This window comes from Hemitrygon akajei, chromosome 1, assembly GCF_048418815.1.
Source record: "Hemitrygon akajei chromosome 1, sHemAka1.3, whole genome shotgun sequence".
Classification (NCBI taxonomy): Eukaryota; Metazoa; Chordata; class Chondrichthyes; order Myliobatiformes; family Dasyatidae; genus Hemitrygon; species Hemitrygon akajei.
In genome coordinates this window covers 50503734-50914731 of record NC_133124.1, presented here as the reverse complement: position 1 = coordinate 50914731, position 410998 = coordinate 50503734, and the positions used below count along the sequence as shown (strand labels likewise).

At 40.0% G+C, this 410998-nt stretch overlaps 2 protein-coding genes and 1 pseudogene across 28 annotated transcripts; all 3 read left to right on the top strand.

The window, feature by feature from the left end:
- Nucleotides 1–30090: 30090 nt before the first annotated feature.
- Nucleotides 30091–319934, top strand: dtna (dystrobrevin, alpha). Of its 24 annotated transcripts, none has more exons than XM_073043007.1 (24): nt 30091–30345; nt 30574–30757; nt 179942–180009; nt 188699–188779; nt 195993–196206; nt 200416–200501; nt 203862–204016; nt 213420–213525; nt 221059–221225; nt 230336–230460; nt 241928–242011; nt 251377–251454; nt 251899–251991; nt 264551–264638; nt 265178–265266; nt 266781–266894; nt 287736–287832; nt 288310–288330; nt 295872–296037; nt 298263–298352; nt 311697–311865; nt 313731–313863; nt 316325–316362; nt 317655–317792. In XM_073043007.1, the coding sequence occupies exons 2-23, from the start codon at nt 30699–30701 to the stop codon at nt 316340–316342; spliced, it is 2301 nt and encodes a 766-aa protein (XP_072899108.1). In that variant the 5' UTR covers nt 30091–30345; nt 30574–30698; the 3' UTR covers nt 316343–316362; nt 317655–317792. The 24 variants fall into 24 exon arrangements, with proteins under 24 accessions (XP_072899108.1, XP_072899100.1, XP_072898984.1 ...); XM_073042999.1 differs by having other exon boundaries at nt 311694–311865; XM_073042883.1 differs by lacking the exon at nt 316325–316362 and having other exon boundaries at nt 265181–265266; nt 311694–311865; nt 317655–319934.
- Nucleotides 319935–326735: 6801 nt separating this feature from the next.
- On the top strand, nt 326736–327341 carry LOC140726058 (RNA-binding protein 25 pseudogene; annotated as a pseudogene).
- Nucleotides 327342–332692: 5351 nt separating this feature from the next.
- mapre2 (microtubule-associated protein, RP/EB family, member 2) lies at nt 332693–406178 on the top strand. 4 transcript variants are annotated; one of them, XM_073042830.1, is made up of 7 exons: nt 332693–333057; nt 367745–367872; nt 392061–392206; nt 394530–394737; nt 398220–398359; nt 400671–400823; nt 400910–406178. In XM_073042830.1, the coding sequence occupies exons 2-7, from the start codon at nt 367752–367754 to the stop codon at nt 400979–400981; spliced, it is 840 nt and encodes a 279-aa protein (XP_072898931.1). In that variant the 5' UTR covers nt 332693–333057; nt 367745–367751; the 3' UTR covers nt 400982–406178. The 4 variants fall into 4 exon arrangements, with proteins under 4 accessions (XP_072898931.1, XP_072898939.1, XP_072898950.1 ...); XM_073042838.1 differs by lacking the exon at nt 332693–333057 and adding an exon at nt 333308–333504; XM_073042849.1 differs by lacking the exon at nt 332693–333057 and adding an exon at nt 335686–335787.
- The last annotated feature ends 4820 nt before the right edge of the window (nt 406179–410998 follow it).

Sequence of the window (410998 nt, the reverse complement as noted above, 5' to 3'; positions counted from 1 at the left end):
AGGGCATTAGGAATAGAATCAGATGAAGGTCATTTGCTCTTTGTGCGAGGTATAGCAAGGTATCTGAAGTGATGCCAAAGGTTAAAGTAAAAACTATAATCTAAATGCCACTTTAGGCATATGGCAGCTGGCTGACCAAACTCTGAAGCTGAATGTTCAAGGATACTTGATGGTGCTATTAATAAGGGATGAGACCTTTTACAATAATGATAATTTATCTTGGCTTCGCAGCATCTTGATATAGAATTAGTTTTAAGTTTGTTGGAGACTTGGTAGAGGACAGAAAAAATAATGGGAGTTATTTATGAGTTACCAAATCATAGTTGTGATATTGGGTACAGTAACACAGTATAAATCAAGAAATTATAAATGCATGTAACAAGGGAATACAGTAATCATGGGAAGCATTCTACATTTATATATAGAGTGAACAAGTCAAATTAGCTGCAATAAAGGCTGAACACAACTTAAAATAATGTATACTCTATGGATTTCTGGTCAATACATTGAGAATTCAGCTTAGGAAAAGGCAAAATGTCTTGTGCAATGAGAACTCATTACTTCAGCCTCTTGCTGCAAACAATATTATGATCACATCTATTTTCTGAAGGGGCTGAAGAGAGCTGGATTTCGTACATCCATACTTACGTCATTCTGCAGATGCGCAGTAAAGTGCTTCCTAACAAGTTGTGTCACTGTTTGGTACGGAAACTGTACTGCAGCAGGCAGGAAGGCTCTACAATGGTTAGTCAAGACTGCCCAATGCATCATTGGCACCATCAAGGACATATGTACAGAAAGGTACCAGAAAAGGGCCAGTATCATCATGAAGGATCTCATACATCTTGCTCATGGACAGTCACATCAAGGAAGAGGCTATGTAGCATCCATGTCAGGACCACCTCTGCCCACTAACTTCACCACTACTTTGTTATTTCCGGTCAGTCATCTTATGTACAGCCTAGCATCACTTCATGGGCATACAATCAACCTCTTGTATTATAAGACATAATACAAGATGTCTTATGTATTTATATTTAATATGTGTTATTATTATTGTTCTTTATCTTTTGTGTTTTATTTGTATGCTGCAACAGATCCAGAGTAACAATTATTTCATTCTCCTTACACTTGTGTACAGGAAATGACATTAAACAATCTTGAATCTTGAAGTATTATTTTGGGAAAAGTGCCCATACTACTGTAGAATTTTACATAACGTTTGCAAATGATGCACTTCAATCCAAATTTCTGGTTTAAGTATAAACAAAGTAAAGAAAAAGATATGATTGGCATATTCGAAACAGTTGATTGGGGAAATAACTTTAAACATATGATAGTGGAGAGACAGTGGGTCTAATTTAATTAAATAATGCAGTAGGCCTCCATTAGCCTCAATAGACCATGGATTTGCACCTTGGAAAGTTTCCAGGCCACAAGCCTGGGCAAGGGTTTTTTTTATGGAAGACCGGCAGTTGCCCAAGCTGCAAGTCTCCCCTCTCCACGCCACCAATGTTGTCCAAGGGAAGGGCATTAGAACTAAATAATACATCATTTGCAAGATGTAAAGAGATTAGTTTATATCCGACAGGAGAAATTAAAATGGCATCACACAAGAAGCTTACAAAGGAACAGTGACCACAACTCCTTATCTTTCAGGATAGCTTTGATAAGGTTAGGTATAGTCCTTGTGAGAGAGCTTTAAATTGGAGTAGGGCTAATTACAAGGGTATTAGGCAAGAACTAAGAAGCATTAATTGGGAACACTCTTTCTCTGGCAAGTCCACATCAGACATGTGGAGGGTGTTTAAAGATCAAGTGCACAAAGTAGAGGAAAAGTATGTTCCTGTTAGAAGTTAGGTTGGGGATGAAAAGATAAGAGAACCTTGTATGTCCAGAGTTGATGGATTTAGTCAAGAAGAAAAAGGAAAAGTATGTAAAGCTTCAGAAGGCAGGATCAAACGAAGTACGGGAGGAATATAAAGAAGCCAGAAAAGAACTAAAGAAGGGAATTAGGAAATCCAGGAGGGGCCATGAAAAGTCCTTGGCAGGTAGGATTATGGTAAACCCCAAGGTATTCTATACATACATCGAGAGTAAAAGGCCAACTAGGGAGAAGGTGGGACCACTCAAGGATAAAGGGGGTAGCATTTCCCTGAATGTATTTACCAAGTAAAATGATATGGAGGACCAGGAGATCAGTGCACAGTGTAGAAATACATTAGAGTATTTAGAGGTCAAGGAAAGGAAGTGTTGGGCCTCCTAATGAGTATTCAGCTGGATAAATCCCCAGGGCCTGATGGGATTTACGCCAGGTTATTGAAGGAGGCAAGAGACAAGATTGCTCGGCCCTTGACCAGTATCTTCATGCCTTTCTCTAGCTACAGGCAAGGTCTCGGAGGACTGGCAAGCAGCTAATGTTGTAGCTCCATTTAAGAAGGGAACAAGGGAATATCCTGGGAACTATAGACTAGTGTGTCTCATGTCAGTTGTAGGGGAATTGCTAGAGAAATTCTTAGGGATAAGATATATGAGCATTTGTAAAGCTATGGTCTAATTTGGGAGAGCCAGCATAGCTTTGTGCATGGCCGATTATGCCTTACCTAACGGATTGAGTTTTTTGACAAGATGGCGAGAGAGATAGATGAGGGTAGGGCAGTGGATGTTGTCTACATGGATTTAACAAAGTCCTTCATGGAAGGCTAATCCGGAAGATTAAGATGCATGGGATCAGCGACAAATTGGCTGTCTGGATTCGGAATTAGCTTGTGCAAAGAAGACATAGGATAGTGGTTGAAGAGACTTTTTCGAGCTGTTGGTCTGTAATTACTGGAGTTCCACAGAGATCTGTTCTGGGACCTCTGCTGTTTGTAATGTATATAAATTAACTGGATGAAAATGTAGATGGGTGGGTCAGTAAATTTGTGGATGATACCAAGATTGGTGGAGTAGTGGATAGTGTAGAGGACTGGCAAAAAATAGATAGATAGATAGATAGATAGATAGATAGATAGATAGATAGATACTTTATTCATCCCCATAGGGAAATTCAACTTTTTTTCCAATGTCCCATACACTTGTTGTAGCAAAACTAATTACATACAATACTTAACTCAGTAAAAAAATATGATATGTATCTAAATCACTATCTCAAAAAGCATTAATAATAGCTTTTAAAAAGTTCTTAAGTCCTGGCGGTAGAATTGTAAAGCCTAATGGCATTGGGGAGTATTGACCTCTTCATCCTGTCTGAGGAGCATTGCATCGATAGTAACCTGTCGCTGAAACTGCTTCTCTGTCTCTGGATGGTGCTATGTAGAGGATGTTCAGAGTTATTCATAATTGACCGTAGCCTACTCAGCGCCCTCAGCTACCGATGTTAAACTCTCCAGTACTTTGCCCACGACAGAGCCCGCCTTCCTTACCAGCTTATTAAGACGTGAGGCGTCCCTCTTCTTAATGCTTCCTCCCCAACACGCCACCACAAAGAAGAGGGCGCTCTCCACAACTGACCTATAGAACATCTTCAGCATCTCACTACAGACATTGAATGACGCCAACCTTCTTAGGAAGTACAGTTGACTCTGTGCCTTCCTGCACAAGGCATCTGTGTTGGCAGTCCAGTCTAGCTTCTCGTCTAACTGTACTCCCAGATACTTGTAGGTCTTAACCTGCTCCACACATTCTCCATTAATGATCACTGGCTCCATATGAGGCCTAGATCTCCTAAAGTCCACCACCATCTCCTTGGTCTTGGTGATATTGAGACGCAGGTAGTTTGAGTTGCACCATATCACAAAGTCCTGTATCAGTTTCCTATACTCCTCCTCCTGTCCATTCCTGACACACCCCACTATGGCCGTGTATATACAGCACAGTATAGACCAGTTGCAGATGTGGGCTGAGATATGGCAGCCCACATAAAGGTGAGGTGTTGCAGCTCAGTAGGGCAAATGCAAGGAGACTGTACACTGTTATGTACGAGGTCCCTAAGTGTTGCTGAGTACAGAGATCTTGGGATCCAAGTTCATAGCTTCTTGAAAGTGGCTACACAGTTCGATAGGTGGTTAAGAAGGCATACAATGCTTGCTTCTATTAGTCAAGGCACTGAGTTCAAAAGTCAGGAGGTTATGCTGCAACTTTATAAAACTCTGGTTAGGCCACATCTGGAGTATTGGATACAGTTGTGGTTGCCCCACTATAGGAAGGATGTTGAGGCTTTGGAGGGAGTGCAGAAGAGGTTCGTCAGGACGCTACCTGATTTAGAGGGCATCTGCTATCACGAGAGGCTAGATAAACTTGAGTGATTTTCTCTGGAGCGTAGGAGGCTGAGGGGAGACTTGATAGAGGTTTACCAGATTATGAGAGGCGTAGATAGAGTGGACAGAGGGTATCTGTTTCTCAGGGTTGAAATATCTAATACCAGAGGGCATGCATTGACGGTGAAAGGGAATAGTTTTGGGGGGATATGAGGGTTAAGTTTTTTGCTCAGAGAATTGTGGGTGTCTGGAATTTTCTGCCCGGTATGGTAGGTGAGGCAAATACATTAGAGGCTTTTAAAAGACTTTTGGATAGGCACATGGATACAAGGAAGATGGAGAGATTTTCATCTCCATCACCTTGGACATGCCCTCTTCTCATTGTTACTGTCAAGAAGGAGGTACAGAAGCCTGAAGGCACACACTCAATGATTCAGTAGCAATTTCTACCCCTCTGCCATCCAATTTCTAAATGGACATTGAACCCATGAATACTACCTCACTTTTATCATTTCTATTTTTGTACTATTTAAAATTTAACTATTTAATATACTGTACATATATACAATGTAATTGAGGTACTTATTTATATTTTTATATTATTATGTATTGCATTGTCCATCTGCCACTAAGTTAACAAATTTCACCACATATGCCAGTGATATTAAACCTGATTCTGATTCCGATATATGGACATTCTGAGTTCTATGTACTGACTTACTTTATAAAATATACTTTAGATTCTTAAGTTTTCGTATTGTACAGCTACTGCAAAACAACAGATTTCAAATCATATAAATCAATGATAATAAATCTGATTCTGCTAAACAGTGCAGCTGAACAGATTCTGAAGGGAAAATAACACAGTGAATTAATCTACAGATAATCTCAGCAATTGATGGTACTTGAAGATTAAAGCAATTTCTCCTACTAATATTCACTCCTTTTGCAATAATTCTCTGCAAGATGGAAGCTGCAACCTTGCATTCATTATGGCTGTGTTTCCTTGCTTTAAAGTTGCAGGACACAAGCTAACTTGGTTAAAATTAACCAATTGTTGTCAAGACATTCATCTCAAAATATTTTCCCAATCCAATTTTTCTAACTTCAAACAAGTCCTAACTGTCCCAATTTCCACATAATCTCTTGTCCTCTTTCTGTACCTTTGGAATCCAGATTGTATTTGATTTTGCAACTGTTTCACTCTCAAAATTTCATTGTGGCATGTATAAAACTACAATCAGAAAAATAACTCTCTGTTGTTCCCTGCTGCACAATAATCCAACAACCACTTCCTTTATTACATCTCTAGAAAGGTTATAAATTAATATTAGTGCTTTCCATCTTTCTGTTCATTAAAGAATAATGCTCATACCTCTCAATGAAGAATAAAAATAGAAGTTAAACTTCTTTATTAATGTCAGATTCATAAGCTCCATGTGAAACCCATCCTGCTTCCCGGTCTATTCTGTCTGGAGAGTTTCATCTATTTCACCACGAAGAAGGATCGCTCTGGAGGTTCAACTGTGAATGTCCAGAAACAAATCTCAGGCTGTAGAATGGGCAGGAAAATACAAAATTTTAATATAATTTCCTCTCTCAACCCCTACTTCAGTTGGGACTTGAAAGATAGTTTATTCTAGAGTCACTGAGTTGTACAGGAACAGACTTTTCAGCTCACCATGTCCATGTTAACCTTTTTGCCAATCTACACTAATCCTGTTTGACTGCATTAGGACCAAATCTTTGAATGCCCTGAATCTTCCAGATCCTGTCTAAATGTCTCTTAAATAAAGTGACTGCATCTGATTCTACCATCTCCTTTGGTTCCAGGTATCACTCTCTGAGCTAAAATGCTTTTCCCTCCAATCCCCTTCAAAACTCCTTCCTCTCACCTTACCTAAACTCTCTTGTTTTTGATGCCCCTGACTTGTATAAAGATCAAGACTACCTACCCTGTTTCACCACTCCAAGCTAGCTCTGTTTAAGCTAGCACTTCCAAATATGAGATTCCTTTCAAATAAGACTTTTAATCTCAAATAATTTTATTACCTCTACAGAATTTGATTTTATGGATTTTAAGTTCTTAACTGAGACCTGGTTAAAGCCAAATGAATACAGCCAGTCATCTGAACTGTGTTCCCCTGACTACGACAGTTTCAGAGTACCAAGGCCTAGTGAACAAGGTGGCAAGCTTGTCATTGTGTTCAAAAACAATTTTTGGTGCTTTACTGTCTGTCAACAAATTTTCAAGTTTTGAAGTACATATGTTTAAAACTTGGGGCATGGATCCTGTCATCTGTGTTATCATTAATTGCCGTCCTAAATCCAATGCCTGCTTTCTCTCAGAATTCTTACCCTCTATTATATTGAACTATGATAGGATTCTCTTCTCTGGTGATTTCTATATTCATATTAATGTTCTCTCAAATGTGATTTCTGTGGCAGCTGAATTCGTGAGCTCACTAGATAGCCTAGATCTTACTCAGCATGTCATTGAGCCCACCTATCCACCTGGAAATACCCTTGATTTAGTAATGACAGAAGGGTTAAATATTATTAATGTCTCTGTCTGATACCAAGCTGGTTAGTTTATATGATCCATGAGATTTTAATTGCTCAGTAAATGAAATGGTCGATTCTTTCAACAATAACTTTCTTGGCAAACATATTAAGCACAGTAGTCCTACCTAGGGTTAAGTAGAAACCACTTCGTAAAACATCACCATCAATAAGCAATTCTGTTCACAAACGCAAGACATCATGCAGAGTAGCTAAGAGAAAATGGAGAAAAACTGGGCTAGAAGTCCACCATAATATTTTCAAGGAAAAACCAGTCTCCTTTCATGCTGAGTCTGCAAGAAAATCTCATTTTTCCAAGATTATCACAGAAAATAGTGGCAATTCAAGAATACTGTTCTCAACTCTAAACAACAGTTGAACCCTGCCCCATTGCATAACATCCTCAGTCAAGCATTCACCATAAAATGTGAGAATTTGCAATATTTTTTATCAACCAAAATTACTTCCATTAGGAGAATATAGCTGCAGATACTGGTAACCTCCACCGCCAACCTCTCAAAAAGATGGCAACCATAACAACTCAAAAGATGATAACTGAGAGTAAAGCGTCTATTTGTTGTTTCAACCCTGTCCCTACCACACTTTTTAAGGGACTGTTTTAATAGTGTTTTCAATTTCTGTTAGGAAAATTATTAACACATCCCTTGAAACTGGAGTTTTTCCAGATGGTTTCAAAACTGCGGCTGTCAAACCTCAACTTAAAAAGCCAAACCTTGATAGTGAGGAACTAGCTAACTACAAGCCTATATCAAAACTTCCCTTCCTAGGCAAGGTTCTTGAGAAAGTAATTTTCAAACAACTTTCTGAATGAGAACAATGTTCTAATTGAAGATAAATTATAATACTTTTGGTTGGTCCCAAAGCCAAAAGTGATGAACTTCTTGATAAACTTGGGAACTTGTAAAATCAAATGTAACTAACCTGGGTGTGATCTTTGAAACATCAAGCTAAATCTGTGGCTGTACCATATTGAAGAGCTGGGCAAAGACCAAGAAAATATTTGTGGCTACCCATTATACAGACACTTTCTTGATGCAAACTGAGTGTGTGCGCATCCATCGCGAGTGATGAGGACCACTTACATCCTCGGGTGGGTGTGTTTGTTATTTGTGTGTCCGGAAGCAATTGATGAGTGAAATCTGGGCTAGGAAGTATGTGGGGCAAGTGTGTGTAGTTCTGTAGTTGAGGTGCCTGCTGCTCGTTCTTTCCGCTGTTGTCACTTCCTTATTTTCCCTTTTGCTTCAGCGTTGCAATTCTTTTCAGCTTTGCTGGCGCCTTTATTGAGGACTGCACCAGGATGAGCGATTCAAGGCTGCATGTTCCCAAGAAGTGTGATCGATCTCAAGGGTCTTGAGCGTGTCCTTGAATAGTTTTCGCTGACCGCCACAAGAGAACTTCCCTGTGGACAGTTCCCCAATCCCAAAGACCAGCTGCATGAGAATGCAATTGTCTGATATCCGGATGACATGGCCTGCCCATCTGAACTGATGCTTCATCAGCAACGTGTGGGTGGTGGGCACGTCTGCTGCAGACAGCACTTCTGTGTCAGGAATTCTGTCTTGCCAATTGATTTTCATGATCTTCCGTAAGCATGACAAGTGGAAGTGGTTCAGTCTACGCGCATGTCTCAAGTACACCGTCCACATTTTGCACACATGGAGGAGGGTGGGTATAATGATGGCGCAGTAGACTTTCAGCTTGGTCTTCAGAGTAATTCCCCTTCACCCCCAGACAGAAAAATTGGCACTACCCTTGGTGATCCTGTAGCTGACCTTGACGTCAATGTCAACTGTTCTTGAGAGGGTGCTGCCAAGATAAGTGAATTATCAACAGCCTGGAGCTACTAGCCATTCACAGAGATGGATGGCTCCACATAGGGTTGATCTGGGACTTCTTGGTGAATCACTTCCATCTTCTTGGTGCTGAGTCCAACATGCAGTGGAAAATTTGTCGATGATGTCCTGCATGTTGAACTCAGAGCTTGTGTCAGTGAATAGATAGTTTCTCAGCATCGTCTCTTTAACCTTAGAAGTGGCTTAAAGGCTGAGCAGGTTGAACATCTTGCCATCCATCCTGTGGATTCCAGGATCGATGCCCCAGAATGCATCAGTCAAGATCACACTGAAGGGGGTTAGCACCAGCACGCATCCCTGCCTGACCCCATTTGTGATTGAGAAAGCACCAGAACAGTCACTGTCCTCAAGCACGCTGACATCCCATCATGAAACTGCTCGACTGTCATGATGAATCTGCCAGGGCAACCAAACTCCGCCATGTTCTTCCATAATCCCTCTCGGCTCATGGTGTCGAAGGCCTTGGTAAGGTCTACAAAGATGGTGTAGAGCTGTCTGTTCTGCTACTGGCATTCTTCTTGGAGTTGAATCTCAGCAAAGGTCATGTCGATAGTTCCTCTTCCTTTACGAAGCCACACTGATTTTTCAGGAGATGACCTCATTCCAGATGAGCATTTAGCCTGTCTAGCAGGACTCTGGCTAAGATTTTCCCTGCTACTGAGAGCAAAGAGATGCCTCTGTGGTTGTCACATGCTTGGCGGTTTCCCTTTATCTTGTACAATGGATGTGCCTTTCATTTCTTGTGGAATCTGACCCTTCTCCCAGAGAAGGTTGCTGGTGATGAGTGGACCACCTGTTTTGTAGACCTTCACTTGTATAGCATCTGCTCCAAGAGCCTTGCCACTTGACAGCTGGCCTATTGCTTTCTTGACTTGCTCTTCTTGGGAAAGAGAATCCATCTCATGGTTGATATCTACTTGATTGAAATGATCAATTCCTTCCTTATTTATGGTGGATGGTCTGTTCTGCCCAGATTCAAAATGCTCTGCCCATCTGTCCAGAATCTTGGCCTTCTCAGTGATGAGTGTGGAGCCATTTGCACTCAGGAGAGGTGAGGTCCCAGAAGGCTGAGAGCTGTACAATGTTTTGATAGCATCAAAGAATCTTTTTGAGTCATGTCTATTGGCAGCCCTGAATCTCGTCAGCCTTTTTGCAGAGCCAAGAGACTTGCATCTTCCTGATTTTGACTTTCCAGACGGAGAGCCTGGCAGCTCAGCACCATCTGTATTTTGAGCCTTATTGACAAGGCAACAATTAGTATCTGCAACAAGGAATAATTATCTACTGGCCTTTGGAAACTGAAGGGCCAATTAAAGAATTACTGGATTGAATTCTAAACATCCTAGGTTAATATCTTAGGCTAATCAATTCTGCTTCTTCCAATAGATTTGTTTTTCTGTATAATAGATTTTGAGATTATAGATTTCTGTACCTCATCATATGATGAATCTGCTGAACAGAAGAATAGCAAAACTGCAGAGCTCTCAAAAACAATTCCTCATATACATTCACAGATTGAAAATGTCAAAGAACAACCAGACTGGTGCATGATGACAATGAAGCAGATCTCAGGAATTTCCTGGTCACTTTTTTTTGTGTATTCCTCATGCCTCATGCCCTTGATGTGATGGGTTATCAGCATAGCCCATCTCTCCATAAACATCAATCAGCCAGATGGTTGGGTTCCCAGTTTGAGATGTGCTGGTGCTTCTGGAAACGAGAAACACAATTGAAATAGCTATGTTCCTGAGATCTCTGACATCTCAATTCATTTCTAAATAATCTATAATGCATCAAAATATTCAAATCTGAATCTATTTCAATAAAATATTGAGGAAATATAAGGTATACAAACTTTTGAATGAGACATAAAGTAAGTCCCCTTTTCTATTCCAGGTAAATTCTAAAACGTATCCATGGCACTGAAGATTGCAGGAAGATTTCTGTCTCCTTTCCAGCATCCAAAACTCTCATCCAAAATTATTCACAAAAAAAGAATTGATCATTTATCTTATTTCCTGTTTGTGGGGTCTTGCTCTCCTCAAATTAATCCTTTCTTTACTTTGGTTTAGAAAAGAATGCAATTCAACTGTAATTAATTAATTAATAGTTTAGTATTTCAGTATTTCCTGAGGAAGCTTTGAAATTCATTCTTCTTTGAATATTGGGTCCTAAACTGTAATGTATTCAGTTTACTTCACTTGGATGATCCACCATCATCAGGAAAAATATATAAATTTTAAATTAAAATGATATTATGCTTAAAATATATCCATGCCATTTTCTTCTCATCTGGGATTTACAAATCATTTAGTCATTCTTAAGATGGAAGTTGAAAATGCATATATTATGTATGATTTCCCTTGTTCAAATGTGAAATGAGAGGCTGTTTCACTGTGAAGGAACTTCAGAAGGTTCCTAACATCAAGTAGTATTTGTATCTCAAAGAAGTTTTATTTCCAGATAAAAATATTAGTTAGGGTTAGATAAAAATGTTATTTAGCAGAATCAAAACAGTTATGTGTCTGAAAGCATCTGTGTGGATTTATCACAGCTTGGTACGGCAACTGCTTTGCCTAATTCTGCAAGAAACTGCAGAAAATTGCGCACGCAGCTCAGCACAGAAATAGGCCTGTCCTCCATGGGTTCTGTCTACACTTCTCACCACCTCAGTAAAGCAGCCAACATAATCAAAGGCACAACCCACATTGGACATCTCTCCCCTCCCACTGGGCAGAAGATACAAAAGCCTGAACGTATGTATCACCAGGATCAATGACAGCTTCTATCCTGCTGCTGTAAGACAGTCTTCTAGTACAATAAGTTGAATTCTTGACCTCACAATCTACCTCAGTTATGATCTTGCACCATATTATCTGTCCACACTGCGCTTTCTCTGTACTTACCTTGTCTCAATGTACTGTTGTAATGAAATAATCTGTATGCGTGGCATGCGAAGCAAAGTTTTTCAAGATATTTCAGTACATGTGACAATAATAAACTGATTTACAAATTTAACAAACAAAAACTGATGTATAGTTATAATAGGTCATATTTTGCTGTGGTGGAGCAGTAAAGTGTATATTAGTCAGATGACTTTGTACATTTAGATTTTTAAATATTTTTGGATAATAAATTGCTTAAAGTGTAAGATGATAATAACACAGTGAGTGAATGAAGACATACAGTATATCTGTGTTGTGGGAATTGGAATGAAAAACTGCGTATTTCTTTAACTAGTCAGATTGATAATAAATGGTACCAGGATGGAGATAGAAAGATTGAGAGAGGTAAAATGAAATAGTGTAAAAAGTATTTACATTTTTTTTCTATTTTGAAAATCACTGCGTAGGTAAGAGCTGAAAAGTAAGAAAGCACAGATGTAATGGTTATATTTAGCAGCCGACAAGTCAGCAAACAGAAATTGACATTTATCATATTGCTAATAGCACTGAGATTACAAAACTAAACTTTCTGATTTGCTCAGTTAATTTCCTCTGTGCAAAATCAGCAGCTTTGCAGTTTTCAATAAATTTCAGTCATCAGGCAACTAGTTTTCATAAAGCCATTGACAGGAAGATGAAACTCAAATAGCAACTTTTGGATATCACTGTTTACCCCCATGCCATACAAGGGTTGCACATAAGTTTACCAAGGGTGCCGTTACCACACCATTAATTTTTATTTATTTACTTTCAGCAAATTTTGGCCCAAGAATTGATTAATAAAATTGAATCCTGCACTGTTTGCAGGTTCTAACAGACTGATTTAACTATACATGGTCCACAGTTAGCATGTGTTCACTGACTTATAAAAACTACTTTAACAAAAAATAATTGAAGAAGTAATAAGAAAAGCTCAACCTTTGAACTAGAAGACCTTTTCAAAAATTTCAGTCATTTTATTTAACATGAGCTGAAAACACTGCCATCATGTGGTCATAATTAACAATTGAACCTTATATTTTAATTACACAAATATGAGAAGCATAATTTAAGGATCAATTTTTTCCTAGAGAGTCAGTGAGACTCAACACTTCACCAACTTCAAAGCCAATTTAATACAAACATCATGTTATAGAGACATAGAGTTATAAACACAGAAACAGGCCTTTCAGTCCAAATCAACCGTGTCGATGAGAGCTGTCTTCCTTACACTGTGTAATACAAAGTAATATAAATAAAAAGTAAATTTTTGTTTACTTGATGGATAAATTAAAACATTCTGATTTCACATAAATTCATTAATTATAGCTTCAAGGAAAAAGGAAGATCATCAATGTACATAGCAACTTTGAAAACATCAGGCTGTCTCAATACACAATTATCTGAGGACAGAATTACAAATGTGGTTAAATTTCTGTTTGTCTATAGTTAAGATAAACAAATAATAATCAGGTAAATAATCAATAATTGAATTCAGGGATGCCAGTTGCATTATCATCATTGGTCTGGAGAGTAGGCAGATTCTCATTATTCCAAATAATCAATTTCTTAAAATACCTGAAAAAACTTGAACATTCAACAGAAATCATTTACGAACATGTATAATATGGAACGCTTACATGGCACAGGCTTGTGAACAATAGTTTTATTACCAAGTTTATTATTTTTAAATTAAATGATAAGAAGTATCATCTATTTAACTATAATAGATTAACAAATCAATAAATTATGGTACTTTTCTAAATCTCAGTGACTCTTGGAATGGATAAACAGCTAAAATGAGCAACAAGAAATGGTGCTTTTCTTTAGATCAATTTGAGAATATTGATGAAGTTCAAGAACAATACAATGAATCAGGAGACAGGGCATAAAGAAAGTTACCAGAGCCTAACAGAGCAGATAGTTGGTAAAGATAGCAGCATTTTACTGAGAGAAGCACTGCCTAGATACATGATGCCAAGTAGAAGGCAGCAGCAGCTTTTGTGGCTTTGGCTGACAGAAGTTTATTGTGAACTATGAAATCAGTTTTGTAACCTTCAATATTTTTACAAAAAGAACAATTATATTTATTTCCATGATTAAACCCAGTTCAAAGACATATACTTTGATTCCAAATTAAGAAATCTTGATGCTAGTCTTAATATTACAACTATCGGGGAGGAAGTACAAGAGTTGAAGACCCACACTCAATGATTTATTATTAGCTTCTTCTGCTCCCTCATCAGATTTCTGAAGAGTCCATGAACACATGAAGCCTTCTTCATTATTCCTTTTGATTTTGCATTGTTCATTTATTTTTGTAATTATAATTATTTTATGTTATTGCATTGTACTACTGCCGCAAAAACACAAATTTCATGTCATATAAGTTAGTGATAATATACTTGATCCTGATTCTGCTTCTGAAAATAAATCATTGTGAACATATGATCCCTGATGAGTCTGTTCGAATTCTTTGAGGAGATTACACTCTTGAGGGTACGCAGTGGATGTTGAATATTTGGACTTTCGGAAGGCCTTTGACAGGATGCCACACGAGCCTGCTTACCAAGTTAAGAGCCCATGGTATTGCAGGAAAGTTACTAACATGGTTAGAGCATTGGCTGATAAGGTAGGAGGCAGCGAGTGGGAATAAAAGGATTCTGTTCTAGTTGGCTGCCAGTAACTAGTGGCGCTCCGCAGGGGTCAGTGTTGGGACCACCTCTTTTTACTCCTATATATAAATGATTTAGATGATGGAACAGATGGCTTTGTTGCCAAATTTGCAGGTGATACGAAGATCGGTGGAGGGGCAGGTAGTGTTGAGGAAACAGGTAGGATGCAGGAGGACTTAGATTGATTAGGAGAATGGGCAAGAAAGTGGCAAATGAAATACAATGTTGGAAAATGCATGGTCATGCACTTTGGTTGTAGAAGTAAATGTGCGGACTATTTACTAAACGGGGAGAAAATCCAGGAATCTGAGATGCAGAGGGACTTGGGAGTCCTTGTGCAGAACACCTTGAAGGTTAACTTGCAGGTTGAGTTAATAGTGAGGAATGCAAATGCCCTAGAATACAAGAACGAGATTGTGATGCTAGATTATGAGCGAGATTATAAGGCACTGGTGAGGCCTCACCTTCAGTATTGTGAACAGTTTTGGGCCTCTCATCTTAGAAAGGATATGCTGGCATTGGAGAGGGTCCAGAGGAGGTTCACAAGGATGATTCCAGGAATGAAAGCATTATCATATGAGGAACATTTGATGGCTCTGGGTCTATACTCGCTGGAATTCAGAAGGACAAGGGGGGGATCTCATTGAAATTTTTTGAATATTGAAAGGCCTGGACAGAGTAGATGTGGCAAGGATATTTCCCATGGTGGGAGAGGACATGAGGACACAGCCTCAGGATAGAGGAGCGCCCTTTCAAAACAGAAAGGCAGAAATATTGTTTTAGCCAAAGGGTAGTGAATTTGTGGAATTTGTTGCCACATGCAGCTGTGGAGGCCAGATTGTTGCATGTACTTAAGGCAGAGATTGGTAGGTTCTTGATTGGACATGGCATCAAAAATTATGGGGAGAAGACGAGGAACTGGGGTTGAAGGAGGAGATAGGAGAAAAGGATCAGCCATGATTAAATGGTAGAGCAGATTCTATGGGCCTGATGGCCTAATTCTGCTCCTATGTCTTATGGTCTTATAACCCTTAGTTTAGTTTCAAAACAGTTCCAATTGGAATAGTAATTGGGAAAAGAAGATAACTGTAAATAAAGAAAATGTAGAATCATCGAACAATGTAGCACAGAAATAGGCCTTTCATATCTGCCAGCCATTATGCCCATCTGCACTAATCCCATTTGCCTGCACTTGGCCCAAAGTTCTCTATGCCTTTCCTATCAAAGCACTTGTTCTTGACCTTGACTCACAGTCTGGTTTATGGCCTTGCACATTGTTGTCTGTCTGCACTGCACTTTTTCTCTCACTGTAATACTGTTTGAAACACTCTGGTATCTCCGGCTGCACAAGTCCAGGGAAGACGACCTCCGGCCCTGGCAAATGTGTGAGATTGAGACACGAGCCCATCCAAAACTCGGTTTGTGTGGATGCTGTGTCATTTGCTACCCTATTACAAATTAATGCCACAAAATAACAGACAGTACACTGCATACAATTAAAGGAATTATATCTATGAATCTTAACTGAAGGGTTAGCAAAGAATAACTAAAAGAAAAGGGCCCATTTTAATTAAACAATTAAATGTGCACAAGTTGGAGCTCACCTTGAACTTCTCTGTCACTCACATGCTGGGTCCTCGGTCAACGTGAAAGCACACACCACCTTCCGAACGTCACTGGCAATCCATCTCGAACAAATGGGTGTCCCACCGGATTGTATATTACGACCGGTTCTCCCCAGTGTCTTCTCTCTTCATCTCCTCTCGAACAAAAGCCCCAAGCCCAACCTTATTGTCCCTCACCAAGAAAAACCTCCCACTAATTGGATGGCATACGTTCCACATCATCCCTTATCTTTAACAATAACCCAAATAGGCTGAAAACAAACATCTCTTACAGAGTTGCTAAATGAAATACCTGCAGCATAACAGTAAAGATGTGAACCAAGGCATTACCCTTGTACCATTTCAATGCACTATTGTGTTTGAAATTATCTTTGTGGATGGTATGGACAATGATTTTTCGCTATACTTCAGTACATATGACAAGAATAAACCAGTTTACAAATACTTTAGAATTATAACTTACTTCATGTGTAATCAAGCTCTTTTAAAGAATTTTAAATGCAGTTTGTTTTGACAAAGTTTTCTATAGCTTCTCTTGTTTAGTTGATAACATTAATCTGTTCCACCTTTCCCAGGAGCTTGTGGTTAATATATATTTGACTGCAACTGGATGACAGATTTAAAATCCTTAATAGTGTTACTGCGCAATTAATTCTATAAATACAAACAAGGCCAACTCAAGCACACAAGATACAGAAGCAGCAATAGGCTAATCAGCCACAATACTGATCTAATGTTCACTAGATAGAGAGAAGAACCAGTGAAAGGAGAGTGCATGTGATGGGAAGATGGAAAAGGTGAGGGGAGGAAAAAAATAGGGCAATGGGGGCCAGTTGGATCAGAAGAAGATAGAAAAGAAAACAAAACGTGTGTGGGGGGGGGGAATGAACTGACAGAGAGAAGCTGTTACTGGAAGTTTGAGAATTCAATGCTCACGTTGTCAGGTTGGACACTGTCTGGGCAGAAAATGAGTTGCTGTAACTCTAATTTGTAATTAGCCCCTCAGCTAGGCAGTTAAGGAAGCAATGGACAGACACGCAAGTATAGCAGAGGCTAGTGGAATTAAAATGTCTGCCTGACCACTGGGAGCTCCCAAGTGACACGTCAGACAGAACGAAGGCACTTGATAAAGTGGTCCCTAAATCAACATTTGAAGTCATCAGTATTAGTACTAGGCAATGAGATGGACTTTGCTGCAGTATGTTTCTAAATATTTGAAATGTGATCTCTAGTAATGGCCATGTTAGCAGTGAGGATGGAAAAACTTGGCTTAGGGATTGATCATCAACAAATAGACTTGTTTCTCTTTAACATCCATAACTATCTTGGAAATAAGTACAGTATGAGGTTTCTCATCCTATAGCTGCTTCTGGATCTTCCATCCCAGACTGAGCAAGGGCCTCCCAACTCCATCCTCTTATCATCTGCTCCCTTGAACCTGGCTGACTTCTGGTTCCCTCCTTGATCATCTGCCTATCAACTTTCCTCATCCTTCTCTAAGCTGCTCAAGTACTTTCCAGTCCTCCCTATCACCCTCTTCCAACTCCCACTTTCTAAGATGTGCAGTTACTGAGATAAACTCCATGTTATTTGGAGATTATGCCAGATATTCCATTTTTCTTGTTCTTGCCTCATTGGCCGAATGGACACTGTAGCAGCAAAAAATGGATCCAAAATCAAAACAAAACAATTGTCACCAGTCTGCGACCTCAGACAGAGTTGCTATACTTGTGTAACGTAACCACAGCTCCAATGATTGCTCCAAAGAATTGAATACATTTATGATTCTTCATTAGCAATTAGCAAACACACAGTTAAACATTATTGAGTGGTATCTCAGTGGTCAGCAAAAATATGACCTCCGCCAGCCCCAAGCTACAATCTGCCATGAAACAAGCATGAATGTGTAAATTATTCCTTTCACTTCTACCACGCCCCCACTCATGTGACAAGTTACCATAATAAACATAATAAATGCACAATATAGCATACATGGCGCCTACGGGCACACTCAATCAACCCACCCAGTTTTATCTTGACTAAACAAACACAAATTTGGATAACAACTTAAACTTCAGAATCTGAAATAAGTTCCCTCAGTAGTGATAAAGAGTTCCTGAACTGAAACATTAATTAGTTTCTCTTTCCACATGTTGTATGACTGGTTGTATATTTAAAGTACTACTTTTGTGTCACAAATTTGGACAAACTACCTGAATGACACAGGATATTTACTCCCTGTCTAATTTCTACCTAGTTGATGAAATCGTACTCTGTCATCAAATTGAAGTTGCATTTGAAGAAACACACACAAAATGCTGGTGGAACACAGCAGGCCAGGCAACATCGATAGGGAGAAGTGCTGTCGACGTTTCGGGCCGAGACCCTTCGTCAGGACTAACTGAAAGGAAAGATAGTAAGAGATTTGAAAGTAGGAGGGGGAGAGGAAAATGCGAAATGATCGGAGAAGAGCAGAGGGGGTGGGGTGAAGCTGAGAGCCGGAAAGGTGATTGGCAAAAGGGATACAGAGGTAGAGAAGGGAAAGTATCATGGGACAGGAGGCCTAGGGAGAAAGAAAGGGGGAGGGGAGCACCAGAGGGAGATGGAGAACAGGCAGAGTGATGGGCAGAGAGAAAAGAAAAAGAAAAAGAGGGAGGGGAGAAAAGCTAAATATATCAGGGATGGGGGAAGAGGGGGAGGAGGGGCATTAGATAGATAGATAGATAGATAGATAGATAGATAGATAGATAGATAGATACTTTATTCATCCCCATGGGGAAATTCAACTTTTTTCCAATGTCCCATACACTTGTTGTAGCAAAACTAATTACATACAATACTTAACTCAGTAAAAAATATGATATGCATCTAAATCACTATCTCAAAAAGCATTAATAATAGCTTTTAAAAAGTTCTTAAGTCCTGGCGGTTGAATTGTAAAGCCTAATGGCATTGGGGAGTATTGACCTCTTCATCCTGTCTGAGGAGCATTGCATCGATAGTAACCTGTCGCTGAAACTGCTTCTCTGTCTCTGGATGGTGCTATGTAGAGGATGTTCAGAGTTATCCATAATTGACCATAGCCTACTCAGCGCCCTTCGCTCAGCTACCGATGTTAAACTCTCCAGTACTTTGCCCACGACAGAGCCCGCCTTCCTTACCAGCTTATTAAGACGTGAGGCGTCCCTCTTCTTAATGCTTCCTCCCCAACACGCCACCACAAAGAAGAGGGCGCTCTCCACAACTGACCTATAGAACATCTTCAGCATCTCACTACAGACATTGAATGACGCCAACCTTCTAAGGAAGTACAGTCGACTCTGTGCCTTCCTGCACAAGGCATCTGTGTTGGCAGTCCAGTCTAGCTTCTCGTCTAACTGTACTCCCAGATACTTGTAGGTCTTAACCTGCTCCACACATTCTCCATTAATGATCACTGGCTCCATATGAGGCCTAGATCTCCTAAATTCCACCACCATCTCCTTGGTCTTGGTGATATTGAGACGCAGGTAGTTTGAGTTGCACCATATCACAAAGTCCTGTATCAGTTTCCTATACTCCTCCTCCTGTCCATTCCTGACACACCCCACTATGGCCGTGTCATCAGCGAACTTCTGCACATGGCAGGACTCCAAGTTATATTGGAAGTCTGATGTGTACAGGGTGAACAGGACCGGAGAGAGTACGGTTCCCTGCGGCGCTCCTGTGCTGCTGACCACCGTGTCAGACCTACAGTCTCCCAACCGCACATACTGAGGTCTATCTGTCAAGTAGTCCACTATCCAATCCACCATGTGAGAGTCTACTCCCATCTCCATTAGTTTGTGCCTTAAGATCTTGGGCTGGATGGTGTTAAAGGCACTAGAGAAGTCAAGGAATGTAATCCTCACAGCACAACTGACCCCATCTAGGTGAGAGAGTGATTTGTGCAGCAAATACGTGATAGCATCCTCCACTCCCACCTTCTCCTTATACGCAAACTGAAGAGGATCCTGGGCGTGCCTGGTTTGTGGCCTCAGATTCTGTATTATCAGCCGCTCCATGGTTTTCAACAGTCTCCCAGTCTGCGTTTGGTCTCACCAATATATAAAAGGCCACACCTGGAGCACCAGACGCAGTATACCACACCAGCCGATTCACAGGTAAAGTGTCGCCTCAACTGGAAGGACAGTCTGGGGCTGCACAGACTGGGAGACTGTTTCGCTGAACACCTAGGCTCTGTCCACCAGAGAAAGCAGGATCTCCCAGTGGCCACACATTTTAATTCCACGTCCCATTCCCATTCTGATATGTCTATCCATGGCCTCCTCTACTGTCAAGATGAAGACACACTCAGGTTGGAGGAACAACACCTCATATACCGGCTGGGTAGCCTCCAACCTGATGGCATGAACATTGACTTCTCTAACTTCAGTTAATGCCCCTCCTCCCCTTCTTACTCCATCCCTGATATATTTAGCTTTTCTCCCCCTCCCTTTTTTTTCTCTCTTTCTGCCCATCACTCTGCCTGTTCTCCATCTCCTTCTGGTGCTCCCCTCCCCCTTTCTTTCTCCCTAGGCCTCCCGTCCCATGATACTTTCCCTTCTCTACCTCTGTATCCCTTTTGCCAATTACCTTTCCGACTCTCAGCTTCACCCCACCCCCTCTGGTCTTCTCCGATCATTTCGCATTTTCCTTCCCCCCCCCCCCCTACTTTCAAATCTCTTACTATCTTTCCTTTCAGTTAGTCCTGACAAAGGCTCTTGGTCCAAAACGTCAACAGTGCTTCTCCCTATAGATGCTGCCTGACCTGCTGCATTCCACCAACATTTTGTGCGTGTTGCTTGAATTTCCAGCATCTGCGGATTTCCTCGTGTTTGCATTTGAAGAAGCCAGTCCATTTAGAGCAACCAAAGTCTTTCCTTTGAATAGGAGCTATTGTCCTATTCAGGCCAATTGCTTTTATTAGGGGAAAAAATCTTCATCTTAGAGCCGGTGGTAGAAAGTAATTCTCTGCTTGGCTTAGGATATGATCAGGTTGACAAAGAATTTTTCTCATTTTTCCAAGAGGTGATATTTATTATTAGCTTATCAATTATACTAAATCTTTCATATTATTCCAGTTCCTCATCATGCTACCCTGCACATGAATTTCCTCACCACTGCACTCCTGCCATCTACCCCATGACCCACCCTTGTTATTAGAATATAGAACAGTAATATAAATTGGCATGAACTATTGGCAGTTAGAGGTCTTCAGATGAGAAATTAAGACTTATGTGGTTCAAGGATTTGACAACTGATGTACAAGTCAGAGACAGATTGGATTGGAAAAGGATGCCTAGTATTTGTTAATATATCATCTTCTTTTCCTCCTGATATTTTTTGATTTTTCTAGACTGTCTTCGTTCACATTGTCAGGCAGGGTTTGGTATTCCCAGTTCACTGGTTGCATCCTGCAGTAAATATCACAATCAGGAAGAATAAACTAATCCATTAAAATATTAAATACAATTAACCTCATTTCTAAGGTCACAACATAAAACATGTTAAAATTTGTTTTTGTCTATTTTGTGCATTCAACAAAAGACAATTTCACCTCCACTGTCCCAAAATGCAGCATTTATGCACATTTATTTCCAAATAATGTTCACTGCCCCTCCAGACTATTTTCTCTCCTCAAACAGCATCACTTTTGACTGGCAATAATCAACACCACAGTAGATTTGTTGGGTCAACCAGGCAATGAACAACATATTAAATGCTGGTGACTCTTTTCAAATGTAATTAGTTTTCTTTTTTGTAATTTTTTTTTATTGAAGTTCATCATCAAACATTTCCATAAGATGTATTTCAGACATTGTACAGAACTATGCACAAGTAGGGAGTGATTTTTTCTTTACAATGGATTCATTGATTTGTGAGAATAAAATCAGGCGTATGAGGCATTATGTAGTTAAACCATTTTTCCCATTATGAATCAAATTGTTCCAGCTTATGATTAACAGATGCTGTTATCTTCTCCATTTTGTAAATGTCCATTGTAATTTCCATCCATGTATTTAAAGTTGGGCTCTCCTGTGATAACCATTTCCTAGTAAGAGTCTTTTTACCAGCCACCAACAGTATATTCATTAAATATTTATCTCTTTACAACCATTCTTGAGGTATATATCCAAAATATATGGTCTTACTCTCTAAGGGTATTTCATATTTAAAGATGTCTTGTAGGGCATTGTGTATCCCCCTCCAATAGTTTTTGATAACAAGGCAGTCCCAAAAAATGATAATGATTTGCATTTTGATTTCCACAATTTCTCCAGCAAACAGGGAGGTTACTATCATAATGGGATTTCTGAGAAGGTGTAATAAAATATCTTATCAAGTTTTTCCATCCAAACTCCCTCCATTTCTGTGAACTGGTACACTTCCATTGATACCTCCATATTGTTGTCCATTCTTCGTCAGATATAATTATCCCTCCTTCCTTCTCCCATTTTGTTTTAATGTATGAAGTCGACTGTGTTTTAAGATTTGACAACCCCTTCTACAGGCTTGAAATGATTCTACTACCATTATCTGAATTATATGTTTTTCTAAAGAGCTCTATCAAGCATGTACTTGCCTTGGTTACATTTTTAAGCGTCTTATTAACATATTGCCGTATCTGTAAATACCAATAGAAATCTTGTTTTTCTAATAAGTGTTTCTCTTTAAGCATTTCAAAACTGAACAGTGTTCCTTTTTTCATTATGTTGCAAAGAACTGTTATTCCTTTAGCTGTCCAGTCCTTAAATCTAGCATCCAATTTATTTGGTGTAAAATCTGAGTCGTATGCACACCATTTAAGAATTGCAATATCTCCCTCTATATTATATTCTTTTATAGTAGTTTTCCATATTTTAAGAGTCAATTTCACCCATGGGTTATCAATAGTATTTATGTACCTTTGCAGGTTGTTATCAGCCAAAATTGCATGTATGGGGATGGGAAGTACCTGCTCCTCAATGTTTTTCCATTGAGCATCATATGATGGGTTGCACCAACATATCACAGCTCTCAACTGTGCTGCAAAATAATAATCTCTAAGAGAAGATAGGCCCCATCCCCCCTTTTCCTTTGCTAATTGCAAAGTTTTGAGATGAACTCTAGGCCTTTTACCCTGCCAAATATACCATGATAGCATTTTGTTCCATTCATTGAATTGATTTTGATTAATCTCTATTGGTAGGGTCTGAGAGATGTAACAGTCTGGATGGTATATTCATTTTAATAGACTCAATCCTTGAACTGAGACTAAAAAGAGGAATCAGGTTCCATCTTGCCACATCTTCCTTAATTTTTTTATATAAAGGCTGATAATTACATTCTGATAATTTTGCCAAATCTTTTGGCATAATGGGGCCCAAATATTTGAAAGACTCTGTGTGCCATGCCCAGGGGTATCGACTTTCAATTTCTCTTGGTGGGCTATAGTAATATGAAAGTAATTGGGTTTTATCTATGTTGATCTTGTATCCTGATAATTGACCATATTGTTCAAAGGATTGCATCAATTTAGGTAAAGAGTATGTTGGTTGCCCTAGATAGATCAAAATATCATCCGCATAACAAGTCAATTTATGCTCTGTCCCTTTAATAGTAATTCCCCTGATATCTTCATTTTGTCTGATGTATTGAGCTAATGGTTCCAGATATAACGCAAAGAGTAGTGGTGACCATGCAAAACCGTCTCGTGCCCTTCTAGGGTAAAACTATTTGATAAATATCCATTGATTTTAATCCTAGCAGTAGGATTGTCATATAGTGTCTGTATAGTTTTAATAATTGTGTCTTGGAAACCAAATCTATGTAAAACTCTGTAAAGAAAATTCCAATTAACCAAATCAAATGCTTTTTCAGCATCCACGCTTATCACTATCGCTTCAATTTTTTTTTGTATATGATCCATAATGTGAAGTGTCCTTTGTATATTGTCTTGTGTCTGGCGTTGTCGTATAAAACCTGTCTGATCATTACGTATCAGTATGGGTAGAAACTCCTCTAATCGTTTGGCCATAATGGAGGTAAATTATCTATAATCTACATTAAGAACAGATATTGGTCTAAATGACCCACATTCCATTTTATCCTAGCCTTCTTTCGGTATAGCTGAGATTATCGCTTCCTTCCAACTGGGTGGCATTTGTGCCTTTTTTAGAGGCCAGTTCAGTGTGGGGAGTAAAACAGGAATTAACTCATTTTTAAATTCTTTGTACCACTCTGCCGTATACCCATCTGATCCTGGTGACTTGCTTAATTTAAGCCTACTAATTGCAGCTTTTAATTCAACTTCAGTTATGTCAGCAGTCATCGTTCTATTTTGTCCTTCACTTAAAGTGGGTAACTCTAGAGAATTCAAGAAGGTGTCAATTTGGGTTATGCTTCCCCCTGGAACTTTGGAATATAGTGTTTTGTAAAACACTTCAAAAGCCTATCTATAGCATTTGCTATTTTTTCTGTTTATTTGTCAACTAGTTTTTGGCATTTCTACTTATTGGTAGTGGTGGTGGTAAAGATGATCAAATTGTCTTGCTGTGGTATAGAAGCAACAATATTCACAGCAAGTATGAGTAGTTCTTTGATTTATTTCTCCAGTAGGTGCCGTCCGCTTTTCTGTGCTTCAAACGTTTGCCTCCACTCTTGGGCCTAAATGAGGTAGACCCCTTTGATATTGCAATATTGATGACCTTAACAGCACTGAAAAACCCAGGCACTTGAAGGTTAGCTGCAAATTGCTGTACCTCATCACCATCTCTTCTTTATATTACTGATTTTCTTTTGGACCTTAGATTTCAGGAATCAATGGAGCTGTTTCTTTTTATTTGAGACATAGTGGATTTTCCAATCCAAGAAGGCCTCGCTTCTTTCGATTAGTTACATCTAGTTCTTGTGCACACTCTGTGTTTCTGCTTGGCTGAGACTTACCTGGTTATCTGCGAAGCATGTTTGAGAACAGCTCTCTTTGTGGGATCCTGAGATCTTAGCGCTGATCTCCTATTGATATTGTTTCTATTGTCCTGATGAAGGGATTCAGCCTGAAATGTCAACTCTTTATTCCTTTCCATAGCTGATGCTGGAGGAACTCAACAGGGCAGGTAGCATCTATGGAAAAGAGTATAGTTGAAGTCTTGGGGCAAGCCCCTTCATCAGGACTCTTACAGTTTAAGTGGCAGTACCTGGACTGGAATGTTGTCAAGAGGTCTTGTGCTCATCTTTCTGATGAACCAGGATGTTAGTTATGGCAAATAAAAACAGAATATGCTGGAATGGATCTTCATGTCAGGTAGCATGTCAGCAAATAAAAATCAAAACACCTGCAAATGCTGGCTGGCTGCAATTGAAAGGGAAACTGCTGGAAATATGCACCACATTAGACAGCCTCTGTGGAAAGAGAAACAGAGTTAACATTTCAGGTTGGCGTCTTGATTCCTCAGAGTAATTTTAGTGCTCTGGAAGGTGCAGCCCTCTGGAATGGCTTGGTTGGGAAAATATTTTTTGACAGGAACCAGTGTGCCTCCATTATGGATGCGAAGTGGGATTTTATTCATGATGGCAGCAGAGGATTTCCTGAGTGTCAACATCCAGAAGAATCTCTCCTGACCCAAAACACTGATGCAATCATGAAGAAGGCACCCCAGCCACTCTACTTCATTAGGAGTTGAGGAGATTTGGTATGTCATCTAGAACACTTGCAAATTTCTCTAGATGTATGGTGAAGATCATTCTGATTGGTTGTATCACTGCCTGGTATGGAGGTTCCAATGCATCACAAGAGTCTGCAGAGTGTTGTCGCATGGGCATAAACATCCCCACCATTGAAGGCATCTTCAGGAGATAGTCCCTTAAGTCAGCGTCCATTAAAAACACTTATCATCCATACTCTCTTCTCAGCACAACCATCAGAGAGGAGGTACAGGAGCCGGAAAACCCATACTCAATGTTTCACAAACAGCTTCTTCCCTTCCATTTTCATTTTTTTAATGCCCATGAACACCACCTTGTTATTTTTTCACCATTTATTTATTTTGCAATCTATAATAATTTTATGTCTATGCCCTGTGCTGCCATTGAAAAGTAACAAATTTCACGCTATTTAAGTTAGTGATAATAAATCTGATTCTGATTCTAGCCACATTCAGGATTGGAGCCAAGGCAAATGTAATGTAGACACTGGAATGTGTGATGAACCCTTGCGGGCTGCCCCCAGCACATCCTCAGGTTGTATTAGTTGTTGACACAAAGGACACATTTCACTGTATGTTTTGATCTACTTGCAATAAATGAAAGAATCTGAATGTGAATGTGAATCTGGAAAACCTTTGAAAGCTAATTCTGCTTTACAGCAAGCCAGAGGGTAATGAGAGTTTCACAGCTAACTCAGTGATACAGCTCCTCAAACGAAGATGGCTTTTATATTCCAATTTTTCCTTCTCGTAGAAAGTGGACCCACCACCTCCTTTGATCTGCCTATCTCCACTCATCACTTTGTATTAGGGCCGTGAAAGCCATATCAAAGTACCTAAGTTCCCAACCTAAAATTGTAGTGTGACTGATGTTCAGATTTGTTGCTGTCAATAGACAATAGGTGCAGGGGTAGGCCATTCGGCCCTTCTAGCCAGCAAAGCCATTCACTGTGATCATGACTGATCATACACAATCAGTACCCCGTTCCTGCCGTCTCCCCATATCCCTTGACCCCACTATCTATAAGAGCTCTATCTAACTCTCTCTTGAAAGCATCCAGAGACTTGGCCTCCACTGCCTTCTGGGGCAGAGCATTCCACATATCCACCACTCTCTGGGTGAAAAAGTTTTTCTGCATCTCTGTTCCAAATGGCCTACCCCTTATTCTTAAACTATGGCCTCTAGTTCTGGACTCACCCATCAGCGGGAACATGCTTCCTGCCTCCAGCATGTCCAATCCCTTAATAATCTTATATGTTTCAATCAGATCCCCTCTCATCCTTCTAAATTCCAGTGTATACAAGCCCAGTTGCTCCAATCTTTCAACATATGACAGTCCCACCATTCTGTGAATTAACCTTGTGAACCTATGCTGCACTCCCTCAATAGCAAGAATGTCCTTCCTCAAATTTGGAGACCAAAACTGCACACAAATCTCCAGGTGAGGCCTCACCAGGGCCCTGTACAGCTGCAAAAGGACCTCTTTACTCCTATACTCAATTCCTCTTGTTATAAAGGCCAGCATGCCATTGGCTTTCTTCACTGCCTGCTGTACCTACATGCTTGCTTTCATTGACTGATGTACAAGAACACCTAGATCTCGTTGTACTTCCCCTTTTCCTAACGACTCCATTTAGATAGTAATCTGCCTTCCTATTCTTGCCACCAAAGTGGATAACCTCACATTTATCCACATTAAACTGCATCTGCCATACATTTGCCCACTCATCTAGCCTGTCCAAGTCACCCTGCATTCTCATAACATCCTCCTAACATTTCACACTGCCACCCAGCTTTGTGTCATCGGCAAATTTGCTAATGTTACTTTTAATCCCTTCATCTAAATCATTAATGTATATTGTAAACAGCTGCGGTCCCAGCACGGAACCGTGCGGTACCCCACTGGTCACAGCCTGCCATTCCGAAAGGGACCGTTTAATTGCTACTCTTTGTACCAGTGTCCCAGTGCATAACAGTCCTGATAAGAGGGTCCTGGTTCTTCATACTGAAGAGTTTGATCAGTACTACCCAGACATGATAGAATGCATCTTGGCCCAGTGGCACGGGGTTCTAAAATAACTGGGACCTCTCTCTTGTCATGTATGTGGGCACAAGCACACACAGATCTGTGCATGGACTTCAGTACAGATGCCCTTGTTCACTGCTTCCACTCTCCATCTTTCTGTGACCACCCTCCATTCACCACTTCAGCTTCTCCCTGCCATCTAACTTCCTCTGGCCCTCTGTCTCCAGCCCCACAGTCCTTCTCTTGCACCCTGCTGGTGTTGGTGGTGGAGGGAGAACCCCCCCCCCAACATTCCTTTGGCTCTTCCTCTCTATACTCTCTCTTCCCAACCTCCACTCTACATCTTGTACATTCCACAAGCCTGAGAAAGTTGACCAGATAAGACCAGACAGATTCAATAAATACCCAATGTAGAAGAATGAATATGTACATACCATCTGAACTTTAGCTTTCTCAGGCAATTGAAGCTCAGATTACTGAAGTTAACACTACTATGAAGACCATAATTGATTCTGGAAATGGTATACAGTACGTACTCCTGATAAGAGTACCTTCAACAGGCAAGACCTTGTCATAGTTGGGACCATAAATAACTGGAAATAATGGTCAGCAATAAAGGCACTCTTCACTTAACTCAATGACCCCTCAATGATGTAGTAAACCTTTGTGGTACCAACTTCTCTTTCAGCCTGCTCAGCTCAATTTCGGTGAATATTTTGTTGTTGACCAGCTTTGGTGTCATCAAATTAACCAAAATGACAATCACGTTAAAGAATTATGGCAGAGCCCATCCCAGGAAACAAAATAAAACAGTTTTAAATGAACATTTGAGATATCATACAGAGCGCTAAAACATGGAAAATCCACATACGGTTAAAGTAGAAGCCGAAACACTATAAATGATTTAATTTCTTGTATTTAGAAATATTCGTGCGCTTGGAACATGAAACTGGTTTCTTAATGCTAGATAGTTGTTTAACCAATAATGATTTGATGTAATATTAAAACTCACATCCATCACATGATAGTTTACAGTGGGAATAGTGACACGCGCAGGAATATAAATTTGAGTATTTTGGGGGATAGATACAGTATGTCTCATTCAAACATAAACTTAATAATCATTGGGTCTTTGTTCCAATAAAAAAAAACTATTTCCCAGGTGGCTAAAATCACGTCTATTTCATTGATTTCCTGCGATCATCGCGAGGAAGAGGCGGAGACACGTTGAATCGCTGACAGAAATTTGGAAATTTTGTTTTAGCTACTGTATACCTTGTTGTCAATTTCATGGCGCAGTAACCAGTGAACGTCAACAATGCTGACAACACTAAGACAGAATAAAATTGCCCACTAGGTATGAAAATGTTACATACTGTGTGCTTACAAAATATTTTCTCGTCAGTTTAACATCGCTATCATTGTAAACAGAACATCCATTGCTATCAATGGCGCGGGTGAACCAACAAAGTTATCCCGAATTATTTTAACAACATTCCTTGAGACGTTGAAAATAACAAAAGATCCCAGGTGATTCATGCAAATGAGTTTAATTCACCTTAGTGATCAACTAACCTTTCGAACTAGTTAGCACTATGTTTAAGAAGACAGCTCTCATCAGATTGCTGGTCATAATTCAGAAGACCGTTTTGCCACTGGACAGGAAACCATCGAGTCTGATAAGACCTCCCTCGGGTCGCTGAGGCTGGGAATTGGGCATAGGAGCTGCCAATTAAATCAGATTGCTACCATTATCCCAGGAGTTGATTCTTGGCAGCTGCCCCACACTCCCCGTTGTACTGATGTCAATAAAACCAATTCAAAATACATGCGGGTGATTGCTGGATTGTCTTACGAGCTTCCATTGAACCGTGATTTTGGACAGATGCGTCAACTCTTCCCCATTACTCTCACACGCATTCTTCCTTTATTGTCCCGTCTTCCATTCTCACTTTCGTCTTTTCAGTTGCTTACATTTAGAACTTAGCAACAACAATCTCTCTGTAATTACCGCGGCTGACTGCAGAAGGTCAGCGTTAACATTGTTGCCGGTGACTAAAGCGCTGCTCTATTTTCCGTTCTCTCACAGTCCAAGATGTAACTTATTCTCGTTAAAAAATTCTGCATTTTGGTAGACTTCCGGCATTTTATCGGGGGGGGAAAAAAAACTTTAAACACATTTCCCAACGCTGAAATACTTTATAATAAGCCCACTGTGTGGTGACTTGAAGACAACGGTTTCTTGGAACATGAAGAAAACTACTGTAAGTGCCATTATGGAAGATCACGGTGAAGACCGGCGGAAGAGATAGTGCTGGGAATGGGCAGCCTCCCTCTCCCCGGATCCATTCACCCTCGGGCAGCCTGCTCGGGACCGGCGGTGCCCCGGGCTGGGGGCAGCCTCGCACACACGCCGGTGTAGCGGCGCGCGGGCAGCGCGGGCAGCCCGGGCAGCGCGTGCCGGCGGCTGGAGTCGAGTCGGCGGCTCGCGGGCGCGGGGAGCGCTGATCAGCCAGCGCTCAACTACACGGCGCAGGCTCTCGGCTTTTCTGGTTCTTCCCTTCCCCTCTCTCCCACCGACGTGAAGAGGAAAACAACAAACACTTCAGCAAAAAAATCTTTGGAAACGAAAAATTGAAGGGAAGAATGTGTGAGAGCCCCCCATCCCTGCAGAGCTTTGCCGATTTTAAATTTGGTAAGTGTGTAAGGCTTTTTAAAAAGAATGTATTTAAAAGCGGTATATGACCTTTAAAAACTATATATCTCAGGTAATTGTTCGTATAAAATTATTTGATAAATGCATTACCTCACTAGTTACATTAAATGCGGCTGGCTGTCCATTTTTAGACGATTGTAGTGCAACCTGACTCAAGCACTTCATTTTTTTTTTATTTGAACCAAGCATTCTGCTGTTTTATTGCAGCACAAGCCCCAGGCTGGCTTTGCAGTCCACTGCAGCGGGAATTTAATGTCAATCCGGGTTTCTCTTCAGCCTGTTGCGGTGCAGATTTTAATCAAACGCGGTCAATGATGTAATGTTAGTGGAGAATGCGCCTAGGCCAACTCTGTACACTGCACTACACAAGGAAACCAGAGAAGATGTCAAGGTATGCTGTAAACTGCTGAGATCAGCTCCCCAATGTTAAGATTTTATTCCAGATGTGTTGTGATTAACTCAGTTGCTAGATTTGCCTAGTTAAACGGTGTTACAATTCACGTTAAACTCAGATACAATTGGGTATACTTGGAAATGTCGCCCGTGCAACATGCATGATTATGTGTTTGTATTGTGAAAACATGAAGACAAATTGCAGTCTTCCGGGCTTTCCCGAAAAAAATAGAAAGTTTTCTGAAGTATATGTTGATGGTGTCTGTATTTGAAATAACGCATTAAGTGTTTTCATAAAATCCACGATTTCTCTGCTTGGGTATTTCAGTAGCCGTTGCTAAAATAAGTTAAACTTTAATTTTACTGTTTTGGCTCAAGAGACACCAATACACTTTAAACTTTATTTTTTTCTTTTGAAAATCGCTTTTAGATTATCTGGGGTTCTCATCTAGTTTGGTATCTGATTCTTCCTAAAAGTTTTAATTCCTGAGTATCTGGATATATTGGATTGTAATTTAAATTTGGAATCAGTGAAGGGAACAGCCAGTTGGAGACCCTGGGTTCCCACCAGAGATTGCTGCAGAACTATGGTCCAAAGGTCTCAGAGGTATGTTTAGGTCTTTGTTTTATTCAAGGGTCTTGGTTGTCCCTGACAATGCTGGCAATCATTGTCCATCCCTAAATGCCCCTGAACTGAGGGAGTGGTTAAAAGTCAATGACATTAGTAAGTCTGGAGCCAGACCAGGTTTTCAGATTTTCTTTCCTGAAGGTCGTCAGTAATACAAAAGGGGTTTAATATTAATCTGGCTGTTTCATGGTTACTGCAACTAGCTGTTTTAATTGTAGCTTTGATGACTTAAATTTGAGCTTCACATCTGACATGGCAGGAGTAACATTCACCTGCTGGATCAATGGACAGATGGGCTACTATAGAGTAATTTTACTACAGTGCATCTATTTGTCCTACAAATGGACCAACAATCCAAATATCAAGTTCAAATTCCACCATGGTTTCTGTGGTATTTAATTTTCTGTAATAATCTGGAAGTTCAGAAAACAATTTGTTGTATAAATGATGATCAAAAAAATCATTGGAATTGGGGGGAGGTAAAGATGTGTTTGGTGGTAGGGTACTGTTTAAGATGGCGGAATTGTGGAGAATAATTTGTTGGATGCGGAGGCCTCATGAGGTGGGTGAGGACAAGAGTAACTCTATCCCTGTTGGGGCAGTGGGAAGATGGAGTGATCGCGGATAGCGGTGGGAAAATGGGGTAAGGTGGTAAGTAGAAGTATTTCTTGGTGACCAACTATTTCAATCCAAATCCCCATTCCCATTCCAACATGTTGGTCCATAGCCTCCTCTTCTGCTATGGTGAGGCCATTCAGGTTGGAGGAGCAACACATCATATTCTGTCTTGTAGCCTCTGACTTGATGGCATGAACATCAATTCCTCCACTTTCCTGGTAATTCTTTTCCCCTCACCCTTCCCTCTTCAATTCCCCGCTCTGGTCCCTCCTTACCTCTTCTTCTCACCTGCCTATCATCCCCGCCTAGTGCCCCTCCTTCTTCCCTTTGTCCAATGATCCATTCTCCTCTCCAATCAGATTCCTTCTTCTCCAGCCTTTTCCTTTTCCACCTATCACCTCCCAGCTTTTTACTTCATCACCCCACTCCCACCCACTTGGCTTCACCTATCATGTTCTAGCCTGATTCCTCTAGACGGAGGACAGTGGTGGTAGAGGGGATTTGGTTAGGTCTCCAGCGCTTCTCCCTATAGATGCTGCCTAGCCTGCTGTGTTCTACCAGCATTTTGTGTGTGTTGATGTTCTAGCTTGTTCTCCTTTTCCTCCCCCTACCTTATTCTAGAGTTTTTCCCCCTTCATCTCCAGTCCTGATGAAAAGTCTCAGCTCAAAATGTTGACTGTTTATTCATTTCCATAGATGCTGACTGATCTACTGAGTTCTGCCTGCCAGCATTTGTGTGTGTTGCTCTGGATTTCCAGCATTTGCAGACTCTCTTGTGATTACTTTCATAGATATTCACTGCAAATATTTTTGCTGTTCAAGTGAGATAATTGTAATAAATCTACATCAGTAGGTGTCATATATTGTATGAAAATATTTTTCTACAATTAGCCAATCTTTCTTTAAATAACTTATTTTCTAAATAATTCTTATTTCAATAATTGATTCACAAATTCTGTAATCCTGTTTCAGCATGTCCAAGGACTGGAATCTGGGTAGCTTAATAAGACCAGGCATAAAAGTAATAGATCTTGAATAGTACATACTATAGTGCTTTAATAGTTGTTTCTGATTTACTAAAATCTGTTGCATTTATAAACTGCCTATTTGAAGACACTTATTAAGTGAAGTAACTTTTCTGTGAACTTAAAAAAAGATTTATTGCTCCTTCTGGACCTTTTTATTGTTCTAGTGGTTGGATGTATGCTTGTAGTAAAATTGAGCATCAAGAAACGTACTGTGAATCCTGAGGTGAACAGAGAATACAGTATATTCTTGTGGGTAGTACATATATTCTTTCATATTTTGCTGAATGTTAGGGTATAGTTGGCAAAAAATATGAGCTTGGTTGGGGTCTCAACTAAAATGGTAAAGCAGTGTTGATAAATTGAGCTTTAGCTAAATTTAAAGGTACTGTATAAGTTATTGTATATTATAACTTTGATATAACACACCTTTGAAATTGTGGAATTGATGTTTTTATTGATTATCTTTTCTGCATTAATAGCCATAATAATGGACCTTTTCAAATGTGACCTTTATTTATCTTGCAAATGTTACTTTTCGGAGTTCTTACTTTGTTTATGGATGCTGGCAAACTTTGTAGTCCATCGTGCTCTTTAGATTTATAAGACCTAGGAGCAGAATTAGGTCATTCAACCCACCAAGTCTGCTCTGCCATACCATCATGGCTGATTTATTATTCCTTTCAACCCTATTCTCCTGCCTTCTCCACGTAACCTTTAACACCTTGATTAATCAATAACCTATCAACCTCTGCCTTAAATATACCCAATTGACTTGGCAAAGAATTCCACAGGTTCACAGCCCTTTGCCTAAAGAAACGTTTCCCCATTTGTTCTAAGTGGATGTCCCTCAATTCCGAGGCTATGTCCTCTGGTCCTAGATTTCCCCTAATATAGAACGTCTTCTTCACATCTACTCTATCCAGACCTTTCAATATTCAATAGATTTCAGTGAGGTCCCTCCCTCATTCATCTAAACTCCAGTGATAACAGGCCCAGAGCCACCAAACCTCCTCATGTGTTAACCTGGGGATCATTCTCGTGAACCTCTTTTGGACTCACTCCAATGCCAACACATCTTTACTTAGATAAGGAGCCCAAAACTGTTCACAGTAATCTAAGTGTAGTCTGACCAATGCCTGACAAAGCCTCAGCATTACGTTTTTGATTTTGTATTCTAGTCCTCTCGAAATAAATATTAACATTGCATTTGCCTTCCTTACCACTGACTCAACCTGCAAGTTAACCTTCAGGGAATCCTGCATGAGGACTCTCAAGACTCTCTGCACCTCTGATTTTTGAATTTTTTCCTTATTTACAAAATAGTGCATGCCATTATTCTTTCTGCCACTACATTATATTCCATCACCCACTTCTTTGCCCTTTCCTTCAATCGATCTGAGTCCTTCTGCAGACACCTTGCTTCCTCAACACTACCTGCCCTTCCACCTATCTTCGTATCATCTTCAAACTTGACCACAAAGCCATCAATTCCTTCATCCAAATCAATGACATACAACATGAAAAGAAGCAGTCCCAACACCGACCCCTGCAGAATATGATTAGTCACTGACAGCTAACCAGAAAAGGCCCCTTTATTCCCATTCTTTGTCTCTTGCCAGTCAGCCAGACCTCTATCCATTATAGTACCTTTCCCATAATACCATGGGCTGTTATTTTATTAAACAGCCTCGTGTGTGGCACCTTGTCAAAGGCCTTCTGTAAATACAAATTTAAAAAATCCACTGACTCACTTTTGTCTTTCTTGTCTTTTATTTCCTCAAACAGTTCCATCAGATTTGTCTGCATGATTTCCCTTTTAGAAAACCATGCTGACTTTCACCTATTTTATTATGTGCTCCAATCACCCTGAAACCTCATCCTTAATAATAGACTCCAACATCTTTCCAGCCACTGAAGTTAGGTTAACTGGCCTATTAGTTCCTTTCTTTTGCATCCCTCTCTTCTGAAAGAGTGGAGTGATACTTGAAATTTTCCAGTCCTCAGGAACCGTCCCAGAACCTAATGATCCTTGAAGGATTATTACTAATACCTCCTCAATGTCTCCAGTTACCTCCTTCAGAATTCTGAGGTGTAGTCCATCTGGTTCAGGTGACCTATCTACCTTTAGATTTTTCAGCTTCCCAAGTAATAGCAAATATACTCACGTCAGTCCCCTGACCCTCTCACATTTCTGGCATTCTGCAATTGTCTTTCACAGTGAAGCCTGACACAATATATTTATTAAGTTTGTCCACCACTACCACCTCTCCAGCGCTATTTTCCAGTGGTCTGATGTGCACTCTCATCTCTTTTACTCTTCATATATCTGAAAAAATCTTTTTACATCCTCTTTTATATTATTGGCTAGCTTACCTTCATATTTCATCTTTTCACTCTTTATGGCTTTTAAGTTGCCTTGTGTTCATTATTAAAAGCTTCCCAATCTTCCACTAATTTTTGTTATACTATATGCCCTTTTGCTTTTATGTTATCTTTGACTTCCCTTGTCAGTCACAGCTGCCTCGTCCTGCCTTCAGAATATTTCTTTATCTGTGGGATATATCTTTTCTACACCTTCCGAATTTCCCCCAGATACACCAACCATTGCTGTGCTGCCATCATTCCTGCTAGTGTTCTCTTCCAATCAACATTGGCCAGCTCCACTCTCATGCCTCTGTAATACTGATAGTATTACAACTTTAGCTTCTCCTTCTCAAACTGCAAGGTGAATTCTGTCCAATTAGGATCACTGCCTCTTATGAGTTTCTTTACCTTAAGCTTCCTAATCAAATCTGGGTCATTACATAACACCAAATCCAGAATTGCCATTCCCCTCATGGGCTCAACCATGAGCTGCTCTAAAAAGCCATCTTGTAGGCATTCAGTACTAACCAGATTTTCCCAATGTACCTGCATATTGAAATCCCCATGATTATCACAACATTTCCCTTTTTACATGCCTTTTCTGTCTCTCATTGTAACTTGTAGCCCACATCCTAGCTACTGTTGGAGGCCTGTATATAACTCCCATCAAGGTCTTTTTACCCTTGCAATTTCTTAACTCTACTCGCAAAGTTTCCACATCTTCCGATCCTATGGCACCTTGTTCTAAGGATTTAATTTCATTTGTTACCAACAGAACCTCACCACACCCTCTCCCTACCTGTCTTTCCTTTCAATACAAGGTGTATTCTTCGATGTTAAGCTCCCAGCTGTGATCTTTCAGCCACGACTTTGTGATGCCCACAGCATTGTACCTGCTCTCTCTAGCTGTGCTACAAGATAATCTGCCTTATTCTGTATATTGTGTATATTCAAATATACCACCTTCACTCCTGTATTCATCACCTTTTTTGATTTTGGACTCCTTTTACAATTTAACTCGTATTACTGACTGCAATTTTGCCCTATCATCTGCCAGTGCTTCCTCACATTCTCACTGCACACTGCGTCTACTTGTATACCAACTTCCCAATCTCAGCCCCATTATTTCAGTTCCCATCATCCTGCCAAATTAGATTATACATTCCACAATCACTCTAGCAAACCTTCCCGTGAAGATATCGGTCACCTCGGGTTCATGTGTAAACCGTCCTTTTTGTTCAAGTCATACCTTCCTCAGAAGAGATCACGATGATTCATAAATCTGAAGCACTTTCCCTTGTACCAATACTTAAGCCACGCATTCATCTGACAAATCATCCTATTCTTACCTTCATTGGCATGTGGCATAGGCAAAATCCAGAAATTACTACCCTGGAGGTCCTGCTTTTCAGTTTTCTACCTAACTCCCTATATTCTTTCTTCAGGACCTCCTCCTTTTTCCTACCTCTGTCTTAGTACCGATATGCACCTCAACTTCTGGCTGTTTACCCTCCCCCTTTAGAATACCATGGATCTGATGCGTGGCATTGCTGACCATGGCACCTGGTAAGCAATATAGTATCCAGATGTCTCTTTCATGTCCGCAGAATCTGCCTTCTGCTCCTCTAATGATGGAATCCCCTATTATTACTGCACTCCTCCTCTTCCCCTTTCTCTTCTGAGCCATAGAACCAGGTTCAGTGCCACAGACCTGGTCGCTGTGACTTCCTCCTGGTAGATCATTCACCACCAACAGTATCCAAAGCAGTATACTTATTATTGAGGTGAAAGTCTGCAGGGGTACTCTGCACTGACTGCCTTTTCCCTTTCCCTCTCCTGACAGTCACCAGGGAACTGCTTCCTGCAACTTAGGGGTGACTACCTCATGTGGCTGCTATCTGGCACCTCCTCATTCTCCCATTTAAGCTGAAGGTCATCAAGCTGCAACAATTTCTTAACATGGTCTCTAAGAAACTGCAGGTCCATGCACTTCATGCAAATGTAGTGATAAGGGAGACTGGAGGTCTCCCAAATTTCCCACATCTCCCACAAGGAATATTCCACTCCAGATCCATTCTCAGCACACTATGTACTAACAGAAAAAAAATTACTAGAAACTTTTTTACTCACTTATTTAGAACCTTCGCCTGTGCTTACTCAAACCTATTGAACCAAAGCTGGACCACTCTATCAATACCCAATTTCACCAATGGCTGCTGCACTTACACCTCATTTCTTTTTGTTGGCCCCACGCATATTGTCGCCTGCAAGGAAAAGCCGAAAAGCAACTGAGTTCTATTTAAATCTCGAGCTGCTTCACCAGTGAATAATCGTACTGATTGCCGTGCATCAGGAAAAAATTGTAAGCGGTCATTGTCATTATCCTTCTACAGTGGATTCCAGTTAATTGGGCCATTGGTTAATCAGCACTGCCAATTTGGGACGACTCAAAGAGCAAAATCTAATTGTGATTATAGCCAGGTTTCCCTTCACTTATTTGGAACACTATCCTGCTTAATTGGTACAGGAGACTGTTGCCAAATGGTTTCTAACTAATGTTCTAACTAAATATTCAAACTAATGATTCACTTGTGTGGTCAGTAGACACTGCACCATGCTTAGAGCAAACAGTTTTTAAATGGCATCAGTTGCATGTGTTTCTTTCAACAAGCAGTGATTTTTGTCACTGATAGTTGGTGAGAAATAAGCAGTAAAACAATTCAAAACTGTTTTGCTCACTGAGGTTTCAAGCATTCAGGCTTGGAGATGCGAGAAACAGCCAGGAGTGAAAATGAAACGACTTTACTACTTCAGCAATTTCGGAACTTGGAAGAAATTAAAGGTATCAACAATCATCTTGAATGTTACAATAAAAATGAAGATTTGGAGGATGCACTCCTCAAAAGCATTGGATGAAGATGGTCCTTTATCTGCATTAGGTGTCTGCATTGATTTTGTTCATTTGGCAGTCAAACAAAAGAACATGACAGCGTATGCTGGACGCTGTTGATAACAATTATGATCTAGCACACAGTTTCGTAGTAATGTAGTAGTATTTGTAGTGTTCCAATGGTTCTGTATTTCATTTAAATGTGTTACTCAGTTAAAATTAGTTTGTCGTTTTTACCTTTTTAATTATTTCCATGAAACTTTGGCTATTTGGGGCAGCTGTTTAATTGGGCCAAAATGTACTGGACCCAATTAACCAGAATCCACTGCATTTGAAAGGACAGGATATTGTAAGTACATCATATTTGAATAAGTAAGTTTACTATACCTAGATGACCACATTCATCTTAAAGACGAGAAATCCAGATGCTGGAATCTATCACAATTTATCACAGTTTTCTCTCCTGCTATAACAAGACAGTAACAAAAAAGGGATTTTGAAAGAATTGAGGAAGTGGCCTGAAAAGATTTGTTACACAGAGGATGATTAAGTAGAATACTCTTGCGCAAAGATCAGTTTAATGAGTTGGATTAGTTGCCTAGTTTGGAAAACGTTATTATAACTGTTAAGGTAGGCCAATAGCTTGTTTAGTATTTTTGGTTCCATATCAAAAATATTCTTTTTTTTTAGTTTCCTATTATATGGAAATCCAAAAATTAAACAATTTTAGTTTTGTTAATTTAATGTTAGCACCAATTATCTAAGATTTTTAAAATTATTGAATATATAAGCTGTTCAGTTACTTGAGAGTTAGATATTTTTCAACATGATTTTGTTAACCTTTCAAATTGAAACCTACAAAGAATAATTGGAGATTTCCTTAATAATTTTTCATCGTTCATAATTTGAATAATGTGCACTTTTAATATTTTGTTAATTCTTGTAGCTGATTGCAATTCTCTACCTATGGTTGAAATGAACCATATAGAAAGATGCTGCAGTGAGCAAATTAATATTATTCTCATCATTGCCAAATCATAGTCAGTATTTCTAGAGAAAAGCATTTCAGCCAACAAACAATATTACTAATGTATATATCTCCTGTAGCTACAGCCATCTGCAGTAGAATTTTGAATACAGCATTTTCTATAGAGAGGTGGTGAGGTGATTACATCACTGAAGAATTATGGGATGAGTCACTAGTGATTCCTGGCAACTGGATTTTATTCCTACGTATGTCACTTGCAGTGCATCATTCCTGTACTGTGTCACTTAGCAGTAGAAGTATGCTCAAAGCAGAAGCTGCTGTTACATAGCATTGTTTGACTTTCCAGCTTATGTATAGTGCTGTGGCAATCATATTCATTGAATCTCTAAAATATTCCAGGAATATTTCAGGCAAATATTATTTCTGAAAATTACTATTCAAATTACAATATTCGGAACAAACTGAAGCAACCATTGTTGTTCATTCTGCAGATTTTTAAAATATTGGTGCAGAACACACATAACAATTACACACACATGGAATAATTTCTGGAAATTTACTGGGGAGAATGCAGTTGTTCCTCACTCATCACTCTTCTGTTGTGCCCTTATCAGCGACTTGAATGTATTCAGAGCAATCTTGGAATACATGGTAAGATGTAATGACCATGACAAGGGAGAGAACCCTGCAGGAATGACAGGGTTACAAACAACAGTGGTGGTTTCTAGGCTGGCAGGTACCAAAGGATTAATAAAAAATCAACTCCGGTATTCCAGACATATCGTCCAGATTTTAAGGTTGAATTTTAAGTTTGACCAAATGGGCAAGTAGTGTGCAAATTGTTACAAAGTAAGTCATCCAACACATTTCAATATTGACATATTGCTGCAGAGACTTCCCTCCACCATTTCCCCGACCAGGTCCTGAACTACAGTAACGCAAGCAAGGAGGATCATCATTATTGAAATGTTCCCACAACCCATGGACTCACTTTCAAGTACTGTACTCTTTATCTCACATTCTCAATATTTATTACTCTATTTATTATTATTATTATTTCTTTTTGTATTTGCACGGTTTGTTGTATTTTGCACACTGGTTGAATGCCCAAATCTTTCATTGATACTATTATCATTATTACTGTATTATGGATTTATTCATTATGCTCACAAAAAATGAATCTCTGGGTGTTATATGTACTTTGTACTTTGATAATAAATTTACTTTGAATTTTTGAACATTTTCATTAGAAATCAATTAGAACCTGCAAGGATGACTCCAATATGATTTCCATAGAGTTATGCAATTCATACTTAGTTGTGGCAATAAAGCTTTGGAATAAGTATCTGAGCTCCTAGAAACATTTAAATAATTTAGGGAAAAATGAGGCAGTCTTCTTATGAAACCTCTAAGGAAATCTTAGGCTTCTTCCCTTCCTTCCATCACCTACCCACCACTATCCTGACCTTCACAAATTGTGATTTTAATGCTAGTGGCAGATTGCCTTGATTCACTTTGCTGACATAGTTGTGATTTTAACTGTATCTGGGCAGGTCTACATTGAAATAAATGAGATTGGGGAATTAAAATCTACTGTTTTTCTGCATACCTGTGCACTTATCCGGGATTAAGATGCATCATTCTTGGCAATAAGCATAGCTGCAAAAGCACAATCTCAGCTCTTGCTGCCAGTCATGAAATTGGCCATAAATCTACTTTCTTACATTCTAGGATGGCTGCCAGTGACTATTGAAATTCTGAAGGGATCACGTTTGACCATAATATTTCACCTTATATATTGATGATATCGATGAAGGAAATGATGGCAGTATAGCCACATTTTCTGATGATATGAAGATTGGTGGAGGGACAGGTGGGTTTGCAGAGACAGAGTCTGCAAAAGGACTTGGACAGATTAGGAAAGAGGGCAAAAGAAGCTTCTGCCTAAACAAGATGTATGCCTCCTTTTCACTCAAAGGTACCTCAGTATCTCTCTATGGCTAATAGTAGGAAGCAGAGGATGTAGTTGGAAGGGTGCTTCTTTAAATGAAGGCCCATGTATAGTGCTGTGCCTTTGTCATCTGTATAAAAGATTTGGATGACAATGTGCAAAGCAGAGGATGAGTAGCTAGAACTTTATTTATTGGAGCTTAGGAGACTGAGCAATCATATAGTGGTGTATAAAATTCTGAGAGGCGTAGATAGGGTGATTGCATGAGTTCATTTCCCCAGAGTTAGACAGCAAAAGTAAGCCAGGGAGCTGTAGGCCAATGAGCCTGCTAACAGTGATGGGTGTGTTACTTACTGAGGGGGTTCTGAGAGAAAGGATTTACCAGCATTTGGATGGATAAGATCTGATTAGGGATAGACAGCACAGGTTTGTGTGTGGGACATTGTGTCAAACAAACCTGTTAGAGTATTTTAAAGATGCGATGAAGAAAATGAATGAATTAATGAGGGTAGAGCGGTGGACTTAAGCAAGCCATTTGACAAGATCCCACATGGATGGCTTGTTTGGAAGGTTGGATCACACGAGATCCAAGGAGAACTAGCTAAGGGTATATCTAGTTGGCTTGATGGTAGGAAGCAGAGGGTGATGATAGAAAGTTTTTGTTTAGTTTGACAAGTCATGTGGCACAGAAAAATGTTTATTTAAAATAGTACCCAATTCTATGGCTATTCTACACTCATCAGCTATGGTACTCTTTAAGGGGACTTAATCTCCCCCAGCCACCATTTTACTCTTTGGATGCCTGTAGAAATCCCTGGGATGTTCCTTATCCTTGCCTGCTGGATCCATCTCACGCCCTCTTGATTTCCTTCTTAAGAGTGCTTCTACACTTATAATCATCAAGCGATTTGCTTATTTCTGATTGCCTAAACCCAATGAGTTCAAGAGCCACAAGGTAATGTCATAGCTTTATAAAATCCGGCTTAGACCATGGTTGGAATATTGTGTTCAGTTCTGGTCTCCTCAGAGGAGATTTACTGGGATGCTGCTTGGGATGGAGAAAATGTCTTATGAGGTTGGGTTGAGCGAGCCAGAGCTTTTCTCTATGGAGCAAAGGATGATGAGAGGTGGCTTGACAGAGGTGTATATGATGACAAGAGGCATAGAGTGAAATTATAGCCTGAGATAGCCAGCAAGTTAGGTTGATCTTAGAGTAGATTAAATGGCAACACATTGTGTCTGAGGAGCGTGTACTGTGCTGTAATATTCTATGTTCTCATCAGAATGTGCTTGATCAGTGACTTTTCAGTTACTTGCCCTCCCTCACTCCCTAAGAATAGGTCCAGTTTGTGCCTTCTGTGATGGAGTCCTCTGTATAATAGATCTTGTTACGTTTTGCCATTTAAGTCCTGAAGAAGGGTCTTGGCCCGAAACGTCGACTGTTCATTTCCATGGATGCTGCCTAACCTGCTGAGTTCCTCCAGTATTTTGTGTGTGTTGGTTTGGATTTCCAGCATCTGCAGAATTTCTTCTCTTTATTCTATATTTACTGTTTTTGCCCTGCAGTAGTTGATATCTCATACATGTCTGGAAGAGAGGCCATCTAAAACAGGCTTAGCACCTTTGGTATGGTAACCACAATGAGTTACCCCAGTTCTAACGTATCTCTCCAGTTATCTCAACATCTTTCAACTCCATAGGCACAAAATAGAAAACAGAGAGGAGAACAAGTAAACAGAATGTAAGCAGAAGTAGTATGTGCAAAGTATAAGAAGTAAAAGCAGTTTCAGTTAAATTCATTCAGTATTTTGACTTTGGGTAATAGTGAACTGAATGAATTAAATATAAAAAAAATCCCCTGTTTATTCTTAAGGAGAGAGAACAATGTTTTGGGATGTTCAGGTCTGAATAATGCACAAAAGTATTTCCTTTAATCCCATGGCTTTCCTTCATTTGCTTTCCTCACTCTTTCTGCTGATTCTGCATTGAAGTCATTTACTTGATCCCGGGGATATCCCTTTTCACCAATTATGCGTAAGCGTGATTTTCATTCATTGATACAGGTATAATTGTCTGTCAGGTGATAAAGGAACTATACCACTTCCTTACAGGTATTAAGCTGCCAGTACACACTTGTGATGAGTAATACAGTGAAACGTATTCATATTCACAAAGGTTCAGAGTTCTATGAGGCTTTTAAGGACAGATGTGTTCTTTCAGTTCTGCCTGGCATAAGGGATCCTGCCAAACTCACAATTAGACAGCTTATCCTTTTTGTGTTTTGAAATTAATAGTGCAGTTAAAGATTTGAAAAGCCCAGCTGAACAGAACACCAATGACTTTTTTATACGCTACTGTTCCGTGTTGTGTGTGATTATTATAATTATGATCAATCAAGACTGTCTGGAAAGATCCATTGGCAAATGAAAACTGCATTCACATTCATTGAGTTATCTATAGAGATGAGTTGGAGGTCTTCATCCAGCAGGTGCCATAATATTGTAATCAAAACACAAATTGGGGAAAGGGTTAGATTGCAGGGCTGAAGGTTGAGGAAGGAGATAGACAGAGAATTTTAACACTTCATAGCTGTATAAACATTGCTCAGTGTTTATCTACATAAAGGGAATACCATTTTCATTCTTTGTTCCCATCAGTTCCATTTTCTCTTCATGTGTTAGGAAGAGGATACTGAAGGCAGCTTCTTTTGATATTAGGTTCATTAGTCCAACAATTAACTTGCCTCTTTTCTTCTCACCCACCTATCACTTCCCTCTGGTTCCCTCCTCCTCCCTCTTTTACCACGGCCCACTGCCCTCTTCTATTAGATTCCATCTTCTTCAGCTCTTAACCTCTTCCACCTATCACCTCCCAGATTCTCACTTCATCCTCCCTCCCCCTTCATCTGGTCTCACCTATCATCTGCTTGCTTTTACTCCTTCCCCTCTACCCACCTTTTCTGGCTTTTGTACCCTTCCTTTCTAATCCTGATGAAATGTCTTGGTCTGAAATATTAACTGTTTATTCCTCTCCATAAATGCTACCTGACTTACTAAATTTCTCCAGCATTTTGTGTGTGTTGCTCAAAATTTCCAGGATCTGCAGAATTTATTGTGTTTGGATTTACCAAAATTATTTCTGGTAAATATTATTGGAGCAGAATATTAGCAGTGAATCATGCCATTCCATTTTGCTCCATTAAAGGTACAAAACCCTACCTAAATAATCTTTTCGAAAATATCACAAACTTAAAAATCTGTGTCTATCTTGATGCTCTAAAAGACCTTCTTTATCACTTATCTGATGGCCAAGAAGGAGAAAACATCAGTCACTATATTAAGTTGCAGGACAATTGTTGGAAAATGTGTCGCCCTTACTCTGACATCTTGAAAAAGGATATCAGATCATCTGTGTGATTGAATGTTTGCAAGATTCAACATTCATTGACGATAAAAATGAAAAGATGTTTGGCTAAAGCATTGACAGTCATTGTAATTTCTGTAAAAGCTTGTCTCAATTTAGGAAACATCAGTTAAGAAGAGATGGAATATATAGCCATGGTTATATTTACTATTCATCTGCTATATGCTTCTAGCCACCGATAGTGATGACTTTCTTTGAGGTGCTGCAGTCCTTGTCCTGACTGTGCAGCCATGATCGGACTGAATGAAAGTTCCATCATATTAGCCTGGTCATGTCCCAAGCTGATGAACATTTAAGTCTAAATTGCAGTGTATTTGATTTGGAGGGAAACCTCAAGTTAATGCTATTGCAACCAATCCTCTTCTTTGGTGTTCTCATCGTCACCAATGTCTCTAGGAGATGTTGCCAAAACAAGCTTGCCTAGCTGTATTTTATTACTATATATGTCAACAGTGTGCACTGGGGGAGTAATATTGAGTTCTGTAGACAGGCAATCATTAACCCTGATTGTTTTGCAGTATTCTTCTTGAATGTCATAATTTCCTATTTTGTTACACACCTGACCTGCAATCTGTAAACAGTGTAGGAATAGTGAGCATTTAAGAGCTGAATTAGCTATTATAAGGAGTCCAGTGTCAGTCTTATTTTTTCTCCATGTATTGGTATGGTAGCTGGAGTAACCTGACCAGGAAAATAATGGGACATTAAAAATGAACTCCAGCCTGAGCAGTGACTTGGATCTGCTCCAATTTGTCTACTGGCACAGCAGGTCCACAGTAGATGCTATCTCATTGACTCTTCACTCAACCCTGGAACATCTGGACAGCAAAGATGCATACATCAGGATGTTCTTTATCAACTACAGCTTAGCATTCAAAACTATAATTCCTTCAAAACTAATCAATCATTTTCAAGATCTTAGCCTCAATACCTCCCTTGCAATTGGATCCTCGATTTCCTCATTTGTAGACCCCAGTCAGTTCAGATTGGCAACAACATCTCCTCCACAATTTCCATTAGCAGAGGTGCACAGAAGGCTGTGCGTTTAGCTCCTGCTGTACTTGTTTTACACTTCTGACTGTAGCTAAGAACAGCTCCAATGCCATATTTAAGTTTTCCGATGACACCACTGTTGTAGATCAAATCAAGAGTGGTGATGAATCAAAATAGAGAAGGGAGACTGAAAACCTGGCTGAATGTTGCCACAATAACAATCTCTTACTCAGTGTCAGCAAAAGCAAGGAGCTGAGTATTGATTTCAGGAGGAGGAAACCAAAGGAGCGTGAGCCGGTCCTCATTAGGGGATCAGAGGTGGAGAGAATTAGCACTTTAAATTCCTCTTTGCAATTACAATGAAAGCTTTGCAGTGCCTCAACTTCCTTAGGAGTTTGCAAAGATTCGGCATAACATCTAAAACTTTGAAAACTTCTATAGATGTGTGGTGGAGAGTATATTGACTAGTTGTTTTATGGAAAGGCATTGATGTATGGAAACATCAATGCCTTTGAGTGGAAAATCCTATAAAAAGTTGTGAATGTGGCCCAGTCCATCACAGGTAAAGCCCTCTCCACTGTTGAGCACTTATACCCAGAATGTTGTGGCAGGAAACAGCATCTGTCATCAAGAACTCCCCACCACCCAGGTCATGCTCTCTTCTCACTGCTGGCATCAGGAAGAAGGAACAGGAGCCTCAGCACTCACACCACCAGGTTCAGAAACAGTTACTACCCCTCAACCATCAGGCTCCTGAACAAGAGGGGATAACTTCACTTGCTCCATTATTGAAATGTTCCCATTTTCAATGACTGTTCATATCATGTTCTTAATATTTCTTTCTTTTATGCTTGCTGTTTGTTGTCTTTTACACACTGGTTGTCTGCCCTGTTGGTACCATCTTTCATAGATTCTTGTATGATTATTTGATTTATTGAGTATGCCTGCAAGAAAAGGAATCTCAGATTTGTATATGGTAATATTTATATATATTTTAATATTAAATTTACTTTGTACTTTGAAAGTCCGAGGAGACAGTTGGACTCATTATCACTGCCAGTCACTATCTGAAATAAGACGGTACAGTGATATACTTAACAGAGTTGCACCCACACAGCTCCGCCTGCCTGGGTTCAGTTGATAGAATGTTGGTTGGGGGTGGCAGTTAGGGGAAAGTTTGTAGGGAGAATTAAAGACATGAATGTAACTTCTTGTACCTGAGTGACTAATGATGAGAGAGGATTCAAAGGTTATGTTTACAATCTATATGACTGTGACTCTGTTGTCCATGGGAGCCATTCTATGCTTATGACAAGTAGTATAATGTTATAAGTTTTATTAATTATTGCTTGCTCCAAAATAATTAGCACCTGACTGTCATTTTTCCTCCTTGGGTTGTCCATCTTATTACTTACCTTAAGCACGACTAGTGTAAATATGTGCATAATAGTTGGTAGAGGTTTGAACCAAACAGTCAGCTGCTTGACCTGCTGAGAGCACTTACTAGGTCAGGCAGCATCTGTGGAAAAACAGTGCTAGTATTTTGCATCAAAACCCCTTAGTCTGTTCTGACCTGTGAGGTGGATAAAATGATATTAATGTAAGCTCAGTGTAAATGGATGTTAGATGGTCAGCATGGAATTATTAGACTGAAGGGCCTGTACTTGAGCTGAATGATTCTCATGTGGTATAAAGCTCATGTTTTCCAAAAGCCTAAATCTTTTAACATTCTTCTGCAACCTGTTAGGGGCTCATTCATTAACATAAGAACTAGACATTGTTATGAAACCAGTAACTGGTTTCACTTACCAGCAAAGATAGATATGTCAGTTGAAGTCCAATGGTACTATTTTCAAAAGTTTTATTAATAAAGGGGCACAAAAATTAAGGTTAATACAAACATTCAGATAACATGCGTCAATACTCAATCTAAAACGCAGGTACATTAATAATCACTCAGAAATAAGCTCTTTCGTTGTCTAGGGTATAATACTGAGTCCAATTGGAAATATAAAGAGTCACTCTGAAGTCTGCAGGCTTTTCCCTTTTGGTTTCACGTGTTGGAGAGAGAGAGAGATAAACGGAAAAACTTGCCCAAAACATCCGTGGAATCAGGGGAGCGATCTTCCCCGTTGTTAGTTAAAAGCGATCTTCCGTTGGTTCCAGCCACAAACTCCGCATTCGGAATTTAACGCACGTGGCTTCCTTCAAAATGGCTTCCCGTTCCCACGGGAAGCGGTATCGTGCTTCTTGGTGTCTCCTTGGTGCGTCTGAGGGTCGTCCTCTTTCAGACCCTTCTTTATACTGCCTCACGGGATCTCAGGTGTCAATCAGGTTGCAGGTGATGCAATCTCTCTCTCAACCAGCCCACTTTGCCCGAGGGCTTTACAATGTCCCTGCGAGTTGGCACATCTGCAGTTCCCAGGTGTCTCCTGAGAACAATGCCACAGTCGCCAGCTTTTGTCCCAGTGGAATGCGGTATCCAGCACGTCGCTGTCTTTCCATTTCCTGTGTCCATTCGGCCTGTCTCTCTCTCTCTCTTGCTCTCTCTCTCGGGTCATTGACCCCCCTTTCACTAGGGCTCTTGCAATTCTCACAAAGGAGGGGGCTGGTATCATAACACCTCCCCTCTTAAAGGTTTTTTACCAGCGGTTAAAAACACAGAGTGGTACAGAGTCTTACAGAAATTTTGAATCTAACACAATACAGAAGCTTTTCTTTTCACTACAGAGTAATACAGTTATACATTCAAGTCAGCATCTAAACAGGTAACAAGTACAGTGCCCCTTTCCTTTAATACCTTAACCTCACGTGCCATGCTAACGCCTGGCAGCATCAGACTTCAGCTCAATAACCAGCTTATTTATTTGCTTTCTTCAGCAACATAACTAAGGAGGTGTGATCTTAGCTTAGGTGCATCTACAAAAGTTTATGCGAATACTAATCGTTTCGGTCGGTTTACTTCGCCGGCAGGTCTGTCTTTATTATTCACAGGCTTTGGTGCAACCCGTAAAACCTGCTTTGCTGTTAAAAAAAATGGCATCCCCATTAACCGTCACCTCTTTTCTGGCGAGTCCCCCCGTTGGGACTTTGAGTAATTTGGCGTGGTGAACTCCCGCCCGCCTCGTTCATCGGGGCTATTTTTTCAACACCATGCCCCAAACTGTCAAGACCCTTCAGGCTGTTTGTTTTTAATTCCAACTCCTCTTTCAGGTAGCATTTCGAATGCAACCTCTTCACACCCCACCCTGGCGTAACAATAGAGTGGGGGGCCCCGCTATTTCCCGACTCACTCTGTGAGCGATCTGCCAGGTTTAAAATTTCTTCCTTCGACTTGGGAACTACAGACTTTCCGTTTCCTTCAATAACGATCCTCATTCCCCCCTTAAATTCGGCATTAACCTTGGCCCCACTCTCGAATACAAACACCGTGGAACTCACACTTCCCACGGTTACCAAGGTTAACCCTTTTCCTACTGAACCAACCCTATCTGATCCACAAAGACGGCCGCCCCGTTCCCCTGAATCAAACACCTCAGACTTCCCCTGAGCTCTGTTACCAGGTTCAGCACCACGTGCGCCCCCATCTTGGACACACTCAAACGGGACATTGGCCCCTTCCAGGCTTTCAATACCCGTACCTTTTTCAAATTCTAACGTCCCCCGATCCTTCCAGTTACTCTCTAGGCAGCCCCCCGTTGGGGAAGGCGCAACCCTGCGAGCTGAAACAACCTCCTCGGCCATTTCAGCTGACTTCTCCACAGCAAGGATACCCTTCCTCTCTAAGACTGCCCTCATTTCACTCTCGGGACCATCGAGAACACCTTTAGAACTCTGAACTTCTTCAAACAATTCTGCCAAACCAGACAGATTAACCATGTCCAACTCTGGACATTTTAACAACTTTATCCGTTTCTCAACTTTAGTTCCTACCTCTAGGACCTTTCTCTTCACTAAGGGCAGGGCTATTTCCTCTCCCTTACCCCGTTTTACTTTACTGCTTTCTGTTTTACCACCCTCGGAACCCTCATGGTACAGGGTCGGTAAAAACATCTTGGCCAGATTACTGCTGGCCTGATTTAAACTGCTCACTGCTTTTCTGGACAGGCTGCGTGTGACCGCGCATGCGCGATAGCTTTGGGACTCTAGGGGCGGGGCCACCGCACTCCCCAGTCTGCGGGTCGGCATCATAGCTGCCACCGTTTCAAAAAACAAGAAATAACTATCAACATCCGTCTCTTCGAACGGAGGTACTACTCTCAGCTCCCGACTAACATTAAACCGCTCTCTCCTTAGCTCCTCCCTCTCTCTTTCTCTCCCCGCTGCCGCTCTCTCGGCTGCTGCTAACTCTCTGATCCGAATTTCATGCTGTCTTTGCCTCTCAGCTTGATCCTGCTCGTTTTCCACCTCTAACCCCTTCGCCAAATTTAACAAGTCTGATTTGGTGCTCACCTCTAGCGCCGCCACAGTCGCGTTTTTCATAAATTCACACACGTCCATATTTGCTGGTTTTTCTGTCTGGCTACCTGCGTACCAGATCCAAATTATTTTTTTTTTGACTTACAATCCCGATTGACTGACCTCCCCCTTTTTGGTGTCAAATCCCGGACGAGCCCCCACTTGTTATGAATCCAGTAACTGGTTTCACTTACCAGCAAAGATAGATATGTCAGTTGAAGTCCAATGGTACTATTTTCAAAAGTTTTATTAATAAAGGGGCACAAAAATTAAGGTTAATACAAACATTCAGATAACATGCGTCAATACTCAATCTAAAACGCAGGTACATTAATAATCACTCAGAAATAAGCTCTTTCGTTGTCTAGGGTATAATACTGAGTCCAATTGGAAATATAAAGAGTCACTCTGAAGTCTGCAGGCTTTTCCCTTTTGGTTTCACGTGTTGGAGAGAGAGAGAGATAAACGGAAAAACTTGCCCAAAACATCCGTGGAATCAGGGGAGCGATCTTCCCCGTTGTTAGTTAAAAGCGATCTTCCGTTGGTTCCAGCCACAAACTCCGCATTCGGAATTTAACGCACGTGGCTTCCTTCAAAATGGCTTCCCGTTCCCACGGGAAGCGGTATCGTGCTTCTTGGTGTCTCCTTGGTGCGTCTGAGGGTCGTCCTCTTTCAGACCCTTCTTTATACTGCCTCACGGGATCTCAGGTGTCAATCAGGTTGCAGGTGATGCAATCTCTCTCTCAACCAGCCCACTTTGCCCGAGGGCTTTACAATGTCCCTGCGAGTTGGCACGTCTGCAGTTCCCAGGTGTCTCCTGAGAACAATGCCACCGTCGCCAGCTTTTGTCCCAGTGGAATGCGGTATCCAGCACGTCGCTGTCTTTCCATTTCCTGTGTCCATTCGGCCTGTCTCTCTCTCTCTCTTGCTCTCTCTCTCGGGTCATTGACCCCCCTTTCACTAGGGCTCTTGCAATTCTCACAAAGGAGGGGGCTGGTATCATAACAACATTAATTAATGAAGTTAATGAAGTGGTTGAAGATAGCGATGCCAGGATTACATACACACAAGTGATTCAGCAGATGATACAGATGAATAATGCACAAAAAATGCTGGAAAGATTCAACAGGCCAGGCAGCATGTGTGGAGAGGAATAAGCAGTTGACATTTCAGGCCAAGACCTAATAAAGAGCCTTGGCCTGAAATATCAACAACTTATTCCTTTCTATTTGATATCTTATCCTTTGATGGTAGTGAGTTCCAATCCTGTTATGTATGATGCAAAGTATTTTCCTTGCAATCTAATATAATGAAATAAAGATAGACTGTAGAAATAAATATTTGTGGATTAATTAGCAAGTGATTTAATATTAACCTCATACTAATTCATGATGGAGGCTTACATGTATTAAGGAGTGACATTGATGTTAGAATACTTAGTCAAATAAAAAGAGGCTGATGATGATTTTGTTGATACTGCCAAATATTAGTGTGCTGATAATGTGTTAAATATTTTTGTTAACTTGTCAAGCAAACACTGCAGGACCTTGATTATCCTGCCGACCTTCATGAATTTGGTGCCCTCAAGGTCCATCCTCTCAGATCACCTCAGCTAAGACTTTTGCAGTTGAAAGCTTTTGATAACTCAGTTTCAGATGAATCATCTTCGTGGATTTGTGCAGTGATATTTTGAGTCTTCAATTCTAAATCTTATCTCTTGAGTGGGAATCGAGTTTTACATTTAAAAAGTGAATCATAGAGTCATAGATACAGAGAAAAGTACAGTACATTAACAGGTCCTTCAGCCCATCTAGTCCATGCAGTACCATTTAAATTGGCTATCCTATTGACCTGCACCAGGACCATAGCCTTCCTTACCCCTACCATCCATGTATCTATCTAAACTTCTCTTAAATGTTGAAATCGAGCTGGCATGCACCACTTGTACTGGCACCTCATTCCACACTCTCATGACCCTCTCAGTGAAGAACTTTCCCCTCATGTTTCCCTTAAACTTTTGTATCATCATTTTGTATACCTCTATCAAATCTTCTCTCAATCTTCTACATTCTAAAGAATACAGTTCCAACCTATTCAATCTTTCCTTATAATTCAGGTCCTACAGTCCTGGCAACGACCTTGTAAATTTTCTCTGTACTTTTTCAACCTTTTTACATCTTTCCTGTAGATAGATGACCAAATCTGCATACTATACTCCAAATTAGGCCTCACTGACACCTTATACAACTTCGCACATAATATTCCATCTCCTTTACTCAATACATTAGTTATTAAAGCCACTGTACCAAAAGTTTTCTTTACGACTCTCTCTACCTGTGATACCACTTTCAATGGATTATCTACCTATATCCCCAGATCCCTTTGTTCTGCCACACTCCACGGTGCTCTACCATTCATTGTGTAAGGCAAACCCTGTTTGGTCCTCTTGAAGTGCAACACCTCGCAATTGTCTGCATTAAAATCCATCTGAAATGGTCCAGATCCCACTGCAAGCCATGTCTTCCCTGCTGTCCACGACACTACTAATCTTGGTGTCATCTGCAAATCTGCTGATCCATTTAACCACATTATCAACCAGATTGTTGATCCAGATGATATAGATCAGTTTTTTGTAAACCTGTACTAGTGACCTGCTGAGTTCCTCCAGCATTTTTATCTTACTATGAATTTTCTGTTTGTGCAAAACAGTCTATTTTGATCATGTGAATTTATCTAAGGTTAGTTTTTACTCCATATTTGGACAACTGAGTTCTAATGACACTAGTTTCCATTATCCATCCATATACTGTACTGTGTAAGGTGACTATGTCATGCTAATTTAGGATAGCGTCATATGTTAGAATAGAAACTAAAAACCTTATTGGGGACAGCTCAGAAATTTGCTTCAGAAAAGTTGAGCTTTGTCTTTGGATAGATGAGGTGTTAGGTAAGTGGAGGTGAGGTGGTTGGGGGAGAAGTGACTGGAGATTTCAGCTGTAAAATCAGGATGAGATTTAATTAAAATGAAGCACAAGAGATTGCCAATGCAGGAATCTAAAGCAAACAACCAGATTGCTGGAGGAACTCAGTAGATTGACCGGCATCTATGTCCTGAAGCACCTGAGTTCTTATGCAGGGTTCAACCAGAAATGTCAACAGTTCCTCCTCCAGGACTCTGTACTCTCACTCCAGAGATGCTGTTCGACCTGCTGAGTTTTTCTGGCAGATTGTTTTTATATGAGATTAATTAATCTCTTTCCTTCCTAATTCATATTTAACAATCTCTTCAGAACAGCTCACATTTGCTTGTTGTACCAAAGTACCTTTTCACCAGCCTGACACATTATTTAAATGTTAAAAAGGCATGAGTTCTGCCAGTAATGAAATTACATGAGTAAATACCTAAATTCACTCAATTAATCCTGCTGACATGCTTGCTGTGTTTTGACCAAAATGAATGGTTTGCAATTTCATTGTACTTTTTCCTAAATCATATTATTCATAGTGTAGCGAACCTTGGAGACTTGAAAGAGTGTGTAGATAGGAATGTTTCATTAATTTTTTGGAGTGTACAGATATTAAAAACATACATAAAGGATCAGGCTCATTACAGCTCTTAATTTTTAAAAAATAGTAAGATCCCAACCTTATTAATTCCAATATGTTTTGTTTATTTGTTTACTTTGCTTCTTTTTTGAGTAACACTACCTAATTACATTATAGTGTAATATGCTTGAATTTGTATTTTAATTCAGTTTTCTCCTTAATTTTCTTTCATTTCTTACCATGAAATCTTTATTCTTCTATTTATCTGTCCATATTTCTGTAACTTCATGGATTTAAAAAAACAATTCTATTAAGTGATTTGTTGATTATCTGGATGCTTAATTTTTGATGGCAGTGTGCGCAGAATTATGGGTGATTGAATTCTCTTCTGCTGAAATTCACTCCAGTTGATATTTTTCCGTGTATTTACTTTCTCTTTTTTTTTCAACCTTATTACAATGTCCAATTATCTTTTAATCTTCTGATCTGTGAATTAGCTGCTTCAAAGACATCTGAATATGCATATTCTGTTTACAGATTTTAACTGATGTGTACTGTATCTCTGGCATTTGCTGTGCTTTTCTCTTATTTATTTAACAATATTCTGTTTTTCACAGTCCACTCAATATTTCTAGTAATTGGCCCCTTGAGAACAAACTTGACCTTTCTTTCATAGTCAGTAGCAAGCATGGTGAGCATTTGCTTGAATTATAAGGCATCTGAATCTAAACTTCCTCCAGTAGAGGTATCAGCTTGAAGGTGAAGTTGTTTCTCAGCATATTAGATTTGAATGTTAAATCGTATTTCATCTTTTGTAGGTATTGGATATGTATATAGGTTTTGAAGGTATTTATTTTCTCCTATTTGCTAAGAAATCATTGTAGGCAAATTCTAACAGCCCTCAACAAAATCATCAAGATAATTTGCCGATGGTTGGAGCTATGGGCACAGTGGAACAGAGATGCCGCCCTGCAGCTCCAGCCATCTAGGTTCAATTCTGTCTTCCAGAACTGTCTTTGTGGAGTTTGCACGTTCTTCCTGTGATTGGATAGGAAACTCTCTGTGTGCTCCAGTTTATTCCTATGTGCCAAAAAAATTAGCTCTTGAATCCCTACAAGGATCCCCTCTCCACAGATTTCAATGCAGATTGTTCTGGCTACGAGGGTAGAAAGGCTTAAAAGTTAAGTTCATTTTATCCATTATTTGTATTTTTGCTTGCATTTTTATTTATTTTTAAATATTTTTTAATGTTCTGTTTTTATTTCATTTTTAACAATTGTCAAAGCTAGGGCAAGGCTTTGCCAGCTGGTGAGCTGTTAAGGTGTTCGGGCTTCTTCGCTAACTTGTATGAGGTCCTTCTGCCACTCCAAGACTGATAGTTGAAGTAAGATGGGTTCTTCTCATCTGATTGAGGCAAGTTTGGGAATGGGGAAATGGCAACAAGGTAAATGTTATTGTCTTTTGATATAAATTCAGTTATGAATTTGATATACATTTTGATATAAATTCATGGAGACGTGCCTTTAATTGACAGTATGGGTAGAGAATAGGAAATTACAAGTTAGCCTCTGAAAAGAGATGTGGGGATTGTGATGTTATCTCACTTACCTCTACTCTGATGAAGTGCTTTGAGAGATCGGTCATGGCCAGAATTATCTACTGCCTCAACAAGGACCTGGACCTGCCGCAATTTGCCTATCGCCACAATAGCTCTGCAGCAGATGTAATCTCACTGGCTCTCCACTCGGCCTTGGATCACCTGGACAATAGCAATACCTACAACAGACCGCTGTTTACTGATTACAGCTCAGCGTTTGACACCATCATACCTGAGTACTAATCAACCAGCTCCAAAACCTGAGCCTCTGTACCACCCTCTATAACTGGATCCTTGATTTCCTCATCGGAAGACCATAGTTTATGCAGATCAGAAATAACATCTCCTCAAGGATGTGTGCTTAGCCCACTGTTCTACTCTTTCCGAGACTGTGTGGCTAGGCACGACTCAAAAGGCTTCTATAAATTTAGCAATAACACAGCTATTGCTGGCATAATTTCAGTGATGAGGAGACATATAGGAGTGAGATAGATCCGCTGGTTGAATGGTGTCCAAGAACAACATTGCACTCAACATCAATAAGACCAAAGAATTGACAGAAGATTAATAGCCACAGCGTCTGCATAGGCCCAAGCTTTGCTTGCCCTTTCATTGACTATGTAGAACAGTCCATGTTCCAGTCTTCTATGGTAATGCTCCCCAACTCTTCCTCTATTACATTGATGATGCATTAGTACTGCTTCATGCACCCATGTTGAGCTTGTCAATTTCATCAAATTTGCCCCCAACTTCCACCCTGCCCTTGTTCACGGACCATTTCTGACACCTTCCTCCCTTTTTTTGATCTCCCTGTCTCCATCTTTGGAGACAAACTATCAACCAACATCTTTTATAAACCTATTGATTCCCACAGTTATCTTGACTACACCCCTTCCCATCCTGTCTCCTGTAAAAATACTATTCCCTTTTCTCTGTTCCTTCGTCTCTGCCACATCTGTTCCAGGGTGCAGAATTTCTTTCTAAGATATCAGGGATGTCCCCCTCCTTTAAGGAACCAAGTATCCCTTGTTCTACTATTGATGCTGCCCTCACTTGCATCTCCTCCATTTCTCAAACACCGCACTCACCCCATCTTCCCGCCTCCTTAACAGTGACAGAGTTTCTCTTGTTCTTACCTTACTAACCCATGATCTTCCACATTCAAAACATCATAGTTCTGCCATCTCCAAAGGGATCCTACCGTGAAACTGATCTTTACTTCCTCCCCTCTCTCCACTTTCCACAGGGATTTCTCCCTCCCTGATTCCCTTATCCATTTGTCCCTCGCCACCAATCTCCCTCTTGACACTTAATCCTGCAAGCAGCCAATCTGCTGAGGTTGTCTATTGTGTCCGGTGCACCCAATGCACCTGCTGTATGTTGGTAAGATCCATTGTAAACTGGGGGCCTGTTTCATAGAACACCTGTGCTCCATCTACTAAAAGCAGACCTTCTCGGTGGCTAAACATTTTAATTCCCATTCCCATTCTTGTTCCGTCCTGTCGGTTATGACCTCCTCTTGTGCCATGATGAGGCCATCCTCAGCGTAGAGGAGCATACCTTATATTCCGTTTGCGTAGCCTCCAACGTAATAGTGTTTCTGCTTCTGATAAATTTCTCCCTCCCCCTTTCCCTCTTCTTCTTCCTCACTCTAGCCTCTTAACTTTTATCACCAGTCTATCACCTCCACCTGGGTCCCTCCTCCTCCACTTTCTCCTATGGTCCATTCTTCTCTCCTGTCAGATTCCTTTCTCACCAGCCATTTACTTTTCCTGCCCACCTAGCTTCACCTATCACCTTCTACCTATCCTCCTTCCCCTCCAATGTTCCCTCTAATTTGTAATTACCAGTGTGTGCAAAAATCCTGTGCTCTGTAATATTTTGCTCAGTGACAACAGCATGTGCATACTGAATAATTTCTTCCATAAAACAGTATAAATAAGCAAGTTCTATAATCTGCAGGCAAATCATTGCGAACTCCACCTTGTCAACACTGTCTACATCAGAAACCGGAAAAGGCAATGTGATTGTGTACAATCGTGAAATATACTTAACATGCCAACAAGGTAGTGAGTGACAACCTCTTGTGTGCAATTTGAATTCTTTTGTGTGCTTGTAGCAAAAGATGTGTGCATACGCACACGCACATCGCTTAGAGGGAAAATTGTTCCTAGCCCCCTTTTTTATTCTGGCATCTTACTCCTTCCTTTCCAGTCCTGAAGAATGGTCTCAGCCCGACACATCAATTGTTTATTCATTTCCATAGATGCTGCCTGACGTGCTGAGTTCCTCCAGCTTTTTGTGTGTGTTGCTCTGGAAAGAATTGATTTTGGTCTTAAGGAAGGGGAAGTTGAGGGAACGCACACAAGTCCTCATCAAGGAATTAACTGTGGAAAGGGTGAGCATTTTCAAGTTCCTGGGTGTCAACATCTCTGAACATCTGACCCAGTCCCAACATGATGATGTAGTTACAAAGTAGGCACAACAGCGGCTATATTTCATTAGGAGTTTAAGGAGACTTGGTACGTTACCAAAGTTTCTCACAGATTTCTACAGATGTACTGTGAAGAGCATTCTAACTGATTTTATTATGTTTTCTAACTTCAAAGCATTAAACTAATTCAAAGGAAGGCACACGAGTCCAAAATGTGAGGCTTTGTCTTTGAGCATGGTGCGCACTTATCATGTGGTAGTGTCATGACAAATGGATTTCGTGTGTGTTTGTGTGTGTATATATGTATATATCTTGTATTGAATTAGTTAAATGAACAAGGATGCTTAATCAACCAATATATATACAAGATTACTCAAATATTAATACACATTACTCCTCCCTGCTTAGCTATAAACTCCAACTCAATAGAGAATGCATCTCAACAATATATGCAGTATACTATATAATACAACTAGTACTATATACAGACATCCACAGCAGAGTGAATTTTGAATTGTTCCATTCAAATCTCGAGCATCTCAGCTCCATCTGCAAAAAGCGGAATTTCCCAGTGCCCAGCTATTTCATTTCTGATCCCATTCCCATTCCAACTTGTCGGTCCATGACCCTCCTCTTCTGTCATAATGTGGCCACTCCCAGAGTTGAGGATCAACACCGGTAGCCTTCAACATGATGGCATGGGCATCGATTTCTCCAACTTCCTGTAATTTTTCCTGCCTGTCCTTTTCTTCAATTCGCCACTCTGGCCTCTTACCTCCTCCTCAGCTGCCTATCACCTCCCCCTGGTGCCCCTCGCCCCTCCTTTTCTCCCATGATCAACTCGCCTCTTCTATCAGATTCTTTCTTCTCCAGTCATTTGTCTTTTCTACATCATCTCCCAGGTTCTTACTTCATCCTCCCTCCTCCACACACCTACCCTTTACCTTTCCCATCCACTTGGCTTCACCTATCACCTTCTAATGTCTTCCCCCCACCCCCACCTTTTCATTCTGGCTTTTTTTCCCTCTTTCTTTCCAGTCCTGATGAAGGGTCTCAGCCCAAAACGTCGACTGTTTATTTATTTCCACAGATGCTGGCCTGAAGAAGATTGCACCAGCGAGCAACATGAACAAGGGTGACATCCTTCAGACGGTTCATGAAACTTCTTCTTTTACCTCTTTTCTGTCTGTTTCTTTCAAATGTAGTTCTGCTACAGTTGGAGCCTATGGTCTACATTTTGGTGCCGTGTTTAGGGACTGATTGAGTGATCTGGTGCTTTGCTGTCTCTGAGAGTGTTCCGTGAGGCTTTGAGAGCAGTGTGCAGCCTTGAGGCCGAGAAGTCTGGAGATGGGGTGTAAGGCCATGATCGACTCCATTTCACACCAATCTTACCATTTAAAACACCGAGGAAGATTGAAATCATTGAGGAGAGTGGGTATTCAGTGCCATTGATCAGACCCTTGCTGCTAACTGAGGAAGGTATCTGTGTGTGATGGCTTCTATCTCCCTCTGGCTCGCTGCTCCCAAAGGAAGGCCGCTGCATTTGAATGGTCTCTCTCTCTCTATGCTGTCGGAGGATGGTGCCAGAGCTCTTGGTTTTGGGCAATGTTTAATTGATGCAGTTTGTGGATTGGACTCTGCAGTTCACTTTATGATGGGTTTCTCGTTTCTGGTCACTTATTTTGCTGCTACTTCGGGCGATTTTGAATGGGGGTGGCCTGCAGATAACATACTGAGCTGAACTGAATAAGACTGGACTCTTTTGACTTTGTTCTGTGTTCACTTGTTTTTTTGTTGCTGTTTGTGTGATTTTTTTTTCCCCATGGAGGAGGGGTTTGATGTTTTTCTTTGAGTGGGTTTCATGGTTTTCATTGTTTTGTGGCTGTCTGTGGGTAAAACAAATCTCAGGGTTATATACTGCATACATACTTCGATACTAAATGTACTTTGAACTTTGAACCTGCTGAGTTCCACTAGCATTTGTATGTATGTTGCTCTAGATTTCCAGTATCTGCAGTATCTCTTGAATTTATTTTGTTTTGTTTATGTTAATTGACCTTTCATTGGCTAGAATTTTGATTGATTGCTCTTACCTATGACAAAATAAATCAATTAAACTTTGTGTATGCCCTGCCTTGAGTAGGCAGTTTTATAATAATAGGGCTTTGTGATGTATTTTGAGTAAAGCAATGTATTTTTCCCCCAAGTTGATTTCCCAGGTAGCAGTAAATGAGATGGAGAGAAGAGTCATTTCACTGGAAGATTTAAATCTTTTGTTCTTTTAAATTGCCAGTTTTGTAAAGGAAATTATGCTAGATATATGCAGTGCCTAAGGGATGAAAGTGGATGACAAATGGTCACAAAGATTTTTAATTCCAAAATGCTCTCTAGTCTGGAAGTCAATTTTGTTATAGCCCCATGTACTATTCACTCGTGTTGAAAATAAACTTGAATGTTTTGTATTGTGCATTTGAATAAAACACATTTTTGAAATTAAAATTTGTCAGTAAACTTTCAGCTTTGACTATCCCCCATCAGTGATTCTCATAGTTTTACTGGCTTTTGTCCTTAAAACACTTTCACTCAACCTATGCCACTTACTCCAACAGTGCAATTTTATGGTGAATGATCATTTGGATTGTGGTTTCAATTACATCTTCCAGCAATAAAAATACCATTTAATCAGTTCTTTCTTTACTAATTCCATACCTGTGCTTCCATTCTTTGCCAATTAATGAAAATAGCCAGATCACCTGAGGTTGTTGTCCAGTCCAGTGAGGCTGGCTGACTTGAGCTGTCTTGGTTTATCCTGAAAACACAGTTGTTCTCATTAGCGGCTTCGTGAAGTTGTCTTTAATGTTATTTCAGAAAGTAAATTTGCTTTGAGATCTTCTATGTAATGTTTTGAAGCTGAATTGATCCCCTTAACTGTTGTAGTCATCAAGTTTATGCTCATGCCATACCACTCTCCCTCCGTTACATTTTTATAGATACACTTTATTCACTGTCTACAACACAGGGGAGATCCTAGTGCCTATGCATGCAACTGTACTCCCAAAACGCAAATCTACTGACATTCCTTGAGGCTAATTCTTAAATTCCTTTATCTGTATGCTGTAATGATGTTACTCCTTTCATTTTGTCCCCCGGAGGAAGAGCCAATTCTTTCTTGATTGTTCTCTCCCATCTCTTTCTGAATTATGAGCTGAATAATAATAACGAGCTGAATTATGTTAGCTGGAATGAGCAATCCTGGAGGAAGCCATTGGCCACTATCTACTCCTAGGTAAGTACATGCCACAGTTGTGTGGACTGTACATCTGGGATATACTGAGTGACAGATGCTGATGCATCAGCCAGATATCACCATTGTTGGACTGTATGGCTAAGCCTGGTCATGTTGGGTATTCTCAGCATTCTGCTGGAAAACTTGGCTCTATAATCTAGCGCCAACCAGACTTTAGCAACGGTTTAGCTTTTAATTTGGTTCCCCAAGCAAGGAGGTCAGTTAAGTTATTCACTTTTATTTATAGTATTTTAATATTACTTTTGATTCATTTATATTTTTATAGGTTTTTAAACAATTTACAATTGTTTAATAGCCTTTAAATATTGCTGAGTGACAGTGATATTTACAAACTATGAGGACAAGCCTCCTCCTTTCATTTTCTCTCCTATCAGAGATTTTCAGGACATTTATGCAGAACTAAAGCAATAGAATGCCAAAGGCTGCCTCCCCAATGGAATTGTGCTAAACCTAGGCAGCCACCTTACAGAAACACATTCAGCCAGTTAGGCCTTTGCAATGACATAGGTAAGTGCCAGCAGACTGGGATAGCAAGCAGTAGCATTAATCTAGTTGTGCTCATCTTGTGATATCGCTTTTTTAAAGAATACGTTGCTCTTTGATTCACCAGCAAAGGTATAACCTCCTACCCCCAAGTCACAGTGATGGATAATTGTGAGGAAATGGTCCTCTGGAAGTCCCAGGCTACTTCTTTAATGAGTCTGTAAGTATTCAGGAACTTTGCAACAGAAATGATAAATTTTGAAGCATGAATTCTGAAATAATAATGAGAAATATACATAAGGGGAGACTTTTCCATTATCAGAGTACTTGAAGGCAGAGCAGTATCTTCATATAAATCTATTTCATTTCTTCTTTTATAGATCTAAAAACTGAAATTTGTTTAATGTAAGATTTAAGATTCCTTTTTCTCGGGGTAAACTTTTATGCTTTCCATCAACTTTTCCTACAAAGAACTTGATTTTAATCACTTCATGAACAAGTCTGGGATGGACAGGTGATGGGAGAGAAGTTTCAAGACCTTAGTACAGCTAGAGCATGCCTTACTCACATCGGTCTTGTGTTTTGTGGCATTGTAGCAGGCGCATTTTGGACAGTCATGGGTTCCTTATGTATGTAGGTTTTGAGTTATAAAATTTAGATACAAAAGCAACTTTAATTTCTAGCTATGCAAGTATGTACGGATCAGAGGATTCTGAAACATGGATTAGAAACGTTGAAAATGGAGGAACGGAGCATAGTTATATTTTTAACAGGAGAAAATCTACAGATGCTGAAAAACCAAGCCCCACACACAAAATGCTGGTAGAACTCCGCAGGCCAGGCAGCATCTATGGAAAGATAGATAGATAGATACTTTATTCATCCCCATGGGGAAATTCAACATTTTTTCCAATGTCCCATACACTTGTTGTAGCAAAACTAATTACATACAATACTTAACTCAGTAAAAAATATGATATGCATCTAAATCACTCTCTCAAAAAGCATTAATAATAGCTTTTAAAAAGTTCTTAAGTAGTTTACTTAAATACATTAAATACAATCAACCCCGTCACTTTAACATATCTTACTCCTGGCGGTTGAATTGTAAAGCCTAATGGCATTGGGGAGTATTGACCTCTTCATCCTGTCTGAGGAGGTAACAGTCGATGATTCGGGCAGACACCCTACATCAGGACTGGAAAAAAAGAGGTCAGAGTAAATAAGTGGGGGGGGGGGGGGGGAGAGAGGAGGAGGAAGTAGAAAGTGATAGGTGAAACTGGGAGAGAGGGAGGGTGAAGTAAAGATCTGGGAGGTTGATTGGTGAAAGAGCTAAAGGGCTGGAGAAGAAGGAATCTGATAGGAGAAGACAGAAAACCATAGAAGAAAGGGAAGGGGGAGAAGCACTCGAGGAAGGTGATAGGCAGGTAAGGAGATAAGGTGTGAGCAGGAAACAGGAATGGGGAATGGTGGAGAGGTGGTGGGGGGCAATAACCAAAAGTTCAAGAAATCAAAGTTCATACCATCAGGTTGGAGGCTACCCAGACGGAATATAAGGTGTTGCTTCTCCAACCTGAATGAGGCCTCATCGCAACAGTAGAGGAGACCCTGAACTGACATGTCAGAATGGGAATGGGAAGTAAAAATGAAGTGGGTGGTCACTGGGAGATCCCGCTTTTTGCCAGTGGATGGAGCATAGGTGCTCCAGCGGTCTTGCAATTTACATCGGGTCGCACTGATATACAGGAAGCCACATAGGGAGTACCAGATATAATAGATGACCCTAACACACTCACAGATGAAGTGTCACCTCACTTGGAAACACGGTTTAGCGTCCTGAATGGACAAGGGAGTCATGTAGGGAGCAATCCCTGTAGAAAAGTGAAAAGTGGAGGTGAGGGGGAGGAGGGAAAGATGTACTTGGTAGTGGGATCCCATTGGAGATGGCAGAAGTCACAGAGAATTTTGTGCTGGATGCAGAGGCTGGTGGGGTGGTAGGTGTGGACAAGAGGAACCCTATCCCTGGTGGGGTGGTGGAAGGATGGGGTGAGGGCAGGCATGCATGAAATGGAAGAGATGTGGGTGAGGACAGCATTGATGGTGGAGCAAAGAAAGCCCCTTTGAAAAATGGCATCTCATTAGTTCTGAAATGAAAAGCCTTATCCCGATGTGGTGGAGACTGAGGAACTGAGAAAAGGGATGGCATTTTTACAAGTGACATGATGGGAAGAGGTATAGTGCAGTTAGTTGTGAGAATCTGTCAATACGTTTGGATATGGCCCAAGTGTGGGGATGGAGGGAGAGGGAAAAAGAGACACTGACTGACTGAAGTGGGTCCATAGTTCACAGACTTCAATGGAAATAGGATTTTAATGGAAATAAACAATAAATGTGAGGCTAAACAGGGCAATTAACTAAAACTCTCAAATATAAAACTAGATACCAATACAGCAGTTGAAATGAATAAATATATAATGAATCCCACTAGTCTTCAGTGTCAGTTGACTCAATAGTCCACTTTCAAACACAAGGCTGAAAGCAAGCAGACAGCATAATGTGGCTGTGCTTTGCTCAAGTTTCGACAAGCCCTACAGTGAAAAGAAGGGAGTTAAATACCACCATAATGAAACAATAATTAGCTGAGACATGCATATTCACGAGCACAATTGCCAAATTTACTGCGCTGTGGAGTCCATGGTTGTAACAGGACTCCCCTCCCTAGGCACAGCTCTTGAGGTGCCATAGACCTGTGGCCACTGGAAGTCCCAGATGAGTGACTCGACCAAGATGTCCTTCGCTGGGATCCAAGAATGTTCTTTAGGACCATACCCTTCCTAATCCACAAGGTACTAGACTTTTCCCCAAGGTATTGGAGATGCCAGGAGACACCTCACAATATAGACCAGGGAACCATCTACCAATTGGAGAGGAGGGGGAAGTGGGGTGACTGGGGCATAGTAACTGGCTTGAGTTGGGAAACATGGAACACTGGGTGGATCTTCAGTGATGCTGGTAGACACAATCTATACGAGACCTTGTTGACAGCCTTTTCACTACAAATGGTCCCACATACCACAGAGCCAATTTGCAGCTCTTGACTTTCAGGGGAAGATCCCTTGATGCCAACCTGACCTCTCCTGGCTTGGAAGGTCTCGACTCTTATAGTCCTGGATCAGCTGTTCAGCAGCAGGAACTCCTACATCAATCTTCTGGTCAGGGAAGAGCAGTGGCCGGAATCCTTTCTGGCATTCAAAGGGTAACATACCCATGAAGGACAACTGGAGGTTATTGTAAGCAATCTCTGCCCAAACCAATTGGAAGCTCCAGGACGTGGGTTTGGAAGGGGCAAGGCAGCACAGGGTCAGCTTCAACTCCTGATTCACTCTCTCAGTCCAGCCATTGGATTGGAAGCAAGACGAGAGGCTGGTCATGGCTCCTAGAGAAAAGCAGAAAGCCTTCCAAAAGCAGGAGGTAAACTGTGGCAGTGAAGCCTGAACACATGCTGAACCATGAGGGTGGCAGTCCCACGAGCCGATGGGAGCTTGGGAAGGGCAATGAAGTGGGCAGCCTTGGAGTATTGATCCACAATGACCAAAATGGTAGTGTTTCCATTTGATAGGGGCAGACCAGTGACAAATTCCACCGAGCGTTTGGACCAGGGGCTGTGGGGCACAGGTAATGGACGTAGCAGGGCTCTGACATGATGTTTTGTTCTGAGCACAGGTGGTACAAGCAAAAACAAAGTGGAGGATATCCTGGGACATAGTTAGCCACCAAATTTGTCTCTAATAAACTCCTAGATCCTTTGATAGCCAGCCAGACAGGAGCAGTGACCCTATTCCAACACTTCAGAGTGCACCATGTCAGGGGCAAACAGCCAGTTGGGAGGTTCCCCACCCAGAACTGGGTCCAATTGTTGGGTGGCCCTCATTCTGCCTCTATCCACCAGATCACCAGAGCAGCAATTCACAAGCGAGGAAGAATAGGCTCTGGATCGGCATTATCCTCAGATCTGTTGAATTGCTGGGAGTAAGTGTCAGCCTTGGTATTCTTGCTGCCAGGACGATAGATAGGTGAGGATGAAATTGAACCGTGTGAAAAAGAGGGCCCACCAGGCTTGTTAAGAGTTGAGTCTCTTTGCATCCTGAATGTAGGAGAGGTTTTTGTGATCTGTCTGTACCAAGAGTGGATGCTCTGCCCCCTCCAGCCAGTGTCACCATTCCTCCAGGGCCTTCTTGACAACCAGAAGTTCCTGGTTTCCTACATCATAATTGCACTCAGCCAGAGTCAAATGATGGGAAAGAAAGGCACAAGGCTGCAGCTGGCTATCTGCAGAAGAGCACTGAGAGAGGACAGTTCCAACACTGACATCAGATGCATCCACCTCAACAATGAATGGCCATGATGGGTCTGGGTGTTGCAGCACTAGAGCAATAGTGAAATGTTGCTTTAACTCTGAAAATGCTTGGTCAGCATCACCTGTCCAATGGAATCCTGCCAAGGTCTTCCCGGCAAATGCATTTATGGGAGCTGCGATAGAGCCGAAATTCAAGATGAAGTGACAATAAAAGTTAGCAAACCCCACAAACTTTGACTGTAGATGGTTTGGGTCACTCTGTAACTGCTTGAACTTTACTACAATCCATTTGAACACTGGATGGGTTAGGTATATATGCCAAAACAACACCTGGTCTTTATGGAACCCTAATTTTTTGGGCTTGGTGTGCAAGTTATTTTCAAGGAGCCATCTGAGAACCCTCCAGACATGCTGGATGTGTTCCTGATGAGAGCAGGAATAGATAAAGATGTTGTCTAAATGGACAAAAACAGACTGGTTCAACATGTCAACACATCATTACCTAAGGCCTGGAAAACAGAGGGGGCATTGGCCAGACCAAGGGCATCACATTGTACTTTTAGTGGCCATTAGAGGTGTTGAAAGCTGTCTTCCACTCATCTCCTTCTCTCATACAAGCCAGACAGTAAGCATTGCGCAGATCAACTTTGGAAAAATGGTTGCTCCCTGGAGATGTTCAAACACAGATGCAAACAGGGGAAGAGGGTAGAGGTTCTTCACAGTAATATTCTTCAAGGGCCAATGATAGACATAGGGACGGAGCTTGCCATCTCTATTGCTCACAAAAAAACAACCTGCTCCTGCCGAAAAGGTTGATGTATAGATAAACACCATGGCCAATGCCTCCTTGATGTATTCCTCCATGGCCACTATTTCAGATCAGAGGGGGAAAAGAGCCAGCCCTGGGGAGGACTAGTGCCAGGTAGGAGGTCTACGGCACAATCGTATGGCCAGTGCAGAGGGAGGGAGGTGGCCTTCCTTTTCCTGAAGACCTCAAGAAGATCTGCATATTCAGCCAGAATCCCAGACAGGTCCACATCCTCAGCTGACACAGGAGGGGATTCATAGAACGGAGCTTGATCTGGACCCTGACAGATAGGCAGGCATACCAGTCTTCACTCTTAGAATGTCTTAAGAGTGGGTTGTGTCGGGATAACCGGGGAGACCAAGCACCAATGGTAGTTCAGGTGAATCAACCAGATAGAAAGAGAGTTCTTCACTATGGTTGCCTTTGAGCACAAGTTGGAGGGATTTGGTGGAAATGTGGATCTGGCCCGTGTCCAAAGGTTGTCTGTCCAGGGCCTTGACATAGATCTTTTCTCTTAATTCCTGAGTCAGAACTCCCCATTTTTGAGCTAGAGTGATGCCCATGAGATTCCCACCTGCACCGGAGTTGATAAGCACCTTAAGTCCATGGGTCAATGACACCCTGACAAGGAACCTGCGAGCATAACAGAAATAGGGGAAGTTGTCTGCAGAGGGAACTGATCCATCATGACTCCCCTCCCTGCTGATGGGTATCCTCTTTTACTGAACACTTGGGACATGCTGCCCGGAAATGTCCTGGATCACTACAACAGGGGCAGGAACCTGTTCTCCTACACCACTATTATTCCACCTGAGACAGGCGCATGTGCCCTACTTGCATAGGCCCCTCCATGGACTGGGTGCTGGGTGATGGGGGAAAGGGCGATGAACAATGGTGATCAGATGGTGCAGAGGAAGCTTGAGACATTCTTTCCCTGTGCCACTCGGTTACTCAGTCATCGACTCAAATAGCCAGATGAATCAGGTCATTCAGACTATCCTGCTGATCAGGAACTGCAATATCGTGTCAGGCCCCTGTATTCAGTCCATGGTGGAAGGCAGTGATGAGGATCTCCCATTCTATCCCGTTTCTACAGCAAGTGTGCAGAATTTGTTTGTATAGGCTCTCACTATCCCTCCGCCTTGGTGCAAGTCCGAGTGTTGGTGAGCAGCCTCCTGACCTTGTACCGCAAGGCAAAAAGCCTCCTTAACTCTACAATGAAATGTCGGAATGACTGAGATGTGAAGTATCCTCGCTCCCAAAAAGCATTGAACAGCTGAGGGAAGGTCCATCTACGAGATTGACCGTGCATGCCAGTTTTTGCACTGGCCAGGAATGTCGGAATGTCAGCTCACATTGGATAATAAAATTCCTGTAGCCATCGGGATCACGAGACTATTGGCCTGGTGGTAGAATACTTGGTTCTTGTATGGAAGCGAGAGTGTGGTGGTCCAGAAGCGGGAGTCTGTAATGGTCTGAAAGCAGGAGTCAGTTCTGGACCAGATACCAGGAATGGGAACACTAGTGGCAGAGGTTGTCGGGGTAGCAGAAAAGGGAGGACCGTTCAGATGCTGGGAATGGGACTGACACAGCCAGAGGCTGCTGAATTGCATTGGCTAGCCCACTAGTAGCCGTCAGCTGTTGCGGGCTGTGCACAGTGAGTTTATGGGCGGCGGCCATGACAGAAGAAATCGCAGACACCTGACTCCAACTGACTGTGGTGAGCTGTTTAACAGTTGCTGCCAGAGATGATACCTGTTCCTGTAGATGAGACTGGGCTTGTCGGCACGAGATTATCTACTTCATTGCTTTATTACCTTCACCCAGAACAGATTCAATTGGCTGTAGCTTGTCCTCTACCTGACCAATGAATCTCAGGGTCAAGGTCAGCTGCTGTCTCTCTCTCTGCTGGGTCTGTCTTTGTGTGGTCAAGACTTGTCAATACATTCAGATATGGCCCAGGTGAGGAGAGAGAGAGAGAAACACTAAAACGGGTCAATAGTTCACAGACTTTAACACAAAGAGGATTTTAGGGGTAAAGAAAACAAATGCTAGGCCAAACGGGGCTGTTAGCTAAAACTTTCAAACGGAAAACTAGATGCCAACACCACGACTGAAAGGAATGTCTAAGTATATAACTGATACCGTGAGTCTTCATTGTCAGTTGACCCACTCATCCACTTTCAAAGGGAAGGCTGAATACAAGCAGGCAGCGCAACGTTGCTGTCCTTTACTCAAATCTCGACAAGTGCTACTACGAAAAGAAGGGAGCTAAATACTGCCATAATGAAATAATAATTAGCTAACCCATTCATATTTATGAGAGCAATTGCTGAATTTACTGCATGGCTGAGTTTGTGGTTGTGAGTTTATAAAAGATATATTTAGATAAACTGTCTCCAGAGATAGAGACAGGAAGATCAAGAAGGGGGAAGGAGGTGTCGGAACTAAACCAGGTAAATTTGAGGGCAGAATGGAAGTTGGAGGCAAAGTTGATGATGTTGATGAGCTCAGCATGGCTGCAGGAAGCAGCACCAATGCAGGTGAAGCATAGAAAAATTTGGGGAGCAATACTTGCCAAAAGTTGGGGAGTGAATAGGCTTGAGATGAAAATGAGGTGATTGGGGCCAGGGAACTTGAAGTCATTGAAAAGATCCAGTGCGTGTGAAGTGTCACAACTGTAGGAAGGAGGGGACTGAACCAGGGGTGGATCAGTGATATCTTTGTACATTTAGAGTATTACCTTACTGGTGAGCATGAATGTATTAAGAAAGGCCTCCATCCCCCACCAGAAAGGCTTCAGAAGTTCTCCATTTCTTTCTGGATACCAGACCCAACCAGTTCCTCTCCACCAGCACTTTCCTCCATCTAGCGGAACTGGTCCTCACTCTCAATAATTTCTCCTTCGGCTCCTCCCACTTCCTTCAAACAAAAGGTGTAGCCATGGGCACTCACACAGGTCCCAGCTACACCTGCCTTTTTGTCAGCTACGTGGAACAGTCTATGTTCCAAACCTACACTGGTATCACTCCCCAACATTTCCTACGCTACATCGACAACTGCATTGGTGTTGCTTCTTGCACCCATGCAGAGTTCTTCAACTTCATCATCTTGGCCTCCAACTTCCACTCTGCCTTCAAATTTACCTGGTCCATTTCAGAGACCTCCCTCCCCTTCCTTGATCTCTCAGTCTGAATCTCTGGAGACAGCTTATCTACTATAAATATCTATTATAAACTATCTGACTCTCACAGCAATATGGACTATATCTCCTCCCACACTGTTACTTGTAAAAATGCCATTCCCTTCTCTCAATTCCTCCATCTCTACTGCATCTGCTCTCAGGCCGAGAGAACAAAGGAAATCTCCTCGTTTTTCAAAGAAAGGGCTTTCCTTTCTCCAACATCAACACTGCCCTCAACCGCTTCTCTTCCATTTTGTGCACATCTGCCCTCACCCCATCCTCCCGCCACACAACCAGGGAGAGTGTTCCTCTTGTCCTCATTTACCACCATATCAGCTTCCGCATTCAGCATGTAATTCTCCATAACTTCCACCATCTCGAACGGGATTCCACAGGTATCTTTCCCTATGCGACTCCCTTGTCCATTTGTCCTTCCCCATTGATCTCCCTCCTGACACTTACCCTTGCAAATGGAACAAGTGCTATAGCTGCCCCTGCTCCTTTTCCCTCACTATCATTCAGGGCCCCAAACAGTCCTTCCAGGTGAGGCAACGCTTCACCTGTGAGTCTGTTAGGGTCATCTACTGATTCCAGTGTGGCCTCCTGTATATCGATGAGACCCGACAAAGGTTGGCAGACCGCTTCGCCAAGAACCTATGCTCCATCCACCAGAAAAAGTCCAATTTTCCAGTTTCCACCCATTTTAATTCCTCTTCCCATTCCCATTCCAACATGTCAGTCCACGGACTCCTGTACTGCTGCGATGAGGCCACACTCAAGTTGGAGGAGTAACACGTTTTATTCTGTTTGGGTAGCCTCCAACCTGATGGCATGAACATTGATTTCTCAAATTTCCAGTAATGGCGCCCCCCCCCCCCAATTCCCCATTCCTGTTCCCTTCTCTAACCTTATTTCCTTACCTGCCCATCACCTCCCTCTGGTGCTACTTCCCCTTCCCTTTATTTCTTTCACCAATCAGCTTCCCAGCTCTGTACTTCATCCCTGCCCCCTATCACCTATCAGTTTCACCTATCACCAACTACTTTGTGTTTTTTCTCGTACTTCCCCCACCTTCTTACTCTGACCTCATTTTTTTTTTTCTTTAGTCCTGATGAAGGGTCTCAGCCTGAAACGTCGACTGGTTACTCTTTTCCACAGATGCTGCCTGGCCTGCTGAGTTCCTCCAGCATTTTGTATATTCCAGCATCTGCAGATTTTCTCTTGTTAGAGATTTTCAGTAATTAGTTGGATAGATTTACATGGCAGATATCAGGCCAATAATAGCAGATGTGCAAATAATAGAGGAGAATAAGGAAGGAGGAATCTAATCAACTTCTATAACAAGAAAAAAAACAAGCAAATTATTATGAATATGAGCCACACACACAAAATACCAGAGGAACTCAGCAGGCCAGACAGCATCTCTGGAAGAGAGTAAACAGTCAATGTTTCCTGCCAAGACCCTTCATCAGGACTGGAAATGAAGTAGGAAGGTGGAGGGAGGGGAGGAAGAAGTACATGGTGGCAGGTTATAGGTGAGACTGGGAGAGAGGAAGGGGATGAAATAAAGAGCTGGGAAGTTGATTAGTGAAAGAGATAGAGGGCTGGAGAAGGGGAAATCTGATAGGAGAGGACAGAAGACCATGGAAGGAGCACCACAGAGGGGTGACGGGCAGGTAAGGAGAAAAGATGAGAGAGGGAAACAAGAATGGGGAATGTTGAAGAAGAGGGTGGGGCAATTTCCGGAGGTTTGAGAAATCGATGTTCATCCCATCAGGTTGGAAGCTACCCAAACAGAATATAAAGTGTTGCTGCTTCCACCTCTGTGAGGCCTAATCATGGCAGTAGTAGAGGCCAGAGACTGACATGTTGGGATGGGAAGTAGAATGGAAATGAGACCCCACTTTTTGTGGTGGATGGAGTGAAGGTGGTCAACGAAGTCGTATCCCAACCTACATCAGGTCTCACCAATATACAGGAGACCACACTGGGAGTACAGACACAGTAGATGTCTCTGACAAACTCGCAGGTAGTGTGTTGCCTCACTTGGAAGGACCATTTGGGATCATGAATGGCAGTGAGAGAGAAGTTGTAGGGACAGGTGTGGCACTTGTTCCACTCACAAGGAAAAGTACTAGGAGAGAGAGTTGTGGGGAAGGATGAATAGACAAGGAAATCACAGAGAGTGGTCCCTGTGGAAAGTGGAGAATTGGGTGGAGGTGAAGATACGTTTGGTGGCAGGGTACTATTAAAAATAGTGGAAGTTGAGGAGAATAATGTGTTAGATGCAAGGTACATGGGGTGGTGGGTGAGGGCAAGAGCAACTCTATCCCTGTTCGGGCATCAGGAAGATGAGGTGATCGCAGATAGTGGTGGGAAGATGGGGTGAGACGAGTGGACAAGGGAGTTGCATAGGGAGTGATCCCTGCAGAAAGTGAAAAGTGGTGCGGAAGGAAAGGTGTGCTTTGTAGTGGGATCCTATTGGAGATGGCAGAAATTATAGAGAATTATGCACAGAATGTGATCATCGCCTGTATCCAGTGCTCCTGGTGTGGCCTCCTGTATATGGGTGAGACCTGATGTAGATTGAGCAACCACTTCGTCAAGCACTTTTGCTCTATCTGCCACAAAAAGTGGGATCTCCCGATGACCACCCATTTCGATCCTACTTCCCATTCCAATTCCAACATGTCATTTCATGGCCTCCTCTACTGCCATGATGAGGCCACACTCAGGTTGGAGGAACAGCACTGCATATTCCATCTGGGTAGCCTCCAACCTGATGCAATGAACATTGATTTTTCAAAATTTTGCTATTGTCTCCCCTTCATTCCACATCCCTGTTTCCTTACCTCCTTACATGCCCATCACCTCCCTCTGGTGCTCTTCCCCCTTCCCTTCTTTCCATGGTCTTCTGTCCTCTCCTTTGACAGTCCCCCTTCTCCAGCCCTTTATCTCTTTCACTAATCAACTTCCCAGTTCTTTACTCCACCCCTCCCACTCTCTCGGTTTCACCTGCCGCTTTGTGCTTCTTCCTCCTCTCCTCCCACCTTCTTACTATGACTTCTTCCCTTCCTTTCCAGTCTTGATGAAGGATATCAGACCGAAACATCGACTGTTTACTCTTTTCCATTGATGTGTGTTGCTTTGGATTTCCAGCATCTGCAGATCCTCCCATGCTTGTGGATCTGAGCCAACTAGTTCTCTGGATGTGATACCCTGCTTCCCAGAAAGCAGCTGAAGAGATGATGGATGTTATGTTTTGTAACTTCAAAACATTAAATTAATTCAAAGAAACTCAGGTGTCTGAAAATACGGGTGTAGTTTGAGTTTGCTTTAATCAAGATGCACACGTATCAAGTGGTAGCGTGATGACATACACAATTAACGTTAACCTGTAATTAATCATTTAAATGAACAAAATGCTAAATCAAACAATGTACAGTATTTCAAGATAATACAAATATTATTGAAATACTAAATACACAATGCTCCTCCCTGCTTAGCTATGAACTCCAACCCAATAGAGAATGCATCTAACTACATATATACATAATGCAACTCTGTTTGTCTGGTGAGATGTGGTTGTGTTGAAATCTCGAGTTCTGAGGCCCATGAGTGTTTGTAAGAGTTGACTGAGACTACAGAAGGTGGTTCTGACAGCTCTGGGTATCTTTCTTCTCCTTTTCTCTCTCAGGATCCACTTTGATCCCTTTTTCTTTCTCATACACATTCTTTCCCTCCATCTCTTCCCTCATTTTTCTTCTTCTGAATTGTGCATCTTGATATTTGGAAGGTCCATTTAGTTCACTAGAGTATTATAGACAATAGACAATAGGTGCAGGAGTAGGCCATTCAGCCCTTTGAGCCAGCACCGCCATTCAATGTGATCATGGCTGATCATCCACAGTCAGTACCCTGTTCCTGCCTTCTCCCCATATCCCTTGACTCCGTTTTTTTAATCTTCTGATTGCTCACTTTAAAATCTGATCTCTCCTCTTGTTTTCCTCATTGACACCATCATCTGATGAATCCTCTGTTTTCATATCTCTGTTGATTCCTTTCTGTTTAGCCTTCTATTAATCCAGCTGGGCTTTGCTCTTTGCATCTATATTTACAAGTAGTTTTTTGTCTCCCACTTGGAGTTCATGCAATAACCTTGATGCATACAGAGTAGATTCTGGATCTTTGTACTCACAAAAGTGAACTTTCCTGAACTTTCCTTGAACTCTCTCCCAGCTTAAAACATAACCACATTTCACAAACAATTGTCTACTTGACATATCAAAAGCTTTCTCAGTTATGTTGCCTACTAACACTGCTTTAGACCACTGCTTTTGTCACTTTCACACTTCCTCTAAGCAGCATGGTCCTTCCTTGGTCCAATATGCTTTCCAACCAGAAGCACAGAAGTTGGCACCAACACCTGTTTGTCCTCTGTTGGGTAGTGGTTCATGGTGCCCAGAATGGTGAGAGTTGTGGCATCATCCAGTACCTTTTTGAACACACTTTCAGTTGGTTTCATTGCATGGAATGTGACATGCAATTGGTAGATGGATCTCCAGTCAAGTTGTAGTTGTCTTAGGCAATCACCCCCCCCCCCCCCCACACAATGCTGGTCTTCCTGTTTTTACCATATACAAGCTCAATGTGACTTGTTGGTCATTGTATTTCACAATTATAAATGTCATTCACACAGGAGTTATCTTTTCTCCAGCTTAAGTTCTTAATTGGATATCTATAGGCTTCATTTTGGTACCTTTGAAATATCATTCAAACTTGCTTTGTGGAATGACTGAAACAGCTAAACCAGTGTCCAATTCCATTTTAATTAATTTGCCATTCATTTCTGGTGTAAGCTAAATTGCTTGTCTATTACTAATTTTCACATTGTAATTCTTAAGGCTGCGCAATCCTGTGTCACTCTCATCATTATCAGATTTTTCATTAACAGCATGTAGATTAGTGTTTCTGAAACTGCAACTTGCCTTTTTAGCATTTTCTCTTCCTGGTGTAGACCATTTATTTTTGGCTGTCTGACATGCTCTTTGCATATGTCCTACTTCACTGCATTTTCTGCAAGGTTCACCTTTAAACCTGCATTTACTTAGTGCATATGAGCCCCTTGCCACAATGGTAACACAGTTTGTTTGGCCAGGTTGAATTCTGTTTAGACACTGCAATTTTATTCACGCTCACTTTCATTCTTGGCTGCAACTCAAATGCACCTCTGTCTGCAGTTTCCATTCAAACAGCAATTTCCACTGCTCTTTAAAATGTAAGCTGTGCTTCAGTTAGGAGACATTTTTGAATGCTCTCTTTTAAGATTCCACAAACTAAATGATCTCTTAGTGTATCATTAAGCCAATTACCGAGCTGACAATGCTCTGACAACCTCTTCAATTTAGCCACATGCGCTGAAATGGACTCCCCTTTTTAATTCTGCTATGAAACCTAAAGCATTCTGAAATTAGGAACAGCTCTGGCTCTAAGTATTCCTGCATTACTTTGACAATATCACCAAGCTCATTTCTGCAGGTTTGATTGGAGCACTTAAACTTTGAAACAAACTATATGCCTGTAGCCCCCTGACATGCCTTAGGCTCATTCAACTCACTTCCATCTAGGGGGAGCAGCCTTCGGCCCCACCAAACTGGGTAGTCAGCTTGTGTGAATGCTGTGTGATGTCCCCCACCCCGCCAAATAACAGACAGTACTCCATATGCGATTAAATGATTACACTTTAGAGATCTTACTAGAACTAAATGATTAATAATGATACAGTATATATGAAGGAAAAGAAAATAAAGAAAAGGCGCCAAAACTTATCAAAGTCCAAACCACTTCGTGCACAACCGTTGGAGCTCAATTAACGAAGTCTTCTGACCACCATTCGATCCCCTCAGACCTCGTCGACTCGTAGCTCAGGACCACCCGAAGTGATCAACCAAGCACCCCTGGCGTGTCTGTTTTCATCTCCTCTCCTCACCGAAAACCCTGGCCTCGGACCCCCGCTCAGGGTCCGTTCCGTCGCCAGCTTACAGCATCACGTCCTCTCTCTCTCTCACACCCTCAAGCCGACTCCCCAAAAGCCCGCCAACACTTCTCGCTTAACAGACCCACCAGAAGAATAACCTCGATCCCAATTGGTTAATAAATGAATACAATTCTCTTTGTCAGTAATTTTAACCCAAACAAGCTGCGAGAGAAAGCACTTATCATAACAAAGAAGCATCCCTACTTTTAACAAAACAAAGAAGCCATTTTGATTAACATACACAGTAACAAAAAAAGAAGAAACCCCCCCCCCCCTTACACGCCTTTAAACCAAATGCACTTAGCAACTTTGGTACTCGCTTCCCATTGGCAGTTTCATTTGCTACAAAATACTGTTCCAATAATCCAGTATACATGAGTAATACTGAGTTTGTGTAATCAAACTTGTCAATCTTTCTGATGTAGCCAGCATTTCTGATGTTTTTTCATGATTATTTTTCACCCAGTACTCACTCTTCATAAACCCTGAATTCTTCTGTTTTCTGAGTTTACCTTAAAAAAAATTGGTCATGCTTCCCTGCTAAAGAACATGTGTTGGTTGCTATTGCTTTAAACAGAGCTGTCTTTCCATGTGTTGAGGTACATTTTACTCGCTGATAATCCGGCTCCATTTTACTTTATTTCAAACATCTTGCTGTGCCTAACGGGTTAGTAGCTGTCTCAAGTTCATTTTAAAATACGTTTGTAACTTCAAAACATTAAACTAATTTAAGGAAACTAATGTGAGTTTGAAAATACGGATGTAGTTCGAGTTTACTTTAAGCAAGGTGAGTACGTATCACATGGTAGCATGATGATGTATGCAATAAACATTTTTACATATGGCTTGTGAAAGTGGGAGACTAAATGTAATTGGGAAAGTACTGGGATCCATTAATAAAGAGGTAATAGAAGCACATTTAAAAATGTCAGATAGATTCATTTGACAGCAATGCTTTCTAATTTCCTCTGTACTTGCCATTGTTCATCCCAATACAGGAAAATATGTAAATAGGAACAGGAATAGGTCCCTCAAGCTAGCTCCATGATACAATATGATCATGGCTGATCTAACCCAACCTCAACTCTTCCTCTGGACCAGGACCCATTTGCCCTTATTTTCACAAACATTCAAATTTTTATCTACCTCCATGTTAAATATTTGAAATGATTTAGCCTTCACAACTTTGTGATAAGAAATCCAGAGATTCACCACCCTCTACAAAAAGACATTTCCACACACCATGGTTTAAATAACATGCCCCTGATCTTGTACCTAAGTCCCCATGTTCAAAACTCTCTCACCAGTTAAACCATTTATGTTGTCATTTCCCCTTATGATCTTGTATTTCACCATTTCTCATTCTTATAAACTTTTAAGAATTTAGACCCAAACTGTTTCATATCCTTTGAAAGACTATATCAATGGATTGTGTGTTGGAGAACAACTTTACAGTTCTGTTGCTATTTCTACCATTGATGGGTAGCTCCAAATTCAAGGAAGTTATCTTCTTCAAGATGTGAGCTGATAGCTGTCTTGACAAAATACTAGTTTAAAAGCAAGAGAGACTGACAAATCAAAGTAGCTGAGTGAAGGTGCCAAGATACTGATATGGAAGAGCACAGATGGGCTATTTCAGTGGTGACTGAATAAACAGGAGTGTCTTTGTATGTGGAGTCAAATTCAGAAGCAAAATTATCCATTTAAAGTGAAGAAAGATTACTTTTACTCAAAAGCAGGGGACCTTGCAAAAGTCTCTTGAATCTTTTCTTTAGAACAAATACATGCCGGAAAAAAAGATTATGATGCTATATATTAGGAGCGGAATTTGGTTAGTGTGAAGATAAAATCAAATTTGAAGATGAAGACAACATTTATGCACAAGGTATCTTAGATTTAAGGTAAGTAAAAATCATCAGTTATAGTGAGCAGGATCTTTTTTGGCCATTGCAAATTATTGATGGTACGCAGCTAAATACCTAAGGATAGCCTTGGCCAACCTAAGAGTGGTTGCTTGATCCAGCAGGGCATTGGCTGTGTACTACTTTCCCTAGCTCGTCAAAGGACAGCAGGAGTGGATAATATTCTCTATTAGACAGCAGTGAGCAGGAAAGGTGAAAATAGGAACAGGAGTAGGACCCTCAAGCTAGCTCCACCATTCAATCTACTAATGGCTGATCTAACCCAACGTCAACTCTTCCTCTGTACCAGGCCCCCTTTGCCCTCATTTCTACAATCCTTCAAATATTTTTAGAATTGTGTGGTTTGCCCTATACTCCTCTTTGTTCATTGAGAAGAATACAAAATATGCAGACTGCTTGAGGACATCATTAATAACTTGAAAAATGATAAATCACAGATGCTGAAAATCTGAAATCAAAGTCATACTGTTATGAACCCCGTAACTGGGTGTCTTACCAGCAAAGATAGGAGTAGCCGTTGAAGTCTGATGATACTATTTTTAACAGTGTTTATTAGTAAAAATACACAAAAATAATATCAATGCAAATATATAGATAATATATGTCATCAATACTAAACCTAAAAGTGTGGCTCTAATAATAATCAATAAGAAATAAGCTCTATCGTTGTCTAGGGGATAATGAATTGTCTGATGGAAATATAAAGTTCAGTTCAGTTCATACAGGCTGCAGTCGTCGTTGATCACTGTGTTGCAATTGTTGGAGAGAGAGAGAGAGAAACTTGCCGACTTTCCTTGTACGATCTTGATCCGTATCCGTCCTTTAGCTAGACCGTTCTGTGGAGGGCTCATCACCCAGGCAAGGGTGGACACACACACAAGCCCCCACCGGTCTCGTAGCGGATCTTCTGGTGCGTCTAAGGGGTGTTCCCCAGACCGGACTTTTTATCCCCACTCACGGGGTCTCAGCTGTCAATCAGGTTGGGATGATGCAATCCCTCAACCAGACCACTCTGGCTGCACCCTGAGGGGTTTCAATGAATAGTACAGTACTCAATACACAATTCTTCCTTCAAGAGACAATAGCAGTAATCTCTCTCTTTGTCAATAGGAGACATTCCACCTTGTGTATTCTGGCATTGTCTCTCTCTCAGTTCCTGACATGCGGTGTATCTCTCTGATTTCCTGGGTATCAGACCCGAAATAATAGCGATCTTGCGATTCTCAAAAAGGGGGGGGGGCGGGCATTGGCGATTCTGTACCCTTCTGCCCATCAGAGTTGCTCCTCATTTATAACAATACTCAGTCATTGATTGTTGAATCTTTCCTTCTGATTCTGATAGAATTTATTGTCATACTTCCTCCAGTAGAACTGGCCTAATACAGTCCAGAAACTGTTCTCCTTCAGACAAGAAACTGTGGCTTGCTTAATCCTCAATTAAAATTTTCTTCATCTTCCTCCCTAGACCAAAACTCAATTATTTGTGTCAAGATTAAATTGGTGGTATCCCTGGTTGAAAAGGTTACTTTGTTGGAGCCAGATATCTAAGAGAGCCTTTTCTGATTACATACTTGTTTGAATTGATTAATGTCAAGCTGTCAAAACTTATGTTAGTATGTTCAGTCTTTCAAAAAGCAGACAGTTCAGCGAGAAATTTCCCTTAATTTTGTTTGCTCCAGGTGTTCAAACAATTGCTAATATTCAGTCGGAAAACTGCATCATCTTTCAAAGTTCTCTGTTTTTAATTGCTCTGAAGCTGGAGCCTTTCAGAAACTCTGGCGGCCTTTACTACATTAGTGAGAATGGAGATTAACCCTATGTAAGGGAAGTTATTAATGCTATGAAAATAGAAAAGATTGGAAGCAGTCCAGGTAACAATTGTGCAAAGAGAAATAGAGTGAAAGATGCAAAGAAAAAGAATTTCAGAATGTATATTACATAGTTTATCTGCCATTAAGTGCACCTTTTGAACCTATTTAGGTGCAGGTTCTTCAGCCTGAAGTGTAAATCTTTTCTGCAGATACTGTCTGATCTGCTTTGTGTCCCAGCTTTGATTTCAGATTTTCAGCATCTGTAATTTCTAATTTTTTCAAGTTATGAATGATGTCTTTAAACAGCCTGCATATTTTGTATTCTTTTCAATGAACCCAGAGGAGTACAGAGCAACCACCCAATTCTAAAAACTATTACAGTGTTCCCATATAGACAAGGTAAACTCAATTGACACTTAAAATTTGTGAAGAGGAAGTGATATACATTTAAAATATATTGTGCAGCCAGTGTGTTACACACCCATTCTTTTTGTGAATGCATCGTATCCTAGAAGCCTAATATTAAGCCTCTAATTGTGCAGCAAAGAATAGATATTGGGCATTGCTATTGGCCACATGTAAGATTAAAGCTTCGAGGGTAATGGAGGCAGATTCAGTCACGGCATTAAAAGGGAAAATTAAGAAAAAGGATAACCAAATACAGGGTATGGGCAGAGACCAGGGGAATGGACCTAGCAGGGTCCTTCCATGCTGCAGTCTTTCTTTGATTCTAGGATGTTTGCTGGATTTACTACATGATCCAGGACTGCATTCATTCAAATGAAATGGTAATTCAATAATAACCAAACTGTTAAAATCTCTTTTGCAATTCTGTTTTGGATTTTGTCACCCTGGCCTGATCCAGGTAGAGAGCTTAAGAAAATTCGAACAGGACTAGATGCCACTCTGATAAATTAAGAAATGATTTCCAAGATGGCGGCACGACACAGCTTGCAGCGGCCACTCCAGAGCTGATTATCTGTTATTTGTGAAGTGGGGTGCCGTGCACAATCATAATCGATTGAAAACGGATCTGGGACTCTGCTGGGAAGAACAGGCCCCTAGTCCTCGGGGTCGCGTTGCCGATGGCTGTTGGTGGGGCTTTCTTAATACACTCGGCAGAGGATGGTGCTCAGAGAAGCTGTGCCGGAAGGGATGGTTGTCGGCTCGGAGGTTCGACAGACTCGGTGTTCACTGCGGTCAGGTCACTTTCAGTGTGTGCTGCGTCTGCGAAGCTGGGTTCGACGGAGCTTTCATTGTGTGCTGCGTCTGCGAGGCTGAGTCGGGTGGCACCGTGGAAGTCCATAGCGGGGATATTCCCTTCTGCTGCCGGCGTGGGATGGCGAGTCTGGGGACTTGTGGAAATTGTGTGGTGATTTCTTTTGAACTTACAGTCCTTTAACATCTTTGGACTATTTTTACTGTGCCCATGGTCTTTTTTTTTTAATCAATTATGCTATTGTTTGCACTGTTGTAACTATGTGGTTTTGTGCAGGTCTTGTAGCTTTAGTTTTTGGTCTTGTTTTGTCTGGTGGATTTGGAGCTCCTTTCCGGGGAATGCACTAAGACGGTAGTGCAATATTAATACGCAGCAGCCTCTCTGGACTCTGGATTGGGGATTGCCAAACGTTATGTGGATTTTCTGGTGTAGTCTGTTTTGTCATATGCTTTTGTGATATCATTCTGGAGGAACGTTGTCTCATTTTTTAACTGCATTGCATTTGTGGTTTCTAAATGACAATAAACTGAATCTGAATCTGAAATGAGATTGTGTCTGAAAGCTTTCATTTTTTTCTGAGCTGGATCAGTCACTGGATCAGGATTCCAGAGCAGGTAGAAAATGATGAAGATTTAAACAATTTGGGACCATGCATTTATCTTCTTTATGCTAATCCTGTTCAACATTGCGTATTGAGAGTTGGTTCAATATTAAAGATTACTGTGAGGTGTAATAGAGTTAGTAACATTTAAGCTAGTATCTACAATGCTGACAGGAGAACTCAGGGGTGAAAAATAAAGGTTCAGCACTGTAAAATGAAGTAAACAAACTTATCTCTACTCATAAGGGAGCAAACTGACATCATCTTAAAGTAAATCAATCTCTTGGGGAACAATTATTTTTCTCTTGGGTAGGTTTGGCGCCTTAGCAATCACCATTAACAGATCACTTGCAACACCAGATGAAACAACACATTGGACCTTCGCTACACCACCATCAGGTATGCCTACCGTGCTATTCCACGCCCTCACTTCAGAAAGTCTGATCACCTAGCTGTACTTCTGCTCCCTGAATATAGGCAGAGACTGAAGACTGCAGCACCAGTAGTGAGGACCAATAAGGTTTGGACAAGGGAAGCACAGGAGCGCCTACAGGACTGCTTTGAATCAGTGGACTAGATTGTATTCAGGGATTCATCTTTGAATCTGGATGAGTATGCTGCAGTTGTTACTGACTTCATTAAAACCTGTGTGGTTGAGTGTGTGCCTACAAATTCTTACTGTTCATTCCCAAACCAAAAGCCATGGATGAATCAGGAGGTACGTCATCTGCTGAAGGCTAGATCAAGTCTGGCAACCCAGGCTTGTACCAGAAAACCATTGCGGAGGGCTATTTCAAAGGTGAAGAGACAATTTCAAATGAGGCTGGAAGCGATAAAAGATGCATGACAACTCTGACAGAGTCTGCAAGACATTACTTCCTACAAAGCAAAACCCAATAGTATGAATGGCAGCGATGCTTCACTACCAGATGAACTCAGTGCCTTCAATGCACACTTTGAAAGGGACAACACAACTACAGCTGTGAAGATCTCTGCTGCACCTGATGACCCTGTGATCTCTGTGTCTGAGGCCAATGCTAGACTATCTTTAAAGAGAGTGAACCCTCGTAATGCAGAAGGTCCCGATGGAATACCTGGCATGGCTCTGAAAATCTGTTTCAACCAGCTAGTGGGAGTATTCAAGGACATTTTCAACCTCTCACTGCTACGGGTAGAAGTTCCCACTAGCTTCAAAAAGGCAGCAATTTTCCAGTGCCTAAGAAGAATAATATCGGCTGCCTTCATGACTATCGCCCAGTAGTACTCACATCGGCAGCAATGAAATGCTTTGAGAGGTTGATTATGACTAGACTGAACTCCTGCCTCAGCAAGGACCTGGACCCATTGCAATTTGATTATCGCCACAATAGGTCAACGGCAGATGCAATCTCAATGGCTCTCCACACAGCTTTAGACCACCTAGACAACACAAACACCTATGTCAGGATGCTGTTCATTAACTATAGCTCAGCATTTGATACCATTATTCCCACAATCCTGATTGAGAGGTTGCAGAACCTGGACCTCTGTACCTCCCTCTGCAATTGGATCCTCGACTTCCTAACCGGAAAACCACAGTCTGTGCAGATTGGTGATAACATATCCTCCTCGCTGACCATCAACACTAGCGCACCTCAGGGGTGTGTGTTTAGCCCACTGCTCTACTCTCTGTATACACGTGACTGTGTGGCTAGGCATAGCTCAAATACTACCAATAAATTTGCTGACATTGTTGGTAGAATTTCAGGTGGTGACAAGAGGACGTACAGGAGTGAAATATGCCAACTGGTGGAATGGTGCCGCAGCAACAACCTGGCACTCAACGTCAGTAAGACGAAAGAGCTGATTGTGGACTTCAGGAAGGGTAAGACGAAGGAGCACATACCAATCCTCATAGAGGGATCAGAAATGGAGAGAGTGAGCAGCTTCAAGTTCCTTGATGTCAAGATCTCTGAGGATTGAACCTGGTCCCAATATATTGATGTAGTCATAAAGAAGGCAAGACAGCGGCTATACTTTATTACGAGTTTGAAGAGATTTGGCATGTCATCAAATACACTCCAAGACTTCTATAGTTGTACCATGGAGAGCATTCTGACAGACTGCATCATTGTCTGGTATGGAGGGACTACTGCACAGGACCAGAAGGAGCTGTAAATCTAGTCATTTCCAACTTGGGCACTAGCCTACAAAGTACTCAGGAGATCTTTAGGGAGCAGTGTCTCAGAAAGGCAGCGTCCATTATTAAGGACCTCCAAAACCCAGGGCATGCCCTTTTCGCAGTGTTACCATCAGGTAGGAGATACAGAAGCCTGAAGGCACACATTCAGTGATTCAGGAACAGCTTCTTTCCCTCTGCTATCCGATTCCTAAATGGACATTGAAGCTCACTTTTTTTTAATATACAGTATTTCTGTTTTTTGCACATTTTAAAAAATCTATTTAATGCATGTAATTGATTTACTTGTTTATTTATTATTATGTTTTACTTTATTATTTGTTTTCTCTCTCTCTGCTAGATTAGGTATTGCATTGAACTACTGCTAAGTTAACAAATATCACGTCACATGCTGGTGATAATAAACCTGTTCTGATTCTGAGTCAACCTACTGCAGAATTCTTCCTTGCTTTCAACTGGACCCAGGAGAAGTGTTTACCAACCATCCAAGTATCAGCCTAATATGATCACTTCACCTCCTACTTCTTTGTCACGTGTAGCTTCTTCCATTTACCTTCTGCCTCAAGTGTTTAGTGAATATTTCATTTTCTTTTTTTCAGTCCTGTCACTAATGCACATTTTGTGATTGCCTTCATGGAAGAAGACGTTGAAAATCTCCCAGAATTTGTGGAAGATCTAGGATGAATGACCATCTCAAAGGAATCAGTGTTACTAAGGAAGGTAATAGTTTGAGTAATTAGTGGGACTAAATCAGATCATCTGCCCTCACTGTGCATATGTACACAACTATGCAGCGAGCTAAACAACTTCTCAAAATTACCTCAGATGGAAGCTTCAGAGTTTCTAATGAGACCTCTTTACCGTGAAACAGCAGAACGTTAAGTAGAATACATATTAAATTCAATATAGAAATGCCACGCGCGCAAATATACTACACTATTGATTATTCTCACAACCGATGTTAGCCAAAGTAGTACTCATGCAATACTCCATAATTATGCAGAGTAAACAAGAGTAAACTCATGGCACATTGACAAACAAATAGAATACAAACAGAATACTTCCTTCAAAATATATCTACTAAATGCTTACCAAAATTACCAAACTCCTAAAACTCACAGATAACGCTGTTTTAAGAACAAATAAAGATTGGATGGAGATGACTGCCTTCTACCATGCGCTCTGCTTCAAATACAGTAAAAGCTAACCCGTGGAGGAAATGATACAAAAAACAGCTAATGTATAGGAAGTGATGTTCATGCAAAATTAACTACACCTTTAGAGTCCAGAACATTAGGTTTTTGATTAAGGTAACTGTCGATACAGTGGATGTACTAGTTATAATATTCCAAAGGTGCATTGACTCTAGAAAGTATTCTAGTATTCGGGTATTTTGGGAAATGAGACAGCAGATAAGCTGGCAAAAGCAGCAGTCAAAAAAGGATCTGTAGAGGTCAATATTAAACTATCAAAATCAGTGGGGAAGAGCATAGTGTGGAGAAGGATAAATCAACAGTGGCAGCAGCATTGGGATAGAGCAATAAAAGGAAGACATTTACATTCAATTCAGAACAGAGTAGATATGGGAAGGAGTAAGGGAGTAAAGCGGAAGGAGCAAGTAATTATAAGTAGACTGAGAATTGGGCACAGCAACCTTAATGGTACTCTGGCCATCATAAATAAACATCCGACAGGTTTTTGTGATCTATGTCAGGAGACTGAAACAGTAGAGCATATCCTTATTTCATGCAGGAAATTTGCACAGGAAAGACAACAAATGCTACAACAATTATGCAAAATAGGACTGGTAGAGAACAGTGTTAAAGGTTTATTGGAATGTGGGGAGAGTGATCATGGGAGGAAATGGTTGTTTAGTTTTTTAAGGGTGACAGGACTAGAAAGACGACTTTAGGCAGTCAAGTGAATGGACAATGAGGGACAGTAAATCCTGAAGATGGCAGTAATGCAACAGTGTGGATGCCAACTGCCGTAAAAACTCAAGGAAGAAGAAGATTCTAGAAGGTTTTCTCTTTGGGAGAGAAAAAAAGAATAGACATTGGTATCCTTCTACATGAATCACTAAACATTAAGATGCAGGTGAAACAAGTAATTAGAAATGAGAATGCTATACTGGCTTTTATTGCAAGAGAATTTGCGTTGAACAGCTAAGATGTTTTGCTCCAGTTATAAAGGGACCCAGTGTGCAACATCTGGATATTATGTTCATGTCTTGTCTCCTTGCCCAGAGTAAGTGGTTCCAATAAGGCTTCAGAGAAACTTCACCAGAATGATTCCTCAGATGGCAGGTGTGGCATATAAAGAGAAATTAAGCAGGCTGGCATTATCCACTTAAGTAGAATAAAATGTATTTACACTGAAACATACAAAGTTCCTATAGCATTTGACAAGGCAGAGGGGGAATTAATATTTTCTCTAGCTGATGCACTATTTTGAAATTCTCAAAGTAAGGCATTGGTCACTGTACAAAAAAAATCATGATCTGAGTTTGTAATTCTCTGCCAAACTAGCTTCTGGAGGGTGAATTGCTGACTACATTAAAAAACAAGAGATAGATTTTTAGTTGTTAAAAAAAATGCATGTGATATGAGCTAATAGGGGAAAGTGATGCTGAGGTAAAAGATCAGGGATCTTTTTTGTTTCAGATTACGTATCTACATTTGTCATTCTGTCTCCTCAGATCCTGCCTAACCATTGAGTTCCTCTAGCAAACTTGTTTCTTTGCAAAAGATTAGTGATGGCATTTTTTAATATTCTGTTTATTCCTTATTATAATATATATTTATTTTATGTATTTCATTATACTGCTGCTGGAAAACAATAAATCAAGATCAAGATTGTTTAATATCATTTCCTGTTCACAAGTGTAAAGAAGAATGAAATAATTGTTACTCCAGATCTGATGCAGCACATACAGTACTGTGCAAAGAGTTAGGCACGTATATGTAGCCAGAGTGCCTAAGACTTCTGCATAGTACTGTTGTGTTTTTATGTATTGCACTGTGCTGCAAGCACAAAAAAATAACAAATTTCATGACATACATGAGTGATGATAAACCTGATTCTGATAATGTGGACTGAAAGTGGGAAGGAGACAGGGAAAGGGGAATCATGGTTAGGGAAAGGGAGACAGGAAGCACCAGAGAGACATAAACAATTGTTTGGAATCAATTAACCTTGCCTGGTGTTTCAGGGCTGCGTGTGTATGCACCCGTGCCATACCCCGCCCCAGTACTCCTTCTCTGCCGGCTGTCCCACCCCCCATCTGCGGTGCTCCACCCTCGCCATTCCAAACCTCCTTTGCACCCACCAGATTTATAAACTCACTCTACGATTCACATTGACAAATACAATACTGTGCGAAACACACAAAGATAAAGAACACAAACACAATAATAAAAAACACAGTAAAAATAAATACATAGCTTATATACATTGATTGGTTATTGTACATACAGTGACATTAGGTACAGGAGTGTCTGCACATAAGGTGATTCATGATATATGTCAGTGATAATAAACCTGATTCTGATTGTGAATGGTGGAATACTTAGCATGTCATTCCCTTTCTGTGAGAAGGAAATGTCAGAAATAGGAAAGAGACTGAAGAGGCTTATAAAACTTCAGAGGGAATTGATATCTCCGAAAGGCAAAACCATAGTAACCAACGGGGTAAGCTTTAAACAAGATAGTGGAGAGAAGAGTAGATCTTGTGAGGAAAGTGTGTGTGTGGTAGGTGGCTGGAAACAGATGGGAGAGGGGACAAAACTGGATGATGGGTGGTGTAGTGGTTAGAAAATGATGAAAGTCGGAGGACCTAAGTGGATTGGAAGGAGAGTAGAGAGAACATGGGGTACAAGTAACTGAATTTTGAACATTCAATATTCATACCAATAGACCACCCAGGTGGAATATGAGGTGTTGGGAGCTCATATGGCCATTCCAGATTGTGAGTAGGTGCTCTGTGAACCGGTAACATAGTTCATGCTTGGTCTCACAAATGTAGAGGAAGCCACATTGAGAGTATAGAATGTCCTAGACCGGGTTGGAGGAGGTGCTGAGGTATCTTTTCCTCAATGGGAAAAGCTGTTCTATTTTATGTTTCCAACCTCCACCTCCTGCTTCTGTTCCGAGAACATAACTCAGCCCTGATATCCTGCCTTCCCATTCAGTTATTGATGACCCTCTCAGCCATGGCTTTCTTCATTCTCCCATTCCCCATCCTCTTCCCCACCATCCCAGCTCCCGATCCTCTCATCATTCCCCCACTCTCTATGTTTGTTCACTGGAATGTTTTGAAGATTTAATAGATGTCGGTAACTAGGAAATACAATACACAGAAGGCAGTTGATAGCATGTCATATAACAGTTTACATTGTAGGAGATAGCATGAATGGATGGAAGAGTGACTGACTTTTAGGGAACAGGGAGTACACATAATGGGTCTTTTTCTGGTTTGCCAGTTGTAACCAGTGTTGTGCTGAGGGACTGGCGCTACCTTTTACTCCATTTCTAACAATTGCATGTAAATAATTTAGATGAAGGCACAGAAGATAAGATTGATAAATTTGCTTTTAACATAAAAATAGAAAGGAAGATACATTGTGAAGAGGATATAAGAATAAATTCATGACAGAAAATTGATGTGCTGCAGTATCACATTTTGTCATTGGATGTGCTGTCAAAGTACCAAGCAAGTTTCAGCCATTCTTTTTCTCCATTTGGTGTTGTAATATTTTCCCCAACATTAACAGTCAATGCGCAATAGGAATTGTGCTGTTCTGCAGCCCAACGTAGGAAGCGTATTTGAGAGTGACAACTGACTAGAAAAGGAAAAAGTTGAAGAGCAACGTAACATATATTTCCCTGTATCTTCATAGTTAAGTAGTTGGTTTAAAGTTCAATGCTCAAAGTTCAAGCAAATTTAATCAATTTGGGTAAAATAACATGACTGCATCTGTAAGTCATCATATTCTACATGAAAGGGTAACTGGAAAGCAAAGGATTTTTTTTACAATTTTGATGTCTTTTCTATTCTGATGTCAAAGGTTATGGTGAGAAGGCCGGGGAATGGGACTAAAGGGGAGATTGGATCAGCTCATGATGAAATGGTGGAGCAGACTCGATGGGCCGAATGGCTGACTTCTGCTCCTTTGTCTTATGGTCATGATAAAACCTTCTTCCATGTATCACAACTTAAAAAATAATGTTTTTTTTCAAATTTCTTAAATTTAATGATGCTGTAATATTCTGGAAGGCCAAAATACTTCTAACTAATTATCTGCAAAATAGTGTGCTCTACAATTTAGTTTTAACCCCTGATCAAACATTGAACAGACATGTTACTGTGCAGCTGATTACTTATAAAAGAAAAGTATTTCGTGTTTCCTCCAATAGTTTCATGCACTTTGCAAAATGGTTGGCACCGTGTAGCCTGAAATATTTATTTCTAAACGCCAATAATACTTTCAGTTGATAATAACCTTCTAAATCAATTGTAGAATGAATGGGCCTAGCATATTTGTCCTTCACTTTTAGAAATATCTATGAATTAAAAGATGCTGCACTCCTCAAAGATATTGTTAAATAATTGCATTGTCATGATTGGTTCTGACTAACCATAGCACAGCCACATTGCCTGTGGAGATGCCAGGCTTAAATAAACAAATTAACATCCTTTCTTAATCATGCACAGTGAAGGAAAGATCTGAATTACTGTTTCAAAGTATTGTAGCAGACTGGGCAATTGGTGTTTGTGGTTGGAGGAGGTTACATCCATCCTTCACAATAATAATTGATTGGCTGCGTGGTACATCGCACAAACGTACTGCCGGTACAGAATGTTCCCATATTGCAATGATTTTTAGCTATACATGATGTAATTAAACTGCAGTGCCGTAAAACCAATGATTGCTCTAATAGAATTGGAATAGATTTAAAAGAAAGATTGCTGCTTCTAATAATTCTGCACTAGATAATTATTTTGGCTTTTATTCTCTTGAAGAACATTGACTACAGCCTGTGATCTTTCCTTGGGAATTTACCCTTGTATTAAACTGGCTGTTTAGTCAGGGTCACATCAAAGAGCATACATGAGCACTAAGCTGCTGTGGTAAGTCTAGTCAATATTCAGTAAGCTACCTGTGCTAGGGACAGTGTGGGAGTAGAGTCTGCTCATTCAAATGATTGTTTGTTCATCCTTGGCTTGTATGAATGAGAGAACTCTAAAATGGCACTTTATCTCACAAGCAGTTGAACGCTTCAGTGCTCTATTCACAATATATATCTATTCACAAATCTTGTGATAATGATGCACCCATAGCTAACAGTGGATTCTGTCCAACATCCAAACTTGGGCTGACAATTGGCACATCACTTCTGTCCCAGATAATGACCATCCCCATCAAACCCTGAGTCTTTGGATCACGGTATGATTTCTGATGATAACTGCAAATCTTACATGGCTGAAAGTCTTGTCAATGACAGAAAGAGGAAGGGCTGTATCATAAGCACAGGAAACTGGAAGCTGAAATACAAGTAATGAGCATGAAGCTAGATTAGATTAGGAAAGTGTGAAATCAGAGAAGTGAGAGGGGAGAAAGTCACGAAACTTCAGTACAAGTGGTTTTAATCAAAAGATGTGAAAGCCTCTCTTTTGATAATGCAAAAGAAGAGATTGAGACAAAGAAATTTGAAGAGGCAGTTACTTGGAGAAAAGAGAAATCTAGAGTTGCTCTTAGCTGCATATATGATTATTTTGAAAGAGTTGAGGGAAGCAAAGCAAATTATCCATAAGGGAAAAAAATAAATATGCAGATTGGGAGAAGTGCTTAGGCCCTGCTCATCCTGGAGACCAATGGATATTTCCGTGAGTCTGTAAAAGACAGTCTCTTGGAAAAGAAAGTACTTAAAGAAACACAAGAAGGTTGAAATGAGCAGAGACTTCACAGAGACTTACATCTACCCTCATCCCACCTTTCCACTGCCACACCAGGGAAAGGATTCCTTTTGTTCTCATCTACCACCCAATTAGTCTCCACATCCAGAACGTAATTCTCTGAAACTTTCACCATCACCAATAGGATTCCTCCCCCCTCCCCCAACCCCAGCAACCTCCACAAGGATTGCTCTGGAAGCAACTCCCTTGTCTCCTTGTCCCTCCCCACTGATCTTCTCCTGGTACTTATCCTTGCAAGCAGAACAAGTGCTACACCTGCCCCTATACCTCCCTCACTACCAGTCAAGGCCCCAAACAGTCCTTCCAGGTGAGCTGAGTCTGTTGGGGTCATCTGTATCCAATGCTCCCGGTGTGGTCTCCCGTATATTAGTGAGACCTGACGTAGATTGGGAGACCACTTCACCGAGCACCTTTGCTCCATCCACTAGAAAACGGAATTTCCCAGTGGCCACCCATTTCATTTCTACCTCCTGTTCCCATTCTGACATGTCAGTCCATGTCCTCCTCTACCGCAACTCAGGTTGGTGGAGCAACACCTTAAATTCCATCTGGGCAGCTTCCAACCTGATGTCATGAACACCAACTTCTGGTAATTGTCCCCCTTTCACCATTCCCCAATCCTGTTTCCCTCTTTCACATTATTTCCTTACCTGCCCATCAACTCCCTCTGGTGCTCCTTCCCTTTCTCTTTCTTCCATGGTCTTCTGTCCTCTCTTATCAGATTCCCTCTGCTCCAGCCCTTTATCTCTTTCTTCAATCAACTTCCCAGCTCTTTACTTCACCCCCTCCCCCTCTCCCAGTTTCTCAGTTGCCACCTTATACTATTTCCTGCCCTCCCCCCACCTTTTTCTAACTTCTCCTCTTCCTTTGCATCCCTGATAAAGGGTGTTGACCCGAAATGTCGACTGTTTACTCTTTTCCATAGATGCTGCCTGGCCTGCTGAGTTCCTCCAGCATTTGCTGTGTGTTGAAATGAGCAGAATTGTGTTAATGTGGAGAGGAGATTGCAATTGAATTTTGAGGTAAGAGTGTGGAGGTGGATGATGTGATTAGGGGAGGAGAATATGTATGATTAGGAAGTTAACGTAAGCAGAAATTGATCTATGGATGATCAAGGATGAATGCTGAGCCCATACCAATCACTTGAAAATTTGTCATAGGAGGATGATGGAGCCAGTATGAAGGAAAAGACTGAAAATTTCACATCTAAAACTTGATTTTGAAGTTATGTGTATACAGTTTTGTGATCAATGCAATGATAGTTGATGATTAGTTGACTAGTGCCCTGAAGAGTCAAGATGCAGAAGTATCCACTACCACCAGCAATTCCTTCTGAAGGTTAGTGAAGCTCAATTTGGGTGAACTTCTCAGAATTTTTCTGTCTGCTTCATTTCATTTCTAAAGACCTGACCAGCAGGCTCATTGAAAGTCTTTCCTCTTTGTTCTCTGTTTCCTTACAGTAGATATTTTTGAGGCACTCTGTTTACAACTGTAAATCCTGCAATATAATTTTCTTCTTCATGCTCCTTTGAGCAATTTAAAGGCCTTTTAACAAAGGTTTGTCCTGATGATAGATTTATCCTCATTCCTTCCTAAATACTTTCACTTCAGCACAATGCTCTCACATTAATGGAAATTCACATTCTGATGCTCCAGTGGCTTTCCAGAACAACTAACCTTGTATATGATGCCTTCTTGCAATAATGGTAGAAGTTCACATTAGGGGTGTGACAGAAGGAAAAATAGTCTTCAGATTATTAGCTCAAGCTCCTAAACTTTCTGTAACTTATTCTCTAATTTTTTGTTCCTATCTGTCTATTACTTTCCCTACATTGTTAACATTTTCAGATCTCACTGATTCTGCATACACAGTCTTGTGTGGTCCCACAACTGAAACACTCCTTGTGGCATTACTACCTCTGCTTCTACTACCCTTTCTCCTCACTTTATGAGAGCTCATTAGATGGAGCAAGTTTACCTTATATAAGCTCTCATCTGCCTAGCAGAACTTAACTTTTGATTGCTCTCACTTCCTGCTGTTAAAAAGGTGTAGCCTTGTGCACGCACATGGATCACAGCCAAGCCTGTCTTTTCACTGGTGATGTGGAGCAGTTTTTGTTCCAAACCTGTTTCTCAACTCTTTCTCACTCGGCAATATCAATGCCAATTTTGGTTCTATCTCCTGCAGCCACATGGAATTAATCAAATTTATCATCTTTAGTATGATATTTTCCTCCTCACCTTTGCTGCTTTCTGCAGCAACCACTCTCACTGTGTCTTCCTGGTTTGCTCATCAATAACCACTTACCCACCTCTCCATTCTCTGGCACTTACACCTGAAGAGCCTCCACTCTCGCCACCATTGAAAAACTAAATAGTTCTTTTAGGGGAGGCAGAGATTCTCATGCACCTCCTCCAACCCCATCGACTGCAGTTGATGCTTTCGATGTGCTCTCCTCTATGTCGGCAACTTTGGTATAGACCGGGCAACCCTAAAACTGCCCTCAATCCTTCTTGAGATCCTGGTTGCATGCCATTTAAACTCCTGTTCCCATTCACACATCAGCTTGTCTAAACTCAGCCTTTTGCATATTGAGGTCAGATGCAAGATTGAAGAGCAACACCACACATTCTGCCTGAGCAGTCAGCAACCTAATGGAATGAACATTGACTTTACCAATTTCAGATCACTCCCCCCGCTCCTTTTTTCTCCTTCCAATTTATCCAGATTCTCCCAACCACCCACCCACCTACCCCTCGACCCCTGGAACCTCCTGTCACCTCGGACTTCAACTGCAACACAGAGTCTTGCCATCTTCAGAAGTTTTCTGATGACTCTGCCATAGTTGGATGCATCAGCAAGGGAGATGAGGCTGAGTACAGGGCTATGGTGGGAAACTTTGTCATGGTGCGAGCAGAATCATCTGCAGCTTAATGTGAAAAAGACTAAGGAGCTGGTGGTGGACCTGAGGAGGGCTAAGGCACCGGTGACTCCTGTTTCCATCCAAGGGGTCAGTGTGGACATAGTGGAGGATTACAAATACCTGGGGATACGAATAGACAACAAACTGGACTAGTCAAAGAACACTAAGGCTGTTCACAAGAAGGGTCAGAGCCGTCTCTATTTCCTGAGGAGACTGAGGTCCTTTAACATCTGCCAGACGATGCTGAGGATGTTCTACGAGGCTGTGGTGGCCAGTGCTATCATGTTTGCTGTTATGTGCTGGGGCAGTAGGCTGAGGGTAGCAGACACCAACAGAATCAACAATCTCATTCGTAAGGCCAGTGATGTTGTGAGGGTGGAACTGGACTCTCTGACGGTGGTGTCTGTAAAGAGGATGCTGTCCAAGTTACATGCCATTTTGGACAATGACTCCTATCCACTCCATAATGTACTGGTTAGGCACAGGAGTACATTCAGCCAGAGACTCATTCCACCGAGATGTAACACTGAGCGTCATAGGAAGTCATTCCTACCTATGGCCATCAAACTTTACAACTCCTCCCTCAGAGTGTCAGACACCCTGAGCCAATAGGCTGGTCCTGGACTTATTTCCACTTGGTATGATTAACATTATTATTTAATTATTTATGGTTTTATACTGCTGTAGTTCTTCACTATTCTTGGTTGGTGCGGCTGTAACGAAACCCAGTTTCCCTCGGGATCAATAAAGTATGTCTGTCTGTCTGTCTTTACATTCTCCTCTCTCCCACACTGTTTCCATCTGCCTACCACCCACTGACTCTCCTATTGACCATTAACTCTCCCTTAGCTAATTTTACTTTTCACATAAAAACATAGAAAACCTACAGCACAATACAGGCCCTTTAGCCCACAATGCTGTGCTGAAAATGAACTTATTTTAGCAATTACCTAGGGTTACCCATAGCCCTCTATTTTTATAAGCTCCATGTACCTATCCAGGAGTCTCTTAAAAGACCCTATCGTATCCGCCTCCACCACTGTCACTGGCAGCCCATTCCATGCAGTCATCACTCTGCGTAAAAAAACTTACCCCTGACATCTCCTCTGTACCTACTTCCAAGCACCTTATAACTGCGCCCTCTAGTGTTAGCCATTTCAGCCCTGGGAAAAGGCCTCTGACTATCCACACGATCAATGCCTCTCATCATCTATACATCTCTATCAGGTCACCTCTCATCCTCTGTCACTCGAAGGAGAAAAGGCTGAGCTCACTCAACCTATTCTCATAAGGCATGATCCTCAATCCAGGCAACATCCTTGTAAATCTTCTCTGCACCCTTTCTATAGTTTCCACATCCTTCCTGTAGGCGGGTGACCAGAACTGAACACAGTACTCCAAGTGAGGTCTGACCAGAGTCCTATATAGCTGTAACATTATCTCTCAGCTCTTCAACTCAATCTCACGGTAGATGAAGGCAAATGAACAGTATGCCTTCTTACCCCTGAGTCAACCTGCGCAGCAGCTTTGAGTGTCCCATGGACTTGGACCCCAAGATCCCTCTGATCTTCCACACTGCCAAGTGTCTTACCATTAATACTATATTCTGCCATCATATTTGACCTACCAAAATGAACCACCTCACACTCATCTGGGTTGAACTCCAAGTGCCACTTCCCAGCCCAGCTTTACATCCTATCGATGTCCTGCTGTAACCTCTGGCATCCCTCCACATTATCCACAACACCCCCAACCTTTGTGTCATTAGCAAATTTACTAATCCATCCTCTGCTTCCTCATCCAGGTCATTTATAAAAATCACGAAGACAAGGGGTCCCAGAACAGATCCCTGAGGCACACCACCGATCGCTCACCTCCATGCAGAATTTGACCTGTCTACAACCACGCTTTGCCTTCTGTGGGCAAGCCAATTCTGGATCCACAAAGCAGTGTCTCCTTGGATCCCATGCCTCCTTACTTTCTCAATAAGCCTTGCATGGGGTACCTTATCAAATGCCTTGCTGAAATCCATATACACTACAACTACTACCCTACCTTTATCAATGTGTTTAGTCACATCCTCAAAAATTTTAATCAGGTTCGTAAGGCACGACCTGCCATTCACAAAGCCATGCTAACAATTCCTAATCATATTATGTCTCTCCAAATCTTCATAAATCCTGCCTCTCAGGATCTTCTCCATCAACTTACCAACCACTGAAGTTCGACTCACTGGCCTATTATTTCCTGGGCTTTCTTGAATAAGGGAACAACACCTACAACCCTCCAATCCTCCAGAGCCTCTCCTGTCCCCATTGATGATGCAAAGGTCATTGCAGAGGCTCAGCAATCATCTCCCTCACCTCCCACAGTAGCCTGAGGTACATCTCGTCCGGTCCCAGTGACTTATCCAACTTGATGCTTTCCAAAAGCTCCAGTACATCCTCTTTCTTAATGTCTATATGTTCTATATGCTGATAGTCATCCCTATGATCATCAAGATCCTTTTCCATAGTGAATACTGAAGCAAAGCATTCATTATGTACCTCTGCTATTTCCTCGGGTTCCGTACACACTTTTCCACTGTCACATTTGATCGGTCCTATTTTCTCACGTCTTATCCTCTTGTAGAATGCCTTGGGGTTTTCCTTAATTCTGCACACCAAGACCTTCTCGTGGCCCTTACTGGATCTCCTAGCTGCTAGCTTTATAGCCTTCTAGATCTCTATCATTACCTAGTTTTTTGAACCTTTCATTAGCTTTTCTTCCTTTCTTGACGAGATTTTTAACAACCTTTGTACACCACGGTTCCTGTACCCTGCCATCCTTTCCCTGTCTCATTAGAACATACCTATGCAGAACGCCACGCAAATATCCTTACTTATCAGATTCCAGCCAAAGGATTTCAGCCTGAAACGTCAACTGTGCTCTTTTCCTAGATGTTGCCTGGCCAGCTGAGTTCCTCCAGCATTTTATGTGTGTTGCTCGGATTTCCAGCATCTGCAGATTTTCTCTTGTTTGAGATTCCAGCTTTTCAATAGGTTCCAGTGGGTATTATATCAGAGAAATATGTACAATATACATCCTTAAATTCTTTTTCTTTGCAAGTGTCCACAAAAACAGAAGAGTGCCCCAAAGAATGAATGACAATTAAATGTTAGAACCCCCATAACCCACCCCCCCCCCGGCTCTCCCCTCTCACTCACAAGCAGCAGCATGGCAACAACCACCCCTCCCCCACCAGCAAAAAGGCATCGGTGCCCCCCACCGAGCACTCAAGCGAGCAGCAAAGCATCAATAAAGACACAGAGTTGCAATACCCCAAGGACTGCTCGTCCACCTGGTATTTGACATATCACAGGCTCTCTCTCTCCCTCGTAAAGAAAAAAGAGGTGTCCCTGTTTCATAGCAAGAGAGTGACATAACAAAACAACTCACTGATTTTGTGGTGTTAAAAGTATGTTGTGTCGCTTCTTCCCTGCTCTGTGCCTCTGGGCGCACAGCCAGCAGCAAGCCCACTGCTTCTGATCTTCCTTGTTCTCCCGTGACACATCAGTCATCGGCAGTGGCAGCACCAGCCTTGAATCAGCTCACCGCCAGAGCCACGAAAAATCCGGCACCCTGAAAGCGCGCTAGTCTTCTAGTCCGCGTCCTTGGGATATCAAAAAGCAGCCGGTCGTGAGGTCCTGACAGCGGGTCCCATTCCCGCAGAGAACCGAATTCAGACTATAATTCCGGGTGAGGGTCTTCAAAAGAACCTTGAAAGGGAAAAAAAAATCAAAGAAAGAAATAGAGCTTTTTCAGCCTTTTGTAACACCACATCATTTTCCATCCCTTGTCTCCACCTCTCCCTTCTCCTATGCCCCCCACACCACCTAACTCCATCATCCTCCTCCTCACCTTGTTCTGCCTCATTCTCCTCTCACTCCTTTATGTTGGCTGTCTCTCTGTCTGCTCCTGAATTATCAACTATCCCTCTGTTTCCACAGATGCTGCCTGACTCACTGAGTTTCTCTTGCATTTTGTCTTTTGCTTTGTCAACTAGTATAAAATCTAAATCATCAAAATGAAACTTCCAAATATTTAGTCAAATTCTGTCCAAAGGTTGGTAAGTGTGAGACCAGGGTGAGGAAAGAGAACTTAAACGAAAGTCCTCCAGATCCCTTCGTCACAGTTGAGCTGATTAAGTTACCACAGGAAAATTAGTAAGGAAGGAGGAATAAAAGTAAATGTCAATTTACAGTAGGAGTTAAATTTTGATCTTTTGTGCAAAAAGTGCTTTTTTGGTTCTGATGCTTACTGCATCAAGTTGCATAATTGAATAAAAAGAGGAACTTGTATACTTGTCCCAGGCTACTACTACAGTTTATTTGTGACTGGTGCCAGTTATTGTACGATCATTCCCACATCCCTATTCAACCTCATTTTCATTCTTGAATTTAGATGTCTTTGGCTTTATCTATCTATCTATCCATCCAGTATATCTATTTATTTAGTTAGTTAGATAGATAGATAGATGGATACAGTGCAGAATAGGCCCCTAATTTAACACTAGCCTATTCACAGAACAGTTAACCTACTGATACGTCTTTGGACTGTTGGAGGAGACCAGAGCTTCCAGAGAAAACTCAAACGTTCCCCAGGGAGGACTTACAAACTCCTTACAGATCACGTTGGAATTGGGCTCCGAACTCTGACACCCCAAGCTGTACTAGTATCGCACTAGCCACTATGTTACTGTGACATATACTGTAAGACAAAACCGAAGTAGATAAATAGTTTGATTTCTATTCCTAGCTTATGGCCAGTATATGGTAGAATGAGACTGCAGATGACAGGTTATAAATTTATTATTTATGCAGCTGTTCTTTCCTGAATGGGTGTGGAAATATAACAATATTTTTGCTGATAATTCTAAAAATATGATAACCTCAGTTGAAATTTGTGTCATTTAATTTTATATAAGATGGATGCAGCTATTAGGCTATGAGCAGTGCTGTGTTTGACAGTGTGCAATCTGTATCTTCATACAAGATTCTGCACATTGGTGAATCTTTATACTTCATAAATTAAAGACTTCTTAAATCTTTTTTTAGTGCTGGGGTTCCTGCGAATCTAAGATAGCTAGAAAGAAGGTTGAAGGATTGAATTTAATTTTTTATGAAAAATCTTGTACTTCATTTTAAAATGATATTCAAGGGAGGTAGGTAATAGAGCATCACAGAAAGTGAGATCGTGCAAGCAAACTAGGTAGAGCTATGTGAAACCATCTTACAATGAATAGCAATACTTAGTCATGAAAGGCAGAACATTGAAGTAATTTATCTGAAGAATTTCTGAAGAGGTACTCTGGAATAAGCTTTCATTTCACTTGTAGTTGATCGGAAGCATGTACAACATCAGATGATGTAATGTGCTACAGGCGCCAGGTAGCCTCGCATTTAACGTAACACTATTACATCACGGGGCATTCTGGAGTTTGGAGTTCAATTCCGGCACCATTCTGTAAGCCATTTGTCCGTTCTGCCCCATGACTGTGTGATTTCCTCTGGGTGCTTTGGTTTCCTCCCACAGTCCAAAGACGTATCAGTTAGTAGGTTAATTGGTCATTGTACTTTGTAAATTGTCCTGTGATTAGGTAAATGTTAAATAGGTAGGTTGCTAGGCGGTGCGGCTTGTGGGGCCAGAAGCACCTGTTTGTGCTGTATCTCTAAATACAAAATAAAATAAATGATGAAAGCAGAAGTTAGGTTGGTGTCATTTAGGAAAAGCAGGTATACAGGCAGCTCAGCCAACACTCAAAGGTTCTACTGGAAACCAATATGAATGAAGTCCTTTTCAAATGTGAAACTGTGGGAAGCAAGATTGCTCCTTTTGCCTTCACTGCACCTGTCAGACCATTGTTGCCTCTAGACTGTCTGTTTCTAACGTTTCAAATCTAACTGCCAGCTGCTGACAGCAGACAATGATCCAAAAACCAAACTCAGTTTATAGGAAAATGTCTGCAGATGTCTGTACCTGCCTGGTCTTAAGTCTTGATGCCATTAATGTCTTATAAAGGTGGAGCGACATATTATCATAGCGGTTAGCACAATGCTTTACAATACCAGCTGTAAAATCGGGGTTTGATTCCCGCCACTCTCTGGAAGGGGTTTGTACATTCTCCCCTTTGTTAGGTGGGGTTCAAACGGATGCTCTTCAAAGGCATACAGGCTAAGGTTAGTGAGTTGTTAGCATGCTATGGTAGCTCTGGAAGCTTGCAGACATTTGCTGCCCGAAACATTGACTGTAATCGTTTCCATAGATGCTGCCTGGCCTGCTGAGTTCCTCCAGCATTTTGTGTGTGTTGCATCATCCTCCCTGATTTGATTTGATGCAAGTGATGCGTTTCACTGTATGTTTCAAAGTACATATGACAAATAAAGCTAATCTGTATCTTTATGATATAATTAGACTACATCAATCAAAACTTTCATAAAGTAATTTATTCCCTAATATTGATTCAATAGTACCACAGAAGAAATCACACAAGTAAACATATTTTTACAAATGTTGTGTTCTGGAAGTTGTGATTGGATGAGGTTACAATGTTCAAACAATTTTAATAGTAGCTATAAATTATTTTCAATAAAATTTACGGTGCACATTTCTGATCATATTTTGGAGATCAGGGGATCACCACGGAAACCCCAGGTGTGTTCATATCTAATTATCTACACCAAAATGAAAGAACAATAAAATACCACAAAGAGATTATTGAAATATTCGGCTGCGCTGACCTTTTCAATTTGGGTTCACTGAGATGAAAGGTTTTGACTTCAGTGATTTATCTTAATGCTGTTTTCTAATAAAAATCTTGAAGTTCATATTCTAGTTCCAAAATGAAAACAAGTGCAGTGCCTGATATGGGATATTTTACTTCCTGACTGCTGCTATAACTGGACGTGGTTCTGGTGAATCAGGTTCTATATATAGTAAAGCAGCAACTCAAATGTCCCATTCAGCTAAAAGGACAAGCATCAGAGGCTTTTCTGCAGTAATAACTTACTCCTTTATGTTGCATGTATTTTTTAGGCTGTTTTCAGCATAATTTTATGAAAGTGATATTGGATTCTGGTGTTTGAATCCAAGGTTATTTCGGAAGACAGGAAATAAGCACAGAATGCGTTGCTTCAAAACTGTTATATTAAGCATCAATTGAACCAAGTGAGTTGGACAATGGACAACGATAGAGGTCTACCTTTTGAAGAGAGGAAGAATTAAAAAAAAAGACAAAGATGGCACTATCTAGTGGTCAGCTATTTTTATACTCTATAGATAAGGAAAATTACATTCAAATTTGCAGATAAGAGTCAGCCAATCAAAAAACTTCTCTTTAAATAATGCAGCACTAGAGAAGTTTCTGGAGCTTTCCAGAATCAGACAAATATAACCACTAGGGGGCACACTGAACAACTGCGTATATATACTACTGTGGCAACTGGAAAGCATACTAAGCAGTTACTTGTATATAAGTAGTTAAATGAAATATAAGCAGACAATTAGTTGTTAACCTGCAAAGAAAATAACAATTAAGAAGTCTAAAAAACAACCTAATCTAAAAAAAACTTCTTATTCGAAATCACACATTTAGAATTATTTCATCTGAAAATTCAGAGGCAGAAGAATTAGTGGTATTCACATTAAGTATAAAATAATCAAAACACTTAAGTTATGGAAGTATGAAAGGACATATATTCTTCAAAGTATTCATAGGATTGTGTATGATTAGGCAGCTTAGTAGGCACATTTAAGCGAGTTTCAAGTATTCTATTAATTATCATCCTTAATCAAGTAACAATAGGTAAATTATGATGAAGCATATCAAGACATAATATTACTCATAATACTGAGTAACCTCAGCTTCTGAGACTTAAATAAATCCAATCAGAGTGATCCCACTGATGTACTTCTGCTGCTTCTTTATGAATATGATCAGCCAGATCAGTTGTCTTCAGACTCGTCATGTATGTAAGCACAACATTCCTTGCCTATAATTGCACATGTTCCCTCCCCTCTCCCTTAACTGTGAAGAGAAGATCTAACACCATACAATTTGAAGAACCATTTTGCACATGGCGACTATTTCTGCTGTTACTTTTTTGGACAGGAAAGGAATGGAAGGTTATGGGCTGAATGCGGGCCATTGGGACTAGGTGAGTGTAAGCGTCGGCACGGACTAGAAGGGCCGAGATGGCCTGTTTCCGTACTGTAATTGTTATATGATTACTTTTCCCAAGGCATCATTCATGTCATTCTTACCCTTTCTAAGGCTGCAGCAACATTTTTAACCCTTCTTGCTACACCATAAAATGGGAATAAAATTGATGCAAAATGAGTTCCCTCTGAAATATCTCATTTACTTCTTGACTCAGGAGGTAAAGGTAAGGTCTCATGGCAGGTAAAATTTTCCCTAAATAACAAGATCCTAACCAATTACGTGGAAGAGAGATGTCGGTTCCATTTCTGCACATAAGTACTCATTGTTCCATGAACTTTGACCATTTCTTGTTACTTGACAGGAGCCTTGTTAATTTGTAATATTTTTCTGATGTTTATTATCAAAGAAAATTTCAGAGTTGTTATCCCATCTGGAACAATGTAGAGCACAATTGCATAAACTATGTCCTACTGGAGACATTATGAGTCATCTCAACTGGCACATTGTGAATAGGGGAAATTGGCAAAAATATAACATTAACAAATAATAATAAAATAAACTTCATAGTCTCCCGTAGTTGTTGATTTGCTTGAAGTTTTCTGACTGGTTAGTGATTTGCTCACTGTAGCCCAGCAGTGTAGACACTGGATCAAGAGGTTACTAGCATGCTAACCACAGTGCTTGCTGTCCTTGTTGGGTATCACTTTAGCACAGTGTAGGCACTGGATCAAGAGGTTACTAGCATGCTAACCACGGTGCTTGCTGTCCTTGTTGGGTACCACTTTAGCTTGTTTACAGTGGCTGGCGTGTACTCACTGACTTTTATCTTCTGCTTTCACTGCTGAGTTGGTAATAAACAGTACTTGATAAGGACCTTTCCACCGAGGCCCTAGTGGTTCCTTATGTGGTTTCTTATTCAGAATCCACTCACCAGGAATCAGGGTGTGCCCTCTTTCTTTTGACTAACTCCAAGTGAAAGAAACCTGTTGAGAAATACACTGTACGGCTTGAGTTAATTTCACACAATAGTTACCTAAACTGTCTGCCATATGTGCCTCTCTGAGATCGAGGACTCCCAGTAGTTACATAGGATGTCCTGTTACTACTTCAAATGGACTTAGTTCAGCTTTCTTGTTTGGGAAATGTGAATGTGGTGTTGTGAGTCCTGAGCCTCTTGTGCCTTCTTCCTGATGGTAGCAGCAAGAACAGTGCATGACCTGAGCAGCTGAAAAACTTGTCCACTATTACCAGTATACCTGAGTATCCTTGACACTTTAGTAATGCAGTGTAGTTCACTTGTAAGTGTAAAAATAGAGCAGGTGGGGCAGGAGCACTTAATCGTGGTAGCTCCTCCACTGCTCCAGGATTTGTTTTCTTGCATGTCATGCATCTTTCAAATGTTTATTGAGCTTATGCCCTGGGCTTTGAATTCCACCATAATTGGGAGAATCATTCAATCATCTTTTGCAATCCAATGTTTATTTTTTAAATTTAGCGATGCGGTGTGAAGTAGGTCCTTCGGCCCTTTGAACCATCCTGTCCCAACAATCCCTGACAAACCTTATTAACCCTAACCTAATCACGATACAATTTGCAATGATCAGATAACCTACCTGTACGTCTTTGGCCTATGGGAGGAAACCCATGCATTCCACAGAGAGGTCATACAGAAACCCCTCGCAGAACAGGACCAGAATTGAACTTTGAACTCCGGAAGGCCCTGAGCTATAATAGTGTCATCCTAACCACTAGGTTACTGTGCTAGGGAGTGTATCTGCTGTGTCAGATAAAGAAGCAACATAGTTGGAGCAATTAGTCTATGACTAGTGTCATATCTCCATACTCCATCACAGTTTAACTTTCCACCATTCTCCATCCAGAGCCAATTTTACCTGTTAGAGCATTGAATTTGCATCTCTTGAATATCTTGTATGTTCGTCTGTGATAGAGTTCAACTTAATTTCCCTAATTCCACTTGGCATGTATATGTATATGTTCTCGGTACTTCTTGCATTTCTTTTACTTCTTTTACTCTTTCCCGAGTTGCTCATTTTGCAGTTCTATCTGCAAATGCATTTCCATAGCTTTCCATTGTAGTAATTTTGGACTGGCTTTTACATTTTAACACAGCAATTTCTGATAGCAATTGTTTGATATCCATAAGTTCTTGTATTAGTTGGCCATTCTTAATTGGGGTTTCTAGAGCTGTAAGAAATCACTTTTGTCTCCATAACTTTCCAAAATCATGAACAGCTCAAAAGTATGTCAAGAATCAGTGCAGATATTAGCTGATTTTCTTTCTGCCAACTTTAAGCCTTCAATCAGAGCTTTTAGTTCCGCCTGTTGCACAGAGATACCAGGAGTCATGCTTCTTGGTGCCAGATCTCCAATTTCAGAAACAACGATTCGAATTCCTCCCTCAACAGTTGAGGAGCCATTGTTGTTGTTGTTGTCCGTCCTTCGGAGTCGAAGACGACCACGACTTCTGTCAGGTGGAGGGTTTGTGACTGTGGGTCCAGAGGTGACTGGTGAGGCCAATCCGGGCCCTGAAAGCTCGCCCACATGTGGGACACATGAGGGTAGGTGCTGCAGTGGAAGTGGAGGTAGTTTGAGCCTTGCGCGCGGCGCGTTTCCTCTGAGCCTCTGCGGTGCGTCTGATTTCTGCTGCATACGCTCCTTTAGTGGTCCTGCTCCACCAGGTTGGGTGGTCCAGAGCATGCGATTCCCAGCTACTGGGATTGATGTTGAGGTCTTTGAGGGACACTTTGAGGCAGTCTTTGAAACGTTTCTTCTGCCCTCCAACTGAGCACTTGCCCTGGCTCAGCTCTCCTTACAGCAGCTGTTTTGGTAGTCAACTGTCAGACATCCTGACGACTTGGCCAGCCCATCTGGCTTGGGCTTTCTGTAGGAGGGTGTAGACACTGTGGGTGCTAGCCTGCTCCAGGACCTCCATGTCTGGGACTTTGTCCTGCCATCGTACGTGGAGAAGTCTGCGGAGGCAGCTCAAGTGGAAGTGGTTGAGCTGTTCAGCGTGTCTGCTGTAGACAGTCCAGGTCTCACTGGCATAGAGGAGGGTGGTGAGAACCACTGCTCAGTAGACCTTCAGCTTGGTGGTAAGGCTGAGTCCTCTCCGCTCCCATACATTCTCACGGAGTCTCCCAAAGGCAGCACTGGCTTTGGCAATTCTGTTGCTGATCTCTGCATCTATGTTCACCGCTCGTGATAGAGTACTGCCCAGATAAGTAATGCTGTCGACTGCCAGTAGCTTCTGCGCCTTTACTGTGATAGGGCTTTCCTGGTAGGGCTTTCCGGGTGCGGGCTGGTACATAACTTCGGTCTTTTTGGTGCTGATTTTAAGTCCAAAGTTGTCACAAGCTCATGAGAAGCAGTCCATTTCTCGCTGCACCTTCTGCTCTGTGCTGGCGTTGAAGGCGCAATCATCAGCGAATAAGAGGTCTCTGACGACGGTCTCCTTTACCTTTGTAACACCTGTAGACACCACAGGTTGAATAGCCCACCGCCAGTCCTGTATCTGACGTGTATACCATCCTGACAATCACGGAAGGCATCATTCAGCATAGCAGAGAAGACCATGCTAAAGAGTGTAGGGGCGAGAACGTATCCTTGCTTCACACCATTCGTCACTGGGAAGGCTTCTGACTCGTCACCATCATCCAAAACTTTCACCATCATGCCATCGTGGAACTGCTGAACAGTCGTGATGAACCTGCTAGGGCAGCCAAACTTCTCCATTATCTTCCATAAGCCATCTCTGCAGACCGTATCAAATGCCTTGGTCAGATTGGTGAAGGTCATAAAGAGGTCGCTGTGCTACTCTTGACATTTTTCCTGGAGTTGGTGTGCAGCAAATATCATGTCAACAGTTCCACGCTCTGCACAGAAGCCACACTGGCTTTCTGGGAGGAGACCTTGCTCAAGGTGTTGGAGAAGGCGATTAAGCAGGATGCGAGCCAAGATCTTCCTAGCTATGGACAGGAGGGAGATGCATCAGTGATTGTCACGAGACTGGCGGTTGCCTTTCCTCTTGTAGATGTGGACTATGCTGGCATCCTTCAACTGTTGCGGGACCTTTCCTTCATTCCACATAGACTGGAAGCGCTCAGTCAGCTTCTGCATTATGAATGGGCCTCCTGCTTTGTTTTGTAGACTTCAGCAGGGATTGCATCTGATCCTGGTGCTTTGCTACAAGAAAGTTGTCCGATGGCTTTTCTGACTTCTTCTTCTGTGGGGAGGTTGTCAAGGTCCAGGTTGATCTCCACCTGAGGTAGGCGAGCAATGGCCTCATCACTGATTTCGGCAGGGCGGTTGAGGACCTGGTTGAAGTTTTCAGCCCATCTCTCCAAAATCTGCTTTTTCTCTGTCAGCAGCCGAGTCCCATCTGCACTGAGGAGGGGGGAGGAGCCAGAGGACTGAGGAGCCATTAGTGTACAGACCTTTGGCAGAGTAATAGCAAATAGGAAGCTGCCAGTCTCCATGCTCTTGAGTTAAGACTACCATCATGTGTTTCTCAATTGACATACAGAGTAAATGTTTTACTGTATCAGGGATTCTTAATGCAGGTGCAGAACACAATTCCGCCTTTATAATTGGAAACACATTCAGTCATTCTTCATTAAGAGTTACAAAGTCATCTGAGCACTTACTGCCTTCCAGCGGATTGTTGAGTGGTTGATGGATCTTCCACCAGCTTGTAAATGCATTATTTAACAATGGTTTCATCTTCAGTTCTGCATGTTTTCACACTCTTGGTCTTTAATGGAGCAAGCTGTGGCATAGCTGTCAATCTTATTGTTTCATCACTGTCATCCTCACTTGAGTCGTGAGAGGCCGCTGGAATCCATGTGGAGTCCATGTCATGTCCATATTATAATTCCTCGAAGTTCAGATGACGGCGCTGCCTTGTAGGGCTGTTCAATATAAACTGTAATTCTTTGGAGTTCGGATGGTGTTGCTGTCTCTGGGGACTGCTCAATGTAAGGGCTGTTTCCTAGGGTAGAGCTTCCAAAGTAGCATCAGTCTCAATACTGCCCACCTGAGGTCTAGGCTGCACTGCTTGAAATTGACTCTGTTCACTTTGAAACTCCATACACTGCACTTCAATTTGGTTATCATCTTGTTTTCTCACCTGTTCAGTTAATGCAGAGATGTGCTCCTTAGACTTTTTACGGTTTATATCATACTGCTTTGTACTTCATCACAAGTTTCGCATTTCTTTCCCAATCAATTAGTAAAAGTCTTGACTCGCCCCGTTAACTTTTTCATTTGGTCACACTCTTAATTAAACCACTCAGTCTTATCTCCAAATCATACATTCCAGGTACGTCCTTTCCCTCAGGCACTTTTTTGGTTTTTATTGAGACCCTTCTAATTCTGAAATAAACTTAACATTGTTGGTATTTTTCATCCAGACCTTTTCATGAATTTTATCAATCTGTGATGTTTTATTCAGCTACTGTGGCCACTAGGAAGCATACTAAGCAATTATTTGCATATATGTAAGTAGTTGTATGAAATACAAGCAACAAAGAAAATAACAATTAAATACTCGGAAAAATAATCTAATAGTAATCAAGCTCAGTCACTCCCAGTCTCTACACTTCCTACCATTACCATCGTACCCATTGATAATTGTTTGAAGATCTTGAATGTAAAATAGCTTGGCAATTTAGAAAATAAGGCTTTGAAACATAAGCTATTGCTTCTTTTATGTTTTTAAAGTAATTGATTAAATATAGAATCTGAGGTAAAAGTGAAAATTGCTCTAAATAATAATTTCATCTCAAGTTAGAAAGGCAAGGAACTAAAACAAAGCGTAAAATACTTTACAGTATTTATGGCAAGTTTCAAGATAGTTGTAGAAAAAGACAAAGATGAACCAGAAATTAAGGTCGTGGACTAGGGAAGACCGATTGAATATCATAAGACTGCACATAGCAAGAATAGACCGGATAGGAGCTATTTGCAGTTAAATCTACACCAAACAAATGGGAGTAATTTAAAAGTGGAAGTGAAATAGGGTTCATAGCCTGTGTTTCTCATACGAATTCAAGCAAAGACAGCAAACACCAGGAACTCAGCATATGAAAGGATATTGAGGTTCAGGTAAAGGTTAAAGAGGGAAGGATGTGACAGTTATATTGACACCAAAAGTATGGAGATCCTTCAGCAGTCTGGAAACTATGAGGGTAAGAAGGGGCATGAAATATCACCAGTTAACAAGATTAAGGAAAATTTCAAAGCACTTTTTGATGTATTAGGGAGAGCCTATGAGGGATCAAATGGACAAATCTGTTCAAGAAGCAAAAGAGCTCTAAGTGCTTTGTATTCACAAAGAAAATGAATGTGTATGGAAAAAAAGTAATCTGGCATGCTCAGGACTTTGGTGCTGCTGGGATAAAGATATTCCTATTGATACTCAAACAAATAAAAAGAGAATTAATAGCAGATAACAGAGTTGAATAATAAATTTTCCACAATCTAGTAAGTTTAAAAGGAATGTGAAGAAAGGTACCCTAGTATACAGTATTTCAAAGCAATGTTATAAGCAGACAAGGTGAATTTTAAGGGAGTGTAATAAACATAACCAGGTAGGTACATGAACCAGAGCCCAGGGCTGTGAGAGGGAGCAGAGGAGCCAGCATTAAGGGTAATGTGTTTCTTGCCGTCCACATGCACTTCAGCGTTCTTTGCAAAGGACTCGTATGGTAAATGGATCAAAAAATGTTGGAAGACGTGGAATCCAAGACAACTTCCATCATTCAAGAAGGATAACAAGAACAGGAAGGGAACCACAGGCAGCCAATGAGCCTGACTTCCGTTGCTGAGAAGTTCCTGCAGTAAGTTCTGAAGAACAAGATCTATCATCACTTGGATATTCAAGGCTGATCACAAATAGTCAGCATGGTTTTCTGCATGGGAGGTCATGTCTGACGAATCTTCTGGAATTTTTTAATGAAGTAACTAAGGAAGTAGATGAAGGTAGGGCACTGGATATTGTCTATACGGACCTTAGTAAGACTTTGACAAGGTGCCACTTGGCAGGCTGATCTGGAAGCTTAGGCCGCATGGGATTCTGGAGGAGTTGGCGAGATGGATTCAGATGAGCTTGATGATAGGAAGCAGAGGATGATGGTTGAAGGTTAATTCTCTAACAGGAGTATCATGCCTATGTACATCCAAATACTTTACATCAATAATGAATGCCTGGTTCGGAAATTGCACCATCTCAGATCGCAAGACCCTGCAGCGGATAGTGAGGACAGCTGAGAAGATCATCAGGGTCTCTCTTCCCACCATTACGGACATTTACACTACACGCTGCATCCGCAAAGCAAACAGCATTATGAAGGACCCCACGCACCCCTCATACAAACTCTTCTCCCTCCTGCCATCTGGGAAAAGGTTCTGAAGCATTCGGGCTCTCACGACTAGACTATGTAACAGTTTCTTCCCCCAAACTATCAGATTCCTCAATACTCAGAGCCTGGACTGACACCTTACTGCCCTATTGTCCTGTTTATTATTTATTGTAATGCCTGCACTGTTTTGTGCATTTTATGCAGTCCTGGCTAGGTCTGTAGTCTAATGGGTTTCTTTCTGTGTTGTTTTTTTACATAGTTCAGTCTAGTTTTGTACTGTGTCATGTAAAACCTTGGTCCTGAAAAAACGTTGTCTCATTTTTATCATGTACTGTACCAGCAGTTATGGTCAAAATGACTTGACTTGAATAATTTATTCATTATTTATAGAACTGTGCAAAAGTCTGAGGCACGTGTATATAGCCAGGATGCCTAAGACTTTTGCACAGTACTGTATTTGTCAATGTGGAGCAGAGGGCAAGTTTGTAAATCAGGTGGGAGCAAAGGATGTTGGGAATGGCCAGGGTGGAGCGCCACGGGAGGGGTGTGGAGCAAGTGGTAGAGAAGGAGTGCTGGAGTGGTGGGTGCCACCGGTGCAGACACATCCATCACTGAGACATCAGGCAAGGTTATTTGATTGCAAACAATTGGTTTATTGATCAGTACAGATTGTCTCATTCCCTCCCCTCTCCCTTCCCCTTTTCCTCAACCATGATTCTCCTCTCCTTATCCCCTTCTCATTTTAAGTTCACAATAGAGACCCATATCAGAATCAGATTTATCATCACTCACATTGGTCAGTTATGGAAAACCCTGAACATCCTCTACATAGCACCATCCAGAGACAGAGAAGCAGTTTCAGTGACAGGTTGCTATCGATGCAATGCTCCTCAGACAGGATGAAGAGGTCAATACTCCCCAATGCCATTAGGCTGTACAATTCAACCGCCAGGAGTAAGGTATGTTAAAGTGCCGGGGTTGATTGTATTTAATGTATTTAAGTAAACTACTTAAGAACTTTTTAAAAGCTATTATTAATGCTTTTTGAGAGAGTGATTTAGAGGCATATCATATTTTTACTGAGTTAAGTATTGTATGTAATTAGTTTTGCTACAATAAGTGTATGGGACATTGGAAAAAATGTTGAATTTCCCCATGGGGACGAATAAAGTATCTATCTATCTATCTATCTATCTGAAATGTGTTTTTTTTGTGGCAGCACTGCAGAGCAATTCATAAAATTACTACAATACTGTGCAATGGTCTTTGGCTCCCTAGCTATAATAATGTAGCCAAGACTTTTACCTAGTACAGTATATAAATGATTTGGATGCGAATGTACATAGCACGATTAGCAAGTTTGAAGATAATACTAAATTAGGGGATCTTGTTGATAGTGAAACAGGTTATAATGAATTACAAAGAGATCCAGATCTACTTCAGAGAGGGAGATGGGCTGAGGAATAGCAGATAAATTTCATCTTTGATAAGTGTGAGGTGATGCATTTTGAACATTCAGTCCAGGGTAGGATCTATATATGTATGGCGGGGCACAAATGAGTATTATGGAATGGAGGGACCTGGAAGTGCAGGTGCGGATTGGTGAAAGTGGCCACGCAAGTAGAGTGGGTGCTGAAGAAGGCATTTAGTATACAGCAGAACATAAACCACAGAACATAGAACAGTACAAGACAGGAACTGGCCTTTTGCTCACGATGTTGTGTGGAACCAATTAAATCAGTAACCAAATGGCTAACTAAACTAATTTCTTCTGCCTACACAATGTTCATATACTTCCATTTTCCTTATGTTCATGTGTCTGTCTAAACATCTCATAAAAGTCTCTAATGTTTCTGCCTTTACCACCACCCCAGGCAGCACATTCCAGGCACCCACCACTCTTTGTGTAAAAAAAACTTTCCCCTCACATCTCCTTTGAAATTACCTCCTCTCATTCAAATGCATGCCCTTTGGCATTAGACATTTCAACCCTTGGAAAAAGATATTGTCTGCCTACTCCACCTATGCCTCTTACAATCTTATAAGCCTCTATCAGATCTCCCCTCAGCCTCCGCTGCTCCAGGGTAAGCAGCCCAAGTTATTAATCAGTCAGAGCATCAAGTTTAGTAGTATAGGCATTATGTTGGAGTAATACAAATGAATGGTGAGACTGCACCTGCAGTACTATATACGGTTTTCATCACCGTATTATAGGAAAGACATTGTCAATGCAGAAGAGATTTATGACGATGTTGCTTGGACTAAATGCCCTGGGTTACAGGGAGAGATTGGCTACACTGGAGCATAGGAAAATGAAGTAGAATCTCATAGAAGTTTATAAAATCATGAAGGGCATGGATAAGGCGGGGGGGGGGGGGGGCGGTGGCGGGGTGCCGTCATAGTCTTGTTGGGGAGTCCAAAACTAGACAGCGCAGATACAGGATTAGAGGTGAGTGATTTAAGAAAGACTTGAGGGGTAATTTTGCTACACAGAGGGCAGTAAGTACTTGGAATGAGTTTCCAAAGGAAGTATTTGAGATGGGTATCATTGCAAAATTTAGGAGATGTTTGGATAGCTACATGGAGTGGAAGACCTTGAGCATATTGGGCTGAATATGGATGGGTAACTGGGACTACCAGAAGGAGGCTGTGGTCCTCATTGGAATAGTTGGGCCTAAGGGCTTGTTTCCATCCTGTATTACTTTATAGCCCAAAGACTCTAGCTTGGCAAATTAGATACAAAATTGGCACAGTAGTCGCAGGTAGAAGGTTGTTTTTTGCAGTTAGAATCTTGTGACCAGCAGTAACCCACAGGAACAGACACAGTACTGGAACCCTTACTAGTTATTACTCAAATCATTTGAACATGAATGTAGGATGAAATGACTAGTACATTCACAAATTACACAAAAGTTGGTGCTTTTGATATTAAAGAAAATAGTCTTGGGCTACAGTTTAATATCAATCAATTAGTAATATGGGAGAACCAACTTAGATGGAATTTAACTTGTGAGAAGTACAAGATGATGCACTTACAGAGCACTAAGAAGAGTAGGACATAAACAACGAATGGTAGGACCCCAGGAAATATTGAGGAATAGAGGCACCTTGCACATTTGCTGCGTGAATATTACTTGCTACGGTTACCCCTTGCCTGAATATTGTTGATAGCTTGTGCATGAAGGGATGTGCTGATTTCTATTTGCTGAGTAACCGTGAATGGAATTAAGTTTTGTGCAACCATCAGCAGACATCCTCATTCTTGATCATATGACAAAAGAAAGGTCATTGATGAAGCACATGAAGATGGTTGGGCTTAGGACAATGTCCTGAAGAACTCCCATTGGGATGTCCAATGGCTGGGATGATTCACCTCCAGCACTACCAGCAATCATTCTTTATATGAGGTATGTCATAAATCACCAGAGTTTTTGATGACCAGTGACCTCTTGATGGTAGGAATGGTTGATTGCTATTTTGATGTCGCAGGCTGTTACTCTCAACTTGTCTCTGGACTCCTCTGCAGCTCATTTCAGACCAAAGCTGTAATGATGTTCGGAGCCAAGCGGTTCAAATGTATCTAAAAAAAAATAAGGGGTGAGGACTAGTGGAGGTGAGCTGGTTATTGGTGAGCCATTGCGTCTGGATAGCACTATTAAAGACACTTTCTATCATTTTGCTGATGACTGAGAATAGATTGATTAAGTAGTAAATACCTGGATGGTAAGAATTTAAGAGCATAAGACATAGAAGCAGAAATAGGCCATTTGGCTCATTGAGTCTTCTTCGCCATTCAATCATGGCTGATCCTTTATTTCCCCCTCCTCAGCTCCACTCCCTGGCCTTCTCTCCGTAACCTTTGATGCTGTGGCCAATCAAGAACCTATCAATTTCCACCTTAAATACACACAACAACCTGCCTCCCACAAATGCCTGTGGCAGCAAATTTGACAAATTCTACCACCCTCTAGCGAAATAAATTTTTCTGCATCTCTGTTTTAAATGTAAGTCCCTCTATCCTGATGCTCTGTTCTGTTGTCCCAGACTCCTCCGCCATGGGAAACATCCTTCCCACATCTACTTTGGCCAGGCCTTTCAATATTTGAAAGGTTTCAATGAGATCACCCCTCATCCTTCTAAATTCCAGTGAGTACAGGCCTAGAGCCATCAAAAGTTCTTCATATGATAATCCTTTCATTCCCAGAATCATCCTTGTGAACCTCTTCTGAACCCTCTCCAAGGACAGCACATCTTTTCTTAGATAAGGAGCCCAAAACTGTTCACAACACTAAAGGTGAGGCCTCACCAGTGCCTTATACAGCCTCAGCACTTCCCTGCTCTTGTATTCAAGACCTTTTGAAATGAATGCTAACATTGCATCTGCCTTGCTCACTACCAACTCTATTTGCAAGTTAGACTTTACTTTCACCCTCTCAAATTTCAAGTTCAACTGAATCAAATTGACCATTAGAGAGACTTGGATGGCTCAGGGGCAAAAATGGTTACTTAGAGTGCCAGTCTTCAGATGTTTCAGAAAGGACAAGGAGGGAGGCAAAAGAGGTGAGGATGTGGCACTGCTGCTCAGAGATAGCGTCACGGCGGCAGAAAAGGAGGAAGTCATGGAGGAATTGTCTACTGAGTCTCTGTGGGTGGAAGTTAGAAACAGGAACAGGTCAATAACTCTACTGTGTGTTTTTTATAGACCACCCAATAGTAACAGCGGTATCGAGGAGACAGATAGGGAGACAGATTCTGGAAAATGTAATAGCAAGGTTGTCATGGTGGGAGATTTTGATTTCCCAAATATTGATTGGCATCTCCCTAGAGCAAGCTATTTAGATGGGGTAGAGCTTGTTAGGTGTGTTCAGGAAGGTTTCCTGACACAATATGTAGATAAGCCTTCAAGAGGAGTGGCTGTACTTGATCTGGTATTGGGATATGAACCTGGTCAAGTGTCAGGTCTCTAAGTGGGAGAGCATTTTGGAGATAGTGATCACAATTCTATCTCCTTTACCGTAGCATTGGAGAGGGATAGGAACAGTCAAGCTAGGAAAGCATTTAATTGGAGTAAGGGGAAATACGAAGCTATCAGGCAGGAACTTGGAAGCATAAATTGGGAACAGATGTTCTCAGGGAAATGTATGGCAGAAATATGGCAAAAGTTCAGGGGGTGGAAGAGCTTAAGAAAGAAATTAGGAAAGCCAGTAGGAGCCTTGAGAAGGCCTTGGTGAGTCGGATTAAGGAAAACTCCAAGGCATTCTACAAATTTGTGAAGAGCAAGAGGATAAGACGTGAGAGAATAGGACCAATCAGGTGTGACAGTGGAAAAATGTGTATGGAACTGTAGGGGGTAGCAGAGGTACTTAATGAATACTTTGCTTCAGTATTCACTACGGAAAATGATCTTGGCGATTGTAGGGATGACTTACAGTGGACTGAAAGCTTGAGCATATAGACATTAAGAAAGAATATGTGCTGGAGCTTTTGGAAAGCATCAAGTTGGATAAGTCTCTGGGACCCGAATAGATGTACCTCAGGCTACTGTGGGAGGTGAGGGAGGAGATTGCTGAACCTCTGGCAATGATCTTTGCATCATCAATGGGGATGGGAGAGGTTCTGGAGGATTGGAGAATTGCAGATGTTGTTCAAGAAAGGGAGTAGAGATAGCCCAGGAAATTATAGACCAGTGTTTCTTACTTCAGTGGTTGTTAAGTTGATGGAAAAGATCCTGAGAAACAGGATTTATGAACATTTAGATAGGCATAATATGATTAGGAATAGTCAGCAAGGCTTTCTCAAAGGCAGGTTGTACCTTAAGAACCTGATTGAATTTTTTGAGGATGTGACTAAACACATTGATGAAAGAAGAGCAGTAGATGTAGTGCATATGGATTTCAGCAAGGCATTTGATAAGGTACCCCATGCAAGGCTTACTGAGAAAGTAAGGAGGCATGGGATCCAAGGGGACATTTCTTTGTGGATCCAGAATTAGCTTGCTCACAGAAGGCAAAGAGTGCTTGTAAACAGGTCATATTCTGCATGGAGGTTGGTGACCAGTGGTGTGCCTCAGGGATCTGTTCTGGGATCTCTCCTCTTTGTGATTTTTATAAATGACCTGGATGAGGAAGTGAAGGGATTGGTTAGTAAATTTGCTGATGACACAAAGGTTGGGGGCATGGTGGATAGTGTGGAGGTCTGTCAAAGGTTACAGCGGGACATTGATAGGATGCAAAACTGGGCTGAGAAGTGGCAGATGGAGTTCAACCCAGAGAAGTGTGAGGTGGTTCATTTTGGTAGGTCAAATATGATGGCAGAATATAGTATTAATGGTAAGACACTTGGCAGTGTAAAAGATCAGAGGGACCTTGGGGTCCAAGTCCATGGGACACTCAAAACTGCTGTGCAGGTTGACTCTGTGGTTGAGATGGCATACAGGCATTGGCCTTCATCAACCATGGGATTGAGTTTAAGAGCCAAGAAGTAAAGTTACAGATATATAGGACCCTGGTCTGACCCTACTTGGAGTACTCTGCTCAGTTCTAGTCACCTCACTACAAGAAGGATGTAGAAACTATAGAAAGGGTGCAGAGGAGATTTACAAGGATGTAGCCTGGATTGGGGAGCATGCTTTATGAGAATAGGTTGAGTGAAGTCGGCCTTTTCTCCTTGGAATGTCGGAGAAAGAGGTAAGCTGATAGAGGTGTATAGGATGATGAGAGGCATTGATTATGTGGATAGTCCGAGTCTTTTTTCCCAGGGCTGAAATGGCTAACATGAGAGGGCACAGTTTTAAAGTGCTTGGAAGCAGGTACAGAGGAGATGTGAGGGGTAAGTTTTTTATGCAGAGAGTGGTGAGTGCGTGGAATGGGATGCTGGCAGTGATGGTGGAAGTGGATACGATAGGGTCTTTTAAGAGACAACTGGATAGATACATGGAGCTTAGAAAAATCAAGGGCTATGGGTAACCTCTAGTAATTTTCAAGTAAGTATATGTTGGGCACAGCATTGTGGGCCGAAAGCCCTGTATTGTGCTGTAGGTTTTCTATATTCTGATCACTGTCTCCTCAGTGTTCTTTTACCTTAAACTCGCCTTAAGCCTTTCGATTTCCAGTAGTAATCTGCAGTGTACATCCCAGCCACTGTTTGGAGGCCCGTATAACTGCCATCAGGGTCCTTTTACTCTTGCAGTTTCTTAACTCAATCCACAAGGATTCTGATCTTTTGACACACCTTTCTAATGACTTGATGCTGTTCTTTAGCAGCAGAGCCACGCCACTCCCTCTGCATACCTTCCTATCTCTCATCAATGTGTAATCTTGGACATTCAGCTCCCAACTACAACCATCCTTCAGCTATGATTCAATGATGGTCACAACATCAAGCTGACAATCTGTAATAGTGCAACAAGATCATTCATCTTATTTCTTATGTTCCGTGCATTATGACATAACACTTTGAGTACTGCATTTGCTACCCTTTTGGATTCTACATCCCTAACGTCACTGATACTTACCCTGCTGGCTGTAATTATATCCTATCATCTGCCTGCCCTTCCTGATAGTCTGACTATATGCTACCTTTTGCTTTTTTTACCATCCGTCCTATCCAGAGTCCCAGTTCCCATACCCCAGCAAAATTAGGTTAAACGCTCTCCAACAGCTCTAAAATACCTGCCTGCTGGAATATTGGCCTGCCTCAGGATCCAGGTGCAACCTGAACCTTTTGTACAGGTCATACCTCTCCCAAAAGAGATCCTAATGATCTAAGAACCTGAAGCCCGGTCCCCCGCACCAGCTTCTCAAGCATGGATTTATCTGCCAGGCATTTTTTCAACAGAACACAACTGGACAATTTTTTTAGATTAGTGGGTAGACAACAGTGTTCTAATTGTACTGGAACTGTTCGAGTTGAAGCACAGATAGTTCTGGAGCTCAGATCTTTAGTATTAGAGTGGGAATATTGTCTGGTCCCATAACCTTTGGTATATCCAATGTTCTCAGCTATTTGACGATATCACATGGAATAAATTGATTTGGCCAGAGATTGGCTTTTGTGATGGTGGGATCTCAGATGAAAGCCAGAATGGATCATCTGTTTAAGCTGTAGGTATTTGAGGATCCTTCAGATTTGCTCTTAGCACCCAGATAGACCCTGGAATCATTCAGGATGGAGAGATGTTCATGGAGTCCACTGCACCTATTAGCATTAGAAAACTGAATACTTCTGGTTTGTCATAGTATTGTCTGCTTTTTGTAAATTTCCATTCCATATTTGATGTATTTTCTTCCTGTTTCTCACTTTTATTGTAAAAAGAAATTGTATTTGTCAGCAGCATTCACATATTGTAAACTGAATTAATGTCAACTATTAGGGACATAGGGAAGCCAATACAAGAGAAAAGCACATTAACATAAATAGTAAATAAACAAAGTAACTTGAATAATTAATAAATACGATGTATTTGGTGGGGCCAAAAATCTGTGCTTCAAAGAAAACTTAGATGCAGTGAAGAGAAACAAATCGAAGCGAGCAGAAATGCCTTTGGGAGAGAGAAAAACACAACTGATGTCCTGCCAAGTATTTTCTTTGTCTGACAATATTTATAGGCTGTAGAAAATTGAGGTGTAGTATTTTAGGAATGTTAATTGTGATGAATGTTTTGATAATCATGTGTATCTTTCAGATCCCTGAGTGTAATGGAGTGAAACACAACCTAGTATAGTCTTCAGTTTAACATATGTAACACCAGGCAGTGGTTAACCAACAGAAAGAGAAAGACTTTTTTTAATTGAAATTTTGGTTTTTAAACTTTCAAGGTTGTCTTTGATTGTGAGGAGGTGTAACCAGTTTATTTTTGGGGAGGGTGGAAGATGCAGAGGAAAAAAAAATCAAATGAAATAAATGACTAAAAAATTGGTTTAAATGTTATTGAGAGCAATGTCAGTAAATATAAAGAAAATTAATTCTAAGTAACATAATCCTTAAAAAGAATAACGTGTGATTACCTGATGTAGACAATGGATGCAAAAGGTGAAAAATATTTTCTGATTAATGTTACTTAAATAAAAAGAACAAAACATAGAAATAGTAGTTGGAAGAAGCATAATGCTTATTAACATGAAGCTAATAATTATCAATCAACAGTTTGAAAAGAACATCTGTTAGTTATCGGATGTGCCCGAGGAGAATCTAGAAAGTGTGCAAAATCATTGAATTTCTGGTGGCTTATTGCCTGATTTCTATATTTAGTTTTCTTATGTATGCTTTCTGTCTCAACAGCCGTAACATATACACTTATATTATATCAGTTTATAAACTCTGGTGAACAAACATGCAGTGTGGTGAGTTAATGTTCAGGGTTCATAAGGAAGTTTTAGAAGGATTTATTTAAGATTATTCATGGACTGTACACAATATAAATATAATCAAATATGCCATAGTGGCTATCACAGTATTTAGACGTAACACTGTTAACCCCATTTAAAAGAATGAAACTAATTTAGTTACATTTACAGTTATAACTGATTAACTGGGCTTCAGTTTGTAACAATTTTTTAAAACAATTATTCCTTGTTCTTTTCTGATTCAGCAACAAGAGGTTTCATAAACGAAGGCACTGTGTACATGTTCAAGGTTATAAGAAATTACTTTAGCAGAGTTAATAAAGAATAAATACAGAAAGAAATTAAAATACTATTAATAAAGTGGTGAAAGAGACAATGATATTTATCAGCCAATCACTAAGCTAGACCACAGAATATACTGCTGCAGGGAACCACAAGTGTCTGACTGCTTTTCCAGTACGTAATCTCCCTCCCTCTTGCTTTCTTAGCACTAATTGCAACCCAGCCTAGGAAAAGATTCCTCCTTGCACAAAGAAATTGCCCTTTTTGATACACTTTAAGATCTTTTACTCAAAGACTTCCCCAGACAAACATTGTCTACTTCCAAGGCAATAGACTGGTGCTCACACAGAGTTCTCAAATATTTATTTATTTTACATTTATTTATTTATTTGGGGGCATGGCGCGGAATAGGCAGCGCCATGCTGCACTCCAGACTAACACCATTTAGTCTTACACACTTTAGTATATACCGAGGAGGAATAAAATTTAACTCTTTCTTTACTCTCCAACCTGCGATTCCTCATTGGGACCTACAGAAAGGAACAGTAAAATAATATATTAAAACAAGTATAAATAATAAACACCAGGATTACTATAAATCAATTTCCATATGGGTAATAAATCATACGGTATAGTGGGGTCCTGGCGCTGCAATTGACTAACTCTCGCTTATGATAGTAAGCTAAAGTAAACTGCACTACATACACAACTAATGTTACAATTACAAGATGTGATATGATCTTATGCCAGGGCTATTTTTGAACATTTGTTCTTCCCATCTTTTCCTTTATTTTGAGTCATGTGACCACATTTGCAGTTTATCAGTCAGATTCCATGAACGTGCTGGGAGGTTATAGCATTGAAGAACATCTCCTCCTCCATAGTAAAGTTTTGTGTGTACTTCCCCCACATCCAGATGACTCTCTACTTGAAGGCAAACTCAAGTTGCTAATAGAAATAGTTGCAGCATTGTCATTCCACCTGAAACAGAAAAGCATCTGTTAGTATCAGTTTTGCAGATATTTCAAGATTACTCTCATTTTGTCTATTTTTCCTTGTTTAAATACACCAGATGGTCTTATCCTTGTACTAATACCCAGTAAGTGTTACAGTCTGTTTTTGCTACAATTTCACAATAAATGCCTTTGCTGGCAGCACGGCCTTTCATGTTTTATCCTGAGAAATGAGACACATTATTCAATTCTATCCCTTGGGGGTATCCATAACAATCAACTTGCGCTCACTGTGGTTGACACTTGTTTGGGTCTTCTGATGGCAATTCCTTGCACAAAATCTGATAAGATTAATACTCTGAATGGATTGCGGAAGTTAATTCTTCTTCAACAATTGTTGGACTCACTTCAACTACATAATCAGACTAGCAATTGTCCTCTTTGCTCAGGGTTTCTTTTGCAGAGAACAAGTGAAAAACATGAACCTTGCTGAATCTCCTACCAAATCTAATAAGTTAGCCTTGAAACATCTCTGCCTATGTTCTCATTTCTGACCTGCCCAATGAGTTGAGCACACAAACCTCATCATGTAGTCAGAACCTCCTCTCTTTATAGCATGTGTTGTAGTATTTGCTTTTTTTTCCCTTTCTTCTATCTTCCCTTTTAAGTTTAGCTGAACCACACTCAGGCGTGTCCTGAGCTATCTGCTGTATGCTTCAGTGTTACTGTTAAAATATATCCTGTATACTTTGTGACAGAATGCACTGTCAAATCAGTAGCTTGGAAGAAAATCTGCAGGGTAGCGCTTTGTCGTTTGATTTACCCTCCATGTCCTATTTTCTTGATGCTTCTTTCATTGTATCTCTCAGTTTCTCTGTTTGAGCTGATCCTGTTTTGTTTCACTAACTGTTCGAATTCAAATGATCAAAGTCACCAAGTCCCAGAGTCATGTGGTACAATTTTGTCAGGAAGACCGTATGTTATGAACATGGATCACTATTTTGCTTCAGTGTATTCAAAAGTGGCATATGAGTAGTAGGCAGCTGCGATCCCAGGGGATCATGGGTTTGCGCCACTGGTGGACTATGCCCTCTCCAGAGCGCAAACCTGGACGGGAGATTTAAAGAACTGGCTGTTGCCCATGCAGCAGACTCCCCCTCTCCACATCACTGAAGTAGTCCAAGGGAAGGGCAAGTGCCGATACAGCTTGGCACCAGTGTCATCACAGAGGTTGCCAGAGTGAAGTTATAAACAACACCAAACTGCCTTAGGGACCCTGGCTTTGGATTTCGTCCTCGGGGTTTACTCCTGAAGCTTTTCCCATGGGTGGGTATGGCTGCAAGGCAGTGGAGGTTTAAAATCAGAGTTTTCCTTCTCCTAGGCGGGCTGCCGTCCAAGGCTGATGGGCCCCACCTACCCAAAGTAACTGGTTTTGAGGTGCCAGTGGTCTGCCTTTGCCTGTTTCTCTTGTCAGTAGAAACAGTTCCGCTGGGCTTAGTAGTTAAGCCACACGTGAAGGCCAGGAGTTGAACTTGGTTGTCAGAGGCTGTTAGAGTCACATGCCATTTGGAGCACTTTATAGGTAGTGTGAGCTTATCCCCATTACCACCCCCGGCTATGACAACCTTACGGAATGGTGACATATGATCTCACATCATTAACTGCATTGTAACCTCTCTCCATGGCTATCAAGGTTTGTAGTTGATGCTACAATGAATATTTTGCTCAAGGAGAATTCAAATCCCAGATTTGATTCTCAGTGCATCATATCCCATCTGAGATAGATCCTCTTACTATTTATTGGTTTGCATGACATTCCCTGGCCATTGTATATAATGTGGCATCTAACAACCCTCCCTTACTCTTTAAGTTGAAACATCACAAGCGAGTGTTGGTGTACACGTGATATAGTACACATGGGGGAACTCACTACTAAGACTGTATATTTTCTGCTGTTTGTTTGCTGATTGTTGTGATTCATTCTTTTTCAGTAATTCACATAACAAAGTTAGTACCACTATGAAATTTAGCTGAAACCTGACATAGTTGAAATTCAGTGAGTTTCTCAGGCTTTCCAGTCTTGCCAGTATATTCAACATTTTCCTTTAAGTTGCAGAATATTTGCATCATCCAAGTATAGAATGCATTTACTGTGCTGCTGCATTAAGTTATGGTCACAAAGACTTCATAGACTTAAGTTCAGCATTCAACACAATCATCCCTCAGAAACTGATTGGAAAGCTGAGCCTACTGGGCCTGAACACCTCCCTCTGCAACTGGATCCTACACTAATTGACTGGGAGACCTCAGTCAGTCTGGATCGGGAGCAGCATCTCTAACACCATCACGCTAAACATGCCCCCCCCCCCCCCCAGGGCTGTGTGCTCAGTCCACTGCTGTTCATTCTGCTGACCCATGACTGTGCTGCAACACACAGCTCGAACCACATCATCAAGATCGCCGATGACATGACCGTGGTGGGTCTCATCAGCAAGAATGATGAATCAGCTTACAGAGAGGAGGTACAGCAGCTAACGGACTGGTGCAGAGCCAACAACCTTTTTCTGAATGTGAACAAAACAAAAGAGATGGTTGTTGACTTCAGGAGGGCACGGAGCAACCACTCCCCACTGAACATCGACGGCTCCTTGGTAGAGATCGTTAAGAGCACCAAATTTCTTGGTGTTCTCCTGGCGGAGAATCTCACCTGGTCCCTCAACACCAGCTCCATAGTAAAGAAAGCCCAGCAGCATCTCTACTTTCTGCGAAGGCTGAGGAAAGTCCATCTCCCAACCCCCATCCTCATCACATTCTACAGGGGTTGTATTGAGAGTATCCTGAGAAGCTGCATCACTGCCTGGTTCAGAAATTGCACCACCTTGAATCGCAAGACCCTGCAGCTGATAGTGAGGTCAGCTGAGAAGATCATCGGGGTCTCTCTTCCTGCCATTACAGACATTTACACTACACTCTGCATCTGCAAAGCAAACAGCGTTATGAAGGACCCCACGCACCCCTCATACAAACTCTTCTCCCTCCTGCCATCTGGGAAAAGGCACCAAAGCATTCGAGCTCTCACAACCAGACTATGTAACAGTTTCTTCCCCCAAGCTATCAGACTCCTCAATACCCAGAGCCTGTGATGCACCATCAATAACTCTCGGAGATGGGAGGTGAACAATGGGCTTTTATTAGCTGCAAGAGACCACGATTAGCAGCAAGAGACCACCACACAACATCCTGGAGACTGAGGGAGGAGCAGTGCCTCCAATCGCCTTTATACAGGGATCTGTGGGAGGAGCCACAGGAGCAGTCAGCAGAGGGGTGTGTCCAGACAGGTATATGTAGTTCACCACATTCACCCCCCCCCCCCTTTGTTTTAAAAGAGAGTCCCCATGGGGCGAAGTTTCTTACAAGTATATTTACAGGTTAAGTCTATAGGGTGGTCGAATCTATCGCTGCGATCTACGTAGCACCGGTGGTGATTGCACCAGTGCCGGTGGTGATTCCACCGGTGATGGTGGTTGTGCTGGCTCCGGCCTGACTTGAGGTGTCAGCCCATTAGGCGTCAGTAATCCCTCATGCATGTGCGAGGCGCCCAGTATGGGAGTGTTGTGAGGAGTCTGTGTAAGGCTTGGTGTGCGCGGTGTCTTGTGGGTATACACCTCAGTGGGTACGGGGTTCATAGTCACCATGGAGTGTTTGGGGTAGGGGTCTGGTGCTCCTGCAGGCTCCAGGTCGCAGACGGAGACCGTGTCCTCCCGCCCATCAGGTAAGACCATGTAGGCATACTGGGTGTTCGCATGAAGTAGGTGAACCCTCTCGACCATCAAGGAGTATTTATTGCTCCTTGCATGTTTCCGGAGCAGCACTGGCCCTGGGGATGTCAGCCAAACTGGTAGGGTGGTCCCAGTGGCAGACTTCCTGGGAAAAGAAAAGAGTCGTTCATGAGGGGTGGCATTGGTGGACGTGCATAACAGGGAGCGGATGGATCCCTTTGACTTAAGGGCTAAGAGTGTGGCCTTCCACACAATGGCATTCTCCCTCTCCACCTGTCCATTTCCCCGGGGATTATAGCTCGTGGTCCTACTGGTAGCAATACCCCTAGCCAGCAGGTACTGGCGCAGCTCGTCACTCATAAAGGAGGATCCTCTATCACTGTGGGTATAGCAGGGATATCCGAACAGAGTGAAGAGCTGGCGCAGGGCTTTTATGACGGACGTGGCAGTGGTGTCGGGGCAGGGGATGACAAAGGGGAACCGCGAGTACTTGTCGATTATGTTGAGAAAGTAGACATTGCGGTCGGTGGAGGGAAGGGACCCCTTAAAGTCCACACTCAGTCACTCAAAGGGGCGGGTGGCCTTGATAAGTTGTGCCTTTCCAGGACGGTAGAAGTGCGGTTTGCAGTCAGCGCAGACTTGGCAGTCCCTGGTCATCATCCTGATGTCCTCAAGGGAGTAAGGCAGGTTCCGGGCTTTCACGAAATGGTAAAATCGGGTGACCCCCGGGTGGCAAAGATCTGCATGGAGGGCGTATAGCCGGTTGAGCTGCGCGCTGGCACACGCTCCCCAGGATAGGGCATCAGGGGGCTCATTGAGCCTTCCAGGCCGGTACAGGATATCATAGTTGTAGGTGGAGAGTTCCATTCTCCACCGCAAAATTTTATCATTTTTGATTTTGCCCCGCTGTTGGTTGCTAAACATGGACGCAACTGAGCACTGGTCGGTCAGCAAGGTGAACCTTTTGCCGGCAAGATAGTGCCTCCAGTGCCTAATAGCTTCCACTATGGCCTGGGCTTCTTTCTCCACCGCAGAGTGCCGAATTTCAGGGCCTTGAAGGGTACGAGAGAAGAATGCTACCGGCCTTCCTGCCTGATTGAGGGTAGCAGCCAGCGCGAAGTCAGAGGCGTCACTCTCTACTTGGGAGGGAATGGTCTCATCCACCACATCCATCGTTGCTTTGGCAATGTCCCCTTTAATGCGGCTGAAGGCCGCACGGGCCTCGGCTGAGAGGGGAAATGCGGTGGACTTGACCGGGGGCGGGCCTTGTCTGCGTAGTGAGGGACCCATTGGGTGTAATAAGTGTACAATATCCTGTGTATGTTACTAAAAAGGGCTTCTTTGGTTTGTTACGAGTAGGGATGTTTCTTTGTCTGTTAAATGTTTCTCTCGCTGTTGTTTCGCTTTAGAATGGCTGATATGGTAATTGTATTCATTTGTTAATCAATGGGGAATGTTATTGTGTTTTGTGAGGCTGGGAACTTGGGGGAGGGGTTGCGCGGACTTGGGAGTGAAGGGAGTCGGGAGGGAGACGCCGAGGAAGATGGACGTGCGCTCGGAAGACCACCGGGGAGTCCGAGGTGGAAGACGTGGAAGTCGGAGGCAAGCGACGAGGGGTCGAATGGTTCGCTGGTTGAGCTCCTACGAGTGCACTAACTGACTGAACTTTGATAAGTTGGCGCCTTTTGTTTTTTTCTTGTATATATATATATATATATATATATATATATATTGTATTGCCTAATACTCTTTTAATTTTAGTAAACTCTGTAAAGTGTATTTCATACTGGTATTTGTTGTGGGTTTGATACTGTTGGCGGGCGTGAGGCATAAACGCGATTCTCACAGCACCTGCGTGTACGGGAGGCGGGGTTGGTGAGTGGCTGGATCTCCTTTTCCCTTAGACATATACCAGCCTGTTGGGTAAGTGTTACATAAGAAAAGAAGCCCAGGCACCGTTTGAGGGCTCTGAGGGTGGTGGGAAGAGGGAGTTCCAACAGGGGGCGCATACGGTTGGGGTCAGGGCCAATGACCCCGTTCTCCATGACATACCCAAGAATAGCAAGTCAGGTGGTTCCAAACACACACTTGTCCCTGTTAAGGTTAAGAGTTTTGGCCGCTTGGAAAAATCGTTGGAGGTTAGTGTCATGAGTTGAGGCATGACCAGTAACGCAAGGTCCCGATATTCTGTGCCCTGCACCACCAATGTCGCTACACAACCCCCCCGGATGTCTGTGGAATGCAATCCAGAAGCCATGGTGACCCTCTGGCTTACCGGCTGTGTCACGAGGCCGCAGCGTTGCACCGTGTCCGGGTGAATAAAACTCTCAGTGCTGCCTGTGTCAAACAGGCAGCTAGTCCTGTGCCCCTCCACCAGGATGTCCATCATTGACCTTGCAAGCTGGTGTGGAGCGCTTTGGTTGAAGGTTACGGAGGCCAGAGTTGAATCGCCGTCTTGGTGCCCAGTAAGCACCCGTGGGTCGGAGGCGGGGGCGAGGTGGCGCCGACAAAGATGGCCACCCCCATGCCTCGCACGAGGCGGGCAGGCAAGATGGCGGTGACCAAGATGGCTGCCCCCATGCCTCGCACGAGGCGGGCAGGCAAGATGGCGGCGACCAAGATGGCAACCCCCATGCCTCGCACGCGGCGCTGCTCAACCCCGTTCGTGGTTTAGACTTACAGGCCTTGGCGAAGTAGCCCTTCTTTCCGCAGCTGGAGCAGGTAGCTTCTCGGGCCGGGCAGCGTTTTCGGGGGTGCTTTTCGAGTCCGCAGAAGTAACACTGCGTGGACTTGTGACTGGCAGGAGATGTGGTCGATTGCGGGGACTTCACGGGCTCGCGACTGGCAGCAGCTGTGGTCGATTCGTCGGAGGGTTGCGGAGAGTTCACAGACTCGCGAGTGGCAGCAGCTGTGGTTGATTCGCCGGCGGGTGGCGGGGTCTGCAGCGTCCATGGGACCGGCAGGAGATCGTGCGGCTGAACAGCGTCAGCATTATGCCGAGCAGCCTCCAGCATGTCAGCCAGCTCGATCGCCGACTGTAAGGTAAGATTAACGTGTTCCAGCAGCTGCTGGCGCACATACACTGACCTGATCCCCGTAATGAAGGCGTCTCGTACCAGGAGCTCCGCATGCTGTTCCGCCGTCAGTCCCCTGCAGTTGCAGGCCCGCACGAGTGTCTGTAGGGCCCAGACAAACTCAGCGCTCGACTCTCCAGCCCGCTGTCGCCGCGTCGCTAAACGATGTCTTGCGTAGACGGTGTTCACCGGCCGCAGGTACTGTCTTTTGAGGGCGTCCAGTGCCCCTTGGTAGGTCGGCAGGTCCCTGATTAGGGAGTATACCCGCAGACTGACTCTGGAGAGGAGAACTCTGTGCATGATAGCAGGCAGTCACACGAATCTCTTCCAGGTACGATTGGAAGCATGCAAACCAGAGTTCAAAGGCAATAGCTGCTTCGGGAGATTGAAGATCAATGTCCAATCTGTCTGGTCGTAAAGTGCTCTCCATGTTTTAAAATTGCAGCTAATAAAATTGATGTATCATCAATAATTCTCGGAGACAGGAGGCGAATGATAGGCTTTTATTAGCTGCAAGAGACCACCACACAACATCCTGGAGACTGAGGGAGGAGCAGTGCCTCCAATCGCCTTTATACAGGGGTCTGTGGGAAGAGCCACAGGAGCAGTCAGCAGAGGGGCGTGTCCAGACAGGTATATGTAGTTCACCACAGCCTGGACTGACACCTTACTGCCCTAATGTCTTGTTTATTATTTATTGTACTGCCTGTACTGTTTTGTGCTCTTTATGCAGTCCTGGGTAGGTCTGTAGTCTAGTGTAGTTTTCTTTTCTGTGTTGTTTATTATGTAGTTCAGTCTAGTTCTTGTACTGTGTCATGTAACACCATGGTCCTGAAAAACGTTGTCTCATTTTTACTATGTACTGTACCAGCAGTTATGGTCAAAATGACAATAAAAAATGACTTGACTTGACTTCATAATGTCAAGTATATAGAGATTCTCTTCTTCTGTTGGAGGAATGATTAAAATGTCATCTTGGTTGTATGGGTGGCAGTGGGCCACCTTTCACATTTTGGCACAGGTGGGCTGAAATATTTTGGGTAAAGACTATGCCAAAACTCAGCTTGATACTTAAACAACACCCTTTATGAATACTAATTGTTTGCTGAGTTGCATTCATTGTCCATATTTAATTGTGTGACAGGTTCAACTTGGTAAAGACCTTGTCCCTGTCAATTCAGGGAACACATTCTCTGATCTGGGGAAAAGGAGATTGCTCATTGTCCATAGTTCATTTGAGAGTGACCTTATGGCCCTCAGAAAGCTGTGTAGTCTGTTTGCTTTGGGCATCACATCAGGAGATGTCACTCACTCTCTGTCAGAAGCTTTGACCAATTTACCACATCATTTGAATTTGTTAAACCTGTCTCTGCCTTACATGCTAAAGGCTTGGTATTAATGTAAGCTTCAGGAAATTCATTTGATGTTTGTCTGAATATGTTTGTTGGCTTTGTGTCTATTAATGCTAGTATATAAATCTTTGAATATTTCTGCATTTTGCTCCAGAAACTTATCTGGATGTGTCATAATTATAGAGAATATAGTGGTACTTTGGCCAACCAAGTCCACATTAACACGACCAACATGTTCACCTTTGAAACATGAGGGGAAAAAAAAAACTAGAGCACCTGAAAGAAACCCATGCAGTTCTGGAGAGCACACAAATTCCACAGAGATGTACCAGGTCAGGAAATTAGGTTACTTGAGCTATGAGATAGCACCTTTTGTATTAATATGTCATTCATTTTGTTACAAAGTGCTGAAATTGTTCTAATCCACTTTTAATTCTTTGGACCAATCTTTTCTTAAAAGAGTTTATCAATGTCATTTGGTCTTATGATATGTAGCTTCTTCCTTTGACCGTTATGAGAAACTCCACATCATATCCAACCTCGGGGTTTCACCAACTCAACAGCTTTAATGTTCGGTATATGTTTTATTAATGGTAAGTTACTGATTATCTTGATGTTCAGCCAAGCTGTCATAGCTGTATGTATACATGTAATGATCAATTAAGTTTTACTTTAATTTTAAGCTTTCTTTGTTTTTTCATTATTTCTGGTTGTGACCTATGTAATGTTTAATATGAGTATATGGACACTTGACACATTCAAAAAACTTTTTTACTTCAGACGGCTTCAATTCTTTGCCATTCCATGCATGACGCTGATGAAACTTACTGTACATGCCCTGTCAATTCCCAGCCCTGGCTACAAAATTATACAGATTATACTGGTTAACAGGGAGGGCTGTAAAAGATGTCTTGATTTATTCAAGGTTCTTCTCTTGTACAAAATGATACACACATGGTCAAATACACATTATTTTCTATATAGTGTACTAACATTGTTTGCTTTGGATGACTGATGCTATAAATAAAGACTGTGTTCTTCCCAGTAATGTCTTGATAATGGGTTAGCTTCCTTATAACTGCTAGATTTTACACGATTATCCATGACAAGCTCAAGAATACTCAAGAATACGGTATACCTAAGGTGAATATTGTGCTCTTGGAACAGTACATATCTTTAGATTAAGCTAATATATCAGTTTTATATTGCAAAGTATGAAACTAACAACTACTTCAAAAAAGTAATTGTTGATTATTATTATCTTCAGGGTAAGATCATTAAAATCTCTGGCTGTCCTGACTTGCAGCAAATCCATTCTATCCATCATGTCACTGCCCGGTTCTCAGTAAAGTAATACCTCTTTATTAAAATGCTTGATTATTAGAAACAGGCTCTTCAGCCCAAGTGGTGGATGCTTACAAAGGTTCCCATCTAAGCTAGTCCCACTTTCTCACTTAGGCACATTTCCCTCCAAACCTTTCATATCCATCTACCTGAACAAATATCTTTTTAAATGTTGTTGATGTCTCTGCCTCAACCACTTTCTCTGGCACTCATTCACTCTCTGGGTGAATAAATTGCTCTTCAGCTCCTTATTAAATCTTTCCGCTGTCATCTTAAACCAGGGGTTCTCAGCCTGGGGTCCATGGACCCCTTGCTTAATGGCATTGGTTCATGGCATAAAATTGTTGGGAACCCCTGCCTTAAGCAAGTCTTCTAGTTCTTGGTTCTTCAACTCTGGGGAGAAAGACTACTCAAAGTAGATTTATTATCGAAGTACATGTATGTCACCATATACAAATCTGAGATTCATTTTCTTCTGGCATACAGCGTAAATCCAAGAAACACAATAGAATCAATGAAAGACCACGCCCAACAGAACAAACAAACAAGTAATGTGCAAAAGCTGTAGATAGGGCCCAGTCCATCACAGGTAAAGCCCTCCCTACCATTGAGCTCATCAACACAGAGCATGGTTTTAGGAAAGCAGCATCTATCAGCAAGGACCTCCACCACCCAGGTCATTGTCTCTTCTGACTGCTGCAATTGGACAGAAGGTACAGGAGCCACAGGACTCACACCACCAGTTTCAGGAACATTTATTACCCCTCAATCATTAGGTTTTTGAACCAAAGGGGATAACTTCACTCACTCAACTTCACCTGACCCATCACAGAACGGTTCCCGCAATCCATGGGCTCACTTTCAAGAACTCTTCATCTCATACTCATGACATTTCTTGCTTATTTATTTATTATTATTATTATTATTAATAATAATATATCTTTTGATCACTTTTTGTATTTGCATTGTTTATTGTCTTTTGCACACTGGTTGAACATCCAAGTTGGTGTGGTCTTTTTATTGATTCTGTTATGTTGATTGGATTTATTGAGTATGCCCACAAGAAAATGAATCTTAAGGCTGTATACATGTACTTTGATAATAAATTTACTTTGAACTTTGAACTTGTAAACTGTGCTAGTACAAAAGAGAAAAAAATGCTAGTAAATAAATAAACAATAAATATCAAGAACTTGAGATAAAGAGTCCTTGAAAGTGAGTCCATAGGTTGTAGGAACAATTCAGTTGATTGAAGTTATCCACTGCTAGACGATGGTCATTGAGGCAGGTTACCACATTCTTCTTAGGTACTAGTATAATTGAAGCCTGCTTGAAGCAGGTGGGTACCTCAGACTGCTGATGCAAGAGGTTAAAGGTATTGGTGAACACTCCAGCCAGTTGATCAGCACAGGTATTTAGTATTCAGCAAGGTACCCCATCTGGGTTGAATGCTTCTGTAGGATCACCCTGCTGAAGGATGCTCTCATGTCTGCCTCAGAGATTGAAATCACAGGATTACTGGAGGCTGTAGGGATTTGTGAAGCTTCCTCTATGTTTTGATGGCCAAATTCACTGTGCATATTCTCCCTATTTATGACCCTCATAACTTTATACACCTCTATAAGATCACCCTTCATTCTGCTACACTTCAATGAAAAGCTGGTAACCTGCTCCATCTGTCCCCATAATGCAGACCCTAGAGCCCTGCAGCATCCTGGTAAATCTCTTCTGTACTCTGTCTCGCTTAATGGCATCTTTCCTGTAGTAGGGTGACCAAAACTAATTAAAATATACCAAATATAGCCTCAACAACATCTTGTGCAACTGCAACATAATATCCCAACCTCTATACTCACTGTCCTTCTCTTCAATTCTAGGGATCTGCAGATTTCCTTTGTTGAGGTATTTTCTAATGTACTACCTGTGGTGAACTACATATACCTGTCTGGACACACCCCTCCTGCTGACTGCTCCTGTGGCTCCTCCCACGGACCCCGGTATAAAGGCATTTGGGGACACCGCCCCGGCCTCAGTCTCCAGGATGCAGTGTGGTAGTCAATTGCTGCTTGTTCTTTCTTCCAGCCAATAAAAGCCTATATCTTGCCTCAGGTCTCCAAGAGTTATTGATGGTGCATCAATACCTTCTGAGATATCTGAACTTCCCCTATTCTGTCCACTCAAGCATCCATGATTTTCTTCTCCTTATTGGCAAATGCTAGCTCAGCAACAGAGATCTAAAGCTTTGTCATTGCCTCCTAAACCCCTGCCTCCCTACTCTTACATCACCAATCTCAACCCTTTAAAGTTCATTTTACAAACTGATTATGCATCAAGCACTAAAATTTCCTTTTGAGTGGCTTGGTGCCAAATTTTGTTTGAAGATGATTTTTGTTAAAGAACTTGGTTCTTATTACATTAAAACATTTGCATAATTGTGAGTTGTTTTTGTTAGGAAATGTGTTACTGTATTGCCTGCAGACTTTGGATGTGAGAGAGGCTAAAGTGAGGAAATTATCAAAGAAAAACGAGAAACAAATAAACATCATTAATAGCTCTTTTAAATTTCCTTGTTCAAAGGCCTGCCATTCCCACTTATATTTGAATTTTATCTAGAATAAAGTGTTAAACTTTCAGCTTTCTTATGACTTGTACAGACAAGTCGGTGGGCTGTTTGCAGTGGAATTGTGAACTGCATCACAACAAAGGTACCTCTGTTCACTTGCATCCATGTGTTTTAGAAGCTGCATTATTTTCAGCACTACAAGCTAAAACAACTTTATTTTCCCCTTATCTAAAAGGGAGTCTCTGTAGCTAACTTTGATACTCTGCATAAAATGATGGCATTACTTATATTGGTTGGTATAGTTTATTGTCCTTGAGGCAGTAATTGTGAGATAGAATGTGAACAATATAATTTATTGTTCATATTCTAAATCACAATTAATATAATTGAATAGTGTGTTCAGCTGAAATGATATTGTATACTGTTTCTCTAGGCTTTTGGAGTTTAACTTTGATTGTAATTTAGCTTGAAGCTGTAGTCTTATTTTGTAGTCACCAAAAAAAATATTGTTTTGCTAAGATAGCACGCTTATGGCCGTTTTCAGAAATAAAAGCTCTTATTCTCCTCTTTGCAACTTTTTCTGGGTTGTATGTGGTTCACTTGAAACTTGTAATGGCAGTAATCCATGTCAGGGAATTTGTTCAGAAATTCATTGCCTGTGGCATTATTTAAAAGGATGTGGGGGTGGAGATATGTATAATGATTGAAGAGAACAGAAGCCCATGTTGCTGCATGAATTATTCATAGTTGTACTTTTTAGGGCACAGTGTTGTGGGACTTGTGTTCTGAAAGGCTGAGGAAATTACTTTTAGATTATTATTACTGACAGCCTCAACCCTGCCTCTGTTGCCAAGCTTGCAACGATATTATTTGTCAATCCTTTCCTTTGATGGTGAGCCATATTTTAGAATTGGCACTTCTAGTAAAACTTTTGATGAAGATTACAGGCATTGTTTTCTAAACTACATCATCATGATTGAGTGAAACACTTTCATATTATCATTTCAATTGACAACTGGACTGAATTTTTCCCATTTTCATACTAGATTTTGGTACCAAGCCAGAAAATAAGGCAATTTGATTATCAAAGGCGTTTGATTGGTGAGCTGCACAAAAGGCATTTGCTTGCAGAACCCCATAGGAATGTGAGACTGGATAACTTAGAGTTAAAGATAGCGTCTGCCTGGGCCACGTTCTAATTTCAGCAGTTTGTTCAGCTCTCCAACAGGCTGTTACCAGAAGCAACCTTACTCTCAACATTAAAAGCAGCGATTCTTAAAACCTTTCAATCATCAATATTTAATTAAAATACATACAAAGAATGGTGAAAACAACAGGGTAAGTTTACATTTAAAATTAATTTGTTGTTCTAGTTTGTGTAGTTCCTTTAACTCTGGTTCTCCTGTGTTTAAATACTTCTCTGTGTTGAAATGGCTCAGTTAATAAATGCTGTGTTAGTGCCCTCTTTTAGGACGTGTTTTATGTGCTTGTTCAACATGTTCGCTTTACAAAACCTGTTTTCTTCCAGTATTGGAATGTTCCTAAATAGAAATTCCTTTTGCTTTACTCTTTGAGAAATATGACAGCATGACTATAAATGGCGCTTCTAAACCTAGTGTCAATAGAACGAGAATTAACTGTATCCTATTCCATCAGACTGCATATTTATAGATGTAATTACTATAGTGAAGATATCAAATATTGTTGACTGCCAAATAGGAAGTGACAGCTCTTTTACATTCAATTTTTTTATTACCATCTTTGGGGTCAAAGCTACCATTGCAAAACTTAGGCAAAGATGAATTAGACCAACTTTGAGATGATGGGGGGGTTTAGAGATAGTAGAGATGTGGTGGGGGTGGGGAAGTGTTGATGGTTAGTTCTTGCTTCTCCATAATGACAGGGAGAGTATTAAGGGTGCTTAAAATGGGAGAATTTTGTAAAGTGCTCTCAATCCACTACATAGAAATGCCATCATTTTTGTTGCAGTGGTTGCAGTTGAATTTGTGTTCTGCTGTTGAGAGTAATGTTAAAGAAGTATTCAATAATCCATTATGTTGTAATGTGCTAAACTGTTAAGAGCTAATGAAATATGATTGAGGAGAAGTTAGTGGTTTAATGTGGCTGCCAACGATATAATCTGATCAAACATCAGAGCACGTGACTGGAATAACTTGCAGTAAAAATTAAGGTTGTAGAGTTGGTTTATTTACATATTTATCCCCTAAATAGAGTCAGTTAGATGAATTTTGGAGAGATGGTACTACCAGCTGCCATTACCCTATAGCATAATCAGCACCACTGAATAGAGATTAATTCCTAGGAATTTTTGAAGCCGCATTTCAATTCCATTCACGGTTCATCAGATAATGAAGCAGTCTATGACCATAAATAACAAGTATTGGACAATATCCAGACTTGGCTAGAGAACTACCAAATAACTGTCATGCCATACATGTAGCAATAAAGGGTATAATCACCTCTCCTTGCCATTCAACAGCATTCTTTCTTTGACTTCTCACCAGCACAGTCCTTAGGTCACTATTAACCTGAAACTTAATTGGCTGAGCCATATACGGATCATTCCCAGATAATAAATGGGTTCTAATTTTCCAAATGCCCATAAATTGCTTTGGTCCATTAGTTGGAAAATACACAAAAATCACTTGATATGATCACCATTCTTCCACAGTATTGTAGCGAATGACATTGGAAGTATATCAAACTGATAAGAAAGAGCAATTACTAAACTTTGGGTGGGGTGAGGTAGAGGGAGAGAGAGAGAGAGAGGTGGAACAAGTTCTGCTATTCATAGGAATGAAAGTATGTAAGTATACTTAACTTCATTGAACTTCTGAATTTAATATTAGGGGAATCCATTTGTATACAGGGGCATCCATAAGTTGTCTGATCATAACCCAGAGATGGCCTGTAAAACACTGTGGCTACAAGCCTAGATTGAAGAATGGCTATTATAAAACAAATACTTAAATTTTTGACTCCTCAGAGCATTTCATCTCCACATGCCTGAATGACTGCAGTTCCAATGATGCTCAAAAAGACATCAGGAAAATAGAGTCTGTTTGACCACTTCCTTCCACCATGGCCACACTGTATACCATCAAAAGATGTCCTGCAACAACTTGCTAAGTCTTCAGCAACAACTCCCAGAACAAAACACACCAGTTCTGAAGCTCAGGAACACTACATATTCCAATTGTCCTTGCAAATCAAACGTTACCCTGATTTTGAAACCTGTATTATTTCATCTTTGTGAAGTCAAATTGGTGAAACTTCCCACATAGTTGCATTCAGGGAAATGACACATCTTATGAACTAGCTTATCACTGCTTTCTCAAAGTTAAGGATGGGCCATAGGTTTTGGCCTTGCAAGCAGCACCCTCAACTGACAAATGAATTAAAAGTGTCTAACTTTAGAATATCTCTTCTTTGAATTTGAGTTCATAATTGTTTTGCAAGAGAATAAAGATTATAAAAAGAAAGCACGGATGGGCCATTCAGCTCCATAAATCTGTTCTAACATTCAATAAATCATATCTGATTCAAACCTGACCAAAACACCACTGTTCCTTTCTCTCTTAACACTTTGTGACTCCCTTGCAGTTTGAGTTTCTCTCAGTCTTGACTTAATAAATTAAATGATGGTCCAAATGGCAAGAAATCCAAAATGCATTCTCCATAATTTGAGGGACCCTTACATTTCTGACCTGTGTCTTATAAATAGTGGAAACGTTTTGGGATACCCAGCCTCTTAAGTTGGTGAATTGTGGACATGTGACTCTGTTCTGTGGTGACAGGAACTCCCTGATTTGGAAATCCAAAGGAAGTGGAATCTGTGTGTACTTTAACGAAGGTTGGCGCACAAACCTATCTCAAGTCAGCAGTCACTGTTCTGGTGAAATTGAGCATCTTACAATTAAACGCTGGCCACTTTACCTGATCAGGGAATTTTTTGTTGTGTTCATCACTGCTGTTTACATCCCCATGAATGTGAACGCCAAGATGCACTGCAACCGCTTTACAGTATCATCAGCTCTCCACGAAACAAGCATTGGAACGATCTCTGTATAATTGTTGGAGATTTCAATCATGTTAACTAGCAGAAAACTTAACCCAAATGCCACTAAAGTATTGCCATGGCCATGAGGGGATCAAGCAGACTGGACCATGTTTATACAAACCGCTGCAGTACTTACAAAGCCATCCCACACCCTCATCTTGGTCTCACTGACCACATCTCCATAATTCTAATCCCAGCATACTGACCTCTGCAGTTATTGGAGAAACCAGTCAAGAGGACCATCATTGTATGGCCTAATGGGGCAATCCCTCTGCTTCAAGATGTATTGAACATACCAGCTGGCAGATGTTTGAGGAGGCCACCATAAACAGAGGAACACAGGCCTTGAGGAATATGCCTCATCTGTCATTGGCTACATTCGTAAGTGTGTAGATGACATTGCTACCTCAGAAACATCATTTCATCCTCCAACAAGAAGCTCTGGCTGGATGCAGAAGTGTGCTCCCTACTAAAAGCTACTTTCAAGACAGCTCTCAGAGCAGCAAGGAGGTACCTCATCTTAGGCATCAAGAGAGCAAAGACCACCTATGCACAAAAGGTTCAGGAACACCTGTCTGATAAAGATCACTGTCTATGTGGCTGGGCATCAAGGGCATTACTGATGAGGCAAGGAGAAACAGCATCAACTGTACCAGTGATGCTTCCCTCCCTGAAGCTCTGAACAACTTTATGCAGGCTTTGAGGCACGCAATGCCAGCCACAAAAGCTACCTTGCTTCCAAGTGAGCAGCCACTGCCTGTAACAGCACTAGACGTGAGAAGATCTCTGCAGAGAGTTAACCCCCTTACGATGCCAGGCCATACAGCAGCTCAGGCTGAGTATCCAGGGAGTCTCAACACTGACATCTTCATGGACATCTTCAACACTTCATTCATCCAGGCTTCTGTTGCCATATGCTTCAAATCAGCCACCTTCATCCCAGTACCAAAGAACTCTACTCCTTCAGAACTAACTGTCTACCACCTGGTGTCACTAACACCAATCACCATAAAGTGCTTTGAGCAGTTGATAACGGCACACATCAAAAACTTTATTCCTGCCACGCTGGACACTCACCAAAATGCTTACGGACAGAACCGCCCTACAACAGATGCCTGACTGTGTCATAGCATCTGTCATGCACCCGGCCCTGATCTACCCAAGAAAACAAGGTCACTTATGTCAGAACGCTGTTTCTGGATTTCAGTTCACCATCCAACACCATTGTCCCACAGACCTTGGTGAACAAACTCTTACTTCTCAGTCTAAATACACCACTGTGCAACTGTGTTCGACTTCCTAATGACAGACCTTCAGATAGTCAGGATGCACAACCACTCCTCCCTTCCCATCACCCTGAACACCTGTGCCCCCCCTCACCAGGTCAGTGTGCAGTCCATTACTGTACATTTGCTCACACATAACTGCACAGTCAAGTATCCCAAGCAATCTAATTGTCAAGTTCGCAATGACACGTCAATGACGGAGCTTATCACCAACAACAATGAGACGGCCTACAGAGAGGAGGTGAAAAAGCTCGAGCCTGGTGCCAGGCGAATAACCTTTTCTTTAATATATACAAAACTAAGAAGCTGGTTGTCTGCTTTGGGAGAACTCACACCACTCACATCCCTCTTTACAATGGTTGCACAATAGTGGAAACTGCAAGCAGTTTCAAACTCCTGCGAGTGCACTTTGCACATAAACTCTCATGATCCCAGCACACATCCTGTGGTGAACTACATATACCTGTCTGGACTGCTCCTGTGGCTCCTCCCACAGACCCCTGCTGACTGCTCCTGTGGCTCCTCCCAAAGACCCCTGTATTAAGGCGATTGAGGCCTGAGCCCGGCCTCATTCTCCAGGATGTAGTGTTGTTCATTCTTCCAGTCAATAAAAGCCGATATCTCGCTTCTTACGTCTCAGAGTGAGTTATTGATGGTGCATCACATCCTACACAGATAAGAAGGCTCACCAACACCTCTACTTTCTGAGGAGGTTGAAGAAAGCTGGACTTTGCACATCCGTACTTACGTCATTCTACAGATACACAGTAGAGAGCATCCTAACTTGCATCACTGCTTGGTACGGAAATGTTCTGATGTGTGTAATGGATAGTCAGTACTGCTCAATGTGACACTGGCACCAGCCTACCTGCCATCAAGGACAAATATACACAAATACCTACATACCAGGCTTCTTTTGTATATACATAAAGGTATTGGGAAAGGGCCAGTGACATCATGAAGGATCCCACACACCCTGCTCATAGATTGTTTGTACTACACCCACTAGGGAGGAGTCTACATAGTATCCAAGCCAGGACCTACATAATTAAAAGCAGTTACTTTCCCCAAGCAGTAAGGCCGATCAACACCTCCATCACTACTTTATTATTTCCTGCCGATAACCTTATGTACAGCCTAACATCACTTTATGGATTACAATCCAAGTATATAAATTATGTATTTATATTTATTGCATTTTTTTATTATTGCTATTGTGCTCTTTATCTTTTGGGTTTTCTTTTTTATGCTGCATTGAATCTGGAATAACAATTATCTCTTTCTCCTTGCACTTGAGTACAGGAAATGACATTAAACAATCTTGGATCTTATGTTGGTGTTGTAAGCGTGGTAACACTCGTGAGCTGCCCAGGACAATCCTCACTGATTTCATTTGACACAAATGATGCATTTCACTGTACGCTTGTAACAAATAAATGTTAATCTTTATCTTCAGTTTTATGGTGGTACCTAGATGGCAGACCCAGTCAAATTGTGATGATGTCAAGGGTAATTGCATTCATTTTTGGAATTCAGTTATTTGATCTGTGATTGGACCAAAATGTGCTGTGGTGTCTCTCTGAGTGGTCTAAGTATTAGTAAGCAGGTTATTGGAAAGTAAGTGCAGTTTTATAGAACAGTCAACAACACTTTTCGTTGTGTTTCTGAAGCTCAAAAGGTAACTAATCATATACTAGTTAATTGCGCTCGATTTGTCCTTTTGTTTTTGAACAGGATATACGTGATGAAATTTTTGTATTACCACTAAATTGCTGAAGTTGTAGTTTTGCTAGAGGCAAGACTAATTCTGAACACAGGTCTTTCCTTACTACAACTGGGATGTTGTCTGGCCCTGTAGTTTGAACAACATCTGGTTGTTCCAGCTATTTCTTGCTATCACTTGGAATGAATCAAATTGGATGAAGAATGTCATTGATATGAAGATTGGACCTTGTCTCCATGAAGTCTGTGAGTGGTTACTTATCACCAGTGTGTATTTCTGCCACATCTAGATCAATGAGGATGAGATCTGTCACTTTATCCCCAGTTATTTCACTCCACCTGCCGCAGAGTCAGTACGGCAGCTGCATTCTACATTGGTGTGATCAAGCTTCTGTTGATGATGGATGGGACATTGAAATGCCCCAGCCAGATTTATGTGCATATGCTTCTTTCTGTGCTCCTGTCAAGTATTGTTCAACAAAGAACAATTATTCACCATCTGAGGGAGAAAAGAAAATATTAATCATGGGGAGATTTCTTTGCCCTGTGACTGTGAAACTTCATCAGGTCTAGAGTTCTATTAAAGACCACTCACTCACAAGTACACTGTCATACTGACTGGCCTGGTAATTTTGTCCTGCGGGTGAGACATGATGTATCCAGACATTGTAATGGTGGAGTCTAGCATATTATCTGTAAGGTATAATCCTGTATTGCTTGACTAGCTGCAAGACAGCTTTCCAAATTTAGACAGAATGGTTGGGAGTAGGACTTTGAAATTTTAACTAATCTGGGAGTGACTTTCTGCTGTCCAAATTAGGTTTCTAGGTTGATGCCACATGGTTTGTCCCATTTTCTATTTTACCTGTTTTACTGTAGCAATTAGCAGTGCAATTGAGTGACCTGCTCAGCAATTTATGTTATGCATTGCAGCCTATTTGAGGTGCATAATGGCCAGACTGAGTAAAGACAGCAGATATCTTGCCCGGAAACGTGTAAGGGAAGCATGTGTGTTTTCACAACTAATGCTTCCTGGTCGTTATTTTTGTGCTGAGCCTTTTTGGTTTGAAATTCTCAGTTACTAACAGAAATAATATTTGACAGCTTTTTGGGATTTTAACTTTTATTTTGAATTGTCATTTCAGGCCTCCCAAGGTTTCAGATCTTACAACAACCACTGCACCACCACCATAAACAAAAAAAAGCATATGAGCATAACTTTCTTGAGTTGTTGAGTACAGTAAAACTCCAATAACCCAGCACCATTGCAACATGAGTGGTGACAGATTAGCAGATTTTCTGGGCTATTGAGTGTTACCCTGGCACACTTTTAATACACCTATTTTTCAGATGTTACACTGGAGTATAATACTTTCCAATTAACCCAATGATCTTGAAGGGAGAACTGTGGAACAAATTCTTGTCAGTTAAAAGAAAGAAGGACATGAGGCCCTTGTGTGTTCAGGGACAACTCAGAGAGCCAATTATCAAACCATCTGATTTTGGTGCCTTAAGGTAATAGATGATCAGACTTTTACTGCACAAAGTAACTCTAAGGCACTTTAGTTGATAAACATATTGTGCTTTTTTCATTCCTCAGTTACAAGAACAAAAACAGCAACTACATAGATGTGATCAGGATGTTGTCTTTTATACATACACCCTCAGTGTGCTTCAACAAGAGCCGTAAAATGTTTAATTTGAAGAAGAAACAAGTTGCCACTGACGCTTAATATCTCCGGTGCATAAAATCTGTCCTATTGTTTCTGTCCAATCCTTCTCCCACTGGCTGCAGTTGAGATACTGGAAATCTGCTCACCGAGTGAGAAGGTTGCAATTTTGATGATGATTGATGTTGGCCATCGATGGACCTTGATGCTTCTTTTTGAGCATCAGTAGTCTAGATTAGTTGACTAATAAGCAGCAGTATATTAACAATGATGAGACCTGGAGATTTTGGTCAATGAAATAACAACTGGCAGGGAATTGTTGTCTATAAAGTGTTCCAGGAGGATACACTGCGGCAGCCATGAGATATCTTTGCTAGTTTGCTTTGCTTTGCTTTGCTTTGCTTTGAAACACCCTGTAGAGTCAAGCAATACTGGCAAGGTGTATCATAATCTCATTAGATTTGTCAAGTTTAATTGTGGAACAATGATTACTATTTTATATTTATTCTCTCTCACAGTTTCTCTCTCCATGTCTCTCTCCTTTTACGCACATTTACGCACACGATTATGTGTCTATAAACACTCACCGCTCACACACACTGTTATACTATCCAATTGCATGGCACAGCTGTGTTGCTGCTGTCTGTCAGCCACGGATAATGCACCACTGAGAATGCAGCCCTGCCACGATTAGTCTGTAGCAGAGTGTTGTTAGTTGAATAGAAACTCTGACCGGAGTACTCTTATCAGGTAATCATTTGATGCAACCTTGAATGGTGAACTCTTGGGCATTGACATATTCAAGAATGAAAATGCAGGAAAACAGAAGAGGACAACGCTGGCTGGAGGAAGTAAAATAGTGAAAGAGGGAGGGGTCTGGGCAATAAATATACAACCCTCACTCGTTTTAAATAGAAATACTGATGGGTTCATATTTCATTGGCCATTTCCCAGGCTCCCTGTCCTCCAGTTACAGTTTACAGTATGACTAAATTACAAGCCCTAACAATCTAATATGACCCTTTTTCACTATTTTTACAAGTGGCAAAGAGAAACAAGTCCAAGTTAAATAATTTGTTGAAAATTATAGGTATGGCTGATTTTTACAATAAAGTTGTCATATTTCAGGATAAAAATTGAAGTTACCAGGGAATGAACATATCGTAATTACTATTAAATGTAATTTACAGTTATTTACAAATGAGCCATTGTGCAGGTCATTCCACTAAATTTATACTTCAGACATTGTCACATTACACTTACTTTTCAATCCTTTGATGGTCAATTAGGTAATTCAAAATTTCCGTCTAAACAATTTATAAAATTAATGAATAGTACATCAAATTGTCAATAAGAAAAAGGTGTTTTATAATAGCATCAGGTCATTATAGATGCAAAGAATGCAAAGCAAGTCAGAAAAATAAATCTGATGTACCCAGGATTTACTATAGCCCTATGTTTGAATGGTTAAGTATACTTGCACTGTATATCTATGTATATAAGTACACAACTACAGGAAATTTACTGATTTTTCTGGTTCTTGATTTTATATTTCATTTCCATCTTCTTGAATTTTATATTTTTCATCTCTTGGTATTAAGTATAATGATGTCCAATTAACTTTGCCCAGTTTCTGCAGCTGTTTGGGATCTATATGGGAGTAAGGACTTTAACACTGGCATTTAAAAGGGTATATTTTCATAATCAGTAGGGCAGAGAAAACCTTGATTAATTTTAATACAGTCTGCTTCGTAGGGCAGTGGGGAGACAACATTAACAACGTGGAAGTAAGGAATAAGTAATGTTGGTTAGACCACTTGTTTTGTTATACATGCATACGATTTTCATTTTAGTGCAAAAATATTGGATTAACATCAGAGAAACCAACATTGAAGAAAGACAATTCAGGTGATAATAGTGCTGAAATCTCTGCACTTCCTAGGGAATTCTGAAGCTTCTATTAACAAAAAAGCTAGTTTAATTAAATTTCAGGAAATAACACATTGAATACCATACAAGTTAGAGACCTTGTAACCCCTGGGTTGTAGTGCTGATTTACGCACTAGAACTATTCACCTGTTGAACAAAGCTGATCCAGATAACTGAAACCCAAAATATGGAAAATTGAAAGTACCAATTAATTTTTTTTTCTTTTTCCGAAGATGTTGCCTGAGCTGTAAGTATAGTCGGCCCTCCTTATCCACGAGGGATTGGTTCCGAGACCCCCCCCCGCGGATACCAAAATTCGCGGAATGCTCAAGTCCCTTATTTGACCTGTCTCAGTGCGGTGGTCTTTAGGACCCAATGGAACCTTGGACTTTATTTAACGCCTCAGTGCAGTGGACATTAGGACGCAGCGGCGCAGCTCTGAATCCGCAGTGTTTCTGTTCACGAAAATAATCACGATCATGATTGAAAATAAGGTGGAAGTAATAAAGTGATTGGAAAGAGGTGAAATGCCATCGGTCATTGGAAAAGCGTTAGGCTACAGTCGGTCAACTATCGAAACAATTTTAATGGAGCATGTGAAAGGCCCTGCCCTGATGAAAGCTACAATTATTACTAAGCAACACAGTGGTTTAATTATTGAAGTACATATGTTTCTTAAGTGTTTTATATGCATAGAAAGGTAAAATATGTACTATATACTAAGAAAAACGTTTGACTAACTGACGCTAAATAATACCGGATGTATCTGTTCTGACTTCAAATCCAACTTAAAGATGGACTCAGGAATGGAACTCATTCATAACCTGGGGACTTATAATACCTAATACAATGTAAATGCTATGTAAATAGTTGTTATACTGTATTGTTTAGGGAATAATGACAAGAAAAAATAGTCTGTACATGCTCAAACAACGAGTGCTGGAGAGAGAACTTCCGGGTTTTTCCAATCCGCGGTTGTTTGAATCCACGCATGAGGAATCCACGAATAAGGAGGTCCGACTGTATTTCAAGTTCAGTTCTTGTAGCTATTCTATCAGGTGTCAACTTGTCTTCTTGGTAATCATGTGCTGAAACTTCTTGTCCAACCTCGAAGCTCCTCGGTGAGTCACTTGACAACTGGCTGAACTGTTTATTCTCCACTTCCCTCCCTAGATCTAGTTTCAGGGATCTATGTGAGATCTCTATTTCCTGCCCATGAACAGCCTTGCAGGTGTTTGATTTGTTGTCACATGAATAGAGTTCCGATACAGAAAAAGGAAGTTGTCCACTTTGTGCGTAGAGAAATGTCCTCCTTGTCCATAGCTTTAATGGACTTCTTGAATGTTTGGGTAAACCTTTCAGCTGACCCATTCATTGCTGGATGGTGAGGAGCTGACTTAAAATGTTTGATGCCAATTTTTTTCATAAATAGTGGAAACTATTCTGACATTTATTGTGGTCCGTTGTCACTCACAATTTGTTCTGATAAGCCACTTCTGGTGGAGATAGCCCTCAGAGTGGAAGCAGTCTTTTCAGATATGGTTGACTTCATTGGTTCTCCATCCACTTTGAATGAACATCCACATCCATCAGGAACATGGAGTCCTTGAATGGCCCAGCAAAGTCAACATTTACTCTTTGCCATGGTATCAAAGGCCACTTCCACAGGTGTAACCCTGCCTTTGAGGGTGCATTTTGAACTTCTTAGCATCCTGAACAGCTTTTGGTCAAGTCTTCAATCTGTCTATCCCCAGCCACCACACACTGCTCCAGGTGAGACTCTTCATCTTGACTGTATCCTTCATGCAGATTGTCAAACACTTTCTTGTTGGCATTAAGTAGCTGTGACAGTCTCTGGTTAGGGCTACTGTTTGGGCTTCAGTGGCCTGTTGATGACACATTGAGAGCTTTGACTGTGTGCCAGTCTAGTTGGATTTTTCTCAACCATTCCTGCCCAAAAAGTGACGGCACTCCACTTTTCAACATATAAAGCTCTTAACTGTTGTGTTTGGCCTCCATACAGCATGTTCACTTACAGTTTGCCTTCGGGAAACATTTGTTCACCTGTGCAGGTTTTTAACGTCACTGAGGTCTTCTCTAATGGTAACCTTGAAAACAGTCTGTCTTCGTCAGCCTCTGGAATTATACAAAAATCTGACCCTTTATCCAGCTCCATTTTCAGTTTTACACCAGACACATCTGCTTCAGTAATAGTATGCAGTTCTAGGTATGACAACTCAACTTTATCAGACACTGTGTTGTCTGATTCTGTTTCACCTTTGGTTGCTTTATGCATTTGCTTAGGTTCGTGTTTGAAACTTTTCACGGTGTGTTTTTCTCTTTGGTTGTGCTTTTTGTCTGCCTTGCACACTCTCTATGTAACTTTGTCTGTGACACTTTATGCAAATTTTTTCTTTGAACCAACAGTTATTTACATTATGGGAGGAACTGCCACATCAAAAACCTTTTTGACTTTTTGCACCAGTCACAGACATTTTGCGCTTTCCACATTCTAATATCTTTTTCTGTAGTTCTGCTGCATCCTTTTCTGCAGTCTCTAATGATATTGCAATAGTCAATACCCGTTCTAAGGTTAGGTCTCTTTCTGGCAGTAGCCTTCTTTGAGTGCTTTGACTATGCATACCATATATAAGCCTGTCCCTTAATGCATCAGAAAGTCCAACTCTAAAGCCACAGTACTGGGGAAATTTGCACAGTTCTGCAATGTATTCAGAAATGCTTTCATCCTTTGACAGGTTCCTCTTGTAAAATCTAAATCTCACAGCTATTGCCAGCGGTTTAGGACAGGTGATTTTAAAAATTGCAACAATTTCGTCAAATGTCTTGCTTGCTGACTTTTTCAGAAGTTACTAAGTTATGTAAGAGACTGTACATCCCAGCACCTATTAAGCTAAGAAGAATGGGGGCTTTCTTTTCCTCATCCATAATGTTCACTTTACAGTTCAGTTCAATCCTCTCGATATATGACTTCCAACCTTTATTAGCACTATAAGATTTGTCAGCTTTCCTGACTAAAGCCATTTTCACTTTAACTTTGTTAGCTGTTCACTGTGTACTATGCTGTTAGTAACTTATGCATCCCATTATTAGCTTTCATGGAAGTCTATTCTGTACTGTGTAATTCTTTCCTCTTGATGTCTCATCCTGTAACTGTCAGTACAGTTGGTGATATTCTCTGAAATTCAGGATCATACTCATCACCAATTTGTTGTGTCTGTGCAACTACATATCAATTAAATAAAAGTACGCACATGGGAGATGGCTGTAACTGGTGTATTCACGTTGCTGTGAGAGAGAAGGAGAGAGCAGATCAATGTGCATGTGTAGACAACAGATCAATGCACATAAGTTATCAGTCCATACAAAGTGCTAAGGGAAGTCATTGCTCTAAAAGGAATAGATCTATACATTATAGGAACCTCACTACATCAGCCGCTGGGCCCTTTATCTCTCCAGTAATCTTTATTTTTCATATTATCTGAACATTGCCATTCATCCAGTAACTGAAACATCTGCTCAGCCCAAGCCTCATATTCTTCTTCCCCATCGGGTGCAGGCTTGACTCGAGAGTACACTCCCAGACTATGATAACTTTGTCTCTCTGCAGGTACACCTCTGCATTTATCAACCAATGCTGTAATAGCCAAAACCAGCTCAGAATTTAAATCAACTGGTGAAAAACCCATTAAACCTTTCTCATCAGACAACTCTTTTCATTCTCTTAGTAGAAATGAGAACAATTTGTCTTTAATGTCTTCACCCTCAGCTACATGCCCCTTATCTAAAAGTATGGACTGCCACTCCAGTGTCTCCCAACATATTAGGCAGCACAACTTCAGTCACGTCACTGCTAGTCTGGACTAAGACGACATCCTTACCAGCCGATTGGTCAAAACATCATTCAATCAGCATAACATACCGCAAATCTTTTACTGAACTCAACACTCCGAGTAACAGTTTATCAGGAATTCAGACATCCACCCTGCTCAAAACACAAGCATTACTTGTGGATGATCTCTTTGAATCGCACCAAACCTTAATCCCTGTGGCGTCCATAATAAAGTACCTTAGTCACTCTCCCGAACACTAGTTTAAACACACAAACTGCTTAATCAATTCTAAAACAGCAGTCACACAGCATTTGAGAATACTGGACAAGCCCCCACAAATGTATCTCCCTCACCGGGCTTGTATGCAAACTTGGCCCATTAGACAGCTCTGCTAACAGCCATGTGACTCAGCAGTGAGAAGGCCTCCTTTCACAAACAATATTCATCTAGGGTTGGTATGATTTGAGGTTCAACCAAACACAAACATCATGATGTTTTGATTAAAGGAACCTCAATTTGAGGGAATGTTGTGTAAGTATTGCCCATACACAATTGTTGGCCAACAAGAAATAACAGATCATACACCACATAAACCTATAAAGAAAGTATATTTACAAATTTCAGCTCTATCGAAGAGTTGGTAGGAAAGAAAAAAGAAAAAAATAAGAAAGCCAATTACAGTTAAAACAGTCCAATGTGCACATAAAGTTGGACTCACTCTGGAGTTGTCGTTACTCACACACTGGACACACGATCTGCGCGAAAGCACACACCCCATTCCAAACTTAGCTCAAAATCCATCTCAAACAAATGGTCTCTTGAGAGAGAGTATTGGGCCTTCTTCCTTGGAGCCATTCTTCTGCATAAAGCTCTTTGTTCAATGGGGACTTGCCTTCCAACGACATTGTCCCTCCTCCATTCTCGCCAAAAGCCTAAAACCAAACTATTTTCCGTCATGAATCTTTGTATGCCCCGCTCTCTCTACCATCCTGATTTCTACCAACTTTCTACCATCCTGATTGGCTGACACAACACTCATAAATTGAACAGCAGGTCTTCTCATTCTACCAGCAGAACACGCTGTTTTTGCAGAAATTGCTAAAATGAAATACCTGCAGCATAGCAGTAGGAATCGTAACCACGTCATTACATAGTGGATATCATTGGTGCCATTATCCCCTCGAAGTATTTTGTGCTTAAACCATCAGCTGGAGAATAAAGGATCTTTAATCTGGAAATCTGCAAATTAGGATGACAGGTGAATATAAATGTTATCATTATTTTCAAGTATCCATCCAGGTTGCACACCATTCTGACATGGAAATTAGTCATTGCTTCAAGATATTGAAGATTTTCCAATAAAAGCTCAAATATAGTCTGGAAATCTTCAAGAAAATGGTTCATACCATAAAACTGGCCTATCAGAATAAATCATTAATGAAGAATGGGAGCTTCAGCCCTTATGTTCTATCAGGTTTTTACCGTGCACCATACTACAAATTCTCGATGTTGCAGCACTAATTTCAGAATTGTCACTGAGTCAGGTTAGAAGATACCTCATCATGAGGATTTGTAGGGCAAAGCAAGTTTTGCTACAAAGAACATCTGTGAGAATGGTCCTTTCTATCTTTCAAAGAGAAATTGTTTTGATCATAAGATATTCCATGGAATGGGTTTTAGATTCAGACATGGACTAAAATACACTGAATTTTATGTTTCTAATGTTTAAATCTATTTTATGCTCAAGTACCACATTAATTGGCTGCTGAAGTACTGTACAAAACTCTGTTTTCAGCACTGCATTCAATCAAAAATTCATTGGATATTTACCTCCTATGTTGACTCGTCTAATGGTTTAGAACATAAAACATTGAAAATCTGCAGCACACGACAGGCCCTTCGGCCCACAATATTGTGCCGACCATGTAACCTATTCTAGAAGCTGCCTAGAGTTTCCCTACTGCAAAGCCCTCTATTTTTCTGAGCTCCATGTACCTATCTAAGTGTCTCTTAAAAGACCCTATTGTATCCAGATCTACCACTTTTGCTGGCAGTGCATTTCATGCACCCACCATTCTGTGTGAAAAACTTACCCCTGACATCCCCTTGTACCTACTTCCGAGCACCTTAAAACTATGTCCCCTCATGTTAGCCATTTCAGCCCTGGGAAAAAGCCTCTGGCTACCCATATGATCAATGCCTCTCATCATCTTAAACATTTCTATCAGGTCACCTCTCATCCTCTGTTGCTCCAAAGAGAAAAGGCCAAGTACACTCAACCTATTCTCATAAGGCACACCCTCCAATCCAGGCAACATCCTTGTAAATCTCCTCTGCTCTCTCTCTATAGTATCCACATCTTTCCTGTAGTGAGGTGACCACAAAATTGATATCTAATTTTAGAAGAGCAATTTGTCCAAATGGTGTAAGTAAGCTGCAGGTTTAAAAAGTGGAGTGGAAAGTTAAATGAATATGTTTGATTTTAATCAGAATTGTAACACAAATTATTGATCTAGGTCTTCAATGGCACACTGATTTTCCCCCACAGTAAGTACTGAGCCATGCAGGCTGAAGAGATTGGATTCAATCTCTATCTAAGAAATAGAAGGGACATTCTAAAATTGTGTCCCACCATCTTGTGGAAAGGAGTAGAAAATTAAGTTTTCTCTTGCCATTTGCTTCCTTGATAACCACAGCACACATCTTCCCCCATTCTAAATCTGTAGTAGGCCATGAAGCTTGATGTCTTCAACAAATCACACATTTATATTTATATTTATACACATGGACATTCTGTTTGGATTACATACAGAAAAGAAACTGGGAAAGTATTGTCAGAAAATCAAAACTACTGGCATTTCTTTGAGTAGTTCCTTGATAATTTTAAGAGTGACATAAAGGAATGAGTATGTCACAATCATAGCTGACACAGAAAGAGCGTAGTTCATCCTTCATCTTCTGATATGTTTATTTGAGTGTGCATAATGGATTGCATCAAAGGAAATGTAGCACTCAGAATGAAGGTTTTGTTAGAGATCGTGGCTGGTAGACAGTGGATGATGCTGGAAATACATGTTGACCCCTCTGTTCATGAATCTCAGAATAATTCATTGTGATAAGGCACTGAATTTAAGGCCCTCTTTTCTATGAATTTGGCCTCTGTCCAGATTCCTGCTACTTTTGTCAAAGCGGAGGAGATGAAAGACATTGAGTAAATTTTTAATTCCTGTCCTAAGTTTAGATGGAGTATTGGAGATTCTAATATGAATGTTGGATGGGTTGCAAGAGGGTGTGAATGGAATGATATTGTGTGTATGTGTGGGGGGGGGTGTGAGGGAGGGGGAAATGACAGTAAGAAGTGACATGTTTTATGTTTGTAGCGATCCATTATTCTGATTTCTTATTGTGGGTCAAATGTTGGACACCTCTTTTAATGCACTTCTAATAACTGTCTTGGAGATCCATAGTACTTCCTTCTGCATGGGTACTCCCCCTCACTTTCATACTGACTGAAGCAAAGTGTTCTTCCCTTCTCCATCACTGCGTGCCTTCCTCAATTATCAAATGTAGGAACAATAAGGTTTGTTCCTTAGAAGGTTGAAGCCTTCTTTGATTAGTCTGCAGAGGAGCACCTGAATTCAATGAGGCATTAAGGAAACTGCACAGTTCCTATTTGGAAGCATCGGAGTTGGTGTGATTGTCTCGGACATTCCACTTGCAATTGCAAGACTCTGTTGGACAGTGATAATATAAACTGCTGTAGCCCTGTTACCTTTGCCTGGTGAAGGAACAGTTGACATGGCAGCTGTGTAGCCTCAGTTGTACATAGCATGAACTAGGCCTCAAGCCTCGGACTTACCTGCTGCTCCAGACTAGCTGAGAGACACGGAAGTGCTACTACATTGTTGTGCTCAGCAGAGGCCTGGCCTTGCCCATCAGTGCTTCCCTCCCATATTCGAACAGTGGAGTGACAAGGTGGATTGCGTGCATCTGTGCACTGCCAGACGACTGTACCATCAATTACTGAACATTGTTGCTCAGGGTCTTGGACTATATATGTTTTGTTTTCAAGTGAATATGTTTCTTTGTTCGATATCTTGAATTATGTTACTCCCTATTTTTGAACGTTTGCTTGCTATTTTGAATGTTTTGCACCTTGGTCCCAAAGGAACACTGTCTCATTCAGCTATATCTATGTATGGTTTGAATGATAATTAAACTTGATTTGATTTGTGTGCATATCACTATAAGAGCTTTTAAAAAATGTTTTTCTTGACTATTACAATCTTTAGCTGGCAAATGCAGATGCCACTGAAAAATCTTGAGTAATTTTATAAGGTTAAACTTTAAGCAGATTGATTGAATATCTTACTTCTGCTTCCATTACAAACTCTTGTATAATTTAATGTGAGATAATCCTGAGGAAATATAACATTAGTCAATGGGAAGGGAAAAGAATAAATTATGATTATCATTAAATAGGAGGAAAGACATACCAATTAAGCTAAGAAATTGGTTTTATAGGCATTGGTCTTATTCCTAAATGAGGCCATTTTTTGGATACCTTATTCAGAATTAGAATTAGGCTTAATATCACCAGCATACTATATGTCATGAAATTTGTTGTTTTGCAGCAGCGGTGGATTGCAATACATAATTTAAAAACTATAAAATACAACAAAATATATTAAAAATTAAATCAAAAAGTGTACAGGAAAAGAAGAAAATAGAAAAAAAACAAAGTTCAAGTGAAATTTAATATTGAATAGTATGTCACCATGTACTGTACTACCCTGAGATTCATTTTCTTATGGGTATTCACAGTAAATACAAAGAATCATAATAGAATCAATGAAAAATTACACACAAAGACAGACAAACTACAAGAAAAACAAAATAATGATAATAATGATAATAATAATAATAATTATTATTATTATTATTAAACACTGGACAACAAAGATTTTGCTTCCTGAATACTTTTGGGTGTGTCTTATGGGTTTTGGACTGCTGATCATGAAAATCACCATGAAATTTATCTATCACCCTTCATTTTTCTGTGATTGCCTATATTTGTTATTTCATTTACTAATACAGGTCAATTAAAATGTTGCTCACATTTTAATGCTGAAATGTTTTCTTTCTTCTCCAGGCATGCCTGGGCATGCTTAGACAGGGCAGATGCTGCTTGGCAGGACAGGTTTTAGAAAGACTATACATTTCTGTGTAGGATTTTGATATTTGAGACAGATGTTTCTTGGAATAGCTGATGCCAAGATTAAGGAAGGCATTTTTGTTTGTCCACAAATCAAACAGATCATTAATGACAGGTAGTTCGAAGAACTTCTAGTGGGACCAGAGAAAATTTCATGGAAGGCATTCAAGGATTTCATTGAAAAATTTCTTAGCAACTACAGAGCACCAAACTACATGCAACTAGTTGACAACTTGCTTCAAGCATAGAAAACCATAAGGTGCAACATGTTGTTAAAGATTCACTTTCTGCATTCCCATTTAGACTTCTTCCCTGCAAACCTTGGTGCTGACAGTGATGCACCATCAATAACCCTTGGAGACGTGAGTCGAGATAGGCTTTTATTAGCTGGAAGGAAGCACCGTCAGCAGCAAGAGATCACCACACAACATCCTGGAGACTGAGGGAGGAGCAGTGCCTCCAATCGCCTTTATACAGGGGTCTGTGGGAGGAGCCACAGGAGCAGTCAGCGGGGGTGGGCAGGCGTGTCCAGACAGGTATATGTAGTTCACCACAGACAGTGATGAGCATGGTGAAAGGTTTCATCAGGACATTGCAGTCATGGAGAAACAGTATCAGGGCAACTAGAATCCATCAATGCTGGCTGATTATTGTTGGACCTTTAAGCAAGAAGACTCAGAGACCAAGTACATATGAAAATCATCAACAAAACATTTTTAGCTTAGTTAAACTATTGCAAAGCTTCAACACAATTTGCAACTAAATGCATTATATTCAATAAAAGTTAATTTCTTGTTTCTCCAAATTCCTACATGATACAAGTAATTGGAAATTATACTTGTGTTCAGCTTCAAGAGATCTATCACAAACAAAAAGAAATACTGAGGAAGCAACACTTTTGAAAACATTTGTTGTGTAAAATGAGTTGGAGAGTCCTTGAAAGTGAGTCCATAGTTCAGAGTTGGAGTGAGTGAATTTATCAATTCTGGTTCAGGAGCCTAATGTTTAAGGGGTAATAATTGTTTGTGAACCTGATAGCATGGGACCTAAGGCTTCTGGATCTCCTTCCAAATTGAAGCAGCAAGAAGAGAGCATGGCCTGGATAGTGGGGGTCCTTGATAACAGATGCTGCCTTCCTGATGTGCTCAATAGTGAAGATAGCTTTGCTTGTGACAGGTAGGGTTGTATTGTTACATACCCCGTAACTGGGTCACTTACCAACAAAGATAGAGAGGTCCGTTGAAGTCTGATGGTACTATTTTTAACAGTATTTATTAGTAAAAATACACAAAAATAATATCAATGCAAACATACAGATAATATACGTTGTCAATACTAAATCTAGAAGTGCGGGTATAATAATAATCAATAAGAAATAAGCTCTATCATTGTCTAGGGGATAATGAATTGTCCAATGGAAATATACAGTTCACTGCAGTTCCACAAGCTGCCGTCTTTTGGTTGTCGCTGTGTTGCACTTTGTTGGAGAGAGAGAGAAATAGGAATAGAATGGGAACAGTTACCGCTGCGGGTTTTTCAACCTTTATGATTTCGATCCGTTGGGAGTCCCGTTGGTGTGGCTGTTCACTTGTGGCCTCTCCTTTAGCTAAAGCCGTTCTTCCGTGGTGAGGCCGCCAATCCCAGGCAAGGGAAGGATTCACACGAGCCCCCCACCGGCTGTCGCTATTAAACGCTGTCACGGGATTTCTAGCGTTTCTTCTGGTGCGTCTGAGGGGCTGTTCCCCCAGACCCTCTTTTTATCCTGACTCACAGGGTCGCAGATGTCGATCAGGTTGGGATGATGCAATCCTTCCACCAACCTCCCCCCTCGGTTCATTGCCTGGGGGGGCTCTGATGCATCGTGCAGGATGCAATACACAAGTCCGTCTCCAAGAGACAATAGCCGGTATCAATGGGTCCGCCTTTCGGAGGCCAGGACACATTCCACCCTTTTGTGGATTCTGCATGTCTTTCTCTCATTTCCTGTGTCCCCTGAACTGACTTAATAGTATCTTGTGATTCTCACAAAGGAGGGGGCTACCCCGCACCCTTCGGCCCCTCAGAGCTGTGGCACATTTGTAACAGTATCCACAACTTTTTGAAGGCTTTTTTGTTTAAGGGCATTAGTGTTCTATGCCAGGCCTTGATGCAACCTGACACATACTCTCCATATTAGTGTTTCCATACCAAGCTTTGAAGCAACCTGTCACATACCCTCCACTACACATATATGGAAACTTGTCAAAGTTTTCAGTGACTTGCCAAATCTTCTAAGAAAGTAGAGGTGCTGCAATGTCTTCTTTGTAATATCATGTACATGCTGAACCCAGGACAGATTCTTCAAAATGATAACGCTGAGGAATTTAAAGTTACTGGCACTCTCCACCTATGATCCTCTGATGGCTCATGGGCCTCCTGCTTCTTTTTTCTGTAATCAGCTCTTTGGTTTTGCTGACATTGAGTGAGAGGTTGTTGTTGTGACATGATTCAGCCAGATTTTCAATCTCCCTCCAATATGTTGATTCATCACCACCTTTGATTTGGCCAAAAACATGCTGTTGTCACCAAACTTAATTATGGTATTGGAATTGTACTTAGCCTCACAATCATAAGTATAAGGTGAGTAGAGAAGGGGGCTAAGCACACAGTGTCATGGTGCATCTGTGCTGATTGTGATTCTGGAAGAGATGTTACAAATCCACACTGACTGGGGTTTGCAAGTGAGGAAATCAAGGATTTAGTTGCATGAGGAGTTTTGAGGCCTCGGTCTTGGAGCTTATTGATTAGTTTTGAGGGGAGGATAGTGATGAATACAGACCTGTAGTCAATGAAGAACATCCTGATGTATGCGCCTTCACTGTCCAGATGTTCCAGGACTGAGAAAAGAGCCAATGAGCTGTTGTCTTGTTGTGACGGTAGGCAAATTGGAGTGGATCCACATCTCTCTTCAGGCAGGAGTTGGTATGTTTCGGCACCAGCTTCTCAAAGCACTTAATCATGTAAGTTCTACTGGATGATAGTCATTGAGGCAGGTTACCACGTTATTCTTGGGCACCGGTATGATTGAAGCCTCCTTGAAGCAGGTGGATACCTCAGACTGCCATAGCAAAAGTTTAAAGATACCATAAACACTCCAGACAGTTGATTTGTACAAGTTTTCAAGTACTCAGCCAGGTACACTGCCTGGGCCAGATGCTTTCCATGGGTTCACCCTCCTGAAGGAAGCTCTCACGTCGGCCTCAGAGTAAAATCACAGAGTTATCGAGGGTGATGGAATTGCATGAAGGTGCCTCCATGTTCTGTCGGTCAAAGCGACCATAAGTAGTATTGAACTCTTCTGGATAGATCATGAAACCATATATTTCTCTTCTTTAATGTCTTTTATGTTTCTTTGTTTTTGTTTTGAATGTGATTCTGGACCTGTTGAAGTCTCTGATTTGCAGTTTGGAGATTGGGTGTTTTGGTGCTCTGCAGTCTCCAAGGGGATTCTGGGAGGCAGAGGCAGCATGTGGGAACTTTGTGGCAGGGAGGCTGCAAGCTGATGTTCAACTCCATTTCTCCAATTAAACAATCTCCATTGTTTGCCGATTAAAGAGATGAAGGAGATTGAAATGCCAAAAGCCTGTCTTTTTATCGCTGGGGGATCACTCTGCTGCTGGAGAGGGGTTTTCTGAGCTTCCCCCGAATCTTTCTTGCATTTTTGTGTGGGAGGGTAGGGGGATTTGGGGATCGATGCTTTTGTTCATTATTTCGTATGGGGAGCAAGGATTTGGGCATTTGATTATTGTGCTGCTGTTGTTTTTTTCTTGGTTTTGTGGCTATCTGGAGAAGAAGAATTTCAGAGTTGGAGACTTTGATAATAAATTAACCCTTGAGCTCATCTGGGAGTGAAACCTTGTTGTCACATACTGTATGTTACTTGGTTTTACTTTGTAAGTGCTGATAGCATTAAAACCCTATCAAGCATCCTTCTGTGATTTGAGGTTTGGTCCAGAATTTCCACTGTGTGTGAGGTTGCTTTCTAGAGGTCATATCTTGATCTCTTGTACTTTCCTTGGTTGTTAGACATGAATGCCACTGACTTAACCCTCAGCAAGACAAAAACAGATCTATCAACCTAATGGGGCAGGAATGCTCCTGCAATTCAATACGTATCTTGATCACCTTTCTTTGCTGGAAGCTACTTCAATCCTTCCCTACATTTGGTCATCAAGTTTGCCATGCATGGATTGGCTGCTGCTTTAACAACTTGTTCCAACTTTGCAGGTTGACAGCAATTGGCTATTCAGCCTTTTGCAGAGATGCCTGCTACTTATCAACAATGAGCTTTGCCTTAACAACAATCAGATTGAGATTCTGAGGTTCATTTTATCATCCCCCTGTCAGTATCACCATATCTTTGAGATTGTCAAAGGCCACTGTTGCTTTCAGGGCATAAAAACTTGGTACAGCTTTCACCCTATCAAACATGACTCCAAAATAATGCTGCACAATGTAAGTATGTTTTGAGAATTAAGTTTAGTTTTACTCTGTTCTTAAGTTTGACCTTTGTTTCTGTGCCCTTTATAGTATGACAAGCCACTCCAAAGAGGGGCCTCAACACATGAAGTTTCATGCATTTCCTTTTTGGACATTGTTAGTTATTTAATATTTAAGTAATATCTGAGTAATATTGTAAATATATTGTTTGAATAAACAATCATTTTTGTTTAAATAATTCATTATGGGTTACATTTGCCAAGTATGTGAATGGCATACATCAATATGGCACCACGTTATATTTGAGCACGTCACTGAAAGTAAAACAAAGTACACGAGCTCTCCCAGGCTCACATGTTTTTTAAAATTGATTTCTGGAGATAAAAAATATAGCAGACACCAAATAGGCAAAATTCACTTCTTGTAAAGCTTGTGGGATCCAGCATGGGAAAGCAGCTATAGAGGTAGATACCCTGTTAATTTAGAAATTTATCCCAAGGTGCATTTGTCTCCCAGGTCCAAATTTCAGTCATGATCATGACCATGACCATGACCATGACCCTACCTCCAGACCCAGTACCTCAAGGTATTTACCTCCATAGTGCAGTGGAAAGGCCCTATAAGATCAGTTTTACTGCATTGACTCTCTGGGCTTTGTGCTCAATAGGCTTCCAATGGGCTGATATCTAACATGTTTGATGCATATTGTACACTTGGCAGGCCTCTTCTGATGCTGGAGACTTTCTGGGACTATATATGAAATGATAGACTTACCTTGATGTATCTTTTTAGTACATGATTAAAAAACAGGTGGAATCTGAGGAATTCTAAAAGCTCATTCCAAATGCTCCCTGGCTGTTTGTCAGTTGAACAAGCTTTGTCAGGAAGATAGTAGACTAGCTGGATTAGAAGAAAGAACCACTGCTTGCCATCTAGTCTTTGGTCCTGGAGATGTGATTGTTCATGGAAAATGGAAATAAGGAGCATGAGCTATTTTTATGTAAATTTTTATTTTTTAATTCCCTTTACTTATACTTGCTAGTAAGTTGTTAATTAAATTTGCTTCAAATTATGATTTGGTCCGGAAAATAATGATTTGTAAGGACAATTGATTTCAACAGTGAAAGAACTTTGGCTTTGTTTTACTGGAGCAGGGTTAAGAAAGTTTGTTTCAGCCTTTTATAACATGAACAGCTGGATTCACGGCAGCTATGGCAACAGATCACATGATTAGGTGTATTAGATTGCTTGCTTGGAAATGTAGAGGAACAAGAGGAGATTGCATATAGAGGCCTGGCCTCTAAGATGAAGCATCAGATTTATTTTAGGCTACGTGTGCAGTTAAACATGATCAAGACTCTTCATCTACAAGTTGTTCCTGTATTGCCAAACCAACAGGGCGTATTTTTTTAAATGTTCAAGCAGGTAAGAATAAATGGATTTCTTCTCAAAGTTGAAGATTTCAGTCCAATGTGAACGATGCCTTATTTGTACATCATGTTTAGTCTTTGAAGCTGCATATCTGTGAGTGTGTATTTTGGCATTTGAATTGGGTTTGATTGCATTTCAATTATAATCTTGGACCTTTGCCCAAGCAAGCACATGCAGTTCTGCATTGTAGATTGTAGATTATTGAGTCCAGTTCTTTCACAAAGCAGTGCTTTGTAAATAAAGTTATCAATAGTAAAATTATCATCGATACTGGACCTGATTCAGCTTTTTACAGGCCGAATGTATGACCAGAATAATTGCATATTCATGGATATTGAACATATTGAGTAATGTAGATAAATTTAGATTGTAAATCCTGAGTTGACAAGGAAACATCTGAGAATATAGATTCGGATGAGAAGTAGTGTAATGAAAAGTAAGTATGTAAAAAATATATTCTCTTTAGTTTCAATTAAATGTGTGTGGTTTAGCTTTTACTGCAGAATAATGAAGTTAAAAATCATGAATATTAAATATAGTTGATACTCTATTAGAAAAAACTGGGTGTTAGGTGTTAGAAAATTGAACAAAATTTCTTTAATTTTATACGTAATTTTCTGATAAGATATCTGTCAAAGTGAAGGTCTTTGGTTTAACTTTTCTTGTAAGGACAAAACCAACAAACGTACTTCATTTCAATGGACTTGGGTCGATGTTTTATAGTGCTTTTAAATCCTGTTGTACGAACAGAGAAAAAAACCTCATTGCATTTGCCCGAGTCTTGACTTTTAGCTTCACGTTTATACTTTATGATACTAAATCAATCTTGCATGTGTTACTTTCTCACTATAGTATTTAAAAACTAATCTGGGTCATTGATTGACAAAGGCAGGTGCATGGAAAGAATTAATGTTAACAGGGGACAGTTATAGCAAATTTCCAAAACCTCAGACAAACTTAAGGCTGGTGATTTGTTCATAGAGCTTTTCTTGCATGAAGGTCACAGTAAGCATGCCTGATTTCTGAAAATAAAACATTATTACCTTCTTTGTTGCTTAAAAATGAAAAGTCTGGTGGGATTGCTTTTTGGAAGTTCAAGACTGGGGCATCAAATTGAATTTATATAGTGGCTTTGACATGGACCATATCTAGGAAAGGTTATTTTAATGTGCTGGACCAGAATATATTTCATAAGAATACATGAATATATATCACAGAAGCAAGCCACTCAGTGTAATTAATTTATGCAGGCAGTTCTGCTACACTTACACCTCCTCCCATTATGCATTACACAACACTTATAGCATACCTTTTCACTTCTCCCTCATGTACATCCATGTTATTTGCTTCAGTTCCCTGTGGGAAAAGATTCCTTCTTTGAGTATTTGAATTCTTGGTGATATATGTTGAAGTCATTTAGTTATGCTCTTAACAGTGGGGCCTCTATCTGTGCATCTGTTTAAATCCTTTTCTAATTTTATAATACTTTCTTAGGTCCTTGTTCTGGTATTTTTATGAGGAAAAACATTCCATTTCCTACAAGATTTACAGATTATTATAGAACATTGAATGGTGCAGCATAGTACTGTTTAGGGCCTTTGGCCCATGATATTGTGCTGACCTTTTAACCTACTCAGATCAATCTAACCCTTCCCTCCCACATACCCATCCATCTTGCTTTCATCCACGCACCTATCTAAAAATCTCAGAATCAGAATCAGAATCAGGTTTAATATCACAGGCATATGTTGCGAATTTGGTTGTTATGCAGCAGGAGTATAGTGCAATACATAATAAATTACAATAAGAAAGATATGTGTGTAGATTAAGTATTTCAGAAAGAGAGAGGGGAAATAATAATACATGGGTTTATTGTCCATTCAGGAATCTGATGGTGGAGGGGGAGAAGCTATTCCTAAAATGTTGGGTATGTGTCTTCACGCTCCTGTAACTCCTCCTTGATGGTAGTAATGAAAGGAAGAAATGTCCTGGGTGATGGGGGTCCTCCATGGTGAATGTCGCCCTTTTGAGGCATTACCCTTAGAAATGTCCTTGATGCTGGGGAGACCAGTGCCTATGATGTAACATTCTGCAACTCTTATATGTCCTTTATGTGTCTGCTTATACAACTATCCCTGGCAGGGGGTTGCATGAACCTACCGTTCTTTGTGTGAAATCGGCTGATATCCCCTCCAATCACCTTAAAATTATGCTCCCTCCTATTAGGCATTACTGCCCTGGGAAATAGTCTTTTGCTGTCCACTCAGTCTATGCCTCCGATCACCTTGTACACCTCTATCAAGTCACTTCTTATCCTCCTTCGCTCCAAAGAGAAAGCCCTAGCTTGCTCAATATATCCTCTCCAATCCTGGCAGCATCCTGGTAAATATTCTCTGCACCCTCGCTAAAGCTTCCACATCCTTCTTACATGAGGCGACCAGAAGTGAACACAATACTGCAAGTGTGCTCTAAACAGAGTTTTATAGAACTGTAACATTACCTCGTAGCACTTGAACTCAATCTGCCAACTAATGAAGGCCAACACACTATACGCCTTCTTAACCATCCTATCAAGTTATATGGCAACTTTGACGGATCTGTGGATGTGGACCCCAAGATCCCCCTGTTCCTTCACCCTGCTAAGAATCCTGCCATTAACCCTGTATTTTGCCTTCAAGTTTGACCTTCCAATGTGAATCACTTCACTCTATCTGCCATTTTCCAGCCCAGCTCTGCATCCTGTCAATGTCCCATTGCAATCTATGACAACATCTTAGGGCTTTCCTTAATCCTACTCACCAAGATTTTCTCATGCCCCTTTTAGGTCTTTTAAGTCTGTTACTTATGGCTACATTCAAAGTTCAAAGTACATGTATTCATGAGGTTCACAAGGATGATTCTGGAAATGAAGGGGTTAAGATATGAGGAGTGTTTGGCAGTTTTGGGCCCATACTCACTGGATTTTAAAAGAATGTAGGGAAATCTCATTGAAACCTATGAATGTTGAAAGGACTAGATAGGGTGGATGTTTCCTATGGTGGGGGTATCCAGAACTAGAGGGCACAGCCTCAAAATTGAGGGGCAACCTTTTAGAACAGAGATAAAGAGGATTTTTTTAGCCAGAGAGTAGTGAATCTGTGGAATACTCTGCCACAGACTGTGGTGGAGGCCAAGACCGTGGGTATATTTAAGGTAGAAGTTGATAATTTCCTGATTGGTCAGGGCATCAAAGGATATAGTGAGAAGGCAGGTGTATGGGGTTGAGTGGGATTCAGGAGCAGCCATGATGGAATGGCAGAGTAGACTTGATGGGCTGGATGGTCTAATTCTGCTCCTATGTCTTATGGTCTTATATATGTCACTATATACAACCGTGAGTTACATTTTCCTGTGGGCGTACTCAACAAATCTATAGAATAGTAACTATAACAGGATCAGTGAAAGATCAGCTAGAGTGGAGAAGACAACAAGCTGCAAATACAAATATAAATAATAATAAATAATGAGAACCTGAGATAATGAGATAAAGAGTCCTTAAAGTGAGATCATTGGTTGTGGGAACATCTCAATGGATGGGCAAGTGAGTGTAGTTATCCCCTTTGTTCAAGAGCCTGATGGTTGTGGGATCATAACTGTTCTCAAACATGGTGATGTGAGTCCTGAGGCTCTTGTTCTTTTTGCCTGATGGCAGCAGCAAGAAAAGAGCAAGGCCAGGGTGGTGGAGATCTCTGATGATGGATGCTGCTTTCCTATGATAGTGTTTCATGTAGATGTGCTCAATGGTTAGAAGGGCTTTACCCATAATGTATTGGGCCGAATCCACTACCTTTTATTGGATTTTCCCTTCAAAGCGGAAACTCTCAAGAGCCTGCCTGATTTTGTTTCCTGGACCTTAAGCTTGTTTCTTTCTCCGGACTATATGTTCCACATTTCCTATCAACCATGATTCCCTCATCCTACCATCCTTTCCCTGCCTCAGTGGGACAAACCTGTCTAGAACCCCATGCAAATGCTCCCTAAACATCCTTCACATTCCCTTTGTGTGAATATATCTGTTCCCAATTTACACTCTGAAGTTCCTGCCTAATAGTTTCATAATTTAACCTCACCCAATTAAATACTTTCCCATACCAACTGCTCCTATCCTTGTCCAAGACTAGTGTTTGATCCAAAAGGTTTTAATGCAGGTTCTGACCTTTCAGTATGCAGTTGTGCCTTTGCAGCAGCTGCACCAAGATTCATTATCCTTCAGCATTTATGTCCTAAGTGAAACGACAGCTGCTTGTAGACAGCTTGCACTGGAAGAGCAGCAGGTTTTGTGCAGACAAATGTGTGCTTTTCACTGAGTTGATAAACTTACAGCAGGGCTGATGTTTATTTCATTGAACAACCCTGGAAATGGTCCACAGAGCAAGGAATTTCATGTTATGCAGCATTTTGTGATAAACCTAGATATTCCAGACATTCTTCCAAAAGTATAAATCTGGGATTATTTTTGATATACTCAAATTCATAACATATACATTAATACATTTGAAATACATCATTAAACATGTTCATTGCACCAAAGTTCAAAGTAAATTTATTATTCAAGTACATATATGTCACCATATAATCCTCTGCAATTCATTTTCTTGCAGGAGTTCACAGTAGAACAAAAAAAAATCATAGAAACATTAAAAAGCTGTACACAGACTGACAGTGTGCAAAAGAAGACAAATGGTGCAAGTACAAAAATATGAATAATATTAATCTAAGTAAATCAATAATACTGTGAATCTGAATTGCAGAGTCTGTTGACAATAGACTCAACAGACTCTGCAATTCAGGTTCACAGCATTACTGATTTACACACACACACACACACACACACACACACACACACACACACACACACACACACACACACACACACACACACACACACACACACACACACACACACACACACACACACACACACACACACCCTCCCCCTCGCCCCCCCCCCCCCCAAGGTAGAAGGAGTTAATTTTAGAAAACCTAGCATATTTATTTTTCCTACATTTAAATACTTAGTCCAGTGGCCGTGGAGCATACGTTTGTAGAAGTCGGCGTCTTGGACCTCAGAAGTGGTCCACAGCAGAGGGTGATTGATAAGTTTGTGGCCGAAGGTAGAAGTAGATGAGTTATTAACTTCAAACTTTCTGCAGTTTCACTCAAAGAGTTGAAATGCACGTGCGTGTAACGAGAGCTGTATAACTCATCTCCTTCTACCTTAGGCCGTGAGCTTATCAATCACCCCTGCTGTGGACCACTTCTACAAAGAAAGGATCCATATGCTCCACGACTGCTGGACTAAGTGTGTAGATGTAGGAGGGGACTATGTTGAAAAATAAATGTTCTAGGTTTTCTAAAATTGACTCCTTCTACCTTATGCCACGAACTTATCAATCACCCCTCGTGTGTGTGCATGTGTGTGTATTTGATTAAGAATTTGTGTTTATTTAAATAACTCAATATGGGTTATATGTATAGATAGGTGAATTGCATACATCATCACACTACCATGTGATACATGTGTACCTCGTGTAAAGTAAACCACAAAGGTTAGACTCACGTTTTGGACTCCTGGTTCTTCCTTTGAATTAGTTTAATGTTTTGAAGTTACAAAACATAACAGAGGCTTTGAGGTATTTTAAAAAATGAATCTGAGACGGCTACTGACATGTTGAAGTGCAGCGAGATGTTCGAACTAAAAAAAAGTGAGGCAAGAAGTGGCAAGTAAACAAACACAGCCCAGTTTGTGCAGAGTTTTTAAAAAAGCAATGAATGTAAGAATTCACGGGTTCATAAAGAGTGAGTACCAGGTCAGAATCAGGTTTATTCTCACTGGCATGTGTCATGAAATTTGTTAACTTAGCAGCAACAGTTCAACGCAATGGATAATATAGAAGAAGAAAAATAATAAATAAATAAATCATAGTCTGTGTATAGTGAATAGATTAAAAATCATGCAAAACAGGAACAATATATATTACAAAAGTGAGTTAGTGTTCATGGGTTCAATATCCATTTAGGAATCAGATGGCAGAAGGGAAGAAGCTGTTCCTGAATTGCTGAGTGTGTACCTTCAGGCTTCTGTACCTCCTACCTAATGGTAACAGTGAGAAAAGGGCATACCCTGGGTGCTGGGGGTCCTTAATAATGGACACTGCCATTCTGAGACACCACTCCTTGAAGTACTTCCTTGGTACTTTGTAGGCTAGTTCCAAGATGGAGCCGACTAAATTTACAACCCTCTGCAGCTTCTTTCGGTCCTGTGCAGTAGCCCCTTTCCCCCATACCAGACAGTGATGCTGCCTGTCGGAATGCTCTCCACGGTACTTCTATAGAAGTTTTTGAGTGTTTTTGTTGATATACCAAATCTCTTCAAACTCCTAATGAAGTGTAGTCACTGCCTTGCATTCTTTATAGCTGCATTGATTGTTGACCTAATCTAATCAGGTTATGTCCTCAGAGATATTGACACCCAGGAACTTGAAACTGCTTGAAACTGAGACCCACAAAGGGTCTCGGCCCGAAACGTCGACAGTGCTTCTCCCTATAGATGCTGCCTGGCCTGCTGTGTTCCACCAGCATTTTGTGTGTGTTACTTGAAACTGCTTATTCTCTCCACTTCTGATCCCCCTATGAGGATTGGTATGTGTTCCTTCGTCTTACCCTTCCTGAAGTCCACAACAGCTCTTTTGTCTTACTGAAGTTGAGTGCAAGGTTGTTGCTGTGATACTTCTCCACTAGTTGTTATATCTCACTCCTGTATGCCCTCTCATCTCCACCTAAGATTCTACCAATTATGGTTGTATCATCTGCAAATTTATAGATGGTATTTGAGCTATGCCTAGCCACATAGTCATTGCTATAGAGAGAGTAGAGCAGTGGGAAAAGCACACACCCCTGAGGTGCGGCAGTGTTGATAGTATCGAGGAGGATATGTTATCACCAATCCACACAGACTGTGATCTTCTGGTTAGGAAGTCGAGGATCCAATTGCAGAGGGAGGTACAGAGGCCTAGGTTCTGTAACTTATCAATCAGGATTGTGGGAATGATGATGTTAAATGCTGAGCTGTAGCTGATGAACAGCATCCTAGCATAGGTGTTTGTGTTGTTCAGGTGGTCTAAGGCCCTGTAAAGAGCCATTGAGGTTGCGTCGGCTGTTGACCTATTGTGGTGATAGGCAAGTTGCAATGGGTTCAGGTCTTTGCTGAGGCAGGAGTTCAGTCTATTCATGACCAACTTCTCAAAGCATTTCGTCGCTGTAGATGTGAGTGCTACCAGGCGATAGTCATTAAGGAAGCTCACATTACTCTTCTTAGGCACTGGTATAACTGTTGCCTTTTTGAAGCAAGTGGGAACTTTCACATGTAGCAGTGAGAGGTTGAATATGACCTTGAATACTCCCGCCAGTTGATTGGCACAGGTTTTCAGAGTCTTACCAGGTACTCCACTGGGACCTTCCGCCTTGCAAGGATTCACCCTCTTGAAAGACAGCGCAACATAAGCCTTAGAGACAGAGATCACAGGGTCATCAGGTGCAGCAGGGATCTTCACAGCTGTAGTTACTTTCTCCCTTTCAAAGTGGGTATAGAAGGCATTGAGTTTATCTGGTAGTGAAGCATCACTGCCATTCATGCTATCGGGTTTCGTTTTGTAGGAAGTAATGCCTTGCAAACCCTGCCAGAGTTGTCATACATCTGATGTCACCTCCAGCCTTGTTCAAAATTGTCTCTTTGCCCTTGAAATAGCCCTCCGCAAGTCATACCTGGTTTTCTGGTACAGACCTGGGTCGCTGCCTTGCATGCCACAGATCTAGCCTTCAGCAGACAATATATCTCCTGGTTCATCCTTGGCTTTTGGTTTGGGAATGTACAGCAAGGCTTTGTAGGCACACACTCATCCACACAAGTTTTCATGAAGTTAGTAACAATTGCAGCATACTTCTCCAGATTTGAAGATGAATCCTTGAATACAGTCCAGACCACCAATTCAAAGCAGTCCTGTAAGCGCTCCTGTGCTTCCCTTGTCCATACCTTCTTGGTCCTCACTACTGGTACTGTAGTCTTCAGTCTCTGCCTACACTCAGGGAGTAGAAGTACAGCCAGGTGATCAGACTTCCTGAAGTGAAGGCGTGGAATAGCATGGTAGGCATTCTTGATGGTGGTGCAACAATGGTCCAGTGTGTTGCTTCCTCAGGTATTGCTGTTGATGGTAATTGTTCAGTGATTTTTTTTTTCAGACTGGCCTGGTTAAAATCCTCCAAAATGATGGTGAAGGCAATGGGGAGTGCTGTTTCATGCATGTTGATCCCATTGCTCTGATCATCTAAAGCCTGATTGACATAAAATTAGAAGAAGAAATGGTTGGCTACGTTGAAAAATTGATGCGTTTGATTACACAAAGGATAACTGGAATATGTAATTGAGCCAATTGAACAGTATTTTGAAGCAAATGAAATAACCAATGAGAAAGGAGTACCAATTTTGCTAAGTGCTTTGTGTTTAAAGGCATACAGTTTGATTTGAAGTTTAACTACTCCAACCAAACCAGCAAAAATGTGCTTGGCAGATATTCTGAAAGTAACGCAGGAACATTTAGAATCAAAGCCATTGTTGATTGCAGACTGCTTTGGGTTTAATAGACGGAACTTAAAAGAAACAGGAGTCCATTCCTGCATACATGGTAGAACCGAAGAAATTGTCTGATCATTTTCAGTTTGGTAATAGACTTAATGATGCATTGAGGGACTGTTTAGTTTGTGGGATCTTAACAGAAAGTATTAAAAATGGCTCCTAACTGAAGTGCAACCTACATTTAAAAAAACAGTTGAAATTGCTGTATCAATTGAAACAGTAGACAGAGACACAACTGAGTTGCAGTCAGGAATGAAAGTGAGCATGAACAAAATTGCAACATCTAAATGGAAACTGGCCTGGCCGAACAAATTGTGTTACTGTTCTGGCAGGGGCTTATATAAACTAGAACAAAGGCAAAACTTGTAGAAAATGCAAGAAAGTAGGTAACATATAAAGAGCATACTGGGAAGACAAAAATAAATGGACTGCACAGAGTAGAGAAAAAGATAAAAAGTCAAATTGCAGTTTCAAAAAGAGCACTAATCTGCATGCTGCTGATGAAAAATCTGATAATGATGAAAGTGACACAGGACTGTGTAGCCTTGAGATTTATTATATGAAAACTAGCAATAGATATGCAATTTAGCTTATGCCAGAAGTGAATGGCAAATTAATTAAAATGGAAGTAGACACTGGTTTGGCTGTTTCAGTCATTTCACAAAAGGAGTTTGAGAAATGTTTCAAAAGTACTCAACTGTAGAATTGCCTGCAGAAAATCCAACTAAAACTTATACTGGAGAAAAAATAACTACTGTGGGAATGACATTCGTGGTAGTGAAAAACGACAACTAACAAACAACATTAAGCTTGCATGTGGTAGAAATAGGAGGACTGACATTGCGGGGATGTGATTTGCTAAGACAACTTTAATTTGGCTTATCCAGAATTTACATGCCATATCCCCTGCAATTAAGTCATTTTAATTGCCATATCGCTATAATAGACTTATTTTTTGGAGTAGCATCTGCACCTGCAGTCTGGTAGAAAGCTGTAGACCAGGAGCTGCAAGGCTGCCCAGGCACTCCGTGTTACACTGTTATGGGTTAGGGTGACAAGTTATGGGTTAGGGTGACAAGGAACATCTCCAAGAGAGTGTTAAAAAGATTAGAAGATTATGGGCTGAGAGCACGATGTGACAAGTGTAAATTCTTTAAACCAAGTGTCACTAGCTGTGGTCACAGTATTGATGCACAAGGATTACACAAGTGTGCTGAGAAGATTCAAGCAGTGGTGGAGGCCCCAAGGCCAAAGGATGTGTCACAGATGCAGTCCTTTATAAGAATTGTTAACTACTATAGCAGGTTCCTGCCAAACATGGTTACCATGCTCCACCCCTTGAACTCATTACTACAGATTGGGAAGAAAAGGCAATGCAGAAAGCAGTGAGAGGTGACTATCCAAAGGTAAAGGAATTGGTGATGTCAGACACTGTACTCACACATTATGATCCACACTGCCCAGTGAGGCATGCCTTTATTACCTCTTCTTGTTGTATAGTTGCAGTGATGCCACACATTATGAGTGATGGAAGTGAATGCCCCATAGCTTCTGCATCATATTCCCTTGCTGCTGCAGAGAAAAATTACACACTTATTGACAAAGTGGCCTTTAGTCTCATTAGGGGTGTAAAAAAATTTAACCAGTACGTATATGGGAGAGTGTTTACCCCCATTACTGATCATTAACTTCTCGTGTCCATTTTCAATCCACAGAAGGAGATGATTCAAAGAGAAAACACAAAAGACCCTAAACTATCTCGGGTTTATATAGCCACCCAAAATGACTGGAATGTGCAGCAGAAACTCCATTCCCCCATTTTTATGAGTACTGAGATGAACTTGCGCTCAACGGAGATTGCCTTATGTATGCATTGAGAGTTCTTGTACCATCCAAGCTAAGAGCTAAAGTGTTGGAGGAGCTATACACAGGTCATTTCGACATGGTTAAAATTAAAGTGTTGACTTGAAATTTGTTTGGTGGGCTGGGATAGATCAGCATATCGAGCAGCTTGCCATGCACTGTACAGGAGGCCAACATGTCCAGAAGTTGCCAAGAACAGGGCCTCTCCATCCCTGGGAGTTGCCTTCATTGCTCTGGTAGAGGATTCATGTGGATTTCATGTGGACCATTCGTGGACACATTTCTTGATAGTAGTGAGTGCAGCTACAAAGTGGCCAGAAGTGTTCCGAATAGCCTCTACTACAGCCTTGCACACTGTTGATGTACTGAGAAGCTTCTTTGCAAGGACTGATGTTAAGATCTCTGTTTTGGAGCCTGATAAAAGCTCTATTTCAGGAGGGTGTACCCTCACAACAGCAGGCCTCGATGGAATACCGGGTAAGGCTCTGAAAATTTGTGTCAACCAACTGGCAGGAGTGTTCAAAGGTATTTTCAATCTCTTACTGCTGCAGTCGCATTCCCACCTGCTTCAAAAGGGCAACAATTATACCAATGGTAAACACAAAGTGCACTGTAGATGCTGTGGTCAAATCAAGACGTACAAAAAAGCTGGATGAACTCAGCAGGTCGAGCAGCATCTGTGGAAAGAAGCAGTCAACGCTTTGGGTCGAAACCCCTCATCAGGACTAAAGAAGGAGGGGGCAGGGGCCCTATAAAGAAGGTGGGGAGAGGGTGGAAAACCAATCAGAGGAAAGATCAAGGGGTGTGGGAGGGGACGCAGGGAGGGGATAGGCAGGAGAGGTGACAAAGGAATCTAAGGGGAAAGCACTATGGGTAGTAGAAGAAGGCAGAGTCATGAGAGGTGATAGGCAGCTAGAAGAGGAGACAGAGTAGAGGTGGGATGGGGAAGGGAGAGGAAGGGAATTACCAGAAGTTGGAGAATTCGATGTTCATACCAAGGGGCTGGAGACTACCCAGACAGTATATGAGATGTTGTTTCTCCAACCGAAGTTTGGCCTCATCATGACAGTAAGAAGAGGCCATGTATGGACATATCCGAATGGGAATGAGAGGGAGAGTTGAAGTGAGTGGCAACCGGGAGATCCTGTCTGTTGTGGCGGACGGAGCGTAGGTGCTCAACAAAGCGATCCCCCAATCTGCGTCGGGTCTCGCCGATGTAGAGGAGGCCACACCGGGAGCACCAGTTGCAATAGATTACCCTAACAGACTCACAAGTGAAGTGTTGCCTCACCTGGAAGGACTGTTTGGGGCCCTGAATGGTGGTAAGAGATGAGGTGTAGGGACATCGAATGAGCATCAAATTCTCCAACTTCCGGTAATTCCGACCCTCTCCCTTCCCCATCCCACCTCTTCTCTGTCTCCTCTTCTAGCTGCCTATCTCCTCTCATGACTCTTCTACTACCCATAGTGCTTTCCCCTTAGATTCCTTCTTCACCTCTCCTGCCTATCCCCTCCTTGCTTCCCCTCTCCCACCCCATGATCTTTCCTCTGATTGGTTTTCCACCCTCTCCCCACCTTCTTTATAGGGCCGCTGCATCCTCACTCTTTAGTCTTGATGAAGGGTTTCGACCTGAAACGTTGACTGCTTCTTTCAACGGATGTTGCCCAACCTGCTGAGTTCATCCAGCTTTTTTGTACATCTTAATTATATCAATGAACAAGAAGAGCAGTGTGAACTGCCATAATAACTCTCATCCACTAGCACTCACATCTCCGGTAATTAAGTGCTTTGAGAGGGTTGTCATGGCCAGAATCAACTCCGGCCTCAGCCTATTTGCCTATTGCCATCATATGTCTCCAGTGGGCATAATCTCATTGGCTCTCCATGGGGTCTTGGACAACCTAGACAATACAAATACCTATGTCAGGATGTTGTTTATTGACAATAGCTCAATATTTAACACCATCATTCCTACAATCCTGTTCGATAAACTACAGAACCTGGGCCTCTGTACCTCCCTCTGCAAGTGGATCCTTGACTTCCAAACTGGAAGACCACAATCTGTGTGGATTGGCGATAACATCTCCACCTTGATGATGATCAACACTGGCTCACCTCAGGGATGTGTGCTTAGCCTACTGCTCTGCTCTCTCTATACTCCTGTACCTGTGGCTAGGTACAGTTCAAATACAATTTATAAATTTGTTGGTGATACATCCATGTGGTAGAATCTCAGATGGTGATGAGAGCACATAGAAAGAGCGAGATATACCAGCTAGTTGAGTGGTGTCACAGCAACAACCTTACACTTAATGTCAGTAAGACCAGAGAACTGGTTGGAAGATGAGGGAACACACACTAGTACTTAGAGGGATCAGAAATGGAGAGAGTGAGCAATTTGAAGTTCCTGGTGTCAATATTTGGAATTTAAGGAGATTTGGCATGTCTCCAATAAAACTTGCAAATTTATACAGATGTGCTGTGAGTATCATTCTGAGTGACTGCATCACCATCTGAGGCTGTCGCACAGGATCAAAGTAAGCTGCAGAGAATTGTAAAATTCGTACTAGCCTCCATAGCATCCAAGACATCTTCATGGAGTGGTGCCTCAGAAAGGCAGCGTCCATCTTTAAGGACCACCACCATCCAGGGCATGCCCTCTTCTCATTGTTACCATCAGGAAGGAGGTACAGAAGCCTGAAGGCACACACTCATTGATTCAGAAACAGCTTGTTCCCCTCTGCCATCTGATTTCCGAACAAACATTACACCCATGAACACTACCTCACTGCTTTTTATTTTTATTTTTGCATTAATTTAATATAACTATTTAATATATATGTATATCAAATAGTCAAATTAAATTATATATATTATATGTGTGTGTATATGTATATATACACACACGCAATTATTGTAATTCACAGTTTTATCTTCTATATTATGTATTGCATTATACTTCTGCCACAAAGTTAACAAAGTTCACGACATAAGCTGGTGATATTAAACCTGACTCTGACTCTGATATTACATCAGCACCGTACCACCCAGCTACAAATGGCTTGGCGGAAAGGTTTGACCAGAGTCTAAAAGACACACTGCGAGCATTGTCAGCATAAGACACTACAGTGACCTCGAACCAGAGGCTTGCCATTTTCCTCCTTGCACATTGCAACACTGCACACTCCACAACCAACAACTATGCTGGTCCTGGGTCGTCGCTTGCATTCATGTTCAGATCTCTTCAAACCCATTCTCAGAAGAAGCATGCAAGAGAAACAGCTGAGACAAATTGAAGGCTCTTCAAGCAAGGTGTTTCGATGTTTCACTCCTGGACAAGTTTTCTGACAAGAGACTGCAGAAATGATCAAAAGTGGATTCTCAGAAAGATCAAGAACAGAACTGTACCACTCTCCTTGACAGTGCAGATTGCGTTAAATATCTGGAGGCGACACATCGATCAGTTGAGAAAAACAAAGTCAATCATTAGAGAAGTTTTTAAGTTAGCTGCCGCTATCAGAACCACTTCCTGCAATCTCAGAGTCAACACACACAACAGAGGAGGCCCCAGAACCTGAGATTGTTTCACAGCCACAAGTCTCACCTGCAAAGCAGAGTAATACCCCTTGCCAGGAAAGATGTTATCTGACAAGAGGAGGAAATCCTCCATAGTGATTAAATCTTTTGGCCTGAATGGAACAATTTAAAATTTACTATGCTGTGGATGTATTATATAATATGTTGTGTATATAGTTGAGATACATTCTCTATTGAGTTGGAGTATATTGCTAAGCAGGAAAGAGTGTTGTGTATTTAATATTTTAGTAATATTTGAATAATCTTGTATATATATTTGATTAAGCACTCTTGTTCCTTTCAGTAATTCATTACAGGTTATATATATATAAATACGTGAATTGCATACGTCATCACGCTATCATGTGATACTTAAAGTAAAATACAAAGTTAGACTCACATTTCACATACTCATGTCTTCCTTTGAATTAGTGTTATGTTTTGAAGTTACAAAACGTAACAGAGTTCTTGAAGGCGAGCCCATAGATTGTGCTATCAGTTCAGTATTGCTGGTTAAGGAGCCTTTTAGTTAAAGGGTAATAACTGTTTGTGAACCCGGTGTTTTGGAACTTAAGGCTCCTGTACCTCCTTCCCAATGGTAGTAGTGAGAAACATAGAAAATAGGTGCAGGAGTAGGCCATTCGGCCCTTTGAGCCTGCACCGTCATTCAGTATGATCATGGCTGATCATCCAACTCAGAACCCTGTACCTGCTTTCTCTCCATACCCCCTGATCCCTTTAGCCACAAGGGCCATATCTAACTTCCTCTTAAATATAGCCAATGAACCGGCCTCAACTGTTTCCTGTGGCAGAGTATTTCACAGATTCACCACTCTCTGTGTGAAGAAGTTTCTCCTCATCTTGGTCCTAAAAGGCTTCCTCTTTATCCTTAAACTGTGACCCCTCATTCTGGTCTTCCCCAACATCAGAAACAATCTTCCTGCATCTAGCCTGTCCAATCCCTTTAGAATTTTATACGTTTCAATAAGATCCCCCCTCAATCTTCTAAATTCCAGTGAGTATAAGCCTAGTCGATCCAGTCTTTCTTCATATGAAAGTCCTGCCATCCCAGGAATCAATCTGGTGAACCTTCTCTGTACTCCCTCTATGGCAAGAATGTCTTTCCTCAGATTAGGGGACCAAAACTGCACACAATATTCTAGGTGCGGTCTCACCAAGGCCTTGTACAACTGAGAGCATGGCCTGGATGGTGGGGATCCTTAATGATGGATGCTGCTTTCTTGCAGTAGCGCTCCTTGTAGATGTGCTCAGTGGTGGGGAGGGCTTGACTCATTATGGACTGAGCTGTATCCACTACTTTTTGTAGGCTTTTCCATTCTTGAGCATTGGAGTTTCCATACCAGGCCATGATGCAATCTGTCAGTATACTCTCCACTGTGCATCTATAGAAGTTCATCAGATTTTTAGATGACATGCCAAATCTGTGCAAACTTTTAAAAAAGCAGAGGAGCTGCTGTGCTATCATTGTAATGGAACTTGTGTGTTGGTCACAGGACAGATCCTCTGGAATACACCAATTCAACACACTCCCTTACAATACGTCAAATGGCAATCATGTTTCATGCACAAACAGTGCATTAGTTAAATGTTTGAGAGATTGTTTGATCTTTGCTGTCCGGTGGCTGCAGGAAAGTAGTATCAAGCTTGCCAGCAATACTCTTGCCTTGTAAAAAAAAAAGAGCCGTCTGAAAGAACAGGAATATATCATTTTATATAATAAGGTCATTGTATTCCACGACAAATGTAGTTTAACCAGGATTTGAAATAAGTTTCCTGCCAGATCGCAATCACACTCATTTAAATTGAAATTCATTTGCCAATCATACCAATTCTGAAAGTTTATTAGTGGCTCAGAATTGCATTCAGCAGCCAAGCAAAAGCATTTCATGTTTATGAACACAATAGATTCTGCAGATGCTGGAAATCTAGAGAAACACACACAAAATGTTGGAGGAACTCAGCAGGTCAAGCAGCATCTTTGGAAATAAATAAACAGTTGATATTTAGGGCCAGGACCCTTCCTCAGGACTGGAAAGTAAAGGGAAAGATGGCAGAATAAGAAGGTGGGGGAGGGGAAGGAAGACAAGCTAGAAGGTGATAGGTGAAGCCAGGTGATGTGTGGAAGGGGAGGATGAGGTAAATAAGAATTTCATGTTTTCCAGAGTTAGTTGGTGTCTGCAATCAGTTCTACAGTTACTCTGGCGCCCAAAAACTGTGATGGCTCCAGTCTGACTGAACAGCCAAACATGTCAAAATATTTTCAGAGGCTGCATTTCCAGGAAGCAAACAAAAAACACTCTATGTTTCATTAACATTTAACAGAGTGAAATAAAGATTGTAATGCATTTACATAATTAGGGCTGAAGGGGTAATATATGTAAACACAATTTTAAGATGTTATTTATTTTAAAACCTCTTGTGGGGCTTGTAATACATTAGTGGTGCTTGGATTGAAATTACATGTCTTTCACTTCCACTTTCATTTTGCTTGTCCTGACTGGAAGGGCTGTTAATGTAATACTCATGCTGAAATGTAGAATGGCATCATGCTGAGTAATTTTTTTTTCCATTTGATCTGATACATTCTTGAGGATATATCTGTATACCCATCAATGGCATTCATGTTAGAAAGCAGAGATTGATGCAAATTGTAACTTGATTGATGGAATGGCAGAATAGACTTGATGGGTTGAGTGGTCTAATTCTGTTCCTATGTCTTATGGTCTTGACTGGTGTTAATAATGTTAATAATAAACAAGATTTCTGCTGTAACATGCAGCTAAGCAATATGGTTCCTTTGGATTAAAAGGTCTATCCATAAATGAACTTTCACTTCTTTATGTTTTCTCTGTCGTAGATTCCCTTTCATTTACATGTTACCCTCTCACCGAGGCTCATAACAAACTTGGTTCGTCAGCTCGATCTGGCTAACAGCCATGTGATTCAGTATTGCTTGGGTAACGGTGAGAAGGCCACCTTCAATAAGCAACACGTGTCTAGCATTAGTATGATTCGGGTTAAACCAAATAAGAAGGTTGAAATGTTCCGTTGAGGGAACAAAAATTGCGGTGAATGTTGAATCAATACTGCCCCATGCAAAGTTATCACTTGCCAGGAAATAACAGACCTCACCTCAGCATTAAATTAAAGTGGAAGTTTATTTACAGATATTTCAACTTTAACAACAGTTAATAGAAAAAGAAAAGGGCCCAGTACAGTTAAATCAGTCTAAATGTGTACATTAACATTGGAGCTCATTTCTGGGTCATCAGGTGCTTCAGTTTGATTACTTACACGCTGAACCCACATTCTGCATGAAAGACATCAGCCACAGTTCAAACTTCCCTCAAAGATCGTAACAAATGAACTGGCTAACTCAGGAGTATTGGCACTTCCTCCTTGGAACCATTCATCTGAACAAACCACTTCTTACAATGGGGTCTGTCCTTCAGGCAGGATTCTGTGACCATCTTCCCTTGTGCTTTTCTCCGCACATCCTTCATTTTCCAATCCCTGCAACAAAAGACCCAAAGCCAACTGATTGTCCCTCAGAATTCTAATCCCGCCCAGCTCTCTCGAATGTTCCGTGGAATCTCACTGTACAGAATTTTACAGAACGCTACCAAGCCAAACCCAGTTGGCTGACACAACAATCTTAAACTGAGCAAACGGCTCCTTATCTTGGCAGAAACTACAATACAAGTCTGTGAAGCTTAATTAATAGAACACTGCATTTTGTAGGAAAGCTGCTGAAATAAAATATCTAACAGTACAGCAGGAGAAATACAATAAAACATGTTCTTAACCAGGGCATTACATACAATATGAAGACTATTCTGTCAGACAGAAATCTCCCATCATCATGGACTCTTTCAATATGAATAGAAATCTTTGAACACAACTTCCTACGTACAATTCTATGAGAAGTGTTTAGATTGCTTTTGTTAAATGCAGAGAATGAAAAGTATTACTGTAGGGTCTGAGCCTGAAATGTCGACTGTACTCTTTTCCACAGATGTTGCCTGGCCTGCAGAGTTCCTCAACCATTTTGTGTGTGTTGCTTGAATTTCCAACATTTGCAGATTTTCTTTTGCTTGTGAATGAAAAGTATTGTTTGAAATCTTGGGACCTTGTCTTTGTCTTTAAATTATTACATGCAGCTAATGTGTATTTCCCTAAGATTGCTTACAACCAGATGAGATATTTTTTGCCATTGCAAATCAGTAGATTGATTCATCTGCTTTGTTTCTATTTTCACAGACCCTAAAGATTGATCAGGTTATTTGTATCCAAGGTCTTTAAGTGCAGTTTCCAGTCAACATCTAGAGCATTTGTTCCCAGAAGAGGCTGCTTGCCTTGAGAGTATTTACCCAGTGCTGAGGTTTACCATGTAGTCAGCAGGTTTATACATCCAACCTGGTGTAGGTAGATACAAACTTTTCAGACTTCACAGAGTGACTCATTGTGGCTTGAAAGCAAAGCAGACCAAGGACAATTTAAACAGTCATTGATCTCTTGTGATCAATATCTATGCATTTTTCAGTGATCTTGAGGCATCTCTCTTGGGATAATAAACCCAGTGATTATGTGGAGATAAACTATATCTGTTCCTGAATCTTGTAGTGGAGTGCAGTGTGGTTGAATGGTTGTAAATGAATGATTATATCTGTTTCCACAGAAGTAGTCACTTTATTATCGCAAACTTTGTAATGGAAGGAAATTACTTAAAGGCACAATAATAATTAACAGACATGGTGGAATGATGTATGCTAAGTTGGCCAAAGAAAATAGATTTTTGGACTAATGTGACAGAAAATCACTGGGTCATTGGAAGATAATTTTAAACCATTATTAATGTCATTGAGTGCATGTTTCAAGCTTAGAAATTAGTATCCAGAATAAAGCTCAGTTGGAAATTGTAGGACAAATTTGTGCTACAGTGCAGTGTGATCTTGAAATGGCCACTTTTGAATTCTGCTTTGGGTTCCAACTTATTTTCAGCTGTGTCAATGTGTTTCTTCTAATGCTTGATTGGGAGTTTAGGTCAAAGAGTTTTGCGTTTGCTTTGTTGCTGAAGAGCTTCAGACATCCTAAGAAGCTATTTAAACAAAGCAGATTAAGTACAAAATTGGAGTTTTAAAAAAAGGTGTTATATCTTAATGACAATTATAAAACTTAAAACTCAATCAACTTAATTGAATGTTGGTTCAAAAATAACAGAAGGAAAATGCTGTGAATTCTTAATAGAGTGTTCAAATAACATTTCAAAACAGATAATGCCAATAGAGAGTGCCCTGGAAATAGCAAGTGCTCTCCAATGTAAAAAAATATGTAGTTATTCAGAAATTTTTTGTTGGTTAAAATTTTAAAGGTTTAAATAAGCAATCGGTGTGGTGCATGACCCAGTGGTTAGGGAGTTCGACTGGCGACCTGAAGGTCGTGAGTTCGAGCCCAGCCGAGGCAGCGCATGTGTCCTTGAGCAAGGCACTTAACCACACAATACTCCAATTTACCCAGCTGAAAAATGCGTACCGGCAAAAAAAATGCTGGGGGTCAACCTCGGGATAGACTGGCGTCCTATCCGTGGGGTAGTCTCGTACTCTCAGTCACTTCACACTACAGAAACCGGCATAAGCACCAGCCTGATGAGCCACAAAGGCTCGGGACAGGACTTTGACTTTGAAATAAGCAATCTGATTAATACAGATTTTGCATTAATACTACATTTAGCAACAACATCTATAAAGGTGTGAACTATAGAGAGGACAATATGGAGTGCTATTATCTGAGCGGGTATATGAAGTGACAATAATTTCCTGAAGTCTGCTGTTTTGGTTCTCTTTAGCAGCCAGTTCATCACTTATGATAGGAGAGGAAGGAGGAGAAAGGCAGAAATTCCCAATTAGTGGCAAGGGTGGGGCAATCGAGAAGAAATGCAGTTTTGAAATGCAAATAGTGTAAGGGAAAGGGTTGGGTGAGAAGATAAAAAGATTGTATGATTGCCAAAGCATTGTGCAGAGACTTGCACAGTAGTGATGATCACTTCAAGGGAGTAAATGGATGAAAGGTTAATGGACATGAGATTCATCCCCTTCCCCCTTTCTGTTCTTCAGTTTCCCATTCTGGCTCCCTCTGGTGCACTTCCTCCCCTTTATCACATGTCCCACTCTCTTCTTAATTGGCCCTTTACCTTTTCCACCTATCACCTCCCAGCTTTTCACTTTATCTCCCTTCCCCCACCCACCTTCCCCCTTATCTGGCAGGTAGAAATTCCTGAATGGGAATTGTTGATGAATTGCAAAGCATTTAGAAATTTTAAAAAACTGCAGATACTTGAAATCTGAAAAAATCAGACAGAAATATTGGCTATGTTTTCTGTAACAACAGGAGATGCAAGAAGTACTCGGGAGAGAGTCAACCCTTATAAGGCTGCCGGGCCAGGCAACATCCCAGGCCGAATACCCAGGGAGTGTGCGCACCAGTTCACTGTTGTCTTCATGGACATCTTCAACAATTCATTCATCCTGGCTGCTTCCCCACATGCTTAAAATCTGCCACCGAGAATTCCCATCGGGGGTTCCATGCTAGGGCCACCATAGAAACACAGAAATCCTACAGCACAATACAGGCCCTTCGGCCCACAATACTGTGCCGAGCATGTACTTCAGAAATTACCTAGGGTTACCCATAGCCCTCTATTATTCTAAGCTCAATGTACTTATCCAAAAGTCTCTGAAAAGACCCTATTGTATCTGCCTCCACCACCATCACTGGCAGCCCATTCCATGCACTCACCACTCTCTGTGTAAAAAAAATAAACTTACCCCTGACATCTCCTCTGTACCTACTTCCAAGCACCTTAAAACTATACCCTTTCAGACTAAAAAACAGTTACTTTCCTCAAGCAAAACGGCTGATCAACACCTCCACCCACTAATCCAGCCCATCACACCTCCCATCACCGCTACTTTATAATTTCCTGACAGAGAAACCCAATATACAGGCACTCCTGGGTATAAAGTGTCACTTTATGGACATGCAATCAATCTGTGTATTTCAGCTATCTTATGTATTAATATTTATTGTGTTTTTACATTAGTTGTTCTTTATTGGGGTTTCTTTGTGCAGTATCGATCTGGAGAACAATCACTTTGTTCTCCTATACACTTGTGTGCTGAACTGACATTAAACCATCTTGAAGAATCAGCAGGACAAACAGCATTAGTGAAAAGGACAGAGTGTTAAGGACAGACTGCACTTAATCAAAAAGATTTCAATAGATTTCAATAGGTACCTGTAGGTTTCAAAAGGTCAAGAAGTCTTTGACCCAAGGCGTTAACGATGATTTTGTTTGTCTTTCCACAAATGCTGCTGACTTTTTCAGGTATTTTTGTGTCTGTTTTTGATTTCTAGAATCTATAGCTTTTAATATCAGTAAACAAGAGTCTAGCTAGATGCCCCCGGCATTGATTGGTAAAAAGAAAAGTAAGTAAAAGATCAAGATGGTTAGGTCTAAGATAATTACCTATTTTATTTTAATGAGAAACTTCAAGCAGATTGTGGAAAATCCAGTAAAATGGCTTGACTTAGTTGTGACATACCGGATAAAGTTGACATAGGTATCATTAATAAGCTTGCATGTAGGGGTAGTTATTAATGTTACTGGTGAGATTGAAAGTAAATCCTGGAAATAACCATAAATGGATGAAAGATAGAAAAGAGTTTGAGCTAAAGAAGTCCATATCAGATTTGGGATAACATAGGGTCTCAGTGAAAACTACAACTGCTTAACGTGAACAAACTTTGAGACAATAGTGAAGGCTAACTTATTTAACAATAAGACTCGAGGGAACAAGGTGTTTCTCTGGGATGGTAAACTAAGATAGGCCAAGTATGCTTGTTTGTCCTTAATTATCTTGTAATCTTATCTGTTTAAGTCTTTAAGCTTACTTGGTCTCTGCATGAGATGGATGGAGTTGTGCACATTGATTTCTTTACTAAAGTTAATTCATCTCTTTCTACCTTTTCATCATTTCAAAGAAGCATCTTGACACTTGATAGAAATCATGGCATAAATTTGTGGAAGAAACATTGTTTCTAGTCCGTATTAGATCATAAGACGGGAACAGAATTAGGCCATTTGGCCCATCAAATCTGCATATTGTGTTAGTCAACTGTATCATTGTATTAACAGAATGTCAAGTAGCCTGTGAGAATTAACAATTTTTGGATTTACTTGGAATTCAAAAGTCAATAAGTATTAGGTTCTAGTGTTTTTCTTTGTCCTCTCTTAGTAAGGCATAAATATGCTCCTGAAGAAAACTGTGCTACATATCTGGGACTGGAAAAAGATCACTGATTTTTCATTTGTTTTCTTTTATGTCTTTTAGAATGATTGAAGAACGTGGAAGGACAGAAAATACCATGGCTGAAAGAAGACAGTTGTTTGCAGAAATGAGTAAGAACTTTGAATGCCAGGTTTTTGTGGGGGACACAGAGTATTGTTAGCAATTGGTATAAACAAGTTTCTTTAAATGCAGGGTAGTTAGGTAGGTTTTTTAAGGCACGATCCTAATTACATTTCCACTATATCCATGCAGTCTCTTCAATCCTTCTTGCCACTGATTCCTTTTAATCTCTTGAATTATTTCAGTTAAGAGCACATAAAGCTTGTCTTCCTTCCTCAAACTATTTTATGTTTTAGGTATGTTTATGTTAAGCTGGAAATCTGAAACTTCCATAAACCATGAAGATGCCTGCAGTTAAAACTACTGAAAAATCTAAGGCAGTATGTGGCTGCTGTAAAAACCAAAAAGAGTCCAGGTCACACAATGCAGTGAATCCTTTTTGATTGAAAGTGGTGAATAATTGTTCATCATAGATGAGGTTCAAGTGAAGTGAGATTACAAGTGAATAAATGAGATGAAAAAAACAAACAATGCAGTAACTATGCGATCCAGAATACCAGAGTTGCTCAAAATATAAAATAAAAGAGAGTGAAGGATTACCTCATCAGAACTGGTCAGATCTGATACCAGCAGAAAAAGCCAACTCCTGAAACCTACTGAATTGTTGACTCTTGGGGGCTACAAGAAGGATGATGAAGTGTTGTTTCAATAGTTTTGAATTGACCTTAACTGGAATATTGTTGGATGCTAGCCTAACGGGCATCTCCAGGATTTTCTATTTTCATTTCCAGCATCTGAATTATTTTAAAAATATTACTGTAAGTTTCTTCTGGTTGTGAAATATGTTGCTGATAATTGAATCCAAGTCACATGAAGCCTATAATTTTTGCCTCCTCACCATGCTTCATTGGCAACGTTTTTTAAAATCACTCTTTAGATGTATGGGATTATGTCCAGTGAAAAAAGCTTCACGGCAGCTAATTTTGGTACTTATCCATGAGTCATTATTCTGATTCTGGCTGCCTTTGTAAACTAACAATAAGTTCTTTACTTTGCTGTTCTGCACAGATGTTTTAAGGAATTGCATTAGCCAAAAAGAAGTCATGAATAATTGCAAATCTGCAGATTTTCTGCCTGATTAATTACTGAATCCTACAGAATGAGCAGGATTCACGGGATCTGTTAAAAGGTTTTGTCAGGTCTGCACAGACAGGCTCCTCCTTGTCTCTACCTAGCTAACAGGAGTCACCTGCCACTTGTTTCCAATGCACCACCTGCAGCTTGTTAAAACTCAGCTCTGTCCACAGTCCTTGTTCACCCATTGAACCAGTCAGCCTCAACCAGTTGCTCCTTGGCTTTGCTTACCTGGTTACTGTGTTTTGGGATCATTTCTCTTGTCTTATCACTAAACTGTTACCTCAAGTTACCTTCACCTCATGTTCTTTATATTTATTCCTTATTTATTATTGTTTCTTTTTTCTTTCTTTTTGTGTTTGCAGTTTTTTTTTGTCTTCTGCACAGTGGGACTGTCATATGTTGAAAGATTGGAGCGACTGGGCTTGTATACACTGGAATTTAGAAGGATGAGAGGGGAATTTAGAAGGAGATCTGATTGAAACATATAAGATTATTAAGGGATTGGACACGCCTGAAGCAGGAAGCATATTCCCGCTGATGGGTGAGTCCAGAACTAAAGGCCACAGTTTAAGAATAAGGGGTAGGCCATTTAGAACAGAGATGTGGAAAAACTTTTTCACCCAGAGAGTGGTGGATATGTGGAATGCTCCGCCCCAGAAGGCAGTAGGGGCCAAGTCTCTGGATGCATTCAAGAGAGAGTTAGCTAGAGCTCTTATAGATAGCGGGGTCAGGGGATATGGAGAGAGGGCAGGAACAGGGTACTGATTGTGTATGATCAGCCATGATCACAGTGAATGGCGGTGCTGGCTAGAAGGGCCGAATGGCCTACTCTTGCACCTACTGTTTATTGTTATCTTCCTTTTTGTGTACTCTTTCATTGATTCTATTGGTGCTAGATGTCATCAGGGAATTTGGGACCCTTTTAGTGGAGTGTGGTTGGGATGTGGAACTGTTACGAGTCCATTACCGTCACAGCCTCTTGGAGTACTTGAAAGATGAATTGTCTACGCAGGAGATGCCTATTGACCTTGAAAGCCTTGTCACTCTGCCCCTGTATGTTGACAAGCATCTTATGGAATCTCCACGTCCACATTTCAGGCTGCAGAACCTGCATCATTGCCTCCAGAACCCATATAATTTGGGAGAGGTCCCTAAACCATCTCAAGAGGATAAGCACATACTACAGAGCATATCTGTGTGGGAATGGGGTGGAAATAAAATGGCTGACCTTTACTCCCAGTATTCAATATTCTGAGCTGCTTTCATTCTAGTCCTAATGAAGGATCTTGACCCAAAACCTAGATTGTCTTTTCCCTCCATAGATGCTTTCTGACTTGCTGAGTTCCTCCAGCATTTTGTGTTGCCCCAAGTTTCCACTGTCTTCAGTCCTTGTAGTGTTCTGTAGTTTTGCAGATTTTTGATTGCCCTGGCATTTTGTCTTTGTGTAAAGCTTCCCCAAATGGCGTCAGCATTATTGGTATGAAAATGTTTTGATTGACTCACAGAAAAGCCAGGTTTTACTAATGTGTACCTTGAAACTGTCACAGATCTCAATCATTGCATCATACATGTACCTTGATAGTTTTTCCTATGGAGATCAGTCATGTTTACTAATAGGTGCCTAACCTTGGAGTCATTCCTTAATATTCCTTAACCTTAATATTTGGTTTACTATTTCCTCCTGCATTAAGAAAGTCTACTTTTCCATAAACCATAGGAGCAGGCAGAGTAGGTATGTGCCTTTGGTGACCTTGCAGACTTCCCCAAAATGTGTTCTTTATACTTGGACTAGATTCACGTACATGTGGAGACAGCTGTCTATTGTTCTTTGTTATCATTATGATCACCAGTTTCAAAAAAAAAAGCAACTGCAGCCAACAAAATTGTTTCAGTACCTCTCCAAGTCCTCTGACCCTTGAATATATACGCCCAAGCTGCTCCCATCATTGCAGTGTCTATTCATTTAGTTGGAACACTTCTCATGAGCTGGAAGGGGGTGGTATATATTGCTAGACATTACAACGAGCTGGATGCAAATATCTGACCTGCTGTGCTGAATGTCAGCCACGGTGAGAACTAGCAACGTGTCAGTCAGACAAGGTAGTTTTGGTTCAGTTTTACACAGGGCAATTCAAAAGCACTCTTCTGTGAACATTGCAACTGAAGGTCTTACTCTTAATGTAACTTCAATAAGCAACATTAAGGTGACTCGCAACACTGCTTTAATGCTGTCAAAAAGTAGTAAAGCACTTGCCTTGTGTGGATTTGGTTTTGTGTATAGTTATGCACACCTTGGAGAGTGGTTAATAGAAAAAATTAACAAAACAAAGCACAGAATCAAATTATCCTGATGGTTAGGAATGACATTGGTAATAAAGTATAACTTGATGTATTAAGGAATGTTTGAGCATTAAGAAATACAAAATGATATGTTAAGACAAGGCAGAATATTGAAGTTTCCATTGATATTAACATTCAAAGTGTAAGATTACAAACTGGTAGGTAAAATAATTTATACATGATGCATGACTGAATAGAAAGTGATAATTAAAAACTGATAGAACAAATCCATTCAATGTAGTTTATTTTTTTGACCGATGTTCTCAGGAATGCCATTTGGATTAATGTTCACCCACCTCAAAGGAGTGGATAGGAAACCATCAATAATAGAGGAACTTGCAATTGTATTATACATTTCATGTCCTTAGGATGGCTCAAAATGATTCACTGTAAATTAATTCTTTGTGATGTACAGCCTTTCTGCTTTGTAGGGGAAACAACTGAGGAAAATAACAAAATGAATTGAACGGAAATAATGAATAGCTCCAGGGAACAGTGAATGAAAGATATTGGATCTATACATACCTAAAAACATTTGAGAAATACTTCAATATATGTCATGTATAATTAATTTCTTTCATCTGAAGTAACTTACCAAATGCAGTGGTCAATTTAGACACAATAAAATCTCAGAGTATGGATATCTAACCATTTTTAAGTAATTTCTGCTGGAACTGGATGAGAAAGAAGTGATGACTACTGGTGCCATGGGATACTTAGAGTCCATGTCATGTGGTAATTTTTGGAACTCATCTGATGATTAAACCTTTTGGAAGGCATAGCGTTGCAGTGAATTTTTATTCAGTTTTGCACATTGAACACCACTGATGGGAAAACCTGAATGGGCAGCCAAGTTCTCCTCAAAACCCACCCCCACAACAGTCAAATAAGTGGAATATTGTTTGGATGGAGGGAGACCAAGAATGCTGCTTTGAAAATAAATTGTACATTAAACACAGGAAATTAGCATGCTGGAATAGCGAGTGATCAGGGTGGAAGATGAAATGTAGGATTTTATCCAACTGTACAGGTTGACATGATCACAACTGGAGTACTGAATATAACTTGTGTCTTATTTAAGAAGGAATATATTTGCATCTATTTAGACAATGGTTCACTCTGTTGATTCCTAAGATAGAGTTGTTTTATGAGGATGTTCTGAAGAACGAGAAGTAAACTTGCTGAAACATACGATTCAGAAGAGTTTTGAAATGGTAGATGCTCCCTTTGTGAGGAAATCTGAAATTAGGGTGTACAGTTTTAAAGTAAGGTCTTGTCCAGATAAGATAAAGAAGAATTTTCTTTCGTCTGTGGAGAATCATGAACTTTTGGAGCATTTTATCCCAAGATAGTGAAAGTGAATTCTGATTTCATTCAAGGCTTGGGGATAAAGATTTTTGCACTGCAGGGGATTTAAGAGTAATGGGGTCAAAGCAGAAAATGGAGTTAATCCCCCCAGATCAAATTGACTTTTATATTATTGGATAGTCGGGCAGGCTCAAGGTACCGCATGGAAAACTCTTGCTCCTATTTGTCATGTAACTCATAGAGGCATTTAATAAGACTTTGAACCATATTTACCACAGAAGGAAACTGGTGAATTTTGAGGTGATTGAGAGTGAGATGAACTTCTGATAAATGAAATACAATTTACATTTAAGTTATTTAAACAGGAAGAGATAAATTGCTGAGAGCTGATGGGATATATCATTTTGTACAAGATTTGAAGGAATCAGAAAGGATAGCAAATATGGTACTCAAGGTAATGTGTGTAGTATAAGAAATAAGGTGGATGATCTTGTTGCACTATTACAGATTGCCAGGTATGATGTTGTGGCCATCACTGAATCGTGACTGAAGGATGGTTGTAGTTGAAAGCTGAATGACCAAGGTTACACGTTATATTGGAGGGATAGGAAGGTCAGCAGAGGGGGTGGTCTGGCTCTACTGGTAAAGAATGGTGTCAAATCAGTAGAAAGATGTGACATAGGATTGGAAGATGTTGAATCCTTGTGGGTTGAACTAAGAAACTGCAAGGGTTAAAAAGACATTGATGGCAGTTATATACAGGCCTCCCAACAGTGGCTGGGAGGTGGACCACAGCTTACAAACAGCCGGCAATAGAAAAGGCGAGTCAAAAGGGCAATATAATGGGAGTCATGGGAGATTTTAACATGCAGGTTGATTGGGGAAAATCAGGTTGGTTATGGATCTCGAGAGTGAGTTTGTTGAATGCCTAAGAGATGGCTTTTTAGAGCAGTTTGTTGTTGAGCCTACTTAGGTGATCAGTATTCTGGATTTGTAATGAACCAGAGGTGATCGGGAGTTTAAGGTAAAATAGCTCTTAGGAACCAGTGATCACAAGGTGATTGAGTTCAACTTGAAATTTGATAGGGAGAAAGTAAAGTCTGATGTAGCAGTATTTCAGTGGAATGAGGCAAATTACAGTGGTATGAGAGAGGAGTTGGCCAAAGTAAATTGGAAGGAGCTGCTGGCAGGGATGTCAGCAGAGCAGCAATGGCATGCATTTCTGGGAAAACTGAGGAAGGTGCAGGACATGTGTATTTTAAAAGTGAAGAAATACTCAAATTGTAAAATAATACAACCATGGCTGACAAGGGAAGTCAAAGCTATTGTAAAAGCATAAGAAAGGGCATACAACAAAGCAAAAATTAGTGGGAAGATAGAGGATTGAGAAGTTTTTAAAAACCTACAGAAAGCAACTAAAAACTCATTAGAAGGGAAAAGATTAAATATGAAAGCAAGCTAGCAAATAATATTAAACTGGAGAGTAAGAGTTTTTTCAAGTATGTTAAAAATAAAAGAGAAATGAGAGTAGTGAATTTCCCTAAACCCTGCTTCTATTATCCTTAATTATTTGGATGGTGGTACGGAGTTATTGACGCTACTGTGTATATTTGACATAATGCAATGGCCCATGTTGGTTAGGTTTTTTTTTCTTTCCTTTTTTGGGGATTTTTTTTTCTTATTTACTCCTTTTTTCGCAATTACGATGAGTTTGGGAGGTTATTATATATGGATTATCATCTATCTGAATGTATACTTAACCTATTACCGTAATTATGTACTCTCAAACTCTCTGTATTCATGTTTCATTTATGTTTGTTTAAAATTAATAAAAAGATTTAAAAAGAAAAAAAGAGAGTAGACATAGGACCGCTAGAAAATGAGGCAGGAGATATAATAACGGGACAAGGAGATGGCTGATGAACTAAATGAGTATTTTGCATTAGTCTTCATGGTGGAAGACACTAGCAGTATGCCTGATGTTGTAGTGTGGAAAGGAAGACAAGTGGGTGCAGTTACTATTACAAGAGAGAAGGTGCTCAAAATGCTAAAAGACCTAAAGGTACACAAGTCACCCAGACCAGAGGAACTGCACCCTGTGGTTCTGAAAGAGGTAGCGTTAGAGATTGTGGTGGCATTAGAACTGATCTCTCAAACATCATTGGACACTGGCAGGGTGCAAGAGGACTGGAAAATTGCAAATGTCACTCCATGCTTTAAGAAAGGGGGAAGGCAGCAGAAAGGAAATTATAGATCAGTAACCTGGTTTCAAAGTCAAAGTCGGCATGGTTTCCTTCAGGGAAAATCCTGCCTGACGAACCTGTTGGAATTCTTTGAGGAGATTACAAGTAGGAAAGATAAAGGGAAAGCAGTGGATGTTGTATATTTGGACTTTCAGGCCTTTGACCAGGTGCCACACATGAGGCTGCTTACCAAGTTAAGAGCCTATGGTGTTACAGAAAAGTTTGCAGATAATATTTTGCAGAAGATTGGTGGAGGGGCAGGTAATGTTGAGGAAACAGGTAGTATGCAGAAGGACTTAGACTAGGAGAATGGGCAAGAAAGTGGCAAATGAAATACAATGTTGGAAAATGCATGGTCATGCACTTTGGTAGTAGAAACAAATGTGCAAACTATTTTCTAAACTGGAAGAAAATCCAAAAATCTGAGATGCATAGGGACTTGAGAGTCCTTGTGCAGAACACCCTAAAGGTTAACTTGCAGGTTGAGTCGGTGGTGAGGAAGGCAAATGTCATGTTGGTATTCATTTCAAGAGGTCTAGCATACAAGAGCAAGGATGTGATGCTGAGGCTTTATGAAGCCTGGTGAGGCTTCTCCTTAAGTATTGTGACCACTTTTGGGCCCTTCATCTCAGAAAAAATGTTCTGGCATTGGAGAGGATCCAAAGGAGGTTCACAAGGATGATTTCAGGAATGAAACGGTTATCATACAACAAATGTTTGATGGCTCTGTGTCTACTCACTGGAATTCAGAAGGATGAGGGGGGATCTCATTGAAACCTTTTGAATGTTGAAAGGCCTAGACAGAGTAGATGTGGAAAGGATGTTTTCCACGGTGGGAGAGTCTAGGACAAGATGACACAGCCTCAGGATAGAGGAGTGCCCTCTCAAAACAGAGGTGTAGAGAAATTTCCTTAGCTAAAAGGTGGTGAATTTGTTGCCACATGCAGCTGTGAAGGCCAGGTTGTTGTGTGTATTTAAGGCAGCGGTTGATAGGTTCTTGATTGGACATGGCATCAAAGGTTATGGGGAGAAGGCTGGGAACTGGGGTTGAGGAGGAGAGAAAAAAGGATCAGCCATGGTTGAATGGTGGAGCAGACTTGATGGGCCAGATGGCCTAATTCTGCTCCTATGTCTTATGGAATCCTCTAGCAGTTCAAAGATGATGCCAAAATAGTTAATTCTTATGAAGATTTTTGGAAAAAGCGGAAATATATTGATATGTTACAGAATAAGCCAAAAGAAGTGTTAGCAAGTGTGACGTTTATTAATTGACATACCGCATGGAGTAGGTCTTTCTAGTCTTTCGAGCCATGCCAAACATTAATCTCCCAATTTTAATCCTGGCCGAATCACAGGACAATTTATAATGACCAATGAACCTACCAACCGGTACATCTTCGGACTGTGGGAGGAAACTGGAGCACCACAAGGAAACCCATGTAGTCTGGGGAGAACATACATTCTCCCTACTGGCAGTGATGGCAATTGAACCCAGGTCACTGGTACTGTAAAGGTTGTGCTAACTACTATGCTACCTGGCAACACGAGTGTATGAATTTAAAAAAAACTTGCCTCTTTCAAAGAATCATCGGGCTTTCTGAGCCAGTGTTCCCCAGCTCAGTAAAGTTCACAATTTTGGCATTTGATATTTTACTATGAATATTGTGATTATTTCTGTAGTAAGGTATTTTTCCACCTTTGTTCAATTCAGGGGCCCAGGACTTGGATCGCATTCGTTTATCCACTTATAGGACAGCATGTAAGCTTCGATTTGTGCAGAAAAAATGTAATGGTGAGTATATCTCAAAATGCAGCTTTTTGGTTACTTACGTAGAAACACTGCAAACCTACAGCACAATACAGGCCCTTCGGCCCACAATGCTGTGCCAAACATGTACTTACTTTAGAAATTACCTAGGGTTACCCATAGCTGTCTATTTTTCTAAGCTCCATATACCTGTCTAGGAGTCTCTTAAAAAACCCTATCATATCTTCCTCCACCACCATTGCCGGTAGCCCATTCCATGAACTGAACACTCTCTTAAAAAAAAAGCTTACCCTTGACATCTCGTCAGTACCTACTTCCAAGCAGCTGTTCCCAAGCTGCTACAAAGCCTTTGTGAAATTGATGCAACATGAAGGAAGGCAAATTCTTGTTAAAGATTTTTTTTCTCCTTAACTTTTTTTAGTATCTACCTCTGATAATCTGGACAGGACCAAAAAATTGAATGCACTGTATTATGCATAGAAGCCTGCATCTCACTCACTTTTAAGGACTCTACAGCTCATGTATTTATTAATCTATTTTGTTGCTATTATCATTATTATCTTGTTTGCACAGTTGGTTTGTTGATCTTTTGCACATTGGTTGTTAATCAGTCTTTTCATTGATTCATTTGCACTTTGTTCTACTGCAAGAAAATGAATCTCAGGATAGTATTCAGTGACATATGGGTACTTTGAAAATAAATTTACTTTGAACTTTGATCTTGCCACTCTATGACATTGTAACTTTTCATCTTGACCAAATGGCCTACAACAACGTGGAACCTTTAATGTAGTAAACATTACACTGCGTTTCACAGAGGAAGATTGAGTTCAAGCATAGTTACTATTTCTCAACCATCAGGCTCTTGAACAAAGGAGGGTGACTTTACACTCATTCTTTTTCTGGTGTTCCCCAACCAGTGATCTCACTTTTGGGGCTCTTTATTGTGTTATTCATGTTCTTGTTATTTATTGCTATTAACTTATACTTGCATTTGCAGTTTGTTGTTCATTGATCCTGTACACAGTTCCTGTTCTATAAATTTGCTGAGTATGCCTGTAGGAAAAAGAATCTCCCAGTTGTACGTATGACATGTATGTACTCTGATAATTTTTACTTTGAACTTCGAGTGGAAAACAGTTACAGAAATTGGGAGGCCTAAGGAGAACATTAAGTTTTGTGCAGAATTTAATGTTCAAACTTGTCTAGACCTAGAATAGAAATGACACCCATGGGACCAGCTTTGATGTCTCTCAAAGCCTGGTCTCGCTTTACTGTCAGAGGGTGTAGTGAAAATGTCATTCCCATTCACCCTTACCCTTGGCCCCATCTGATTGATGTCCTTGATCTGTCTTCAGATTGTCTCCTCTCCTCACTCCATCTTGTCGCCTGTTAATAAACTCCATCTCCCTAACCTTGTTCTTGCTCCATTCCCTACATTTCCATCACTGCCAACCCTCCTGATCCCCTTCCCCTCACCCTCAACCCCTTCATGGTCCTCTTTCTAAATTCCATTTTTATTCCACAGCACATCCTTCATTATCTTCTTTCTCCCAAATGGCAGAAGGCTTTTGCAGGAAATTCAATCAATCACCATCTCTCAGTACTTTGCATGGTAGCATACCCATGACTGGGAGTCAATTAGAGTTTCAATGGGCAAAGCTAGCACAAAGGCCACAGATAAATGTACCTGGCTTTGAGGGAAGTTTCCAGTCTGTAGTAAGGACATTGTTCAATAAAAATTATGCCAAGGATACACGAGGCCTGTCAGTATAGTGCATATGCTGAGGGAGGAGATTTAGAGATTTTTTTTAATTAATTGGTATACTGTTTGTGAAAATGATACAAAGACAAGAACTTAATTTGTGAGTTCAAAAAGAATGTCAAAGAATGCAGCCATCAGCATGTGCCTTTCCAGGTAGCCGGACATATTGTATCATAAGAAAATCTCCCAATAATAATGTTGACTTGCTGTTGTATGAATGGATACTACACTGATGGAAGGAGAATGGAAATCTGCTCCCAAGGATTCAGAGGCTCAGGCAGGTGAAACACTGTTCCTGTAAGAGAAGTGCTCTTACACTCTGGGAACCATGGAAATCCCCTTAGCCAGCTCCTGCTAGGAAGCTCGGTTTTGTGAAAAAAACTCTAGTGTAAGAAGTTGTGTGAAAGAAATTTACCTCCTTGTGCTGAAGTTGTGGAGAAATTTAGTGGTGTTGTTACTGGATTAAACCGTCCATAAATATTGATTAACAATCTCAGAGCTATTAGGATCTAGCTGAGAACCATGAGGAAATTTCTGGATTGTCAAAAACAAATTTCCTTTGGTGTATTAGCTTTGTCAAGATTGGGAGTTCATTCAGCTGAATATTTGAAAACTATGGCCTTGTACTTTTTCCAACCGACCTTCATGATACTTGTTCAGTACTTTGTTGAAAAGTAAAAATTGCAGATAAGTGAAAACTAGAAAGGTATTTGGAACCTTTGAAATTATAAGCGAGTTGGATAAGTTTTGTAAAGAGAATGAACAATTGTAAATCAAATTTAATGAAAGTATACAATAAACAGAAAGTGTGACATTTACGTAAATAATTCTCTGTTCAAAAACCAATTTTAATGCTGAATAAGACCTGAAACTTTTCAGTGACCAAATGCTGTGAGTATTTCTAACTTGGTAGAACAGCACTCAACAAAGCCATTAAATGTTGAACTCCATTGTTTAGAGCACTTGAATACAAATCAGGATAAGTCATGACTAAGCTGATTGGACATGCTATTGACCAAAATATGACCTATTATGATTGACAAAATGATTGGGGTTAAAGGTTTGAGCTATAACAAGAGTTATAGAAACCAGGGATTTTAAGCCCGGAAAGGAGACACATTTTAGTGACATTTTCATGGAGATGAACATTGCAGTAAAAAGAATTAAGAAGGTAGCTTTGAAACACTGCTGTGAATTGAATAGTGAGGATGCAAGAAGAGAACAGGCTCAAACTCATTAAAGGCAGGTTAAGATTGTTATAGAAAGTTGTTGACTTAGTAAATTAGTAAGTGGCACAGCTTCCTAGATGAATATTGGATGTTACTTTTTGAGAGACAATTGTGTATCAGAATAGATGAATTAAAAATCTTTCAATGAGTTAACTCTGGCAAATTTGTCCATCTAATCTGTGATAAACATATGGTTTTGTAATAGAGGAGAGGGCACTGGTTGATGTCATCTGCAACAAACTAGCAGAAAAGAATGCAGAGACCTGAATTTACAATTTCATACAGAGTTGTGTCCATATTCAGTGTCAAAGTCAAATTATTATCATATGCTAAAGTGGATATAGGGTGAGTGGAGGGAAGATTTGGGTAGATGTCGTCAGAAGTAAGGTTTTTACGCAGTGAAAGGTAGATGCCTGGATGGTGGATACAAATGCAGGGATAGCAAATCTATGGCATGCATGCCCAAGATGGCAGTGAAGGAATTTCTTTTTAAATCTTTTTATTGATTTTTAGAACATAACATAAGTAAAATATAGTACAAAAAAAACATTTGAGAGTACACAATAGATTCATTAATAATCAATTATATATTATCAATGTAAAAAAGTCTCCCAAACTTATAATATTAATATGAAGAATTTAAGACAAAAAGCACAAAAAAAAACCCCCAAAAAGAAGAAGAGAAAAAAAAACAATATATAAAAAAAAAACTAACATGGGCAATTGTATAATGTTAAGTACACACAGCAGTGCCAATGACTCCGAACCTCCATTTATACAATTCAGGATAGTAGCAATAAGGTTCAGGATCAGACCATTTAACTCACATGGAAATGTTGAATAAATGGTCTCCAAGTTTCCTCAAATTTAACTGAGGAGTTAGAGACCACACTTCTAATTTTTTCTAAACTCAAACAGGAAATGGTTTGAGAGAGCCACTGAAATACAGTTGGAGGATTAATTTCTTTCCAGTTCAATAAAATAGATCTTCTAGCCAATAGTGTAGCAAATGCAATCATTCGCTGAGAAGAAGCAGATAAACACATATTATCTATCATAGGTAGACCAAAAATTGCAGTAAAAGGATGTGGTTGAAGATTAATATTTAAAACTCTTGAAATGATATTAAAAATATCCTTCCAATAACTTTGTAAACAAGGACAAGACCAAAACATATGAGTCAATGTAGCAATATCAGAATGACATCTATCACAGGTTGGATTAACATAAGAATAAAATCGAGCAATTTTATTTTTAGACATATGGGCTCTATGTACAACCTTGAATTGTATTAGAGCATGTTTAGCACAAATAGAGGATGAGTTTACCAATAATAAAAATTTTTCCCATTGCTCAGTAGATATAGGGCAATGCAATTCTTCCTGCCATTCCTTCTTAATTTTTTCTGATATATCCGGCTGTATCTTCATAATCATATTGTAAATGATAGCTACTAAACCCTTTTGATAAGGATTAAGAGTTAGAATTCTCTCTGTAATGTCCACAGTGAAGGAATTTCAATAGCACATTGCACTCAATGCTGCCTCTTTACATTTTTTATACCCCATCCATAAGAGAAAGATACATGATAATTATCTTTACTTCCAAATGAAGCAGCAAATAAATTTTGACAATCCAAGAGAACAGGAAATATCTCACGCCAACTTGGCGCCAGGTAGACGATTGCAAGACCATTTGCCGTTAGATGAAGCATTTTGAAATCCTCAGAGACTTGATGTTCACATCAGTATTTGGATAGTAAACAACTGGGCGAGTTAGCATTTTCACTCTGCTTTTATTTTTTTCGTCTGTTGGTTGTGAGTGAACACTGGATATTCAGTGATAACAATAAATACTGTATGTCGTTTAGCACCTCAATGGATATTTATTTTTCCACAATAAACATTTATATTACTAAAGCTGTTATTTTGTATATGAGGTACAATAACAACTTTAGAAATGGTGTTATTTTTCAATTGTCATCTTAAAAGATTACTATTATAATTTTTAAACAGTTTTTCTTAAATGCTTCATTTATTTCAATCTGTCTCTGTTATACTTTTAGTAATAGTAAACAGTGAATACTTGTAAACCAACAGGACTCATCTTTTTTCCTTAAGAGTTCATTATTACTGTCACTAATTCATTAATCAATGATATTCTGTGCTCAAAATTACCATGGCATGCAGGAGAATTTTTAGATTATCGTCAATTTGGGCAGAAGATTCAAGAAGGTTCTTTTGCGACATATGCAATAGAGACATTTATAAGGCTCTTGGATAAGCAGACACCCAGATATAGAAAAATGAAAGGTTGTGGACTGCATAGGGAGTATGGATTAGATGCTTTCTATCAGTCAGCACAACATTGTGGTGTGAAGTGCCCTTACTGTGCTGTACTGTTTTATGCACAAGTACATGTATGCATAGGTGCATTGAAAATCTTACTTGCAGCTGCATCACAGGTACATAGCATCATAGAGGCACATTCAAAAGAAAAGCATTAATGACACATAGATTAAATACAATTTTTACAAAAACAAACACAATTAGAACAAAAACAAAGTCAATGTTCATGTAAATTAGTGTTACTAAATTGCAATGATTAGGTTTGTACTTATTGGTTCAAGAACTGAGTGGTTGAAGGCAGGAGCTGCTCTTGAACCTGGTGGTGTGAGACTTGAAGCTTCTGTACTTCTTGCCCAATGCTAGCTTTGAGAAGGTGGTATGGCCAGGGTGGTGTGGATCTTCCATGGATATTGCTTCCTGTAGATAGTGTGAATCCTGAGGATGGATGTGCCCAAGATGTATTAAGATGAGTAACAAAGAAAGATTCATGTCTGGCAATACCAAGATGTTTTCCATGGAGCTGAATAAAGAAATGGAATGCTTGATGATATTGCTTAAAATCTGAAGATTCATATATTTTGGTTGATATTTGATTTTGAAGCCCAGTGTAAATTCAGATAGAACACAAAGGTTGTATAATATCACATTTAAATTTTAAAAAAGCTACAGAGACTTAAGTTTCTGACTAGATTGATCTCGGTAGAAACTGATCGACATAAAGTGGACAGTAGCAAAGGCAAGTTTAAGGAGGCGTTAAGGAGGAGACACGGTGGTCAGCAGCACAGGAGCGCCGCAGGGAACCGTACTCTCTCCGGTCCTGTTCACCCTGTACACATCAGACTTCCAATATAACTCGGAGTCCTGCCATGTGCAGAAGTTCGCTGATGACACGGCCATAGTGGGGTGTGTCAGGAATGGACAGGAGGAGGAGTATAGGAAACTGATACAGGACTTTGTGATATGGTGCAACTCAAACTACCTGCGTCTCAATATCACCAAGACCAAGGAGATGGTGGTGGACTTTAGGAGATCTAGGCCTCATATGGAGCCAGTGATCATTAATGGAGAATGTGTGGAGCAGGTTAAGACCTACAAGTATCTGGGAGTACAGATAGACGAGAAGCTAGACTGGACTGCCAACACAGATGCCTTGTGCAGGAAGGCACAGAGTCGACTGTACTTCCTTAGAAGGTTGGCGTCATTCAATGTCTGTAGTGAGATGCTGAAGATGTTCTATAGGTCAGTTGTGGAGAGCGCCCTCTTCTTTGTGGTGGCGTGTTGGGGAGGAAGCATTAAGAAGAGGGACGCCTCATGTCTTAATAAGCTGGTAAGGAAGGCGGGCTCTGTCGTGGGCAAAGTACTGGAGAGTTTAACATCGGTAGCTGAGCGAAGGGCGCTGAGTAGGCTACGGTCAATTATGGAAAACTCTGAACATCCTCTACATAGCACCATCCAGAGACAGAGAAGCAGTTTCAGCGACAGGTTACTATCGATGCAATGCTCCTCTGACAGGATGAAGAGGTCAATACTCCCCAATGCCATTAGGCTTTACAATTCAACCGCCAGGACTTAAGAACTTTTTAAAAGCTATTATTAATGCTGTTTGAGATAGTGATTTAGATGCATATCATATTTTTTTACTGAGTTAAGTATTGTATGTAATTAGTTTTGCTACAACAAGTGTATGGGACATTGGAAAAAAAGTTGAATTTCCCCATGGGGTTGAATAAAGTATCTATCTATCTATCTATCTATCTATCTATCTATCTATCTATCTATCTATCTATCTATCTATCTATCTATCTATCTATCCAGTAGATGGGAAGTTTGAGGCAGCCAGGCTTAACTGCCTCCTATTTCATGAAACTCATCCATTTTTCTTTTTACTTGTTTAGTGCACCTGGTAGATGTTTGGAATGTAATAGAGGCATTCAGAGAAAATGGACTGAATACAATGGATCTGAATACTGAACTCAGCGTGGCTCGCTTGGAAGCTATCATCTCCACAATACTTTACCAGCTGAACAAACGAATGCCAACCACCCATCAGATAAATGTTGAACAGTCCATTAGTTTATTGCTGAGCTTCCTGCTTGCTGCTTATGATGGGTAAGTTTTATTGCATTTTCTTTTGCTTAGTTTTAAAATTTTATTGGCAATGCTGAACTTGACTTTTAATTGTCCAAACCCAATGGGATGACACTCTGCTGAATTGTTGTGTTCTTTGCTACTTTTTATATGTCACATTCAATCAAAGAAAAGTTTATTTTTCAGAAATGCACAGCGATGCACAAGGGTTTCGCCACATGTAAACAGGCCCAACTTGTCCATGCTGCCCAGGGTGGCTATCTATGTAAATCTTATTTGCCTTCACTTAGCCCATATTCCTCTAAACCATTCCTGGCCATGTCTTTTAAACATGATAATTATGTCTGTCTCCACTGCTCACCTGGTAGGTCGTTACATAGATACAACATTCACGGTGTGGTGAAACTTGTCTTCAAGTACCCTTTAAAACTTTTTCCTTCCACCTTAAATGTATGCCCTCTAACTTATGATCCATCAACTTGGGAGTTGATGTCTGTGCTTCTCATAACTTAATAAACTTCTATAAAGCCACACTCTTCCTACCCCCAGCCTCCTTTGCTCCAAAGAAAACAATCTCAGCCTATGTAAACTCCTTATAACTCAAGTCTACCAATCCAGAAAACATTCCTGCATATCTTTTGATGTACTCTCTCGAGGTTTAATCACATCCTTCCTATAGTGTGGTGTCCAGAGCCATTGTCACTATTAGTGAATGTATGCTCTATTCTGGAAGAAAATTAGACTGAGTGGGAACAGAACTCTCATACCAGATGCCAAATGCAGAAAATAGTCTCTTTGTGCAACAATTGAATGGTTGCTTTGGGAGAATGGAAAATATTTACTCTGCGAGAAGACAGCAGAGCTACTGACACTCCCCAGTACAGAACCTCAACAGTCATTGATGCTACAAGTTGCTCTATGTATTGTAATTCAAAGACACAACAGCAGCAACTGAGCTCTCACCATAAGGACGTGCTGTAGGGCAAGTTGTGGCGTTGGCCATCAGATACTATGTCATTGTTGGGTCAATTAAATACCAATGAAATTGAACATCATTTCCATGCCACAAAGAAATCATCTCCAACTCCACATAACATTGTCGGATTTAATAAAGTTGAGACTTTATAAAGCACTTGTGAGGCCTCACTTGGAGTATTGTGAGCAGTTTTGGGCCCCTTATCTTAGAAAGGATGTACTGAAAGTGAGGAGAGTCCAAAGGAGGTTAACAAAAATGATTTCAGGATTAAATGGCTTGTCATATGAAGACCGTTTGATGGCTCTGGACTTGTGGTGACCTCATTGAAACCTATCGAATGGTGAAAGGCTTTAATAGAGTGGATGTGGAGAAGATGTTTCTTGTGGTGGGAGTGTCTAAGATAAGAGGACACATCCTCAAATCAGAGGGGTGACCTTTTAGAATGGAGATGAGGAGTTATTTTTTTTAGCCAAGGAGTGGTCAATCTTTGGAATTGACCACTCCAGGCAGCTGTGGAGGCCATGCCTTTGTGTATATTTAAGGCAGAGTTTGGTAGATTTTATGGTAGTTCATGAATTCAATCTGAGCAGAGCCCTCAGTCCACTAAACATTTCAATGTGCATACCCATCAGGACCCTTCTGAAGGTGACCTTATTAGCAGCCAAACAGGTGCTTTGACTACCAGTAGCTTGTCATTTAGAGTCCTTCATTCCTAACATGCCTATAATCCCTTTGAGTAGAATCTCACTTTGCAGATCTTGCTCAATACAGTCATCTAAATTATACTCCGTGTTAATATTTGGGCTGAATTAGTAACATAGTAAGTGACGTTGGGAATCTAGATTCCTATAGCATCACTGTTTCCTTTTCTTGTGTTTCTTGCTCCTGTTGCGTTTACTGGATATTAAAAATGTAAAAGACACAAGTAGAGATTAAAGGAAACTACGTGGGGAAAAAGGAAAGTAAAGGGATTGTTTACATTGTTTATGGTATGTAACGTAGAAGAGAGTGTGTTTTGAAGGGATCCAGGATATGAGAGGGAGACAGGGAGCAAAGGAGGTTGATTGATATGGCAGGTGAGGAGGAGGATTAGGTTTTGAGATGTTGTCCTCAATAGCTTCACCTTCATCACTTGGCAATGATATCACTGTAATTGCCAGCTTTACTTCATTCATGGGGTTAGTTCATGGAGACAACTATTCTTCCTCCAGTCAGATGATTCTATTTCAAGTTGCACCATCTTTTTTGAGATGTGTGTTGTGTCTGGGTGAGATGTGGGTGATAAGGCAGTGTTCTGAGTGTTTGTGGCAAAGCACATGAATTTTATGATTGGTCTTAAAGGAAAGAAAGGAAATAGTAAATTATTATGGTTCTTTTCAAATCCAATTTGGAATGTCTAAAGTTCTTTATGACTGGTGAATTTGTTTTGAAGTATGGTCATTGTCATTATCCAAGATACGTGATTATAAACTCTCAAAAGCAGCTTGATAATAATGGAATTAACTGTTTTAGAAATGTTGGTTTACGGATAAATGCAGTGCAGGATTTATAGATGCAGTGGTGAGTGAGTGTTGTAAGTATAGTTCATTGAACAGTGCCTGACATTAGTGGTGCAGTTAGTGGGATGTGGTATTTGGATTTGCTTTTATCGATCTTGCTGACTTGACTGAGGTCAATAAACTTCACAGAATTACAGAACAATTGCAGCATGGAAAAGGCCTTTTAATCTGTCAAGTCCCTGTCATTCCAATTTATCCATCTCTCTTGCCATCTCTACACAGCTTTAAACTCTTTCCTCTCAAATACTTATTCAGCTCCCTTTTAATGCAATTATTGAATCTGCTTCCACTGCTACCCTGACAGTACATTTCACATTTCACATTGTACCACTCATTATGTGTGAGTGGGCGGGGGTGGGTATTTCTCGGAATCTCTTTTCGAAAGTTCATTCAGAACTTCATTTAACAGATGGCACACCCTATAGGTACTGACTGTTAAAGTTTTTGATATTTTACATAAGATATAACCTGACTTAGTTCTGACTCTCAGCCTCAAGACCGGAAAACAGTTGTGTATCAGACCCAATGATTAGATTAGATTAGACTAGATTGTGAGGACACTCAGTCCTCATTTATTGTCATTTAGTAATGCATGCATTAAGAAATGACACAATATTTCTCCAGTATGATATCACAAAAACACAAGACAGACCAAGACTAACTTACAAAAACCACATAATTATTACATTCAGTTACAACAGTGCAAAGCAATGTCGTAATTTGATAAGGGCAGACCATGGACACGGTAAAAAAAAGTCTCAAAAGTCCTCGATAGCCCATCATCTCACGAAGACGGTAGAAGGAAGAAAAACTCTTCCTGCCATGAACCTCCAGCACCACAAAGCTTCCTGATGCAGCCTCTGGAAGCATCCGACCACAGCCAACTCTGAGTCCATCCGAAAAACTTCGAGCCTCCGACCAGCCCTCCGACACCGAGCACCATCTCTGCCGAGCACTTCGACCCCGGCCCCAGCCGCCAAGCAACAGGCAAAACCGAGGATTCGGGGCCTTCCTCTCCGGAGATTTTTCGATTGTGCAGTAGCAGCGGCAGCGAAACAGGCATGTCAGAAGTTTCACTAGATGTTCCTCCATGCTTCTCACGTCCGTCCCCATCAAATCAGGATTGTGCATGGCCCCTACTTACAGATAACAGATATTCATTCCTGGAGTGGCCGCGCGTGCTGCCATCGTGCTGCCATTTTCTCAGATAACTTCTTAAGAGAACTTAAAACCACAGTTTTATTCCATTTTTATTATGACACAGGAGGAGGCCATTTTAGTGCATTGAGTCCATTCTAGTTCACAGACTAATCCCCTTTCTCTGCTGGTTTTCCCTTTTGCATAATCTCCCCACATTCCTCTCAACTTCCCCCAAGTAATCAAATAGAACAACATATTTGATTCAAGTTCCAAATAAAGAAGTTACTATTTTATTTTGAAATTTAAACCATCAATCACTGATACTCAAATACATTTGTATCATGGAAAAGAAACACCACTGAAAAAAATAATGTTTTAACATTTTCAAATTATGAAGATAATTCATTCCTTTGTTTAGAACTCCAACAGTCAATGTAAATGGCAGTAAGATTAAATTTCTCTGATAAAACAGATTAGCTTCATGCATCTGTGTTTTTAGATTACTATAAAATCATTTGTTTTTTAAATTGCTTTATTGTGGTTGATTCTTTTTAGAGAAGGCCATGGCAAAGTATCGGTTTTTACTGTGAAAGTGGCATTAGCAACAATGTGTGGAGGGAAGATTCTAGATAAACTGAGATGTAAGTATTGTGCACAGAATGTTTGTTATCATGTTGACTTTTTTTTACTATTCGTAATCACTTGCCTCCACATTGAAATATGTAAGAAAGTAAGATTTATTTATATATTGCCTTACACATCATCAACATTCTGTGATGTGTCAAAAAGAGATGCTGCCTTTTGGCCCAACCATCAAGCACCAATTTTTACTCTAATCTATGTTAACCTCCCCACATTTCCCTCAGCTCCTCTTAATTCTATCATTGATTTACATTCAAGCGACGATTAAATAGGTTCATAAGTCTACCAAGGAGGACAGTTTTCAGGATGTGGAAAAAGACTAGAGCACCCAGGAAACCCAATTATTTAAAGGAGAACATGCAAACTCCACACGGATAGCACCCAAGGTCAGAATTGAACCTGGGTCACTGGAGCTCCAAATGCACTTCTCTGCTGTCCCACATGCTTGATATTAGTTACATACTTTTGAAGCACAGAAATAGTTGGAAAATTTTGTAACATAGTGAAATAGCACAGATGAACAACTGTCAGAAAAGTTGGTGACGATCTAATATTGGCATCACTTTATGAATATCATTTCACATCTAAAATGTATGTGCATCAATATTTCACATAATATCTCTCTACTTCAAATATTTTAAGTGTTTGACTGTGGCTGAAAAGGTGAATTGTTAATACAAAGGTTTGGAAAAAGCTGCTCAAGTTGAAATTGCCTGTTTCGCTGAATGAGAGATATTGAACAGTGCATATTAAAAAGTATTGTGCAAGCAATTGTATGTTTGATTTAAGGCCAGCCTGCTGAAAATTTCAGGAGCACAGATATTGATATAAGAAGACACAAGATATTGATTTTGGGGGAAAGGGCCATGGGGCAGGGATGTTGTGGCGTGGGTCTGTGGGAATTGGGACGTTAAGTGTCAGGGTTGTTATTAGAAGGGGAGTTGTGATTGATTACCAGGTAATTGATGGCTGGTGGATTGTTGTTCTGGATTGAATTACGTAGCTGGAAGAATCAGGCTACAGATGGGTGAGGGACAGTTTCTTAACAGTGAAGGTTTTCTTTTTCTTTAACAGTGAAGACTTTAACTAGCTCATTAACTTAATTATTGGAAAGGTTGGAGGAGAGTTGAGAAAATACTTTACTACTGGGCCAGAGGTCACATGTCTTGATCACACTGCCTGAAAGGCTTAAAACGTACCATCTGCAGGGCTCTGGATTGAGTGTTGAGAAATGGGATTAAGTGAAATAACACAGTTTTTCTCGGCATGGGCATCATGTGAGAATAACAAATTTCTGGCTGTAAATTTCTCCAGTTCTAAATGCTGACAGTGAGTTAGGTTGCACAGAAAACCATTAATATTAAAATATTCTTAAGGCAGTAGGCTGACATTTAGTGACAAATATGTTTTACTGACTCTCACTATTTCTCTTTAATAGATGTGTAACATCTGAAAGAAAACAACAGATTACTTTGTTGTTCTCATCTGAATTTCCCATTTGGGAGGTACAATTCATTTAGTGAGTGGCTGGATCACTGTTCTTTTGGTTAGTTGAAACCACAACAAAAGCCCATTCGCCATTTATTTACAAAGCAAGTCAATGACATTCTGAAATGAAACATTTGGTAGAAAACACTGTCCTCTATGGATATCCTCGTAAACAGCCCTCTGCAGACCTTTCAAATACGGTAAATGCTGAGAAGAAACCTTTATCTCTGAGAGTGCAGTGGTATAATCAGTGTCACCAGTGATTGGAACTTTGGCTTAATCCTTATTCAAAGTGCTCATTATCCATAATAACCTCTGACTCAGTGAGGTTTAGTTGCCAAAAATGTGCTTAAAATGGCTGATGAAAACCCGACACATTGTGATTTTAACATGGGTGGGCTTGGGTGTGCCCATAATAGCAATGAGATCCATAGTAAATGTAATAGCCATTTGGCTGCAATAGACACAACTGTTGTTCTAACTGGTGAAGCCTGCCATTCCCTAAAATATACATCAACTTTCTCTGTGTGGTAAGAGGAGCAGCTTTGTCCTAATTTAATGAGAGCCTGTCTGGACATGTCCATCACCAGGAATCCTGTGCATAGCTTATGCTGCAAGTGGATTCCCTGAAGATTTCTAACTACATCACTTTTGCAGATCTGCTTGGGGCTCCCAGCACCAACCTACCAGCTACTTCTTGGCATCCTCATCAAATTTAACTGTTAATGCCCGCATCCCAAAGGATGATGGCCTGACTGGACACATAACTGCTCCGCATTTTCTCTGTCTCTAACCCACCTACCTTTACTCCCCAGACTGCTCTTTAACTGGCTTCCCGCTGGACACGTGGACTCCTGCAGTGATGCAGTGTCAGAGGAAGGGCATTCCATGCTTCATTTCAGCATATTGTCTTGAATCTAAGGGATTTCAAGGGGGAAAAAAATCTCGGGGTTTGTGCATTTGGTTGATTGTTTTCTTGATCAGCAGTCAGAACATTTTTGAAATCCAAGTGTGTACTTCTTGCAGAGTAATCTTTCTAAACCAACCTTTCCAGTTGCAGTCCAAAATATTTTTAAAGCCAGCTGAACCTCTAATTTTCCACCTGTTCAAGTTTTTAAATGACCTTAATCTGAACAGCTAAAGCCCTTTCTCATGATGGAAAGGTGATGAACCGTATCGGATCAATTGCGAGAATGTGGCAAGTGCATATATGGCTGAATGATCACATGGTGAATCAATTGGGCCCCCTACATGTGGGTGTCTCTTTCAAGTGTGCATGTTTTTCATCTCGTTTTGTACAGTGCCTAACGTGATTCAGGAAAAACATTTAACCCTACTGCTCCATTGTCATTCTTGCTCTGTGCTAATATAACGGGTGCAATTAATTTAAGGACAAAGAATAGGATTCTCGCTTTTCATCTGGAAAAATGTGTGGAATGTTATACAGTTTTATTTTATTTGCATGTGCTTTTCAGAACTTGTAGGACTTGTGGTTCCTTCTTGGAGTAGATGTCTTCATCTTGTTATCAAATTCTTCAAAAGAGATCGGTCTATTCACTTCTGCATTTTACACTCCTCCCCTTTAAGATACAACATGGCCTTTGAAACAATGTGTCACAGCCTATTTCCCACCCTACTTTTGCAATATAACTATTAGGATCATATTTCACATACTTGTTAAATAAATGTAAATTAAGTTTTGTAGAGGCTCATTCTTAGTTGTTAAGGCAGGGGTAGTGAGCCTGATCTTTGATTTTTTTTTAAACAATTTGGTAGTTAAACTGTGTAACTTATTTTATACTGTAAGTGTTACTTAATAGCACATGTTTGCAAACTTTTAACAGTGTTTATTTTCTGCTAATATCTTCCAGATATTTTCTCCCAAATATCAGACTCAAATGGAGTAATGATATATGCAAAGTTTGATCAGTTTCTACAAGAGGTGCTAAAGTTGCCAACATCAGTGTTCGAAGGTCCCTCCTTTGGATACACAGAACAAGCATCAAGATCATGTTTTTCCCAGCAGGTGAAGAACATTAAAATCATTTAATTTGTTCATCTACAGCTGAACACTCTGACTTCTCTTTATTTCTCATTTTCTGTTATAATTTCAGTGGAAAATATGGGTGGCGGGCAGAAATTTACTCATTTGCTTCCTGATTTGCAATCCTTTTCTGTCTTAAACCAATGTTGAGAATCAGTATAGCTTCCCATTATATTAAATGCCATTAACATTACATGAAAATATATAAGCTGTAATACAATGAAACCTAGAAATTCATTGGATTCTTTTGCTTTGAGTTTGTCAATTGACTTTATCAATGATGGAAAGCAATAAGGACTGTTTTAACTACTCTGGAAATTCAGCTGGGCAGTTTCTAGTATAACTACCCTTGCATTCCTGAAGTGACTTCTTCACCATTTCCACACAGAATGATATCATATTTTTGCAGTCATGTCATGTGAATGTTATTACACTGTCCTAGGAGTGACCATCACTGAGTAATCACAGGACAGTGAGGCATTAATGATGTATGTATTCTTTGTTGGTACCAATGTAAGGTTAACTTGCATACTCACCTTTGACCCTTTTAGTATAATATCTGCCAGTCACTGTGAGGTTTAAGTCCTGATCTTCTGATTGTCAAGATGTTCTTGTATCTGTGAGGCTGAGGTTACTGATTCACAAACTTGTTCTCTACCCCGACCCTAGGCTTTCATCTCTGGTTTACAACTGCCTAACCCTGGACCTTGCCTTAGTTCCAAACATCAAATATTGAGCAAAATGAAAGTATGCACCTTTTCAGCAGCTGTTTCTTTGTGAAGCACTGAACTGAAATTGACGCAACCAATTTCAGCACCATTGATTCCATTTATGTTTTACAATTCTTATCATCCAGTTCACTCACTGCAATCTTTGTAACAGACTCTTAGAGGAACATATCAATAATACAAACAACACCCTTACAGTTACAGAGAAATATTGCGAATGAATGTTGCAATAATAGGAAGGGATGGTTGCCTGCTTCCAGGGGTCAGAAGGACGTGGACATTACAGTAAAGCAGAAGGTGTGGTCTTTGTGCACCTGAACCATGAAGATCTGTCAGGTTCTGCTGGAAAACATCAAGCAGGTCTCTTTAAGGACATGAATGCAGTCTACAAATGTCAATACTTTGGGAAAGACTGAAATGCACAGAAGAGTCTATGCCAGCTGTGTGGGCTGACAAAAAAAGTAGATGACGTTTTCTCACCTTGAGTAACTAATTTGAATAACTTAATGCAGTAGTGAAGAGCAGTCTGTGAGATGTGACAGAGATGATCCTAAGGGCGTGGAGGAATTACTACAGTATGTTGATTTTGTATTTTGAGATGGAGGCAGATCCTTATTTTGATTTGCCGATTTCAATAGGCAAATCAAAATAAGGATCTGCCTCCATCTCAAAATACAAAATCAACATACTGTAGTAATTCCTAGAATTTTCCCAGGGGCTGAATCACTCCAGAAAGGTTTTCAATTATTTCAGAAGTCGCTAACAACCACTCTACTGCCCACTAATTTCTACTTTAATAACATGCTGGAAAATAAAAATGGATCTCAACATACAGTCATCAGCAAAAGCAATCAACTGAAGGAGTTTCTTAACCTTGAAATGACCTTTCTTGTCGCTTCAACTTTTCAATATCTAAAGCAGGTGTTTCCAACCTGGGGTCCACATACCCCTCGATGAATGGTAGGGGTCCATGGCATAAACAATGTTGGGAACCCCTATTCTAAAGCATCTGCACGTTCAAAAGAATTGCCTTGTCTTTCTCGTCTCATGGATATCTTCTCCCTGCCAGGCTCTCTGTAGCTCAGAGCCGTATTCTAAACTGAGGATTGCAGTGAAGTGAACTTGGCTTGATGTTTCTCATCAGTCTGTGGCACTAAATGTGGCAGCTGTACATTATATTCCTGAAGTTTCCACCTCCAACATCCAATAATGGACAGAAGGCAGAAAGAACATGACAACAAAAAAAATGTAAGCAAGAGAAGATTAACCAAGGATGAAAATCTAAAGAGAACATCGAAGCTGATGAAAACAAAGAAGGGAAAAGATAAAACAAAACACGAGAAACACAAGAATACTTACAGTGAACATCTTCAGAGCCACTGCCTGTATCCAAATTTGCAATGAGTTCAGATCACCAAGGACTCCAGTGCTTGCTGCCCTACATTGTTCAAAACTCAGCACCATTCAGTTTTAAAACTCTTACCCTATGTGAACACGTCTCTGGCTCTTTATTGCTGGTTTCCTGTAATTTTTTCCAGCCTCCAACTCCTCCAGTTATGCACTCTGAACATAATTCTTTCACAACTGGTTGGTGATCATGCATTTGACATTCAAGTCTCGAGCTCAGGAATTCCCTTTCCAAACTGTGTCACTCTTTCCTTTAAAACACTGCCTAAAAAAAAATATTTGCTTTAAATGGCCTGGTCTTGTATTTTGTTTGATAAAGCTCATACTTCCTGCTTATTTAAAATTCCATATAAGCATTGTTGTTATAATTGCTTGCCTGTCAAAGTTAATATTATCTATCCTTCGTTCTTCTTGGAACCTTCTATTGTGGATGAGCTGGGAGAAAATAGCTGAAGTATGGGAAGAAAGTGAAAGATAAGAAAGAACTATGAGATGGGTGGGATAGACTCAGGAACAAAAAATATGGGAAGAGGATAGGAGAAGCAAATTGAGAGGAAGTGTTGAGGTAACTGAGGAATGGAGAAGGGAAAAGATAGTAAGTAAAGAAGAAATTTGAAGAGCTATGGAAAAAAGAAGAGAAGGGCAAGGGAATAGAAAAAGGAGAGAGGAAGGATCAACAATAAATCTTTCACCTCAATCTGAACAACCTTCTGAGAGACTTTGAGTAATGAAAGGAATCTGGCAAACAAAATAACTTGTCCTAATAAGGTTAGTGCAGCTGAGAACCAGATCAGCTGATGGATTCTTTTTTTTGTGCCACTGGTGGAAATAAAACAAATCCCTTGAAATTGAGTTGGCAAATTGACTTGACACAGTTCTTAGAACTAAACATTATCCAACAACATCTTTCTAACTTCACTATGTTTATAGAATGTCTAATATATGGAAACAAGGAGCAGTGGATATATTTTGGCACTTTTCCCCCATTGTTCAGGTTGCACTGATTTTTAAACTCTTCCATGACTCTGTCAATATTTGGCCCAGATAGTGCCAAACATCCAGCCAATTCTAGCAGCTTACAGTTTGGCAGGTTGCATAAAAAAGGAAATATATGGACAATTTACATGACATTCCAAATTTCCTTATAAGATGAAAAGAAAACATTCAGTTCCAAATGATCTCTGCTAATTTCCCTGTAATCTAGTCCCCCATATTCCCATCAACTCTTCCAGATTATGCCACTCAGAATTTATTTATCATATGCACATACAGTAAAATGTGTCATTCGCATTGACAACCAACCCAAGGTAAGGATATGATCGTGGCAGACCACAAGTGTCGCAACAACAGCAACAAAACAAGCTCATTTCCTCCCATTCACAGAAACAAACAGTTCTCCAACCCCAGAGCAGGCCAGGCCTTCACTGGACTTATGGATTCACAGATATCAGCTTTCAACTTGACAATCCATCAGTGGACTTGCTGACCCAGGGCTTCAGCCATCAGACCTCGCCATTGGACTTTGATCAACCTTTGGGCTGTGACCTTCAGTATCCACCCCAGGACTTGCCAGTGACAGACCCCGACCTCCAGGCTTTGAACTCTGAACTTTCTGATGACAGGACGCTGAACAGGCTTCGAAATCAGGGCTCGCCGACTTGTAAATTTGGGGGTGGCAGGGGGTAACGAGCCTTTGTACCTCTTTTCGTTTAGTCTCTTCAGTCCTGGTCTTCATCCACTACATTTGATGGCACAATATCCTTCATCTATGTCATTGCTGGCCTTGGTATGTGGAGAGTAGAGTGGAGGCCTAGACCTCTAACTCCCTCACATCCTGTGGTGAACTACATATACCTGTCTGGACACGCCCCCCTGCTGACTGCTCCTGTGGCTCCTCCCACTGACCCCGGTATAAAGGCGATTGGGGACACTGCCCCGGCCTCAGTCTCCAGGATGCAGTGTGGTGGTCAATTGCTGCTTGTTCTTTCTTCCAGCCAATAAAAGCCTATATCTCGCCTCACGTCTCCAAGAGTTATTGATGGTGCATCACATCCCGACCTATTTCCCATATCCACTCACCTACCCTTAAGGACAACTGGCAGTGGACAATTAACGTCAACCTGCAAAAAATCTGAAGAGCTATATGGACAGCATTTGTGGACATTTTTTGGCTCTTTGTTAAGTCTGTACATTCTGAAAGCAGTGATAGAGGGTCAAGACTCAAACAATGGATTTGCTTATACAGTCGGCCCTCCTTATCCGCGAATTCCGCATGCGCGAAACGCGAAAACCCGGAAATGCTCTTGTTGTTTGAGCATGTACAGACTTTTTTTTCTTGTCATTATTTCCTAAACAATGCAGTATAACAACTATTTTACATAGCATTTACATTGTATTAGGTATTATAAGTAATCTAGAGATGATATAAAGTATACAGGAGGATGGGCATGGGTTATCGTGGATCAGGATAAAAAAAAAATCGTAAGTTCTCTTACTCAGTAAGTCGGAACAGGTACATCCGGTATTATTAAGCGTCAGTTAGTCAAACGTTTGTCTTAGTATATAGTATATATTTTACCTTTGTATGCATATGAAACATTTAAGAACGTATGTTTCAGCGCCGGGCTTGGGACGGAAGTGACAGATCGCTCCCGAGTGCGCTCTCCACCGTGTCGGGTTGATGCGGAGGATCAAAAACCCAAAACCTAATCATTAAACCACTGTGTTGCTTAGTAATAATTGTAGCTTTCATTGGGGCAGAGCCTTTCTCATTTTATCCTTTAAAATTGTTCCGATCATTGACCAACATAGCCTCACACTTTTCCAATGACCGATGGCGTTTCACCTCTTTCCGATCGCTTTATTATTTCCACTTTATTTTCAATTGTGATCGTGTTTATTTTCGTGAACAAAAACACTGCGGATTCAGATCGCTACGGCTGGATCCTAATGTCCACCGCACTGAGACAGGTTAAATAAGGTCTGGGTTCCGCTGGGTCCTAAGGTCCACCGCATTGAGACAGGTTGAATAAAGGACTTGAGCATCCACGAATTTTGGTATCCGCGAGGGGTCCCGGAACCAATCCCTCACAGATAAGGGATTGTACTTCAAAACATGATTTTCAATGGTCTGGCGAATAAACTGGGGAGAAAACTAAAGGTGGAAGTTATTGAACAGTCCCCTTCTCATAGGACATCGGACTAGAAATTTAGCTGTTTATTTCTGAAATAAGTGAATGAAGTTGATTATTTCTGTTGTAGTTCCCTAAATGTATGCTCTCTCAAGATTCATTCAAGATTGCTTAATGTCACTTCCAGTACATAAGTGTAAAGGAGACAAAATGATTGTTAGTCTGGATCCAATGCAGCACAAAAAATCACTAATACTGTAATTAAAAATCACAATAAATATAAATGCATATTGTATGTCTCGACACAGGAGCTTCTGCATGTAAGGTGATGACAGGCGTTGATAAAACAACAGGGGTTGTTTGTGGAGGAGATGCTGATCTGCCTTTACCGCTCGGGGAAAGTAACTGTGTTTGAGTCTGGTGGTCCCGTCATGGACATATTCTTCTCCCTGGTGGGAGTGGGACAAACAGTCTATGAGCAGGTTTGATGGGATCCATCATGATATTACTGGTCCTTTCTGTATATATGTTTTTGATGGCTGGTGGGAAGCTGGTGCCAGTGATGTTAGGCAGTTCCGATTGCCTTTAATAGGGCCTTCCTGTCCTCCACAGTGCAGTTTCTGTACCATGCAGTGACACAGCTTGTTAGGATACTCTCCACTGCACATCTGTGGAATAATGTGAGGATAGATATCCATTGTCCAGCTCTCTTCAGCCTCCTCAGAAAGTAAAGGCATTGGTGAGCTTCGTGTAGAATGGGTTCTGGGACCATGAGAGGCTGTGTGAGATGTGCACTCCCAGGAGTTTGAAACTGCTCACAGTTTCCACTGCTGTGTCGTCGATTATAAATTCTGGTCTGCATTTCTACCCAACTGACCAGACAATCTTTAATTTCCTGCAGCCTGAAGTTTGACTTCTGGTTGTCAACTGTTGGGCAATATTTTCTGAGCTGCCTGTTCCCTTTATTTAGAACTGAACAATAAGTATGTATTACAAAAAGCAAGAGGCTGAGACTGAGCCATGTGGAACTCCTGCAGCAATAATAAACTTCCAGTCACAAAAAGAGTTGTAAACAGCAACCTTTTGCTTCCAGTTTTGAATCTGTTTTGATATGCCATTGAATCTTAATGTCTATCACCTTTTTAAAATCAGTGTACATTGTTTTGTTACATTACTGCCATTCCACCAGCCCGATATAAAAGGTACATCCCCGAGCTTGTTCCAGCCCACCAATGGGATATCCAAATTATCTTTATTTCTCCAACTGCACCTATCCCAGTTGTATTTACTTTCATAATCCACCCCCCCCCCCCCCCAGAGATGCCAATCCTTGATGGACACTCTCATTCCTCTGACTGACCAACCCCTGCCCCAGTACTCAGTGACCACTTTTACAACAGACACTGAGGCTTTTGCATTAGAATAAATGCAGTGATGCTTGCTGATACCACCCCCACCCCGCTACCCTTCCTTTGCATGCCTATTCTTCCCACTGTCAAGACTTGTTCTAGTTCTTTTGTACAAGTCATCTCTTCTATCTGCTGCACTGTCATTTTGGGGCCCACTCCCCAGATTCACTAATTTAAACCCTTCCAAGTAGCACTAACAAACCACCCTGCGAGGATATTCATCCTCGAGTTCAGATGTAATCATCCTTCTTGTACAGGTCACCTCTGTCCCAGTAGAGATACCAATAATATAAAAACCTTAATCCCTTCCTTCTACACCAGCTCTTTAGCTGTGCATTCATCTATCTTCCTGTTTCAATGCTAAAATTTGGGACAGGGAGTAATGCCTGCTGGGTGATCAATCACCAGGGCCTGATAGGTTCAGTTTCAGGATGTTAACAGAAGGAAGGGAAGCTGGGACCCGGGAAATTTTAGCATCTTCATCAACCATCAGTGAGGTACCAAAAGACCGGAGGATAGCTAAGTTTGTTTCTTTGTTCTAAAAGGGTAACAGGGCTAAGCCAGAAGAGAAATTATTGCAGAAGGATTTATGTATCTGTGGAAAGGCAGTCTCATTAGAAGTAGTCAGCATTTAGTTGTGTATTTGTTCATTTTTGTCACATGTAACAAGATATAGTGAAAAGCTTGTCTTGCATACTACTCATATAGATCAAATTATTACACAGTGCATTGAGGTAGAACAAGGTAAGATTTAAAAGAAAACAATGCAGAATAAAGTATAAAAGTTACAGAGAAAGTTATAGAGTACAGGTAAACAATAAACTACAAGGTCATAACGAGGTAGATTGTGAGGTCAAGAGTCTATCTTATCATGCAGGCAGTCCATTCAAGAGTCTGACAACAGTAGCGTAGCTTCTCTCCTCCCTGCTAACTGACTCTTCATCTTTTTCTTCCTCCAGTCCTGAAGCGTCAACTATACTGTTTTCTATAGATGCTGCCTGGCCTGCTGAGTTCCTCCAGCATTTTCTGTGTGTTGCTTGGATTTCCAGCATCTGCAGATTTTCTCTTGTTTTGATAGTGAGATAGAAGCTGTTCTTGTACATGTTTTAAGGCTTTGTAAAGATTGGCACCTCAAATGCTAGTATAAGGCCTCTGTTGGTCAGTGTCGACCATGGATATTGCTTCCTAGCTGTCTAGATATGCAAGCCAGGGCAGTACAATATGGAGAGCAAACTGTTGCCCATGTAGCAAACTCTCCCTCTCCATGCATCTGATGTACCAAAGGAATGGCAGAGGCCGATACAGTTTAGCACCAGCAGCGTCGCAGAAGCTGCCAGTCAGCATTGAAGTCAACATAGGACTACCTTAGGGACTCCAGCTCCGAAATTTTCTCTTGGAGTTTACACCCAAAGCTCAAGTGGATATGGCCACAAGGCAGCAGAGGTTTGAGATGGAGTTTTCCTTCTGCAAGATGAGCTGCGAACCACAGCTGATGAGCCCCCGTCTCCATGAAGCAACTGGTTTTATGGTGCCCACCTTTGCCCCTTATCCCGTCAGTAGAAATAGTTCTGCTAAACTTAGTAGCTAAGCCTCGTGTGAAGTCTAGGAGTTGAATTTGACAGTTAGAGGCTATTTGAGGTGTATGTCATTGGGAGCATTTAATAGATAGTTGGAGCTTATTCCAATTAGGCTATAACAGCTTTAAGGAACCAGTATACTGCTCTACAATCTTCATTGAATCAGAATTGACAGCCTGGGTTAATGGTGGAAGATGGAATGCAATTTTGTTGCATGTGATTGACAGTGCCCAGTTCTATGCTGCTCGTTGACAATCATTCTGCTTTAGTGCAATGTTAATGCTATACAAGGAGGAAGGCATTCTCTGTGTGAGTGTATGACCTTGCATTCACAGAGATTATTCTTACTAATATTTTAATCGACAGATGCAAATAGGAAGAAAAAGGTTGGTATAGAAGAGGTCATATGGTTTTATCCTTGCATTTATTTTCTGACAATCATGCCAATCTGCCAATTGAGTCCTTTCTGGTTTGGCCAGCTCGGTTGGTATTATTGCTACTGAGCTGTTCTTAGGAATTAAAAACTGATGGTCCCCTTCCACCAAGCATTAATCCATTGATACCATTAGTCGTCCAAGTGGTGATTCACTTGGAGGACTACTGTTTGGTTATTTGGGACTGGAAAATTGTGCTGATCAGTAAGAGCTATATTTGATCTGATTTTGTGAAAGTTCAAAGATTGTAAAGTCAGTTTTGAGATTTCTTAAGGCAACAACCTGTGTTAGTTGGCAAGCCCTGCTGCTGGGCCAAGACATAATTAACTAAGGACATGTTTCGAAGAGTCCGTGCCTTTAATAATCCTGTAGATCATTATATCTACAGAGTTATTCCCATACTAGACAGCAGAATGTGTACAAATGACTTTATGTTGAAAATCATTTTTAATTGGATTTCTTTGTCATTATTTGAAAGGTTTCCTTGAAAATGCCAGCAGAATGTCATGGTTTGCAGTGTAATGTTGACAAATTCTGAGAACAAATTAAACATGTCAAAAGAAAAGAGATTATTTTGATGTTTGAGAAGTTACTAAAAGTCAAAATGGCATGAGTTTTCAATGACTTTCACTATTTCATTATATTAATGTGAACTTTTCATTCCCAAGGAAAATCCAATTTCTATTTCATGTCTTACAGAAAAAGGTGACACTAAACAGTTTTCTGGACACCTTGATGTCTGATCCCCCACCACAGTGTCTCGTCTGGTTACCACTCATGCATCGTCTTGCTAATGTAGAAAATGGTAAGTTATCAACAGTTTCATCTATGTACGATTCTCTTTGTGGTAGTAGCAATGGAAAAACTTCCAGGGTTCTTTGTTACTACTCCGTGAAACTGACAACAACTTCATGCATTTAATGCATGAATCCAAGGGGGACCAATATTCTTGTGGGCAGGTTTACAAGAGCTGTTGGAACTGGTTTAAACTAATATGGCAGGGGAATGGGTATCAGTATGATAGAGCTGAGGATGAGCCAGCAGGTTTAATATCAAAGGATATCAAAAGGACAGGAAGGAAGGCATAAGTGGTGGTGTGGATCTATTGGTAAGAGATGGAATTACATCTTTAGAAAGAGGTCTCAAAGGGTCAGAGAATGTTGAATATATGTGGGTGATGTTAAAAAATTGCAAGCGTAAAAAAATCATCATGGAAATTATATTGGTCTCCAAATAGTAGCCAAGATGTGGGGTTGAGATTGCAAAGGGAAATAGAGAAGGCATGTAATAAGGGTAATGACACAATTGTAATGGGGGTCTTCAAAATGCAAGGGGATTGGGAAAATCAGGTTGGTGTCAGATTGCAAGAGAGAGAATTTGTTGAATACCTATGAGATGGCTTTTTAGAGCAGTTTGTGCTTGGGCCTATGAGGGGAAAGGTTATCTTAGATTGGGTGTTGTGTAATAACCCAGATCTTATTAGGGAGCTTAATATAAAGGGACCCTTAGCAGGCAGTGATCATAATATGATTGAATTCATACTGCAGTTTGAGAGGGAATCAGATGTATCAGTATGCAGTGGAATAAAGGGAATTACTGAGGCTTAAGAGAGGAGTTTAGCCAGGTGGATTGGAGAAGGGTCCTGGCGGGCATGACAGCAGAGCAGAGGTGGCTGAAGTTTCTGGGAATAGTTCACAAGGTGCAGGTTACATATGCCCCACCGAGGAAAAAGTTCTCAAATAGCAGGGCTCAGCAACCGTTGCTGACAAGGGAGGTTAAGGACTGCATGAAAGCCAAGGAAAGGACATATAAGGTAGCAAAAGTGAGTGGGAAGTTGGATGATTGGGAAGCTTTAAATCCAACAAAAGGCAACTAAAAAAGCTGTAAGAAGGGAAAAGATGAAATATGAGGGCAAATGAACCAATAATATAAAGCAGGATACTTTAAGTTTTTTTCAGTTGTATAAAGAGTAAAACGGAGGTGAGAGTTGATATTGGACCACTGGAAAATGATGCTGGTGAGTTAATAATGGGGGACAAAGAAATGGCGGATGAATTTAATGGGTACTTTGCATCTGTCTATACTGTAGAAGACACTAGCAGTGTGCTAGAGGTTTGTGAGTGTCATAGAGCAAGAGTGAGTGCCATTGCTTTTCAAAGGAAAGGTGCTAGGCAAACTGGGAGGTCTTAAGGTGGATAGGTCACCTGAACCAGATAGATTACATCCCAGAGTCCTGAGAGAAGTTGCTGAAAAGATAATGGATGCGTTGGTTATGATCTTTCAAGAATCACTTGATTCTGGCATGGTGTCAGAGGACTGGAAGATTGCAAATGCCACTCTACTCTGAAGAAGGCAAAAGAAAGGAAATTATAGGCCAGTTAGCCTAACCTCAGTGGTTAGGAAAGTGTTGGGAGTCTATTATTAAGGATGAAGTTTCGTGGTACTTGGAGACTGTTGATAAAATAAGTCAAAGTCATCATGGTTTCTATAAAGGCAAATCTTGCCTGCCAAGTAGAACATAGAACATAGAAATTTACAGCACATTACAGGCCCTTTGGCCCATAATGTTGTGCTGACCATGTAACCTACCCTAGAGACAGCCTAGAATTTCCCTAGCGCACAACACCCTATTTTCCTAAGCTCCATATACCTATCTAAGAGACTCTTAAAAGACCCTATTGTATCCACTTCCACCACCGCTGCTGGCAGTGCATTCCACACACTCACCACTCTGTTTGGGAAAAACTTACCCCTGACATTCCCTTGATACCTATTTCCAAGCACCTTAAAACTTTGCCCCCTCGTGTTAGCCATTTTATAGGCATCCGTTAGTCTCATGAGATCATGGATTTGCGCCTTGGAAGGTTTGCAGGGCACAGGCCTGGGCAGGGTTGTATGGGAGACCAGCAGTTGCCCATGCTGCAAGCCTTCCCCTCTCCACACCTCTGATGTTGTCCAAGGGAAGGGCACTAGGTCCCAAGCAGCTTGGCAACAGTGTCATCATAGAGCAATGTGTTGTTAAGTGTCTTGCTCAAGGACACAACACGCTGCCTCAGTTGAGGCTCGAACCAGTGACCTTCAGATCACTAGACCAATGCCTTATCCACTAGGCCATGCGCCAACCCTTAGCCATTTTAGCCCTAGGCTATCTGTCTCTGGCTATCCACACGATCAATGCCCATTATCATCTTGTACACCTCAATTAGATCATCTCTCATCCACTGTCGCTCCAAGGAGAAAAGGCCAAGTACACACAACCTGTTCTCATAAGGTATGCTCTCCAATCCAGGTAACATCCTCGTAAATCTCCTCTGCACAATCTCTATAGTATCCACATCCTTCCTCTAGTGAGGTGACCAAAACTGAACACAGTATTCCAAGTGGGGTCTGACCAAGGTCTTGTATAGCTGTAACATTACCTCATGGATCTCAAACTCAATCCCACAGTTGATGAAGTCCAACACACCATATGCCTTCTTAACAACACTGTCAACCTGCGCAGCAGCTTTGAGTGTCCCATCGACGCGGACCACAAGATCTCTCAGATCCTCCACACTGCCTTACCATTTATATTATATTCTGTCTTCAAATTGGACTTAACAAAATGAACCACTTCACACTTATCTGGATTGAACTCTATCTGCCACTTCTCAGCCCAGTTCTGCATCCTATCGATGTACCTGCTGTAACCTCTGACAATCCTTCAGACTATCCATAACACCCCCAAACTTTGTGTCATCAGCAGACTTACTAACCCACCATTCTACTTCTTCATCCAGGTCAACTATAAAAATCACAAAGAGGAGGGCTCTCAGAACAGATCCCTGCAGAACACCACTGGTCACCGACCTCCATGCAGAATACAAACCATCTACAACCACCATTTGCCTTCTGTGGGCAAGCCAATACTGTATCCACAAAGCAAGGTCTCCTTGGGTCCCATGTCTCCTTACTTTCCAAAGGAGCCTTGCATGGGGAACCTTATCAAATGCCTTGCTGAAATCCATATACACTACATCCACTGCTCTGCCTTCATCAATGTGTTTTGTTACATCCTCAAAGAATTCGATCAGGCTCGTAAGGCATGACCTGTCCTTGACAAAGCCATGCTGACTATCCTTAATCAGATTATGTCTCTCCAAATGTTCATATATACTGCCTCTCAGATCTTCTCCAACAACTAACCCACCACTGAAGTTAGACTCAATGGTCTATAATTTCCTGGGTTCTCTCTGCTCCCTTTCTTGAACAAGTGAACAACATTTGCAACCCTCCAATCCTCCGGTACTTCTCCCGTTCCTATTGATGATGCAAAGATCATTGCAAGAGGCTCAGCAATCTCCTCCCTCACTTCCCACGGTAGCCTAGGGTATATCTCATCCAGTCCTGGTGATTTATCTAACTAAATGTTTTCAAAAGCTCCAGCACATCCTCTTTCTTAATGTCTATATGTTCAAGCATTTCAGTCCGCTGTAAGTCATCCCCAAAATTGCCAAGGTTTTTTTTCCCTGGTGAATACTGAAACTAAGTATTGATAAGTATCAAATCTTCAAGTTCTTTGAGGAAGTAACAAGCAGGCTGGACAAAGAAGAATCTGTGGATGTCATTTACTTGGATTTTCAGAAGGCTTTTGATGAGGTGCCACAAATGAGGCTGTTTAACAAGATAAAATCCTATGGCATCACAGGAAAAATACTGGCATTGATAAAGGAACAGATGCAGGAGGCAGTGACTGGGAATAAAAGGGGCCTTGGTGTTCCTCAGGGTCAGCATTGGGACCGCTATTTTTCACATTGTTTTTCAATGATTTTGATAATTGAATTGATGGCTTTGGGGCAAAGTTTACGGATGATACAAAGGTAGATGGAGGAGTGAGTAGTGCTGAGGAAGCAATGCAATTGCAACAAGACTTGGACGTATTGGAAGAAGGGGCAAAAAAGTGGCAGATGGAATGCAGTGTTGGGAAATATATGATAATGCATTTTGGCAAAAGGAACAAAAGTGCAGGCTATTATCTAAATGGGGAGAAGGTTCAAATATTGGAAGTGCAGAGGGACTTGGGAGTCCTCATGCAAGACTCCCCAAAGGTTAATTTACAGGTTGAGTCTGTGGTAAAGAAGGCAAATGCAATGTTGGCATTTATTTCAAGGGGAATAGAATATAAAAGCACAGAGATAATTCTGCCTTAATAAGACACTAGTCAGTCCGCACTTGGAGAACTGTCAATAGTTTTGGGCCCGCATATCTCAAAGGATATTTTGTCATTGGAGAGAGTCCAGAGGAAGTTCATGACAATGATTCCAGGAATGAAAGGATTAATATATGACGAGCATTTGGCAGCTTTGGGCCTGTACTCACTGGAATTTAGAAGAATGCCAGGGGATCTCATTGAAACCTACTGAATGTTGAAAGGACTAGATAGGGTGGATGTGGAGAGGATGTTTCCTTTCGTAGGTTTTATCCAGAACAAGAGGGCACAGCCTGAAAATTGAGGGGTGACCTTTTAGCCAGAGGTAAGGAAAATTTTTTTAGCCATGCGTAGTGAATCTGTGGAATGCTCTGCCATGGACTGCGATGGAGGCCAAGTCCATGGGTATATTTAAGTCAGAAATTGATAGGAATTGATTGGTCAGGGCATCAAATGATATGGTGAGACAGCAGGTGTATGGGATTGAGTGGGATCTGAGATCAGCCATGATGGAATTCTCCTCTAGCTCTCATTAAATGTTTATAATACTTCAGGTTCAGTTTGTGTATGTTCCAATCTTCATTTTAATAAGAATACTGCTTTTCATATTCTGTCAATGAGAATTGACAGAATACCGAGAGCAGAGCAGACTCGATGGACTGAATGGCCGAATTCTGCTCCTACGTCTTATAGTCTATTGTAAAAATCCTGAAATCATTGTTGATGATTCTTCCACACACAGCACTGTCTGCAGCTGTCTCCAAAACAGTCAAGGAAAATCACTTAAAATTACAAATTTCATTTGGCAACACTAGTCCAAACATAAAATGCTTCAAAACCTCAACACTGTCATATTCACTCAGTGGCCACTGTACTTCCTGTGCCTAATAAAGTGACTACTGTGTGTACGTTCATGGTCTTCTGCTGCTGTGGCTCATTCACTTCAAGGATTAACGTGTTGTGCGTTCAGAGATGCTCCTCTGCACACCACTGTTGTAACGTGGTTATTCGAGTTGCTGTCGCCTTCCTATCAGCTTGAACCAATTTGGCAATTCTCCTCTGACCTCTCATTAAATGTTTATAATACTTCAGGTTGAGTTTGTGTACATTCCAATCTTCGTTTTATGAAAATTCTGCTTTTTATATTCTGTCAATGAGAATTCTCTAATTTAATAGGCTAAGCATCCAGCCTGTTGTTGTTATAGCAGGTAGATACAAGCGATAATTTGACCAGAGGTTGCCATCGACTGACATTGGAACAGGGAAGATCTTACTAATTCACACAGGAAACTAGGCTTTCCATCCACTTTCACTCATTAAAGACCAGGAGCATGAACTACAGGAAAATGAAGACCAATTGTAATGCTATAGATAACTCTGAAAAGAATTTTATATTCTTGATAGGTGCTTCATCAACACTTTGCACCTCTGAAAAAATGAAAATCCAACTTAAAACCATTTGTTGAAAACCTAAAATAAAAAGCCAAAAATGTTGGAAATACTAAGTAGGTTAGCCAAATCTGTGAGAAGAGAAACAGTCAATGTTTCAATGACTTCCTTCCACCCCCACCATCCTTGCAGCTTAACAACTTCTTTACTCTTCTGTTAAAAGATCTCTCAAGTTCTTTTCTACAGTAAGACACCTTTGCAGAGCGGTGATCAAGCATGACAGTAGGATTGTTATTAAGTGACCCATCCCTACTCCGAGAAACAGTGCTTTTCTCAGGAAGGATTTCTACAGAAGAGAAAGAACCCTGACAAGGTGTTCTTCTTTCCACCCCATCCAGAGGAATGATGTGGCCCTCTGATGTACTTTAACTCCTCATGCTACTTCAGCCTTCATAGATGTACCACAACATTCACCCGTTCGACCTCCAAGCTAATATTATCCAGAATAGGAAGTTTCAGGGAGATATAAGGGGGTACACAACATTTTTATGAAACTAGCCCTCAATGTTATGTTGCTTAAGGTGTTGTGTAGCCAGCTACTTCAGTGATCACTTTTCAACTAAAATCTGCCATCAGGAACAGGTGAGATGGCAGGATTTATAGGCCAGATAGCCCTATGGTTCAGAATCTTGGCATGGGACAACAATATTGACTTTTTCTGGATATATTGAGTTGTGCATTCTTATTGCTTGCCACAAATATTTGGAATAGAAACCTCAGCGTGAAATTCCTGAATATAGCTAACTATACCTAATGGATGAGGCTTGCATTGTTGATCTTAAAAACTAAAGAAATGCTTTGCATCCCGCTAAGCCGCACAGCAAGTATTAACTAACTGCATTAAGTATTTCTCAATGTCTTTGACATTCAACAACATTCAAGACTATGAAATAAACTATTAAAATCATTTTTAAATGTATGAACCAAATTTTAAAATAAATACTAGAAATGCAAAGCATTTGATATTTACATTTAGTGCTACTCAGTGATGGGAATATAAATTCCCTGAAGCTTGCCCTTCTCTCTCTGAGGTTTTCCATTTTATCAGAATGAGTGGGATTGTAGAATTCATGCTATGTATAATCCTACTTGTGTTTAGGGAGCTTCTGGGAATTTACAGGAAGTTGAGAATTTTGTGCACCTTATTGGCATGTTGAAAAATTTCTAGTTGAGGAAAACAGCCAATTACTTGAGGAACTGACAGCATTTCTTTGGAAAATCTGGGCCTGTAAATGGAATTGTACAGCAGAGCCACGATTTAGGGCTTTTCAAATTGATCTTAAAAATCATGAGCTAGTCCAAGTTTGCAGTTATGTTCTTTTATGAAGACCCAGAGTTCCTACAATGCCTTTTAAAAGAGAAAAGGCTATTTTATGTAATATTCAGATTTCCTCAAGGTTTCATTTAACATGATACGCTAATATTCCTGTAAGTATTTGAGTGTAAAGAATCTTTCTAGAAGTGGCAGGATTGTCTTGTTCATAAAAACTTCGCTAATTTATTCCTGTCTCTGAGGATCAATTTGTAACTTTATTAAGGGCTCTTTTAAGTTGTCAAGGTTTGCTGGGATTAGTGACAGAATATTTTAAAACCTGAATTTGAGAATATATTTCATTATCCAATGAGCATGTAAAATAAATATTGACTGAATGCAATAATAATGATGCAAAGTAAAACTGATGTTGTACGTTTCTTCTACAGTCTTCCACCCTGTAGAGTGCTCCTACTGCCACAGTGAAAGTATGATGGGCTTTCGATATCGTTGCCAGCAGTGTCACAATTACCAGCTTTGTCAAGACTGCTTTTGGAGAGGCCATGCAAGTGGTTCTCACAGCAACCAGCACCAAATGAAAGAATACACATCATGGGTAAGATGTACATGAATTTAATTGGAAGAGCACAAAGGTGCTTCTGCATGTAAAAGCAACACACACAAAATGCTGGTGGAAAGCAGCAGGCCAGGCAGCATCTATAAGAAGAAGTACAGTCGATGTTTCGGGCCGAGACCCATCGTCAGGACTAACTGAAAGAAAAGATAGTAAGAGATTTGAAAGTAGGAGGGGGAGGGGGAAATCCAAAATGATAGGAGAAGACAGGAGGGGGTGGGGTGAAACTAAGAGCTGGAAAGGTGATTGGCAAAAGGGATACAGAGCTGGAGAAGGTAAAGGACGGGAGGCCTCAGGAGAAAGAATGGGGGAGGGGAGCACCCGAGGGAGATGGACAACAGGCAAGGAGTGATGGGCAGAGAGAGAAAAAAAGGGGGGGAAGAGGGTAATAAATAAATCAGGGATGGGGTAAGAAGGGAAGGAGGGGCATTAACGGAAGTTAGAGAAATCAATGTTCATGCCATAAGGTTGGAGGCTACCCAGACGGAATATAAGGTGTTGCACCTTATTCTGCAGAACAAGTGCTACACCTGCCCTTACACTTCCTCCCTCACCACCATTCAGGGCCCCAGACAGTCTTTCCAGGTGAGGCAACACTTCATCTGTGAGTTGGCTGGTGTGATATACTGTGTCTGGTGCTCCCAGTGCGGCCTTCTATATATTGGTGAGACCTGACGCAGACTGGGAGACCGTTTCGCTGAACACCAATGCTCTGTCCGCCAGAGAAAGCAGGATCTCCCAGTGGCCACACCATTTTAATTCCACGTCCGATTCCCATTCTGATATGTCTATCCATGGCCTCCTCTACTGTCAAAATGAAGCCACACTCAGGGTGGAGGAACAACACCTTATATTCCGTCTGGGTAGCCTCCAACCTGATGGCATGAACATTGATTTCTCTAACTTCCGTTAATGCCCCTCCTCCCCTTCTTACCCCATCCCTTATTTATTTATTTCCCCCCTTCCCCCACTCTTTTTTTTCTCTCTCTCTCTGCCCATCAGTCTTTCCCTGTTCTCCTTCTCCCTCTGGTGCTCCCCTCCCCCTTTCTTTCTCCCTCGGCCTCCCATCCCATGATCCTTTCCCTTCTCCATCTCTGTATCCCTTTTGCCAATCACCTTTCCAGCTCTTAGCTTCATCCCACCCCCTCCAGTCTTCTCCTATCATTTTGGATTTCCCCCTCCCCCTCCTACTTTCAAATCTCTTACTATCTTTTCTTTTGATTAGTCCTCACGAAAGGTCTCGGCCCGAAATGTCGACTGTACTTCTTCCTATAGATGCTACCTGGCCTGCTGCATTCCACCAGCATTTTGTGTGTGTTGCTTGAATTTCCAGCATCTGCAGATTTCCACATGTCTGCATGTAAAACGTGATATTTTGACAGTGTTTTCAATTTATAAACTAAATAACTGCAGTCCTTAGAAAGTACTTTGTAGAAGTTTTAGTCATTTTAACCAATTTGCAAGGGGTTTATTCACACTAAATAAATCAGAATCAGGTTTATTATCACATATGTGACATGAAATTTGTTAATTTAGCAGCAGCAGTTCAATGCAATACATAATCTAGCAGAGTAAAAAAATAAATAAAATTAAAAAAACAAGTAAATCAATAATGTATATTGAATAGATTTTTTTCAAAATGTGCAAAAACAGAAATACTGTATTTTTTTTTAATGAGGTAGTGTCCAATGGTTCAATATCCATTTAGGAATTGGATGTCAGAGGGGAAGAAGCTGTTCCTGAATCGCTCAGTGTGTGGCTTCAGGCTTCTGTACCTCCTACCTGATGGTAACAGTGAGATAAGGGCATGCCCTGGATACTGAAGGTCCTAAGAATGGACACTGCCTTTCTGAGATACCACTTCCTTAAAGATGTCCTGGGTGCTTTGTAGGCTAGTGCCCAAGATGGAGCTGAATAGATTTACAACCTTCTGCAGTAGCCCCTCCATACCAAACAGTGATGCAGCCTGTCAGAATGCTCTCCACGGTACAACTAAACAAGTTTTTGAGTGTATTTGTTGACATGCCAAATCACTTCAAACTCCTAATGAAGTATAGCCGCTGTCTTGCCTTCTTTATGACTAGATCGATATGTTGGGACCAGGTTAGATCCTCAGAGATCTTGACACCGAGGTGCTTGAAGCTGCTCACACTCTCCACCTCTGATCCCTCTATGAGGATTGGTATGTGTTCCTTCATCTTACCCTTCCTGAAGTCCACAATCAGCTCTTTCATCTTACTGACATTGAGTACCAGGTTGTTGCTGTGGCACCACTCCACTTGTTGGCATATCTCACTCCCATACGCCGTCTCATCACCACCTGAGATTTTACCAACAATGGTTGTATCATCAGCAAATTTATATATGGTATTTGAGCAATGTCTAGCCACGCAGTCTTGTGTATATAGAGAATAGAGCAGTGGGCTAAGCACACACCCCTGAGCTGCTCCAGTGTTGATCGTCAGTGAGGAGGATATGTTATCACCAATCCACACGGATTCCTTCCTTTTTAAGGAAATAAACTTGAATTGCTTCTCAAAGGAACAGTTTATGTCAGACCAGATGGAATTGTCTGCATCAATTTTGCTGGAAGAATTTAGAAAATACTAATACTGTTTTATTCCAAATTAATTTGTAACATTTCCAGCTTTCAGCTGCATAACAGATAAATTACATGAGGTTACTTCGGATTACAGGTTTATGAATTCATTGCTTATATGGGCAATGGTTTGCAAATATCACACACTGTAAAATGTGACATAAAAATGAGCTCAAAATCGCAATATCAATGGAAGTGTGTGATGTAGTAAAGTTCATATCATGCATGTGGTAGTATTATTTCTCAGTAATCAATCATTTTATTAATATTCAGTAAACCTACAAAGGTTATCATCCATCAACATATTGTGCATTAGCTTTGTTCTTGCATTTTCTGATATTTGAGCCCTATGCGCAATTGGCTGGAAAATGTAGACCTTTTCTTCCTCTTGAAACCAGTGACAGTGAGTATTGGTATCATGAACCCTATTCTTCCAGATAACATGAATGCAAGCAATATGTATAATAGATGGCATTGAATTTGGCCTCTATGACACATGGGTTTTGATTGCCCCAGAGACTGAATTGGTTTCAATTTAGTATCAGCTAGGTTCAACCGACTGGTGGCACAGTGACATCAGTGCTGGACTCCGGAGTGAAGGTTCCGGAGTTTGAATCCAGTGGGGCCACTCCTGGACACACTTTCGATCCATGCCGGGTTGAGTGTCGAGCTCACAACTCGGCCTCATAAAAAAACATTGCACTGTGAGAAGTGCAGGACGTGGGGGAGCACTCACAGAATCTTACCTCCAAGACAACCACTTGAAAAAATACGTGGTCGGCGAGGCACTGGCAGAGTATGGCACACAAAAAAAAGGTTCACAAACATTATGTTCATATTAACCAGCTTTCTTAATTCATTCACACAATCTGAGTATTTCTGCCAAGGTTATCGCTTAATGCTGGTCACTAAAGTAGTGATGAGTTACTTTGAATTGCTGATTTCCTTGTATTACTGGTACTCCCACACTGTTAACAGGTTGAGATGGGCGGGAAGAGCAATAGCATCTATGATATCCTGCCAGACATGAGTACTTTGATTACCATTCTTCTGGAGTGAGTCAAAATAATCAGAATGAAGAAATAGCACACACAACAAGCTAGCATGTTGGAAGAGGAGAAGTCACTCAGTAGGAGGTCTTATCAGTTAGGAGCATTCAGAAAGCAATATGCTCCTTACATCAATGCTAAAGGCAAATCTGCTTCTTTATGGAATTTCTAAATGAAAAATGTTACCTATGGCAAACACAGAACAGACCTAGAACTGCCTTTCTAGCAAATGTTAAGATTAAAGTAGTTATTGTTTCACTGTTCTGACTGGCTTGGAACAGGACAGAAGATTCCTCTAATATTTCATCCTGATTACCTGCTTGGGAGAGGGATATGTATTAGCAGGGGTTGAAGAATGTGTCTGGATGATGGGACAGAGATGGTTGATTACCTGGTAATCAGCTCAACCTATGAGGTGTCACTGTATGGGTACTGTATCATTTTGGTCAATAGGTGAGTTGTGAGGGTGGGGGGGGGGTTGAGCAGTGTCAGAAGCTAATGGTGCATTTGGTGGGGAATGGTATTAGAAAATGTATTCACTAACTTTGAACAGGCATGTGAAAACAATGCAAGTTTGGCAGAATTGCATTCAAGCTCCAGCAATGTTACATTTATTTCCTCCCACTGTCAAGGGGGCCTCCTGACCCCATTCAATCAGAGTATTTCTCTGTTTCTTTATCCAGCTTGTCAGTCAAGATCTCCAGTGCTGCAGCAGAAAGTTGGAGTACCCAATCTCAGACATGATGTGCTACCTCTTGTAGTAAATTCCAATGATCTTAGGAACTGCACATGCCTCCTTTGCAGCCACAGTCCACCTCCTCTTCAATCAGCAAAGCCAGTGTGAACTGGTGCTGTATGCTGTCAACATCAGGCTCTCTGGAAAAAATCTAAGATGTTCAGCAGCGTGATTGGCATGGCCTGGGCTGGTTTCTGAAAGCACGCTATTGAGCAGATAGCATAGTTTCTTGGCACTGGCTCAAACTTGTAAAGAATAGTCACGCATTGGATTCCTGAGCACATTTTCATAAGGTGTTTCATTTTAATCCTGTATTTATTTTTAACAAAATGCTTTCTACTGAGAAAGGGCAAATATTTTGTCTGAAAATTAAAATGACATTTTTCCATGAATTTTTTGGTGCATCCACTAAACCATCTATAAAGGAAAAGCAGAAAAATAAGGGATTGTCATGTAACAAAGAGGGGGAAAAAGTTGAACAAATAATAAAAAATGAAAAAGCCCTCTGGAGGTCAGAAAGATGTACCTGAAGGGACAATGGCAAAGATATTAAACGCGCATGTTATATTTCACATGTTATACATACAACCTTATGATTAGCAGTTATATTTCATATCAAAAGATTGTATAATTCTGTGAAATATAACATGCTAATCAAAAGGTTATATAATTTTGTGAAGGGATTAAAGGTGGATGAGGTAGAGAAATTCTATAGGGCAGCTGAAGAAAAATTAGTGGATTTCAAATTGGATGAGAACCAGGCCTTGATGGCTTTTCTCCGAGTTTGCTGAAAGAAGATAGAGAAAATGGAGAAGGCAATCAGTGCTACCTTTTAGACATCCTTGGGTTATGACAAGGGAAGGGATAGCCAGGTCTTTTAAAACCTGTTAGATGAATGTTGGCAAAGATTAGCTTCTATAGGCCACAAACTGAATATGATTGATATTCACTTTGAAAGAATTACACTGTTTAAGGAGAGCCAGTATACATTTCATAAGGTGTTTCTAATAAAGTAACGTGCTTTATATAAAAGTATTAATGAAATTCTATTTCAGAACCTTGTTGATATGACTTAAAACAAGTTTAGTCGCTTGAATATGAAGTTAAAAAACAGAGTTAGATCATAGCGCCTTTTACAGACTGAATGTTAAAAAATTATATTGTTATTTTTCAGGAAAATATGGAAATGTTTGAAAGTAAAGATATTAAAAAGATGTCAGGAGTGGACAGGGAAAGTTGGAATAAGTGGAGAGAACATTTGTGAGTTCGTCAAAGGGCTTTGAAATTAAATACCTTCTAGAGTAGATTCAAGCAATTTAAAGCATTGAACTGCTTGCTTAATCTAGTGAATCTTCCTTCATTTTCCTTAGCTTTATTTTTGCTCTGCCTCACCTTGATATGTAAAGCCTTTAACTTGTGATGGCTGGCTATTCCATTATTGTGGGCAAGCTGATATTAATCCTATCCCCATCCAATGTGCAGATAATTCCATCAGAAGTTTGAATGACATCTCAGCTAACTATTCTTTTCCCCTCTTAGGAATATTGCCACAAATTGTAGAACATCCCTTTGCCCAGTGGCAACCTTGCCTAAACGGTTGACAAAAAATAAATCAGAGTTCTTACAGTGAATAACTCACTGTCAATGGATTGAAATTAGAGTTGATAGAAGTAAAAATCCATTGAATCTGTTAAAAAAAATGTTATGCATTTTAGTAATATGCTGACATCTTTATATACCAAGCGGTGTTAAATTAATTTTCTTCTATCCTTGCACTACTGCATAAAACAGAGTTGTCTAATATGTAAAACTGCAGCATATTTAATTTGTGTATTCATAACTCTCTCTGTTTTGATACAGAGTAGCTGGATGCTGTCTCATAATGATTGTGATTGAGACAATCACAACATGATCTCAGATTGACAAATTATGACTAGTTGTGTACTGCAAAGATTAAGCTTTTCATCATCGTTTTCATTGATTTTACTGAGGAATCAAATATTATATTTCCAAATTTGGTGAAGCTACTAAACTAGATGGGATTGTGAGTAGGGAGCATGATGAAGCCTCAAGGGGATACAGACAAACTAATGAAAGAGCAAAGTAATGTGGAAGATGGTGAAGTTATCCACTTTGATGCAGAGTACTTCTACAATGGTGAAAGTTTGAGCATTGTAAATGTTCAAAGTGACGTGGGTGTCCATGCACACAGATTACTCAAAACCAACATGCAAATGCAGCAAGCAATTAGGAAGGCTAATGATATGTTCCCTTTATCACAAGAGGACTTGACAATGTCTTACTAAAAGTGCATAGGACTTTTGTGAGACCTCACCAGGTGATAGTGCTCCAGTTTCCTCCCACATTCCTGTTAGGGTGAGTGAGTGGGTGCAGCTAAGATTCACTAGACTGGTTTCTGTAATGCTGCTTGCCATATGAGGAGAGATTGAGTGGACTGGTCTTGTATTTCCTTGAGTTTAGATAACTAAAAGGAGATGAACTGAAATTCAGAAAATTATCATAAAGCATGATGGGCTGGATGCAGCAAGGATATTTCCCTTAGCAGAGGATTATTAAAGGAAATAAAAGGATGTAGGGGAAAATGTGAGAAAATGGCACTGAGGGAGAAATGATTTTGAATGATGAAGCATGATTTAAGGGCCAAGTGGTCTATTCCAGCTCTTATTGCTTGTATTCCATGCCTGTGTAATCATCTCTCCCTCTTCTCCCACCCAGCCCCACTAGCACACTGCTGGGACTCCTCTGCCTCCACAGTCCTCTTTTTCTCATGGGTCCCTTCCTTTATTGGATCTACTATCCTGCAGCTTTTAAAACACTCCTGTTGTATCCACAATTTAATTTTCAAAGGTTAATTTATGATCAAAGCGTGTATGCATATACAACTCTGAAATTTGTCTTCCCCAGATAGCCATGAAAGTCATTGAGAGAGAAACATCAAACCTTCCCTGCACAAAGAGAACAATATTCCTGATCATCACCCCCGTCGCCCTCCCTGCATAAAATGATGTTATTTTAGTGTCACAATTACTGATCAGAGTTCCATTCCCACCACTGCCTTTAAGGAGTTTATACATTCTCCTCATGACCTCTCGGTTTCCTCCAGATGCTCCAGCTTGCTCCCACATTCCAAAGACATGGTTAGTGTTAGTGAGTTAACTGTGTTGGCACTGGAAGCAGGGCAACACTTGTGGGCTGCCCAGCACAATCCTTGCTGATCTGATTCGATTTGACACTATTGGATCTCGGTAATTTTCGATCCCCAGGTTCTTTCAGGAGTGCAAGAATGAATGAGAAACTTATTTAAAGTTTAAGCAAAGATACAGAGCATTTGAAACTAAGGGAGGAGCTGAGAAACAAAGGAGCAAGGAATCAAACAAAGGCAATATTAAAGATGGTGCTTTTGCAAAAATCTATCACATTTGTAGTCCAGATAATAGAAATTCCTTAGATAAGGAGAAACCAATCAAAAGTTACATTCACAGCATGTTTATTATGTGCTAATACTTAGTCAATGAAAAATCAAAAGGCGTAAAACCATTGCTATACTGCTTTCTGCCTGTAAGTGGAGATAAAACACCAGATATTGTGAAATATGTATGAGTTTGTTATAGCAACACACACACAAAATGCTGAGGAACTCAGCAAGCCAGGCAGCATCAATGGAAAAGAGTGCAGTTGATGTTTCGGCCTATAAATGGACAAAATCAGCACAAATACCTAGTGCAGGTAATGGACAGCTTTCATAAAATGATCTTGACAATTAACATTCAAGATTGTTGTCAATAACTTCGAATTCTTTGTAGTTCCTAACTTGTTGAAGTAGTGAAATATTTTCATTTTCACTCCTGACTGTTTCTGGCATCTCCAAGCTGGAATGCTTGAAACTGCAGTGAGCAGAGCATTTAAATTGTCTTACTGCTTATTTCTTGCCAACTATCAGTAAAACAAATGCACTGTTTTTTGAACCCATGCAAACCCATGCAAGTGACATTATTTAAAAACTGTTTGCTCTAGGCACGGTGTGGTGTCTAATGGCCACACAAGTGCATGCAACTGATGCTAATTAGAAACTGTTTGCTAACAGTCTCCTGTCCCAATTAAGTGCATAGTGTCTCAAATAAAGAAAGAGAATCCCAGCTATTTTTTTGATTACCTGTTGTACTTTGAGTTGTCCTAAATAAATGGCTTCCCTGATTAATTAATTGTATAATTAACCAAAATCCATTCTATTTTGGCACCAATGACTCTCTTCTGACCCTTTGCATATGACTTTGTCTTGGGGAGAAAATCCTGAAATTTAGCGATGTTATTGAGGTATACATGATAGCAGTAACAAAACTATCTTGCTTATGCTAAGTAAGTGCTTAGCATAATATGGAGAATTCTTGTGAAGATCCATTGACCCCAAAACATTGGCTTAGTTTCTCTCTCCACAGATCCTGATCTGCTGAGTAATTCCAGCATTTTGCTTTTATTATCTTGGGAAAGAAATGCGTTTAATAAAATACACTTATAATACGTTGTCTTAGTCATTTAATTATAAGATTATTTGCAGTCAAAATTTTGTAAAGATGAGTACAGGAAGAAATGTGAAATATTGCTCAAAATAGGATATAGAATTCTTTATTTTAGAAATATAATACTGTTTTACCGACTTGACACTTTACCTTTGTATCGTTATTCCCAGAAATCCCCTGCAAAGAAGCTAACCAATGCGCTTAGCAAATCCTTAAGCTGTGCTACCAGTCGTGAGCCTTTGCACCCAATGTATCCTGACCAGCCTGAAAAACCACTAAATCTGGCCCACATTGTGTGAGTATATATTAAACTTCTGCCACTAAATTTCCAGTGGTCTATTTTATGTCTTTTGGGTTATTCTTCAATATCTTATGGATCTTTCTGTTAAGTATTCTGCACTGTAAATCTTAGACATAGTATCTGTGAGTAGTTTCCTTATTTCCTTTCTCTAGAAACCTTGCTTTCTGATATTGTTTGGTATCATCTAAATAATGAGTTGCTTTCTGTAATTTAATGAATATTTGCAATGTCTTTTTACTTTTACATGAAGAAGGTGAATATGGGAACACAGGAAATTGGAACAGGCTATTCAAGCCGGCCCAGCTTTCATGGCTGATCGCTCCAGGCCTCAACTCCTCTTCAGTTTCTCATTAACTGCTAATTCCTTGATCTTTCAAATTTTTACCTTCCACCACCTTTGGAAACAGAGGATTTCAGAGATGTGTTTTCCTCTGATAGAGAAGAAAGCTGTGCATCTCAGTTTTAAATGACTGCCTTCTTGTTTTGTTTCTTTTTGCCCTTGTTTGTGACTTTTCCATTAGCACTTACCCTGTCAAACCCCCTTAGAATCTCATACATTTGAATAAGATCACCCTCATTCTTCTAAACTCCAAGGAATTCAGATCCAAAGCGTCTGGCCCCTCTGACAGGATAACCCTCTCATCCTAGGAATTAGCCTGATGCATCTCCTTAAGACTACTTCCAGTGCTACTATAATCCCTTTTAGGGAAGGGGACCAAAACTGTGCACAGTGTTCTAGGTGTGGCCACACCAACACCCTATGCAACAAAATCTCCCCGTTATTAAATTCCACCCCAGTTCAAAAAAGCCAACTTGCCATTTGCCTGATTAATTATTTGTTGGACCTATACTGTTTCTTAACCTTTTGGTACTCATAATTGCAACCCAATCATATAATCACAACATCATCATCACAGCATGCACTATTTGTATCATTAACAAACTTGTTCCTTCTGCAGGTTATTAATGCAAGTGGTAAATAATTGAGAGCCTTGGGTATTCCACTAGTTAAATCTCTCCAGCTTTTTATTTCAACACTTTGTTTTCTATCCATGCTAAAATGCTTCCTCCTATATTTCAGATTCTTAATTTATGTATCAGCCTCTTATGTGCACTGCATCTAGAGGTTCCCTTCTATTGACTCTCACTGTTGTATCCTCAACGAATTCGAGTAGATTTGCCAAACACGCTTTACCTTTCATAAAACCATATTGACTAGATTTAATAGTATTCTGCTTTCCAAAATGATTAGTTGCTTACTTCCTCCTTGATAATTGACTGTAATCTTACGATAATAGATGTTAAACTAACTGGCCTGTAGGTCCCTGCCTTCTGTCTTCCTCCCTTTTCCACTTGCTCTGCATCCACTTCCCTTAAAACTCTGGGGTTCTAGCTTTTGGTCCCAGCTACTTATCTGCTTTTAGCCTGGTGAGTTTCTCTCATCCATTATCACTGGTAACTGGGAGACTGTTACAAATTGAAATTAGTCCATCTGTTATCTTTAAGATATTTGCATTGTGGCTACAATCTCCAAGGGATCTTAAACCACAAGATATTTTATTAATCCTTCGTCATTACTAATGACCAAATTTAAAATAGCCTTTTCCCAGGTAGGTTCTGTAATATATTTTCTAAAAACATCCATGATGAACTGCACAAATTTTTCTTCTATAATAAACTTGCCTCTTTGGTTCCTCCAATCAGTATGTAGATTAAAATTTCCCATGACAATTCCTTTAAACATCTCATGGATATTTTCCCATTTATGCTTCACCCTATTGAAAAGATACATTTGAGGGACTATTGACTATTCTTATTTGTATTTCCCATCCTCTACTATTCACAATTTCAACCTAAATTGATTCCACTGGGTGGAAGTGAGAGCCAATTTAATCATTTGTACAAATATATTTTCTTGGAAATTGGGGCACCAGCTACTTCTACTATTTTATGCCTCAAAGTCAATCAAACCAAGTTTCTTAACATGGACTACACCATCATATGATCACACTAGAGAATTAATGTGAAATTTAAATGTGTGATAGTGATGCAATGTACTGTATATAAGTCTGCATTTACTGAGCTGCTTTAAAAAAAAAAGATCTGCGACAGTTGAAATTGTTAGAAATTAGGATTTTTAAGCTAAAACACAAACATTTTAACCATATTTTTTTTTTGGATCCTGGAAGAATTTTCAAGGTGGTTGTTTTTGATTTTTCCCATAGAGCTCATTTCTGATTGCTTTTGGGATCATTTTGCTCTGTTGAACTGTGTAACATTTAAAGAATTAAGTCTAAGCTTTCCAATGGACAGTTCTTTCATTGCCATTTTAATGTAGATGGAGGAACAGCAGATGAGAATGGGGGGGAGGAGAATGAAACTTAAGACAACATGCTCTTCAATTACATCCTCTTCTTTTCCATCATTCCCACCCTCAGCTTCCACTCTAGATGATAACTTATAAGTTGCAGAGATCCTGTGAATATGTTAGCTGGAATTTCAAGGGAAGAGGAGAAATTAATCATTAACAGTTAGCACCAAGTGGTGTGAGGAGTATTTGGAGCAGGTCAGCTTCTTCAACAGGTTTCATTCCAGTGAAGTAAATAGAGTTGAGTTGTGGAGACAAGTAAAACCAACGACCATTAATTTTGTGCATAAGCAGCACATAACCAAAGACTAAGGCTACATCCACACTACACCAGATAAATCCATAACCAAAGCTTTTTCTCTTCGTTTTTACCCTCCATCCACACTAAAACAGCGTTTTCGTGCCCCGAGACCGGAGCTTTTCAGAAATGCTCTCCAAAGTGTGTAATTTTGAAAACGCTGAATTCACCGCAGCAGTGTGGAAGGGGTAACCAGAGAAATCTGAAAACGCTGTCAGACGGCAGAGCGCTATTTCATTGTTTTCTTGAATGCAACCTAACAATTTCAGAACAGATGGCAACGAGACTGAAGCCAGAAGAGTTAGAAATATACTCACCAAATACTTTGACCCATAACTCACTGAATAAATAAGTATACTCACTTTGCTCTGTTTTCTGTCCTTGCTTGTATGAAGGTGGTTTACCTATTTATGCAAGTACTTCTCTGACAATAGATGTGTAACAGCCTAATGTAACATTGTACGGAAATACAAGTTAACACTGATGCAGACATGTTTTATACATTTAACAAGGTGCTTTATTAATGCAACAGAGTTAGTTTGTTTTTCAATGTTCATCGTCACCCGGGTCAATCTGTCCATGAACTCCCTGTCAGTTGCCTCTGTACGCTCCAGTATTTGATTTTTTTTACTTTTAAGTTCTCCTGCGTGAGAGCCAACAGCTGTCTATTGTTTTAAGTTTTTCTAGTCTGTAACTACACAAACGCACACTTTCACGGCGAGATTCGACACCAAACATGTTGCTTGTTTTCGGTAGATGTGTCCTGCGCATGCGCAGTAGAAGATATGCCGAAATCTCCGTTTCAATGTGGGCAGAGATATTTTTTAAAATGCATAGTGTGTACGCCTATCATTTTTATGTGAAACCGGCGTTTTCAAAATTATCCGGTCTAGTGTGGATGTAGCCTAATTTTCTATCTCCTGATTTTAAAAGAAATGCTTCAGCATACATGGCATAGAAACACCCATGAAGTCCTGCATTTAAGACATGTGGTCCTATCAGCTCATGGTTGTAGATACCATGGCCTTGTCCAACATTTATGTTACCTGGTGAACTGAGGCAGTTCTCAGTCTTCGACCAGATCAGCGGAGATATCATATGGGCATGCATCAGCAGCTAACTGGCATATTTATCAGATTTGTGGATCTTACGATTAGGTACCTCTGTGTTAACGATCAAATTTATATTTACATGGCAATCCAGGGAGTTTTAAATGGTAAGCTTTATACTAAATGGGTTTCAACATAATGTGAAATAACATCAATAAATAGTGGTTTAGATTGAAAATAGTTACTGTAAGACTTTATTTCTAGTTTTATCATGACAAGCTTATTTGAATGCATTTAAGATTTGCAAGCATGTGTATGATCTATTTCACTATTTTTATTCTTTATACTCCTTGTAGAAGGTGGAAGGAACATTCTGTATTTTTCTGACTGCATGCAATAAATGATTTTTTTAAAACATCTCCTGCATTATGCTACCTGCTGTGTATGATGATCTCCTCTTTAAGCAAGGTAGATTGCCTTAGGTAGTGGAATCCAGTAATGTGCTAATGCAATCAACAGCAAGGTTACTTATATCGAGTCATCCTCATGTCATAATAATAAACAGTTTTGTGTGAGCTTGGTCTGCGTTAAAGGATGAGGGTTAATGGTGCATCACAATCATGTTGTTCATTTTCCAGCGCAAAATGCTTGAGCATTCTTGATCATTTGATATGTGCCATATAAAACAAATGCTTCAGAATAAAACAAATAATACACTTTAATATCTTGACTACTTAGAGCATCATAGAACATTCTGCAGATTAAATCACAACTAAATTAGGGGAATCTAATTCTTGCTACATTTGTAAGAAAATAGTATTTATCCTTGACTTATGTTTTGCTTTTAAAACTGAATGGCATGTCCTACAGTTAATTATTTGAATTTTTATAATGTGTTTTGCTTTTGCTGCTGCACAGAAATGAATGTGGGTAAGCATTTTTTAAAATATTATTAAGTACTTTAAGTCATCATTAACTAACCACGTGGTAACCCAACAGAAGTATAGATTAAAGGCTAGAGCAAAAGTAGTGGAACATTGATCATTTATTAAATCCTACATTGTTTACATTCTTGTGGGGCTAGCTTCCAGCTTCCCAATCACACGCCATCTCATCTTCACCATGGATGTCCAGCCTCTTTCTACATCCGTACCCCATAAGGAAGGTCTTGGAGCCCTCTGCTTCCTTCAGCACAAGGTGATTAAATTGACAAGATCCGCACTTGCAGGAAGCAGTACCAATACCATTTTTAGTGAGGAGGAGAAAGAGTTGGGCAGTGTTAACAGCAAAGGTTTGGAATAAGCACTGTTCCATGTAAAAAAGTTAAAAACAAGTGTAGTTGGGGTTCATGTGAGTGCCCAAAGTTAAATAGCAAACACGAGGAAATCTGCAGATGCTGGAAATTCAAACAACACACACAAAATGCTGGTGGAACACAGCAGGCCAGGCAGCATCTATAAGGAGAAGCACTGTCGACGTTTTGGGCCGTGACCCTTCATCAGGACTAAATGAAGGGAAAGAATATAAGAGATTTGAAAGTAGGAGGGGGAGGGGGTAATGCAAAATGATAGGAGAAGACCGGAGGGGGTGGGATGAAGCTAAGAGTGGCCACACATTTTAATTCCATGTCCCATTCCCATTCTGATATGTCTATCCATGGCATCCTCTACTGTCAAAATGAATCCAAACTCAGGTTGGAGGAATATACCTTTTATACCGGCTGGGTAGCCTCCAACCTGATGGCATGAACATTAACTGCTCTAACTTCCGTTAATGCCCCTCCTCCCCTTCTTGCCCCATCTCTGACATATTTAGTTGTTTGTTTTTTTTCTCTCTCTCTGCCCATCACTTTGCCTGTTCTCCATCTCCCTCTGGTGCTTCCCCCCCCCCCTTTCTCCCGAGGCCTCCCGTCCCATGATCCTTTCCCTTCTCTAGCTCTGTATCACTTTCGCCAATCACCTTTCCAGCTCTTAGCTCCTTATAGATGCTGCCTGGCCTGCTGTGTTCCATCAGCATTTTGTGTGTGTTGCCCAAAGTTATATCTTTGTTTTGTAGGAAGTGAGAGGAATTGAGACATAAGCTGTTCTGGGTAACTTCATTTCCCCTCCACTAACTTGCAAGTGTCTCTGCACTTGTGCCCCTGGTTGTGTGCCATTTCAAGGCATAAGTACAAAAAAGAAGCACTCTTAGAGGCAAGTCCATGGACTTTTATAATCAATGCCCAAGCTAATGAAGCCAAGCTTGGCATACATCATCTTTACTACTCTCTCTACTAACACGGCCACTTTCAGAAAACAATGGACTTCAACCCCAAGATCCCTCTGTACATCAATAGTCCTAACATAAACTTTATATTTTCCTTTTACATTTGACCTTCCAAAGTGTAATGCATAATATTTGCTTCGATTAAACTCCATATATTGCCCATATTTTCCAATAAAATGGCAGAGCATTCAATCGCAGCAGCTTCTATAGCAACCAAATGTGTTATTGTCCTTTTTTAAAATATCTTTTACAATCCCAAGAACTTGATGGACATTAATAGGTCTACCCCATCAGTGAGTTACTTGTTGATGGAGAAATTGAAAGAGATGGACTTAGTAAAGTTTGTGCTCTTGCCTGTGTCACAGAGGCATCAGAAGAGTCGATACACGAAGGACGTGTGCAGTCTAACAGATAGCGATTGTCTTAGTCACTTTTCTTGTGATTGTAAGACCCTGTTGAACATAGTTAATACGGAATGCTGCAAGTCCGAGTCACTGATATATTGGTGGACAGCGGGGAGCTGCGTGGTCTTGGTCACAGGGAGGCCTCAAGCCATGCTGTCACCTATTTACATCTGCCCTGGACAGAGGTGTCAAGAGTCAGTACGCTACAGCAGAGGCGATGTGTCGTGGCGTCCAAGCTGGAATCGGTGCTGCCCCCAGTGTTCGCTTTGCAGAAAACAGGCTATATTGTGTTCAACTACAGACTCCTGCAACATTCACAGTCTCAGGGTCTGGAATATATTTTTTCCTATGAATATATTCACTGGCATTTTATATGTGCCTTGTGTTGTGTGTGACTGTTGGTACTGTGTTTTGCACCTTGGCTTCATTTGACTGTATTCATATATGGCTGACTGATAATTAAACTTAAACTTGAAATTGAGTAGCTGATGCTTTGAACCTGTTATACCCTTTGAGAATCTTCTTCACTGTCTGAAACTCCACCAATCTTTGTATCATCTGCAGACTTGCTAACTTATATATTTTTTATCCAAGTCATTTATGCACTCAGTGGCCACTTTACTAGCTACACCTGTACATCTGCTCATTAATGCAAATATCCAAGTCAATTAAAAAACACAAAATGCTGGCAGAACTCAGCAGGCCAGACAGCATCTATGGGAGGAGGTAATAACGACGTTTCAGGCCGAAACCCTTCATCAGGAGTGAAGTAACATGGGATGGTCGAGGGGGGATAAGAAGTGGGGGGAGGGATAAACTAGAGAGCTGGGAAGTGATAGGCTGGAGGGAAATGGGCTGGGGGAAGGTGGAGAATTATGGGAAATAAAAGAGGAAGAAAGGTAGGGCTGGGGGGAGAGATTATAGTGAGGGGGAAAAAAGAGAGAGAAAGAGAACCAGACTAAAATAATAGGGATGGGATAAGGGGGGGCAGGGGTATCAACGGAGGTCAGTGAGTTGGATGTTCATGCCGGCAGGAAGGAGGCTACCTAGGCGGGAGATAAGGTATTGCTCCATCGACCTGCGTGTGGCCTCATCTTGACGGTAGAGGAGGCCATGGACAGACATGTCAGAGTGGGAGTGGTCTGTGGAATTTAAGTGTGTGGCCACAGGGAGATCCCGCCACTGCTGGAGGACTGAGCGCCGGTGTTCGGCGAAACGGTCTCCCAGTCTGCGGTGGGTCTCCCCAATGTATAAATGGCCACATCGGGAACACTGGATACAGTATATCACCCCAGTTGACTCGCAGGTGAAGTGGTGCCTCACCTGAAAGGGCTGTCTGGGGCCTGGGATGGTGGTGAGGGAAGAAGTGTGGGGGCAGGTGTAGCACTTCTTCCGTTTGCAGGGATGAGTGCCCGGAGGGAGGTCCGTGGGGAGGGATTGGGGGGGATGAATGGACAAGGGAGTCGCGTAGGGAGCGATCCCTGCGGAAAGCCGAGAGTGGGGGGGGAAGGGAAGATGTGGTTGGTGGTGGTGAGATCACGTAGGAGGTGGCAGAAGTTACGGAGGATTATACGTTGGATCTGTAGGCTGGTAGGGTGATAGGTGAGGACCAGGGGGACTCTATCCCTGGTGGGCTGGCGGGGGGATAGGGTGAGGGCAGAGGTGCGTGAAATACGGGAGACGCGATGGAGGGCAGAGTTGATAGTGGACGAAGGGAAGCCCCTTTCTTTAAAAAAGGAAGACATCTCCTTTGTCCTAGAATGAAAGGCATCATCCTGAGAGCAGATGCGGTGGAGGAATTGAGAGAAAGGGTTAAAATTTTTGCAGGAGACAGGGTGGGAGGAGGAATAGTCTAGGTAGCTGTGGGAGTTAGTAGGTTTGTAGTAGACGTTGGTGAATAGGCTGTCTCCAGAGATAGAAACAGAAAGATCTAGAAAGGGGAAGGGAGGTGTCGGAAATAGACCAGGTGAATTTGAGGGCGGGGTGAAAGTTGGAGGCGAAGTTAATGAAGTCGACGAGCTCAGCATGCGTGCAGGAAGCAGCACCGATGCAGTCATCGATATAACGCAAGAAAAAGGATACCGGTGTAGGCTTGGAACATAGATTGCTCCACATGGCCGACAGAAAGGCAGGCATAGCTAGGACCCCTGCCAAGTCAATTATGTGGCAGCAACTCAATGCAAGAAGCTTGCTGACATAGTTCTGTTGTTCAGACCAAGCATTAGAATGGGGAAGAAATGTGATCTTAGTGACTTTGACTGTGGTTTAATTGGTGGTGCTATGTGGGCTGGTTTGAGTATCTCAGAAACTCCAGTGAGTGGCAGTTCTGTGCACGAAAACACCTTGTTAATGTAAGAGGTCAGAGGAGTGTGACCAGACTGGTTCAAGCTGACAGGAAGGAAACACTAACTCAAATACAATGGTGTTACAACATTGGTGTGCAGAGGAGCACATAACATTGAACCTCTGCTACAACAGCAGAAGACCACACCGGGTTCCACTCCTGTACCTAATAGAGTAGCCACTGAATGGATATATCACAAACAATACAGGTACCTGTACTGACCCCTACTGAACACCACTGGTATTGGACCCTCAACCAGAATATCACCATTCCACAACTACCATCTATGGTTAAGCCAATTCTGAATCAAAGCCATCAAGTTACCATAGATCACTTGCATCCTTATCTGCTTGATCAGACTACTATGGAGTACCTTGTCAAATACCTTAAAATTTATAAAATTGCTGCTGGAGGCAGTCATAATACACATAAGAACATGAGAAATAAGAACAGGAGTAAGTCACTTGACCCTTCAAACTTGCTCCTTCAGTCAATGAGATGATGTCATTTCTGATCTTTGGTCTTAATCCCACAGTCTTGCCCAGTGTCCACAACCTTTTATCCCCTTATGTTTCAGTGTTGAATACTGTATACTTCATTTCAGAGCATTTGGATAATTTCATTGATTCAGTCTTCTGAAAGAAGAAATTTTTCTTCATCTTAAATAACCATCCTTTCACCTTGGAACTCTATGGCTCTTGGTCCCAAATTCTTCCTTGGAGAAACATCTTCAAATTACACCCTCTCATGCCCTTTTAGATTGTTGTTTCTTTAATTTTTCTCAACTCCAGAAAATTCTTGCCTAGTCTGTTTAAATGTTTCTCATAAGACAATGCTGGGGGCTGGCCCCTCCTGTCGGTACTGCCCTCTGATGTTTGCTTGGTGGATGAACAAGCTGGGCCAGGGCAACTTACCACTCATGCAATCATGCCACTCAGGGACTTGGGCGATATAGTTTTCTTAGTGACTATGTTTTTCTGAAATTGTAACCATATATGTCATTTGTGCAGTGTGCTGTTGGTAATGTGTTTTGCACCTTTTCACTGGAGGAATACTGCTTCATTTATCTATGTCAGGTTGAATGATCGTTAAACTTGAACTTAATTTCCTGACGCTTGCTGCACAGACACACCAACAATGTAAGGACAACCAAATGGTTTTAGCACTTGATGGTCTCCCACTGTTAATTTTTTAAAAACTATTCTTACTAAATCAGATAACACCTTCACGTTAAATTGCATTGATTATAATTTTGTCCACACCCTTCCCCGTCTGTATTCTTTGCAAAACTTTTGTCCTCTTCACAAGCAGCTTGGTATCTTCAGCAAAACTGGTCACCATTGATCTAAATCACTAATATAGATTGTAAATGGTTGAGGCTCTGGTACTGACTCCCCCGGTATCAGACTTGTTACAGATTGATAGCTGCAGATTACCCATTTATCCATATTCTTTGCTTTCTATCAGTTGGCCATTCCTTTATCCATTCCAATACACGAGAAGGACCATTTATGTGGCATCTCATGATTTTCATATGGTATTTTATTAAAGGTCTTTTTGTGTTTCAACTAACCTGCAATATTGGTTCCCTTTTAAATACTGGGCTGAAATGTCCTAAAACAACACCAATAATTTTTTTCAATTCACTTTCGCTATGCTTAATCATATTATCATTTTCTAAATAACCTGTTACTCCTTTCTTAATAACAGATGTCAATGGTTTTGCACTGACAGATATTTGCTATCTAGACTGAAATTCCCAATGAACACCACTGAAATGAAAAAGAAAACTGGAGAACAGGAGGTGTTTTGGGGAATATATTTATTTTTCTATTGAGAGAGTAGTGAGAACTGACATTAGAAAGGACTTCAAAGGATTGAAGAAGGCATAGGGAGCTTTTCCAGATTGGTGCAGTGTTACTGGTGATGTATGAGTATAATGTAGAGACAAAGAAGCTGGGATCATTCTCAAAACAAAGAAGGTTGGTGGGGGCACTGATAGAGTTAATCAAAAATATGAAAGACTTTTATATTATCGCTAAGAAAAAAACTACTTAGCTGGTATAAGCAGGATGACAAGTAGGAAAATGATTAATTGACAGAGAACAGGAGTTTAAGGAGATTGGCAAAATCAAAGCGGGAAGAAGGATTTTTTACACTACTTGAAAGCCTGAGAGAAGCTGAACTAATAATAAGTCTCAAAATAAAATTAGGCAAATACTTGAGGTTTTAAAGTGTATGCAGCTACGTGGAAAAGAAAGGGATATAGGAACTAATTGCATGTTTTATTTTGAAGAACTGGTATAAGCAGGATGCCAGAATTATCTTCTTCTGTGCTGAGACATTTTAATTTTATATAATTCCTTAAAATAATTGCAAATAGTAGCATCTGAACACCCAGTAAAGTTCTTTGGTCTAATACATTAAAAATATCAAGCAATCTAAATAATAGAAAAAAAATTATGAAGACTGGATACTCATTCACTAGCATTTACAGACTATATTTTAATAAAATTTTAATTCTTCAAAGGTACTTACTGAAATCAATTATAACAAAACTTCAAAACTTTACAGAGTTTTCAGAGCAGGAAATCATTAATGACAATTTGCAATACTAAATTAATTTCATTTTAAATTTGATTTTGCCTTCTAAAGGTTGTACTTGGTGAGAGTATAATTAAGATATATTTTAGGTTCAGCTTATAACAATAAACTATGGTTTTTATGTCATAGGCCTTCAAGACCTCCTCCTAATATGAATGACACAATGTTCTCTCATTCAGTTATAACCTCAGGAAGCCCCAGCCCAAACAAGAGGTAGGTCAGTCAATTCTGTGGAACTTTAAAAGGTAAGAACAAAGTAGAAAGTTAAAAATGTTGAATGTTAAGGCATGTATTGTTTGTTGTTATAATAAACACAGCCTACCAGGTCAATTTCTATTAAGCAGAATTACACCGAATTGAAAATGTTGCATTTTAAATATATTCTTTAAATATCTGCAGTCAGTCAGCAGCATAAATGTTCACTTACCTTTTCAGAGTAGAACTGATGTTTTTTGTTAAAGAGTAGCAAAATTCTGGGGTAGGAAGTGTAGGACAAAAATGTTGTTCTAGAATAACAGAAAAAAAACAAAGTTTTCCAAGCTCTAAACAGACAAAAATAGTACTTGATCAAAAGCGGCCATTTTGAATATGACTGAATACTTGCAAAGGTACCATTGATGTCATCTGAGATCAGATATAAGTAAGTATTGCTATTATTTTGCAAATTACTGAACTTTAATTTGAGAACTGCATGAAAGTTGACTTAATTAAATTAATTTGTCATAAATCATTTTAAAGAGTATATAGTTTCAAGTTGTAGGAACTGTTAAACTCTTAATACTTTTCCAGTACTCTGCCTGATGCAAAGACCAACACTCTTAGTGTTTTTATCTATCTGCAGTCTTAGGCACAAAAGAATGCCTCATCAATTAAGTATTTAAGTAGTTGCCACCTTTACATTTTTGCAAAAATTTACCTTTTTTATATTGTGTAACCCTTGGAGTTTGAATTCTTTAGGATAGTTGGGGAAGATCATTTGTGCTAATGGTTTATTGTACTAAGCTTTTTCCATCTTGCCCTCTAATGCATGGCATTTTCTTTTACTACAGTACTTTTACAAAAATAAAACTTAAAATCATAGACAGTAAAGCCTGGATAGAGTAGGTGTGGAGACAATGCTTCCATCAGTAGGTTTGACTAGAATATGAGGGCACAGCCTCAGAATAAAGAAATGTCCCTATAAAACCGAGATGAGTCTTCAGCTAAACAGTATTGAGTCTGTGTTGCCGCAGAGGACTGTGTAGGCCAATTTACTGGGTGTATTTAAGGCAGAAATTGATATGTTTTTGATTGGTAAGGGAGTTAAGGCATGAGAATGCGGTTGGGAAAAATTCCACCATGATTGAATGATAGAGCTGATGAGATGGGGCAAATGCTCTCATTCTGCTCCAATTTCTTCTGGTCTTTGTTTCCATTTCAGTTTTAGGTGTTTTGAGGTAACAATGGGGGCACAGTGGGAGCTGCAAACTCTTCCACAAATGAGGTGGTTTGTGGATAGTTTGTAAAGTGATGTTCCTTCTGCTACTTACACAGGGTTTCTGTGTGCTCCCAGTGCATGTCCTTGAGGTTTTCAAGACCATCCCAAATGCTTCCCCATTTTAAGCAGTCACATTCCAAAGGCTTGCAGAACCCACCTTCCCAATCTCCATCTATCTGATTCTCTGAAACAGCCTTTTAGGCATCTCTTTGCCTTTGACATTTACAAATCCAGCTGACGCCACCATAGTCAGGAGTTCTTTCCTTTGACCCTTCCAGCTCCATCTCCTTTTAACACAGTTTACAGACATTTTACCAATATTTTTGTCACATCTCTAGACTCTAGCTTTAATTCATAATCTATTCAATTCTTAAAAGTTTCATTGCATTACAAAATTAAGTTAGTTATCTTTCATATTCTTAGTTATGTATCTTTTTGTTACATTGTTGAAGATTATAGATTTTACAAGGGACACACTGCAGTTAGATTATTAGAAACTCAACATAAATTGAAAAGTGACTTATTCTCAATCTTAATTAAAATTTTTCAATTCTGTTGTGAGAAAGATGGGGTATACAATTAATACATTAATCAAAAAAAACCTCCAAAATTTGACTTTGTAATGACAGAAATGTTATTGCTCCCCATCGTTGCTTTATCAAACTAAGAGCAACTTTTGGTACCTTCATGTGTGCTTTCAAATATAGAAATCCCCAAGTTGTCATGAGTATTAACCTGTTAGTATTCCTGAGCTATAAGGAAGCTCAGGAAATACTTAGTAGTTGTAAGTCACAGTACCTCTCCACCGATATGCTGAATACTTCCAGCATTTTTTACTTTTCAGTCACTGCTTAATGAAATTGCGAAGTCTGATTTAATAAAATGAAATTGACTTTGATGGTATAATGAGTCTTGATTAGTGCTGTATGACCACCGGCCTGAGATAAACTAATTTTATTTGGTTATTTTATAAAGGATCATTCCTTCAGAATAACATTGTCAAATTCCATATTTTCATTGTTTATGATATTTCATCTTCTTAGTGCCCCATGTGTTTGTATCCTAATCTTTATTTCAATTTCAATAAAAGGAAAATTAAAGGTCAGTAACTGGAAAATATATTTCACTCATTTTTTGATATGCTAAACAGTGTGGCATTTTGCCCAAAAGCTAAATCAGGGGTTACCAAAACAAAATCATGATCTTAGGGTATCATCACCTTAAGGAATCATTACAAAGATTTTCAACCCTTCATAAGTATTAGAAACTAATGTGATCATAGATGAACTTGGAGTTGCTGTCACATCTGTGTACTGCTTGCTGAGAAGAAGATCAGGCTATTGTCATAGTGCTGATTGCCAGATTTTGCACTCAGGTCCATTGTTGCTGGGATTATCACTGATTTCTGTCTTCAAAATGTTGGAACAGAAAAACTCAATTTGCAGGACTTGACGATAAAATCACTTTTTCAATATGAACCCCTTATACAGTATTCTGTTTGACTCCTCACTTGCTACATTGTTTATTCTTTGTTTTCATGTAAGTGGGAATTAAAGGTTGTAAAACATGACATTCAGATAAAATTTCCATCAATAAATTAGAAATGCACAGAGCACTCACTGATAACATCCTCATTTCTGCAAGATGTGATGCAGATATGACTCCATACTAGGGTCAATAGCAACAGCAAGTACGTTGTCCAAGTACTTATATTGGGTTGAAAATGACTGAACACTTCAAAATAGGCTGAAAATGCTTTTAATTGTATGAGAACAGGAATATAAATGCTATTCTTCTAATCCAGGTTTAGAATTTGTTTTTACAAATTTATATGTTGTTTTTGAAACTGATAGGTTACTCAAAACTTTATAACATGACTATAACTGGGTGCTACAGATGCCCTATAGTTAGCCAAATGGGAAAGGGAATACCTTCAATGCACAGCATACTAAATCTTAGAAGAAGTTTTCTTTCTGGTCATGGTAAGCACCATTTCATCACTCTGCCTAGAAAATCTGGGCCATGGTTGTGTTTTAATAGTTCTTGGAAAATATTTCACTACAAGTACTTAAATGTTCCGGTTTAAGATTACATTGCTTATTGATGGTTACCAAAAAAGGAATACAACTAAATACTTTATTTATAACACTTACTTGTTTTTTAAAAAAACTATGGTAAATAATCACCACAAATAATGGAGAGGCAAGCAAAGGCGAGAGGCTGAGTCAAAGGTCAAAGTGTGCGGGTGCGAGGTGAGATCAAGGCATTGTCAAGACAAAGTCGGGGCAAGCGGTTCAGAGGGGAAACAAATTCAAAGCCTGTCCACCTACACAGAGAATGAGATTTGATTGATCTAAACACCAGGTCAAAGCTGATGGTGGGGTCCAGGCCCAGCGTGTATTGATGTGACAGGGCCCAAGTCCTAGAGCAAGGAACGACCTGATGTTTAGACGATTTAAATGCTGGGCAGATGGATTGAAAAGACAGGGTGTTGGGACCAGAGGCAGAGTCAGGCCAGTTCTGTTCAAAGCTCCGCAACGCTTACTGCTCTTTGCTGTACTGAAGCTGAGGCTGTGGCCTGCTCTGGCAGTTCCAGGCTTCGTGTCTGAGGACTCATTTTTGTTCTCAATGCTGTGTGCTTACTTTTATTCCTTGCTCAACTGTTTTTATTTCTCTCTCTGCACATTCCATCTTTTTTATGGCTCCTTTTGGGTTTCTTTGTTTTGTGGCTGCCTGTAATGAGATGAATCTCAAGGTTGAGTGTATATATACTTTGATATTAAATGTACTTTGAACTCTGAGCTTTAAATGAAACATGGCCAATAAGGGTAGAATGTAATAGATGCTGTAAAAGCTGATCCATCTACAATTACTCCAGATTTGCTTGATTTGTCAAATTGAATAAATGTTTTATGTTTCAACTGGAGTCAAAACACATTTTAATATTTTTTAGTCTGAATTAACATTGGTTAATGCATTTGGTTTTCCATTTTGTCTCATATATTTGAATGAACATTTTATTGAACACATTTAAAATTTCCAGTAATAACTATAAATTTCAAAAGATGTTTTTTAACTAGATGTACATTGAACATTTGAAACTGTTTATTGGAAATGTACTGTCAAATTCACAAGCTAAAGAAAATTATAATCATCCAAAGTTCAAAAGTTCAAAATACTTTTGTTATCAAAGTATGTGTAGTCTATGTACATTTGAGATTTGTCTCCTTACAGACAGCCACAAAACAAAGAAACCAAATAGAAATCATTTAAAAAACACCCAATGTGTAAAGAAAAAAAAGAACAAATCATGGAAACAATAAAAAAAAGTGAGCAAATAACATTCTGAATCAAGGTTCAAGAAAGTAAGTTCACAGCCACAAAGCCAGTCACAGCCAATCCAGGAGCCCATTAGTTACAGGCTGCCTCAGTTCAGTGCAAAAGTGGGGAAGCCTCACTGAGCAGTAAGCTGAACACGGGCCTGTCCTTTGCCCTCGGCCCCGACATTCTGACCTTTCCAATCTGACCCCGTCCGTACTTAACTCAGCCAAACATCAGCTCGTTCCTCACTCTGGGACCTAGGCCCTGCCACCTCAGCTGTGCCTCTCCTCTGATCTGCCACTTCGAATCGGCTAGAAGTCTGCTCCAGTAAAGGCCACTCATTGATTCATACCTCGCTCTTGGGCCTGGGCCCCACCACCTTAATTCAGCCCACGAATGCCATGTCACAACCATCCTGCACCTTTGAAACTTCAGTTCAAACCACAAAAATGCCAGGTCATACGGGCAGTTCAAAAGCTCAACTCTGAAAGGAAAGTTACAGGCTAGTGATTGCAGTGATCGTTTTCCAGAAAAAGTGTGATTAATAAAATAGTTTGTAGCTTTGCTTGCTGCCAGTAAGTCATCGCTGTGTTTCACCCGCACCATCTTAAACCAGACTATTAAAAATGATCATGCTACATATTTTATTACTAGTTGGCATTTCAACCATCGGTACAATTGATTAATATTTATTTTCTTTATTGTTTATACATTTCAGATACATAGGAAATGTGTATTTTAACTGTTACTTGTTAGTTGGGGAGCTTCATAACCGTAGCAAATTTGGTAGTTCCCAGTTGTTTCTGTGTCACAAGCTTACTGTATCCTTCCCAGTTTATTGCACAAATTCCAGTAAGCCAAATTGTCATTAATGTAATTTTAAAAAATAAAAACATAGATAATATTTGTGTGTAATATTTGAAAAAAAATGTGCATGCAAAACGATCAACTCAATCAAAAATTTGTATGGAAATCAAAAGAAAACTTGGTTCAAAGGAATTCATGTTTTCAGGCTTCAAATTTATTTCCTGCTAAATCTCTATTTATGTTTGCAAAATGTTATCTCTCCATTTACTCAAGGCACACTCCTCCGGTCCAATTATTTGATCTTGGTGGCAAGGGAAATACTGCTTGTTTTGATCTAGAAACATGCTTCCAAGTATCGGTATAGCTTTTTAAGATCTTAATTCTTGTGGGCATTCCACACTGTTAATAAAATCACAATGCTATTTTGTACACAGAGTCCTGACAACTAAAACATAAAAACAAATGCATCAAACCTTAATATGATAAAGCATTAGTTCTTTGATAAGAGAAAATTTTATCTCAATTCTAAAATTTTTGGTTCAGACATAATTCCCCAAATTATTACCTAGTATCATTTCCTTAATAAAGCATTCACCTGACAGAGTATCAGAAATGTTTCATTTCAGAGATTAACAAAAAAAGAAGCTGCATAAATCTATTTTCAGTGGATTCTGGTTAATTGAGACACATCAGGGCTAGTATATTTTGTCCCAATTAAGTGGCTGCCCCAATTAGCCTAAGTTTCATGGAAGTAGTTAAAAAGGTATAAAAATGATAAACTACTGTTTAACTCAGTAACAAATGATGAGGTGTCCAGGGAGAAGTAGCACCTCAGGTGAAAGGGCTTGCCATGACCATTCTGGGGCAACTCACTCAACCTTTGGTCTCCACCAGACACCCAGTTCTCATATCTGACTCCAAGTAGCTGTTTGCATGTGACAGAAGTCACACCATGGTACATCACTTCAAGGGGCAGCTAAACCAGGTGAGAGTAGCCAGCGGGCTTCATACCCCAGTGAAATAGGGATATGCTTGTCTTAGCATGCAAAGTCAGCTCCGGCGGACTGGCAATTTTAGATCAACAGCAAGTTCCAACAGAAAATAAGGCAGTTCTGCATCACTTTGTGGATAGCAAAGGGCACAATAAGTCACAGAAGAAGACATGGTTATCTACTGCAACCAAGGAAGACCCCAGTTGTAACAACTACCCATACCACTGGACTTGGACTTCCGTGGTTGGGAGATGGAACTGTCCCACTTCAAAGGCTTTTCCAGTTTAAAAATTCTCCCGCACTGTTTTCACTGTCATTGTTGGATGCAATGAACAACCGAGACATTGTCCTATTCTTTAGATGCACTATAAATTAACAAAATTAGCACAGACACCTAGTTACAAAGGTATAAAAAAGACAAACTACTGTTTAACTGAGCAACAAATTATATATTTAAATGAAATACAGAACAAATTAGAACACTATCAATGCTCCTAACAGTAGTATAAAACAGTATTAGTTCCTAATAGTTATCGGCAGAAGAATTTATCCAGTGTACACTACAATGTTTTTTTGATTGCCTGTAAGTGAACAAAATCAGTGTAGACACTTATGTAGATCATGGACTCCCATCATACAATGCTTTTGATGAATGTATCCTCCAAATCTTCATTTTCATTGTAACGTTCAAGAGGATTGTCAATATCTTCAAATTTTTAGTAGTTCCTAACTTATTGAAGTAGTGAACGTTCCCAGCCTTTTCTTGCATCTCCAAGCCTGAGTGCTTGAAACTGTAGTGAGCAAAACAAAGGGAATCCTGGCTATTTTCTCAATTAGTTTTTGTTCTTTAAGAGTTGTCTGAAACATAAAATAGCTGTTATTTCTATTTTGGGCCGAGACCCTGATGAAGGGTCTCAGCCTGAAACGTCGACTGTACTTCTTCCTGGCCTGCTGCATTCCATCTGCATTTTGTGTGAAGTCACTGGTTTGCTGGATTTTTAAAGATTAGTGTGCTACATTATTTTTGTTAATGTCCATTTATTTCATGAATAAGGGTTTTGATGTATACTTTATAAGTATTTTATACTCTTTGTTTAGATGTTGGTCTGACCTTTGCAGGAGGAATGACAGAACAAATGTGATCACTGTAATTATGGAAGATAATAGAGATTATGATAGGCATGGGTAGTAGCATAGCGGTTAGCACGATGCTTTACAGCAGCAGTGAACTGGGTTCAATTCCAGCCACTGTTTGTAAGGAGTTTGTATGTTCTCCCCATGACAGTGTGGGTTTCTTCTGGGTACCCCAGTTTCATCCCACAGATCAAAGGCATACCGGTTGGTAGTTTAATTAGCCATAATTAAACTGAGGGATTGCTAGGAGGTGTGGCTCAAAGAGTCAGAAGGGCCTATTCAGTGCTGTATCTCAATAAATAAATCAATAAAATATGTGACCAGGCAATTGCTGTCTGAATTGGAGACACAAAAGCATGCAGATGCTGACATTGGGAGCAACAAACAATCTTGCAGAAACTCAGTGTGTCAGGCAGCATCTGTGGAAGAAAATAGACATTCGATGTTTCAGGTTGAGATTTTTCATCTGGTCCAGGTGAAGTGCATCAATTGTCGGTGCATTGTTCCTGATGGAATTGCTTTATTCTTCCATAAGCACCTTATTTTTAGACACAGCATTATAGCTAATGTAAAGCATGAAGCTAGGATAGCTAACATCAGGTACCCTCCAAAAAAAATCTTGCAAAATTAGAATGAGTTTGTTCAAATATTAATGTATTTTAATTATATATTAAGTCTTGAAAACTACTAAACAACTTCTCTGTGTTGAAAATTAACTGGTAGGAGTGTGAATACTTATTTTTTTCTGATCTTACTATGTTTCGGAGATCTTTTCAAAGTTTCATTAAGACATTTATTTGTTTTTTTTTACTTTTATAATCCTAGATTCTTCCCCTTCTCTTTATTTCACATTTATTTTTTAATTAAATTTTCTAACTTGCACTTCCTGGTTTTGAGTCTAGTAGATTAAAACAACACTTGCTTGCTTTGCATTCAAGGGTTTTAGATCTCCTTTGGAAGACACCATACTGAAGTGGATCTTTAATGCTCTAAATGGTCAAGAAAACACCAATGAAAAGTCTTTGCAGAGGCAAACTTAATAAATGCCATTGTTAACATCTGCACAATGGCTTTAATTTTAAAGTGTAGGGAGAAGTACAGGCACTTCTGTTTACTAAGAGCTTTGTACCATAGATAACATAACATTATTTAATGATAAATGTCTAAAGCTTACCCAGACCCCTCCAGAGTGATCAATATATGTGGAAATCATCGGGGTATTTTTTGCTTTTTTAACCAATCTCTTCGTCCATTTACAGTTCAAAACAATAAGAATTCAATTTCATAATTAATTCAAAGTGATACAGAAAATAAAATGTTGAACCTGCTTTGTGCAAGAAACATTTTGGCTAGTGCTATTCAGCATGCAACAAGAAAGAATAGCTGGCACAGGACTGGAGTTTGCAGCAAGGAGAACAATGCACCAGGAAGAGCTTTAAGGAAAAGCCCAGTAGAAGCCACTGCTTGAACAATTAATTGATTTATGACCTTTAATTGCAGAGAAACAGAAAAGGGTTTTTCCAATTTACAAGTTCTTTCTATATTGCATTAGGCACAAGTTTGCCAATAGAAGTGTACATGAGCACAGTGAACGTGTGCAACTATTTCCAGAAATAACTAATCATATTCTTCTACATTGCATTGAAGTTACAATTTTGTTGTTTCTTACTTTGATTTACTATATTTTTTATTTCTGAAATATCTTTATTCTTTCTGTGCAGTGTTAAATGAATTTAACTTTTAGTTTATTTGCCCTATGTTTACATTCTATATGCATTTCACAGTTTAACTTTAAACCTGTTTCCCCAGTATTGTTCTTTATTTAGTATTCTTATCTCATTAAATAGCTTTCCTGATGAGATCAGTGAAGTAGAGCAGAACAAACAACTGGCTAGGGCTACTCCAGCTTTGCTGAAAGGCAAAGGGTGAGTATTAAAGAGAGTCTGACATGAGCTAATAACACTATAAAAATGTCAGATACCATATTAACAACTGACATAAGTACATACACATATTTTATGTTTCCAAGTATCCCACAGTAGAATGTAGTTTGTTGTCGGTAGAAATATTTTTGCTCTAATTAATTTAGTATTAGAAAAATATGTATGTATCCTCAGATTCATATTAAGATGGTTCTGTACTTACAAGCAGATTTAGCTTTTATTTAATCCCACCCCAATCACAGAGCTAGTTAACAAACAAGTGGAAGAGTTTAGCAAATTATGATTTAAATATCTTAAATCAGAACAATGAATTCTTTGTGCATAAGAAATTGTATTTTTCCATTTGATTTTTTTAAATTTCAAATTTTTGCAATGTTTTCTTTTTTAGTTTCTTAGATTTCACTTTTTACATTTCCATCATTCTAGGATACAGTACAGCCTTGATATTGCTGATAGACTGGGTGATGAACATGTTCTGATTGGGCTATATATCAACCTCCTCCTGAACAATTCTTCACGGTTAGTTGAGGTTTCTTTTACCCAACTTAGAAATAATTATATTTGAAAGAACAGCCTTAACAATTGGTCATTCCATTGAAATGGGTTTAACTAGGACACATAATGTGATTTATTTATTAAGTATTCATGAGGCTTTAAACCCTCATTTCTTTCTGAAAATGCAAAGGTAGATATTCAATAGTAAGATAAAATACTAATTTAAAGGATGCAGTGTGTTCTGTATTTTAACTACTACAGGAGAATCTATTGCAGCTCATTTCAATATTCCGAATCATAGGTTTCATCACTGCCAAATGTCATCATAATCTGTCACATTTCCTTTCAGGTGGGGTGAGAAAATTGAATATAGAACAGTATAGAACAGTATACAGTACTGTTTGGCTAGCAATATTGTGCTGACCCATATAAACCTACTCCACAATCAATCTAACCCTTCTCTTTGACACAGCCACATTACCCTGCATTTTTCTTATATATACATGTGCCGAAGTTAAAGTATCTTAAGCTTCCCTATTGTATCAGCCTCTACCAACCCCCCCCCCCCCCAAGCATTGCAAGCACATACCATTCACCTTAAAAAGACGTTCTCCTGTATCGGTCATTGCAGCTCTGGGAAAAAGGTGCTGGCTATCTAGTCTATCTATACCTCTCATAATCTTTTACACCCCTATCAAGTGGCCTCACTCTAAAGAGAAAAACCCAAGCTCGCTCAACATTTCAAATTGTTCCGAAATTGAATGATCATAACAACATTTGGAAAGGAAAATAGGTGAATAAAGGCTATTGCCAGAAATGTGAATAGTTTGCTCCCGATGAAGACTAACTTCACCTGGATATATGCACTACTTAGGGCAAAAAGGGCATAAATCAATGCTAGTGTTCTTTAGCCTATGCAGGAACTCAAGCATGTATTTATCTCTAGTTAGCAGGATGGTCTCATATGAACTTAAGTGACATAAGATCATAAGACACAGTTGCAGAATTAGGCCATTCAGTCCATCACTTTTGCTCCACTGTTTGATCATGGCTAATTTATTTTCCCTCTTGACTCTATTTACTTGCCTTCTCCTTGTAACCTTTGATGCCCTTATTAATCAGGAACCTATCAACTTCCACTGTAAGTATACCCCATGGTTTGGCCTCCACAATCCTCTGTGGCAATGCATTCCACATATTCACCACACTTTGGCTTAAGAAATTTCTTCTTACCTCTGTTGCAAATGAACAACCTTATATTCTGAAGCTGTGCCTTCTGGTGCTGGACTTTTTTCCTATTGGAAACATCCTCTACACATCCACTCTATCTAGGCCTTTTAATATCTGGGACATTTCAATGAGATCGTTCCTCATTCTTCTAAATTCCAATGAGTACAGACCCAGAGACATCAAACATTTCATGTAATTAACCTTTTCCTTCATCTTTTCATTCTCGTAAACATCCTCTGGATCCTCTCCTATACACATCCTTTCTTCGAAATGGAGTTGAAAACTGCTCATAGTACTCCAGATACAGTCTAACCAGTGCCTTATAAAGCCTCAACATTACACACTTGCTTTTATATTCTAGTCCTCTCAAAATGAATGTTAACATTACATTTGCCTTCCTTACTACCGACTCAACCTGCAAATTAATTTTAGGGAATTCTGCATGAAGAATCCCAAGTCTGTTTGCACCTCCAATCCAATTTAGAAAATAGTCTACACCTTTATACCTTCTACCAAAGTGCAGGACCATACACTGTATTAAATCTGCTGTTTCTTTGCCTGTTCTCCTGATCTGTCCAAGTCCTTTCACCACACTACCTCCTCAACCACCTATCTCTGTATTATCTGCAAAATTGGCCACAGGGCATCAATTTTATCATCCATTTCATTAACACTGACCCCTGTGGAGCATCATTAGTTGTCAGCAGCCAACCAAAAAAAGGCTTCCTTTATTTCTACTCTTTGCCTTCTGCCAGTTAGGCAATCTTTTCTCCATGCCAGTATCTTTTCTGTGATACCATTGTCTCTCACTTGTCTCTTAGCAGCCTAATGTGCAGCATCTTGTCAAGGGCCTTTTGAAAATCCAAGTAAATAATATCCACTGACTCTCTTTTGTTTGTCCATCCCATTTTCTCAAAAAATTTCAACAGATGTGTCAGGCAAGATTTCTCCTTAGGAAAATTATGCTGACTTTGATCTATTTTGTCATGTGACACCATATACCCCAAACTCCCATCCTTAATAATGGACTCTAACATCTTGCCAACCACTGAAGTCATGTTAACTGGCCTTTAATTTCACATCCTTTGTCTTCCTCTTCTTAAAGGGTGGGGTGCAATGTTCCAGTCCTCTGAAACCATTACAGGATCTAGTGATTCTTGAAAAATCATTACGAATGCCTCCACAATCTCTTTAGCTACCTCTTTGAGAACCCTGGGTTGTAGTTCATTTTGTCCAGGTGACTTATCTCTCTTCTATTTATCTACCATTTGGCTCATTACTGGCACGATCTTTGATAAATTCTGAATCTCTTCTAAATTGGTTGTGATTTATTATTTAGCTAAGGAAGTCCATGCCTGATGATTACTTTTGCATGTATCATGCTACACACAACCTTAACATATTTCCACCTGTGATTTACATAAGCCAAACCATTCTTTCTTCTTGCCTAAATTTGCTTCCTTTCTCTCCTGTTCCTTTTCTCTGTTTCATTGCTGTATATTTTATTGTCTTACTCTCTGTTTCCTGGATTCTTACTGGATTTGGATTTCTCCTTTCTTTGTCAATATTGCAGTGTCTTTTCTGTTTGCTGAAGCTATTGTCTTTCTGATCCTTATTTCCCTGTAATCATTACTGGCACTTACGTTTGTCTTCTTCGGGCTTCAGAAGATGAAATATTAGGATAAAAAGATGACAATATGGCACAATGAAATCAGGCTAGATACCCAGACAATGTTGATGTAATGCCTAGATATGAGTTTTGAAAGGCAGTGGTGATCGAACTGAGGATGTTGCCTCCAATTGTCTAAATATGCAAGCCTGGGCAGTACGATATGGAGAGCAAGCTCCAGCCCATGTAGCAGACTCCCCCTCTCCATGCATCTGATGAACCCAAAGGGACAGCAAAGACTGATACAGTTTGGTACCAGCGGCGTCACAGGAGTTGCCAGTCAGTGTTGAACTCAATGTAGGACTGCCTTAGGGACTTTAGCTCCAGATTTTTCCCTTGGGGTTTACTCCCTAAGCCTTCCCCATGAGCAGGTAGAGCTGCAAGCCAGTGGAAGTCTGAGATCAGAGTTTTCCTTCTAGATGAGCTGCCAGTCACGGCTGACAAGCCTTCCTGCCCAAGGCCCAGAGGCCCAGTCTATCATTGGAAAGATGCAACTGCAAGATGGTTAATTTGCTTTACAGTTTAAAATTCCCATCCAAGATTATTAGCAACAGCACAACAACCAAGCAATAGTGTGAAATATTAATGACATAAGTCAAGTTTTAAGGCTTTTATTCTATAACCAGGCCTGTGATATTACCTAAAGATTAAAATGTAATTTTGTCCTTTATGTAGAAGTTTGAGTTTTGTATCATATTTGATGAAATAGTTGACAATGTTGGGAAACTGAGACTTGCTTGGAACATATCAGGTGATATTGAAATGTACAGATTCCTACAAGGTTGGGCAGGAGGGAGGTAGAGACGTTGCTTTCCTTGGCAGGAATGGTTGGGGAGTGTGGGCCATCTACAAGCAGTGTTAGAAATCCCAAGATCAGTGATCATCTATTCAAAACCTAAATGAGAAAATATTTCTTCCCCAACAGGGGACTGGTTTTTGGAATTCTCTGCCAAAGTTGTTCAGTGACTGAGTATATTCAAGGCAAAAATTGACAGATGTTTAGACATTAAGAAACATCAAGAGATTGTGCAGAAAATTAGTGCTAAGATGCAATACCAGCCGTGATCTTATTGATTGTTGGAAAAGGCACAGGCAGAAAAAATAATCTCATTTTATGTATCTTATGCAAGAGATAAATAAAATAATTAGCTATAATAACAAAGCAGTGAGGCATAATTATTGTATAATTGACACAGATGGTTTCCATAATAAGTACAAACATTAGAATTTATAACAGACACTGTTCTTATAACTCTATTAATCTGGCAGTCTCAAGACTTTGATGGTACTGGACTTGCAGATTTTTCCATACACTTCAACCAGAAGGATAATCTTGTCTCTGGCAAAAGGGATCATCTTCATCTCATTCCCTCTTGCTGGACACAAGCAAGTATTACTGTTACAATGTGCATTGCTACAAGCTTCTCATAGCACAGGCATATTGCCTTTCAAGTGTCTTAGGTGATCTGAGGCTTTCTACGTGTATCATTGGGGTGTGAACAGAGATGCCACGTCATATAAGGGAATGCCAATTATCCTGGAAGGAGTCACACTTCCCTCATTCAGTTATGGTTCTGTGACAGCTCAAAGGCTGGAGTCTGGGAGCTGAGAGTTTTCGACATTTCAGGTATTTCTGAAATGTCTCATGATTCATCAGTTAATCACACACATGCATGGCAGGCTATATTGCCAGAAGTAATTTTACAGAACACACAAAACCTGGCCACTAAAGAAATAGCAGTTTCCACCTCTTGTCAGTTTAAATGCTGACAGAGGGGAATGTGAGAAAGGAAAAAAAATAGAATTAGGATGTCAGACAGGAAGTGGGGCTCTCATTCATGAAACATGTGACAAAACAATTGGTATGCAATAAAAGTAACACTTATCTCACCTCTCCACTCATCGTTTTAATCATATTTGGTTTCCTTGATAATTTGTTTCATAGATTTCTTTGCCTTTCCAATTATTTGACCTAATTTATTGTCTTTACATATGTGATTATCATGGTTTTCTGTAAAGGCTATATAATTAGAATATGCTCTTTCCTTAGAGTCAGAGAGAAGTACTGCACAGGATCAAGTCCTTCAGCCCTTCTAGTCTGTGTCGAACCATTTATACTGATTATTCCTATCGACCTGCACCAGGACCATGGACCCCATACCCCTACCATCTATGTACCTATCCAAACTTCTCTTAAACATTGAAATCCAGCTCGCATTTACTGCTACTGGCAGCTCATTCTACACTCTCACAACCATCTGAGTGAAGAAGTTTCCCCTCATGTACCGCTTAAACATTTCATCCTTAACCCATGACCTCTAGTTGTAGCCCCGCCCAACTTCAGTGGAAAAAAGCCTATTTGCATTTACCCTATCTATACCTGTCATAATTTTGTACCTTATACTTCTACAAAATCTCCCCTCATTCTGTTATGTTCCAATTAAATCCAATTCAAACCTGTTCAATCTTTCCTTGTAACTCAGGTCCTCCATTCCCAGCAATTTTCTTGTAAATTTTCTCTGAACTCTTTCAAACTTATTTACACCTTTCCTGTAGGTAAGTGACCAAAACTGCACACCTGTCGCTAAGGATGATTTAAATATCTCTGCTAGGGTCCCTGAAATTTCTGCACTGAGGGATCACCTTGTCAAACTCTGGGGATTTATCCACCCTAATTTGCATCAAGTCAGTAAACACCTCCTCCATTATAATCTGTATAGGATCCATGGTGGATGCTGCTTTGCCTTGCATCTCTAGACTCTGTGTCTGTCTCCTGAATAAACATAGAGGCATACAATTTGGTTAAGATCTCCCCCATCTCTTTTGGCTCCACGTATGGATTACCATTCTGATCTTCTAGAGGATCAGTTTTGTCCCTTGCAATCTTTTTGTTCTCAATGTCTGTAGAATCTCATTGGATTCTCCTTCACCTTGTCTGCTGGGGCAACCTCATGCCCTCTTTAAGCCCTCCTGATTTCCTTCTTAATTGTTCTCTTGTATTCTTGTACTCCATAACCAACTTATTTGCTCCTACCTGTTTTGTATCTCCTTTTTTCTTCTTAACCAGGGCCTCAATATTTCTTGAAAACATAGGTTCCCTAAACCTGTAATCTTTGCCTTTTATTTTGACAGACACATGCCCGCTTTGTACTCTCAAAATTTCACTTTTGAAGGCCTCCCTCTTACCAAGTACACCTTTGCCAGAAAACAGCCTGTCCCAGTCCACACCCACCAGATCCTTTTTGATACCATCAAAATTGGCCTTTCTCCAATTTACAATCTCAACCCCTGAGCCAGACCTATATTTTTCTCTATTTATTTTGAAATGAATGGCATTATGATCATTCAATGCAAATTGTTCCCCTATACAAAGGTCTGTCACCTGTCCTGTCTCATTCCCTAATAACAGATCAAGTATCTTACACTTAGCTCGTTGGGACTTCTACATACTGGTTAAGGAAACTTTCCTGAATACATTTGACAAGCTCTTGACTTTGTCTGAGGTCTTAACAACAGTTGTCTCCACAACCTCTCCACTATCTATTCTGGCACTCTGGTTCCTATCTCCATGCAACTCTAGTTTGAACCCTACCCCTCCCCTCAATTGCAGCACTGGTAAACCTTCCTGCTAGAATATTAGACCCTCAACAATTCAGGTACAAACTATCTCTTCTGTACAGGTCCTACCTTCCCTGAAAGAGACCCTCAATTAACCAAAAATCTGATGCCCTCTGTCCTAAAATAGCTCCTTAACCACATGTTAAACTGTAACTTTCCCATTTCTGGCCTCACTAACACAAGACTTAGGTCGCAGTCCTGACATCACAAACCTGGAGGTTCTGGCCTTTAACTTAGCACCTGACTCCCAGAACTCATTGCAGAACCTCGTCAGTCTGCCTGCTTATGTCGTTGGTACCTACCTCGACCACAACTTCTGGCTGTTCACCCTCCTGCTTAAGAATGCTGAGGACTCAGTCCAAGATGTCCCAAACCCTGGCACCTGGGAGGCAACATATCATCCAAGGAATGTTGTGGTCTCATTCACAGAGCCTCCTCCTCTAACTAACAAATCCCTTATCACCACAGCTTGCCTCTTCTCCCCCCCCCCCCCCCCGAGTCAGTGTTAGAGACCTGACTGCTGTGTCTTTCCTCTGCTAGGTCATTCCCACCCAAACAATATCTAAAGTGGTATACCTATTGTTGACAAATTGGCCACAGGGGTACCCTTTTGTGTAACCCTTTTATCCTTTCTGACTGTCACTCAGTTTCCTGTGCCCTGCATCTTGGGCGAAACTACCTCTCTATATGTCCTATCTATCACCCCCTAAGCCTTATAAATGATCTGGATTTCATCCGGATCCAGCTCCAAATCCTTAATGTGGGGTGTTAGATGTTGCAACTGTATGCATTTCTTAAAGATATAGTAGCCAGGTTCACTGGACATCTTCCTGGTGTCCACATCCTACAAGAGGACCATCCAGTTGTCCTGTCTGGCATCCATACTGACCTAACTGAGCAAAAATAAAGAAGAAAAAACAATAAATAAACTGTGGGAAAAAATAGCTACCCTCAGAATTTTGCTTTCTCTCACTCAAGTCACTTCTCGCTGAAGCATGGAAGAGCTAAAGCCTTAACATTCCCAGTCTAACGCTGCTCACCCCAATGATAGTCACTCCACGTGCCCTTGTCTTATTTTAATTTGTTTTTGCCTATCATTCCTGATCTCCGATTGGCCATTGCTCAAAACACCCAACTGCTCCAAGTTGATTCCTTATGTAGTCGATCGGAGAACCTGAGTGAGCTACGTCTTTTCATACTTTTGATTTCCATTTGGCCGCTGCTCTAAAAAAAACTACTTCTACTTTGACAACTACATCGAGTTGCTCCCTTATGTCCTTCATGTGTTTCCAATAATTTATTGTTGCTATTTATATTGTTCTAATTTTTCCAGGCAAATTTATTTTTTTCTTGAAAACTTTATGCTGGTGTTTGAATCTCAGAAAGGCAGCATCCATTATTAAGGACCTCCAGCACCCAGGGCATGCCCTTTTCTCACTGTCACCGTCAGGTAGGAGATACAGAAGCCTGAAGGCACACACTCAGCGATTCAGGAACAGATTCTTCCCCTCTGCCATCCGATTCCTAAATGGACATTGAAGCTTTGGACACTATCTCACTTTTTTTAATATACAGTGTTTCTGTTTTTGCACATTTTAAAAAACCTATTCAATATACATAATTGATTTACTTGTTTATTTATTATGTTTTATTATTATTATTTTTTCTCTCTCTGCTAGATTATGTATTGCATTGAACTGCTGCTGCTAAATTAACAAATTTCCCATCACATGCCGGTGATAATAAGCCTGAATCTGATTCTAATTCTGATATCCATTTGATGAATACATGTTCTGCGAATAATGTTGCTTTTTTTTTGCGTTCTGTTGTCAGTTCATAATTGGCTTTTCTATGTATTTGCACACTAGTCTTTTTGTCAGTCATGATTGCCATGATAAAGCATGATATATTGCCTAACTGTTCACTCTAATTAGCTGTGATCCATTCTCTATTTGGAATTGTTGGGATTGTTTGGGTTGGAAAACTAATCATGTTTGCATTGTATGAGCTTCATTTCCTTATGCCTTTTTATCTTTTCACAACTAATTTTAAGACAGTTGAACCTCCCTTAAGGTTATCATCTATATTACAGGCTTCCTTATTAATTATTAATTAATATTATTTCCTGTTTCATATTGCTCACTTCCATTATAATGAGGTCAATAGGCAATTCCTCTTAATGTTATTGATATTTTATTTTTATCGCTATGTTCAGTTTTTATTTCCCTTACTCATGGCTGCAAAACATTTTACAAGACAGTTGTTTGATGTGGGTGCTTTATTAATTATTTGAGTGACAATAGTATTAAGTGCATTTTTTACAAAAAGAATGCATCCAACTTGTTATTTTGCTGTCTCTCAATATCTTTACAACAAAATTAGTCATTAATTCCATTGTTCATGTTGCTTGAGATAAGAATGCCTCCTGTGTTTTGTTATAGTCATGTAACAGTACAGCACAGAAACAAGCCCTTCAGCCCATTTAGTCTGTGCCAAACCATTAATCTGCCTAATCCCATCAATCTGCACCCAGACCATAGTCTTCCACACCCCTCCCATCCATGTATCTATCAATGTTGAAATTGACCCTGGATCCAGCTCTTGCACTGGCACCTTGTTCCACACTCTCATCACCCTCTGAGTGAAGAAGTTTCCCCATATTTTCCCCTTAAACATTTCACCTTTCACCATTAACCCATGACTTCTAGTTCTAGTCTCATCCAAACTCAGTGGAAAAAGCATGCTTTTCTATACCCCTATCAAATCTACCCTCAGTCTTCTATGATCAAGGCATGAATCCAACCCTATTCAACCTTTCCCTATAACTCAGGTCCCCAACTCCCAACAACATCCATGTGAATTTTCTGTGCACTCCTTCAATCTTATTTACATATTTTCTGTAGGTAGGTGACCAACCTGCACACAGTACTCCAAATTGGACTTAGCCAACATTGTATACAACTTCAACATAACATCCCATCTCCTGTACTTAGTACCGTAGTTTGATTTATGAAGGCCAATGTGCCAAAAGCTTTTGTTACAATGCCATCTACCTGTGGTGCTGTGCTCAAGGAATGATGGATCTTTATTCCAGTTCCCTCTGTTCTATCACACTTTTCAGTGCTCACTGTGTAAGACCTACCCTGGCTGGTCCTCCCAAAGTGCACCACCTCACACTTGTCTGCATTAAATTCCATCTGCCATTTTTCAGCTGGTCCTGATACCGCTGCAAGCTTTGATTGTCTTCCTTGCTGTCCACTACACCGCTAATCTTGGTATCATCTGCTAAATTTGTTGATCCAGTTTACCATATTATCATCCAGATCGTTGATATAGATGAGAAACGACAACAGACCCAGCACCGATCCCTGGGGCACACCACTAGTCACACACCTCCTGTTAGAGAGGCAACCATCTACTCCCACTCTCTACCTTTTCCTGCAAAGCCAATGTCTAATTCAATTCACTACCTCATCTTGAATGCCAAATGACTGAACCTACTTGACTTCCTCCCAATTGGGACCTTGTCAAAGGCCTTGCTAAAGTCCATATAGATAACATCCACTGCCTTGCCTTCATCAACTTTCGTAGTAATTTCCTCTAAAAACCCTATAAGATTTGTTAGACACGACTTAGCAAACACAAAGCCATGCTATCTATCTCTAATCCCTCCCTGTCTATCCAAATATTTCTGTATTTGGTCCCTCAGAATATCTTACAGTAACTTCCCAGTAAATTAGAGGTTCACGGGCCTATTATTTCCTGTCTTATTCTAAAAACCTTTCTTAAACAATGGAACAACGTTCGCTATCCTCCAATCCTCTGGCACTTCATCCTTGGCTCAGGATGTTGTAAATCTCTGATTGGGCCCCTGCCATTTCTGCACTAGCTTCCCATAGGATCTAAGGGTACACCTTATCAAGTTCTGGGGATTTATCCACCTTAATTTTCCTCAAAACAGCAAACACCTCCTCCTCTGTAATCTGTATTGGGTCTACGGCCTCACTGCTTCTTTGCCTCACATCTATAAACTCTATGTCCATTTCCCAATTAAATAAAGATGCAAAAAATCTATTTAAGATGTGCCCCATCTATTTTGCCTCCATGCATTGATTTACCACTCTATTCTCCCAGAGGACCTATTTTGTCCCTTGCTATGCTTTTGCTCTTAACATATCAGCAGAGTCCATAGGATTCCCCTTCAACTTATTTTCTAGCGCAATCTCATGCCTTCTTTTAGGTCTCCTTGATTACCTTAAGTGTTCTCTTGCACTCCTTACACTACTCAAGTTTTTCGTTTGTTCCTGTGGATTGAATATTGCAGACGGGTGTGGTAGAAGTCTGATATCAAAGATAGGAATCAATGGAGTTGAGGGTATAGGTTATACCTCTACAGCAAACAAAAACTTTAATAACTACAAACACTGAATCAGCAGATAGACTGTCAGAACTGTGGTGTGGGGTAGAAACAGAGCAGCTAACTTGTCAATGGGGAAATGTAATCACCTGCTGTAGTGGGTGTGTTAATAACAAGAATCCAGTCTGATGGTTATTCAAGGCATTGATAAGGAGCTTAACCAATCTGAGTGGAGTGAGACAGAGTATCGAGCAGTCAAGTTACATATTACTGTGGTGATTTGCACATAGCATGGTGACTTTTACTTCAATCATGGAACAAGCGGTTCGATCCATGAACTTGATAGAGGGGTGGACCAATGTTAGATTTCTGAGTGACAGTTCTCATAGTTTCATTATATCTCTAATACTGGAGTTTGATGAGGTATCAGTCCTGCCCTTTGTTCTCACCCAGCGCTATTGGAATACTGAGGGAAAACTGCACTGGTTCCTTGATTGGTACTCCTGCAGTCCACCTGTCATCCACTCCACTGATACCCTTATGGGCCCTGCATAACTGTGTCAGGTTTCCTTGGCCTTTGCAATATGCAGGAGTCTGCAAACAAACCTGAAAATGCACAGAGCTCTTCAAAGTTATGTGTGACTATTGTGTCATGAAGGTTCAGCAGTTTATCAGCTTTTATGAGTCACTGAGTATGAATTTCATTGGTGAAGTCGGCACATGGAAAGCAGGCACCATTCATTTGCAGAAGGCAATTGTCAACTAAGTGAGCCCTTCTTGGAATTGGTGTTAATGTTTACCATGGTGAGGCTTGAGGTCTTGCTCCATAGCAGTAATTCTAGGCTCAGAAGTGAGCCCAGCTGAATTTCCACCATTGTAAATTAGCTAAGGAATACCTTTGCATTGTTTTGTTTTGAGTGTCAATAGTATTCCAATGTCATACAAATCATGCAGTAACTCATTAGGATACTGCAGCAGAGGAGATTCATTTGTATACTGTTCCTGTGTAGGCCCTGTTGAAGAGGCTATCAACTTAATCTAATTCTCATTCTTTTTTTCTTCTACAATCCCACAGATTGCTGCTTCTTAAATCATGTTCAATTTGTTTCATATCTTGCCATTATATCTGCTTCCACCACTCTTTCACAGTGTGCTCCAGATTTCAATAATTTGCTGATTTTTAATAAATTTCCTCCCCTGTGGTTCTTTTACCATTGATATTAAATTTGAGTCTATAAATGAAAAAAGGAAATAACTTCTCTACCCTAATGTTTCCTGCTTTCCTTCCCTACTTCCAGTACTGGATTTTCTTTCTTAATTCTTGAGTTCATTGCAATTATTATTGGAAAAGAAGTACTGACTGTAAACTGTCTACAGTAGATTTGAGGAAACATATTGTCAGATTGGGTGCTCGAGCTTTAAAATGGTGAACAGTGAATGACAGATCTTTAGTTGACAGTATATACTACCTTTAAGTACGTAACAGGAGTAAGCTGTAAGTCTTTTGCCTCTGGCAAACTATTTTATACAGCACAGTTATATGAATATAAAGAATCGCAAGTACCTTCCTTACTGTGTGAAGACATTCTCAGCGGTAAATTTGAAATAAATGTTACCATAAAAACAATATCTATGGAAAAATATTAAATGAGGGAGAATGAAAATGAATAGCTCTATTTTGTTGAGGTGTTTTTTTTTCTTCTTTGTAGTGTCCTTGTCAGTCCAAACCGATTGGATGAAGAACATCGATTAATAGCAAGATATGCAGCACGACTAGCTGCTGAAGCAGCATCTTCAGTAGGTTTCGTTTCTTTCATTTTTAAATGTTTTAATGTGATAATTAAATTTTGTTACAGCTGAACAGTTCAATATTACCTGCTGCATCATTTTGATCATTCCGTCTCAGCAAACAGTACATTTGTGAAATCCACTTTACATTCCTCAGTTTAGTTTGCAATGCGCTTTATGAATTGAATACTTTAGATAAAAATAAAGTGGAACGTGGAGTTATTACGAAGTGAAAGATGCATTTGTAGCTAATTGCTACTGTTTTTGTCTCAATTTTAAGTGTTTCATAAGTCTAAACTGTCTTTAGGAGGCTAACTTACAAAATAGCACTGCAGAGACACAGCAGATTTAAATTTAATATACAGTGATACATAATTTTTACACTGCAGCATCATTGACACCTTGGATATTAAATCACTTTTTTTACCTTCCTGCTGCAAAAACAAATCCATTCCTCTTCTATATTTAGCTCTAATCTCCAATGCTTTCTAATGTTCTGTGGAAGAAGTACACAAATTCTAAAACAAAATGTTTATAAATCTTTCTAGCAGCAGCGTGCTCCCTCTGATCTTACCTCTACCATAGATGCCAATAAGCAGCAACGGCAGCTGATTGCTGAACTTGAAAACAAGAATAGGTAGGTGATGCAGCTTTAATTTTATTTTTCTGCTCCTTGCATTCATACATTAATATTTTTGCATCTTCCACAAAAATGATAAGACAGTGCTACTGTGGTTAATTTACAAGGCAGGTCATCCATTTGGCTAGCCTAACAGCCAGAGACTTGAGTTTAAATCAACAATGGTATATTTTCAGAAATGCACATCCATGCTATTAACTGAATGTAAATTTTAACACCATTGTTGATTTAAACTCGAGTCTCTGGCTGCGCTCATCTGCCTTATATGTGACTCTTAAAGGTCCTCAAAAATGGCCTGACAATATTTCTCATTTGTACCTTGAGAGCAACATTGAAAGAGAAATGTGGAACAGGAAACTGACTCCTGATTACTTGTATCATCCACTCTAAGATAACAGATCACTGCTCCCTCATGTTGATCAACACTTGGAAGGAGCACTGAAAATAGCAAAGGCACAGAATGTATGCTGGTGGGGAACTTAAGTGCCCATTGCCAAGAGAGGCTTTCTAGTGTTGTGACTGTTACTAAGTTACTGGAGAAACCATTACATATGAAGGTGTTTATTTGTCATGCTGTGAAACTGTGTACAATAGCATCAGACATGGTTATGAAATCTCTGGTAAGGCTGCAGTTATTGATCAAGGCACTGGTCTTTATTTCTTCTTGGTCTATGGCCTTCTGGTTCAATCCAGAAGTGTTTATTTGAAGACTTGAATCTATTTTTTTGTCACCTAACACAATATTACCATTGTATGGATTTCATGTCAATAAACAGATTTACATCTTTTAAATAAAACAGAATATACCCCTGGGCATTTGCGTTCAGTTTGCTTAGGACATTAGACATCAAATTATTGGAAATGGAAGATCATGATTTCCGTTTATTATCACTTGAACGTTTGTTCTCAAAGAATGCAGTAGTCCATTGCAAAATTAGGAGAAGGCAGGAGGATGGAGTTGAGAGGGTTAATAAATCAGCTATTATAGAATAGCAGAGCAGACTCGATGGGCTAATTGGCCAAATTCCGCCCCTATGTCTTATGTAATACAAGTCACTCCCACATTAGGACCATGATTGCATATTCAAGTTTGGTGTGTGAAATCAAACCTTATTACACCAATAAGCTATCAGTTTAGATTAAGATGTTTCTTCAATTATAAGCATTTATATGTGATTTAATTTTAAAGTTAAAATTTTATAGTTATCAAATACTTTTTGTAACGTCACTCTAAATCCATCACTGTCTACTGCATCAATGTTCTCGCAAAATATTTCCCCTGTTCTTCACCAACAATTGGCTGCCAGATGTTAAAAATTTAGTGTTGAATTTGTGGTATCCACCTATAAACCCTCTGTCTCAAAGGAGTGTGTCCAGACTGAACCAAGTTAATACCTCACAATAAAGACCTTTTGGCTAGAAGATTTGCACTGAAACATTCTAGTGGAACTAATGTCTGCGATTATATCCTGTGTCCTTATAAATCCATAGTGACTTTTGTCATTTGTCAGAGAAATCCTGCAAGAGATTCAGAGATTGAGACTTGAGCATGAACAGGCATCTCAGCCTACACCTGAGAAGGCACAACAGAATCCCACCCTCCTTGCTGAGCTACGACTCCTCAGGTAAGCCATTGAAAATGCACTTGAGTGAAACGTTGTTCTGGGAAATGTTGACCAATTATGAGGTCAGTTTTCTCTTTAACCTTCTTTCTTCTCTGTCATCACTCCTTTCTGTTCCTTCCTTCTGCAGCAATGTTGTTTTTTTTGCAACTCCTGCACAAGAGAAGGGGGAAAAAGAGCTACTTTGGATGAATTGTCCTGGTTTTGATATCAGTGCACACAATGTGTTTCGTTTGCTTTGCATGGATGGGGAGAGAGTGCGAGATCACAACCCTGCTTACTGTATTCTGTTGAAAATATAAAAATTGCTTTGTGCTCTAATCAATGGAACACAACAGCACAATTATTACAAAAATTAGTCAAGATGATATTCTACAGGAGAGTAAGGTATCAGGACAGAAATATCACTCCTTGATAATCATAAAGATTGATAACTGTGATGTAGTATATAGTAGCTGACCTATGGAGTCAAACCATCTATATGATGTTATCAGGCACCGTCTTTATAGCTGCAAACTTTTGCAAAGTAACTGATGTGTCACCCATTTATAAACTAAGCTAATAAAGGGATTAAAACACTTCAAATTAGCCTGGTTAAAGAAGGACAAATTTACTGGCCACAGATGTTACATCCCTATGTATTCCTGGAAGGCTCTTTTGATCCCTTTTTCTGTGTGTGTTGGTATCGCTGTCTCATGCTGGTGGACCACTGAAGAAACTTGTGTGACGAAATCTGGTGGACAATGATCTCCAGCAAAATCACTTTCAAATTTATCAGATTGTGAAGCTTGTACCTATCTTGTATCCCTAATGTCAGTTTCTTGGATGCTACCAGATACTGGTATTTCCTCCTCAAGTTAACTACCTATGTCTATTTTGATAGCAACATATTACTTTTTTGTGTTTGATTATTATGTTTGAGTAGTTTCAGAGCAAACTCATTCAGTTCAAATGAAGTTATTTTGGAATTGGAATTGGAACTAGTTTATTACTTGTTCTGAGATACAGAGAAAGGCTTGTCTTGCATACTGTCCGTACAGATCAAATCGTCACACAATGCATTGGGGTAAAGGAGTAACAGACTGTAGAATGAAGTGTAAGAGCAACAGAGAAAGAACAGTTCAGGTAAACAAAAAGGTGCGAGGTCATAATGAGGTGAACTGTGAGGCAAAACGTACATCTTATCATACTAGGGAACTATTCAGTTATCTTACTACAGTGGGGTAGAAACTGTCCTTCAGGCTGGCTATGTGCTTTCAGGCTTTTGTGTCCTCTTCCTCATGGAAAATGGGAGAAAAAATGGTGTCCTGGGTGGGCATGGTCTTTGTTTATGCTGGCTGTTTTAATAAAGCAAGGGAAGTACAAAGTCCATGGTGGAGGGGGTGATTTTTCTGTGATGTGTTGAGCTGTGTATACATCTCTCTACAGTTTTGTTGCCATCATAAGCCATTATGCATCAAGATAGGATGCTTTCAATGGTGCATAGATAAAAATTGTTAAGAGTCAATAGGAATATGCCAAATTTATGAGAATTAGAGACATTGATGAGCTTTCTAGGCCAAGGCATCGATGTGGCTGGACCAGGACAGGTTTCAGTGATGTTCATTCCTAGGAACTTGGAGTTCTCAAACCTGTCAATTTCAGTACTATTGATGTAGATAGGAACATGTGCACCTCCCCCTTCTTGGAAGATAATGGCAAACTCATTTGCTGACTTTGAGGGAAAGTTTGTTGTCATAGCATCATGTTAACTAAGCAGTCTATCTCCTTCTTGTACTCCAACTTATTATTATTTGAGATGCAGCCCACGTGGTGCTGTCATCAGCAATTGTGTAGATGGAATTACACAAGAATCTGGCCACGCAGTCATTTGATTTTTGTTCTTCTTTCTATAGTTAATGAAGCTTGCCAAAATGACAGTTACTTGTGCTCACACTGACTCTTCCACCCATTGCCTGGCTTCAAAACTATTAACAACATCCATAAATGTTTTGTTTGCCCACTTGATCGTTGCATTTGATTTCAAAATTAACCTTAAACACAATGACCTCAAATGTATCTGGAATTTGTGATGGATTAGTGTCAAAATAAAGATGGATAAAGTTAAATTGCAAAGGAAAAAAATATAAGTGTTTAGTAACCCTTGATCTATGTGCCCAAGGAACTTGCATCAGGACTACAAGGTTTGTACATGCGTTTATAGCCCAACAAATGTAAAGGGGAAATAGCTGGAGGTCATTGTCCATAAGATGTTGTCACGCTCATCCTTTCAGTTTTCTATTAGAGAAGTTCTTCAATAGAAGGCATAGGTTTAAGATGAGCAGGAGCAGTTCTAAAGGGGATTTGAGGGGAATGTTTATTGCATAGAGAGCAGTTGTGATAATCCAGAACTCACTACCAAAGGACGTTGTATGCATTTAAGACAATAGGACAATGCATTTAAGAGACATTTAGGCAGGCACTCAAATAGCAAGGCATAGAAGGATGCAGACATAGTGTGAACAAAAGGGATTAGTGTATACGGGCAAAAAGGTTGGCATGGAAGTTGTGAGCGGATGTCTCTGTCATTTTTATGAATTTATAATTAAATGTAGAATAACCACATTGTAGACGGAAGACTATAGCCAGAAATAGGCCTTTTAGCCCACAGTGTTGTCTTGAACTGATTAAGCTAATGACACCTAATTCTTTCTGCCAGCACGTGGTACATAACCCTCTATTTTCTGCGTATTCATGTGACTATCTAATAGCCTCTTAACGCCTCTATCATATATACGCCTCCACCACCAGCCCTGGCAATGCATTTCAAACACCCACCATTTTCAGTGTAAAATAATCTTGCCCTGCACGTTGTCTTTGAACTTTGCCTTCTCACCTTAAGTTTGTGTCTTCTAGAATTAGGCATTTTGATCTGAGGAAAGAAACCAGCTATCTACATATCTATGCCCCTCATAATGTTATAAACCTCTCAGATCTCCCCTCAGCCTCAGCCACTCCAAAATAAAACAGCACAAGTTTATCCAACTTTTCCTTTTAGCACATGTGCTCTAATTCAGGCACCATCCTGGTAAACCTCTTCAGCACTCTCTCCATAGCCTTCATATTCTTCCTGTATTGTGGCAAACAGCTGAATGCAGTACATCAGATGCAGCCTAACCGGAGTTTTATAAACCTGTAACGTAATTTACAGCAATGTATAAATTATTTGCTTCAAATAGATTGAACTGAACTTTATCAATTTATTATTTGAAAAAAGAGGAATTGTAAATTTAGTAAAAGTGAAAAAGGAAGCATTTAACTTTGGGAAGCTGAAATTGTACAAAGCCCTTGAGGAACATAAAGGAGGCAGGGAAGAACTTAAGCAAGAAATTTGTAATGTTAAAAGAGGCCTTTAAGTGTTCTTGGCAAGTAGGATTAATGAGAATCCCCAGCCATTTTATACATGTATTACAGCAAGATGGTAGCTAGGGAAAGGATAGATCCAGTCACAGGCAAAGGAGGAATGCATGGAGACAGAGGAAGTGACCGAGGTCCTTTATAAGTACTTCACACAGTATTCACCGAGATGGACCTGCATGATGTTGAGATCAGGATGGAGTATGTTCTTATTCTATATGAAGTAGATATGAGTCATTTGAACAATATTGTGGTGGATAAGTCCCAACTGCTACTGCTGAGAGAAGATCCTTAGGAGCAGTATTTACCCACATTTAAAAAGTATGGACTTATTAGGGAAATACAGCAGGGCTTTGTATTGATTGAGTTATTTGAGGAGATGACAGAGATAATAGATGAGGGCAGTGGATGTCATCTACATGGACTTTCATGAAGTATTTGACAAGGTCCCTCTTGAAAGGTTGGTCAAGAAGAAACAAAATCTGGTTTATTGTCACTGACACATGTTGTGAAATTTGTTGCTTCATGATAACAGTACAGTGCCATAGATGTTTTTTAAATTACTATATATTACAATAAGAATATATTTTTAAAAATAGTGCAAAAAGAGAGCAAAATAATGAAGTAGTGTTCATGGGTTTATAGTCTGTTCAGAAATCTGATGGCAGAGGTGAAGAAGCTGCTCACAAAATGTTGAGTGTGCATCTCCTCCCTGATGGTACCAGTGAAAAGAGTACATGTGCTGGTGATAATAAACCTGATTCTGATGATGCTACCTTCCTGATGCATTGCCTTTTGAAGATGGTGAGAAGGCTAGTGCCTGTAATGGAGCTAGCTGACTCTACAACCCTCTTCAGCTTTTTCTGATCGTCTATGCCTCCATACCCAACAGTGATGCAACCAGTCAGAATGCTTTCCATGGTACCTCTGTAGAAATTTGCTATTCTTTGGTGACATACCAAATCTCCTCAAACTTCTAAGATTAAGGTGTGTGGGACCCATAGTGAATTGGTGAGTTGGATACAAAATTGTTTCAGTTATAGAAGACAGAGGGTAGTGTAGAGGGGTGTTTATCTGACTGGTATTGTGCATAAAAATCTGACAAATCATGATGCAGCTAAATACAGCATTAGTTTGGCTATATTTGCGGTACTGTGTCTAGTTCTTGTAACCACACTATACGAAGTCTGAGAAGGTTTGAAGAAGGTGCAGACGAGGTTCACTAGGATGCTGTCTGGATTGGAGTGTATGAACCATACGGAGAAGCTGGACAAACTTAGGTTGCTTTCTCTGGAGCACAGAGGCTGAGGATAAAAATACGTAAAATTATGAGGAACATACAGTCAGATTCTTTTCCCCAGGGGGATAATGTGGAATACTGGAGGGCATAGTTTTCAGATGAAAGGGGAAAAGTTTAAAGGAGAGATGCCAGGCACGTATTTTTTTTTTACACGGAATATGATAGGTGCCTGAAATGTGCTGCTGGAGGAGGTGATAGAAGCAGTATGATAGCAACTTTGAAGAGGTTTTTAGATTGACACATGAACAGGCAGCAACCAGTGGAATACCAAACAAGTGTAGGCAGATGGGATGAGTTAAATTGGCATCATGGTCAGTGCAGACATGGTGGCTGACCAGCCATTTCCTGTACACTACTTGCTATGTTCTGTGAGATCATGTTAAATTATTTACCACATTGAATGGCTTGGAAATTCTAGCAAGACTGCAAGTATTTATGTCAGTTATGAGAACATGCTGAACATGATCAGTGTGGTGAACTACATATACCTGTCTGGACACGCCCCCTGATGACTGCTCCTGTGGCTCCTCCCACAGACCCCTGTATAAAGGCGATTGAGGCCTGAGCCCGGCCTCTCTGTCTCCAGGATGTAGTATAGTGGTCAACCACTGCTTGTTCCTTCTTCCAGTCAATAAAAGCCAATATCTCGCCTTTACGTCTCAGAGAGAGTTATTGATGGTGCATCAATCAGGTCTATTTACAAGTTTGCAATTGTAGCCTTCCGTTTTTCCTGTTTATGACACACTAAGGCATGGAGACATCTGGATAAGGGCAGTAGTGTGTGATGCACCATCAATAACTCTCGGAGATGTGAGGCGAGATATAGGCTTTTATTGGCTGGAAGAAAGAACAAGCAGCAAATGACCACCACACTACATCCTGGGACTGAGGCCGGGGCTGTGTCTCCAATCGCCTTTATACCGGGGTCTGTGGGAGGAGCTACAGGAGCAGTCAGCGGGGGGGGGGGGGGGGCGTGTCCAGACAGGTATATGTAGTTCACCACAGTGTGGAACTTGTCCGAAAGACAGTTCAGTGAAATTCACGCACACTTCATGCACCAAGGGTCCGTGAAGAGTGTGAGGGAAACACATGTCAAAGCATGTTGTCAATACACATGTGACACATATTTTTAAATGGCAACCTGCCCTGACAGATTCTAGCCTGCTGGAAAGTAGTCATAGTTAACTGTGCTTTTTATTAAAACATTCTCCTTCCTCCCAGTGGCACCCATACCACTCCAACAACTGCAATCTGGGCCTTTTTAAACAGCTGCTCACTCTGCCTCAGCTACAGTCTCATATTTCCCAAATACCCAATCTAAATAATGCCCTAAATCTTCCTTATCTCCCATTCCTCCTTCCACCCCTTTACATGAAACTTTCAGCTTCTGCTTTGAACTAAGCAGTAATTGTTAAGGAACTTGATTTGCTTATCTGTACATAATTCATTCTGAATGCATTAAAATTGGCAACACATTTTGTGCTCAGGTGTAGCCATTTTCACAAAATATGTTGTCCTCCATGTTTCGTATGTCTTTCGCAGCATGGAGAAATTTCCAGACAATACTTTTGGAATGCTATTGTTTTGTAGGGATAGGGATTGTAAGGACAAAATTGGTTTCTGGAAGATCAGAATGAATCTCTGGAAGATCATGTGTGTAGCCAAAAGAGATGGGGGAAGATCTTAAATTAATTTTTTGCATTTGTATTAACTCAGGAGATGGTCAGGGAGTCTATAAAAGTGAGGCAAAGTGGCATCAACTTCATGGATCCTATTCAGCTTACAGATGGGAGGTATTGAGCCAATTACAGTAGATACATCCCCCGGGCCTGACAAAGTGTGTGGGAGGCAAGTGCAGAAATTGCCAGGAAATGGGATATTATGTTGAGGTTGTGTAAGGCATTGGTGAGGCCTCATTTTGAGCATTGTTTGCAATTTTGTTCACCTACCTACAGGAAAGATGTAAGTAAGGTTGAAAGAGAACAGAGAAAATTTACAAGGATGTTGCTGCATCTGAAGGACCTGAGTTATCAGAAAAGATTGAATAGGTTTGGGCTTTATTCCTTGCAACATAGAAGAGGGAAAGGACATTTGATAGAGGTATACAAAATTACAAATGTTTGTATGATGGGTATATAGATAGGGTAATTGCAAGCATGCTCTTCCACTGAGTTTGGGTAGGTCCACAACTAGAGGTTATTGGTTAAGGGTAAAAGTTAAAAAGTTTAACATGGGGGGAAACTTCATCATTCAGAGAGTCATGAGAGTGTGGAATGAGCTTCCAGTGTAAGTGGTGCATATGAGTTTGATTTTAACATTCACGAGAAGTTTGGATAGGTACGTGAATGATGGGGTATGGAGGGCTCTGGTACTGGTGCAGGTTGATGGGAGTAGGTAGCTTAAATAGTTTAGCATGGACTAGATGTGCCAAAGGGCCTTTTTCTGTGCTGTACTTTGCTATGATAATATGAGCACTTGTCAATTTAACAAAGTAATATCTTTACTTTGGTACAATAAAGTTTCTCAATTTCATTGGAGCATCTTTTAATGGAGAGGCATTTATTTTTCTCTATTACTTCTGAGTGCTTGAATTTGTGTGCTTTAAGGCCCAGGTATAAGGGGCAGGTTGCTCTGGTAGATTGGGAAACTACATGATGCACCATCAATAACTCTTGGAGAGGGAGGCAAATGATAGGCTTTTATTAGCAGCAAAATGGAGCACAGCAGCTCGGAGACTGAGGGGGGGAGCAGTGCCTCCAATCACCTTTATACAGGGGTCTGTGGGAGGAGCCACAAGAGCAGTCAGCAGAGGGGCGTGTCCAGACAGGTATACATAGTTTACCACACTACATTAAATAATAAGGCAATGAACAAGCAATAAGTAGCATTAAAAATACATACATGACATACAGCAAATATAAATTGCTTTAATGTTTTAAGAATCTGATTGATACTGCCTGAAGTCATTTCACTGAAGGTAGCAAAGATCAAGTACTTTTTAATAACGTTATTGGCATAATACAATCGTTAACAAGTTCTGGTACAAAAATATCTGCTGTGCTGTAACATAAGGTAAGATTAACTGTTTACATATTATTGCTTCTTCTTAGTCTATGTTTCTCACACATTCCATGTGCAATCAAAATGGGTCCTTGGCTTTTAGCAGCATTAGCCATGACTTGTCCTCTAATTATCCCTTTGTGGAAAAATACCACACTTCCATTTAATGCCTGGCACTGGTGCAACTAGGAATGGGAATTTGTGGAATCGTGGTACAGATCACCAGTTTGACCTTATTTGGTACCTGATATAGACTCCTGTAAGCAGCAGTTTGAATGTTCCAACACCAATTCAGCTGACACTCAGAAGTGAGGAAGGAGCAGATGAGGTGGAGTGTAAATTAATTTATAGTAGCAGTACATGTTTCTTGTTTCCCCCCATTTTATTTATCAAGGAACTGACAGAATTAATTTTATTCTTCTCAGTCAACATGTTGGTAACAGCCAAGATTTTTACAACTCAGCTAATATAGAAATAAAGGTAACAGTTAATGGTTCTTATCGATTATTAGCAGGATGTATTAGTATTCAGAATTTTACAGTCCAGCACTACATCAGGAATAACCCTAGGTTTTGCTGATTTTAAATAACAGGTTATTGTTTCAAAAGAGATGACCAAGGATCATAATTTTCTAACAGTAAATAAGATGCACAGCTGAAATGTTAAACAGACACAATATTTAGATCTTTTGTGCAATAAGAGTAGATTATAATAATTTTCAGTTTGTGACAGGACATACATTTTTGTAAAATATTACCATCAGTATTTGATTGTCTTTATACTACAGGATACCGTTGGGCTAATGACCATAGACCACAGACAAGCTAGATTCAGAATTTCAGGATTTAAATTGCACAGTTGTGGTGACAGTAGAGTAGATGGTGTTTTTTCACAGAGGAGGCAGAACGTTTTGATAGATCATTATGGCTGTCTCTCCTACTCCCTCTACTGGAGAATTCAAGAAGATAACTTAGAGTAGGCAGGATATAAAATGGTGTGGAAAATCCGAAGATGTAAAAAGGGGATAAAATAGCTAAGATATATTATTCAAACAAAAATCTGAGTATTATTAAAACATGTATTTTATCAGCCAACAAAGGCATAATTTAATGAACTGTTCAACATATTTAACTCATAAAATGCATCATATTTCTGTATCCTATTTGATAAAAATCAAACAGGTTTGTACTACTTTTAAATAAAAGGATTAGATTGAAACAAAAGGTTTCATTTTTTAGGGAAATAGCATTGCAAATTTCTTTTATTTTCCAATACAAATTTTGTTTGAAGCCAGTTGAGATGATGAATGAGATGGTCCTCCAGAATCAGAATCAGGTTTATTATCACTGGCATATAACATGAAATTTGTTAATTTAGCAGCACCAGTTCAATGCAATACACAATCTAGCAGAGAGAGAAAATAATAATAATAAATAAGATAAAACATAATAAATAAACAAGTTAATCAATTATGTATATTAAATAGATTTTTTTTTAATGTGCAAAAACATAAATACTGTATATTAAAAAAAGTGGGTTAGTGTCCAAAGCTTCAATGCCCATTTAGGAATCGGATGGCAGAGGGGAAGAAGCTGTTCCTAAATCGCCGAGTGTGTGCCTTCAGGCTTCTGTATCTCCTGCCTGATGGTGAGAAAAGGACATGCCCTGGGTGCTGGAGGTCCTTAATAATGGACGCTGCCTTTCTGAGACACTGCTCTCTAAAGGTATCCTGGGTACTTTGTAGGCTAGTGCCCAAGATGGAGCTGATTAGATTTACAACCTTCTGCAGCTTCTTTTGGTCCTGTGCAGTAGCCCCCTCCATACCAGACAGTAATGCAGCCTGTCAGAATGCTGTCCATGGTACAACAATAGAGGTTTTTGAGTGCATTTGTTGACATGCCAAATTTCTTCAAACTCCTAATAAAGTATAGTCACTGCCTTGTCCTCTTTATGACTACATCAATATGTTGGGACCAGGTTAGATCCTCAGAGATCTTAATGCCCAGGAACTTGAAGCTGCTCACTCTCTCCACTACTGATCTCTCTTTGAGAATTGGTATGTGTTCCTTCGTCTTACTCTTCCTCAAGTCCACAATCAGTTTTTTTGTATTACTGACATTGAGTGCCAGGTTGTTGCTGTGACACCATTCCACTAGTTGGCATATCTCACTCCTGTATGCCCTCTCGTCGCTACCTGAGATTCTACCAGCCATGGTTGTATCGTCAGCAAATGTGTAGATGGTACTTGAGCTATGCCTAGCCACACAGTTGTGTGTGTATAGAGAGTAGAGCAGAGGGCTAAGCACACACCCCTGAGGTGAGCCAGTGTTAATTGTTAGCGAGGAGGATATATTATCACCAATCTGCACAGACTGTGGTCTTCTGGTTAGGAAGTTGAGGATCCAATTGCAGAGGGAGGTACAAAGGCCCAGGTTCTACAACTTCTCAATCAGGATTGTGGGAATGATGGTTTTAAATGCTGAACTATAGTTGATGAACAGCATCCTGACGTAGTTGTTTGTGTTGTCTAGGTGGTCAAGCCATTGAGATTGTGTCTGCTGTTGACCTATTGTGGCAATAGGCAAATTGCAGTGGATCCAGGTCCTTGCTGAAGCAGGAGTTCAGTCTAGTTATGACCAACCTCTCAAAGCATTTCATCACTGTCAATGTGAGTGCTACTGGGCGATAGTCATTAAGGCAGCCCACATTATTCTTCTTAGGCACTGGTATAATTGTTACCTTTTTGAAGCAAATGGGAACTTCGGCCTGTAGCAGTGAGAGGTTGAAAATGTCCTTGAATACTCCTGCTAGTTGGTTGGCACAGGTTTTCAGAGCCTTACCAGGTATTCCATCGGGACCTTCTGCCTTATGAGGGTTCACTCTCTTTAAAGACAGTCTAACATTGGCCTCTGAGACAGAGATCATAGGGTCATCAGGTGCAGCAGGGATCTTCACAGCCGTAGTTGTGTTCTCCCTTTCAAAGCGGACATAGAAGGTGTTGAGTTCATCTGGTAGTGAAGCACTGCTGCCTTTCATACTATTGGATTTCACTTTGAAGGAAGTAATGTCTTGCAGTCCCTGCCAGAGTTGCCATGCATCTGATGTTGCCTCCAACCTCATTCAAAATTGTCTCTTCTCCCTTGAAATAGCCCTCCGCAAATCATACCTAGTTTTCTGGTACAGGCCTGGGTTGCCAGACTTGAATGCCACAGATCTAGCCTTCAGAGATGACGTACTTCCTGGTTCAAGTACAGCTTTTGGTTTGGGAATGTGCAGTAAGTCTTTGTCGGCACACACTCATCCACACAGGTTTTAATGAAGTCAGTAATAACTGCAGCATACTCATCCAGATTTGAAGATGAATCCATGAATACAGTCCAGTCCACCGATTCAAAGCAGTCCTGTGCTTCCTTTGTCCAAACCTTCTTTGTCTATAAAAATGATTAAGTAATTGGGGGGAAAATTTGTATGTATATGACTAAACAAAAGATGAGCTTATGGTTTTTTCAAAGGTTATAAAATGGCCTTTGTCTAAGCATTTTAAGTCTCACTACGAAACCACTTTGCTAATTTGTCTACAGTTTGCCAGGAACCCTGATCTATTCTAATACAAGATCAAGATCACAAGATCACAAGACAAAGGAGCAGAAGTGGGCCATTTGGCCTATCGAGTCTGCTCCGCCACTCCTCCATGAGCTAAACTATTCTCCTGTCTAGTACCAGTTTCTGGCTTTTTTCCCATATCCCTTGATACCCTGACTAATTAGATACCCTGACTAATTAGATACCTGTCAATCTCCTCCTTAAAAACCCTCAATAATTGGGCCTCCACAGCTGTATGTGGCAATGAATTCCATAAATCCACGACCCTCTGGCTAAAAAAATTTCTCCTAATCTCTGTTTTAAATGGGTACCCTCTAATTCTAAGACTGTGACCTCTTGTCCTGGACTCACCCACCAAGGGAAACAGCCTTTCCACATCTACTCTGTCCAACCCTTTCAACATTCGAAATGTTTCTATGAGATCCCCTATCATTCTTCTATATTCTAATGAATACAATCCAAGAGCCAACAAACGCTCCTATGTTTCTTTGTGAGCCAGTGGACTTGATAAACTGAATGGCGATATGATACGGTCTTTTAAGAGGCTTCTAGATAGTGTTACGCCTGTGCCCCAACTCTGAGGAGCCAAAGGGTACAAAGTAGCCCCCTCCTTTTTGAGAATCTCAACATCTCTATTAATTCAGGTCAGGAGACCCAGGAAATCAGAGAAAGACACGCAGAATCCACAAGGGGTTTGGAATGTCCTGGCCCCTCAGCGATACAAAGCCACAGGAAACGGCCATTGTCTCTTGGAGACGGAATTGTGTATTGAGCACTGTGCTATTCATCGAAGCCCTCAAGGAATGAGCAATGTGGGCTGGTTGGGGGATGGCATCATCCCAACCTGATTGACATCTGAGACCCCGTGAGTAAGGATAAAAGAGGGTCTGGGGAACAACCCCTTCAGACACACCAGGAGAAACGCTAGAAATCCCGTGACAGCGTAATAGCGACAACCGGTGGAAAGCCCACGTGCATCCTTTTCCATTTGCCTCGGAATTGGTGGGCCTCACCACGGAAGAATGGCTTTAGCTAAAAAAGGAGAAACCAGCCCCAACGACATTTCGAAGGATCGACATCATAAAAAGGAAAACGGGCAAGTTCTAAAAATCCGTCTCTCTCTCTCTCACCAAAAGCTGCAGCTTGAATGAACTTGAGTGACTTTTATATTTCCATCGGACAATACATTATCCCCTAGACAACGATAGAGCTATTTCTTATTGATTATTATTATACCCGCACTTTTAGATTTAGTATTGACGACGTATATTATCTGTATGTTTGCATTGATATTATTTTTGTGTATTTTTATCAATAAATACTGTTAAAAATAGTACCATCAGACTTCAACAGACCTCTCTATCTTTGCTGGTAGGTGACCCAGTTACGGGGTACATGGTACATGGAGCTTAGTAAAATAGAGGGCTATTGGTAAATCTAGTAATCTCTAAGGTAGGGACGTGTTCGGCACAACTTTGTGGGCCGAAGGGTCTGTATTGTGCTGCAGGTTTTCTATATATCTGTGTTTCTATTCTCTCTGATTATCAGTTGCTATTCATTTTACAGCTCAGTTCACATATTTATATTTTTTTCACAACAACTACATTTGTTCAAAACAAACAATAAAGGTTAACAAAAATAACAGCCACAGAATTTGGATGCATAATCCCCTATGATTTGTGGTGTTGATACCAGTTTCTTAATGCCCAGTGTATCATATGATACATACTGTATGTTACACGTTGATCATCCATTTGGGTTGCAGCCATACTAGTGCTTGTGAATGTCACACTCTTGGCTCCCAGAAAAAGATACAGTGGAAAGATTATGACATAAATCAGTGCCCAGTGCTTATCTAACACCAGCACTGCTAAACTGAATTTCAAACCATGAAACTAAAGCCATATGTCCATTCTACACATTGAGTTAACTATGTATTGCCCCCATAAACACACTTGTGTTATCAAAGAGATCACCATTATTTGCAGTTAGTTGATTATTGATTTAGACAATGTGTTAATTTTCATCAGGTTTCCAGACCTCTTTTATGATTATAGTAACAAGTTGGAGGTATGGTATGTGGCAAGCACAAGCAGTTTGTAATGACCAGAGCTTCTACAGCACGGAGTTGTTACCAGAGTGCACGTGACCATTCATGTTGACATCCAGTATGATGGAGAAGGAATGAATTACTGTACATAAGAAGAAGACCACCTGATAGAAGAGAAAGGGGAGAAAGCAAAGTTCTTCAGCTCGAGGTGAAATTGACTAAGAATATGCCAGATCATTTCTTCAATGCAACCTCACTGAGGTGCAATGCAAGAGCCTTTTGTGATTCACTAAGTAGGCACACAATGAAATACGGCTCTAGTTGAGCAGGGCCAGAACTGCTCTGTGAGTGACTGCTAATGTTATAAAGCCCATCAGAGTTAATTAAGCTTGTTCCTTCCAGCCCAAAGCTGGTAATGTTTGCAACATGTTGACATGTTACTTAAGGAAGTCACCGATGCTGCCTCTTCCAAGAAAGCTAAATACTTTTTACTCTCCATTGCAAAAGGCACTTGCAAAGCAGGCTTCTCAGTGATCCAACATTGCTGTAAACCTGACAAATAAAATTTAATCTAGAGAAGTGCAGTGTATTTGGGAAGGTTAATGTAAGCAAGAGAATACATAATAAATAGCTGGGTGCTGAGCAGTGTAGAGGAACAGAAGGAACTTGGAATGCATGACAACAAATTCCTGAATGTTAGAGGAATCCGATAGAGAAGATGGCTAAGAATGCATGGGGCATATTTAGCTTTATTGACTGAGTCATAGAACATAAGAGCAAGCTGGTCATGCTAAAACTCTATGAAACATTAACTAGATCACACCAGCAGTACTGTGTATAGCCTGGTTGCAACCATGTAGGAAGAATTTGAAAATACTGAAGACCATGCAAACGAGAAGAGGTTGTTGCGAAGACTAGAGAAATTTAGATCTGAGAAAAGAATGACTTATCTGGTGTTGTTTTATTTTGGAACAATGGAGGCTGTATGGTAATTTCATTGAAAAGCCTAGACAGCTGAACAGGAAATACCCTCAGCAGGTTGTCTGCAACTGAAGCACATACTATAGATTACAATTAATTGATAGAAGGACTGCAGGATAATTGAGAAAATGTTTTCATGCAAATAGAAGTTCAGCTCTGGAGCTCACACTGGATGGGTACTTCAGAAATCAAAATAACCAAGAGTTATGGTGGCTGAGAATATTCAAAGGAGAATTAAATAAATAGCTCCTGCCACTTCCTGCCAAAGGCAAAACAGGCTCCAAACATATTAGTTATGCTCAACAGCTTAAACTTGCTGTGTGGCCCTCTGTGTATAGTCTATCACTTATTGAATCTTCAGAAAGGATGCTGTCTGTCCAGATCTGTTCTTGCCTGTACAAATGATGGGAAACATGGAAGAAATGATGAATTTTCTTCTTGAGCAGAACTTACATCATATTGTCAATAAAGTTGTCCTGCAAGCTGCAATATGTGGCTCTTAGCATCCATAATTTGCAGGAATGACCAGGGCCTCAGTGACCTTCATCTCCCCAGTGCAGGCACAGGTGTATGACAGGATCTCTGCTTGGAATAGATGGTAGAGCTCAGTGAAAACCTGATCTGAAAAGGCTTTCCTTGGCTACATGTGGTGATAGGAACTGACATTAGGTTGGTGGGGGAAAGCCTTCCTGTCCTGAGGCTTTCTGCTTTGAACTCATCTGGGAAGGCTGCCTTAACTTTCAGCCCATTATCCTTTGTGAAATAGGCTGAGCAGGAGAAAACTTAAACAGCATCAGGAGGACGAAATGGAGCAATGAATTGTCCTTGAATGATTCTACCATTTCCCTACCAAGTCCTTAGTGAATAAAATTGAAGTGAATCCCAAGGCATATTACATACATACATTAATAATAAGCAGGTAACGAGCATGTGGTAGTATCACTCAAGGACTTAGAATACCAAAAAAAGCAGATGAGGTACTAAAAGAGCACTTAACCTCAGTATTCACGAGAAGGACACAGCGGATAATGAGATAACAGAGGAATGTGCTGATTCTCTTTGGCATGTTGCTATCAGGAAGGAGGTAGTATTGGGCTTCAAGAAGAACTTTTAAGGTGGAGAAGTCCTTATGGTATCTATCCCTGGTTATTGAGAGGGGTAATAGAGGAGATTGCTGGGGCATTGACAGATTTTCATATTCTCTTTAGTTGCAAGTGAGGTTCCAGAGGACTGCAGAATATTTGAGGTTATTTGTCTGTTTAAGAAAGGCAGTAGAGACATCTCAGTAAATACAGGCTGATGAGCCGTGCACCACTAGTAAGGAAGTTAGTGGAGAAGATTCTTAAGGATAGTATCAATTCACATATGGAAAAGTATAGACTTATTGGGGATGGTCAGCATGGTTTTGTGTGGGGAGGTCATATCTTGCAAACGATAGTTCTTTTGAGAAGTTGATGATGGCTACATAGAATATAGAACTTAGAACACTACATTTCCTTTTCCCCCATTACTACCTCTCCTGCATCATTTTCCAGGGGTCTAACATCCATTCTCACCTTTCTTTTACACTTCAGGTATCTGAACAACCTTTTGGTATCCTCTTTATTGGCTAACTTACTTTCTTATTCCATCTTTACCTTCTTAATGACTTTTTTAGTTGCCTTCTGTTGGTATTTGAAAGCTTCACACTACCTTTTGCACCATTAAATGCCCTTTCTAGCTTTTATGTTGGCTTTGACTTCTCTTGTTAACTACAATTGTGTCATCTTGCCTTTAGAATACTTCTTCCTCTTTGGGATGTATATATCCTGGGCCTTCCAAATTGCTTCCAGAAATTCCTGTCATTGCTGCTTTGCCATCATCCCTGCCAGTATTCTTTTCCAATCATTGCACAACACCCAATCCAGAATGGCTGATCCCCTCATGGGCACAACCATGAACTACACTAAAAAGCCATCCCCTGGGCATTTTAGAAACTCCCCCTCTTGGAATCCAGCACCAATCTGATTTCCCAATCTACCTCCATATTGAAATGCCCCTTGACTACTGTAATATTCCCTTTTGGCATGCATTTTCTATCTCCCATTGTAATTTGTTGACCACGTCCTTACCACTGTTTGGGGATCTGTATATAACTCCCATTCAGGGTGTTTTTGCCCTTGCAGTTCCTTAGTTCTATCCACAATGATTCAACACCTTCCGACCCTATGTCACCTCTTTCTAATGATTTGATTTCATTTTTTTATTGATAGAGCAACGCCACTGCCTCTGCCTTCCTGTCTGTCCTTTCAATACAATGTGTATCCTTGGACATTCAGCTTTCAGCTATAATTTTCTTTCAGCCATTATTCAGTGCTGCCTAGAACATCATACATGCCAATCTGTTACTGTGCTACTTTTGATTACCTTATTCGATATACTGCATGTTTTCAAATACAATACCTTCAGTCCTGTTTTCACCCCTCGCAATTTTGCTCTATTATCAGCCTCTCCTTGCTGGGAGTCTCAGTACACATTACCTCTGTTTGTAAACCAACTGCCTCATCTTCAGCAACATCACTCCAGTTCCCAACTTCTATGGCAAATTTGACATCAATAGAGGTGGATCCCAAGATTCCTCTGTTCTTCCATGCTGCCAAGAAGCATGCCAATTTACCCTGTATTCTGTCCTCTCAGTTGACCTTCCAAAGTGAATCACTTAATACTTCTCTAGATTGAACTCCATTTGCCACTTCTCAGCCGAGCTCTGCATGGCTGTCAATGTCCCATTGCAACCTACGACAATCTTTTTCACTGTCCTCAACTCCACAAACCTTTGTCATCTGCAGACTTATGAACCCATCTTCCTGCTTCCTCATTCAAGTGATTTATAAAAATCTCAAGTAGCAGGGGTCCCAGAACAGATCCTGGTGGAACCCCTCTGGTCACTGACCTTCAGGCAGAATACCGTCCTTCTACAAGCATCCTCTGCCTTCTACAGGCTAGCCAGTTTCGGATCCACACAATCGTTTCCCTGGATCCCATGCCTACTGACTTTCTGAATTACTGTTGAGGGTAGGGCAGTGGAAGTTCTCTACATCGATTTCAGTGAAGCTTTCAACAAGATCCCTCACAGTAGGCTAATCCTGAAAATTAATGCATATAGGATCATTTGAGAGTTGGAAGATTGGGTTTAAAACCAGCTTGGGCATTGAAGACAGAGGGTAGTGGTGGTGGGGTGTTATTTTAGTTGGAAGAATGTGTGAGATCTGTGGTCTTCAAGATTCAGTGCTGGCACCCTTGTTATTTATCATTTACAAATTATTTGGATGAAAATGTCATTGAGCCGATTAATAATTTTGAAGGTGATATAAAATTAAGAGATGTGGATTGTAAGGAAGGTTGTTAAAAAGTATAGCACAATATAGATCAGTTGGAAATGAGGGCAGAGAAATGACAGCATTCAATCAATACAAGAGTAAACTGCTGCACCTTGGAAGGTCAAAATTAAAAGGAAAGTAGACAATGTATTACAATAAATGGCATGATCCTGAGGAGCATTGATATACAGAGAGAGGATTCTTAAAATACAAATCTATAGTTCCCTCAAATAGCAACTGAAGCAGATAAGGTGGTAAAGAAGGTATACAGCATGCTTGCCTCCATCAGTCAGCATACTGAGTATAAATATTGGGAAGCCATGTTGCAGCTGTATATAATTTTGGATAGGTCACATTTGGAATATTTCGTACAATTCTGGTTTCTGCATTACGGGAAGGATGTTGAGACCTTGGAGAGGGCACAGAGTAGTTCACCAGGATATTGCCTGGCTTGGAGAATAGAAGCAATTCGGAAAGTTTGAAAAAACTTGGATTGTTTTCTCTCAGAGTCATGGACAGGGAACATAGCTCTCCCCCAAGGTAGAAAGGTTAAAAACTAAAGGACATAGCTTTCAGGTGATGGAGGGTATTTAAAGGAGATGTACTAAGCAAGGTTTTTCACACAGAGTACTGTGCACTTGGAATGTGCTGCCAAATGAGGTGATGGAAGCACGTATGAATTGTAAGCGAATTTGAGCATGAATAAACACAGGACCAACAAATAAATATTGTCACGTGATCAGATTTCCAAATTAGCTTTGTTTTGCAATTTCTTTCTTTTGATTTCTAACCAAGTTTAGTTTTTGACCATCTAAAAGATGAAAATCACAGGTTTGTGGAATGCTGTGGGCTGATGGAAGATGGAGGAAAAGTAACAAATGGGTAAATATAAAATATATTAAATTTTGCAAATAAACCTGGAGGAGATAGCTTTGAGCAGATATGAGGATGCTATTTTTTTTTAAAGGTGTTCCTCCTGTCATTGGCCACGGACTCCAGTTTGGTAAGTTGTCTCTCCTCTACAGAAGGAAGTTATCACCCCACTTATGTGTATCGATTTTCTGCAAGGGAGAGAGAACCGTATTTTGAAATGTCAGCTCATACATTTAGGTGATATGCCTGTATTGGTTGGATAGTCAGTGAGCTGTGTAAACTATGAGAAATTGTGGCTAATGTTGGACACATCAGAATTTTAGGTGACATTTCTGGCGTACAGGCTTAATGTTGGCTGAGTGGTGAGGAACAGTGGACTGAGCATTGGTTGTAGGCTTTGCTGCAAAGATACAATGCAACATTTGATGACATATGCACTGACCTTGGAGCCACTGAACTCCTTGCATCATGATATCCACTGATTTCTCAATATGTATTTGAAAAGTCTTCTGGTCTCTGTGACTCAAAGCATTTGCTTGTTCTACACCTCCTCCACCAACGTCATCAATATGGCATTGGAAAATTATGAGCTCACTCCCATGTTGACTTATGCTTTCTAACAAATTGCCATCCCTTCACATCCAGAATGATGTGCCTGCTGCTTTTAAAACAGTGAAATTCAATTTCAACTGCCCCAAGCTAATCAAAGTGCAGACTTGTACTAGTAATAAGCTGATTATTGACAGCAGAGTTATTTCAATGTGTAGACAGAATTAATTCCAGTACCATTTGAAAGGGTATTGATTAATCACACCTTACAATCCCTGCATCTGTTGTCAAATACTTTCCAATTTAGCCCTTAATGTACCAAGAGCAATTCCCAAAAAATAACAGCTTCTGTTAAAATGTTAGTTCTCTGCAATATGTTTAAAAACCCGCTGTATCTTGCCAACTTTTCCTAAATTATAAGTTCCTGTGCAAGTCGGTGAAAATGGTTTTAACTCCAGCTATACACTCAAAATGCTGGAGGAATTCAGTAGGCCAGGCTGCATTGAGGAAAAGAGTATTGTCGACTTTTCAGGCTGAAACCTTTTGGCAGGGCAGGTTTCAGTCTGCAACGTCGACTGTACTCTTTTCTTAGATACTGAGTTAGATACTTAGAGACTGCTGAGTTCCTCTGGTGTTCCTCTTCCAGCATCTGCAGATTTTCTCTTGTTTTTAACTCCAGCTACTTGACTGAAACAAGGGGAGAGGGGACATGTAAAATTGACTGATTACTTACCTAAACCACATAATCATTTGCTAGGTTCCTATTTTCACTTGGTATAATGACCATTTACGTATCTGCAAAATCACCCTTATCTCATAAAGCCTTTATTAGTACCTGACTTGATTTTTAAATTGGCTTTAAATACAATCATACCACAGATCAGGGTGAGAAGAAGCTCATCATTTTAACTTTCAGTATTGAAACAGAAAGAGAATAGAGAGAAGAGGGCTTATCTGGGTCCCTCAAGTAAATCTTTTGCTTCAGTGCTATTTTTCACCCCATTGATTGTCTCTCTACAGCCTTCGGGCTTGGCAAATCTAGACCACTTCTCTTCCAGAAAGAAAACAAAGTTAACTAAGTGCGATTTACATTGGCTCATTCATTTATTTGTCTCATTTCATGTGAAATTAACTCAACAGCTCAGTTTCTACCTGGAAACCCTTGGGCAGTTAAAACCCACATTGACAATTTGAGAAATTAGAACTTTACACAATATATAAAATTTCATCTAGACTTTGGCACTTGGACCTAATTCCTCATGCCCAATGTTAATTGGAATTGATAAGCAATAATATAACACTTGAAAAACAGACACGTTATTTGCAAGCTTCCAAGGATTCACCAAGAAGACATGAGGAAAAGATTGCCCTATTTTGAACTTCTGGATCAAGGTAAATCTGATTGTACTCATGACTAAAAAACAAATTTAAAATGTTCAGATCAGAGAAAAACTCTTGTACCTTCATCTTGATATATTTGGAATGTACCTAAATATTAGAATAAACTGAAGAATATGTTGATACTAGAGAAAAAAACTTAGCTACAAACATTCTTTGAATAATTGAGACAACCTAAACTTGTTTACTTTGTTGCTAACAAAAACTGTCAGATCCTGCAGAAGTTAATGGACACATGTTAGATTAAAAGTTAGTTCTTGATGTACACTTCACAGGCAGCGAAAAGACGAATTAGAACAGAGGATGTCGGCACTGCAAGAAAGCCGCCGAGAGTTAATGGTTCAACTGGAGGGCCTGATGAAGTTACTGAAAGTAAGGTCATTCTATGAGAAAATTAACAAATGTAACAAATTAATGTCATGAATATTCCTCATCTCTTTCTAGTTATTGGTCAATTTTTTAAAATAATTAAATGTAAACAGCAAACAGCTATCCAGTTAGAAAGTTAGGAATATGAAGTTTAATTGACACATGTAGGTCAATAGATTTCTTTTCTTTATAATCTCTAGCCTTGAATGTAGCAGATTTGGAAAGAGCTATAGGCAGGGAACCTTTTTGTTGCTAACCCTAATTTACTACTGTTATGTTGTTGGATGCACATCTCAGAGAAGAAATTTCAAAGCCATCCTCAAATATTTTTGTCTCATTTTGTTCATGTTTGTTTTAATAAATATATGCTATTACCTGCAGGATAGGAAGCTACTCTTATGAAACTGAATGATGTGGAACAGTTAAGGAATTATATGAACATACTTTGTCTAAACACTTGGTTTTTAAACTTTTGAATAGGAAGAAGAAATGAGACAGGAAGTAAGTTTCCTGAATCAACTTTGTTTTGCCTTCTGCTTGTGTTGTGTCTCAATAAAAATATGTTGTTTTTGTTGCAACAAGCTGTGTTTTCTGTGGCAAATGACACTAATGTACCTGAACTTCTAAAGATCAGATTTGATTAATCTACTGTGTTTATAACTAACCGCTTGTTTTACAATAGACAATAGACAATAGGTGCAGAAGTAGACCATTCGGCCCTTCGAGCCTGTACCGCCATTTTGAGATCATGGCTGATCAACTATTATCAATACCCGGTTCCTGCCTTGTCCCCATATCCCTTGATTCCCCTATCCATAAGATACCTATTCGAGTTCCTTCTTGAAAGCATCCAGAGAATTGGCCTCCACTACCTTCCGAGGCAGTGCATTCCAGACCCCCACAACTCTCTGGGAGAAGAAGTTTTTCCTTAACTCTGTCCTAAATGACCTACCCCTTATTCTCAAACCATGCCCTCTGGTACTGGACTCTCCCAGCATCTGGAACATATTTCCTGCCTCTATCTTGTCCAATCCCTTAATAATCCAAAGTTAGAAGATTACAGATTACAGATATATTGAAATATTCCTTCAGCTCATTGAGTCTTTTCTATTGAATATAGCATTGAATATACCATAACTCCATATGGTAACGAGTTTAACTTTAATATTCTGTTTTCTGGGTGTTCAAAGTGAACTACTACGCATGCATTGTGATGAATTGAATTTTTCTTCAACTGATTGCTATATAAGTCTGACACCCCTTACTTTTTCAGGTGTGTACCCAGAATTGAATTTAGCACAGTGGACTGGTTTTCCATTATTTTGGGGGGAAATGGCAAAAGAAAATAATTTGCATGAATGTGTGGTTTTAAATATTGATTTACCTGAAAACAATTTCAAGAAAAGTATGAGAGTAAATAAAAATTCACCTACAATGATGATCCTTAAAAACTATTGCTTGAATGTGAAATGAGAAAATCCTTAGACCTATATTAATAATGCATCTTTATTCTAACCTTTTATCTATGAAACTATCTCTTTTCCCAAGCTGCATTTCTAAATTACATTCGTGAACATTTGTTGAACTTCCAATTATACATTGAAGCCTTTCCCAGAATTGTGTACCATTAAATTATGCTTATTTTGCAGTCAAATATTTTCAACATTCATACAAGATACATAAGTTGCATTCTTTTTTTTAAACTTTTTTAATTGAGTTTTCAAATAATTACAGAAAGAAAAGAAAATATAAAAAAAATATACCCTTCCCCCCTCCCCTTAACCCCTCCCCCTAACATCCCTATAGAAAAAAAAGAAAGAAAGAAAGAAAAAAAAGAGAGTGCCTGGATATCGGAAGATCCCCACATGCTCCATGGAGTTCGCAATAACTTTAATATATATATTTATTTCTTTCCCCAAATAACCAATTATTTCATCTTCGGAGCACCTATATATTTAATCCTGTCTTTTGTAAATAAGGGCGCCAAATTTTCAAAAATGTTTCATATTTATCTCTTAAATTATAAGTAATTTTTTCAAGTGGAATACAGCTATAAATTTCATTCTTCCAACGATCTATACTTAAGTATGCATCCGATTTCCAAGTAACTGCAATAGCCTTTTTGGCTACTGCCAGTGCAATTTTTGTAAATTCTTTCTGATATTTATTCAATTTGGGTTTCGGTTTTATCCCTTCAATATCGCCTAGTAAAAATAATATTGGATTATGTGGAAGTTGTATTCCAATAATTTGTTCCAATAAAACTCTTAAATTTGTCCAAAAAGGTTGAATTTTAGAACAAGACCAAGTAGAATGTAAAAAATTACCGATTTCTTGGTTACATCGGAAACGCTGATCAGATAAATTTGGGTTTAATTTATTTATTTTTTGTGGTGTAATATATATTTGACGTAAAAAATTATATTGCACTAATCTTAACCGGACATTTATTGTATTTGTCATACTATCAAGACATAGTCTTGACCAATTTTACTACTTTTGATTTTGTGACAACCTTTGTTGATCTATCTAAAACTGGATCTAGACAAAAGTTAAAATCCCCACCTATTAATATTTTGTCATGTGCGTTAGCCAAATTCAAAAAAACCTCTTGTATAAATTTTACATCATTTTCATTTGGTGCATAAATGTTCATAAGAGTCCATAGTTCTGAAAAAATTTGACAATGTATAATTACATATCTCCCCGCCGAATCAATACATTTTGTATTTTAATTGGTAAATTTTTATTAACCAAAATTGCAACTCCTCACGCCTTTGAATTAAATGAAGCTGCAATAACATTTCCAACCCAGTCTCTTTTTAATATCTGATGTTCTATGTCTGTTAAATGTGTTTCTTGTAAAAGAGCTATATCTGTTTTCATTTTTTTAATATATGTTAAAATTCTTTTTCTTTTCACCGGTCCATTAAGCCCATTAACATTAAAACTTTAAAAATTCAGTAAATTAGTCATTATTTTTAATTATGTTACTCCAGTTTATAATAATACCTAATCTTTCAACTTTCATGGTATCTTGGGAAATCTTTTTAAAATTCTCCATGTTGCTATGTGTGTCCCCACCGATCATCCAGGCAGAATAAATGCAATTCTTGATACATGTCTGGAAAAGCACCAGGATTTAGGATTACTTTGAAAAACAATGCAAATCCCTATTTTATCAGCATCTCCTTTGATTTCTCCCTCAAGGAGCTCAATACTTCTTTACCTCTAATGCTGTTACCAGTCATTCAGCTACCTCCACTGCCTCACCTCTTTCCTGCTGCTTAACAATGAAAATTTTAGGTATCTAACTGTAAACCCAAACATTTTCCAGTACTTGAATTGATCCACAAATCACTTGTATATTTCATTTGTAAGTCAAAATAAAGATAAAAGCTGCAGATGCATTTTAAGATGCATTTCGACGTGCACATGAACAGGCAGAGAATGCAGTTATGAGGACCAGGTGCAGGCAGATAGTTTAAATTAGCATCAAGATCTGCACAGACATTGAGGATAGAAGGCCCTGTTCTTGTGCTGTACTGTTCAATGTTCTGTGCTGGAAATCTGAAAATACTGAAACACTCAGCTGGTCAGGCTACATCTGGAGAAAGAGAGTAAAGGTTTCAGATCCAGGATTCTTCCACTGCGCTGTTTTTCTTTCCACAGGTGCTGTCTGTCCCGAATGTTTCTATCACTATAAGTTTTTGTCCTACATTTTATTGTTCATGATTCCCATCTGCTGTTCTCCAATGTCAGACTAATCTGCCTTCATGTCTCCCAAGCTGACTGATGGGTTTATGGCTTATTTCCTCTCCTCAGGCGCTCTGACCCTTGAAAGCAAAACCAGCTCCCAATTTCCTTGCATCTACTGTCTGATTGACAGATGGGAGTGTCCTAAATTAAAATGCTTAATTTTACAGAGTTGATCTCTTTGTAAGTCTCAGTGTGCAGAGGTAAATAACCTTTCTCACACCAAAGTGATATTTAAGTGCTGCAACAGACTACCACAGAAAAACTATGAAAGGCAACAGAAAATCTGTTAAAAATAATGATCCTCTATTTAATAATGGCCATGGTTGGCATAGATTTCTGTTGTAGCATTTGGTAGCATATTTCTGCTCAATTTGTTTTAACTGTACTGACTGCTGCACAGATCTGATATCCTGTAAATTTCAAATGTGTATCTTCCCCAGAATTCCTCTAACTTCAAAATTCAGCAGAACTGCACCTTTAGAAATTGGGTGGGTGCAAATGCAAATTCAAATTCAGGATGGTAATAGCTGAACCCACACATCTGTAGTACATCCGCTGCAATTTTAAGAAATTTATACTTAAGTCTAAAATGAAAGCCAAATCAAAATTGAAACATTATAAACAGAATGTATAAATTAAAACATGTCAAATAGTGTAAGATGTCTCATCCTCATCATATATAATGGTACTTGTCTTCTACTTACCTTGTACTCTTAGTGCAACCTCAGGGCTGCAGAATCCTGATCTCTGCAGATAACCTTGCAGGATGACCTCAAGCTGTTTCAGGTAAAGATAGCCCAGCCTCAGGCTGCAAATTCTCACATGAGTGACAGCAGTCTGGCTTGAAAGAAAATGACAGGTACAGTGACAGGGTTGGGATCATAAATACTGTCATCCTGCCACATATTCTGTTCCTTTCAACGGCTGTAATGATTTATCAAAAGACAGATCATCAAACTAGCCTGGCACGGTGCAAGCTCCTTAGAACATTGATTTCCAGTTATGATGCCAACCACCTGGGTTACGAAGGCATTGCTTGCAATCCGAGCTCTCACTGCATCACCCAAATGTTGGTTGTTTTTTTTCTTGTACTATTTTGGAAACTGAGACATCATGTATCAAATGCTTCATAGTGGAGGAGTTTTCCTGTATGCTAATGAAGTCCCATGCCATGCAGATCTATACATTACATGTAGTACCATACAGGAATAGTTAGATCAGTGTGTGCATTCAGATTGCAATTCAACCTATCTCTTCCATTTCCATTTTGCTCGGAAGAGTCCTTGGATATCTAAAAGGGAAAAGGCACAGGAACAACATTTTAATATGTGGAGTTGCAGTGGCAGTAAAGTAAAATATGTATGCTATCTGAATTGTTAAATTTGATGCAAAATTTATAGAAAATAGAGTAAGTAAGGTGCAAGAAAGATGATTTCCATATGAGGGTATTGTCAGCTTTAATGTTTCTTTAACTGTGCTGCTGGCCATTAACTGTATACTAGCTGCTCTGGTAATAGCCAACACTTTGTCCTCATGGACTGTGCATTGTCCCGCACCAATAAGCCATTGCTACTGCTGGTGCACACCAATCTGCAATATGTTTGGATTATGAACCCATTATTTATGAATACGTGAGGCTTGGAAAAGTAAATGTGAGTGTGTGATACATGTTATCACTGCTGGGAATTAATTCTGACCAATCGAGATTGTAGTTGGATGAGTGATGGAGGTGTTCTGGCTTGAATGCTCTCTGAAGTTAGGATGAATTTGATAGGTTAAGGCATATGAAGGTTTATTTAATAACCTATGTATATGAGTTCATACAACTTTGTATGGTATTGTGTTCAGGTGCCCATGATGACTCCTGCCATTCATGTCCACAGATATCCCCAAACTTCTGTGTACTTGAGGAATTCCTGGACCTCTTGAAACAATGTATATGTCCTCCTCTCCATCTCCTGAAAAATAGCTCCAACTACAGCATCTGAAAAACCAAAAGATTACTGTTTGCTGTGTAGCGTCAAGAGCCTTTTAGGAGCTTACAATCACTTTCATAGTGCACTCACTATATACCACCACTTTAGTGCAAGCTAGCTCTAAGTGGGGCACACTATGCTCAGAATAAAATGCTAATGCTGCAGTTGCTATTGCTTACAGGCTGAAAATAGCATGAACAGGCACTGGCAATCTGGAATGTTGCTTGTAATAAGACAAAAGACAATTGATTAATTCAATATTTGCACTACAGTAGCATTGCAGGTAGAGCACAGTTTCAGTAGCCTGGCTTCAATTCTGTCAGCTTGGAGTTTGCATATTCACTCCATGACTGCAGGCCAGGCAGCATCTATGGAAAAGAGTAAACATTCGATGTTTCAGGCCGAGACCTTCATCAGCACTGATGAAGGATGTCAGCCCAAAATGCATGGGCTGCATGGATTTGCCTCAGATACCTCATTTTTCCCATATTCCAGCTTTCTGTGATTTATTAGTTAATTGCTTCTGCCGTTGCCCCTAGTATATGTAGAGAATCAGTGGGTGTTAAAGGGCATGTGTAAAAATATAGATTACGGGAAGTAAGTAGAGGAAGGAATTGATAGAATTGTTCAGAAAGCCAGTATTAATTGATGGGTTGAATAGTTTCTAATGATGGAAAGAATTCTTGCAAATGTATTCACCTGCTATCAAATTTAACTACTCTTGTATATTTCTTTTGAGCATTCTCATGATCTGCTAGCTTAGTCCCTATTAGTAACATTTTTAGTAAGGATCATCAGTGATGAATATGCTGTGAAGTTTTGTCTTCTGTGGAACAGACACCACAAATGGAACACATTTCTTGACATAATTTTTCTGGCTGTCCAAGATGTGACGTTATTCACATCAGAAAATCTGCAGAATCTGGAAATCTAAGCCACACACACAAAATGCTGGAGCAACTCAGCAGGCCAGGCAGCATCTCTGGAAAAGAGTAAACAGTTGGCATTTTGGGCTGACACCCTTCATCAGTCCTGATGAAAGTCTCGTCCTGAAACATCGAATGCTTACTCTTTTTCATAGATGCTGCCTGGCCTGCTGAGTTCCTCTAGCATTTTGTGTGTGTGACTTTATTCAATTTATTCTTTCTTCATCCTGGTACAACGTAGACACTTGTTTCCTTCTGGAAAATGGAAGCAAATGGGAAATGATTGACATTTTCATCAATTTGCTTCTATTAAGGAGGCACTGCTGAGTGTACCAGATGAGTTTGACCTAGGCAGCTTGGAGTTACCTCTTACTACTTCCTGAGTATTCTGCTATTCTGCCAGTATTGTGTTGGTGGGCTCTCATGTTCAGAAGTTCATTTGGCCTTGGTTTGACTAATAGATGCAACTTGATGCTAAAAGGTCACATGGAAACTGTGATTCTGCTGTGATCTATTTTGTCTCTATTGTTTTGGGAATTATATCCTATACCCAGTGGTAAAGGAAATGCAAATTAGTGCGAACCCTCCTGATATCTTGGGACTTGCAGCATGATGTTGCAATCACTGAACAGATGCTGCAGATATTGCAAAGCTCCAGTTCTTTGGCTATATAACTTCCATGGTGCATTTTGCATTGAAAGCACCATGGATGTTTTTCATTAATAGAAAAAAATGCACTCTGGTTACTTTATTATTTAACTCCTGTACCTAATAAAGTGGCTACTGAGTGTATGTCCGTGGTCTTCTGCTGCTGTAGCCTATCCACTTCAGGGTTCAACGTGTTGTGCGTTCAGATAAGTTCTTCTGCTCACCAGTGCAATAACATGAGATTATTTGAGTCCATGTCATCTTCCGAGCAGCTTGAACCAGTTTAGCAATTCTCCTCTGACCTCTTTCATTAACAATACATTTTCACCCATAGAACTGCCACTCACTGGGTGTTTTTTTTTTTCTGATTTTGCACCATTCAATGTAAACTCTAGGGTATTGTGCATGAAAATCCCAGGAGATCAACAGTTTCTAAAATACTGAAAACCACCCTGTCTGGCACCAACAATCATTCCACCATCAAAGTCACTTAGGTCACATTTCTTCCCCATTCTGGTGTCTGGTCTGAACAACAACTGAATCTCTTGACCATGTTTATTTGCTTTTATGCTTTGAGTTACCACATGATTGCCTGATTGGATATTTGCATTATCGAACTGATGTACAGATGTACCTGATAAAATGGTGATGGGGTGTAATTTTGAAATGTTCCCCAGAGGGTGCCTTCTGTACAATCGGCACATACCCAGTAACATAATATTTTTCTTTTCAGACTCAGGGGGCAGGATCACCTCGTTCATCACCAAGCCACACCATTAGTCGATCAGTTCCTATTCCAATGCCAATCAGATCAACCTCTGCCTGTTCAACTCCAACTCATACACCTCAAGATTCATTGACGGGGGTTGGAGGAGATGTACAGGAAGCATTTGCTCAGAGTGAGTTATTCTCAAAACTATTTTTGAAAAAAAATTGTAGAAGAATTTGCCTTGAATTACATTTCATTTGATGCAAATTGCGTATGAGATCATTTAAGAGCAGGATCTCCTGAACTTACTACAAAAGAGACAATAGCAATGATGATTGGCTGCTTTTATGGACTGAAGTAATGTATAGAGTTCTCGAATAGCTGATATAGGACCACTGTGCTTTTTGTTATAAATTACCTTTACTTGCATATACAGGGCAATATTTCAATTGTTGTGGATAATAGTAATATATAAAGGGACTCTAACATAATAGCTATAAAATTAACTAAGAGAATTTGCACATAAATGAAATAATCAGGCAAAGACATTTAAAAAAAAAGGCACAATTTTAAAGAGGGTACTAGAAAAGGACAGTTATCTGTATTTTAATTAAACCAAATAATAGACTGAGGAAACTGTTAAAAAGCATCTGAGATTCGAAGTGTTATCAACAGATGAATATTTAACAAAAAGAAAAAGAAAGGATGACACACTGTTGCATGTAGTGCAGCTGTCTCACAACGCCAATGACCTGGTCCTCAGCTCCAGTGATTTGTTCAATTCGAGCTTCTGATGTTGTGTGTGTGAAATTTGTACATTCTCTCTGTGACTACCCTGTGCTACAATTTGCTCACACGTCCCAAAGGTGTGCTGGTTATCAGATTAAGTGGCCACTTTATAACTCGCAGTGTAAGTATCTTATGAGAAATTCAGAATTGTGGAAATTGGCATGTGTGAGACAATAGATTATGAAATAATGCAATTCCTCTGAGGGCTGACAAAGGCTCTTCGAGCTGAATGCCATCTTTCTACATCATTTTTCAAATATGAGAGGTTTGTCGAACATTTATAAAGCACTGGTTTAGCCTCATTTTGGAATATACATAGTATTCAGTTTTTGGCAGATGATTTGGACCATTATGGCATTGGTTTCTGAGGATGCAGAAGAGATGAGGTGAAATAGTACCAAGGAAAAGGGACTTCACATATGTGGACAAGATGAACTTCATCACGACAGTCTACAATGAGATGATGAAAGCAGATTCAATAGTATTATCCTAAAGAGAAGGAAATAAATGTTAAAAGAGAAAAAAAGGTTCACAGGTTTATAGGTGGAGGGGTTGTAAAGTCAAGACACATACATGGTGTGGAGTTGAGCAAGTACCGTGGATGAAAGGCATTTTTTATTGTGCTGTGTCAGAATCAAAATTAGGTTTATTATCACTGAAGTGTTTCATGAAATTGTTGTTTTGTGACAGCAGAACATTACAAGGCATAAAAATTACTCTGTTACAAAAATAAAAAATACTATGTTAGAAAAATAAATAGTGCAAAAGATGAAAAATGTTCAGAAATCTGACAATGGAGGATAAGAAGCTGTTCTTTAAACATTAGGTAAAGGTTTTCAGGCTCCTGTACCTGCTTCCCAATAGCAGTAACACAAAAGACACATGTCCTAAATGGTGAGAGTCTTTAATGATCGATGCTGCCTTCTTGAGGCATTGCCTCTTGAAGGTGTCCTCAGTGGTTTGAAGGATTGTGCCCATGATGGAGCTGGCCTGAGTCTACATTCCACTGCAGTCTCTTGTGATCCTGGCCATTGGAGCTTCCACACCAAGTAAGATGCAACCAGCCAGAATAGTTTCCACTGAAGAAACCTGTAATAGCCTGTGGGGAAGTGCCAATTCTCCTCAAACACCTCATGAAGTAGAGACAGAGTTGCGTTTGCATCAGTCTATTGATTCTACAGTGGATCCTCCAAAATGTTGATGCACAAGAATTTGAAACTGCTCACCCTTGCCACCACTGAGCCTCAAATGAGGACTGGTGTGTGTTTTCTCAACTCCCCCTTCCTGAAATCCACAATCAATTCTTCAGTCTCTCTGATATTCAATTCAAGGTGGTTGTTGTTGAAACACCACTTAACCAGCCAACCTATCTCACTTCTGTACACTTCCTTGTCGACATTTGGGATCCTGGCAAAGAAAGTGGTGTGATCAGATGCTATTTGAGCTGTGCTGAGCCACATTGTCATGAGTGTAGAGCACTAGAGCAGCATGAAGAACAAGAAATTGTTTTTTAAACCAATATAAACATTACTCTCTCTCTCTCTCTCTCTCTCTCTCTATATATATATATATATATAATTGTAGCATTACTTGTCATCTCCTTTGTAAAAAAGGTTTTTTTTGCAGGTTCCAGGAGAAATCTGAGAAATGACCTATTAGTGGCAGCAGATTCCATTACAAATACAATGTCCTCTTTGGTAAAAGAGTTGAATTCAGGTATGTAATCATAATCAGTTCAGGTGACCCCTGCCTTGCGTAGTAGTGTATTCTTTGAAAAAGGGTCGTATTATGTTTTTCTATAATGTAAATCCATATCATCCATGCATGTGCCAAGAAACACATTTAAAAATAACATTGACTTATTTATGTTTATTCACATAAATTTCATAACAATGAATTTTATTCTGTATGGATAGTGTTTTCGTTAGTGATTTGAGATTTATGTATCACAAACTCCATAATTTGGGGGTTGCATATATGAACTGTTTCCACTGTAATTCACATGTTCACCTAATATATTAATATTATTGGTCTTGTGATGAAAAGAAGATATGAGTGTTTTGATCAATCATGATAGATCTTTTACATTATGTTTCTTCTTTTCCCCATACCCCTTCAGTTTTTTTATGTCTAATAGGTGTTTCTGAACGTGATCAGTGACTGAGCTACCCTGTAGCTCTTTGGGTGGTGAATTCCAAGCTTCTTCACACTCTAAATGAAAGAATTTTCCCTCCTTTCAGAAATGAATGGCTAGCCCTTTATTGAAAATTTTGCCTTTGGTACTTAATTTTTGGACATTTTATTTACCTTCTTCCTTGAAAACTTGTATAATATACTTGTTTAATTCCTCTACCATTTTCTTATTCCCCATTATCTGTAGACTTTGTCTAAAGACACCTTCATATGCTAGTTCTTTCTCTGGGGATTTGGGCATCACTGACAAGGCTAGTGTTTTTTGACATCTCTAATTGTCATTAAGCTGAATAGTTTATAGGATATTTCAACAAACATTTGGGAATATCCTCTGAAGTGCTTCTGGAATCATATATGGGCCAGACCAGGTTAGGATGACAAATTTGCACCCTTGAAAGACAATAGTGAGCCATATGGGTTCTTTAATGCAGGAATTTTTGTTGTCAATTTGGTGAGAATAGATATTGTCACTTTTCCAGAATCCTCATCATTAACTGAATTTAAATTCCAAAACTGCAGTGATAGGATATAAACTTGGATTCCTGGATTGTTAGTCCAAGCTTCTGGATTAATCATCTGTTAATTTAGCTACTGTGCCACTGAAGTAGCTTTTACATAATTAAAGAAGCTCTTGCCCTCTGATTTTTGCTGTTTTATCTTGTATTCTGTGTTGGGTCACTTTTGCAGTTGTCCATTCAAAAACCATTGTCACATTTGGTTAATTATTTATATAAATGCTAGCCATCTCTGATTAACTGCCATAACATAGAACAGAGAACAGAACAGTACATGAACAGGCCCTTCAGCCCACAATGTTGTGCCAAGTCAATTAAATTAATAATTTAACTAAGCTAATCTTAGTTAAGCTAATCTAAACTAATCTTTTCTGCCTATAGAATGTCTATATCCTTCCATTTTCCTCACATTCTTGTGCCTATCTAAATGTCTCTTAAAAGTCCCTAATGGAACTGCTGATACCGTTGTCATGGCTATCCCTCGAGGTCGAGGATGATGGTCTTTGTTCCATTAATCTATCACAGAGCAAAGATGCCTGTGTGTGTATTTGTTTAACGTGTACTTGATGTTGTACTCCAAGAAGCACACGATACTTCACAAATCAACCAACTGATTCCAATAGTATGGAAACCACGACGATTGGAGCTGATGGATTTGTTGCAGCCTTCATCCATCTTCACAGCCGTTGAGTTCGAAATAACCTCATCCACCTGTTCCACCGTTGAGGTCTTGGTTGGATTGTTCTTTGTCAGGGACCTCACCCTTGACCTTACCACCATAGGTGACTCTACCAGGAGCTTATCTCCAAAAAGCATCGCTCTCGGGATCTCAGGACCATACAAGTGGTGCTGATAACACTACCCCAAGCAGTGCATTCCAGGCACCCTTCACTCACTTCATTAAAAAAAAAGCTTGCCCCTCACATCTCCTTTGAAATTGCCCCCTATCACCTTAAATGCATGCCCTCTGGTATTAAAACATTTCAACCCAGGGAATAAGATACTGTCTCTCAGCCTCCACTGCTTTAGAGAAAACAACCTAGATTTGTCCAGCCTCTCATAGTAGCATATGCCCTCTAATCCAGGCAGCATCCCGGTAAACTTCCCCAAGGCCTTGTCATCCTTCCTATAATGGGGCATCCAGAACTCCATACAATACTCCAGATGCTGCCTAACAAGAGTTTTATAAAGCTGTAACATAACTTCCTGACTTTTGAACTCATTGCCTCAACTAATAAAAACATGCATGTCATATGCCTTCTTAACTACCCTTTCAACCTGTAACTTTTAACGTAGTTTCCAAATCTACCCAGTAACCTTTGTCTTCTCTTCATAGTTTCATTTGTTTTGATTGATACAGAGTTTCAAGTTAAGCAGCATTCAAGCAATGTAAAAATTATATCCTATTGTTCTAAACTAGGAGTCCTTGCATAACAAGAGTAACAATTAACTCTTCATAGAACTAGAACTAAAATAATGTGTTCATGAGATAGTTTATCAACATAGTGACACGCACAACATGTTGGAGGAACTCAGCAGGTCGGGCAGCATCCATGGAAATGAACAATCTATGCCAAGAAGCTGGAGACTACCCAGACGGTATATGAGGTGTTGCTCCTCCAACCTGAGTTTGGCCTCATCATGGCAGTAGAGGAGGCCACGTATGGACATATCTGAATAGGAATGTGAAGCAGAGTTGAAGTGGGTGGCAACCGGGAGATCCTGTCTATTGTGGCGGACGGAGCGGAGCACCTCATATACCGTCTGGGTAGTCTCCAGCCCCTTGGTATGAACATCGAATTCTCCAACTTCTGGTAATTCCCTCCCCCTCCCTTCCCCCATCCTAGTTTCACTCTGCCTCCTCCTCCAACTCCCCATCACGTCCCTCATGGTTCTGCCTCCTTCTACTACTCATAGTGCTTTCCCCTTACATTCCTCCTTCACCTTTCCTGCCTATCCCCTCCCTGCTTCCCCTCCCCCACCCCTTGATCTTTCCCCTTACTGGTCTTTCACCTGGCACCTACCAGCCTTCTCCTTCCCACCACCCCCCCCCCACCTTCTTTATAGGGCCCCTGCCCCCTCCCTCTTCTGTCCTGACGAAGGGTCTCGTTGACTGCTCGTTTCCACGGATGCTGCCTGACCTGCTGAGTTCCTCCAGCGTGTTGTGTGTGTTGCTTTGACCCCAGCATCTGCAGAGTATTTTGTATTTATCATCAACATAGTGACCTGGTAGTCCATTGTATATACATTCCAGGAATTCATCCTGTTCATTGTAGGTTTAAAGATAAAGATTTAAAGATTAGCTTTATTTGTCATACATACACTGAAATATTGAAACACAGTGAAATACATTGTTTGCATCAAATCAAATCAGTGAGGATTGTGCCATGCGGCCCACAAATGTCGTCATACTTTTTGTGCCAACATAGCATGCCCAGAACCCTAACCATACATTTTCAGAATGTGAGAGGCCACCAGAGCATCTGGAGGAAACCCACACTGTCATGGCAAGAACATATAAACTCCTTGCAGGCAGTAGTGGAATTGAACCTAGGTCACCAATGCCATGCTGATGTAGCCTGCCCAGTCTATATCTAGATTGAAAACTCCCATGATTTTTTTTAAATCCCTGTTACATACACTCTGATTTTCTCATTTACACTTGCTCTACATCACAACTACTGTCTGGAAGCCTGTAAGTAACAAGGGCAAGAATTTCTTCAGTGTTCGACCTATGCTAATTGGCTTCAGTCAAATTGGTTCTCGTTATACACCATGACTGGCTGAGATACTACCCCTTCTAACTATTGATGTCATCTCCATCATCAGCATGACACCACCTAATTTTCTATTTAGCCTGTTTTCTAAATCTCTAGTACTCTAGAAAATTTAGTTCCTAGCTTTGGCCATCCTGCAGCCATATTTCTGTATTGGCTATTGACATTTGTGCTGTTAACTCATTCACCTTGTTACAAATGCAATATTTATTTGATACAGTCCCTTTAAATTAATCTTTTGGCACTTGTCCATGCATTGACCTTATTGATCACATGAATAATTTTTCTTCCTGATTGAGCTTTTATGTCAGCAAGGCAGCTTCCCTCACTCATAAACAAGAAATTCTTCAGTTGCTGGAAGTCAAGAGTTTGCCTCACATTGAATTTTTTTCATATCCTTTTCATATTCTTTTTACAAAGTACAGAAAAAATACAGTGCACTCTGATACATGGAGTTGGAATTTCCTTGCAGTTGCAGGCCAGGCAACATCTATGGGAAAGAGTAAACAGATGGATGAAGGGTCTTGGCCTCAAACATCAATTGTTTACTTTTTGCCATCGATGCTGCCTGGCCTACAGAATTCCTCCAGCATTTTGTGTGTGTTGCTTAGATTTCTGGCATCTGCAGATTTTCTTATGTTTATGCAGTTTTCTTTTGGCCATGATACAGGTCCTCCTCAGTTTTTAGGCAGAATTCTGATCCTGAGAACTGTTTGTGAGTGGGGAAGCACAGCCATGAACTCAGTTCCCAGGAGGCAGTAGAGCTGGTAAATCCATTCTGCCGATTTTCAAAATATTAATTTGGGCATTCATAACCTGGAGAGGACCATCAGTACTTTTAAATGTATTGTCTCAGGAAAATGCATGGACATATTCAGTAAATTAAATTCAGTGAGTTGATGAGGCACTGTAGTATCTACGATCAAACAAGGATGTTATGGTAGAGCACGGTATAGTGAGAGGTTCAGTATGGTGTTCTCTGTAGCAAAGAGCAAGAATCTAGAATAATGTTCCCTACCCTGTGCCACAGTTCAGGGCATCTGCTCAAGGCTGGAGAGGAGCTTGCAATGGGATGGGAAACATCCAGTGATTACAGTGTATGTAAGTACATATAACATGAAAGGGATTCTGCAGATTCAATATGAGTAACCAAATGCTGAATTAAGAAGCAGAGTCTCAGAGTTAATAATCTCAGTGTTGTTAATTGATCCATGTTAAAAGTGGCAGAGGACAGATAAAATTGAAGAAATTAGTGCAAAGATTGGTGAATAGAAGTGAGGTCTGCATTCTGCGGCACTGGAACTGCTAATAGTGAAAGTGGGGACTGCACCATCAAGATGGTCTACACCTGAACCAGCCTAGGTCTGGTGTTCTCATGAGGTACATGACTCGGAAATCACACTCCGGGTGTGATTTTAACCTAAATAGTCATAGTGAGATATCTAGGTTGGAAGGAAGTGGTAAATCAAAAAGTTGACTTAAGGTAAGAGAGAAAAGTGCCAACATGGGAAATGATAAAGTAACTGTGACAGGAAGGAATTGAGAGTACAAATCCAAGAATAAATTAGCAGCTGAAACTAGATGTTACAAGCAAAAAGAAAGGGCAAAATGAAAAGCTCTGAACTAAAAGTGCAAATAGAACGAATAATTATGGTCTAATAGCTATTACATGGGTATAGCTACAGGATGAATATTGAAGGGTACATGACATTTAAGAAATACAGAAGAAGAGGAATGAAGCAGGAACTGCTCTGTTAATTATCATGTCTTCACTCAATGGAGAGGGGTGTCCTATGTTCAGCAATGCAAGAAAAATTAATTTGGTTGGAGATTTTTAATAATGAAGGAATTTGTGGAAGATTTTGTGAATGTAACCATGTGGTAGGATAAAATAAGAAGTTCAAAATAAATTTAACATCAAAGTACATATATATCAGCATATACAACCCTGAGAATAATTTTCTTGTGGGCATAGTCAATAAATCTATAATAGCATACTAGCATAATAACTGTAATAGAATCAATGAAAGTTCGCACCAACTTGGATGTCAAACCAGTGTGCAAAAGAGAACAAGCTGTGCAAATACAAAAAGAAATAATAATAATAATAAGAAGAAGAAGAAATAAATATTAAATAGTGAGAACTTGAGATGAAGAGTCCATAAAAGTGAGTCCATAGGTTGTAGGAACATTTTAATGATGAGATGTGAAGTTGAGTGGTTTACCCCTTTGGTTCAAGAGCATGACGTTTGAGGAGTATAACTGTTCCTGAACCTGGTGGTGTGAGTCCTGAGGCTGCTGTAATTTACCTATTAATATTACTCTACTAATAACACATTTTCTGGACAAGAGTAACTGCAATCTATAACCTGAAAATTAAGTTTCTTTGTTTTATGGCTGCCTGTAAGGAGATGAACCTCAAGGTACACATTCTTTGATAGTCAGTGTATTTTGAACTTTGAATTGACCTCACAGTAAAGGAGAGAAGAATTGATCAAAGACAAGGTTTTTGAACAAATGAAGGTATTTACCTGTATGGAAAGCAGATATGGTTAAAGAGACTGGCAAATTAAATTTAGGGTTTGGTCAGCCAAGATATGGTGAAAAAGCATTAAGGATACGTGGAATACATAACAAAATAGAAAAATGTTCCAAAGGAAGGACCTGGAACAAATGACTTAAAGAAAAGGAATATAATTATGTAGAATATTGAACAGTACGACACAGGAATAAGCCGTTCTGCCCATCATGCCTGCGCCAACCATGATATAAATCTAAACTAAGCCCATCTGCCTGCACATGGTCCATATTCCTCCATACTCTGTCTGTTTATGTGTCTAAATAACTCTTAAATGTCATTGTGGTATCTGCTTCTCACACCTCCCCTGTTTCAGGCACTTAACATTTTCCGAAACAGAATCAGATTTATTGTCATTGACATTTCACATGAAATGTGTTGTTTTGCAGTAACAGTACAGTCTAGACTTAACATCTATAAGTTACAAAAATAAATAGTTCAAGAAGAAGGAATAATGAGGAAGTGTTCATGGACTGTTCAGAAATCTGATGGCAGAGTGGAAGAATTGTACTTCATGTGAAAAACTTGCCTCTGACATACCACCTCCCTATACGTTCCTCCAACCACCTGAAAATTATGCCCTCTTGTATTAGCCATTTCCAACCTGGAAAAAAGGCACTGGCTGTCCATTTTTTCTAAGCTGCTTTTATAGTTAAAGACATTGATCCTCTTCAGCACAGTGTCAGTATAGAGAATTTAAGAAATTGAAAGAGAGGGAAGAATCTGGGAAAATTACAATTATGAAGTATGAGGTGGTAGGACAGGTCCCTGAACTCTGATGCCCAGGTTTGAAAAAGTGACTAGTTTTGGTTTTAATTTTACAAAATTCCAAAGAATCTGGGAAGACTCCATTCAACTGGGAAACAGAGAAAACAGTTATTTTATTCAAAAAAGATGGGAAATGTTACAGAGGAAGTATGTTTGAGAAACATATGCTCCGAATAAAGAGACCTGGTGCATGAACAACACTTCCTAAAGGTGTTTGATAATGCTGCAGTAAATGTTATTGTGCAAAATAAAAGATCATGGTGTAGGTAGTAAGCATATTGACTTGGGTAGTAGGCTAGCTGACTGACAGGAATATAAATGGGTCTTTTTTATGTTTCTGTGGTAAACTACATATACCTGGCTGGAGACGCCCCCCCCCCCCCCCCCCCCCCCGCTGACTGCTCCTGTGGCTCCTCCCACGGACCCCAGTATAAAGGCGATTGGAGCCTGAGCCCTGGTCTCAGTCTCCAGGATGTACTGTGGTGGTCAATTGCTGCTTGTTCTTTCTTCCAGGCAATAAAAGCCTATATCTCGTCTCACGTCTTGGAGAGTTATTAATGGTGCATCAGTTTCAAAGAATCATAGTTATACAACACAAAATAGACTTCCTCTCTCTCTTCCCCCTTTCCCTTTCATGCTCTTCCCTTCCAATGCTCCCCCCTTCCTCTCCTTTCCCGTTTCCCCCATTTCTCTTCCCCATCCCCTTTTGTCTCTTTCACCTTCTCCCCCTCTTTTCCCCCTCCCCCTCTCTCTATCTCTATACAGCCTCTCTTGTTCCATCCACTCCTATCTTAATCTGCCCGCCATCCTTCTCCCCTCCTCAGTCCACCAATCACCATTGGCTCCCTTTTCACCATTTCCCCTCTCCCCTTTATACAGGCTGTCTTTTGTCTCCAATCGCAGTCCTGATGCAGGACTTCAATCAGATGTGTTGACAATTTCTTCTAATGTACTTGCTGAGTTCCTCCTGCTGGTTGTAATGAGTTAAGTAGATGGATTAAGATCTGACAAATGAAGTATGATGTGGGAAATGTGAAATGGTCCAGTTTGACAGGAAAAATACAGAATGATTATCTAAATGTGGAGAGAATGTAGATGTCAAGACACCAAGGGATCTGATTCTCCTTGCACATTATTTGGAAATGTAGATATAGCATGTAATCAGTAAAGCTAACAGAACTGATTACTAAGGGAATTGAATACAAAATAAGAGGTTGTCTTCAGCTGTACAGGGAATTGGTGAGATCACATCTGAAGACAACTGCACAGTTTTGATCAATTTATTTAAGGTTGTAAATACATTTGCAAGCAGTTCAGAGAAGGTTTACTACACTGAAACCTAGAATGAATGACTGTAGAGAAAATGTACAGGTGAAGCTTGTATTCACTGAAGCTCAGAAAACTGAAAGGGGACTTGATTGGAATTTATGTAGGCTGGATATAGTGACAAAGTTTCTTTTGTGAGAGAATGTAGAACTTGGAGTTTGAAAAGAGCTGCAACAAAAACCTTTTCCTCTCAGAAGATCATATGTCTTTGGAACAATATTCTTCAGCCTCCTCAAATATTTTTAAAGCAGAAATAGACAGGTTCTTGCTAGGTAACAAGGTGAAAGGGGGTATGTACAAATGTGGACTTGAGCTTATTATCTGGCCAGCTATGATCTTAATAGATGACAAAGCAAGCTCAAGGGTACAAGTGCCCTATATATGCTTCTAATTGAAATGTCTGCTTGTTTCCTATCCAAGCACTGGTACCAATGCTTCAAGATTCTAAGATCTCTCCTTTCTCAGAAGCTACTTATTTTTAAATCCAGAAATAAATATCAACCATTGAGAGCAAAACAAATGCCCGCGAACCATCAGAGAAAGATTCAATGCCCCGAAGAGGGAACAAAAATGGAACAAAATACTCTGAGTATGAAGAAAAAGCTCTTTTTTTTTTGCTAATCAATTATTAAGTCATTGAGACATACAAGTTAATAAGACCCTCTGACTTCTGATTTTTTCTGAGTTCTCGTAGAAACTGGTAGAATGTTTTTTTAAGTTCTGGGAAAGGAGGTAAGGGCAAATATCTATTTGAAACCTCTATCCTTTGTAATAATTCTATGGCTCATCTTGAAAATGCACAGACAGAGCATCTTGGTTTTTTTTTACCCAGGATATGTGAAACATACAGGAAAATTACAAAGGAGGAGTCCTTGCCCCCAACATAGAGCACTGCAATTTCTGTCCTTTCATTAAAGTGGATGGAAAATTATACTAGAACCCTTATTGCACATCTATTTGCTAGATATTTCAACCGATGTCTTGTTTAGATTCTGCATCACTGCTGAAACTAAATTCAAGCTTATTTTGCTGTGTAAGAGTCTTGCGTTCACTGTTGACAATTTAGTAGTGGTATACTTGAGGACTTAATTTTCTTCGTTTTAGAGCATCCCAAGAATGTGAAGATCCTTACAGAAATTGTCTTTAAATAATAGGCATTCAAATGAAAGACACCATCAGAAAATTATAACTGAAAATATATAGACTACTTGGTGAGAGGAAACAGTTTAAAATCCACTACTACCTTGCCTGCCCTTATGAATCATTGTAACTTTGACTAGCAGCCAGAGTCCATAAGCAGAACAGTAAACTGCTTCAGGACTCACCCAGCAAAGACTATTTCCTACACTTGCAGTGTAGGAAGAGCATCAGGTAAGAAAAATGAAAACTGAAAAATATGTGGGATACACGATAATGACACATTGGCTTGTTTGTTATTTTGAATAATTAAGATTAATTATGTTCATAAAATGATATCTCTGTATGATTTGTACAATAGCTCAAATGCTTGATTTATTCAGTATCACCATGTTTAATGATTTGATGTAAGTACCACTGAAGCAGGTCACTATACTCTCGAGCACCAGTACATTAGAAACCTTTTTGGAAATGGGAATAAACTTTAAAATAATTATTATTTTTGCTAGTTAGTGCATGTGCAGAAAAAGTTGCTGTTTTTCTTTTCCTCTTTGGAAGATAATGAAATCTCAAGGCATTTAATTTATTTGCATATTTATTATCCAGAAGAATGTTTGTCCAAGTGATTCTCTTGGTAGCACTGATGTAAAATATCATGATACATATCTGAACTAGGCACAAGTTCAGTGTTCAGGTGCTGTAGAGTTGCTTAAATTCCTTACAGCAATAAGTATATTTAATTTGGGTATACATACATTTCAGTAGGTTTGTATCTTTGTCCTTTATTACAATTCAACTTGTATACAGTGGAAGGAAGTAAAACTAAATCAATTTTCAAACACATTTATATTAATTATATCTTTTGTGAATGGAGTAGCTTCTTTGAGCTATATCTAAAAATAACTCGAGTAGTACTTTCCATGTTTTTAGTGGCTGTAAATAAACATTCAATGTTTCTGTAATGCTTAGTCTCATCTTTGAGTAAACAAAACAGTGTGAAAACTGATAATCATGTACGGAGCATGATGAATAAGAGTTATTCATGTAGAATATTGTCCATGGATTTGTAGATCAAAGCAAAACATTGAGTTTCACAGATCAAGAAGATTACAAAATGAATTGCTATCTTGAGGGAATTAACTGTTATAATGAGAGAAGCAGTGATGACCAAATCTCTCAGTTTGGGAGGGTACTTCATCTGTTTCTAGAATTATGCCACTCAACCCATCAAGTCTGCTCCACCGTTCAATCATGGCTGATTTATTTTCCATCTCAACACCATTCTCCTGCCTTCCCCCTGTGAGCTTTGATGTCCTTACTAGTTAATAATCTATCAACATCCACTTTAAATGTACCCAATGACTTGGCCTCAGCCATCTCTGGCAATGAATTCCACAGATTTACCACCTTCTTGCTAAAGAAATTCCACTGTTCTAAAGGATGTCCTTCTATTCTGAAACTGCTCGCTGATTCTAGAATCTCCCGCTAATAGAAGTATCCTCTGCATGTCTGCTCTCTATGGTCTTTTCATTATTTGGTAGGTGTGAAAGGGACCCATTTTACTATTGCTTATCTTGTACCCTGGGAAAGCAAACAAGGGACACTCTTACAGAGTATAATGATGGCCCTGTAATTTCAGACTCTGAGGCCAAGAGGGTGAATCCACAAAAAGGTCTCTGGCCAGTTGATGTGCTTGGCAAAGTACTGAAGATTTGTACAGACCAACTCTCTGGAGTATTTAAGGACATTAACCTTTCACTTCTGCAGCCTGATATTGCTTCAAAAAGGGATCTATTGTACTGATGCTCAAGAGGATAGTAGTGACATGCTTCAGTGACTACTGTTAAGTGGCATTTACATCAACTGTAATGAAATACCTTCAGAGGTTGGTTATAGTGTAAATCAACTCTTCAGAGATTACCTAGATCTGCTCTAATTCACCAATTGCCACCATGGTTAAATAGCAAATGTGACTTCTCTGGCTCTTTGCTCTGCTCTGAATCATCTGGACAATAGACAATAGGCTGCTGTTCATTGACTACAGCTCAATGTTCAACACAATTATCACATCCCAACTCATCATCAAGCTTCAAAACCTGGGCTTCTGTACCTCTCTGCAACTAGTTACTTGACTACCTCATCGACAGACCTTAGTTACTCGCTGACCATCAGCACAGGTGCATGTCAAGGTTGGGTGCTTAGACCCCAGTTCCACTTCTTATATTCATATGACTATGTGGCTAAGCACAGATCCAATGACATCTTCAAATTCACTGAAAACACTACTGTTGCTAGACAAGTCACAGACGGTGATGAATCAGCTAACTGGAGTGAGCAGAGGTAGTCACCTGGTTGTATGGTGCCCTCTCGCTTAATGTCAGCAAAACGAAAGAGCACAAATCCAAGAAAATCTGCAGATGCTGGAAATCCAAAGCACACAAAATGCTGGAAGAACTCAGCAGGCCAGGCAGCATCTATAGAAAAGAGCAAACAGTCACCATTTCAGGACAAGTCCCTTCATCAGGGCCATCAGAAGAAAAGAACAGATTGGAGACTTCAGGAAGGAGAAAAAAGAAAATATGTGCCTGTCTAATTGTGAAGAGAATCAGAAGCTTTAAGTTCCTGGGTGCTAACATATTGGATGTCTTGTCCTGCGCCCAGCACGTTGATGTGATCATAAAGAAAGCATGCCTGTGTCTACTTTCTTAAGAGGTTAAGGAGGTTTGTCTTAGTTTCAGGCACTCTAACAAACTTATACAAATCTGTCAGAAGTATCTTAACTGGTTGCATCATGGTCTGGTATGGCAATTAAAATGCACAAGAATATAAGAAGCTGCAGGGAATATAGTCTGTGCAATACTTCATGGGCACATCCCTCCGCACCACTGGTAGTATCTGTAGAAGGCATTGCCTCTTGAAGGCCACTTCTATCAACAATGATTCCCACTATCTGGGCTATGCCATCTTTTCACAATTTCCATTCGGCAGGAGGTACAGGAGTCTGAAGTCCCACACCACTAGGTTTAAGATGCCTTCAGCCATTCAATTCTTGAAACCACCAGCAAAACCCTATCCACTAGAGTTTAGTAACACAATGACTACTTGACAACTTCACACAAAATGGGCTTTTTTTTGTTCTAATTGTTTTTCTTGTAAAAATTCTATATAATCTGTTCATTTTTCAAGTAAGTTTTTGATTGCCCTCTGTGTGTGTGTGTGTGTATCATGCATGTGACAATAACCTGGAATTTAACTTTAAACCCCAGTGATGTACAAAGTGGTTTTTCTAGTCATGAAAGGAACTCATTTTACTGTTGCTTAACCTGTGTCCTGAGAAAACAAACAAGGAGCAGTCATACATGGTTTTGAGTATAACTGCTTTTGCATAATTTATTCAAAGACACATTGAGCAATTTATAAATGAAAGTAGAAAGGCAGTTCATAAGAAATCAAGCTTGTGCTTGTATGTTGCAGTAATGCCAGTTGCTTGTGAAACTTGAAAGAAAGTCAATGTTTTATGTTTGATTCACGTTGCAGCACTGAGCCTTCCACCAAGATTAATTTTGCTTTTTTTATTGTGATGGTACGAAACTTGTACCTGTATTAACAAATGGTGCAGCTTTTATTCTCCCAAGTTATGTGAGGTGTAACTTTTCATTTGCTTTATACGTGGAGCTCATCTCATACCTTCACATTTATGTACACAGCAGGTCTAAGCTATTTTCGTATGTTACTATGAATGAATGTTTTGCTTTCAATTCAGCAGAGGCTGGCAGTGAAACAGAGAGCAACGTGGACTCTGATTTTAGTCGTACTCATTTAGATGACATTGTTCCTTCACCAACTTCTGAGAAGGCCTTTCTTGCTCAGATCAATGCCAGAAATCCCAGCTATATCAACAGTGCTGCTGCGACAGGAACAATTCGAAGTGATATGTAAGCATGATTAATTGTCCTTTTTTTCTTGTGTTGAATAATAACTTTGAAAAATTATGCTCAATGCATATATTCAACAAAAAATTGCATTTATCTTTGAAATTTTCTTGCCTTTTATTCTGCCTCTTTTCGTCCAAAATGTAAAACAATTAGCCATCTGAACAATCTTACTGAAAGGAAAATGCATTTCTCCAGGAAGCTTTAAATTATTTCTCTAAAATTAATTATTTCATGGCCCAGCCTTATTTTCAACAAAGAGAATATTCCACAATTTGCATTTACAAAGGAGCCTTTACGAGGTAAAAAAAAAATTGAGGCTGTTGCTATCAAACTTCCAGCAACCAGCAACAACATCCCCATCCCCATCATGTCCATATTGGGTCTCTACTCAAAACACTATCTAGTTTCACACTTTCTCCATAGCTGAACACTCTTGCTCAACTGGATCTGCCTAATGCCAACTTTTACTCAACCCCTACCTCTCACCTCTATCTATTGGCTAGCTTCCCTTTATCTGGACCTGAAATGTTGACCTTCCCATTTCCCACCACAGACGCTGTCTGACTCACTAAGTTCCTCCAGCATTTTGATTCTTTGAGAAAATATGTAAACAAGTTTTCTTGAAATATGCTGCCAATTCCTCATGACATTGTAAATATGGAAATTTTGTAAGGCCTAAAAGGTGCAAACTAACTGTTTTCTGCCTATACGCCAAAACGTTTGTCGAGTTAGTCAAGTAGTCCAGTCCTCTTGCCATTCACTGAACCATGATCTCATCACTGACTATCAGGCTATTGCCTCCCTGATAGTCACTGAAATCATTTCCTCCACCAAAGATCTTCTCTGCACAGCCTTCAGCCGTGTAATCCCTCAAACCCACATACCCCTCTTCCTCCTCTATCCCAAGATCCTCAAGCAGAAGTGTCCTGGTAAATCCATTATTTCAGCCTGTTCTTGCTGCATAAACCTTGATCATCTAGGTACTTGTGAGTACCTGGAACGTACTGCATGAGGGAGTGGTGGAAACAAGTGAGTCTAGACAAGTACTTAAATTGACTTGGCACAGAAGGCTATGGGTCAATTGCTGAAGATGGGATTAATATTAGACTGGTTGCTGTGAATAGGATGAGGCCAAAATGCCGTTTCCCTCTTGTATGACTACTGTAGGAGAACTTATTTATGAGTGAAGATCAACTTCCCACATTGCCTCAGCAGTGAATTAGGGAAATCTGCCAGTTCAACCTGTGGCAGGTTTCAATGAGCTGTAACTGCTGAAATGGATAGAAACATGCTTCAAATTATTCACACACACCAGAGAGTCTGCAGGTGCTAGAAATCCAGAGAAATACACACAAAATGCTGGAGCAACTCAACAGGTCTGACAGCAATTGTGGAGAGGAATAAACAGTCAACATTTCAGGCTGATGTGAAAGTAATGAAATTAACATTAACAGGTTAATTGTTTTAAATATTTACTGGTATTTTTGATGTTTTAATTTCATTCTCCCACTTTTTAAAAAAAATGTGCTTTATTTTGAAAGCTATTTTTACTTGACAGCTAGCTAAGCCTGAGGATATGGCTTAATTGACTGTCAACACATTTCTGTTGGTCATACTTGTTTAGGTCATACCAAGTTTGCTGTTTACAACTGGAAGGCTAATGGTTCATCAAGCTTATTGAAGCTGGCTTCCTTCAGAAAGTTGCAGCAAGAAGATCCACTCCATGTCAGTGTGGATCTGGTTGTATGGAAACAGTGGGTGTGGGAGGCCATCTACCATTATGTAAATCCAATTCACTACTGTAAAGAGAGCACATACACCAAATGGCAAATATGGTAACTATTTATGGTTCCTTTCCTTGTAAGTGCTACAGAAGATGGTGACTCTTATGTTAGAACAGATGATGAAAGCTATGAAAGTGAATCTGTCCGTCAGCTTGAACACGAGTTAAAACTCGAAGAATACCTGAAGCAAAAACTGCAGGATGACAACTATCAGGTGAGACAAGACAATATGTGCAACCACAACACAAAAGTTGGCTTCTTTATAGAAGGTGAGAACAACTTCTGCTGGTTTGTATTTTGGGTGATTTGTGGCACCATGTATAATGGTTTTCTGAAACAGAACAAAATCTTTGGCCCTCAATTTCCTCTGTTGTGGTCATTATGATAACATGATTTTGCAGGAAGTGCAACAGGATTTTCACAGTGCATTTGCTGAGGCCACGGTGACCAAGTAGCAGAAAATTGAAAGTATTCAGCACCATTAATCACAAAATTACTTTGAAAATTAAAAATCATCAAATAGGGTGACTATGTATATAATTTTAAAACAATGGCATTGAGTAGTTAGGAAGGCATATGTATTATGAAGAGGGAATCTCATTCTGTCCTTCCAATGTCAGAAACCTGGTCAAATTGGATTCCATAAAAACAAGTATATTTTTCTTGAAGCCAGAAATTGAACAGTACAGAACAGTATGGGTTCTTCAGATCATGATGTAATGCCGACTTATACAAGGCTATCAACTCTTCTCTCTTATACCACCCATAACCCTCCCTTTTTCTTCCATCCATATGCCTCTCTAAGAGTTTATATCATGTAGTTATTAAGTAAAAGAATGCTTGTGATTAAAGTAGCAGTTATTATTTGAGCAGTTATGCTGAAGCCATCCCCTAATATAATAGCTACTAATCCCCAAAGTTGCATATCGAAACAATGTTGATATATACATTGCTGAATACCCACGTCACATAGAGTATGTTCTATATAATAGATCCATTGATACCCTGAAAATCTCAGAATAACTGCAGGACGCTGAAAATCTGGAAGTGCATCTGGAGTGGGGGGAGGGGAAGATGTGGCTGGTGGTGGGATCACGTAGGAGGTACTACCAGCCTACAGATCCAACGTACTTCCCTTCGTCCACTATCAACTCTGCCCTCCATCGCGTCTCCCATATTTCACGCACCTCTGCCCTCACCCCATCCTCCCGCCAGCCCACCAGGGATAAAGTCCCCCTGGTCCTCACCTATCACCCTACCAGCCTACAGATCCAATGTATAATTCTCCATAACTTCCGCCACCTCCTACGTGATCCCACCACTTCTTATCCCTCCTCGACCATCCCATGTTACTTCACTCCTGATGAAGGGTTTCAGCCCGAAACATCGTCACTACCTCCTCCCATGGATGCTGTCTGGCCTGCTGAGTTCTGCCAGCATTTTGAGTTTTTATGTCCTATTTGGAGTATTCCGACCAAAATGTAGCGCCTCACACTTATCAGCATTAAACTCCATCTGCCATCGTTCAGCCTACTCTTCTAACTGGCCTAAATCTCTCTGCAAGCTTTGAAAACCTGCTTCATTATCCACAATGCCACCTACCTTCATATCATCTGCATACTTACTAATCCAAATTACCACCCCAGATCATTAATGTATATGACAAACAACATTGGACCCAGTACAGATCCCTGAGGCACACCACTAGTCACCTGTCTCCAACCTGACAAACAGTTATCCACCACTACTCTCTGGCATCTCCCATCCAGCCACTGTTGAATCCATTTTACTACTTCAATATTAATACCTAAAGATTGAACCTTCCTAACTAACCTTCCGTGCGGAACCTTGTCAAAGGCCTTACTGAAGTCCATACAGACAACATCCACTGCTTTACCCTCGTCAGCTTTCCTCATAACCTCTTCAAAAAATTCAATAAGATTTGTCAAACATGACCTTCCATGCACAAATCCATGTTGACTGTTCCTAATCAGACCCTGTCTATCCAGATAATTATATATACTCTTGTTAACTCTTGTTTTCGTCTTTCCACAGTTACTATCCATTGACACACTGTTTGTTACATTTATGGGGAGAAACCCCTTTAATTCACTGGAGGATGTATGTCCTCAGTATTTTTAATTGAACCCTTGCTTCTGAAAACCCATCGTTTTTTTGTTTATTATATTGTGGGTTATTATTGTCTTCTGGAGTTACAATAATCTTTTGGAGTTCCTGCAGCCTTGATGGGTCTTGAAGATGTTCTTTACATGTTCTGAAGGATGACAGTTTTAGCAAGAATGCACTTTTCAGAGGCTGACTCAGTCAAAGCTGGTTTTACCTTTGCTGTCAAAAGTCTTAATGAGAAATAAACTGAGCTTAAAGTAAATTCGTATCTTGCCATTCATTTTGGATTCACATTATCACTGTGGAAAGGCATTTGGAATAGATGAGTTACATTTTCCTTTTTTTAATTATTTCTTCTGCTACTGTCTTGCCATAAGTGCAATATTAAAGCTTACTGAAAGATACTACCTTCTTTTTCGCTTTCCACTGCACATTTTATTTGACGCTTTGGATTTTATTTCCAGATAGCATCTTTATTATTTTAAGTGGTCACATTAATTACTCTTGTGGCTATCTTTCTTTCTCTTTATTTTATCTGCTATTTACAGGTCAGTTTGCAGGGGTGAACAGACCTTCTGTATCCTGTGTAAGTAATGTTTGCCTATCATTGCTAAATCGACTTTAACGACTGGCTTTCTATGTAGATTTGCATGGTGCAGGAAAAGGCACCGATCAAATTTGCAGCCTGTGACTCAGGAAAAAGATACATCCTTCCCAAAAATAATTGAGTGCAAGGCTTGTATTTTCTATTCTTTTCATCTTGTGGGTGATTGGACTCTTGAAGCACAAAATAAAATATGAGCGCATGTTAGCATCGTTTAATGGCCTAGATTGCAAAATTAGGGATAATGCATTGCATCAGGGAAGGGTAAATTTACTTAAACACTTTATTCCAAATTACAGTCATGTCTTTTAGATTAAATATGACACAATTGTCAGTCAAGAGGATTAATGAGTATGGCTTTATCTGAGGTAATTAAGGATTCACAAAGTTAAAAGTTGGGAAATCTTAGTTCTTATACTTGTCCAAAAGAAATTAAATTCCTTATCCCGTACTGATAAGAGTAAAGACTGTAAAGAGTATGAGTGAACAGACTCCTGCTTCAGATTATGGGGAAACCAAATTGAGGAATGAAAAGCAGTGTGGTTTTTGTTAGCAAGGTAGGTATTGTTCTATGAAACAGTGAGTAAGAGCCTTGAAGGCTATGTTATCTAACCTATACTAAGGTTAAGGACATCTGTTTGGATCTGGAAGGAACCTTATGGTGGAGTTGTCATCATCCATATGGGAACAAACGTTGGTGGGACCAAAGTGGGGGTTCTATTGAAGAAATATGAGCAATTAGAGCCAAATCGATTTAAAAAAACGTAATTGCAACACTAATAATCTCTGCATTATATGGGTTGAAAGTAGAGGAATCAGAAATGGAACTAAATTTAACTCTTGCTTGCATGTGTTTAATATGCCTACTAACAGCACTGTCAAGTTTCAAAAATTTAGGAAGAGCTATACAGTTAAATTCAGGAAACAATCAATTCCAATTGATGCAACACTCAATACACATCATTGCCATCATTAGGAAATAGTGTTTACATCGTACATGTACGTAAGATATTCTCTGCAGTATTACAAAAAATTTATCAAATGGAAGAATGCAAATGCTTTATTTCTGCTATATTGAATTTTTGATAGCGTAATGACCTTTGACTTACTGCATTTCCTTCCAGTTAATGTTTCAGTCATTGCTTTTGCAAAGCTTTCAAATGTTGATTTGTCTGTTGTTCATATTTACAATGTAAATATGTTGGTTACTGAGACCTGTGTGTGCAATATGATTTTTCCCAATGTATAATTCAGTCATTTTATCCACTTGTCAGGCTAATTACAGCCAAACTGATGATGAGAGCTACGTAAAAACTGATGATGATGAAAGCTGCATAAGGACAGACGATGAAGAAGGTCTAACTTCTGGTTTCAATCAGGAATGGAATGAGCACATGAAGCGTCTTATGACAAAATAAAAATTTTATAATTAGTGTGAATACTGTAGCAAAGTAATTTTAAAAGTTTCTAGTTAAATGTGTTGTCCAACAATTCTTTTACTAAAATCTGGGTTTATCAGCATCTTCTTTATATGGCTCAAATGAGAACAGAATTCAGGACAATACAACTGCAGTTATCACCAAGCAGAGCATATATGGTGTTCTTTTTTCAAGAGGAAACAGTGTTAATATTAAGAAAAGATAATTATTTACATTTGTGAGCAAAATATTCTGTCTAAACTTATAATATTAACACACTTTGTTTTGTTTCTAGCTGAACTGTGCAGTACTTTGACAAAGCAGTTACATATTTTTTCAACTATGATAAACCTATTTTGGTGAAATGCACTTAAAAATCAGATATTAAGGCACTAAGTATGGTTATTTATTCAAAATTATATCTACCCATTAACCACTAATTCTCAGCATTTTTAATAAGATGGACATCTGTAAAATAAAAGAACTGTGAACTGTGTCAAGGACACTCTTAGCTAATTCTGTTCTTGTACTTGAACCGTAGGTGCCAAAAACAAAACCAGTAACATAATTAAAAGTTAAGTCATTTAACTTTTTTTGTGATTGAACAATGAATTTAGCAATATTGTAAACAAGCATGTCCATTGCTAATTTATATTTCACTTTTTGGTTTGTTTTATATCATTTGTAAGATTGTAAGCTTGAACAATACATACTTGATGTGCATTGTAATTTTTTATGTTTGAGTTGCATTATTTTAGTTGGCCATCAGTGTAGTGCACACATTGCAAGAAAAGAATAGTTTTATCAAATAATGCAGAGAATTGTGAATGTTATAGAACAAGCAGCTTGAGAACACACGATTCAAGAAGCTTTATGGCTTTATTTTGATTAATCCATGGGTTACATATGCTGAAGGTTGCAGATACTGTCCTCTCAAGTATCACTTAATTTAAAAAGTTAATTTTACAAAATAGCACTTCCATGTGAGTTGTCACACAACTAAATGTACTTAAAGCCAAATTGCTCTGTAAAGTTTTTATTTAATAAATTTTGTTTTCTATAATTTACTTATAGTTCTATCACAAGAGCTTTCTAGAATGGATGCCACATTTAAGTGTACCATATATGACTTTCTATTTTTAGTGTAGTTAAGTAAAATGATTTGATAATGACATGGGAGTTGCACACTGAATAATCTGTAAACCTCACACAACATATGTATATTGAAAGCTAAAGAATTGCTGAAGAAATCTAAGATTATTATACAGTAATCATAAATATTATCTTGAAAGCATGTAAAATAACATGAGAAAATTGTGTGATTTAATTGATATAATCAGATTAAACACTGAAATTAAATATGTTTATAATTATTGATTTGTCAAAGAAAATGGATGTAGAATAGAGATAAAAAGAAAAAAACACAAATGCTGGAAGTTATCAGGTAAGGTTGAGAGTGTTATAAGGGAGAAAGGCTTGGCATGTTTCAGAGTTAACCTGCACAAGTTTGTGGCCTTCACTGTGAAACAAATTGTACTCTGTTAGTGCATGAAGTGAAAACTTGTCTAGTTTTGTTTGTCGCACAGTACTAATCTTCTATTAATTTGTCTTTTTCCCGGTTATATAGGTTAATTAATGTAGACACACACTGTATGTGTGTGTGTCTATGTAAATGTGTGTGTGTGTATATATATATATATATATCATATGCATATACATATACACATACATATATACACTTAAGTCTCTGTTGCTGAATTCAGAATGGATAAATTTAACAAAATAGCTGTGAATAGTAACTATTTTTCTTCTGTCCAAAATAGTGGACATTGAATTTTCACCAAAAATATCTGACTATATCATATTTAAATTAACCACAGCAACTGACATATTTAGTGTCTCCAAAAGGAGAAGCAGTAACTTTAAAAGCACTAAAGGCTCAATGTAAACACTGTTAATGTAATAAAACTACTGATTTATGTTTTGTATTGTTAAGTATTGTACCCATACGTACAGTGTGTTGGAACAAGCTGGGGACTTGCCATGTTTCAAGATTGTTCAAGTATTTAACTGTGTGTCTGTATTTTGGAATGGAATATTTCTTCATTAAAGAGAGAATTTCTAAAAAGGCTAGAAGGAATGGTTCACCTACATTTCTTCCTTTCTAACTTGTGTTTCATTCTTCTATTTTGGTAATATAATCAATTACGTAATTGTGGTTGTGATTGAGTTTTCTCGAAACGTGACTGGAAGCGGCTACTAAATACAATGTTGAAACATCAGTCAGGATATCGTCATATTCCTTCAGGTTGTCTAAAGCACAACTACAAATTATGAAATGTTCTAATTTTTCATAATAACTTGTTCACAACCTCTGACAACTGTTTTAATGCTGTTCTGTATATCATATTTTTAACTCATCTGCCACATTTGTTCAAATTCAGTATCATTGTAGTTACACAGCAATTACATTGAAGTTTTTGTTCAGATGGAGCTAAGCTTATTTTACAAATTGCTTCAATATCCCCAAAAATTGCCATAAGACTGGCAATCACATCTTGACTTTTCTAATTTTCTTCTTTACGCTATCTGTGTTTTTCACTCTGTCTAACTAGCTGATTGAAGGCTGTCTGTTTGATTTCTTCCCTAGTCAATGATTACTAGGAGGCCTGTAAATAAGATCAGCTAGTTCTCTCATTCCATTACCTTCCCAGATTTTGGTGTGATAAAAGAAAATTAACACTTAAACACTCCTCATTCCTAAATGCATTACACATAATTTAAATGATGAATAGATCCAATGCTTTTAATGGTCATGAATAAGTTCAAGGAAGTATCTTACTATTAATATTGATGGCAAAATCATAAGCAGTCATTCATGAGCCCCTTCAATTAATCATTTGATGCAGAGATTCTCTTATCATTTGTGTATGATGAATAATAGTCTCTGGTTTGCTCTTGCAAACAGCATGCCAATGACATGTTTTTACATTATTGTGATGAACATAAGAAATGGGAGCAGGTGTGGGCCACCTGGCCTGTCGAGCTTGCTCCGCCATTCAGTAAGATCATGGCTGATCTGGCCACGGACTCATCTCCACCTACCTGCCTTTTCCCCATAACCCTTAATTCTCCTACTAGCAAAAATGTATCCAATCTTGTTTTAAATACATTTACTGAGGTAGCTTCCACTGCTTCATTGGGCAGTGAATTCCACAGATTCACCACCCTCTGGGAAAAGCAGTTCCTCCTCATCTCCATCCTAAACCTACTCCCCCGAATCTTGTCCTCACTTATGTTACGTACCCTGTAACTGGGTGTCTTACCAGCAAAGATAGAAGTATCCGTTGGAGTCTGGTACTATTTTCAAAACAGTGTTTATTAGTAAAATATACAAATCAATATCAACAATGCAGATATACAGATAATACACGTTAGCAATACTAAACCTAAAAGTGTGGGTATAATAATAATCAATAATAAACAAGCTCTATCGATGTCTAGGGGATAATGAATTATCATGGGAAAGTATAAAGTTCAGTTCAGTTCATACAGGCTGAGGTAGTTGTTGGTCGATGTGTTGTAATTGTTGGAGAGAGAGAGAGGGCGAATAGTGACAGCCAGTCAAACCTTCCTTTACGTTCTTGATCTGTCGATGTGTTGTTGTGGCCATTCGGGTATGACCCCTCTGTCCTTTAGCTAGACCGTTCTTCTATGGTGGACTCATCACCCAGGCAAGGGTGGACACACACACAAGCCCCCACCGGCCTCGCTATAAACACTAGGAGTTAAAATTGACCAATCCTTCGTTCGGCCTCCGATTCCCCCACACCTTCTCGTGGGTTCCAACACTTAAGCAGTGCTCACTAGTGTGTCTCCTGATGCATCTCTTGGTGTGTCTGAGGGGTGTCTCCCCAGACCTCACTTTTATCCCTACTCACGGGGTCTCAGGTGTCAATCAGTTTTGAATGGCTTAGTCCATCAAACCGCCCACTCTGGCTGTCCACTGAGGAATTTTAATGAACAGAATAGTACCAAGTAAACAGTCCTTTCCGGAGCCGTAAGTCTTACAGGAGTCATAATATGGTGGGACAACAAGTCTCTTCCTCCCTGTGTTATCTCTCCCTTATCTGAAGCAAATGTTCCAGTCCAAGTATGTTTTTGTTCCATCTCTTTCTCTCTCATTAGCAGCCTGGCAACAGTAACGGTTTGTAATTCTCCCAGGGGAGGGGAAACTATGGGCAACTCTGTACCCTTCTGCCCATCAGAGTTGTTCATCCTTCATAACACCTACCACCCCAGCAGCCTCCGGATCCAATGTATAACTCTCCATAACTTCCGCCACCTCCAACGGGATTCCACTACCAAGCACATCTTTCCCTCCCCCACTCTTTCTGCTTTCTGCAGGGATCACTCCCTACGCGACTCCCTTGTCCATTCATCCCCCCCCCATCCCTTCCCACTGATCTCCCTCCTGGCACTTACCCTTCCATGCGGAACAAGTGCTGCACTTACCCTTACAGTTCCTCCCTCACCACCATTCAGGGCCCCAAACAGTCCTTCCAGGTGAGGCGACACTTCACCTGTGAGTCAGCTGGTGTGGTATACTGCGTCCAGAGCTCCCGGTGTGGCCTTTTATATATTGGTGAGACCCGACGCAGACTGGGAGACTGTTTCGCTGAACACCTACGCTCGGTCCACCAGAGAAAGCAGGATCTCTCAGTGGCCACACATTTTAATTCCACGTCCCATTCCCATTCTGATATGTCTACCCATGGCCTCCTCTACTGTCAAGATGAAGCCACACTCAGGTTGGAGGATCAATACCTTATATACCGGCTGGGTAGCCTCCAACCTGATGGCATGATCATTGACTTCTCTAACTTCTGTTAATGCCCCTCCTCCCCTTCTTACCCCATCCCTGATATATTTAGTTGTTTTTTTTTTCTCTCTGCCCATCACTCTGCCTGTTCTCCATCTCCCTCTGGTGCTCCCCTCCCCCTTTCTCCCTAGGCCTCCTGTCCCATGATCCTTTCCCTTCTCTAGCTCTGTATCCCTTTTGCCTATCACCTGTCTGGCTCTCAGTTTCACCCCACCCCCTCCAGTCTTCTCCTATCATTTCCCATTTTCCCCTCCCCCTCCTACTTTCAAATCTCTTACTATCTTTCCTTTCAGTTAGTCTTGACGAAGGGTCTCAGCCCGAAACGTTGACAGCGCTTCTCCCTATAGATGCTGCCTGGCCTGCTGCGTTCCACCAGCATTTTGTGTGTGTCCCCCGAATCTTGAGTCTATGTCCCTTAGTTCTAGTCTCACCTACCAGTGGAAACAACTTCCCTGCCTCTATCTTATCTATCCATATAACCATATAACAATTACAGCACGGAAACAGGCCATCTTGGCCCTTCTAGTCCATGTCGAACGCTTACTCTCACTTAGTCCCACTGGCCCGTACTCAGCCCATAATCTTCCATTCCTTTCCTGTTCATATACCTATCCAATCTTACTTTAAATGACAATACCGAACCTGCCTCTACCACTTCTACTGGAATCCCTTCTCAATCCTTGAGTGATTGATTCCCCTTTTATCCCACCTGGAGAATAGTGAAGCACAAAAGCTGTAGTTACATGAATTACAGTGAAAATACAATTTCAGAGTTAGAATTTGATCTATATATGGACCAGTCTTGTCAAATTGGCATTGTTTAAAAAAGGAATAGTGCTTTCCCAGCATATATGAAGACTAAACTCTACTCGGGCTTCCAGCCTGGTACAGGTATCGATTATAACCGATGTTTCAATGACAAACTCTGCCATCTTCATCAGGGATAATGCTCGGGCATGTCTACCCTGGTGGTATTTATGCCCTCATAGTCCGTCCCTCCTGATTGGTTAGTCATCATCAAATCAGGTTTCCACTCTCCCACATTGTTTGCAATCAAATTCAGTTCTTACTTGGAGCAAAAATAATGTTTCATGAAAGAACTTTAGGAAAACATTGACCACTTTTCCTACCCTGGGAGCTACTATTCTGCCAGGACATACATTTTTGGTGAAATCCACTGTTGCCTTCAATGTATCAGAATGGCCTTTGGATGACTGAAGAAAATGCTGTTTGAAGATAAGACCTTGAAACTGATACTAAACTCACGATCTTCCAGGTAGCAGTGATCCTTGCTCTCCTGTAATGTTTCTGAGATCTGACTGTACGTTGTAGGCACTGAAAATTTACTGCCAACTCTGTTTCCTTAAAATCCTCTAAATACATTAGCAGTATAAGTGAACCAATTTCAGTGACCTCATCCAGGCCGGCATCCTGTGGACTGAAGCCCTAATTGCACGTTCTGCTCCATTCAGTAGACTATATTGTTCACATGTACAAACCAGAGTTCTAATCGGGTGTTCTGTTCCGGGCTCTGTCACAGGAAGAGATTACCAGAGGAAAAGATTCAAGAATTTGCTCAAAGCTTTCTTGGAGAAAAATGCAACATACACATCTGGCTTCTGGAAATCCCATCCCATGATGCTCAAAATGGAAAAGGAGCATTTGGGTTGGCACTGAGAACCTCATGTCCATGTGTTAGGTACACACATAAATCCAGTGTAAAAAAAAGAAGTGCAAAAAGTATCTGGCTATCTGGTATCTCATTTATTAACCAGTTTGTGGTTTCCATATTTGCTCCATTAGCCGCATCAGAACCCAAACAGTTGCGACGGAGGCAAATCATACTCAATCTCTAAGGACTGACTAAAGGAAAGAATGTGATTTCTCGGCATACAGGCCTAGAATATCTATTAATATCAAGGTGTTTGTAAATATGACACCAAGTCAGACATGGCATATAATACAAGCGGTGTTACTTGTGAATCCTTGCAACGTATGGATCCAGCAATGGCGTGCAGTGCCATCTGAAACTCAATTGCTCTCAGACTTTGTTATTGACCGAATGAATGAGCTAGCAAGACTTGCCCTATTGCAATCAGAATCAGGTTTAATATCACTAGCATACGTCATTATTGTTTTGTGGCTGTGATACACTTTTAAAAAATTATGAATTAGAATAAGAAATATTCAAAGATTCAAAGTACATTTATTATCAATGAATGTATAAATGATACAACCTTGAGATTTGTCTGCTTACAGGTAGCCTCAAAGCAAGAAATCTGAAAGGACACAGTAAAAAAAAACCCACTAACCCCCAATACGTAGATATATATATATAAAATAGATTAAATAAGTAGTGCAAAAAGAGAGCAAAAAGAAGAGGTAGTATATATGGATTCATTGTCCATTCAGAAATCCTTTGGCAGAGGGGAAGAAGCTGTTCCTAAAATGTTGAGTGTGTGCCTTCAATCTTCTGTACCTCCTTCTTGATGGTAGCAATGAGGAGGGAGTATGTTCTGGGTGATAGGATCCCTAATGATGGACATTTTGAGGCAGTGCCTTTGAAGATATCCTTAATGCTGGGGAGGCTATTCCCCATGATGGAGCTGACTGAGTTTGCAACTCTGCATCTTTTTCCAATCCTATGCAATGACAGATGGTGATACAACCAGTCAGAATGCTCTCCACGGTACTAAAGTGGAAATTTGTGAGAGTCTTTGGTGACCTACCAAGGCTCTTCAAAATTTTAATGAAATACAGATGCTGTTGTGTCTTCTTTGTAATTGCATCAATATGTTGGGCCCAGGATAGATCCCAGAGATCTTCAGAGACTTGAAACTGCTCACCATTTCCACTGCTGATCTCTCAGAGAGGATTGATGTGTATTCTCTCGACTTCCCCTTCCTGAATTCTACAATCAAATTGTTGGCCTTACTGAAATTGAGTGCAAGGTTGTTGTTGTGATGTCATTCAACCAGCTGATCTCACTATCTAAAATTCTGCCAACAATAATTGTGCCATTGGCAAATTTATAGATGGTGCTTGAAATGTGCCTAGCAACACTGTCAAGGGGTTAGAGAGGGTAGAGCAGTGGGCTAAGCACTGATCTTTGAGGTACACAATATTGATTGTCAGCGAGGAGATGTTATTTCTGATCTACACTGATGGTGGTCTCCCAATGAGGAAGTCAAGGATCCATTTGCAGAGGGTGGTACAGAGGTTCAGGTTTTGGTACCTATTGATTAGCACCAAGAGGATGATTATGTTGAATACTGAGCTGTGATCAATAAACTGCAGACAGATGTAGGTATTACTATTGTCAAGGAAAGCCAAGTGGAGAGCGAGGGAGATTGTATTCCACTGTAGACCTATTATGGCAATAGGCAAATTGCAGCAGGTCCAGGTCCTTGCTTAAGTAGGAGTTGATTCTAGCCATGAAGAAACTTGGATCAGCTCCAATTATCAGAAATAACATCTCCTCACTATCATGCAGTAGAACTTACATCCATTGTGATGAAGTGCTTTGAAAGGTTGGTAATGAAACATATCAAGTCTTGCCTGAGGATCAACCTGGATCCACTCCAATTTGCCTACTGTTACAACAGGTCCACAGCATATGCCATTTTATTGGCTTTGTACTCAACCCTGGAACATCTGGACAGCAAAGGTACATAGATCAGGATGTTCTTCATTGACTGCAGCTCTGCATGCAATACTATCATCACCTCCAACCTAGTCAATAAGCTCCAAGACCTTGGCCTTAATACATCCTTATGCAATTGGATCCCTGATTTCCTCACTTGTAGACCCCACTCAGTTCGGATTGGCATAAACATCTCCACCACAATCTGCATCAGTACAGGTGTATCACAGGGCTGTGATAGATATTCGCTTCTATCTCATTTTTGCTAAGCTTGCTTTCTAAATAGCAGCTGCCATTTGAAAGGTCACAACTTGATTTGGCGTCCACCCACAATTTGCATGCCACATCCCCTGCAATGAAGGCAACTGAAAGTGAATTAAGAAATGTATTGGATGATACCACAACAGTCTCCATGGCAAACACCATGAACCATTCCCCAACAGAGGACAAACTGGTGTTGGTGCCAGCCTTTGTGTCTTTGGTTGGAAAACAATATTGGACCACAGAAGGATTATCCTGCTCAGAGTGAAAATGATGAAAGCAGTGGTCCAACTACAACAGTTTTATAGGCAACATATCTGACAAATCTTCTGATATGTTAATCAGGCAGTTACTTGCAAAATGTGGCTTGGCTTTAAGCTCAAAGAGAGTTCAAGGAGCTTTGGGGAAGTTGCAAACATTTGGCTTTTGTAAGTATAAAGAACCAGAATCTACACGGTGTGCATTAAGATTATTGCATGAACTTAAAGTGGCAGACAAAACATTGCCAGTTAAAGTAGATGCAAATACTAAAGCCCAGCTGGACGAATGGAAGGCCAAGAAGAAAGGAGTCAATGGAAATATGAAAACAGAGGACTCTTCAGATGATGTTATGGATGCAGGACCCAACACTAGAGATCAGATCGTAAAGGGATTAATACAACGATTAATAAGAGAATATTTCAGTGAGCTAGAGGCACCTTCCCAAGATCATGATGCATAAACTAGAAGAAGAAAAAGAAGGGAAGAGATGGAGTGAGAGAGAATGTGAAAAAGAAAGAGAAAGGTGTGAAAGAGAGAAGTAACTAAGAATGAAAAAGAAAGGGATCAAAGTTGATTCAGAGAGAGAAAAGAACAAGAAAGGTGTGCTGAGCTGTCAGAACCACTTCCTGTAGTCTCAGAGTCAACTCCTACAACCGCCATGGAGGATGCCCTAACCTGAGATTGTTTCACAGCTGCAAGTCTCGCAGGCCAAGCAGAGTGTTTCCCCTTGTCAGGAAAGGCATTATCCCACAAGAGTAAGAAATAATCCACAATTAAATCTTTAAGCATGAATGGGACAATTTTAAATTTACTATGTTTCGAATGTCTGTATATAGTAGTTGCATTAGATAATATACTGTGCAGATTGTTGAGATGCATTCTCTATTGAGTTGGAGTTTATAGCTAAGCAGGGAGGAGTTTTGTGTATTTAATATTTCATTAATATCTGGGTGATCTTGTATATATATTGTTTGATTAAGTATTCTTGTTTGTTTAAATAATTAATTACAGGTTATATGTATAAATATGTTAATTGAATGCATCATCACTATACCATGAGATACATGTGTATCTCAAAGACAAAGCCACACCCATATTCCCAGACTCCAATGTCTTCTTTGAATTAACAATGTTTTGATCTTACAAAACATAACAGTTCCTATATCCTATGGACTCACTTTCAAGGACTCTTCATCTCATGTTCTCTATATTTATTGCTTTGTTTTTCTTTTTTATTTGCGCAATTTGTTGTCTTTTGCACACAGGTTGTTCGTCCTGTTGGGTGAGGTTTTTCATTGATTCTATTGTGTTTCTTGGATCTGCAGTGTACACCAGCAAGATAGTTTACCTCAGGGTTGTATGTGGTGACATATGCAGTGCATGTACTTTGAACTTTGACCAACCTTTCAAAGCACTTCATCACAGGAGGTGTGAGTGCAACTGGCAATAGTTTTTAAAGGTTTCAATAGGTACTTTTAATGTCCGAGAGATGTATACAATATACATCCTGAAATTCTTTCACTTCGCAAACATCCACAAAAACAGAGGAGTGCCTCAAAGAATGAGTGGTAGTTAAATGTTAGAACCCCAAAGTCCCCCCCAGCTCCCCCCTCCCATGCACAAGCAGCAGCAAGGCAACGACCACCCCCCCAACAGCTAAAAAGCATTGGCAACCCCCCCCCCACTGAGTACTCAAGCGTGTGGCAAAGAATCAATAAAGACACAGACTTGCAGTACCCCAAAGACTACTCGTTCACCTGGTAATTCGACATATCACAAGCTCCCTCTCTCCCTAATGAGGGAAAAAAGAAGTCTCCCCATTACACAATGAGAAGGGAGACATAACAAAACAACTTGCTGATTTATGATGTTAAAGGTCTGTTGCATTGCTTCTTCCGAGCTCTGTGCCCAAAGAACTCGGGTCCCTAGGCACACAGCTAACAGCCAGCTTGCTGCTTTCAATTTCCATCTCCCATGACACACCAATTTCCTGCAGTGACACTGACTTTGAGTCTGCCTGCCTCCAGAGCCACGAAATCCCGTGACCCTGAAGTCTTCTTGGCAGTGCACCGTGTTCTTTTGGGCACTGATATGATTGTCACCCTTTTGAAGCAGGTGGGAAACTCCAAATGCAGCAGTGAGAGATTGAAGATGTCCTTGAACATTCCTGCCAGTTGGCTGGCACAGGTTTTCAGTGCCCTATCAGGTACACCATCAGGATCTGATGCCTTGCCAGGGTTCACCCTCATGAAAGACATTTTGACATCAGCCTCCGAGACGGAGATTGTAGGGTTACCAGATGCTGCAGGCATTTGCACAGGTGTAGTTTTATTCTCCCCTTCAAAGCTTACATTAAAGGTGTTGATCTCATCTGAGAGTGAACCATCACAGCCATTCATGATGTTAGGTTTCACTTTGTAGACCTGCAAACTCTGCCAGAGCTGGTGCACATTCAAATTCCATCTCTAACTTCAATCACAGTTGTTTTTTCGCTCTTAAGATAGCCTTCTGTAGGTTATACCCGGTCTTCTTGTATTGCTTTGGATCACTGGTCATGAATACCACAGATCTAGACCTCAGCCAGACCATGAATCTTCTGGTTCAAGCTTTTGGTTTGGGTATGTCCAATATGATCTTGAAGGCACACATTCAACCACACAGGTGTTGATGAAGTTGGTGACAACTATGGTGTAGTCATTCAGATTCGAAGATGAAGTCCTGAACTTTGTACAGTCCACTGACTCAAAGCTGTCCTATAAGCGTTCCTCCACCTCCCTTGACCATACCTTCTTGGTCCTCACCACTGGTGCTGCAGTCTTCGGTCACTGGAAGTGGAAGTACAGTCAGATGGTAAAATGGATGACACTTGACTGCTAGATTGCCCATGTTGGGTGAGCAGAACTTAGACAGAACTATCACATCGGTGAACTATGATCAGTTAATCATGAAGTATACGCCACCTCCTCTACCTTTAAAAGATTCAGTTGTCCTACCTTTGCGGTGAATGATGAAGTGCTTGGGCAGCCATACTGCATCTGGAATGGCGGGGTGTGAGTCAGTGTTCTGTGAAGCAAAATACACAACAGTCCGTGATTTCCAAATGTTCATTCTGTATTGGTGAGATTAAGTCACATCAATGGCAGGAAAGCATATCTAACTTTATTCATATGTATTTTAATTCCAGGATTTTGATAAAATCCTTTTCTTGGTGTTTGCATACTGTAATTTCTTAGTAATATACCGTAGATGGAGATGAATAAGAGTCCCATGAAAACCAATGTTCATATTATGACCTTGTTGGCTTTATTAATGATTAGCATGAAAACCACTCCTGAGGTTCTTCAAACAAAAGATCCTCAATCAATCAAAAGCTATGCTGACAATTGAAGGCAATATTAATTTCAGCACTGATGTGCAGTTAGCCAGGATGTGACTCCCAAGTTATGAGACATGGTCCCTGTTGCCCAGAATCTTGCCATTGAGGGCCATAGAGTTCTGCAGTATAGTGAAGGTTCCTTCAGCCTACCATATCTATGCTGTACTTTGTACCTATGCACATTAATCCCATTAGGTCTGTAGTCTTAGCCTTGGCAACTAAAGTAACTGTCTAGGTGCTTTTTTAAATACTGTGACAATATCTGCCTCCACTACCCCTTCAATCAGTGCATTCAAGGCTCCAGCTATCCTACTGAGGAAAATCTTACCCTTTGGATCCCCTCTAAGCTTCCTACATATCACCTTAAACTTCTTTGACACCCCCAACATGGGATTTACCCTATCATGAGAATGGTTTTGTTATACAAATAAATAAAATTGGCTTAAGCTTAGCATTGTGAAGGTGGAAACTTTACAAAGAGTTGAAGATGGTTGTGAATGTTTGAGCCTTGTTTTGCTACTTCATTACAACTTTAAAAGATGAAAACATCTTACACATCTCCCCCAAACTTCTCTTTCTGCATTCCAAAGGAGTGTTTGTTCTGTTACTGCCTGGTTCACATTTTCATCTCCACCTTCACCACTCCCATTCACAAGGCACTTTGTCATGAGATGCACCATCCTGGGAGCCAAATTCTCCTTCCAAGTGAAATTGAAATTCACTTGAACTTGATCCAACTTAGGGCATAGTATTTGGGTCTCATGAGGTAGTTTCCTTTATGTTGGATAAAACAATGACAGACTACCATCATTCAGTATGCCTGGGTGACTCTGTCACTTTGATCCACATCCTATCTCATCATGTCCCTTCCGTCTTTGGCCTGTTACACTGTTCCATCAAAGGCTCAAATATAGTTCTGCTTCTGTCCATGCCTACACCCCCACCATCACTGGACAATTTCAGATCATTCACCTTTCCCTAGTCTGTCACAATTAATCAGCCCTGATGAAATAGCCAGGGATTATCTGTGGGTGGCTTGTGTCTGTGGGATAGGAACAGGTAGGCTTTTTAGTTCAATGATCTTTGAGGTTGAGGGGTGCTGGTATTAGTATTGTTTCTCCCTCTGCGGATGCTATCTGGGTCTGCTCCATCCATCCTTTATTATTTCCAACATTTTTTTTTTTGTTATCTATTTCAGGTTCTAGACAGTTCTGAAGTAACTCATATTGGAGAAAATTTCCAGAAGCTGGAAATCCAAGCAACACACACAAAATGCTGGAGGAATTCAGCAGGCCAGGCAGCATCTATGGAAAAGAGTAGCTTGGATGTTTCAAGAACTCATGTTTTGTTTCCCTCTCCACAGATGTTGCCTGAGCTGCAGGTCTTCCCCAGCATTCTCTTTTACGACACATTACAACCAACTACTGTGTTCTGCTTGAGCAGGATTTCTTTGTTCTCCTCAGCTCCTCTATTCAGATTTACTGGCAGTGAAAAGCACTCTTCACCCACTCTCAGCCAATGCCAACCTGTGGAGCTCTTCTCTATCACAGACATTTCCTTTGTTCTTTGCTGCTTAAAAAACGTCTGTGTTCTTGGTTTTTCCATTCTGAGAAAAGGTCAGCCTGAAACGTTTCTAACGACCTCGTTTCTCTCCCAATATTCTGCTTGACGTTCTAAATGTTCCAAACAATTTTTTGTTTCCATTTTAGCAAAAGAACTAATCGATTGACTCTTCGTTCACTACATCTTCCATTCTGTCTCCATCTCAACGTGGCTTATAACCCATAATTTCATTCAAAGAAAATGAAAGAAAAGTCAGAACATATTTTAATGCACCTATATTCTTCTATAGATTTATTTAGCAGCGCCGTAATTTTTTTTCTTCAATTCCTTAAATTTCCAAAACAATGCCGGAGGGTAACAATGCAGTTTGTAATGAATTTAAATGGGGCTGGTCTTGGTTAGCTTAAAATTTCTTGATTTTTATGACTACTGATGGAATTAGTACGATGATAATTTAAATGGTGGCGTGGGCGAAGCTCGCTGAGAATAATTAAACAGAGCTTTGTTACGCAATGGAAAAGCTGTTCATAATCAGAAGCTTTAAATCCGAATATAGAGTCCTGATGTAATAGTGGATGCGTATCCATATTCGAGCATTTTTATTATTTAATAGACGAATGCAATAGTGATGCGATTGATTGCAGTTTCTGAGACGGTCAGTGCATTTTAAAAAATCGTTCCGAGGCTTTCAATTTTATACTGCGTGTGCACTTCCAAAATGTAATCTTTGTTTTCGCGCATAGGCAACAAAGGGTGAGGAACAAGGCGTTTCTCGCCCGCAGCTCATTACACCAGAGGGAAGGGGAGATCGCAGCATCCCGCAGCACTGGAGGGGGACACGTCATGTGATGCTCCTCGCACTGGGAGTGGGTGCGCGTGGCCGCACGTGAGCTGGGATGGGAATTGCCAGGGAAACGGCGCGGGCGAGCGGCATTCGGTGGGCGCCCGCTGCTTCCACTGCTCGCGTTGGGCAAACGCAGCGAGAGGGGCGCCAGCAGCACCCCCGCCTCCCAACACACACACACACACACACCCACCCACACGCAGGCTTACTAACGCCCCGAGACCACCTCATCAAACTACTCAAAACACTCCGAAGAAGTGGAAACATCGTCTGAATATCTGTCGACTTTTTCTAGCCCGTCAACGCAGTAAATTGTACACAAGTCCGAGCAATTCAATAAAAGGCCCCGCCTCCTCTCAGTTAGACCCGGTTTTTGAAAGGATTTCTCTGTCCCAGGGAAGCACTGGTGCGAGATTTACACGCAAAACAGTAAGTAAAATGTGGTGTCAGCGCGCATTGACGGGTGTTTGGCCGGGTTACGGAGCGCAGTGCAGCCACAGACGGTTGGAAACGCCAGGTAGTTTCAGTGTGTGCCCGGCACGACACTTGTCTTCGGGCCCGGCTGCTTTGTCATTCGGGAGGTGGGTGTCAGAAGCTCTCGGGAGAGTTGCAGCCGATGTTTACTGGCAGCTGCAGCTCGCCTGACAGCGGCAGTGGGAGGGAGGTTTCAGAAGAAACGCAAACAACTCGTGTTGTCTGCCAAAAGGACACAAAGGCTGAGACGTGAATGGTGCGTTTACTGCACTTCAAAATGCAAAAATGTTTTAAGAAGATCTCTGCAACCTACCCGTCCGGATATCACAAGTGTCAACCGTGCATTTGAGGTCTGCGCATCAGTGCGAGGGGTTACGGCGAGTGGAAACTCATAAAAGTACGGTAAGTGTAAATCACATCAAAGGACTTCCATTGGAACCCTATCACTTTATTTGGATTTGGATACTTTTAATATTTTAGCCCAAAGTTTAGAGCAAGTTTCTATCATTGAAGGGTGTTATGATTGGACCACCCTTGAAATGAATTTCAATATTTTTAAATTTGAATTAACTATTGGGGTTTTGGCTAGAGCGTAACTGGTGTGAGGTGCCATACTGAAGAGAGACATTGTTATACAACAGGAGACCCAAGAGTCTACAGATGTTGGAATTTGAAGCAATATACAGGATGCTGCAGGAACTCAGCAGGTCAGGCAGTATTTCTGGAGGAAAATGAACTGTCAATGGTTCAGATTGGACCTCTCTGGTCTAGTTATTTGTGGACATCAGCTGTGCATTTTTCTTAGAGGTGGAAGAGATTTAGCTCGTTAAGCAGTATCTATGATGCTTAACCTGTTGAGTTCCTCCAGCATCTTGTGCATTGTATTGTTATACAACAGTTTGATTGTGAACATTTTGCAGTTCTCATTTTAGTATTTCCTATTTTAGATAAACTGATTACTAATGTTTAAAATCATAATATGACACTTTATGACTGAATGAAATGCTTGGTCTGTTAATAGACAGTTGAGAACTGGTGGTCATCTGAATCCCTTTGTGTTTTGTGTATCTCCCCAGTTGCTTGTGATTTTTCATTCAGATTCCATTTTCATTTTTGAGAGATGGAGTTCTTTAAAAACAGCTTTGTTTTGAACTGACAAGATTGTGTCTACTATTGTTATGCAGAAGTACCATTAAGAAAATGAACATCTTAGTAACAAAGTAATGAAACCAAAGTTACAAAAATGATTGAAAATTTTCTTTGAAAACCCCCACTGTGAATTAGATAGATTACTTGCTTTTTAAATGATCACAATATAATAAGCACTTCTGGTGCAGAGCTTCTGGATTACCTTGCATACCAAAATTGGAAGTGCAACATATTTGACTTTATAATTAATTCATGGATAGAAATTCATCAAGATAATTGAGGGAAAATACTGGCACCAACCCGAGGGAAAAAATCAAAAGAGGCAGTCTAGAACCTTGTTTAGAGGCAGGTTTTGGGAAGGAATGTATTTGCAGAGGAAGAGGAGATTCCAGATATGGACCTTGATGAAAGAAGGCATAGTTATTTTTTTATTATTATTATTATTATTATTGGCAATTGTACCAAAATACAGTGAGACCATGGAGCTGAGGCTGTTTCCATAATGTATTGAGCTGTGTCCACAATTCTCTGTAGTTTCTTGCAGTCACTGGCAGGCAGTTGTCATATCTAGTCATTATGCATCCAGATAGGATACTTTCTTTAGTGCATTGGCAAAGATTGGTAAGAGCCTATGGGGATAACCCAAATTTCCTTAGCCTCCTGAGGAAGCAGAGACAATGGTGAACTTTACTGGCAAGGTGTATATGTGGTTGGACCAGGACAGGTTATTGGTGATGTTAACTCGTAAGTGCTCTCAACCTCTTAGCCTTAGCACCATTAATGTAAATGGGAGCATTACATCACCCCTTTCCTAAAATCAATAACCAGCTCTTTTGTTGTCCTGACACAGGCAGATAAGTTGTTATCATGACACCATGTCATCGGGTCCTCCATTTCCTCCTTGAACTCAGATTCGTTGTTATATGAGATATAACATCTGAAAACTTGCAAATCAAATTACAGCAGAATATGTCTATGCAGTCATGAGTATACAGGGAGTACAATCGGGGACTGAAGATGTAACCTTGTGGAGCACCAGTGTGAGAATAATCGTGGTGGAGATGTTGCTGCCCATCCTGACTGATTGTGGTCTGTTGATCAGGAGGTTAAGGATCCAGTTTCAATGGGAAGTGTTGAGTCCCAGGTCTAGGAGTTTGGTGATACATTTGCTTGGAATTATAGTATTGAAGGTAGAGCTTTACCAATAAACGGTAGTCATCTTTACTGTTCAGATGCTCCAGAGATGACTGTAGTTCCAGGGAGATGGTATCTGTCGTAGACTGTTGAAAAGGTGAATTACAGTGGGTTGTGGTCCTCTGCAAAGCTAGAGTTGGTGTGTTCCATGAGCCTATCAAAGCACTGTGATGTTCCACTGGGTGGAAGTCATTAAACTATGTTTACTTGTTTTTCTTAGGTCCTGGGATGATAGTGGTCTTAGTAAAGCAGGTGGGAACAGGCAGAGATTAAAAACGTCTGCAAATACCCTGACAGCCGATCTGCACAGCATCTAAGAACGTGGCCAGGGACACCATCTTGGTTAAGTGATTTCTTTAGGTTCACTTTCTGGAAGACAGATTTTGTATCTGCAACGGTGACTGTGTTCAGTGGCATTGTAGGCTTTTGGGATGGGTGGTTACACTCTGTTCAAAATGTGCATAGAATGTGGAAAGTTGCCAACCTCATTTTGTAGCCTTTAGCTCATGTAAACCCTGCCACAACTGATGGCTGGTTTGGGACTTGACTTTGAAGTTGTATTACCTCTTGACACCTCTGATAGCTTTATGGTGGTTATATCATAATTTCTTGTAAAGGTCAGTGTCACCTGGTTTGAACGTTGCAGTCATAGACTTCATTAGGGAATAGATCTCACAGTTCATTGATGGTGTTTGGTTTGGGAACACCTGGATTATCCTCTTTGGTACACAGTCCTCAGTGTATTTGTTGATGAAGTCTATGATGATGATCACATACTTATGTTAGGCTGCAGCAATGTCTTTGAATGTGGACTAATCTGTCAACTCAAAGCAGTGATGTAGAAGCTCATCTGATTTCTCAGTCAAGCACTGAATGAGTTTCTGTACTGGATTCTTATATTTTGGCTTCTGTTTGTACACAGAGAGAAGGAACACAGCCTGGTGGTCTGATTACCAAAGTGTGGAAGGGGAGCAGGGGGTGGTGGAATGTGTCTCTGTCATCGCCTTTGGTTGGGTTGCAATGGTTAAGGTTGTTTGAGTCCTCAGTGGGGCAGAAGACCTACTGGTGTGCTTTGTTGATGCACTCTTGAAGTTGGCCTGGTTGAAGTCACTGACAATGATGGATGAGGGTCTTGGGTATCCCGTTTTGCGGCTGTTGACTACACGAGTATAGTTCACTGAGTGCATGTTTTACATCCGTCTGAAGTATCTGGATAGCTGAATTGAACTCCTGTGGCTGGAAGCATGGGTGACACCACTACTAGAAATTTCAAGCCTGCTAGAAATATCATGACCGAGCACCACAAGTTGATTAAGAAGCCGATCCCCTAGGAGGCAATGGAGGGGATTTCTGAGGCTCTGACAGAAATATTCAAATTTTCTCCAGTCAAGTCAAGTCAAGTCACTTTTATTATCATTTCGACAAAGTAAAAATGAGACAACGTTTTTCACGTCCATGGTGTTACATGACACAGTACAGAAACTAGATTGAACTACGTAAAAACATAGAGAGGAAAAAAAAAACAACCACACTAGACTACAGACCTACCCAGGACTGCATAAAGTGCACAAAACAGTGCAGGCAATACAATAAATAATAAACAGGACAATAAAGCAGTAAGGTGTCAGTCCATTCTCTGGGTATTGAGGAGTCTGATAGCTTGGGGGAAGAAACTGTTACATAGTCTGGTCGTGAGAGCCCGAATGCTTCGGTGCCTTTTCCCAGACATCAGGAGGGAGAAGAGTTTGTACGAGGGGTGCATGGTGCATGGGGTCCTTCATAATGCTGTTTGCTTTGCGGATGCAGCGTGTAGTGTAAATGTCCGTGATGGCAGGAAAAGAGACCCCGATGATCTTCTCAGCTGACCTCACTATCCGCTGCAGGATCTTACAATCCGAGATGGTGCAATTTCTGAACCAGGCAGTGATGCAGCTGCTCAGGATGCTCTCAATACAACCCCTGTAGAATGTGATGAGGATGGGGGGTGGGAGATGGACTTTCCTCAGTCTTCTCAGAAAGTAGAGATGCTGCTGGGCTTTCTTTGCTATGGAACTGGTGTTGAGGGACCAGGTGAGATTCTCTGCCAGGTGAACACCAAGAAATTTGGTGCTCTTAACGATCTCTACCGAGGAGCCATCGATGTTCAGCGGGGAGTGTTCGCTCCATGCCCTCCTGAAGTCAACAACCATCTCTTTTGTTTTGTTCACATTCAGAGACAGGTTGTTGGCTCTGCACCAGGCCATCACTGAAGAGATGCCAGGTGAATGAGGTACATTGAAGGTGGTACTTAGGAGGAACAAGTCAGATGTGATGATACCCAGTGAGTCTAATACCAGTGCCAGAAAATTTAGTAAATATTTCTGAGGGATGAAATTAATCAGTACTTACAAAGGTAGTGATTGATCAAGGATATGCATGTGTCTTTATTGTGATGTTCTAAAACTGATTTTTGAGGAGGTTTGTCAGGGTAGTTTACATGGACTTCAATAAGGCCTTTGGCAGGGAGGCTCGTTCAAAGGTAAGATCCAGGGAATCCAGGAAATATCAGTAATTTGGATGAAAAAATTGCTGTTATTGATGGTGTGAAAGGTAGTCTTTGGCCATTGGATATCTGGTAAATGAACAGAGAAATGGAAGATGGAATTAATTCTCAAAAAAGTAAGGCATTGCACTTTAGGAAGACTTGAAAGATGCATACAATAAGTAGGATCCTTAGAAATACTGAGGAGCAGAGAGACCACGTATATGTTCAAGAATCCCTGAAGGCAGCAGCAGAAGTAATTAAGATGATTCAGAAGGCAGTGCAGTGCATCTATCTTTGATATCTGAAGCACAGAACATAAGGGCCAAATGTTGTAATATAACTATGTCAAACATTGATCCGAGCATAAACCTCCTGCAGTTATGTCAGCATATCATTACAATAATTTTCATTGAGAGGATGTGGAGGAGGTTGATTGGGATGTTGTCTGGGATAGAGTGTTTCAGCAATGAAGAGAGATTGGAGAGGTTTGATTTGTTCTTTGGAGTGGAGAAGGCTGAGGAGGACCTGTTTTTTATAGAAAATGATTTGGAATATAAATCATGAGGAATCTTCCCCCTACCAGGTGTATCTATAGCCAAGAGGGCACAGGGTAGGAATAAAGGTTAGGAATTTTAGAGTGGATTTTAATAAGAATTACGGTTATCACAGTGGTATGGCTAATGGAGCTGCTCCTTTATACCCCAGATCCCATTCCGATATTACCTGTGTGAAGTTTGTAAACTGTCTTTGACCAGATGGGTTTGCTCCGATTTCCACCCACAATCCAAAGATGCATGACGGATAGTTTCTTAAGACCATAAGACAAAGGAGCAGAATTTGGCCTTTTGAGTTTGCTCTGTCACTACAAATTGCATTGGTGTGCAGGGGAGTGATAGAAACATAGAAAACCTACAGCACAATACAGGCCCTTTGGCCCATGAAGTTGTGCCAAACATGTCCCTACCTTAGAAATTACTAAGCTTACCCAGTGCCATCTATTTTTCTAAGCTCCGTGCACCTATCCAAAAGTCTGTTAAAAGACCCTATCGTATCCACCTCCACCACTGTTGTTGGCAGCACATTCCACGCACTCACCACTCTCTGCATAAAAAATCTTACCACTGACATCTCCTCTATACCTACTCCCCAGCACCTTAAACCCGTGTCCTCTTGTGGCAGCCATTTCAGCCCTGGGAAAAAGCCTCTGACTATCCACACGATCAATGCCTCTCATCATCTTATACAACTCTATCAGGTCACCTCTCATCCTCCACCGCTCCAAGGAGAAAAGGCCAAGTTCACTCAACCTGTTTTCATAAGGCATGCTCCCCAATCCAGGCAACATCCTTGTAAATCTCCTCTGCACCCTTTGGATCTGGACATTTGGAATATGGGGAGAATAGAATACACAAACATTTAGAGGGGAGTGGGAATGCTTTCAAAACCGACATAGACTCATAAGCGGAATGCCTTTTTCTATCTTGTATGGAAACACAGGAAGGATATTTTTAACCAGAGGATGACTGAAGTCTGGAACATGCTGCCTGAGGGGATGGTAGGAGTGGGTACTCTCGTAACATTGAGAAGAACATTTGGAATACCATTGTAATGAAATCTATGGGCCAAGTGATAGAATTGTGCATAATTTGTAGACCATGAGTGGAGATAGAAGTGTTTGGACACCTGCTTCATATCTGCAGATGACATGATCATTGCAGGCATTCTTGGGAACTCTGAGGAGAGAGAAATGGAAAAGTTATTGGTAGAACTTCTCTGGTCTCCTTTCATGAGGTCCTAGAGAACTGAATTATCAAACAAAGACTGAAGTGTGGAACCTTAAAGAAGGTGGGGGGGGAGAGAAATCATTTGGATCATCAGCCCAATTCCAACTCTGAAAGAATTGTCTAGTTTAATCCCACACCCAAGCCTTTTCTCACTTTACATCTTTACACTGCAGTTTAATTCTCTTCATGTACCGGTGTTGCTCCTATTTGAAAATTTCGATGAATGTGATCAGATTCTATCACTCTCCTGCACATCAAGGCAATCAGTAGTGGCAGAACACTCGATGGGCTGAATAGCCTAATTCTGCACTTTTAAGATATACCACACTTAATTTGCTGGAGGAACTCAGTAGGTCAGGCAGCATCTATGAAAATGAATAAACAGTCAATGTTTTAGACCAAGACCTTTCATTAGTAATCAGATGACCCTTTTAAATAACGGCTCAAATCCCATTTATTTAACCTTGCTTTTAAATAACTTTTTGCCTTTCATTTTCATGTTTGCACTTTATCCCATTGTAAAGCAATTTGAACAACATAGTTTGTATGAAAAGTGCTGAATAAATAAGGTGGTGGTGTTATTATTACAGTCAATACTGAGGTCACCAAATTTATGTTTGAGTCATTTTCAGACGTGAGTAGAAAACTATGGCTGAATTGTTGTGGTACTTAATGTACCAGTATATGGAAGACCTGGGCAGCTTAATGATGCCAAACTGAATGATGCTTATTTGATGTATTTTGGTTGATTTCTATCACACAGATTGGAAAAAATGCAGAAGTTGAATTAAAACAGAGGGTTAAAATTTGGTGTAAGCTAAATGACTCATCTGACTTGTCTGAGTATTGGACAGTGCAGTGTGTCCCTCTTCCTCCATGAGGATGATTATTAAGTTTCATTTGTTACAGATTGTATATTTTCCCCTTCCTTTAATGTTCTCAAACCCACTTTATATTATAAGTGTCCTCATTCAACCCCAGACATAAGCTGAATTGCCCCCCCCCTTGTCCCAGCTGTGCCATCTCTCCTCTTTTCCCACTATGCTGCCTCTCTAACCCTCAATACAAGAGCCCCCCAGGGCCATGTCCTAAACCCCTTCCTTTACTCTCTGCATACCCATGACTGTGTCGCCACCCACAGCTCCAATATGCTAATTATATTTGCAGATGATACACTGATTGGCCTTATCTTAAATAATAATGAGGCAGCCTACAGAGAAGTTATTAATTTATGCTGACACAATTGTATTTCTCAGCTATATTGACTGTTGTATATCTTGCTGTACATACTATTTATTATAAATTGCACATTGCACATTCAGACAGACTGAACATAGATTTTTGCTCCTCATGTATGTGAAGGATGTAAGAATTAAAGTTAATTCAATTCAATTGAATCTACTCACTCCTATCACACCAATTACTTTAATTTTTACTCCACTACTATCTCTTACTTTACTGTCTGTGTAGCTGAGAAATTGATGAAGAGCTTATTGTTTCATATGACTTCTGAGCTACTGAAAAGTCATTTGTTGGAACTAATATAGCTTTTTCCTTAAGGTTGTCCTAGCCAGGGGAGGTAGTAGGGATAAGCTTCTACTGCCTATTAAATGCTCCCAGTGGTGTGCATCTCAAATAGCCTCTGACACCAAGTTTGAGCTCCTGGCCTTCATGTGTGGTTTAGCTACTAAACCTGATGGAACCATTTCTACTGACAGGAGGAGGGACAAACGTGGGTTACTGGCACCTTAAAACTAGTCGCTTTGGGCAAATAGGGCTCTTCAGCCTTAGTTGGAAGCTCATCTAGGAGAGGGAAGGCTTCAGGAGTAAATCCTGAGGGGGGGGGGAGAATCTGGAATTGGAGTCCCTTAGAGATTCATATGTTGAGTTCAAAGCTAACTGACAACTCCTGTGATGCTGCTGGTGCCAAACTGTATCAGTCTCTGCCTTTCCTTTGGATTTATCAGCTGCGTGGAGAGGTGGAGCCTGCTGTCTGGGCAACAGCTTGCTCTTATTGTCCTGTGTATCACGTAAACCACTGGCATGCAATATCCATGGTTGACCCTGACCTATGGAGGGCCTCAACAATATTGGCCAATATCAGGGTTGCCAGAGTTCATAGTTTGGTTGCTTTAGGTCTATTGTGTATATGTACTGTATACTTGTATGACAGAACCTAGCACAATAATACCAACTCTGAAATAGAACAAAGCAATATTTTTTGAAGAAATAATAAAGTAGCAATACATTTTCCTGATATTCTTTATAATATTGTTCATCTTTGCATAAAATGATCTGGCATGATACACATTTCTCAAAACACATTTCCTATTTTGCAGTGACTATTAACATAACTAATTCTATATTCATATTTAAGAGGAGCGGTCAGACTGTTTAGTTGAAAACTCTTTAAATTAGGATGTTAACTGAAAGACCATTCCAAGATGGCGGTGCGACGCAGCTTGCAGCGGCCACTCCGGAGTTGATTATCTGTTATTTGTGAAGCCGGGTGCCGTGCGCAATCATAATCGGATGAAAAACGGACGTGGGAGCACGGAGGAACATCTGGAAATCTCCAGGAAGACCTTCTTCGTTGCTGCTGTTGCTGTGAGGTCCAGGTCTCTGCTGGGAAGTCCTCGGGGTCGCGTTGCCGATGGCGTCTTAATACGCTCGGCAGAGGATGGTGCTTGGAGAAGCTGTGCCGGAGGGGATGGTCGGAGGCTCGGAGGTTTGACGGACTCGGAGTCTGCTGCGGTCAGGTCGCTTTCATTGTGTGCTGCGTCTGTGAGGTTGAGTCAGGCGGCGCCGTGGAAGTCCATAGCGGGGTTATTCCCTTCTGCCGCCTGCGTGGGATGACGAGTCATTCGGGACCCTGAGGACTTGTGGAAACTGTGTGGTGGTTTCTTTTGAACTTATGGTCTTATAGCATCTTTGGACTATTTTTACTGTGCCCATGGTCTGTTGTTTTTTTTATCAATTATGCTATTGTTTGCACTGTTGTAACTACCGTAGATTCCGGATTTTAAGCCGCTACTTTTTTCCCACATTTTGAACAGCTTTGAACTTTGCGGCCAATAATCCGATGCGGCTAATGCAAGGTTTTTTTCATGCCGCCTCGTAAACATTTTGCCTCGTAACAGTAGACCAATAAAATTGATGAGTAGTTCACAGAGGTCCAATGAAATTGTACGATAAATCAAGCGCACTTTCACAATTAAATTATCGTAAATCAGTCATTTGTACTCACCCTCATCAACATGGAAAACACTCGAAGCATTGTGCTACCTACCCTCTTAGTTTAAACTATATTTGTTTTCTGTACTACATCGCGGGATGCTATGACGACACACCCGGTTTCGCGGCGTCTTGTGGGAAAATGCCGTTTGCGATGAAACGGAAAGGAGGGGGTCGAGCGGCGGAGCGGCTTTGGATCTGAGCGAAATCTGCTTTTAAATGCCGTTTGCGATGAAACGGAAAGGAGGGGGGGGAGCGGCATTACGCGAGCGGCTTTGGATCCGAGCGAACTCTGCTTTTAAATGCCGTTTGCGATGAAACGGAAAGGAGGGGGGGGAGCGGCATTACGCGAGCGGCTTTGGATCCGAGCGAACTCTGCTTTTAAGTTAAAGGTATCAATAACTTTTCCTGGTAGGCTGCAGTATATATATTTTTTACCAGTCGTTAGGAGATATTGGAATGTTGTTCAGTAAAGAAGTATACGCAACGTATATTTAAAAGTAGCCGCGTACGGGCACGGTTCGAAAAAAAGCATTTGCAATATGTATTTGTTTTTGTTACCATATGGATTTAATTAAAAGTTAAAAAAATCCTCACGTGTAATATCTTTCTGTGTAAATATCTCATATTACAACGTGGGACACCTGCGGCCTAAAATCCGGTGCGGCCTTTACATTTAAAAAAATGATTTTATTTCTAAAATTAGTGCCAGCGGCTAAAAATCAGGTGCGCTCTGTAGTCCGGAATCTACGGTATGTGGTTTTATGCAGGTCTTGTAGCTTTAGTTTTTGGTCTTGTTTTGTCTGGTGGGATTGGAGCTCCTTTCTGGGGAACGCACTAAGATGGTAGCGCGATATTAATACGCAGCAGCCTCTCCGGACTCTGGATTGGGGTTTGCCAAATGTTATGTGGATTTTCTGGTGTCTGTTTTTGTCGTGTGCTTTGTTGATATCATTCTGGAGGAACGTCGTCTCATTTTTTAACTGCATTGCATTTGTGGTTTTTAAATGACAATAAACTGAATCTGAATCTAACAGATACTCGTTTTGTAGACTTTGCTGGGTTTTTCCAGCATCTTTGTTTTTGATCTCCAGCATTTGTGTTATTTTAAATTCTTGGTGTGGTGTAATAGAAAGGAAGTTTGAGAGAAGACTGGGTTTTAATTATCAGTGAGATTTACAGTAGCAAATATTAAATACACAAAGTGTTTGTTGCAATTCCAATCCAACTCTAATTCTTAATTTCATAAAGCAACTGTTTGTAAAACTGCATCATGTTACCTGCTTTCATTTCACCACAAGGAAAACAAAGTAAAATTGAATTATGAATGTGTAGTAACTGTATATAGATGCATCTGTTACTTTCAATAAAGAAGAATTTATAAAAGTTCCATATGTTTAAGAAATATAGCATTCCCTTCTGCAAACATTATAATCTAAAACAAGACCAAAACATGGCTAAGGGAAGGACAGGGCTGGCAACTAAATGTTCCAGGGTACAGGTAGTATTGATGGCATAGAACTGGAGGATAATGAGGAGGGGGAGTTGCATTTCTGATTAAGGAAAACATCATGATAGTCAGATATGAAATTATTAAGGGATCTTCCAGTGACTACTACCACTAGATATACTTCCAGTGAGGTCTTATGGATGGGCCTGATATGATCACCTTATTGGGTTTGTACAAAAGGCTTAATAATCAACTGAAATCAAACATACAGGGGGATTGTAAAAAGTTTCAAGAATAATAGGGTTGTCATAGTATGGATTTTAATTTTCCTAATATAGGCTGGGACTGCCATAGTGCTAAGGGCTTGTAGATGGGATGGAATTTGTGTGTTTCGGAAAGCTTTCTCATTCAATATATTGATGGTCTTCCCAGGGAGAAGGCAAAGCTTGGGCATGGCAGATTTCTCAAGATGGCACCAGTATACATCTGCGACTCTGTGGGCTGCAGGAAGTAGTGATCGAGGTGTTGGTGGGGCTCGAGTACTCTGGAAGCAGTACCCATAGTTCTATTAGTTTTAAGTTTGTTATGGAAAGGGGTAACAGAATAAAGTTCTAAATTGTAAGTCGATTAGACAGGGAATTGCAAAAGTTGATTGAAGGAGTTTGCAGGCAGGCAAAGGGATGTCTCGCAAATGGGAGGCTTTTAAAAGTGAGCTACTGAGAGTTCAAGATCTGCATATTCCTGGTAGTATGAAGAGCAATGCTGGTAGACAAAGGAAACCCTGGATAATGAAGGATGTTGAGTTGTTGGGCAAGAAGGAGGCATGGTAACTGGGATACAGGTAGCTGGGATCAAATGAATCCCTGGAGGGATATATGGGATGCAGGGGTATACTCTGGGGGGAAAAAATCAGAAGGGCAAAAAGATAACTTTAGCAAAGAAGATTCGGAGAATCATAAGAGATTTTTAAAGTATATTAATGGGGAAAAGTAACTTGAGAGATAAGAATGTGCCTCAAAACCAAAGTGGATATCTTTGTGCAGAGCCCCCAAGAAATGGGCAAGGTCCTCAATGTGTATTTCTCCTCTGTTTTTACCATGGAAAAAGACATGAAAGTGTCAGACCCTGGGGTAGCCTACTTTACAGCATAGGAGGTACTGGATGTCTTGAAATGTATGTAGGCAGTTAAATCTCTAGAGCCTAACTAGCTATATCCAAGAACACTGTGGTAAGCTGGAGAAGAAATTGTGGAGCCCCTCACTGAGACTTGTGTATTATTGTTGGTGATGTGATTGGAAATGTTGGAAGACTGGTGGGTAGCTAATGTTATGCCATTAATGTTGTGTGGTAGGTAAATTATGAGGGGGATACTGAAGGATAAGATGTACAAACATCTGGAAAGATCGGAATTGATTAGGGATTTTCAACATGGCTTTGTGCATGGGAGAACATAGAACAATACAGCACAATGCCACGATATTGTGCTGATCTAACCTGCTGCACCTGAATTTAGCTTGTCCCTCCTACATTGCCCATAATGCTCTATTTTTCTTTCATACATATGCCTATCTGAGTCTTGCATGTTCACAATGTATTGGCCTCTGCCACCATCCTTGGGAGTGCATTCGAGGCACTTACCACTTTGTGTATATTTAAAAAAACCTACTTCTGACATCTCCCTTAAAAATTCCACCACTCACCTTAAAAGGATGTCCTCTAGTATTGCCCTGGGGCAAAAGGTGCTGGCTGTCCACTGTGCTACTTATATTCTTCAACACCCCTTTCAAATCTCATCTTCCTTTTGCTTTAAAAAGAAAAGCCATAGCTAATTCCACCTTTTGTCATTAGACATGTTCTCAAATCCAGGCGGCACCCTGGTAAATCTCCTTTGTACCCTCTGTAAAACTTCAGCATATTTCTTATGATGTGAAGCTCACTCAAATTTTCTTGAACTATTTTTGTGACAAATTTTATGTGTCATAAATTTTAGTTTTTTGAAGAACTAATCAAGACATTGATGTGGGCAAGGTGGTAGATGTTGGACATTGTTTATTTGAGTGTAGAGGAATGAGGTGTTTGTATAGAGGTATATAAAACTGAGGAGTAGAGATGGATGAATGCACAATCTTTTTCCCAGAGCTGGGGACTCAAGAGCTAGAAGGCATAGGTTTAAGGTGAGAGGGGAGAGATTTACTAAGAACCTAAGGGGGACCGTTTTCATCCAGAAAATGGTCAGTATATGGAATGAGCTGCTAGAAGAAGTGGTTGTGGCAAGCACATTAAAGACATTTGAAAAGTACAGGATAGAAAAGGTCTTGAGAGATATGGGCCAAAGTTGGGCAATTGATATGAACTAAAATCTTGATTGGTATGGACCATTTGGGTTGAATGGTGTTCTTCTGTGCTGTGTGACTCTAACTTGAAAGCATTCACTTTAAAGCATTAATGTGCATCGCTGATGGTTTTACGTGAAAGTTGGCATACTTTCAAGTTCCATTAACTTTATTAAAGTGCAAATTCTGACATTTCATAAATAAAACTAAGTGCATTTTTACATCGTTTGAAATACTGCACATTCATTTCTGGGCTAGTGACCTGTTAGGAAGCAGATTGAATTTAGATATTTTTGTGCAGCTCTAAAGATTATAAAATTGAATAAGCTTGAACGTTGTGCAATATTGTGCCCCCAGTACATCACTAGATGTATTGGTTGTTAACACTAATGATGCATTTCACAGTGTGTTTTGATGTACATATGATAAATTAATCTAAATCTGATTTGGGTCTACAGCATTAAAGTTTTAAGAATTGACTTGTAAAGGTTTTGAGCATGGAAAAAGATACTGTGTACAGTATTATATGGAAAGAACAAAACTGCTAGATAAGACGTTGTTCTCTCTCCCCTCTCTGCAGCTTAAAAGATACTCTGTATTCTCAATTTTTCAGTTTTAAGAATCTTTGATTTGAAATGTTAACTGTTTCTCTTTTCACAGGTGATGCTTAACTTTGCAGATTCCAGAATTATTTTTGTTTTTATTTACTGCAAGCACAAGGCCTAATGTTTCCCCTCCCCCTGCTGCTTTTAATCTATAGCATGTGTGCCTTGCCTTTTTTAGCTGCCCATGTTGCAACTCTAATGGGGTTAATATCTTTATTCAGTGTGCAAAGTCTTTTCTAACATGCACACAATCTTGGGTCTTGTGTGAAAATAAGTTCACTGTTGAGTTCTTGTACAACATCCACCCAATGCAGCTTTAATGCACCATTTTGACTGTTGTAGAATTTAAGCCCATCTCTGTAATATCATGACCATCTGGGTATTTGATAACAGGTTATTAGGTTTTACTATCAAATTTCATATTCTCTTAGAGTTGTAAAGTATAATAACGGATCTTTTGGCCTATTAACCCACCTACACTACTTTGATTTACCCACTTTACAGGCTTTCACCCCTTGGTGGCTCAGCAACTTGCCTGGGTGTATCTTAAATGTTGTAAGAGACATACCTCCACCACCTCTTCAGTCAGTACATTCCAGACTCCAACCATTCTGTGGTGGGTATAAAAACCGCCTTAATTTTGTATAACCTCTTATCAGGACACTCCTCAGCCTCCAATCCAAGGAAAACAAACCCAGTTAGAATCTTTTCTTACAGCTGTAATGCTTCAACCCTGGCAGCGAACTGGTGAATGTCCTCTGCACCCACTCCGGCATAATCACATTCTTTCTCCAGTTTGATCAGACTTAAACATTTCTGAACAGTCCATGTTCATTATTCATTTTTACACTTTTTGTTACAGTAATTTTTATACCTTGCAATGTATCGCTGCCACAAAACAAATTTCACAACATGTCAGTGATAATAAATCTGATTCTGAGAAATGCCTTTAGATGTTTTACCTGTACAGATGAAAGATGTTGTGGTAAATGTATGGTATTATTAATTTAAGAACATTTTAAATTTATCAAATGCAAAAATTTCTGCACATGGCAATTCATTTCATTGTCGTATTGAATGCATTTATAATAGAAAAGCATACTCAACAGTAACTCTGTGTCTAAGCATTAGAAGACTTGTTATCACAAATGTTAGAGCCTTTGTATTTGGATAACAGATCTGAATCCTATCAGCACTACCACCTTTAGATTTGTTCCCAAACCCCACACCTCATTCTGTATTTAAGTACCTTGGGTTTTCTGAGGGGTGAAAAATGAAATTTTGCAGGAAGTTTCTGTATGTATGTCCACTTTAAAAATTGTTCTATTGTAAGTTGAAGGACTGACAGCTCCATTTTGTAGCTTCAACATCATGCACAGTTGGAATTGATGTTGAAGATGTAATTTGTAAATACAATCTTTTATCTTTAATTGGTGGATATATTGAAATTAGGATTTCGGCATTCTTGGTTACCAGCATATCAGGTTCAGCATTTGTTAAAGATTGTGGTATGAGTGATTCAAATCAGTGTGTATGCAAAACACTGACTCGAAGCAGAAGCCAGAAATGGCATAACAGATAAAGGGAGGTCGTAGAAACTAAGGTGACTTTGTATTGTTGCTTAAGATTAATTTTTGTAGGGCAGGACAGTGCAAAGTACATAATTGGCTGCACTCCAATTAGAGATGTGAATTTCAAACAGCTGGTATTATACTCCAATATTCAAGATATAAAATGAATACTGTATCTCCCATATATACTTATATTTACTGTTCTTCAGTCTTTGGAGAAGGCTGCATTTGTACAACAACATGTAGTAGGGATAGAATCATTTGAATACAGATTGGGAGCTGCAGAATCTTATATTTGGAATTTACTAATCAATTTCCTATAGCTCTGCACAGAAAATAAACCCCAGAAATAGTTTTTTTAAGCTGAAGTAGGAGAAAATGGACCAGTACAAGAAATAACAAAATAAGTTCACATCCCAAATTTACAAGTTGCTACAATTCATATTATTTCGATTTTGAATTAGTACACGTTAATGGTGATTTGGAGAACACTGGTGGTTAGAACAAGCTGAGGATGCCATGGTCGGGAGCAGGAAATGGAAGTTGGTGCTGCAATTTACATAGGCAGTTTCCATTATGAAGACAGATGTGGACATTTTCAATGCACCGCTGTAATAATTTAGTAATGTGGTAGGCCTTCGTTGGTCAGAATTGATCATGGATATTGCATCCTAGCTGTCTAGATACGCAATCCAGGGCAGTACGATATGGAGAGCAAGCTGTTGCCTATGTAGCAAGCTCCCTCTCTCCAGGCATCTGATGAACCCAAAGGAACGGCAAAGACCGATACAGTTTGGCACCAGCAGCGTCACAGGAGTTGCCAGTCAGCATTTAACTCAACGTAGGACTGTGAAGGACTCCAGCTCCGAATTTTTCTCTCGGAGTTTACACACTGAGCCTTCTCCATGAGTGGGTATAGCCGCAAGGCTGCGGAGGTTTGAGATCAGAGTTTTCCTTCTGCTAGATGACCTACGAACCAAGGCGAACGAGCCCCATCTGTCCGAAGCGACTGGTGTTAAGGCATCAGTAACCCACCTTTGCCCCTTCTCCTGTCAATAGAAACAATGCCGCATGTGAAGGCAAGGAGCTGGATTTGGTTGTCAGAGGCTATTTGAGGCGCATGCCATTGGGAGTATTTTAAAAAGTAGTCGGAGCTTATCCCCATAACCACCCCAAATTATAACAACCTTGGGAACCAACTGTAATAATGAAGTTCTAGATAACAACTGCTACAGAGTTTTTAATAACAAAATCGATTTAGATATGTATAGTTGCAAACATTTTGTTAAAGAACTGAGTCCAATTAACTCCATTACTTTCCTTCACTGAGCTTAAATCTTTGTTCCCTTTTAGAATTGCGTGCCAGTTATTCTCGGACAGTTCAGCGATCAAACGTCTTGGCTTTTAAAAACAATAATCGTACAAATTTGAGTTGAAGTTATTATACTGTATTTCAGCAGCACGGGGTTTATAATCTTTAAAATAAGATAAATTTTATCATTTTCATCCGCTTTGACAGGCGTGTATGTGTCTTGTATGGCTTGTTAATATTTGAAGTGAATTGTTGATTGTAAAACGTTCCGCGTTCCTATTATTATTTCTTCCATGTTTATGTGGCGACTAATTTCCATTTAAATCTTAAATGTTAGATTTTTAAAAGGAACAAGAATATGCGAAAAATAAAGAATGTCCTTATAAGCGAAAACTCCGAAAAAGATGATGATGTTCCTTTGTGCTCACAGTGGAAGCATTAAAATGTCATTTTGAGAGACGAGTCTAAGCATGAGGGGTTATGCAACAAATAGAAGAGAGCACCTGTATTTACTCGTTTCGCTTTAGATATTGACGTGGCCCTGTGCTGTCCCCGGGTGGATTGTTAGGTTCGATGAGTTCGCTGGTTACTATGGTAAAATCCTGTCACGTGACGAGGATGCCGCCGAACGTCTCCAGATTTTTCTTGTGCGTTTGACGTCAGTACTGAGGTCAAGCAGAGCCCCGTAGTGAAGAAACGGGCTCTCTGCCGACCCGACAGCACGCATTGAGAAATTTGTAGTCTGGTATAGCACCAATGCCTGGTCCCACACAACAAGCACTTTCCCCAAATGTTGAGAATAATAACGACATCGTTCAAGACAATGGCACCATTATTCCTTTTCGGAAGCATACAGTGAGAGGGGAGCGTTCTTACAGGTAATGAGAGCTCTGTAGATATGGCTGGAGATTGCAGCAGCATGAGGAAATGCAAAGGGTTACATAATAACACTGGTCTTTTAGAAGTGTTTGAGTTTTTTTAACTTTTAAATAAAATTTGGCTTTACAATGCATGGGGTCATTGAAAATTTAGTAGAGGAAACTGCTTGTTTATCATGTCCTTGTGCTTTTTCTCTTCCTTCCTCCCCTCCCTCTATAGTTGTGCTAGTTCCTCCTGTGCCGTTATTTCTGATAAGATGAAGTAATTATTTCTGTGAAGTGGGATGTACCATTCCAGTTACTGAAGGAGAGTCTGGGAAGATGCGCTGAAATAAAATGCAATTAATAAACAGAAGAATAGAGGCCTCCCCAGCGAATTTCAAAAAAATGGATTCCTCAGGCTTGAGCTGCAGTTGGTATTATTAAGCAAACCAGATTGATGGAGCTTGTAAAATTCTTATAGCTGATTGGTGGAATGCCTGACTATCGAGGTCACCATGTCATGCATTCAGTGAGATTTCCTCTTGGAGCTGGCTTTTACAAAGGCGCTAGATCTCCAGCCACTGAGGAAATAAGAGGATATGGGCATTAAATGCAAAATCCACTTCACGTTTGGCTTTAAAATATATTAGTTTTCTCTTAACCGTGAAAAGCAATAACAGAACTGGTGTGTGAATCGTTATTTAGATATTTTTGTCGTTGGTTGGAAGCTTCTATGTCAGTTTAAAAAAATTGGTAGCTGGGTGCCTTTTCTCGTTAATCTTTCAGAGAAATAGATCTGTTTTGTTGGAGTAGGTGGTTATTATTTGTAATTTTTTTATACATGGAATTCATATACTAAACTGTTACAATACTTTTTGTCTAGCTTCAGTTAAATCTCTGGCCTATCAAAAGACCCCTTCACAGGAAATGCAGTTAGGCCTATAGTTTGCTGTTTGCATGCAATACTGGCTGATACTAATTTATATTTAAAGCATTTTAAGGCAATTATTTTAATGAAATCTTTACGAAAAAATATATAAAATGCTAACTTTTTAATTGCAGTACTGTAATGTGAACCTGATTTGTTCAATGATTCAAGATGTAAAAGGGAAATTTAAATTACAGTTCTATTTACTATTTGACAAACCTATACTCAACACTTTTGTATAGTGTCCTTCCGTTATTTTTATCAAATACTATATAAATTGAGCAATTGCTTGTAATAATAGAATCTGATAAGATTTTCTTCAGTTATAAGTGAAGAATATACCTTCAAAAGCTTTTCTCTCTTTGTAAACTTTCCTGTTAATTGCATGATACTTATGTAAACATTGCAAACCCTGTTCTAGATAGAGTTCAGAGATTGACTGTAAGGGAAATACGATTTTAGCAGTGTTTCATACTTAATGAAGTTTTCATTATATTTTGAAATATTTTCTGAGTGGTATTTTCAGTTAATTATTTAATACGAATTATATAGTTGTATTTAGTCAAAAGAATCATTTCATACTGTTATTCATATATTTCCTTTTCAGTCATGAGTCAAATTTAAGGATGGATACCCTAAAGCTTTTCTATTAATAATTGTTTATTGAATATTACTATTAAATATATTCCTATTTTGGAGTGGGGTAAAACTATCATTATTTATTGTTTATCTCTATTTGCCTTTGAAAATCTTTTTGTTAGCCATTTCCTTGAATCATTGGCTAAGTCACTCCATCATCATGAAGAACAGGGAATTCCAGGATTTAACCTCTGCATTGATGAGGGCAATATCGTGTCAGGGTGATGTGTGACCTGGAGGTGAAACTTCAGTTGGTGTTCCTATACTCTCACTTTTGTTCTCCTTGTTGGTAAAGGTTGAGGGTTTGAGAAATGTAACCAATTGCAGTGTAGATTGCAAATGGTTATGCTACAGTCATGATGTGACTGTGGTGAAGAGAATGAATGATTGAGGTGGTTGGTGAAATGCAATCGAATGGTGTCAAATTTCATATGTTATTGGATTTGCATCCAGGCAAGAAGTGAGGATTCCTTCACACTCTTGATTTGTGTTTTGAAGTTTTTGGAATGACTTAGAGTGTGAGGAGGTGAATTACTCACCACGGGAAGACTCAGCTTTTGACTTACTCTTGTAGCCACGATATATGTATGGCTGGTCCACTGAAGTTTCTGGTCAATAGTAACCCTCAGGATGTTGGTGGAGAGCGGTGCTTTTTGCTGTATCTTGGTGTACATTTCAGTAATAAACTACTATCAATATTATCACAGTGCCCTGCTATATCTAATGCAGTGGTATTTGGGGAAAAAAAGTAATAGTAACTTTACAGACCTTGTTTGGAGACATTTTGTCTTGTGTTGGAGGTGATTTTATTATGACAACCTCACATTGAATTTTGAATCTTGGGTAGGAAATGTGGCAAACAACTTCAAGTGAAGAAGGAGAAAAATCGGAGCTCGCTGCTGCAGCTGTACAAGGTACTTGGATAGGTAATTCTGGTTAACATGCTATAGAAAGCATTTGAAAAAGCTAAAAATGCAGATGAAATTCACCAGGAGGTCCTTGAATGGAGGTTTTTAATTACATGAAGAGATTGGAAATAAGGGAATTGTTCTCACTGGAACATAGACTGAGAGGTCACCTGACAAAGGTTTTAAGATTTGTTGTGGGCACAGAGAGGGTATATAGTCAGTCTTTTTCCAAAGGTAGAAGAGCCTAATATTAGAGGAGAGTTTAAGGTGAGAAGAGAAATGCTTAAAGTGGATTTGAGAGACAGGTTTTTCACAACATGTACATTTGGGAAGGTGCATGGATTGGAAAGGAATAGAGGGATATAGGCCAAATGCAGGAAAATTGGATTAGTGCAGGTGACCATCTCTGCATAGATGAGTCTGGAAAAAGGGCCTGTTTCTATGCTGATCCTGTTGGAAGATGTGGGGAGGCTTGGAATTGGGATGGCTAGGGAAACTTTTGCAATCTGCTTGGACTTCAAACTACAGTACATTTCTCACCTTTCAATAGACCTGGTCTTCCAATTCACATCTCTGCTGGCAGGGATAATTTCACCCCCCACCCCCCAGCCTTCCCTGAGCAGTGATTGGGAAGTACTACTGGCTATTTTGGAAACTCAGTGGCACATCCATTATCCCTGTGTAGCTTGTATGGGAATGATGGAAAATTGGAGGACAGCACACAGAAAAACTCAAAGATTAAAAAAAATATCAGTAGCTATGTTAGTAACTACCAGTGGGCTGCATAAAAAAAATTAGTCCATTATGAAACTAACCAACCACTGTGATCTTTCAGCTCTAGTTCCAGCAAACTTCTCAGAATGCCTCTCTGCAGTGCCTTCAGTTTGTATGATCTGAGGTTTGTGGGGGAGGAGGAAACTAGGCAAGATCTTTTTCATGGGGGTAGGGGAGGTCTTGGAACACTGCTCTTTCTAGTCTCATTCATTCTTCCAGCCTAACAATATTAATTCTAATTATCTGTGAACTTTGGATCCACCAATCTTCATTCTGATCTCTGGTCATCTTGTCCAATCTCCCTAATTTGTGTTCATGACTGGTGGCCTTCATTTTCAGTTGCATTTAAGAAGGTTGGATCCTTATGTTATTTGCTTTGAAGGGGTAATGATAGTGCTTTATCTCTTGTTTGCAACTTTAAAGTTTATTGTGTTCTGGGAGAGGATATGGGTTTGTTAACATGGAAATAGCTGGCATTGCCTGTCTTCAAAAGAGAATTAAAGGTTATTAGTCAAAATAGACCCGACGCAGACTGGGAGACCGTTTTGTGGAACATCTACGCTCGGTCTGCCAGAAAAAGCAGGATCTCCTAGTGGCCACACATTTTAATTCCACGTCCCATTCCCATTCTGATATGTCTATCCATGGCCTCCTCTATTGTCAAAATGAATCCAAACTCAGGTTGGAGGAACAACACCTTATATACCGGCTGGGTAGCCTCCAACCTGCTGGCATGAACATTGACTTCTCTAACTTCCGTTAATACTTCTCCTCCCCTTCTTACCCCATCCCAGAAATATTTAGTTGTTTGCCTGTTCTCCATCTCCCTCTGGTGCTCTCCCCCCCCCCCCTTTCCTTCTCCTGAGGCCTCCTGTCCCATGATCCTTTCCCTTCTCCAGCTCTGTATCACTTTCGCCAATCACCTTTCCAGCTCTTAGCTTCATCCCACCCCCTCCAGTCTACTCCTATCATTTTGCATTTCCCCCTCCCCCCTCTACTTTCAAATCTCTTACTATCTTTCCTTTCGGTTAGTCCTGACGAAGGGTCTCGGCCCGAAACGTCGACATCGCTTCTCCCTATAGATGCTGCCTAGCCTGCTGTGTTCTACCAGCATTTTGTGTGTGTTGTTATTAGTCAAAATGTTGAATATAACTTTAAGAAAAGTAATTCCAAAAATGAATTGACCAGAGCAGTGTGCATAACAGATATGATGGAATCTAAAGGAAATGAGCCCAAACGGATGAATTTAAAAAAAGCTGCATAAGGAATAGGAAGTGCATGAGGTGCTATGTGAGCTGATTATTGCAGTTAAGTTGGATTAATGTAAGTCTACATCATGGGTTAAAACCACCTCATGCAGTACACTTTGGGCTTTTTTCTGCTTTTGTTGAATAGAAGCCTAATGGCTTAATTGACAAAGGAATTACTTGAATCAAAAGTGGATTTGAAGATGAAGGTTGCTCAAGTCAGTTTGGTTTCTTTTCCAATCCACTCGTACTTATTAGAAAATTAATCTTATGAATAGTTGGGTAGATTTTGTCTTTGTGGGTTTTTTTTTACAGATGTGGTGGATCACTTGAAGTGGGGTTTCTTAATACTTCACAGTCCATCACCATGAAAGAAAGGCAGAGAAGCTGTAATATCTTCATGGTGGATTTATCTATTGGACTTGCACAAAATTTGTAACAATTTGATTGTAAAGTGCATTAGCATTTGTTCTGCAGAGAAAAACACAACTTTATGACACTAGTCCATTTCCAGTAATGTTGGACTTATTGAAACTGTTCCCCAAACATTGAAGGTAATATGCCTGAATGCCAGACTGAAGACTTGGTAACCATTGAATTTGTTGAACACCATCAACTAACATGCTTTGTTTTTGACCAAACATTTTCTTTTCTTACTATTCTGGCTGTGCTTGTTCTACAGTGTAACCATTTAATATCTTAATTCTTCAAATCCTTTTCCTGTGGATGGATCTGAGATGTATACCTGTTTCACTTTTTGAAGTGCTTGCTGCTGCTAGTATTTTCTATTGTTTAACTGTGATACATTGTTCGGTGATCTATTGTGGCTTAATTGCCTTTTTGCTATAACTTGAATATGTCCAAAGGCAGCCTTTCTCAACCTTTTTGCCCTGGACAAACCCTTGAAATAATTTTCAGGTCTCAAGGAACCCCTGCGTAAAAAATTATATCTACAGCTCGTGGTACATTAGCGTGATCAGTAAGTTCTAGATATAATCATCAAAAAAAATGTTGTTGCTCTTTTGAGTAGAGAATGAAATTTTAGCCAACTTTTCTTGGGAAAAAAACGTTAACCTTAGCTTACCTTTTTTTGAAATTAATCTTTCTTTCCCTTTCATAACTTTTTAAAAACTCATAAGGCAAACATAATAAATTTCTTTTAAATAACTGGCTTAAACCAAAAAGTGATTTAATTTTTCTAAAGTTAGGCTTGGTAGATTTAATTTAAATAAAGGTTGTAAATTGACGTTACTTAAAAGCATTACTGTTTTGAGATTCCAACAGCCATTTAAAATAATCAGCACTTTCACGAGTCATATGGTTGTGATTTGTAGTTCAGTGTCTTTTCAATTTTGCTGGAGCCATTTTTGCATTTGTAAGTTGTTTGCCACAGACCAGGCACAATGGAATAGGGGTTAATAAAATATTTTTAAAAAGAACGGCATAATAAATAACTAAATGAGAAAACTGCAAAAAATATGGAAACTTCACAATGCAATTCACTTCAAACCTAAACAATCCACCTTTTGCAACATTTACAACAACAGAAAAGTGGCAGGCCAGCAGCAGAGTGGCGGCACATAAAAAAAAATTGTTTTAAAATGAAAATTTCCCTCCAATTTTCTACGACACCAGAACAGTTTGTTCGCTCCCATAAGTTAGTCTGCAGCGTGTAAGGGGAAGTTGGGAGGGAGAGGCTGATGTCACAGCCCAAGCTGGGCGAGTCCATGCAGTGCTTGGAAAATGCACTTCACGCTCCTTGTCAGCCTACTGTCCTCCCTTCTGTGCAATACAGTACCCACGAATCATCAATGGCCTCTCCTATCTTGTGTCAAAAACAGAATAAACACAGTCCTACTGTGCACTGCCATATTGGGCTGAGAGTCCTCTAACGAGATTGCAAATGGGACTGCTCGGTTACTGCCCACCACTGCAAACGCTAGTATTGCATGTAACACGAAGTTCAAACATTGATATTTTTTTTTCAATCACAACCTCTCGCGGAACCCTAAGGTTCAGCAGAACCCCAGCTGAGAAACCTCGTCCAAAGGCATAGCCTAGAATAGTAGAATGTAGGCACATTAGATTAGCTGTAGCCTTTAATTACAGACTTGATCTACTTGCAAGTTAATGGTTCAGTTTGGACAGTGTTGCTTGACAGAAGTCAAATTTTATATCAGGTAATGTCTATTATGGAAAGTCTGTTTTTTAAAACCCCAGCAAGGTAACATTAGGCTGACACTGCAGTGCAGCAAATCCTTAGTCCAGATAATTTTAATTGAAAACCAAAGAATTGCAAAATAAATTATTTTAAAACTCTGCAATGTGAACCTTGATAGCATAACCAGTAGCCAAGCACATGACTTACATTCAATGCACAGAGATTGCAAGCAATATTTTACATTAAAAAAAAATTATCCTTAATCTTTCCATGGTGCTTGGTGAACCATGATATCCTTCAATACTTGGGTTTCTGCCATGCATTGCTCTTGTGTCTTTGCATATTTGAATAGAGTCATGAATTCCCAGTAGCTTCCCTTGGGCTCTTCTGAAAACTTCCATAGTTATACTTTTCCATGCTGCAAGTTACTACTTGGCATCACTCACAAACAGATGAACCGAGTTGTTCATTTTTGATGCAGCACAGGCCACCAAGAACTGTCAGGTTTTTTTCATTATTGTGAGACAGTTTGCTTGACCTTGTGGAATATTCCCTTTTTGAACTACAAGAGCTGAAATCTACAATCACAGGCACTTTAGTAAGCAGCATTGTTTTAAGATGTTTAAAAAAAAATCTTTTGATACTCAAAAGTTGACGGATCCTGGAATACAGACTTAAGTTACAAGTGCAGTTCCCCTTTAAGAAAGCGGAAGTTGTGCCAGACTACAGATAAGATTGAAATGCCAAGGCCTTAGATCCCCACTGCTGACTATCCTGCTGGCAAATATACATTCTCTAGAAAATAAGATCGAAGACTTCAGAGCAAGATTGCTATACTAGAGTGACATCAGGAACTGCTGTGTATGTTGCTTCAGCATGGCTGTCCGCTGCCATTTCAGATGCAGTGCTGCAGCCCAGTGGCTTCACCATTCTCCGCAAAATCAGGACAACTCAGTTTTTTAAAGGTAGAGGAGGTGGAGTATGCTTTATGATTAATTAATCATGGTGCACAGATGAGGCAGGTTCTGTTTCCATTTTGCTCACCTGACCTAGTATATCTTGTGGTAAAATGTCATCTTTTTTTATCTGCTGAGGGAGTTTTCCACCATCATCCTGGTACATTCCTCCTCAGGCTACTGGCTCTCCACTCGGCCTAGGATCACTTGGACAAGAGTAATATCCCTACCTTCTGTCCAAGACCTCTTTCAGAGTCAATGCCTCCAGAAGACATGGTACATCATTAAAGACCCCTCACACCCTCTCCATAAACTGTTTGTTCTTCTTCCATCAGGCAAACATCACAGGAGAATCAAAACAAAAACCACAAGGCTACTAAACAGCTTCCTCCCACAAGCAGTCAGACTGCTAAATAGCTGCTCTACCTGACTCTGCTTTGGGCACTTTTAACTTGCACTGGACACTTATAACTTGATTTTAACCGACATGTGGCTGTTGTGTTTTACTATTTATTGTTGTGTTTACTATTTGTTGCATTTGTTATGTTATGATTGCACTTGCCCCTGGGAAACGTCGTCTCATTCTGCCCTGCAGAGCTATGTATGGTAGGAATGACAATAAAGTTTTTGAATCTTGAATCTACATCAGGCTTTATTGATTATAGCTCAGCGTTCAACACAATCATGCCCTCAGTTCTAATCAACAAGCTCCAAAACCTGGCCCTCTGTACCTGCCTCTGCAACTAGATCCTTGACTTCCTTATTGAGAGATCATAGTCTGTGCAGATCGGAAAGAACATCTCCTCACTGACAGTCAACACTGGGGCACCTCAAGGTTGTATGCTTTACCCACTCTCTACTTTCTCTACACTCAAGACTGTGGTTAGGCATAGTTCAAGCATCATCTATAAATTTGCCGAAGACAATTGTTGGAAGAATTTCAGATGGTGACAAGGAGTTGTATAGGAGTGAGAAAGATCAGCTGGTTGGGTGGTGTCACAACAACAACCCTGCTTTAACATTATTAAGACCAAGGAATTAATTGTGGACTTCAGAAAGAGGAAATGGAGAGAACGTGCGCTAGTCCTCATCAAGAAATCAGCAATGGAAAGGTTGAACAGTATAAAGTTCCTGGCTGTCAACCTTTACGATCTATCCTGGGCCTAATATTGATGCAATTACAAAGAAGGAACGACAGTGGCTATATTACATCAGGAATTAGAGGAGACTTGGTATATAACCAAACACTTGCAAATTTGTACAGAGGTGCCATGGAGAACATTCTAACTGGCTGCATCACTGCCTGATATGGAGGATCCATTGCGTAGGATCGGAAAAAGCTGCAGAAAGTTGTAAACTCAGCCAGTTCCATTATGGGCAGTAGCCTCCCCAGCATTGAAGACAGCTTCAAAAGTCCCCTCTGCCATCAGATTGAATCCATGAACACCACTACACTATTTTTCCCTCTATTTTTGCACTACTTATTTAATTTTTTAATATATACTTGCAATTTAGTGTTTTTTATGTATTGCAATGTACACATTTCACAACAAATGCCAGTGGTATTAAACCTGATTCTGATTCTGAAATTTACAACTTTCTGCCCTTGAACAGAACAGTGACTTGTATTTATATGACATTTTTCATTTGGATAAACATATCAAGGCATTTGACAGAACTATTATCAGTTACAGAATTTCACCGAGCCAAAGGATATGAGGAGTAATGCTGAAAGTATGTTTAAAGGAGGACTGTAAAGGAAATAGCAGTAGAAAATTAAGAAAATGCCAGAGTTTAAAGACAACTTATTAGGAGACATGAACACTAAAGATGAGATGAAAAGAACGAGGGGTGCAACAAGAATAGGGTTAGAACAAGTGCTATTTTTTTGTAGGATTTTAGGGTTGAAGGAGGTTATCTGTAGGGAGGGATGAGGCCATGAAGGGAATAGAAAGAGAAGATGGGAATTTTAAGGTCAAATCATTCATCAAACAAGAATCTGTGTAATAAGCACATAGATAATGGCTAACAACCTTGAGTCAGAATACTCAGAATCTGGTTTATTATTATCACTTATGTTGTGAAGTGTTTTTATGTCAGCAGTACAGTTCAAGATGTAAAAATTACTATTGTTACAATAAATGGTGCAAAAGAAGAATAGTGAGATGATATTCATAGGTTCATGAATTGTTGATAAATCTGATGGTAAAGGAAAGGAGCTGTTCCTAAAACGTGGGTCTTCAGGCTCTTGTTCCACCTTCTTGATGGTAGTAATGAGACGAAAGCATTTCCTGAAAAGTGAGGGTCCTAAGTGATGAAGGGTCTCGGCCCGAAACGTCGACATTGCTTCTCCCTATAGATGCTGCCTGGCCTGCTGTGTTCCACCAGCATTTTGTGTGTGTTGCTTGAATTACCAGCATCTGCAGATTTCCACGTGTTTGCCTTTTCTAGAGAGTAATGACTGGGATGATTTGACCAAGAAAGTAGTAGAGGCAACCTAATTAAATGCATTTAAGATACAGTTCAATCTATTTTTTGTATAGCAGGGGAATTAACGGTTATGTGGAAAAGACAGGTAGCTGAGTCTAGATCAACCATGATCTTATTGAATGGTGGAACAGGCTTGATGGGCCAGCTGGCCTACTCCTGCTCCTGTTTCCTCTGTTCTTGCACCAAATCCCCTCAGACTCCAAATAAAGTACAACTGCGGCCATGTCTTCTTCCTGATTGTATCAGTGTGTTGGGTTCAGGATAAATCATCTGAGATGTTGATGCCAAGAACATGAAGCTTCTGAAACTTTCCACTTCTGAGCTCTCAAAGAAAACTGGTATGTTTTCTATCAACTTCCCCATTCTGAAGTCCACAGTCAATTCCTTGGTCTTGCTGTCCTTGAGCGAAAAGTTGTTGTTGTGACACCATGCAGTCAGCTGATCCATCTTACTCCTGTACATCTCCTTGTTGTCATCTGAAATTCTGCCAAAAACAGTGCTGTAATCGGTGAATTTATAGATCATGTTTGAGTTGTGCATAGCCACACAGTATTGAGTGTAGAGAGAGTGTGGGCTAAGCATGCATCCTTGAGTTGCACCAGTGTTGACTGTCACCAAGGAAGAGTTGTTATTACTGATCTACACTGATTGTGGCCAAGTATTCAATTGCAGAAGGGGGTAAAGAGGCCCAGGTTTTGAAGTTGTTAGGCTAGTAGCAGCAGACAGTTGAATAACAAATTTATGGAGAGGGCAAGATGGAAGCCAGCCAGGAGACACTCAGGCAAAGATAGTTTATGTTGCAGTGGTCTTGGTTACTGAGATCAAATCAAATTGTTATCATTCCCACAAAGTCATGGGGCAGCTGTATTTTACAGTAACTTGTGTATAATCAGAACAAATATAAGGAGCTTGTATTACCAGAGAATAACTTGTATCTTATTAAGTATTAAGGGGAATATATGAATTGCATGGTACTAATGTGAACATTGGTCTTGATTCATCCAAAATGGTTTGCAAAGTAATTTAAATCTTGTATAAGTTATTCAATAGACAATAGGTGCAGGAGTAGGCCATTCAGCCCTTTGAGCCAGCACCACCATTCAATGTGATCATGGCTGATCATCCACAATCAGTAACCCATTCCTGCCTTCTCCCATATCCCTTGACTCCACTATCTTTAAGAGCTCTATCTAACTCTTTCTTGAAAGCATCCAGAGAATTGGCCTCCACTGCCATAGATCCACAACTCTCTGGGTGAAAAGGTTTTTCCTGAACTCCATTCTAAATGGCCTACACCTTATTATTAAACTGTGGCCTCTGGTTCTGGACTCCCCCAACATCGGAAACATGTTTCCTGCCTCTAGCATGTCCAATCCCTTAATAATCTTGTATGTTTCAATCAGATCCCCTCTCATCCTTATAAATTCCAGTGTATACAGGCCCAGTCACTCCAATCTTTCAACATATGACAGTCCCACCATCCCAGGAATTAACCTTGTGAACCTACACTGCACTCCCTCAATAGCAAGAATGTCCTTCCTCAAATTTGGAGACCAAAACTGCACACAATACTCCAGGTGTGGTCTCACCGGGGCCCCGTACAACTGCAGAAGGACCTCTTTGCTTCTATACTCAACTCCCCTTGTTATGAAGGCCAACATGCCATTAGCTTTCTTCACTGCCTGCTGTACCTGCATGCTTACTTTCAGTGACTGATGTACAAGAACACCGAGATCTTGTTGTACTTCCCCTTTTCCAAACTTGACACCATTCAGATAGTAATCTGCCTTCCTGTTCTTGCCACCAAAGTGGATAACCTCACATTTATCCACATTAAACTGCATCTGCCCACTCACCCAGCCTGTGCAAGTCACCCTGCATTCTCCTAACATCCTCCTCATATTTCACACTGCTACCCAGCTTCGTGTCATCTGCAAATTTGCTAATGTTACTTTTAATTCCTTCATCTAAATCATTAATGTATATTGTAAATAGCTGTGGTCCCAGCACCGAGCCTTGCGGTACCCCACTAGTCACTGCCTGCCATTCTGAAAAGGACCTGTTAATCCCTACTTTGTTTCCTGTCTGCCAACCAATTTTCTATCCTTGTTAGTACCCTACCCCCAGTGCCATGTGCTCTATTTGGTTTATTTGAAAATTTTGGACAGTCTACTTTAAAAATCGATATTGATGTGAAAATGAAGTTGGGTAAGAATCTGCAAAATATGGTAACATTAGTTCAGTAGTAGAATGGTGGAACTAACTTTTATTGGTGGGATAAGGATTGAGAATTTGACAGCAAATGTTTATTGTTACATCATTGGTAACTCAGTTGTTTGAAAAAGAAAAATCTTAATTGAAGATTGGTCTAAAGTACTAAGATGGATAGCAGATGAGAATCAAGAACAACATGTTAAAGAAGTTCCTTGGTAGAAATGAGGTTTTGCCCAGGAGTTTTAGCCACATGAGATGCTTCTTTCCTAAACTTCATGAAGAACCGTATTTGTCAGCAAGCAATATTTCAGTTCTGACTGAAGTTGATTTCATGCATGTAAGATTTGGTATTGATTGCTAGAATTTAAGTTCTATGATGAATACACAAGAATTTGTATGAGCTTATTCACATTCTCCTGATATTTGTAAATCAAAGAGCCAAACATTGTTATTTAAATTATAAACTCCAATTAAAGTTCTTTTAAAAAATATATTAAATGTTCCATTTTCATTTGGTTAACCTCCATGGATTGTATTAAACAAACTGTAATTATTTTAGTTATGTTGCATTTACAATGTAACACAAATTTTAATCCATCCTTCCTTTGATTTTCACAAGTTGCAGAATAATATATTCTATGAGAAAATGTACTGTTTCTTGTCATCTTGGAAATTCAAGCTGGAACTTGAAATAATAATTGAAGGTGTCTTTCCAGAGAGGGTCCTGAATGCCTTTCATATGGATGAATGCATTTTTATATTAAATTAAACATTTTTTTTCGGGTGAAGCAAATAGCCTGACTGCTTAACTTGCAATTAAAATGTATTTGTATGCAGGGAACACACACACAATGCTGGAGGAACTCAGCAGGCCAGGCACCATCTGTGGAAAAGAGTATAGTTGATGTTTTGGGCAGGGGCCCTTCATTAGGACCATTTCTTTCAAAGTAGGAATTTTGATGATTAATGGAGGATAATCAGCAAAGCTTTAAAGGGAGATTCTATAATGTCAGATTAATTTGATTGAAATGTTTGAGGAGACAGGGAATTGATCAGCATAATGCTGATAATCCTATCGCTTTGTGATATACAGGTATTCTAATGATCTAGATGTGATTATAGGAGGTGTAATTAGTAAGTTCATAACTGACACAGAGATTGCTGGTGATGATTGTGAGGGGAGTAATTTCTGAATACAGAATGGTATTGATCACTTGGTAAAATAGGCAGAAAAATAGCATGTGATATTTAATTCTGAACAATGTCAGGTGATGCATTTTGAAATGACCTGTAAGACTTGGGATAAAGACAATGAATGGTAGGATCTTAGGAAGCACAGAATGACTTTGATAATGTACATTGAAGGACTCCTGGAAGCAGCAGCACTAGATAAGATAGTTTTGAAGGTATATGAGTTACTTGTCTTTATCAGCACTAGCCTAAAAATATAAGTGCAAGATTGAGGTACAAGTATTTTTTTAAAAAATGTTGAACAACCCCATCTGGAGTACTGTGTACAATTCTGGTTGCATTACAGTCTAGGAAGGATGGGACTGTATATAGTAGGTGCTATTAATGTCAACGTGGTGATGATGAGTATCAAGTATATTGACTAAAAGTAGAGCCTGGATTGTGTTCCCTTTGTTTGTACTGGAGTCGGCTGAGGGGGACCTGACTGGTATGTACAAAACAGAGAGAACTGATTAGGACAATAATTTAGGTAAGGGGAAGAAATTTTTGGAAGGAGTTTTTCACCCAAGAGGGTATCTGAAATTTGGGATTCACCTGTATGTGTCCTTATGGAAAGATTGGTTGCTCATTCCCACTTGCCTCCATTAAAACTGGGAATTAATAGCTCTGGATTTGTTTTTAAAACAACTTTTTTCAAGTTTGTGATCTTTCCTCTGGGCATTCTTGAGTTGGTTTTCTAATGATGAACCAACATCATTGGAAATGATGATACTGAATATCAAAGCAAGCTCGAAAGGTCTGAGTAAGCTTCTCCTATGATTTTTTTAGTGCTATTGCTCCCACTTCAAGTATCAAAATTAGTTCTTGGCCAAGGAATTATTAATTCCATCAAAAATTAAGCTCTGCTGAGTAAAACTCTTTTGTAATCAGATTTCATGCCTGTGACATTGACCCCTATAATAAACCCTTATCCACCTATCTACTTGCCAGCTTTTGCTCCACCCCTTCCGTTCACCTGTTTATGCCAGCTATGTTTCATTCTTTCCAACCAAAGTGAAGAGTCTCAACCCAAAACTTTGAATGCTCATTTCTCTGCTGCCTGACCTGAGATCCTGCAATGTGTTGCTACAAAAGCAAAATACACCAGTTGTTGATCTAAAATTAAAAATAAAGGTGTAATGGGCTTATCTGAAACTGATGATTTGAGTTTGCTTCAATAATTTAATGTGCCCAGTTTAAATGCTGAATTGGTGTTCTTCAATCTCTGATTTACTTTGGAAAAATGAAATAGGTTGACAACAAAAGTGGTCAGAATGGGATGTGAAACTCAAGTTAAAGACATTTGAAGTTTTGAGTAGCACTCACACAGTGAAGGGAATTGATCATAGAAATGCAAGTACTGCTGAAATTGTCTACTGTTCAATATTTGATTTTGGGTATTTTGAAGTTGTATTCATATTCATTGGTCAAAAAGAAATGAATTGGTGATGATGCTCTTGTAAAGATATTTAATGGATTTAATCAAACTTTATTTCCTGTTTTAAAATTGGCTTGTTGCCTTTGAAAATGTAACATTAATAAAATTTTGTTTTTAACTACCGGTAGGTGTTTTTTAGTAAAAATTCCATACAATGCTTCTTCATCACTGGTGTTGCAGTAAAATATTGTAGTGGTGGCAAACTATCTCATTTTCCAATTAATGTTGCATCTAGACAAGGAAGGCAAAGTAAGTACAGGTGGCCCCCATTTTTCGAATGTTCGCTTTACGACACCTGGCTGTTATGAAAGACGTACATTAATTACCTGTTTTCACTAACAGAAGGTGTTTTCACTGTTACAAAAAAAGACAGTGCATGACCCGAGCAGCCAAGCTCCTTTGCCGGAACTGCATTCTGGCCATCATTGCTTAAACACGTGCCTGTGAGCATCAGTGCTTTATGTTGATTTACTTTCTGCATCTGTTAGCAAGATGAGTTCTCAGGTATTGGAAAAGCTTAAAAGAGCACGTCCGGGTGTTACACTTAGCACTTAATAATGTCTAGTTTTACACTTCGATCGTGGTGAATGAAGTAAAGACAGTGTCCGCATGTTGAACTTGCCTGCGTCCACCATTCGCACTACAGTATTTATACGCAGAGCGAAATAATCTTGAAAGCTGCCGATGTTACTGTTGGTTCTGCTCATAGCAAAATGGTCTCTCTTAGCCGGCATCCAATAATAGATAAAATGGAAAGTCTATTGCCTGAGTAGATTGATGGGTGTACAAAGTGTGGTGTTTCGTTAAGTTATCTTATACTTAAGGAGAAATCAGTCAGTCTTTTTAATAAGCTGAAACAGAAGGCACTGGATGATGGTGATGACAGTGTTGCAAAAGTGGAACTTAAAGGTAATCATGGGTGGTTTGATCGGTTTCTGAGGCGAGGGCAGCTTCATAGCTTAAAGTTTACTGGAGAGAGTGCTTCAGCTGATACTGAAGCTGCGGAGAAGTTCCCAGCAGAACTGAAGAAAATAATTACAGAAGGTGGTTATTCGTATAAGCAAGTGTTCCACTGTGATGAAACGGCAATTTATTGGGAAAAAAATTGCCGAGCACCCCAACCTCCGACGACTCAGACTAACGCACCATCATCAGTATGCTCGCTGTTTTCCCGATTTTGCTAAGTGAAACTACACTGTACTTTACTTCTACTTTATATAGGCTGTGTATTTTTGTTATTTGGTATGATTTGGCAGCTTCATAGCTTAAAGGTTACTGGAGAGACTGCTTCCGATATGTAGTGAGATTTTCGCCACGCTACAGTTCTGCAATGATTGCAGAAAAATATTTCTACTTTATTTAGGCTGTGTATTTATCATATAATTCCTGCTTTTACTATATGTTACTGTTATTTTAGGTTTTATGTGTTATTTGGCATGATTTTGTAGGTTTTGGGTCTGGGAACGCTAACAAATGTTTCCCATATTAATAAATGGTAATTGCTTATTCACTTTACAACATTCCAGCTTACAAACCGTTTCATAGGAATGCTCTACCTTCGGCTAGCGGGGGAAACCTGTATTTTGAATACTGATAACAGACCAAATATGTTTTAAAATTTATTTCATTTGTATTTTCCAGCTGGGGAATGGCTGTTAATGTTTATTCAACATCAGTAACCAGTGAGAATATGAGCCGGCATGACATCATGGCTTGGATTAATGATACTGTGTGTCTAAACTATACAAAGATTGAGCAGCTTTGTTCAGGTAAGAACGCTCAGAGTTGACTTAAAGCAGAATTTTTTTTTTCAAATAGTATTAGCAGAAAACTCCACTTGTAAGGGCAGTTAAGTATGGATTGTAACATGTATTTTATAGATGACATTCCCTTTTGTATTTTCATGTGTCCATGAATTCCTCCAGAACTACTGAGCCTCGTACCAAAGTGCTGGATGTTTGAAGTAGAAGGTTATACTCCTGAATGGTGTTTGTAAGCTTGATGCTCTTGTTTGGATATATGTTCACTGCAAATTGTGTATTGGTATGTGCAACTATAAAAGCACAGAATTCAAGAACCTGATAGACTGATGTTTGGTGTTACACTTTCTGCAAGGAGAGGAATTTGAGTTCCATCTGTTCTTCAAAATTTTTGACTTCTTCAGGGACAAAATGAACAAGTTTATTGTAGTCCTTGGAAATTATCCATCCACACTGGAGCTGCTAAGAGGCATTCAAATAAGGCAATGGGTTGATCATTTTGGGGGAAAAAACATTTAGCTCTTCATTATGTAAGGTTTGCAAGTGTAGCATAAAAATGGTGCAATATAATTGTTAATAGATTTGTCAAGAAATGTGTAATCATTATATATTTTGCTATCATATATAATGCTGAAAATATAATCATGGCATAGATTGTGTGCTGAATTACTGATATATTAAAATTCTAATTGTTAAGAGCAATTGAATTGTTTGTGTACCTGAAGTATCCTTCTAGAATTCTGATCTGGATCCACAGGACAAAGGCACACAAATATGGACACTATTTGTCATGTACAGTGATGTCATACAGTTAAGTGCTATTATTGATGTGGTAGGGTAATGTAATGGGTGACAGATGACACATATTGTTCATTATAGAAACAGTTCTACATAATTCAAAAACAGTATCATTGAGTTGTGCTCAGTTTAGGAGATGGTGTCTGACATCAGTGTAAGGTGACTGTTTTTGATTTGTTCATAATGGAAGCAAGGGCTGTGCCTTTCATTAAGCACATGAAGTGACTCCATGCTTTATTCACAAAATCTGACAATGTAGTTTTCTCATTGTATGTCCAGAAATTCTGGAGATTAGTGTGTTTAATTTAGAGTTCAAAGTAAATTTATTATCAAAGTCCATATATGCAACCCTGAGATTCATTTTATTTTGGGTATATTCAATAAATCCAATCTCAATTATCACTGACATAGGTCATGAAATTTGTTTGGCAGAAGCAGTGTAGTGCACAGAAAAAATGACTTGTAATAAATATTTTAGAAAATGGGGGGGAAAAAAGCAAAATTGTGAGGTCCTTTCATGGATCTTTCATATAACTGATGGAGGAGAGGCATTGCATCTTGGCTTTTGTATTGTTGTCCTCTCGAAATGAATGCTAACGTTGCATTTGCCTTCCTGACCCCAGACTTAACTGACAAGTTAAAACCAGAAATACAGGAGCAGGATTAGGCCAATTGGCCCATCGAATCTTCTCTGCCATTTCATCATGGCTGATCCAGTTTTCCTCTCAGCCCCAAACTCGTGCCTTCTCCCTGTATCCTATACATAAACACTTGGACTCCACAGCTGCATTGGGCAATGAATTTCCACAGATTCACCACTCTAGTGAAAGAAATTGCTCCTCATCAGCCCTTTTATTTTGAGGCTATGTCCTCTGGTCTTTGACTCTCCCACTTTATGATATATCCTTGTCACATCCACTCTATCAATGCCTTTCACCATTCGATAGGTTTCAATAAGATCACCCCTCATTAACCTTAAGGGAACCCTGCTTGAGGAGTTCCAAGTTCCTTTGCACCTCTGATTTCTGGATTTTCTCCCTATTTGGAAAATAGTCTGCTCCTTTATTCCTTCTATCAAAGTGCATGCCATACATTTCCCTACAATTAGCGCAAACGGTGCATTGTAGCGGCACTATTTTTGGCCAAATCGACTTAAAATGCGCTAACTTACAGAATGCAGGCAAAATTCAGGGTTATATATTTGTACAAAATAGTTCATTCGCCAAAATTAACTGCCCCGTTTTCACTCGAGAGCAGATCCGCCATCATTGAAATCGGGATGTGACGCCAAGACGCATGCTTACGGCCAGCCTCAGCAGCGTTTCACGATGCTCACAGAGCCGCTTCCACTTTTGAGTGATTGGGCAGTTTTTGAAATGATCACAGAAATCACAGTATTTGACAGGCAGATATATCGGGCCCTCTGAAGCTGTTGGATCAATACTTGGATTTCCAATTCACGAGAGGGAACCAGCCGTTGTTCGCCTTCAAGTGCACCTTCCCCAACAGCATCAAGTATTCTTTCGAGATGATGTTGCTGTGCAACTGGATAATGATATGGCAAGAACCACTTCAGCGGAATTCATGGATCTTTGCACTCGCAATCCATTTGCAAGAACCCTGTACTATCCGGATATTCCCAGATTCCATACTTGGACTAATAAGAGATGGGAAAGAAGGAGAATGGGGAAAAGAGCGGAGGAGTGCTCTGGGATTTTTAAAGCAAATGTTCTGGGTCGAGTGTATACCATTTCTCCACGAAGTGGTGACCTCTACTATTTGAGACGACTTCTTCATCACATAGAGGGACCAGTATCTTTCGAATTATTGAGAGCACATGGAGATATCCTACCATCATTCAAAGACGTTTGCAGAAAGAGAGGATTGTTGCAAGCTGACGATCATTGGTAGCAAACTATGGAAGAAGCAGAGAGAACAAGAATGCCTAGAGCAATGAGAGATTTGTTCGTTGTCTTGCTCACACTGAAATCAACAATCCACAGCAATTATGGAACCGGTTCAAGAATACAATGTCTGAAGATTTCTTACAAATGGAGAGGAGAACTATCAATGATCCTAATATCATGATCGATGAAAGGCATCGTGGACAAGCTGTTCTGTATTTCCAAGAGAAACTTGAGAACCTGGGCAAAACACTTGAGGAATATAACTTGTCAACACCAAAAAACAGTACAATTACTCAAAGTACTGGCAATCTGGAACTGTTGCGTGAACTGCAATACAACAGAGACGAACAGCAGAAATGTTTCACAGAAGGAGCCCCTACTAAATAATGAGCAAAGAGAAGTATATGAATATGTGTGCAACTGCTTGGAAAGGAATTTCTCGTAAATGATTTTCATTGATGCACCAAGCGGAATGGGCAAGACATTTATCATCAACTTGATCCTCGCTAAAGTTAGGGGAGATGGAGGTGTTGCTATTGCTGTAGCATCATCAGGTATTGCAGCAACATTGATACCTGATGGTAGGACAGCGCATTCAAGATTCAAAATACCCCTCAAAGTCAATGAAAATGCCCTTTGTAACATTGATTTAAAAACACCAACGCTGCAAATTTACTTCAAAGTGCGAGGCTTATTGTCTGGGATGAGTGCCCCATGATCAGGAGGGAGAGCTTCGAAGCAGTGGACCGGACTCTTTGTGATGTATGTGGCAAGAATGAGGCCTTCGGGGGTATTTTAACCATTTGCTGTGGCGATTTCCGTCAGCTTCTACCAGTTGTGAAACATGGAAGTGATGCTGATGTGGAGAATTCATGCATAAAACTATCCTACATATGGAGAAGCTTTATCAAGTTTCAATTGAAGAGAAGCATGTGATTGAGTGAGGGAGAAGGATGATATTCTGAGTTCTTATTGGATGTTGGAGGAAACAAGTTTGAGAAAAATGATTCCTAAATCCTTTTTTGACTCTTTGGACTCGATTGTATCTTCTTATTTATGGAAGAATAAAACCCCCTGATTAAACAAAGTTCATCTTTAGAAACTAAAACAAATGGGAGATTAGCCCTACCTAATTTTAGGTTTTACTGCTGGGCAGGCAACATATGCTACCTTAGTTTTGGTTATATTAATTGTGATGACTGTCCAGTTTGGGTTTCTTCAGAAGTTAATTCTGTTAATAAGTTTTCTATTATTTCTCTTCTTCAATTCCTCTATCCTTAAGTAATTTAACTGATAATTATGTAGTTAAACATTTGTTGATGATTTGGTTACAATTTAGAAAATTCTCAGGGATATTTGGTTTTTCACTCTCCAGTCCCATGTTTTCTAAATTTTTTTAAACCTTCTTTGGCTGATGTTTTTAAAGAGTGTAATAGACTAGGTATTAAATGTTTTCAGGATCTGTTTGTTGGAGATAGTCTCTCCTCATTTGATCAACTATCTACTAAATATAATGTTTGTAAAGCTCACTTTTTTTTAGATATTTACAAATTAGAGACTTCTTGTGTTCTCAACTTCATACATTTCCTAAATGTCCAGATAAGAATTTAGTTGATACAATTTTTACTCTGAAACCTTTTCATAATGGATCTATTTCTAATATTTATAGTATGTTGTTGGCAATGAGAAACATTCCATTAGACAAAATTAAAAATCTCTGGGAACAAGACATCCAGATTTCAATTGATGAGAGTACTTGGAATGAAATTTTAAAACTTGTTCATACCTTTTCATTATGTGTGCGTCCCTCTCTTGTACAATTTAAAGTGGTAAATAGAGCCTTTATGACTAAAGATAAGCTCTCTCGTTTTTACTCAGATTTTTCTCCATACTGTAATAGGTGTAATGTCGAAGAGGCCTCTCTAATTCATATGTTTTGGTCCTGCCCACGGCTTGATAAATTTTGGAAAGTAGTATTTCAAATTTTCTCGGAGCTTTTTAAAGTAAACTTTAAACCCAACCCTCTGACTACCTTGTTTGACATTGTTGGTGGAAATGATTTTACTCTTAAGCCAAATGATTTGCATATTTTGGCTTTTCTTTCTCTTTTAGCCAGAAGTTTTGTTGCTTAAATGGAAAGATGCCATTCCACCTACTCATGCCCATTGGTTGATTGATGTTAATTTGTGAGAGTAAGCGTTCGGCACAGACTAGAAGGGCTGAGATGTCCTGTTTCCCTGCTGTAATTGTTATATGGTTATGTCATGTTTAAATCTAGAGAAGATTAGGTGTTCTATTTCTATACCTAGAGAAGATTTTTCCATGTTATGGGGACCTTTGGAACTACTTTCACAATCTTCGACTTGTTCAGCAATGATGATGGCTACTAATCGTTTGAATTTACGACTATGTCCAAGATTTTTTTCTCTTTTAACCAAGCAGCTGTTTATTTTTTCTCTTGCTTTTATGGGATTTTGATTTTGCTTTAGATTAGAATAAAATATACCTTTTCACTATTAAGGTTAACTTACTATACATAGATATGGGGCACTTCAACCTTGTTTCTGTTTCCATAATATCATAATATATTTTATATTTGTCTATGCAAGTAACTAATAAAAATATTGGAAAAGATTCAGAAAAGTGAAAACGAAATCGAATTACCTGAAGATATGATTCTGCCAGCAAAAACTATGGAAGAATGCATTGATTTCATCTGCCCAACATTTGACAATCCTGCAGAACTGTTCTCGAGGAACTCTATCTTGGTTCCCCTCAATGAAATGATGCGAAAAATAAACTTCACATGCATTAGACGCTTCCCTGGAATCATGAAAGAATACTGTTCCTTCAATGCCGTAAGTGAAGAAGCTAACGCCACTCATTTTCCAACAGAATTCCTCGATTCGGTCGAACTCTCTGGATTGCTGCCACATAAACTGGAATTGAAGAGGGGATCTCCCATTATTTCAATGAGGAACTTGGATCCACCAAGGCTTTGCAATGGAATGTGAATGATGGTGGAAGAACTACACAACAATCTCATCGTAGCAAACATAAACATTGGTGCGTTCAATAATGACCTTGTCATGATCCCAGGAATTACTCTCAATTTATCAGAAGGGGAAGATGTCCCTCTTCAGCAGAGGCAGTTCCTGATACAGTCATGCTTTGCTGTGACTATATATAAGGCGCAAGGCCAAACCATGGAGAATGTGTTGATTTATCTGGAAAAACCGGTATTCCAGCATGGTCAGCTGTATGTGGCTTTAAGCCAGGGAAAAAGAAATGAAAACATTAGAGTGTTCTTGAAGGGTGACAGATCAACCAGAAATGTTGTCATCAAAAGTGTCCTTCGTTAAACGAGGAGGAGCTATATTTGTTTTGCTACGTGTCTTAATTCTTTAATAAACTTGAGTTTTTCTTTAATTTCCAAAGCACATCATATCAGACTGCACTACCTTTCTCTCAAAGGGTGCCCCAACAGGTCACCCAATTGTCTAGTGGCTTATATACCTAGTTTGGTTGGATATTAATTAAGTGACACTCAGCATAGGAGTGTCTGTACATAAGTGGCTGGCAGGAAATGATAAAGTAGTGATGGTAGGGAAGTGTGGATGTGTGAGGGAGTGGAAGTGTTTTAGCAGCCTTACTGCTTGGGGAAAGTAACTGTTTTTGAATCTGGTGATCCTGGCTTGATTACTAATGTAGCCTCCTTCTTGATGGGAGTTGGACAAACAGTCCGTGAACGGTGTGGGTTCGATCCTTCATGATGTTACTTGTCCTTTTTGGTCATCTTTCTGTACATATGTCCTTGATGGCATGTAGGCTGGTGCTGGGTATGCATTGGGGAGTTTTAACTACCCATTGTAGACCCTTCCTGTCTGCCACAGTGCAGTTTCTGTACCATGCAATGAAGCATATTAATATGCTTGCTACTGCATATCTGTAGAATGACATGAGTACAGATGTACATAGTCCAGCTCTCTTCAGCCTTCTTAAAGTCGAGGTATTGTGAGTTTTCCTAATTATGTAGAATATGTTCTGGGAACATGAGGTTGTGTGAGATGTACACTCCTAGGAGTTTCAAACTGCCTGCAGTTTGTCTGCTGTTTCCATTGCAGTGCTGCCAATGTGAGGAAGGGTGTGAGTACTGCTGCTGGAACCCCCGTCTCCCCTTCCCCCACCACCATTCTGCAATGTTGTCTCTCTCGGGTCCCACCGCTAGCTCTTAGATGTTTGGAGACTTCACATTCCTCTCACCCCACCATTCCTGAGCATCCCAAACCTCCCTTCTCAGACACTACCAACCCCCTTCCAACCTCCGATCTCAGCTCTCATCTGTGCTGACTTTACCATTCCCTCTGACCTTCCCTCTCTGAGGCAGAACGTTCTGACCTCGGTAAGGTCCTCACCTTTGTCCCCCTGTGCCCACACCTCAGCAAGTTCCACGCCCGCCATGACGCTGAGCTTTTTTTCTGTCGCCTCTATCTCTGAGCCTACTCTCTTCACCCTGCACCGATGACCCCTTCTCCCTAATTCAACCCTCCTCCTCTTCCTGGACATCGCACCCTGGTCTTCTGCCTGCTGTGGAACTTTTCATTGCCAACTGCCAATGAGACATCAACTGTCTAGTCTTCAATACTCCCTTCTCCAATTCCAACCTCACTCCTTCCAAACACTGCTCTCCACTCCCTTCACACTAATCCTAACCTCACCATCAAACCCACAGATAAAGCAGGTGCTGTAGTAGTCTGATGGACTGACCTCTATCTTGCTGAGGCCCAGTGACAACTCTCAGACACCTTCTCCTACCCTTGAACAGGATCCCACTAAGGAGCACCAAGCCATTGTCTCCCACACCATCACTGACCTTATTGTCTCTGGGGAATCTCCACCCATTGCCACCAACTTCATATTTCCCGCACCTCCCGTTTCAACCTCCTAGCCAAGATTCACAAACCCGCTTGTCCAGGTAGACCCATTGTTTCAGCTTGTTTTCATGTGCTCTGGATCTTTTCAATGATTTCAGGTTCCCTGGCCCCCATCATATTTTCGTGGATGTCCAGTCCCTATACACCCCCACCCACTAAAAGGAAGGCCTCAAAAGCTCTGTTTCTTTTTGGACACCAGACCCAACCAGTTCCCCTCCACCACCACTCTACTGTCTAGCAGAACTTGTCCTCACTCTTAATAACTTCTCCTTTGGCTCCTCCCACTTCCTTTGAACAAAACATCTATCCATGGGCACTCGCATGGGTACCAGCTATGCCTGTCAGCTACATAGAGCAGTCTATGTTCCAAACCTACTCTGGTGTCACTCCCCCTCTTTTCCTACACTACATTGACGACTGCATTGGTGCTGCTTCTTGCACCCATGTGGAGTTCATTGACTTCATCAACTTTGCCTCCAACTTCCACCTGGTCCTCAAATTTGACAGACAGACATACTTTATTGATCCCGAGGGAAATTGGGTTTCATTACAGCCACACCAAGAATAGTGAAGAAATATAGCAATATAAAATCATAAATAATTAAATAATAAGTTAATCATGCCAAGTGGAAAGTACCTGGTTCATTTCCGACACCTCCCTCCCCTTTCTCGATCTTACTCTATCTCTGGAAACAGCTTATCTACTGATGTCTATTATAAGCCCATGGACTCTCGAAGCTACCTGGACTATATCTCTTCCCACCCTTTTTTGTAAAAACGCCATACCCTTCTCTCAGTTCCTCTGTCTTCGTCACATCGGCTCTCAGGATTAGGCTTTTCATTCTAGAATGAATGAGATGTCCTCCGTTTTCAAAGAAGGGGGCTTCCCTTCCTCCACAATCAACGCTGCCCTCAACTGCATCTCTTCCATTTCACGCATGGCTGCTCTTTACTGCATCCTTTCACCACCCTACCAGGGATAGGATTCCTGTTCTCGCTGACCACCCCACCAGTCTTCATGTCCAGCACATAATTCTCTGTCACTTCACCCAATATAAGCAGATTGATCCTTTTAAGTTTTAGAATCATTTGTCACCAGATACTGGTGGGACAATATATACAGCTGCAGACTGAATTGAATAAGTCTTAACTTGTAAGTTGGTTAGTGGCTTGTCTCAAACATCAAAGTTCAAAGTAAATTTATTATCAAAGTATATATATATGATACAAAAGACTGCCCTGAGACTCATTTCTCACAGGCATTCACAATAGGATAAAGAAATACAGTAGAATCAGTGGAAAACTAAAATAGGCTGACAAGCAACCAAAGTGCAAAAGAACAAGCGGAAAATACAAAAGAAAACTAGTAAGTAATAATATTAAGAACGAGTTGTAGACTTCTTGAAAGTGAGTCCATAGTTTGTGTTCAGTCATCAGTACATTGTTGTGATGAGTATAGTTTTCCACGCTGGTTAGGGAGCCTGATGGTTGAGTTAATAACTATTCCTGAACCTGGTGGTATGGGACCTAAGTCTCTTTTGCGATGGTAGCAGTGAGAACAGAGCGTAGCCTGGATGGTGGGGATTCATGATGTCGGATGCTGTTTTTTTGTGGCAGCACTCTTTGTAGATGTGCTAAATGGTGGGGAGCACTTTTTTCCTGTGATCAAGGCTGTATCCACCTTTATTTATAGGCCTACCTGTTCTTGGGCACAAGTGATTTTATACCAGTTGTGATGCGACCAGTCAGATTCCACTCTACTGTGCAGAAGTCAGTTTTAGATGACATGCCTAATTTGTGCAAACATTTGAAGATGGCTATTGGGAGAGAATGTTGGGGAATCTAGGATCGGAGGGCATAGTCTCAGAGATGAGGGGTGCTTAAGAATGTGGGCCATCGAATCAGAAGAAAAGGTTGGGGGAGTGGGGTTTTTTGTGCTTGACACTGGTGGGAGTCTTGGGACTTTGTTTGGCAGGAGATGGAGAGAAGACACTGGAGAGAACTGGTTGTAGGGTTCTATCTGGATCGGACAGTGATTCAATGGAGCAAGGTGTGGGAGTCTACTGGGGATTGGTGAATATGACTTTTGGAAGATTTGACTGTTTAATTATAATGGGCCATTTTTGTTTTGTTTTCTCTAGTAACTCTTTAGTTAATATTTATAAATGTACTCCTTTTAATTGTATGCCATTAATGATCTGTTATTTCCTGTGTAATGGCAGCAAATCAAACCGTATTCACACAAACTGGGGCTTGGTGGGCAAGACATCCTAATCTTATGGATTTGGCAGGACCGGAGTGTGTGTATCCGAGATATACGAGGCTGGGAAGTGGTGGATTTCTCAGCGATGACTTGGGAGACTGCCAGCGAGGGCTAACTAGCCATTTCCTGAGATACCCGAGAAGAAAGGGGGTTTCATGCGCCTCATATGTTAACCCCTTCATTCCCGGAATCGTCCTCATGAAACTCCTTGGGACTCTCTCCAATGACAACACATCCCAAAACAGTTGACCATACTCCAAGTGCGAGCTGACTGGTGTCTTATAAAGGCTCAGCATTATCTCCATGCTTTTATATTCTGTTCCCCTTGAAATAAATGCTAACATTGCATTTGCCTTCTTTACCTCAGACTCAACCTGTAAATTGACCTTCTGGGAGTCTTGCACGAAGACTCCTAAGTACCTGTGATGTTTGAATCTTCTCATTTAGATAATAGTTTGCGCTATTGTTCCTTCTACCAAAATCCATTATCCTAAATTTCACAACACTATTTTCCATTTGCCATTTTTTTTTGCACATTCTTCCAACTTGTCTTATTCCTGCCGCAATCGCATCGCTTCCTTAGCACTACCTACCCCTTCACCTACCTTTGTATCATCTACAAACTTTGCCACAAAGCCATCAATTCCAGTATCCAAATCAAGGACAAACAATGTGAAAAGTAGTGGCCCCAATACTGGCTGTTGAAGAACACCACTTGTCACTGGTAGCCAATCAGAAAAGGCCCCTTTTATTTCCACTCACTGCCTCCTGCCTGTCAGCCTTTCCTCTATCCATGTCAGTATCTTTCCTGTAACATCATAGGATTTTATCTAATTAAGCAGCCTCGTGTGTGGTATCTTACTCAATCCCTTTTGAAAATCCAAAAATGCCATCCACTGCCTCTTCTTTGTCCATTCTGCTTGGTACTTCCTTGAAGAACTCTAACAGATTTGTCAGGCAAGATTTCCCTTGCAGAAACCATGCTGACTTTGACTGACTTAATCATTAATGATTCTCAAAAGATCACAACCAATGCATCCATTATCTCTTCAGCAGCCTCTCCCAGGACTCTGGGATGTAGTCCATTTGGTCCAGGTGGCTTACCCACCTTAAGACCTTTCAGTTTGCCTAGCACCTTTTCCTTTATAAGCAATGGCACTCACTCTTGGTCCCTGACTCTCATGGACCTCTGGCACCCTGCTAGTGTCTTCCACAGAGAAAACAGATGCAAAGTACCCATTTAAGTTCATTTGCCATTTCTTATCCCCCATTACTACTTCACCAGCATCATTTTCCAGTGGTCCAATATGAACTCTCACCTCCCATTTACTCTTTATATAACTGAAAAAACGTTTTGGTATCCTACTTTCTATTATTGGCTAGTTTGCCCTCCTATTTCATGAAAACAGGGAAAACCTATAGCACAAATACAGGCCCTTCATCCCACAAAGTTGTGCTGAACATGTCCCTACCTTAGAAATTACTAGACTTACCTATAGCCCTCTATTTTACTAAGCTCCTTGTACCTATCCAAAAGTCTCTTAAAAGACCCTATCGTATCTGCCTCCATCACCATTGCCGGCAGCCCATTCCACATACTCACCACTCTGAGTAAAAAAACTTGACATCTTCTCTGTACCTAATCCCCAGCACCTTAAACCTGTGTCCTCTTGTAGCAACCATTTTAGCTCTGCTTATCCACATGTTCAATGCTTCTCATCATCTTATACAATTCTATCAGGTCACCCCTCATTCTCCGTTGCTCCAAGGAGAAAAGGCCGAGTTCACTCAACCTGTTTTCATAAGGCATGCTCCCCAATCCAGGCAACATCCATGTAAATCTCCTCTGCACCCTTTTGGATCTGGACATTTGGAATATGGGGAGAATAGAACACACAACCATTTATAGGGCAGTGGGAATGCTTTCAAAACTGACATAGACTCATGAGCTGAATGCCTTTTTCTTTTTTGTATGGAAACACAGGAAGAATATTTTTAACCAGGGGCTGACTGAAATCTGGAACATGCTGCCTGAGGGGATAGTAGGAGTGGGTACTCCGTAACATTGAGAAGAACATTTCGAATACCATTGTAACGAAATATATGGGCCAAGTGATAGAATTGTGCATAATTTGTTTGTAGACCATGAGTGGAGATAGAAGTGTTTGGACACCTACTTCATATCTGCAGATGACATGATCATTGCAGGTATTCTTGGGAACTCCGAGGAGAGAGAAATGGAAAAGCTATTGGTGGAACTCCTATGGTCTCCTATCAGGTCACCTCTCATCCTCTGTCGCTCCAAGGAGAAAAGGCCAAGATCACTCAACCTATTCTCATAAGGCATGCTCCCCAATCCAGGCAACATCCTTGTAAATCTCCTCTTCACCTTTTCTATGGCTTCCACATCCTTCCTGTAGTGAGGCGACCCGAACTGAGCACAGTACTCCAAGTGGGGTCTGACCAGGGTCCTATATAGCTGCAACATTACCTCGCGGCTCCAAAATTCAATTCCACGATTGATGAAGGCCAATACACCATACGTCTTAACCACAGAGTCAACCTGCGCAGCTGTTTTGAGCGTCCTGTGAACTTGGACCCCGAGATCTCTCTGATCCTCCACACTGCCAAGAGTATAACCATTAATACCATATTCTGCCATCATATTTGACCTACCAAAATGAACCACTTCACACTTATCTGGGTTGAACTCCATCTGCCACTTCTTAGCCCAGTTTTGCATCCTATCAATGACCCACTGTAACCTCTGACAGCCCTCCACACTATCCACAGCGCCTCTAACCTTTGTGTCATCAGCAAACTTACTAACCCATCCCTCCACTTCCTCATCCAGGTCATTTATAAAAATCACAAAGATTAGGGGTCCCAGAACAGATCCCTGAGGCACTACACTGGTGACCAACCTCCATGCAGAATATGACCCATCTACAACCACTCTGCCTTCTGTGGGCAAGCCAGTTCTGGATCCACAAAGGAATTTCCCCTTGGATCCCATGCCTCCTTACTTTCTCAGTAAGCCTTGTGTAGTGTTCTCGCTCAGGTGTAAGGGAACGCTGAACTAAACACCGAGATAAACCGTTGTCAATGAAAACTGGACCGCAGTATGATTAACCATTTACTGTTCACTCTTCCACATTAACGTATGGTGAAAAGGCGTTGCTTCACTATGTTTCTAATGCGTAGAAGACAACTTTTCTTGCGCCGATCTCGCACATGTGAGCCCCCTCCTTCCTGTTTCTCCAAACCGGTATTTTCCGACAAGATGCTGCGAAACCGGATGTGACGTCATCACATGCCGCGATATATCACAGACAACGAATTTATTTTAAACAATCCTAACTTTAACTAAAAAATGCTAACAAACGAATTACTAAGCGAAAATATTATAAACTAAACGAATGCCATAAAGGCAATACACCTTGCATGGGGTACCTTATCAAATGCCTTGCTGAAATCCATATACACTACATCCACTGCTCTTCCTTCATTAACTTGCTTAGTGACATCCTCAAAAAATTCAATCAGGATCTTAAGGATCTGACCAGGTTCATTACCTAATACTAAATCAAGTATAGCCTCTCCTCTCGTAGGCTTATCTACATATTGCGTCAAGAAACCTTCCTGAACACACCTAACAAACTCCACTCCATCTAAACCCCTTGCTCCAGGGAGATGCCAGTCGATATTTGGGAAATTAAAATCAGGAAGGGGTCAATAACTCTACTGTGTTTTTTATAGACCACCCAATAGTAACAGGGATATTGAGGAGCAGATAGGGAAATAGATCCTGGAAAGCTGTAATAATAAGAGTTGTCATGATGGGAGATTTTAGATTCAGATCTCTCAGTGGGAGAGCATTTTGGAGAAAGTGATCATAATTCTATCTCCTTTACAACAGAATTGGAGAGAGATAGGAACAGACAAGTTAGAAAAGCATTTAATTGGAGTAAGGGGAATAATGAGGCTATTAGGCAGGAAATCGGAAGCTTAAATTGGAACCTGATGTTCTCAGGGAAAAGTACAAAAAAAATGTGGCAAATGTTCAGGGGATATTTGTGTGGAATTCTGCATAGGTACATTCCAATGAGACAGGGAAGTTATGGTAGGGTACAGGAACCATGGTGTACAAAGGCTGTAATAAATCTAGTCAAGAAGAAAAAAGCTTACAAAAGGTACAGCGAGCTAGGTAATGTTAGAGATCTAGAAGATTATAAGTCTAATAGGAAGGAGCTTAAGGAGGAAATTAGGAGAGCCAGAAGGGGCCATGAGAAGGCCTTGGCGAGCAGGATTAAGGAAAAGCCCAAGACATTCTACAAGTATGTGAAGAGCAAGAGGATAAGACATGAGAGAATAGGACCATTCAAGTGTGACAGAGGAAAAGTGTGTAATGAACCGGAGGAGATAGCAGAGGTACTTAATGAATACTTTGCTTCAGTATTCACTATGGAAAAGGATCTTGGGGATTGTAGTGATGATTTAAAGCGGATTGAAAAGCTTGAGCATATGGACATTAAGAAAAAGGATGTGCTGGAGCTTTTGGAAAGTATCAAGTTGGTTAGGTCTCCGGGGCTGGGCAAGATGTACTCCTGGCTACTTTGGGAGACGGTGGGGGGAGATTGCTGAGCCTCATGCAATGATCTTTGCATCATTAATGGAGGCGAGAGGGGTTCCGGAGGATTGGAGAGTTACAGATGTTGTTCCCTTATTCAAGAAAGGGAGTAGAGATAGCCCAGGATATTATAGGACAGTGAGTCTTACTTCAGTGGTTGGTAAGTTGATGGAAAAGATCTTGAGAGGCATGATTTGTGAACATTTCAAGAGGCACAGTATGATTAGGAATAGTCAGTATGGCTTTGTCAAAGGCAGGTCGTGCTTTATGAGCCTGATTAAACTAAATACGTTGATGAAGGTAGAGCAGTAGATGTAGTGTATATAGATTTTAGCAAGGCATTTGATAAGGTACCCTATGCTAGGCTTATTGAGAAAGTGAGGTGGTTTGGGATCCATGGGGACCTTGCATTGTGGATTTAGAACTGGCTTGCCCACAGAAGGCAAAGAGTGATTGTAGATGGGTCATATTCTGCATGGAAGTCAGTGTCCAGTGGTGTGCCTCAGGGGTTCTGTTCTGGGACCCCTTCTCTTTGTGATTTTTATAAGTGACCTAGATGAGGAAGTAAAGGAATGGGTTAGTAAATTTGCTGATGACACAAAGGTTGGGGGTGTTGTGGATTGTGTGGAGGCTGTCAGAGGTTACAGCGGAACATCGAGAGGATGCGAAACTGGGCTGAAAAGTGGCAGATGGATTTCAACCCAGATATGATAATAGGTTGAGTGAACTCGGCCTTTTTTCCTTGGAGCGACAAAGGTTGAGAGGTGACCTAATAGAGGTGTATAAGATGATGAGAGGCATTGATTGTGTGGATAGTCAGAGGAGTTTTCCTAGGGCTGAAATGGCTATCATGAGAGGGCATAGTTTAAGGTGCTTGGAAGTAGGCAGAGAGTAGACGACGGGGTAGGTTGTTTTTTTTAATATAAACGCAGAGAGTGGTGAGTGTGTGGAATAGGCTGCCGGTGACAGTGGTGGAGGTGGATACGATAGGGTTTTAAAAAAATCTCCTGGATAGGTATATGGAACTTAGAAAAATAGTAACCCTATTAGAAACCCTATTAGAACTTAGAAAAATAGATGAGTAACCCTAGGGAATTTCTAAAGTAAATATGTGTTCAGCACAGCATTGTGGGCCGAAGGGTCTGTATTGTACTGTAGGTTTTCTATGTTTCTAAATCTGAATCTTCAGCCATGTATTTATCTGCTACCTCATTCTGTTCCTGTCCTCACTGTCACATTGCTCAGACAGAAATCCCGAGATTACTACCCTTGAGGTCCTTTTGGCTTCCTTCCAAACTCCCTGCATTCTTTTTTTGACAGACAGACAGACGTGCTTTATTGATCTCGAGGGAAAGTGGGTTTTGTTACAGTCGCACCAACCAAGAATAGTGTAGAAATATGGCAATATAAAACCATAAATAGTTAAATAATAATAAGTAAATTATGCCAAGTGGAAATAAGTTCATGTCCAGCCTATTGGCTCAGGAATGACTTCCTATGACGCTCAGTGTTGCATCTCAGTGGAATGAGTCTCTGGCTGAATGTACTCCTGTGCCTAATCGGTACATTATGGAGTGGATGGGAGTCATTGTCCAAGATGGCATGCAACTTGGACAGCATCCTCTTTTCAGACACCACCGTCAGAGAGTCTAGTTCCACCCCCACAACATCACTGGCCTTACGAATGAGTTTGTTGATTCTGTTGGTGTCTGCTACCCTCAGCCTGCTGCCCCAGCACACAACAGCAAACATGATAGCACTGGCCACCATAGACTCGTAGAACATCCTCAGCATCGTCCGGCAGATGTTAAAGGACCTCAGTGTCCTCAGGAAGTGGAGACGGCTCTGACCCTTCTTGTAGACAGCCTCAGTGTTCTTTGACCAGTTCAGTTCAGGATCTCCTTCCTTTTTCTACCTATGTCGTTGGTACCAATATGTACTATGTCTTCTGGCTGCTCATCCTTTTTCAGGATATTGTGGACGCGTTCAGAAACATCGCAGACCCTCGCACCTGGGAGGCAAACTACCATCCGTGTTTCTTTTTCACATCCACAGTCATTGGTAGTGATCCTGTAAAAGTCCCCTTCATCCCCACCCTCTGACCCCACCAGTCAGCCAATCTTCTATCCATGCTAGTAAGTTGCCCTGAACATTGTTTTGCACTTTGGTTAGCAGCCTTGTGTATGGCACTATGCCACAGGCCTTTTGCAAATCCAAGTAACGTCCACATACTTTCCTTTGATCTGTTTGATAACTCAATGAATTCTAACTGAATCAGAATCAGGTTTATTTTCTCCGGCATGTGACGTGAAATTTGTTAACTTTACAGCAGCAGTTCAATGCAATACATAATTTAGCAGAGAAAAAAATAATAATAAATAAATCAGTAAGTCAATTACCTAAATTGACTAGATTTTTTTTAAAAAATGCAAAAACAGAAATATTGTATCTTTAAAAATAAGTGAGGTAGCGTCCAAAGATTCAATGTCTATTTAGGAATCGGATGGCGGAGGGGAAGAAGCTGTTCCTGAGTCGCTGACTGTGTGCCTTCAGGCTTCTGTATCCCCTACCTGATGGTAACAGTGAAAAAAGGGTGCTGGGTGCTGGAGATCCTTAATAATGGACACTGCCTTTCTGAGACACCAGTCCCTAAGGATGTCCTGGGTACTTGTTGCCTTGTACCCAAGGTGGAGCTGACTAGATTTACTACCTTCTGCAGCTTCTTTCGGTCCTGTGCAGTAGCCCCTCCATACCAGACAGTGATGCAGCCTGTCAGAATGATCTCCACCCTACATCTGTAGAAGTTTTTGAGTGTATTTGTTGACATACCAAATCTCTTCAAACTCCTAATAAAGTATAGCTGCTGACATGCCTTCTTTATAACTACATCGATATATTGGGACCAGGTTAGATCCTCAAGAGATCTTGACACTCAGGAACCTGAAGCTGCTCTCTCTCCACTTGATCCCTCTATGAGGATTGGTATGTGTTCCTTCGTCTTACCCTTCCTGAAATCCATGATCAGCTCTTCAGTCTTACTGACATTGAGTGCCAGGTTGTTGCTGTGGCACCATTCCACTAGTTGGCATATCTCACTCCTGTATGCCCTGTCGTCACCTCCTGTGATTCTACCAACAATGGTTATATCGTCAGCAAATTTATAGATGGTATTTGAGCTGTGCCTAGCCACACAGTCATGTGTATACAGAGAGTAGAGCAGTGGGCTAACCATGCACCCCTGAGGTGCTCCAGTGTTGATCGTCAGCAAGGAGGATGTGTTATCACCAATCCACACAGATTGTGTTCTTCCAGTTAGGAAGTTGAGGATCCAATTGCAGAGGGAGGTACAGAGGCCCAGGTTCTGCAACTTCTCAATCAGGATTGTGGGAATGATGGTATTAAATGTTGAGCTATAGTTGATGAACAGCATCCTGATTTAGATGTCTGCGTTGTCCAGGTGGTCTAAAGCCGTGTGGAGATCTTTCCTTAACGAAACCACGGTGATTATTATCATATACTTTGAAGTCTTCCTGAAATTTCATCCTTAATAATAGACTCTGAAATCTTGCCAACCTCAGAGGTCAGAATTGACCTATAATGCCTTCCTCCCTCAGACGGGGTGTTCCTAGTCATAGTTGCCAGTAAAACCTGCTTTCTTCCAAATAATATTAATGAATACAATCTTTTGTCACAAGCTTCTTTCAGATTATAAACTCTGGCAAATAAATGGTTGTGCAGATGTGTTATTCAAAGTTCATATGGTGTGTATATTACCATATACTACCTTAAGATTCATTTTCTTTCAGGAATTTACAGCCTATTGTAAAATGCACAAATAAGCTGTTGTATACTCTGTACACTAAGATCTGATTCATTCTCAACTAGAAAACTTCACCTGAAGCCAGACTTGTGTTCACTCCACTAGAGGTCAAGAATGCTTTGCCAAAAGCCCCATATTCATCTTACAGAATTAACTGGTCAAACCAAGTATCATTTAAATCTGGTGTACCACAAATCCATTTTATTCCTATTAATAGAAATAGCCCAAACCTTTCGTTTTAAATTTTGAATACATTTGTTCAGTGCTCTTTACAGAGTATAGGTAACTGCTCATGAAATACAGTTTGTAAGCTGATGTGACTGACATTTTCTCATATGCATCAGCCAAGCATCAGGTAGTAGGTGTATGTTAATTGGCTTATGTCAAACGAGGCAGCACTATCTTTATTATTTAGCATTATTGTGACAGAGAGCTTGGAAGCTTCCAGATTATACTTGACTAATACCTCTCACATTAATCATATTTACTTTATCATCATTGGGATATTGGTGTACTCTGAAGAGTTTGCCCTCACATTAATTTTGGGTGTCTGGGTTCTGTCCTCCAAAACTTTTAGATTATGCATGCGAGTTTCTTTCCAGCAAAGACATTTGAACTTTCAGCTGTCTTGACAGTTTGCAGCTTACTCCCGTTGTAAACAAAAAATGAAGCTCCATGAAACCATTTGTCAGATTCAAGATTTTGAAGGAAACACTGTTGTCACCTTTGTTGTTGAGTTTTTTTTAAAAAAAACAATGCATTTTGAGTTCAGGGCAACTACTGAGAGGGTCACAAAGAGAATGTCTATCTGTTATGATGAATAAGGACCATTTATATCATCCAATTTTAAAGTCTCTCCAGTGACTCAATTCAGTCATAACAGCAACCATATTAACAATATCAAATGAAAAACTTCTCAGTTGCTTAATTTATCAAGATAAAATCATGGATAAGATTCTATCTCCATCAATCTTGCTAGTTTAAAAATATTACAAATCTTTGGAAATTGCACAACTGGTGTTACTCTTTCACTAGCTGCTGGCATGTTTAAGTGAAATATTAAACTTCTAATACATATAAGTGTGTATTTATTTCTACCTATCAGAACCAGATGACTATTTCCAGTAATCCTCTTGTATTCTCTTGTAGGATGACTATGTGATGTATCACTGAAATTAGAAGAATGAGCATACTTTTTTTCGGGTGGGGGGTGCCTCAGTAATTGTACATCTTTCATTTGTCTATATCTAACAGTGGAAGCAATACCATGTGCATCTGGGACTTAACTTCCAATTTCTATTTTTGTTGATCACTAACACAGCCTTCAGCAATGTAAGAATACAGTTGCCCGATGATGCATATTTTCTTGGTTATTCTTTTTTAAAAAAATAGTAATAATCCATCTTTTCAGTTTTGGTGCTGGTTGAATTCCTAATTAAGACGTTTCTTCTGATTTGGTTAATGGGCTTGTATATTTGACTGATTCCATAAACTATTGTCACATTGCTTTGATGTAAAGATCCAAATCCAACAGGAAACACAAAGTACATTGCAGATGCTGTGGTCAAATCAATACGTACAACATGCTGGAGGAACTCAGCAGGTCGGGCAGCATCAGATCAACGAGCAGTCAACGTTTCGGGCCGAGACCCTTCGTCAATTCGTCAGGACTGAAGGAGGAGGGGTCAGGGGCCCTATAAAGAAGGTGGGGAGAGGGTGGAAGGTGCCAGGTGAAAAACCAATCAGAGGAAAGATCAAGGGGTGGGGGAGGGGAAGCAAGGAGGGGATGGGCAGGAAAGGTGAAGAAGAAATGTAAGGGGAAAGCACTGTGGGTAGTAGAAGAAGGCAGAACCATGAGAGAGGTGATAGGCAGCTGGAAGAGGAGGCAGAGTGAAACTGGGATGGGGGTAGGGAGGGGGAGGGAATTACTGGAAGTTGGAGAATTCAATGTTCATACCAAGGGGCTGGAGACTAGCCAGACGGTATATGAGGTGTTGCTCCTCCAACCTGAGTTTGGCCTTATCATGGCAGTAGAGGAGGCCATGTATGGACATATCCGAATGGGAATGTGAAGCAGAGTTGAAGTTGGTGGCAACAGTGAGATCCTGTCTGTTGTGGCGGATGGAGTGGAGGTGCTCGATGAAGTGGTCCCCCAATCTGCATTGGGTCTCACCAGTATAGAGGAGGCTGCACCGGGAGCACCGGATGCAATAGATGACCCCAACAGACTCTCAAGTGAAGTGTTGCCTTACCTGGAAAGACTGTTTGGGGCCCTGAATAGTGGTAAGAGAGGAGATGCAGGGACAGGTGTAGCACTTACGCTTGCGGGGATAAGTGCCAGGTGGGAGATCTGTGGGGAGGGACTGTGGACCAGGCATTCTCGGAGGGAATGATCCCTGTGAAAAGCAGAGAGGGGTAGAGAGGGAAAGATGTGCTTAGTGGTGGGGTCCTGTTGAAGGTGGCGGAAGTTCCGGAGGCTGGTGGGGTGGTAGGTGAGGACAAGGGGAACACGGTCCCTGTTGTGGTGACGGAAGGATGGGGTGAGGGTGGAAGGGTCACCCTGCCCCCTCCTCCTTCAGTCCTGACGAATGGTCTTAGCCCAAAGCGTTGACTGCTCGTTTCCATGGATGCTGCCTGACCTGCTGAGTTCCTCCAGCGTGTTGTAGGTGTTGACAAATCTAACAGGACACTGAAGGGATTGCAGCTAATCCTAGAAGTGATAAAACCTGATGATTATAGGAGCAGAGTTGGGCAATTCAGCCCATTGAGTCTCCTCCGCCATTTCATCATGGCTGCTTTATTATCCCTCTCAACCCCATTCTCCTGCCTTCTCTCTATATAAATATACATATAGACCATAGATAAATATAACCAATCAAGAGCCTGTCAACCTCCTTTAAATATACCCAATGACTTGGCTGCCACAGCTGTCTCTGGCTAAAATAAAAGGATTATCATCTGTTATAAAAGGATGTCCTTATATTCTGAGGTTGTGCTTTCTGGCCCTAGACTCACCCACTCTGAGAAACATCCTCTTCATGAACATACAGCCAACCATAAAAGCCCCTGTTTATTCTACACTTTGCCTCTTGCCAGTTAACTAATCTTCTATCCATGTTTATATATTTCCTGTAATACCATGGCTCTTATTTTGGCTAACGTGTGGCACCCTGTTAAAGGCCTTCTGAAAATCCAAGTAAACAACATTCATTGACTCTATCTTGCTTGTTATTTCATCAAAGAATTTCAACAGATTTGTCAGACATGCTTTTCCCTTAAGGAAACCATGCCGTCTTTGACCAATTTTTCATGTGCTTCCAAGTACCATGAAACTTCATCCATAATGATGGACTCCAACGGCTTCCCAATCACTGAAATCAGGTTAAGGGGTATATAATTTCTTCTCTTTTGCTTCTCTCCCTCAAAGAATGGAGTGAAATTTGCAATTTTCCAGTCCTCTGGAAGGATTCCAGAATCTGGTGATTCTTGAAAGACCATTACTAATACCTCCACAATCTCTTCAGCTCCCTTTTACAACCCTGTGGTGAAGTCCATCTGATCCAGTTGACTTACTTACTTTAAAATCTTTCTGCTTCCCAAGCACCTCCTGTGTAATGGCAGCTACACACACTTCAGCCTCCTGACTCTCTTGAACTTCTGGTGTACTGTTAGTGTCTTCCATTGAAGACTCAAGCAAAATATTCATTGAGTTCATGTACCATTTCTTTGTACCCCATTACTATCCCTCCAATGTCACTTTACAGCAGTCCAGTATCCACTCTTGCCTCTTTTACTTTTCATGTATCTGAAAAGCTTTTGGTATCCTTTCCCTATCAGTTAGCTTATTTAATCATTTTCCCCTTTAATGCTTTCTTAGCTGCCTTCTGTTCATTACATTTCCTCTCGCTTCCCATGACTTTTTTGCTCTGTTACATGCCCTCTTTTTTTTGATTTATTTTATCTTTGACTTGCCTCCATAGTTGCCTCATCCACCTTTGGGATACTACTACTACTTTGGGTTGAATCTATCCTGAACTTCTCGAGTGGCTACCGAGAACTCCAGCCACTGCTGTTCTGCCATCAATCCTGCTTGTGTCCCTTTCTAATCAACTTTGCCCAGCTCTTCTCTCTTGCTTCTGTAATTCCCTTTACTCCATTGTAATACTGATACATCTAATTTTATCTTCCTCTCAAACTGCAGGGTGAATTCTATCATATTATGATCACTGCCTCCCAAGGGTCCTTAAGTTCTCTGATCCTATCTAGTTCATAATGCAACACCTAATCCAGAATTGACTTTCCCCTAGTGGCCTCAACAACAAACTACTCTTAAAAAGCCATCTTGTTGGCATTCTACAAATTCCTTCTCTTGGGATTGAGCACCAACCTGATTTTCCTTATCTACCTGCATAGTGAAATCCCCAAGACTGTAGTAACATTGTCCAATTTACATGCTTTTTAAAGAAATCTCCTGTTGTAATTTGTGTCTGACAACTGTTTGGAGGTCTGTATATAAGTCCCATCAGGGTCTTTTTACCTTTTCAGATTTTTAGATAGATAGATAGATAGATACTTTATTCATCCCCATGGGGAAATTCAACATTTTTTCCAATGTCCCATACACTTATTGTAGCAAAACTAATTACATACAATACTTAACTCAGTAAAAATATGATATGCATCTAAAATCACCCTCTCAAAAAGCATTAATAATAGCTTTTAAAAAGTTCTTAAGTAGTTTACTTAAATACATTGAGTCCTAACCCCGGCACTTTAACATATCTTACTCCTGGCGGTTGAATTATAAAGCGGAATGGCATTGGGGAGTATTGATCTCTTCATCCTGTCTGAGGAGTCCCTCTTCTTAATGCTGCCTCCCCAACACGCCACCACAAAGAAGAGGGCGCTCTCCACAACTGACCTATAGAACATCTTTCTACAGCTTTAAATCCTCTCTCACATCTTTGTAAGGATTTGATTTCTTTTTTTAAAAACCAATAGTCAGACTGCCCCCTCTGCCTACCTGCCTGTCTTTCAACAAAATGTTTTCTTGGATGTTAAACTCTCAACTGTGATCTTTCAGCTACGACTTAGTGATGCCCATAACATCACACCTGGCAATTTCTAATTTGCTACAAGATCTTCCTTATTTTGTATATTGCGTGCATTCAAATATAACACCTTCAGTCCTGTATTTATTCATCCTTTTCAATTTTGCCTCCATGTTACCAGAAGTTAAATTCTTATCCCTTTCTAGATTGTCTTTTTATTTATTCTGAAGACTTTCATAGCCTCTCCTGCACTCTTTCCCTTTTACTTTATTCTCAGTTTTCCAAACTGTTGAACCCACCCCACTACAATTTAGTTTAAAGACTCACTACAGCCCATCCCACTGACAGCAATTTTGCCCTATCATCTTCCTGACAGTCTCACTACACACTGTATTGACTTGTATATCAACTGCCCCATTGTCTGAGTTATCACTCTAGTTCCCAACCCAACACGTGATCTCTGTAGTTTATACAGAAAATGTAAAATTTAAATGCATGTTGGTTTGTTTGTCTGGTCGTAATGTGCCCGATTTAATGACCAATATTTAAAATAATTGCAATATATAACTATCAAATGAGTAGCACAGGGTGGAGAAAATAACATCATGAAGGGAAGAGAGGTAGGGAACTCATCTAAAAATTTCCTTTAGTTGCAAGGTTGAACAATTTTGATTTAGATTTGAGAATATTTTTTTCTCTAGTCTGCCACAAAACAGAGAAATGTTAAAGAGGCTAAGTATTTATTTTCATCTTTATTTCAAGCCTTAAATAGCATCATGAACTTTTTTTTTCAGGCGCAGCATACTGCCAGTTCATGGATATGTTGTTCTCTGGCTGCATTAGTTTGAAAAAAGTAAAATTCCAAGCAAAATTGGAGCACGAGTATATTCACAACTTCAAACTTCTACAAGGTGCTTTTAAAAGAATGAATGTAGATAAAGTAAGTATTAATTTGAAATTGTATCAATTATAGTTACTTTTTTTTTTGCTGTGGGAAATCTTGCATGGCATTGATCTGAGACACTGTTGTATTGGTGACATGTTGAACTCAATTGATGTGGTGTCTACTTCCACTGAAAATATTTATAGAGTAGTTTATAATTGATGTTCAATTGAATTTAAAGTGAGTATACGAAGGTCCATGTCAAAGCCTCAGCAATCTCCTCACTTCTCCAAGTATGCTGATATATATGCCTTCAGGGGCCATATCCTGTCGGGCAATATTTGTATAATCTCCTTTCACCCTTTTTGTATGTTGTAGAAACGTATGTTTTTTGTATTTTTTGCCCGCTAACACTCAAAGGATGTTCTTAAGTATATTTTTTCTTTTAAATTGATTCTTATTGTGGAGTATAGCCCTAGTTCTTTGAATGCTCTTTTCTTTTTCTGGAAGCAAATGAAATATTTAGTGTAAGTTGGACCTTCAGCTGTAAATATTTTTCTACATCCCATACACACAGGCACATTCATATAATGTTTCTTACCAGATGTCAGTGATGAGTGGTGATCTGCAGGGATCTGTTCAGGATCCCCTGCTCTTTATGATTTTTATAAATTACTTGAATGAGGACTGGAAGGGTAAATTAGGAAGTTTGCAGATGACACAAAAGACAGACAGATATACTTTATTGATCCCGAAGGAAATTGGGTTTTGTTACATACGCACCAACCAAGAACCAAGCTGGTGTGGATAGTGTAGAAGATTGTCATAGATATGATGCAGAGCTAGGCTGAGTGGTGGCAGATGGAGTTCAGTCCAGAAAATTGTGGAGTGATTTACTTTGGAAGGTCGAATTTGAAGGCAGAAATCAGAGAATTCTTTCTTACCAGTGTGGAAGAACAGAGTGATCTTGGAGTCCATGTCCATAGATCCCTCAAAGTTGCCACACAAGTTTTTGGGGTGGTTAAGAAGGCATAGGTGTGTTGACCTTCCTTAGTTGGTGAATTGAGTTCAAGAGCCGTGATATGCTGTCTTGTTGCAGCTCTATGGAACTTGAAATATTGTGTTCAGTTCTGTTGGAGCAATGCAGAAGTTTTGGTGAGCATGCAGAGATTTACCAGGATGCTGCCTGAATTAGAGAGCAGGTCTTTTGAGGATAGGTTGAGTGAGCATATCTCTTCGGTGCAAAGGAGGGTGAGAGGTATCTTGATAGAGGTATACAAGAAGATAGAAGTCAAAATAGAGTGGACATCCAGAGACACTTTTTCCACAGGCAGAAATGAAAGGGACATACTTTTGAGGTGATTGGAGTAAAATATAGGGGAGATGTCAGAAGTAGATTTATTTTTTTTTTTTTACACGCAGAGTGGTAGGTGCATGAAACACACTGCCAGAAGCGATGGTTACGGCAGCTGTATTTAGGGACATTAAAGAGCATATAGGTGAAAGAAAAATAGAGGGATATGAAGAGTTAGATTGATATTGGACTAGGGTTAAATGATCAGCACAACATTGTGGAGTGAAGGGCCCTATGCACAAGGAACAATAAATTTATCAGGCTTGATAATCCCATTGTGTAAGAGTTCCATGTGGCATCTCCCTAGATGAATTGCTTCAATTTTTAAAGTAAACTAGTTAGGAGAAAAATTGCTTAATACAAGTTTATGTTCTATTGTTCCATTTATGAGGTGATGGTTGTTGTGATGGAAAATAACTGGTTCTTTGAGTCTCAACAGTAGAGGCCTGGACACAGTTTTAATAATAAGGAATTTATTTACAAGGGGAAGTCAGGTCAACACAAGCAACTACAATACACAGGAAGCGGTGTGGGGACAGGGTACGGTTACACAGACAAAGAACAAGGGAAAAGCACTACGACAGCTATCCCCCTTGATCTTGATTAGCTGCAGCTCTCTTACCAGGACAAATGATAGACCTTCCCAAACATAAATCAATGCACTTACCTTCAATGAGGTGGTCTGTAAGAGAGACCAAGCCAGGCACAAGTCTCAGCTTTTATAGCATGGGGCTGGGCAAGATAATCCAATTCAGGTGACCAATAATTTAGGTGTGCATTGATTAGTTGGGAGGGACCAAATGTTGATTGGCATGTGGTGTGTCCTCCGACCAGCCGGGTGGCAGTGCGTCTATCACGTGGCCGGTATCTCTGGATACAGTGGTGTTATCTTTATTGTACAATTACATTATTCTAATTTCAAATATCTTCTGGAGTTGTGTTGTCAGGAACTATGACTTCATCCGTTTCTGAATCAGTTCAGTTAGTTCTTGTGTCATTGAATAAAATTGTTCTTTTTTTTGTCAGGTTATTCCAGTAGAGCGATTGGTTAAAGGTCGCTTTCAGGACAACTTGGAATTCATCCAGTGGTTCAAGAAGTTCTTTGATGCAAACTATGATGGTAAAGAGTATGATCCAGTCCTTGCTCGACAAGGTCAAGATGCTATTCCTCCACCCAATCCTGGAGAACAAATTTTTAATTTGCCAAAGAAAGCAGCTAGTTCACCAAGTGCAGGTAATAGTATTATTTTGTTTGTGTTCTGTTTTTTCTAGACTTGTGGATATTCTGTCAACTCTGCATATTTTGTCATTCGGGCTGTTAATTTATCATTTAACTTTTCAGTGGTTTTTTTTATTTGGAACCTTTTTGTTTGCAATCCTATTTGTTTTTTTTGGTATGTCCCAAGTCTTCATAATTGGTACCTCCAGTTCATCAACCTTGTGATAACTCTATATCATCCTCAAACAACGAATCTATTTCCATGGATGTACTGGATGCAATCTCTGCCTGCTGTCACAAGCACATTCCTTTATTCTCCAGTTTCTTGATATCTGGATGAATCAAATTATGTAATTCAGTATTCTTAAAACTAATGTAACTTGTTTGATTTTTAGCAAAACTTAATAATACCACCATCACCATTCCATCAATTTTTTTGATATCCTCTTCATTGTGAGACAAGTAGCGTGTAAAATCTTTTTGATTGTGAGCTGCATTTCAAAGTTTCAGAAGAATTCAAGTTTCTGATATTCCGCTTTTGGCTTTTCTTGCTATTCAACATCAGACCTTATTGAAACAATCATCTGTGCATTAACCACCTAAGAGGTTGATTGTTTAGACCATAAGATATAGGAGGAGAATTATGTCATTTGCCATTATGCCAAGGATATAGATAGGTTAAGTGAATGGACCAAGGTCTGGTAGATGGAACACAATGCTGGTAAATGTGAGATCATCTGCTTTGGAAGGAATAATAGAAGAGCAGATTATTATTGAAATGGAGAAAGATTGCAGCATGCTGTTATGAAGAGGGACTTGGGAGTGCTTATTCATGAATCGCAAGAAGTTGGCTTGCAGGTACAACAGGATATTAAGAAGGTAAACAGAATGTTGGCCTTCATTGCTAGAGTGATTGAATTCAAGAGCAGGGAAGTCATGCTGCAACTATACAGGGTACTAGTGAGGCTGCACCTGGAGTACTGTGTGCAGTTCTGGTCTCCATACTTGAGGAAAGATATACTGGCTTTGGAGGCAGTGCAGAGGAAGTTCACCAGGTTGATTCCAGGGATGAAGGAGTTAACTTAGGAGAGATTGAGTCGCCTGGGACTATACTCTCTGGAATTCAGAAGAATGAGAGGGGATCTTATAAAAACATACAAAATTTTGAAAGGGATAGATAAGACAGAAGTAGGAAAGTTGTTTCCATTGGTAGGTGAGACTAGAACTAGGGGACATTGCCTCAAGATTCAGGGGAGAAGATTAAAGACGGAGATGAGGAGACACTGTTTTTCCCAGAGAGTGGTGAATCTGTGGAATTCTCTGCCTAGGGAAGCAGTTGAGGCTTCTTTACTAAATATATTTAAGATACAGTTAGGTAGGTTTTTACATAGTAAGGGAATTAAAGGTTATGGGGAAAAGGCAGGTAGATGGAGCTGAGTTTACGGACAGATCAGCTGTGATCTTACTGAATGGCAGGGCAGGCTCGATGGGCCGGATGGCCTACTCCTGTTCCTATTTCTTATGTTCTTGTGTTTATTATGTGCCTCCCAGTACCCCAAAGCCACATCCTTAACAATCGACTCCATCATCATCTCAACCAGTGAGGTCAGACTAAACAGTCTATGATTTCCTTTTTATTGCCTCTCTCCCTTCTTGAATAGTAGAGTGACTTTGCAATTTTCCAGTTCACCGGAACCATGCTGGAATCCATTGTTTTTTGAAAGATCATTAATATTGCCTGCACAGTCTCTTCAGCCACCTCATTCCAATACCTGGGGTATAGGCCATCTAGTCCAGGTGACCTGTCTAACTTCAGACTTTTCAGTTTCCCAAGCACCCTAATAATAGCAACTTTGCTCGCTTCTGCCCCCTAAGCTTGGATCTTCTGGCATGCTGCTTGTGTCTGTACAGTGAAGACTGATGTAGACTGTTTAATGCTCTTGTTTTTGTTTTCTTCTTTCTTTCCATTCCTTTTATCAGTTTAGAAGTACTTTGAATCTACTGACATTAGAATATTCATTCACTTGCCATTAATTAGCTTTACTGGTATGCTTGTTGGATTCTTAGTGGCATTGTATCAAGACTATAACAGTTTTTCAGTGTTGAAATTAGCTGTAGAATACCCCATACTGCAAGTATAGGAAGTTCTTCATCAATATTTGTTGTATGTTCATGTGAATAATTAGTGCATAACAAAATCTTTAAGTATTTCTTTAACTAGAATGGCAAGAAGCATGATCCTCAATTTGCTTAATCTTACAATTTTGACTGCAAATCTTGAGGTGTATTTCATGAGGGTTATGAGTTTTGAATGTAGAAAATTGGTAATTGAAATGGACTTTAAAAATGAGCAAGAGGAATATTGTGGCAAAAATTGTTTTCCATGCCCAAATCTGTCTTTAGTTCAGTTGTTAAGATGTGGATCAACGTTTATACTCCTAAAAAAAAAAATACAGTTTGATAGAATTGTACTAAATCTTGTTTTCTGAGAGTTACTTTTATGGATTTTATTGTAGAAGGGAATGATAAATTTCTAACTTTTTTTATGTGCCCTTAATTCAATTGAATGTTTGACTTCTTTATTGCATCTTCCTTTTATCTTTTAATCATTAGCCTCATTTTGCTTTCCCATAGTTTTTAACAATGACAATTTTACATGATTCTTTAAAAAAAACTGCCTAGATCTGTGATCTATGTCAGTATGGTTTGAATGAAAGGTTTTATAGTGTGGAAATATTTGAAAAGAATATGTAGCCTGAGAATTTACTGATCCCATATTGTCTATTAAAATATGACATCAAGCAAAGTGTATTTATTAAATTCTATTTACCATTAAATGTCATCTGCTCATATGAAATTAATACTTAAATACTGTGGGCAGGTCACGAAAATTACTTTTCCCCAAGCTTAGTCTTTGACAATTGAGAAAACTTGATTATTAATTTAGTTCTTGGACACAAAGAGTTGTGTGGGAATTTATCCCTGTCACCACCCCCTACCCACATTGACTACAAACATTTTAAATAGTACTTCATTTGAAGGCATAATGTTGATTCAAAAATATAATTTCTTGTATTTATTATTGTAGCTAAATTCTATTGAACATTTCCCACTAAATTCTATTAAATATTTTCCATTATTGTAACTGTAAACTTTGAATGCCTTCTCACGTGACTAGGTGGTATTGGAGCACCTTCCATGCAAGGTTTTAACTTTAAATTTGCTACCCAGGAGTAACGTGGGGATTGGAGAATGATCATCCATGGGATATTAAAATCTGCAAGAATTATCACAGATGATCTTGATTGTATAAATCCTAAAATTAAGGAACTCTACTCAAAAAGTTTTAGTTTACTGTCAAGTCAGTAAAGCACTGAAATATTTGTTTTGTAATGCAGATTTTATTGGTCATACAACCCTGCATGAAAGCGTGATATATATCAGAACTTACAGTAATTCAAGTTGTTCAGGTGGTTCAATTTCTGCCCTAATGATAGGTGCTGCTGCTCCAAAAAGCACTCCATCTCCTAAATCAGTGTCAACACCAACTAGGCCAACTTCAGCTCAAGCTAGAAAGGCACCAGGAACAAAAAGTGGTGGTGATGCAGAATCACATATTGCACAATTGAATGAGCAGGTACGTGGTAGTGAGTCTAAATTTTCCAGTAATTAAAATATATTCACAATTGATAAACATAATCAGAGGTGCAGTTGAAGTGAAATCCAGATGAACATATCACTAGGTATAATCATTGAATATATCTACTTTTACCCCTCTATCTCCTGGATTATTTTCAGGCAACCTTTTTATCACTGTGGACTTTGCCCCTGCTATTGATGGATCATTAAGTTTGTCACCATGTGAGCAAGGTTGGGATTGAACATCACTTTCATCATTTGCTGACACCCCAACAATATCCTTCTCTATTCAGAGGCAGAATTATTTTTATTGATAATAGAAATGATGTTATGGCACAATTCTTTGTGCACATACTATAGTTGATGCTTAAATTGGGACATTCAATACCATGTCACATTGATAAATGTACTAAAAATATAGATTGATATTTAAAATTATTCATTACTTATTTCTTTAAGTTATGTTTAACAGCATTAATTTTTATCACTAGATCCAATTTGGATCTTTGAAACTATTGTGTAATACCTGTAAAGAGGTAAGATAGACTAATGTATTGCTGTGTTTCCCATATTATTTATAATTAAAACAAAAGAGGTATTCTCTCACATGATGAAATCTTAAAATAAGCTATAAGCAAGTCAGTTATATATGACTCATTTGTATTTTGTTCCTTATTAGTATTAACATACGACTTTCAAACAACATATTTATCAACAAACTTGAATAAAAAGTTGAGAACATTCGCTAAACTCTTTGCCTTCAGAATTGGCTTTATTGATTTTTATTTGAAAAGGAAAGATCAGGATATAATTTAGATCAGTGGTTCCCAATCTCTGGTCCACGGACCCCTTGCTTAATGATATTGGTCCATGGCATAAAAAAGGTCGGGAACCTTTAATTTAGATATTATCCAAAAAAGAACAAGCCCACTGAACTGTTGTTTTGTGTTTAATAGTTGGAAGATATACCAGTGTCTGAATATTTTTTTTTACATTTTCTCATTCCAGACATTTATGGAGGAAAACCTTGGTATCTTAGATCATCTAATTACACTCAAATCCATGTTGAGATGGTCATAATAAACATTCAGTTGATCTGGACAGTTGTCAGGAGGTTGTTCCCTAACCTACAGTAGTTTAAGATGTCCAGTTACATTATTGTTATTCTTTAGCTCCCATTGGTGATGATCTAAATTTAGCTAAAGTAGAGTGTGATTGGGAATATCAGCGTGGCATCCATTCGAGGCCTGGCCTTAAACTCGGGTGCATATGCATGAAGTGTAGCATAATTAGCCAGACAGATGTCAGTCACACCTCTGTACTTGGTAATCTTCCAAAATTTGTGATCAATTTTTTTTTTTCATTTTCAATTCATAATCACAGTGACAGTGTAGAAGCATGACTGAAGATGATTTATATTGTGCAATTCTATGAGGTGATTCACAGTATTCAAAATACTGTTATGCAGAACACTTTCTCATTAAAAAATAAAATATGACAATTTCTTGTTGTGTACCATAATGTTAACTCTTTAATAAGGTTCTTCCCCAGTACTTTCATGGTACATTACCATAGCAGCTAGTTTAACGCTATTTCAGTGCCAGCTACTTGGGTTCAATTCCACTGCTGTCTGCAAGGAGTTTGTATGTTCCTCCTGTGAATGTGTGAGTTTCCTTTGGGTGCTCTTATTTTCCACCACATTCCAAAGGTGTATGGGTTAGAAGGTTAATTGGTCATATGGGTGTAATTCGGTGGCATGGGTTTGTTCATCCAGAAGGTCCTGTTGCCATGCTGTATCTCTAAATAAAAAATAATAATAATTTGGGTTAAATTGGAAGTATATTGAGCTTGGAGTGGATTGTGATGCACTACAATGTGTAACCAACTGATCCTGGTGTTTTCAAGCCCAATGTATACATTGTTGTACACATCAATTTGTGTGTTGCTTTTATATTTCAAATGTCTATGGAGAAAAATGCAGTGAAGTGAAACTAGTTAGATTGTTCTTAAACCAGATCCAATATGAACTTAATTGACTAGCTGCTGTGGTGAAACTTTTGTGATGTTGAGATGTTTCTCTTTTTTTAGTGTATTCTGTCAGTAACTTAACAGAAGGCAACTTCCTTTAACCAAATTATTAGAATGTATTCAGAGGAGAAAGGAAAATAATCTTTTTCTCTTCTGAATACTTTCTAGCACTGAAATTCTGAAATTTTGATCAAAATTTCTGCAAGTCGAAAAAAATTGTGCTTTTGTTTTTGTATAGATCAATGTTGCTTCAATTGATTTGTTTTTTCAACTGTAAACAGGTGAGTTCATTAAAACTCGCACTTGAAGGAGTTGAAAAGGAGAGGGACTTCTACTTTGGGAAACTGAGAGAAATTGAACTCATATGCCAAGAACATGGGCAGGAGAATATTGACCTTGTTCAGCAACTCATGGACGTCCTATATGCCACTGATGTATGTAGAATTTTACTACTTACTTGGGGGTAAAATATAAATACTGTATTCAGTGATACATATGTATATTTATTTTTAAACTGCAGGAGGGAATTGCAGGGCCAGACGACGGTCAGGTACAGGCTGAAGAACTGCCTCAGGAACCAGAAGAATACTGACACCGCAGGCATCTATTTGTGAATGAAGAGCACACTGAAGGCTTCATGAAAAGAATTGCTTCAGTTTGAACATTAGCGTTTTATCCTCCATTACTCTGCATCAGCAAAGTACTGTATTCTTTACCCATTATTTTACCATCATGCATTTGCAGCAACTATCTTTGTATAGGAAAATGTGGTAATTTGGGACTAAATTAACACTTTGCATTACGGCTATGTTTAGGCAGATATATGGTTTGACAACATAATTGATTTCAAAACTATAGTATCCACTGAAGTTTTACAAAGTAGTTTCAGTGATCAGAAATGCAGTATTACAAGTTCATATGCACCGTGTATAGTTTTGAAACCTACATCGAGAAACCCATCACACAGGCATTTCTACACAATATATAGGTAATATAAGCCTATTTATAAGGAAACGTCATTGAAGGAATGGGTTCTTAAATCTGTAAAAAAAAAAAAAAAAAGTCTTATTAAGCTGTATCTTGTTATGAAAATTATTCACAATTTGTCGCATGATAGAGTAGCTTTGTTTTCAGGACATACATTTCAGTTACTTTATCTTTCTAATTTAATAAATTAGAAGTCTGTTTATATTGTGGTCTGTGTATAAAAGTCTTCTTGAGAAACCTGTTAATGCAATGATGCATACAAAGCCACATTCACCAGAATCTCAGTTAAATATCATAATATTCTGATGGTCTTATGGTTGTCACAATTAAGCAGCAGAGGAAATGAGAACAATGGTAAGTGCATGTAGTTTAGATATGATTTGGTTGCTGATCAATGATAAAAAGACCTGAATTTGAACGAGTCTTGACTAGTAGTAACACATCAGCTTTCCTTTGAGACGAGATTCACTAGACTGGAGCTCATTATCTGTTGGACAGAATTTGTGAGGTGCGGTTCCTCCTTCACTCACAAATTTCATTTGTATTTCAGCCAAGGACTAATAATTCAAAAGTTCTGTGGTGATTTATGTGGAACTTATTGACTGAGGAGGAAGATGTGAAAGATCACTTTATAAAGCTTAGTGCCTGCAAATAGAAATATCAGATGGGTGTATTATTGCCATAGATTGAAAAATCAACTGATTTTAGTAAAACCTATATGTATGCATATTTTACTCCTGTTCTGTTGAAATTAATAATAGGTTATACATAACAATGCATGTTTCCATCACAGGTTTGCTAGTTTGTTTCATATTCATTTATCATTCTTGGCCACCAAAATTAAATTTTTAATGGGTTTGTAAACTGTAAGTATATTTTGTCACATTAAGCATACAGACAAGTAAATTATTCTGCATTTGGTTTACCTATTTCAGTTGCAGGTTTGGAGAGGAACATACAAATTGGGAGCTGGAATAGGCCATTGGCCCTTAAGGTTTTGCTATAATTTCATAAGATAATGGGTTACTAACTCCCACCTACCTAGCCCCCACTGTCACCTTTCTCTTTTTGCTTTTCAAGAACCTATCTACCTCTTTTAAAAATGCTCAAATATCTCTGTTTCTATTGCTTTTTGGGGAAAGAATTCCAAAACCTCAACCTTAGCGAAAAAAAATTGTTTTGTTTTAAATGGGAGACATCACCCCCCCCACCCGTGTTCTAGATTCTTCCATCAAGTTGCCTCTCATCCTTCTAAAGCAAGGTGGATAAAAGGCGTGTTTGTCCAGCTTTTCCTCATAATGCAACCCATCCCTTTCAGGTATGAGCCAGTTAAGTCTTTTCTGAACTGCTTCCACTGCATTGACTTGTTCACAACATGTTTACATTTTTGTTAGGAGATCAATACTGTACATTACTCTAGATTTGGTCCCACTAATGCCTATGTGAGTGAGGTGTACTCCTAGCAATAAATATTAGCTTTTGTTCTCATACTTACGTATCTTGCCTCTCAAATCTCCATTTAGATCATACATGTATTTTTTTTAAATGGTCAATTTCACATTTTCCTACAATATACTTCATTTGCTCTCCTAATAACCTATTTATATATCAGTTTCATGGTCTTCTGTTTTTTTTTTCCCATTTATGTCTTTGTGTCATTACATTTAGAAACTGTATCTGAAGTGTTCTCATCTAAAGTCAGTACTAAAGGTTGTATGTGTGTCCAGCTCTGAATCCTGTGTTACACCACTTATTGCATCTTGAAGCTATTATTTTGGTACTTTGAGAAAAAATAAATTTGGCCCATTCTTTTAATGCAGAAAACAAAACTAACCTTGATTATCTTACTGAAACCTCTGGCCACTCGTGGAAAAAGTTTCAGATTTCTAATTCCTTTTGTCTGAATAACGATGTGACAGGGCCTCTGGGATTATTTCTGATAAGCAGCTCTGTCCATCTGTTCAGGACATGCCCACTGCAGAATATGTTTCACTATACCCTAACCAGTTTTGTAAATTGTCTTAAATATCTCTATTAAATCACTTAACCTTCTATACTTAAAAGAATGGAAGCCTTTTATCCTTTGGGTAAAACTACCCAAGTTCTTTGCCCAGCACCAATATATCTGCAATAACCAGAAATGAATGTGATGCTGAACTTGTTCCACCTGGATCTTTCATGCCACTTGTATCTATTCCTTCTTGAAACTAAGTTGGTGTTCTGCTCGCCTTTTCCAATGATCTATTATGGATCGCCCTTATATTTTGGTGATTTCTGTATTTGAATCCCAAAAATCCACTGCTCCACAGCACTTAAGTTTTCTTTCAGTTTAAAAATAATTAAACTCATCATCTGCAAATCATAAAAATATTAACTAGTATTGTAGATTTTGCACTCTGTCTGTTAATGTTCCTTTACAATTTGTTTTTCTTTTATTGTTGTTCTATCTTGATTTCTATCATTAGCAAATGTAGACATGTTCCTCAGTTTTAGTTACATACTAATAACTGTAGATCCATTTACAGATTCCTGAAAGATACTGAAGTTCACTTCATAATTTAAGAATGTACACAGGCTTTTATTTCTAATTGACAAATCTCAACTGATGTTAGTAGGTTATTAGTCATTCATAATATTTTTATTATGTCAATTGTTTCCATTTTAGAATTCCATAAAAAGTTCAGACACTCGGCTTTTGGGTTAGTAATGTTCTCAAACAAAATTCACCTAGGTTTGTCAGGCAATGCTTATATTTTACAAATCCATACATTTTTAATGTCCTTAAAGAACTGTCCCTAGGTACATTTCCTAGCATCTGTTCCTGTTTAAAGTGTATGTTTTCTTCCAGTATCAAAAGAAATACTTTCTCTTTCAACATTGTTTTCTTAATCTCAATTGCTGCCCTACATCCATAAATGAAACTATTGCTGTGAACATAGTTAAATCGCCAGACTATTTTTACATATGAGAAAAAACTGATTCTTTGCAAAGTTGCACTTACTGTTTATTGGTTTAGTTATCAATGGAGGTGGGTAGGGGAGAAATGAATCAGTAGTAGTTCTATGGTCAACATGCTAAGCTGTAGCCAGGATTTGTTCAAAACTTTTCAAATCTTTATAGCTTTTAGGTACCCAAAGTTGTTGGTATCAAAATTTTATTGGTGTATATATGTTTATTCTGACATTACCTGGTTGGATATTGTAACTGTGGTTTGTGTAATACTTACGTAATAGAAGTATTGGTTAGAATACATTAGGTTGTGTTATTTTCATTAACTGGACTGGTCCCATCAATTTCCTAGCTTGCTCTTAAATTACATTTAAAGTTTCAGATTATTTTTTTAAATACTTCATTCATTTCCAAATTGATTTTTTTTTAAAAAAATTTCCCTCTAGTAAAACTCCTGGCAACAAGGTGGACTTCTTTAAAAATTGCCAAATTTGTATTCATGCATTCATACCTTAATTCATAATACAGGATCGTTTTAAAGTAGTTTGGGTCCATTTGTCTCTAAATGGCATGGAGATGTAGAGGTGTATATTTGCAAAAGAAGGACATATTTCAAAAATTTGTTTCAATGTGTGTGATGCTGTAATGCAACTTATTTAGATTTTAAATCCTTGGTTTCAATATAGAAGACACAGCAAATTCATGCACACGTGTTATTTAGCATAACTTATATTCACACTTTACTGCTATACCCAGTATTCCTGATCTACTGTGTTTTTTTTTACACAAAGTATCCCACCATTTCTTTTAAACCCGGAGAAAATATTGCCCAGGTTTCATTTTCAGCAGCTGGTTGAAGATTATGGACCTAAGCCATAAGTACATCAGAACCTTGTTCATTAGAAAGAGTTGAAAGCTGATTTGGATAGTTTTGAAGGGAACCCAATCTTAATTTGGTATCCTGAAATGGCTAATACAACTCTTTTGGAAAGAAATTATCTATTATTAGAATTAAGTCCAGCTACTCATTCATTATTTTACCATGCTGCTTAATCTTATTTAAATTCATAATCAATTTTGATTGTACATTTAAAGTTTTGGTTTCATAACAAAGATTAGCCTTTCAAAGGTTGTTCTTTGTATATATTGATGTATTCAAAAATTATCATAATGTAAATATTTTATCAGGTTCTTTAGGAGACATTGCAGCATTAAACTATATACTTATATCAGTACTCTTTAACATGTCTAAGATTTAGTTTTGATTGTACCATAGCAGTTTCTGCATTTGAATTTAATCAAAACTGGTGAATGTACCCATGGAAGAATCAAGAATCACAATTGGTCTTGTTTTTGGTTAGTGATGCAAAAAAAGTTTTAAAACATGTATTAACATTATCAGCAAAAAAAAACATTCTTGCCACTGCAGAGTCCAGTTCTTCTAGTTCACCATGCCAGTTAACCTCTTCCCTGCTTTCACCCTACTAATGAAGCTGCACTAATGAAGCTGACAGGCATTTTCTACCCTGCCACCAATCCCTTAGATTTGTGTAGCATGCCTAGTGCACAAGGCCTTCTCTGTTCAAACATTTTCCATTGTGCAACATTGTGTTCATTAAACAAAAGGTTTTTTCCCTCACTCTCAAAATAAAACTGATGTTATAAAAAGCTTGATTCAATTGCATTAATACTTTGCTTCAAAGCATTCCTTTAGTATTCCTTCAAATATGTTTTATAGTATAAACGTAAGCACTGTTTTGAAGGATGCACTGTATGGCATGTTATTCGTTCCCGGTCTGTCATCAGAAGTAAGCTTGCTTCTTGTTTTGTTAATAAACTATTAGTTTGCAAAATGGTGCTTCCACTTCTTCATCACACAATAGTATTTAGAGAAAGATGTGCTGAATGTGGGGGAAAATTAAAGCAAAATAAAACCATGTTGGAAATGTGAAATGAAACAAAATACTGGAGAATAGCTTATGCACTCACTGGAAAAAGAAATAGAGTTGAAGTTTTACTGTTTTTGACCTCAATAGATGAAGCTAAGTGCTAGATGAAACATTTATTCTTTCTTGTTCCGTAAAGATTTCCAAATGTCCAGCATTCGGTTATTTTTTTCAAAAAATAGTAAACGTTAAATGACAAAGTACCTTTTGTTTCTCCCCCAACGTCAGTGCCTGTGTATGAGGGCAGACTAGGTAATGACAAAGTGCCATCAATGAAACTATATTGGTTTTTTTTGTTAGCGGTGGAGGACACTGACAAATATATTGAGGTAGTTTTAGGGGATATGAAAAAGGATGTGATAGCCATTGAAGAATGTCATTGTGAGCCATGAGAAATGAACTTTGTGGAAAATTGGTAGCCATTGATGAAAATTATTATACATATCTTTACAGTTTAGGGCTTTAATTCATGGAAATGTATAGATTCTCCCCTCCCCCCACCCACCTTGAGTTCACCAATGTATTGGCATTGTTTTCCCAATCCAAGCTGCCTTTTCAGTGATATCACCCAACTAACCTTTCAGTAATTCACACAGATTCCTTCATGCCGTTTAGGCTTTGCATGTCTTTAATTCTTTGCTGACAGCTAAGAATAGAGATAAACTTATCTATGACAGAGCAGATCAATACTTGCTGGTAAGGACATTAAGAATTCCTCTCAACTTTGACATGAGTGTCTCAATTCCATTCCACAACAAACCTTATGCTATTTGCTGTCACCCTTGGCTGTTGAAAGGTCATAAAGGCTATATACCCACTATGAAACAAGGTCTGTTAAAACATTACCCTGTTGAAATTTAAATAATACTTAGCCGAGAGGCACCCAAATTCACCACTCTATCTTATGTTGTTGAGAAAAGGGGCACGCCAGAGAATCTCAGACCATCATGCTATTGCTAAGACTGGAGAGAAAGCTGACTGCGATCTTCTGAAGGAAATGTCATCACAATAGGCCCAAATCTAATGCAGACTGGTGTCATGCAACAAGTCAATACTCTTATTTGTTTTCTCAATTTTTTTAACACAAAGTTATACCACATCTTCAATTTTCCTTTGTGAGTGTAGCTAATATAAAGAACAAAATGAACGTGGTGCAGCCTTCATTACCTACATTACAGAGCTAAGGTAATTTCAAACCAAATCATGGGACCACAGTGAAGAGACATCAGTTAGGTATGTGCATGTTTGGAGGTTGAACTCTAAATCACTATCACCACATTCACTAAAACCTGCAAGATGTTTATCTTTTGATAAACATCTTCAAAACAATGGACCTCTACCAACTTTCTGCCAGAGCAGAATGCTGCACCTCAATAAAAAGGTGAAATATCTTGAAAATATGGACCAATTCTCAGGAAGCACCTTCAAGGAAGGTACATCCTTAATTCATTGGTTGTATAAAGAAACAAACATCAGTGTTTGTTCCAAGCCCAACACTCTTGGCTTAACCATAACATCCCAAATGATTCATGGGAATTCTTGGCCCTTGGCCTTTCAAACTGAAGAAGGATTATTGAAGATGGCCTTGAAAATCTCAAATCCATTTGTTAGGAGCCCTCTGATGCCTGGCGGAATGGAGAGAGAAATTCTTCCTAAACTACCCACCTGCAAGATTGTCAAACACCACCTGTCCGCCATTTCTGTTTTGACTTCATTTATGCCACATTAGTTGCCCTGTTTCCAGCTGTTTAACTTCTCAATTCTGGGAATTATTCCTTAAAATTGACCTATTGCTTATTTATTTATTTTTTTGTATTTGCATACTTTGTTGTCTTCTGCACTGTGGTTGAAAACCCTAGTTGGCAGTTTTTCATTGATTCTGTTATAATTTTTATTATATAGATTTATTGAATATGCCACAAGAAAATTAATCTCAGGGTTGTATTTGGTGACATATATGTATTTTGATAACAAAATTTATTTTGAAACTTTAAATTTTCCCTACCTGGAAAATTCCATCATAAAATTATGTATGATATTCCTAGGAAGTATTTTAGTAGTACTTTGACTATGTAAATTTAAGTTATCTGTAAGGTTTATTAAAAGCATTAATTATGAAATTTGCTATACTATACTTTGAAAGTAGACATGAAACAGCTGGGGACAACTTGGAAAATGTGAAAGTGCCACAGCGAAAGGAAAAAATAATTATGGTTACCTTTAACTGTAAAGCAATGTTTTTTAAAAGTATTTTCCTTCCTTCACATTTTCCTTTTAAAATCCCGTTGAAGCTTCATACTTGTCTCGTACCGTGGTTGACATGCTCATTCTTAAATCGTGTAGTAACAGTAGTAAAGCTTGAAAATTGTATTCTTAATGTTTTTCTTAATATATTTGGTATACCGTTAAGCTGGAGTTAAAAATTGGCCATCCTGATGATTATTGCACTTTTAGGCAATCCAGCAAGAAATGGATCCTGAGTGTATGGGTAACAAAACTCCTTGCAATGGCTTTGATTTCTATTGTTCTGTGTGCAATGGGGATTTTTGATTTGGGGTGTGGTAGAAGGAAGAACAAGTATAGATGTAGCCAATCCTATTGGACACTGTCTCGGTGTACATTTTTTAAAAAAAATTTCCGTTTAAGAATTTGGTTACCGACGAGCTCTTTTTTAAAGATTAGCTTTATCACATGTACATCTAAAAATCAAAATATACAGTGCATTACATCATTTGCATCAACATAGCACGCCCACGGAAAGTGGGAGGAAGCGGGAGCATACGGAGGAAACCCACGTGGTCATGGCAAGAACAGTGCCAGGGATTGAATCCCGTTTGCTTGCACGGTAATATGTTACACTCACTGCTGCGTGACTATGCCAACCAAAGGTACAGTACATTCATTGTATATTCCAATTATTTTATGAAAAACTAATTTTGAATTTAATACCCATGCAAGGAGAAATTCAATTCAATATGAGGTGAACAGTAATGCTGGAGAGGCGAATTATTTGCAAAATTTAGTGTAAATGATTTAAGGAAAAGAAAAATTCTGTGTATAACTCATGGCCTCCAAAGATGTTGCCAGGACTGGAGGCCGTGAGTTATACACAGAATCTGGATAAGGTGAGACTTCCCCCATCCCCGAGAAAAAAATATGCTAAGGGGCATCTTATGGAGGCTTATTTGATCATGAGTCGCAAAGATTAGGTGGATGGTCAGTTTTTCGAGACATAGGTGAAAGGGGAAGGATTTAATGTCAACCTGAGGGGCAAGCTTTTCACGCTTTTTGTTGGTTATATGGCATGGACGGCCAGAGGGAATGATAGACAATTAGAATTTTAAGAGCTTTAGGCAGGTGTATGAATAGGAACAGCTCAAGGGATATTGAGCCAAACGCAGGCAAATTGGATTACCTCAGTTAGGATGGGCGAGTTGGGTCAAAGAATCTTTGCTATATTGCTCTATGATAATTTATTAGTTGTAGACATGTCATGTCTAATTCTATTGATAAAATTGTTGGGTCTAAATGATTGCTAACATTATACTAGTTCTAGATGGCCACTTTGGGCAAAGGGATTTTCTTGCCGTCTTGTATTATTGGGTTTTCTTATGACACCACCTTCCAATCCGAGAGAGTTAGATAGAGTTCTTATAGATAGCGGGGTCAAGGGATATGGGGAGAGGGCAGGAACGGGGTACTGATTGTGTATGATCAGCCATGATCACAGTGAATGGCGGTGCTGGCTGGAAGGGCCGAATGGCCTACTCCTGCACCTACTGTCTATAATATCAATCATGTCCTCCACAATTAATGACAACATCCCATGTCTTCTCGCATGTAAGGTCTCTTTCCTTAATACTGTTGTTTGGTGTCACGATCAGGAGTTAATGGTTGAGTTTGATATTGAACTTTGAAGCCGTTTGTCAATTCTTTTTTGAGAACAGTGGCTGCTTTGTTAATCGGACATTGGTAACATTTTAATATGTAGAATAATGAGTGACGATTGGAGTGGAATAAATGTGTTCCACCTTTGTTTCTAATAGTTCAAAACTATTTGAGCAGAATGTGATTGAATTCAAGCAGAAAGATGAATAAAGTGCTAAAAAAATTCTAACGTGTGGCGACCCACTTCCTAGCGCCGGACATTTATTGAATTGCCGATAACCCATTTACCGTTTGACCTGCTGGATCGACCCAACACTTTTTCTGGTTATCTATGCATATATTTTGCTTAGGCATATTTGTTGCAGCGCGAGAAATAAAAGAATGAAGAAAAACATTGTAATTGTACATTAGATCTAAAGCAAAGAACCGGAAAGCTTCGCTGTCTTACGAGATACGAATGTATGGTTCGAACCGGCTTTTTAAGGAATTGGTGATGTTCGGATCCGCAGTGCTGGTGCAAGTGGCGATTTCTTACGTTTTTATATCAAAATAAATTTTAATTACAATAAACAATTATTTACAAGAATAAACCGTGCAATGTACTTTCATTCTTACAACAGAGACAATGCGCTAAGAGGTGTTCTATGGCATTAAAATCAAAGGCACTATTGTCACTCAAGTGCCCCTTCCCGGGTGGTACACTACTGTACTACAATAATGCAGGTAGGGGCTTCCTCTCCCAACCGGGTACCTCACCGTTCAGTAGCGGAAGGAATTTAATGCTGTGACCCTTCCACACCGAGCCCTGAGAACGGACTCCTGTAGCATGGAATGTGCCA

Excerpts from the sequence above, each read along its gene's own strand:
- dtna (XM_073042867.1), top strand. The coding sequence starts at position 30,699 with ATGCGCCTAGGCCAACTCTGTACACTGCACTACACAAGGAAACCAGAG. Across the intron at positions 30,758-179,941 it reads AAACCAGAGAAGATGTCAAG|AATGATTGAAGAACGTGGAA; the intron begins GTATGCTGTAAA and ends TATGTCTTTTAG. Across the intron at positions 213,526-221,058 it reads TCTTGCTAATGTAGAAAATG|TCTTCCACCCTGTAGAGTGC; the intron begins GTAAGTTATCAA and ends TTTCTTCTACAG.
- mapre2 (XM_073042819.1), top strand. The coding sequence starts at position 351,015 with ATGCCTGGTCCCACACAACAAGCACTTTCCCCAAATGTTGAGAATAAT. Across the intron at positions 367,873-392,060 it reads GATTGAGCAGCTTTGTTCAG|GCGCAGCATACTGCCAGTTC; the intron begins GTAAGAACGCTC and ends TTTTTTTTTCAG. Across the intron at positions 400,824-400,909 it reads ACGTCCTATATGCCACTGAT|GAGGGAATTGCAGGGCCAGA; the intron begins GTATGTAGAATT and ends TTTAAACTGCAG.